This window comes from Diabrotica undecimpunctata, chromosome 9 (assembly GCF_040954645.1).
Source record: "Diabrotica undecimpunctata isolate CICGRU chromosome 9, icDiaUnde3, whole genome shotgun sequence".
NCBI lineage: Eukaryota > Metazoa > Arthropoda > Insecta > Coleoptera > Chrysomelidae > Diabrotica > Diabrotica undecimpunctata.
The window spans coordinates 100,160,682-100,655,521 of NC_092811.1; the positions used below are offsets into that span (position 1 = coordinate 100,160,682).

General features: G+C 33.5%; 7 protein-coding genes across 10 annotated transcripts; 5 read left to right on the forward strand and 2 right to left on the reverse strand.

Moving 5' to 3' along the window:
- The first annotated feature begins 1,387 nt into the window (after positions 1-1,387).
- LOC140449812 (nose resistant to fluoxetine protein 6-like) lies at positions 1,388-46,010 on the forward strand. 3 transcript variants are annotated; one of them, XM_072543168.1, is made up of 12 exons: positions 1,388-1,505; positions 7,524-7,669; positions 11,329-11,561; positions 12,504-12,595; positions 17,542-17,735; positions 25,641-25,819; positions 25,890-26,061; positions 26,118-26,311; positions 34,388-34,532; positions 35,656-35,827; positions 38,674-38,816; positions 45,842-46,010. In XM_072543168.1, exons 1-12 carry the CDS (start codon positions 1,445-1,447, stop codon positions 45,992-45,994), a joined length of 1,884 nt encoding a protein of 627 aa, XP_072399269.1. In that variant the 5' UTR covers positions 1,388-1,444; the 3' UTR covers positions 45,995-46,010. The 3 variants fall into 3 exon arrangements, with proteins under 3 accessions (XP_072399269.1, XP_072399270.1, XP_072399272.1); XM_072543169.1 differs by lacking the exon at positions 38,674-38,816; XM_072543171.1 differs by lacking the exons at positions 35,656-35,827; positions 38,674-38,816.
- A 16,144-nt stretch (positions 46,011-62,154) lies between these two features.
- LOC140450320 (nose resistant to fluoxetine protein 6-like) lies at positions 62,155-175,520 on the forward strand. 2 transcript variants are annotated; one of them, XM_072543896.1, is made up of 12 exons: positions 62,155-62,360; positions 62,421-62,546; positions 116,924-117,069; positions 119,297-119,535; positions 121,337-121,637; positions 128,341-128,507; positions 131,463-131,631; positions 143,199-143,392; positions 155,015-155,165; positions 161,689-161,887; positions 165,958-166,100; positions 175,343-175,520. In XM_072543896.1, the coding sequence occupies exons 1-12, from the start codon at positions 62,240-62,242 to the stop codon at positions 175,484-175,486; spliced, it is 2,100 nt and encodes a 699-aa protein (XP_072399997.1). In that variant the 5' UTR covers positions 62,155-62,239; the 3' UTR covers positions 175,487-175,520. The 2 variants fall into 2 exon arrangements, with proteins under 2 accessions (XP_072399997.1, XP_072399998.1); XM_072543897.1 differs by lacking the exons at positions 62,155-62,360; positions 62,421-62,546 and adding an exon at positions 106,213-106,392.
- Positions 175,521-183,197: 7,677 nt separating this feature from the next.
- LOC140450321 (nose resistant to fluoxetine protein 6-like) lies at positions 183,198-286,757 on the forward strand. Its single transcript, XM_072543898.1, has 11 exons — positions 183,198-183,333; positions 188,104-188,249; positions 200,993-201,231; positions 214,590-214,890; positions 234,253-234,419; positions 238,206-238,374; positions 250,869-251,062; positions 266,441-266,591; positions 274,289-274,487; positions 285,331-285,473; positions 286,577-286,757. The coding sequence occupies exons 1-11, from the start codon at positions 183,261-183,263 to the stop codon at positions 286,715-286,717; spliced, it is 1,923 nt and encodes a 640-aa protein (XP_072399999.1). The 5' UTR covers positions 183,198-183,260; the 3' UTR covers positions 286,718-286,757.
- A 20,223-nt stretch (positions 286,758-306,980) lies between these two features.
- LOC140450322 (uncharacterized) lies at positions 306,981-381,437 on the forward strand. The gene is made up of 7 exons (XM_072543899.1): positions 306,981-312,405; positions 330,325-330,542; positions 345,178-345,350; positions 352,974-353,179; positions 366,203-366,383; positions 373,923-374,071; positions 377,664-381,437. The coding sequence occupies exons 1-7, from the start codon at positions 306,984-306,986 to the stop codon at positions 377,759-377,761; spliced, it is 6,447 nt and encodes a 2,148-aa protein (XP_072400000.1). The 5' UTR covers positions 306,981-306,983; the 3' UTR covers positions 377,762-381,437.
- A 15,346-nt stretch (positions 381,438-396,783) lies between these two features.
- Positions 396,784-402,429, reverse strand: Uch-L5 (ubiquitin carboxy-terminal hydrolase L5). The gene is made up of 5 exons (XM_072543172.1): positions 402,258-402,429; positions 402,141-402,204; positions 400,906-401,144; positions 399,582-399,834; positions 396,784-397,224 (listed from the first exon to the last, which is right to left on the reverse strand). The coding sequence occupies exons 1-5, from the start codon at positions 402,331-402,333 to the stop codon at positions 396,885-396,887; spliced, it is 972 nt and encodes a 323-aa protein (XP_072399273.1). The 5' UTR covers positions 402,334-402,429; the 3' UTR covers positions 396,784-396,884.
- A 4,272-nt stretch (positions 402,430-406,701) lies between these two features.
- Positions 406,702-468,340, forward strand: Cat (Catalase). Its single transcript, XM_072543900.1, has 6 exons — positions 406,702-406,883; positions 445,416-445,621; positions 447,627-447,958; positions 448,034-448,204; positions 460,556-461,063; positions 468,012-468,340. The coding sequence occupies exons 1-6, from the start codon at positions 406,824-406,826 to the stop codon at positions 468,241-468,243; spliced, it is 1,509 nt and encodes a 502-aa protein (XP_072400001.1). The 5' UTR covers positions 406,702-406,823; the 3' UTR covers positions 468,244-468,340.
- Positions 468,341-487,158: 18,818 nt separating this feature from the next.
- Positions 487,159-490,081, reverse strand: LOC140449814 (transmembrane protein 70 homolog, mitochondrial). The gene is made up of 3 exons (XM_072543173.1): positions 489,794-490,081; positions 489,488-489,730; positions 487,159-487,460 (listed from the first exon to the last, which is right to left on the reverse strand). The coding sequence occupies exons 1-3, from the start codon at positions 490,016-490,018 to the stop codon at positions 487,251-487,253; spliced, it is 678 nt and encodes a 225-aa protein (XP_072399274.1). The 5' UTR covers positions 490,019-490,081; the 3' UTR covers positions 487,159-487,250.
- Positions 490,082-494,840: the final 4,759 nt, after the last annotated feature.

Genomic DNA, 494,840 nt, shown 5'->3' on the forward strand with positions numbered 1-494,840 from the left:
GCATTCATGGAAAAAGGTGGAGTTTAAAACTAGACATGTTATATTGGATTTTAACATGGTGGGAAAACCAACAGCTAAATATGCATATCAGCATATGCATATGCATATCATAAGCTAATGATGCATATCAAATAATTGCTTGCTTTGGAATCACAGAGGCTATTAAGAGCACAATGGCGGCAGTCAGGGTGTCCTACTCCTTTATGTATAGATATAAGGAGTAAGAGTGGAGCAGAGGAAACACTTGACCCAGATTGCAGGATTACAGGTTCCGACAAATACTTGACAAATCTGGTAAGATGTTGGATGGTTTCTTTGGTTTGATGGCAATATCAGCATTTATCGTTTTGCACTCAAAGTTTGTTTCTCTGTTTAATTTTTTTCTTGTTTAAAAAACATTTTTCCTGGAGTCAACCAATAGTTTAACACTACGCTGTCGACATAGTCATGGCTGATTTCATTGGGACGTCGCCCATGCAGAGGTTTTCCCATCCACATTCACATATTTATTTTTTTATTTTGTGTCAAGTGCTGCGCAAATGACGGGATGTAAAGTAGATGTTTTAGTCTGCGTCCGAACATAAGATCTTAAATTACTAATTGGTTTTTCTAATTGGTCACCTAGATCCTCAATTCCTCTTCCTCCTATATACTGCGGCAATGTTGTTCGTTCTACAGCACTGCGAGGATTAGATTATATTATTATATTTTTATATTTTCATAACTTTGTGAGAAGTGTTCTCACTTTCCGCTAAAGTATTTCTGCGTCCTTTTTAAACCAATACCAAGTGAGCAGTTAAGCGCAGAACACACGTATGCCAACTGGCTAATATCCCAATCAATATTAGCCAGTTGGCTAATATTGATTGGGATATTGAAAATTTGTTATTTCATAGACATATACCGGTTTAATAATTTCATAAATAAAGTACAAAAATTTGAACTGAATATGCATCCTGATGACTGCTTGATTTAAATTAGCTAATGGACAGTTTATTAGATGATGTATAAGTAACTGGGTATCATGTGAGAATACTAAATCCAAAGTACACAGTAAATTATTGATTCTAGGGCAGATAACGGGTAGACTCAGTTGTAAACTAATGCAAGTTGAAGTTTAAAACAAAATCGATGAATAAATTTTGTTAGGTAACTAGAAGATTCAGTTATAGGTCCCAATATACCTCTAAACTTAAAATCTTCAATCACAATGATATTTTCAACTTTTACTCTTAAACTTATTAATAAAATAAAGCTTAATAAGTTTTGACCACTCGATTCAGATCCTCTGTATGATAATTAATAATTGTTTACAAAAAAAATTATTTATAAATAAATAACATTTGTGTCATAACATTTATATGTACCTACGTAGCTTTAAATAATGCGGACACATCGATAATAAAAAGTGCAGTGTAACTTGTGAAATCCGTTCTGTAGGAAAATGATCGCTGCAAATATTCTACTTGTTTTAAATTTTTTAACTGCATTTGGAACAGCAAAAGGTAAGTTTCAGTTATTGATATAAAAGGTAAAAAAATAAAATGCTATTCTATTAATATAAAAGTTGTTGTAGACCTAGTTTCAATGAAAACATAGTACGTTCCGCCAAGAAAAGAAAATTAGTTAAAATTGAATGTCACTTAGTTTTATACTTTTACCTCTGGAAAAATGATAATACTTCCTGGGTCTCGATTTACTTTATGATGATTTTCTATCTTTTGATACTTGTATCTGAAGAATTCTTTTTGATGATTTATTTTGCTTTGTTTTTCTTTTTAAATAATGACACACAATATATTACTTATGTTTAGTCATTTTAGAGAAGATATACAGGGTGTTTCAAAAAGGTATGTCATAAATTAAATCACGCATTCCGGGGACAAAAATAAATTGATTAGATTCAACTTAACTTTTACCTTACCTGAAAGCATTTTTCATACAAAAGAAACAGCAAAATCTCAGAGCACAGAAAAATTTTAAGGGGGGTGGGCAGCTCTAAATCCCAGCAAACTTTTGAGTAGGTTCAAATTAAATGAATTTTGTGGCATCATTAGTTTAACACATTATTTTTAAAATTTTTTTGCCTCTTATCACTTTTTTCAAAAAACAGTTTTTATTGAGTTATGGCTCTTTTCATTAACCTTTAAAAAATTAGGTGCAATTAAATAAATGGCTTAAATGAATTAACAAGTACAAAAAATGTCTATAACCTCTATAAATATGGTATTACAATAAATGTTTAAAATGACCCCCATTTCCTTCAATACACATTCGGTATCGTTTTAATAAGGAAAACCGAATGCGCTGAAAAATCATATTTTTCTGACGAAATTGATTTGCAGCTTCAATTATTCTAACCCTCAATTGTTGTTCGTCCTCTATTGTTACAGAATACACTTTCTCTTTCATAAACCCCCAAAAGCAAAAGTCCATGGGGTTAAGACCTTGACTTCTGGGTTGTTAAGAAATAGGTGCGTCACGACCCCTTCCAATCCACCGACCAGAATACTGCCTGCAAAGGTATTCCCGGACTTCATTACTGTAATACGGTATATTATACACCATATATTTTGCCTTATTTCAATATTCACTTCTTCCAAATACTCTTGTAAATCGTGTGCCAAGAACTGCAAATAATTATCACCATTTAAATTGTTGGGAAGAAATACTGGGCCTATTAGATTGTTATCCAAAATTCCTGCCCAAACATTAACTTTGAAAGTCCTTTGGTGATGTGTCGTTTTTTTTCGTGAGGATTTTCGTCGGCCCAAATGTGCTGGTTATGATGGTTTGTTATTCCATTTCTACTGAAGGTAGCCTCGTCGATAAACAAACTATTTCTAATAAAATTAACATTTCGAGTGTTTTCCAATAACAACCAATCGCAAAATCCAATCTTTTTAGGATAATCTTTAACCAATAACTCTTGAACCGTTGTTAAGTGATAGAGTTTAAGCAGCTGATCCTTCAAACGCCTCCAAACCCTTACGTGAGGAACATTTAGTTGAGCAGCTATTACCCTTGTACTTTTCCATGGACTTCTTCAATGATTTCTAAAATGTCTTCATCAGTTGCATCCATTATTGGACGACCACTATTGCCAGCAACTTGCAGTTGGAATGTACCCGTTTCCCGTAAACGGCTATAAATGGTCAGAAATAATCGTCTATAGGGTGTATTTCGATTGGGGTATTTTACTACATAACGCCTTGCGGCTGCTGCACTATTTCCTTGACATTCACCTATGATATTTCCGATAGTTTATTGAAATCATAATTTAATCTCATCCAAATGACCCAAAGTTAAATGCATATCTGCCATTTCCTGAAATTTGTAGGCCATTGTAATATCAAAATGTTTAATATTAATCTTATTCACACAATAAATGATAGCTTCAAATTATTGACTATTATTGTTGAAACCGTTTATAATTATTGTATCCGTAGAAACTAATTGTAATTTTATGGACAACTAGGAAAAAACTAGTTTTTCGAAAAAGTGATAGGAGGCAAAAAAGTTTTAAAAACATTGTGTTAAACTAATGATGCCACAAAATTCATTTGATTTTAACGTACTCAAAAGTTTGAAGGGATTTAGGGCGTCACACACCCCTTAAAATTTTTCTCTGCGCTTAGATTTTGTTGCTTCTTTTGTATGAAAAATGCTTTCAGAACAAGAAAGTAACGTGTCCATTTTTATTACAAAATGTCAAGTAGTTTAGGAGATAATCCAAAAAAACAACTTTTATTTTGTAACTTCAAAGGGCTGTAACTTTTTTTGTGTACACTTTTGTACTAAGGTAAGTTGGATTCAATCAATTTGCTGCCTATGCCTATAGGTTCTGTAAGTCATCCATCTATTTTGATTTCCATTTTGTTATTTTGGTGGATGTTTTCAATAGTTTTTATGGTATCTAGGTGAACTTCTCTATTATATAAAAGATGGATTACATATTTGAGTCTTACTCTGTCTTTATGAAAATATTGCATCTGTACATCATCTTCCAGTACGAAAATCCTGTTGTTCAACTGTTAAACTTATCCTCTGATTTATTAGTCCTTGTAAAATTTTAGTTGTGTTAGTTGTAATTTCAGTCGTGGCTGAAAGACCTGAAGAGATGGTTTGACTGCTCATCCACATAAATCGTTAGTGCAGTAGTTCCCAAAGCTACAATTGCCATCTGGTTCATTAAATTTGAAAGGAGACAGCGCAATAAGAAGAAGAAATTTTTTGGCTGTTTTTATCTCCTTTTTGAATAGTAAATTTAGTTCGCTAGTGCTTAATTTTTCCGATATTTTATTGCGTTTTATAATTTTGTTAATTGTTCTATCATTACTGTAATTACTCCGTCTTTACCTGCAGCTTTTCTGTTCTTTTTGTACTTCGAAATTGTACTTAAGTGTGTGATAATAAGGTGTTTTTTGAAGTTTATTTATCAATGCTTGGGATCAATTCGTGCATCCTTTTCTATATGTTTTGGATCTATTTATTCCTCCTTGGACCTCTTATAAAGCGCCATATTTCCTTTTGCAGAGCATAAAAATCATGTTCCATTTATTTTAAAAACATTCCCAGTGATCATATTTTATTCTTCTTACAAGGGCATGTGTTTTGTTTCTTATTGTCTTGTAATTATCGTATGCCTCTTGTGCATTTTGTGACATGTATTTCCAGGTAAGCTTTTTTCCTTTCCTTACATTTTTTTTCAGTTCTATACAAAACCATAAAGTTCTTCGCCTTGGGAACGATTTATTTTTATTTATATTACTTTCACCAAGAAGTTTCTTAGCTGAGGCTAAAATTTAGGTCTCTCGACAGCATCAGGTTCTTTTTTGTATTCAACTGTCTAATTGATAGATTGAAAACTGTTGTATTGTTTGTCTTGTATCTTTTGTGGTTATTAAACTTGATGTTACTATTGTGTTCTAAGAGGTTATTTAGTTTGTTTATGTATGCAGCATTTTGTCTATGATATATGTTTGTATGTAATATAGATATGTACGCTGTGTATTATATTATTAAAATTAGAATTTTATATTGTGTTATAAGGGAAGTCATCAATACATACAATTTTTGGTTCTATTGAAAATAAATTAAGCCTGATGCTTCTCGAATATCTGCGCTATTTATAACCGCACCCTTAGGGTTGCCACTATTGGTTAGAAAAATCAGGTTTAGTTTTTAATTTAATGCCAATTTCTTCTTCAATTTCGTGACTGCAGTTCAGCAGAATTTGAAGGTTCCATACGCTGTCTAATAGAATTACTGTATCATCCGTATATCGAAATATATTAACTATAATGTTGGCGATAAAACACAATCTTATCTAACTCCGCATTATAGGCTCATCTCCATTTTTTTATGTTGGGGGCTTTATTCCAGTGCAAATTTTTCAACATCATCATCTTTGGCTCGACAATCCTCTCTGCATCCTGGCCTGCTCTAAGATTCGTCGCCATTCTGTTCGGTTTCTGGCGACGTGTTGCCATATTCTGACTTTTAGTATCCCTAAGTCGGTGTCAACTCCATCTAACCACCTAATTCGCGGTCGGCCTCTGCTTCTTCTTTCTATAGATGTTCCTGTCGTTAGTTTTTTAGTAATCGTATTATCTGGCATTCGTCGTCTGTCTGACTGGTCTGTCTGTCTTAAGTCGTTTATAGATACAAATATTTTGTCGAGTATATTATTAATTAAAAATTATTGCGGAGTCCTCATATGTGAGGACTGTCTTGTTTATAATAATTTTAGTTCTTCTTTGGATATTTCTTGCGTGAAATTGTATTTGGAGTCCATAGTATTCCCTATTTGTATTGTTTATTCATCTTTTAATTTCTTCGCTTGTTTGGTTAGTAGTAGTCACTAGCGAGCAAACGTATGTGAAGCTGTCAACACGTTCGAAGATATTACTTCCAAAGACTGTTTCCCACTCCTCATTTGCTATAGGATTCTTAGTAACCAACGTGTACTTGGTTTTGTCTTCGTTGATGACTAGACTGACCTGTTTCGTCGCCGTTTCCAATTTTATGAAATATTGCTTAACATAACGCTTGCTACCCCCTTTTATGTCAATACCATCAGCGCATATTGTAAATAGTACCGCCGTCTCTAATTCGTGTGTCTCAGACTGCCTTTTTAAGAGATCGGGTGGACTGTGGCCACAGGCGACTGGATTATTTCTTGGCGAAGGTGCTCAAAGGATACGGGTGTTTTAGGGCTACCTCTCTAGGTTCGGAAAGGCTGACACAGTATAGGCTGAATGCCTATACTGTGGACACTCTGACACATACGATGGTAGAGTGCAACAAATGGATAGTAGAAAAGAACAGAATGAAAAGAGAGACAGGTGTGAAATTTGTTACAGTGAGAGAAATGATTGAGAGAATGATTGAAAAAAAAGCAGGTTGGACTAGAATACACAACTATATCCGTACAGTGATCAAGAAAAAAGAAGAGAAAGAAAGACAGCTGGACCGACGGCAAAGGTAAGAGGGAAAGATGCTGGAAGTTGAAGCTAAAAAAGTGGGTCAGACTGTATGAGTTAGAATGCGTGAGTAAGACTGTGGGGAAGGAGGAAATGCTGTCTGGGAGTGATGCCGCACTAGGAGAGATGAGTGTTTTCCATGCACTACCTGGAACGAGACAGGGAGTCTCCTTGCTGACAGTCTGTGGATGAATGAAGGTAGTGCTTCGGAAGTGATGCCGGCCTTATAGCAGCCATTCCGCTTCCGGATCGTTGGATGAGAGAGGAGGGTCTGATTTAGCAGGTAGGCATTCGGCGTAGACTCGGCGACAAGAGGGCATTTTAAAGTACCTCGGAAACTATCGCCGGGAGTACGAAGAACGGCGTCCTGAACTGAGATGTCTTTTGAAGATTTCAGACCCCCCTATATAAAGACGAAAAAAAAAGACTGCCTTTTCCAAGGCAATGTTAAATAGGAGGCAAGCCAGAGCATCCCCTTGTCTAGTCCGTCCTTTATCTCAAAGGACCGAGAATTATCTCCCTGTATCCTAACACTGGTTTTTAAGTTAGACATTGTCACTGTCATTAATCGGGTAATATTTTCAGGTATACCAAACTGTCGTATGCGGCTTTGGACTCAACAAATAGGTTATGGATTTCAATGTTAAATTCTAATATTTGCTCGATAATCTGTCTTATTGAATGAATCTGGTCAATTGTTGATTTTTCTGGAACGAATACGGCCTGGTATTTTTCAACTATGACCACTGTGTAAACTTGTATCCTTTCATAGAGAATTATTTGCTAGTATTTTGTAAGCAGTTGGTAACCGGGTAATACCTCTGTCGTTGTCCTAGTGTTATTTTTTAATGAGGGAAATATCTTTGTCACTAGTTTGTTAGTATTTAGTTTATTTTTTTTTTAATAATATAATATTTTAACTTTTAGTGATTTTGTTTGTGTGGTTGAAGTTAAGTAAGACAATAAATTAAAAACGTAATATACATGTCATGAAATCAGCAAATTATAAATTTTTAGTAATAAATTATTCATTTTTAGACAATCTATATAAAGAACTACCATCAATATTTCAAATTGACAATTATGAGAAATGTAAAATGGAGTCAAAATTGTTCTGCAAAGTATCTGTTACTCTTAAACCTTTGGAGAATAATATATCATCGAAGCACTGGGGGATGATACAGGTAAGATGTTAACTACATTTTTAATTTGTTATGTTTAAATTATGTTTAATTATTCTTTCCCTTCAGCCTGTTTGCATCCACTCCTGGATTAAGGTCTTCCGATGAGTTCCTCCATTGTTCTCTATTTTGTGCTATTTGATGCCAGTTTCTCCCCATCCTTATCCACCAAGAAATTCTGATAGGGTTTCATAGACTGTTTGGTTATCTGTTTTTGATATACTTTCTGATGGTACATATATTTTAATGAACTCGATCTCGTACCCTTTTCACGTTGTAGATACTCTAATAATTATCCCATTAATTTGTTCCTAGCTTTTCTGGTTTCCTTTTTTTATTAACATTAATACCCCTGCTTGTGCTCTCTTGTCTTTCTCTCGTCATCATCATCACCCAGCCCATAGCGTCCCGTGCTGGACATAGGCCTCCTCATTTTTGTCCATTGTGCCCTATCTTGAGCACTTTTTATTTAATTTCTTGACATTTTCTTGAGATCGTCAGTCCAACGAGTAGGGGATCTTCCTAGGGAATCTCTTCGTCTACCTCTCATCACTGATTCGGGCCACGTGTCTGGCCCAGTTCCATTTTAGTGTGGTAATCCGAGAAATTATATCGGTAACTCCTGTTCTTCGTCTTAAGTCTTCATTTCTAACTCGCTCACGAAGCAATATACTCAGCATTAACCTTTCCATTTTCCTCTGAGCTATTTGCAGCGATTTAGAAGTTGTAGCTGTCAATGTCAAAGTTTAGGCACCATAGATGATCACAGACAACGCTAATTGGTCAAATGTTTTACGTTTTAAAGAAATTGGTAAAAAATATCTCTTTTTTTAAAGATGTCTTTGAGTTTTTCATAGGCTGCTTATGCTAGGTTTATTCTTCTTCGTAGTTCGCATGTTTGGTTGTCTCTTGTGATGTTTATTTCGTGTCCAAGATATATATGTTTTTCCACCAGCTCTACTTTGTTGTCTCCAATATTGATATTTCCTCTAGGTACTAGGTTTGCCATAAATGTTGTTTTGGAGATGTTTATTTTAAGACCTACACTGGCACACACTAACTGAAGTTCATGTAGCATTATACATATGTCCTTGAGGTTGTCAGAGAACAAAACTTTGTCGTCTGCCAATTTACAAGCATATTCTAGTATTGCGGTAAACAGTTTAGGCGATAAGGTATCACCCTGTCGGATACCTTAGCCGATTGGGATATGATCCGTGTTTTTATGTAGTTTCACCGACATAGTTGAGCTCTTGTATGTATAGTAAATTAACCTTGTATATCGGTAGTTAATGCGACATGATTGTAGTGCTTCCAGGATTTTGTCAAATTCTTTTGAAGGCGTCATCTAAAGCCATCTAAAGCGTCAAAGGCTTTATGGAAATCTACAAAAGCCAGAACGAGTGTTCTATTGTATTCGACAGTCTTTTCTATTACCATTTTAATGCTCTGTAGGTGATCATTTGTTCCAAATCCAGTTCGAAATCCCGCTTGCTCTGTTGGCTGGTAGAAGGAGTTTGAATAGGTGACTAAGAAGACTTATATGTCTGTAGCTTTCTAATGTATGGGGTTTTTTTTGTACAATAAAATTACCTCAGCATTGTGCCATTTGTCGGTTTTGTTTTTGAAAAAAAAGTTTTTTTTTAAGTAGGCAAGTGCCTCCGATTTTGATTGCATCAGTAACTACACAATCTTCGCCTGGAGATTTGATATTCTTAGCTTTTCTTAGGGATAGTTTTATTTCGTCTATTGTGATTTCCGGTAGTAGTTCTGATCCTTGGTTGACAATGCCCTTTCTCCTTGTTAGTGTTTCTGGTACTTGATCTTCTCTGCTATTTGCTTTGTGTTGGCTTGTATACAGCAATTTATAGAAGTCTTCAACTATTTTAAGGGTTTTCTCTCTCTTGGTTGTAAGATGACCATTTCTATCTTTAATCTTTATTATCTACCTTGTCCCCGTTCTTAGTTTTTTCTCAATACTTTCATACCTCTACTGTTCTCAATGGTATGTTCTATTTGTTCTTGGTTGTATTTTCGAGTGTCTTGTCTAACAGCTTTGGATATTTCTTTATTTAATTTTTGTAGTTCGTCGGCTTTAGTTTCCATCTCGCTTCTCATTTCTCTTTTTTTCTGAATTAGTTCCTCGTATTTTGGCTAATCTTCTCTTCTTTTTAAATTCTAGGACAGAATTTGTTTTGACTTTCCAGTAAGGCATTTGTGAATTTATTATTTAAGTCATTTATATTATTTTCTGTTTCAGGACCACCAAGTATGTCGAAAACTATCTACATCTGATGATCTGATTTCAGATGTAGATTTTCTCTACTCTACTATAAATATGTATAAATCCTCCCATGTCTTCGTCACCTTGGCCTTTTTTCTTTGTTTCGGAAAGGACTGTGATATCTGATTTTATTTGTTTTACTTTTGCTTTGTCGTCTGATTTGGTTCTCCACCCTTGGAATATTCCGTGTGTTTATATTCAAAGTCTATGTTCGTTTGCTACGCCGTTTTCGTTTTTTCCTGTCCGTATTCCGAGGCTGGATTTTAAAATTTTTGGCAGTAAGTTCTCTTACAGGTGTAGAGGAATGGGCCCTACGGCCCAACCTCCTACTAGGAGGATCAGGATTTTCGGTTGGGATTTACTCCTTTAGCCAATGTGGTCTATATTTAGGCACTGGACACTCGTCTTTACTTATCCGTTTGTGAGTAGGATTTGCTAGTGACATCTAAAAGTAAAGACTTAAGCATTTCTTGGATTGTAAGGGTAAATTATTACAGCGAGTATAAAGTCAGGGGAAATAAAGCAGGAATTGTTACTTCTCTTAATATATATACAGTGATGAGTGATTTAAGAACCGGCAAAATAACGCAAAAGATAGATAACATAATACGTTGTGAAATAAAAAGAGATGAAAGTAGTAGAGGTGGGAAATTATCGATAGAAACCTCTAATTTACATTACATTACATTAGGACTATCGATAGTTTCCCACCTTTAGACGTTAGCTTATTAGTTGACTTCAGTCATAATATTACAATTATGACGTCGAACATTAACATTTTTTAAATTTCGCATAAAGTAAAAACTGATTGAAGGCAATAAAGCAAATGTAAGTAAACAGTTTAATTAGTAGTAATTTGATAACTAATTCTGTGTTGACGAATACAGAATAACAAGATATGATAATTCTGTATTGAGAAGAGTGTATGCGACGTCTCAAATCACAGTTTATTATTGATCAATACTTTAATTTTGGATAAAAACATACTCGTACTTAAACTGTTTTTACTTACATTACGTGATACGTATTACTATGACTGAAATCAACCAGCTCATAAGCTAACGTCTAAAGGTGGGAAACTTTCAATAGATCTAATGTAATGTAAAGTAAATTATAGGTTTATATCGATAATTTCTCGCTTCTACTACTTTCATCTCTTTTTATTTCACAACGTATTATGTTTTCTATCTTTTGCGTTATTTTGCCGGTTCTTAAGGCACTCATCCCTGTATATATAAAAATTACAGTATTTCATCTAATTTTACAAACAGTTTAGGACATGAGTATAACAACAAATAATTAAACATCTAAAAAAATATTGCTATAAAATATTTTGAAATATTATAACGTATTATTTAAACAACTTTTAATGTTTCAGCATTCTATAGAAAACAAATATGCCTATAATCATGATGAGCTCTTTCATGCTATATGCGTTAATGATTTTTGTCCAGACGTGGATGTAAGTTTAAACATGGGAATAGAAAAAACGATTTCTGAATGTTATCAAAGAAAATTTTCCAATTCTGGACTGGTGCCTAATATTGTCAACTTAAACTGTGATAATGTTGATAAAATTTATAAACCTGCAACAGTGGATTACGTTTGGATGTAAGTATAAGAATTCACTTATGTAAGATTTTCTTGTTTTATTATTGAATGTTATTGTTTTTCTTTCTTTTTTTTATTTACAGACAAACGAGGTTGAAATGAAAGTAAACCATTGCATTTCTTTTCATTTCAAGCTCGACCATTGCTTTTTTTTCTAAATTTGGTGCTCTTCTTCTTTTTATTTTGTAGCTGTGATCCCAAGTATCCTTAATATTACAGACCAAATAGCATATTTTTTTCCACTCTTTCCAACGGTGTATCGCCTATTGTAATTTAGGAGTTTATGTTGGTGGTCCTACTAATGATCAGTATTTATATGTCTTCTTGCAATTTAGTTTTAGGTCGCATTGGTTTCATGTTTCTACAACGTTATCCATCATCCTTTGGAACCCCTGCGCACTATCTGCCAGCAACGCTGTGTCGTCTGCATATCTAATATTGTTTATAAGTTGGCCATTTATACCAATCCCATATTGTGATTCGTCCAAGGCCTCTCTAAAGATGTTTTGAGAGTATATGTTAAATAAAGATGTTTTGAGAGTATATGTTAAATAATGCGGTGACAATATGCAACACTGTATAACTTCTATTTCGACTGTTAGAAGATTTCGGACAGTTCATTTTCTAATCGCACTGTTGCTTTTTATTGGAGATGTAAGTTTGAGATCAGTCTTATATATACATAACCAAAAAGAAGTCATGGCACGTCTATTTAAGGGCGAAATATAGTAACGAAACTTAATATCTAATAAATATTTTCCAAAAGAATTACACGTAGATACGTTTGAAAATGTTGATAGATATTTTAAATGAAATATTTTAGATTTGTGTTCCCGACTGAGAACATTATACGATAAAGGTTTATGTTTATTTGCCGCTATTAAAAAGTTTTACTATATGGAGATATTAAATGAGAAAATTAAATAATACGTATTGTTTTAGATGGTTTATAATATGTTACACATCTTATGTGCTTATTGCCACATATTGGGATTCTCAGCAGAGAAAATCTTCGATTATTTCTCAAGAGTTTGGTGAGTATTAAGCAATCTATTCTCTGTTCACAAATTGTTGAGAGCACGAAATGTGCCTCAAACTCATAAAACGGTCGTAAATCATAGGCGTTCCTGAGGTGTTTATTCATTAAATAATAATAAAATGTTTTAATACTGTTATATGTAATATTAATAATATTTTAATACTAATATATTTGGCAAAAAAACAATTAAAACTTTCACGGCTAATGTTGGTTATTATATTATATTAATAAACATAAGAATTTAACCATTAACAATTTTGTAAATAAGAATACCTTATCTCTTTGGATATTTCAATACTTATCTTCGCGTTTAATTACTTTACTAGAAAACCTGGAATTCATATCTGAAGGTACTATTCGTTGCAAGATAATTAGGATGGAATTCCCAGATTTTTAATAATATAATGGGTATAAAGATGCCGGCTTTGGCCACGTGCCTCGTCTGTTCAGTTTATATTCGAAACTTAACTTGAAAGGGTGAAGATATTACGAACGAAAACAATTTTTTTGTTTAGTACGTTTTTGATCGCATGTACGGCGATTTTTGTCTACGGCAGTAATTAGCGTCTCAAATATTTCTTTTGCGAATTATATGCAGTGCGTGAGTGATTTTTTATTCCATATACCTACGAACATATACGTACCTTTCGCTCGTGCTCGTTTTGTTGGATTGTTTGTGATGGCTTCATCATCAATACCATCAAGTTTCACACCGGTACTGTTGCGTACAGTCAGTAAGTCTGTCTATTCACCAAGAGAGAAGACTATTGTCCTGAATGTTCACGATGCTCTGGTTTCTCAGAATCCCACAAACACTGTTCGCAACATAGTCGAAAGTTGTGCCAACATGACTGGCGTAGGAGAGTCAACTATATATAGGTTCCTATCAGAAAGAAAAAAACACGGTATAGCTAACCCAAACACAAACGAAAACTTAAAGAGAGGGAGAAAGCCTATTGAAATTGATGAATTTGCCAAAAATGGTATTAGAAGGAAAATTCATTGATTTTTTTTTTTAAGAAATACCAAACCTAAACAAAATTGTGGCAAGTTTTAAAAGAATTAAATTTCCGGTGGGAGAAATCAGACCGAAAATCACTTTTGATTGACCGGGAGGAGATAATATGTTGGAGAAGAAATGATCTAAGATCCATACGAAAATTTCGGGCTGAAGGAAGGCCAATCTTCTACCAAGATGAAACGTGGGTAAACTCTGGCCATACTCTGAAGAAAATTTGGTCAGATAAAAATATATTAAGCTCCACGCAAGCCTTTATGGAAGGTTGGTGTACTGGTATCTCCCCACCTTCTGGTAAAGGCAGTAGATTAATAATTTCTCACATTGGCAGTGAAAAAGGATTTGTTAAGCATGGTTTGTTGGAATTTCAGTCCAAAAGCACAAAAGACTATCACGAGGAGATGACAGCTGATGTTTTCGAAGAGTATTTTGAGCAGGTGATTGAACACATACCACCAAATTCAATTATAGTATAAGATAATGCACCTTATCCTTCACGACTAGTAGAAAGACTTCCAACGACTGCGTGGAAGAAACAGGATATTCTTGACTGGCTGCGGAATAAGCATCTGCCTTACGAAGATGGAATGGTAAACGCAGAACTTTTAAAAATTGCCCGGCAACACAAATCAAAGTTCAAGAAATACGTAGTTGACAAAATGGCGGAAAGGCGAAACATCACAGTCCTTAGACTTCCACCCTACCACTGCGAAATGAATCCAATTGAACTCATTTGGGCACAAATGAAAAGTTATGTGGCTAGAAAAAATACGTCATATCAAATACAAGCTGTACGTGAATTGTTATACGAGTCTTTACAACAAATTACAGAACAAAACTGGAAAGATGCAGTAAGACATGTAATAGAAGAAGAACAAAAAATGTGGGATCTTGATAACATAATTGATGCGACCGTAGAGACACAACCGCTAATTATTAACCCTCAAGACGACTCGGATTCCGAAGTTGATCCTATTTATTTTGAATTTGAATAGTTTTCTAATCGTAATTATATAAGGTAAGTAATAGTAGTTGTAATCGTAAGGTATTAAAGAGATAAGGCGCAAAATGTCTCAAAAAACTCTGGGCAGCAAAAAAATATATTTTGTCCCAAAAGTTTTATTGACTGATTCTTTGTACACTGCATCCAAAAATGATAATAATTTTTTCTATCACGTATGGTTTTCTTGTGACAGTCAAATACAAGTAACACATATTTTTTACCCAATTACAGCTATAAGGATGTGGGTTTACTACATTAAAAAGTTGTGAGGGATCTTCTTAAGTATTTTTCTTGGGACAGATCTGGAATTCATACTTGAGACTAACTATGGCGACGCATCTAATGAAGAAACGTGCAATGGGGCTAAAGATAATATGGCAGAGGAGATAGACACAACAGAAAATATGGAAATGCTAGAAAGTGAGCAAATCATCCAGGAGAATAAAAGCTTGCCATCTACGAGTAACTTAAAAAACAAACGGAAAACACACATGAAAAGGTTTCTAAAGGCGCAAATAAAAAAGAATCTAAAATAAATAAAAAGAAGACTACTACAGAACACATCACTTGAAAGAAGAAAGGACTTTGTCTCAATGATGGTCAATTACACTTTCATGGAAACACAACTCTAAATCAATTTTTTACTTACTTATTTATGGACGAGTTACTGTTGCGCATTACCAATGAAACAAATTTGTATGCCGACAGTTCATTGGTATAAGTATATATATTTCATTGGTCGATATGCCTAATGTACGCTCCTTATGGACTGAGAAGCTTCTATTTGAACCAGTAGAAAAGACTATGTCTCTAAATAGATTCGAGAAAATTAGGCGATACATACACTTTAATGATAACAACAACCTCAAACGTTTTTCTGGACTTGGACATTACAAACTTCACAAGATAAAGCCACTAGTTAACACACTTAACAAAAATGTTTCCATGTAACACCTGAGCAACATCTAAGCATTGATGAGAAAATGTGTTCCATCAAAATTGGTCATTATATGGAACAATACTTGCCAAAAAAACTGCATTAATCGGAATTCGAATTGTTTGTGCTGGCAGGAATTTCCGGATATTCGTATAATTTAGAAATTTACACAGTGCAAGAAAATTTTAAGTATGATTAGAAGGAGAACCAGATCTTGGAGCATCCGCTTGGCTCGCATTATTATAGAGCATCAAAATTTCGTCTTTATCATGATAATTATTATATGGTGTACCACTGCTTGCACATAATGCCAAAAGGGGAATATTATCATTAGGAACAGTTCAAAGGTAACGGATACCATATTGCAAATTACCAAGAGATACGTATATGCAGAATTGTTCCCGTGATGATAGTCATGAATATACTGCAACGGTTGACGGTATAGATATCTCATCTACAATATGGAAAGATAAAAAAAATGTCGTCTTGCTTTCCACTTACGGTTTGATAAGACTGCCCCTTTGTAATTGAAGAATATAACCGCCATATGGAGGGGTTAATCTCATAGACAGCCATATTAAAAGATACAAAACTTCTGTAAAAAGTAGGAAATGGTACCTCCAGCTATTTTATCATTTACTTGATTTAACAGTTGCCAATTCCTGGATACTCTATAAAAGAGCGACGGTTACTAAGAACCAACAGGCAAAGCTTTTAACACAAGCAGCTTTTCGCATAGAACTTGCAGAGTGTCTGTGCAAAATGAGCACAACCACAGCAAAAAGAGGGAGACCAAGTACATTGGAAGCTGACATCCGAGACAAGAAAAAGAGAGTACAGCTCAATACATTCCCCCAAAGATATTAAGAGGGACCAATAGGGATACTGGCTGACTATAGAAGATAACAAACAACGGTGTAAATATCCCAATTGTAAGGGGTTTACACATACAAAATGTCACAAATTTAATGTGGCACTGTGTGGCACTATGTTTAAATAAAAATAATAATTGTTTTTATAATTTTTATGTAAATTAATACTATATATAGAGAGGTTCCAATAGAAATAGTAAAAAAATATAGATATGTTGGTACAATTATTAATGAAAGTAACGAGTATACGAAAAGTATTATGCAATAGAGACCTTAGTTTGCAACTCGAAAATAAGAATATTACGTTCATATATGTTTTCGGTGCTGCTGTATGGGGTGGAGGCCTGAACCTTAAAGAAAGAAGTGAGCGATCGACTTGAAGCATTCGAGATGTGGACCTACCGAAGAATATTAAAAATAAGTTGGGTAGACCGAATAACAAATGTTAAGGTCCTCAGAAAGATGACAAAGGAAATGGAAATCATGAATACGATTAAGATAAGAAAGTTACAATATCTCGGCCACGTTATGAGAGGGGATAAATATGTGTTGCTACAAACCATAATGCAGGGAAAAATACAGGGAAAACGAAGTATTGGAAGAATACGCATCTCCTGGCTCAACAATCTGAGAAAGTGGTATAATGGCAGTTCCGTCGACTTGTTCAGAGCTGCAATCTTAAAAGTAAAAATAGCTGTGATGATTACCAACCTCCTTAGAGGAGACGGTACCTAAAGAAGAAGAATACTGTATATTCTATATCCTAACTTGACCTTGTATGCACAATGTAGCATTTTGGCAACAAACCTGTTATTGTCAAAAACAAATGTTTTTTTTTTGATATTTGACATCAATAAAAAAATCATGCATTTTAGGATTAAACAGATAATCAATCAGACTCTAGTTAATAACAAGACACTTGTATAACATTTTTAGTACACAAACGAAATATTCAGTACATAGAGTTAATAAGCTTCTTTTCGAATTTAAATTTTGATCTACGCTTATGAGATCGAAATAATTCAAAAATTTTGTTTTTGAATATTCTCAGAATAAATTTATAAATTTTAAAAATGAGAAAAAAATAAAATGTGTTTTGTAATATTTTTAGGTCAAAAATACTTCCTTCCATTTTCAATTATCAAGAACTACCAAAAATTTAAAGCAGTTAAGGACAACGAAGACTTTCAAAAATTAAAATGTATCCAAGGCATCAGGTTCTACAATATGTTGCTAATAATATTTTGCCACACGTTTTCTAGTTTTATTGGAGGATACGTAATGAATACTGAGTATATTGAAAATGTAAGTATACTTCATATTAAATTCTTTTTATTTATTAGCTGTTGAATTCCATTTTATCACAATTGTATTTATTGATTTCATTCATTTATTTAGACAATGAAAATGAGATTTAAAACCAATGGTTTAAGTATAAAAATTAACGAGAATAGTTATGAGATACCACAACAAAAAAAACTTGTTCAAGAAAATGATAAAAATAGAAGTAAACATAGTTACAGAAGGAGATCTTAATTGGGAAAAAAATTAAAAGTATCTTCGGCTACATGTTTGTATTTATTTTTTTAGCCATTCTTTTTTGTCTTTTTTGTATCTGATCTTATTTCTCTGTTGAAACGTTTATATACCGAGCTCCGTCCATTGATTCTAAAATTTCTATCTTTATTTAGTTATTCTTTCTTTTTCTTACTGATTTAGGTAGATGTTTCTCCATGGTGCTTTTTAGTGTCTGCTTAACAGGTTCCCATGCCTTTTTTGTATCTTCTAACATAATCACTTGCGTACCGTCTATTACTTCTTTCTTTGTAAATTTCTGCTACCTAATGGCTTTTTTTCTTCTTCTTAGCCTTCTGTCATCCATTTTTGGACATAGGTCTCCCATAACTCCTTCCATCGATATCTATCCTGAGCAGCATGCTTCCAATTTGTTCTAGCTACTGTTTTTATGTCATCTACCCTGCTCATCTATGGTATTCCTCCCGGTCGTCTACCTTTGTAAGATTTCCAATGTTGTATTGTTGTATTTCAACGTTGGTCTTTTTGTCTAGCAGTGTGGCCTGCAAAGCTCCATTTGAGTTTGGCAATTTTTGTTGTGATATCCCCGACCCTCTGAACAAATCGGGATCCTTAGTGGCACCTGCAATGTGTTTAATAAGAGAAATATTAGATCTGTAAGACCTTAATTCATTATTAAACCATTCTCAATATTAGTAGTTTATCATCTATTTATGACCAACGCGTATCCAACGAAACTGTCTATTTATGACCAACGCGTGCTATCCCGTTGTTTGTCGGTAAATCGACCCTGTTCAAAAGAATCGGAAGCTGATCCATTTCTTCGGAATTCTTTGGACGTGGCTAGTAGATGTACGGTTAGTCTCTAAGTAGTCTAACGAAGTTGTGTTGGAATTTTTATCATTGTATAAATTACCCACCTTAATATTTTTTTTACCGCCAACACTGAGGGCGTACAACAGACTTAACCCTCAATACTTACCATCGGAATGATTCGACTACATTTTGGGATAGGTCGAGTTTAATTATCAAAAAGCTAATATTTACTAATTTTACAGTAACGTGGAATGCTAACTGTTTTCTCTTTTCTGATCGTTAATATCGATTTTCTGTTTTTCTTTGCCGACGTAACCAGAGAAGAGCGCCATTTTACGAACTGTCTGATTCCAGCTTAAAGCTCCAATCGCAATTACGAGTTTCCGACCAACTTGTTTCTATTTCTCCAATTTTTATTCCAATTATTATTTTTATCTTCAATTTTAACAAGGAACTCGTTATATTGTTCTGAAGATATTTTCTTGTGGCATTTTAAATTAATTACTATTTAAATGGAAATAAGCCACAATTAAAGGTTAAAATACGTTTATTGGCGTTTCAATTTCCACTTCGGAAATCGTTCTCAAAATACAAACATTAGTAAATTAAACAAATTTTGTTTTTTGTTACTTAGTGAAAAATTCTTCTAATAATTTAATTTTATCTGACTCATCTATATTGACAATTCAGACATACATTATACATTTTAAAGTAGACGACTTTAAAATGATATTGCCAATATTGTTGAGATGCGTTCCTGGGACGACTTTACTTATAAGATAGTTCATTCGATTACATGAAATCAACTTTAAATTGAGAATATCCGTTAGAAAAGATCATAACATGTAATTCGTCTTTAAAAAGACAAATACATGCCATGATGACAGTAAAATTCTCCTGTTAGTGATTCCACAGTAAATTATGAGGGAAAAACCAGGAAAAAACCTCATAATACTATCCCGACATGGCAAGTATTTGATCGTGCATTTAGTTTACCTTTTATAAACACCAAATTCCGATTTTATATGTTTGTTATTCAAAAAACATAAATGATGTATTCTCTATATGTTACTGACTTACCAATACTGGTATTTTCCTTTTAATAACTTCCTCTTTCAATATGGGTAACCAGATCCTACTACATTCTGCCGAGGAATTCGCGACACAATTGGTCTCATTTAGCATAATTAGAGCCGCTTCTTTGAGTTTTCTCTTTTTACCATCCGTTTCTTTTAGGACTATATTTGAATCATTCCATTGAACCCTATGTTCATTATCCCATGCGTGTTTACATATTTGAGATCTATCAAATTCTCTATTGTTAATATAGGATTGATGTTCACTTATTCTAACATTTAATGAACTTGATGTTTCACCTAAATAAAACTGATCGCATTCACAAGGTATTTTATAAATGCAATTCCTTGTCCTTTCTTGTTCATTGTTAGGTTTGGTTTTGGACAAAATAGATCTCAACGTGTTTGTTGTTTTGAATGTTGTTGAAATGTTAAATTTATTTCCTATCCTTTTAAGCTTTTCCGATAATCCTTTTATGTATGGTATTGTTATTTTCCTCGTATTATTCCTTGTATATGCTGTAGGATCTCGTTCTAAGTTGTTTTGTTCTATTCGATCGATTGTTGAAAATTCCTTGTTTATAAACGATAAAGGATAATCATTTTTTAATAAAACAGATGTTAACAAATGTTTTTCCTTCAAGAACGAATTTTCGTTAGAACAAGTAATTTTGGCTCTATCGTATAAGGATTTAATGATTCCCTTTTTAATACTAATATTGTGATAAGATTTAAAATTTAAATATCTGTTGGTGTGTGTTGGTTTTCTATACACCTGACTTTCGTATCCAGTATCGTTCTTAGAGATTAAAACATCCAGAAAAGGTAATGTGTTATTATATTCCTTTTCCATGGTAAATGTTATTGTCTCTTCTTTATCGTTTATATCATTTAGGAATGTGTAACTCTGATCCATGAGGCCATATTGAGAATACATCATCTACATATCTTCACCATACTGAGGGTTTTAAATTTTGTTTAGAAATAATATTTCTTTCAAAATCTTCCATAAATATATCGGCTAATAATGGAGATAAATAATAATAATAATAAATAATAAATAATAATCTATAAACAAAGTTTTGGACTAGCAATGGGCTCTAGTTTATCTCCATTATTAGCCAATATATTTATGGAAGATTTTGAAACAAATATTATTTCTAAACAAAATTTAAAACCCTCAGTATGGTGAAGATATGTAGATGATGTATTATCAATATGGCCTCATGGATCAGAGTTGTTAGACACATTCCTAAATGATTTAAACGATAAAGAAGAGACAATAACATTTACCATGGAAAAGGAATATAATAGCACATTACCTTTTCTGGATGTTTTAATCTCTAAGAACGATACTGGATACGAAAGTCAAGTGTATAGAAAACCAACACACACCAACAGATATTTAAATTTCAAATCAAATCACAATATTAATATTAAAAAGGGAATCATTAAATCCTTATACGATAGAGCCAAAATTACTTGTTCTAACGAAAATTCGTTCTCGGAGGAAAAACATTTGTTAACATCTGTTTTATTAAAAAATGATTATCCTTTATCGTTTATAAATAAGGAATTTTCAACAATCGATCGAATAGAACAAAACAACTTAGAACGAGATCCTACAGCATATACAAGGAATAATACGAGGAAAATAACAATACCATACATAAAAGGATTATCGGAAAAGCTTAAAAGGATAGGAAATAAATTCAACATTTCAACAACATTCAAAACAACAAACACGTTGAGATCTATTTTGTCCAAAACCAAACCTAACAAGGAACAAGAAAGGACAAGGAATTGCATTTATAAAATACCTTGTGAATGCGATCAGTTTTATTTAGATGAAACATCAAGGCCATTAAATGTTAGAATAAGTGAACATCAATCCTATATTAAAAATAGAGAATTTGATAGATCTCAAATATGTAAACACACATGGGATAATGAACATAGGGTTCAATGGAATTATTCAAATATAGTCCTAAAAGAAACGGATGGTAAAAAGAGAAAAACGGCAGAATGTAGTAGGATCTGCTTACCCATATTCAAAGGGGAAGTTATTAAAAGGAAAATACCAGTATTGGTAAGTCAGTAACATATAGAGAATACATCATTTATGTTTTTTAAATAACAAACATATAAAATCGGAATTTGGTGTTTATTGAAGGTAAACTAAATGCACGATCAAATACTTACCATGTCGGGATAGTATTATGAGGTTTTTTCCCGGTTTTTCCCTCATAATTTACTATGGAATCACTAACAGGAGAATTTTACTGTCATCATGGCATGTATTTGTCTTTTTAAAGACGAATTACATGTTATGATCTTTTCTGACGGATATTCTCAAGTTAAAGTTGATTTCATGTAATCGAATGAACTATCTTATAAGTAAAGTCGTCCCAGGAACGCAACTCAACAATATTGGCAATATCATTTTAAAGTCGTCTACTTTAAAATGTATAATTTTTTTTTTTTTATTAGAAAAAGATGTCGCATCCACCAAAAGGTTATTAGCGACGGAACAAAATATACATAACAAAGTTAAACACCTACAGATTATACAAAATGTTTATGGATCTAAGATAATTCACTATATTGTCACAGGAACAGTTTTGACCTAAAGCCTGTGGTAGAGCGAGTGGATCTTGTAGCGCTGTCTTTCTTGGTCATATTTACTACAAATTGTTAAAAAGTGTTCGACTGTTAATCGGACGTTACACTGATCACACATAGGTGGATTTTTCTTTGTGAAAAGGTAGGAGTGCGTTAATCTGGTATTGTCCTAGACGTAAACGCGCAACCTTAAATTGTTCTCGTCTATTGCGCGACGATGGAAACCACTGAGACATATTATTTTTGATTTTATTTAAATTGGAATTAGTTTGAGACCACTCATTTCGCCACAAATACAACACTTTTTAAAATAAGCTTTTAAGTCACTGGAAACACACTTGTCTATCGGCTCCGACAAATCACTTAAAATTGCCTCTCGTGCAATCGTGTCAGCTTCTTCATTTCCTGTTATTCCGACGTGTGAGGGAACCTCACACCTGAGAGTTAGATGATACTGAACGATTGTCTACAGAAGAGTCACTATCTAAGTCAGAAATCTCTTTCCCTAAGTGGTTGTGTAGTTTCTTTTGAAGTTTTGTAAACTTGCTTTTTGTAGATCTATCATTTGCATATTGATAGCTGCTTTGTAAAAGATGGATTAAACCAGCCATATCAGTTGTAAATTCTTTTACGACGCTAATAGTGTCGGGGGAGCCTTGGACATTATCAATCAGTAAGGACAATTGGTGGAAATTTAAAACGAATGGTGGGGTATGATTATCAATGAAATTTTCAAGAGTTTCCTGTGTAGATTGGACTTTAGATGAGCGTGGTTTTTTTGGTTTAGAGAGTTTGGGTTTTGCAAACAGATTTTCTGATGAAATTGCTGAATCTGAAGGAGGCGTGTCGATCTCACCAATACTGCGTTTTATGGAAGAACTTGCGTTTTCGCAATTGCTATTAGAGTTTTCACTTAGATGATGTGGCTTTATTACATTTGGAAGTACTGGAGCAGACTCATTGGTAGTGACAGAAGTCGAGCTTGTAGTTTTATTTGTAAGATTGGTTAAAATGGTTGTTTCAAAAAATTGTGGTGATGTATCAGTTTTATTAGAATTTTCTGCAGTTGTATCTAATGGAAAAGGAGCTGATAGATTGGAAAATATTGCTTCCGAAGTTTGTGAAAACGGTATTGCCGCTGAAGGAGGTTGATTAAAAGTATTGCTATGAGTAGGAGTATTAGTAGTTTCTTTGTCGTGGAGATTTGTAGGTGTAGGTGATATGCTCGGATTTGATAATGGATAACTTGATGACTGCTGGGTGTTTGGTACCTTGTGTAGTATACTTGTTGAAGCTGTTTGATTTGGTACTTCATTGTTTGACTCAATATGAGTTGATTCCGTTACTGAACTGGTTTTGCATTGGGATGATATGTGTCCTGCATTTTTGCAAATAAAGCAGGTGAGTGTACCTTGTGACAAAAATATGCGGTAAGGTGTTTGGTCGAAATTTATTAGAATAGAATCTGGAATTGGTGATGTTATAGGGCTTATATAAACTTGCCTCCGAAAGCTCAATATGTGACTATATTCGGGAAGAGTCGAGCTAATTTTCAGAAATGTTATTGGGGAAATAAGCTTTAAACCGATATTCTGTAATTCTTCAACTAATACTTGATGAGGAATTGACGGGCAGACCCCAGACAAGACTAGTCTTTCTGCTGGAGAGACAAGTCTTCGTGCTGTTACAACTTCGCCGAGTACTTCTATAGAGCCATGTTGTGTCATGAAGTTATCTACTACGGTTTTGTTTGCCAAATACATGCAGATTCTATTATGAGATAATCTAGATGAAAAAATAATATTTTTTGGGTTGATGATTGTACCCAAAGGAATGAGATAATCCTGCAGTTTAGCATTATCGATACAACTAAATACAATTGCTTGGTTCTTACTCGGAAAAGAATGTGAAGCGGCTGAAGCATAACTGTTTGTGATATTCGAACGTTGATTTACTGGACTGGTTAGATCGGAAGGTGTGTTTACATTGTGTGAAGTCATTTTAAGCTGGCGAAGGCCTTACTCCGACTCTGGTAAATGAAAAACCAACCGCATGCTACTATAAGCTACTTATAGCAGCTAACCTCACAAAATGATTGTACGGTAGTGTATAATATTTATTATTTGACGTTTTCTTTTCACAATAATAAAATAATAATTACGTATAGATGACTTACGTAGTAGTATCTAGTAGATAAACACTTTTAGTACGATATCAGTACAACTTAACCGTACCTTGCCAGGGCCGGTCTCCTAAAATGTATAATGTATGTCTGAATTGTCAATATAGATGAGTCAGATAAAATTAAATTATTAGAAGAATTTTTCACTAAGTAACAAAAAACAAAATTTGTTTAATTTACTAATGTTTGTATTTTGAGAACGATTTCCGAAGTGGAAATTGAAACGTCAATAAACCAATTTTAACCTTTAATTGTGGCTTATTCCCATTTAAATAGTAATTAAGGAACTCGTTAATTCAGAATTGTTTTCTGTAGTAAATTGAAAGGCTTTAAATTTTTTTTCATATAATGCTTATTTCAATGCGTTCCCTTACTTCGACTGTTTTAAATGACCACCAGACCCAGGAATTTTTTCCGATTTTCAAAACAATAATTTTCGATTAATTTCAATAATATAAAACACCTGCTCCGTTTATAAGTTTTTTAGACAGCACTTTCGAGTTGCAGGTGCACAGGTGAAGCGGGGTGCACGGTGTTGTATACAAACGATTTTTAACCCAGGTGTGTACCGTTATAAATATAAATAACTTCGTTTCTATTTCGAATTTTTTAATAAAATTTTAGGACAGTACTTTATAATGCTAAGGAATGTTTTTACGTAAAAAAAGGCGATTTTTTGAAAATTTAGAAAGTAAAAGAACCCTTAATTTTATTTATGTCATTTGCTTTTTTGTTTTCAATATTATTACATTTAGAATACCTTCGTATGCAAAATGGTACAGTAAGCTTGGTTAAAGGATCTAGACAAAGGCATAAAAAAAGATATAAAAACAAAATAAAACGGACTACATAAACCGCCATATGCAATAAGTAAATAAAAAACTGATAATGTAATTTAAATTAAAGAAACGCATTATGAATACTCACGGCACTGAAGAAATTACTCTTTTACTAAATGCAATTTATTTTTTATTTTAGATATCAAATAATCCAATTAGACATGGTTTGAGAAATTTAATGGTATTTTTAGTGCAAACATTTTTTCTTTTTTCGGCATTCTTGATGTCCTACCATTTTTTCCAAGTAATGGAGAACAAAGAAAACGAACAAAATAAATTAAAGGTGGTACTGCTGACTTTTTTTAACAGATATTTGAGGTATGTATAAACCATTGTATTGGCATCTTGAAGAAGTTGGTTAATTTATATCTAAACACATTATTTTTAGAATTCTACCACCAGTATTAATAATGATTGGTTGGGGGAGTACAATGTGGGTTGTCAGTTTATTTTACGGTCCCGTCAAAGACCAGTACGCAGACCCAGAGCATTTACGGTGTCAAAAAAATTGGTGGGCATCTTTGTTATTTATTAATAATCACTATAACCAAGACGAAATGGTAAGGTTCAACAGTTTTGTAAACGATACGGTACTAATTTTCTTTAAATGTTTTAGTGTTACTTTATAACGTGGTACCTGGCAGCAGATACTCAACTATACTTCTTGTCTCTGATCATACTAACAATTATTTGGATTAATAGAAATACTACTAGGCATTTGTTATCCGCCTGTGTAGCTTTGGGAGTGTTAATACCTACAGTTGTATGTTACATATATGATTTGGATATGATTTTTAGGATCACACCAGAGTAAGTATGTTAATTAGTTCTATACAAAAACTTCTTTTTTAATACTTAAATGGTTATTCATTAAATGTAAAGCAGCCAGTAAATACAGACTGTTTCTAAATTCTAAATTCAATGGAATTTTCAGTAACTTACTTTTAAAATCCTTAACACTAAATACTGATTTGTTTATGAACAAAAAATTTGTTTCACAATTAACATTTTTGCAATTAACATCTGTTATAAACAAACAAAAGAAAATCATTCAAAACAAAAAATCCAATTAAACATAATGAAACTGATCGATCAATTAAAAAGAGAATAAAAGAAGCTAAGGAGAGAATTTTACATGAGCAGTGCCAAGAACAAGAAGAAACTGAGAAAAAATATGACTTTTTTAACATGCATAAAAGAATTAAAGAATTAACAGGAATGAGAAAAACATTTCAAACTAGGCAACTAAGAGATGAAAGTGGTGCACTTATAACAGATATAAACCAAAAAATGCAGAGATGGGCACAATATATAGCAACTTTTTGAAGACAAAGAGAGAACAGAAGCACCAAAAGATTTTAAGGATGATACTGGGCCTGACATTATACGAGAAGAAATTGAATATGCAATGAAACAAGCTAAAGGTGATAAATGAGACGTGAAAAATACGAACTACTAAGGAATATAATGCAGGGTAAAATCAAAGGCAGAAGAAGCGTAGGAAGACGTAAAATCTCGTGGCTACGCAATCTCCGTGAATGGTTTGGATGCAGTTCAATTGAACTATTCAGGCGCGTAACCAACAAAATTATAATTGCTAGAATGATTTCCAATCTCCGATAGGAGCGGAACTTCAAGAAGAAGAAGAATAAACAAACTAGATTCACATTGTTGTAATATTTACGAATCTATTACGCCATGCAACTTATCGAGGGTTTATTTGGCACATCGTTACACCCCCGTTTCTTTGGGAAAATAATGTAGCTTACATTTTTTTGTGTCGTGAAGCCTACAACGGCATGATCCCATCAACGGTAAGATCTTTGTCGGTTAAGCGATAGCATACTTCGTAAATTGGTCTTGGATAACTGTCAAGAAAATGCTCCCATCTGTAGATCTTTTGCATGATCCCACCAAATCAATTGGAATATTGTGCTAAGGCTTGTCTATAGTGGATAGACATATTTTCCTGCTTACTGTATCTGCGACGGTTTACACTGAAGGTATAGTTTATAACATAGCGTACCATTTAAATATAGCCAGACCAGCATTTTTGCGCTATTCGGAAAACAGTTGTCGCAATTCTTATCTGGCCTGCTACTATTTCTTTCCGATTCGGTTTGGTTTCTATTCGGGTTTCATTTGATTTATATTCAGGTTAAGTTCTTTTTCGATTATTCATCGAATTCGGTTAATATTCGAGTCTTATTCAGGTTAGTTTCTTGTTATTCAGTTACTATTCGAGTCTTATTCGGGTAAGTTTCTTTTTCGGTGCTTCTTTAGATTTGGTTCCTATGTGGGTTTCATTTGGATTTTGTCAGATCTCCGCTATCTTCAAGAAAAATTCCTTGTTTTAATCCTAAATCTTTGACGATTCTTTTGAAGTGAAAGTCGACCTTTTTGGCCATGTGCTGTAATTCCTCTTTGGATATCTACGACGTACCTTGGGTACCAATTCGTAGCGCTTTCCTTTAGCTGGGGTATATATCTTTAGATAGCAGACTTATTAAAGCTCAGGTTTAATTCACATAAAAACATATTCGAGATAAAATAACAAAACAAATTATATCCGGAATAATATGTACAAAATTATCTAAACGTTAATCCTAGCGACGACACTATCGACTACTTGATTACCTACAGTTTAATACCCGCAAAACATAAATACATATAAAAAATAATAATATCATCATCATCATCATAAGTGGCTCGACAATCCGTTGTGGATCTTGGCCTGCTCACAAAGAAGTCGCCACTCCTGTCGATTCCTGGCAACTTCCCTCCATCTTCTAACCCCTAGAATCTGTAGGTCTTCTTCCACATCATCAATCCATCTCATTCGTGGTCGTCCTCTGCTTCTTGTGCCCTCTGGTTGTGAAAATGTTAATCTCTTCGTGTATTCGTGATCTGACATCCTAGCAATGTGTCCAGCCCATCTAAGTCTCTGCACTTTAACGAATTTCACAATATCTGGATCGGTGTATAACTGATACAGTTCAAAGTTGTATCTTCGACGCCATAGCCCATTTTCATTTACGGCCCCAAAAATCTTTCTAAGAATTTTTCTCTCAAAAATACCAAGAAGTCTTTTATCATTTTGAGATAAGATCCACGTTTCAGCCCCATATATCAAAACTGGTCTTATTAAGGTCCTGTATATATTAAGCTTTAGTGCACGTTTTATATTTTTATTTTTTAAATATCTCTGGAGGCCGTGAACAGTTCTGTTTGCTATTGCTATGCGTCTTTTTATTTCGTCGCTTGTCGTGTTTGTTGCGTTTACTAGCGATCCAAGATATGTAAATTCGTTGACTTGCTCAAAGGTATGGTTGTTAATTTGAATTCTTTGTTGGATATTTCGAGGGTTTTTAGAAACCAACATATTTGGTTTTTTCCTCGTTTACCACAAGTCCTAATTCACTTGCTGCGTCCGCAAGCCTTGTAAAACACTGCACCATGTCTCTCATACTTCTGCCCACTATAACTATATCGTCAGCGAATGCGAGAATTTGCGTCGATCTATTAAAAATAGTTCCATTCATTCTAATATTTAATTGTCTGATTGCCTTTTCCAAGGCAATATTAAAGAGCAGACACGCCAACGCGTCTCCCTGTCTTAGACCATTATTAATGTCAAAGAACGTAGAGTTTTCTCCTTCAATTCTAACGCATGAGCTTACGTTTTGCATTGTTAGGTGGGTCAACTTAACTAACTTAGGTGGGATCCCAAAGTCTATCATTGGATTATATAATGCAGTTCTTTTCACACTGTCATAGGCTGCTTTGAAGTCAATGAAGAGATGGTGTGTTTCTATGTTATATTCTAGGGACTTTTCTAGAATCTGCCTATGTGCTTGAATTTGATGTGTAGTTGACTTTCCAGCAGTAAATCCGCATTGATATTGACCAACAATATCCTTTGTAAAATGTTTAAGTCTTTCAGATAATACATTGCCGAAGATCTTATACGCAGATGCTAACAGAGTAATGCCTCTATAGTTCTTACACTCCAGTTGATCCCCCTTTTTATGCAATGGACATATTATTCCCTTCAGCCACTCTTCTGGTACCCATTCATTCTGCCATATAAGTACTATTAGTTTATGGATTGCTGCAAAAAGTTGATCACCACCTTTTTTATACATTTCCGAACAGATGTCATCGATTCCTGGGGCTTTATTGTCTTTGAGTTTTAGGATCGCATCTGACACTTCTCTTCTTGTTGGGTCTTCACTGTGTAGTTGACGTTGTATATTTTGTTCATTTTCTATATTGTACTCTCCTTCAATATCATTTATATTTAGATGTTCGCTGAAATGTTCTGCCCATCTGTTAAGAACTGAGTTTTTATCATGTAGAATTTCACCGTTAGTGTCTTTACAAATTTTTAATCGTGGTTTAAATTCTCGACGGCTAATATTTAAGGATTTGTAGTATTTCCTCGTTTCTGGTTTTTTGATATGCTGCGTTCTTTCTATTTATGGCCATTTCGCACTCATGATCAAACCAATGATTTCTTTTTTCTGACTTGGTTTTGCCCAATATTTCAACGGATTTCTGTAACACAATATCTCGTATATTTGCCCATAGTTGGTTAATATCTTCTTCTTCTTCTAAGTTTTTTGTCCTTATTTGGTCTTCTATTTGCTGTCTGTATACATTTGCAATGTCGGGATCTTTTAGTTTATTAATGTCGATTTTTTCTCTCCTTCTTCCCATCTCCTTTTTTAAATTGGATATTCTCTCTTTAAATCGTGTTTTAACTAGATAATGATCACTATCTATGTTTGCTCCTCTAAAAGACCTAACATCTAATAAGTTAGAGCAATGTCTTGCATCGATGATTATATGATCTATTTGGTTAATCGTTTCATTATCAGGAGATTTCCAAGTTCCCTTATGTATATCTTTATGGGGAAATCTTGTCCCAGCTATAACCATGTTCTTAGACATCGCAAAGTTTATGATTCTGAGACCGTTATCATTAGATTCTACGTGTAGGCTCTCTTTTCCGATGGTGGGCGAAAATATATTCTCTCTTCCGACTTTGGCATTAAAGTCTCCTGCTATTATTTTGATGTCATTTTTTGGGCACTGATCGTACTCTCGGTCTAGTGCCTCATAGAACATGTCTTTTTCATTATCCTCTTTTTCTTCCGTTGGAGCATGGATGCTAATAATGCTTATATTAGCAAACTTCTCTGTAAGTCTTATTCGACATATCCTATGATCAATAGCTTTGAAATCGATTACACTATGTTTGACCTTGCTGCTTACAATAAATCCGGTACCAAATTCCTGTCGGGTAGAATGTCCACTGTAGTAAATATTGCAGTTATTTTTTTCCAGGATGCCTGAACTAATCCACCTCATTTCCTGTAAAGCAATGATATCTGCTTTGGCATTATTCATTTCTTGTATGAGCAGAGTAGTGGCTCCAGGCTGATACAGGCTTCTTACGTTCCAGGTGCAAATCTTTAAATCATTATCCTTATTTCGTTTGCGAGTTCGTCGTAGGTTAGACAGTCCGGTTTCCTTCTTTGTAGCTCTCATAACAAAAGGTTTTTTACAGGGTTGGGTAGTTAACCCAACGCCAAACCCCCTTTTCGGAGGGCCATTTCACCCGCTCTCGTCGGTTCCCGACCCAACTTTCCACCCGGGTTGGATACCGGATCTCCAGTTGGGTTGCTCGGTTTACAGGGGATACCAGCATGAAGGTGAGAGTCGGATTTGAGTAGAAGAGGCTAATTGGAGTAAACTGGATTCAACTCCATGTTTTCGCATTCTACTCCTTTATCCCCCAAAAAAAATAATAATATACGGTCCGTTAATACACACTCGCTAACGAAAATGAATGGTGGACGGGTCGATTAAAACTCGATCCTGCAAGGAGCGGAAAGTAACTTATCCACACTTAGCCATGAACTAGGTCTCTCTCAGATCCACACTCTAAGACCAGTAAGCAATTGTCACTAGATCAAAACTCTAGCAGAAGCGGTTGGCCTTTAGTCAATACCCTAGGGCCAATGGAATTGTTTTCAAATCAACACTCTGATAAAACTCCCAGGGCGGTTGGCCTTCAGTCACATAAAGACTCGGTGGAGTTCCTACCAGGTCAGCACTCTGCGGAACTCTATTCTCTCTTATGGCATAAGCTGTTTTATACCATTGTCGGTCCTCAATCTACATTGCGCATCAATGGAAGTGGAACTTGCGGTTGGAGTGCGTATTTACAGACCGGTGGCAAGCATGCGACGATAACTGGCAATGCACATCCTTAAAACCTGAACCTTGATTATTTCCGTACACCTATATATAGGGAAAACCAAGTCCAGGACTGATAACACCAAACATACTTCTCCTTTTCCTTTTCACTTGCGAACCCACATTTGGCCAGTGTGGTAAGTTATGGCCAATTAATTTCAAGCTAAGAAAAGCGATTTCCGAAAAAAATCCCCAGGTGGATAAAATCTCGCTATACAGGCTTAAAATTGGCAAAATGCTAGTCATGTGCAAGTCCCGGGTACAAGCACTCCCACGTGATATCATATCCCGAACTTCCCGAACTGCAAGACAGCAAAGTTCGGGATATGATATCATGACAGTACAGTACCTTACTACAGTAAGGTTAGGTTAGGATCCGGTCCTAGAGATCTGTTTTCTCTTTCTGGTTTCTCGTTTTTCTGGTACTTCTTTTGACTCTGCTCTTTTCCCTTATCATATTTTTTCTTTCCTGGTTAACATCTCTGAATTTTCTCATGTGAATTTCTAGTTCTTCTTCTGCAGTGCTATTCGTTAGTGCTTCTTTAATGATGTGTTCAAGCTCGAAGACCTTTTGCCCTATTTTTTGAGGGTTGTTGATTGTCGGTATGCTACCAATTCCTATATTCACAAGTTTTTTGTAGTTGGACCAATTTGTTTTCTTTCGTTTTATTGTTGTCGTGTTGTTTTCTTCCCATGTGTCCATTTCTAGAAATATGGGGTTGTGGTCTTCTAATCCTTCCTTTAATGTTCAGATCTCTATTTGTAGCACTAGGGTTTTAGCCACTACTATATTCAACTGCGTAGGTAGAGCATTCCCTTGCCATGGTATCTTCATTGTACCTTGTCAATAGGTAATTGTTTAGTATTCTTTCATTTATGTTCTGTTTGTATCTCTATTGTTCCAATTTGGTGATCTTGTGTTTAGGTCTCCTATAATTATGGACGGTTCTTCTATGTTCAGGAATGCATCCAGGTCATCGTCGTTTAAAGGATTTTGTGGCTTTACCTATGCACAGGTGGTGCTTATTTCACCTTGCATCTGGGCTTTTAACGTGGTTGCTTTCATTGTGTTTAGTGCTGGAGTCTGTTCCTCTTCTTACTAGGATAGTAGTGTCTCCTAGGATCTCTGCTCTGTGATCGTTCCTGTAGATGTCGTATCCCGGAAACTTTATGTTTTGTTCTTATGCCGCCTGAGTTTAAGGAGCTTGTCTTCAGGTATCTCCTGGTCCACACCTTAGTTCAGTACTATCTTGATGTTATTAATCGCCTCGTTGATCATTTTTGTTACTAGCTCCTCCACCATTATAGCTAGTCGTTTTTGGCGTTCTTTGAAAATTATTACTGTCAAGTCTGTCGCTACCTTTTGGGTGTGCTTTGTGACTTGGGCGTATGCCCATTCGTTGCCCTTATTTGTTGTGGTATTGTATTTTCTTTAAGCTATTATCTGGGTATGCCCATGCTGGTACTTATTGACATCCCCTGAAGATGGCTGGGTGTTGCCCTTGACAATTTGCCTTCTGTTTTACCAGTATCTTGCAGAATTTTGTGTTATGATTTTAGCCGCATTTGACGCATCTGAAGTCCTTATGGCATGCATTTAGTGAGGTGGTAGAAAGGGTCAGAGAAGTTGTCAGCTCGATGCCCTCCTGAGTTGCGAAAGTGACGACCAGGGGTGGTACAGCGAGGAGATGACTTCTCTTGAATAGTATGGATGCGGTCACGATAGCCAAGGACGTCACTGACGCAATTCAGAGTGGTGCTGGTAGCAATGCGTCATGCGATGTGTTAGGAGTCAGGCTTTCACGGAATAGCTTAAACGCCACTGTGGAGGTCGACAAGAATGTTGCAAATATGTTGCTGAAAAGGAACGACTGAAGGTTGGCTTGAAAATTAAATGTCTGTTGTGTCTTTTTGAATGTGTTCTGTTTGTCCTTAAGTGTCCTTACGTGTTTTTAATTTTAAATTTACACAATATCACATCATTTCAATAATTTCGGCCCAAATACAGACCAAATCGGTTCACCATAATTTGATAATTACCATAATTACAAGTTGGAGTTATTGCACACCCAAAACTTATACATCTACCTTTTTATATATTATCATAGTGCTGTCTGTTCTATTCATTTCAAAAATATACCTCTTGAAAAAATATAAATAATTTTTAAATAATATCAGAACATTTAATTAAGACAAATAATTTACACAATACCTACTTTCCTAGTTTAACTGTTAATATCTTTTCCCCTCAAGAACTTTCCCTCTATTTGTTAAATAGTTACAATAAAACCGATGCTCACCCGTCACTAGTTTACAATAATAGTTTGAACTATGTTTTCTAAAACATTAAATAATGATCCTTGTATCGGCATCATTTAGTTTACCATGTACCGTTGACCTGAAGATGCATAGCAAATTATAGTATGCGAAACCGGTCGTTTGTGGTAGAATAAACTGATTATGATTAAGTATTATTCTTATTTCTTTTTACCTATTTGAAATGGACTCACACAGACAACATATTCAAATTTTGATTCTAAAGCTGTTTGTAGTTTTTAAAATAGGTTTGTTAGTTTTTAAAATAATTGTTTTGGATTTACCGATATAATTATTTTGTTTTAGAAACTCCAAAATAAACAAATTTAGATCTGTGAATTTCCATGTGGTTTATGCTTCCACATATTCCAATATGGCTACATATATGATAGGACTGTGTTTTGGATATTTCTATTTTACATTACGAAACGTTAGAATATCATTTACAAGAGTAAGTATTTTATTGGACAATATATTTTATTTTAAATGGGTAGGCAATCGGTTTTAGATCGTAGTTTTAAAACAGTTGCATCGTGGGCGTTGTCCCTTGTACAGTCGCTGTACTGAGCGTGAGGGTTGCACGCGAAATTCGCGTTATTCGAAAAGAAATAAGAAACCACTTATCATTCTTACAGAGCTATAAAGATGATGTCAATTTTTGTAAAGCATTTGAATCAAAAGTCTTTTTTTGTGTGGTAAATACCAAAACAAGGCACAACACAAAGACATGCTACATGACAGACGGAGCACATATATATCTTGATTCTGCGCGTTTTTTATTTTTGTCACATACAACGCACCTCTTAATCGGATTTTTTTATAGGTTGTTGGCGGAACTACATCAGGAAAATATCTTTCTGTGAGCCTCAAGTCACATTCAGCTCCACATCTTCTGCCTCCTCCCATGCGGGAAGGTGGAACATGATATTTAGCTATAATTTCTTCTATTAATCTGAGTTGGAATTTGGCTACTGGAATATTTTCGCCAGTTTTAGCTTTATAAAGCTGATAAGAGTTTAATACAGCCAGATCCAACAAATGGAAAAACACCTTCTTGTACCATTTAATGGTTTTCCTGACACTTTCTATCGATGAAGGTAGCATGTCGCATTTGTCAACTGATCCCATATTATTATTATATTCAATAATACAATGTGGTTTTTTGATAATGTCTCCTGTAAGATAATCTTAACATTCCGTATTTTTTAGTTGCGTAGTGTAACAGCTAGTGGGCATGCAAACTTCACGCTTAACTTGCCATTTCAGCATGAGAAGTTTATCTGTAGATCTGGGCACAACTTCACCATGTTTAAGTTTTCTGTCAATTTTTGGCATACATTTCCTGTTTGACTTTACTATTCCACAGGTATTCGTTTTTAGATCGTGAAGGTGTGAAAATAACATAGGACTTGAGTACCAGTTATCTACAAATAGGCTATGCCCCTTGTTCAAAAAAGGCTTCAAAAGAGATTTTCCCAGTTTTTCAATTTTATATTCTTCAATATCTTGATAACTTTAAACTATATTATTGTTTTAAATTTTATTATTTTTATTTCAATTATGATACATTTTAGGTGCAAAGACTGTTATTGTTCTCAGCATTTCTGGGTTTACCTCTGTTGGTCGTTACGATTTCGTCAAATGACTATTCAAGACTACTAAGTGCTATCTTTAGCGGGACTTTAAAACCTGTTTATGCTATCGGAATAGGATTTGGTGTGTTTGGAATGTCAAGAGGGGAAGGAGGTCAGTATAGTATTAATTTTAAGCAATAGTCAATATTTTTATTAATATATTGTATATATAACATTAGTAGCATAACGTTTTTAATAAATCCATTTATTCTTAGTTCCTTTAACAAATGTTTATTACCCCATTACCCTAGTTCTTCTTCTTCTTCTTTTTATATAGACATGACTCTGTCTGTTTTTCAATGTGCCTCCAGTAAGTTGTCGTTCCATCGTTTTCGTGCTCCATTCCGTGCTTCTCCATTGTTTCTGCCTCGTATGTCATTATTGGTCTGATGACTGTTTTATCAATTCTGTCTTTCATTCCTTTTCCGATATTTTTATTTCTCCATATTGTTTAATTCAGGCTCTGTTTGCTTTATTCACTTGATCTTCCACTTGAGTTTTCCGTAGCTAAATTGTCACCTTTTGGAAACAATTAAGGGTCTAACCACCTTCTGATATCCCCGGGTGCTCTGTAGAGGGCTTCGAATATACTGTCGAGAGCTCCTCTACTTAAGTCCATTTTCAGGTTATGGAAGGCTGGAAAATATTTATCTTCAGTGTCTTGCCTTGAAAAAGGCAAGATATTTCTTACATGACAATTTCCTCGTCGAAATAAAACACCAAGTTAAGTTGAAACAATTCTCAGCTTCAGAGTATGGAAAATAAATGCAGGAAGCAGAGCCCTGAGAGCACTAAGCTGTCGGAGAGAACGTGAGGGACTGCCCTGGCTGACCTGAAAATCGCCAATATTTATATGCGCTGTTCGAGCGATTTCCAGGTCAAGAGCCAATGGGAAAATTCGAGGCGGGGCGATGCGCATCGAAATGCGCACTAGTCCACAGACTATGGCATTCGATGACAAGATAATGTGATGCCTAGATATTTGAACACCATCACACTCCATCACGTGGAGTGAGACAGAGATGTGTATTGTCGCCAATTTTTTTTAATGCCTACTCTGAAGAGATACTGAAAAACGCTCTTGAGGGTGAAACCGCTGGAATAAAGATAAATGGAGTTTCCATTAACAACATTAGATATGCGGACGACACTGCGATCTTAGTCGAAAATATTGAAGATCTTCAGAGAGTGATGACCAAAATAGCGGAGTATGGAAAAGAGTACGGTCTAACAGTGAATGTCAATGAGACGAAATTTATGAGAATATCGAAAACTCAAAGAAATAACGAGAATCTTCTAATAAACGGAATCGACGTCGAGCAAGTGGACAAATATGCATATCTGGGAACAATGATTAACTCCACAAATGATTACATACAGGAGATCAAAATCAGAATAGAAAAGGCTAGAGCAAATTTGAACAAAATGAGAAGAGTGCTATGTACAAGGGATTTAAAATTGGAACTAAGAGTTAGATTGGCGAGGTGCTTTATTTTTTTTTTGACTTTGTTTTATGGAATGGAATCTTGGACCTTGAATGCGACATCAATGAAACAACTGGAATCATTCGAGCTGTGGGTGTATAGAAGAATTCTGAAAATATTGTGGACAGAACACGTCACAAACAAAAAGGTTGTGAGAAGGATGAATAAAGAAATAGAAATATTAAATACAATTAAAACAAGAAAATTGGATTATCTCGGACATATTACACGTCGAGAGAAATACACCTTGCTCCAACTGATTATGCTGGGAATGATCCAACGAAAGAGAAGCATAGGGAGGCGTAGAATGTCATGGCTGCACAACCTGAGAGAGTAGTATAGGTGTACATTAAATGAACTTTTCAGAGCAGCCGTCTCAAAAGTCCTAATAGCTATGATGATTAACGACCTCCGCCGCGGAGATGGCACTTGAAGAAGACATGTTCTATTATCTTACCTTCCAGCTCCAATTTACATCTTAGTCAATTTGCTGTTGTAACCATGCATTTTCCCTTTTTTGGGGAAATTAACATGTTAAATTTTCTGGCGGTTATATTAAATTGGTGCAGCATACAATGTAAATCGTCTTCACTTTGAGAGAGTAGTATTGCGTCGTGTGCATAGCAGATTATTTTGTTGTTTTTCTCCCATTTGGTATCCTTTTATATTTCTTACTTTTTTTATTATTTTATCCATAATCAGGTTAAACAATAGAGGACTGAGGAAATCTCCCTGTCTTAGCCCATTGCCAGCTTCAATAGACTCGGTTAGTTCTTCTTCTATTTTTACTTTTATTATGTTGTTTTCGTAGATATTTTCGAACGTTTTGATTATTTCTAGAGGTATCTCTCTTGTGTACAGTAAGTGGATAACGTCTTTTAATTTGATCCTGTCAAATGCCTTTTTAAGATCCACGAAACATAGATATGCCTGTTTGTTGCATTTTAATGATTTCTCTTGCACTTGCCTCATTATAAAGCGTCGGTGTATGATTTTCCCTACCTAAAACCTTGTTGTTCTTCTGCTAGTGTTATAATTACCGCATTAACCCAGTTAATATACGAAAGTGTGATAGCGTAAATATGGCTGAGAGGTAAAAGATATGAATTACTCTGAATCATATTTAAAGGTAAAGTGCATCCTCAATAATCTTTCGTGCAGCAGTTTCCAAAGCTACAATTGCCATTTGGATCACCAACTTTCAGAAGGAGACGGCGCAATAAGAAGAAGAAGAACAAGAAGAATCATCTCTATTAGTAAATAAAAGAATAATCTATTCTGCTAACTTTGTTTGACGATTGCACAATTTTTTTGCTTTTTTAGAGTCTATTTTCCTGCTAATTTCTTATTTTTCTTTCATACTCATCTGAGGTATGATGTTAATTTCACCTCTGAGATGGAAACTTCACCCAACAACATTGCTTTTAGTTAAGATTTTGAAATTTAAACATTTTTAACTACATATTTCCTACAGGTTTAATTAGAAGAATATGTGAATGGAAACCAGCGGTTATTTTGGGAAGTTTGACGTATAGCACTTATATTGTCCATTATGTTATAGTGTTCTCTCGAACCGTAGTAGCTACGCAGCCGTTTTACATGTCAGACTATATAGTGGTAAGACTTTTTATTTACATTTAGAATATTATTTTTTAGCTTCATCATATAGTGTTTATTTTGAAGTAATTTTGCATTTATTTCATGATGACATTTTATGTCGACCTCAACCTAGACAAAAATACAACAAAGATATTCTAGATGAAAAGAAACAATACAGTATCATTATTGGTATTTAATTCATTTCTACAAAAAATGTAGAAATTAAATTAGCGAATAAGATCCCGCCCACTCGCATGCACACAGGACCGACCACGATAAGTCCAGCAAAGTATTTAAGCAAAGCATACAGCGACCTAGAAATCTAGACCCAGTTGAATATGCTATAAAATAAGAAAATATGGGTACAGGGGGGGCACGACAAGACTACGGTCTCGGCGACCGGAGCTTCAGGTAACGAATAGGACAAGTCCTGTCCGAACATGGAGCCCCGGAGGCCGAAGTACCACAATAGGCATTAGTATTGTCATCCCTACTGTATAGCATAAACACAGCTAATGTTCCAAGCAGACCCGAAACTCTACTTAGCCTAAATGCAGATAACACTGATATAGCGGCGAAACATATAAATCTGAATGTAATAAATCTAAAATACCAATGAATCGAGAGAATACCGAAGCGGCTATCTTCAAAAACAAAAGAGATAACTCAAAAGAACGAATTAGACAAGACAAATCCATTGATTTGAATCCTATTTTCCTGGAATGCAAAATTAACACGAGAGATATATAGACCAATTATATTACAGTCTACAACAAGAACAAGTATGTTTTTCAATTTCAGCCAACTGTTGTCTCTTTTCTGATCGGTAATATCGATTTTCTGTTTTTCTTTGCCGACGTAACCAGAGAAGAGCGCCATTTCACGAACGGTCTAATTCCGGCTTAAAGCTCTAATCGCAATTACGAGTTTCCGACCAACTTGTTTCTATTTCTCCAATTTTTATTCCAATTATTATTTTTGTCTTCAATTTTAACAAGGAGCTCGTTATATTGTTCTGAAGCTATTTTCTTGTGGCATTTTAATTTAATTACTATTTAAATGGGAGTAAGCCACAATTAAAGGTTAAAATACGTTTATTGACGTTTCAATTTCCACTTCGGAAATCGTTCTCAAAATACAAACATTAGTAAATTAAACAAATTTTGTTTTTGTTACTTAGTGAAAAATTCTTCTAATAATTTAATTTGATCTGACTCATCTATATTGACAATTCAGACATACATTATACATTTTAAAGTAGACGACTTTAAAATGATATTGCCAATATTGTTGAGTTGCGTTCCTGGGACGACTTTACTTATAAGATAGTTCATTCGATTACATGAAATCAACTTTAACTTGAGAATATCCGTCAGAAAAGATCATAACATGTAATTCGTCTTTAAAAAGACAAATACATGCCATGATGACAGTAAAATTCTCCTGTTAGTGATTCCATAGTAAATTATGAGGGAAAAACCAGGAAAAAAAACCTCATAATACTATCCCGACATGGTAAGTATTTGATCTTGCATTTAGTTTACCTTCAATAAATACCAAATTCCGATTTTATATGTTTGTTATTTAAAAAAGATAAATGATGTATTCTCCATATGTTACTGACTTATCAATATTGGTATTTTCTTTTTAATAACTTCCTCTTTCAATATGGGTAACCAGATCCTACTACATTCTGCCGAGGAATTCGCGACACAATTGGTCTCATTTAGCATAATTAGAGCCGCTTCTTTGATTTTTCTCTTTTTACCATCCGTTTCTTTTAGGACTATATTTGAATCATTCCATTGAACCCTATGTTCATTATCCCATGCATGTTTACATATTTGAGATCTATCAAATTCTCTATTTTTAATATAGGATTGATGTTCACTTATTCTAACATTTAATGGCCTCGATGTTTCACCTAAATAAAACTGATCTCATTCTCAAGGTATTTTATAAATGCAATTCCTTGTCCTTTCTTGTTCATTGTTAATTTTGGTTTTAGACAAAATAGATCTCAATGTGTTTGTTGCTTTGAATGTTGTTCAAATGTTGAATTTATTTCCTATCCTTTTAAGTTTTTATGATAATCCTTTTATGGATGGTATTGTTATTTTCCTCGTATTATTCCTTGTATATGCTGTAGGATCTCGTTCTAAGTTGTTTTGTTCTATTCGATCGATTGTTGAAAATTCCTTATTTATAAACGATAAAGGATAATCATTTTTTAATAAAACAGATGTTAACAAATGTTTCTCCTTCAAGAACGAATTTTCGTTAGAACAAGTAATTTTGGCTCTATCGTATAAGGGTTTAATGATTCCCTTTTTAATATTAATATTGTGATTTGATTTAAAATTTAAATATCAAGGCATTTATAAAATACCTTGTGAATGCGATCAGTTTTATTTAGGTGAAACATCGAGGCCATTAAATGTTAGAATAAGTGAACATCAATCCTATATTAAAAATAGAGAATTTGATAGATCTCAAATATGTAAACATGCATGGGATAATGAACATAGGGTTCAATGGAATGATTCAAATATAGTCCTAAAAGAAACGGATGGTAAAAAGAGAAAAATCAAAGAAGCGGCTCTAATTATGCTTAAAGTAAATTAGTTTAAAGTAAATTTATTGACATTTCAATTTTCACTTCGGAAATTGTTCTCAAAATACAAACATTAGTTTTGAGAAATGTTTTTATTTTGAGAACGATTTCCGAAGTGGAAATTGTACGTCAATAAATTTACTTTAACCTTTAATTGTGGCTTATTCCCATTTAAATAATAAAACGTTTATATTGAATGCAGAGTTTCGACAAAAATCCACATACATCCTTACGCAAAACTGCACAAATACATGATGTAGGTCATTCTTCAGACTTACGTGTCTATAAATCCATACTCGTCGATAAATCCACATCTCAAAGGCCTCTAATGTTTTCATTAATGTCTCTGTAAGGGTCCAGCTCTCCATACCATCCAGCAATGTGAAGAATATGTACCAGCGTATTAATCTGATTTTAAGGTTTAACGTAATATCTCTATTAATTAGAATTTTCTTTAATTCACAGAAGGCGGCTCTGACTTTTTCAATGCGTATTCTTATTTCTTTATTTATATTCCAGTTATCGTTAACGTTTGCACCCAAGTAGGTACGATTGTGGACGCTTTCTACATTTATTCCATACGCTATAATGTTCGATGGTTGTAACTACGTTTTGCTGACAACCATAAGTTTTGTCTTAAGGCACGGTTTGTTAGAACAGTGCGCAGCGCACAGCATACACGTACAGCAGAATCTGTACTACTCGACTCACGGCAGTTTTGGGTGAGTCGGTTTGTTAGAAAACAAGTTTAGAAATTAGTTTCACATTTATTCTCTCAAAGGTTGTACATTTAAAAAAATGAATTCTCGCAAACTTAACACAATAATTTTATTACTCCAAGAAGAGGAGGAAGAAGAAGAGTTGATAACGTTATATTTAAATAAAAGAAATAAAAATGTAAACGAAATTTTTTCATGTCTTAATACAGAAGGTGCTTTTAAATTAACAGTCGAAGAAAGATTGTTTCAAAACGAGGAAAAATCCCTTTCCAGGGATTTGTACTAGATTCACTAGTCTTTCATCTTCCTCGGAAGAAAATTTAGTAGACATCGCTTAATTATTACAATAATAATAACTATATAAAGATACAATTATAATTTTGGTATAGATGTGTACGCTGTAAGCTCAGCTGAACGTTTGCGTCCAAATCAAATCGTAGTTGATTCCAGCGCACCACACCGTCGACGTACACGGCTATCGGTCTGCAGTCCGCGCAGCTCGGCAGAACCTAACAAACCGTTCTCATAGAGAACCATTTCTTTGATTTTGACGAACGTGCGCGGCGTTCGTCTGACTGTGAGTTATGCGTCGCTCACTGTTGCTTATTCCCATTTAAAGAATAATTACTTTAAAATGTCACAAGAAAATAGCTTCAGAACAATATCTAAAGTTTTATTGTAATGTATAACAGTTCATGATCTATCTGTTCGAATGCCATCTTTTATTCGTTCAGTTTCCTCAAAGCGCTTTACAATTTTTTGTACCGTCGTCTTATGGATAGAAAAATGGTTTGGGCGAGTATTATTGAACCAGGTACTTTATAATTCGCGTTTTTATTAAAAACTTTATTTATTGTAACACATAAAATAACTATCAGCTTTAGTTATTAATACAATTTATTTTACAAAGCTTTTCAATAAACGTCAAGCTAGTTTATTGTTAGTTTTAAAAATTATTGTCAAAATCACAGAACTCTAAATTTACTGAATTGCTTCAAAACTCTTTGGCACCAAAAAGTTTTATTTATTTAAGACCTTCACGACCAGAGAAAATACAAAGTGTTAGATATTGTTGAACTCGTATTGAAGTAGGGATTCCAATAATAATACAATCTACAGAGCATTTTATATAGAAAACCAAAGTGACTAATGATAGTTCTTGTATAATTTGGAACATCCATTTAAGAGATAATTAGGAATTTTCAGACTTTTAATCCACTCTTTATATACAGGGTGGTGAATCGTCAAATGGGCCATAGGAAACCCAGTGGAAAATTCTAAATTGTTGAACTCCTGCTTCCCCAATTATTTTACACCAAAAGTCAAGAAAAACTATTTGTAGAGGACTGAAATATGTATCGAAAACAAATGTTAAAATTGTTCTACGAATTAAACGTATTCCAAAATTTTGCAAGAATATAATACATTTTTCAGGCCACCCCTTAAAGTCAGGTCACACGCTGTGCAAGAATGTGTATGACATGTTGCGTTTGGTCATATTGATGTTTCTGATATTTGACATTATTTGACTTGCCAAAATTTTTGTTTTGTGATTTATTGTTTTAAAAACAATAAAGTTGATTAAAAATGTATTCAGTTGAGGAGAAAGTAGCAATAATAAATATGTTTTATTCAGGCAATAGTGCGCAAATTGTCAGTTCTTTATTTAGCGTAAGATATCCCAATAAACCAGATAACCACAATAAGTCAAGAGCAAATGAAAATTACCCACCCAGACGAACTCTATTATCGGTCCCAGTGGGAAATAGGAGTAGAGGCAGACCACGACTGAGATGGAGGGACGGTAAGGACGAGGACGCAAGGAAAATCGGCGCGGCAAATTGGCAACGGTTGGCGATGAACAGAAACGACTGGCGAAATAGACCGGGGAAGGTCAAGGCTCAACTAGAGCTGTAGCACCACTGATGATGATGATATCCCAATAAACCAATTCTGAGTCATTCACCAATTCAAACGATTTTACAAAATTTTGAAAATACTGGGACCGTGATTTTTAATTGTACCTGTACAAACAATATTGCTGAGGTACCAAGAAATTTATAAAATCAAAATTAAATAAATGTATTAACAGCAGTTGTAGAAAATCCTAAAATAAGTTCTCGGACCATTGCAGACCAGTTTAATATTCATAATTCCACGGTCTTAAAAATTTTAAACATGAATAATTTCCGTTCATATAAATTTCAATGTCATCAAGAAATAAGAGAAGGATATGTTGAGTGACGAGCGGAATTTTGTTATGAAATTTTAGAGAGGGGTAATGCAGAGAGACAATTTAAAAAACAAACATTTTGTTTAGTGATGAATGTACATATTATGCATTAAATAATGAACCAAATGTTTAAAATTATAGGATTTGGTAGACAGGAAAGCCTGAGGATATTATTGAAAGCCATACCCAATATCGTCGAATAATAAATGTCTGGTTAGGAATATTTGAACACAATATTATTGGACAATTTTTCTATGAGGAAAATTTAAATTCAAAAAAGTTTTTAGCCTTGCTACAACAAGAGATTTTACCCAGACTTGCAGAAATAGCTCCAAAATGAAGAAGAAATTTAGTTTCAAATGGATGGATGCCCTGCGCACAATAATTGGGTGGTTAAAGAATTCCTTAAAAACAGCTTTAATAATTGTTTGATTGGACCTGACGGTGACATTAAGTGGCACCCGATATCGGGAGATCTAGCTCCAAACGATTATTTTATCTGGAGGCATCTAAAATCAAAAATTAATTCTGACCAAAAATTTACAGATATAGAAGCAATATAATTAAAAATTCCTCTACTCCTCTATAAAAAGTTTGTTATAACTGTTGGTGTAAAATAATTAGGGAAGCAGGAATTCAACAATTTAGAATTTCCCATTGAGTTTCGTATGGCCCGTTTGGCGATTCACCACCAGGTATATATATATATATATATATATATATATATATATATATATATATATATATATATATATATATATATTAAACCTAGAGCTAAGATTAGGAGTTTGGCCGGGATGTTACAGAAACACTCTTTTGACTTCTGGTCTAGCTTTCGGAATTATTTTATTCCTTCTTCAAGACACTGTAATTAGAAGAATGTGTAAATATTTACAATATATCACAAATTGTCAGTGCAACTCACCAGTCGTCGAGATTATTTATATAAAGCTATGACACTCAACATTAATAACACACATATAAAATATAACATATAAAATAATGAACAAAATACATTTTAGAATTTAGTTATTGATAGTAAAACTTCGTTTGTGACATCTTTTAATGGTGCGTTTTAACTAATGCATAGAGAACAGAAAGAAAAAACAAAAATAGTATGAATTAAAATGTAATTAAGTGTTCTTCATGTTTTATTAATGGAAGTAGTATATTAAACCTGTCTTGATGGTATGCAACATGTTTTGCATGCAGGTGTATTATGGTGTGTATATGTAAAAGTAAATCTTTATTTTATTTTTAATGTTTTGTCAGTAAATAACAATAAATGTTACTCAGTTTATTTATGTCAGACTTTTTATTTATACAAGACGTATTGAATTTTATGAAACACACACACACACATATATATATATGTATATATATAAATATATATATATATATATATATATATATATATATATATATATATATATATATATATATATATTATACAAATTATTTCTGTTTTTTTTTTTAGATAAAATCATTTATCAGAGATGCAACTATTTCGTTCCTTTGTGGATTGGTAGCATATCTTTTTGTGGAATTGCCTGCTACAAATATGCAAAATATGTGTATACCTCAAGTAAGATGGAAGAGACGACCAGTTGAATCACGCAAAGCTAACTAAATATATAATATATTATACAAAAATATCATAAATAACATTTTTATTGTTTTATTTCATTCCCTCTCAATTGTTTTAATAATCTAATTTAATTAGTTAATTAGCTGATGAGACCAACGATTTGGTGAACATTGGTTTTTATTTCTAATAAATTCTTTGCCTCATTTACATTGCTTTTTTAATATTTGAATCATATGTTCAATAAAGCGCTTTTGATTTTTGATACATATGTTATGTGACGAGTAGTCACGAGAAAGAATAGGTCTGTCTCCGATTAATACTCCTGGACCGCGTACGGAACTGCCACTAGATCAAAGAAGCGGTTTTTCTTCAGTCAATACCATAGTGCCAGAGGAATTGTCATCAAATCGATACTCTGGCGCAACTACTGACGGTTGGCCTCCATTGAACACTCAGTGGGGTTCCCACTAGATCAGCACTCTAGCAGAACTCCATTTTGTCTTGTGGTGTACGCTATTGATAAGGTCGTCGGCCTTTCATCTCCTCTAGCGCGCATCGATGGAAGAGGAACTTGCGGTGGAACTGCGTGTGTATGTAACGCTGACAGGGCAGAGGCGATGCACATCATTACAGTCACCTGAAGTTATCGAACGATGTTAGATGTGACGATTCGCATTTCTTTTTCAAATAAATACTCTTATTAGGTTTTACTGGTTTTTATTAACTACCCCTTTATTTTTGTATCCTTTGATAAAATATTTATGATTTGATGTTACAAATCTTCCTTTACTATTTTTATGTACGAAAGATTTATGGTTAAGCCTACTTTTTCTTCCTACACCTACACGAAATACTATTCACTTGTGGTTTCAAATGTAGGACGAGGAACTCAAAGTGAGGACGTCCTCTAAACCTTAATGGTACAAATCTAAATCTGGTGAGTGAATTAAGGTATCTTGGGGTAGTATTACACTCGAACCCCAGAGAGTAGTGACTGTATTTCTACCTTGTATCTATGAAAAATCGTGTAACGACAATCTGTGATCGGAGTTTCCTAGATTTCAATTTAAAGAAACTTTTTGAAATGTTTTTAAACAATGGCTACCCAAAAAATATATTAAAAAAACTTATTTTTAACACTAACTTTTACAATAGAGCTTTAATAAATAATCCACAACCAGTTTCATATAAAAAAATACCTTTCATAAAAAATTTAACAGACCAAATTGTCCCACTTTTCATATAATAAAAGTTAAAACTCTAAATTCATTAATGAGTAATATAATTTATAGAATAAATTGTAGTCAATGTCAGAGTTGTTATATTGGTCAAAGTCAACAGTGGCTTAAACCTCGTGTCACTCAACACAAAAGTGACTGTAATATACGAAAAAACTCTTGTGCCTTAGTGGATCACCACTTGAAGACAGGACATAACTTTGACTTTAATAATGTAAAAATCTTGAAACAAGTTGATAATTATAAAAATCGGCTTTTCCTTGAAATGGTACACATTAATAAAACTCCTGAATCTATCAATTATAAGACAGACACCAATCATTTAAGTAATATCTACTGCAACATGCTAAACAATATATAATATGATAGATCTTAACATTTAAACACAAACTTAGTAATTCTCTAGTAACTGTACTTATAATTTTATTACATTCCTAAATATCAGTATTGCAATAACTGACTACATACCATCAATTACATTTTATAGATCAATTTATCGTGTTCCTGATTCTTTCTCAATTCTGTACTATTAATTCCATCTTTCCACTTTATAATATGGATAATAGTGTCATAGTAATTGTTTATTTTAACCGACTCACTAAAAATTGTACAATGGGAATTCACTCTATAAAATATTGCGGTTACCATAACTCGTAAATAAAATCAAACAAATATGTCATTTATTTAGATATGCTAAAAAAATTTAAATTTTTATTCTTATAGTTGTAAGTATTAAAATATTCACTTTGTTTACATATATTAATCAATTATTCTAATAAATTTACAGTTTTCTCCTGAAGAAGTCACAAAATCGTGACGAAATATTGAGACTGAACAAATAGAGTTTTATTTCCTGACCGATTGCTGATACTATAAATCAATATTTAAAACAGTACGGTCGAAAAATAATTTGAAATATATATATATATATATATATATATATATATATATATATATATATATATATATATATATATATATATATATTATATAGTAAACTCTTAAAAATATTGGGGAAATCTGCAAGAAAGACTCTAATGAGTATCAATTGTTTCTCCGAACGTTTTCGCCAAAGAGAATTAATTTGGCTTCTTCAGGGCTGAAAGAGAATAAATTATAATTAGCTACCATATATTATCTATTAAAACATTATTGATCTTACCGAAACTTAGAATTGTAGAGTTAGAATATTAAAAAACTTTGCTAGTAACATAGTGGTGTTTTTTGTTAGTATGTGCAAAAAAAGTTTTTTTAAGGTTTGAAATGTATGGTAGCTTTGAACTTAACACGCAAAGGTATAACCAAGGTTAATCGAAAAACCCAATGTAACTACATTTAAAAGGAGGTAATTCTTTGAATTGTCGGCAATAACTAAATTTTTGATTTTTAGAAAGTTTAAAAGTGAGGTTCTGTTTTAGCCGGAACGCAAGCGCTGACAAATTCAGTAGTTCTTATGAATCTTTATGTCGTTAAGGTTCATTGGTAAAAAACGAATGAAATTAAATCCCAGTATAGGGAAATATTATTTTAATTTCCTTTATTTAATTATATTCTATTGTTCATGTATTATTATATCTTATTGAGATGTATCTAAGAAAAGCAAGGGAATTAAGGAAAATATAAGACATTTCGATGAACTCTCTTTTAGATTTATTGTTCTCATGTGTTCTCATGGGAGTCTTATCTTTTATCTTAGAATAAAGATTATTAATTGTTAGGGCTGATCTACAAGCCACATTAAGTTTAATGTTGTTATTATTATTACCAAATCACAAGGCCAAATTAATTCTCTTTGGCGAAAACGTTCGGCGAAACAATTGATACTCATTAGAGTCTTTCTTGCAGATTTCCCCAATATTTAAGAGTTTACTATTTAACTTATCTGCATATATATATATATATATATATATATATATATATATATATTCTGACTTCTTCTTGAACTACTTCTTCTTTTTCATCAATGGACTTTTCCTATGTGGGATAAATCTTTCGTAACAATATACATTATATAAGAGCGACACATTAGTATGGATGCTATATCATCGAAGAATATATGGAAATAATACAGCTGATGAACTTGTCAGAGGATCAGTTACAACCTATTTCGCTCCAGAGTCGTCCAAAGGCTTGAATCAGAAATACAACATAACTCTCACTGGGAAATATTATTCGGTCAAGTACATGACAAAACATATATTGAAAAGACATGAGAAATAAGGCCGAAGTACTGCAAAATAATAGTTAAAAGTTTTTACCTGCATACTTTTAATAGACACCTGCATACAATGGATCTGTTTTATAGAGACTTAAGTTGCAGACTCTATAGCAGATAAACAGTCAACCATATCTTTCATGACCTTAAGGTACTAAATCGCAGATGACAAACAGTTTTTGGTCAAGTGACTCAAAAAATATATGGTACCTACCAATCCACTAAACCTGTATAAGCTGGTACAGGGTTCCAGAATTTTAGAATAGGTATAGTAAATAAATGGAAGATAGAGAAGGGAAGAAGGTAAAAAAACTTGCCTGTGACATTTGATCGTAAGACTTTTTTTTACCGAACTCTGTACTTTCATTAAACTACAGCAAATAGTTCTGCGCTCTTGATAAAGCCAGCAACTTCCCCATGGGTAGTTTAAGAATTGTTGCTAAGTTAATACTATTTTTGCAGATTTATATCTCCCTAATATCACTACATATTTAAAAGTGACTCTAATTAATTTTGTTTTCTCTTTTTTTTATATATATATGCTTTATTGTATTTTCTATCTTACAATTTGGCTTCATTTTTGAAACCAATCATTCATATATGAATAAAAAGTTCATTCATATATGAATAAAAAAATCAGTTATGAAGATTATATTTTAGTAAATTTCATAAATTTATAGATAAAATTTATTTTAATTTTAATTAATGTCATCAGTTTATTTTCAATTAAGTATAAATCAATTTAAGACTATATTGTAATAATTTCACCAATATTTATTCATTGTGAAAATTATGTTTTAGTAGTAGTTGTTATTTTAAAACAAGATTAAATGGTACCCATACAGCGTAAAAACTTTCACATAGACTATTCATTAAAAGTTACTGTTAAATATTTCAAAAATAATTCAGGAATGCTTTTTGTTGTTATTAAAAGATTATGGATGAAATGGAAGTTTGGAAGTTTCGGCGGAATGGAAAATTTCAAAATTTAGTAGTAAGTTTCATTGAATACTTTTTGTATATACAGGACAATAATTGTTCAATGAAATAATTTCGAAAATTGTCTAAAAAGTTTAATGAAAAGTCTTGAGAAAATGAAATTTGTGGTTGAAAAATTTAAAATTTTTTAAAAATGTTTCGTAAATTTTGTAATGAAAAACAGTATAATAAAACGTTATGTGACAGTTTTTCTTAATGTTGGAACAAACCTATTTTTAATTTAAAGTTATAAAATTTTATTTACACGTAATAAAAAAAAAACTTTGAATATTGTAAATATCGTACCTTTTTAAGTTTTAAAATTACAAATTTAAAATATTAAAAATGAATATTTTATTGTGGAAAAACAAAAAAAGACTGTTTGCAAATTAAAGGCCTTGAAATTTGATTCGTCGTGGATGTATACGTTAAATAAATTGAGTCGTCTAGTATAAAAACCCGACAAATCCACTTTTTATGAATTTTGAGCTATTCATGCCAAAAGATTTGTAATCTTGCCCTTTACAAGATTATAGTGAATTTCCGATGCAAAACCCTCCTAATCTAATCTTAATTTGCATTTGAAATATTGGGTTGGTTTCAAAATCCAGCAAATCCAAGATAATGTTAAAATCAAATGCCAGCAAATCCAAGGCAACCAATCACAGTCAGGTAAGAAAGTGACGTCAGTGAAAATGTTTGTTAGTGTAGTTAAAACCGTTAAAACGTTTAGTTGTAATAGAAGTTTGCCTTGCAAAATTTGTGTTGTTTGAATAAAATCAAAATAAGTTGTTAAAACGTTTAAAAATCAAAATAGTTATGGAAAATTTCATGGGGCAGAGTCCGAAACCAGTAACTCCGGATAGGAGTCGAAAACGTTCTTCACAGCCAGCTACTTGGAAAAGTACAGCTAAAAAAATGAAAGGTAAACAAACCACTCTTATTTTTAACAAAAAAAAATGCTAAATAGTAAATTTTTTTAGATACAATGATCTACCATCGTATCCATCTTGTATACATGCTACCAAATCATATAGATGTTTTACTCTTCTAATGCGAGATGTTCAACAGTTTCATCAAAATTTTTATGCACATGCAGATAAAATAGGACAAGATAACTATATAATAAAATTTTGCGATACAAAAAATATAAAACGGTCAGGACGAACAGGTAATGCAAAATACAAAAAAAAAATTCAATACAATACTACAGTCTGTCCCAAACCCTTCTTTCAGTGCGTCACTAATTTTGACATAATATAGGATTTTAAGAATGTCGAGAATTATTGCATGTCATTTTAGTTAAATTTGACAGTTGCAGGATCATAATCCCTCTTTTTCTAATTGAAAATAATTTAATAATTAATATTAGTCTTTGTTCTTTCTCGATATATCTCGGCATATTTAAAATATTTTTATGACAATAAATACAAAATTAAATTTTCACTGTAAAATGTCTGATAATACTAATTGATACTAACCTGGAATAACAATTATTTTATCAGTTGACGTTGTGAATGTACTGTCAAGATCGAGACCTTCTGCGTCAAATTATATTTATGCGCATCATCGATTGGATAGCTTTTTATCGTATTCTAAACTCCAACCAATTATACACCCGTAAGTAGAATTAGCTTTACGATAAATAATTTTCTAAGTTCTATGTATAATAATCACAGACTCACGTTTTTTTCTGTCACTTCTAGCTTAATGTGTTAGAGAGAATTCGATCAACTATGACGCACGGATAGAAGGGTTTGGGACGAACTATATAGTTCACTATTTATATAAAGTGACGTCACTTATATTTAAAATTTCCAGAACGTCAACCTTAGAGTTCAAATTTTCCTAACACAGCTAATAATACGAAACCCATACGGAACTGCTCGATCTTTCATAGGCGTCAACATGGTATAATAATGAGAAAAATAAAATCATCATTATATTGGAAATTTTAGAATTATATTGTTTAAATAACCAAAAACATTTGTTATTATTAATAATATAAATTTTATGAAATAAGTCTTTAAGTCTAATATTTCACAAAATAATAATTTTAATTAAATAGATTAGACAATTGTACGCAACTAATACAGGAATACTTCAAATTTTATTGACAGTTCAGCGTGTGGCAAAAGTGTTGCCGCTTTTGTAGAGTAAGAATTTTGTTTATGTTTTGATTTCTTGCACAATTTGATCATAATGTAATATATATTAATAAATTGTATTTATAAATACATATCAAATTTAGATTAATAGCTTTAAAAACTAATTATTGTTGTGTATTGTGATTGTGCTATGCCAAAATAAATAAATAGTCTGTAGAAAGTTGATAAGCTTTCATATAAGATAGATTATTTTGACCAAGAAATAATGACGGGACGTTTTTACTATTAAAGCCCTAAAAGAGGTAAGTTTAAAATTTAGAATATATAATTTTGTATTAAAATGTTTTCTAATGGATTTTAGTGTGTTGCAGTAGTCTTAAAACTAAGTGTATTTACTGTTAATATAATAGTTTGACAAATAGTTAACATTTTAAAAATTCCTCACTTACTGACTATTCTGATGTTTTGGCAACGCTGTGGGGTTCTAACGTCGTAAATCTTGAATGACGTCAAAGCATTTTCATATGAAAAATACTATATGTAAACATTTCTAAGTCTAACAAAAAAATACCTGTTTGTCAACAAGCCTTTCTGAATATTCTAAAAGTAAAAAAAGACAGAGTACTCGGTGTGTTAAAAAGATATCATGATGGACAACAAATGGCTCGTGAAAACAGAGGCGGTGATCGTAAATTTTTAAAGTTTGCTAAAAAACGATCTTGTGTAATGAAGTTTATTGAAAAATTTAGAGCTATTGAACGTCACTACTGCAGAGGCAAAACTAATCGAACTTATTTATCATCCGATTTAAATATTTTAAAAATGTTTCGACTATATTGATAAGAAGCAGAGCGTGATTTATGTGTTGCGGTAAAAAAAAGTTACTTTCGGTATATTTTTTATACCTGCTACAATATTGGCTTTGGTTCCCCAAGAACTGATTTTTGTTCTACGTGCCTTCAGCTAACAGAAAAGATAAAGGTTGAAAAAAATAATGAACTTAAAAATACATTATTAACCGAAAAATGTATACATAAGTTACGAGCAAAAGCTTTTTGAAGTTATACTTCTATACGCGCGCTCCACGTTGGAAATTTGTATGGGAGTGAATCTGTGAAACCATTACATATGTAAGATAATGAGTAAGAGAGAGACAGAAGATATATTTTCTCTCTCTTCCTCTCTCGAATATAAAAATGTTCCTTTTGTATATTTAATTTAATATTATATATAATATATAAAGATAGATATACATATAATATTATACATATAATAAAATATTTATTAATATTATTTATGTGATATGTTTTATATTATTTATTAAATGTTCATAATTATATTATTCTTTTGTATTTCAAAATAATAATCTCAATAAATCACTGTATGATCCAGAACTGTCAATTTTGAAATAGATTTGTGTTATGTTCTCGGTAGTGTAGTAGTCAGTATCCCCGCCCGTCACGCGGGAGACCGGGGTTCGATTCCCAGTCGGAAAGGACTTTTTTTATTAATATTATTACATTATTGTCATTTTTAAATACTTATGGATATTGCATTTTAATTTGTATTGTATTATTATATATGGAATTATGTTGCACTGTATTGTACTGTATTTTTTTATGTATATTATTGTCATTTTTAAATACTTTTAAATACTACTGCAATGAATATTGCAGTTTAATTTGTATTGTATTATTATATTAATAACAAAATAAACAATGAATTTTACTGCAGAGTATGTGTAAAAAAATTTTGCATTCAACTCCTTTTATACATATATGAAAATAAAAATATACATTTTCATAAAGTTATTGATTCAATCCTTCATTGTTAGTAAGTTGTTATTAATTCTGTTTTTTTTTCTGCTATGTCTTACCTATAGAATTACATATGTAATGATTGTGCAGATTGACTCCCAAATAAATTTGTAACGGCGAATGCGTGTATAGAAGTGTAACTTCCACCGGCAGTCCCACTGGAATGCCACACCCGTTTTTTTTTAGTTTACTCCAAGAAGAAAAGCAAGGCCTTAAAACCATATCCTTTGATTGTCAAAAGAACCAGGCTATGCCGAAGATTCCTGATCAGTCTGTTTATTACAGCCGGCAGTTATATACGTACAATTTTGCTGCTGTAACCGGTTCATCCCATTCATCATCATCATATAACGGGGGTCCTACGGCGATTGCCGCTTCCCGCATTTCAGCCTCCATCTTTTCCTATCTCTCCAATCTCCCTCTTCTAAGCCTCTAGATTGCATTGTTTTTGTAATTTCTCTTCTCCAGGAATTTAGTGGTCTTCCCCTTTTCCTTCTTTCTGGCGGAACATACATTAAGGCTTTCTTTGGCCACCGCTCCTCCTCCATTCTCATCACGTGACCATACCATTGTAATTGCCTTCCTTGTATTCTATCTGAAAGAGTATCTCTAATTCCTGTACGGTTTCGTATTTCCTCATTCCTGATTCTTTCCATTCTCGATACTCGACATGACCTTCTAAGATAATCCATTTCCACAACGTCTACTTTATCTCGTTCATTCTTTGTCATCGTCCAACATTCGGCACCATATGTGGTAATTGGTTCTACAATTGCTCTGTATACGCGAAGTTTGGTATGCATCTTTATTTTATTAGACCACAGTAATGAATTCAGTATTCGGATGCATTTTTTCCCTTGGGTTATTCGGTTTTGTACATCTATCTTAACTCTGCCATCTGCTGATATGATGCTTCCTAGATATTTATACTGGTTGCAGCCTTTTATGACTGCGTTTTCAAGCCTCAGATCTGTGGTATTTCCTCCAATTTTTAAATATTCTGTTTTGCTTATGTTTACAGTAAGCCCCCATTTGGCATATTCCTCAAATAATTTTCGATTCATATAATTTATATCTTCCTCATCGGTTGCAACCACCACCTGATCATCTGCAAACAACAATGTATACAGAGTTTCTTGTCCCACTTCGATGCCCATAAATCTACATTTATTTCTCCAATTCCTCAATGCTTCTTGGACGTATATTTTAAAGAGTGTCGGTGACAAACAGCATCCTTGCTTTAGGCCTTTAGTGACTTTAAATTCATTTGAGGTTCTGGTTCCAATTTTTACACAACTAACTGCATTTTCGTACAATTTATATATCGCTCGGATATACGTCGAATCCAATCCGGACCTTTTGAGGACCTCAAACATTTTCTTTAACGGGACACTATCATATGCTTTCTCAAGGTCTATAAATACCAAATGGGTCTCTCTACTTCTTTCGACACGCTTTTCAATTATTTGTCGTAGGATAAATATATTATCAAGGCAGGATCTCCCGGTACGAAAGCCGCTTTGTTCTTCAATATCTTGTATCTGTCTTTCAACCCTCTTCTTTAATATTCTGCCGTACAACCGGCCCACAGAGCTCGTCACACTAATACCTCTATAATTGGAACAGTCTCTTTTATTCCCTCTCTTATATATGGAGCTTATATAAGCTTTATTCCAATCTTTAGGAATTTCCTGTCCACACATACATTTATTGAAAAATTCATCCCATTCGCCGTTGACTAAGGAAAATGTGTTATTGTATACATGGACAGAAGATCAATATTTAAAAGGAGCAAATGAAATAGCCAGTGCCGTTTATCACAAGCTTTGCCATACAAACTTCGATGACAATATACGCACTGTACTACTTGTTGCAGATGGGTGCGGAGGACAAAATAAAAATTCTATCATGATAACTATGTGCACTAAATGGCTTAGTGTAGATGCACCTTCATTTATAAAACACTTGGAGATTATATTCCCTTTGGCTGGACACTCATTTATTCCCCCAGACAGAGTATCTGCAAAGATCGAAAAAGTTATTAAAAAAAAAAAGACACCATCGTTTCTCCAGAAGAGTTCGTTGAAATTTTTAAAGACCATGGAACTCTCTATATCTTGGGTCAAGATGTGACAGTGTACGACTGGAAAAAGGATTGCCAAACTGCACTTAAACCTCCTGCACAGTGGCACTTTCGATTTAATATGAGCAAAAGATTTCTATTAAGATGTGGAAAAAGCAAAGTTGTAACTATTAGTGGGTCTTATAAATGTGATCTAGGGGAATATAAGTCTGTATTTAAAAAAGAAAAATCCGTTAAAAGTATGTTCCAATCTACAGTTACAGGTGGTGTACGTCCTAAAAAAGAACAACATGTTTATTGGAAAAACATTGGAGAGAAAATTGGCAACAACTTGAAACTCTAAAATACTTTGATGATATTTACAAAAAATATGATAATGTTGAAGACAACGAGATTCCAGAGATAACCAACAATGACCATTTGTGTGAATCAGTTGACGAAGTTCCGGATTTAATAGTTTAATTTAATGTTTTCTGTCAAAATAAAACCAATTATATGATTAAACAACAATGTTTGTTTTTGTGTTTCACTAGATTTAATTTAAACTCCGACAATTCCATACACGTTTGTTTCAAAACCCAACAAATCCGTAAGTACAAATCAAAACCCGACAAGTCCATTTTTGTTTTTTAAATTTTATTTAAAATTACGTATTTCCAAAATAATTACAAATGGTTTTTAATTCAAAAACATATTTTTTAACTAATAAAAAAATATGAATACCCATAAGCTTAACTTTAATACCAAAACAGTTTTTTTTTAATTTCCCAACATTTGACCTCAGTGGATTTGTCGGGTTTTGATACTAGACGACTCAATTGCTCCGTTCGTACTTATTTCCCACTTCCCCTAGCCTTTCATGGTTTTAAGTCGACGGCCACTGTGTGAGTTTATGCAGTCGCCCTCTTAAGGAGTGTTTTAAAGTATAATAACCGGATACCAAAGAATTTAGGTGCATATAGAAGGATGTTTCACTATTATTTTTGAGCGTCGGCAAAGGTTGATCGCACGTTATGAAAAAGAACAGAATGACAGCGACATATGGCAGGTGGATCAAGATTTTAGCATAGAATAACCGAACACAATAGAAGCGACATAACGGTCCAAAAGCGTGTACCATTTTTGTATACGCATGCCCGATTCTGGTTGTTTAACTGTCAAAAACACGTGCTTATTCTTTAATTCTGGTTGTTTTCGATAGTCCGTAGGCGTCTATGGTAAATACTCGACACAACAAGTGCATTTGACCATTTATATAATTTATTTATAGTTAAAAGGTTATAGTTATAGTTTATAGTTATAGTTAAATATATAAGTTTATAGTTATAGTTTATAGTTAAAAGTTTAATTTATATTTAAAATGTCTGGATATATTTGTGCGATTCGCGGATGTTCATCTGTGACAGGAAAAGGAATAAGTTTATTTAGATTTCCTAAGAATAATAACAGGTAATTACTATTGCTTTGTAATTATTATTAGTTATTACATAATAGTATTGGTTTGACTTTCGAACAGTAAGCCGACGCCGACGTGTCTGTCCGAGCTATAAAAAATAAACTTTGGTCTGCCAAGGGATAGTTCAAAATGAAAACATTAAATTTGGTGTCAGTGCTATTTCTTTTACTGAAAAACGCAAGTCTCCGAAGGCTCAGGTCAAAAAATCAACATATGTATTCATTTTTTTCGAATCCTGAAAAAACTAATAAATATTTTTGAAAATTTTAAACGCAGAATGAAAGACCACATTATTACTGAGGGTCAAAAGTCTCCAAAAACTTCTATAATGTTTATTTTAATAAGTTACAGGGGTGAAAAAAAAAGAGAAAATTTAGTGTGATTTTTAATTTCAAATATCCCATTCAAAAAAACTTTTTGTTTATTCTAAGGGACTTTCGGCCCTCGGTAATAATGTAATCTTTCATTCTGTGTTTAAATTTTTCAAAAATATTTGTTAGTTTTCTCAGGATTCCAAAAAAATGTAGCGTAGGCGCTCTTAAACGAAACAAAGAAATTACTAAAATGCTCAAACTAAAAATTGTTGGAAACATAATTAGACCGATAATTGGGAAAATCTTAAAATTACAACAGAACAAGACTTCAAAATTGCAAATAAACAAACTTACATTAAATTATGAAAAAACTAAATAGGTACTTATCTACTTTTTGCTATATACAAAAGTTGTCTGCCAATTTTTAATTCGTTAAATATAAATAAAAAAGATCAAATATATGGATCGAAGTACATAAAATATTTAGGAGTTTTAAAAGGGAATTACAAATAAAAAATATTAAAACTTTATTTGTTGCATATCTCAATATTTAGTTACATTTTTGTGACTTAGTCAGGAGAAAACTGTAAATTTATTAAGATTAGATATTGACAAAAGCTAAATATTTCATTACTTACAATATACTTAGAATATACTAATACTCTTATAGTTGTAAGTAATAAAGTATTATTTATAAATACAGAAAAAGTTCTTTGTTTAAAATTTGTTCTGTTAAAAATTTGTAGTGCCAAAGTGTGGATAGAAGCTTGCAGACGAGAAGATTTGTTATTCAAAATGGATTCACTTTATAATAATTATAGGATTTGTGAACTGCATTTTGAAGATAATGTTATTGTAAAACGAAATAGAAGAAAAACATTGGCGCATGACGCAGTACCTTCAATGATCTTTGTTATTTATATTTAACGAATTAAAAATTGGCAGACAACTTTTGTATATAGCAAAAAGTAGATGAGTACCTATTTAGTTTTTTCATAATTTAATGTAAGTTTGTTTATTTGCAACCATGTTTTTGCAATTTTGAAGTCTTGAAGTCTTGTTCTGTTGTAATTTTAAGATTTTTAGTAATTTCTTTGTTTCGCTTAAGAGCGTAGGCGCAAAATTTCGGGCCAATGCTTTTTAAATACAATCATTTTTTTCGAATCCTGAGAAAACTAACAAATATTTTTGAAAAATTTAAACACAAAATGAAAGATTACATTATTACCGAGGGCCGAAAGTCCCTTAGAATAAACAAAAAGTTTTTTTGAATGAGATATTTGAAATTAAAAATCACACTAAATTTTCTCTTTTTTTTTTCACCCCTGTAACATATTAAAATAAACATTATAGAAGTTTTCAGGGTTTTTCGGCCCTCAGTAATAATGTAGTCTTTCATTCTGCGTTTAAATTTTTCAAAAATACTTATTAGTTTTTTCAGGATTCGAAAAAAATGAATGCATTTAAAAAACATTGGCCCGAAATTTTGCGCCTACGCTCTTAAGAATTTATATTGTGTGATATGCCCACTGACTATTAATTTTCTGGTTGTTAGCTGTCATTGGCGGCTTGGCCACGTAACTTCAAAGGACTGTCGCTTCTCTGTGTTCGGTCTGATTTTAGTACCACTAGGGAGCGGCCATGTCAGCGCTAATATTGCTTCTAAAATATGAAAGAGTGGGGCAACAAATGCAACTTTAGATATTTTTATATGTAGATGCCGCGTGGTCGTAGAATAGGATTAAATTTTTGCGTTTTATAAAATTTTTTAAAGAAAATAATATTATTTTTACTTTTAATAAATGAATCTTTTTAGAAAAAATATTATGATTCAAATTTTTAATTGAAATATGTACAAATCTACAAATAATTTAATTAAAACTCTCTTCTTATAAACTATAAATAAAATTAATTAAAAGTCAATCAGCGGGAGAGAAAGCTCAAAAAATTGTAAGGTGTTTCGATCAAAAAACAATTCCTGATCTTGTTAGTACGCTAGAATTACAACAAAGAATTATTTTTTACAATTTGAAAATTCGAAATTGTGAAGTATAATTTCAGATTTTTAAACTAAAAAAATAAATAAGTAAGTCTCAAATAACGCCTCACTAGAGCTCAACAAAGGAAGATAAGAAAAAGGCAAAAATGGCTGCTGGGACATATACCATAGCAAATACTAAGAAATCCAAATCCGCAGCACTCGACGATAAAAAGAGACTTCGGGAGAATATCATCACCCCTATCGTAACAGAGTTGCTAAGAAACCAAGGTGCTCTAACGAGCAGACTAGGTAATAAAGCACCCTGACAAAAGTATTCAGAATGGTGGTAGCACACAAACACCATCCTGATACTCAACTAGATTCTGCTCAAGCTAGTTTGATCATTAACAAACTGGAGCAAGCACTTGATGAGGCTCCTATCTGAGGTCAAAATGAACTTCTGCAGTTCCATAAAACATCGTTTAGGGACCCTGTGGGTGAACTGTGTTAACGAGTATAAAAAAAATGGACGACTGTGTGAATGCAGAATGGATTGCGGGCCCGTGTGAGGGAGTAAACTTAAATATAATTGTTCCAAATAATATGCACAAGCGCCCCATGGTCGTCACCTGCGTTCCCGAGAAAAAACTTGAAGAAGAAACTATCAGGACCCGTCTAAAGAGGCAAAATCAAGACCTTAACACAGAAGACTGGTTGGTAAAACAAATTGGGAAGCATGTCAAACAGACCTGGAATATTGTTTAGGTAAGATGTGGGTAAGATTAAAGGGACGATAAGGCATACATTGAGCGTAGATGTGTCTGCTGTACAATTTCATTGTCATGTCAGCGCTTAAAGATAACTATCTTTAAGCGCTGTGAGAAATTTCAACGGAAAAGTACCCTGGTGGAATGAAAATGTTGCAAATTAAAGGACAGAAGTCAAGATTGTCTAAAATTTGATGAATAGTTCTGAGAAAATTAAATTTTTGGATGAAAAATTTTGAAATTTTTTAAAAATGCTTCGTAAATTTTTGGGCACGAAAACAGTATAATAAAACGTTATGTGACGGTTTTTCTTAATGTTGGAACAAACCTATTTTTAATTTAAAGTTATAAAATTTTATTTACACGTAATAAAAAAAAATAAATACTTTGAATATTGTAAATATCGTACCTTTTTAAGTTTTAAAATTAAAAATTTAAAAATTTAATATATTAAAAATGAATATTTTATTGTGAAAAAACAAAAAAAAGACTGTTTGCAAATTAAAGGCATCGAAATTTGATTAGGCGTGGATGTATAAGTTAAATAAATTGTATAGTAGTATATAACTAGTATAGTATAAAAGTACTAGTATAAAAACCCGACAAATCCACTTTTCATGAATTTTGAGCTATTCATGTAAAAAGATTTGTAATCTTGCCCTCTACAAGTTTATAGTGAATTTCCGATGCAAAACCCTCCTAATCTAATCTTAATTTGCATTTGAAATATTGGGTTGGTTTTAAAATCCAGCAAATCCAAGCACATGTTAAAATCAAATGCCAACAAATCCGAGGCAACCAATCACAGTCAGGTAAGAAAGTGACGTCAGTGAAAATGTTTGTTAGTGTAGTTAAAACCGTTAAAACGTTTAGTTGTAATAGAAGTTTGCCTTGCAAAATTTGTGTTGTTTGAATAAAATCAAAATAGTTTTATAGCATATTTTATTAGCGTTTTATAGAATATTGTAAATATCGTACCTTTTTAAGTTTTAAAATTAAAAATTAAATAATTGAATATATTAAAAATAAAGGTTTTGTTGTGAAAAAACAAAAAAAGACAGCTTGCAAATCAATGTAAATCGAAATTTGATTACAGATAGATGCACAAGTTAAATAAATTGCTTCGTTCGTATTCCTTTCCCATTTTCCCCTAACTACAATATTCATGATGGTTTTAGGCCGGCGCCGGGCCACGCCGGGCGCGTCTACTAGGTCTAGCAGTCTTGCAGTCACAACCGTGCCGTGACCAAATCGCCCATTTTAACTGTCATTCTATATGCGTCTATATTCTTTGATAAAGTATAGTGATAGTACTTAAACGAATATAGTTATGGAATTTAAAGTTGAAATAAAGGAAGAGGTTGTTGAATATAACCAAAAAGGTATAGAGAGTCAGCTGTGCACATCAATAGATCTGGAAGACTTAAAAAATGAATCAGAAGATAACTCAGGTAAGACAAGTAGTAGTAAAACTTAATGCTAAATAATGTGATCTAATTGGTTTTTATTAGAAATAGGACTAAAAGCTAGAATTAAAAAAGAGTTTGCTGAAGGTAGTCAAGGATATATGGAGAACCAGCTATCTATATCCCCAAAGTCTGAAGACTTGATTAATGAATCAGATGAACATAACTCAGGTGAGCGAAGTAATAAACAGTTTACTATGGGTTTAGGGCAATGAACAGGTAGGGAGATCTTTATTTTTGTAATATGTATTTAGTCATAATAAATCATTTTTCCTACACTTCTTATTAAGGTTGTTCTAAAATAGTTTACAACTTAGTTTGTGTAAAACATATTTTTCACAAATTTTAATATTTGTTCTATGGCCTGTGAAGGACAGGTTAATGCCTGCTGACACTTAATTTTGCCATATTTTAGAAATATTTATTCTTTAACATTTTGGCCATTTACCTTTTTAGGGCAACATGAACATTGCATCAAATGAACCTCCATAGAACAAATGGGTTATTAACTTGTCAGGAGTTAGATTGAGTGGAGTTAAGGTTTTCAGTACAAATAAAATCAGACCTAACGGGCTAGCTTTTTTCTATCCAGTTTTGCCAGGTTTAGGTATAGGTATGTACTGCCATTATAAACCTCCATGATATTGGTATCGTGGTCATATACTAGCTTGCAATATCATATTTAATTTTTGGTACAGAAATTAATTGCCCTTTGGTAGAGAGATGAAAAATTCTGTCCAGATTTTATCCCAATTGATCACTTCTCTAGTCCAGTTTTGTTTGACTGTTCTACCTAACTCAAGGACAGTGGCTTGGCAGTGGCACCTAAATAGACAGAGGAAGGTTATAAATAGGGACTACTGGAGAGAAATTCTTGAGGAGACTAAGACCCATGCAGGGTTGTCAAGCCAGAATGATGATGATTAGTCACTTATTTATGTGCCCCCATTGTCCTTCTTTGTTACCACAACATCTTCATTTGCCATTTCCTCTAAGAAGGTTGGCAATTATCATGGAAATACGCATCTTGGATGTTACTGCTCTAAATAGTTCAATTCAACCAAGAGATATGTTTTCTCCCTTAGGTTTTCTTTCCTTGTATTATCACTGAATCAGATTATAGCATTCAGCTTTTATGACATGTCCTAAATATTGTAACTTTCTAATTTTAATGGTATTCAGCTGTTCCCTCTCTTTTTCCATTCTTCTCAACACCTTGACATTTCTGATACAATACACCCAACTTATTCTTAATAGTCTTATAAGCCATTGTAATGTCTCTGCTACAGAGAAATTTTTTCATTTGGACAAATGTACTTTTTGCTTGTACCATTCTTGACCCATGTAGTCATTATTTTCAATAATTATAGTTAATAGATATTTATATTTTTAGGCTTTCTTTGCTCACCATGTATTCTTAGAGTCACTTGAGGTTGATGACCCTTTGTGATTACCATGCCTTTTTTGTATTAGGGATAATCTGTTATCTTTGCTGACTTGTACTACTGTATCAACAGATCCTTTAGACTTTCGGCTATTAGGACTTCATCATCTGCAAACCATATGATGTTGAGATGTAGCATTATTATATATATAAATATATATATATATATATATATATATATATATATATATATATATATATATATATATATATATATATATATATAATGAACCAGAAGTATTTGCTGACAACGTAAGGAAGTAAACATTAAATATTTGGTTTGCAGCAATAAAAAATGAAACATGTACTCTTGTAAATTTTTATTCCAAGCTTTCGGACATTGGTTATGTCCTCCATCAGGGAGCTACAAATGTGATAAATAGTTTGTTATTGTTGGTATAATTAATTAAAAAATTCACTACTTACAAACTTAATGAGGTTGTATCATGAATGATGTTATGTAATGTTGACAAAATTTATCACAGTCTGTAATCTTTGTTCAATATAAAAAACCTATTTCTATGTTTAAAAATTTAAAAAATTACTTTACATCCACAACACTTATTCTATTATTATTCTAAACACATTCATGACATTATTATTGTTAATTTTACTCTATCGCCATTAGTTTTTGTCAAAACAATCTAGTGGTTTTTATTATTGGTTTTTCAAAAATCTTCGTGTTACAAATTTTAAAATATTAGTATTGACAAGTGAAAATCCCACACCTCCAATATCAAGCAGCTGATAGTACAGCAAATTATAGGCCTATCATTAGGTGTATCGTGGCAATATAAATTATTTTATATTTATTAATATCATAAAGGAGTGAAATTTTAACCTGTCTGTGTTTCGACACATAGCTTATTCAATTAACCTAAAGAAACAAGCTCCTAATTATGAAAACGTTACATTGATTGTGATTTTGTTTTGTATGACCCCAGTATCTGTGTGTATATAAAAATTACTAACTTTAAAAAAAAACTTTATTTGTAAAACAAAAATTTCTTTAAATGCCAATTGATAAATTATTGTTGCATTTATCTAGTAGTAACAAATAGAACATTTCATTTAGATGACCAATATCCGTTCTATGATTCATTGCATTGTTATTTTGGCAAATGTAGGCCATTTCAAGAAAAAGTCTTTTGGTGAAGTAGTAGAACAGGAAAGTAACATCAGTAAGGGCAGTGGAGGCACTAACGGTCGTATGCCTAAAGGCCAGGTAGACCAGGGTCCTGCCAATTTATTTGGAGGGCACAAAGCATAGCGATGCATCCCCTTTCTCTTTTATTTCTTTTAGCATTTCATTTTTTATATTTCTGTTCTTTGGAATAATAATAACATTATTTGTGAAGGTGATTATTTGCTCCATTTTTGTTTCTAGGTCTCCTTAATTAAGTGCCATATTAAATTCTCATTTACCAGGAGCTTTTCCATTTTGATTCTCTACATTACTTTCTCTATTATTAGCTCCTTTGACATTTCAATTTCTACTGCATCAGCTTATTCGTCCACTGTTTCCTCTTCCTCCTTCATTATTTTCACAGTATATTCCTCCATAAAGAGTTCTCTATAGTGATCTGTCCGTACCTGGTTATATGTATTGTCCTTATTTTTTATCTCGTTCATTTTTTTTTTGTTTTTTCTTTACATTCCTGGTTACATATTATGCGATTCCTGGTCATACTATTCATTTTTTGTTTTCTCCTGGTGTTTACCTACCTGCTTGTTTGCAGATTTTTGTATTGATTTTTTGATTGTGTCCTATTCTCATTTTATAATCTCTTACTTTATATTTCTCTCTTATTTGCACTGTTTGCTTCCTCTTCATATTTCTTTCTAATATCTGCATTGTGCAATTTGTTGAAATTACTTTTTTCTGTTTCGTTTCTATTTGCAGTTTGAGACAAATTGAATTTGGTTATACAGTATATCTCTAACTTCCATTTCTGAGATTTTTTCTTCCAAGATGTTTGTTTACTGTAGAGGAAACCGATTTCAAGACTAAAATTAGGTTTTTCTAATGAAAATTGTCAGGATTTGGATTTCATCCAAGAAATCACTACAACTGGCTCAGAAATAGACTCAGAACCTGAAGCAATTCAATTAAACAATAGATAGATAAATAGATAGATAGTTTATTTGACTATAAGTTACAAGTTTTATAGCAAATCAGAAGTAAAATTATAAATATTAAACATTACAAAAAATGGAAACAATACATTAAAAATATTTAAAACATTAAAATACATATAAAACATACGATATAGATATCGTAATATAATTAAAATAATATTAAATTTGGTTATGTTGCAACTTGGGCATTCACAGATACACTCTCGTAATATTCACCTAATGTACAAGGACACATGTACACTAGGTACTTTCCTTTAATAACATCACCAACAAGATTAACTTCATGAGCCCAACACTGGTCATGTATAGTCGGTTCGTTATATTTACGCGGGTTTCGGATTAAAAATTTTATTGTAAGTACCCAGTTTTAATTACCTGCTCTTTGGGGAAATATCAACTGGTCAAATGAAATGAAAAATAATCCATAACTTTTTTTAATTAAATAATAATGGAAAATCTTTTATATAATTGACAGTATAATAAGGAGAATTACTTCATTAATGGAGTCTAATGTGGCTAATATAAACCTAATAATAATTTTATATTACACTTCACACAGAAAATATGGTCTATGTATATTTGTTCCATGGAGAGAATTTCTAATGAAAAATAAAAAAATTTAACTTGCCAACAAAAATGAAAATCAGTCATTATCATCAAAAACATCATAATCGTCATCATCATCACTGTCATCACCATTAATTGTTATTATGATTGGACTTCTTTCGTTTATTTTATTTTCACGAGTCCACCAATCTTCTATTAGTTTCTCGCACTTGAATATACAGTTGCACCACACTTCTGGAGTTACAATTGACAGTGCCTTCGCCAAGTTTCCCGAACTGCGTCGTCGCTATAACCGTTAGGCCCAATATGGTTGTCATAATATTGTTTTGCTATTCCCCATATATATATATATATATATATATATATATATATATATATATATATATATATATATATATATATATATATATATATATATATATATATATATATATATATATATATATATATATATATATATATATATATATTCGGTTTTTATAACGTCTTACGACGTTGTCCGACTCCCAAACGCCACTGTATTCTGTCTTGAGTTAGGTTTTCGTCCAGATTTCGAGCGCTAATCGCTTTCCTAACTCCCAGGTTCCAGCTCTGTGGTGGTCTTCCTCGTTTCCTCTTCTCTGGGGGTTGCCACATCATCGTTTTTTTAGGTAATCTTTCGTCCCCCATTCGGCTCACATGCCCATACCATATGAGCTGTTTTCTCTCAATATCCTCAACTATAGTGCCCTCTATACCCATTTGTTGTTTTATCACTTCATTCCGTATTCTGTCGGCTCTTGATATTCTCATCGATCTTCTGATGGCATCCATTTCCGTGGCTTCGACCTTTTTCTTATATTTTTCGGTTATTCTCCATGTCTCAGCTCCATAAAGTAGGCTAGTTTTAACCATTGTCTCATAGATGTTCCATTTTCTTTTCTTTGATATTTCTTTACTCCATAGAATTCCGTTCAAACATGCTATAGCTCTTCGTGCTTGTACAATTCGATGTTCTATTTCTCGTTCGTCTTTTCCACTACGGTCGAAGATGACGCCCAGGTATTTATATTCGTTGCATGGATTTATTTTTTGATTGTCATCGATATCGAGTTGTTCTGCTTCAGCTCCAATTGAGAGGTATTTTGTCTTTTCTAAATTGATATTTAATCCCCATTTCTGGTATTCTTCAATTAGTTTTCTAAGCATGTATTCCATGTCATCTTTGTCATTTGAGATCACCACCTGATCTCAAATATATATATACTCGACCATATATATATATATATATATATATATATATATATATATATATATATATATATATATATATATATATATTCGATGGGATTAAACTGGCAATGATACGGTGGCAGACGTAAAACTTGATGACCGTAACTTTCAATAATCTGATCTACAACAAAGGTTTTTGGTTTTGCGTGGATATTTGCCAAGCGTAATAATTCTGATTTTAAAATATGTTGTGTAAATGGTATATGTTCCTTTGTCAACCATTCTTTAATTTTATTAACAGTCCAAGAATTCGTTGGACTTTTGTTTAATACTTCAGAATGGTAAGGTCCATTGTCTAAAATAATTACGCTGGGCTCACTTAAACCTGGGAGAAGTTTTTCATGTAACCATTTTACAAACATTTCTGTGTTCATATTATCGTGATAGTCACTTGATTTTGATTTAGATGAAAATATTAAATCAGCACCTTCTATAAAACCCGATTTCCCCCCTGCATGTAAAATTATGTGTCGCTTCCCTTCTCCATCAGTATGTTTGATAGACTTTACGTTATCATATTGCCATATTCTCTTGGTTGTACCCCTAGAAAATATCCATGTTTCGTCTAAATATATAAAATTTGCCCTTTCTTCTTTTAATTTAGAATATTTTCTTAGAAAGTTAATTCTTTTATGCACAACAGAACTTCTTTCACAAAGGGCTTTTCTGTTATCCTCCTTTTGAAATTTGAAACCCAAATTATGTATCACTTGTCATAGACTTGTTCTGCCAATTTCGTCAAATTTTCTATCTTTTAATTCCGAGAGAATTGTATTTAAGGTCACATGTTCCTTGTTGGCTCGCATTCGATGAATGGTATCACGAATTTCAAATTTTTTTCCATCTGGAATCTTTCGTTTTCAATGATAGGCGAGTTTTTCGGTGATCTTCTTTCGGCCGTTCATTATTGCGATTTTGTAATACTCCTCTTAGTTTGGTTTCACTAATTCCTAGAGCACCACATACGCGTTGTTGAACAGACATTACCGATTTTAAAGGACCGCCATTTTCTTTTTCATCCGTAAAATACTTATGTACATTACAAATTAGACTATCTACATCTAACACACGTCTAGGCATTTTTAAATATTTCCACCAAACATACAATGGCAACACTGGCAAAGAATCAATTCAACTGCAATATTGTAATAAATTTATACCTACCCTTATGTTATTTTAATGTATTTTAAAATATGACCATTAATGCAGTTTTTACCTAATTTTCTGGGAAGTTGTTTACTGCAACTGGTTATCAATGAGTCATTAGCATAATTTTGTTAATCCTAAACCCGCGTAAATATAGCGAACCGACTATAAGATATGTGGCCCTATTAGAATTTTTAATAGGTTAAAGCAAGCAGACATCTATCTTGCTGAATCTGATACCAGGCATTTAACTTGTGAATAATCAATTTCAAAGTCTTTTAATGTATCTATAATTGCCTGTGAACACGTTGATGCATTTGCAGTATCAAGGAAGTCACTTGCTAAAAAACATTCTTGATGTAGTACAGAATCTAGATCTGAAGAGAATAGCAAAAACAAATCTTCCTTGTCCATGCGAGGCCTGCTACTATTACAATGAGCTTGTCTTTCAGCTGTTGCTTTGTATTGGCTTTTTCAGACAGCCCACACCGTGGCACTACCTTTCTCCTTAAACTGTCTGCACATAGAAGAGCACCCGACCCCGGCACATATTTAGCAATATATTCACGCACAGCTGGATGATCCAATTTATGAAGTGGAATGTTGGCTTTCGACACATACTAATGTATCCTCCACAAAAGTATCATTTTCTTCTTTTGCTCGTTTCTGTTACTCAAAGCCACTAGCAATTGACATTTGTCGCTTAGTTCCTGAAGTAGATGCTATAGATTTTTTTTGTTAATGTGGTTAGTCGACTTCACATTTTTCTGCAGTGTGTCCTTTTTATCACCTTCCAAACGAGTATTACAATACTTACACACACAATATTTGTGTCACAGATATAGGCCATCTGTTGCAAATTCTTTGACTCGACCACTCAAAATTGTTTTAGGGCGTCCCATTTTAGCAGAGACTTTAAGTAACTTTATTTTACTATGAAAACTTTTCTGATATCAGATAACAACAGTCGGCTTATTTATATTTCTCAAAGAATCAACATTGAAAAATATCAATTCCTTATCTTTATCTATTTAATGATGAACAATAAAAGATCCTTCTGTTTCAACACGTGTTACAACAATAAACAATCCTTTCAAAAATTACAATAGAAAACTTTCCGTAAAATATTTCCATTTATTCGTAACTACCTACTTATTTAGGGGTGAGTTGAGCACCTGCGGAAATAAACAAAAACTCCATATTTCGCATTTATGTTCAAAATGTCGCCGAAATTTGTATCTATTTCTTAAAAATTCCATACCCCTCATTATTAGTTATTATTGTCCAAAAGAATAATTGTTGAAATTGGATCAGCTCATTTAAATGTCATAGTGAAGGAACTAACAGGGAGAACACAAACCAAAGAAACCTTATTTGTCTATGGAAGAACTGTTTTGAAAACAATGGAGAAGAAAACAAAATGATACCCCAAGAAAACGAAACAGGGCCAGATATATCAAAAGCGAAACTTCAATGCTCTAGAAAATATAAAAAACGGAAAAGCGCCGGGACCTGATAACCTCCCAATAGACATTATAAAATTAGTAGATGAGAAACTTATAACCGTAATGAAATACGTCTTCAATGCCATTTATAGAACTGACATTTTGATTATCTGCAGATAATCAGGATGATTAATCTCAACGATTTACAAAAGCTTATTACAAAAATAGAAACAAGCGAAGACTATGGCTCAACGCCCAACGTAAAAATAAATAAATTTATTGTTGTATCGAAGAAAAACATTAATATTAACCTCCAAATTAGGTTGAAAGAGTTGAAAAATATAACTATCTGGGAACATGTATGAATGAAAAGAAAAATCATACGAAGGAAATCAACATAAGAATTGAGAAAGCGAGAAGCACTTTTATGATTATGAAAAGAGTACACATTTTTCAACATATAAAATAAAAATATACATTATCTATCCTTAAATCGCTCAGCATACCACAAAAATTAAATTTTTGTTAAAAAATTTCTTGAGAAATTATCGTTCTACAACCTGTGGGAGAGGGTCTTCCGTTTCTCCCACACCTGTTCTTACATCTATAACGTATACACAATATTTTCTGGTATATTAGCAATATTCGCATTATAGCAATATCCTTTTCTCCTTTCAATTAGCTTAAATTCTTTATATGACTGTAATGCTGATGCTAGTCATTCGAGTGTTTTCTTTAAACATCTTTCTCTAGAAATATCAGTTCCTGGTGCTTTAGTATGTTTCAGGTTTTTCATTATATACATTCTTACTAAACGTTATTTCTCTTTGTTTTACCCTGTAGTTTTTACATAAATTTTTTTCTTAAAGTTTTTATTTTTATTTTAGGTTTTTCTCAAAACAGAATTGAAATCACGAAAACTGAACTTGCATGCACTACAGTTCAACAAATAAGTGCAAATACTGAAGAAACTGCATTAACAAATTTTATTTGTAAATGTAAAATTTGTTTTAAGCAATTTAACCATGCAGATTTTTTAAAACGACATATAAAAACGCACTCTGGAGAGCGACCAGTGCGAACTTACAAGTGCAAAATTTGTTTTAAGCAGTTTTCTCTGAAAGGTAGTTTGAAAACACATTTGAAGGTGCACACTAGTGAAAAACCGTACAAGTGTGAAATTTGTTTCAAGCAGTTTAGTAAAACAAGTTATTTGAAATCACATTTGAGAGTGCACACTGGGGAAACGCCTTACAAATGTGAAATTTGTTTCAAGCAGTTTAGTACAACAAGTTATTTGAAATCACATTTGAGAGTGCACACTGTGGAAACGCCTTACAAGTGTGAAATTTGTTTTAAACAATTCAAATCGAAAAGTTCTTTGAATAAACATACGAAAGTTCACACTGAGGAAACGCCTTACAAGTGCGAAATTTGTTTTAAACAATTTAAATATAAAAGTTCTTTGGATAAACATACGAAAATTCACACTGGGGAAGCGCCTCACAAGTGCGAAATTTAAACAATTCAAATATAAAAGTTATTTGCATGAACATATGAAAGTTCACACTGGAGAAAAGCGTTACAAGTGTGAGATTTGTTTGAAGCGGTTTCGGAAAACAAATCATTTGAAAATACATTTGAGAGTGCACACTGGGGAAACGCCTTACAAATGTGAAATTTGTTTCAAGCAGTTTAGTACAACAAGTTATTTGAAATCACATTTGAGAGTGCACACTGTGGAAACGCCTTACAAGTGCGAAATTTGTTTTAAACAATTCAAATCTAAAAGTTATTTGCATGAACATATGAAAGTTCACACTGGAGAAAAGTGTGAAATTTGTTTTAAACAATTCAAATATAAAAGTTCTTTGGATAAACATACGAAAATTCACACTGGGGAAACTCCTTACAAGTGCGAAATTTGTTTTAAACAATTCAAATGGAAAAGGTATTTGGATGAACATATGATGGTTCACACTGGAGAAAAGCCTTACAAGTGTGAGATTTGTTTGAAGCGGTTTCGGAAAACAAATGATTTGAAAATACATTTGAGAGTGCACACTGGAGAAACGCCTAACAAGTGCGAAATTTGTTTTAAACAATTCAAATGGAAAAGGTATTTGGATGAACATATGATGGTTCACACTGGAGAAAAGCCTTACAAGTGTGAGATTTGTTTGAAGCGGTTTCGGAAAACATATAATTTGAAAATACATTTGAGAGTGCACACTGGGGAAATGCCTTACAAATGTGAAATTTGTTTTAAACAATTCAAATGGAAAAGTTATTTGGATAAACATACGAAAGTTCACACTCTAGACAAGCCTTAAAAGTGTGAAAATTTGTTTTAAACAGTTAAGTCAAACAAGTCGTTTGTTATTTTAAATAGTTTAGTCAAATAGGTAGTTTTGAAACACATTTGAAAGTGCACATTGAAAAAAAAAACCTTTTACAGGCATACTGGAGATCAGTATAACATTGAAATTGTTTTACATAAAGATATGTAATTGCTAATCAGATGTATGGTAAAAAGTAATAATTGTAGACTTACAGCACTGATAAATACACACACACACACACACACATTTTTTTGTGTAATACAAATAAAATACACACATATTTTTAATATATAAATACAATTAGCAACAATTTTAGAAATATAAAAAACACAAACGTGAAATTTTTAAGGAATAAGTTATACTTAACATTTTGCTTCTCTACGTTACTTCCTCTATTGTCAGTTCCTTTGACATTTCAATTTCTACTGCGTCATCTTCTTCGTCCACTGTTTGCTCTTCCTCCTTTATTATTTTCTCAGTATATTCCTCCATCAAGAGTTTTCTGTAGTGATCTATCCATACCTGGTTATATGTATTGTCCTTATTTTTTATCCCGTTCATTTTTTTTTTGTTTTTTCTTTACATTCCTGGTTACATATTATGCGATTCCTAGTCATACTATTCATTTTCTGTTTTCTCTTGGTGTTTACCTACCTGCTTGTTTGCAGATTTTTCTATTGATTTTTTGATTGTGTCCTATTCTCATTTTTAATCGCTTACTTTATATTTCTCTCTTATTTGCACTGTTTACATCCTCTTCATATTTCTTTCTAATATCTGCATTGTGCAATTTGTTGACATTCCTTTTTTCTGTTTTGTTTTTATTTGCAGATTGGTACAAATTGAATTTGGTTATACAGTATATCTCTAACTTCGATTTCTGAGATTTTTTCTTCCAAGATGTTTGTTTACTTTAGAGGAAACCGATTGCAAGACTAAAATTAGGTTTTCCTAATGAAAATTGTCAGGATTTGGATTTCATCCGAGGAGATCACTACAACTGGCATAGACTCAGAACCTGAAGCAATTTAAATAAACAATAGTTTATTTGACTATAAGGTACAACAAGGTTGATAGCAAATCAGAAGAAAAATTATAAATATTAAACATTCCAAAAAATTCAAACAATACATTAAAAATATTTAGAACATTAAAATTCACATAAAACATACAATATAGACATCGTAATATAATTAAAATAATATTAAATTTAGTTATGTTGCAGCTTGGGCATTCACAGATACACTCTCGTAATATTCACCTAATGTATACGGACATATGGACAACAAGTTCTCTTTAACTTGGTTTTTAAAAGCTGTAGTTGAATTAATGTTTTTAAATTTTTGAGGAAGTTGAATGTACAGTAGTAAACCACAGACAGTAGATGACTTCATACTTATTTCTAAATGTTGATAGGGTACTACAAACTGTCTCTTATTTCTTGTGTTGTGTGAGTGAATATCACTGTTACATAAAGAAGTTCTTTTATTTTTATGAATTAGTATCAATAATTCCAAAATTTAAATTCCATACACTGTTAATATATTCAAATGTCTAAATCGGCTTTTACAAGACCAACCATACGGAATACCTGCAATACATCTCACAATACGCTATTTGGCCTTAAAAACGTCCTTTATACTAGGAGAGTCACCCCAGACAGATATACCGTAACTTATTGTCAATTGTACTTCAGCAAAAAAAAAAAGATGAATGTGTTGCAGACTAAGTATTCTACCCAAATTTGTCAATTGATAACGTTTAGAATTGAGTTTTTACAAACATTCCAACAATGAGTCTTAAAAGATAAATGAGAGTCGAAAGTCACTCCTAAAAACTTGTAGTTGGGCGGGGTTTTTTTAAACATAGAAACTATATCGTATCTTAAATCCAAGTTGTAGATAATATGAAATTATAATTTATTATTGGACGCCACCCCTGGTTTATCCTCGAAGGGGACGAGCAAAGAAAAAATTAAGATTTATCGAAGGTTTACAAGAAAACTGTACTTTATTATTTCTTAGTAGTGAACAAAAAGAAAACATTAAAAGTTATGTCATCCGAAAAGGATACCAAAATACCATTTTATGTTTACATTACCATAAACAAAAAAGCTTTGTATCGTATTAAATTAAGAATTAGTTATAAAGAAAATGAATATATATATTAACCCCAAATTTCGAAATTTGTTTACATTGAAAATAATATAGTTATTTATCAACTAGGAATAATAGAGAAAATAAACCTTTAAATAAAATTAAAACACTTCACTATATTTTCATTCTTTGAGTTCATAATTATTTCTCGTTTTCTTGATAGAAGATATAATAAAAATTGGTACAACCTGAATCTGCTCTGTTTCTTTTCTTATTTAATCAGTCAACCAAATGAAACCATTGATTCGGCTCCATCCTATATCAATCCACCACCATCCTAGATAAGAGGGGTTAGGTATATCATAAAAAGATACCGCTACTGGACCAGGATTTGGAATAACTCCATACCAATATTATCTTGAGACATGTATTAGAAATATATCAGCATTATAGCCTCTCCAATAAGGGTCTAAAAATAAATATCTATCTGAAATATGGACAAGAAAAGGATTTCTTAGCTTACCTCTAAATGAGACCCACTTCGGAAACACGTCTTAACTGTTGGACGTTCTTAAGAGAAAAGAGGGAGACGCTATTCTTGCGCTCTCTGAATCTGGGCGTGAGTGACAAGTTGATGAATGTGCTCATCTACCGGATATATTTGGGAATTACAGAAGAATCCTTGAGTCGGCTACAAGTACTTGACAGATAGATGGGGTTAGTAGTTTTATTTAAAAAAAATAATCGAAATTATAATGATTTTCTTTTAAATCTTTTGAAACGGTTACAAACTTCACATCAATACAATTCAAAATACCCTCACCATTGATGGAAATACTTAGATCAGGTTTAGTAGAATTAGCACGGGATGTAAATGATAAAAATTTAGTTTTGTGAACATTGAACAGCAGCGACTGATTACTGGACCAATCTTGAAGTTATTTTTTATTCTATTTGGTGCCGGTCTTTAAGATAGGAACCAAAAAAACTATGGGCAACTCCCCTAACACCATATCTGTACAATCTATCGAGGAGTAGATCGATTAAAACTTCCTCGTAGAAACTGTTAATGGCTGTGGAAGTAGAAAATTTATTTCGAAATCCATGTTGATGCTTTGTGATAATTTGGTTAATATCTAAAAATGATAAAAGTTGTTTTAGCATTGCATATTCAATAATCTTAGATACCACAGATGGAACAGACAATGGTCGAAAATTTGATATTAATTCAGGATCACCTTGTTTTAATACCGGTGAAATGATAGAAGTTTTCAGCATACTGGAAAAAACATCAGTATTGAAAGAAGCATTTATAATGTGAGGAAGTGATGTCAAAATCTGAGACGCAATTTTCCTAATTACTATACGTGATATTTCATCAAACCACACGATGCTTTGTTTTTAATTTTATTATGTCTATGATATCTTTCTCTGTTATATAAGATAGAAACAAACTATTTTGAACAAAATAATTGGAATGCTGAAAATTAAAATTTGGTTTAATTATTTTACTGATTTTATATCATCTGGTGAATTTATAAAGTAATCATTAAATTTGTTCGATATTATATTTGAATCTGTAATCCTAGTATTATCTATTTTTAGACAGATATTTTTGTGATTTTTTTTGTTTTCCATTAATTTCATTTATAACAGCCCATGTGGTTTTGTATTTGTTAGAGGATTCAGAGATTTTGTTAAAATAAAACTGACCCTTTGTGTGGTCTCAACAAGAACTTTATGTTGATATATTTTTTGTTTTTATAGAGTTTTTGCTCAGGGTATGCTTTATCAAAATATACAAGTCCTTAGAACTGTAATTTATCATGAAAGGCATTATATTTACTCTCAACATCAGTTGCATGATAAACGTCTTGTCATGTTTCTTTACTCAAGAGATTGTTGAATGCATTTATAGTGCCTTCATGTGTTACTCTGAAAGTATTTCGAACTGATGTCATAGTTAGATTGATAAATTTCAACTTCAAAAGAAATATATCGTGATCCGATTCAGTATTTACATTTACAGTACCTATACAATCATCACAATTTTTACATACCTGATCTAAAAGATTTCCGCATGTGGAAGTCGACCTTGTAAGTGTAAAGTTCCTGGGTGACAATCCATAAGATGTTAGAAGACCAGAAAATCTGTGTGAATTATTTAGGGTCATAGAATTTACATTAAAATCGCCTGTTAAAAATAAAAATTCATAAAATACATCAAATTTACCTTTAGGAGATCTCTAGCATACTAAAATTGTGTGTTGATTTGAGTTATAATGTCACTTCAGCCCACATACCTCAATGTCTTTTTTCAATACAGTACTGATTGAGTTACTTTACTTTTTCGTGTCTGGATCTAACTACAGTTTTTCTGCCCAATATCGGGCTACATCTACACCCTTTGTATTTGGGAGCCATAAATCATCGAGGGTGCACTGTGATGGACAAAGTCTGCATACTCTCAGGTGCTCCACGTTCTGTATTTCCCCACATTCACAAAGTTCGTCGCTGTCTGTCTTGATGCCCCATTTAATGAGGTTTTGTTTTACAGGGGCAACACCTGTGCGTATGCGATTGAGTGCCCGCCAGGTTCTCCAGTCCAGGTTCATTCCATTAGGTCGTTCTGGATGTACTGATCGAGTAAAATGGAACTAACCTTCATATCATCCCTCGCACAAACTGCAACGCCACCACATTTATATTGGGATCTACTAAAAGAATTTACAATTTTAAAATTTGGAAAACTATAATGAATCACCTCGCCATCTGCTGACCACGTCTCAGTCATATAAAGGAATTTCAAATCAGAATCATTATAATCAGCAGAATAAACAATCCATTTTAAATTGATTTAGTGCCTGAATATTTGACAGTAGAAGATCGTACTCATCCCTTTCTTTTTCTTGTTTAAAAGTCATTTCTTCATATTTCACTTTATTTGCGTATGTGTTGGGCGCTTCATAAACAACCTACTTACATAGGAGCCTACTGGCCATAGTTTTGGGTCCATCGCTGTACCGAAATATTGTTCAAAAATTGAAACTTTAAAAGATGAATATATGTTGGGATGCTTAGCCGTTAACGACGTACATATTTCTTCTGGAAAGTGTTTTTCTAACACGTCTTAAGATTTCCTGCCGTTATATGTTTGCCTACTCTAGTAACATGGAGATGGCTAAATTTTGGGACACCACTGATTTCGGAGTTCTCATTATTACCTATAACAATACGTCCATTCCTTTTTTTGTGTCTAACTATTTTCCATTCTTGTCCACTATTATTTGTAATCGAATTTGTATTCTCAATACATATTTATTAAATTTTTATCGTTTTTTTAAATTAATAATATCTGAACATTTTGCTTCCGTTTGTATTCTTAAAATATCAGCTGATAATTATTTATTATTTTCGATTAAGGAAACAACTTGTTTATTTTTATTGTTAACATTTTTAAAACACAGTTTTTGTCGGGGAACTCCTTTCTTTATCAACTATCAGCTAGACTTAACAGCAATATTTTTTGCAGGTGTAGTTTTTTTTGGGTATTCTTTACTGCTAGACTCTATCGATCGTTCAAAATTGAGGTTTCTGTTAGAATTGTTTATTAAATTCATATTTTGTTAAGTAGATGGCGACTGGTCGGTTAATTGCATATATTTAAATAAATCAAGTTGTTCTTTTAGTAAATTTATCGTTATTTGTTGATTTGATATTATGTCATTCTGATTAATAATTTTCTTTAAGCACCTGATTTCAGTTATCCTTGGATCCTCATCGTCAGCACCTTTATTAAAAATTTCGTTTGCTGGATCACTTAACCTAACACTTTCTTCACAGCATATAACTGTTTCATCGTCGATATATTTAATACATTTTAATTGCTTCAGGCAGCCGCTATGTGATAACGTGCCACATTTTGCACATAAAAGACCACTTTGTGCAACTTTTTGGTACTTTTCACAGTACTCAACTAACGAGTCGTAAATACGACCGTTTCTCTGTGAGGAGCCATGTTGAAATTCAATGGCGATTTTGTCTCACTACCTCTTGAAGCTCCTGAAAAAAAAGCTTTTCCAAAAAAGGTTGTGCAAACCGAATAGTTGTATGGAAAGGTTATTCAAGTCAACATGCCAAAAATAACCACTTATATCTGGATTATCTGGAGGTGACCCGAAGAAAATGATCTCTCAACCGAGAACATTAGCATGCTTTTGAAAAAAGCGTCACAGCCAACACCTGTTTATACTCTAACAGACGTGTTTTTAAATTTTAAGAATTTTGGTTTGTCACATGTTTTAAATATACAAATAATGTTTTGTAATATCGATACTTTTATTTTTACAATTAAAAAAAAAATGTAAAATTCAGTTTCTTTGTTCTATGCATATATATACAGCTATTTTGTTGGACCGTGTCACACCAGCATCGAGCAAAAAGACAAAAGAGGGAATCTAATCGTTATGAAAAGGCGACCAAAAAAGTGGCCTCTGATGGCGGACATATCCGGAAATGCGAATGCGCCAAATTTAAATTTTCCGACACTTATTAACAGTAGCTATAAAATAGTTTTCAGAATGTGTCTTAGACGAGAAAATTTTAATTAAATATTAACGATAACAGTCTAAAATGTGAAACAATTGTTAAAAAACTTCAATATAAATAAGATTTCATGTGACAGTTGGTACAAATAATAACATAACCCAACTAAATTTGATTTCTTAAACAAGGAAAGACTCTCTTTCCTTGTTTAATTTGGCCTCTCAAGATGGCACTTCCTGTCTAACAATATTTTTGCCCCCACTATCTTTACATTCCCTCTTTTGTCTTTTTGCTCGATGCACACCAGTCACATACTTTTTCACCCGTCAAAATTAAATTAAATTTTTTTAAATGCGATGGCGGGTAAAAAGATTCAACGAGCGGTGTTTTTTTAAGTTGCACATGTGGACTGCTTGAAAAAAAAAATACGTTATTTAGCTCGTAGAAATCAAACAAAATGATGGTAGGACAGGTAGATGTCACGCCCGTCACTAGAAGGATTTTTAATTAAATCCCGCAGTAATTCGCAGACCCAAATTTTTTTCAAGTATAATATATATACAAGGAAACTAGTAAAAATTGTTACATTTATTAATTATTTTTGTTCTGAAGCCATTTTCTTGTGGCATTTTAAAGTAATTACTATTTAAATGGGAATAAGCCACAATTAAAGGTTAAAGTTAGTTTATTGACGTTTCAATTTCCACTTCGGAAATCGTTCTCAAAATACAAACATTAGTAAATTTTTATTTAAAAATCCTTGATAAAAGGTATATAATTAAACATACCCTTTCGGGCTACATCGCAACTTTATTTGGATCAAAAAGTCCATCATCAGTGTATTATTCCCAGGTACCTATATATGTATTATTAATAGGGGTACGGAATTTTCGCAAATAAAAAACACGAATTTCGCATTTACTTTTTTTATAATTACAAAATTTTGCATTTATTTTTAAATACGAGTAAAACAACAAAAAACATTAATTAAAAGGTAACATCGTTGTAATTTCGACATTCGACTCTTTAAGAGCTGTTCTTCGATCTGTCACTACAATATTATATTTGCTGCAGAATCGTTCTGCGTCTACGCTGTTCGTTGGACTCGAGATGCTCTGTAATGCTGCTTTAGCAAATGACGGAAAACTGCACTGTGTAGCAAGCAAAATATTCTTCACATTGGGATCTTCGTTCCTTCGTATCGATTGAAGGATTAAACTTATGAAAGTGAGTATATCCATCTATGTACTCCAATTGTGTCGTTGTTCTAAAAAAAGGAATTTTAGAAAAGCTTTCTGAGAGTACACTCGGGTTCACAGTAAAACTTGTAGCTTTAGATGGGTTAAATAACTGTCCAATGTGTAAGAAAGCCTCGTTGTGTCTTTTAAAGTCATATGGAGAGTTAGTTTATTAAAGGCATTGTCGTTTGCTTTTATAAGCATTTCCTTCAGTGTAGCGTCAATTTCTTCGTTTTCAGTGAACAATCGAGATGTTTTTACATCAAAATAACCTTGGCAATGGTGTTCAAGTGACGATTTTAAGTCCTCTAATTTGTTACATAAAAGATGGGCGAATGGATAACTGGCTCCCTCCAAATTGTCAATTAATTTCAATAATTTTGGACAGAACGCGGTGGTGAAGGTCATTTGAATTTCTAGTTTACGTCTGAAAGTTTCATCGACGTAATTGTCTTTGAGAAATTTGGGAGATTGGGCTTGTTTTTTTTTCAAATAATTCAAGTAAGAGTTCTTCATTTTTCTTGAAAGACAAAAGGCTGACTTGACTTTTGCTGCAAACATGTTTAACGCCTTGAACTCTCCTATAAAAACATCACTAACAAGATTAACTTCATGAACTCAACACTGGTCATGTAAGATATTTGGCCCTATTAGAATTTTTAATAGGGTAAAACAAGCAGACATATATCTTGCTGATTCTGATTGATACCAGGCCTTTAACTTGTGAATAATCAATTTCAGTCTTTTAATGTATCTATAATTGCCTGTGAACACGTTGATGCATTTGCAGTATCAAGGAAGTCAGTTGCTAAAAACATTCTTGATGTAGGACAGAATGTATAGATCTGAAGAGAATAGCAAAAACCTATCTTCTTTGTCCATCCGAGGTCTGCTACTATTACAATGGGCTTGTCTTTCAGCTGTTGCTTTGTATTGGCTTTTTCAGACAACCCACACCGTGGCACTACCTTTCTCCTTAAAGTGTCTGCACATAGAAGAGCACCCGACCCCGGCACATATTTAGCAGTATATTCACGCACAGCTGGATGATCAAATTTATGAAGTGGAATGTTGGCTTTCAGACACATACTAACTATCCTCCACAAAAGTATCATTTTCTTCTTTTGCTCGTTTCTGTTTCTCAAAGTCACTAGCAATTGCCATTTGTCGCTTAGTTCCTGAGGTAGATGCTATAGATTTTTTTTGTTAATGTGGTTAGTCGACTTCACATTTTTCTGCAGTGTGTCCTTTTTATCACCTTCCAAACGAGTATTACAATACTTACACATCACAATATTTGTGTCACAGATATAGGCCATCTGTTGGAAATTCTTTGACTCGACCACTCAAAATTGTTTTAGGGCATCCCATTTTAGCAGAGACTTTAAGTAACTTTATTTTACTATGAAAACTTTTCTGATATCAGATAACAACAGTCGGCTTATTTATATTTCTCAAAGAATCAACATTGAAAAATATCAATTCCTTATCTTTATCTATTTAATGATGAACAATAAAAGATCCTTCTGTTTCAACACGTGTTACAACAATAAACAATCCTTTCAAAAATTACAATAGAAAACTTTCCGTAAAATATTTCCATTTATTCGTAACTACCTACTTATTTAGGGGTGAGTTGAGCACCTGCGGAAATAAACAAAAACTCCATATTTCGCATTTATGTTCAAAATGTCGCCGAAATTTGTATCTATTTCGTAAAAATTCCATATCCCCCATTAATTATTATTGTCCAAAAGAATAATTCTTGAAATTGGGTCAGCTCATTCAAATGCCACACCCGCCATAGTGAAGGAACTAACAGGGAGAACAAAAACCAAAGAAACCTTATTTCTCTATGGAAGAATTGTTTTGAAAACAATGGAGAAGAAAACAAAATGATACCCCAAGAAAACGAAACAGGGCCAGATATATCAAAAGCGAAACTTCAATGCTCTAGAAAATATGAAAAACGGAAAAGCGCCGGGACCTGATAACCTCCCAATAGACATTATAAAATTAGTAGATGAGAAACTTATAACCGTAATAAAATACATCTTCAATGCCATTTATAGAACTGACATTTTGATTATCTGCAGATAATCAGGATGATTAATCTCAACTATTTACAAAAGCTTATTACAAAAATAGAAACAAGCGAAGACTATGGCTCAACGCCCAACGTAAAAATAAATAAATTTATTGTTGTATCGAAGAAAAACATTAATATTAACCTCCAAATTAGGTTGAAAGAGTTGAAAAATATAACTATCTGGGAACATGTATGAATGAAAAGAAAGATCATACGAAGGAAATCACCATAAGAATTGAGAAAGCGGGAAGCACTTTTATGATTATGAAAAGAGTACACATTTTTCAACATATAAAATAAAAATATACATTATCTATCCTTAAATCGCTCAGCATACCACAAAAATTAAATTTTTGTTAAAAAATTTCTTGAGAGATTATCGTTCTACAACCTGTGGGAGAGGGTCTTCCGTTTCTCCCACACCTGTTCTTACATCTATAACGTATACACAATATTTTCTGGTATATTAGCAATATTCGCATTATGGCAATATCCTTTTCTCCTTTCAAGTAGCTTAAATTCTTTATATGACTATAATGCTTTTTTTTTTAAAAACACTCATTCGAGTGTTTTTTTTTAAACATAAAATCTTTCTCTAGAAATATAAGTTCCTGTTAGTATGTTTCAGGTTTTTCATTATATTCATTCTTACTAAACGTTATTTCTCTTTGTTTTACCCTGTAGTTTTTACATAAATTTTTTTCTTAAAGTTTTTATTTTTATTTTAGGTTTTTCTCAAAACAGGATGGTAATCACGAAAACTGAACTTGCATGCACTACAGTACAACAAATAAGTGCAAATACTGAAGAAACAGCATTAGCAAATTCTATTTGTAAATGTAAAATTTGTTTTAATCAATTTAACCAGCAGTTTGCTCTGAAAGATAGTTTGAAAACACATTTGAAGGTGCACACTAGTGAAAAACCGTACAAGTGTGAAATTTGTTTCAAGCAGTTTAGTAAAACAAGTTATTTGAAATCACATTTGAGAGTGCACACTGGGGAAACGCCTTACAAATGTGAAATTTGTTTCAAGCAGTTTAGTACAACAAGTTATTTGAAATCACATTTGAGAGTGCACACTGTGGAAACGCCTTACAAGTGTGAAATTTGTTTTAAACAATTCAAATATAAAATTTCTTTGAATAAACATACGAAAATTCACACTGGCGAAACGCCTCACAAGTGCGAAATTTGTTTTAAACAATTCAAATATAAAAGTTATTTGCATGAACATATGAAAGTTCACACTGGAGAAAAGTGTGAAATTTGTTTTAAACAATTCAAATATAAAAGTTCTTTGGATAAACATACGAAAATTCACACTGGAGAAACGCCTTACAAGTGCGAAATTTGTTTTAAACAATTCAAATGGAAAAGTTATTTGGATGAACATATGATGGTTCACACTGGAGAAAAGCCTTACAAGTGTGAAATTTGTTTGAAGCGGTTTCGGAAAACATATAATTTGAAAATACATTTGAGAGTTCACACTGGAGAAACGCCTTACAAGTGCGAAATTTGTTTTAAACAATTCAAATCGAAAAGTTATTTGGTTGAACATATGAAAGTTCACACTGGAGAAAAGCCTTACGAGTGTGAGATTTGTTTTAAGCAGTTTCGGAAAACAAATTATTTGAAAACACATTTGAGAGTGCATACTGGGGAAATGCCTTACAAATGTGAAATTTGTTTTAAACAATTCAAATGGAAAAGTTATTTGGATAAACATACGAAAGTTCACACTCTAGATAATCCTTAAAAGTGTGAAAATTTGTTTTAAACAGTTAAGTCAAACAAATCGTTTGTTATTTTAAATAGTTTAGTCAAATAGGTAGTTTTGAAACACATTTGAAAGTGCACATTGAAAAAAAAACCTTTTACAGGCATACTGGAGATCAGTATAACATTGAAATTGTTTTACATAAAGATATGTAATTGCTAATCAGATGTATGGTAAAAAGTAATAATTGTAGACTTACAGCACTGATAAATACACACACACACACATTTTTTTGTAATACAAATAAAATACACACATATTTTTAATATATAAATACAATTAGCAACAATTTTAGAAATATAAAAAACACAAACGTGAAATTTTTAAGGAATAAATTATACTTAACATTTTGCTTCTCTACGTTACTTCCTCTATTGTTAGTTCCTTTGACATTTCAATTTCTACTGCGTCATCTTCTTCGTCCACTGTTTGCTCTTCCTCCTTTATTATTTTCTCATCTCCATCAAGTTTTCTGTAGTGATCTATCCATACCTGGCTATATGTATTGTCCTTATTTTTTATCCCGTTCATTTTTTTTTTGTTTTTTCTTTACATTCCTGGTTACATATTATGCGATTCCTGGTCATACTATTCATTTTCTGTTTTCTCTTGGTGTTTACCTACCTGATTGTTTGCAGATTTTTCTATTCTAACTTCGATTTCTGAGATTTTTTCTTCCAAGATGTTTGTTTACTTTTGAGGAAACCGATTGCAAGACTAAAATTAGGTTTTCCTAATGAAAATTGTCAGGATTTGGATTTCATCCGAGGAGATCACTACAATTGGCTCAGAAATAGACTCAGAACCTGAAGCAATTTAAATAATCAATAGTTTATTTGACTATAAGGTACAACAAGGTTGATAGTAAATCAGAAGAAAAATTATAAATATTAAACATTCCAAAAAATTCAAACAATACATTAAAAATATTTAGAACATTAAAATTCACATAAAACATACAATATAGACATCGTTATATAATTAAAATAATATTAAATTTAGTTATGTTGCAGCTTGGGCATTCACAGATACACTCTCGTAATATTCACCTAATGTATACGGACATATGGACAACAAGTTCTCTTTAACTTGGTTTTTAAAAGCTGTAGTTGAATTAATGTTTTTAAATTTTTGTGGAAGTTGATTATACAGTAGTAAACCACAGACAGTAGATGACTTCATACTTATTTCTAAATGTTGATAGGGTACTACAAACTGTCTCTTATTTCTTGTGTTGTGTGAGTGAATATCACTGTTACATAAAGAAGTTCTTTTATTTTTATGAATTAGTATCAATAATTCCAAAATTTAAATTCCATACACTGTTAATATATTTAAATGTCTAAATCGGTTTTTACAAGACCAACCATACGGAATACCTGCAATACATCTCACAATACGCTATTTGGCCTTAAAAACGTCCTTTATAGTAGGAGAGCCGCCCAGACAGATATACCGTAACTTATTGTCCATGTTGATGCTTTGTGATAATTTGGTTATCAGATATACCGTAACTTATTGTCAATTTTACTTCAGCAAAAAAAAAAAGATGAATGTGTTGCAGACTAAGTATTCTACCCAAATTTGTCAATTGATAACATTTAGAATTAAGTTTTTACAAACATTCCAACAATGAGTCTTAAAAGATAAATGAGAGTCGAAAGTCACTCCTTAAAACTTGTAGCATTGCGTACTACAAAGATATATTCAAGGCCAGAATCGCTCATTGTCGAAGAGTGTTGGGCGGGGTTTTTTTAAACATAGAAACTATATCGTATCTTAAATCCAAGCACAATTAGATAATATGAAATTATAATTTATTATTGGACGCCACCCCCAGTTTATCCTCGAAGGGGACGAGCAAAAAAAAATTTAGATTTATCGAAGGTTTACAAGAAAACTGTACTTTATTATTTCTTAGTAGTGAACAAAAAGAAAACATTAAAAGTTATGTCATCCGAAAAGGATACCAAAATACCATTTTATGTTTACATTACCATAAACAAAAAAGCTTTGTATCGTATTAAATTAAGAATTAGTTATAAAGAAAATGAATATATATATATATATATATATATATATATATATATATATATATATATATATATATATATATATATATATATATATATTAACCCCAAATTTCGAAATTTGTTTACATTGAAAATAATATAGTTATTTATCAACTAGGAATAATAGAGAAAATAAACCTTTAAATAAAATTAAAACACTTCACTATATTTTCATTCTTTGAGTTCATAATAATTTCTCGTTTTCTTGATAGAACATATAATAAAAATTGGTACAACCTGAATCTGCTCTGTTTCTTTTCTTATTTAATCGGTCAACCAAATGAAACCATTGATTCGGCTCCATCCTATATCAATCCACCACCATCCTAGATAAGAGGGGTTAGGTATATCATAAAATGATACCGCTACTGGACCAGGATTTGGAATAACTCCATACCAATATTATCTTGAGACATGTATTAGAAATATATCAGCATTATAGCCTCTCCAATAAGGGTCCAAAAATAAATATCTATCTGAAATATGGAGAAGAAAAGGATTTCTTAGCTTACCTCTAAATGAGACCCACTTCGGAAACACGTCTTAGCTGTTGGACGTTCTTAAGAGAAAAGAGGGAGACGCTATTCTTGTGCTCTCTGAATCTGGGCGTGAGTGACAAGTTGATGAATGTGCTCATCCACCGGATATATTTGGGAATTACAGAAGAATCCTTGAGTCGGCTACAAGTACTTGACATATAGATGGGGTTAGTAGTTTTATTTAAAAAAAATAATCGAAATTATAATGATTTTCTTTTAAATCTTTTGAAACGGTTACAAACTTCACATCAATACAATTCAAAATACCCTCACCATTGATTGAAATACTTAGATCAGGTTTAGTAGAATTAGCACGGGATGTAAATGATAAAAATTTAGTTTTGTGAACATTGAACAGCAGCGACTGATCACTGGACCAATCTTGAAGTTATTTTTTATTCTATTTGGTGCCGGTCTTTAAGATAGGAACCAAACAAACTATGGGCAACTCCCCTAACACCATATCTGTACAAACTATCGAGGAGTAGATCGATTAAAACTTCCTCATAGAAACTGTTAATGGCTGTGGAAGTAGAAAATTTATTTCGAAATCCATGTTGATGCTTTGTGATAATTTGGTTAATATCTAAAAATGATAAAAGTTGTTTTAGCATTGCATATTCAGTAATCTTAGACACCACAGATGGAACAGACAATGGTCGAAAATTTGACATTAATTCAGGATCACCTTGTTTTAATACCGGTGAAATGATAAAAGTTTTCAGCATACTGGAAAAAACATCAGTATTGAAAGAAATATTTATAATGTGAGCAAGTGGTGTCAAAATCTGAGACGCAATTTTCCTAATTACTATACGTGATATTTCATCAAACCACACGATGCTTTGTTTTTAATTTTAATATGTCTATGATATCTTCCTCTGTTATATAAGATAGAAACAAACTATTTTGAACAAAATAATTGGAATGCTGAAAATTAAAATTTGGTTTAATTATTTTACTATTTTTATATCATCTGGTGCATTTATAAAGTAATCATTAAATTTGTTTGATATTATATCTGAATCTGTAATCCTAGTATTATCTATTTTTAGACAGATATTTTTGTGATTTTTTTTTGTTTTCCATTAAGTTCATTTATAACAGCCCATTTATCTATAAAATATTTCCATTTATTCGTAACTACCTACTTATTTAGGGGTGAGTTGAGCACCTGCGGAAATAAACAAAAACTCCATATTTCGCATTTATGTTCAAAATGTCGCCTAAATTTGTATCTATTTCGTAAAAATTCCATATCCCTCATTACTAATTATTATTGTCCAAAAGAATAATTGTTGAAATTGGATCAGCTCATTCAAATGCCACACCCGTCACAGTGAAGGAACTAACAGGGAGAACAAAAACCAAAGAAACCTTATTTCTCTATGGAAGAACTGTTTTGAAAACAATGGAGAAGAAAACAAAATGATACCCCAAGAAAACGAAACAGGGCCAGATATATCAAAAGCGGAACTTCAATGCTCTAGAAAATATGAAAAACGGAAAAGCGTCGGGACCTGATAACCTCCCAATAGACATTATAAAATTAGTAGATGAGAACCTTATAACCGTAATGAAATACGTCTTCAATGCCATTTATAGAACTGACATTTTGATTATCTGCAGATAATCAGGATGATTAATCTCAACGATTTACAAAAGCTTATTACAAAAATAGAAACAAGCGAAGACTATGGCTCAACGCCCAACGTAAAAATAAATAAATTTATTGTTGTATCGAAGAAAAACATTAATATTAACCTCCAAATTAGGTTTTTTTTTCCGTGGAATTTATGGCTTTGGCGAGAACCAATTAGCCAGACTATGTTAGATTAAAGATACAAATTAGGTTGAAAGAGTTGAAAAATATAACTATCTGGGAACATGTATGAATGAAAAGAAAGATCATACGAAGGAAATCAACATAAGAATTGAGAAAGTGAGAAGCACTTTAATGATTATGAAAAGAGTACACATTTTCCAACATATAAAATAAAAATAGAAATTATCTATCCTTAAATTGCTCAGCGTACCACAAAAATTAAATTTTTGTTAAAAAATGTCTTGAGAGATCATCGTTCTACAACCTGTGGGAGAGGGTCTTCCGTTTCTCCCACACCTGTTCTTACATCTATAACGTATACACAATATTTTCTGGTATATTAGCAATATTCGCATTATGGCAATATCCTTTTCTCCTTTCAATTAGCGTAAATTCTTGATATGACTATATTGCTGATGCTAGTCATTCGATGGTTTTTTTTAAACATCATAAAATCTTTCTCTAGAATGTCAGTTCCTGGTGCTTTAGTATATTTCGGGTTTTTCATTATATTCATTCTTACTAAACGTTATTTCTCTTTGTTTTACCCTGTAGTTTTTACATAAATTTTTTTCTTAAAGTTTTTATTTTTATTTTAGGTTTTTCTCAAAACAGAATGGAAATCACGAAAACTGAACTTGCATGCACTACAGTTCAACAAATAAGTGCAAATACTGAAGAAACTGCATTAACAAATTTTATTTGTAAATGTAAAATTTGTTTTAAGCAATTTAACCATGCAGATTTTTTAAAACGACATATAAAAACGCACTCTGGAGAGCGACCAGTGCGAACTTACAAGTGCAAAATTTGTTTTAAGCAGTTTTCTCTGAAAGGTAGTTTGAAAACACATTTGAAGGTGCACACTAGTGAAAAACCGTACAAGTGTGAAATTTGTTTCAAGAAGTTTAGTAAAACAAGTTATTTGAAATCACATTTGAGAGTGCACACTGGGGAAACGCCTTACAAATGTGAAATTTGTTTCAAGCAGTTTAGTAAAACAAGTTATTTGAAATCACATTTGAGAGTGCACACTGGGGAAAAGCCTTACAAATGTGAAATTTGTTTTAAACTGTTCGGACAGAAAAGTACTTTGGATAGACATACGAAAGTTCACACTGGGGAAACGCCTTGCAAGTGTGAAGTTTGTTTTAAACAATTCAAATATAAAAGTTCTTTGGATGAACATATGAAAGTTCACACTGGAGAAAAGCCTTACAAGTGCGAAATTTGTTTTAAACAGTTCAGACAGAAAATTACTTTGGATAAACATACGAAAGTTCACACTGAGGAAACGCCTTACAAGTGTGAAATTTGTTTTAAACAATTCAAATATAAAAGTTCTTTGGATAAACATACGAAAGTTCACAGTGGGGAAACGCCGTACAAGTGTGAAATTTGTTTTAAACAATTCAAATATAAAAGTAATTTGGATGAACATATGAAAGTTCACACTGGAGAAAAGCCTTACAAGTGTGAGATTTGTTTTAAGCGGTTTCGGAAAACAAATCATTTGAAAATACATTTGAGACTGCACACTGGGGAAATGCCTTACAAGTGTGAAATTTGTTTTAAACAATTTAAATATAAAATGTCTTTGGATGGACATACGAAAGTTCACACTGGAGAAAAGCCTTACAAGTGTGAGATTTGTTTTAAGCAGTTTCGGAAAACAAATAATTTGAAAACACATTTAAGAGTGCATACTGGGGAAATGCCTTACAAGTGTGATATTTGTTTTAAACAATTCAAATATAAAAGTTCTTTGGATAAACATACGAAAGTTTACATTGGAGAAACGCCTTACAAGTGTGTGAAATAATATTAAATCTAGGAGAAACGAAGGCAATCTAGAATGAACTTAAATAGTAATTAAAGAAATAATTTATAAGTTATATACTAGAGAATATTATAAAAAGTATTTATATGAGGGCATTCTTTAGCATAATAATAAGTTTAAAAAGTTTTTTATTTTGCAATGTATTTGGTCATATGTATTATAAATATATTTGAGTACGCCATCTTTATAGGCAACCAAATATACACTGAACTAAATTTGTTTTTGGGAACTTTTGTGAATAATTATGGATTTAAAATAGTGTTATTTATTAATTTAAGATGTTTAATTGATATATAAGTTGACATTCTGATCTGAAAAGCCTAAATTTCCATAAAATTATCTATAGAATAGTAAAGAATTATCTAGAACTCTAAAATAAGACGTCAATAGAAAGAATTTAACCTTTTTTCGGAGTAGAATGTTCGCGAACATTGTAGTGTCTATGAAATAGAAGGATTCGAAGATATTATTCTCTCAAGAATATTCGTGAACATTGAAATGATATAAATACGATATGATTTAGATTCAAGATAGTCAGTACGGTCAGTATTAGGGTATTAGTATTAAAAAGACAGTATGCAGTCGGTCAGGGTATTAGTACAGTATTCAATAGTCATTAATGCAGTATTCAAGATAGTCAGTAATCAGTGATTCAGTAATTGGAAAGTATATTAGATGAAGATTAAAAAATAGTATTAAGAGAGTATTAGTTGGAGATTAAAAAGTATATTATGTATATGGAGATTGGAAGAGAAAAAAAGATTATTAGAAAGAAGGATAAACAAAAAAGCAATAAAAAAAGGAAGAATATTTTACCGATTTATAAATGCTATTAAGAAGAAAAAGATTTTAAAATGGTAAAAGCTGATAATTAAAACATTGTGGTGTATTTGGCAATGCAAGTTCACAAAAAGAAGGATAACCGAGGCTGACAACGAAGACATTGAGTGGTGATTAAAATCTTTATTTTGGAAAACATTTTCATTTAGGCATTCAGTGACAGAAAGGTACCAAATTTTGTTAATATAATTTAATTAGTGTCATAAGAATTTCAATTTAAAGATAGTTTGTTTTAAATTTACATTGTCTATATTAGATATATATGTGTGTTTCATAATAATTATAATAAAGATAATTTTAATAAGTGCTTACAAACTAATTCTTTGAGAACCGCGATAAAAACCCTACATATTATATTATTTAAAAACACTCATTGTTCATAAAACTATACACAAACAAAACTATCCGCGGGGCTCTCTATTTAAAAGAATTAGTTTGGGAAGATAAGTGCTCTCATATAATTAAATTAATTTTCATTAGAAAGAAAAAAATTATAGATTTTATTTTTAATTATATTTGAACAAGTAAAATGTCAAAATGTCTCAAGGAAAGAAAGGTACAAGAAGCAAAAAGAATGAAGAAGATGTGGAAGTAGAAACACAACCTGTACAAGAGGAGAGTTTAGTTCAAGTTCCACAAGATTCTGCAGAAATGAATCCAGAAAGAGAGGAAAATGTCAATATGACAGCTTTGATGTCATTAATGATGCAGATGAACAAGACAATGGAAGAGAATTCAAAAGAAGTCAAAGAAGACATGAAAAAATGGAACAGAAATTGGAAGAGAATTATAGAAAATTAGAAAAGAAAATAGAAGATAATAATAAAATTATAAAACAAATAGAAAAACAAATAGATAAAAAACTTGAAGCTGCGGAGAAAAAAGTAGCAAATGAAATAAAAAATATACGGCATGACTACAAGAAAAGGATAGAAAATGAGAGGACAGAAGTAAATAGGATTATTCAAGATAATAAGATAGATACAGAACAGAAAATAGAGTTGCAGAAATGTAACTTAGAAGTAAACATTAACGAAGACAGGAGAAAGACAGAAGAAAAATTAGACGATATGCAACAAAATATCCAAATAAATAGTAATCAAATAAGAAATGTGGAACAGAGAATAGATGATATTTCACAAATGAGAGACATAGGGGGACCTTACTTAAATTTAACAAATGAGACTGGGATTAAATTCTCTGGTAATATAAAAAATCTGCATCCTAGAGTATACATAAATAGTTTAAAATATAAATTAACATTAGTGAATAGTATTAATGATATTAAAGATTATATTAGAATGACACTAAGTGACAATGCGGCAACTTGGTTTGCCAGTATTGAAAATGATTTGGATAATTTTCAAACATTTGAAAATAAATTTTTAAATTATTATTGGGGTGAATTAGAGCAAGCTAAATTTAGGGAAGTTCTATATTTTGGAAAGTATAATCACAATTTAAGATCAAATATGATAGATTATGCATTAAAACTGATAACGGTTGCAAAATATTTAGAACCACCACTTAGAGAGGATCAAACAGTCTTAAATGTATCTAGACATTTTGATGCCGATGTTGTGCAAACAGTTTAATTTAGGCATTCAGTGACAGAAAGGTACCAAATTTTGTTAATATAATTTAATTAGTGTCATAAGAATTTCAATTTAAAGATAGTTTGTTTTAAATTTACATTGTCTATATTAGATATATATATATATATATATATATATATATATATATATATATATATATATATGTATATATATATATATATATATATATATATATATATATGTGTTTCATAATAATTGTAATAAAGATAATTTCAAAAGTACTTACAAACTAATTCTTTGAGAACCGCGATAAAAACCCTATATATATGTTATTTAAAAACACTCATTGCTCATAAAACTATACACAAACAAAACATCATAACAGTGAAATTTGTTTCAAGCAGTTTACTTACAAAAGTTCTTTGGAACATATGAGAGTTGACATTGGTGAGAAACCTTACAAGTGTGAAATTTGTAAGTTTGGAAGTTGTAAGCAGTTTACACAAACAGGTCATTAGAAAACTCATTAAAGAATACACACTGGAGAAAGTTACTTTCGTCTAATACTACGGAATTATGTAGTTTGGAAAGGTTTCTAATAGTGCATACTGGAGATCGGCATAACATTGAAATTGTTTTACATAAAGATATGTAATTGTTAATCAAATGTATTGTAACAAGTAATAATTGTAGACTTACAGCACTGATAAATACACACACATATTTTTAATATATAAATACAATTAGCAACAATTTTAGAAATATAAAAAACACAAACGTGAAATTTTTAATAAAGAAGTAAATTATACTTAATGTGTGAATTGAACACACACATATATGAGGACCCTAGAAGTAAAGGGGTATAAGTGAATTTTTTGTGAATATTGAGAAAACTGCATCGCTGAACTGGAGGTCTTTCATTCTGTGTGGAGGTAAAGAGATCGAAGCAATATGTGTAACGGGTGCTGCTTTCTAGCGTCCAGGTCAACTATGAGTAGGCTTGGAAGAGAAGAGATACACGTGCACTTGTACGCATGTTCCACTATGTCAGACTGTTAGTTGAGTTTGTTATCATTTTGGATGAGTATAGCTCCTCTAAAGCAATATTATTTTCTTGTTAAAGCAATACTTTAATGTAAACTGCAACGTTTTACGTTATTATAAACTACAGTACTGTTAAGAAGAGTTAGTTTCGGATTCGGAGGCCAGAAAAATGAAAAAAATAATGCTAAAAAAGCAAAAAAATCAGGTAAGCTGACATGGACAAATAACACAATATACTCATGAAGCAAACAAGTTACGAGAACTTGACAAATTATCATTGTAGGAATAAATGTACCAATAATATTTTACAAGAATAAAGACTTTAAATTGTTAAAGAGTATTGAGAATTGGGCTCTGGAACCTCCAAACAGCTTTTCTAAATCGATCCATACGGACTGAGCCTATAAAAGGAAAAAATTAAAATGCAGTTAGCAACAAAGAGGTGTCATGTGTTTATAATATAGATGATATCCAAGTATGTAAACAGTTTATAATGAAAACTCTTGTACAAACGTTTGCAAAATGTAGTTGAAAACAAAAACTTTCCTCACGCGTGTCATGCATATACAAAAGAAAAGAAATCACTCCCGCACAAAATTTCTGAAAGGGCAATTGAAATCATAAAAGAGCATAATAATAACTTCCCTAGATACACAAGTCACTACACTAAAAATAAGACTCTAAATAGATTAATGTACAAATTTTATTGTGATTTCTATAAGGACGAAAAACGGGAAGAACTTATAAAGGAAAGCTTTAACAGGAATATTTTTAATTCTCAGTTCAACCTTAGTTTCAAAAGGCCAAGTACAGACACCTGTAATAAATGTGACAAATTTCAGATAAAATAAATCTTGGTTCGGCAGAAAAAAACGCTTTAGCTCAGACAGAAAAAGACTTTTACTTGCGTAAGGCGGAAGCCGTATGAACAGCAAAAGATGAATGTCATGACTTAAAGGATATTAGCAAAGTTGCGATCATCTTTGACTTGCCAAAAACTATGCTAAGTCCTGATTTGTCAACTTTTAAAGCATATTATTTAAGGCAACTATTGACGTATAACTTAGGGGTCTATAACATACAGACTGGAGCGACCCATTTCTTTATGTGGCACACAGGCCAGATTTCACGTGGATATTAGAAAATATTATGTTGTCTCCTAAAATATATCAGAAGCCTTCCCTTATCTATGCAACACATAACAAAACCAAAGAAGACCTATATGTACCTCGACATTGGATGGAGCTGGTAACTTCTACAAGTAGAAAGTTCTTTACAGTACAGATGGAAAATGACGATTTTTTAGACTTTCAAACACTTCCGCCATATTTCAAGAAGAGCGTAAGTGAAATACAGAGCATGCAATGGTTACATTTTCAACAGGACAAACCTTTAATCCTGTTTTACAAGAAAACAACTGGAGGTATCATAGAAGAGTTTAGTGAGCTATCTACGAAACCCACTCAAGCTGGTAAAAACTCTGCCCTTCTGCCAGATCTTGCCAGTACCGTATAGGTTTAGATTTTAACGAATCAGATAATGATAATAATGAAGAGTGTTATCCGGATAAAATTGATGAAAACTCTGAAAATGACTCAATAGATGAAATTTTTGAAAGTACAAATGAAAGTATGGATAATAGTGTGAATGAAAATGAATCTGAGTTACCTAGAACTCACAGAGCCAAAAATCCTCCAAAGAAATTTGATGATTATTATGTAGGTATATAATAGTAGTATTTTTGTAAATATGTGTAAAACTGATATACCACATACATTTGAGGAGGCGATAAATTCTAATGAAAGTAAGTATTGAAAAACAGCTATGAACAAAGAAATTGATAGTTTAAATAAAAATAAAACTTGGAAATCGGTTAAAAATGATACAATAATAATAATACATATACATCATAATAATAATACAATAATAATAATACTAAGTCAAGCTCAAGAAACCATCCAACACATTACCGGGGGTTGCCAGGCATTTGCTGGCAACCCCCGGCAACTGAATATAAGGATATAAGATAGCCATCAAACTGGGACTTCTCCAAACAAACCATCTCTGATATTATCAATACGTTCCTGAAAGTATACTTGAGCATGATAACTACAAGCTATACTGGGACCGCACTGTGCTCACAGACCAAACAGTGGCACATAATAGACCAGATCTCATACTAGTTAATAAACTAAAGAGACAAACAACACTAATTGATGTGGCGATACCCAACAACAATAATCTTCGTGTTAAACAAAACGAAAAGATCGCCAAATACAGGGATCTGGAAATTCAAATACGAAGACAGTGGAGAATGGAAAGTACCCAGACAATACCTATTATTCTCTCTACTACTGGAGTCATTCCGAAGAACCTCCTAGAAAACATAAGAAAGCTAGGTCTTCTCTCAACGTCCAGATGTGCACGAAAATTTTTGGGGTATACTCCAGCATACCAAGTCACCTAGGGCTCGATAACACGGAAAAAGTCCCACCTGAGCTCAATCCTTTTGATACCGTAGGTATCTGGGATTAGTGAATTTTCCCCTTAAAGGGAGTGAGAGCCGTATGGCTAAATCTGATAATACTAATAATACTTATAAAGCTAGATTGGTTGTAAGAGGTTTTCAACAAACTGATGAAATTGATGATATTTATTCACCTATGGCAAAAATGCAAACATTAAAGATTTTATTGTGATATTGTTGTCAAATGGGCCTAGTAATTGAACAAATGGATGTTGAAAAAGCCTTTTTAAATGGTAAAGTAATTTCTAAAATTTATATTAAACAATCTAAGGGTTATGAGGATGGATCAAGTAAAGTTTGTAAATTAGTTAAAGCTTTATATGGTGTAAAAGAAAGTAGAAGGGCATGGTATGAGTGCCTAGATAAATTTTTGATAAATTTAGGTTTTGAAAGAAGTGATATTGATCCTTGTTTGTATTTTTATAAAAATAGAAATGATATTATTTACTTATTAATTTATGTTGATGATTTATTGATTTGTGGTAGAAATTTAAATGAAATTAAAAGGATTAAAATTTTATTATCAGAAAAATTTAAAATGAAAGATATTGGTGAAATTAAAGAATATCTTTTTATGTATTACTGTTGATTATGATTCTAGTAAACATGAAATGAGATTGGATCAAAATAAATATATTGAATCATTAAGTAAAAAATATAATTTAGAAAAAGGTAAACTGTATAATAAAGGCTTAATAATAAAAAAAATAAAGGCTTTGGATGACAGACAAGAGGGAGTAAGACTAGGTGGAGAAGTAATAACAATATTAGATACGCTGACGATACCGCCATTCTTGCAGAAAATTTACAAGATCTCCAAACATTACTAAATCTAGTCAGTGAAGCAAGTTATCGGAGAGGCCTTAAAATCAACATTTCAAAGACAAAGTGGATGGCAGTTGGAAAGATCAATATAGATCAAGGTCTGATTTCTCTTAATGGAGAGGAGATCGAAAGGGTAAATCATTTCAAATACCTTGGCAGCTGGTTAAATGTAAATTGTGACTCTGATGAAGAGATAATAACCAGGATCGAAATATCACGGAAGGCTTTTATGACCTGGAAACCAGTTTTATGCATCAGAAACCTGTCGATTAATATTCGTAAGAAGGTCCTGAAATGTTATATGTGGTCCATCCTATTGTATGGTTGTGAGACATGGACGTTAAAAACCACAATGCTGAACAAGTTAAAAGCATTCGAATTGTGGTGCTATAGACGAATCCTAAAGATATCGTGGGTTTCGCACACTTCCAATGAAGATGTTCTTCAATTCAGAACTTCTGCTCATAAACACCATAAAGAGGAGAAAATCAGAATACTTCGGCCAGATAATTAGAGGACCTAAATATCATCTACTTCGCCTTATAATACAAGGAAAGGTGGAAGGAAAGAGATGGATTGGTCGAAAGAAACTTTCATGGCTGCGTAATATTAGACAATGGTGTGGTTCCACAGTAGAAGAATTATTTCGCGCAGCATCCGACAGAGAAAGGTTTCAGGAAATTGTAAACATGATGACGGCCAACGTCTGAATACGGACACGGCACCCAAAGAAGAAGACGAAACTGTATAATACACCTATGGAAGTAAATTTAAAAATTGATAAATCTGATCATTGTGAAAGAAGAGAGACTCTTTCCTTGTTTAAGAAATCAAATTTAGTTGGGTTATGTTATTGCTGATGTTATTGTTTGTCCCAACTGTCACATGAAAGATTATTTGTATTTTCTATTGAAGTTTTTTAACAATTGTTTCACATTTTAGACTATTATTGTTATTATTTAATTAAAACTATATTGTGTTCTAGTGTTAAAATCAGTATTTTAAGTGTATTATGTATTAATATTAGGTAATATTAATATTATGAAATACAACAAATAAATAGATAAATTAGAACCCCTACACCACTGTATGATTATTGTGAAGTGTCATGAAATTTAAATTTGGCGCATTCGCATTTCCGGATATGTCCGCCATCAGAGGCCACTTTTTTGGTCTCCTTTTCATAATGATTAGATTCCCTCTTTTGTCTTTTTGCTCTATGCACAGACCATAGAGTATGTATGGTCTGTGGTTCTAGTTGTAGTTCGGTTATTCTCTGGTTGTAGTAAGAAGTATGGATATAGGCTTTAGTTAGGTTAGTTGATTAGTATGTATATTATAGGTAATAAAGCCTTATGTTAGTAGTAAAGTACGACTGTTTATTTTCCAAATCCACACTTTAACAGAATCATAAGTCATTTATGTGTTAGTGTTATGGCGAAGAAAAAATTTGTACAAAAACTTTATGATCTTTTTACATTTTTGACCTTCTGTTGCATTTTTTAGAAGTAAGGGTACAAGTACTACGTACTACTTAGCAACCTAAAAATAGCTCCAAAATGGACAAAGTCAATAAACTTATGATTTTTTTACAAATAATAATGATTATGCCTACAGTTATTAAATTGAAGAAGAAAAACTAGCATTAAAAAATCATGGTAATTACAGCGAAGGCTCAACTATGAACGGCGTTTACTCAAAATTTACTTTTTGTTACTTATATCCCTTTATTTCCAGGGTGCTCATATATGAATGAAATACCGCGCTTTAAACCGCACAGCCAATTTGCGTCTAATATGCATGTTTCTTATTCTTTATAAATATGAATGTTAAGAATGTTATTATAAATATGGAAAAATATAGATTGTTTACTCTTTTATATCCTCTTCAGTCCCGACATTGCAGAATGTGTTATTTTATAATAATTTATTATTTTGCGGAGTGTTTTAGGCCTAAATAAGACTATGCTTGTGTTAACAAAGCTCTAATTGATAACAGTCACCGTTATTAATTTGTACAAAAATGTATTGTACTTAGAATATTCTTTCAACTAATTTGTACACATATGTGTATACAGGGACCAAACAGTAAATGAAAGTTATAAAAACAAATTAAAATATTTTTTTATTTTGAACAATGAAAGTCTTTAAAACCATTTCTATCTTTAAGAATACACAAATCGTCGCTTTGATGCAGAAGTAGCCTAAGTCACAAAATGTTAATTTTACAGGAGAGCATTTTTTTTTTGTTTTTTTCTCAAAATATTATAAAATTCTTTTATCAGAAAATTGTATAACAACGTTTAAGAAGCTACTTTCATTACAGTTCATTGCTTTCACGATAAAAGCCACGTTCTAAAAAAAATGGACAAGTCTCAATTGATGTAATCTATGTCCAAATTTGGACATAGAATATATTTACATGGAAGTACTTAAGCAGTAGGCTAGTTCTGATTAATCCATAATATTAATAATCTAATCATGTAGTAGGTGTAGGTATAAATTAATTTAACAAAAACAGTGTACTTACTCATAAATCGTATATTGTCGGTTTTCAGGTTTAACAAATAAGTTTCTGAAATTATTAACAACTGGGCCGTGTTTAAAAAAAAAGACAGAAAATATTATTACTACTTAAAAAATCGAACAGATGGAACAAAATAGAAAATAAAACAAATAAATTTAACTTAAAATTAGGAACTAAAATTAAACAATTATGAATATTTAAACATCAATATCTGAATCTTCCCCTGTTCTTTTTTTGTCATAAGGTAGGTTTTTAAAAAAGTCATGATATTGACATGAAATACCTAACTTTCTTCTGGCAAAGAAATGGCAAATGGTCGTATTTCTTTTTCGTTAATGGAATTTGCCTCGTATAGTTTGGCTTCAGTTTAATATCTTCTATATTAATTTGAAGTGTCTTTCTACCTTTTTTGACCAGATTAATTTTTTTAAATTCAATGCCTTCAAAATTGTATTTAAAAAAACACATATTTGGATAGTCTGGCCGGGTTTTGTAGGATTCTTAAATCTCCTTTTTCTCAAAAAATCCCTTAACGACCTCAAATATACAAGATCCTTTTGTATCAGTAATCAGACTCCTAATAAACAGCATTTTCTCGGCCATTTCTCCATTGTCGTCAATGAATCGGACATATGACAGCAGCAAAGCTGTGCTGTCACTCAGGGTACTCTCGTCAAGTTGCACATGCACAGTAAACTCTCTACTTTTCAATTTGTTGCAGAGAACATCTTTGGCATTCGCTCCCATTTCATCAATCCTTCTGGAGACAGTATTATTGCTGAGAGGAACTGCATCTGTTACTTGGCTGGCCTGACTGGGTCCCAACATAGTATCAACTATCTCTTTGACAGCTGGGAGGATGAGTTCTTCTCCAATTGTGTGTGGCTTGGCACTTTTTGCTATTAACAATGATACCTTGTAGGAAGCAAGTAAACCCTTGTCGTTTTTCTTGGTAGCTTTTGCAATCAATGACCCAACAGTAACTCGCCTTTCATACTTTGCCTTGAGCTCCTGTAAACGAAAGAAATACACATTCACTTTAATTATTATAAGTAATGGTAATAAAGTTTAAGTTTATTATTTGTTTTATCTCAGTCTGACTTTTGGTAATAGAAAGTAAAAATAATTATAATATGTTGATACCTAGGTACAGTTACGATCACTAAATAGTTTACACTTTAATTTTTACATTGTAATACTTTTGACGTAAAAGGTGCGTTTAAACGGGGTAAAAATTTAAAAAATAGGCTCCTAGATACGTAAGTCTGTAAACTATTCAATGATTGTAACTGTAACTGTACATGGAAAAATTACATCCTACAAACAAAAGACTTTTACTCGCCGCAAAATATTGAACGGGTCTGTCTGACTTCTCTGGATGAATCCTCTTCAAGTGATCCATAAGCTGAGACGGCTTCATGGCTTCGTTTAACAAAGATTTTGCACAAATGAGACACAATGGTAGATTCTTATTTTCTGCCAATTCAATGAATCCATATTTCAAAATGCAGAATTCGTTATAATGTATAATTATAACGACTATTTCACTCATCTTAAAATTTTCACATAATCTGACCAATCACAAACCAAAGACAGCTTGTGTTATCGCGAAAACACCAACTGTCTTTCAATTCTGATTGGTCTATCAGCTTCGTGTTTTCAACGACGTAACCATGGATACCGATCGCAAAGCAAAGTTTGACGTTTGCCAAAAAAATTATTGTAGCTGTATAATACGTCAAAATGAGTCGTTTCGGTGGTACTTCAAACGAAGTTATAAACCAAAACATTGAAGAAAATATACCGAGTAACACAAGAAAATCTAAATCTTATATATGGAGACAATTTATGATGTTCTGTGTGGATCGCAACTACAAATGTATTTTTTTCGTGTACAAATTATTTATTGTTATAGGTAAAAAATAATTATAACAAATTATTTATAGTTATAATAAATATTTCATGATTATGACTAATTATTGTGAATTATTCAAAAAATGGGTAGTTTTTGTTACCTAGATCAAATGTATTATTATTAAATTCCTTCCTCTCATTCTACTGAATTTTTGACCCATCACTTTGTTCATGAAATAGTCTAATAAAATACCACTCGTGATTTAATTTAGCTTATAAGTATGTCTTTTATTTCTAAACTCAACTGAGTTTCTTAAAGATAACATCATTCGTCCTACGGACTCGTGGTGTTTTCAAGCAACTCAGTTTCGTTTAGAAGTAAATCGACAGACTTATCGCGAAAATTGAATCACTAGTGGTATTACTATTGATAATGTATAGAATTAAATTGTATTATGATTCATAGCTCTCTGTGACTAGACGAGATGTTTGTGTTATTATTACCTGCATTGGCATACATATATTTACTTTTTATTATCCTTTGGATATCCGATCGAAAGTATTGTATTTTTTTTCTCAATTACCCATTTCTCTTTTTCCGGATGCTAAACGCCCCTTTTCTCTGTCGCCCCCCATATCGCCTCCTTCGCTCTATCGCCCCCCTGAATATCTCAAATCGCCTCTCGGGGGGCTATCGCCCCCAGGTTGGGAATCACTGGTATAGCCAAATGTTTTTCAAGGCCACGTGGATAGAGGAATTTCAGTTTGGGACTTATTATCTTTTGAAGAAATATTTTCAGAATAGTATAATATATTATATAAAAGAGACACAAATAGACATTTATACTTGTCTTAAAAAGTAAATTTTAAAATCGCGATATCTCAGGAATGGTACCTCTTAGGAATAAAATTGTAAGGTAATTTTTCTAGAGAACATTAAGATCTACAACTTTGGTTTGAGGTTTTTTTTTTGATAAAACTTACCGTTTTCGAGAAACATTCAAAAAATCTCAAATTTTGACCTTTGACCCCGAATAACTTTTGTTGCAAACATGGGATCGATGGGGACTTTTAAAACTTTATTTGTTATGGTAAACTCTAGCTCTCCACCAAAATTTGGCTCTCCGGCAATTTTTGTTATTGGCCAACTATTTTGATGTCTAAGTTGACCGGATTATATTGGGTGTTTTAATTTTATTCCTTTTATAAAGGATTTTAAATGAAAAATGTTTTATTTTTTTAAAGTTAGGCAAGAAAGTGAGCTTTGTCCCAATGGCAAATAAATCATATTCTTTGCCTAGTAGTAAGAATTTGTCATACACAAGTGATCATTCTGAAAATGCTGATATCATTTAAAAGACCATATTCAGTAGAAGAGTTTCTTATGCATATCCACCTAATATCTAAGAAATCACAGTACCTTTTTGTACAACTAACTTAAGTATTTTTATATATAATTGGGTATAATACGCAGCAACTTCAACAGTTCGTAATGTTTTATTATACAATTTGCAATTTATTTAAATTTTGCAATTAATTGTTTATCTTATCTTTTATTTTGTGATATTGACGATTTTTGTAATTTCAGTAAATTTTAATTATTGTTATTTTCTGACTGTTTGTAAACTTTGTCCATAAAATTGTACAATTTTCTGTAACAATAAAGCATGTTTCTAGTTTATTTTATTCTATACCCATACGATGTAAACAGTTATCTTCTAAGTCTTATAAACATAGTGTTAAAGAACTCTTGATTTACCACAGTTTCTATTCTATTGATGAGTATCTGCCTCATGTATTGGATTGTATTTTTTATGTTTGAGGAATGTAATAATTTAGAAATTTACATGAATAAATCTATATATCTTATACTTTTTAAATTTCCTACTTTTTTCCTATTAACATACTACAACAACACCATTAACACTTCAAAGGACACCGAATAAAGTCAAGATAAACAATAGTATAACAGAAATCTTTGAGGTCCATTATCATCTGAAATGTTTAGCATAATATTAAAAAATGTTATACAGGAAGCAAACATTAATAGAACAGGTCGGATCTACCACAAACAACATCACTGCTTAGCATTTGCGAACGACTTGGTAATCTTGGATAGAAGGAAAATAGAGCTGATGGAAACAATCATGAAACTGAAAGAGAGGGTAGAAACCAAGCTAATGTATATAAATAAAGCAAAAACGAAGTATATGAAATGCACAAATAAGAAATTCGTTCGGGGGCAGTACATAACAATGATAACAGCAAAGGTAACACAATATAAATTCGAAGAAGTTAAAAGATTTGAGTATTTAGGAAATGTCTTCACAAGAGAACCCAACTGTAAGGAAGAAATAAAGAAAAGAATTATGTCTTTCAATCGCGCTGTATATGCTCTCAATGGGTTGTTAAGAAGCAAAAATATATCTCAAAGAGCAAAACTAAGGACATACAAGACCGTAATAAGGCCAATAGTGATGTATGCTTCTGAAAAATGGGTCACAACAAAAAAACACCAGGAGTTTTTATTAGTTTGGGAGCGCAAAGTCTTGTGGCAACATATTAGCGGTAATTAAGGTTCAAAGACTTAGATGGTTGGGCCATGTGCAGAGAATGATTCCATCTAGAATTTCCAGAATGATACTATCTAGTGCATTGGCAGGCAAAAGGCGAATATGAAGACGAGGTCAAGATGGAGCAACGAAGTTAAAGAAGATATGAGAAGACTTAACGTAACGAACTGTGATAGAAAAGGGAGTGATAAAGAATAGTACATTAGCCCTGGGCCTACTAGGCTCGTAGTGCTTACATTATCATTATTAAACAATACCAAGATAATTGTATGTGTGAAAATTACAAAAGATGTCATTTAAAACATTGTGCAATATTGTGTGACCTCAACGCACTCATATTCGATGGCCATCTAGCTCATCCGATCTAAATCAAGTTGACTTTATCATTATTTATTTTGATTTTGTGTTTAATTCAGTATATACGTACAAATTTTGTGTATCTACATTACAAAGTGATCATTAATAAATTAAAAAGTGAGAATACCTTGTATATTTAAAAATAATTTTAAAATTTTTAGCTGTACTCGACCCATTTTTATGAAGATACAGCTTTTTTGTATCTTTTTAAACATCTGAAATATCGAACCCTGGAGTACCTATTTGAAGTTGAAGTTGATCAACCTGTACATATGTGTAATAAAAGATAATTAGAACTTGTTTTATAAAGGATATCTATGTGAACAAAATAACTGTACTACCAAAAATCAATAAAATTAAATTAACTTTTAATAAAATAATAAAATATTATTTATGATTAAATATTATAATAACATGATTTTGTCATCTCCTTATAATTACTATAATTAAATTAGTCAAATTATATAAAAAAGCCTTAAAATTAAAAGTCTTTCCTATACAACTACATTCAAATATTGCGTGAAGAAGCGTTCTTGACTACGTCATGCGCGAAGCGAACCGATTTTGGAACATTATGTATCATACCTTGTGTTCATTGTACCATGGAAAATATGTGAAATCATAATTTTATATATATATATATATATATATATATATATATATATATATATATATATATACATATATATATATATATATATACATATATATATATATATATATATATATATATATATATATATATATATATATATATATATATATATATATATATATATATATATATATATATAAAACTCTTTCTGCAGGCTCAGACGTGTCACAGTCAAGCAAAATCCACTAAGTCGCAAATCGGGCTCCATTGTTATAATTTTCGTTCAAGTAAAATCCACTACCTTAATTAATGTATTTTTCTTGAACAAGAACACTTATTTTTGACTAAGTGAAAATGTTAATAATCGTAACAACTCAGTAAACAGTTATCTGTGGACTTAGTAGGTTTTATTTACTACATGATCTGGCATGCTAGTTAATACTTTTAATATAAATAAGTAATTTTTACAAAAAAATGACTTAGTATGTGTTGCTTGTAAACCGACGGATATATATATATATATATATATATATATATATATATATATATATATATATATATATATATATGTACTTTCAACATACTTGGGTATATTATGAATTGCACAATTTTATACGTACATTCGCGTAATTTTTTTCATATCATATTGGTAATTGTATTGTTAATCAAAACTGATATTCCTTTATTTACATGATGTAAATGTTCATGTAACATGGAAATTTCATTCAGTATAAGGTCACTACTGACAAATTGAATTAAGTACGAAAACGTGATAACATTTTCTTCTATGAAATAAAGTGGTCGTTCTAAATTATAGAAATAAAATATTCGCATGAGATAGAGTACATACACTCTTTAATAAAACATGAATGTTATATTCAACACAGTATTTTTAATTCTTGCAACAGTTTTTTCTGCTACTGAGGGAGTAGTTACAGGTAAGTTATCAACTAGCTAATCTGTCCAGCAAATTGATATATTTTTATTGATATATGATAATGATATATATATATATATATATATATATATATATATATATATATATATATATATATATAGGGTGGTCCTTAAGTAATTGTACAAAAAGAAACAGTAGATTCTACACTTTAAAATATTACGATGTAAGCCAAATTGCTTTAATAAAATGTTGATATTAAGAAAGATACAAGGTGGTAAAGTGCAAATTAAAAATTTTATTTTTCGCTATAACTTTCATGTTTGTAAACATTTATGCATAAAAATTAACAACTGGGTACTTTTAAATATGAGAAATTATAATTTGATGCACACTTTGATGTAGCTGATAGAGAGCGCCACATATGCCGCATATGTGGCATAAATTTGCACTTAACTTTTTTACTCTTTGAGTTACCTGTATTTGTGATAAAAAATATTAAAGATACATTATTTTAACAAAAAAAAGGTATACCTGTTAATAACTTCAAAACTCAACAGTTTTCGAGATAATCGCATTTTACAAATCAGCTGCATAATTCTGATTTAAGGCAATTACTCCAGGCAACAAAGGAAAAATAGACAAAAACATTAATAAATCTAAATTTTGGTATAAAATACCTTTAACTAAAGTTAATAGTTAACGAAATATGCAATAAAATAAATATATCAGCAGGATAATTAATAATAGGATTTGACAAAAAACAGAATAATAGGATTTGACAAAAAACAGAATAATAGGATTTGACATCAAACATTTTATGTTTTATGTTAAATTAAAGTCATAATCAAAACATTTTGTTTACAAACCAAATTTAGAAATAGTTAAACTAAATAATAAAACTTTTTGTTAAGGTAAGTGTTCGATATGTCCACCATTTTCATTAATTCATTAGTCAATATATCAGTCAATATATTCCATAAAAATCAACTCATATTAAATAGCATCATTGGTTCTAAAGAAACTGCTGCAGTATTTATTTCTTCCATAGTTGGTTGCGAATGTTTATGGGATTCTTATAGACACGTTGTTTTAATACGCCCCATACACCAAAATTAAGCGGATTAAATTCTGGGCTACGTGGTGGCTATAATGTATAATGGATGAATATATTCTTTTGGATACATATCCAAGTCTTATGGTATATTATGGAACTACATCTTATTTGTCGCAGAGGTTAAATAATGTATTAAACTGTGATGTATCTCACTCATTGGTTACTTATATACACACGGAATAACCTTGGATTGGCTGCAATCTTGTGCCAGATGAACGGCTTTATGTAAGGATTTTCTCACCAGAGTCTCCATTTGGTATGTCCATCTGTAACAGTCGTTATTTTTATTACAATTTATATTAAAATAATTTCAGAGATGTAGTATGGGTTGCCTAACTTTAAGTGTTCATTTGCTCATTAAGTGTGTATTTTTAATAATTTAAGTTGTCACTCTGATCTAAATTTGGTACCATTGCGGACCAGAGAGATGACAGGAGATTAGGGGGAGTGGAAACTGGCTCTTGGTTAACTTAGTTAACAAACTGTGAATTACAATTCACTTTTGATCGAGAGTTTGAAGTGGTACAAAGGTGGTAGTTAGCGAAAGAAAATCCAATTAATGCATAGAATTTCCTTCACTTCAAGAAGTTAAATGTTTTAAGTATAACCGTAATCATTTAATTGACGGTGTTTTCGGAAACTCGGGAGGCTGAAGTGAAATTTCTAGCACGGAATTGATTAGCTACCTGCCACCTCCCATGGAATTATAAACTTCCCTCAGAACATCCGAGAGAGAGTACCACTTCAACTCTATAAGAATCAGGGTCATTGGGACAAGCCAGGGGGTATTATCTACTCCACCCTCATTTTTTCTCCAGCCTGCACCTAGAGGTAGGGCAGGACAGTAATCATCGGAACTGAGCCAATTAGCACCAGCTCCGTGCTAATTTCGGACCTCAAGGAGGACTTCGCTGGGACACCGAAGCCATTCGGGAGTATCCTTCCAGACAACTGTTTCACCTAGGAGGACAGTTGGTTTTTGATTCAGAACTATATATATATATATATATATATATATATATATATATATATATATATATATCTTGTTTCACCAGTTATAGTTTTTTTTATAACATATATATATATATATATATATATATATATATATATATATATATATATATATATTAATTAATATAACTCATATAACGAGAGCACACAGTTACTTTACTCCTGGAGACTAACACAAAAACTACAGGAATCACAGAGATCAACGACGGATGAATACGAACATATAAAAAACTGCATGAAAGACGCAGCGCTAGAAGCCTTAGGGCCACAGGTACGAAGAGTAGATAAACCATATTGGTGGGATAAAGAAGTGGAAGAAAAGATAAAAAGAAAGAAGGAAGTATATCTACAGTTATTACAACAGGGAGACGAACATACAAAACAACAATATAAAAACTTGAATAAAGAAGTCAAACGAGAAGTGGTTAAAAAGAAAAATAGTACATGGGAACAAAAATGCCAATACCTAGACAACCATATAGGAGGGACAAAGAGCTCTGAAGCCTGGAGAACTATAAAAACGATGAGAACAACTACAAAAAACCAAGTCATAATAAATAGAATACCAGAGAACACATGGGTAGAGCATTTTGAGAACTTATTAACAGAGAGAAGAGAAAGGTTTAAACAGACAAATGAACAAGTGGAAGTAGAAGGAAGAATCGAAATATCAATAGAACAAGTGAATGAAGCAGTTAAGGGAATGAAATTAAAAAAATCTCCAGGCCCAGGCGGAATACATCCAGAGTTGATTAGGTATGGATCATCAAAACTGTTTGAGATGATCCGAAAATTATTCGAAAGATGCTTAAACGGAGAAGAAGTTCCAGAAGAATGGAGACAATCGTATATCTCTCCAATACACAAGAAAGGCACAAAGATGGATCCTAAAAACTATAGAGGGATCGCAGTGATTGCTACTATAGGCCGACTATACTCAAAAGTACTACGAAACCTGATAGAAAATGATATCAAAGACAAACAACCCGAAGAACAAGCGGGATTTAGGGCCGGACGCTCCACTATGGATAATATCTTCACATTAAAAATTGCAATGGAAAAACGAGTGCAGAGAAATAGAGAAACTCATATAGCTTTAATAGATTTGGAAAAAGCATATGACAGTGTACCGATCTCCCAACTATGGATAGAAATGGGTAACTTGAAAATAAACCCAATTCTTATTAACGCCACTCAAAAATATTACGAACAAAACTTTGCAAGAATTAAAATGGGACAAGAAATCACCTCTCCTTTTCAAACAACAAAAGGACTAAGACAAGGCTGCTGTCTGTCACCCACCTTATTTAAAATCTATTTGGACAGATCCTTAGTGAAATGGGTAAAAAAATGTAGAAACATGGGAATAACGGTGGAAGAAAACAAGCTATATACACTTTTCTTTGCGGATGACCAGGTAGTAATTGCCGAAGACAGCTACGATCTTAGCTATATGGTAAGAAAACTGCAAGAAGAATATGAGGTGGCAGGTCTAAACATGAATATGACAAAATGTGAATATCTCTCAGTGGGAACAGATGAAATATGTGACCTAGTCTTGGAAGACGACAAAATCAAAGGCGTGCAATCCTGCAAATATTTGGGGGTCATTTTCAACAAGAAGGGAAATAGCGCAGATGAAATCAGGGAAAGAATAAACAAGGGCAGAGCAGCGACCCGTGCCTTAAACTCTCTTCTCTGGCAAAAAACAATTCGACGAGAAACCAAAAAACACATTTACGGTAGTATAGTCCAAAGTATTACACTTTAAGGTTCGGAAGTATGGGACGTCACCAAAGCTAATAGAAACAAACTTTTGACGACAGAAATGGATTATCTGAGACGAAGCTGCGGTAGATCGAAACTGGAGAGAGTTAGAAACGAACAAATAAGAAACGAAATGAAAATGGAGAGAAATATCAATGATGACATAGAAAGAAAACAATTAATCTGGTTCGGACATGTTAAAAGAATGCCAGAGTACAGATGGCCTAGGAGAGTACTGGAATGGATCCCTCCTGAAAGAAGAAAGAGAGGACGACCACGGAGAAGTTGGCGCAACGATATTGATGAAGCAATGGCGGCAAGAGACTTAGAAGAGGCAGCTGCATATGACAGAAAAAGATGGAAATTGGGGGCGGAGAAGCGGCGACAGCCGTAATAAATCCGTTATTATATATATAATATAACTCCCCTTGGTGTAAGGTATCGGTAAGTTTGAGCTCAAATTCTACCCAGAGATTATCTTCCATTGTTTTTTTGTATTAACCATTTATTTCATTATTAACTTTAATTATTAACTTTAATTATTTCATTAGTTGTTTACTTAACTAATTTTTTTATATTTCATCTTGTGTTATTAACTCTGGTTATTATCCCTTCAGGATAATAGACCGTTTCAATTGTTTAACTTGGCTTGTTCCCATTTATATATTACTTGGTTTATATTTGAATTTAGAGGTGTTTAACAATATTGTTGGTCATATTGTAGGTTAGTTTAATATATTTACTTGGCTATACGTTCTTCCAACGTTAGCATTATTTTGTTTAAGGTTGTTTTTAACCTAGATGTAGGTTGTACACTCTATATCAGAGTTATTCTGTGTAATTTTCAACTTTTTGTTATAGTTGTTTTCAACATTTCTTTTAAAATATATTGTGAAATTTTCATATACTTTTTGGTAACTTAGAGATTGTCAAAATCTAAGAAGTTATATTTAATAAACTTGAATTTGTTTTGCATATAATTTTTTATTAATATTTCCTTACCTTTTTACATTTACAGCATTTTTGTTTATTAAATCAACTTTAATTAATATTAGCAGTATACGATACCTGGAAGAGTGACCGTTACTCTTTTTAGAGTAGTATCCCTCTTCTGGCGGCCTCAATTTGTTTTCTTTGTTAATTTTCATTATATCTATTCATTTTTTCTTATCTTCTTTTCTATCCATCATACATATTTTCCTGATTTACTGTCTTTAAAAGGCATGCAAATTGGCCGTATCCATCCTTGAGTTTCTAGTGGTCATTCTCTTGCCTACATTGCTAGCCTAGCCACATTCCGTTCAATATTTTTTTTCATACTTCTTTACTTAATTGTTATCTATTTTACTTCTATAAATTTTATCCCATATATATAGACCACTCTTCTTATACATCTCTCCTCCAACACACCCCAGTATTTTGCTACACATCGTGTTGGAGATCTTAGTCTTGGTCTTCTGAATTTTATCTTTCCTTCTACTACCAATGGATCCATAGGCCTCGTTCTTCTAGCTATAAAGTAATTTAGGTATTTAATTTTATCTAGCTCATCCATAATAACAATTCAGACGCACATTATACATTTTAAAGTAGATAACTCTAAAATAATATAATCAGTATTATGAATTGCGTTTCTGGGAAGGCTTTATTGGAAGATAGTTCATTCAATCCCATGAAATAAAAAATTACTCCTAAGAAAAATCATAGCATGTGAATTGTCTTTAAAAAGACTACCACATGCAATGATAACAGTAAAATTGTCCTGTTAGTGATCTAGTAAAAAAGTGATCAGGAAAAAAATCATGATATTATTACGATATAAGTAAGTATTAGGTCTTACATTTGGTTTACTCTCAATATTAATATCAAATTCTAGTTTCATTTGTATGTAATTTTAAAACAAATTGTGTATCCTCAATATGTTATTGACTTTTCCTTTTTCTTCATTTTTATAGCAGTTCTGCTTGTTGATTGGCGGATTAATACCTCTATGGAAGATTGGCACTCCATCTTTTGCGCGGACGTCCGATACCTCTTCTACCGATTGGTGACTTATCTCTTGCTATTTTGCCAACTCGGGTCTCTTCCATACTGTTTATGTCGTTATTCCATTCTTTTTTCTATTTTGTCTCCATTCATTTATACATTATTCGTCACATTTTTTTCTAATGTCTTCACTTCTCTTTCGATCTCTCAGCGTATTTCCGGTAATGCTTCTCTCTAGTACTCTCATCTCTACCGTTTCCAGTAGCCTTTGTGTCTGGCTTTATAAATTCTTGACTTCATCTTAGTGTTAATGTCTTTGTTTCGCCGTATAGTGTTATTAAGGCATCCTGCCACTCTATTTGCTTTCTGTACTTAATCTCTCACTACTTTATTCAGGTCTTCATAGCTGGACGGTGTAATTACAAGGTATTTTATTTCCATTACTTGTTCAATACTGATGCCATCAATTTCCATTTTACATCTGATTGGTTCTTTGCTGATTACTATTGTTTTGGTTTTCTGAGATGAGACTGTTATATTAAATTATTTTGCTCTTAATTATCTTGGGTCAAGTATCAATATTGCGTCGTCTGCGTAACACAGTATTTTTACTTCCTTGTTTCCTATTCTGTATCCTCTTCCTCTATTAAAGCTTTTAATGATTTCATCCATGATTATATTAAACAGCATAGGGGTCAATAAGTCACCCTGTCTTATTTGTCTGCCTGTTTCTACATGTTCTGAAAGTTGTTCATCTATTCTGACTTCCATTTTATTGTTTTGGTAGACGATTTCAATAGTTTTTATGATATTTTGGAGAACTTTTCTATTATACGTAAGATCGATTACATCTTTAAGTCTTAATCTTTCAACTGCTCTCTTTAAGTCAATCAGACACAGAAAGTCTGGTCTATTATACTCTAGTTATTTCTCAGTAATTTGCTTTATGACGAATATTTCATCTTTATACGATCTTCCAGTACGAAAACCCTGTTGTTCATCTGCTAAACTTATCCTCTGATTGATTAGTTGTTGTAAAATTTTAGTTGTGTGTTTTAGAGTAGTATCTAACACGTTTATACCTCTGTAGTTTTTTGATTGTTTTGTTATCTCCTTTTTTTTATTTATTTACTCTGTAGCCACAAGGGTTATTAGCGACCTAAAAAATATAATACAGGTAAAGTTAGAAAAAATTACAATAATTGATATAGACCTGAGTCTTTAAGATAACTTATTGTGTTTTTAATGTTCATGTTTTTTTCTAAGGTTTCCTTTATATTATTTGGGATAGTGTGTTTCATTCTTGCTGCTTCATATGTTTTGCACTGAGTTAGTATATGCTTCACGGAGAGTGTTACTTGACAATTTTCACACATTGGCAGCACAGTTCGCGTAAAGTGGTGTTTATGTGTAAAGTTACTGTGTCCTAGTCGCAAACGTGTTATTCTCACTTGGTCGTGTGTATTCGCTGTGGGTTAGAGCCACGGTTTCACAAATTGTTTGATTTCCTTGAATTTATTTTGTGATGCACTCCACTTATTTTGCCACGCACTTAACACTTTATAATTTATTTCTGACTTGAAGTCATCTGAAGAAACCTCATTAATAAGAATGGAGTCCTGGCTGAAGGATGCTAAGCGGGCTAGTTCATCTGCTTCTTCATTTCCTTGTATACCTGAATGTGATGGAACAAACATGAAGTCAACAGTAATCTTATTATTATTTAGAATCTCTATTTCTGATTTGATATGTAAGGCAATTGGATTATTGGTATATAAACGTTTGAAAGTGTGAAGTAAGCTTAGTAAATCGGTTATTATGAGAGACGGGGACTGTTTCGACTCTTTTGTCGCTTGTAATGTGCTAGTAATGTGTAAGTGCTTGTAATATTGCAAACAACTATGCATTGTATGACCAAGTAATGGGATTGAATTTAAATTTTAAGGATGTATTGGGTGTGAGGATGGCTGTACCAACACCGTCTGAAGATTTGGATGCGTCAGTGTATATCTTATAATGATTTTTATAAGTTTCCATTTCTATATAAAATGATTGTTTGATCAGGTCTGTTATAGTTTCACGTTTTTTATATATACTAAGGTTAGTATTAATCTTGGGAATTGGTATTAACCAAGGTGGAGAAGTTGGGAAATTTATTGGGAGAATTTCAGGAAATTCAAGATGTAGGTCATGAAGGTATCTTCTAACTCTTTCGTAAAATAGTGGATCTAGTCTTGTTGTAGAGAAAGTGTCTTGAAATCGATCTGTGAACGTATTGGTATAAGTAGGGTGTTCTTTATTACTAGCTATTTTAGAAGCATATGAGAGACAAAGGTATTTGCATCGTAAACTTAGGGATGGTTCTCCTGTTAAGCATTATAAACAACTGGTGTCGTTCGAAACGCACCTGTAGCTATTCGTAGAGCTGTGTTTTGAACAGTTTCTAAGGTTTTGAATACTGATACTTTGCTTGATGAATAAACTATCGCAACATAGTCAAGTTTGGATCTAACTAAAGATTTATATACATGTAATAGTGTATTTTGATCTGCTCTCCAGTTTTTGCTGAAAATAGTTTTCCACAGCCAATATGAATGTAAGATTGAGAAAACCCTTAATGAAAAGATCTAGACCACAAATATACATTGATAAACTAAGAGAACCAAATACATACCAAGAAACTCGAAATAAAAAATGAGAGTATCCAAGAAATAAAACAACAAAATAAGAACACTACAGATATTGAAACAAAATGGAAGAATATAAAGAACACAATAGAGACTGTGGGACGGAAAACATTAACATTTACAAAAGCTGCCAAACAAGAATGGATGAGACAAGAAATTCTCGAAAAGATAGACGAAAGAAGAATACATAAAAACAAAAATAAAATTAAATATCAAGAAAATAATAAACAAATAAAACAGAAAATAAAACAAGCTAAGGAAACATGGATGTCCATTAAATGTCAAGAAATTGAGGAATGTGAGGCAAGGTAAGACACTTTCAACACCCATAAGAAGGTCAAAGAAATGATTTCAGGAAATCGTAACAAACCAATCGGGTTCTTAACAAATGCAGATGGTACCACTATAACTGAAACTTGAAGATAATTGATGAAGATAATATTGATGTCTTGGTAGACCTTTTTAACTCCATATACAAGACGGGACACATACCCAAAGAATGGCTTCTCTCAACTTTTGTAACGATTCCAAAAATCACAAATGCTAAAGATTGCAATGACTGTCGGACAATTGCATTAATGAGCCACACATTGAAAACCTTCCTTAAAATCATACATAACAGAATCCACATGAAATTATAACAAGAAATCACAGATGGGTTTTAGAAAGGGTCTAGGAACTAGAGAAGCATTATTCGAAGTCAATGTTCTGGCACAACAATGTCTGGATATGAATCAGGACATATATGCTTGCTTCATAGATTTTAAAAAAGCTTTTGACAGAGTTCAACATGAAAAGCTTTTAAGTATTCTTAAGACCAAAAACATAGATAGTAGAGATCTACAAATTATATCGAATCTGTATCAAAATCAGAAAGCAAGAATAAGAGTCGAAGGAGAACTGACAGAGGAAGTAAGTATACTTAGAGGAGTTCGACAAGGGTGTATACTTTCACCACTCTTATTCAACGTTTACAGTGAAGTGATATTTCAAGAAGCTTTATTGGATATTGTGGAAGGTATTTTGGTCAACGGAAATAGCATTAGTAATATTAGATATGCGGACGATACGGTCATATTTGCAAGTGACATGGAAGATCTACAGTACATAATACAACATGTATACAATGAATGTGAAAGGTACGGACTGCAAATGAATCTCAAGAAAACGAAATCAATGATATTCTCAAAAAAAAAAACACAAAATGTAGATCACCTGATCATCAATAATACAACGATCGAAATAGTAACAACATATAAATATTTAGGAACGTGGCTAACCGAAGATGGAGATCAAACAAAATAAATCAGATCTAGAATAGAAATGGCAAGAAACACGTTCATAAAACTGAAGAACTTACTTTGCAACCGTAACCTTAATCTAGAGATCCGTACAAGAATGCTACGTTGTTACATTTTTTCTACTTTACTATACGGCATGGAAGCGTGGACAATAAAACAGTCTGAAATCAAAAAATTAAACTTCTGAAATGTGGTGGTACAGGAGAATCCACAGAATATCGTGGACTGAAAAAGTAACTAATATAGAGGTGTTACAAAGAATGAATGTGAAGTCGTAAAAACTGTTAAAATTAGATTCAATATCTGGGTCATATAATGAAGGGCGAGAAGTACGTATTACTTAGGTTAATTATGCAAGGGAAGAGAAACCCAGGACGACGCAAAATATCCTGGCTAAGAAATTTGAGAGAGTGGTTCGGTTGCAGCTCATTAGAATTATTCAGAAGCGCGGCCAATAAAATTAAAATAGCGATGATGATTTCCAACCTCCGATAGGAGAAGGAACCTGAAGAAGAAGAATTCCTGAATATCTCTATTTATAAAGCTCTGATACTATTTGAGACTTCTTCAGCACTCACACAATATTATTATTGTTTTCTACTGTCAATATTTGCTAATTATGTTCGTGATCTGCAACCAAATATGTAATTATGCACAGGCTTCATTTATGTGAAATACTGTATATATTTAAATTTTTTTTTCTAGACAAAGATTATGCTTCTTTACCAGACTTATTCCATCAAGATAATTTCGATAAATGCATGCTTTTTGGTGATGAAACGCAGTATTGTTATTTTGAATATGAATTGAAACCACTAAATAATGATAATCCTATGTGGAAAGCTATGCAAGTAAGTCTATACATTTTAAATAGAAGTTTTTATAAAAATATTTTTTTGATTTCAAGGTCGAAAGGGTTTCAAGGTCGATTTAATTTCTTTTAATTTATATTTAATTTTAGAAGTCCCATTTATTTTGCCACGCACCGATCACTTTTTCCTTGACGAACTGTTTTATATCACTGAAGATAGTCTTCATTATTATTACCTACATGATCGTTTTTGGTAGCTTTTCTCGCTTCTTGTTTGATACTGCGATGCTCTCTTGATTATACCTACTTTCATTAAGTGATGCAGGGCGTATAAACAAAGATAAATTTAACAGATGATTGTTAAAGATGTTCCAAATGAGTCTACTCGTTCCGATAAGTAACAGTATAATTATGACACTTTATTAATTTTTTTATTTTTTCAACTATTAGTGTTTATTGCATAGTATATAAATTATTTTTATCACTGAATACATAGTAAGTAAAAAAATAATCCGATTCATAAAATTAATGAATATTTTATGCATACATGCAGTAACAGTTCTTCAAGAATATTTAAAAACTAACCGAAATGTCCATCTTTATTTCGTTACTGCCGACGTCGTCGGAACTCATACAGGTTCGGACACGATTTAAGTAGGTATTATATTTCGGTATTGAAATTTTGTAATTTGAATCGATTTGTGAGTATATTTTTAGTCATCTTGATGGTTAAAGGACAATAAATTATATTTATGCTGTTAATGTTGAATTAGCAATTATTTATTGTGCGATTTAAAATAACGTAGCGTATTTCAATAACTGATATTAAAACCAAAAATGATTCTGCTGATGAATTGGTTGAAAATACATGGAATCCTCCTCGAAAACGAAGTAAAAGAAGCCCTCTTAGCGTTGAAGTTAAAGAAATCATTTTAAATGTTTTTAAATGTGAAAGACAAGAAAATCCCGGGTTGGTGGTTGAAGATATTGTGAAAAAAGTGGCTAATAAAGTTGAAGTTTGTGATAGAAGTGTATTTACGGTGATAAAGGAATACAACACGAATCATCAATTCGCTGGACCAAAAGTATGTCTGACCCGGAAAAAGAAGTTTGACAAAATTGATGATTTTGACAAAAATTATTTTTTGCCATTAGAAGACTGGTTCATAATTTTTTTATGAGCAACGAAATACCCACCGTTGATAAGGTTTTAAAGAAGGTGAACTATGACCTTGATTTGCCAAATTTTTCGAAAACCACATTTTACCGAATATTGAAAAACTTAATTTTCAATACAAACGTAGGGGAAGAAACGCTCTTTTACTAGATAGAGACGACATTGTGATGTGGCGAAGAGAATATCTTCAAAAGATAAAAGCTTATAGACTTTACGTTTTGTTCTGATGACATATTTATAGTACCTACATATGCATTCCCCAAAATTTTCAGATTTAGATAATTTAACAGTGACGAGTCACGACATATTAATAATTATATATAATTATATATATATATATATACATATATATATACATATATTATTTCAACATAATTGAGTAATGAGTATTTTTTTTGTTATCATTATTATGAAACTTTTTAGAATTGTACAAACAACTAAGTATAGTAAAAATTAAAAATAAAACCTATATTTTTGCAGGCACTCTTTACATAAAATTGTTGGCAAAAAAAAATAAATTCTTGGGTTTTTCGCCCTGTATAAATGGTTCCTATTATCGGATATCAACTAAAGGTTCTTTGTCGAACACTTTTGCAAAATTAAAATATAAATTTCGTATTTTATAAAATAATATATATTCTGACTAAACAAAAAGAATAATCCCAAATGCGGCCCTGTTGCAGGCCTACACGTGGTAATGTTTACATCTTCCTGCATCGGTTAATGAATTTTACTATAGTTGCAAAACCTTCGTGTATCTTTTACTTTATATCTATTAAGTTGTCCACAAGTGACATCTATTCCATTCTACTTAACTGGTTAGTAGTAATAGTTTAGTTTTAAACCTTGAGACCTTTTCATTTAGAGGGATTTTTGGCAATTTATTATTTCAAATAATACACTGTTAAACATTTTAATAAGATATTTGGACAATTTAAAAGCCGGTATTTTAACATTTTCCATTAAAAAAAAAATTAAAAGAATGTTTGTAACATATTTCATTTACTCGAACATTTGCTAGTAATTAGTAATTTTATTACTAAATTATCAATTAGATTAAGATTTTTATATGATTATTTATTTATTTTAGGAATTATCAAAAGATAACTACAATTATAAGCATGATAACTTGAGACACTGGATATGCGTTCCGACTACTTGTCCCAATATTACAGAAAAATTTGAAGACAACGCCACGCTTACGAAACAAATTAATGATTGTTACGATAAAAAAATGTTTAAGTATGGATTCAGAGGAACCGTCAAAAATTTGACATGTGACACGACCAAATCTAAATTCCCAGTCGACTGGATAGATATATTGGTTGCGTAAGTTTCAATCAATGCATTATTAAAAATGCTTTAAAAGCAAGGTAAAAATTAGGTATAACCTCCAACCTCTTTGAAGACTCATCGAGTATCAGGACATCAGGAGTAAAAAACCTGTCGAAACGGAAGTACACATCAGAAGAACATATTGTACTAGCTAGTTTTTTCACCACACGTTCATTTAAAAGTACCACAGCTTCAACCTCTTTATCACAGTAAATGTTGAGGTGGTATATGTATCGGGTGAAAGAGTCATACCTTTCCACATTTTTATTCCCCTTTTTATTGGTTTTAGTGGAATATACTGTTTTAAGAAAGACCTTCTCTTGAATTTGGTCATATTTTCATCAATAGACCAATGAGAACTCTCTGTTCCGGCTTTTCCAAAAGTGTGCTGAAACCACTTCATCCAAGTATATTTCTGATAACAAATAGCAACATCGGTCACGTGCTATAACCTTTTTATGACTGATTTACCAAAGGATTCATTATTCGACCAATAGTTTTTCATGCTCTGTAATTTGTTGTAGCACATAATCATGGTACAATCCGGAACTATCGTTAGATTAGTGCAGCGAGCGATGTGAATAAATAAAAACCGCGGAAACAACTTTATAAACATGTCCAACTCACTCGAACCTTGTCCAACATACAAAGTTCCTCCTTGCTCCTTGCCTTCGATTTAGAATACCATGTTTCGATTTGAACTTGGTGAATGTTTGTTTTCACATTACAAGACCAGACCTTGTCGTCATCTGGATCTCACTTCTCATCTTCTTCTTCAGAATCTATCCTATCGAAATCTTTTTTAAAAATTTTTCTCTGACGAAGAGTGTTCTTGTTGATCTAAACCTTCATGAAGACTCTCTGTCACTGGGTAGGTATGTCAGAATCTGAGCCAGGAAAAGATTGCTCTTGTTTTGACCAGTCACACAAACTCTTCAACTATGTTTTACAATTCTTTTATTTTGATCAAATAAAAGACAGATATCGAGCACAGTTTATTAAATTAAATCTTGATCAAGTACTTTCGCTTCCTAGAGCATCTTCAGGGGCATTTCGTCAATTTTGGCCTATCCAACAATCAAACAAGGTTATAAACATCAAATTGTACATTACAATACACTACACAAGGACAAACAGTTTAAAATTTTTTAAAAATAGGCGAAGCTTCATTATGGTTGGCATCAGGAGAGAGGCTCCCTCCCGTTTTTTCTATATTTGTCCTTAATCTCTATCAGATTCCCTTATTATTCATTATTATGTCTTGTAAGTTTTTAATACTTTCAGATTTAATAACTTTCAGCATACTTTAATCTTCAACTTTCCGTTTAGTGTAATACTTTTCTTTACAGGGCTTCAAGGGTTCTTTAAAAAAATTGAATATATATAGAATAGAACAGGAGAAAGTATATAATCCTGCCGTACTTCTGCCTTGTTCGGTACGTTCCATGTTAATAATGACTTATATTAACAGAAGCAGTTTGTTCTCGGTATAAATTAATATTTGTAACATTTTTGTAGTCGATATCATAGCTCACAATGCTTTGCTGCAATTGAACACCGGTGTTCAACACCAGTCACATTGTCCAAAAGGGTACTAATAGTTCATGTGAAAACTTATCTGAATTATTACTGATGTTTTCCCCGCATTCTATGTATATGCATTTCTGTATGATTCTAAATAAGACTTAATATCTTAATGATTAAACTAATTAATCTAAATTAATTGTCAGAATTTGTTGCCCTTACTTATTGTAGGCATATGAATCAATTTATTTATTAATTTATTTGTTTTTAGCTTCTTTTTCATTGTCTACACAAGTTTTGTACTTTTATGTACAATTGTAGATAATGTAATACAAACTTGGTATGACAAAGACTACGAAAAATTTTCTAATACAAGATACGGAATAATAGTTACCTCATTTTCTATATATGGAAGCTGGATTAGACTTAAAGCTGTCAAAAGCACGCCCGAAGTCGAATATTTAAGGCCATTGCAAGGTCTTCGATTTTACAATATAATTATTGTTATTTTGAGTCATACGTCCATGATAGGTCTAATCAGTTCAGTTGCTAATACGAAGTTCGTAGAAACGGTAAGAAAACTAAGTTTATTTTGCATTTATTATTAGATACTATACCATTGGATAAAAAAGTAAGGATATCTTTATCATCACCATCATCATCATTAACATCATCAGAGCAATTCGTACCTATACTCCAATTCCATTATATATATATATATATATATATATATATATATATATATATATATATATATATATATAGTAAACTCTTAAATATTGGGGAAATCTGCAAGAAATACTCTAATGTGTATCAATTGTTTCGCCGAACGTTTTCGCCAAAGAGAATTAATTTGGCTTCTTCAGGGCTGAAAGAGAATAAATTATAATTAGCTACCATATATTATCTATTAAAACATTATTGATCTTACCGTAACTTAGAATTGTAGAGTTAGAATATTAAAAACCTTTGCTAGTAACATAGTGGTGTTTTTTGTTACTATGTGCAAAAAAAGTTTTTTATAAGGATTGAAATGTATGGTAGCTTTGAACTTGACACTTAAGGCTTACCCAAGGTTAATCGAAAAACCCAATGTAACTACATTTAAAAGGAGGTAATTCTTTGAATTGTCGGCAATAACTAAATTTTTGATTTTTAGATAGTTAAAATTGAGGTTCTGTTTAAGCCAGAACGCAAGCGCTGACAACTTCATTAGTTCGTATGAATCTTTATGTCGTTAAGGTTCATTGGTAAAAAAACGAATGAATTTAAATCCCAGTAAAGGGAAATATTATTTTGATTTTCTTTATTTAATTATATTATATTGTTCATGTATTATTGAATCTTATTGAGACGTATCTAAGAAAAGCAAGGGAATGTTATATATTTTTTGTTAATGAAAATTAATTATAAAGGTATGTTAGTTGTTAATGGATATATCAGTCAAGTTAGTTATCTGTGATATAGTATTGTTCTTGGTATCTGATTTAAGTAACAGGTGGTATATATCGCTTAGATTCTTGATGTCACTCTTAACATTAATGGAGAAATCGTTAAGGAAAATATAAGACATTTCAATGAACTCTCTTTTAGATTTATTGTTCTCACGGTGGAGAATTGTGGTGTTAGTATAGTCCATGAGATGACCAGTGGAATGGACATGTTTGGCTAATGCACAACGGTCAGGGTGAAGTCGAGAATCACTTTTGTGTAGTGTAATACGTGATTTCAATAATTGAGATGTTTGACCGATGTAGGAATTGTTGCAAGAGAGACATGGAATGTTGTAGACAATATTACTAAGCCTATCTATGGGAGTCGTATCTTTTATCTTAGAATAAAGATTATTAATTGTTAGGGCTGATCTACAAGCCACATTAAGTTTAATGTTGTTATTATTATTGCCTGATGGCAATATATGGCAATAATGGCCTGATATATGGCTATTTAACTAATCTGCAAAGATTAAATTTCTTTTCTATATATATATATATATATATATATATATATATATATATATATATATATATATATATATATATATATATATATATATGTATATATATATATATACATATATATATATATATATATGTATATATATATATATATATGTATATATATATATATATATGTATATATATATGTATATATATATATATATATATATATATATATATATATATATATATATCTGTATAGTCTCAACATCAGTTAAAAGAGACGAAAATCTATAGGCATATTAGCATACCTCTCAGACTATAGGTTTACACAGCTCACCGAAATAGCGATATGCCTAGTAAAAGAAAAGATTTAATGATGATGACCCACGGGAGAAAGAGGACAACGAATAAATACCTCCATTATTTTGTTACGGCAACTCATTAAGCAGTTTCTTTCTGAAACGATATAGTCTTAATTTGGCAGTGATCCCTCTTCGTGTAATACATTTGGAATTCTATCTGCTATACTTAGGATGTTTAGAAAAAGAAAACAAATGCTTCTTGATCCTACAAAGGCAGAAAAGGTGGTTATGGCAAGTTGTTATCTCCACAATTTCTTTCGAATAGGTCGATCAACTGTATCCTACTGAACTGTTGATTCAGATCACGAGCTCACGGGGAACTAATACCTGGTACATGGAGAGTCGTAGGTGAGCCAAATGGTACTTGGCTTAAAGGGACTTTAAATGGTATTTTAAAAGACTTAAAAGGACTGCTAGGAAACCTACTGTACTAGGCAAAGAAATACGAGAGGAATTTTCTTTGTTCTTTAAAAGTAAAGATGGGAAAGTGCAGTGGCAGAATAATTTTTAATTTCAAATTAAATAAATAAGTAATTGGTAAAACTGCTATCTGGGCTGTTCAAAGTTTTTTTATGTAACTAAATATTTACAAATTTAAATTGGTTAGTAATTTAAAGTGTGCATAGCAATGATATTCCTAGTGTTTTTTGTCTCGGTATATTGCTTGGGAGAGAGACCAACTTCAGTATAATGACGTGCCTCATTTTTATCTTTCAAAAATAAAATCATATTAAGAAAAAGCCACTTTGTTTTATAATGATCATCAGCTTCATCGTCACTTTTCCCTTTCTTCAATTCTCGCTTAAAGTGCCCAATAAGTTTTCATTTCTGTGACTATTTAAGCCCATGCGTCGGGTTTTTTATTTATGCTTTTAAAACCCACAACTTTAGGATCCAATAATACCTACTCGTTGCTCACGAAACAGCTCAATTAAATGAGTAGTCAGTTGTTTCGACCATTCCATCGTAAATAACCCCACGTGAACAGAGCAAAAAAAATTTAGGAAAAACATTCAAGAACGAACTAGGCAATATGATACCCACGGTTGCTGCTCGCTTACTATGCCAGAGAAATGTTTCAATAACATGTTTTTAAGTGTAGATGAGCCGCGATGAGATTTTACAACAATATTTTATAACTTCTTTTTTTTCTATGAAAATTTTATACAACACTGTGTTTTAAAACTTTTTTATTTAACCCTTTGTGGACGGACTTTTTTTTGTTTATATTTAATGGTAAATAATTTGTTTTTAGGACATATTAGGGCAAAAAATAGACAAATCAAAGGTTTTTTATATTATATTTTTGTAACTAGTACAAAAAAAGGTGGTTCCATGTGGAACCACTAGGCCACAAACGAAAAACTTATTTGGTGTGAAATGGAATAAAACAATTTTTTTTTCAGATAGACATAAACCTACTGACATGTAGTACAGTGCCATCTTGTACGACGAGGAGTTGCCTTCGTACTGCAGTGTGTACAACGTACTTTGACTCCATGCTGAGGCATATGGGCTACTTTGTCAGTTCTTATTTCTAGAGGAACTTGTTTTTTGAACCTGTTACTGGTTCTTGGTTTGTCCATGCTTCTTCTTCCAAATTTAGGCATTTGTGGGTCTGCTTGAATCAAACCGGTGGCCACAGTAATTTTAAATTCTTTCAAAAAGATACTCTTACCAGTTGTTGATTGTTTGAAAATTACATATGAGCTAAGTAATGTTAGGTCAACAAAATGGAAAAAAATTCTATGCCACCACTTTTTGGATTTTCTATTCAATTCGCAGCAAGATACTAACATATCAGACTTATCTACATATCCCATATATTTGTTGTAATCCTTTTCTTTCCTCTTCACAGTGACATTTTCTTCAGGTTTGTGAAAATTGCTTAGAGAATGAATGGGTTTTTTATCCATCCATTGCATTCATTCAGTTGGAAAACCTTTTCTATCTTTTTGAGTTGTTTCACATGCGTAGATATTGTCTTTTATTAAGTCGCGTTGTAATGCAACAGAATTGAAATAGTTATCGAAATAAACTTCATAATTTTTTCCAACTAAATCTCTTGTAAGATCTTTTATTTCTCTTGCCCCGAGCTGTTGTTCCCTTACATCGTTTACTTTTCCGGTGTATATTTGGAATTGTAAAACATATCCTGACTGATCAGCACGTACCCATACCTTATATCCCCTTTTTGTGGGCTTCATCGGCATATATTGGCGTAAACTACTTCGTCACTTGAACCTTATTATCGATTCGTCTATTGATTGTTGCCTGCTGGGATAAAATGAGCTTTGTAAGTGGTTTAAAGTTCCTCTAACAATGGCCGCACTTTGTAGAGTTTATCATAGTTGCCATTACCTTTCTTAGGTTGTAATGAAATATCATTTATATGAAGATGAGTAAGCAACCAATAAAAATCTGTCACGCGACATACATAAAGAAATAAACTGATCCCTGATAACAAAATTTGCAGACTAAAAATCTCTATAACTGGACAACTTTTTCACACCCATCAAAAGGTTTATTCCCAAAAAACACTTTATTTCTTCAAGTGTTGTGGGAGTGTTGTTTTTGTTATTTTATTGGAATACATATAAATTCGTTTGGGAAACAAGTGTATTCAACAGGTTCTCACTAAACAAATGAAGAAATAAATCAAGAGGAGTCTGTATAGTATCAGGAACATTTGGTCCAACGTTTTCTAAGAAAGGACGGAGTTGAACGGCATTATTTGGGTCGGTGGTCCATTTTAACTCATCAAGAATAGCAACTGATACCTCGTCTTCACCACAGTCACTGTCATGCGCAACATCTTCATTGTCAAGTCATGTTGAAATCTTTATCCTCGTTCTCATCAAAATCGGATACATCAGATCCCTCCGATGGGATATCTGCTAGTAAATCGTAAGCGTCATGACTTGTTAATTGACTCAAATCAAGACGTCTTTTCATTTTGGAATTCTGTAACAAAACATACCTATTAGTTACTGATCGGCCTAGTGGCACCTATTGGAACCACCAATCAAAATATCAAAATTCATTTAGTTATCTACGTAGTTCATAAAGACTCAATACGGCAATACGTAAATACATCTATTTATCAACAAATTAACATAATACATACCTTTTATCAGTACAAGAATGTTTGTTTATTTACAATAAATGTACAATATGCACAACTGCTCCTGGAATTTTGTTATCGCGTGGGAAGTGAAATACATGACGTCTACATCGCATTCCGTCTGGTGGTCCCAGCGTACGATTACTCGGGCAGTAGGAAAAAATTTGTTTAAAGGTGGTTCCACCGTGGAGCCACTAAGCCTGAAAGGGTTAAAATTCTGTAACAAGTTACAAAACTTTGTTATTTAATATGTTTTGTTACATAGTAGTTACCCGGCTTTATTATATGGCACATTTGGTACATAAAAGTCAAATGCTTTTAATAAGAGGATATTTTGATATTTTCTGTAAACCAAGCAATTTCAAGTATAAACGATAAGTTTTGGACGAGTTCAATATAACGATACAAGCATATATTTATGATAATCTAAAACTGCATGGGGTAATTTTTTCTTTTGTTTCTTACGAAAAGATGAAACCAGATAGACACACTTATTACCGACCCACCCGATGACACTAATTGTCCTTTCGTTATCGTTAATACTTTCATATTCTTTTAAGTAACACCTTATCTGAAACCATTTTACAATTACGCATTCTCTTTTCTTGTTCAACTGTCCCTACACTGAATATGCTTAACTCGCTTTATGTCACTAACTCGGGCGAAGTAAACCAGTAGACAATCAAAATATACTAAAATAGTTACATTGTTTCTCGTGAATACGTCTACAAACGTTTACTACTACTTCCCATATTATTTCAAAGAATTCGTGTCTCTAATTTGTGAAACTGTGATGCAAAAATGTATTTTCACCTGCATAGGGTAAAAAAATCGTATAAAATGCCGATCACTCCACATCTAACCAATAATTTAAACTTCCATGTTGTGGGCTTGCTTTTTATATATTAGCATCTTGCCCGCTCGTATTCCGTTATAGGGAACCTTCATTCGTCTATCGAAAAACGCTTTTCTTCAGATATCGCTAAGAGTAAGAGGTTCTGGCGTGCCTGTTCCAACAATGGACGAACTATGTCGGTTTTTTTATGATCATAATTATTTTTAAAATAAGTGGTTCTTCCAGAATTTGATAACGTTTAAATGGCATTATTTCAAGTAGAGATTTATATTGAAATGAATGAGACCAAAAATCGATATAAGAAGGCATGCTTGTCAATAACTCAATACCAATGAAGGATTTCATTTATACCTTACCTCAGTAGATATTGAACTGTTTTTATAAGTCTAATTTATTAACTTTATTTATTATAAAATGTTCTAACACTTAGTTTATTAGTCTTTATTTAATTTATATAAAGTCTTACAATAATTTATTTACACGATACTAATTTATATACTACGTTTCTGCGTTACAATTCAAACTCGATACAACTATTCAGACTAACTTGTTTTTAAATAAAAGTGTCCTCTATATATATAAAATAGCCGTTATTCTGGAGTCCCCTCGAATTTGGAAGGCGACCTGTGTTGAGCCTCTCGAATGAGATGGAACGCCGGACAGGTTTTTAGCGGATTGGAGAACCTACTAGAAAATACTTGATAGAATAATAAAATGTTTACAGGTTAAATATGAGACATATTTATCGTAACAATATGGATTTGTCTTTTATTCGGGTTATACGGCGATTTAACAGCTGCAAACGGATTAGTAGGAATATCAACTAGATACACAAAATCATTTAATCAAAATTTATATAATGAATTCATGTTCGAATGTTATAGTTTAAGTTGTTAATGTTTGAGTGTAGAATGTTATTGTTGTTGTTACAAGTTATTTTTAATTTATACATTAAAAAAACCTTTTTAATAATTTTACTTTATTTTTTAGATGAATTCATCTCTTGGTAACATTTTTATGTCAAGTGGACCGTTATGTGTTTCAACAATGTTTTGTTTATCTTCTACTCTTTTATCATATGGAATTTTTTCTCATTTCGAAAAAAGAAAACTTACCTTAAATGTTTTAGTAATGATTTTTGTTGAACGATATTTAAGGTAAGTTTATATTATTTATTTTTCTACTTATATGCAAAATAAACCTTTTCTACACATTTGCGTATGTCTCCTGATAGACAATAATCTCTTGAAATCAAGATAAGATGCTAGTATTTATGAACATAATTAAAATCGACTATGCGTCTAAGTCATACATTTCTCTTCATACATCTTAGCTACCGACAGTTCTTCTGAAAAATTTATATATAGGTATATACAGTGGGTGATCAAATTATTATAATCAGTCACAAAAGTTTAGGTTTTTCAAATTTGTTCAAAAATTTTATAATAAAATCATATGCTGCTATACGATTAAGGTATGCCAATATATTTTGTCACTGATAACCTTACTTTTTTGACGATTACAGCTCTAGAACTGTCATTTGTGTCAAATTACGTGACAACATGCACATTGTGGTGAATTTGCGCTTGGAGTTTACAACTGAATTTGTATGTTTTTGTATTGTTTTTGACAGATTAGTATTGTTTTATATTTGTAGTATGTTTTATTAATGTATGTAATGTAATGTAGTGATTGTGAGTGAAAAAAATCGGTTGCCTGTAAAGTCGGTTTTACGGGCGAAGATTTTACGTGACAACGTCTTTTTCTCGGTAGAATATTTATTGATATGAATATTATTAAATTGCACAATAGTTGTTTGCAGTTGAAACGCGCTGTTTCTTCTCAATCGACTGAATTACGATTGATTGCAGAGTGATTTAAACTAATAATTTACTTAACACTATCAACATTTGTCAATAGTATGACATAACCTATAAACTCAGTTTCTCAACTTTTGTCAATCTAACAATTAATCAATCAATCATAGTTTACGATAATGAAATATTAGTGTACAATTATTTACCTTTATTGTTGTAGATGTTGTAAATGACGAATCTAAGCACTCCACATTTTCACTACAGACACAGCTGACGATACTTTAACCACACGTGTGAACTTGTATTATGACGCTTTCTCGGTTTTCCAACGTCAAGAACGCTCGAGAAAGACAGAGACACAAGTACGCACCGATTCAAAGCGCCTAATTCTCTAGTGCTGCGCGCGCAGCGGACCAATCATGTTTGAGTGGGAGAGAGACGCAAGGCATTCGCCGGTCCGGCGAGCCTCTCTCTCGTTCGGTGACTCATCGTAACAGACGTGAGCGGGCGTTACACTTTTTCATGAGTGACTCCGAGCCACAACCTAATTTAAGACGTTGTCACGTCAAAAAATATCAGTTTTAATTTTAAAAACGTTTTCAAAATTTTTCGATTTTTGAGAAGAATCAATGGGTAAGGCTAAAGACATCCCTGGGTGTAAAATGGTGGAGATAAAGACACTTTTATTGAATACAAAGCTTTCCCAAGGTCAGATAGCTCAACAGTGCCAAGTAGCGCAAGCAACAGTGAGCAATATCAGGAAAAAAATTGATACCAACAAACCCCTGACTCACCAGCGTGCCCAAAAATGTGGTCGAAAGCGTGTCACTACACCCAGAGACGAAAGAAAAATGGGGGATATCTTCGTAAACAATAGACAGAAGCAAAGAAGAATCGTCATGGAACTTATTCGTGAAGCTGGGATGCCAGTTTCTGACATGACAGTCCGCAGAAGGCTTGCTGAGTAAAGTTTCAAATCATGTCGCCCTTCCAAAAAACCAAAGTTGACGTGGAAGGCAAGTGGGTGAAAAATATCACAAGGATTGCATAGTGGAACGAGTAAAACATCCTCTCAAGATCATGGTATGGTCTGTGATGAGCAGTAAGGGCACAGGGAGGCTGTACATTGTGAATGAAATGATGAATCAACATCAGTATATTGAAGTTCTGGAAAGAAAGCTCATGCCACAAATCAAAGACTGGTTTGGCGAATCGGAGGATTTTACCTTTATGCACGATTTAGCACTGTGCCATAAAGCAAAAACAGTAACATCGTACATGGACAAAAAGAAAATTGAAGTACTGAAGTGGCCAGTTAATTCCCCAGACCTCAATCCGATCGAAAATCTATGGGAGCTTATGAAGAGGGGGATTGCCCAGGAAACTGTCACAAATACGAGGCAGTTCATTGAGAGACTCATTGCCACCTGTCACAGAAACGATAAAATAAAAGAAGACTGCCTAAGAAACATTCAAAGCATGCCAAGGAGGATCAAAGGTGTCATCGAAGCTAAAGGAGGTCACACAAAATATAAACAAAATTGCTATTTAAAGTCAAAAAAAATATTTAAACATTTTGTAAAATAACGTGTTTATAATCTATTTTTATATTATATTTACATCATTAGACGCTTATATGCAGTTTTATTCTTTATTAAACAGCAAAATACAAAGTTTTTTGAAGTGATCATAATAATTTGATCACGCACTGTATATATATATATATATATATATATATATATATATATATATATATATATATATATATATATATATCGTGTCACGATGTTTGTCCAAGCTAATATTAAAAAACCACTGAACCGATTGCTACTATTTAAATGGGAAAAAGCCACAATTAAAGGTTAAAGTAAGTTTAATGATGTTTCAGTTTCCACTTCGAAAATAATTCTCAAAATACAAACATTAGTTAATAAAATTTTGTGAAAGTGTATTTGTTGATCCAACTCCGGAGATTTTTTATCTCGATGAATGACCCTTATTTTTTTTTAATTGTAAATTTAAAATGTTTTATACGACTTCACCTCTACAGTTTTAGTTCATTTGATCCATGTAGTAATAAAATATCATAAAATGACGTTTAAACTCTTATTATGTTAAATGAAACCAACTGCGTGGCAAATTCCTCGACGGAAGATAGAAGGATTTGGTTACTAATATTAAAATAAGAAATCACTAAAAAAAATTCCACTATAACAAGTCAATCATATTTTATATCAACAACACATTCTTTTAACTGCTTTGTGTTACTTCTGAATTTTTTTTTTTATCTTTCAGGTTGTTACCGCCATTAGCAGCAGTCCTACTCTTTAACGTAACTTGGTGGCGCCACTTTGGAAGCGGTCCAAACTGGAACAGGATAGTTGGACAGGAATATTTAAATTGTAGAAAAAATATGTGGACTAATTTAATGTTTCTAAATAACATAATAGATGCTGAGAATATGGTAAGTACATATGTCAGAATCAAATGAATTTAAACAAAATTTCTTAAAAAATGAATGCGTTCCTACTTATACTGCACTTGACAAGTACTTGTACTTTGTCAAGTATATGAACACATTCTTTTATATTTTAGCAACTGCGCGGCTATTGTCGACATAATGTGGCACTACTACTTAACGTAAACTTGTCGCGTATTGCTTGTAGTAACTTCACTTCCATCAAGGCAGTCAGCATCAGAGCATACCAACTCATCAACGTTCAGTTTCAGGCAAAACTACGTCGAACCATAGAAAACACAATAATCTTTGTTTTTCTCAACACCTCATGTAATGTGAAAGTTATTGCCAAACATCTTCAGACAAACCTTCACCTAGTTATGATCGGCATAGACAAAAATCTTTCACAAAAAAATATCGAGGATAGTTTATCCGAAATCAACTTTACATTCACCCACTCATCAAAGGCGGACGCCTAACTGCCCGCTCCAACAACCTTTGTAAGAGTCTCCATAGCCTCCAAAATTCGCCAAAGAATTACTCTAAAAGGTATCAAAATTAACAGCAAAAAATTAAATTGCGAAATTTTTAAGTCAAAAAAATAATGCAATTAAAGTCAACCTGGATGTTTTATTGTTGAATATTCGAGTAAAATCTATACCTGGGTCTCTCCGCAAGATCAACCAGAAAACATAATAAAGAAACAAATTGATTACATAATGGTGAACAAGAGATACCGTAATGGATGCCTATCAGTTAAAAGTTACCAGTTCCTATGAAATGTTAGGAAAATAATACATATGAGAACGATATCCGAAGAGGAAATTGAAACGTCAATAAACTTATTTTAAACTTAAATTGTGACTTAATCCCAATAAAAATAGTAATTCCTATGTTATTATTAATTTATTAACGACTCCTTCTGCCGCCACACAACTTACCCTACCTCGTGCGCTTGTGACACACAAAAAGGCACCAATTGACAGAGATAAAGTTAATAAGGGCACCGTATAAATATTACTTCACGATAAATTTCTTGGTAATGAAAAGAACAAAACAAACTTAACGGGCTTTCTCGAAACTGCTGTATCAGAAGTAGCTTTTAGTGTCGATCAGGCTTAATCTGATGCAGATACAGTCATTATCTGTTCTGCGCTTGCTGTATTCCAAGCCTATGATTCTGTGGCTGTCGTAGCAGAGGACATTGACATTCTTGTCTTGCTCACGGCATTAGTACCTATGCTAATTAGGTTAATCAAGGGCTTAATACCCCCACGGATTCCAAACTACAGTCTAAATTTTTCTGACGAGGTGAAGTAGTTTGGTATTACCCTTGACAGAAAGTTAACATGGAACTCACATTTAGAGGGTTAAGCTAAAAGAGCATATATTACCTATGAGCAATGTCGACGAACAGTCGTACGCACCTGGGGCCTTTTGCCCAGGGTGATCGCCTGAGTCTACACTGCTGTCATTAGGCTAATGCTAACTTACGGAGCTATTGCTTGGGTACTAAAAGTGCTACAGGCAACAGCCATTAACAAACTAAACCATATTCAGCGGATAGCTTGCATAAATATAACAGGTGTTATGAAAACAACACCAACTGCTGCAATGGAGTTGATCATTGGCATCATGCCTCTAGACATATATGTCAAAGAGGTGGCGCTCGTGACAATGATGCAACTACGCTCAGCTGGTGCAAACCTTGATGTAGGAATTGAACAATTGAGAACTCGTTTCTGGTGGGGAAAACTGGATGCGCTACCCTTGCTACAGGCAGGCTGCGACTTAATTGAACCAAAGTTTGTCTTTGACAAACCCTACAAAACCGAAACAAGACAGTATAGGAAGACAAACGTTTCAAATTCCTATTGCATATACACCGATGGCTCCAAAATGGAAGAAGGCTCAGGATGCGAGATATACTCCAGATCACTGAACCTAAGAATAAAGTGGGGTATGGGCAAAAATGCCAGTGTAGTTCAGACAGAACTTGCTGGTATCTCCATAGCCGCAAAAGAGATAACCCAAAAAGGTATAGCAGGAAAACTATAATAATCTGCACAGATAGCAGACAAGTGCTACCAACCTTGAATAGACCACGTGTCACATCAGGGTTAGTAATAGAGTGTCACGAGTCACTAACTCAAGCTTCGGATGTTAATACCATCATTCTGAGGTGGGTTAAAGCACACGATAGGAATAAAGGCAACCGCATTGCCGACCCATGGGCTAGGAAGACGGTAGACCTAAGACTCTTAGGACCTGGGTATCTTTTTGGTTGATCAACTACAACAATCGCGGAAATTGTCAAATGTCACTTCCATACGCAAACTGTAAAAAGATGGGAAGAAGGGCAAGGATGTAGACTTGCCAGGATAACACTAAGTAACTTAAAAAGTCAGCATCAAAGAAGTACTTGGAAATGACCAGAAAAAATCTACGCTTGACAGTTGGTTTTTTAACTGGTCATTGTTAATTAAGCAAACACCTCCACACACTGGGGCTAGTACACACCTCTATGTAGGAAGTGTGAACGAGAAGACGAAACTGTAGAGCATGTCCTATGTGAATGCTCGGGGTTATCGTTAATGCGAAGGTACGCATTCGGCGAGTCCTGGCCGACACCTGCCCACATAAGGGAGATTTCTCCTAGTGACTTGTCCACCTTTCTAGAAATGGCAGGATGGACAATGAGCTAAGGGTGACAGCTCCCTCGGAGGATGCACAATGGGTCAATTGTAGCCTAAGTGCTGTGGAACTTAACTCGCCCTCCCTACTTTACAGATACAGATACGACATTAGGAGGGAGCAGTCCAATGTTGTATGTCCAAAGTGTCCAATTTTTTAAACCTTTAAAGGGTGTAAGCCGCATCAGTTATACTGTCCTTTAAGTTTTATATATGGCGACATCATTCCAGAGAATTTGCTGTTTCTCCACGCCTTTTTGGGATGCGATACAACATTAGCTTACAAGACCAGGAAACTTAAATTCATCAAGATTTTACAGAAATATACTGAGTTAGCTAACATAGCAGTCTTTCTTAGTGAGAAAGCCGAGCCATCTTTGCCCACTGTCATTGGTGAAAGTTTTTTCGTTTATTTATATGGTGGAAATAAAGATGATTTTCTAATAACATGAAATACAAACGATTCGCTAAGACAGTGGCCAAAATTACATTTAACTTATTATCGCTTCCGCTAACACAAGATGCAGCTCGTTTCCACAGTGTTAGAGTTTATCACTAGGAAAAAAACATGGAAAAATTTGGATACCACTTAAAATTTTCAAAACTCCAATACCAGCAAACTTCTGAAATTAATTTTCTGCAGATGCAAGATAAACTATGAAAGTATATATGGTTGCCAACAAGTAGGCCTCAAATGCTCTGCAGTGTGTTCCAATTTTTCTGGTGAAACCTGCAGTGACATCATGGAAATATTAAAATTAATTGAACATTGAAGATCTTTTCATGGACACAAGAACGGGACCAACACAAATTGATAACGAGGAAGCTCTAATAATATTAAAATCTGAAGTCCAACATGCTATAAACAACTCAAAATCTGGCAAAGCCCCTGGGCCAGATGCAGTTCATATGGAGCTGATTAAACTTATAGATGAAGACAATTTAAGTGCAATAACTATACTCTTTAACAACATATTCAAATCTGGTGAGATACCTACAGAATGGCTGCTATCGACCTTTGTTCCGCTACCAAAACCCAAGAACCCCAAACACTGTAGTGACTATAGATTAATCAGCTTAATGTCGCACTTATTAAAAACATTTTTAAATATTATACATGCAAGAATATTCAGAAAGTGCGAAGCGGATATGAGTAATAGACAGTTTGGCTTTCGTAATGGCTTCGGAACAATGGAAGTTCTGTATAGTTTCACAACTCTTGCCCAAAAATGTCGAGACCAACAAAAAGATCTTTTCGTTGCGTTTATAGATTATGAGAAAGCTTTCGACAAAGTTAAACATAACATTCCCATGGAACGTCTAAAGAGAAAAGGACTTGACAAAAATGACATTAATATAGTGACAAATCTCTATTGGAACAGGCTGTTGTAACATTAGATGGAAATAGCACGGATGCGCAATAGATAATTAGAGGATTGAGACAGGGCTGTGTACTTTAACCATTGCTATTTAATATATATTCCGAGGAGTTATTTACGCAGGCACTTGAAAACTGTACAAATGGATCAAGATAAATGATGAAAATATAAATAACATCCATAATTCTGACGATACAGTCATTATCACTGAATCACTGAAAGTGAGACAGACCTGAAGACGTTCTAAACACAATTTGTGATAGTGAGAACAGTTTGGTTTAACAATAAACATAAAGAAAACAAAAACCATGGTTATCAGTAAGAGGGGCAAAGTCATTACAAGGATCCAGATAAAAAATGAAGATATTGAGCAAGTGGACAAAATGAAATACTTAGGAGTCTGGATTACGGAAGATCTGAATCCGAAATCAGGAATTTGCTTAAGAATAGAGCAATCAAGCAGCCTTTTTGAAGATGAGGAAATTTCTGAGTAACCAAACTCAATCTGCAAATCCGATATCACCAACATCATCATCATCATTTGGCTCTACAACTCTATGTGAGTCTTGGCCGAGTTTACTATTTCCTTCCATTGTTGTCGGTCCTGAGCAGCTATTTCCCATTGCTGTGTTCCCATTTTGCGTAGATCACTGGCTACTGCGTCCTTCTATCTCTTTCTTGGGCGACCAACTGACCTTCTGCCGTCGGGCCTTTCCCATAATGTGGCGTTCAGGAGTCTTTCGTCACTCGATCTTAGTACGTGTCCCGCCCATCTTATTCGGTTTGCTTTAGTGTAGCGTACTATGTTTTCATCTACATACAATGTCTGCAGTTCATCATTGTGTCTTCTTCTCCATTCTCTTGTTGTCTCTTCTCTGCAAGGCCCATACATAGTCTGCAGTATCTTTCTTTCCAGTACCAGTAATTTTGTCGTTTTCCGCTGGTTCGGAGTCCGTATCTCGCTTCCATACGTTATTGTGGGACGAATTATTGTCTTGTACACTCTTATTTTTGCTAGTATTGAGAGTAAAAATAAAAGATGGTAAAAAAAATATGGTAAAATGTTATATCCACTCTATTCGTCTTTATGGTGTAGAAGCCTGGACTGTTAATGTTGACTTAATGAGAAAATTGGAAGCTTTTGAGATGTGGCTTTTTCGGAGAATTTTGAAGATGCCACGAACAGATCATATTACGAACGAAATGGTGTTGCACAGAATGGGAAGAGACAGAGAACTTTTGACCACCATTAAAAGACGAGAGATAGCCTATTTAAAACACATACTTAGAAATGATAAGTACGAGTTGTTGCAGTTGATTATAAAGGGTAAAACCGAAGGAAAAAAGGGTCCTGGTAGACGACAAATATCCTGGCTGAAAAACATTCGCGACTGGACTGGGTTTAACACAAGACGCTCTAAAGAAAAGCAGAAGATAGAGACGAATTTGCAATGGTTATAGCCAACCTTCATTAGTGGTGACGGCACTAGAAGAAAAAGAACATGTCGAAGAATTCGAAGATGAATTGCCCACGATGACGCCAATTCTAGTTTCCGTTCTTTCGCAAACATTCACCTTCGATACCGACCTAGATAATGAACCGCAGCCTGGACTATCAAAGAAAATGCTCAATATGCTCAATATTGTAAATGCATTAGGTCTAATGGGGATACCACTTAAAAACGGGCCTCCGGACTCTACCTCAAAAGTGATCAGGAAAAAGGTAGATAATAAAATAATAATACCATAGAAATGTTAACAAAACAGTAAATTATATGAATAAAAAAATTATTAATAATTTTTTTCGTTTCTATTTCGTTTTTATCGTATTCTTTTGAGTATTCAAGAACCCGGTCAACTTCGAAGTCCAGTAAAACTCAGAAAAATTAATGAAATTAAACACATTTCTAGTAAAAATGATTCGTTGAAAATCCTTTATAATATTGCTCTGATATCTTTTTACTATAAAATGACTAGAAAAAAGTTATAAAACACAAAAGAAAATTTGTAGTCTACCCACTTTCTGTATCGAATGAGGTTGAATCTGAAATTGCACGATCTTTGTTACCCCTCACCAATTAATACGTACAACGAAATTATGAAAGCTCTTGACAAAGCTGCAATGGAAGCTATTGGAGAAGTGGATAGCATAAAAAATAGAAATGAATGGTGGAATAAAGAAATAGAAGATCTTGTGGGGAAGAAGAAGAATATGTATAACAAATGGCTAGCAACAAAGGACCCTTACAATCGACAACAGTACAACAGCTTAAACAAAGAAGTAAAAAAAGAGGTAAATAAAGCCAAAAATGAGATGTGGAATAAAGCCTGCGAAAACGTAGAAAATTTTATGGGTACAGCAAAAAGTAAAGAAGCCTGGAAAACAATTAGAGGTAGTAGAACAGATAGAAAATAATGCAGTAGGTTAACTCTAATAGCCCCAGAATTATGGGTCGAAAATTATGAACAAATGCTGACAGAAGATCGAACAGAATTCCAAGATATTGGCTACCAAAAATATGATATTTCCTACCGCGAAGAAACTGAAATAACACCAGAAGAAATTAAAAAACACGCCAACGCTATGAAAAATGGAAAGGCTCCAGGACCGGGAGAAGTATCCATTGAACTGATTAAATATGGCCCTGACAAACTATTTCAGCTATTGACCTATACTTAATTTATTGTTGAGAGGAGAAGAGCTACCCCCAGAATGGAAAACTGCATATATCAGCAATCTATACAAAAATAAAGGCGACAGAAAAGATTGTAAGAACTACCGAGGGCTTAGTGTAACTAACTCAATCTGTAGAGTCTACGGGAAGATAATAAAAAGCCGAATTGAAGATTGTTGGGAAGACGCTGAAGATCAGAGTGGATTTCGTACTGGTCGTTCTTGTATAGACAATGTGTTCTGCCTAAAACAAACAATAGAAAAGCGTTTGGAACATAATATGGAGACACACATGGTATTTATTGATCTTCAAAAAACGTATGACAGTGTCCCATTAGCCAAGCTATGGCAGGTGCTAGAAGACAAGAATATTCCACCGATTTACATTAATGCTGTAAGGGAGTTGTACGATGATATGACGAGTGTAATAAAGATTGGACAAAAAGTGACAAAAAAGACAAAAGTGACCAAAGGACTTCGCCAAGGCTGCTGCATTGCACCTACACTTTTTAAGATTTATTTGGAGGGGGTTTTGGATATTTGGAAAAGAAAATGTGAACCTATGGGTGTTAAAATTGGAGACTATACACTGTACAGCTTGCATTTTGCTGATGACCAAGTAATACTTGCAGAAGATCAAGATGATATCCACTACATGTTACGAAAAATAGATGAAGAATATACTAAGTGGGGCTTATCTATTAATCCATCAAAAACAGAGTACGTAGTAGTGGTAGGTGAAGGAAAGCACTTAGAACTAGGAAGCAAACAAATTCAAAATACTGATAGCTATAAATATCTCGGTGTAAACATTACAAACAATGGTCGGAATATAAAAGAAATAGCTACTAGAATTGGTCAAGGAAATTCAGCAATACGTCAACTTAATAGTATACTTTGGAATAACCACATCACCCGAAACACAAAAATTAGGATATACAAAAGTATCATAGAAAGCATTGCTACATATGGTTCAGAGCTTTGGATAATCAATAAAAATGGCGCATCCAAAATAAAAGCAATGGAAATGAATTATTGGAGAAGATGTTGCCAACTCACTAGAAGAGATAGAGTAAGGAATACTGAAATCAGATAACTTATGGGCATAGACATTGACGTCCTGGAAACTATAGAATGCAAAAGGCTGAAATGGTATGGCCATATAGAAAGGATGAATGATCAACGATGGCCAAAGAGAATGTTACAGTGAATCCCCACCAACCGCAGGAAAAAGGAAGACCAAGAAGATCGTGGAGACAAGAAGTAAAAGGTGCAATGGAAGATAGGGGTCTACAAGTAGATGACTGGAACGATCGCAAGCGTTGGAAGCTAGGTTGTGAGAAACGGCGGCAGCTGTAATAAACTCGTTACATATATATATATATATATATATATATATATATATATATATATATATATATATATATATATATATATATATATATATATATATATATATATAGTAAATTTGTTCAAAAATGTGTAGTTATTTTTGTTAATTTTACGATAAAAGTAATGGGAATAAAGTTTTAGACAATTTAATTTACTAAAAATAATATCTAACAAAAGTTTTTGTAGGGTTGCTAGTTTACCAGACATAGTTTGAAAACCATGTGCACCCATTCTTCCAAGATGGCGAGTTTTCAAGAACCCGTCCCACAAACCCCACAAACTTCTGCTTAAGCTTATGCTAATCAAGCCCATACATCAAAAAAATAAAATTACGTCCTCTCAAAAATGTGATTTCAATATAACTTTTCAATGGCAAAGGACAGGTAGATATTGGTTGTCTGTGCTTTTCAATCTCATTTCACAAAGATACCTGCCCTAGCTGTGGTGAGAAAACTTTCTAAAAGAACCATCTCAATCTAACACCAATAACCCACATTGCACTTCCCCAAGCCAAATCAATACCCAAGAAGAACATCACCAGCTTTCGTTTCTGGAACATTGGCCATCTCAACACGACCCGAAAAACATTTTTCAATCCTTAAAGGGAATACAAGGGTCTAAAGTAACTAAAGTCTAAAGTCAGTTACACGATATACAACCAGTTATACCTTTCTTAGAGCTACCACCTATGCCCAGAAGACACAAGGTTATTCTAAGAAGATTAAGACTTGGACACACTCGTCTTACACATGGCTTTCTAATGGCATCTACCGATCCACCTTCATGCGGCCATTGCAGCAGCCTCTTAACAGTCAGACATTTTCTTATAGAATGTCCGCATTTTTCTGCTAAAAGAAAACAACACCAGTTGGGAGATAATATTAAAGAAATGTTAAGTGAAACTCAGAAATTTGTTTCTGATTAAATATTTAAAAGACATTCAAGTGCTTAGTAAACTCTAAAGTTTAATAATTATGTGTAACGGTTAAATTTGTAAAAAATAAGTACTGTATATTGTCAAATGTAAAATTGTATATACTTTATATTGTATTATACTGTCATCGTGTCAATGACCTCATAGTCGAGACACGTTAATTAAAATAAAAAAAAAATCTCATTTCACAAAGATACCTGTCGTAGCTGGGGTGAGAAAACTTTCTAAAAGAACCATCTCGATCTAACACCAATAATCCACATTGCACTTCCCCAAGCCAAATCAATACCCAAGAAGAAGATCACCAGCTTTCGTTTCTAGAACATTGGCCACCTCACCTTTTTCTTCTTCAGTGCCTTATCCGGTCCGGATGTTGGCGATCATCAAGGCTATCATGGTTTTGTTGACTGCTCTGCGAAACAGCTCCGCTGCGGTCATCCCAAACCATTGTCGGAGATTTTTCAACCACGAGATACGACGGCGTCCCTGTCCTCGTGGCCGAGGTACTCAAGCTTACGTTGTTTAATTAAATTAAGCACTTCTTTTTCTTTTGTCATACGCTGTAGGACCTCAACGTTGGTGACATGGTCCACATGAGATATTTTTAGTATCCTTCTGTATATTCACATCTCGAAGGCTTCGATTCGTTTTTCAGTGGCTTGCGTCAGTGTCCAGGCTTCAACTCCATACAGTAACACTAGAAGAACGTAGCACCTCACTATCCGCATCTTGGTTCCCAAACTGAGATCACTGCAGCACAGCAAGGATCTCAACTTAATAAATGTAGACCGTGCATTTCAATTCTGGATCTAATCTCTTGAGCGTAGTCCCATTGTACGTTGAGGGTAGTTCCGAGGTAAGTGAATCTGTCGACTCTCTGGATCTCTTCGCTACCTGCCATTAGTGCCCCGGGATCTAAATTTGTACGGCTGACAACCATGAATTTAGTTCTCTTAATATTGAGGTTCAGTCCGTATGTTACGCTCATAGTTCGCACTCGGTCTATTAAGGCCTGCAGATCGTTTAGGCTGGTTGCTAGTAACACAGCGTCATCGGCGTAGCGGATATTATTGATGTATTCACCGTTCATTCGGATTCCCATGTCTAGGTTTGTGGGCGCTTCATTAAAAATCTCCTCAGAGTATATATTGAAAAGAGTCGGCGATAGCACACATCCTTGCCTTACTCCTCGCATGATCTTCACTTGGTCGGTCAGCTGGTCTTCGACCTTGACTTGAGCACGCTGGTTCCAGTATAAATTCATGATGATCCGAATGTCCCTCTCATCCAATCCTACTCTTTGTAGTGCGGTGACCATCTTCTGGTGCTGACAACGGTCAAATGACTTGGCGTAGTCAATAAAACAAATATAGACATCACAACTGACATCGCGGCATCTCTGAAGTAGGACTTGTAAGGTGAAAAGTGCTTCACGTGTACCCATGGAATTGCGGAATCCGAATTGCATTACACCGACATTTTCTTCGAATTTCTTGTAAATTCTGGCATGTATGATTTTAAGAAAAATTTTAAGTGCATTACTCATAAGACTGATAGTTCGGAAATCTTCGCACGTTTTCGCAGATCGTTTTTTTGGTAGCGTTACAAATGTTGACAATAGCCATTCCTCTGGGATATTACCTGAATCGTATATGGCGTTGAACAGTTCAGTTAACTCCTTCGTGCTCACTTCACTTATCACCTTAATAAGTTCAACGGGTATTTCGTCCGGACCTGTAGCCTTACCATTCTTAGACTGTTTTAAAGCAGCCTTTACCTCGCTTTCTAGAATTGACGGCCCTGTCATGGAATTTATTTCCGGAAGGTTGCCTCGGGCGTCCCAGAAAAGTTCTTCGATATATATTTTCCAGGTAACCAACTTCTCCTTCACTGTCGTCGCCAGATTACCGTCTTTATTTATGAGGAGGTGTGTGTTTCTCCTCTTGTATTGACCAGTGGCTTCACGAATCCTTCGGTGGATATTTATATGATCGTGTTTCTCTTGGAGCTCCTCGATTAGTTTACATTTTTCTTGCATCCAGGTCTCCTTCGTATTTCTTTTTTAATTGTCTGGTTGGTTTCTTGGTATTTCTTCGCGTCCCTGTTTTTCATTAATCTTCTTTGCCACCTCACCACGACCCGAAAAACATTTTTCAATCCTTAAAGGGAATGCAAGGGTCTAAATTATCTGTCTTTCTACCGAAGATCACGTAACATGTCACCCAAGAAGAAAAAATTAGCATATCTTTTCGAAAAATTCACGTTTCAAATCGTTAGCATTAAAGCTTAATAGTATGTTTGTATAACTTGTAAAACTACAACTTTTCAGCGTTGCCGTCTCTGTATTTTGTCCATCATACCGTACTAACACATTTAAACTCTTTTTTAAGTGGGTATCCTTGAGAAAATTAGACTGCTATTTATTCATTTTTTATTTATTTACTCTCCTTTTCCAGTTATTATCTTCAAATACGACGTAAAAATATGATTATTGATTTCAGTGTACACCTACAACATGGTATGTAGCACTCGATACGCAATATTTCATCATGCTTTTGCTAGTTTTATGGTATATAAAAAAACATGAAAAATATATGTTGCATATAATTGGAGGTTTATTATCTACAACTATATTAATTACATTCTACATCAACTATATCAACAAGTTGGAAGCTTTGAATATACCAAGGGCAGAGTAAGTATCCTTCTTCTTTATATCTAAATTTCTTTTAACTTTTTACTTAGCGCATCGTCATAACAATGATAAATTGTTTATATTAGATATGTTCATCAGTTCTCTCTTTAATCCAATACAAAATCTTGTGAAAATTCACGCAAATAAATAAAAAATGATAATAAATAAATAATAAAGTTACTTAATTCAATTTTAAAAATATAAAAAACATTATATGAAGTTTCGCGCTAGTCTACAGTACCGGCTATTGTACCACTTTATTTTTCTTCGATATACGTTAAAGTTAAAGCTCCGGGGGAGGACGGTGTCGTTACGGAAGCGATAAAGATAGGAGGCTCAGTACTGATAAGCAAAATTCAAAAGCTCTTTAATCTATGCCTATGGAATCAAAATATCCCAACAAAGTGGAATAATTCAATAACTGTACTCTTACACAAGAAGGGAGATAGAGCAGACCTGAAAAGATACAGACCAATCAGTCTCCTTAACCATCTTTATAAATTATACACCCGAATAATAACGAACAGATTAGAGACAAAGCTGGATTTTTACCAACCTCGGGAACAAGCCGGTTTCCGCCCTAATTATGGCACAAACGATCACCTGCAGTGCCTAAAAACCCTGATAGAAAAAACTAACGAATATAACCGTCCCTTGGCATTGATATTTGTAGACTTTAAAAAGGCGTTTGATACAGTGGAACTACCGTCCATCTTAAGAGCACTACAAGATTGCAGGGTCGACCACAGATATTGTAATATAGTTAAAAATATATATGAAAATGCCACAACCATAAGTATACATTCAGCAACTAATAAAATAAAGATAAAAAGGGGAGTCAGGCAAGGTGATACCATGTCACCAAAGCTGTTCATTACCGTTCTTGAGTATGCATTTAAAAGACTAACATGGTAATAGAAAGGAATATCCATCGATGGAGAAAGATTAAACCATCTACGTTTTGCGGACGATATCGTGCTTCTGTCAGATAATCTGGAAGAGATCAAAGACATGCTCCAAGAACTGAATGACGTACTACAAGAAACTGGGCTGGAGATAAATTTCGAGAAAACCAAAATGATGACCAATATGGTTCCCAGCGAAGAGATACAGATCAATAACAACAAGGTAGAATTAATCGATAAATACACATACTTGGGTCATGAAATTAGAATAACCAGAGACAACCAAACCTGCGAGCTAAATAGACGAATCACGTTGGGATGGGCGGCATATGGAAGGACGAGAGACATTTTTAAAACAAATACCCCAATTCACCTGAAAAGGAAGGCATTTAACCAATGCATCTTACCAGTCTTGACCTACGGAGCAGAGACCCTAACTTTAACGAAAGCTACTGCCAAAAAACTGAGGGTAACACAAAGGCGAATGGAGAGATCAATGCTGGGTCTGACCTTGAAAGATCGCGTGAGAAATGAGGAGATACGCCGACGAACTGGCGTAGACGATATTATACTGCGAATCAATAAACAAAAGTGGAGGTGGGCTGGACATGTTGCTAGAATGGAAGACGGAAGATGGACGAAGAGATTATTGGAGTGGAGACCAAGAGCCGACAAGCGAAGTCGAGGCAGACCACCCACCCGATGGACCGACGACCTAAGGAGAATAGAAACAAACTGGATTGCAGCAGCTAGAGATAGAGAGAACTGGAGACGTTTGGAGGAGGCCTATATTCAACAATGGATGTGAAAATGGGGCTGGATGATGATGATGATACGTTAAAGTTATTCAATATATCATTAGATATCATTAGATATCAACCAATATCAGGCACATATCAATAATAAGCTATTACTGCATGAAACCTCCCAGAACGGCCTTAACGACTTGAATAAATGCATCATAAACGCCTTACAAGAAAGTCACCAAATACACTGTCTTAAAACGCTGCTGGATAAAAGAAGACAAATTAGAAGCGATAAAAATGCAGACAGCCACACTCTAAGAGAAGTGTATAAAGCTGTTTCGAAGACAATCAGGAGAGATTTAAGGAAATTTAAAACCGATAATATTAAACGCACTATAGAGAAAAATACCAGCCTAAAACTTCTACGTATAAAGCTAACGAATGGGAAATGCGATATTTATAAATTAAGAAACAAGCAAAATAAAATAATATCACGTAGAGACGAGTTAACCCTTTAACGGCGAAATTTGCTTTCTTGAACTTTACCATAAAAAAGTATTTATTAGACGACTATAAGTAGGTCTTTAACAGAAATAAAAAGATAATTTTAAAAAAAGTTGTATATTTTGAGAAAAAACGACCGTCACCTTAACGTAACGCTAGCGTAATGTGACATACAAAATTATTTAGTGTGGAAAATTTCGTTACATTCGATACATAAGCCTACATCACACTTTCGGCATTTTGTTATTACACTGGAAGAACACCCCTCACCGGCACATCTTCTTCTTTTCCTTCCTTCATTTGGCACAAGCAAGTGGTTGCGACCATCGCACCTCAAATCATCTGATACCCTGTTCAGACTTACACTGGACCGTGATACTGCCGGCTTTCCTGCTCCCTTTACTGTCTTTATCAATTATGGAACGGTATTCGCCTCTTTTGTTTTGCTTCTGAAAATCTTTATTTTTCATAAGTGGACACGACTTGGGTATGCGGATTGCTCGAATTGTTCCCGTACCATCATAACCATTCTGCTTCAAGTAATATAAAACATTGAAACCCATGAACAAATTGTCGAAATAAAATTTAAATGGCAATTTTCTTACAGCTTCAGGAAACTCTTCAATCATGCCTATCATTGGCGCTATGGTTGTTCCGAATTCTTTTTCGAAGTTGCTTTGTCCTTTTGGATTTTTACCATGATATAAATCAAAACTGACTAAATGCCCTGATGGTGTATTCAGACACCACATCTTGTATCCGAATCTAATGGGTTTTCTACGAATGAACTGCTTACAGGAGTGGCGTCCAAAATACTTTATCATCGATTCATCAAAGTCTAAATGTTCTTCAGGGATCCAGTTTTCTATAAATTTTTGTTTTATAAGATCCATAAAAGTTCTGAGTTTCCATAGTTTGTCTGATTGGTCAGGTTTTGTATTATCTGCACAATGTAAATATTTTATTATTTGTCGAAATCTATCCCTTCGCATAGCGTGACATACCATTTGATTTCTTATATCATCGTTGGAATCCCAATAAAAATCTCTACCGGGTAATTCAGCATAGCCGGATAAAATTAGAATAGCTAAGCAACATTTCATTTCATCGCATGTTATGTTTGGATTTGTTTCATTTAAAAATAATGCATATCTATTAGATTGGTCAACAAGAAACTGTACAATTTGGTCATCTATAAATTTTTCAAACATTTCAGCAGGAGACAAGTACACATTTGAGAATCGATTTGATAGTTAAGGAAATTCTCTTGGAGATGGAATAAGGTCTCCGTCAATCCAACTTATTTGGGTTTTTCCTGGTCGCTCTGATAACTTTTGTGTTACACTACTAGCAAAAGCTTCGACCTGACAATTCTTCTCTTCGTTGTGAATTCTAACTTCAACATGAGCAGTGAGTTGTCTGTTGAGATTATCAATCATTCCGCCATCATTCTCTTCACCAAAGTCTTCATCCGTGAGGACATTTGAGTCTGGAGGTTCTATAAAAATCTCTCTAACGTCGATATCATCATCATAAACCATATTTAGTGCCTCTTCAAGAGTGAAACCAGGCCTAGAATAAAAATAATTATTCTTATTATTTTGCTCCCGCAATCGGCTAGCGTTACGATAACGTAACGGTAAAAAAACGTCTACAAAACGACAAAACCGTGCCAGTTAACTACATGTTTTCTATTTAGTTATACAGTTCAAACATTTGTTTAGTATTATTTGCTTCTAGAATGACCTCTACCACAAAAATATAAATCTATCAGTACTTACTCTAAATGAAACTCCATTTTCTGATCACTCATAACACAACATCAAATTTAACACTTATTAACAAATAAATTAAAAGCAAAATTAACCAATTCTGTCACGTCACAGATTGTTTGACCATCTGACAGTTGTCTAACATAACCTACAAACGGATTTCAGGCTACAGTTGGGACAGAACCATATAAATAGAGTTGGGTGCGGCCGTTACATAAACGTAACACTAGCCATTGATGGGTTAATACAGGTCATTGAGGAGTTTTACGAGGAATTATATGGAAGTAGAGGAGAAGATCAAACAGGAATACAAAGAGCCATTTCAAAGAAGATCATGAATCAAGGTTCCGAACTAATGCCAGAGATAAAGGTAGATGAGACTCGATAAGCATTAAGAAAAATGAAAAATAACAAAGCCTCAGTAGAGGATGGAATTGTAATAAAAGCTATCGTAAATGGAGGAGATATGTTATTAAATAAATTAAGGAAACTGTTTAATCTATGTTTTCAATAAAGAGAGGTGCCCAAAAAATGGAATAATGCTATATCCATCCTTTTACATAAAAAAGGAGATAGAACGGACCTAGAAAATTTAAGAACTATTAGCCTGTTGAACCACATATACAAGCTTTTGACTGGGTTAGGGGCATTAAGATTGGAGAAAAAAAATAGATTTCTACCAACCGAGAGAGCAGGCAGGATTCCGTTCAAATTATGGTACCAATGATCACCTCCATACATTAAAGATACTCATTGAAAAATCTATATAATACAACAAACCTCTTGTCACTTTCATAGATATTCATAAAGCTTTCGACACGATCGAAATAGACAGCCTTATAGAAGCAATTAATGATACCAGGATTGACTATAGATATAGTGAACTTGACTGTTAAGATACATGATAAAACCCGACCAATAAAAATAAAACGTGGGATATGGCAAGGAGATACATTGTCACCGAAATTATTCATAACGGCATTACAGTATGCCTTTAAGACGGTCAATTGGGACCACAGAGGAGTAACACTAAGCTTAACCATCAGAAACCATCATAAACTTACAGAAAAGCTTAACCATCTTCGTTTCGCAGATGACATTGTTCTTATCACAGATAATTTAGAAGCCACATATATGTTAAATGAATTGGACTTTGATGTTCCCCAATAACCATTTAAGACAAAGTGGTAGAACTGGTGGAGAAATATACGTATTTCGATCATGAAATAAGAATCAGCAGGGATAACCAAACATGCGAAATCCAAAGACGAATTACTTTAGTGTGGGCAGCCTTTGGAAAACTGCGATACACACTTAGGGTCAACATACCAATTAGCCTCAAAAGAAAAGTATTTGACCAATGCGTATTACCGGTCATGACCTATTGGGCAGAAACTATGACTCTAAGCGAGACTACGGTTTCGAAATTGAGAGTGGCACAGAGACGAATAGAACGGCCTATGCTGGTAGTGAAGTTGCAGGACCGAATAAGAAACGAAGATCTGAAAAGAAGGATGAGTTTTGCTTATGTTGTGGAACGCATAGCGGAACTGAAATGCAACTGGGCAGGCCATGTAGCTAGAATGCACAAATCACGATATACGAGCAAAATTACAAATCGGAGGGCAAGAGCATACAAACGTAATAGAGGAGGACCACCTACACGTTGGGCTGACGACATCAGGCGTATCTCAAAAAAATGGCAACAAAGAGCACAAAATCGTAAATAATGGAGGAGTTTAAGGGAGGCCTATGTCCAGCTATGGACATGATAAATGAAGACTGGATGATGATGATACGTTAAAGTTAGTTTTTATTTTGTTTATTATTGCAATCTCGGAAAATAGTCGATAATCTTGCACTGATATTGCCAACATGTTTGATAACTCAAAATCAATGATCTATCGTTATGTTATATGTTGTAGAGAATCTGCGGAATATGTTAGAAGATGAGGTATATCAGAAATACGATCAAGCATGGCTATAGATGGTCGACTGTACTATTGCAAACATTTTGAAACAGCAGTTAGAACAAGAACCGAATTGTAAGAAGTTCGTGCAACTGAAATAAGTAAGCGTATAAATAAAAAATGCTTAAATGAGCTGGTTTGAATTCCTGCAGATTAGGAAAAGCCTTAAAATTTCAGAGATGTCATCGATTAGGACTACTAGCCTTTGTTAGATAACATCAAAATTAATAATGATGATTGTCTTCATTAACTCCATTACTGGAATGGAAAACGCATAGGGACTCACAAAAAGACAAAATAAGCAGTTTAATTTTAGTTCAACGGGTTCTTTTGGAGGAAGCTCAATTACGAAATGGGGAGGTATACTTATGTTTAGGGGCACGCACAGATTTGATGTTGCAGTATGGGATCGAAGGACACACGTTAGATAGTAGTAGCCTCTTTGTAGGTATAATAAGTCTACGAATAGATATTATTTTATTTCTTACAGAAATAGTGGGATAATTTTTTAAAAGATCAATTACTACTTCGGATACATAAAAAGATAGATGCATATATGATGGTTAGAAATACGTGAAGCAAAGGTTATTTCTTTAGGGGTAACAATTTCGCCAATTGCCTTGGTGTAATAAAATAGCACTACTTCTGGGATAGCGTTTATAACAATGGCTTAAATTCTACTGAGACACGATATTGCTGTTATAGTTTATCTGTGTGATTTTGGTTACTGCAACGAAGCTAGGTCGAGCTGTTTGTAATCATGATGCCATAATTCTCATTTTTTTAAGCGCTTCTCTCTATTCGAATTGCCGAATATAGGCCTCTCCTAATTCTCGCCATTCATCTCTGTTGTTTGTAAGACATTTCCACACTGGTCCTGCAGTTCTTTTAATATCGTCGCTCCAGCGCATTTGCGGTCTTCCTCGTGGTCTGTTGACTTCATATGGCCGCCAATTCTCGATTTCTTTATTCTATCGGCCATCCTTAAGACGTTCGTTATGTCCAGCCCATTTCCATTTTGAGTGTAGCTGCCTGTTCGACAGAATCTTTTACTTTTGTTTACGAATGTCCTCATTGGTTCTATGGTCTTTGAGTGAGATACCTAGTATCTGCCGTTCCATAGCTCTCTTTTTTCTGATCTTCTCCACGTTTATTTTAGTGAATGTCCAGGTTTGAGCTCCATATGTAAGTACAGGTAGGATGCATGAATTAAACACTTTGGTTCGCAGTCTTTGAGGTATACTTTTATTTTAAATTACATATGAGAATCTTCCAAATGCTGCCCATCCCATTTTTACACGTCTGCTTATTTCGGTAGTCTGATTTTCTTTGCTTACCTTGGCATTTTGGCCCAGATATGTATATTCATCTACGTGTTCTATCTCTGTCCCTTGGATGTTTATCATAGGTTTGTCATCTTCGTTTGACATTAGTTAAGTTTTGCTGAAATTCATTTTCAGCCCTTTTTTAGGGATTCTGTGTGTAGCTCTTCAATCATAGTATTCAGTGCATTCCACGTGTCGGCTATTAGTACTACATCATCTGCATATCTAGGATGGTTCAATTATCTTCCGTTAATAGGGATTCCCTTATTTTACCAGTCTATTGACTTAAAAATATCTTCTAGGGCATCTGTAAATAATTTTGGAGTTATTTTGTCTCCTTGTCTTACGCCTCGGTTGATTTTTACTGGTCTTGTTTCGATTCCATTGCCCAACGTCACTATCATTTCAGCTTGTTCTTAAATATTATGTATTATTATTCTGTACCTAGAGTCGATCTGGTTGTTGACTAATGCTTCTTCTATTGCCCAAAGTTCTACACTATCAAAAGCTTTTTCATAATCTATAAAAGCCAGACACAATGGAAGATTGTATTCGTTAGTCTTTTCTATTAGGATTTTCAAAGTATATAGATGGTCACAGGTGCTGTACCCTTTTCTAAATCCGGCTTGTTCTACTGGTTGATAACCGTCAAATTTAATTGTTAACCTGTTTGTAACAATCTTTGTAAAGGTTTTGTAAAGTTGTGAAATTGGTCGATAATTTTTCAGGCCTGTGGTGTCTCCCTTTTTGTGTATTTGTATTGTTTCAACGGTATTCCATTGTTCGGGTACGTTGCCTTCGAATAGACATTTATTAAATAGTATTTTTAGATATGTGATGGCTTCTTCTCCGCCTTCCTTCAGCATTTCTGCTAGGATTTCATCGCTTTCAGGAGCTTTATTCCTTTTTATTTCTTTTACTGCCCTTTCTATTTCTTCGTGGCTTATTTCGGGCATCACTTCTGAGTTGACATTTGTTATCTGCCTTTTCAAGTTCTGCTTTGAGGAGTTAGGGAGATCGTTTCTGGAAAGATACAGATCGGCGTAGAACTTTTCAATTGAGTTTGCTGTATCAGATTTACTTTTTTCTAGTTGTCCTTGTTCATTTTTAATGGTTATTATCTTTTTCTTTCCTGATTTCAGTTTGGTGCATAAGACTTCGATTTTTCTGTGTGACTTGTTCTATACGGTCTTCTTGATGTTTTTTAATGTCCTCTTTTATCTGTTTTCTTATTACTCAATTAAGTTCCTTATATTCTGCAGTATCTCTTTTGTTTTGTCTCAATTCTCATTTGTACAATGAGAATTTAAACCAACAAAAATTTGTGCCATAGATCTTGTTTCTCTCTCTCTTTTACGTGCCGCAACCCGACCGCCCGTCCTATCATCAGCGCTTTACTAACGATTAATAAACAATATTTTAGAATTAAATACGCCCAAAATACTTATCGGGAAATAATAGAACAAGGTTTGAACTTTAAGTCTTTGGTAAATTAAAAAAGTAAAACAGAATTACAAAAAAATAGTTTTTTTTGTAATTTACAAAAAAATAAAACATAATTAGTTTGTTCAAAATGGTCCAAAGGATTTAAAAAAATTTGTACGGACCAAAAAAATTGCTTTAACAAAATTTGAACAACTGTTCTCCTGATTTACCTCTTGAACCTTATTTTGGTGTATCTCATGAAAGTGATTATGCAAAAAAATCTAATGGAAATATTTTTCCGAACCAACCCGAGGTTTTTGCCTTGTCTAATTGGTCTTGGGAAATATAAATATATCCCTATTCTTTAACTGTAAAGTGATTTGTTTCTCGTTTTAACAAATTTTTCTACCAAAATTAGTATTTATGAATTAGGATTAACAAGTAGTTTTAAAATTTGCAAAAAATATGCAGGCTGTCCCATTTAAATTAAATAACCTAACAATGCATTGGTGGCGCCCCATATTGGAACACCAGCAGTGGCGCCAAGTCTGACAGACCCAAAATTCAATAATTGATTAATTAGAAAATAAAATCAATACTGGTGTATTATCTATAGCTTTACTTCTTTATGAATATCGTTTAAACAATGAAATTTAATTTGGGCCCAATAAATAATATAACCTTCCAAAATAATAAATGATGGATGTTCATGAATTGTGAAAAATAAAACAAGGGTTCATGCAAATTAACTTTTATTTTATTAAGGGTACAAAACATTAAAATATAAGATTTATTTGTCAAAACTGATCCTATGAGTTGCACTTGTAAACATTTTGTGGGTGCAATATACAATCAGGGCACAGAAACTGGGCATGTGTTAAACAAATAAATTTTATGCACACTTGACAAAAATAACGAGTCTTACTGTCTTTAACCGCAAAAACTACATCGTTTTAAATTTTCGGGATTACCTATTGGAAGTTCACTTGAAGTTCCAGCCACTTCTTGGCGTCGGTTGAGAATAGCTGGAGAGATGTTTTCCACCATGGAGCGACGCTTTAGATGCTGGTAGATTAGCTCTGCGGCCAAACCTTTTATGTATATTCTACGAAGCAAATTATGATTTTGATTATTGGCCAGATGTATAATTTGGGAGTTTATTCCAGCCACATTCATAAGTGAATAAAAAATCACCATTGGTCATCTCCGGGTATTTCGAGTTACATTATACGTGGCACAAAGTTCGTCAACGGTGTCGACCCCACCTTTAGTTGAGTTATAAAACGTTATAATCTCTGGCTTCTGTTGATCATTTGTTGATTCGCCTATTTGATCATTATTGTGCATACTTGAGGCTAGTATGGCATTTTTCCCTTCTCTGGTACATATGATACTATTGTAGTATTTTCTTGAAATCCAAACATACTTAAATAAACAGTCGATATTTGTTGTTTAGAAACTCCAACGGTAATTATCTTTGGTTTTTTCTCACTGTACCAACGTATGTCAGATTGTGATCACAACGAAGTTTTGTAATAACTTCAAAGCTAGTAAACCAATTATCACACGTAAGGTTTCTTCCAGCACCCGATATTGGACCAAAGGCAAAGCTTTTTAATACATATTTGTTTGGTTTGGAAGGAATATAGTTTTTAAAACCTTCTTCTTCCCCGAAATGACTCGAGTTTTTCATCTATAGTGTCATACTCGCTAATTGTATAGGCATTTTTGCTATTTTTTACAAAACTTGTAAACAGTTGTCTTATACGTGCTAGCTTATCAGACAATTTTCTTTCGTCTCGAATTTCTAAATCATCAGATCTAAGATTCATCAGTCTTAACAAAAATAAAAAACGTTGCTGCGACATTGTTAACTAAAACATTTTAAACCCGCTGTCATTTCGCTCCCACAACTCTTCTGTGCTTAACCGATTACTTTTTAAACACCCAGCTAAATAGAGCAATCCTAGTAAAGCTACATCAGTATTTTTAGCAGAACGGGCTCTGTTATACATGACTTTCATTTGATCTATATATTTGTTCGTACTTTCAATAATAATTTTTAAAATATCTTCGGAAAAAAACAAATTCCAACAATCAATTATGGATTTGGCATTCTTGAAATATGCTTTAACACCCGGTAAGTGAAAAACTTTATTAAATTGGCGAGTTTTTACCGTTTGCACTGGGTAAAGTTTTTTCCAGACTGTTCCATCTTTGCCTATAAAAGTAGCAATCCGTGATACTTTTGCTGGTATTACATCCACTTCACAATCATCGCCATCACCCTCTTGTTCAGTATCTGAATCTGAAAGATGTTCCTCTATGTTATCTACTTCATCCTCTGATTTAATGTCATCAAAATGTTGTTCTGTGCCAGTTTCTACTTCCTCAACCAATTTAAGTAGACAACTTTGCCCCTTTTCATAACTCATTGTGAGAAAAATAATAAATTTGACTAAGCAAAATATAAAATACTACATGTTTACATAATAGAATACATAATATCAGCAAAATTACTCACCACTTGTTAAATAAATTCCAAGCAATGAATATAAAACAACAGTCACTGGAGTTACTTAAGTGGTGGCGCCAAGTCTAATGAACCCAAATTGGCTAAATCTGGCAAAAGTTCTCTGCTCGACGGTCGATGCAATAATAAATATTAGTAAGGTACCGATAGCACGAAGTTCATAGTTTAAATCCCACTCTTTTTATACTGTCTAGTACGACGCTTGGGTCTGAGAGACTTGGCGCCACCGCTGCAGGGTTAAAGGTATTTCCAGTAAAATTAGAAGTAGAATAATAACAAAAATAGGGCATCAGATACACTTGTTACGTATCACTGTACTTGCATACAAAGTTTCATGAATATCATCTTTATTTTTCAAGGATATTTACTTGATTCCATACTATATCCCAACCCTGTATAATGTAATCTGATTATTATTCTGATGTTTTTATTTTATTTCTAGAATTGTATATAACATGAAAAACCTTAGAGGAAATCCACATTGGCATAAACAGTTTATGTCGCCCTCTGGAAACACATGTGGTCCCCTTCTTGGTATTATCTATGGTTATATCATACATAAAACAAAAAATGTCGAGATGTTCAAAGAAAAGGTATATTATTTCTGAAGACGTATGTACTGATAATTCATTTTTCTAGGCTTATATATTCAAAACACGATACTCTAAAAAAATTGAAGTTTAGCTCAGTTTGCGGTCTCCATAAAGTTAAAATTATTATGTAAATAATTCAGATAAACAACATACATATATAAGCAGTCCTCATCTACCGTTAGGTTTTGAGGAAAGTGATTCTTCTTCTTCTTCTTCTTCTTGATGTGTCTATCCGTTATGAATGTTGGCGATCATCATGGCAATCTTTATCTTATCTGCAGCAGCGCGGAAAAGCTGCACATATGTTGTATTGAACCAAATTCTATGGTTCTTTAACCAAGATGTTCTTCTTCCTGAACCTCATTTTTCAAATATTTTTCCTTGCAGGATGGCTTGGAGGAGAGCATATTTGGATTCATTTCGCATAATATGTCCGAAGAATTGTAACTTTCGAGATTTGATGGTGGTCAGTACCTCTCGGTTCTTATTCATTCTTCTGAGGATCTTCTCATTTGGGTCTCGGTCAGTCCATGGGATCTTAAGTATTTTCGATATAGCCACATCTGAAATGCTTCCAGTTTTCTGCACATGTCTTCGTTCAATGTCCACGATTTAACACCATAAAAAAGAACAGAGAAGACGTAGAATCGCAGCATCCTTACTTTTGTATCAAGAGAGAGGTTGTGACTTTTGAAGAAGGCCCCCATCCGATTAAAGGTGGATCTAGCTTTTCCGATGCGTGCTCTAATCTCCTGGTTGTTGGTTAATTCTTCATTTATTATGGTGCCGAGGTAGTTGTAGTGCGTCACTCTTTCTACAGGAGATTGGTTGACGTAGAGTTGACCTTCTGTTATCCTTTTCTTGCTAATTATCATAAGTTTTGTCTTTTTAACGTTTATATTGAGTCCATATTGTTGACTGTAATACGTGATTTTGTTCATAAGAACTTGTAGGTCTTCTAAGTTGTCCGCAAATACTATGGTGTCATCTGCATATCTGAGGTTATTTAGCCGGTAACCATTTAATAGAATACCTTTTTCAGTTTCGTGCAAAGCTTCGATAAATGTTCTTTCAGAGTACAGATTGAAGATTAGAGAAGACAAAATACACCCTTGCCTCACTCCACGTATGATTTTCACATAGTCAGTGTGTTCACCTTCAACTCTGAGATTTGCTGTCTGATTCCAGTAAAGATTTCTAATTATTTTCAGATCTTCTTCTTCAAGTGCCATTTTCGTTCCGAAGGTTGGCGATCATCAGGGCTATACGTATTTTCGAAACTGCTGACCGAAACAATTCGTTGCTGCTACAGCTATACCATTCCCGTAGATTCTTTAGCCAGGAGTTTCGTCTTCTTCCTATGGACCTTTTTCCTGCTATTTTCCCTTGCATAATTATTCGAAGCAGTTCATATCTTTCGCCTCTTGTAATGTGTCCCAAGTATTGCAGTTTTCGTTTTTTGATCGTAAATATGACTTCCTTTTCTTTATTCATTCTTCTCAAGACCTCGACATTTGTGTCTCTCTCGGTCCATGATATTCTCAGGATTCTGCGATACATCCACAGTTCAAATGCCTCTAATTTTTTGGTATCAATCTTTTTCAACGTCCATGACTCCATTCCGTAGAACAGCACAGAAAGTACGTAACATCTCATCAGGCGAAGTTTCATTTCAAGGCTCAAATCTCTTCCGCAGAACACTCTCTTCATTTTAGTGAATATGGATCTGGCTTTTTCTATTCTTATTTTGATTTCTGCTGAGCTATCGTTGTCTTCATTTATAAAAGTGCCTAAATATTTGTATTTGCTAACTCGATCGATAATTTCATTGTGTAAATATAAATTTTGGACATTTTGTGTTGATTTCGATATTACCATAAATTTAGTTTTCCTTATGTTCAAAGATAGTCCATATTCTTCGCTGTAGTCTGCTATCTTATTCACCAATGTCTGTAGCTCTTCAAGTGTTTCTGCGATCAGAACGGTGTCGTCGGCAAATCTCAGATTGTTTAATCTAACACCATTTATTTTAATACCTACGGATTGCTCAGAGAGTGTTCTATTCATTACGTCTTCGGAATAGAGATTAAACAGGGTTGGTGACAGTATACACCCTTGTCTCACACCTCGCTTTATTTCGATTTCTTCAGTGGTATTATTCTCTACTCTCACTACTGCTTTCTGATTGTAGTACATATTTGCTATTAGTCGGATGTCTCGTTTATCTAAATTCTTTTCTGTCAGGAGTCTGATTAGGTGATCATGCCGCACTTTATCAAAGGCCTTGTTGTAATCTATGAAACACATACATGAATCTATGAAATACATCTTGATTTATGTCAAGACATCTTTGAGACATAACGTTCAGTGCAAACAACGCCTCTCTTGTTCCAAGTCCATTTCGGAATCCAAACTGGGTATTATTGATGTCCATTTCCAGTTTTCTGTGTACTCTAGAGTGTATAATTTTCAGAAATATTTTCAGTACATGGCTCATCAGACTGATTGTACGGTAATCACTGCATTGTTTGGCATTTATCTTTTTTGGTATAGTAACAAAGGTGGATAAAAGCCATTCTTGTGGTATTTTTCCTGATGTATAAATGCTATTGAAAAGTTTAACCAAAATGTGAATCGAGTCTTTTTCTATTAGTTTAAGGATTTCCGTTGGTATTTCATCTGGACCTGGGGCTTTACCATTTTTCATTCTTTTTAGTGCGTACATTACTTCTTCTTCCGTTATTTCTGGACCTTCGTCTCCTTGTATGTTACTTAGCTCAGATTGTTGTCTATCATCTGCAAAGAGTTCTTCAATATAGTTTTTCCATGTCTTCAACTGTTCTTCTAGTTCTGTTATTATGTTTCCGTTGACATTATACAGGGTATTTGGCTGCTTACGTTTTTGTGTACCTGTAAGTTCTTTCACTTTTTTATGTACATTAAAAATATCATGTTTTGCCTGCAATTGCTCTATTTCTTCACATTTTCTTTTATAAAAATCTTCTTTTGCTATTCTGATTTCTATTTTGATTTCTTTCTGTATTTGTTTATACCTTTGTTCGTTTTTTCCTTTCATTATTCTCCGATTGTCCATGAGAAGAAGGATCTTATCAGTCATCCACCTTTGCTTTATTTTTGGTTTTTCTTTAGTCAGAATTTTCTTCATAGGACCTGTTATCGCCATTTTTACGTTTTGCCATTTTTTATCTATGTTGTTCGTTGGCTGAGATGTTTCTTTTTCATGAAGTATTTTGAAATTATTATTAATACATTTTTGCAGTTTCTCCTTTACCTCCAGGTTACATAAATGACTGACGTCTATCTGATTTGCTCTTCTTTTCTGCTCCAATCTTTTTAGTTTAATACTCATTTGCGCTATTAGAGGGTTATGGTCTGAAAAGACATCTGCGCCTGGGTAAGCTTTAACGGATTTTAAGGAGTTTCTGTATCGTTCGTTTATCAGTAAAAAATCAATCTGGTTTCGAATTATTCTTTCGCCATTGTCCTGGGGTGATTTCCACGTATAAAGTCTTCTCTTTGGTAAGTTGAAGAATGTATTAGATGCAATCATGTTATTCTCCTGGCAGAATTGAAGTAGTCTGTCACCTCGTTCATTTCTTTTACCGAGTCCGTATTCTCCTACATGTTTTCCACTTTTTCCTTTACCAATTTTTGAGTTAAAATCACCTAGAATTACGGTAATGTCTCGTGGTTTCGTCGATTTTAATACTTGATTGATTTCTTCGTAGAATTGTTCAATTTCGTCCTCGGATTTATCTGCAGTAGGTGCATTTTCAGATCTTGGTTGTTAATTCCTGTTTTTTTTTAGTATTTGCATCATCTTGACGTGCTGTACTCGATCAAATGTTTTCTCTTAATCAACCAGACATGCGTATACGTCGCAGTTGACGTCTCTGCATCATCTCTGAAATAAGACTTGTACTGACAACAAAGCCTCTCTAGTATTAACAGGATTTGTGAACTGGTTGGGGGAAATTTGACTTTCACACAGCTTGTAGATTCTCTTATGAATTATCTTTAGGAACAATTTTAGGAGATGACTCATGAGGCTTATAGTATTGTAATCTTCGCATTTTTTGGCTCCTGGTTTTTTTGGAAGTGTAATAAACTCAGATTTCAGCCATTCTGGTGGTATTTCTCCAGAGTTTTATATGTTGTCGAATATCTTTGCGATTATTACTATTAATTCGTTGTCCTATAGTTTGAGTAGATCTGCTTGTATATTATCAGGGCCTGTTGCTTTGCCATCCTTTACCTGTGTTATTGCAGAATAAACTTCCTGCAGTAATATTCTTGGTCTTAGTCTTTTTCGCTTATTTGTGTTGCTTCTTGCCAAGATTTACCCTTATTTTGTAATATCTTTGCTATGTCAATATTCCACTCTTTTATTGGTCTGCTTCTTCTGTTTTGTTCCTAGTGGTTGAGATTGCGAAACTCTTTTCACTTGCCTGTTACTGTCATGTCATTCGTGTTATATTACCAAACCATGCTAATTTTTTCTCCTTCATTGTATCAAATAACGGTTTAATTTTAAGTATGTATCTGATTTCTTCATTTTTGAGTCTATCTGTCCTTTTTGTCTTTACCGTTCTTCTGAGGTATTGCATCTCTTCTGCTCTGGTGTCTTCTGTGTAAGATTCAATTTTCTGCTTCGTATATCAGCATTGGCCTATATATTGTTTCATATATTGTTATCTCCGTTTTCCTTGATATTTCTTAGTTGTTGAGGAATCCTCTATTTAAAGCCTGAAAAAGTTTTCCTTCACTCTCTAGTCTATTGTTCGTCTTCGATACTTCCTTTGTAATTTATTACTGTTCCCAGATATTTGTATACGTTTTTTCCTTTATTTTTTGTTGCTTTATTACCACTTTAATTTGGTTTTCCGTGCCTTTTTTTTGTTATTTTCATTATCTGTGCCATCTTTTTATTTACATTTAGATTGTATTTTTTTGCTTCTGAGTTCCATTTTTCTAAATTGTGCTTCAGTTTTCTTGCTGTTTCGGTGAATAATATTATCTGCAAATACCCATATCTCCTCATTTATCGTTTGCATTCTATTTCATCCTACACAGTATTTTTTAAAGGTTATCTTCATTCTTTCACTATCTAATGAATTTCTAAAAAGTACTGGGCTTAAAATATATTCTTGTCTAACTCCTTGCGTTGTTTCAAATGGTTAAAATTGCATATTTTGTGTTTGCAAGCCACTTTTAGTTACTTCTCTATAGGTCTTCGCTTACTTGTTTCTTTTTCAGGCTCTCCCATGTCAATCTTTTCGATTGAATCAAATTCCGTGTCTATAAAACTTACGTATACTTCTTTATTTTTCTTTAAGGCTTCATCTATTACCTGTTGCATAGTGAATATATGGTCTTGTGTGTTATGTCCTTGTCTGAATCCACTTTGTACGTCCTCTAGTTTATGTTCTATTTCTATCCTGATTTTTCTTTCTATTCGTATTTCGTATAATCTTGCAGCTGCAGATAATTAAGATATGCCTCTTTAGTTCTGTTATTTTTTCTTCCATATTATAATATATAATTAATTAAAATATTATATAATAATATTTTCTTTGCTTTTTCCCCTATTTTAACATTTTTGGACCATCTTCATCGCTCCCAAGAGCCTCTTCAGTGTTTATCTTTCCTATTGCTTCCTCTAGTTCTTCTTCCTGTATAAATTCTGTTTTCTCCGTGTTTTCCTCTAATCCGCCATTTACGTTGTTTTCATTTTCTTTTGCTTTTCCTTACTCTCCGTTTAATAGCTGTTCTAAATGTTTTTTTCATCTTTTCATTATATTCTTGTCGTCGGTTAATATTGTTCCGTTTTTGATCATTGTTTGTTTTAGTTTTATTTCTTTGTTGCTTCGTAGGTTTTTCAATGTTCTATAAAAGAATTTTCATTTTCATAACAAAAAATACATTTTCTTTACTAGTTTCTTCCATTTTTTCTCCCAGCCTGTCCCAGCTGTGCTTTTTCTCATTTTTGACTATCTCATTAGTTTTTATTCTCTGTATTTTGTATCTTTCATATTTTTGTTGCGTTTTGTTTTTGGGTAATCTTTCGAAAATTTCTTCTTTTCTTTTATATCAATTTTTACCTTCTTATTTCACCAAGGTGTCCGTTTCTTCTTCCTATTATTTCTTGTAGTCCCACATACTAGTTTTTCTGTATTTATCATAGCACTTCTAAATTTTTCCATTCTTCTTCTACTATTTTTGTCATTTCTCCTTCCTTATCCATTTCGTTCTCTAACTCCTCCTTATATCTTTCTTTGTTTTCTCCCTTAGTTTATGTATTTTAATTATTTCCTTGAACACGAAAATGCAACCTTGACTAACGAAAATTTAAAAAATCCTAAAATTATATGCCCACATTATTTATAGTCACCCTCAGACTACATTTTATTCTATAATTATACTAATTATAAGATCTGAATACAATTCTGTATACTTGGAAACTAATTATAAGACCTGAATAAAACTGATTGTTTCATTTTAGAGAACAATGTGGAAAATATTATATTATATATTCTCTTATGTTCCGTCGCTAGGGATTATAATAATTCCAGGTTGGTACGTGTTAGTACTCAAACCTGAATATGATCCATTTATGGCTTCTTTCATCGCCGTGATTGGCAGACCTATATTTATTTTATCAGTAGGATTTGGAATATATGGATGCTTGCACGGTATTGGTGGTAAGTAAAAATTTACTATGTACATTTGTTTTCTTATACAGCTTATAAATCCAGAATGTTTATAAAGCCTTAGTGCTTATTTCGATAAATAATTGTATAAGGTAAATGCACCAATACCTGACCATGTACCAGTTGATGACACTTTCCTGTTTATATTAATTTTTTGATTAACAAAGTTTTATTTGTGTCTTGTTTCTTTCATTTTTCTTCTTGATTGAGCTCGGCTTATAGCTAGTATATGCGTGTTATCTATGTATACTAAGTCCTTTAGTTGATGCAATGTTATTCTCGAAAGACTGTTCGCGTAATTATTTTTCCCTGTTATATTCTATTTCATAGTCGTATTCCTCTAGATCTAGTCTGATCCTCGTAAGTTTTGAGGTAGTGTCCTTCATTGAAAATACGTGTGTTAAGGGTTTATGATCCGTTTTTACCAAAAATGTTGGTGCTCCATATAAATAACATTTGAAACGGTTAATTCCCCAATGAATTGCTAGTAATTCCTTGATGATTATAGGTTTATTACATTCTCCTTTACTAAAACTTCTTGATGCGTATGCTATCGGTAGGTCTATTCCGTTTTAGTTTTGACTTAAAATTGCTGAACAACTCTCGTTGGATACGTCTGTTGTTAAAATGATTTGTTTAGTGAACTTCGGATATTTTAAGATTGGTGGTTTAATCAGAGATGATTTGAGCTTATTGAATGACTCTTCACATTCCTTAGACCAAAAAAATTCTACTTCTTTCCTCGTTAATCTGTTTAGTGGTATGCATATTTCAGCAAAATTTTTAATAAAACGTCTATAGTAGTTACAAAATGCTACGAATCTTTTTGTCTCTTCTGCTGTCTTAAGTGTCGCATATTGTTCAATCGTTGCTTCAGTGTCGCTGCTATTCTTGGGATTGTACCCTTTGTAGTTATAAGGTTTCTGGCCTTATTGGTTAATATTATTTTGATTAATGTTATCGCTGTTTCCTCGTGCCCTATCGCTATTTTCTCAAGGAGTTCTAATGCATCTGCAAACTAACTGGGCAACACCTTACTTGCGATATTTAAAAATTCGTTGATTGTAAGAGCCATACTTATTTCTTGCTTTGTGTCGCTTGTTTCGTCTTCTAAATGCTTGCCACTTTGTTCTTCTTCTATTTCCTTGTTGATTAGCTGATGTATCGAGCTGAAAACTACTACTATTGTATTAACTGCTTGAAACGAGCGCAAAACTCTATCTCTGATTCTGCCAAAATATTTGTTACACGGTTCTCTTTGTTTGTCCGTTATTATCTCCCAATTGTTCCTTATTAAATTAATGAATTTATTGTATAATTCGACTAATTGTGTCGTCACCTCTTCTTTGATTTCTTTAGCTTTAGGTACGTCTTTCTTCACGACCCTTTTGCTTTGCTTCAATACTTCTTGTGTAATTTCATCAATTATTTTGACGCAGTCTTCCCAACAATCCTTGTTGCTACTCATTTATTCATCAGAATTTTCATTTGCGTTATTCTTGTACTTTGAAATGAACACATAAATTCGATAGTCTTACGCAGTATCATAAAATTGTCAAAAACGTTGTTACGAATGTTGGCGATCATCATGGCAATCTTTATCTTATCTTAGTTACTTAGATCTGATTTCTGGATGCTTAATTAAATCCCGTTACATACTCACCCTTTCTCCGCTACTAACATTCATTGCGATAGTTAAACGATACAAAAATCCCAACTGATCACGCTCATGGGTCATTTCACTTATTATTTGCCTTATAGTCCTTTTCCATCATATTGATAGCACATTATGTATGCAAATCCTCAACAGGTCAAAAAACCATAGGCGTCACCCTATACTTGTTTTGAAATAAATAAAAAAAATTAATATTTTAAGATGCCGTCAACAATTCATTCTCTTTTAAAAAATCTTCTGTAAAATAAGTGTCCACTAATCTCACTATACCTTTTTTGTGCGTAAAAAACGTCGGTATATATGCCACACGATTATTGTTAATTATACACGGGTGATTAACGAGAGAATTCAATGCTTCACGAAATAAATTAATGTAAACAGTAATTTAAAGGTGATCATTGTTTTCTATACAAGTTATCGCCTGACACAAAAAGAATACCTTCTTTGAACGATTACCTGGAATTACTGATAAGGCTTCACTAATGATAGTTTAAGTAGTTTTTATGCCACATTACAGCTTATGCCAATAATGTAAATTAGAAATTGTTTGCATCTTCCATTTAGTTTGTAGATGTACATTGTTCATGTCTTACCTACCTACGTTTTTGGTGTCGATATTTTGTTATTTGCATTTAAAAATGACGTCGGCAACAGGTTTTATCCCGGTTAAGTGTAGTTTTAAAGGTGCCTTCAGTCTAAGAGAGAAAAATATAATATTAAATGTACACGATGCGCTTGTACATTAACGCCCTTTAAGTAATGTTCGTGAAATCGTTAACATGTGTTCAAATATGACAGGGGTTGGAGAAGCAACAATTTATAGATTCCTAAAAGAAAGAAAAGGAGGAACTGTTTCATCTCCCAAGAAGAGTGGAGGGAGTAAATCCTTGGAAATTGAAGAAATACATAAAAACATGATAAGACGCAGCGTCCACTCATTTTTTTTTAACAAAGAATTTCCAACATTGGACAAAATCCAAACATTAGTTAGAGAAAACGAAGAGTTACCAATCATAAGCAACAAGAAATTATGGGGACTATTGAGAGAGATGGGATTTCGTTGGCAAAAGAATAGAAAAAAATCCGTTTTAATTAAAAAAGATTACATTGTATGTTGGCGACTAGATTATCTAAGAACTATTAAAAAGTACCGAGAAGAAGGGAAAACAATTTTTTATTTGGACGAGACTTGGCTAAATGAAGGTCATACTGTACCATATCTATGGGTTGATACAAATGTGAAAAGTTCCCGTCAGGCATTCATCGAAGGTGTATCTACTGGAATAAACAATATTCCCGTTGAAAAAGGACGCAGACTCATAATAACCCATATTGGAAACGAATACGGTTTTGTCAATGGTGGATTATTAAGTTTTGCCTCAAAATCAACCAAAGATTACCACGAGGAAATGACTGCTGACGTTTTTGAAGAATATTTTGAGCGAATGTTGGATTTAATTCCAAAAAATTCTGTCATAGTCATGGATAATGCTAGTTACCATTCAAGACTAGCAGAAAAATTGCCAACAACGGCATGCAAAAAAGGAGAGATAATCGAATGGTTGGATAAACACGCAATTGAGTACAAGGAGAATTCGACAAAAAAGGAATTATTACCTATTGTAAGGCAACATAAAGCAGCTTATAAAAAATATATAATTGATGAAATGGCATTAAACCGTGATGTAATTATTTTACGTTTACCCCCATACCACTGTGATCTGAATCCGATAGAAAATATATGGTCTCAAGTAAAGGGTGAAGTCGGACGCAACAACAAAACTTTTAAATTAGAGGACTTACAACAATTATTAGAACATTCCTTATCAAAAGTAACTCCAGAAAATTGGAAAAATGCTGTTAGTCATGCTCACAAGGAAGAAAATAAAATGTGGAATTTGGATAATATGACTGATGCAATGCTGGAACCGGTAATAATTAACATTGGAAATGAAGATTCCTTAGATTCTGAAGAAAGCAGTGAATCTGAAATGGAATTTGATTAAAATAATATTTATTTTTTTACAAATCGGCCCCTGTTACGGCCACAAATTATTTTATATATAACCAGTAAAATAAACATCTTACATTTCTTGCAAATTCATTAGTACGTGTTAATCTCCATCACTCCGACACTGGCAACTTTATTTAGGGATTAGTAACCCCTTAAAACTATTGTATTCTATTCTACTTCAACCTTTATACCTGGTGGTCATACTTAATTTAAAATTGTTTTCCTATATACTTCTGTAAACTTGTTGACAACTATCTATTTTTCATTGAGTCACCCGTATCAACAGTTTAGGGATTTGCATACATAATGTGCTATCAATATGATGGAAATGGACTATAACAAATAACGATTTAAAAACAATTTCATTTTTAGGAATTACTGAACATGTATTAAAATGGCCCCCGGTGTATATTCTGGGCAGATTGTCTTATAGTGTATATCTGGTACATTTTACAATAATTATGTCCAGACAAGCAACAGCGAGAACTCCTATATATGTTTCCGAAATACAAATTGTAAGTATAAACTAGAAAGTGAACTTTTTTTTGTAATGATGATGAATGGGTGGCACATGTGAGTCTATTTCAATTAGGTAAAAAAAAATAAATATTAAATCGACTATCAGTTTATTTTACCTTGGACGACCGGTTTCGCATATTATAAGTAACTTAAAGGCTAAAATATTTACTATTAGAGTACTATCAGGTTAACTATAAATTATGCCAATATTGTATATATATATATATATATATATATATATATATATATATATATATATATATATATATATATATATATATATATAATGTACGCATAGTCTTAAAGGTCGCAATTTTTAAAAATATAAATTGTATTTACATGCCGATACAAGGATTGTAGTTATATATATATCTAGAAGCATATTTATAGCTTAGTTATGGTTGGATGTTGTCTGATAATCATCGGCTATACTGCACTATGGGTCGTAGTAGAGTTGAGTCATTCTTTGTAATAGACCATAATGACCCCAAGAAATTGCTTTTGACCCCAAGTTTTATTATACATATAATTCAAGTAGTTTGTAATGCGGGTCTGGATGAAGATTATTTTAAAAATATTAAAGAAATATATAACAATAAAACACTGAAAACTTGAGGATCATCTAAAGACAAAGATTTCAAATCATCCCGTATTCAAACAGTTTTTATATTGGTGGAGATACGTAGACGATATACTGATATGTTTTACAGGAACTAACAAACAACTTGATCAATTTTTATCGTATATTAATTCACTCTATAGCCATGTTGAATTTACAATAAAAACAGAACAAAATCAATCCATTAATTTTTTAGATTTAAAAATCATCAGACTTAAAAATAAACATGAGTTCTCCGTATTTCATAAACCTACACATACTGATACGACTATACACAATTCATCATCCCATCCTACACAACATAAACTGGCAGCCTATCATAGCATGTTACATAGATTAATAGAAATTCAGATGGCATAATACAGCTTTGAGACAGAATTAAATATCATTAAGCAAATAGCAGTAAACAATGGGTACAACTAACAAACAATTAATAAAATTTTAAATCAAAAACTACACAAGAAAGCCCTGAAATTAGTATTTCCACTACCAGAGAAAATCAGTACCTTCTGCTCGATTACATATACAGTCAAAATAACAACAAAAATAGCCAAACACATAAAAAGAAAGGAATAACACCAGCTTTCAGAACAAACAACAACTTAGGCAAATATATTAAAAACAACAAGAGCCAAAACAAAAAGCACCTACACAGTAGTATATACAAACTTAAATGTAGCGACTGTCCCAAAAACTTACATCGGTCAAACTGGTAGAATCTTTAACAAACGTATAGCAGAACATAAAAAGGCTTTCAATAATAGGAAAACAGATTCTAAATACGCACTTTACCTTCTAGATCATAAATATTCTTTTAATGACTAATTTCAAATTTTTCACATCCAAAATAAAGGCCTTAAGCTATCTTTATGAGAATCTATGTAAATTAACGAATTTAAAAAACACAGACATAATTCTGAATGACCAACTCGAGACAAACAGTTCTTCCCTCCTTAACCTATTTCGTTAAAGACTATAAATTGTAAACACATCCAAAAATAGATCACTTGAGAAAGGCACTCTGCCGAAACAGCTTCAGTGATAAATTATAATAAATTTTTAAAAGTTAAAGTTTTGAAAACAAAGTTATCAGTCTTTTATTGTTATATATAATGCATTTTTATTAAGTAACAGATGAGTGACACTCAATTCGGATTTCGAAACGGATTGGGAACACAAGAGGCTCTTTTTGCTTTAAATGTGTTAACGCAATGATGCAGAGACATGAATGTAGATGTATATGCATGTTTTATTGACTATCGAAAAGCATTTGACTGCGTTAACCATCAAAAGATGATCGAAATTCTGAGAACAACTGGAGTTGACGAACAAGACTTGCGATTTATTTCAGAACTATACTGGCACCAAACGGCAACAATTGAAATAGAGCACACAACATCCGAAGACATACAAATCCGACGAGGAGTGAGACAGGGTTGCGTCTTATCACCGCTACTGTTTAATTTGTATTCGGAGTATATATTCAGAGAAGCATTAGAAACGTTTCCAAGACTAAAACTTTAGTATTTTCAAAGACACCAATAAACGTATAGGTGTAAGCCAAGGGTCAAATAATAGAACAAGTAAATTCCATAAAATATTTGGGAGCAAATATCAATAGTCAGTGTAATCCAAAAAAAGGAATCCTATCAAGAATCGAACAAGCAAGAAAAATATTTATGAGCATGAAAACATTTTTTACAATATCAGACCTTAGTCTACAGCTTAGAATCCGAATGATCAGATGTTACGTTTTTTCTGTCTTACTGCATGGCTGTGAAAGTTGGACAATGGACTCTGAAATAGAAAAAAGAATAGATGCCTTTGAGATGTATATATACAGACCAATGTTGAGAATGCCATGGGTACAAAGAGTTACTAATGTTGAGGTACTTCGTCGCATATGTAAACAAAAAGAATTACTAAGAATAATCAAAGAGAGGAAAATGCAATACTTGTGTTATGTGTTGAGAGGCGAAAGGTATGAATTACTTCAAGTTATACTGGAAGGAAAAGTACAGGGCAAAAGATCAGTACCAAGACGCCAGAACTCGTGGCTGAAAGACCTGAGGAGATGGTTCGACCGCTCATCGGCAGAGATCTTTCGCGCAGTAGTTTCCAAAACTACAATTGCCATTTGGATCGCCAACCTTCGAAAGGAGACGGCGCCATAGAAGAAGATTAAGTAACGGTCGAATCCATCACTCATTAAAGGAATATTATCTGCTCCGACTGCTGACTTTTTAACTAAGGAAATGGCATCGTGTAATTGTAGAATATTAAGATGAAGATTTATAGAATTAATTAATATTGCAAGAAAATATTTGGATGCTGCAATCATATTGTTTTGAGTAATAGTGGGAAGATTCAGTTACAATTTTTTTGGGTATGTTAGCTTCTTTCATAGACCGTATCTTTGACCACGCTTTTGCGTGCAGAATATTCCAGGAAGTTAAGTTATTAGACATTCTCATCTCCGCAGTTTCCAGTAGCTTTGTGTTGTGGCTGTGTGGTGTCTTGTTTTCGACGCGTAGTCATTATTGGTCTTACACTGGCTTTATAAATTTTTGACTTTATCTCAGTGTCACTATGTTAGCTTCGCAATACAGTGTTATTAAGGAGAGGTGAGGTATTCTTTACGTTTTTTAAAGCGTATTCAGTTAAATTGTCAGAGTGATACTGAGTTATAGACACTTAGGAGTGAGTAAGTTGAGTGAGTGAGGTGAGTGAGTGAGATGAGGAAGTGAGGAGAGTGAATGAGGTGAGTGAGTGAGATAAGTGAGCTTGTTGAGTGAGTGAGATGAGTGATCACCCACATAGAAATTGGAATAAGCACAGTGTGAAGTGGAATACGTAGCCCCTCTACAGAAGAACCGTTGAACACTATAAGAGAAAAACAATACAATATAGAACTACTCCAAGAACAATCAATAAGAGAACTATACAAACAAGGTCTAGACCAAAAATTAATAGAATTTAGATACGGCAACATCAAAGAAATATACGAGCATATAAAGGCAAGTATAAAGCAAGCAGCATTCGAAGCCCTTGGAGAAAAAGAACATATAACAAATAAACAGCACTATTATGAAATAAATGAACCGACAAAAAGAATAATTGAAGAAAAAAAGCAACTATACAGAAAATGGCTGACTACAAACAACGATGAAGTTTATAAAGAATATATAGAAAAAGATAGAGAGGTGAAAAAACAAATAAAACAACAAAAATATGAAGAATGGGAAAGAACCTGCTTAAATATTAAAACATACATAGGAGGTATAAGAACTTCTGAGTCATGGAAAGTATTGAGAGGATTGAAATAAAACTCAAAAGAAAAAATTAAATTGGGAAATATACACGACAAAGAATGAAAGGACTATTACAAAGAACAATTAACAGAATAAAGACCACAATTCATTGGAAAAGAAAACAGGCGAAGACGAAGCAGATCCCCACAACAAGAAATAGAAATAACAGATAGGGAAATAAGAACGGCCATAAAAGCAATCAAAAATAAGAAAGTACCGGGACCTGGAGGCATCTCACCTGAGTTTATAAAAAAAATTACACCGGATGATACAATGGATATTTCAGAAAGCCATAAATAGAGAACAGCTCCCAAAGGAATGGACGAAGGCATATATGACATCTATATTTAAGAACGGAGATAGAAAACGATGCGAAAACTACAGAGGAATAAGCGTAATATCATCAATAGGAAGATTATATGGGAAGATACTGCGAGAAAAGATAGGGCAAGCGATAAAAGGCAAAATCGGGGAGGATCAGGCAGGCTTCACGGCAGGAAAATCATGCATAGACCACATATACACACTGGAACAACTGTTGGAAAAGAAAAAGGCAAAAAATAGAGATATACATTTGGGATTTGTGGACCTAAAAAATGCGTATAACTCTGTACCAAGGTCAGAACTATGAGAGGCAATGTACAAATTAGAAATACAGACGGAACTCATAGAAGCTACAAAAGCTCTATATAAAGAAAATAAAGTGTCAACTAAAATGGAAACAAGAATTATAGGAGACTTCACCACAACAAAAGGGTTGTTCCACATCTCCAACCCTATTCAAAATATACTAGAGAAAGCCTTGACTACATGGAAAAGAAAATGCGAAGGCATGGGAGTACCGGTACTGAACGAATATCTATATACGTTAAGCTTTGCAGACGATTAAGTAGTGATTGCACAAGACCAAGACGACCTCAGCTACATGATGAAGAAACTAAAAGAAGAATATACCAAGGCTGTCCTAGATATTAACCTCGCGAAAACAGAGTACCTATCTACAAGTGAAGAAGACATAGAAGATATACAGATTGATGACAACGTAACAATCAAAGGAAAGGATAAATTCAGATACTTGGGGTTTATAATCACGAAAAAGGCAACAACAGAGGAAGAAATTACACAAAGATTAGGACAAACAAGAACAGCAATTCGACAACTTAACTCAGTATGGTGGGATAGACACCTAACTATGAAGACAAAAACACAGATTTATAAAACATTAGTGCAAAGTATTATGACATATGGGCTGAAAATTGGATCATAAACAAGAAAAACAGCAGTAAGATAGTAGCAACAGAGATGGAATGCCTGCGAAGATTCTGCAGAGTAACAAGAATGGATAGGAGAGGTAATGACGAAATAAAGCAAAGAACATCAATAGAAACAGATATACTAATATATATAGAACAAAAAAGGCTAAAGTGGTATGGACATGTAAGAAGAACTAGCGACAGCAGATGGATAAAGAGAATAACCGAATGGAGCCCCATAGGAAGGAGAAAAAGAGGACGACCCCGAAAATCCTGGAGGAACGAAGTAGACGACGCCATGAGTAAGAGAGGCCTAAACGATGGAGAATGGGACAACAGAGAGAGATGGAAACGGTTGAGCTAGGGAAGGCAGTGAATACTGAAGAATCCCTGAATATATATACAGTGTGAAGTTCTTATAATTATGCACTCGCGGCAGATAGCAATCGAATTACTAGAGCGGATAAAAAGGCTACAGATGCAACAAAAAAAGGCAGAGTTCGTTGAAAGCAGGAGCAAAAAGATACTCTAAATATTTTAGCAGAAAGTACGTCTTTATATGGGCATGGGATAGATGATACTATCATCGAATAGTTTTTCTCGGATTTTTTTTTTCAAGTCAGTATTCACTGTATCTCAAAAACTACTTGATCGATCCTTTCCAAATTTTGCACACTTCTTTTATAGATAAATTACTAGATTGATGATGTTTCTATCTTTATCCTTTAATTTTGTTATTTATTTTTTACCATATGTTAATTTTCTCTTTTTATCTTCAATCGTGTTATGGATTTTTTACTTTTATGCTTTTGGTTGTCGGTCCTAATACACATTAGTATTCTTTTACTTATCTCTGTAAGTTCATGGTGTTTATTGCTTCCATTTCCTTGCATCTTTCTCCTCTCTTCCATTATTGCTTGTATTTTTATACTTTTTCCTTCGTTTAATAAACTAATACTGTGGAATGAATACTTATATATAATATAGCTAGATATAAACTAAAGAAAAAGTTCATGTCAGTGCTCCACATGAAACTGACTGCTCCATCGTAAACCCCTTGTTCTGTTCAGCGGTAAGGTCTGGACCCATCTTTAGAAAATAAAGCTAAATTATACGAAAATATCCTTAGTTTAATTCGCTGCGTAGTAAGCAAGCAACTTGATTAAACCCAGTCTGAGAGACTTACACACCCCTTAGAATGACATTCGGGTGTTACAATTTATTGGAGCGAGGTGTATTGATTCGTGTCAGGAACCACTCCACCGCGCTTCAATGCTCCAGACCATCCCTTTCTTCCCTCTCTCCCCTAGATAGCATTCTGATGCGGTAGAGGGACCAGGGACTCGTGCCCAGGTTTTGGGATTTTGTTAATTTTGTTGAATGGCTGTCGCCTTTTTGTTGGTATTTTTAAAAATTTTTTTGTGGCCGAAGCCTTTATTTATTTATTTTAATTATTTTTTTATCATTTTTTACATCAATTATTAAAATTTCCAGCGCTGTGTGCTGGGGTTTCTTCTGTTGGTAGAGCGACGAATTATCTAGACTTTAGGTGTTTACCAGGATTTGCTGTTTTGGTCTTTTGTGCTTCCTTCGGTGGAACGCATCATATCTTATTATCTCTCGCACAATCGGGCTTGGGTGCTTTTCTAATTCTGCAAACCTAATTCTGGCTTTTTCTGCCATTTTATGTATCACCCTTACTTGTTGCAGTTATCTGAACAGAAAGCGTTCAGCGACGTGCTGGGTACATTTGCCGCTTCTCTGAGGATGTTATTGTGAGCTGCTTGTATTTTCTTTTTATTTAAATATCTTATGTGTCCCCACGCGAGAGTTGCATATGTGATTATTGGAAGTATAATGTTTATCAGTATCATTTTCGTCGATATGCGCAGTTTGCTTTTTCTACCTGCGATTCCCCTTATTGCTGCTAGGGCTGTTTTTGTTGGTTATGGAATGGTTATGTCCACGTGTTGCTTAAATGTTAAGCCTTAGTCCATAATGACTTCTAGGTATTTTGCTTCTCTTTTCCATTCGATGGGATTATCTTGCACTAACAGCTGTTCCTTTGGGGTTTCTCTTTTTTTTAATATGATTGCTTGTGTCTCCTCTGAATTAATTGCTATTTTCCATTGGACACACCATTTTTCAATGTTATGCAATGCTGTCTGTAGATTGTTGACCGCTACTTCTAAGTTTCTGTGTTTGGCCGCAATTGCTGTCTCGTCTGTATAAAGGCTGAATAGTGTTCCTCGTGTTCTTGGAACATCTGCGGTGTATATTGTGTACAGTAGGGGTGACAGGACTACTTTCTGTTGACACTCCAGTCTCCGGAGTTCCGTGTTCGGATAGTACTTGTCCTATCTGAACCCCGAAGCTTCGGTTGCTCAAGTACGAAGAGATCAGTTCTCTTCATGGCCTCACTGTATCCGTAGCCTCTCATTTTGTATATTAGGCCTTTATTCCAGACTCTGTCGAAGGCTTTGCTTACATCCAGGAACGCTACTCCTGTTTATTTTTTGTCGTTAAATTAAGCTGTTTTGTATTCTATCAGTCTAAGTACTTGTAATTCGCTGGAGTGTTCTGCTCTAAATCCGAACTGAGCTTCTGGGATTAGTCCTATTTCATGTGTTTCAGCATGTAATCTACTTAGTATTACTCTTTCTACGATCTTGCTGACTGCTGGCAGTAAGGTTATCGGCCTGTAGTTTTGCGGAAACATGGTATTCTTTCCTGGCTTCGGAATCATGGTAACGTGTGCTTCCTTATATCGATTTGGGAAGAGAATTTATCTACGGATTACATTCGTTATTTTGGTTAAAAATACTATTGTTTTGCCAGTAGATACTTCAGAACTCTATTTGAAATTTCATCTAGACCAGGTGCTTTTCTCGGTGAAATATTTTTAATTAGCTCGTTTCCGTCTTGAGGAGATGTAGGTGTAATTATCTCCTCTCATTCTTTTGGCATTTCTTGTTGTTCTTATTCGCTGCGTTGCTGCTTAAATAACAAATAAGACTTTTAGACATTTCCACTGAAATACGTACGGACCATACCGGTAATAGAATAAGAGTCAAATAGCCACTTTGAGCTATTCTAGATGCGCATCATAAAATACGACTTGGTTATAAATAAGATCAAACCAAAGTTTTACAAACATGTGTTGTAGAGATATATAAAAAAATATATATTCGCAAAGAATATATGCATTTTGTGATCAAATGATCATCTGCAGCCGTGCTGAATTTAAAGTATTAAAAATTTGCGTTTGAATATTGGTGAATAAAAATTTAAGAATTTCCTTAAATCTCAATTAAAACCATAATAAATTTTCTAAATAAAATATTTTGAAACCAATACCAAAGAAATTCCGAGGTCGGTATTCTCTCCGTGCGTGACCATGGTAGGGGTACTTTGAAACGATGCCAGCGTGCGTAGCGGCGAAATGTGACAAAATTGGACCTACCTTTTTACGCATAAATTTTAATAATAGCAAAAATAGTTAAGTGTAGTTTTTATAGGTTCCCAAAGATTACATATAAATTAGAGAAAAGAAAAAGATGGATCCGTGCTATTAGTATGAAAAAGTAAATATCACATAACTTCATTTTTATGCAATTGAAATAGGAAAAATTTAAATAATTTACCTTAAATGATATTTTATAAGGCTTCAAGCTAACTGCAGAGTGCCTGATGACTTCAGCTTTTATATCATAACTTTTACTATTACTGTTTTTAAATATATGCTCTTTCACGTGAAAAACTTGATTTGCCAGTACTAGATTTTTCCGTTTCTTTTCCGTTTATGGTTGAAAAGATATATTATGATGAATTTTGAGAAACCCAGTTTTTAATACTACATTTATTTTGTACATAAACTGAAAAAATATAATTAAAAAGTTAATTATTAATAATTGTCAATTTCGCATGTATTTAACAATGTCAAACATGTCATATGTTTAACCTGAAAATGGTAGGTCCAAAACTGTCAGATGAAGGCGGTAGGTGTCGCGTCAGTCACGCACGGAGCGAATATTAAAGTATTATTTATTTTTTAGGTTTATTATCTACTAGCAGATGTTGCAGCTTCTTTTCTGGTAGCTCTATTGGTGACATTATTTTTCGAAATGCCAATCTCAGCCTTGAAGAAGTATATATTGCCGCAACATTCAAAAGATATTGAAGAGAAGAAAGAACAATAGTAGTTGTAGTAATTTATTTTTGTACTGTAATAAAAACTAGACAATGTTGTTATTGGTTTTCTTGATCTTTGGGAGCTTTGATAGGAATTCAAAATTAAACTAAAAATCAGTGGCAAGTAACAGTCACATGTTATAAGGTTGATTTAGACCAGCAGTCACGTCACAGTCAGAGACGGTACAATCAAGATTGCTTGTGTGGTTTTTCAATGAGGCAATTGTTGTATCATATTTTCGTCACTTTTGTTAATCGAGGAGGATGAAAAATTAATTTAGTGCGTTCGTAAATAAATATTATGATTTATCACCAATTAGGAGATTGTAGGAGAGGAACAAAGTGGTGTAGTGCCAATAAGTGTCCCTTTTTTTAAATTTAATGTCTGTTTTGTCCTTTTAATTGTGTTCTGTTTGTCCCTAAGTGTCCTCAATTGTTTTAGTTTTAATAATTTTAACATATCTGACATCACAATTTTCTGCCAAAACAAAAATCAAATTCACTTTTTCAAAAATTTGATAATTACAAGCTAAAGAAATTGCACATCCACAAAATTGTATATCTAATTTCATTCATTGTCATACAACTGTCCTTTTATTGTAAAAAAATTTCAATATATTAACACACATTTCTAAAATATATCTATGGAATAAATATAAATAACTTTTAATAATTTAAATAATATAAAACATCACTTTCATTTAACAAACAATCACATATACCTTATTCCTATTTCATTTGTTAACATCTCTCCCCTCAAGAAACTTCCCCTCTAATTATCAAACAGTTACAATAAAAACCGAAGATCACCCATCATCAGCAATACAGGATAGTTTGAACTATGTTTCCCGAATCATTAACTAATAATTCTTCTACCGGCATCATTTAAGTTACTTTGTACCGTTTGACCTGAAGATGCTTTGCAAAGTGTAGAAAGCGAAACCGGTCGTTTTGGTAGTAAAATTAAATTGATTGTGAGTAAGTCTTATTTTATTTCTTTTACATATATAAGACTTGCAAGATGAAATAGAAGATGTAGATCAAGAAAATGATGGCATAATTAAGGTTCTAAAAGATACGGAAAGGGAGTGTTGCCCGACCATTCTGACCGATAAAGAAAAACTTAGCCAAAATACCAAAGAGCTAATGGGTAAAAGAAGACAGTTGACGGAAAAATACGGCTCCAACTATACAACAATGAAAAAATTAAATAAAGATATCCACCGGTCAATCCTAAAAGACTTAAGAGAAAACAATATAAGAGAAATAACTAGGATAATTCAAGAAAACAAAAGTTTAAAAGTTTTGAGGCGAAATACGAACAAGTCAACAAAAAGATGTACAAAATAACAAAAAAAAAGATGGAAACATTACTACTGATAGAACCAAAATCCTTGAGGTTGTCGAATCCTTTTATCGCGAAATGTATGAGAGCACTGATGAAAGGCCCTGCCCAAAATCACAAACCAGGGATCATAATTAATGCCAGAAATAGCTCTATACGAAATCAAAACGGCAATTTTAGAAATGAAAAATAACAAATCCCCTCGCGATGAAGGAGTAGTGATCGAAGCGATCAAACTAGGTGGAAATAAAATTATCCAGGCTTTGGCCCCCAGCTTTTCATCGAATGCATCTATCAAGGAAAAACTCCTCAATGGAATAAGTCATTACAGTGGCAGTCATTATTTTATTACACAAGCTAGGAGGCATAGCAGATTTAAAAAACTACCGTCCTATTAGTTTTCACACATATATAAACTTTTCACAAAAATTATCAAAAAAAAGACTGGACGCTAAATTAGACTTCTATCAGCCTAGAGAACAAGCTGGATTTAGATCAGGATACAGCACTAACGACCACTTACTAGTGATAAAAAACCTAATACAGAAGTCTGCAGAAAAAAACAAGCCGTTGGCACTGATATTTGTCGACTACGAGAAAGCATTTGATACCATAAGCCATCAGAAAATGTTAAAAGCATTGACAGAATGCCGAATAGACCATCGCTACACTAACATAATTAAATATATCTACCAAAATGCCACAGCTAGCGTAAGACTATCTGAACAAGAAACCAATAAATTCTGTATACAGCGAGGAGTACGGCAAGGAGACACAGTCTCTCCAAAGCTATTCACGACGCTTTTAGAAGATACTTGTAAGAAGGCACATCTGAACGAGCATGGTATTAGCATAAATGGAGAGAAGCTCAGTCATTTGAGATTTGCAGATGACATCGTTCTTATAGCCGATCGTATGGATGATGTAATAATAATGTTTGAAAAATTATATAACGCTTTCGTGGAGATCGGACTAAAGATTAATATGAACAAGACGCAAATAATGACTAATCTTGTACTAAATCGAAATATTGCTGTTGATGGAAGGGATATTGTGCAGACTACATCGTATTATTACCTACGACATGAAATTCGGGTGGGCAGAGATAACCAGGACATGTGAGCTCCCACGTCGCATAGGATTAGCCTGGGCAGCGTTTGGCAAATTAAACTATGTATTTAAATCGGATCTACCCATATGCCTCAAAAGGAAAATCTTTGACCAATGTGTGTTACCTGGACTCACTTATGGAGCGGAAACATTAACACTCACAAAACAGGTAGTTAATAAGATTTGCCTGACTGAGATGGCTATGGAGTGCCAGATGTTGGGTGTTTCTCTGAGAGACCGAATCCCAAACGAAGAAATACGTCGTAGAACAAAAATAACAGACGCTATCGAAAAAATCGCGTCGTTAAAATGGAATTGGGCAGGACACGTCGCCAGATTATCAGACAACCAATCGACAAAACGTATTTTAGAATGGAGACCAAGGCAAGAAGCAATACGGAGCAGAGAACGCCCACTAACTAGATGAACTGACGACCTGAAGCGTGTTAGCAATGACTGGATGCAAGCTGCACAAGACAGAGACAGATGGAAAGAGCTGAGGTAGACTTATGTCCAGCAGTGGACGCATACAGGTTGATGATGAAGTAATACACTTAGATTTTTTAACATTATTAATGAAAATTATTGTTAAATTTCGATGGAAGTACTGCACACCGTTAAAAAATTAAAATTAAGGCACTCATGTCTTTTATTGTAAAACTGCCAGCTTACATCGTTCTATTCCAACAGCTCGACAAGCTTCGCAGAACGGAACCCAGAATCAACAGTTAAGAAAAAAAGACAGAAGCAACGGAACATTGAATATTAGGTAGTGTCTAAGATACCGACACTTCAATTTGTGAAAATGTACCTATTTTGTGACTAATATTAGTTAATATAAAAACAATTATTTAAGATGATTTATTTAAATTATAATATGAAATCCTAGTGAATTTAGAGAGAAGACAGAGAATTGGTAGTAAGAACTATATCAAGGTCTCTGAGAAGTGGAGTTATTATTATCTTATATACTAAAAGGCTAAGCCCTTTTCTTGTGCGCAATACTCCTCCTAAACGGTGATAGATAGGAGAATAATTTTTTCGAATAATTAAACAGATTGTTGAGTAGATTCCCCCTAAGGTTTAAAATTTAAAAAATTCGAACCGGTTTAAAAATGGCGGCCATAAAATGAATTTTTCCTATAGTAAAGTATAGGAATTCAATATTATACACAATGCAACAACGCTTCAATTCTCGAATGCTGGAATGCACCTACAAGTGTTTTCACTTAAGGAATAACGATAGTGACCACTCAAAATTCGGGATCCTCCTGTCTCCGATTTTAATTTATGGGGTCTGTTTTACACTATCTGATGAGTTGGTATTTTTTTATTTTTATGTTTAGTTAGAAAGTATTCTGTTTCCAACAAGTGCAGCGTGTGTGAGATGTTGTGATTGATATTTAGAGATTTAGACTACGTTTTGAGTTTAATACTTCAAGAATTAAATAATGAGGTAAGCATTATTTTGTTTTTAATTTATTAGTTAGAAATATATTATTAATTTTGTTGTGAATAAGTCACAATTTTACTTTAAATTAGGTTTATTTTAAATAAATAAATAAAAAATAAACTTATTATAAAGTAAAATTGTGGCGTATTCTCAAAAAAGTGGAACAGTAGGTGGTAGTGTAGACTAGCGCGCATCATACTGTTTTCTGTATTTTTTAAATTTAAATAATATTTAAATATAAATTTAGCTAGTTAGTTAGAGTTCTCAAACCGACTTCTTTTTCTTAAACGTGGCATTTTACAATCTAAAATATGCAAAAAAAAAGTTACTTCCGGTTTTACTTCCGTTTTTTATTTAAGAGGGGCGGAGTCTAACAATCATATTGTTTCCGTTTCCTAATGTAAATCTTCCTGAAAATACTAAAAAACTACTGTATCGATTTTCAATTTAAAAAAATTGGCGCCGATACAGTTTATTTTTAGGATTTTTGGAACATTTACATCAGGCGGCGGAAACGATGGATCGTTAGACTCCGCCCCTCTTAAATATCAGCAAAACTTACATCAAAACTCGATGTCGAGTTGGTCCGCTAGTGTAAATTAAATGAGTGCAGAATTGTTTTTTTTTTATTATTAACCCTACAGCAGGCGCGACGACTACCTTTTCATAACCGGGCGCGCTGTGTATTTTGTACACGAAACACATTTTAGTTGATTTTACCAAATTTAGTGCGTTTTAACAAAATGACAACCACGATGTACAAAAATAGTTTATTGTTACATAAAATAATAAACATAAAACATGTACCTACGGGTTACTTCACTCGATTTCTTCTGATTGCTGCCGTTCATTGTTCTTACATTTTACGCAGGTAATTGTGATTTCTGAATGCATTTTACATACAAATATTCTACATAGCCCACATCTAACTGTTGTGCTGGAATTTTTTGAGCCTGGACATATTGCACAACGTCCACGTTTTCTAGAGCTTTGCACTTCTGTTCTAGTAGGTTCTTCACATGATTTATATTTCGTTAGAAAACCTTGAATATCCTGAGGAAGATGTCGCATTGTCGCTCTTTCTGAAAGATGTACTTTCATTAAACTCAAGCTTAAATTCTTTAGAAAAATATTCGGCGACATATTTTGGGATTTGTTTTATTGGCACAAAACAACACCTGCGCGTTGATACCCGCCATATCCATTAGAGAAAAAAATATAATTAGTGGCCATCTTCTGGTTATTCTTTTTACAGAATATGATGCACACATTTGGTCAATAGTATCCACACCGCCTTTTGTGGCATTATAATCTAGAACAATTTCTGGTTTTTTAGTTTCGACGTCTACGGTGGCAGTGTCATGCATCGTGGATAAAAGTACGACCGGGTTACTTTTTTTTGGAACAAATGAAACCAAAGTGACATTTTTCTGGAATCCAAAGAATGTCGTTTCCACTTCTTTTTGTTTTTGGGGTAAAAATTCAATAGGTATTACCCTTTTGTTTTTTCTCAAAGTGCCAATTGTAGTTATTTTATTTTCCAAAAGGGAAATAGCTAAAGGATAACTGGTATACCAATTATCGGTTGTCAAATTGCGATTTAAACCTTTTATATAATCAATAAGCCTATCTACAATATCACTGGGAGAGTTTGATACAGCATAAGGCCCCTCAGGTTGCCGTCCACAATAAACCTCTAAATTTCCAACTAAGTAAGTTTGTGCATCTCCCAAAATGAACAGCTTGATACCGTATTTTGCTGGTTTATTTGGTAAATACTTGATGAAACTACAACGTCCTCTGAATCCCTCTAGTTTTTCGTTTATTGTAACAAATTCACCGAAGATTATAGGAATTTTTACAGTTACTAACAAATGCGTCCAATATTTTTCCAATTGGTGCAAGTTTGTCATATATTTTCCGTTCATGTCTTGTGGTTTTGTCATCAAAGCGCATTGAACGTACCAAAAATAAAAATCTTTTGTAACTAATTACAGCTCTAAGAATTTCTATACCTGTTCCATCAGATGTCCAAAGTTCAAGTGCGTTAGTATGGTTAGCCTTTTTAGTGCCTAGGAGGTAAAGCACTCCCAGTAACGCCATTATTTCACTTTTTGAAGTATGTTTCATATCTCGTTCTCTTTTATATTGAACAGATTCTTTTTTACTATCAATGTACAAATTAGTCAATTGTACGATGTTCTCTAATATATCAGAATCTATAATTTTTTCAAAAGCTGAAAGTTCTGAGGTCACTTTTGAAGCCACTGCCTTTGATCCTGGAAGTATTTTGATAATATTTTTCTTTTTAATTTTTGATTGCGACGACAGCGGAGTCTTACGCCATGCAGTTGTTTTATCTTTACCTTGAAAATATTCGAAAGCAGTCGTACTTACTGCAGTATTATCCTCGAAGTTACTGGCTCTGTCGTGGTAATTCTGTTCTTGTTCTGATTCAGAATTGTGGTCATCATGGTGTATTATTTCTTCATCTGTCTCAGATTCATCGGAATATTCTATTTCACTAGTTTCTGTTTCTGGGTCTTCATTAAGAATTTTATATAACTCAGCCTCAGTTAAAAACTTTTTTTCTAGCCCTGCAAAAATAAAAAAAAGTAACACACAAATAATATAACAATGCAACTAAATTCTTACATGATATTCTCCCAGCGTAGCCGTTATATTCCTTCTCAATTATGTTACAATATCCTGTTCAACCTAAAATAAAGTAAAACTAAAGTTAATTTGACTTTAATTTCGAATTACAACTTTTTATAAAGTAAAATAATTAATGGATAAAATACTTACACTAGAAGGCGCGCCGTGTATTATGTACACAAAACCGTCACACTTTCGTATTTCTAAGAATTTTCACAAAACTCAGCTGCAACAAAAAATATTACTCAACTATTCGAACGACAGATCTCTACTGGACGAATAGACGCGATGATATCACCAGATTGACGACACTTCTATTTTTAGACGACTTTTTCTTTTGGACGTGTACAAAATACACGGGCGCGCCCGCTCGAGGGTTAAGGACCAAATTATTTAAGTTTTTTGTGCTTGAAGATGTTACAGAATGAGACACATTGTAAGGAATTTGTGTAAAATTATCTAATTAATGCCTATTGTTGTGCAATATTGAGAACAAAATTGAGGCGATCGAATTAATTTTTGAAACAACTCTACAATATTATGAGAATTGACAGAAGAAGGTAATTAAGAATTCTATTTAAAAACTCTGACAAGAGGAATTGAGTGTTATTTATTCTGTAAAATGAAAAAGTGATAAATTTCACTGAGATGTCAATATAATTTCGCCTGTTCATGGTTACAGGCTGTTTAAGAATGTGCCACATTTCAAGGAAAGTTACTGAGTTCTCGGGAAGAACCGAGTCGAGAATTTAATGCTCGATGTTTCGGCACCCATTTTGGAGCCATTTTCAAGAAGGATACGGTTCCGTTCGAGTTCGGGGTCTCAATCTGCCTACGAGTGAGGGCAGTAGAGTAGGAGTAAGCTATAAAAATACGTATTTTTAACTTATTTGTATTCATTGGTAGAGTGCGGCTAGTTAAAATCAACTTAGGGAAGGATCTAATTTGACATTACTGATACAGGTATACGTATTTACGGTTACCTTTGATCTGTTATCAAATGGACAATTTTAAATCTACATTTATGTAATTTTTTTACAACAAATGTGTTGTTTTATTGCTAATTAAAACTGATATTTTTTTAATTACATGATGTAAATGTTCATGTAACATGGAAATTGCAATCAGTATAAGGTCGCTACCGACAAATTGAATTAAGTATGAAAACGTGATAACATTTTCTTCTATGAAGCGGTCGTATTAAATTTACAGAAAGATGAATGTTATATTCAACATAGTATGTTTATTTCTTTTAACAGTTTTTCCTACTACTGAAGGAGTAGTTACTGGTAAGTTATTGACTAGTTAATCTATACAGCAACTTAATAATATTTTTAATAATATACATTATATATATATATATATATATATATATATATATATATATATATATATATGTAATACAATAAAATTCACTAATCCCAGACATTAGTAGGATACCATCATACGGTATTAAAATTATTGAGCTCTGGTTGAACTCTTTCCATGTTACCCAGTCCTAGGTGACTTGGTATGTTGGAGTATCTCCCAAAAATTTTAAAAATTTTACGCATCTTTACGCATTTGGACGTCGAGAGTAGTACAGCTACCAGGTCTTACAGGTGGTTTTTTTGGATAATATGCCGTACATGGCGACCTTTTCGTTGTATTTAATCCGCAGATCATGACGTTCCTAGAGTATTTAGCATGTGATCTAAGCGGTTTAGAGTGTAAGTTATTAATTTCAAATCATCCATATAGGACGGATGATTAGGGTGCAAAACTACAGTGTTGTTATTTTTGATGTTAAAACCTGAATAAATGGAGTAGCTATGATAGAGGATTTATTGCTAGATAGAACCACAGTGGACTCTAGGGATACTACTCTATTATTAATATATTTACAAGCCATTCATCTGGCACTAAATCAAGTGCCTTCTCGTAGCCAATAAAGGCAGTAGAAAGGTTCCTTTTCTTGCTGTATATCTGTTTAGTAATGACTGAGTCGATGATAAGTTGTTTTTTGCTGCACATGGTATCCTTAGCGCATCCTTTGTGTTGTGATTTCATGGTATTATTTAGCGCACGGTTTTGGCAGATATGCTGGGAGACACAGGATATGACCAATTTGTACAACGTTAAAGGACAAGTAATTGGGCGGTACTTGACTGGATCTTAGGTGTTATTTTGATTCTTCAGTATGATTTAAGTGATTCTCTTAGTAAGAAATGCTGTATTTTCCGCGGATTAAAAATAATATGATTAATTAATATTGATAAAACATTCATGAACTCAGGAGATTTTTAATTATGAAGCTTTTTGATAATGTTCGAGATTTCTTTAGTAATAAAGATTTTGTAAGAAATATCACAGTAGTGTTCACAGTTGTATCTTAAATCCATCCAGCAATAGTGTTGAGCACAGCTGCGTTGAAAGGTTAATTTACCCAAAATTCATGAATTTCTTCTTGGCCTGGGTACGATTTATTTTATTTTTACAGTGAAATTCAGTTCCCTATAGAATGCCTTCTCTGAATGCGCAAAAAGTGTATTGTGGCATTTCCAGTTGTTACTAACTTTAGACCTTCTTAGACGACCTGAATAACTGGAGAGTTTTTGTTTCAATGGGTCCAGGCATTGTTGAGCTCTGTAGTTTTGTAGATCTTGTGATGTTATTAAAATGTTCAACAATATTTCTACAGCTCTTTGGATTACATGCCTTTTTATCACTCCTCAGTACCCTGTCTTGTTCTGATCTTAATTATGATAACATTAGCAATTGGTGTTTCTTTCAGTATATCAGCATAGGTAGATATTAGATTGTATATTCTTCTACGATATAATTGGGCAGCACTTTATTGTTTACAATTTGTAACAGCGCGTCTAGTATCTTAGAATGGTTTATTTTTGATGGTAGTGGTCTACTACTAAGTGTATTTGTTCCATGAACTCTTGTATGACACGTGCCATTTCTCTTACTAGTCTATCTTGCAATACGTTGTTGTCCTATTGCGTATTATCAGATTTAGTTTCCTTTATGAGAAGATTAGCAATCTGCTTATGTATATTATTAGAAACTTAATCTACAACTACCTATTAGTTATGAATCTCCTGTTAAACTTTGCTTTTTAGATGATATGAGGTCTAGTCTCTGGGATAAGAGAGCTTATAATTAACCGGTATTGATTCGCTATTTGCTATTCAGATAGTTGAATCCCTGGAACCTCCCTACGAAAGTCGGCATACAGTAATTGTCAATAGTCGATCGTTTCTTGAACGAGATTTGTCATCTTATATTAAATTTCATGTGCTGCTCGGTCATTCCGCTTGGGTGAACACCAGCTGATGATCTAGAGCAGCACCTTCAGCGCGTGGGGCTTTTGTTGTTATATGACTCACTTATTAAGTGAGTCACACGCTATTAAATGTGGAAATAAAGCCTACAATCCATTTAAGACGACAAAAGGACTTCTACAAGGCTGTGCTACGTCCCCTACTCTGTTTAAAATATTCTTGGAAAAGACACTCAAACCATGGAGGAGAAAGTGCGAAGGAATGGGCATACCAGTAAGAGACGAATACCTATACACCTTAAGTTTTGCCGACGATCAAGTAGTCATCGCACAAGATGAAGAAGATCTCAGCTTTATGCTCAGAAAACTAGAAGAAGAATATAAAAACAACGGAATGGAAATAAACTTAGAGAAAACCGAATACCTAACAACAGAAAACAAGAATATGAGAAACCTAGAGATAGACGAGGGAAGACAAATAAATGGAACAGATAAATTCAAGTATTTAGGAACCATAATATCGAACCAGGGAACAACAGAAGAAGATATAAACAACAGACTGAGACAAACAAGAAACTGTATAAGACAACTAAACTCAGTGTTGTGGGATAAGAACATTACGATAAAGACAAAAAAGAGAATATATTATAATACCCTGACAAGAAGTATCCTGACATATGGGTCCGAAAACTGGACAATAAACAAGAGAAATAGAGGTAGAATAAGAGCAGTAGAAATGGAGTTCCTGAGGAGAAGCTGTAGACTTACAAAAAGAGACAGAATTGAAAACGCAGAGATTAAGCGGAGAATGGGAGTGCAATCAGACATAATCGACTATATAGAGGAGAAGAGACTATCCTGGTACGGCCACGTCAGAAGAGCGGACAGAGGACGCTGGATAAACAAAATCACAGAATGGAGCCCGATTGGAAGAAGAAAGAGAGGAAGACCCCGAAGGTCATTCAGAGATGAAATCGACGAGGCTATGGAGAAAAGAACCCTGCGAGATGGAGACTGGAATGACAGGGAAAATTGGAGAAAACAGTTGAGTGAAGGAAGACAGTGAAAACTGTGGAAATCCTTAGTAGTAGATGACTCACTTGTAGTTATTGTTGTTGAACTAATTGTATGACAGGTGTCCACCTCCTCAACATCCTACCACCGACGTCCCACGTGGTGTCACGTCCAAGGCTGGCGATGACCAGGTAGCGCCCCTAAATATAAATTTTTATGTACCATTTTCATGTGAAGTTTATATAAAGATTCCGCGTACAAAAATATAGACGATATAGAAGAATAAACGGTTGTAATACATTGTTAAAGACAAAGAACTGTGCTTTCATACATTGTATGTTAAGAAATAACGATAGAAAAATGAATGGTTTTTGTTAAAAGTGCAGATCGTTGAGTAATGATCGACCACACTTAAGGTGAGCTTGTACAAAACAACTCTGGGCCCAACGGCCGTGGCAGTCGGTCATCATCACGCACTCGGTTGCCATCAGTCAATTACAGACAGACATTCCACCCAGTAGTGGTAGAGGCTACTCAGTGAGTTAAAGACAGTCGTTTCAGCCAGTAGGGGTGGAGGTTGCTCAGTCAACAGAGACGTGTGTTGGAGTTCTGGGGTAGTGCTTCCTACCTCGAGATACTTTTGTTTCTGACCTGCCAAGAAGACAGGATCTTCGCTACATGATAGAATTTCGCTACCTTTCGGTGGTAAAATACATATTTTATTATATATCAATTGCATTGTTTGCCGTTTCATGACAAGTATGGGTTACTTGTACATTGGCTAGATACATTTATTGCAAAATCGTATAGTTGTGCTGAACTATTTAATATTGTGTCACATTAAACTTTAATCATAACATATTTACGTTCCTTTCGAAATATTATTAACGTTAATTATAGTATATTTAAGCCTTTGTTGCTAGTTTTTATTAATATGAGTATAAATATTACATTTGAATTGCATATAATATAATTATTTCCTTCTCGATTGCATTTTGTTTAACATCATTATTATAATTAAACGTTGTGTATGATAGAATCATTATATTTCTTTGTATTTTATTTAAGTAGCGATCAGCTGTTAAAGTCATTGTTCTCTCATATCATATCATATTTTTGCATACTCAAAATGTCTTTTTTAGACAGGTGGTTTGGTTTCTGAGATATAGGTATCCACATCCACAACTCTTCTCGTACACAGTTTTTTAAACAGCTGTGTATTTTACGGAAATTCGTTTATTTATTGTAAACTCATCTCAATAGTGGTTGTCGTATCACATAATCGGTTTTCGGTCGGTTTTCGTATCACATAATATTTAAATTTGTAATTTAAATTTAAATTTAAATTTGAATGTATATATATTTATGTATATTTATCTTTTGCTTTTATTGATTTCTAAATAGAGTTTTATATAGTCTACTCGCTTGTTATTTTTTATGGTAATAATACATACCCAATGCGAAAGGGAGAAACCAGCGAGTTCGAGATTGAACATAATCTATTTCTACTTTCTGATGGCTTTATATGTTATATAAAGGTCATCGTATGTGCAGAAAGCAACACTACTCTTAGAGTATTGGTGCTAAGAATACCCAGAGAGCATCCCCAATACAGAGAGCACACATGATAGAAAAATTTACAAAATCTCCCACAGGTTTATTATTATTATTTCCCACTGTCAATTTTGTTTGATTATGTGCGTTATTCGCAACCAAATAGCCAAGCATGGGCTTTAAATATGTGAAACACTATATACGTTTAATTTTTTTCTAGACAAAGATTATGCTTCTTTACCAGATTTATTTTATCAAGATAATTTTGATAATTGCATGCTTTTTGGTGACGAAACACTGTACTGCTATTTTGAATATCAATTGGAACCACTAAATAATGAAAATCCCATGTGGAAAACTATGCAAGTAAGTCTATACAATTTAAATAAAAATTTTATCAAAATATATTTTGATTTAGTTTTTGAACTTACTTTTAGTATATACTAGCTGGCCTGGCAAAATTCGTACCTTCTTCTTTTTAGAGTGCCGTCTCCCAATCATGATCACTATGTTTACTCTACCTACCGCTACTCTGAAGAGTGTAATTCAACTGCATCTAAAACAGTCCATTAAATTTTTCAACCATGACACTATCCTTCTTCTTATAGTCCTTTCTCCTCTTTTCTTTGTCCCAGATATTTCAATTTTTTTTATTTTTATTGTATCTATTATTTCATATTCTTTGCTTATTTCTCGCAATACTTCCGTAGCGCCATCGTCCGTTTTCTTCTATATCCATGCTATTCTATGTAAGTCATTAGACCAATAATGACATACGCGGCAGAAACACGACCTGACACAGAGAGTGCAAAAAGGATGTTAAAAACATCAGAGATGAAAACACTTAGAAAAATTGATAGTAAGATACTATGGGACAGAGCTAGAAGTACAAATTAGATGCAAGGTGGAGAACATCAAGAACTGGGTAAGAAATAGAACACTAGAATGGAACGATCATATAAGTCAAATGACAACAAATAGAGTAGTAAAGACGGCAAGAGACGGTTCCCCAATAGGAAGACGATCGGTAGGAAGACCACCGTCATGTCTATATAAAAAGAAGAAGAAGAAGAAAAAGTTATTATAAGCATACTTCTGTAACACCACATTTTAAATGTCTGTAGCTTATTTATGTGTTCTAGCTTCAGTGTCTAGCTTTTAAGTCCATATGGTAGTGTCGAAAACACGTTCCTGTTTCATTTATTCCTGTTTCATCGACTTCGAGAAGGCATTCGACAGGGTCCGACATGAAAAACTAATAGAAGTACTGAGAAACAAAGATATAGACAGACGAGACTTACGAATCATTATCAATCTGTATTGGAATCAAAAGGCCAATATAAAGATAGAAGAACAAAAGTCCGAAAATATAGATATAAAGAGAGGAGTAAGACAGGGCTGTGTTCTGTCACCATTACTGTTTAACGTGTACAGTGAAGCCATATTCAAGAAAGCGATAGCGGATCTGGGTGATGGAATCTTTGTAAACGGAAGAATAGTAAATAACATAAGATTCGCTGATGACACCGTTATAATGGCAGACACCCTGGAATCGCTACAAGAATTGGTAAATAGAATTAACGATTATTGCATTAGATACGGACTAAAAATGAATAAGAGAAAAACTAAATTTATGATTGTCTCAAAAACGCAACATGGAAATGAAAGATTAATGATAGAGCAAACCCAAATAGAAAAAGTAGAGACATACAAATATCTGGGAACCTGGGTTGATGACAAAAATGACCAAAGCAGAGAAATCAAAGTCCGAATTGAAACTGCATGGCAAGCATTTGTGAAAATGAAGACAATGCTTACCAACAAAGACCTTCAGTTGCATCTCAGATTGAGGGCTCTCAGATGTTACATATGTTCTATCTTACTATACGGAATGGAAGCTTGGACATTGACGAAACAACACATAAGAAAAATAGAAGCGTTCGAAATGTGGTGTTACAGAAGAATATTAAAAATTCAGTGGGTTCAAAGGATTACCAATGCTGAGGTACTACGACGTCTAAATAAGGAGTTAGAAATTATGAACAGCATAAAAAGAAGAAAACTAGAGTATTTGGGTCACATAACCAGAGGAGAAAAATATGAGCTGCTGAGAATTATTTTGCAAGGAAGGATCCAAGGAAGAAGAAGCAAGGAAGAAGACGCATCTTCTGGCTGAAGAACCTTAGAGAATGGTTTAACTGTAGTTCACTACAACTTTTCAGAGCAGCAGCCAACAAAGTGACCATAGCCGTTATGATATCCAACCTCCGATAGGAGATGGAACTTTAAGAAGAAGAAGAAGAAGAAGAAAACACGTAGCATCTTAGATCTCTTACAGACAGAAATACGGCCATTAGTGATAGCCAATTGTTTAGGGAACTCTTTGGCAGCAAAATCGTTTAGCAGTGCAACTTTCTTGTTTGTCACTTAGTGTCATTAGCTTATCGTGAACTTCCTTCTATTGTGGATTTAACATCGGTATATTCGTTCTAACTAAATGGTTCAATGCATCTCGAGTATATTCACTTTCACGTAGATCTTATTTTAATGGGAATAAGCCACAATTGAATTTATTAATGTTTGTATTTTGAGAACGATTTCCGAAGTGAAAATTGAAACGTCAAAAAACTTACTTTAACCTTCAATTGTGGCTTATTCCCAGTAAAATAGTATCTACTTTAAAATGCTACAAGAAAATAGCTTCAAAACAATATTTACTTTCAATGCTTTCACGTTAAAATTCTCAATTTAAACTGTCGCTTAATTCACGATTTGGAGATGGCATTCTTACCTTGACTAACAAACTGCTGCACGGGACTGAACAAATGATTTTGATCAAAAAGCAAGTCTGGTTATGTATCTCTCCAATCACCTCTAGATGATTTCTTGAACTGATAGGAATTTGATCTAAAATGTTATCTGACATGTCATGCTTGTACTTGTTCCAAAGTTCACGTGGATTTGATGGGAAACATGTCGAAATAGTAATTGCAAATAATGAGCGTACCTGACTTGGAGATGCAAAAATAATTTATTTATTATTTGTCATGTCCCAAAAATTATCGTTTTCAAACAAATTGTTCAAGAAAGTTGACAAGCGGCACTAAATTATGGGCACACTATACCTTTAATAGTTCGATTATTGATGATGATTCAAAATAGTTGAAATTTATCGGTTCATGATCATTCAACAGCAGTAACCGCAAGTAGCATTTGTCACTGATCAGATGAACCGTGTAAATTAAATGCACATCTGGATGATAGGGAAATTCTTTGACTTGTATCCCTACGTTAAAATGTATCTGATAAAGCGTTCTGAGTGTGATAACTAGACTTCGGCAAATATGCATATTGCATATTTTGCATATTGTGCATATTTTATGCAAATATTTCATATTTTGGCATATTTGTATAAAAGTTTGCATAAAGTGCATAAAAGTTCAGATTTTTATACTGTATTTGAAAATTTTTAAACATACCAATTTATTTCAATTCTTGTATAAAATTTTGTAGTCATTTTAATCAAGAAATAATATAAGTACGTAATCTCTACAGGTACAAAACATTTACAATTTCAAAGAAGATCAATTTAAGTAGCCCTCAACATTCTTAGAAAGTCTCGGTCACTGAGGCATTCAGTTATTGGATAATCGCTAAGGGTTCGCTCATTTGCATTTTATGATCTAATCCCCAAATCTATCTACAATTTATTGTATCTTAACAGCAGGTAAACGGCTAATAGTTTTGTTCCTAATTTAGGGATTTTCCAAAATCTCCCAGTTTATTGAATTAGGTACCTAAACATTTCTAATTTGATGCTCAGATTTGTAAATCATTTTTGTTTTGATATTCAAAGCGTAAACACTCGTTGTGCGTAACAAAAAGGAAGATTGTGATTTTATAATGCCTAAAACAACCAGTGCTTCAACTTGGATTAAACCTTATAAAGAGCTGTCTATGGATATGGGAAAAATCTACTGTTCAGTCTGTGGCAAAATTGTAAGTATCTAATATTTTCTATTAAATATCTAATATTTCATACATACAGGGTGTTTCCAAATGACACTTACAACGTTTGACTGTAGATACTTCTCGAAAAATTGAACAAAACGATATAGTTAATGAGGGGTCAAACTTATTTACTTTTCGAGATACAGGGTGTTAAAATTTAAAAAAAAATAATTCTTTTAGTTAATAACAACAATAACTTTAAAACCAATAAACGTATTTACTTGAAATTTAGTACTCGTAGGTTGTTTTTAAATGAAAAATAGCTTCCTTTAGTGAGAAAAAATTGTCCATGGTACAATACAATGGTGTGTATTTAGAAAAATTTTTCACCTTTACTTTTTTTTATGAAGTCAGCTATTCTAAAACACAATTATTTTTATTGTAATTGAATTAACAAAAAAAAAACTTTTGTTGAATTTTAAAATTAAGTTATATGATGTACTAATGGTTAGTAACAAAAACTAATTTGTGGATTAGTACTGCATTTAAAACACTTAGCGAGTGTTTTTTTTCCAAACCAGTTATTTGATTAACCAAAAACACCTTGTATATTTTTATATTTTAAAGGTTGGGTTAAAATAAAGGTTTTTATTTTTATTTATAGATAGCACGTGAGAAGAAATTTCAGATAGACCAACATGTGAGAACTGCTTCACACATTGCAAAAAAAGGAAAAATAGGAGGAAAACATCAAACTTCAATGGCTAAATGTTTCCAATCTACTTAAAAAAAATTAGATGAGCAAGAAACTTTTAATGAAGACTTGTGTCGCGCATTAGTGTCTGCAAACATACCGCTTTTAAAATTAGCAAATGTAAATTTTAGTTCGTTTCTAAAAAAATATTGCAAACTTAATGTTCCAAGTGATCGGTCTCTAAGAAGAAATAATGTGAACGGGCTATACTCGTCGGTGTTAATTAATATTAAGGAAGAAATTGCAGATAATTATTTTTACATATCTGTAGACGAAACCACTGATTCCTCAGGAAAGTAAAGTATATTGCTCATTTATTGATTGGTGTTCTTAAAGAAGATACCTTACCAAAATCTCATCTTATTTCATGCCAGCAACTTGAGAAAACAAATGCTTTAACAATTTCGCGTTTTATACAAGAAACATTAGCAACTTTTTTTCTTCCGACAACTATTCCTTCTAATAAATTACTGCTTATTTTATCGGATGCTGCTCCTTATATGGTGAAAGCAGGACAAAATTTAAAAATATTTTTCCCAGATTTAATACATGTTACTTGTGTAGCGCATGGATTAAACAGAGTTGCAGAGGAAATACGAAAAAAGTTTCCTCTTGTAAATATCATGATATCCAGTGTCAAAAAAGTATTTCTTAAATCATCTATAAGAATTCAACTTTATAAAGAAATGCTACCTAACATTCCTCTTCCACCACAACCTATTTTAACGCGATGGGGAACATGGTTAGAAGCAGCTAATTTTTATGCAGATCATTTTGTTAAAATAAAGAACATAATTGATACGTTAACAGATGAAAGTTCCCAATCTCTTTTTAATTCTAAACAAACTTTTCAGAGTAACTTGCTTCAACAAGAACTTTCATTTATAAAATCAAATTTTAGTTTTGTTCAAAAAACAATTACTCAGTTAGAATCACTAAAACTGTCATTGGTCGAAAGTACAGCATTAATAAAAGAATTTGCGTCATGTTGTCGGAACGTTAGAGGTAATATTGGAAAAGATATTTTAAAAAAATTTGAAGCTACTATGGAAAAAAATAAAGGTTACCATATTCTTTCTGAAGTAGTCAGTGTTCTAGCTGGAAATATTTCGGAAACAATTAATTTAGAACCAAATGTTTTGGTTAGTTTGAAAAATGCTCCCGTTACATCAGTTGATGTTGAACGAAGTTTTTCCATATATAAATATATGTACTCAGACAGAAGCCACAGTTTTTGTTAGAAAATTTTGAACACCACTTGGTCATTTATTGTTACCATAATTCTAAATAAGTTTATTCATACTTAAAAATGATGTAGTTACTTAAAATAAATGTAAACCTTAATGAATAGTAGGAAATATTTAGTTATGTACACTTTTTTTTTAAATAAAATTGTTACTATTTTACGATTTTTTTATTTATTTGTATGCATATTTTGTAAAATATTTGCATATTTTCGGGTAAACACGTGCATATTTATGCGCATATTTTCTACATTTTTATTTGCATATTTGCCGAAGTCTAGTGATAACCAATTCCAAGAGGGATCTCACTTCAGAGTAATGTTCAATCTTTGGCAACGATGGATTTAAATACAATCTGTGACTGCCTCCAGATGCATCGCCAAATGTGCGACAACCATTATCATCATCATAAGTGGTTCGACAATCCGTTGTAGATTTTGTCCTGCTCACAAAGAAGTCGCCACTCTTGTCAATTCCCGGCAACTTCCCTCCATCTTCTGTCTCTTAGAATCTGTAGGTCTTCTTCCATATCATCAATCCATCTCCTTTGTGGTCATCCTCTACTTCGTACCCTCTGGTTTTGAAAATGTTAAATCTTTTCGTGTATTCGTGATCTAACATTCTAGCAATGTGTCCAACCCATCTAAGTGTCTGCACTTTAACGAATTTCACAATATCTGGATCGGTGTAAAACTGATATAGTTCAAAGTTGTATCTTCGACGACACAGCCCATTTTCATGTAAGGCCCCAATTTTTCTCTCAGAAATAACAAGAAGTCTTTCATCATTTTGAGATAAGGTCCACGTTTCAGCCGAATATATCAAAACCGGTTTGTATATATTGAGGTTTTGTATATATTGAGCTTTACTGCACGTTTTATATTTTTATTTTTTAAATGTTTCTGGAGACCGTGAACAGTTCTGTTTGCTATTGCTATGCGTCTTTTTATTTCGTCGCTTGTCGTGTTTGTTGCGTTTACTTCTTCTTCTTAACATGCCATACACCAAAGTGTGTAGGCGACTATCTCATTACTAGAATTCTGTTCTTGGCGGCGTGACACAGCTCGCCTGTATTGTGTATTCCTGTCCATTCTTTAATATTCCTTAACCAGGATAATTGTTTGCGGCCGGCTCCTCTCCTACCTTCGATCTTCCCTTGTAGGATTAACTGTGGTATTTCATATTTTGCTCCTCTCAATATGTGCCCAAGGTAACCAATCTTGCGTTTTTTAATTAATTCAAAGAGTTCTCTTTCCACGCCGGCTCTCTTAAGGACGTCATCGTTTCGAACTCTATCCACCCAAGGTATGCGCATCATTCTTCTCAATGACCACATTTCAAATGCTTCAAGTTTGTTGATAGATGTTTTTTTCAAAGTCCACGTTGCGTTTACTAGCGATCCAAAATTTATGAATTCTTTGACCTGCCCAAAGGTATGGTTGTTAATTTGAATTCTGTGTTGGATATTTCGGGGATTTGTAGAAATCAACATTTATTTGGTTTTTTCCTCCTTTACCACAAGTCCTTACTCACTTGCCGCGTCCGCAAGCCTTGTAAAACACTGCACCATGTCTTTCATACTACAATTATCTCGCCAACGAATGCGAGAATTTGCTTCGATCTATTAAATAAAGTTGCATTCATTCTAATATTTAATTGTCTGACTGCCTTTTCCGAGGCAATAATAAAGAGGAGACACGCCTGCGCATCTCCCTGTCTTAGACCATTATTAATGTCAAAGAAGTTAGAGTTTGTGTTCTCCTTTAATTCTAACTCATGAGCTTACGTTTTGCATTGTTAGTTGGGACAACTTAACTAACTCAGGTGGGATCCCAGAGTCTATAATTGCATTATATAATGCAGTTCTTTTCACACTGTCATAGGCTGCTTTGAAGTCTACGAAGATATAGTGTGTATCTATATTATATTCTAGTGACTTTTCTAGCATCTGCCAATGTGCTTGAATTTTATGTGTAGTTGACTTTCCAGCAGTAAATCCGCATTGATATTGACCAACAACATCCTTTGTAAAATGTTCAAGTCTTTCAAACAATACATTGCCGAAGATTTTATACGCAGATGCTAACAGAGTAATGCCTCTATAGTTCTTACACTCCAGTTAATCACCCTTTTTCTGCAACGGACATATTATTCCCTTTAGCCACTCTTCTGGTGCCAATTCATTCTGCCATAAGTACACTCATAAGTACTTACTATTAGTTTATGGATTGCTACAAAATGTTGATCACCATCTTTTTTATATATTTCCGAACAGATTTCATCGATTCCCGGGGCTTTACTATCTTTGACTTTTAGGATGGAATTTGACACTTCTTCTCTTGGGTCTTCTCAGTGTGTAGTTGACGTTTGTTGATTTGTTGATTATCTATGTTGTAACCTCCTTTAATATCGGTTATATTTAGATGTTCGCTGAAATGTTGTGCCCATCTGTTAAGTTTTTATCATGTAGAATAAGGATTTGTAGTATTTCATCGTTTCATTTTTATCGAATAAACTTTGTATCTCATTGAGATTGTTTTGTTCGTATTCCCTCTTCTTACGTCGATGGATACGTTTTTCATCTCATCTAAGACATCTATACTCTTATTTTTTTCTCCGTGTACAACCTGCGTCGATGGTTTTTTGATATGCTGCGTTCTTTCTATTTGTAGGCATTTCGCACTCATGATCAAACCAATGATTTCTTTTTACTGACTTGGTTTTGCCCAATATTTCAACCGATTTCTGTAACACAATATCTCGTATATTTGCCCAAAGCGGTTAATATCTTCTTCTTCTTCTTCTAAGTTTTCTGTTCTTATTTGATCTTCTATTTGCTGTCTGTATACATTTGAAATGTTGGGATCTTTTAGTTTATTAATGTCGATTTTTTCTCTCATTTTTCCGATCTCTTTTTTTAAATTGAATAATTCTCTCTTTAAATCGTGCTTTAACTAAATTGTGATCACTATCTATGTTTGCTCCTCTAAAAGACCTAACATATAATAAGTTAGAGCAGTGTCTTGCATCGATGATTATATGATATATTTGGTTAATCGCTTCATTATCAGGAGATTTCCAAGTTCCCTTATGTATATCTTTATGATCAAATCTTGTCCCAGCTATTATCATGTTCTTAGACATTGCAAAGTTTATGATTCTGAGACCGTTATCATTGGAGTCTACGTGTAGGCTCTCTTTTTCGATGGTGAGCAAAAATATATTCTCTCTTCCGACTTTGGCATTAAAATCTCCTGCTATTATTTTGATGTCATTTTTTGGGCACTCATCGTACTCTCGGTCTAGTGCCTTATAGAACATGTCTTTTTCATTATCTTCTTTTTCTTCCGTTGGAGCATGGATGCTAATAATGCTAATATTAGCGAACTTGCCTTTAAGTATTATTTGACATATCCTATGATCAATAGCTTTGAAATCAATTACACTATGTTTGACCTTGCTGCTTACAATAAATCCGGTACCAAATTTAGCTTTACCACCCTGGTTAGGAAGTCCACTTTAGTAATTATTGCGGTTATTTTTTTCCAGGATGCATGAGCTAGTCCACCTCATTTCCTGTAAAGCAATGATATCTGCTTTGACTTTATTCATTTCTTTTATGAGCAGAGCCGTACAGGGTTGGGTAGTTAACCCAATGCCAAACCCCGTTTTCGAAGGGCCATTTCACCTGCTCTCGTCAGTTCCCGACCCAACTTTTCACCCGGGTTGGATACTGGATCTCCAGTTGGGTTGTTCGGTTTACAGAGGACACCAGCATGAGGGTGAGAGTCGGATTTGAGTAGAAGAGGCTAATTGAAGTAAACTGGAATTAACTCCATATTTTCTCATTCTACCCCTTTGTCCCCCATACAAAATACATTGGTTGTGTTGTATAATTAGATAAAAATCGTCTTATTACATGTCAACCAACTTAGTAGTGCGTCATTTTATCATTAGTGTTTGGATTTTAAACGCCACACCGCCATATAGCTACTTTTTGTTATATATTTGCAGATTTGATGGGTTGCACTTGATTGCAAAATTTCACACTACAATAGTCTGTTTTGGATAGAAGTGAAGAATATTGAATAATCCAAGTGTTGTCGACCACATAATTGGTTCCTTTTACTTTTGTTGTGATAGTTCTACCATTATCATCCGATTTGAATGCTGATACACTGGTTAACCATAGTTGCTAGTGATAAAAACTAGTAATAAAACGTTTAAGATTAAACCATCATTTGAAAAACATTAATTGAAAAGAATATTCCTCTTCACAAGAATCATTTCATGCTATTTGTTGCATGGAATTTATTTTTTCTACTAAAAGTCATGTTTTAATCTTATTTTTTTACTTTCTATAACAGTTACGGATAGACTACATAACAATCATCCACACATCATCATCATCAGCATCTTTGGCTCGGCAATCCTCTGTGGATCCTGACCTGCTCTAAGATTAGTCGCCATTTCTGGCAACGTGTTGCCATCTTCTGATCTCTAGTATCCCTAAGTCGGTCTCAACTCAATCTAACCACTCTCTTTTGCTATAGGATCCTTGATAACCAACATGTACTTGGTTTTGTCTTGGCTGATCACTAGACCGACCTGTTTCGCCGCCGTTTCTAATTCTAGGAATTATTGCTCAACATCTCGCTTGCTACGCCCTATTATGTCAATGTTATCAGTGTATGTATGCAGTGTGTCACTTACTGCCTTTTTCAACGCAATGTTAAATAGGAGGCAAGCCTGGGTATCCCTTGTCTGAGTCCATTCTTTATCTTAAAGGATCGAGAATTTTCTCCCCGTATCCTAACGCTGGCTTTTAAGTTAGACATTGTCGTTCTCGTTAATGGGATAAGTTTTTCTGGTATACAAAACTCATGCATTGATTGGTATAATACTGTTCTCTTGACACTGTCATATGCGGCCTTGAAGTCGACGAATAGGTGATGGGTTTCGATGCTAAATTCTAATGTTTTCTCGAGGATCTGTCTTATTGAATGAATCTGGTCAATTGTTGATTTACCTGGAGTTAATCCGGCCTGATATTTTCCTAATATGCCAACTGTGTAAACTTGTAGCCTTTCGTAGAGAATATTTGTGTATTTTGTAAGCAGTTGTTAACAGGGTTATATCTCTGTAGTTGTCACACTGGAGCTGATCGAATTTTTTCTATAACGGGCATATCACGCCTTGAGACTATTATTCACAGGGCATGGTCTCATTTTGCCAGACAAGAAGTAAAAGTTTATGCAGTCCTTGTATCAGGGCGTCGCCACCATTTTACTGTAGAGCTCACTACAAATTTGATCAGTTCCTGGTGCTTTATTACTTTTAAGCTTTTTAATGGCTTTGGCAGCCTCTTCAGTGGTAGTGGTAACTCTTTACTCATGTTGTTTACTTTTCTGTAGAACTTTTGAGTTTCGTTTTGATTTTTTAGCCATTCTATGATTTCTAACTGCATTTTTTTAAATTGTCTTTTTTTTTCTTTTATGTAATCTTTTTTCTTCCCTTCTTAGGGTCCGGTATTCCACCTTTGCTCTTCTTGTGCATCTAGGTTGATTTGTCTTTAGGTGTGCTCTATTTCATACCATTTGTTTTGTCTAACTGGTTTGGTTTTTCCCACTATTACCGATGCCTTCTTAGGTATTGTTTCTACATTTTGTCCAGAATTCCTTCACACTTTCCCCTGCTTCCAGGCTCTCTATTTCCTAATCCATTTGTCTCCTATACTCTCTCGCAACGGCTTCAATGCGCACATTATCAACATTAATTATGTCTTGTTTCATATCTGTATCCTTCTTTAGGTTTTATTTTCTTCCTCTAATTTTTGCCATTACAAGAAAGTGCTCACTATCTATGTTTGGACCTCGGAAGCTTCTGATATCCATGAGGTCGGAAGAATGCCTTTGTTAGGATATAACATCTATTAGGATATAATCATCCACACATAACCAAGATTAACTCCTGGGTCGCTACAGGAAGAAATAAAACATATATGTGATCTAGCAAAAGTCACTATAGGAAAGATGGCCAAAAAAAATGAAGGGACTCTCAAATTTCACGAACTCTAAAAATGAGGTTGATCAACTGCTTAATATTTCCAATACTGATAAACGGATGTGAATCTTGGACCCTACGACAGGCGAAAAGAAGAAAGATAGACGCCACTAAAATGTTCTATTGGATAAGGAAGTTATGAATTCCATGGACCGACCATAGGATAAATAACTCAATTCTAAATATGCTATAAGTAAGCAAACGGCTATCCAGCCGTTTCCAACAATTAAAATATTTTGAACATGATATGACAGCAGACACAGAAAACATGAAAAGACTTATTATCAAAGGAAATGTAGAAGGTCGAAGATCACGAGGAAAATCCCCAACAAGATGGATCGATCAAATTGCAGGAATATGCAAAAGACCTATGAGTGAGTTAAAAGAAACGATCAGAGACAGAAATCTTTGGAGAGGAACAATACGCGACATCACGATGACCATGACACTCCCTCCGGGGGTCAAGGTTGAAGAGAGAGATAACAGTTATGACTTGTACATAACATGGCCTTTAATTATTTATAAAATCAAGGTTATTGTTTTAAATAATGCGCTTCTAACAAATATTGTAACAAGATAATTGGTTAACTTCAAAGCCCCTTTTTTTTAATTAAGTATTTCTATCTCAAAAATGTTTAAAATAATATTTCTAAAAGAATTCATTTACTATAAAATTGGCCAGTAACTATTAAGTGTATTATCAATCTATCCCATTTTTTATGTATTTATTTATTTATTTATTTATTTATTTATTTATTTATTTATTTATTTATTTATTTATTTATTTATTTATTTATTTATTTATTTATTTATTTATTTATTTATTTATTTATTTATTTATTTATTTATTTATTTATTTATTTATTTATTTATTTACTTACTTACTTATTTATTTATTTATTTATTTATTTATTTATTTATTTATATATTTATATATTTATATATTTATATATTTATATATTTATATATTTATATATTTATATATTTATATATTTATATATTTATATATTTATATATTTATATATTTATATATTTATATATTTAAATATTTATATATATATATATTTATTTATTTATTTATTTATTTATCTATTTAGGAATTATCCAAAGATAACTACAATTATAGGCATGATAACTTGAGACACTGGATATGCGTTCGGACTACTTGTCCCAATGTTACGGAAAGGATTGAAGACACTCCCACGCTGACGAAACAAATTAATAATTGTTACGATAAAAAAATGTTTAAGTATGGATTCAGAGGAACCGTCAAAAATTTGACATGTGACACGAACAAATCTAAATTCCCAGTCGACTGGATAGATATATTAGCTGCGTAAGTTTTAATTATTATCATTAAAAAAAAACAAAAAACAAAGTTACAAATTTATTTGTGAAAATTATGAAAAAAATTACATAGGGCAAAGATGAAAAACTTCTTATAAACATCTTATAAAACTTCTTATACAGGGTCGTAGTTATAACCACTACTACCACCTACTACCAGTATAACTACTATGGGTTCTAACTTCTTCTTCTTCTTAGGGTGTCTGTCCGTTCCGAACGTTGGCGATCATCTTGGCTATGATAACTTTGTTGGTTGCTATACGAAATAGCTGTGTCGAGGTCTTTCTATACCATGCTCTCAGGTTAGCAAGCCAGGATATTCTTCTTCGTCCTGGGGCCCTTTTTTCTTCAATTTTAACTACTGGGCTTCTAACTACTGGGACATAACTAAGGTCATGTTATTTGGACAAAAATATGGCTATTAGATGTTGGAAATATTGTTTTGGGAAAGCTACAGTTAAAATTTTCTTTATTTCATTTTTGCTATTTATTTTACTCTCTTACTTTTATATTTAAAAAATATTATCGAAATCGGCACAAAGACATAACTTTATTCTTAGATATTAGGCAACACTGTTTATTATCATACATTTTTACACGGCGTGAATTATTCCTGATAATGAAATTAAGTCGACACTTTGTAACGGGTAGCTCTTCTAGACTGTAGTACTGCGTACTACTGAGTCTGCTGTCATTGTTAATGTATTGTTTATAAGAAACATATTGTTATCATTAAATTTTTAAAAAGTAGTTGTTAGATATAATATAGATACCTCTATTAACGAGTGTCACGAAAAAGGATTTTTATTTGTTAATTTCTCTGGTCTATAATATCCTCTAGGTCTTTCAGTCGTGACTACTATCGAAAAACGTCACTTCTTAGGAAGGTGAATCGTTTTCTGGTGGGTCGACTAATATACAGAGCAGGAAGTTTTTTCTGGATTTTAGCCTCGAACGATTGGGTTCCATGTTGTACAGTGGCTGTCGCCTTATACAGGTATTGCGTGGGGTGGGCTTGACACATCCGGTTTCTATCCTACATGTTTCATTAAAGGCTAGATGAACTTGTTTTGCATGGACTGATCGAGGATACCAGAAAATCGATCATCGATATGTTTCCAGAAAAATCAAAGCCTCCTCTATGACGCAGTTTTGGATCTCAAACCTAAGTGCGTTTAAAGTGAAACGCCTATAAAAAAATGAGAAAACAAATGGAAATGGGATGAAAGATCTGGTAGTCTATTGTCTCAGTCATAAGGTAGAACTCATTATTTGCTGCGATTCGAACTCCCACCATCTAGGCTGGGGCAACAGAGATAACAACGCTCGAAGTAATCTCGGGTAATTGTCATCTTTATGAAAATGTTATTAGAAAAGATTTGTATATCTTAAATAGAGGCACAGAACCTACCTTTATTATTGTTCGTAGTCAAACAGTCATAGATATTACGCTAGCAACAGATCAAATATATAAAATTCAGAACTGGCAGGTATCGCAAGACATCTCTGTAGAGGACCACCGCTGGCTAACCTATACTATTAGTCTGGAAAAAGCCAAATCTTGCGACCCTAGTAGGGCGGATGTAGAACTCTACAACCGACTCTTAGAAGATGTGCTGTAAAACAATAAGGCTTTAACTCCAGGGACTAACATAGAATTGGAAAGATATGCGGTATCTGTAAAAAAAATAAGCTACGCTTATAAAAAATCCTGTCCGATAAGGATGGTCCAGGAAAGTCGCAAAACTAACTCTTGATGGTGTACTGAACTGGAACTGGAACCTTAGAAAGACAGCGTAAACAGCTTTTAATAGAGCAAACCGCACCAAACTCAAAAAAGTTTGGAATTCTTATCAATCAAACATCAGAGGATTCACATCAGCATATTAAGGAAGATAAAAGCAAAACATCCAACCTTTTCCAAAGTGCTGAGATCCAGATGAAAACATACTTTTTCGGTTCTAGTGCCTCAATAGCATTAACTAGGCGAAAGAAATAATCATAACCTCCGTTATTTCAGGTGACCAGGGCCTGGTGACATATATCCAGCCCTACTACGGTGGAAACTGGATATCCTTCTGCAGCACCTTATGGGAATATTCATAGCCTCTTTGGTTCTGGGATATATTCTTAGGAAGTGGAGAAACGTACGTGTGGTCTTCATCATACCAAAACCAGGTAGGATGGAATACACCTTACCAAATGCTTTCCGACCAATTACCCTAACATCGTTTCTCTTGGAAACGATGGAAAGGCTATGCGAGAGCTACATGAAAGAATAATTTCTAGTTAATAACCCACTTCACCCAAATCAGCATGCATATACTTCGGGAAGATCTACCGATTCTGCACTCCATCAAGTAGTGGGAAAAATTGAAATATCGCTGAATAATAAAGAATCCACCCTAGGTATATTCATATACATTGAGAGAACGTTTGATAAAACTACATTCCCAACCATCACCTAACAGTTTAATGTCAGGAATGTTCTCATAGCCGTGAATGAAATGATATTCAGTATGCTCTCTAATAGACTTATAAGCATAAATGTAGAAGACGTTTCTGTTAGAGGCATGTTTACGAGGGGGTATCCACAGAGAGGGGTGCTATCACCACTACTCTGGAACATAGTTCTAGACACCCTAGTTGACCAACTCAGCAGCAACGGATTCTACACAATGCAGACGATATTGCTGTCCTGCAAAGCGGTAAGTTTGAGTACAAACTATGTGAGAGATTACAAGCTGCTCTCCGACTAATAGAAACATGGTGCAAGGACTACTCACTTTCTATAAATCCTAAGTAGACAAAGATGGTCCTCTTCACCATAAAAAAAAGAATCACGGGATTAATACCCCCAAGGATTTTAAACTACAGAGTTAAAAGAGCATATATTGCGTATAAACAGTGTCGACGAACGGTCGGATGCACCTTGGACCTTTCGCCCAGGGTCTACACTGCTATCATTAGGCCAATTCTAACTTATGGAGCTATTGCTTGTGTACCAAAAGTGCTACAGGCAACAGCGATCAACAAACTAAACCATATTCAGAGGATGGCTTGCCTAAATATAACAGGTACCCTGAAAACAACACCAACTCCTTCAATGGAATTGCTCATTGGCATCACCCCTCTAAATAGACATATATGTCAAAGAGGTGGGTGGCGCTGGTGACAATGATGCGACTGCGCTCAGCTGGTGCAAACCTTGATGTAGGAATGGGACAATTAAGAACTTTGATAAAATGAAAGACAGATCCCAAGTACTTTCGCTTCCTAGAGCATCTTCAGGGGCATTTCGTCAATTTTGGCCTATCCATTAATTATAGAATGTCATAAACATAAAATTGTACATCACACTACACTACACAAGGACAAACACTTTAGAATTTGTTAAAATAGGCGAAGCTACAATATTGTCGGCATCAGGAGAGAGAATTATTCTCTATCATCTCAGAGTTCCCATTAACAACATTAGATATGCCGACGAAACTGTGATTTTAGCAGAAAATATTGAAGATCTTCAGAGACTGGTGACCAGAATACCGGAGTATGGAAAAGAGTACGGTCTAACAATGAACGTCAAGGAGACGAAATTTATAAAAATATCGAAAACTCAAAGAAATAACGAGAATCTTCTAATAAACGGGACCAACGTCGAACATGTGGACAAATATGCATGTCTGGGAACAATGATTAACTCCACAACTGGAGTTACATTCCATTACATGGAATTACATTCCGGAGATCAAAATCAGAATAAAAAAGGCTAGAGCAAATTTCAACAAAATGAGAAGAGTGCTATGTACAAAGGATTTAAAATTGGAACTAAGAGTTAGGTTGGCAAGGTGGTATGTTTTTTCGACTTTGTTTTATGGAATGGAATCTTGGACCTTGAATGCGACATCAATGAAAAACCTGGAATCATTTGAGCTGTGGGTGTATAGAAGAATTCTGAAAATATCGTGGACAGAACACGTCACAAACAAAGAGGTTCTGAGAAGGAAGAACAAAGAAATAGAAATTTTAAATACAATTAAAACAAGAAAATTGGAATATCTCGGACATATTAAACGTGGAGAGAAATATACCTTGCTACAACTGATTATGCAGGAAAAGATTCCAGGAAAGAGTAGTGTTGTGGATTTATTAAAAGGTTCAATATTTATAACACTTACGGATTTAATTTATTTCTTTATTTATATTAACTTATCTGACAATAATTTATATATATATATCCGTACGTAACAAATTCGCGAGCGCGGGTCTTGAGAATTAACTGTCCCTTCCAAATAAAGTTCCGTTATTATATACCAGTGCCGTTATCTCGAAAACTCTAAAACCTTCGATGGCGAAACGGTAAAGGCAAACTGGATTTTCCTCGCATCGGTTCTGAAAGGTCGCTCAGGTAAATCGAGGTCTCTCGTAAATTCTAAAACATATTAGAATAAAAACATGTTTACAGGTTAAAACTATGACTCATATTTTTACGTAACATTGCCCCCCTCTCAAAAGATGGTTCCTCCTGGAACCTTGTCGGGACTGGAACCGGAACTGTATGCTGGTATCGGCAACAGGACCCTCTTTTACAACTTCCAGTTGTATAAAAATGACAAGGGACGGTTTTCTCTCCGCACAAGGTACTTAGCGGATTGCAACAGATTAACACCTGGACTTCGGTGTCTTTGAAGATCTCCTCCACCATATTTCGGATAACCCTCCAATCTAATTGGCGGCACTCCAACTTTGGCATGGCGAACTTTTGCACGTCGGACTCTAGTACGTGCTCTCTCAATTGAAGTAAGGCTTCCCATACATCTCGGTAGGTAGGTTGGTCACGGGCAGTGTCTTTTGTTACCAGGTAGAAAAGGTAACGTGATGCATCTTGGAGTTTCAAGGTTTTACCGGGAGCTGGCACTTGGCATTGAAGTTCTGCAACTCGACCAAACTTCCTTCGAAAGACGGATGCCAACCCTGGTGCGTCTTTGATACTGGCCGGGATGGTAAGGGCCAGCGAGTAGTCATCGGGGAGCGCGAGTAGATCTTGCTTTTCTTCAGTGGTAACACCATGTCTTGCTTTACCGGTACCTCCATAGGCACCCATGAATTCCTCAAACGTGAGGTCAGACACGTCTTGGACTTGGTTTACTTCCACTTCTTCATCTACGTCGTGGTCACCTTCGAAAGACGCCAGCCGGTTATGGTGTACTATCATCGGCTTTCCCTTCGGAATCTTGCTTATTCGGTAGATGACATCGTTGATCTTCTCCATAATGAGGTATGGACCTTCCCAAAACTGCTGCAATTTGGGAGAACAACCTTTTCGCTTCTTGGGATTATACAGCCATACTTTGTCGTTCTTCTTAAAGCAACCCTTTTCGGCTTGTGTATCGTACCGTTTCTTCATTCGGTCGCTAGCGATCTGAAGGTGGGAACGGACTAACTCATGTACATCGTCCATTCTTCTTCGTAATTCGATCACATAATCTTCACCTGCTACATCTTCTCCAGGTCGACATCCAAACTCGAGATCACAAGGTAGTCGCATTTCGCGTCCGAATAGGACTTTGGCTGGTGTCTGGCCTGTTGATTCGTTAACAGCAGATCTGTAGGCCATTGTGAAGAACGGAAGGTATTGGTCCCAGTCTCGCTGATGATCGGACACCATCTTTGTCAAATACTTGCCAACTGTCCTATTCATTCGTTCTACCATACCATCCGATTGCGGATGATACGCGGTAGTTCTTGTTTTCTTCATGCCTAGTCTATCACATATTCCTTGGAATAGATCACTTTCGAAGTTCCTGCCTTGGTCACTATGGATCTCCAAAGGCACTCCAAATCGGCTGATATATTCTTGGATCAACTTATCTGCAACGGTGGCGGCCTTCTGGTCTGGAAGTGCGTAAATCTCGACCCACTTAGTGAAGTAATCCATTACTACCAGCATGTACTTGCCTCCATTTTCACTTTCTGGAAATGGCCCAGCGATGTCCAAAGCTATTCTTTCAAACGGGCTTCCAACATTATATTGTCTCATAGGAGCTCTCCTTTTTCGGTAAGGCCCGTTACTCGTGGCACAAATAGTACATTTCTTACACCAGTCTTTTACATCGTCGGAACTGTTCATCCAATAAAACCGTTCCCGAATTCGCTGAAGGGTTTTCCTTACACCAAAATGCCCTCCCGATGGACTGTCGTGTAACTGACGAAGTACTTCGGCTATTCTGCTCTTTGGGATCACCAACTGTCTTCTCTTCTCTGAACCGTCATCATTTTCCAGGACTCGTTTAAGCAAGCCATCTTCGATGATAAATGAGTCCCACTGGGCCCAATACGTCTTAACTACTGAGCATAGGTTTGATATTTCCTGCCAAGGTGGTCGACGGCTTTCCTCTTTCCATTTTCGGATTTTCTGTATGACCGGATCTCTCTCTTGTTCTTCCCTGATCTTAGTAGGCGTCCAGTCGTCGTTGACAATCGTCGTTCTTAGCACTGCTGCTTCCTTGGATTCCGTTTTGTTGCAGTGGGAACACTCTACTGGGCATGGCCTTCTGGAAAGAGAATCAGCGTTTCTGTGGCTAACTCCGGCCCGGTGCTCAATCTTAAAATCGTATTCTTGGAGTCGTTCGATCCACCTGGCAATCTGACCCTCTGGATTCTTAAACTGCATCAACCACTTAAGGGCGGCATGGTCGGTTCGGATTAGAAACTTTCTGCCATAGAGGTATTGATGGAAGTGCTCTACTGATTTAACTACTGCTAGAAGTTCTCTTCTCGTGACGCAATAATTCCGCTCAGGTTTTGAAAGAACTTTACTAAAATATCCGAGGACTCGTTCCTGTCCTCCTTGAATCTGAGACAGCACTCCTCCAATTCCCACATTACTTGCATCTGTATCTAAGATGAACTCTTCTTCTGGCAGTGGATACCCTAAAATTGGTGCTGTTATTAAATGCTTTTTCAAGGTCTCAAAGGCATTTTGGCAGTCTGTATCCCAGCGGTAATCTCTTGCTTCCTCCGTAAGTCGCGTTAATGGCTTAGCGATATCTGCAAACTTCTTAATAAACCTCCGGTAGTAAGTACATAGTCCAAGAAAACTTCTCACTTGATGTTTGTCAGTTGGTTTTGGCCATTCCTTAATGGAATCGATTTTTCCCTTATCCACGGCCACTCCTTCTTTACTGACTATATGACCCAGATAATTGACTTTACCTTGAAATAGCTGGCACTTCTTGGGGTTTAGCATCAATTGGGCAGCTTTAAGTCGGTTAAAAACGTTTTCTAAATTCCTCAAATGATCTTCGAATGTCTCCCCCAAGACGATTATGTCATCTAAATAAACCAGGCATGTTTTCCAAAATAACCCTCTCAACACATTTTCCATAAGCCTCTCAAATGTCGCAGGAGCATTACAAAGTCCAAATGGCATAACGTTGAATTGCCACAATCCAGATCCTGTGGTGAAGGCTGTCTTTTCTTTATCGACTGGGTCCATTTCTACCTGCCAGTATCCAGACTTCAAATCTAAAGTAGAAAACAATTTACTTCCAGCCAATGTGTCCAATGTGTCATCGATCCGAGGCAGAGGATAACTATCTTTCTTGGTAACGTTGTTCAGCAAACGGTAATCCACACAGAACCTCGTCGTTCCGTCTTTCTTCTTAACCAGGACCACCGGAGAGACCCATGGGCTCGTAGAAGGTTCTATCACCCCGTCTTTCTTCATTTCCTGAACAATCGTTTCAGCTTCCTCTCTCTTCGCCTGTGGTAATCGTCGAGCTGTTTGACGAATTGGCTTAGCATTACCAGTATCAATTTTATGCTTAACAACGGTAGTTCTTCCCGTCTTTCCTCCTTTCGGTACGAAAATATCACGATACTGCCGCAGAAATTCCCTTAATTTCCTTTTCTCCATCTGATTTAGAGACTGTCCTGCAACTGCAACCATTTGGTCGAATTTGTCGTTGGAATTATCAGATGTTGTCGCCTGACGGATTATGGATGTCACAGGTACACAAGTTCCTACTTTTGTCTCTTTCTTTATGGTCACTGGGTAGTCATTGACATTGATAAGCCTCACAGGAATTTCCTTAGCCAAAGTCACCAATTCCTTTCCAATTATGATTCCACGGCCAACCTCATCGTCGTGGTTCCAAGGCTCCATCATAACAGGTCTCCCTTCGTCCACAATTCCCTGTAGCCGCGCTACTATGATCGTTTCACTTCTCGCAGGCACGACTGTATCTTCTTTAAGGGCTGCTTGCACAGTGTTGTCATTATGTGGATGGAGAAATACTTCCTCGTTGCCAACTTTGATTACCTTATTCTTAAAATCCAATTGGAATCCATGCATATTCATTACGTCCATTCCTAATATAACATCCTCTTCGATGTCAGCAACTATAACAGTATGGACAAACTTTTCTGCTCCAATTCCCAATTGTACCTGGATTTCTCCATGAATGTTGGCATTTTCACCTGTAGCGGTCCGAAGTCGCAACCTCGTTGGTAATAGTTTCTTACGGCTGTTTATAACTGTTGGGCGTATAATGGTTCTGGTCGCTCCGGTATCCACCAACAACGTATGTCTTTTACCATTTATTTCTCCATCTACATATACACTATCTTCACGACATTTCAAAGAAGCTATTAGTATAAGAGGGTCTTTGGAAAAGTTCCGGGTCGAAGCTGCTCCCCTAAAGCCGACTCGTTCTGGTTTTCCTGATGGTGAGTTTCTTGATTTTATGGTCTTCGTTTTCTTGCATGTAATACTTTTCATCATATTAACGAGCTGGTCAAGTTTATCTTCATCTCCTTCCTCTTTTACAGTCCTAACTTTACTGTACCCGTCAGAGGCCTGCGTAGCTGACTCGTATTCGAGGGCGGCGGATAGGACATCAACCAGCGTCTTGTGACGAGCTAATCGCAGTGTTCTCTGCATTTCATGATCACGAAGACCATCAATAAACGTTTGAACGGCCAATTTTTCCATCATGTCTTCGGGAGCTGTTGGATAAGCATATCGTACTAATCTGGCAATATCTACCTCATATTCTTGAAGAGCCTCATCTTTCTTCTGTCTACGATTTTTAAGCTGCGACTGATATACATGCTCCAAATGTTCGTGGCCATATCGCATATTTAACCTCTTCTTCAGTTGTTCGAAATCATCGGTCTCCTCTACGGCTATGGTCTGAAGCACATCTAAGGCATCTCCTCGAAGAGCGATAGTCAGGTTCACAGCCTTTTCTTTTTCAGACCATCCATTTGCTCTTGCGGCTGATTCGAACTGTTTCATGTAGTTGTTCCATGATGATTTTCCGTCGAAAGTTGGGACTTTAACATGAATAGAACCTCCACTTCCTTCAAATTTCGGCCGTGTCTCCAACTTAAATTTCGTCTGGTCTTCTTTTATCTCCACTGTAATTGGATTGTTTCCTCTCTCTGCTGTCCCTGTTTCCTCCATCTTCCTTTCCATCTCTTTAATCTTTTCTTCGAAGGTCGACATATCGGCAGCAACTTGGTTTTTTAACGAAGATATTCTATCGTCGAGGGCAGACATCTCAGAAGTTACTTTAGAGATTTCCAAAGAGATATTAGCAGAGACTTTGCTTTCCAGCGAAGAAATCTCGTTAGAAACTTTGTTTTCTAATGAAGCGATGTCGCCGGAAACTTTGTTCTCTAATGATGCGATGTCACCAGAACCTTTGGCTACATCAGAAGAAACTTTCGAAATCGACGAGAGGACAGCATCTTCAAATATATAAGTCTCTGGATCTAGTCCTTCTTCTAGCAAAGCGTTCTTTAGTCGTTGGACTAACTCAGCCTTTTTTCCGGTAGAAGCTAATTCTCTGTCTTCGAGATGTCTTCTTAAATTAGTCACTGTCAGCTCATAAATCGTAGCCATTTTCACAATTTATTTTATATTCACTTGTATTATTATTATAAGTCTAATTTATGTTCGATCTCACTCTGACACCATTTGTTGTGGATTTATTAAAAGGTTCAATATTTATAACACTTACGGATTTAATTTATTTCTTTATTTATATTAACTTATCTGACAATAATTTATATATATATATATATATATATATATATATATATATATATATATATATATATATATATATATATATATATATATATATCCGTACGTAACAAATTCGCGAGCGCGGGTCTTGAGAATTAACTGTCCCTTCCAAATAAAGTTCCGTTATTATATACCAGTGCCGTTATCTCGAAAACTCTAAAACCTTCGATGGCGAAACGGTAAAGGCAAACTGGATTTCCCTCGCATCGGTTCTGGAAGGTCGCTCAGGTAAATCGAGGTCTCTCGTAAATTCTAAAACATATTAGAATAAAAACATGTTTACAGGTTAAAACTATGACTCATATTTTTACGTAACAGTAGCATAGGGAGGCGTAGAATGTCATGGCTGCGCAATTTGAGAGAGTGGTACGGATGTACATCAAATAAACTTTTCAGAGCAGCCGTCTCAAAAGTCCGAATAGCTATGATGATTGCCGGAGATGGCACTTGAAGAAGAAGAAGTAATTTGATCGATCCATCTTGTAGGGATCTTCCTCGTGATTTTCGGCCTTCTACCTTTCCTTGGATAATAAGTATTTCCCAATACCATTATCCTTGGAGAGACCGTGTTGACCCGGGTTGACAGAGGGAAGTTGTGTCCCCACTCCTGTGAAATCTGTTGATTGACGGACTAATAGGAACTTTAAAGGCAAATGGTCACAAAACAATTAAATATGTGGATGATTTGTTAATCATCTCACAAGTAAAGTACAATACGGTAGTCAGAGAGAACGAGGCCTAGAACTAGTGAGACAATGGACGTATAGAGAGGGACTAAATATAAGTCTTCACAAAACCACCATTGTAGCATTTACACACAAACCAAAACTGGAGGAATTAGGTCCTCTAAGGCTGCAGGGACAAATAATACAGCCAAAGGGATAGGTAAAATATCTCGGGGTTATCCTACACTCGAAACTTACCTGGAACTGTCAATTAGAAGAAATAACAAGCAGTGCAGTTACAACACTTATCAGGCGTATGTATGGGAAGAAATGGGGATTGAAACCGGACATTGGGTGTACACCATGGTTATCAAACCCTCAATTAGCTATGCAGCGATGATGTGGCGGACTAAGATACTTAGTCAAGAAGAGAGCACAAGAAAAAAAAATAAAAGTTTCTCTCGGATCCCGAGTCGCAGGTGAAAACTTAACTAAATTATCACTAATGTTTTCTTCACATTCTCTGTATATAGGTTGTAAGTGATTGGATGGATTAATTAACTAAAAGAGTTACATCTGTCATATATTTATTGAAAATTGCTGGTGTTTTAGTTTTATGACAAATAAGATAAATGTAAATTTATCAATTAATTTGAATATTGTCATCATCATCATCATGGGTGCTACAGCCCTATAAAAGAGCCTCGACCTTCCCAAGTCTATTACGCCAATCAGTTATATGCATTTCCAACTGTTGCCAGTTTGCTGCGCCTATTTTTCTACCATCCCTCCACCTGAGTTTTGGCCTACCCCTACACAGGTCGCGACTACTTCCCACAGGTTGCGACATAAGGATTCTTCTAGGAGGGTTGTTCTGCTGTGATCTTGCCAGATGTCCTGCCCATCTTAGTCTTCCTATTTTTATAAAGGATACTACGTCTTTACCACCAAATATATGTTTATATCTGTGATATATCTCGTAGTTGTACTTCCTTCTCCAAACACCATTTTCACAGATGCCACCGAATATTCTTCTCAGGATCCTTCATTCAAATATAAGCAGGAGATTTTCATCTGCCTTGGAAATGGTCCATGTCTCCGACCCATATGTCAACACTGGTTGTATAAGGGTTTTGTATATGGTTATTTTTGTTTTTTGGCTTAAGTTTCTGCTTCTCATATGTCTACTCAGTCCAAAATAGCATTTGTTTGCTAGGATTATTCTTCGCTTGATTTCTTCCGTCATGACATTCTCCTTGCTGATCAGGGAGCCTAAGTATGTGAATTTGTCCACCACTTCAAAGGTAGAATTATCAACCGTGAATTGGTGGCCGATGTTTCTGGCTCTATTGTTGGGTGTTGATGCCATTATCTTAGTTTATCTTCATTTACTTGCAGGCCCATATTTTTTGAGGCGTTTGACAAGGTGGTATACATTTCTTCTAGCTTGCGTGTTGTGCGGGTAACTAGGTCGACATCATCTGCATATGCCAAAATTTGGGATGATTTATTAAAAATGTTTCCTCTGTTGTCTATTTGGGCATCCCTGACCGCCTTTTCCAGAACTATGTTGAAAAGGAGACACGCCAGCACATCTCCTTGTCGCAGCCCAACATGCGTTTCAAATACCTGTGATTTTTCGCCCTGTATTTCGACTTTGCAAACAACTTTACGCATCGTAGCCTTAACCAATCTTATTAGTTTATCGGGGATGTGGAATTCATCCATGGCTTCATACAATCTATTTCTTAGGACACTATCATAGACCGATTTGAAGTCTACGAATAGATGGTATGTGTCGATATTGAATTCATTGGTTTTTTCCAGTATTTGCCTTGGCACAAAGATCTGGTCTGTTGTTAATCGACCAGGCCTAAAACCACTTTGATATTCGCCAAGAAGCTCCTCTGAATATGCACTCAGGCGACCATATAAAATACTCGAAAATATATAATTCATCGCCCTTTTTGTCCAAGTCCCCATATGTATTTTTTTGTGTAGAAATCATGTGCTTCACACGATCATGTTCTTTGAGGCTGCGAAGGTGACTGCTCGGTGTCCATTCGAATTAGTATTATTATGGAGACTATATTTACCAATGTGCGGTAGATATATTTCTTGCCTTCCGATTTTTACGTTCAGATCACCGATTACTATTTTAATGCCATTTCTGGGACAATTGTCATTTGCATATTGTCTGTATGTAAATTATATTGTACGCTACCTTTTATGATGAACGCTTTCTTTTCTCTCCAGCGTGCTGGGGCTATGGAATATCGTAGTTTGCTTCTTGCACCTGGATGGCGGGTTATATCACATATTAAGTCGGCGCCTACACGATATATTAGGTTACGTATGTAAAGACATACATACGGTAATTAAAACTAAATATAAAAAGAAATAATTAATAAAATACCTAAAGAAATAATAAAACAAATTGTGTGGACGGACTGAATACTACTTAAGACTTTTAATAGATTTAATACTCTTAATCATTGGATTAATAAATCTAAATTATCAGAATTTGTTGCTTTTACTTATTTTAGGCATGTGGATCAATTTATTTAATTGTTTATTTGATTTTAGCTTCGTTTTCATTGTTTACATAAGTTTTGTACTTTTATGTACAACTGTAGATAATGTAATACAAAACTGGTATGAGGAAGACTACAAAAAATTTTCTAATACAAACTATGGAAGAATAGTCACCTCATTTTCTTTATATGGAAATTGGATTAGACTTAGAACTGTCAAAAGCACGCCCGAAGTCGAATATTTAAGACCATTGCAAGGTCTTCGCTTTTACAATATAATTATTGTTATTTTGAGTCACACGTCCATGGCAGGTCTAGTCAGTTCAGTTGCTAATACGAAGTTCGTAGAAACGGTAAGATAGCTAAGTTTATTTAGAATTTTTATTAAAATACTTCAATATTGGACGTAAAATAAAAAAATTTGTCATCATCATCATCATTCTCAGCATATTCTAGCGATTTACATATTCATTCTTCATATCTGCCCACGATTGTCTAAAATTCGCTTTTCTGTGTCATGTTGTACCGGTTTGTTTTCTTATGTCATAGTCAAATCTTAAATTTGGACGTCTGCTTGGTCTCTTAACGCCTCTTGGATACTACAGTGTAATTCTAGGGGACCACCTATTGTCAGTTCTTCTCGCTAAATGTCCCGCCCACTGCCATTTTAAAGATTTAATTCTATGGATTACATCAATAACCTTGGTTTTCTGTCTGATCCATTATTTATATATATATATATATATATATATATATATATATATATATATATATATATATATATATGTATACAGGGTGTTTAGCAGGTCGATGGAAATTTTTTAAGGGATAATAGGGGAGGCCATTTGCAAATTTCTTTGCTAATAATGTATCACTCAAACTGTTAATGTTTCCGAAATAAAGTTAAATTTGTCAATATTCGACAACCGTCTATTTCACGTTTAAAAATTATCTAGGCGTACTACCTCCCTGTTTTACGAATGGAATAAAAATGTAAACACTCACTCTTTGCATAAAATTTTCATCAGCTATCGTCATTCTTCGAACGCATAACAAACAAAAAACAATCTAGCTGCTATGTTAATAAACAATCTACGTGCTATGGAGTGGTTTATTTTGGTTTATAAACATGGTTATTGTATGCGTATGAAAGGTGCGTTTTACTGTTTTAACATCCGAATTGTGTTTGGAGTTTCTTGTGAGTTTTTTGTGCATTAAGATTTTGAACTTTGTTTGTTACGGCTTGGTTCATCAACCATTATCTATATAGGTGGATCGGACGAACTGGACCGATTTTGTGGCCTAATCTCCAAATTAGGCAATCTCCGTGGCTAAATCTCCCGATTTAAAACCGTGTGACTACCATATCTGGGACAGATTCAAAGAACTTGTTTATCAAGTTCCAATCCGAACTAGAGCTCATTTAATGGAAAGGATTATCGCAGCAGCTGACATTATAAGGACAGAACTGACGTTAAAAGTAACCACATCAGAAATACGACGCAGGACAAGAGCGTGCATTAGGAATGGTAGTTCTCATTTTGAACAACAATGACTGTTTTCTGAAGTTTATGTACATACTTAATAAAGCATTATAAATGTTGCAAAAAGCATGATGTATCGTTGTTGTGTTTTATCTTTCTTACCCGTTTCATTAATGAAGGTTATTTTAACAATGCATTAAGATTCAACGAAGGATTTTTGCAATCTGAGCAAGTAATACATAGGACATTTTGTATGCATTATCTAAGGGAAGTATCTCGCTTAGATAATTATTTTTAAAACTAAAATAGACGAGCAGCCTTATTTTCGAATATTGACAAATTTAACTTTATTTCGGAAACCTTACCAGTTTGGGCGATACATTATTAGCAAAAAATTTTGCAAATGGCGTCCCCTATTATCCCTTAAAAAATTTCCATCGACCTACCAAACACCCTGTATATACAGAGAAATACATGAAAATCGAAGTTTAAGGCATTTACCTTAAATATTTTTTAACCATTTACTATCTACATCAAACAAGCACTTAAACACAATATTATAAAATGGAAACACAGCAAAAATTTTGATTATTAAAAAAAATGTAGTTCGGAAAATTTTTTATTCAATATTACTAAAATTGGGCTATTTACAGCAAGACGACAGCCCTTGTTTTTAATAACTAGTTCACATCTTTTGGGCATGGAATTTATTAATTTTTGCAGTTCCTCCTTGGAAATACAGTGATGCCAAGCGTGGATTAGATTTCGTTTTATTTGTGGGTTTGCTTTTGGAAATGAGGTTTGGTATCCTTTGCCACAAATTCTCGATGGGTTTAAGGTCCGAAGATTGCGCTGGCCAGTCCATCCTATCAATTTCATTCCTCTCCATCTAAGCTTTAACCAATTTTGCGCTATAGCAAGGAGCATTATCATCCTGAAAAATAAATTTTTCTTCGCCAAACAGGTCTTTTCCACTACGCAGCATTTTATTCTGTAGTACCTCAATATATTTGGTAGCATTCATCATCCCAGAGACAATGTGTAGGCGACAAACTGCTCGAGTGGACATGCAACTCCATATCATAACGGAGGCTGGATGTTTAATTGTGGGAAGAACACATTTTGGAGAAAATTCTTTACCAGAAAATATTCTGACGTAGGCATTTCCTGCATAATTATTAATATTGAAAGTGGATTCATCACTAAACAGTACACTCTGCCACTGCTCTGCTGTCCAGATTCGATGTTCCAAAGCAAAGAGTGCAATCTTTGCTTTTTTGAAAGCAGTGGTTTCTTCCGTGCCTTACATTCTCCAAAACTAAGCAGTCTTTTTCTCACAGTGGAAGTGCATACGCTTACATCTGTAGATTCAGACCACAGCTTCGTTAATTGGGTGGAATTAAGGCTTCTGTCTGCCAGACTTGTTTTTCTTAACGCAGCGTCATCCCAAACAGAAGTTTTCTTGGGTCGGTCACTACGCGGTCTGTCGTCGATTTTTTCTTGTTTAGCATACTTCTTAATGACTCTAATTACTGTAGATTGAATACAGTTTACTGTGGATGCTATTTCGCAACAAGATTTGTCGTTTTTATAATGAAAAATAATTTCAAAACGCTTTTCGTCCGATAATTTAATTTTTTGGTCTGGGATGACATTTTGACCTTTTTATCAAAAATAAAAGAGTAAATAAATGTGTTAGAGTAACTACAGTATTTATATAGTCAAAATATGTGGCAAATTTGTCATTAAGATTCAATTTAATAGTACTTTAACGACATAATCATCACCTCATAATTTTCTGGGATTATGGGAAATCCCTTCAATCAGATTATTTTAATCTTTTCTGTAGAATTTTAAGCTAGTAATTAAAAAAACATTAGTAAGTATACCGATAATGCTAATTACAAGTACAAACTTAAAATGAATTAGCGAAAATAAACTAAAAACTTGTGTTAAACCTCAAAAACTATAAGGCGCTTAGGTGATGCAGGACTTTTTAACACCACTGTATATATATATTGTTATGATATGTAAAATCGAGAAAAATATTGGTTTGTTTAAAAATATTTCAAAATTCAATAGCATTAAAATAATTCAGATAAGTAGGATAATATCCAACAAACATTTCGAAGAAGGAGAGTTATTAATTTCTTGAATTACCTGTACTAAACAAAATATAAGCTTTGCATAAATTATTTCTTTGTTATACTTGAGTGACCCGCATAATTTTAAGTGAAAACAAAAAGACAATTGAACGGGGTTTTCCAAAATACATTAATGCAGTGATTAGAGACAAATAGAAGAGATTTTAGAAAGAGGTTTTTGTTAGTTTTTAAAAATTATAGAAAATATTATTTGTAAATAAGTTTTAGGAAATTTTATAATTATAGGTAAAAATTTGTTTGTTATCGAAATGAAAAAATGGGGGAATTGTGACGAGTTTTGATTGGCGGAGATTGAAAAAGGTGGGATAAGTATGTAGGAAAAAGTTTAGCGAGATTGAGGAGAGAGAAAAGATAATCAGTTGATTTTTTCAAGTCTGTAAGAGGAACAGGATTTGTTCTCTGGTGGTTCCAAAGAAGTAGCAAGCAGTAGTGTTGAATGTTAGTGAGTTTTTGTGGAGTTAGTGTATCTGACAGAAGCTGAAGCAGCAAAATATTGTAAGTCATATTTTCCTACTTATATTCCAAGAGTCACTGTTCAGGCCAACGAGAGATTCAGTTTATCGTAAAGAGAAGATATTCCAAGAGTCATTTTTCACTCGGGCCAACGAGAGCTTCAGTTTTATCGAGAGGAGAAAGGCTATCATAATTTGAATGATTGTTGCTTTTGAAGGAGATCATTAAGGACGATATACTTGCAACAATCTGTTGTAAGATTGCTGATTACATAGGGAGCGATTGAGAGGAGATAATACAATCTACAAGGAACAAGGATTTGGACCACTCATCATCAGAGAGATATTTTTGTTTTCTGCAGTTTTTTTTTTATTGATAACACAATTTTTACACGTAATTTAGAAAGGATATAAATATTTTGATTAGGAGAGTTAGAATAGTTGGGATTTTGAGTTTTCAATTAATATTGTTTGTACCATTAATTTTGTTTGTTCACGTACGGAGAACAAAATTTTGAGAATCCATATATGAGATTTGTTTATTGAAAACTTTTGAGTGTGAATTATTTCATTATTTTTATTTCAATATATAGTGTTAGATCATATGTGTTTTTTATTATTCCGGTATTCTCTGGACCTTACCTTTCACATGTAATAGCATAGATATTGAAGCACGAATTTAACCCTGAGATAAAAGAATTAAAAATTGTGATAGAGTCACAATCATATCATTAATAATTTTAATTAATCAAAAAAATTAATTAGCTAATTATTGCTTGGCGCACCAAGACTTTAAATATCACAATAATATATATATATATATATATATATATATATATATATATATATATATATATATCCTCATTGAGAATAAGGGCATGATCCTCTATCAGGGCCGAGGTCTTAGTCTTCCGAGCCCCCAGACACTACTACACTGAATCACTATTCACTTCACTACTACGACTGGGAACAGGAGATTTATACCGTCGATGGTGACGTGTCCTGGGTGGAGGTTGGCGTGGGGGTTAGGGTAAAATTCGTTGGGCTTAGGTTAGGTTAGGACTTAAATAAGAATAATTCGACGTTCTTTTCTGTATGCTCATTTTATCCATTGTTCTGCCCACCAGTTCAAATTAATTGTATCAAAGGCAGCTTCTAAAAATAAAAAGGTAAAAGTTTTTTTTGCTAACCTAGCTGGGTTTTTGTCCTTATTTTCTCGTTCTCCGAAACGTATGACTGTACTGAACAATGTTGTAAAGAAACGTCTCCCCCGAAGATCGATACTCGTTGGAAATTTAACAGCCGAGCTGTAATCACCATACCATTTTCAGTCACAAAGACGTCATGCAATGTTTTGCAGAAATCATTGAAAAGGAACGAGATACTCAAACCGTTCAACAAGCTTCGGGTTTACTTATGATATTGAAAGACAAAATGTTTTTATACTGGCTAAATTTCTTTAATAACATTATGTCACACGTTGAGATTCTTTATAATCAACTGAAAATGAGAGCTGTAGATCCTGCAAGAATTCAAATATTATACAAGAATTTAAAAATCAAATTCAAATTTTCAGAGATAAGATAATAATTGACGACTATAGTCCAAGCTTTTCGGCTGGAAAAAGAAAACGGACCCAGGAAAATAACAACGTGACGGTGAAGGAAATTTGCGGCACTATGCGATCCCAAATTATTTCCTGAATATAAGTTTACTTTTCACGAAGACAAAACTGAAGATTGCTGTGCAACATTATTCGCTATTCGCTAGGACTGACGTTGCAACGGCGAGTAGTCTTGTGCCATTGCTTGAGGTCTTTGTTAAAAACAATTTTACAAATATGTCCATAAAATTAATTAACATTGCATGCACAACTCTTATGATAACAGTAGAAGCAGAGAAATCATTTTCAACACTAAAGAGGATAAAAACTTTTTACGAAATACGATGTCTGAAGAACGACTCAATACCCTAACGATGCTATCCATTGAAAGACAATTAATACCCAACTACCACAAATTTAATGAACTCGACATTGACCATTTTACAAACCAGAAAACACGTCGCATTGAACTTAATTATAAATCCTGCGCACCGACATCAGAATCCACTGAAGAAGAAATAGAAAATTTCTATCTTACTCTAGAAGACTCTCTAAAACTGACCAAAAAACATAACCTTACTATTATCATGGCCGATTTAAATGCCAGAATAGAACAAAATACAGTCGAGCATGTCGTGGGTTCATATGGTCTTGGCATAAGAAACGAAAGAGGAGAAAGATTAATCCAATTCTGACAAAAGACGGATATGGTGGTAACGAACACACTTTTTAAATTTCATTCAAGCAGACTTAATACATGGAAAGCACTCAGATACCCCAGGGAAAATCATAAGAAACCAAATTGATTTTATCAACATAAACAAAAGGTTTAGAAATTCTATCACTTCAACAAAAACATATCCAGGCGCAGATGTCTTCTCAGATCATAGTCTATTGGTTGCAAAAATCAACATACAACTCACAATAATTCATAAGAAAATGAGGCCCAAGATAGATATAAGACTACTAAAAGAAAATGACACCCAGAAAAAAGTAAAAACAGAGATTAATAAGAATTTTACGAAAATAGTTAAAGACATTACTAGAGGTATAGAAGAACAGTGGGACAAAATGAAGACATCTATTACCATAATTTCGCATGAATATCTAAAATCAAAAAAAGAAAAGATGCAAGAATGGATGGCAGATAAAATATTGCAGATGATGGAAGAGCGAAGAAAAGTAAAAGGTAGAAATGACAACGAATACAAAAAGTTGCACAAGACTATACTAAAGGAGATAAAAGGAGCAAAAGAAGCATGGCTGACGGAGAAATGTACGGAAGTTGAAACACTACAAGGCAAACATGACGATTCCCATATGCACAAAAACAAAGAGGTACAGAATACCAGAAAACAACGCAATACAGGCATAGTTGTAGACATTGAAGGCCAGATTTTGACTACCATTGAAGATAAGTTACGAAGACGGAAAAAATATATGCAAAAATTATTCGAAGATGCAGCACGAAGTCTGACTGAAATAAACAATTCCTACGGCACAGAAATAACAATCGAAGAAGTAACTATGGCCATTAAGCGGATTAAAGAAGGGAAATCACCAGGACCTGATGAGGTTCATGGTGAAATTTTAAAACTATTAGAGGCACACCAAACCACAGCTCTTATGAAGGGTTCAGCTCAACATCTATGAGACTGGTTATTTACCAAAAGACTGACTACTATAATATTCATTCCACTTCCTAAAAAAGCCAACGCTAGAAAATGGGAAAAACATAGATTAATTAGTTTGATGAGCCATGTACTTAAAGTACTCCTTACTATCATTCACTCGCGCATATACAACAAATTGGAAGAACACCTGAGTGAAGTTCAATTTGGATTCAGAGCAGGACTCGGAACGAGGGAAGCACTTTTTAGTTTGCAAGTTCTAATACAGAGAGCTAGGGATGTCAACTGTGATGTGTATGCATATTTCATTGATTTCGAGAAGGCATTTGAAAAAGTCCCACATGGAAAACTAATCGATATCCTAAAAACATCAGGACTCGATGGTAAGGATATAAGACTGATCTCAAACTTAAATCTCCAACAAAAAGCAACAGTACGATTAGAAAATGAACTGTCCGAAATCTTTAAGTCGAAAAAGGAGTTAGACAGAGTTGTATATTGTCACTGGCATTATTTAACATATACTTTGAAAACATATTTAGAGAGGCCTTGGACGAATCAGATGGGATTGATGTAAATGGTCAACTTATAAACAATATTAGATATGCAGATGATACAGTGTTGCTATCAGATAGTGCGCAGGGGCTCCAATGGATGATGCATAACGTTGTAGAAGCATGTAACAAATACGGCCTAAAACTAAATTGCAAGAAGACAAAAATAATGATCATTAGTAAGAACACCAACATAAACGCTCAAATTACGATAGGCAATATACGGTTAGAAAGAGTGGAAAAATATGCTATTTGGGCTGCAATATTAAGGATACTTCGGATCACAGCTACGAAATAAAAATTCTGGAAGATTCTCTGCAACTTATCTTTAAGTATCAATATACGCATAATAATTATTAGATTTTACGTCTTTAGTGTCCTCCTCTATGGAGTAGAAAGCTGAAGTCTTACAGAAGATGCCATAAAACGATTAGAGGCATTTGAAATGTGGTGCTACTATTGTGAAGGCTCTATTTTTTTAATTTTTATAATTATTTAACAGAAAAACGTGATGTAAAAAATGAAGTATTTTTCAGTGAAAATAATGGTAATTTTATAGGTGCTTTGGAATATTTATCCAAATTAGATCCATTTTCCCGGACACACATGAAAAAAATATGCAAACTGTGCCACCGTTACTAGAAACTATTTATCTTCTACAATATGTGATCAATGTATTTCAATTACATAGAAATATTTACAACTCACAATAGGAACGAACTAAAGGAAGCCAAATTTCACTCTCTATTCATTCAACACCTGATATACACTATGTGTCAGCCAAATGGAATAAATTAGCTAATAAATAAATAAGGAGGTGTTCGAAAAAACGGTAGAACAGGTCGATTAGTATTTATAGTTGCGCATTTTTTTCCATAAAAACTTTTTATACGGGGTGTATCATATAACGGTGGCCAATACCAACTTGCTTATTTTAAATAGAACACCCTGTATATTAATTAATTTTTAGATTCCTCAGATCATTTTAGACATTTTTTAAATACAATGCCTTATGCCTATCTTTGACTGTTTCAGAAATATTAAGTAAAATGCAAAAATTGACATTTAGAAAAGAAAATTATTTATTTGTCGAAAGTCGCTACCACTGTCTTAATACTTCTTTTCCATTTAGGTCTTGGTAATGATAAAGTAAACAAAAACTATTTACGCATTCCTTTTTATTGATATGTTAAAAAAAAAACAAAAAATTCTTTACTTTGGTTTAAAATGCCAATGTTTTATTGCTCCATGACAGAAGTAGTTGTCAGTATTATAGTAGTTTGAGTTTCATTAACCGCAAGCCACAAAAATGGTCTATTTAACAGAAATGCATAAAATTACAATTATACAGATGATTGGCTATGGAGAAAAGACACGGACGCAAATGGAAGTAGCTTGTTTATTTCACGAAGCATTTCCTGATTTACCGCACATATCTCTAGGAATAATTAGTAAAATAGAAAAGCAACTCCACGAGCTAGGCCTTGTTAGGAAGGTAAAAAAAGAAGCTGCCAATGCAATAAGTGAGGATACCAAATTGGCTGTTATACTTGAGTTTGAGGAACACCCACATACATCTGTTCGACAGCCCCAGTACTCGATATTAGCTATTCATCGGTTATTCGAATATTACAAGAAAACAAAATGCATCCCTATAGAATTATATACACTCAGGAGCTGATGGAAGATGATTTTGACAGGAGAACGTTTTTTTGTGAACAAATGATGGCAATGTTAGACAGCAATGTGATGCAATTAGAATATGTTTTGTTTTTAGATAAGTGGACCTTTACTCTTCACGGTCATGCTAATCGGCAAAATTGCCGCTATTGGTCCAAGGAAAATCCTCACTGGATGAAAGAAGGCAATACTCAATACCCTGAGAAGGTTAACGTGTGGGCAGGAATTATTAAAGATCAGATCATAGGTTCCTTTTTCATAGATGGCAATTTGAATGGCGACAGTTATTTAGCATTGCTTCAAAATAATGTAGTGCCAACGTTGGCTAACCTGTATCCTGATTCAGGAAACTCACAGATTCCAGCGAGTATGATATGGTTTCAACAAGATGGCACCCCACTACCAAATCAAGCAGTACCTCAACCAAATATTTCCAAATCGGTGGATAGGGACGCGAGGATCGATGGAATGGCCACCGCGATCCCCCGATTTGCGGCCATTAGACTTTTTCTTATTGAGATATGTGAAAGGTATTGTATACAAAACTAGACCCACTGACTTAGCTGACTTACGAAGACGAATAACGCTTCCGAATAGATCGATCACATCTGAGATGTTGAGTAACGTTAGAAGAAATTTCTATTCACGGTTAGAGAGCTGCCAAGACGTTCGTCCCAAGAACATCTCCTACATTGACATTATTGTTTAGACTTGTATTATTTAGAAGTTTTTGAATATGTTGTAGCGACTTTCGCCAAATAGATAATTTTCTTTTCTAAATGCGAATTTTTGCATTTTACTTAATATTTCCGAAACAGTCAAAGATAGGTATAGGACATTGTATCCAAAAAATGTCTAAAATGATCTGAGGAATCTAAAAAGTAATTAATATACAGGGTGTTCTATTTAAAATAAGGAAGTTGCTATTTGCCATCGTTATCTGATACACCCCGTATAAAAAGTTTTTATGGAAAAAATGCGCAACTATAAATACTAATCGACATATTCAACCGTTTTTTTCGAATACTCCCTCATTTATTTATTAGCTAATTTATTCCATTTGGCTGACACACAGTGTATATCTCGTAGATCAGTTAAACGTCATTATTCGCTATGTTCTTTTAAGTGGTATAGAAGAAAGGTTTTTGGGATTTCTACCTATATTTTCTCGAGGTGGTGAAAACTTGGAGAAAGGGATTTTAGAATTTTTAAATAATTTATATATAGACGTCACTGACTGTCGGGGACAGCGTTATGATAATATGGGTCTGACTTCTTTTTTAATTTCTACTTAGTTTGTCCCAGTATCTTCTACCCCTACGACTTTTGTTTAAATTAATATCCTTGGGATCTAGGTGTGTATGTTTTAATCCATGTATGAGTTTTCCATATTGAACTCTGCCAACTGCTTTTGAAAATCTATATACTTAACATATAAATACGTTTTTATTATATTCCCTGCATTTTTGTATTAGTACTGTTATTGCGCACAATGCCTCTCTTATTCCCATTCCACCTCTAAATCCAAACTGTGTCTTGTCTAATTGTTCTTATTTCTTATTAAATATTTTTTATATGTGGCTCACTCTTCTTCTTCTTCCTACTTTATAAATAGGCTTAATGCCTGTTTTACTTCGGTTTTTAGCCTCAATTGACGTTGTCTGACCATCTTTTCCTCGGTCGTCCCAATGATCTTCTTCCTTTTGGCGATTTATCAGATTAAATATTAATGGCCTCAGCGAATCTCCTTGTCTAATGCCAGTTTCATATTTGATAGGTTGCGATAGTTTTCCTATACATCTTACCATAGCTATGTTATCTTTATATATATATTCTCAATGGTTTTTACTAAATCCAGTGATATTCCCTTTTCATATAATAAATGTATCGCGTCCCGAATTCTCACTCTATCAAACGCTTTCTTCAAATCTATTAGACACATATATGCTGGTTTGTTGTATTCCAGAGACTTTTCTTTTATTTGGTTTATTACAAAAAATGCATCCGTGCATGATCTTCCTGTCCGAAATCCTTGCTGTTCCTCTTGCAGAGATATTCGTTCGTTTTATTTTTGTCGCTATTATTCTTGTTGTCAATTTGAGTGTTGTATTTAATATATTTATTGCTCGATAATTATTGGGGTCTTTCTTATCTCCTTTTTTGAAGAACATCACCATGATCGCTCTCCTCCATTCATCTGGTATTCTGTTCGTGGTGATTATTTTATTAATAAGAAGTTGCAGTTGTTGTACAAGGTGATCACCTCCATATTTTAAGAGTTCATTTGGTATTTGATCTTCTCCTGGTGACTTTCTGTTTTTTAATTTGTTTATTCCTTCTTTCACATCGTTTTGGGAGATTTCGGTCTTTTCCTCAGTTACTATATTTGGCGTTTCTGGTAAAGGTTCTTTGTTTTGTTTTTTAAACATTTCTGTCAGGAAGGCCACCCATGTATCCTCTTGTATGTGTTCTATTTCAACTAGTTCTTTCATTTCGCTTCTTTGTTGTCTTATGAAGTGCCATACTTGTTTCTGTTGTCCATAGAAATCCATCTCTAGTCCTTTTGTGAGTCTTTCCCAGTAATCTGTTTTTGTTTTTCTTACCATTTGATGAGTTTCAGTTCTTATTCTTTTATATTCTTCATAGGATTCATTCGTTTTTTCTGACTTATATTTTAGGAAAGCTTTCTTTTTTTTTTTGGTGACATTTTGGTTTAACCTCTAGTGTAAACCATGGTGTTTTCATTGACCACTTTTTGTTTATTATTTTCGTTCCATGTGCTTCTCGGCAGCATTCAGAATATTTTTCTTAAGTTTTCTCCAGCTCGAGCTAAGTGTGGCTCACGAGTCTAATTAATCGGTATTCATCACAAGATTTAGGATTATATTTGTTTTTTGGGTAAGGGTAAAAAGATAGATTTTAACTATTCATCAGAAATTTGACCGTCGTGGTATATTTTATTAAATAATTTAGTTAGATACTCAATATTTTCGTCATTCGGAATTTTTAATATTTCTACTGGTATTTCATTAGAATCTGGCGCTTTACCACTTTTTGAACTTTTAATTGCTTCACCTCTGATATTAGAATTTGTATAGTTTTTTTCACGAAAAATGGTCGAGTGCTTAATGGTTACCTGAGTTGATCCTATTGTGTATACAAGTCTCTCAATAAACTACCGAAGTACACAGGGTCGCACTTCAGAAAGTTTGTTATTTAATATATTTCATTGTTAACTGTGTAATACACGATTATAAAAATTTATTAAATTATTTCATATGGTATTTTCAGGTTGTTCAAGTGAATATACTTGATAATTGAACAATTTTTAACATGAAGAAAGTAGTTTTTTTGTTCTACGTGAATAATTGAGGTATATGGATCTAAATTCAGAAAGGTACTTTCCTTCACACTTTTTACAGGCTTAGGATTATCAGCAAAAAACTGGCGTGTTTAAAAGTTTTTGCTCTTCCTAATCGGATATCTTTAAAATGTACAGTAATAATAGTTCTATTTACAGTATATACATACAAACGAATACATAATGTACAAAAAATAGATGAATTGAAAAAAAAATATAGAAAAATATATACAAACTAATATTTACAAAAAAAATACCCAAAATAACCAAAATATATTTATGAATTCCTAAATACCTAATTCTGTTTCGCTGTCGCTATCCTCTTCAAGATTAAAACAATTGGTTTAATTATGTGATTCAAAGTAACATGAATTTTCTACGTTCATTACATGGCGTACTGAATTTTTCCAACTTTCTGGGGAGATATCATCAACACATTTCCTTATTAATTCGACTACACTACCACTTAAAGTCGGAGAAACATTTTGTGACCTAACATTTGACTTTAGTTGGTGCCACATATGCTCTATGGGATTAAATAAACAATAATAGGGCGGAAGCCGTAACACTGTATGTCCCATGTCCTCGGCCAATGCGTCACAAACATATACTTTTTAATAGAAAATGATTTTAACACTTCTAACAGTTCAGTTTTTAAATAACTTTCTTCAAAATATATATCGTTTTCTAACAGGTAGTTTTGAATTTAAATTTTCGTGTTATTTGCACTTGGAGACTTATGTAATTGACGACTGTGGTAACTTGCATTGTTCATTACTATCACACTATTTTGAGGAAGGTTAGGAATAAGACAATTCTTAAACCATTACTCAAAAAGCTCTGCCGTTGTATCCTCATGGTAGTCCATGCAGGAGTCTTTAATGTTCTTTGCAGAAAGCCATAAGGCATTTAGGACCCAACCATTTTCTGATCTTGCATGTAAAATTGTTATTCTTTTCCCTTTGTTTGATGGAGCTTTTGTTGGACACCTGTTGGAAGAATCGGACCATCCTTTGGATGGTGTTTCATGAGTGTCAAACCATGTCTCGTCCAGATAAATTATTGGTCGATCTTCTGTACGGTACTTTCTTATGGAAGTTATATATTCAGTACGCCACTTTTGTGAACGATGGGACTCCATAAGCACTTGCCTTTTGTCAATTGTACGATATCTGAAGCCCATTTTAGACAAAATCCTCCAAAGACTAATGCGGCTACAGTTTATTTGTGTATTATCATTAGTAAGCCGTTGTTTTAAAGCATCTAATGTATGTATCCGTTGCTCTTCGTACATTGTGTAAATTTTTCGTCTTATTAAGTCCTTATCACTTTCGTCAATACATTTGGTAGAACTGGCATCCTTACGCTTTCTTCTTGACTTAATGGGATTTGATGTAATTATTTTCACTGTGGTTAGGGGTATTATCGTTAAATCAGATATTTCACTGGCATCAGTATTAGCAGTAAGTCCTCTTGTAAGAACTATATATTGTTTTTACGATTTATCTAGCGTCAGCAGATAAATGCTTTTTATTTGCTGGAACACTGGAAGTAGCACCATCAAAGTTTTCCCACGGACGCCACATAATGCTGTATTATAGGTATAAATAGGTATAACACTGGTAACACTTGTAACACTTTCAACTAAATGAAACAAAATGTATATTTAAAAATTTCTCATCGGTTCTATATACTTTTACAAATTATACAGAATAGTATAATTATTCCAGGAAATACTTAATGATCAACAAATGTATTGTGGTCATTAAAAGATCAACCATTGATAGTGAAACTGACTGGTAAGATGCTTACAACTTTATGAAATAAAATGTATTCTAATCGTTTTTATAATTTTATACAATTTTTTAATCGTTTTTATATTACCAGGAATTTATTATACAAACAAGATAACGACACTAAACAGTAGCTTTAATTTTACCTGAATACTTACCTGCTCAACTAATGTTGACTAAGCTGGGGTACTTGCGGTCGGGTTTTATTGCAATCATTAAGCACTCAACCATTTTTCGTGAAATAAACTATATATTTTCTTACTTTGCATTACTTGGTAATGTTTCATTTATTTCTTCCCTATTATCTGTAAATAAGTTCTTGATGTATTTCTCTTAAGTTTGTTGTTTTTCTTCTTCTATAATTTGCGTCTTCAATCTGATAATTGGAGATTTCCATTGGAGTTTCTTAAACTTGTGGTATTCTCTTCTATGTATTACCCGTAATTCTTTTCAATTTCTTATGTAGGTTATGTGTGTCATTTTAAATTCTTTTATTTCTTTGTAATTTGCATCCATCCAGCCTTCTTTAGCTTCCTTGATCTGCGTATCTATTAGTTTCTTCATTTGCTTGTATTCTCTATTCGTGTTTCTGTATTTACGTTTTTTTTTCTATGAGCTTTATAATATCTGGTGTCATCCAGTCTTTTTTGGTACTTGGCTCTTTTCTACCCACAAACGTTTTGCCAGCGTTAAGTACTGCCGACTTCCTTTCGATCCAGGCACTGTTAATATCTTTTTTTTTAAGCTTCTGTGAATGCTGGTGCAATTGATTCATTTATTTGTTTTTGACATTTTTCACCCTCAAACTTTGAGAAATCTAGTTTTAATTTTACTTTTTTTTCTATTGTTTTCTCAGTTTAATGTTAAAGTTGGCAATAAATAAATTGTGTACGAGAATGTAATCGATTTGGTTTCTTATCAGATTATTTTCGTTGTCTCCTGGTGCACTCCACTCTTTTGTTGTATACGATTCTTTAATTAGCCACATTAAAAAAAAGATCTGATGGATATAAAACTATTTTACAATAAACTAAAAAATTGGGTTTGTCTGGCTAATTGGCTCGGCCAAGGCCATCAAACTAATATAAAAAAATTAGTTATTACAATTTAAGACTTATATAAGCAAAGAAATTGCTGGTGTGGGAACGTAAAATTCTTCGAATGATATATGGCCGGCTGCGTTGACCATCAAAAGATGATCGAAATTCTGAGAACAACTGGAGTTGACGAACAAGACTTGCGAATTATCTCAGAACTATACTGGCACCAAACAGCAACAATTGAAATAGAACACACAACATCCGAAGACATACAAATCCGAAGAGGAGTGAGACAGGGTTGCGTCTTATCACCGCTACTCTTTAATTTGTATTCGGAGTCTATATTCAGAGAAGCATTAGACGAGGTCCAAGGCGGAATTAAGATTAACGGAATCAGCATAGACAACATCAGATATGCTGATGATACCGTCTTAATAGCAAGCAACGCACAAGAACTACAAAATATAATAAATGCGGTAGTTCACCACAGCGAAATGTTCGGTTTACATCTAAACGTTTCCAAAACTAAAACTTTAGTATTTTCAAAGACACCAATAAACGTACAGGTGTATGCCAAGGGTCAAATAATAGAACAGGTAAATTCCATAAAATATTTGGGAACAAATATCAATAGTCAGTGTAATCAAAAAAAAAAGAAATCCTATCAAGAATCGAACAAGCAAGGAAAACATTCATGATCATGAAAACATTTTTTACAAGATCAGACCTTAGTCTACAGCTTAGAATCCGAATGATCAGATGTTACGTTTTTTCTGTCTTACTGTATGGCTGTGAAAGTTGGACAATGGACTCTGAAATAGAAAAAAGAATAGATGCCTTTGAGATGTATATATACAGACGAGTGTTGAGGATTCCATGGGTACAAAGAGTTACTAATGTTGAGGTACTTCGTCGCATGTGTAAACAAAAAGAATTACTAAGAATAATCAAAGAGAGGAAAATGCAATACTTGGGTCATGTGTTGAGAGGCGAAAGATATGAATTACTTCAAGTTATACTGGAAGGAAAAGTACAGGGCAAAAGATCAATAGGAAGACGCCAGAACTCGTGGCTCAAAGACCTAAGGAGATGGTTCGACCGCTCATCCACAGAGATCTTTTGCGCAGTAGTTTTCAAAACTACATTGCCATTTGGATCGCCGACCTTCGAAAGGAGACGGCGCTATGAAAAGAAGAAGATATATGGCCCTTGCAGAGACAGCGTGACAAACGAATGAAGGGGCAGATACAATAACGAGCTAGAGTCTCTATTCGGAAAAGAAAATCTAGTCAGATATATAAAGACCAATGGACTCAGATGGGCAGGGCATGTGATACGCAGTAACAACAATCGCCTTATTAACAATGTGTTCTAGGAGAGGCCAGAGGGAAGAAGGTCTGTAGGGCGGCCTAGAAAAAGGTGGACAGATGCAGTCAAAGAAGATCTAGAGAAAATGGGAGTGCGACAATGGAAATTACTGGCACAGGACCGACAAACATGGAAGGCAATAGTAAACGCGGCAAAGACTCACGAAGAGTTGTAGCGCCATTGATGATGATGATGATAATAAGCAAAGAAAATATTATTTAGCCTGTATTCAAGTTGTCATTTATTCAGGAGAATAATATTATTACAAAATTCAAAAATTTAAACAAAACCTAATAATTATTTATTTAACTCTTTCAATAAGGAATGCGGTGAAAGATCCACATTAGCCAACAACAATTAAATAAATCATTAGGTACTTAATATACTTAGAAAAAAAATTATTAAATAACTCTATTAATTATGACAAACTAATTAACAAGTTTTCACAGTTAAAAGTACGAAAAACAAAGGGGATATAGCTAAGCAATCTGAGTATATTTGTTTGTTTCTATAAATTATGTTTATTTAATTTATTTACATGTATATTACATTTTTCCATTTTTTTACTTGAAGTCTGATAATTAAATAGAACTACATACTATATACTTTAAGGCTATGGCTCCACCAGCGACATATTGTCGCTAGCAGTAGCAGTAAAATTACGGCGGCAGTAAAGCAGTAAAATCATGGCTCCACGAGCGACAGTTTACAGCGCGCATATCGCCGCGTTTTCGTCTTGTAGTGGCTCCATGAGCGGTAATATGATGCAGCTACAATCAGTGGTATCTTGTCCGTTTATATAATATCCGTATATATAGCAGATAAAATAAATAAATAAATAATTAAAATAAATTCACACCGATAATACAATAATATAGTATGGATAATCTATCATTTCAACAAAAAGTTGCTTTAATATTGGCATTGTGCCGTCGACGTAGGGTTAAAAAACAACGGAAATGGTGGATTCACCCTGTTCTAGTGCCTAGACAGACAGAGGGAAAATTTGTTCGTTTACACAACAAATTAAAATAATATCCTGACAAGTTTTTTAAATATTACAGGATGTCAGTGTCTTCTTTTAATTTTTTATTATGTGAAATAGAAGATGTCATACGAAAACCGGATACATCAATGCGTGATAGCCTAAGCCCAGAAGAAAAATTAGCAATTACCTACCTTAAAGTAAGATTTCAAATTATCTACCTAAAAATAAAAAAAACAAAATATTTAACTATTTAACTTTCATTAGAATAAAAAGTGGCCGCCACCACTTCTTACCTCTGCGTATTCTGTAATTAGCTACTGAATTATCAAGTAGATCGACGGCTCCCATATGTCGATTATATTCATTTATCATATTGAGTTGATGTAATGAATCTTCCTTTTCCAATATCTAACTTGCTTTTTTATGTTTAATTTAAAAACAATAATTTAAAAAATTCTGATGCGACATAAATCTGCTTTGTTGCATTCTTTTATTTATGAATCACGCCAAGCTATCGAAAACGAAACATTAGTACTAAAGGATAATAAAATTTTACTATTAACAATAATTATTAAAATTTTATTTATATGAAATGATTAGACAACGACTTATATTGAAATGAATCACCAGTTCGAAGAAGGAAATCCAAAAAATAGATTTTCGGGAAATCAATAAAAACTGTTTATTCTCTCTATTCAACTTTTTCTTGTTTAATAATGGCATCTATTATAAAGTACAGTTTGATACGGTTAATTAGGATTGAAAAAAAAACCATCCATTGATTTTTGTTATCTAGAATACCGATAAAGAAAATAGTGGATTTATTTCTTTCTTAGAACTTATAGTTTTTTGTTACGATTTGAGACACAAAATTGTATGAAAAAACTTTAAATTAATTTATAAAAACAAAGAAACAACTTAACAAACACAGAGAAATACACAAACAAGAACAAAAATATCCGATTAAATGGCAATTACCGCTACAAGCGACAACTTAGTGGAGCCACAAACGCGCTGCAAATTACTGCTAAAAAATAGGTCCGGATCTATTCGAACGCGACACGACCTTGACGACGCGTCTCGGTCTCGAAACGAGGCGACAATCTACAGCGCGTGGACCAGAGAATTCTGGCGTGGACATAGTTTGTGGTTAAACTGTGCTGCTAGCGACAATCTGTCGTTCGTAAAGTAGCCTAAAGCCTAGCCATAGCTAAAAACAAAACTACCGAACGCAAAGTATGTGTCATGACTGAAAAATCGGCCTGGAATTACAATGTTGCCTATGGCCCGCTTTAGCCTTAGTCCGCCATTGCCTTCTCCTGTAAAATTTACTTTTATGCAGATGTCCCCTTTTTGCAGTTAGCAGTTCATAATGTATGTTCTGCATTATTTAGTGTCACCATTATTTTTCTATCAAAACATTAAGTAATGGTTATCTATTAAAAAAAATTACAAGTCAATTTTCGTCGGTTTCTCTCAACATTATCCGTTACTGTCTATATTATTTTACTGATTCTTTGACAAATTTTTTCTTTTATAAGTTTTTTAAATTCTTTTATTAAAAAACATTTTTAATGATTTTACTTTCTTTTTTAGATGAATTCATCTCTTGGTAACATTTTTATGTCAAGTGGACCGTTATGTGTTTCAACAATGTTTTGTTTATCTTCTACCCTTTTATCATATGGAATGTTTTCTCATTTCGAAAAAAGAAAACTTACCTTAAATGCTTTGGTAATGATTATTGTTGAACGATATATCAGGTAAGTATAAATGATTTATTTTTTCATTTTTATACAAAACAAAACTTTTTTTACACATTTACGTATGTTTGATGATAGGCAATAACTTTAAATCGAGATATAATGCTAGTTTGTACGAATATAAGTACAAAGATTAATGAGTCATGTCTTCAAACTGTTTGTTTGGACCCACGATTAGTTTACCGAGAGATATAGTTGCTATAAAATATTATTTTATCAAATTAAAATAATATACGACGACAATTTATAGAACTATTTATTGCTTACTAAACGTGTTTACAGAGCTTAGTTTCACTGGCTACTAACTACAAAAATGCATAACAGAAGTCTCTAGTGGAGGGGAGGTCGTTTCTAGAAACTATACAATTTTACCTTGGAGAAAAACGCACATTATACAAAATCGTTCGTATTGTCCTTCTCAGAAACACATAAATACGTAGCCAACAATAACCGCTGGATTCGACTAACTGTAAATGTTAAAATACCTACTTTCTAAAGATAAGGATTATAGTAGACAAATTTTCCCCAGAAATATGTAAGAATGAATGTATTTTAATTTTTAAGAGGTTTCTGGAAACTAATTTACACAATCCGTAAAATAGTTTCGAATAGTCTTTTTCATTTTATTCGGATCTACTCTGTATGAGTACAAGAAACCAATTCGCTAATGATTTCTGCTTAGTTGAGGAGACATGTCGTGGAATGCAAATTTTAGATTCCCCATGTCTCTGTTAACATCTTTATCAACGTCTGCTTTGCCTTGCAATTTTTAGAAGGCTCAGATTAAGGCAGAAATCTGAATTGTGTTTCGAAACTATTTTACGGATTTAATATCAGATGTCGCTATTGCGTCCGTTTCGAAGCCATTTTATTGTTGCTTCTTAAAGACAGGAAAGATTTATTTTTCACATTGAGAACGCCTATGAATATCTGTTCTGATGAGCTTTATTAAAGCGAAATACGTATAAACAGATACATAGACGCTTTGTACGTGAAATCAAATCTTGACTGTCTTTTTCATTTAATTTACACAAACTTAAAGAAGTACCGATATGAATCTGAAATAATAAAATAAAATAAACTAAACTATTAGGTGATAAAACACTGTTTTTTAAAGTAATTTACTGTAGAATACGTACGGAATTAGATGAAGACATAATTAATACACAAATGGGGTTTAGGAAAGGTCTGAGAACACGGGATGCACTGTTTGCAGTGAGTGTTCTTTCGCAAAGATGCCTATATATGAATCAGAAAGTATATGCCTGTTTCATTGATTTTTGAGAAGGCATTTGAAGAGTGCAGCATAATCGACTCAAAGAAATTTTGTTAAATAAAAAAATAGACAGTAGAGACATTAGAATTATATGTAACCTCTATTGGAATCAAACGACGAAAGTGAAAGTTGAAAATGAACTGACTGAGGATGTCCAGATTCGCCGTGGGATGCGCTAATGGTATATTTTATCACCATTGTTGTTTAATTTCCACAGTAAAGCCATCTTAGAATTAGCGTTGGCCGAAATCAGTGAGGACCTAATAATAAACGGTGATCCACTTAATAACATGAGATTTGCTGACGATACCGTCCTTCTGACGGAAAGACTAGAAGAACTGCAACACCTTGCCCGACAACTAAATATATATTGCAACGATTATAGACTAAAAATAAATTTGAAGGAAACTAAGTTCATGGCATTTATAAAAAAAAATACAAAAGCACGAAACATCAAAATTAAACTAGTACTAGACAACACAGAAATTGAACACATATCTTTATATAAATACCTTGGAGCGTGGATCACAGGAGATACTGATTAAACAAAAGAAATAAGGTGCCGAAATTGCACGGTCAGCTTCTAACAGAATAAAGAAATTTTTGTGTACCTAATCGCAATTACAATATAACGCTCCAGATAAAAATGCTTCTATGTCATATTATCTCCACGTGCGGGGGACCACCCCCCGCACGTGCTTCCCCGATTTTCCATTCTGGTGAAATGTCACTCCTAGGTCACTTGTTTCTTGGGTGTTAGACATGCTCCCGCACATTGTAATTCAACACTTTGCCTGTTCGCCTTCAGAATGATGGTTTCGGATTTCTCTGTCGCAAGTTTCAGTCCGTGCTGTGTCATCCATTTCTTTACGACGCGGCCTGCGTTCCGAACCCGGTATTTGAGATCTGGCTCATCCCGGGCCACTACCAGTACATAGCTGTGCTTTGTGCCCTCCAAATCAATTGGCAGGACCCTGGTCTACCTGGACTTTCGGCATACGACCGTTAGCCGCCAAACTGCCCCTACGAGACCGACACCAAAATGAAGGTGGCGCGTTGCATACGCATCGCGGGGCTCCACCTCCCCCGTAGTACCTGTGTTGCGCTTACCTCACCTATCCGTTATCCCCTTCTACGGGCGGACAGGTGGCGCAGGCAGAGGAATTTCCACCTCGCACGTAAACAGGTCGCCGCCGAGGATCTCTCCTTTACCACTCTTAAATCTCCAGGCGGGTACGTGCCGAGACACCGACACCACGATTGGTGGTGTAAGGCCAAAAGAGGTGTGTACGGGCACAGCTCGTTCAACCTCGCCTGGTTCTCTTGGAATGAGAGTAGAGTGGTCCCACAAGAGTCTCGTCTCGGATACTAGGAATGTAGACCGGTGACCGTGACGCCTAAGCGCCTCGAGTGCTTTTCTACAAACTTGACTCCTCAAGCGAAGGCTCTCCACCTCTCAATTCCTACCCATCAGTCACCTCTTACGACAGGCAGGGCCTTCTGACCTCGGCCATATTCTTATCTCCGCGAGCCGAACAGAGCACTACCAGTACAGCGAGGTTATCCACGAATGCGAAGGGGTTTGTACCCTCTCCGTATTCACAGTGCATAACCCCGTCATATGACAGGATATGCTCCGCCACCATATTCATCAGGTAACCAGGACATTTTCTCTCCTCCATTGCCTTTATTACCTCGTTCCACTGCAGCGCATTGAATGCATTCTTAACATCAAATATTAAAATATTAAAATATTAAAATATTAAAAACCTGAAAGCATTCGAAATGTGGTGTTATCGGCGTATTCTGAAATATTACATGGTTGGATCGCAAAACAAACGTACAAGTTTTCGAACAACTAGGTTAAATTCCATCAGGAAGTTGGAATACTTGGGACACATCATGAGAGGTGAAAAATACGAACTATTAAGGAATATAATGCGGGGAAAAATCAAAGGCAAAAGAAGCGTAGAAAAACGTAAACTTTTGTGGCTACGCAATATCCGTGAATGGTTTGAATGCAGTTCAATTGAACTATTCAGGCGCGTAACCAATTATAATTGTCAGAATGATTTCCAATTTTCGATAGGAACGGAACTTGAAGAAGAAAAAGTACAAAGATCGATAGGCGTCTATTAATAGGTCAATAACATAGCTATAGTAGAAGCCACAGCCTCTACTGTCTTATCCCATTGCCAGCTTTAATAGAATCGGTTAGTCCTTCGTCTACTTTTACTTTTATTGTGTTGTTGTATAGTACAGTACAGTGTAAAGTAAGTGGATAACGTCTTTTAATTTGTCCTGGTCAAATGCCTTCTTAAGGTCAACGAAACATAGATATGCCGGTTTGTTGTATTCTAATGATTTCTCTTGCACTTGCCTCATAATAAATATATGTTTAAATCGTCAAAATATGTCAACAGCATTTGTTTCGTCATTCTATTCGATAATCACTTTTTTTTATTAAGGACACCACTGTTTTGCGACACATCTGATTTTTTTTTTTTTAGGTTGATACCGCCATTAGCAGCAGTCCTACTCTTTAACGTAACTTGGTGGCGCCACTTTGGAAGCGGTCCAAACTGGAACAGGATAGTTGGACAGGAATATTTAAATTGTAGAAAAAATATGTGGACTAACTTAATTTTTCTAAATAACCTAATAGATGCTGAGAATATGGTAAGTACATATGTCAGATTCAAATGGATTTAAAAAAAATTGCTTAAAAATATTAGTAACTTAGTAAGTTGTTAAGTACTTGTACTTAGTCAAGTAATGAACAAATTCTAGTATATTTGATAAACTATGCATCCATTTTACACACAGAGATAATCTGGCGCCAATACTTAACGTAATACTTGTCAATTACTTGGAGTAACTTCCGTTCCCATCAAGGTAATCAGTATCACAATATACCAACTCATCAACGTTTACAACTTTCAGGTAAAACTCCGCCAAACAATAGGAGACACAACAATCGTAATCCTCAGGATTTTACGTAATATTACAATCCGAATTACACTTCCAATAATCTTTAGACAAAGCTTCATCTAGTTATCACCATCATAGATAAAAATCTCTCACAAAATATCTAGGTTGCTCGGTAAAAAGAGTGTAAGTCAAAAATGGTCAAAATATTATTTTTGCCGAATAAGACTATAAAGGACTATATCTTTACCTTGGTATCAATAGAACAAGTCAATATTCTTCTTGATGTGCTTATCCGTTACGAATGTTGGCGATCATCATGGCAATCTTTATCTTATCTGCAGCAGCGCGGAAAAGCTGCACGGATGTTGTTCTTTAACCAAGATGTTCTTCTTCTTCCTGGACCTCGTTTTCCAAATATTTTTCCTTGCAGGATGGCTTGAAGGAGAGCATATTTGGATTCATTTCGCATAATATGTCCGAAGAACTGTAACTTTCGAAATTTGATGGTGGTCAGTACTTCTCGATTCTTATTCATTCTTCTGAGGACCTCCTCATTTGTGACTCGGTCAGTTCACGAGATCTTAAGCATTCTCCGATATAGCCACATCTCAAATGCTTCCAGTTTTCTGCACATATCTTCGTTCAAGGTCCACAATTCAACACCGTAAAAAAGGACAGATAAGACGTAGCATCGCAGCATTCTTACTTTTGTATCAAGAGAGAAGTTGTGACTCTTGATGCAACAAGTAAATCTTGTGACAACCTTCTGTTGTTCTTTTCTTGCTAATTATCATAAGCTTTGTCTTCTTAACGGTTATATTGAGTCCATATTGTTGACTGTAATACGTGATTTTGTTCATAAGAACTTGTAGGTCTTCTAAGTTGTCCGCAAATACTATGGTGTCATCTGCATATCTGATGTTGTTTAGCCGGTAACCATTTAGTAGAATACCTTTTTCAGTTTCGTGCAAAGCTTCGATAAATATTCTTTCGGAGTACAGATTGAAGATTAGAGGAGACAAAATACAGCCTTGCCTCACTCCACGCATGATTTTCACATAGTCAGTGTGTTCACCTTCAACTCTGAGATTTGCTGTCTGATTTCAGTAGAGACTTCTAATTATTTTCAGATCTTGGTTGTTAATTCCTGTTTCTTTTAGTATTTGCATTATCTTGGCATGCTGAACTCGATCAAACGCTTTCTCGTAATCAACCAGACATGCGTATACGTCGCAGTTGACGTCTCTGCATCTCTGGAATAAGACTTGCACTGAGAACAAAGCCTCTGTAGTATCAACAGCATTTGTGAACCCAAACTGGTTGGGGGAAATTTGACTTTCACATATCTTGTAGATTCTCTTATGAATTATCTTTAGAAACAATTTTAGGAGATGACTCATGAGGCTTATAGTACGGTAATCTTCGTATTTTTGGCTCCTGGTTTTTTTGGAAGTGCAATAAACTCAGATTTTAGCCATTCTGTTGGTATTTCTCCAGAGTTGTATATGTTGTTGAATATCTTTGCGATTATTCTATTGATTCGTTGTCCATTAGTTTTGAGTAGTTCTGCTTGTATATTATTAGGGCCTGCCGCTTTGCCATCCTTTAACTGTGTTATTGCGGAGTAAACTTTCTGCTGTAATATTCTTGGTCCATCATTTACCTCTTCTTCTAGCTCAAAGGTGTTATCTCTTTGGTCTTCAAAAAGTTTTTCTAGATATTCTTTCCACGTTCTTATTTTACTCTGTTTGTCCAAGATGATGTTTCCGTCAGAATCAGTTATATTTCCTTTCTTCCTTCGTCTTAGTCCCTCTGTGAGTTCTTTAACTTTCCTACGTACATTGTGACTATCGTACTTTGACTGCAGAGTCTCAATTTCTTCGCATCTTTCCCTTGCTTCTGTTTCTTTCGCTTCTCTGATTTTCGTTCTTATTAATATATTTATGGTTTTATATTTGTCTGGGTCATTTTTGGATTCTCTTCTCTCGTCTATTAGTTTCAGGATCTTATCTGTCATCCATGATTTTTTCTTCATTAATCTATCTGTCTTTAAGTGTTTATCCTTTACATTTTGCACTATTTCTGTAATATGTTTGATCGTTTGTTCTTCGTTCGATTCGTCTCTAATTGCAATTACTTGCTCGCTTAACGTGACTTGAACTCGGTGGCTGGTTTCATATGAATTGGTTTCGTTATATAAGAGAAAAGGGAATTATTCTTTATAAAACAATACTTGATGAAAAAGAGGCATTTCTGACGCTAAGTGTACTACGTAGGGGACAAACTAATACTAGGTTGGTACCCAGCAATTTGTATAAAAGCACCCTTGCTATATCAATGCAAAAGAAAAAGGATATTTTGGATCTTCCTTCTCTGATAAGTCCAGTATTTCACGATTTTTATAAAAATTTAAAGACAACTGATGCTGCTGATGTGATTCCAGATGATGAAGATTCATCTGACGCAGAATAATACTTTTCTCCGTTAAGGGACGTAGCCATTGGTCTGCCGAAACCGTATTAACATTATTCCTGTTTTTTATATGTTTTTTTAATAAATATTGCATAAATATGTTTTATTTATTTATTTTTTAATAAACAACAGTTTTTTTGGGCTGAACAAAATAGTATAAGTCATCTGGTACGTGTAGTCCAAAATATAAGTCACATTCTTTTTGTAATTTCCATTTACTTAAAAAAATATATACTTTGTTCAAGATTAGTATTTACAAAGTAAAATAGGTAAATATAACAATTCTGTGTGCTACGATTTAGGAGATATGACAATTAATTAGCTTCAGAACAAAATTATTTATCGTTTTTTGCTTCTCCTGAAAGGTTGACTAAATTGACTTATACTTCTTTTACTGAGCAGCCTAAATATATCAAAAATAGTTTATCCGAAATCACCTTCTCGTTTACCAAAGGCGTATGCATAACTGCAAGCTCAAACAACCTTTGTAAGAGTCTTCACAGACTCCGAAATTCTAAAAAGCACTACTCTAAAAAGATAAAAAAAACTTGCTAAAACTATTAAAATGTGAATTGGCTCAGTTTTCTATTAGGTATTTGGGACACATTCTAGCTTACAATTCTGTTAGACCACATCACGATAACTTAAAATCTATAAAACATTTTCCCAGATCTCAAAATCAGAAAAATATTCCTCAGTTTCTAGAAAAAATAAATTTTTGTCGTAAATAGATTCCAGATCATACGAGGACTCTTGAGTCCATCCATAATTTTTTACGTAATGAAACAAAATTTTAAATGGACAGATGAATGCGAGGCAATCTTCATTTGAATTAAAGAATATTTATGCCAGATTCCAATTTTGTCGATTTTTGATCCACATAAAAGAACGTTTTTATTTATAGAGGCCAGTGCATCTGTATGGGAGAGTGGGGCTCCTTAAGACATAAAAATTTGAACTGTCATATCACTCTAAATACCTCACCAAATAAAGAAAGAAAATATTCATAAAATACATTGTTCACCCAACTTTCACTGTATATATGCTTTTAATATTAAACCCTATACTTGCTGTAAAAACAAATCAAAACCACTTTTTCACAGCAGCTTTCACGGCAGCTTCAGACACAATTCGAAAAATGACAACCCCATATAAATGTTTTAGATTATTTATTACAATATTTAAAACTATATTATGATACCTAATCAAACCCCTAATTAGTGGAGTTCCTGGAGCATTCAAAACAGTAAAACTTCGGATTAGAGTTACAGTGAACGAATTAATATGATCGATGTGGGATATTGTTTTTAAAACTATAAATTGCAATGTTTACCCAAAATTTTTTTGTGCACTCTATTTTTTTTATTGTTAAAACAAATTATTATTAAAAATTAATGTTTGACCATATATTTTCACTTTAAACATTTTTTTTTATTTATGTGTTAAATCTTACCTGAGTAGACATATAGGAATATTTTTCAAAGATACCTGTGTATAAAAATAGCAGTAGGGATGTCGAACAGATAGAAAAACGTGGAGGGGAGAGCGAAGCGACAGCTGCTATGTACAATGGAATGTCTCAGCTAGTTTAGTTGCAAGTAACACGTGTTCTGTGAATATTGTGCTTTTATAACACTGAAAATTTGGTTTTTTAGTGAAAAATTCTTGTATATTTTTGTACTGGAAGGTGTATTGAAGACGACGTTTTTATATTGAACTATTACAAATTATTTCGTATTGCTTAATTTGGTAAGTGATTAGATTGATAACTACAGTTCATTATTGAATTAATTAAATAATAAATAAATTAAAGATCAGTTTCAATAAAAAAAGAAATATATGATAATAATGAATCAAATGCAATTAATTAGATATTAATTTTTTTTAGATTTCGAACAATGGATAAACCAACGGCTAGCAGCATGGCTGATGAAAATAGCTGCATAATATGTATACACCTGGGTTCATCTTCCAAAACATATTCAAATTTAGGTGAAATTATAAAAATTGGTAGAGGAGTAACCTCTTTAAAAGCTGCTTCAACCGAACGGCAAGATGGATTGTTACCTCACCTACAAACTGAATTTGTTTATGCTCATTCAAGTTGTCGACAAAAATATATTAATAAAAAGTATATTGGAGTGTCTAAAAATAAGGCCCGTGAAAATCTCTCATTAACGCCTCCGAAAAAACACCTTCGAAGTAGCATGAATTTCAATAACTTCAATTGGGAAAAAAACTGTTTTATTTGCGGACAAGAAGCTGATAAAACAAAAGAAGCAAAATTAAATAAAGCTCGGCGTAGGCAGATTTCATACATCAACACTCCAACTTTAAATGAATCCTTCACGAATTTTATAGCCGTCCAGAAAACTGATTATTATCGAGATATCCATAAAAGTATTTCTGGTATAACCGACTTACAGACACTTGCAGCAAAATATCATGCGGATTGTTATAATTTGCTGAAAAATTCAATTCACCTCAGTAATGTTGAAAAGAAAATTAATCCAAAAATTTCGATGGTAGATGCAGCAATGGAGCAAATATACAAGTACATAGAAGAGAATGATGATTGCCAATTTACCATGCAAGAGTTGAAAAACGTCATCACTACAGAGCATATCCCGGATGAAAAAACTATTAAAAAACGACTAATAGATCGATTTTACGATGATATTATCATTTCAACTAAATTTGGGTCCAATACCATTATATGCTTTAAAAAAATCATCAACATCAATCATCATCAATCATTTAACAAAAGTCATCAACATATTGATTCAACAGATGCTAGAATAGAAAGGGATAGGTAATACAGATGTCAAATTATTAGTGGATTTCTTCAAGCAACACAGCCCTTTTCCTGATACAGATGCTATTATGTCTATTGCTACTGGAATTACTGGAGATAAAAAGATAAATTGTTACGATGCTTTTGAAGTAGGTTTGAAGGCAATGAAAAAAACAGAGGGATAAAATTTACGTGAATTAAAATTGTCAAGGAAAAATAAAATAAATTCTCTATTGGCGAAAAATAGCAAAATTAAAATTCATGAAGAGGTTATTCCTGTTGACCCATTACTGCTGTTTCAACGTATTTGTGTTTTAAAGAAAACCGACGAAGAACTTAAAAATTATATGAATTACGAATTGGCACCATATTCACTTCCTCTATTTGAAGATGGCGAACTGCGAAAAACAAAAAAATCAACATTTTACGAATTATTTCCGGAAATTTCTATTAATTTAAAAAGTGGAGAAAATCTCTATTATGTTATTGACGGAGGTATGTTACTACATCGTTGTAAATGGCAATTAAATGAAACGTTTGCAATGATATGTGACCATTATGTAAGATATTTAAAAAATAATTATAATAGTAACACGTACGTGGTATTTGATGGGTATAAAAAAGATAGTATTAAATCAGCCGAACGGAATCGGTGCGAATTAAAAAATAAATGTGCAGATATTGAATTTGATGAACATATGCCTTTAAAAATTGCTCAAGATAAATTTTTGACAAATAGTAAAAATAAAATTCGCTTGATAGAAATGTTGAGAATTTAATTAGCTGACAACAATATTTTTACATGCCAAGCGGAAAGCGATGCCGACAAAATAATTGTTGAGACGGCAATGAATTTGGGATCAAAAGATGTTCTTATAGTTTCAGAAGATATCGATGTCTTAGTGATATTAACGGTATTGGTAGAAAAAGATCGTGAAATATATTTTCTAAAACCATCCCGAGGCAAAGTTCAACAGAAGATATTTTCATCGAAATGTTTAGAAAAATCTTTACGGGTTGTGAAACTACTTCTGCGTTTTTCAATTTAGTTTTTCAAGGAAAAATTAAGTTTGCCAAAAATTTTGAGAAACGGATTGATTTACACGACTCAGTAAAAGTATTCAAAAATATCAATGAAGACCCCAACAATATATTGCAAGCAGGTGTAGCATGTATTTTGAGTTTATATGGCGCTCCGTCTAAAACTCATGATTTAAATACATTGAGGTTCAATTCTTTTATAAAAGCAACAGCCAAAAATACGAGTCTTCTTTTGTCATCACTGCCTCCAACAACTGATGCAGCGTTTGAGCACCTTAAAAGAGTGTACCTACAAATTCAGATATGGCTAGGAAATGACGTAGTTATTGAAAATTGGGGATGAAGTATTCCAATAACATGTACATCCCAATAACAATGAATCAATTACCAGCTCCGGATAATTTATTGCAAATGTTATTTTGTAATTGCAAAAAGGGATGTGGAGCTACGTGTGGATGCCGAAAAAATGGTTTATACTGCAGTGTAGCATGTTTACAGTGCATCGGAAATAGTTGTTCCAACTCTTCACCTATTATACAGATAGATGAAGTAGAAGAAAATATTATTTGATGTAGACAACAATGTTGTATATTTAAATAAACAGATTTTGTACTAATAATTTTTTTTCTTTTCATTATTCGTAATTAATTACCTTATTTTTTTAAATGTACACAATAGAGTACGTTTCATTTATAATTAAACTATAAACTGGCCGAGAAATTCCATTGTACATAGCAGCTGTCGCTCCGCTCTCCCCTCCAGGTTTTCCTACCTGTTCGAGATCCCTACTGCTATTTTTATACAGGTATCTTTGAAAAATTTTCCTATATGTCTACTCAGGTAAGATTTAACATATAAATAAAAAAAAATACTGTTTAAAGTGAAAATATAATGTCAAACATTAATTTTTTATAATAATTTGTTTAAACAATAAAAAAATAGAGTGCACAAAAAATTTTTGGGTAAACATTGCAATTTATAGTTTTAAAAACAATATCCCACATCGATCATATTAATTCATTCACTGTAATCCGAGGTGAAAACCCCCAGGCGCTCCACTAAATGTATATTGAAGTTTTCAAATGAAACTGAAAAAGACAATAATGATTTTTATCGCTTTAGTTGTCGCTATTAGTTGTCAAAAGGGCTACAATTTCTGATAAAGAAGCACTAGAGATATCTGGTACGATGGGGTAGACGAATTTATAATTTACTTTAGATGACATTCTCAAAAATGAAATTTCAACATCCCCATCATCACATTTACCAATGATTCTCCCAACATAGTACACATCTTTTTATTTTACAGTCCCAAATTTAACCAGCACAAAATCTTCTACAATTTTCAATTCAATTTTCAATTCATACCTGTCAAAATTAACCAAACTAACCCTTGAAAAAGTTGAATGCAAAGTACGAATCCAGGGGGAACTCTCTGAACCTTTTAAAACAAATAACGGGCTACGTCAGGGAGACCCACTCTCCTGTATACTATTCAATCTAGCTCTGGAAAAAGTAATACGTACGTCACAAATCACAACTACCGGTTCAATATATAACAAATCTGTGCAAATCTTAGCATATGCTGATGATATCAATATTGTTGGGAGAACGGAAAACGCAGCACGAGAGGCGTACGTAGCATTAAAGGAAGCGGCTACAAAAATGGGTTTAATAATAAACACCAACAAAACAAAATACATGAAAATAGGTACGCAACCACAAACACTACGGCCACTTGTTATAGAAAATGACGTCATCGAAGCAGTTAACGAATTTGTATACCTGGGAACGCTCGTCAATACTGAAAATGACACTACCGCAGAGATAAACCGCAGAATTTGCACGGCTAATACATGCTATTTTGGGCTTAATCTCCTTTTTAAATCTACAGTTATATCAAGAAATACAAAAGTAAAACTCTACAAAACAATAATACGCCCAGTCCTAACATATGGTTCAGAAACCTGGACTTTAACAAAAAGCAATGAAAACATGTTAGGATGTTTCGAAAGAAAAATACTAAGGCGCATCTATGGAGCGGTAAATGAAAATGGTGTCTGGAGAAGACGATACAACTTCGAACTCTATAGGATATACCAGGAACCAGATATCGTAAAACACATAAAGATAGGACGTCTGAGGTGGGTAGGCCATGTTATGCGGATGGAGCAAACCGACCCAGCTAGAAAAACGCTCCTTGATAGACCTATTGGTCAAAGAAGAAGAGGAAGACCCAGAACAAGATTCCTAGATAACATCGATGAAGACATGAGAAATATGGAAATACGTGCTTGGCGGAGGAAGGCGATGGATAGGGACGACTGGAGAAAAATTCTTGGGGAGGCTAGGACCCACACAGGGTTGTAAAGCCAAAATGATGATGATGACCTGTCAAAATTTTGCTGTGGTTCTTCTAATACTTTATCATCAGAGTTTTTGCCATTCTCATCATCAGTTATCTTCTCATTCTTCTCATTTTCAAAAAGTAGTTTTCTTTTCGTAGATTTAGTACGTTTAGCGTTAGTTGGCGGTTTTCTTTGTTTTTTTATTGATCTGTTTTTCTGCCAGAAGAAGCTTTTCTGAGGTGTCAGTTATTATTCTGCTTTTCCCCTTTTCTCTTGGTTTCTTGGAGCCAGTAGTGAGTTTCGATTTTGGATTTCCTCGTATCTCCTCAGGACTTAAATAACAGCCAGGCTGTTGAGAGGGCATAGGCGTAGAGTTTTGGCAGCTTGATGTTGATGGAGTGTCTATTGGTTGTTGAAAGTTTTCGCTTGAAATTTGGGGAGATGAGGGTGGTTTTTCAGATTCTTATGTTGGTAGACTTGCAGCTAGTTGGCATTTTAGAGGTTCATCAGGAAGAGTTTCGTCCAGAGGATTAGGTCTCTCACTGACCAAACTGGGAGCAAACATATCGTCGGTGAAAATGTGCCTGTCAACTGGAAATATTCCTGCTTTTTTGAAATAATTTATAATGCTCTGCAGTAACATGGCACGGCCATGTGCTATTCCAACACATGAGGCCACGTGATAGATTCCAAAACGTTGGCCTGGGTTAGACTTCAACCATGAATTAATTGTAGCATTATAATGTATTTTAAAAGGTTTCATTAATCTCACATCCAGTGGTTGCATTATGTGGGTACAATGGGGTGAATCTGTTAGAATGCGCACGCCGTTAGCTCTGGCTAGTTCTATTGCCTCAATTGACAAGTGGCTCTCATGATTGCCGCAAATTAGAAGCATTCTTCTCTTTTCAGAGGAACCTGAACATTTCATAAAGTGCTGCATCACATGAACGAAATTGGAAGTGGTCATCCAACCTGACTAATGAGCCAAACCTAAGGTCTCGTTTGGTGCTCCATTTATCATGTGGCTCTTGAAGTGCACTCTCGGAAATACTAGAGGAGGGGGTATTTTCAGCTGCAATTATAAACAAAACTGTAGTAACCAGAGTTCCTCTCTCACCACTTACAGCAGCTGCTACCTGTTTTACTTAGCCTTTTTGTGAAATCACAGGAGAAGGTTCTTGGTTAGTTTCAGTTTTTGTTTCATCCATATGATTAGTCCAGTTCAATCCTGGATGAGTCAAGGTTCTGGGTAACTTTTGATTAATTTTTCATAATTTTTAAAAAAAGCATTCACATTATGTTTTTTAAAGGAAATTGCACGTGCAATACTGCATCCTTCAGCAGCACAAGAGATAATCTTGGGTGGCGTTTCATAAAACCGTATAGTCAGTCCTTTCTTGCCATTCTTGGAGCTTCCCAGTTTTTAGGACAGTCAATATTGTTATTTTGGCCATTCATGTGCTATTTTTCGAGTTTCTAGATTGTTAAGACCATAAAACATTTATGAACACTTAATTAAATACGCTTCAAGGTCGTCTTCCTGTTTGTCAGTAAAAACCTTTCTAGTATAATTTCTTAATTTCATATCATGTTTGCTATCTGGGTTATCCCTAAACTTCTTGACGTATATACCAACAGTTTGATATTTTAATCCAAATCTTTTAATAGCATTTCTTATCGATTCATCATCTAGAATGGCCGCTACACATGCTTTTATAGATTCGGCATCGAAATTTCCTTTTGTTTTTTCTTTCTTCCTATTTCTTACCATCTTCAGACAATCTGCAACAAAGAGAAACCATTTTTAAATAACTAATAATATATATATATATATATATATATATATATATATATATATATATATATATATATATATATATATATAACTTTTAAGCACATTATTTCAAAAAAGGTGTCTCTATTTTCCATTGCGTTTATCTGATAGTGCCCCATACTCTTTTGTCTGAAGGTGCCTCACTCGATGTGTCCAGACTAAATGTAAAAATATAACCTAAGAGTGCCATCAGTAACAAATGTGAATAGTACAGGTTATACAGCAATGAATGGACTTAAAATTGGTAGCAATGTTAATTATCCTAAGTCTTATCTTCTAATAAAAAACTCTCATCTTACCTTCAATCCAAAAATTTGACTTTCAACCACCAAAAACTAACTTTTCACTTTATGACATGAACCCTTTACTGCACTGTTCTACAGACTGAACTACAATAGTGTGAGTAGTAATGGAATGTTTTGATGTCAGTGTTACCAACCCGAGTCCTTAAATTTACCCACAATATCAAGGTCTGAAGCTGCCCCCTGTCTGAAGGAGCCTTCTTCTCCCTATATAAATATAAAAACGTATTACATGAAATCCTAATTGCCAGGGACAATCAAACTGCTGAACTGCAAAAAAATAATCGCTTTAGCATGGGCCGCATATGGAGTTTTATAAGACATCTTCAAGAGCAAGATGCCAAATTATTTGAAAAAGAAGATGTTAGTCCAATGTACACAATGTGTACTTGCAGTCATGACTTACGCCACTGAAACACTTTCCTTGGCCCAGGCTTAGCAACCTGGAACGGTCATTACTTGGACTGACTCTCAGATGCAGGGTTAGAAATGAGAGAATCAGAAAAAAGACAGGCGTCGCAGATGTCATAAAACACAAAGCATGGATGGAAGTGGAACTGGGCCTAGAAATGTGGCCAGAATTAATAACAGGCAGAGGGCCCAATAGATTACAGTGTGGAGACCACGAGCAAATAGAAGAAGTGAAGATATACCACATACACGATGGATAGACGACCTCAAAAGAGTTGCTGGGTATTGGCTGCAGGAATCTTAAGACCAACAGAACTAGAAGAAATTAATGGCAGCCTAAGTTCAACGTTGGAGGCGGAAGACTAGATGATGATGATCGTACGCAAATCTCCGTTCCTCGTTACACATTATCTGATCTCCGTTAGCAACGAACTCATTTACGAGCAGTCTGATTTGCTCGAAAATACTCATTGCGAGTAACACATAATTTAAAAACTCAAAGAATAGATAGAGATTGGTTTTTTGTCCTTTCCAAACTCATTTAACAATGATACTTATCCGAGGTGAGATGACGTCCCAAAAGAACAATCTTAATCTAACACCAACAACCCACATTGCCCTTTCCAGAGTCAAATCAACATCCAAGAAGAAGATTAATAACTACCATTTCCAGATCTTTGCTCATCTTACCATGGCTTGAGAAACATGCCATCCAAAAAGGGAAAGTTGGCATAGCATGTGTCTAATTCAGACAGATTCATGTTTTACATCATTATCATTAAGCTTAACAGTATGTTTGGCATACAAAATACAGGGGCTATTTTTGTAGTCAGACACTGCAAAGATGTAGATCTTGTAAATTTGATAATCATTTTTAGCGTTGCCCTCTCTGTATTTTGTCCGTCGTACCATACTAACACATCTAAACTCTTTAAGCAAATTAGACTGCTTTTTATTTATTTGTTATTTATTTACTCTCCTTTTCCAGTTATGTACCTTTAAATCAGACATAAAAATATAATTATTATTGATTTCAGTGTATTCCTACATTATGGTATGTAGCTCTTGATACGCAATATTTCATCCTGCTTTTGCTAGTTTTATGGTATATAAAAAAACATGAAAAATATATGTTGCATATAATTGGAGGTTTATTATCTACATTTATATTAATCACATTCTACATCAACTATACCAACAAGTTGGAAGCTTTGAATATACCAAGGGCAGAGTAAGTATCCTTCCTTTAAAAATCTCTTTCAAGCTTTTTTACTTAGTGTATGATCGTAATAATGATAGATTTTTTATATTAGATATGTTCACCAGTTCTCTCTTTAAGCCAATACAAGATCTTGTTAAAAATCACACAATTAATTGATAAAAATTGATAATTAATTAAAAGATTTATATATTTCAGCAAGAGCTTTGTTACGAATTTGTATTGAGACGCTGAATATATAAAAATAAATGGCAAAAGGAAACCCAATTCATTAAACATTCCGTGTATGAATTGGTATCAATAGATTGTTATAACGTTATTTCTGTATGCCCTACGTCTTCAGACAGTTGGGAAGAAACAAACTCAAACACGGCTTTCCGTGTTTGTATATTGAAACCCCAATGTTCTGGGGATTGTAATTTAGGAGTAAGAATTTACAAGAAAAAGAATTTGGAGTGAAGTTATTGAATTTACTAATAAAGAAAGACTTAGCTCAGAGGAATCAATGTAAATGGCCAGAGAGACACCAAATCTTAAGGGAGAATTCGGGCTTGCTTTTCTACACTTAGAATGGGCTTTGGGATAAAAGACCAACATATGGGATGATAAAATTCTATAAATAAGGGAGAAAATGAGACCTTGTAACACAAACAATGAAATTAGATAGGACAACTTGGAATTTAATCTTCTATTGAAGGCACTATAAATAAATATACAAAGTTGCCTAAGATACTGAATGTGAGCCCCACCTAAGACTAGCTTGAGAATTTAGAAATGAGGTAAAACAAGAAACAGGTACACCTAATCCAATAACCTGGAATTACTTTTAAAAACCACTATTTACCTTGTATTGCTATATTGTACTGGTTAGTAGAAACTGAAATAAAAAGCTAACTACTAATGACAACTATCTTTATAAATTTGGATAAATAATTTACTTACATGTAAAGGAAAATCTGAAATAACAGTAATGGTGGGGGTGTAATGGTAAGAGAGGGCCTAATAGCCAAGAACAAATAAAAATACCACTACTACTGTGCCAAGTAACAAGGGTATTAGTAAAAACACAAAGTCTGGGGGTTTGAACGATGGGCCAGCACCCCTTCTTCTAGAAAAAAGTTATTTGCTAAAAATTTCGATCAAGAGCCTCGGAATAAGGACGGAAACAAAAGACGACGACTGCTACGAAAAAGGACTATGAGATTGGCCACATGGAATGTACAAGGTCTAAGAACCAAGGAAACTGAAGTTTTTCAAGAATTAGAACGACAACAAATAGACATATGCGTTCTTACAGAAACAAAAAAGAAAGGAAAGGGAAATGAAATCAAGAACGACTATATTCATTTATACAGTGGAGTTGAAAAATCATTAAGAGCAAAAAGAGGTGTGTCTATAGCCGTGCATACAAAACTCAAAAACAATATCAAGAGTTGGGAAGAGATAGACGAGCAGATCATTATGATGGATCTTGAGAAACATGGGGAGACGATAGTTATAATAGGAGTATATGCTCCTAGTGACGATTCTGATACAAAAGTTAAGGATGAATTCTATGACAAATTGCTTGACGTGTTGACCCATGTAAACCGATCCAAAGAAATATGCCTATTAGGAGATTTCAATGCTCGGGTAGGCAAAAAATTACAAGACAATGTGGTAGGAAGATATGGTGAAGACAAAATAAACAACAACGGAGAGCGACTCATTGATCTTTGTGAAACATTACAGCTTAAAATAATGAATGGATTTTATCAGCACAAAGATATACATAAATTTATCTAGGAACAACCAAAGAAAAAGATAAAATCTATAATCGACTATCTCATCCAACCAGAAAACAAAAGGCTCCAAACAAATGACGTAAGGGTGTATCGTGGTGCCGAATGCGGATCTGACCACTATATGGTGGTCGCAAAAATAACCATACACTACAGGAAAGTAAACAAGAACAAAATTGAACAGGAGAAGGTAGCAGCTTCCACAAAGATAAGATATAATATTGATAGCCTCAAACAAGAATCAGTACAATTCCTCTACAAACTTAGACTAGCCTCAAAACTAACTCACTTAACTCGAAGAGAAACAGCCGAAAAAGAATATCAAAATATAAAAAATTGCATTCATCAGGCGGCCAAAGAGGCATTGGGGTACGAAGAAGCTGACAAAAGAAAAAATCCTGAGTGGTGGAACGAAGAAGTAGGAAAATTAATTAAAGACAAAAAAAAAAGCTTATCAAACATGGCTATCCACGAAAGACTCAGAAGACCGCAGAATTTACAGCAGACTCAACAGGGAAGCAAAGAAGGAAGTCACTAAAAGAAAAAACGAAATGTGGGAAGAGAAATGCGAAGAGATGGACCGATGTTTAGGAGGAACCAAAGTGACACAAGCTTGGAAATTCATAAAAAGTATTAGAAAAGAAAGAAAAGATGAGGGAAATATAAACCTGATTCAAAATAAAAAGTGGGAAAAATATTACGAAACGCTATTAACAGAAAGTAGGCACGAATTTATGGAAAGACCTGACCATATCTCAATGACAGAAAACTCAGAGGTGCATAAGATAAACAAAGAAGAACTGAAAAAAGAATTGAAACAAATGAAAAATGGAAAAACACCCGGGCCGGGAGACATTCCCATCGAGTTGGTGAAACATGGACCGGATGCTCTTTTGGAAAGCTTAGTGAATATTTTTAATAAATGCTTAATTGAAGGCCAAGCGATTCCAGACGATTGGAATTTGGCCCACATTAGCCCCATTTATAAAAAGGGAGACAGAAAAGAATGCGGAAATTATAGAGGCATTAGCGTAACTAGCTCGCTGGGAAGGTTATATGGTCGTATATTGAAAAGAAGAATAGAAGAGGAGTATAAAGAAATTGAAGAACAAAGCGGCTTCAGAGCAGGAAGATCGTGCGTGGACAACACATTTACCCTTCAACAAGTAATTGAAAAACGAACAGCTCGAAACCTCCCTACGCATCTGGTATTTATAGATCTGGAGAAGGCTTATGATACAGTTCCTTTAAAACTCTTATTTAGTGTCTTGGCGAAAACGGACCTTAGTAAAACATATCTAAAAGCAATACTGAACATCTATAAATGTCCTCAAAGCATTGTAAAAACAGGAAATACTTTCTCAAGGGTATTTACAGTAACGAAAGGCTTGAGACAAGGATGTTGTCTTTCCCCCACCCTATTCAAAATATATATCCAAGAAGCACTGCACCAGTGGAGACAAAAATGTGCGGGAATGGGGTTGAAGCTTAACAACCATTATCTGACAACGCTGTTCTTTGCAGATGATCAAGTACTAATTGCAAGCTGTGAAGAAGATGCAGATTATATGCTTAGAAAGCTCAAACATGAATACGAAAAATGGGGGATGAGTATGAATATGTCTAAAACAGAATATATGCGAATAGGCAGTGAAGACGAAGACCCGGATTTGGAAATTAGACAAATGAAAAGGTGCTACAAATACAAATATTTGGGAAGTATTATCTGCAGTAAAGGAACAACGGAACGAGATATAGACTATAGAGTGCAACAAGGCAGGAAGAGTGTTCAAATTCTGAATTCGATACTTTGGTCCAACAAAGCTACTATGAGAACTAAAATGACTATCTACAAAGTAATTGTAGAGCCTATTCTTACATATGGAGCAGAATGTTGGCAAATGACAGTAAAAGGAAAGAAAAAAGTTGACACGGTTGAAATGGACTACCTAAGAAGAGCTTGCCGTATATCAAGAGTAGAACGTATACCTAATTCTGAAATTAGAAGAAAAACAGATAAGGTACATACAACTTCTGAAAGAATAGAAACTAGACAGTTAATATGGTATGGACACGTACAGAGGATGGACGACAACAGATGGCCAAAAAGAGCTATGGAATACAATCCAAGTAATAGAAGGAAACGAGGAAGACCAGCCAAGTCTTGGATACAAGGTGTTATGGAAACCATGAAAGACAGAGCCATTGATGAAGACACCTGGAGAGATAGAAGAAGATGGCGATCGAAATGCGGGAAGCGGCAGAAGCTGTAGGATCCCCGCTTATATATATATATATATATATATATATATATATATATATATATATATATATATATATATATATATATATATATATATATATATATATATTAGTAAAAACAACAGTCTAAAGTCCGGGAGAAAAGCGAAATAACTTAACACTAAAGGTTAGTATTAGAATACAAAGTAAACGTAGACTAGGTAAGGTATTAAAGGTAAGAAAAGAACAACTATGGTTACAATAAATGAATACCTTACCTAGCAGACGCAAAGGTGTCAGGTACTCACCGATAGGACTAATATGTGTCCGAATAGCAACTAAATACCAATTAATATAATTAAGATATTTATATAAAATATGTAATAGAGTGAGTTGGGTCAGAGACTCTTTATAAAAACCTATTTAAAAAAAACCGCGTTAAATTTTCCCCTCCTTTATTGGACAACCTATATAAACTTTAACTAAACCTTCCCTATTTATAAAAAAAAGTAGTAAGTTCGCTTGATTATATGCCTATAAGCAGTTTACACTGATTGTAAATTAAAACAAGTATTAACAATTTAGAGGTATAAAACGATCTACAGGTATTTATATGAATTTAAAATTATTAAACCCTTATCTGTTCCAACATCTGGTTCCAGAGAAAACAGGTCCCCATAGAGTTTGAACCTCTCTACTCTACAAAAAACCAAAGTCGATAAAAGGCTGATTGGAATAAGCCAAGCTGGTGACGAATCTGAGACCAGCACGTAGCTTTAGAACTTTAGAGCGATTGTCATTATGACGTGGTTTAATATATAATTTATTGTTATTTAAGTTTCTTGCTTAATTTGAGTTGCTTTAATATTTAATGATGGTATTAACTAAAATTTTGACATATGTAAAAGACCCTCACTTCTCAAATTGGTCTCCAATTCGCCACCAGAAATATGGAAAGTTAACAATAATCCAAAGTTAACAATAATGAATATAAGCTATGAATATAAGTTAAGTTTGGATAAACACGAATCTACTAATACAGACAATTCGTCATGAACAATATAAGTTTCATTATACAGTGTGGCGCACCGAAAACGAAACAGAGGCATTTACTGGCAGATGATTCCTTTTTTGAAAAAACGCTCGGACCCGTCGATTTTGTTTTCGAGGGGGACACAAAATTGGCATAAAATCATTTTAACATTTGCAGCCCCTTAAGCGGGGGTGGCATCATCCCTAAAATCTTAAATAAAAAGGGGGGTCGAATGATCCATTATTTGAAAGGTCTTTCAACTCCCTTTATAATGATGTAAAATTCATGTATTCAATTCAGTAGTTTTGTACTATTCAATTCAGTAGAAAATATGTTCTAGAACTTGTAGCTAAATTTCGGGAAACTGGATCAGTCGCCAATAAAAAACGTAATATTGAAAATCCTATAAGGAACGAAGCAACAGAAGTGGGGGTTTTAGGGCAAGTTATTGTAGATCCTACATTAAGTACCCGCAAATTGCAAACTTCGTGTGGTGTTAGTCGACGTACTATCCAACGGATTCTAAAGGCCCATAATTTTCATCCGTATAAAATTCACCTTGTACAAGAACTTAATGAAGACGATTTTGATAAGCGATTAAAATTTTGTGAAGTTATGAGTGAACGAATTACAAACGATGAACAATTTTTATTTAACATTTGCTTTTCCGACGAATGTTCCTTTTTTTTTAAATGGCGAAGTAAATCGTCATAATTGTCGATATTGGTCGGACTCTAATCCCAGAATTTACCATGAGGTACACAAACAGCAGCCACAAAAATTAAATGTTTGGGCTGGCATTTTTGGCGATCATTTGGTTGGTCCTTTTTTCTTACCTGGAAATTTGACTGGTGAAATGAATTTGGAATTACTGCAAAATGCCATAGATCCTGCGCTAACAGATATAATTGAAAATCAGAATGATGGTCGATACGTTGAGAATATGTTGATGTTCCAACAGGATGGTGCCCCACCACATTACGCATTAAGAGTTCGGCATTATTTAGATCAGACCTTTCCAGGTCAATGGATTGGTAGAAGAGGTGCCGTTGAATGGCTCCCAAGATCGCCAGATTTATCACCTTTGGATTGCTTTTTGTGGGGTTACTTAAAAAGCAAAATCTATGCTACTCAGCCAACATCCTTAGAAGATTTACGACAAAGAATTGTGAATGAGTGCCATCAAATTACTCCTCAAATATTGCAAAATGTCCGGCAACGTTTTCAGCAAAATCTTTATTATTGCATGGAAAGTAATGGTGGTCATTTTCAACATTTACTCGGCTGACAGGTCAGTTCATTCTTTATTTTTTAACAACTTTGCTGCTATGTATTGATCTCCTCTTACGATGATGTATTTAAACTTTAAATCAATAAATCTCCAAAACTACTGAATTGAAGTACATGAATTTTACATCATTGTAAAGGGAGTTGAAAGACCTTTTAAATGATGGATCATTCGACCCCCCTTTCCATTTAAGATTTTAGGGATGGTGCCACCCCCGCTTAGGGGGCTGCAAATGTTAATGTGATTTTATGCCAATTTTGTTTCCCCCTCGATAACAAAATCGACGGGTCCAAGCGTTTTTTTTTAAAAGGAATCATCTGCCAGTAAATGCATCTGTTTCGTTTTCGGTGCGCCACCCTGTATATGAGATATACAAGATCTCTCCTACTTCTAAAATAAGTATTTTTACCCTTTCTTTTTCAAGAAGTTCAGCGTCTATCAGGTATACTATTACGTTTACATTGTTATCATTTCAGATCTAACGTTCTATCGTTTTAAGTTGGCAGTAACGAATTCACAACCAATTCTTTTGTTTCTGATAAAAATATTTATAACCTAAATTTTATTTTGTGACTAAGTACATACATGTTCTGTAATTATTTTAACATAATTTTATTAAAGTGTTTATGTATATGTGTTTTAAAGTATTTTAAATATTTGTTTGTTAAAGAACGTGTTTTAAAAACAATTTTGGATAGTTTTCGCCATCATTTGTAGGGGTCAAATGAGTTGCTCATTTCATTTGTGATAAACATCACGACAACTAACCTCAATTAGTATAAGATGCAAATTAACTATTTTTCTGTATTGTGTACTAATTTTGTTTATTCTAGTACACTGATGATGCAAATAAAGATTTTGCGAAAGCTTGGTAGACAAAAAAGAGTACTTCATTGTCTTATCTTTCGCTGCACACCCAAATATTTGAGTTTTGTATTCTATTTGATCAGCGTTGATTACAAGCGTTTATCGCTTTTTCAATATATATATATATATATATATATATATATATATATATATATATATATATATATATATATATATATCGAGGAAATGATCACTCAGGACCAATGTTACTAAGACCCTACAGTTTTAGAACTATAACTAACACAGTCACGAAAGATTGCGCTACCCGAGAAAAGGAAGGATCTTGAAACTGCAGAATATCTACAAGCATAACTTTTTGTGGAAAAGGTATTACCACTATAATCAAGCGAAATCTTCTGCAGTGGGTAGGACATATAGTCCCGGTCCCGAATCTAACATGAAAAAAAAAAAGATTCTACCACGCAAACGGTGAGAATGTGAAGATGGGGTAGACCAAGTCTTTTATTGTTATGAGCATTCCCTATATATATATACTAATTACTTTCCGAGATTTTTAGTTTTCTTCGACTTTTCTTCAAATTTCGGAAATACCTTCAATATTTAAGTAATAATATAGCCAAATGATTTTTATTCAACAAACAATTAATACAAAATATAAATCATAACATATGCAATGAATGTAACAATTAATGTGATATTAAGGAAATAAGTCTAAAGTAAATGTTCAAAATATCCACCTTTCACGTCTATGCATGTGTTCAACATATATTTTTCTCTTTATATATTTGTAGCCACATTTCTTAATATTTGTAAACAATATTGTTAAAGCTTCTCTTGTTCTATTTTTCATTTCATCTCGCGTTGTTGGAGGCCTCTGGTACACAAGGCTTTTATATAGCCCCCCATGAAAAAATCAATTTTTGACGAAACAGTTGGCCCTCCTCTGCCTATCCGCCTCGCAGGAAAGTTATTATTTCGTTTAAATCATCGAGATTAAGAGCTGTGTTATGAACTGGAGCACCATCGTGTAAAAATGACATTTTTGTCGAATATTACGTGGAAAATTTTGCAGCAGCAATGGTAAATGATTATTCAGAAAATCCAGATATATACCACTATTCACACGGCCGTCTAACACCCCAAGCATTTAAAGACCACCTAGTTTGACGATGACTGTTAATACAGTAATGATTAAAAAGGAAAAGACAGTTAAGATTTGATTTCACGTACAGGGCGCCTGCGCATTTATTCCGATATACTCTGTACGAGTACAAGAAACCAATTCTCTAAGAATTTTGCTTAGTTAAGGACATATGTTGTGGAATGCATTTTTTAAATTCCCCATGTCTCTAATAACATCTTTATCAACGTCTGTTTTGCCTTGCAATTCTTAGGCACAGATTAAAGCGAAATTCTGAATTTGGTTTCGAAAATTAGTTTACGGATTTTATTATCACATGTCGCTATTTGCGTATATACGAAGCCATGTTAGAGTTGCTTCCTAAGACAGAAAAGATTCATTTTCACGTTCAAAACGACTGCGAAAGCCGTTCTGCTGAGGCCTATTAGGTCGAAATACGTAGATATAAGCGGATGCGCAGGCGCCCTGTACGTGAAATCAAATCTTAACTGTCTTTTCCTTTTTATTCCGATATACTCTGTACGAGTACAAGAAAACAATTCGCTAAGAATTTTGCTTAGTTGAGGAGATATGTTGTGGAATGCAATTTTTAGATTTCCCATGTCTCTAATAACATCTTTATCAACGTCTGTTTTGCCTTGCAATTCTTAGAAGGCACAGATTAAAGCGAAATTTTGAATTTGGTTTCGAAAATTAGATTACGGATTTTACAATAATGATTTTTTCATGCGTAGTAATGAAAATTATGCCGATTCACTGTTTCATTTTTGTGAAATATAGCTTTATCTCCAAAAAGCACATAATCAAAAAAAATATCGGTCGCTATGCACTTGCAGCTGAGACCATTGACAAAAAGCTAATCTGCAATGATAATCATCGACTGTCAATTCTTTATGTAACTGTAACCTGGGGCAGGGATGTATTTTATATTTACGGAGGATTTTTGCGACCGAAGTTTGACTAATGTCATGTTGGCGTGAAATTTCACGAGTGCTGATGTGGAGATCTTCAGTAGTAGCTAACAGTACATCATATTCCTTTTCTCCACTTATAACATTTTCGGTTCTCTCATTTTGAAACGAAGCTTCTATACTGGCGGTGTATTACTTTTTTCTCTATAGTAAAATGATGAGGCGAGCGTCACGGAATTAGCGCTACGAGAAGGCGTCACGGGTAGCGTCACGAAGTAGCAGTTTTTCACATCGATTTACTACTCTCGATCAATTCATTTCTAGTCATTATATATATATATAAATATATATATATATATATATATATATATATATATATATATATATATATATATATATATATGTATTCTAAACAAGGTTAAATTAAAAACTGCATGAAAAATAAGTAACAAAATACAGATATTAAATTAGAAGCAAAAAATTAAAAGAATATCTGTCAAAAAAAGATTCGATTCATAACGATTGTTAAAATTTAAAAGTCATAAATGTTATCTAATTAATAACAATATTTAATCATCTGTTTAAATATTAACGAAAACGGAGTATGAAGATCCAGGTACAACCATGAACTTTACTAATAGCCCACCCAGTCTGGTTAAAAAAAAAAGGTGGAAGACTGTTTCGCAGATATCTGAAACTTTTAAAACATAGGTGGGGAATACTAGATGATGAATAGATGAAAAGATACTCCTAGTTTTACATTGCGTTTTTTTTAAGCAATAATTTATGGTCACAATTTGATTTTTTATCTATAAATTTTTTCCCTTTTACTTTAAATAAACAATATTTATGTCATTTTTTTATGTCAAGAATATCTTTATTTTCCCGTTTTCAGTTTCCCGTTTTCGAGATATTTTCAAAAAAGCAGTTTTTTTGCACTAATTTATAAATTTTATTAATTTTTTTATTAACAAAATAAAATGGTATTAATACATTTAAACATCAAGGAATTACCATCTTTTAGATTTGTGCGAATTTTCCCCCCGATCAGTCAAATATTTTATAAGTTATTTAATTTGTTTATCCCTGAGGCTAATTATTTAAACTGTTGAGCTTGCCCTATGCATGATGCTAGACACATTCAGTAAATTTCATAGGATTCTTTAAGACTTAGACTATCTCAGAAGTTAAATGCATATTGAGTTTTCATCGAAATTATTTACAAAATAAACGTTTGAAAAAGGGGTATGTTTTTTACTTATAAACAATTGTAATAACTTCTATATTTTTCAAGCTACAGACTTGTACGTACAACCATTGGATAGCTGTTAAAAAAGCTCACATTAAAAAAATAAAAAACCTTCTATGACCAATAGGAACGAATTTAGTGACTATTTTTAAAAAAATCATATCTCCATTGTTTATAAACATTAAGAAGTAAAATTTGCACAAATTTTGAATGAAAATCTAAACTTTATATTGAAACTTATAGCTATAAAATTTATTTAATTTTTCGAAACGACGGTACTTTCGAAAGATCGACATAGGAAAGTGGAGAGGATATCTGTTTCAGCTCCGTTTTTTTTTTCGGCATCGGAACTTCAAATTGCAACACGTAGGAAAAATTTACATTATCTCGGCTTCCTTTGCAGCTGCAAGCCTCTATTTTTTATTTTAGGGTAGCTCGTCGAAATATGAATAACTGGCCGGAAACTATGGAAAAATATGGAAAAACTGAGTCCATTTGAAATTCACCCTAAATACTTACTTTTTTTTAATTTGCTCTAATAGTCTGTCGCAGTATTAATAATGATGACATAATTTTCACCCCCCATAAATCTCGGAAAATCCCGGAAAATCAACATATAGTTTTTCATTTTATTCAATGATATAATAATACTTACATATTTTATAAATTAAATTTCAGGTAATTTTTTACACATTATATTATTATATTCCTTATATTAATTATAATTGTTTGTATTTTTATAATTAACAATATTGATTTTTATTCTATTTTTCTTACAAATATGATATACAATATTAATCTAATCTGCCTTACTGCTTTGATAAAATAGGTCGATTTTTTCATCACTTATTAAATTTTGCAATGTTTATTGAACTTTACTTTTTTTATTTTCTTTACATACATTGGTTTAAAAGTTAAAATTTGGTTAATTTATTCGACTTCACTGTCAGGTCTGAACCTTTTTGTTGCAGGTTGTTTGTCTTCACTTGTTAAGTCAGTCTTTCCATACATTAACATATTAATGGGCGATCTTAATGCCAAGGTGGGTCAAGGTAAGGTAGGAGAACAAGTAGGAAAATATGGGCTTGGAAACAGAAATGACAGAGGAGATCGATTGATTCAATTTTGCCAAAGTGAAGACTTCGTAATAACAAATACCTTTTTCAAATTACCTCCTCGGCGATTATATACATGGACATCTCCACAACATACCAAAGAAAAAATAGTGAGAAATCAAATAGATTACATTATGATAGCAAGGAGGTATCATAATGCTGTTAAATGTACTAAGACGTACCCAGGAGCTGATATAGGCTCAGATCATAACCCGGTAGTAACTGTGATAGAGGCGAGACCAAAAAAGATTAGAAGACCACACAGAAAGGCACTAGATTTAAATAAACTTAGAAACAAAAATATACGACAAGAAACGGAGAAGAAATAAATGAAAACCTCCGTTCAGTGCAGCAACAAATTAACGATACAAACAACGTTAACCAAAAATTAAAGTACATAAATACAGCTATACAAACAGCAGGAAAGAAACATCTTACAAAAACGACAACAAAAAATAAGGGGTGGATGACACAAGATATACTAGACTTGATGGAACAAAGAAGAAAGATGAAAAATTACCCAGACAAATACAAAGAAATAAATAAACACATAAAAAAAGAATAAAAGAAGCCAAAGAGGAGTGGATTAAAGAACAATGTGAAGAAATGGGAAAAAGTACGATGCGTTCAATATGCACAAAAAAGTAAAAGAGATAACAGGAAGCATAAAGAAATGCCAAATAGGTAAACTTAAAGACAAAGATGGAAATCTTATTATATATAAAATAAAAAGATGGACAGAATATATATATATATATAATATATAAGCGGGGATCCTACAGCTTCTGCCGCTTCCCGCATTTCGATCGCCATCTTTTTCTATCTCTCCAGGTGTCTTCATCAATGGCTCTATCTTTCATGGTTTCCATAACACCTTGTATCCAAGACTTAGCTGGTCTTCCTCGTTTCCTTCTATTACTTGGATTGTATTCCATAGCTCTTTTTGGCCATCTGTTGTCGTCCATCCTCTGTACGTGTCCATACCATATTAACTGTCTAGTTTCTATTCTTTCAGAAGTTGTATGTACTCTATCTGTTTTTCTTCTAATTTCAGAATTAGGTATACGTTCTACTCTTGATATACGGCAAGCTCTTCTTAGGTAGTCCATTTCAACCGTGTCAACTTTTTTCTTTCCTTTTACTGTCATTTGCCAACATTCTGCTCCATATGTAAGAATGGGCTCTACAATTACTTTGTAGATAGTCATTTTAGTTCTCATAGTAGCTTTGTTGGACCAAAGTATCGAATTCAGAATTTGAACACTCTTCCTGCCTTGTTGCACTCTATAGTCTATATCTCGTTCCGTTGTTCCTTTACTGCAGATAATACTTCCCAAATATTTGTATTCGTAGCACCTTTTCATTTGTCTAATTTCCAAATCCGGGTCTTCGTCTTCACTGCCTATTCGCATATATTCTGTTTTAGACATATTCATACTCATCCCCCATTTTTCGTATTCATCTTTGAGCTTTCTAAGCATATAATCTGCATCTTCTTCACAGCTTGCAATTAGTACTTGATCATCTGCAAAGAACAGCGTTGTCAGATAATGGTTGTTAAGCTTCAACCCCATTCCCGCACATTTTTGTCTCCATTGGTGCAGTGCTTCTTGGATATATATTTTGAATAGGGTGGGGGAAAGACAACATCCTTGTCTCAAGCCTTTCGTTACTGTAAATACCCTTGAGAAAGTATTTCCTGTTTTTACAGTGCTTTGAGGACATTTATAGATGTTCAGTATTGCTTTTAGATATGTTTTACTAAGGTCCGTTTTCGTCAAGACACTAAATAAGAGTTTTAAAGGAACTGTATCATAAGCCTTCTCCAGATCTATAAATACCAGATGCGTAGGGAGGTTTCGAGCTGTTCGTTTTTCAATTACTTGTTGAAGGGTAAATGTGTTGTCCACGCACGATCTTCCTGCTCTGAAGCCGCTTTGTTCTTCAATTTCTTTATACTCCTCTTCTATTCTTCTTTTCAATATACGACCATATAACCTTCCCAGCGAGCTAGTTACGCTAATGCCTCTATAATTTCCGCATTCTTTTCTGTCTCCCTTTTTATAAATGGGGCTAAGATGGACAGAATACCTGAATGAATTATTTGAAGACGATAGAAACAACTTAACTCAGATAATCAATACAACTGGGCCAGACATATTGAAAGAAGAAGTAGAATACGCAATAAGAAACGCTTAAAATGGAAAAGTAAATGGACCTGATAAAATTCCTACAGAACTGTTGAAGCTTTTGAATGATAAATCCGTAACCATAATATTAAATTTTGCAGCGAGGAGCTAAAACAGTTTCCCCTCCACTTTCCTATGTCGATCTTTCGAAAGTAACTTCGTTTCGAAAGGTTTTAAGTTTCGAGAAATTGGATGAATTTTATAGCTATAAAATTCAATATAAAGTTTAGATTTTCATTCAAAATTTGTGCAAATTTTACTTCTTAATGTTTATAAACAATGGAGATGTAATTAACAAAAAAATTGTCGCTAACTTCGTTCCTATTGTTCATAGGTTTATTTTTTTTTTTTGTTAAATGTGAGTTTTTTTACCAGCTATGTAATGGTTGTACGTACAAGTCTGTAGCTTGAAAAATATAGAAGTTATTACAATTGTTTATAAGTAAAAAACCTACCCCTTTTTCAAACGTTTATTTTGTAAATAATTTCGATGAAAACTCAATATTCATTTAACTTCTGAAATAGTATAAGTCTTAAAGAATCCTATGAAATTTGTTAAATGTATCTAGCATCATTCATAGGGCAAGTTCAATGGTTTAAATAATTAGTCCCAGGGATAAACAAATTGAATAACTTTTAAACTATTTGACCGATCGGGGGGAAATTTCGCACAAATTTAAAGAACGGTAATTCCTCAATGTTGAAATGTATTAATAACATTTTATTTTGTTAATAAAATTATTAATTAAATTTATAAATTAATGCAAAAAAACTGCTTTTTTGCAAATATCTCCGTGAATTATTTATCAACTTTAATTGAAAAAACGGGAAAATAAAGACATTCTTGATATAAAAAAAATGGTATAAATATTGTTTATTTAAATTATAAGGGAAAAAACTTACAGACAAAAAATCAAATTGTGACCATAAATTATTGTTTAAAAAAACGTAAGGTAAAAATAGGAGTATCTTTTTATCTATTCGTCATCTAGTAACCCCCACCTATGTCTTAAAAGCTTCAGATATCTGCGAAACATTTTGCCGTGAAATCGATGATAACTGTTCAAAGAGACACCGATCTCAGAATTCGTTAAACTTCCGAGACTTCGATGGGCTGGTCATGTACTGAGAATTGAGATCGAAAGATTGCCAAAATCTAAAAACTGATACATTTATTGCATATTGTATATTGCATATTGTTTTGATTTATGTTTTGTATTAGTTATTTATTGAATAAGAATAATTTTGTTATATTATTACACAAGACGAAGTTATTTATACTTACAAAAATTTAAGATATTCTCGAAATTTGAAGAAAACTAAAAATATCTCTGAAAATAATGAATTTAGGTACCTAGACGAAAGAGTAGCATAAATGCAATAATTTGGAAACATAAAATATAAGGTTGTACATTTAAAAAACTGGCCTGACTTACTACAAATCACTTAATGGGCTTTTTATACATATTTGGACGGGACTATTTCTATAACGCGGTAATGGGAAATTATCTTTTTGTTGGAAAACTAGTTAACGACCTTGCAATTCTGTTTTATACATGATTTACTATATATTTTAATCTGATTATTATTCTAATATTTTCATTTTATTTCTAGGACTGTATATAACATGAAAAACTTAAGGGGGAATCCCCATTGGCATAAACAGTTTTTGTCGCCCTTTGGAAACACATGTGGTCCTCTTCTTGGTATTATTTTTGGTTATATCGTGCACAAAACAAAAAATGTCGAGATGTTCAAACAAAAGGTATAATATTGCTGAATATTTATATAGCTACCAAGATACTCTAAATAAATTTAAGTTTAGCTCAGTTTGGATTATCATTAAGTACATTTTTAAAGCGATCGCTAGAAAGTTAAAATTATTATGTGAATAAAATATTTTTAGTTGTAATTTTTTCCAATAAATGAGCTGAGCTTGCTAAAAATAAAAAATTACCCCCGTCTCCTGCTTCTCCAAAAATTAAACGGGTATGGACATTTCTACTTCTAAAAAGTGGTATCTTACCCTAGATAAATTTGGCAGGTACTTTAAAATAAGAGTTCTTCAGTGTCGTATTTTATTAACACGTTAAGCCCCGGACCATCATGGTATAAGTTTTCTGTCAGACCGGAACATTTTTTTAATAATTTGGAAATAAGAATGTGTATAACTATTTATTTCTATTCTAAAATAAAAAAAAATACATTTTTTTAAGTAAAAACAGCATGTACCAACACGGTACACACATCATCATCATCACATAGCGCTACAACCCTGGGTGGGTCTTGGCTGACTGTACAACTTTTTTCCAATTTGTTCGGTCTTCCATCAACCTAGGGTCAAATGGAATATTCATTTTCCGGAGATCTGCTTGGATGTTATCTCTCCATCGCATTCTGGGACGTCCGAGTGGTCTTTTGCCTGTGGGAATCTCTTCCCATACCAGTTTACAAGTCTATCGTTATGCAGTCTGTGCACGTGGCCTGCCCATCTTAGTCGCTGTGATTTGATTTCTTGGACAATATCGGCGTCATTGTAGAGTGCTTTTAATTTGATATTGGTTCTGATCTTATACTGGTTTGTGGTGATATCATGTCGAGGTCCGAAAATGTTTCTAAGTATTTTTCGTTCAAAGCGTCTGAGCTTTTCTTCGTTTGCTTTGGTCATGGTCCACGTTTCGCATCCGTATGTTATTACAGATCTGACGATGGATTTATAGATTTTGATCTTTGAACTTCTTGTAAGATTTTATGAGCTTATCCAGTGCGAATAGACAGCGGTTTGCAGATTGGATTCTGTCTTTTATTTCTTCAGTAACACACGGTACAGTACACACGGTCTATTTATAATTATTTTTGTATAATTTGTTCTAATGTGGACCATATGTACTATATTGGCTCACACCAGGAAGATAATCAAATACCTTCTCCCTAAGATATTTTAAGTTTAAAAATACAAAAAAAAATTATTTTTTCAAAGAACATGTAAGAATATTCACAAAACACTTAGCCATTACACTCCCGAAACAATGTAAGTTGACATATAAAGTTGTTCAGTCTATTTTTCAATTTATATGGGAACAAAGAGATATACTATTTTTTTCAGAATTTTGCTATATCACTTTGACAGATTTTATTGATACTCACGATTGTGTTTCCCAGGAGTATATGCATGACATGAACAATTGTGTGACTGACACATTTGTGAGTATTGGGAGTATATGACTACTCCCCCTAGAAAATAAAACAAATAAATTACAACATTTTACAACCTTTATTAGTAATATTAAGTACACACATTGTCATTTATTACAAATGTTAAATAACTAGTATATTTTTAACACATTATTTGTTGTGAAAGTTAAAAAAACAATTTTGATTTTTGCTCATACAGAGATAAACTTTACATTTGCTGCATGAAACTCTTGACCTACTCTTACAGGATTCCAATCTGCAACATAAAGGATTTTTTAGATCTTCCAAGACAGGCCAGTGATTAAAACCATTATATCTTTTGTCAGTGCAAGGTAAAGGTGACGGTCTCATTTTCTTTGGACGAGGGTCTTCATGTTCATCTTCTGTGTCCCCGTTTTCTGTATTTGAACTTTTCGTTCCACATAACAAATAATCTGCTAGTTCTAAGCGAAAGGATAATAAATCTTTAATATCTTTTGATTTGTATTTGTTACTTCGGCAGTCGCGACGGTATTCCATCCAACTGTCCATTTGCGAGTTTTGAAGAAAGTTCTATAACACTCCATCATCTGATCGCAGATATCAACTCCACCCATCTTTTCGTTGTAAATTTTAATTACGTTTGGACATGGAACCTCTACACGACTAGCACTAACTTTATCCCATCGTTTGACTAAATGTGTGGGTTCTTGGCCAAAAGCCGTAGATGCCATTAAAACGGATTTATTATCTTTCCATTTCGATTGTTCATAATAGTTCCTGTGCCATGTATTTGTAGCTCAGATAGTTTGAGCAACAAAGGTATCGTCGAAAAATATCTGTCGAAGAATACAAAGCTATTAACCGGTATCGTTTCCACTAGCCTAAGGATGACTGTCGGTCCGAGTCCCAGTTCTTTATTTTTTAAATTGATACTTGTTCCTTGATATATTTCAAAATCTAGGACAGTACCATCACTTTTTGATAAAACGAAATTTTTTAAACCCACAGGTCTTGATTTATTTTTTACATATTGTCGAAAAGCACATCTACCAAGAAACGGAATCATCTGTTCGTCTATTGAGAATGCAGCTTCAGATTCTCTCTTTAATTCCCGACATCGGCTTCTGACTAAATCGAACATTGGCTGAACTCTCCACAGACGATTATTTTTTTTTAATTTCTTCTGTTACCGTGCATACATCGACAATATGAAGATTGACTCTCAAGAGGTACAACCTATCTCTTGGAATTGCATCTGCAATTACAGGAAGTTTAAAGCGACTGCTCCAATATAAATGAATTCGAGGGAATTTTAAACAACCCATCACTGCATGGATCCCAAAAAAATTTTTGATTTCTTCAGGAGTTACTTTGGGTTTAAGTTCCCTTCCGTGTTTTTGTAAATAAAATTGTGCAGTACGTTCTGCACACAGTTTAAAAAATGAGTTTCCTAAATACTTTTCAAAGTAACACCATGGCGTTAAAACTTCATTGGGATCTGGAAGTATTGTTTCGGGTATATTTTCATTTTTAAATGGATTAGTTCTACCCCAATTTAGCATTGATGATTTTTGGAGATTTTGTACAGTACTGGGAACTGCGGAATCATTTTCGTCTCCACTTTCATCAGATTTATCATTTTCTTCAATCTCATCATCTTGTACAGACAAATTCTCCTCTTCGGACGGTACCCAATCGCCATCATCATCTCCGAGTTCAATTTCCAAATCGGAATCAATTTCATCCACCAGTTCGTAGATTTCATCTGGATGAGCAGCCAGTCTCGCCATGTCAACTTTTCTAGTTGTTCTTGAAAAAGAAACCCTTGTTATCAGTTTTGTTCACTGAATCATTATTTATTTTTTTGCATTGTTACACCATTTACTCCCGGCCCACATAAACGTGAAACACTTCAAATCTTACATTGACACCGCTCATTCCTAGCCTACACAAACGTGTTGTTCTTCAAAACACGTTTGTGGATTTGTAACCTCAAATTAGTATTGAATGATTTTGTCTAAATAGGTAAACATACACAATTTGTGACGACTATCCACCAAAATAAATATTTTAAAATAAATAAAAATCTGTACTTACGTCTAGAAGCTATATTAACACACTTGACAAAAAGTCGTTACCATTCACTGAACAATATCATACTAAGCATCTAAGCAAATTTTCGGTAATCTCCCGCGACAATATGATAGACACATGGGCCCTGATTCTAATTGAGATTTCGACTCAAAACATGTCGAAATTAATATGGCGACGTCGAAATGCGACTTTGCGAACCTTGTGGATTTCAGCTGAACTAACCAAACGACGTCACTAAATTTCGATTTATCGAAATTAATTTCAACTTCAAGAAAGTGGTTGAAATTTAATTTCGAGTCGAAATTAATCTGACATGACTGACTGGACTGGGAGAAGTGAACTTAGGTTCAGTTTAGGTAGGCGGTGTTTTGATCCTTGCAAGGAAAACTGAGGCAAAAAGTATTAATATGGCTGTGTTTTACGGACATTTGCTAGTTTTGGAGGAATTAGAGAGGATAGATATCCGACGCTCATAACGGAGGATAAGAAGAATGTTACGGGATACCCAAAATTCTTTTTCACTAAGTGATGCTCAATTTAGGCAGCAATTCCGGCTTAATAAACAAGCTGCAAATTATTTAATAACGGTATTAGAACCATATTTGGAAGAAGATGTTTATGCCTCTAGGATACCCAAAATGTTTAGGGTTAGTATTACTAAGCTGCAGTAAATTTAAAAATATATTAGAATATAACCACTAAGTCAAATCTTAGTGGTTATAACTTAAGGATCTCCCACATCGCCTTTTTTTTTCTTGCCATCTTTTCTTTCAATTCAAAATATAATTGAGAATGGCCACTATTTATGATTTAACAACTCAAACAAGAAAAAAAAGACGTTCACGTAACGTAAACAAAACAAACATTCAACAAGCGTAGTGCAGCCGATAAACAACAGGGCCAACCCAAATTTTCAGCAGTGTCAAAATGATAAAGTAAATATCCCCAGTTTTAACTACAATCGAAATGAATGAGAATCGCTAGCGATTGCGACTGTCATGGCGTAGTCGCTTTTAAATTTCGACATCGAAATGAAATAGAATCAGGGCCCTGTACCCACTATCGTGTCGTAGAGGAGCAACTGGTGCAAAATGATATTTTAAACCTAATGTCACTTATAAATAAGACGTTCACAATTGTGAGTGTATGGAGCGTAAGAACACACATATATGCGGTAGTAGCGGCACATGCCGGACAAAAAGTGTACACCCTTTTGACATTCTTCGTCGCTGATGTTCTTCCTTCACGGTTCGAAAAGTTCTTATAACATACTGAACACCTTCCACTTTTCTCTTTCTCGTCCAACGTATGCAGAGTTGTTAAAGTGTTTTCAGAAGTTGTTTGTGGCATTAAAAGACTTTGAACAATCTGTTCACGGAACTCAGTAATTGAGAGATGTTTGCCGGTAACAGATTTGTAGAGAACTAAGAAGTTCACAATTGCGGTATTTGTTAGTAATTCCACAACCAATTTACGATACCACTTTATACTTCGTCGAACATCATCATCATCATCATCTTTGACTCTACAACCCTGTGTGGGTCTTGGCCTGTTCAAGAATTAGTCTCCATCCCCCCCTATCTTTCGCCCTGGCTTTCCAATTTCTGACCCCTAAATTCCTCACATTTCTGATCCCTAGATACTTCTCAAACAGGGGAATCATATGCAGCCTTTTGATCCGACACATCGATAAAAGATTTTGCAGAATTATAGTCGACAATGGTCGATGGTTTGGGAACAGGTCCACGTTTTGGTCGTTAAAAACAAAACGTCCCGTTTATCTTTCCATTTTCTGATAAAAACTTTTGTATTACTCTGTAGATATTTCATGTCACCTCTTTTTAATTTTGCTTCGACTATCGCTTTTGAATTATGTTTCCTATTGGCACGTAATGTTCCAACTAAATGGGTTTTCCTATTATTTAAATCATGGGCCAAGTCAACACTTGTATAAAAATTATCAGTATATAAAGTTCTGCCGGTATCTAGAAGTGGTTGCATAAGTTCCATCGCCACTCTGGATGCTAACGACTTTTCAGATGGTTGCATCTCTTTTCCACCGTACACTTATACGGCGTACGTATATCATTCTGCGACGCAAAGTTTAAACAATTGTGTCGACTCCATATTTGTGTCATTTTCCAGGAATGTATTACAAAAAACTAAGTCTACCACGAAATATCACCATAGTTTCGTCAATACATAACGATTCTCTAGGAGTATACATTTTCTGAAACTTTTCATTTAGTATTTGTACAAGAGGAGAAATTTTGTAGAGTCTGTTTCCAGGTGGGCAGCTCTCGTTATCTGAAATGTGAAAGAAGTGTAATATTATTTCAAATCGACTTACTTATTTTACACATTTGAGAAACTTTATTCTTGTAAAGTAAATTGTTACTCCAATAATCTCTGAGTTCGAGTTATCTGTCTAACCCCATCCAAATAATGAGAGCCAAAAATCGAAGCAATTGGTCTCCAGTTGCTCATAAGCGAATGTTTCGTTATTGATTCATTTACAATACCAGCGATTATTGTTTGTTCGGCGTTTTTATTAGTTTCAGTAACCAACAAATCTTGCACTTGACGGTCGATAAACAGTAGGTATAAATCTATTGGTTTGTGGTCTGTAAGTTTTGCAATTTCTTCCTGAAGTAAAGGATAGTTCGAACTTATTGAGATCATCTGGATTTGGCGCATCGCCCCATGTTATTTTATTTCTTGATACAACATCGTCAATAACTGCTTCCAGGCTAACGTTTGCAGATTCAGCTTTTTCTACAAAGCAAAAAAAGGAAACTAAAAACAGAAATTGTGCATTCCTAAATAACTTACCTATCCTTCTTGTATCAGGCTTCTCTTGGTTAGAACTAGGACCTGCAGTAAATTCTTTGCAATTTTGTGTTTGTTTGCAAATTTTAGCTTTTTTTCTACGAGACTCATATTCACTACTGCATAAGTCTGAAGAACCATCAGTAACATTTTCATTGTACACTGGATCGGCATCGGAATCATAAAACGTACTTTCAGGCATACTGATATCACTAAAGTCACTCTCCTCAGGAATTCTGCGAAGTTCGTCTTCCGATAGTCCTTTACGGAACATTATCTTCTTTTTTAGTTCCACAAAAACAAGTTTAACAAAAAACTGAAGAGAAAATAGCCTTAACCTCGTTAGACGTTCGAACCGATATTGACTGAAGTATGTTAGAAATTATAACCTAACCTGTTTGTAAACACATGGTTTAACCGACCAACCTCTGATTTTGTTTACCACAGAGGGATGAAGGTGGAAACTAGCCAATCTGTAGGAAATTCTGCAGTGTCACAGACTTTGTTCAGTAGACTCGTTACGAGTTTGAGTTAGTTGTTTTCAAATAGTTTCAATATTTCAGCTTGTATGTTATCAGGTCCAGGTGCTTTGTTGGTTTTTAGTCTTTTTATTGCATATGTTACTTCACTGAGCGTTATTTCTGGTCCTGAACATCCAGAAACACTGACTTCTGTCGCTTGCTCTTCCTTGAATAATTCTTCCATGTATTGCCTCCATCTTTCAAGTAATCTCTCATTTTCGTAGAGCAGATTGTTGTGCTTGTCTAGTATTAAGTTATGACTTCGTGATCCGTTTCTTCCCGTTAATTTTTTTATCTTTTTATATAGGTTAAAAGTGTCATGCTTCTGTTCTATGGATTCTATTTCTATGCATTGATCTTGTAGCCATGATTCTTTTGCTTCTTTAATCTTTTTCTTAATGATTTTGTTTATTTTTTTGTACCTTTCCTTATTCTTATTTCTGTGTTTTATTCGTTCTTTATATTATATATTATTATATTATATTATATATATATATATATATATATATATATATTATATTTAAAAGTATTTTGCGTTTTAATACTAGGGGTTAAAACTCTAGCACAGTAAGCCTTTTTATAAACTTGATTCAGCTACTGTCTGTTTAACATTTAATTACTTCTCCTAATTATTTTGAACCAACCCTACTTATGCAGTCCCAACAACTTATTATTATATACTCAAATTATTTCAATACTTACGCATATGTACATTTGTACATGCCTTAATTGTACACCTATCTCCAGTTACCACCAGAAATCTCACAATACTTATAACTTTCAATACTGTAAAACCGAAGCTTATGATAAGACCTGAATAAAACTGATTGTTTCATTTCAGAGAACAATGTGGAAAATATTATTCTATATATTCTCTTATGTTACGGCGCTAGGGATTATAATACTTCCTGGTTGGTACGTGTTAGTACTCAAACCTGAATATGATCCATTTATGGCTTCTTTCATCGCCGTGATTGGCAGACCTATATTTATTTTATCAATAGGATTTGGAGTATATGGATGCTTGCACGGTATTGGTGGTAAGTGAAAATTTACTTGTACATTTGTCTTTCTATACAGCTTATAAATCCAGAATGTTTATAAAACCTTAGCGCGGCTTCACACATAACCGGTCGCCTGTTACACGGCACCGTGTACACGGTAAAGAGTGTACATAGAATGTTCTATTATTCTATTAATCGATGCTTCCACACATATACCGTGCTCGTTTAAACGGTAACCGGGAACCGTGATGTCGGGCATACCCACTATAAGCCCGGTTAAGCCCGGACAAACGTTGACGTATACACAGCGATCGAGCACGTAGTGGGATATCAAATTAAATGTGGGCGTTCATAGCTATGCATTCTTTGCAAAAAAACCGTGTAATAGAGTACACAACTTTCTTGAAAGTAGGAGGTTATTAGACTTTTTAGAAAGTAGAAGGAATTTTTGTTGTGATTAATTTATGAAAAATGGCTGATGTGGAAATTGATACAGAGCATTTAATAAGTTTGGTGCATGGAAGACCTGTAATATGGGACAAGACAAGCGAAACATACAAAGACAGAAATGAAACCAGAAGTGCTTGGCAAGAAAGTCGTAGGGAACTGAAAAATAACTTTAAGGAGTCGGAATCTGATGACAAGACTAAGTTCGGTAAGTTTGTGTGGATATTTCTTTATTATTGCTTAATTAAATACGAAAGTAAAACATATAGGTGTGTGTATGTATATATTACTTATCTACTAACAAGAAATTTTGGTCATCTGCCATTTTACAGATTCAATAGGTGTCAGAAAATAATCACTTACAATATTTCTTATGTTATTTGTACTTCCACGTACAGTTTCTGCTCTAGAGATATCTTCAAGCCCCGTGATGGTTAAAGTATTCTCTGATTCGTATCCGTCTCTATCGCGAACAAAGTTATGTAACACAACACAAGCCTTCACAATATCGACAGCATAATTAGGATTCAAGTTGACAGGTCGATGAAAAATTCGCCACTTATTACTTAATAAACTTTGATCAAATGAAAGGCAGATATCGAGCACAGTTTATTAATTAAATCTTGCCCAAGTACTTTCGCTTCCTAGAGCATTTTCAGGGGCTTTTCGTCAATTTTGGCCTATCCAACAATAATATAATGTCACAAACATAAAATTGTTTACTACACTACACAAGGACAAACAGTTTAAATTTTTTTAGAAAATAGGCGAAGCTACATTATGATTGGCATCAGGAGAGAGAATGGCTCCTGGTCTTAACAGAAATGTTAAGGTTTAGTGTCACCTTAACATTTCCGTTTAGACGAGGAGCCTTAAGTGTCACCTTAACATTTCCGTTAAGACCAGGAGCCATTCTTTCTCCTGATGCCAACCATAATGTAGCTTTGCCTATTTTTTTTAATTTTAAACTGTTTGTAGTTGTGTCTTCTTCTTTAAGTGCCATCTCCGCGGCGGAGGTCGGCAATCATCATAGCTATTCGAACTTTTGAGACGGCTGCTCTGAAAAGTTCATTTGATGTACATCCGTACCACTCTCTCAGGTTGCGCAACCATGACATTCTACGCCTCCCTATGCTTCTCGTTCCTTGGATCTTTCCCTGCATGATCAGTTGGAGCAAGGTGTATTTCTCTCCACGTGTCCTTGTGTAGTGTGGTGTAATGTACAATTTTATGTTTATGATATCCTTTGATTGTTGAATAGGCCAAAGTTGACGAAATGCTCCTGAAGATGCTCTAGGAAGCGAGAGTACTTGGGCAAGATTTAATTAATAAACTGTGCTCGATATCTGCCTTTTATTTGATCAAAGTTCATTTATTCGAGCAGTCAACCTTATATTAATTTATTACTTAATACCCCAAAAGTACACTCCACATACCTTCGGGCTCTAGAGAGGCGATAATTAAAACCTTTTTTCTTGGTCGTTAAGTTATGTCCACCGTAAGGTCTAATAAGATGTCTATCAAGTGCAAATGATTCGTCTGCAATAAAGACATAGGGTACTTTGGGCCTCATTGATCCTGGTAGACATGTTTCTTCAGGAATTTCCAGTTCCTTGTTTTTTATGGATTTCCATAAGGAACAGGTCTTAAATATATTCGAACCGCAATTTTTTCCGTAACTTCCAATATCTACGTAGATAAAACGATAATTGGAATCTGCTACAGCCATTAAAATTATTGAAGAGTACCCTTTATAATTGAAGTATATTGAACCAATCGGATTAATAATTCGAATGTGCTTTCCATCAACTATTCGTAAACAGTGTGGAAATTTTGCTCTATTTTGAAATTCTTTGGCAATTCTGAGCCAGTCTTGTTTCTGTGGTTCGGGAATACACTCAGAACGCATAATTAACCATAGGTTATTGCATACCTTTTTAACAATGCTGCTTATTGTGGAAATACCAAGTCGATAACTGTAGTGTAGATCTGTGAAAGTGTGGCCACTGGCGAGATATTTGCAAAAAACAGTATATTGTACTAAATATTATAGTAGTAATATTGTAGTAGGTTTTTTTTGTTGTTGCAGGTAAATAGGTGATGAAAAAATGGGGAAATATCTGTGATACGTTTTAAAAATCTTGTAAAAAAATTAAGATAGCTACAAGATTGGGAGCTGGGGCAGTAACTCATAAAAAGTATATTTATAACGAGCAGTTACACTTCTTAAAAAAGGTATTTGAGAAACGCCAAACAGAAGATAATTTAACTAACACTGGACTATCAGAAGTATCAGAAGCAGTAACATCTGACACTAGTTTCACCGACAGCAACATTTGTAAAGAAAATACCGCTGCCAATGTAACTACTCCACATGCTTACAAATTTTCCAAAACGCCAACAGGAAGAAATCGTAAAGCAGACCCTGTCGAATTATAAATGATTGAAGCTCTTAAGGGGAAACCTGATCGTCACATGTCCTTTTTTGCTGGTATAATTCCTTCGTTACAAAGTTTCAATGAATTTGAGATATTGGGATTTCAGATGGTACTACTGCAAACATTACAAACAATTAAACATAGACAGCAGATATTTCCTAGACAGCTGTCCACTGCTACAAATCTAAACATTCCAAAGTCAAAATCCGTAAACTAATTTTCGAAACCAAATTTAGAATTTTGCTTTAATCTGTGCCTTCTAAGAATTGCAAGGCAAAACAGACGTTGATAAAGATGTTATTAGAGACATAGAGAATTTTAAAATTGCATTCCACAACATATCTCCTCAACTAAGCAAAATTCTTAGCGAATTGGTTCCTAGTACTCGTACAGAGTATATCGGAATAAAAAGGAAAAGACAGCATACATTGCAACATATACGCCCTGATGTGCTACAAATACAAACCACTCAGTTCTCACCAATAATACCATCCACTTCTTACCAGTCGCAGCGGTCTCCTCTTTCAACAATAGCATCACCCCAGTCACAGTTAAGTGGATTCCCAAATTTCGTTAGATTCGATTGATTTCATTTAATGTTAAATATCATTCACATTGTCAACACCATATTATAATAAACAATAATAAATTCTAATGTGTTTTTACTTACCTAATTGTAACTGCCAATATTTGCATTTGGGTTAATGCATTCTCTCATAAATGTGTTTTGCTTCTGAAGAGAATCCTTTAATCGATGATGTAGTTCATCAAACGTTGATATTGTCATCCTAAAGTAATTAAAAAATTTATTCTCATCTTCTCGCAGTTCCAAGAAAAGAGTATAAAATACACCAAACTCTTTCCTTTTCATATTAATGGGATGAATCCACACATTTCTAGTTTTTTTCTTCCCTTTACACGCCGATAGAGAATCATCATGGCAGCGATGTTTTTTCGATTCATGGTGAACATCGACTAACATTTCGGCACGGACCACAAAACCGTTTAAGTGTGAAATCTCGCCAAATCGTGTAAACGGTGCCGTGTAACCGGCGACCGGGTGTGTGTGAAGCCGCTCTTAGTGCTCATTTTGATAAATAATTGTATATTTGTTATTAATATATAGGGTGTAACAAAAACATAAATTAAATCATATTATCTTGAATCAAAAATAGCTCGATTAAACCTCACTTCAGCACCACCATCACCATCAGCTTCTGTTAGTCCCTATACACTAGCGTCTATTTGGGTGAATTCTATGTACTTTTCATACATATACGTTTAGAGAAAAAATGTTCAAAATTAAATTTTCTATCGAAATGTCACTTTTTAAAGTTATAACGTTATAAACGTCACATGTGTGTTATTTTTCTTTAAATAATTATTTTATTTCAATTTCTTTTGATTTTATTCATTTATTATCTTTATATTTCATTTTACTATTTTAATTCTAAAAATAGTTGGCGCTCAATCATTCGGTAAACTTTCTATTTTTACTAAATATTTTGTCATCTAAATTCCAATTTATGTTTTCACTAAATATTCTAATTCCTTTATTTATACCCTATTATGTTCTATAAGATGATAGAACATATATAAATTTGTATGCCACATTTCAGTCGAAAAAGTAGATTTGTCAGCTGACTACTCTTTGACTTCTGTCATATCAGCTGCACTTAAAAATACAAAAGAAAGTTACTGTTCATCTATAAAAATGCATTTCTCTATTCAAAATTCATTTGATATCGTTAAATCTTTTCCTGATTTTTTTGGCCTAATTTTTGTCCACCTTTTTGGGTGAAGAATTCCTCAGCACGTGGTCAACCATGCAATAATATATAAATAGATACAAACCTTTAACGCAAAGGTTGGGGAAGAAAAAGTAGAGGAATGTACAGGAGGATATGGTCTGGGCAACAGAAACGAAAGGGGTGACAGGCTTATCGAATTTTGCCAAAACAATAATTTTGTTATAGCTAATAGACTATATACCTGGAAGTCACCAGCACATCAAGAAGAGAGAATTATTGTAAGAAACCAAATAGACTATGTATTAGTTAGACAAAGATACAGGAACGCAATTATATCCGCAAAAACCTATCCAAGTACCGACATAGGATCAGATCACAACCCAGTAGTGACCAAAATTAGGCTCAAAATGAAAATAATAAAACGAAGAACAACAAATGCAAAAATCGATACAAGTAAATTAAGAAACCCACATATAAGGCAACGCCTGGCAGATGAAATCAACAACGGATTAATGAATGTTAAAGAACAAATTCTACAAAATACTGAGACGGATAAAAAATGGTTATTAAGAAAGACAGAAATAGATAAAAGTCAAAAAGAAATTCTAATACCAACCAACAATGGTTAAAAGAACAATGCGCAGAAATAGAAGAATACCTGAAAAAATATAATAGTTTCAACACACATAAAAAAATTAAAGAATTAACTCACAACAATAGAACAAGAAAACCGGGAATACTGAAAGATGCAAATGGGAAACTCGTGTTGAATATTAACGACAAATTAAAGAGATGGACAGAATACATCAATGAACTGTTCAAAGACAATAGAACAGAACAGATGGAGATAGAAGTAGAAGAAGATATGGTTTTAAAGATATTAAAAGAGGAACCAGACCAAATCCCTATAGAAACCTTAAAACGCATAAATGATGCAACCTTAGATATTTTAGTAGACTTATTTAACTCAGTATACAAAACAGGACACATACCGAAACAATGGTTACTCTCCACCTTTTGTGCTATCCCTAAAAATACAAACGCTAAATATTGCAGTGAATACAGAACAATATTACATAAGTCACATTCTCAAATTATTCCTGAAAATAATACATGGTCGTATAAATAAAAAACTGGAAGAAGGAATAGATGATAGTCAGTTTGGGTTCAGAAACGGACTAGGAACCAGAGAAGCGTTATTTGCTTTTAATGTGTTAGCTCAAAGATGCATGGATATGAATGTTGATGGGCTTGTTTGTTACATTGATTTTGAAAAAGCATTTGACAAAGTAATACATGAAAAATTAGTCCAAATTCTAAAGACAAAAAACATAGACCATAGGGACTTACGAATAATAACAAACCTTTACTGGAATCAAAGAGCACAAATCTTAATAGATAACGAACCCAGTCCAGACATTGAAATCAGGAGAGAAGTTAGGCAAGGGTGTATTATGTCCCCATTACTATTTAATGTATATAGTGAAAAATGAATATAAAAAAGACCAAATACATGATAATAACAAAGAAAACAAATATACCAACAAACATACATTTGGGAAATGTACCGATAGAAAGGGTTGATAAATACAAATCCCTAGGAACCTGGATTTCAGACAATAATGATCAAACAACCGAAATAAGAGCCAGGATAGAAATAGCAAGAAATGCGTTTGTAAAAATGAAAATAATTATCTGCAACAAAGACCTTAGATTAGAACTGAGAGTAAGAGCACTGAGATGCTACGTGTTTTCGATACTGCAACATGGACTTGAAAGCTGGGCATTAAAGCAAGAACACGTAAATAAGTGACAGTCCTTTGAAATGTAATGTTAAAAGGGGATGCTTAGAATAGCATGGACACAGAAGAAAACTAACACGGAAGTATTGCGAGAAATGGGCAAATAATGCAAAATAATAAACACAATAAAAATAAGAAAGTTACAATATCTGGGACATGTAATGAGGGGACAGCGATATGAACTGCCAAGGCTGATAATACAGTTGAAGATAAGAGGAGGAAGGAGTATAGGAAGAAGGAGAGTGTCATGGTTGAAGAATTTAAGGGACTGGTTTAAATGTAGATTTATAGAACTCTTCAGTGCAGCAGAATATAGACTAAAGATAGTGATGATGATATCCAACCTCCGATCGGGAGACGGCACTTAAAGAAGAAGAAGATACAAACATGAAAGTATGTAAGATTCAGCTATATCAGCAACTAACCACTACATTCTGCAATCCTGTCCAGCTACTTAAAGACAACATGTGAAGTTATAAGTATAATTTAACAATCTTTTTATGTAAAGCTATCGGCAAGATTTTTTGTTTCATTTTGTTCACTTGTCTTAGCCAAACACATGTTTAATATTCACTTCTAAGATAAGACGTTCTCACACCTGAGAGACTGAGCTAAACGAGACCTAACAATTGGCTCCCAAAGAAAGTTGTGAGTTGTATTGTTCTACATTGGCTCCCAACTTTCGGAGGTAGTTATATTGTTACCCATTGGCATCCACTGTTTCTGATGGGTCGTTCAATGGTTACAAAGTCAAAAATACTATTTTTGACAAATATATCATCATCATCCAGTCTTCATTTATCACGTCCACTGCTGGACACAGGCCTCCCTTGAACTCTCCCATTCTTAACGATTTTATGCTCTTTGTTGCCAAGTTTTGGTGATACGCCTGATGTCGTCAGCCCAACGTGTAGGTGGTATTCCTCTTCCACGATTATGTGCTCTTGGTCTCCAATTTGTAATTTTGCTTGTCCATTGTGAGTCGTGCATTCTCGCTAGATGACCTACCCAGTTCCATTTCAGTTCCGCTATGCATTCCACAACATCAGTAATACTCGTCCTTCTTCGCAGATCTTCGTTTCTTATTCGGTCCCGCAACTTCACTCCCAGCATATACCGTTCCGTTCGTCTCTGTGCCACTCTCAATTTCGAAGTCGTAGTCTCGATTAGAGTTATAGTTTCCGCCCAATAGGTCATAACCGGTAATACACATTGGTCAAATACTTTTCTTTTGTGGCTAATTGGTATGTTGGCCCTAATTGTATCTCGCAGTTTTCCAAAGGCTGCTCACGCTAAAGTAATTCGTCTTTGGATTTCGCATGTTTGGTTATCCCTACTGATTCTTATTTTATGTCCCAAAACGTATATTTCTTAACCAATTCTACTACTTTGTCTTGAATAGTTAAATGGTTATTGGGTCCATATTTGTTTGTAAACTTAGTTTTTTTTTGTCAAGTTCATTCTGAGGCCCACCTTCGAACATGCAAAGTCCAATTCATTTAACATATCTGTGGTTTCTCCTAAATTATCTGTAATAAGAACAATGTCATCTGCGAAACAGAGATGGTTAAGCTTTTCGCCGTCTATTGTTACTCCTCTGTGGTCCCAATTAACCATCTTAAAGGCATACTCTAATGCCGCTATGAATAATTTCGGTAACAATGTATCTCCTTGCCTTATCCCACGTTTTATTTTTATTGGTCGGGTTTTATCGTGTACCTTTACAGCCATAGTGGTATTTTTGTAAATAAGTTCACTATACCTATGGTCAATCCTGCTGTCATTCATTGCTTCTACAATTCTGACAAATATATAATACCCAAATATTTAACATAACTTTGCACTGTATAGAAGAAAATGTTTATTAAGATGTGGTAGGTTTTCTTGTAAAAATACATAATTTAGTTTTGGAACCAGAGATATTTAGTCCATGTAAGTAACTCCATATTTTAATATCTTCGGTTCCTTCTTCAATGGATTTGACTCCATTACCTATTTTAATATTTTCTTGATAAATGACTATATCATATGCAAATTGTAAAATGCGTATGAAGTTTAAATTTTCTACTAGATCAGCAGTAGGTATATACTAAATATAACAACGCGCAGTGACGGATCCAAGGGGGGGTCACGGGGGTCATGACCACCCCCAAAACAAAATTAAATATCAATCAAATAATCCTAAAAAAAATAATTTAAAACCCATCAACCCTATAAGCAGGAAGTCAAGAGTTGAAATGATTCAAACTCATTTATTCTAGGAGTAAGGGTAGAATTATACGGAAGCCTTTTTAAATTGCTCTTTAAAAAAATCAAAAATTCTAAATACAGTAATACCTCGACTAAGACTTCCACGAATTCAGAGTTACGCGATTTCAAATTTTGTCAATTCGTCATTTGAGTGCCAGAGGCTCGTATAGTTTCTCGTCAAACCTGTCGTCAAAACCAATCTGCTAACTCTTGCGAAGAATATTTCCGAAGATCCATTTATTTACCCCTTTTAGACAATATCTTAACTGATTTAGAAGAACGACTTTTACCGAAAGATATGAATCTATTTAATCTTCAAGTCGTTTTACCTAAAACTGATAACACACCAGAAGATAAAGTTGCATTAAAAAAGTATTTTTAGGGATAGCACAAAAGGTGGAGAGTAACCATTGTTTCGGTATGTGTCCTGTTTTGTATACTGAGTTAAATAAGTCTACTAAAATGTCTAATATCATTTATGCATTTTAAGGTTTCTATAGGGATTTGGTTTGGACCTACTGCTTTATTATTTTTGCTGTTTTTTAATGCCATTTTAATTTCCTCTTTTAATATCTTTAAAACCATATCCTCTTCTACTTCTATCTCCATCTGTTCTGTTCTATTGTCTTTGAACAGTTCATTGATGAAAGTTTTCAGTATTCCCGGTTTTCTTGTTCTATTGTTGTGAGTTAATTCTTTAATTTTTTTATGTGTGTTGAAACTATTATATTTTTTCTGGTATTCTTCTATTTCTGCGCATCGTTCTTTTAACCATTGTTGGTTGGTATTAGAATTTCTTTTTGACTTTTATCTATTTCTGTCTTTCTTAATAACCATTTTTTATCCGTCTCAGTATTTTGTAGAATTTGTTCTCTAACATTCATTAATCCGTTGTTGATTTCATCTGCCAGGCGTTGCCTTATGTGTGGGTTTCTTAATTTACTTGTATCGATTTTTGCATTTGTTGTTCTTCCTTTTTTTTATTTTTCATTTTGGGCCTAATTTTGGTCACTACTGGGTTGTGATCTGATCCGTGTCGGTACTTGGATAGGTTTTTGCGGATATAATTGCGTTCCTGTATCTTTGTCTAACTAATACATAGTCTATTTGGTTTCTTACAATTCTCTCTTCTTGATCTGCTGGTGACCCCCTCGTGCCGGATCGTCATTCGGCAAGTCGGCTCCTATATACGGATTCGAGCGCTTACCGAGAGGCTTCGCGCGGTCGAAAATTTATTATTCTACATAGTATGTGAGCTAAATTAAATTTTATCTATAAAATACCATTTTAAACGAAAATTATTAAAAAATATAGGGACTTAGGACAAAATAAACAAAAAATTCTATTGAAATAATACCATGCCACGAGACCATTATAAACACCTACTTCTCTGATAACAAAAATTCAACTGGTAAGGTAATTAGTAAACAGCAGTACAATAACCTCACTTCCCACTCAAACCCATCAGTCAAACATCCAAACAACATTATCACCAATTAAATTAACTTAACTAAATTAACTAAATCTAATCTCCTTCTAAACATCACCCACTTTTGGGTGCGGTTTCCCCACTTCTAGATGTGAATAAGGTAATTCGGACGGAACAAAAATACCTTAAATATGATGCAGACGGTTTTATTGCCGTATATGGCGAACGAAATCTCATGATGCAACCGTGTGCATCACCGTACTGAGCGGACAGTCAAGCATGATGCACACGGGTGCATCACCGTACCGAAGGGGTTAAGACCCATGACCCCCCCCCTGACAAAAATTTCTGGATCCGCCACTGACAACGCGCTTAATATTCCTCCTTGGGGTAAACCATTCATCGCTCGCCTTGAACCAATTGTGTTGCCATTTATCGATATATAATTTTTTCTACAGCCATATAATTTTATTTATTTAAGTTTAAACTGAATAAAGACTACGGACTTCTCTTAGAACATTTTTTGCTGGACGGATCTCACTTAATACATGTGCAATTGTCGACTGAAGAGAATGGCGTCACCCGTTCACGAGATCGGCCGAAAGGTGTAGGACTGGTTGGGTTCGTAAATATGCAATAAATACAAAGAAGAAGAATATAGAATCGAAAGATAGTAGACGTTAAGAAACACGTTATACCGAATATGGGATACGTGTATCTAGTTATTAACAAATAACGATTCAAAAATAATTTAATTTTTAGGAATTACCGAACGTGTATTAAAATGGCCCCCGGTGTATATTCTAGGCAGATTGTCTTATAGTGTTTATCTGGTACATTTTACAATAATTGCATCTAGACAAGCAATAGCGAGAGCTCCTACATATGTTTCCGAAATACATATTGTAAGTATAAAATAGAGTAAGTTTTGACCATTTTTTTTTTATTTGCAATTAAGATATCTCGACCTCTGGGCAGTTTGGTCCTTAAAATTAATCAGAACCGGTTGTTAACGTTTATCCAATGTTAATGCAGGATTTACGTAAATCTAGGACTTCAATCTCCATTTTACACTGAACATTAGTCGCGTATACTGAATTTCCACCAATACTGGATTAACTATTGAATGAATTACCGAATTACATAACTATTTTTTCCATTTTTTTAATATCTTTCCTACACTAAAATTTCATCAACATTATTATTACGCTAATACACAATGAAATAAAGTTTTAACCTACCTTATGAAAAGATACGAAGACAATAGGTACGATGTACAAGTACAATAAATAACGTTTCTTCGATAATTCAAAATAAGTTATCATAGAAAACAACACCAAAATTTCAAATACAAAAATATAAAGTAAACTGAGATATTTAAGAAACGATAAGTAATAAAGCAAATAATAAACTGAAAGATAATTACCACGAACAAACTGTGATAATAAATGGGTTTTGTATTCTTGTGTACTCTGGTGACGTAACTCAAGCATCCCCACTCCAGTCGGAAGAGGCAACCGTAGTAAGTCTACGAACCGTGTACGAACCGTGGGTTCGAGCCAAAGTTAGTAGATGTTAAGTATCTACTTAAATATCTACTAACCTTGGGTTCGAGCGGTATTGTCTACGTCACACTCCAGGGCCAGCTGTCAAATGTCATGCGCAATATCATACCTTGTATCGCTTCCTATTTCTGCTGATGTCATTGTTCAGTTATGTGAAAGCTCTTTACTGTAGTAGCAGGTACCTATTGTGAAAATTGAAGATTATTGAAAAATTCTTGTGAATTATTGGAATCTTGATGTCTTGATGATATTATTAGTTTGTTGAAATTATCCTGTCCATTAGCTTCGCGCACACATTTTTTAATATTGGTTCGATTATCTTTAGGAACCAGTAGCTGTTTTATGATCATTTCGTGAAATTTTCTAAATAGAATATATTGCATTTGAAACCAATAACAAAGAAATTAGTTGGTCCATACATTAATGTATTATTTATTTTATAGGTTTATTATCTACTGGCAGATGTTGCAGCTTCTTTTCTGGTAGCTCTATTGGTAACATTATTTTTCGAAATGCCAATTTCAGCCTTGAAGAAGTATCTATTGCCACAACATTCAAAAGATATTGACGAGAAGAAAGAATAGTAGTAGTAATTTATTTATGTGCTAATAATAAAAACCAGATAATGTTGTTCTTGATTTTCTTGATATTTTGGAACTTTAATAGGAATTCATGGTTTTATTAATAAGGTATATCTCCAAAACTACACAGAAAGTCAGACAAGGATCTAGGGATCCCACCTTAAATTTTCACCTTTACCATGCGAGATGCGCTATGCACCATTGCGCAGATGATTTTAAGACTTTGACATTTTTGTTTCTCCTAACCTAACCTGTACCTTTTACCGATTAAAAAAGGAGATCAATGCTCATCATAATTATAACCAATAAAAATAACCTTGGTCCATCCTTGGCCGTTTTCTTAGGTTGTTCAAAATTTCTATAAATATTTTGAGAACGATTTCAAAACGTCAAACTTTGGTTAGTTAAAAAATGTGATTTTCATTACAACCAATAAATTGTGGCTTAATCCCATATAAACATAATATTTAAATTAAAAAAGAAGTTTAAAAAAGTTTCATTGTAAAAGATTTTGCTATTTAGTAGTGGGAATAAAATGTAAAGAAACATACAAAAAACCAGTAGAAGTACTCAATGTTTGTCAAATAAAACAAGAAATAGGCTTTTTGAAAGAGGAAAGAAAGAATTTTGGAAATTAAGATAATATATTATGAATGATATGAAGGATAAAATTTTCTTTTAAATTAAGAATTAGTTGTAAGTTTTTTATTTATGAGATTTGCTAGTCATCATTTTAATCATAATTTCGATAAGACTACATAAATGAAAGATTATAATTGGTTAATTAAATATCTAGCTTAAATCTAGTTTTCAAATAAATTGTCAATTTATTATTTCTTGAAATCACAAGTCAAAATTTTAAAATCATAATATGCGTAATGGAACATCGCGCAGATCGCATGGTAAAGGTAAAAATTTAAGGTGGGATCCCTAGATCCAAGTGAAAGTCAGCGGCAATCAACAGTTACATATCATTGTTTCCCAATTATTGTTGGTGCATTCATTGAACCCCAAATATAAAGAAGAAATTGAGCGTTATCGCTATACAAAAACGCCAACACAGTTCTGCGTTCGTTCCTCCCAAAATGGCGGCTCTGTACTTTTACGCTTCAAAGGCGGCATCGGAGAGTGTCCCTGCTGATTTGTGTCTATGCTGTGTACTTGTGTAGTCTATGCTAACATTGTAAGAGTATGTAGTAATCATTTCAAGAAGGATGATTTTATGGATGAATTGTATGCTCGAATAATGGGAACTAGGCCTGTGTTGAAATTAAAGGATGGAAGTAATTGTTGTTCACTTAATTTAATTCTGTTTATTATCATCACTAATTTGTAGCAATTCCAAGTAAACACTTAAAATCTGTTGCTGATGTTTCAAAACAAAGAGCTACCATTGAAGACTTATTAGAGGTACATTCCCTTAAAATGAAAAAATTAATCTTGTAAGCATTGATTTGTCTGATGTATCCGGTACAAGTAAAGAATCGGAGGAAGATATTTTAAAACGAAAATACGAGGACTTGCTGGAAGAAAACAAAAAAATAAAAGAGAAATTGGAAGAAAATGAACAAGATTTGTGTACTACGAGAACGAGGATTAAATAGAACGTACAACTAAATAAAATAATTAAAGAAAAAGACATTAATAGTGAGCAAAAGATTTTGAAACACTTTGGTCACATGTTTAGTAAAAACGAAATTGAAATTATTGTGAAAAAAAAAGAGCATGTTGGACGACAGAAAAAAAATTCAAAAACTTTTACAATAAGATATTTTAGTAATAGACGTTACCTATACCTAAGAAATACCATTACCTGAAATATCAACTTTACAAAAATGGACTGCACACATTAATCTTAGATTTGGTCTCCTACAAGATGTACTTCAGGTGATGTATATTGCTGGAAAATCAAAAACTGAACTACAAAGAGTAACCGTCTTGTCATGTGATGAAATGAAAATCTGTGCCCAGTATGAATATGACCAAAAAGAGGATGAAGTGGTTGGCCCTCATAGGTACATGCAAGTAGTGATGGCAAGAGGACTTTTTGATAAATGGAAGCAATCAGTCTACATTGGCTTTGATACAAATATGACTGACAATATTTTGTCTACCATAATTACTGAGTTGTAAAATGTAAAATATAATGTACAACAACAAAATAGGTTATTGGCTTTAAAAATTGATACTGTCACTAAAATTGTGTGCAAAAGTAGCAGTAGTTCAGACGTGTCACAAATAGCTAATATAACAAGTGAAACCGAAACAGATGGGTTGATATATATTGCTGGTTTCATAGCATTTAAATATAAAAATCAATTCCCAGATTTAAGAAGACATACCATGAGGAACAAAATATAAATGTTCACAATTATTCTGTACCATCCTGGGTACAACATTTATCATTTGGTAGACTCCTAAATGCATTATCGGAATGGGTAGACCAAGTAATGACGATGGAAAAATATTTCCAAAATTTTCATGGTGAAAACCTACATCGGGGTAAGAAAAGTATGTTTCCAGTCATTATTCGAATATACCCTTTTGTTTAGTAAAAACATACTACAGACAAAGGATATTCATGCGGATCAAATATATTATTTATTGCTTCAAAAGCCATGTTACCAGTGCAAAAAGAAAACAAGATGAAGACATTAATGAACAATCAAGAAAAAATATTAAAAAAATGAAAAAAATAATTCATCATCATCATAAGTGGCTCGACAATCCGTTGTGGATCTTGGCCTGCTCACAAAGAAGTCGCCACTCCTGTCGATTCCTGGCAACTTCCCTCCATCTTCTAACCCTTAGAATCTGTAGGTCTTTTTCCACATCATCAATCCATCTCATTCGTGGTCGTCCTCTGCTTCTTGTGCCCTCTGGTTTTTAAAATGTTAATCTCTTCGTGTATTCGTGATCTGACATCCTAGCAATGTGTCCAGCCCATCTAAGTATCTGTATTATGTAGTGTATATTTATATCTATTGGAAATACAATAAACTAGTTACATTTTTTACCAATTAAAATTTATTACCTATTATTTAAATTCTTACAACATATTATACAAGTAATTCTAATTCGTATCTATAATAGTTAATCCAGTATTGATAGAAATTAAGTATACTCATGCCACAACTTTTCAGTGAAAAATATTGAAGAGATTGAAGTCCTAGATTTACGTAAATCTAGGACTTTATTCTGAATATTTTAAGTACCAAACTACCTAAATATCAACAGTTTTCCATAATTAGGTATTATAATCCACTACATCTTTATTTCATAACTATCTTTACTATTTTCCATACATCAAAGAGATAAAAACGTCGATTGTTACGACGTTACGATTGAAATTATTGTACTCTCGTGACGTAATTTCGGGCTTGATGTTCATTGGTTAGTCGGAGTAGGCATCCGTTGTAAGTCTAGGAACCGTGTGTTATACTAAATTTTTTACATTGTGGCGACATCTATAATTGGATAGTTATACTAGATCGCCAGCTTGTAGTTTTTTTTTTTTGAATATAAAAGGCACAACCAGTACCCTTTGAACTTTTAGATGCGTCTGTATAAATACAAACAGATTTTGGCCAATTTGTTAGATAGTTGTTTAAAACAATACGACTTATTAAAGGGTTCTCATGATAAATAGGTTGTATTATATGTACTTGATCCAGTAACTCAAAGAAATCTTTAAAATGTACCACTTTATTTGCAACTGTAAGTTCAGTATCTTTATTTGCAGTATTTCGGAATGCTTCGCATAAGGGTAGAGAATTCTTGTGAGTCCAATATTTATTTGTTAAGTCGAAATAATTTAAACTACTAATATCTTTATATAAACAAGTGTTGTAACAACGAACTTTAAGGAGAAATTTTTGACTGCGATATTCTCTTCTAAATTTACTGGGCGGTTCCATTGTCTCTACATAAAGTGGTTCAATAGGGCCCATGCACCACCGCAAAACTGTGTTTATAAAAACATCTATACGGCCTAAAATATTGTTACTAGCGGATCCGTAAAGTACAGAGCCATAATCTATAATGGACCTGATATAAGAACGATAAAATAGAAGACATGTTTCAACATCAGCACCCCACCAAGTTTTTGTAATTGATTTGAGAAAGTTTAGTGCTTTATTACACCTATCAATCATAAAATCAACATGTAGTTTCCAGGTCAGTTTTGTATCATACCCAAATATTTTATCGACTTACAGAGGGGAAAATAATTATCATTTAATATTATTTGTTCTCTTTGAGGCAAGTTATGTCTAGTGAATATACAAATGTTAGACTTGTTGTTTGCCAACTCAAAACCATTTTTTCTAAACCACCTACAGCAATGTTCATGAACACTTTCCAATGTGTTTAAGCCGTTATTGTATTTTTTAGATTCAGTATAGATACAGAAGTCATCTGCATATTTTATTGTAATTAATGAAATTTTTTCAATACTAATATTATAAATCGGCTGTGTAAAGATTAAATAGAAGTGGACTTAAAACTGAGCCCTGTGGAAAACCCGAACTATTAAAACGTGGTCCAATGAGTTGATTGTTTTCCATCCTAATATATATTTTCCTGTTTAAGTCGAAATTGACAATATTTTGGGCAAGCAGGAAAGGTATTTGGAATTGTTGAATCATTTTTTCTTTTAGCATATCTAAATTAACACTGTCATATGCACCTTCAATATCCAAACATAAAAGTGGAACATACGTATTGCGAGAATATGCCTTTTGAATGTGAGTTACTACGGTAGCGAGTGCATCCAAAGTACCACATCCTTGTCTGTAACCGAACTGAGAATTTGAAAGTAGTTTTTTCTCACTTAACCACCATTCAAGTCTTACTTTTAGTATCCTTTCTAATACTTTGAGAACACAAGACATAAGTGAAATTGGTCTGTATGATTTTGCCAGATTCGGATCCTTCATTGGCTTTAAAATTGGGATGACAATAATTTCTTTAAATTCATCCGTACCTGCAGACATAAATTCGTTAAATATTTCCAATAAAATATCTTTAGCGATTGGAGGAAGCAGATCAAGCATAGATAGGATACTTAATGTGGTCATAACCAGGACTTGTGCTAGGACGATTATTTAAAACATAGCTTAGTTCTGTCTGTCAAATGGGTTGAAGTAAAAAGTGGTTTTTGTCGGTTACTATTTTCTTAGGTTTATTAGGCATAGATATCACTGTTGGAGGAGCAATTATATCAAAAAACTCTTCTATCCAAATATCTTCAAAGGATTTTTTTTTTGTTGGTGATTTTCTGTATAACTTTCTAGCTTGAGTCCAAAGTACTGATGTTGGTATTGATTTATTAAGAGAAGAAACCCAATTGACCCAACTTTGTTTCGCAATACTTTTTGGTTGTTTTTTTGTACTTGCCATGTTTGATTGACATTTTATATAGTTTTTATAAAACTATATAAAACAAATTTACGTTCTTTTTTATAATTCATGAGTGAATATTGCCGGTTTTTAATAATAGTGTCACATTCAGAATTCCACCAAGGTGGCGGGTTTCGAGTTTTTGGCTTAAAAGGTTTATATTGTGGTATTGCAATGTGAGCAGCATAATTTATACTATTACTTAAATGTTCATATTTGCTTGATGTGTTATTTGGAATTTCAGTATTTTGGTTTAAAAAATTTTTGTACTAAAGAAGTATATAAAGGCCAATTAGCTTTTTTGATGTTCCATTTATTGTTTGGTAATATTTTTTCTGTTTCGGCCTTAATGCAAATATCCAACTGTATAACAAAATGATTTGATCCTAGCGTGTCTGAAGAGATAGACCATTCAGTCTTACTAACAAGATCCGGACTGCAGAAAGTTACATCAATCATTGAGTAATTCTGGTTAGGTTGAGTTAGTATTGTTGGTTGTCCATTATTTAAAACTGTAAATTCAAGATCATCCGCCATTTTAATCAGCTGTATTCCGATTCCATCATTTGTACTTGAACCCCAAATAACATGATGGGCATTAAAATCACCTCCTATTATAATTGGTTTTTGTAACTGGGAAAATATATTAATCCAATCATTTATCGTGCATCTTATTTTCGGGGCTCTATATAGTGACATAAAACTAATTTGACCATTTCCATATTTAATTTTTATAGCACATAACTTTATTTCATTATTGTAATTATTATTTTCAATTTTTAGTTCAGTAAAACAAATTGATTTATTTATAAGTATAGCAACTCCACCATAACCATCCAACCTATCATTACGAACAAGATTATACCCATTAAAATCATATAATACATTTTTTTTTAAACCATGTTTCACTAATAAGAGCTATGTCTATTTTGTTAGTTACTAAATAATGCATCATACTATTTTTATTTGAGACAGCAGAACGAGCATTCCACTACATTATTTTTAACTTAGGTTGACAAGACATTTTTTTATTTAGTATTAATCAGAGTACCCTCCAATACCTGTTCAATATTATTGACTATTAATTGTTTATCTATAGATCGTATAATATCAAAAGTTTGTATACTTTGTAAAAGCTGATATATAAAAGTAGAAAGACTTTCAGTTACATTTCTTTTAATTTCAATGTTTTCATAATTTGGTACAATTCGATTAACAGGTAAAGGTTTATGAGGTCAAAAAACAAAAGGAAACATCGGTTTCTCAGTAGACGACAGTGTAGTTGGTGGATTGACTTTTCTTTTTTTTTATTTGTTTGAGATTTCGTAATATTTAAATCAGTGTGAGTAAAAACAGAATTTGGCTTGTTTGAAACTTGTTTAGATACCGGAATAATTTTACTAGTTGTAGGCAAAATTAGGAAAATCCCTTTCATATTCTGCTAAACATTCAAAGGAATTATTACTTACAAAATTTGAAAAGGACTTTTCACAGTAATTACGTGCTTCTACAAAAGATATGTTATGTTCAGCCATTATATTTTTTATTTTTTTCTGTTTTTCATATTGTCGACATTTATTAGATATCGACAGATGGTTCCTACTTTTACAATGAATACAAAATACAACTTCTCTATTAGAATTATGATATTTTTCTTTAATTTCACTACATTGAATACACCGTTCTTGTGTACTTTTACACTGTTTGGATACATGTCCAAATCTAAGACATTTATAACACTGAACGACTTTTCCAATATACTGTTCACCAGGACAAAATACCTTATTAAAAGAAACATAATTCGGCAGAACATTGCCTTCAAATGTGATAATTATTTTCTTTTTATCTATGAATTCAACTTTATTATCATTAACAACTTTACGTTTAGTTCTATATATATTAATAACTTTAGAAGATGACTCTATAGCATTTATTAAATAATCTACGTCATACTGAGTATTTACGTCCCGTACTAAACCCTTGATTTCCAACAAATGATTAGGTATGTACGCCTTAAGATTTTCCAATTTTAATGCTTGATTATTTACTAAACTATTTGCTTCCAGTAAAGACTTGTAACAAAACCTTGATGCGATTTCTACCTATGCTTTTAATTTCTAAAATATTTGTAAGTTTTAATTTTTTGAATAATATGTGGCCAACAGTCATCGGATGTAATCTACCTAAGTTTTCAACATTTACTTTTTCAATATAAACCCAAATATTCTTAATATTATACTTATCTGAGAGTAAATTGAAGGTTTTCTTTTCCGGTTCCATGACAGCACCGACACTGTTGACATTTTTTATGGTCATGCTTTGATTATTAGTTATTTTTAAATGGTCCTCACTATTATCTACTAACATTTGCGTCAACGAGAACCTCCCTGCACTAGTGTCCCCCATTGGGGGAACAAAATATAAGTTTACAACCGTAAAACACTTGCCGTTTAACTATATGGTCAAAATTAAAATCCTAATTATACATAAAAAGTGAATCACAATACTAATTAGAAAACCGGCTCCTTTATTATGCTTTTTGCACTTAAATTTTAAATCAATACTGTTTAAAATTATTAAAAACTATAATTTTTATCGGAGAACTTTTAAATTCAAATTTTCACTTTGACAGTTATTTGACGTATATGATGGAACGCTGCTTGTAGTTACAGTCTAAAGCATTTGAACTGATTTGAACTAATTTCCCAGCCAAAACTTGTGACCATAATATATGGACACACAGTCTATTCATAAAATTCAAGTGTGTACCATTTTTAGTACACTTAGTAGTGCAAATCTCCGACATACATGAAAGACTTCCAAGATTCCAAGAGCCTATCTTAATTTTTCTAACCTGTAATGGTTTTCCTCGAAATAGTCACCACCCGGAAATTTGAACGCAGGCTTAGTTTACTTATGGAATATTTTACCTCAGGTTATGCTAGTATTTCAGTATACTTAATTGTTATTGCATTGTAGAAGGTCTTTTCATTATTATGGCCTGAAAAGGTTTTGGGATGTTTGATCTCCGCATGCATCAAACTTTTCTATTATCATCATGTCCTGTACGATTTAGCCAACACACTACCAATTCAACCAAAGTGCAGTCGTGCAGTATTACCCTATGCTCTATAATATATCTCTGATAAAAAAAAACGGAGGTATAATATTCCTAATTATATTTATGTATTTTAAATAATACTCGAACTGGCCGAGTACCTAAGAGGTAGAGATCAAAAACCTACAAGAAGAAGATACAGCATGGTATTTATTGTTATCATTAGAAATGTACATAACAATAAAATTGATAAAATATTTGACAACAACGTTGATGCTTTTGCTTTTATTTCAGTTTATAGTTTAAATTGAACATTCAATTGCGTTTTGTTGTTCGTTGTGTGTGCATCGCTTCGCAAACTACGACTACACTACGAGGTTTTTGTACTAACATACCCAAATTGTCTTGTCTGGGTAAGTTGAGCATCAGCTTAATTTATTGAATAAATTTTTCTTTCATTTTTTATAGGCTTATTTTAATAATTTTTTATCTTTCTTTTGTTACATTTTGTTTATGATAAAATTGACTCTGACTGGCTTTTCGGATTATGAATAACGAACAGGGGGGTACATCCCCCCATAAGCCACCTGATAACATAATTTTAGATTCCGCATTAAATATAAATAATAATATATCTAACGTCCACTGTCCTTCTCAGAATGATAAAGCACAGGAACAAAAAATTATCAATGTTTACTCTGAAAAAGACAATGGCCCTTTTTTTGTATACCTAGAATCGACAAATATACCTGATACTAAAGTAGGTGCTTTTAATGGGATTAAAATTGCTCGCGATATCTTTAACTTAAATTTAAAAGACATTAAAAAAATATATAGTAAAGGTTTAAATAGGATTGCGATTGAATTTATCAATTTCACATCAGCAAACGAATTTTTAAATAATAAAACTCTACTAGACAAGGGATATAAGATTTATATTCCTTTTAATTTTGTAACTTGTAAAGGCATAATTCGACAAATAGACATAGAGATTGGTGATAAGGAATTATTAGAATGTTGTAGTACGGGTACTGATATTGAAATATTAAATGTTAAAAGACTTAATAGAAAAGTGTACAAAAATGACACAGTTACTTATGAACCAACAGGCACAGCCCTTTTCACTTTTAAAGGTGTAATAATGCCGAAAACAGTATACTTTTACGGCATGCCTAAATTAGTTAATGTTTATATTGCACCAGTTACACAATGTTTTAATTGTCTGAGGTTTGGTCATACGAAAACAAATTGTAAAAGTAAAGATCGCTGCATTAACTGCGGCGAACTGGCACATTCCGAAGTATGTGAAGTCAAATGTTTCTTCTGTAAGGGACCACATAAAGCCACAGACAAGAACTGCCCAGAATTCCTTAGGCAAAAAAATATCAAAGAGTTAATGGCTTTCGAAAATATGACTTTTTACGATGCAAATGAAGCTATCCCAAAAACATACGTAGAAAAAGATAAATTTGTCATGCATGCAGGTGACTTCCCAGCTCTTAGGAACAGGAAGTGCAATGACAACCAAAACACTAATGTTAGCATTAACGACTCTGTCATGCCCTCCCAAAGAAGAACTCATAACTTTAAATCCTCCACTACGAAGCGTTCATTCCAACAGGTGGTCTCTAATTCAAACAGCAAAAGAAGGGTCATTCAAAAAGGATATGACAAAAAAGTGCATGAAGAAAACCTTCTTTTCCCTAATTCACGACCTGAAAAATTGTCATACTCTCTCTCTCAACAACAACCTTCAACATCCCATAACACAAACTTACCAGAAAAATCTTCTTTTAACTCTCAACAAAACTTAGCCTGGCATTCCAGTGCATTGCAACATATCCAAAATTCTGATTCAGATCCTTTATATAATACCAGAAACGCTTGTCTACATTTTATCAATAATGCAACAATCGATAATTTAAATATTCTTAAAAATATATTATCCCACACAAACTTGGACTATATGGACCAAGATTCAACCTCAGACTTTGACACATACTAACTTCCGACACACCACAATGTCTCACAATCCAAAACTAAAAATAATACAATGGAATATCAGAAGTATTAATGCTAATAGGGATAACCTCATTAATCTAATATCCGAAATAGATCCAGACATCATCTTCATCAATGAAACATGGCTTAAGCATGATGCCAGATTTTCTTTAAATTTTTATAACATCATCCGGCAAGACCGAGATGATGGTTTTGGTGGGGTGGCAACATGTATAAAGAAATCCATAAGGTTTTCAACAATCAAAAAGTTCAATTCAGCTTTAGTGCAATATGTAATAATTAGTATCTGTAACCTATACCTTATAAATATATATTCCAGCTCTAATAACGCAATCACTGCTACTTTACTAAATGATATGGTAGAAGGTATACCCTTAAATAATCTAATCATTATGGGGGATTTGAACTCACACCATCCTGCTTGGGATAAAGGGCTATGCAATAAAGGTGGTAAAATAATTTTTGATTTTTCCTTTGATAATGACCTTACAGTGTTAAATGATGGATCAGCAACATTATTTCAAGACTCTAATAAGAATATCAGTGCAATAGATCTGGCAATTGTGAGCAACAGTGTGTCTTTGTCTTCTGAGTGGGGAGTTATCCAAGACTGCGGTAACAGTAACCACTTCCCTACCTACCTTAATTTAAATATAGCGAATCTTAACGGAACAGAAACGATTCTACAGAAACCATATAAAACAAGAAATACTAAAAAAGCTGACTGGAACACCTATTACAAGAACATACTGTTAAACAAGCAAAACCTGTCAGAAATCAAAAATTATAAAGATTTCCTTACAGTCATAAACACAGCTGCAGATGAAGCAATCCCTTTTAAAAATTGTGGAGTACAGGGCAAACCCAGGAATCCATGGTGGGACGAAGAGTGTACCTTATGGATCAAAACACGAAAAGAAGCAATCTCTAATTTTAATAAATCCCCTTCTATAGAAAATTTCATCGAAACAAAACGCATAATTGCTATGACGAGGAGGAACCTAAAAGCAAAAAAGAAATGCAAATTTAAAAAATTTTGTGAATCTTTAAACAGAGGATCCAATATCACATATGTTTGGAATAAAATTAAAAAATTTTCCAATTATCACAATAATAAAGTCTTTCATAGTCCCCCAGATAACATTAAACTAGAAATATTAGACAAAATGTCTTCAGTAAACATAGACCCTAATTTTAATATGTCATATGATAATCAAGAAGTTGCTCTTTTTTCAATTCATGAATTTAATTTGGCGTTAAATAATAAAAAAGATTCCGCGCCAGGTATCGATGACATATCCTATTTAATGCTAAGAAACCTCCCACTTGCAGCCAAGGACACACTGTTAAGAATTTACAACAATTGTTTAAATGGGGGTCCTATTCCGTTGGATTGGAAAAAATTTAACATAATTAACATCATAAAGCCTCAAAAAAATCCTACTTTGTCTGAAAGTTTCAGACCAATAGTCTTATCTTCCTGTGTACTTAAAACTCTCGAAATCATAATAAAAAATCGTCTGGATTGGTTTATGGAACACAATTCAATATTTAAAATTAATCAGTCAGGTTTCAGGAAAGGTAGAGGGACATATGATAACTTAGCTCTTTTACATTCTACGATTTTAGAAGCCTTTGAATCTTCTCAAACGGTATTAGCCATTTTTCTAGATATTAAATCAGCCTATGACAATGTAGAACTATACAACCTTTATAATAAACTTAAAAATCTAAACATCCCCATGGCTCTAAACAACATTATCCTCAAAATCCTACAAAACAGACTCTTATATTCAAGATCTGATGATGGCAATTTCTTGGGACCATATCAAACTTCCAAGGGGCTCCCTCAAGGTTCTCCCCTAAGTACCATTCTTTTTAACATATACATTCATGACCTTTTCTACTTATTCTCTAACGAAGTGAAAATATGTGGGTATGCAGATGATTTAGTTTTGTACATTAGCGGTCAAAACATTCATAATATGATAAATAAGATCACCCCAGAAATTACAAACATTCAAAATTGGCTAGAAGCCCATGGGCTGTCTATTTCAATTGATAAATGTGAAGCAGTGTGGTTCACAAAAGGACAACGCAAAACAAACCTTCCTTTAATCTCTCTTAATAATAACAATAACATTCCATTTAAAAATCAGGTTAAATTCTTGGGCATCACTTTTCATAAAAACTTGAAATGGGACCCTCACGTTGATAAAATTGTACTTAAAGCAAAGAAAAACATCAACATATTGAGAGCATTATGTGGAGTTTGGTGGGGTGCGGATCCTAAAACCTTAATTATGATCTTTAATGCTTTAATTAGGTCTCATATGGATTATGGTTCCTTTTTATTCAGTCCAATAACACAGAAATGTAGCAATAGCCTAAATAAAGTATTTTTCGAAGGGCTCAGAATCTGCCTAGGCTGCATGAAGTCCACTCCGCGCATGGCAATCTTAGCTGAATCTGCTCAGATTGACCTGGAACATAGAAGCCTAATACTAGCCGCTAAATTTATATCTAAAATTATTAAAATCAATAATCATCCAGTAATAGTCACACTTCTGAACATACGTAGAAAAATCATAAATAAACCAATTTTCCACAAGACAAACCTTGTACCCCTCCTTGTTATGGCCCTTGAACATTTTCTCCCTTATCAAAATAAAATACATAAACACCCAAACTTTCCTTGTTATGACTTAGACTTTAACACATTAATCAACCCAATACATACTTTAAACTGTAATATTAAGAAAAATGACTCAGCAACCAAACAAAAATTTTCAATAATTACCCAAAAATACAATAGGGAATTCTCCTTTGTATATACTGACGCCTCAAAAAATAAGGGTAGAATAGGATTTGGAATCAATATTCCCAACATTAACTTCAAGTTTTCTTCTAGGCTTCCTGGTGAGATATCTGTAACAAAAGCCGAAAATGTGGCAATTTACCAAGCAATTAAAATTTTAATATCTAAAGGCATCATGAAGGCTGTTGTCTTCTCTGATTCTCTAAATGCTATTACTAAAATTAAAAATCCAATAATCTCAGCCTCTGATGACTCAATCTCCCTCAAAACAAAAAATCTCATCTCATCAGCAATTAAGAAGGGTTTTGACATTTTAATCTCATGGATTCCAGGTCATTCTGATATTCCTGGTAATGTAGAAGCTGACTTACTAGCCAAAATAGGAACAAATTTGAATATTCCTTTAGCCATGTTATTAGATTCCCAAGATATTCTGAACACCATAAAAGAAAAAATTAGGGATAAATTTAAAACCAATTGGGGAGCAATACTGCGGAAGAAAAACTACCAATATACAAGAATCCAAACCATTTTCTCCTTTAAGGCATGGTTCTCAACCCTAACATTTAAAAACAGAAGACATATCACCACAATAATAAGAATGAGAACAGGTCATTGCCTAACTAAGCAACATCTTTTTAAAATTAAAATAATAGACAGTCCGGCATGTGAATGCGGAGCAGTGGAGGATTTAAACCACATTTTCTTTGAGTGCCCCATTAATGTTATTCCTAACATGGATTTATATTCAATTTTTATTTCAATGAAATTCCAAACACCAATCTCAATAGACACAATCTTAATATCCCCTAATGAAAAGTCAGTCAGTGTAATCTTACAGTTTCTTGACTATAATAAAATTAATTTGTAATTTACGATGCTCAACTTTAATTCAATGTTTTTGCCTTTTTCAGTTTTTTCCTCTGTGGCGTCCTGTTTATTGTGTAATATGTAACCCTCCCATTACCATTTGTTTACAATATGTGTTGATAACCACCTAACCTCAAACTTAAAAATTCAGAAAACATTACTACCACAGTATAGACAACAATTGACAAATGTCTGCGGCCCTGATATGGTTTAGAACCAGATTACATCACGGTCGCCAACAAATAGTGCTGGCGAATCGCCTCGCAGCGAAGCCATAAAAAACAGAAGAAGAAGAAGTTTGAGGTTAGGTGGTTATCAACACATATTGTAAACAAATGGTAATGGGAGGGTTACATATTACACAATAAACAGGACGCCACAGAGGAAAAAACTGAAAAAGGCAAAAACATTGAATTAAAGTTGAGCATCGTAAATTACAAATTAATTTTATTATAGTCAAGAAACTGTAAGATTACACTGACTGACTTTTCATTAGGGGATATTAAGATTGTGTCTATTGAGATTGGTGTTTGGAATTTCATTGAAATAAAAATTGAATATAAATCCATGTTAGGAATAACATTAATGGGGCACTCAAAGAAAATGTGGTTTAAATCCTCCACTGCTCCGCATTCACATGCCGGACTGTCTATTATTTTAATTTTAAAAAGATGTTGCTTAGTTAGGCAATGACCTGTTCTCATTCTTATTATTGTGGTGATATGTCTTCTGTTTTTAAATGTTAGGGTTGAGAACCATGCCTTAAAGGAGAAAATGGTTTGGATTCTTGTATATTGGTAGTTTTTCTTCCGCAGTATTGCTCCCCAATTGGTTTTAAATTTATCCCTAATTTTTTCTTTTATGGTGTTCAGAATATCTTGGGAATCTAATAACATGGCTAAAGGAATATTCAAATTTGTTCCTATTTTGGCTAGTAAGTCAGCTTCTACATTACCAGGAATATCAGAATGACCTGGAATCCATGAGATTAAAATGTCAAAACCCTTCTTAATTGCTGATGAGATGAGATTTTTTGTTTTGAGGGAGATTGAGTCATCAGAGGCTGAGATTATTGGATTTTTAATTTTAGTAATAGCATTTAGAGAATCAGAGAAGACAACAGCCTTCATGATGCCTTTAGATATTAAAATTTTAATTGCTTGGTAAATTGCCACATTTTCGGCTTTTGTTACAGATATCTCACCAGGAAGCCTAGAAGAAAACTTGAAGTTAATGTTGGGAATATTGATTCCAAATCCTATTCTACCCTTATTTTTTGAGGCGTCAGTATATACAAAGGAGAATTCCCTATTGTATTTTTGGGTAATTATTGAAAATTTTTGTTTGGTTGCTGAGTCATTTTTCTTAATATTACAGTTTAAAGTATGTATTGGGTTGATTAATGTGTTAAAGTCTAAGTCATAACAAGGAAAGTTTGGGTGTTTATGTATTTTATTTTGATAAGGGAGAAAATGTTCAAGGGCCATAACAAGGAGGGGTACAAGGTTTGTCTTGTGGAAAATTGGTTTATTTATGATTTTTCTACGTATGTTCAGAAGTGTGACTATTACTGGATGATTATTGATTTTAATAATTTTAGATATAAATTTAGCGGCTAGTATTAGGCTTCTATGTTCCAGGTCAATCTGAGCAGATTCAGCTAAGATTGCCATGCGCGGAGTGGACTTCATGCAGCCTAGGCAGATTCTGAGCCCTTCGAAAAATACTTTATTTAGGCTATTGCTACATTTCTGTGTTATTGGACTGAATAAAAAGGAACCATAATCCATATGAGACCTAATTAAAGCATTAAAGATCATAATTAAGGTTTTAGGATCCGCACCCCACCAAACTCCACATAATGCTCTCAATATGTTGATGTTTTTCTTTGCTTTAAGTACAATTTTATCAACGTGAGGGTCCCATTTCAAGTTTTTATGAAAAGTGATGCCCAAGAATTTAACCTGATTTTTAAATGGAATGTTATTGTTATTATTAAGAGAGATTAAAGGAAGGTTTGTTTTGCGTTGTCCTTTTGTGAACCACACTGCTTCACATTTATCAATTGAAATAGACAGCCCATGGGCTTCTAGCCAATTTTGAATGTTTGTAATTTCTGGGGTGATCTTATTTATCATATTATGAATGTTTTGACCGCTAATGTACAAAACTAAATCATCTGCATACCCACATATTTTCACTTCGTTAGAGAATAAGTAGAAAAGGTCATGAATGTATATGTTAAAAAGAATGGTACTTAGGGGAGAACCTTGAGGGAGCCCCTTGGAAGTTTGATATGGTCCCAAGAAATTGCCATCATCAGATCTTGAATATAAGAGTCTGTTTTGTAGGATTTTGAGGATAATGTTGTTTAGAGCCATGGGGATGTTTAGATTTTTAAGTTTATTATAAAGGTTGTATAGTTCTACATTGTCATAGGCTGATTTAATATCTAGAAAAATGGCTAATACCGTTTGAGAAGATTCAAAGGCTTCTAAAATCGTAGAATGTAAAAGAGCTAAGTTATCATATGTCCCTCTACCTTTCCTGAAACCTGACTGATTAATTTTAAATATTGAATTGTGTTCCATAAACCAATCCAGACGATTTTTTATTATGATTTCGAGAGTTTTAAGTACACAGGAAGATAAGACTATTGGTCTGAAACTTTCAGACAAAGTAGGATTTTTTTGAGGCTTTATGATGTTAATTATGTTAAATTTTTTCCAATCCAACGGAATAGGACCCCCATTTAAACAATTGTTGTAAATTCTTAACAGTGTGTCCTTGGCTGCAAGTGGGAGGTTTCTTAGCATTAAATAGGATATGTCATCGATACCTGGCGCGGAATCTTTTTTATTATTTAACGCCAAATTAAATTCATGAATTGAAAAAAGAGCAACTTCTTGATTATCATATGACATATTAAAATTAGGGTCTATGTTTACTGAAGACATTTTGTCTAATATTTCTAGTTTAATGTTATCTGGGGGACTATGAAAGACTTTATTATTGTGATAATTGGAAAATTTTTTAATTTTATTCCAAACATATGTGATATTGGATCCTCTGTTTAAAGATTCACAAAATTTTTTAAATTTGCATTTCTTTTTTGCTTTTAGGTTCCTCCTCGTCATAGCAATTATGCGTTTTGTTTCGATGAAATTTTCTATAGAAGGGGATTTATTAAAATTAGAGATTGCTTCTTTTCGTGTTTTGATCCATAAGGTACACTCTTCGTCCCACCATGGATTCCTGGGTTTGCCCTGTACTCCACAATTTTTAAAAGGGATTGCTTCATCTGCAGCTGTGTTTATGACTGTAAGGAAATCTTTATAATTTTTGATTTCTGACAGGTTTTGCTTGTTTAACAGTATGTTCTTGTAATAGGTGTTCCAGTCAGCTTTTTTAGTATTTCTTGTTTTATATGGTTTCTGTAGAATCGTTTCTGTTCCGTTAAGATTCGCTATATTTAAATTAAGGTAGGTAGGGAAGTGGTTACTGTTACCGCAGTCTTGGATAACTCCCCACTCAGAAGACAAAGACACACTGTTGCTCACAATTGCCAGATCTATTGCACTGATATTCTTATTAGAGTCTTGAAATAATGTTGCTGATCCATCATTTAACACTGTAAGGTCATTATCAAAGGAAAAATCAAAAATTATTTTACCACCTTTATTGCATAGCCCTTTATCCCAAGCAGGATGGTGTGAGTTCAAATCCCCCATAATGATTAGATTATTTAAGGGTATACCTTCTACCATATCATTTAGTAAAGTAGCAGTGATTGCGTTATTAGAGCTGGAATATATATTTATAAGGTATAGGTTACAGATACTAATTATTACATATTGCACTAAAGCTGAATTGAACTTTTTGATTGTTGAAAACCTTATGGATTTCTTTATACATGTTGCCACCCCACCAAAACCATCATCTCGGTCTTGCCGGATGATGTTATAAAAATTTAAAGAAAATCTGGCATCATGCTTAAGCCATGTTTCATTGATGAAGATGATGTCTGGATCTATTTCGGATATTAGATTAATGAGGTTATCCCTATTAGCATTAATACTTCTGATATTCCATTGTATTATTTTTAGTTTTGGATTGTGAGACATTGTGGTGTGTCGGAAGTTAGTATGTGTCAAAGTCTGAGGTTGAATCTTGGTCCATATAGTCCAAGTTTGTGTGGGATAATATATTTTTAAGAATATTTAAATTATCGATTGTTGCATTATTGATAAAATGTAGACAAGCGTTTCTGGTATTATATAAAGGATCTGAATCAGAATTTTGGATATGTTGCAATGCACTGGAATGCCAGGCTAAGTTTTGTTGAGAGTTAAAAGAAGATTTTTCTGGTAAGTTTGTGTTATGGGATGTTGAAGGTTGTTGTTGAGAGAGAGAGTATGACAATTTTTCAGGTCGTGAATTAGGGAAAAGAAGGTTTTCTTCATGCACTTTTTTGTCATATCCTTTTTGAATGACCCTTCTTTTGCTGTTTGAATTAGAGACCACCTGTTGGAATGAACGCTTCGTAGTGGAGGATTTAAAGTTATGAGTTCTTCTTTGGGAGGGCATGACAGAGTCGTTAATGCTAACATTAGTGTTTTGGTTGTCATTGCACTTCCTGTTCCTAAGAGCTGGGAAGTCACCTGCATGCATGACAAATTTATCTTTTTCTACGTATGTTTTTGGGATAGCTTCATTTGCATCGTAAAAAGTCATATTTTCGAAAGCCATTAACTCTTTGATATTTTTTTGCCTAAGGAATTCTGGGCAGTTCTTGTCTGTGGCTTTATGTGGTCCCTTACAGAAGAAACATTTGACTTCACATACTTCGGAATGTGCCAGTTCGCCGCAGTTAATGCAGCGATCTTTACTTTTACAATTTGTTTTCGTATGACCAAACCTCAGACAATTAAAACATTGTGTAACTGGTGCAATATAAACATTAACTAATTTAGGCATGCCGTAAAAGTATACTGTTTTCGGCATTATTACACCTTTAAAAGTGAAAAGGGCTGTGCCTGTTGGTTCATAAGTAACTGTGTCATTTTTGTACACTTTTCTATTAAGTCTTTTAACATTTAATATTTCAATATCAGTACCCGTACTACAACATTCTAATAATTCCTTATCACCAATCTCTATGTCTATTTGTCGAATTATGCCTTTACAAGTTACAAAATTAAAAGGAATATAAATCTTATATCCCTTGTCTAGTAGAGTTTTATTATTTAAAAATTCGTTTGCTGATGTGAAATTGATAAATTCAATCGCAATCCTATTTAAACCTTTACTATATATTTTTTTAATGTCTTTTAAATTTAAGTTAAAGATATCGCGAGCAATTTTAATCCCATTAAAAGCACCTACTTTAGTATCAGGTATATTTGTCGATTCTAGGTATACAAAAAAAGGGCCATTGTCTTTTTCAGAGTAAACATTGATAATTTTTTGTTCCTGTGCTTTATCATTCTGAGAAGGACAGTGGACGTTAGATATATTATTATTTATATTTAATGCGGAATCTAAAATTATGTTATCAGGTGGCTTATGGGGGGATGTACCCCCCTGTTCGTTATTCATAATCCGAAAAGCCAGTCAGAGTCAATTTTATCATAAACAAAATGTAACAAAAGAAAGATAAAAAATTATTAAAATAAGCCTATAAAAAATGAAAGAAAAATTTATTCAATAAATTAAGCTGATGCTCAACTTACCCAGACAAGACAATTTGGGTATGTTAGTACAAAAACCTCGTAGTGTAGTCGTAGTTTGCGAAGCGATGCACACACAACGAACAACAAAACGCAATTGAAAACCTCAAACTTAAAAATTCAGAAAACATTACTACCACAGTATAGACAACAATTGACAAATGTCTGCGGCCCTGATATGGTTTAGAACCAGATTACATCACGGTCGCCAACAAATAGTGCTGGCGAATCGCCTCGCAGCGAAGCCATAAAAAACAGAAGAAGAAGAAGAAGAAATGTACATAACCAAGCAAATTTTGTTTTATTATTGTTGTAACTTGTAAGTGCTTGTAACTTGTAACCAAGTAGTTTGTGACTAAAAATTGTATTACAATGAACAGGGAGTATTCCTCGAATGTGCCAACATATAATGGTCAGTCATATTGGAAGAATAAGAAAAAAAAGAAAAACAGTCAGTTTAAAAGAAGCTCGGAATCAAATTCATATAATCAAGGTAGTTCACAGTTTTTATTTGATGAAAGAGGTAATTTACAACAAAGTAATAATAATCCACATAGAGTGTCTAATGGAAAAGACTTTGGATATAACTATTCTAAAAAGCAAATCAAGAAAAATAGAAACAGGTCAGATATGTTACATATTAATTCAAATTTCAACCATAAAACTGAGTGGCAGGATAAAAGGAAACACTTAAATGAAAATCCATCCACAAATATTTTAAGTAAATCAGAAAAACATCAGCAATTGATGAAAGTACCAAATAAAAACAGTAAAAAAGCTAATAATTCTTCAAATTCTGATGAAACTTTTACTGATTTAATAGCTCAAACAGATGATAGTGATTTATTTTACTTTGACATTATGGGTAATTTAAATAATACATACAGTCCACAAAGCACTGTATTTGGAAAAAGTAGTCATACAACTGTGGTGGATTTGGTTGATAGTGATCTAGAAATAAGTTACCAAGAAAAAGATAACAATATCCATAAAACTTCCAAAAAAGTAGATAGTAATCGAAAGATTCAGACACCAATAAAAGAGAGTGTTGAAGCACAACTTGAAAAAATGTTTGTTAGTCCCAAAAGCATTCATTGTGAAAATGTATCAAGTAGTTTAGTAAAGTCAATCGGCAGCAATAATGAGTTATTAGATGATTCAGTTAATTCCATAAAGAAAAAGAAATTAGCGGATCATTCTCATTTAGAAAATGTAAGTATTAATAAACATTCTAGAACAAATTCAGGTAACATTTTGGATGTTTCATATAATGACATCTATAATGAATTAAATGATTTAATTAAATCCAAACAGAATAAATCCAAAGAATGTCCCAATTTAGAATTAGCAAATAATATTAGTGGTCTTTTTAAAGAAAATCCAGATGAAAAGTTAGATGTTTCATATATTGACATACATAATGAATTAAATGACTTAATTGCATCCAAAAAGACAAAGAAAAAATCAAAAGCATGTCCTGATGTAGAATTGGTAAATGCAGATAGTCATTATGGTAAAAATGCAGATGGAGTAGATGTTTTAAATATTAACAGCAATTGTCCAGTAAATGACTCAATTAAACCTAGAAAGAAAAAGAAAAAATTAAAAACATGTACTGATTTGGAATTGTTAATTACAGATAGTCACTGTAATACAAATTCTGATGAAAGAGTGGATGGTTCAAAAATTGACAGTGTTTGTTCATTGAATGAAACTGAAAAGTCTAGAAAGAAAAAGAAAAAAATGAAACAGGACCCTGATTTAAATTTGGCTAGTGACAGTGTCTGTCCATTGAATGACACCGAACAGTCTAGAAAGAAAAAGAAAAAAATGAAACAGGAAACTGATTTAAATTTGGCTGGTGCTGGTTATGATGATAGACTAAATTCAGCTGAAATTTTAGATATTGCATCTAATGACAATCATAATGCAGTAAATGAGCCAATTAAACCTAAGAAAAAAAAGAGAAAATCCAAAGAAGGTGCTGATTTAGAATTGAAAGACATACACTGTGAGTTTGGCCAAAAACCCAATGAAGCATTAGACATTTCCTATTTTGACATTATTACTAATGAATTAAGTGAATCTAAATCAAAAAAGAAAAAGAAAAAAAAATACAAACCTGATTTAGATTTGGCTGGTGCTGGTCATGATGAGAGTGAAAATTCAACTAAAATATTAGATATTTCATCTATTGATAGCCATAACATATTAAATGAATCAATTAAATCTAAGAAAAAAAAGAAAAAATCCAAAGACTTTGCTGATTTAGAATTGACAGACATACAGTGTGAATATGACCAAAAACCTGATGAAACATTAGATATTTCCTATCTTGATAATACTAATGAATTAAGTGACTCTAAATCAAAAAAGAAAAAGAAAAAAATGAAACACGAACCTGATTTAGATTTGGCTGGTGCTGGTTATGAGGACAGTGCAAATTCAATTAAAATATTAGATATTTCATCCATTGATAGCCATAACACATTAAATGAATCGATTAAATCTAAGAAAAAAAAGAAAAATTCCAAAGACTTTTCTGATTTAGAATTGACAGACATACAGTGTGAATTTGGTCAAAAACCTAATGAAACATTAGATATTTCCTATCCTGACATTATTACTAATGAATTAAGTGACTCTAAATCAAAAAAGAAAAAGAAAAAAATTAAACACAAACCTGATTTAGATTTGGTTGGTGCTGGTTATGATGATAGTGAAAATTCAACTAAAATATTAGATATTTCTTCCATTGATAATCATAACACATTAAATGAATCAATTAAATCTAAGAAAAAAAAGAAAAAATCCAAAGAGTGTGCCGATTTAGAATTGACAGACATACAGTGTGAATTTGGCCAAAAACCTAATGAAACATTAGATATTTCCTATCCTGACATTATTACTAATGAATTAAGTGACTCTAAATCAAAAAAGAAAAAGAAAAAAATGAAACACGAACCTGATTTAGATTTGGCTGGTGCTGGTTATGATGATAGTGCAAATTCAATTAAAATATTAGATATTTCATCTATTGATAGTCATAACATATTAAATGAATCAATTAAATCCAAGAAAAAAAAGAAAAAATCCAAAGACTTTGCTGATTTAGAATTGACAGACATACAGTGTGAATATGACCAAAAACATGATGAAACGTTAGATATTTCCTATCCTGACATTATTACTAATGAATTAAGTGACTCTAAATCAAAAAAGAAAAAGAAAAAAATAAAACACGTATCTGATTTAGATTTGGCTGGTGCTGGTTATGATGATAGTGCAAATTCAATTAAAATATTAGATATTTCATCTATTGATAGCCATAACACATTAAATGAATCAATTAAATCTAAGAAAAAAAAGAAATATTCCAAAGACTTTTCTGATTTAGAATTGAGAGACATACAGTGTGAATATGACCAAAAACCTGATGAAATGTTAGATATTTCCTATCCTGACATTATTACTAATGAATTAAGTGACTCTAAATCAAAAAAGAAAAAGAAAATAAAACACGAACCTGATTTAGATTTGGCTGGTGCTGGTTATGATGATAGTGCAAATTCAATTAAAATATTAGATATTTCATCTATTGATAATCATAACACATTAAATGAATCAATTAAATTTAAGAAAAAAAAGAAAAAATCCGAAGACTTTGTTGATTTAGAATTGACAGACATACAGTGTGAATATGACCAAAAACCTGATGAAACATTAGATATTTCCTATCTTGACAATACTAATGAATTAAGTGACTCTATATCGAAAAAGAAAAAAATAAAACACAAACCTGGTTTAGATTTGGCTGGTGCTGGTTATGATGATAGTGCAAATTCAATTAAAATATTAGATATTTCACCTATTGATAGACAGAATACATTAAATGAATCAATTAAATCTAAGAAAAAAAAGAGAAAATCCAAAGAGTGTGCTAATTTAGAATTGACAGGCATACAGTCTGAATATAGCAAAAAAACAGGTGAAACATTAGATACTTCCTATCCTAATGTTAGTGATGAATTTAATGATTCAAATAAATCTAAAAAGAATAGGAATAAATCAAAGAAAGAACCTGATTTTAATTTAACATGTACTGGTAATTATGATAACCAAAATTCAGATGAAGTATTAGATCTTTTACCTTATAGCCATAATATTATATCAGATGACTTGATCAAATCTAAAAAAAAGGAAAAAAATGTTGATTTAGAAATATCAGGCACAGAGACTCAATACAGCAAAAACCCAAATGAAATGTTAAATATTACACATAGTGAGATATGTGAACAATTAAATGGCTTAATTCAATCTAAAAAGAAAAAATCAAGTGAACTTAAAAACTTAGAACTGTTAGACACAAATAGTGAGTGCAAGTCTCCCATTTTATTTTTTGACAGAACTATTAAATTTAAGAAAAAGAAAGCAGAAATACCAGAGGTAGATTCACAATTCAGCAGTCCAGATCAACCAAATGTAACTGAACCTTGTACTTCAAAAAAGAGGAAGAAGCACTCCTTTGATGACACAGAATTTGGAGTATCTGAAATAGGAACGCAATATTCTAATAGTAATAGCATATTAATTGATCCTTGTACTCCAAAAAAGAAAAGAAAAAAAGATTCGGAATTAGCAAATGCTGAGTCCCAATCATCTAATACTTTGGCCGATCATCTGAAAGAGCAGAAAGAAAAAGCAAAGGAGGTAGTGCATGCCTTAAAGAATAGTGAGGATAGCAATGTATTAAGTGACTCATCTACTCCAGTGAAAAGGAAAAAAATAAAGGAATCTCCATTGAATGAGGATATTGAATCAATATCAATATTATTTGGAGTTAATCCCCCACAAAAAGAGACCATGGAACCCATAGTAAATCTTGACTCTAGTTTCAATTCCCCTGTATCTAAAAAAAAGCAAAAAAGAAAATTAAAGCTAGAACCTTTGCATACTAATGAATTAATTTCAACGAACGATTCTTTAGGTCGTGAGGACAAAAACAATTTGTCAGTTAAAGACACTACATGCAAAAGAAATGCAAGTTATGAAACTGACAATGAAAGTATGTGTGTATTGCCTAACAAAGAAGATGAAAAAATGGGTTATGATGGTGAAGTAAGTTCTAGAATAGATGTTAAGGGTAAAAAAGAACAAACAAAGCAGAAAAGTATAAATGAATATTTAAATGACAGAAATTTGGTTCCAAAAAATGAAGTATTTAATACTTCAAGAGTTAAACCAAAACTTGGTTATGAAGTTGATATTTATTTTAAAACTACCACACCAGATGTGAAGAGAAAGAAAAAAGAACATTCCCAGAAATTAGACTCATCATCTTCAAGCGATATTGAAGACACTCCCAATGATAATGTTAACAGCAAAAGAATTTTAAAAGACCGTAAATTACTGTATTTATCAAAGTTTGCTTCTATTAAGAGTGATAAAAAAATACAAACTAAACTCACTGATTGGGTGGGCAAACAAAAAGTATCAAAAATATATTTACTCAACAAAAATGAGGTGAACGAATCTGAGGTACAAATAAATTCGTCACACGGAAGAGAAGACAGTCAAGTTTTTATAAAAGAAGAAAATGACAGTAATAGTAAAAACAACAAGAAAAAACAGAAAATAGAAGATTCTTCTGATGATGACCTGGACAATAATCTCAGGCGTAGTCCAAGAACAAGCAAGAGAAGGCCGAGTTATAAAGAAGTAGACTCTAATAGTGAGGGTGAAGATTATACTAGTGAAGATGAAGATAGCAAAGAAAAGTCTTGCAGGAAACAAGGTAATAATTTTGTTTCAACTAATTTGGATTTCAACAAGCATGTTATGTGTAGCATTACTACTTAAATATTTTTTTATTTCAAATGTTTTGCCAAATTGCCCTTATAAGATAATAGTTTTTTCCAAACAATATTTAGATAATATTGCAGGCTTTGAATTATTGTTTTTTATACAGATTTTATATGCAATCATTGAATACCCCAACAAAAACCAAAAAGGTAATTTTACAGGAGACGATAAAAATGTTTTTAACGAAACTGGTTTTAATTTTTACCTACATTGTTAGTTAAGTGATTATTTAACGCGTTTCGAAATGTTCTCATATTTTTGTTTAATACTATTTAAATTAGTCTTCTTCTAGTTCCATGACCGTTATCGATTGTTGGATATCATATTCGCTATCGTCGCCTTATTGACAGCAGCTCTGAATAACGATGTAGTCGTTTTTTCATACTGTTCACTTAGATTTCTTAGTCATGATGTTCTTCTTCTACCATGACCACGTTTACTTTGGAACTTTTCCTGAATTATTATATTTTTCAGGGTGTCTCAGTAGATCAAAGTGTGATCAAAGTATTCCAGCTTGTGTCTCTTTATTATATTGACCAGTTGTGTGGTTTGGTTTATTATTATATTAAAAAAAAACAATAAATAAAGACCAATATATCTAGTGCTCATTCTATATTTACAAAACATCAAGTTATTACAGAAGATTTGCACCAAATTTTGATTATCTATCACTACTGTCGAATAAGTCGGTTTCACTTTTCTCCTGCTGTGAATCTTGTGATTCCGAAGAATCTTAAAATCCTTTATATATTGCAGTAATGAAATCCTTAGGTTCCCTTAAGTTTTGGAGTTTTTTTGATGTACTGGAAGATTCGCAGTGTAGAGATCGTTCACGTTACATTCCATTAACGCAACTAAATCTGCGTTAGGTTTAAAGGGAAGAAAGTTTCGTCTAAACTACATTCATTTTACATATTCCCAATTGTCAACAAACGCACGTGAAAGCCAAACAGGGTCGTACTGAGATCGATTATATGATTTTTAAAAATATTTATTTTTCAAACTATTAGTGTAAGAATTTTTTGAAATTTAATCATTGTGAGCAAAATTTAATGTTTCATTGAAGAAAAATGTGCTAAAATAAAATATTCATCAACTGAGAGATACATATAGTCTAGGCGGGATCTGTTTTTTGCTGGAATCCCTTCAGGATGTGCCCAATATCGATAATCACGATATGCGCCAGTCGCAAACCCTGTGCTAAATTTTTTATTTAACAAAATCTGAAACAATTGAAAATTTTTCATTTTTTTGCTCCTATTTTCGTTTATAATTCGAAAAATATTGATCCTAGAGAAAAAATTATAAAAAGTTAAAAGTTTCGTTATTCAATTTTACACAATATTTCGTTAGCTAGAAATTAAAAATTTAATGTTTATTGTTGAAAAATAGCAATAATTGGAAAAAAAAGTACAAAAAAATGAAGTTAATCCTTTAAATGTTTTCGACTTTATAAACTTGACTTACAAGCTCCATATTCCGCCTAAAAAAACCTTTTAATATGTTTAAAACGTGTGCTAAATTTTGTTAAGATCGGTTGGATAGGTTTTGCATAATAATTTTGCAATCCAGCATACTGGAAAAAAATCGCAAATTTTAAAATTTATAGTAGGCCCTAAATAAGACTCTCAGATAGTTGCAAATTTTTTTACATATAAAGGAAGGCTCAAACTTTTAAACGCTTTTTGTAAAATTCAAATCGGTTCACTAGGAGAGTCTAGAAAAATTTTTAAAGTTAAAGTTTAAAAAAATAGCTTCCTATGGAAAATGTCCATTATGGTCTGAATTTCTACAGATCTCTCCCAGTCTAATAACAAAGTGAACATTTTTAATAAAGTAGCATTGTCATAAATTTATCAAAGCATAAAAACATACCATTTAAATTACTCTAAGGTACTAATTTTAATTACTCTGAGTCTGAGGAGCTACATGTGCTGCTGACTTCGTCTGGATTTATTATTATGGGTTCGATATGGTTCTCTATCTTATTGTTCAACTTCCACATTTTGGACTCGACTTTTTGTTGAATGTGTTGCACACATTTCTGCCACGTAGTTGGACTAATATAATTTATTGCATCATAAAAAATATTTTTCATATCTGCAAATTTAAGACGCGTTGTCCAATACGATGAAGGAGTTGTCTTTTAATCGGGGCAGTATATTTTTGAACCAATTTTCGAATGATTTTTCGGCCATCTCTTCATGGTAGTCCGCACTCTTTTTTTATTCAACCACCAACAGCCCTTCTGGAAAAAACCATCTTCACTGCCAATGTAACAGATTATTAGTCTTTTTCCTGAAAATTTTATTATTTTAAAAATTACTTGAAGTGAAAAAGCACATAAACATTTACCTGCAGGATTTTTTAACCCTTGTTTATAAGATGTTACCGAATTGTCGACCCATACTTTAGATTTGATGTGACCAGCGTTTAGCCAAGTCTGGTCTAAGTAGTAAATTTTGCGGTTTTCATTTGTGTGGGACTTAATTTTTATCAGAAATTCTCGTCTCCACAAGACAATTTCGTCCCGGTCCATCAAAATGCTGTTTCACTGACTACGTTGAAACTTAAAATTTATTTCTTTCAATAATTTAAAAAACGTAGTTCTTTTGAAGTTAGGCAAAACCGGATCTTCATTAAATACCCCAATATTGTGGGTATTTCATTTCGAAAAAAGAATTGATGGATTATTCTTCTTATTGCTTCTCTGTCAAATTCATCCAGCGAGTTAACAATTCTTTTACGATGCTCAACTGATTTTGGTGTCGACAATGTTCCCGTAATTTCATATTTATGAACCACATTGCGTACACTACGGCTACACACGCATACAATAGATAAAAAGTAACAATATTTGTTAAATAAAGTGAAAATTTCTGAAAAAGGACTACGAAAAAGCTTTCGATACCATAGAATACACGGCCGTAATAAACGATATGCAAAATTGTAGAATAGACAGAAGATATATTAACTTAATAAAAGAAACTATGAACCAAGCTACAGCTACATACTATCTAAATGAAAATGAACACACGAACCCTGTACCATTAAACAGGGGAGTCAAACAGGGAGATAGTTTATCACCCAAACTTTTCACCTTAGTTTTGGAGGACGTTTTTAAAAACCTAAATTGGAAATATAAGGGAATAAACATCAATGGCCGCTACCTCAGTAATCTACGATTTGCAGATGACATAATCCTGATAGCTACTGACCTACAAGAAATGCAAACCATGCTTTTAGAACTACATACCGAATCTTCTAAAATAGGACTGAAAATGAATTTAAACAAAACAAAAGTCATGCACTCCGAAGACACCGTGACAATAATAAACGATAAAGTTATAGAAAAAGTTGAAGAATATATATACTTAGGACAAAAAATAATACTAAATAGGTAAATTCAAACTGAAGAAATATGCGGCACAAACATGGACAATCACAAAAAAGAATATGAATATACTTAGAGTCACTCAACACGCGATGGAAAGAGCAATGCTAGGTATATCACTTAAGGACAAGAAAACAAACACAGATAAGACAGAAAACCAAAGTCACCGATGTGGTGCAAAAATCATTAAAGTTGAAATGGGAATACGCTGGACATGTAGCTAGGAGCGATCTAAACAAATGGCACAGATCAATTTTAACCTGGAGACCATACCAACACAAAAGACCCAGAGGCAGACCTCCTATGAGATGGACAGATGATCTGAAAAGGACTGCCGGGAAAAATTGGCTACAAGTAGCGTACAATAAAAAACAATGGAAAGGAAAACTCGAAGAGGCTTATGTTCAGATGTGGACATGAATGGCTAGACGAAGAAGAAGAAGAAAGTGAAAATGCGCACTCTAAAATAAATAGTGGAGAAACAATATCAGTACCTGTTTTATCTGCTACTCTAATAGAAATCGCACTTTTCGACATTGTAGGGTTCTCCTGCATTTCCGTTTTAAATACATTTATAGTCATTTCCTTCATTTTAACGTCAAAATGTCCCTTTACTGGTGTTTTTTTCCATTTTTTTTTTTTTCAAAACCAAGTCCATGGAAATAAATGCAAGGAACAACACGCTATTTACTATCGACCATATGCAGATTGAAAATGTGGAAAACTTTACGTATCTTGAAAGTGTCATAACAGAAAACGGAGGTACAGAAGACGATATTCGTATGAGGATACGAAAAGCCCAACAAGCTTTCAGCACGCTCAACCCTGTTTGGAAATCTGGCGAGTATACTACAAGGACAAAGATCCGAATATTCCGATCAAATGTCATGTCTGTTCTACTCTACGGATGTGAAACCTGGAAAGTGACAAACACCCTCACAGACAAACTGCAGGTCTTTGTTAACAAATGTCTACGAAGAATTATTCGTATATTCTGGCCTAACACCATCAGAATCGAAGATCAGCTACACCTGACCGAACAAAAGAGGGTACAAAATGAAATTAAGTTCAGAAAGTGGGGTTGGATCGGTCACACACTCCGAAAAAATAGTTCCAGTATCGCAAAGACTGCCCTAGAGTGGAATCCACAAGGGAAAAGAAAAAGAGGTCGCCCAGTACAAACTTGGAGAAGATCCATCATGGACGAGATAAGAGGCCAAGGAAAGTCTTGGAATGAGGTGAAGGCCTTAGCACATAATAGAACCCGATGGCGCGTTATCACTGAAGCTCTATGCTCTACTTAGGAGTTCAAGAACCTTTATATATATATATATATATATATATATATATATATATATATATATATATATATATATATATATATTGTAATAAAACCAGCATAATCGAAAATATCGGTCAAGTTATGAAACTGCATTCTGTATACTTTTTCAAGTCCAGAAATATTCCATTCTCTCACGATAAAACCTCACCAAAGAACAGCTTCGATTGACATGACATTTGGCATAAACATAGCTAAAATGTAAATAAAAAAAGTTATTTTGTGCCGACGTGTGTTTTTGCCCTAGGGGTGAGTTTCGCCCATTCTCAGGGGTGAAAAAACATACTTTCAAAATAAGTCAGGAATTGGATAAACTGACTAATTCTAAGCAACCTTTGTTCTATAGAGTTTTTTCACTGAGTCAATACTTTTCGAGTTATTTGCGAGTGAATATGTTCATTTTTCAACAACAAAAAGACAAGGTTTTTAGAAGGTGTTTGCAAATAACTCAAAAAGTAGGTATTTTATCGAAAAAATATTCTTAGCAAAAATATAGCTTATAAATAGCAAAAAAAAATGGTGTACTTATAAAGCCAGAAGCACATTTGTAGCTAATGAAAAGTAGGTTCTTATTCGTTAAATTCCAAATCGAATATTTCAATGTGAAAGAATAAAAAAAACAAGCACTTTCCCCGACAACGAGTTTTCCCCGAAAAGTGCAACATTTTTTTGATATGTCTCGTTGAAATATTCGATTTGAAATTTGAATTACTTTTCATTAGCTACAACTCTGGTTATACTGAGTCTACAGACTTCATATAGATATAAGTACATCATTTTTTTTAACTTTTTTATAAGCTATATTTTTGCTAAGAATATGTTTTTCAATAGAATAATTACTTTTTGAGCTATTTGCGAAAAACCATCTAAAAACGTGTTTTTTTATTGAAAAATGATCATATTCACTCGATCAAATAACTCGAACTCGTCTTTGTACAAAAATTGTGTAAAATAAAAGTTGCTTAGAATTAGTCAGTTTATTAAATTCTGGACTTATTTTGAACGCATGTTTTTTCACACCCGAGAAGGGGTGAAACTCACCCCCATGGCAAAAGCACACATCGGCACAATAGCACTTTTTTTCTTTGCCGTTAGCTATGTATATGTCAAATTTCATGTCAATCCAAGCGGTTCTTTAATATTTACAGCAAAAACCGTGAATAAATGGACTAAAAAGGAAATAAAACTTTTCTAAACATCAATAAATTAAAATATTGGTTTCTCTTACCTTTATTAAAGTGATTACCGCAAGCTATTTTTACTTTTGATAAACAAATACTTTGTTTTTGGACAATAAAAGTCCACTACACACTATAAAACTTAATACTAAACACGTTAACTAAACTCTAAAAAATAACACGACCAGTAAATAACTTAACAATAACTATAACATATAACACGCAATATATTAACTTTAAAACCAACACGCTACAATTTGAATTTAAACAGACTGGCAAATTTGGATCTGTAACATGAGAATCCGTCTTGCTTAAGGTAATAAATTATATTTAATAGCCTCTTGACGAATGAGGGGGCGAATATCAAGACTTGCATGTGTTTACAGATGGGGAATTTGCAAAACGAATGTACTTTATACTTTCAATATTGTGGAATACGGAAACTGTGATTTTTTTATCCTCATATTTAAAACTTTTGTTTTTTTGTTTTGTTTAACAACAGAAAACGTTTTTGATGTTCTCTCCACTTTTGAATACCACTCTTACGACAAGTAAAGGTATGTGACTTTGCGTTTCTACTTTTCAATCAGAGCAAATTTACGATCACATGGCAAAAATGAATGGCCCCTTTCAGAAAATCGATGGTAGATTACTTTAAACCTTGTCGTTGTGATCAAAGGAGACAACATCTGAACCACAGCCATGTTCTTATTCTGTCCAACACAATTATCGGTGAATAAGTATAGTTCAACAGAAGAATGAACAACATTGTCAACATAGTGTTTTAAAAAAGGTACTGTCTCATTCGCACCTTTTTTTCTTTCGACTTCATTGTACATGTACATAGGTCCTACCCGATTTTACTGAGTAAAAACACTGGCTATAAACCCACAACTGTCTTTTATATAAAATGTCACCTTGTCACCTATTGGTAGTACTGGCACTGGCAAGTTTTGTTGACAGTCAAAGCTAATAACATCCATTTTCTCGCCCGTTTTAGCTTCTTCACTTAACCTCTTCAAGTTGTCATAAAACTTCTGCGCTCTGCATAGATGTAGAGAGTATTCTTGATTCAACTGGGATTTTTCTTCTGGATTTTCCTTCGCATCTATTTGATTTTTGAGTCTGTCACATGCATTGCAGACGTCCGTTTTAGGTTTTCCAACGATGGTGATTAAAGCTGGTGTTGAATATGTTTAGATAAAACATAATGACGGTATTAGATTTTTGTTTTGATACAGGGCAGCGACAACCGCTGATACGTATTTCGACCTCCTTAGGTCTCGTCAGAACGGTATAGCCACTGCTCTGAACCAAAACAAAAATCTCTCCCATCCTAGACAATAGTTATTAAAATAACTATATACGGACGTAACTACACCATCTAAAAACAAAAAGAGAAATCAAACGATTTCTACCTAGCGAAACCGAATTCAAATTTTTACCACTGTGTTTCCTAAAATTTGCGAAACAAACAACGCCCTGTATCAAAACAAAAATCTAATACCGTCATTATGTTTTATTACTTACTTCGTTTGGAGTACCAGAAACTGATTTCACTACGAATTTTGACCAGGATGAACGGCATGTGGAATGCAATTTTAGATTCCCTTGCCGAGTAATTCATCCAGCTGTTTGTTTCGCAAATTTTAGGAAACACAGTGGTAAAAATTTGAATTCGGTTTCGCTAGGTAGAAATCATTTGATTTCTCTTTTTGTTTTTAGATGGCGTAGTTACGTCCGTATATAGTTATTTTAATAACTATTGTCTAGGATGGGAGAGATTTTTGTTTTGGTTCAGAGCAGTGGCTATACCGTTCTGACGAGACCTAAGGAGGTCGAAATACGTATCAGCGGTTGTCGCTGCCCTGTATCAAAACAAAAATCTAATACCGTCATTATGTTTTATTACTTACTTCGTTTGGAGTACCAGAAACTGAATTCACTACGAATTTTGACCAGGATGAACGGCATGTGGAATGCAATTTTAGATTCCCTTGCCGAGTAATTCATCCAGCTGTTTGTTTCGCAAATTTTAGGAAACACAGTGGCAAAAATTTGAATTCGGTTTCGCTAGGTAGAAATCGTTTGATTTCTCTTTTTGTTTAGATAAAAATTATAGCTGATTTAAAATTTTCTTTTCTTATCAGTTTCCCACTGTCTGTACTTCGTTTTAAAGCTGAATGGATATAGTTTAGAAAAAAATAATATTTTTCTACCGTAACACCTCTAAAAATGCTAACATTTTTTAAACAAAAATCTTAAAAATTTAACATTACTTTGTAATATTATTTCTAGCGAGGAAAGTTTTGAGTAAACAAATTCCTTGAGTAAACAAGGAGGTTTTTTTGCATATTCCTGTAATTTGATCTTCCATTTTGTTGGAAATCTTTATTGTGATGTTCGATCCTCTGCTTCTCTTGGATAACAAGTCTTTCCATGTTTTCTGCCTGCTCTCATAACATGTCCAAAGTATTTTAATTGTTGGAGATGGACCTTGCTGGATAGCATTTTGTTGACTTTTAGCTCATTTTAAATTGAAATATTGGCCCTGTAGTCGGCCCACTTCATCCGTGTCAATATTAAGCAGTTAATCAACCACAATGAGCTCACAATTCCACAATTCTTAAAAAGACACGTTTCGGGGTTTCGGCAAGTCGATCCTCAGCTTGACGATATACATGTAAAAATTAACGGAATATTAGTTGATGAGCAACCAAACATACATTTCTCTCCTTACGTATTTAATTGCCAAGTACGGCAAATTTAAATTTGTCGATGCATCATTTGGATTGGCCGCAAACTCTACCTTGCGAGCGCGGGATGAAATGTTATTTCGGGCTGGATAAGTACTTAAGAACATAAGTAATATTTAGTGCACTTCTTCTTCTTCACGTGCCATCTCCGCGACGGAGATTGGCAATAATCATGGCTATTCTGATCATTTAGTGCACGGACTGGCTTTTCTTTCTGGGATTTATTTTTATTTTCTAAAGTGATACTGTGATTACAGTCAAACCATTCAGATAGACCTTCCATAGGCCAGACTGCCGATTTTGTATTCGCGAACATACTTTTTAACAAATTCAGCACTTTAGTAGATAATCCTAAGTAACTCAACTTGTTAAAAAGGGCCTGCCGATCAACTGTATCAAAAGCAGCACTAAGTCCACAAAAATGTATAAACATTTTTTACTCCCCATGCATGTTAGATTTTTACTATACTCGTAAGATTAAAAATGTTGTCTATAGTTGAATAGCCGGTTCTATATCCTGCCTGGAACTCATTTAAAATGTTATTATTTTGTTCCCACGAGGTAAGTCTGGTCAAATTCTTTGGTTTGGTTACTGCATTGTAAGAAGCTAATACCTCGATAACTTTTTTTTACTTTCCATGTTTCCTTTCTTATAAAGAGGAAAAATTATTGCATCAAAAAACCCTGAGGCAAGTCTGGTTTGACGAAAAAATTATTATCAAGCCCAAGTACAAGCACTTTTCCGTTTTCTGGAAGAAACTTGTAGAACTCTGCAGCAATTCTATCCACTCCTGGTGCTTTATTTGGTTTGAAAGAATCCAATGCTATTTGAAGTTCTTCCATACTAAACGGCCGATCTAAATGTTTATTGAGGATAAGCGGTTCTGCATATAACACAGGACCTGCTGTTATCTCATGAAGTTAAAACCTTCCCCAATGGCCGAACTTCCAAACGTATACAGTCCAACAGCCTTCCAAAATTGTTTTATTTTTTTTTGTATCTCTTAAACTCAATGCATCATTCTTATAAAATTCGTTCTTTTTAAAGTCACAAAGGTGCTTGTATTCCTGTTTAACGTTCCTGTATATGTTTGTTGCATAAGTCGAGCTAATTTTTGTAGATACTCTGAGATATGTCATTACTTGCTTCCTCTTTCTTGCGCACTCACCATCAAACCATTGCTGGCTTTGTTTTTGCCATAAAAAGCCTACATTCTCCATTGTGTGCTGACTTTTTTATACATTGCTGTAGTAACTCTAAAGTTATCTCCGGTTGATCAGTCCACTCATTCACCCTATTAATTTCACAAGACATTCTTTCTTTATATTTTTCCGAATCAGTTTGGGTCCAAGTAATTTTAGGAAGCAGTGGCAAAACTTTACTAGTTGATCTCTGACCGCCATCGTCGAAGGTCAACTCCACTATTAGAGGCATATAGTCAAAATAATATTCACAACCTTTAAAAAAATTTTCTACTAAATTTAACATCGGTCTTGATACACATGCAAAATCTATGACAGAACTGTCCAACGGCCCTAAGAATGTATACTCCCCCTATATATCGCCTTTTGTTCTGCCATTCAAAATAACCAAATTAAAGTCGCCACATAATCAAATTACCTTTTTCCCATGATGATTAATCAACTCATCTTTAAAAACTCTTTGTTCACTCAGGCTTGTCCTTCTGCATACCCCATCTTCATCAAACTCATCACCTAGAATCCCTTCCTCCCCCAACCTTCCATTAAAATCACCTACAACTAAACTATTTTCAAAATTCTGATCTAAATTTTCTACTAAAACCCTTTCAACGTTTTCAAAACACTCCTCCCAGTACTCTCGTGGCCTCAGTTACACTGGAATAATGGTTACTTTTTCATCACCTACTTTTATATATATAATCATTTGACCATCCACTTCCCTCAAATTATGTTGTATCTTATGATTTACACCACACAACCATCCTCCACTCGCTCTACCAAAATTGTAACCATTTCAAAAGATTTAAAAGAAACTCATTATATATTTCGATTATATTTTTTTTTAATAAAACTAATAGCCCCATCTATCTGTCAAGTACCTACTTGTAGCCGACTCAAGGATTCTTCTGTAATTCCCAAATATATCCGGTAGATGAGCATATTTTTCAACTTGTCACTCACGCCCAATTTCCAGATTCAGGCGCCATGATAGCGCTTCGCTCTTTTCTGTTAAGACCGTCCAACCGTTAAGACGTGTTTCCAAAGTGGGTCTCAATTCAGAGGTGAGCAAATACATCCTTTTCTTGTCCATATTTCAGATAGATATTTATTTTTTTTAGACCCTTATTGGAGAGGCTATAATGCTGATATTATATTTCTAATACTCGTCGCAAGATAGTATTGCTATGGAGTTATTCCAGATCATGGCCCAGTAGCAGTATCTTTTTATGGAATCCCTAACCCCTCTTATCTAGGATGGTGGTGATTTGATATAGTACGTAGCTGAATCAATGGTTTATCTGGTGACATTAAATAAGAAGAGAAACAGAGCAGATTAAGGTTGTACCAATTTTTATTATACCTACTTTCAAGACAACAGAAATGATTATGAACTCAAAAAAAAAATGAAAATATAGTGAAGTGTTCTAATTTAATTTAAAGGTTTATTTTCTTCATTGTTCCTAGTTGATAAATAACTATATTATTTTCAATGTAAACAAATTTCGAAATTTGGGGTTAATATATATATATATATATATATATATATATATATATATATACATTCATTTTCTTTATAACCAATTCTTAATTTAATACGATACAAAGATTTTTTGTTTATGATAATGTTAACATAAAATAATATTTTGGAATCCCTTTGGGATGACGTAACTTTTAATGTTTTCTTTTTGTTCATTACTAAGAAATAATAAAGAATAGTTTTCTTGTAAACTTTCAATAAATCTTAATTTTTTTTTTTGCTCTTCCCCTTCGAGGATAAACCAGGGGTGGCGTCCAATAATAAATTATAATTTCATATTATCAAATTGTGCTTGAATTTAAGATACGATATAGTTTCTATATGTTTAAGAAAACCCCGCCCAATTCTCTTCGACAGTGAGCGATTCAGGCCTTGTATATATTATTGTAGCACGGCAAGTGTTACAAAATGGCGCCCTCCGACGTGGGGCGTGTATTAGATTTGCTCCATTTGTACCTTCGTTACAAAATGTCGCCCAGCGTGTGGGGCTTTTGAATATTCCTGTATCTTCAGTTTTTTTTCAATATTATTAGTTGTTTTGTACCCCCCTGTATATGTGGTTAATTAAGTCTGTATGTTTTGAACCATTTTTTTGGTTAAATTGTGTATTTGCTTTATCCAATTTTTCATTAAATCAACACTGCTACTATTTTAGAATTTTTTGCAAAGTATTTATATGTATTCGTTTTTAATCTTCGTAAAATTACGTAGAAATATTCTCGTCGTATTTTTAATTTTGTGAAATACTTAAAACGTATTTGGAATGATGTAATAATTTACTGCTTACATTCGAATTTCTTGTTGTCGGTATTCTTAATGCGGTGTTTTTCCAGACTCGTCTAGAATAAACATTCCATGTTAGAGAAATTTTGTTTATGTCCATAAATTAATTCGTATCTAAACGATGGCTTTCTTTGCAGTTCAGTCTTATTTGTTGATAGAACCATAATAATTATATTCCTCAATGTGTTTATTTTAAATAAACGAAATGGCTCTTAGCGTTCGGTATTTGAAAAATCAATTAAGTGAATTTTATTTCTTAACCTTGATTCATGGTTTTTATTTGCGGCAAACAGCCGGGAATTATATCTATATACAGGCTGTCCCGACCTACCTAATTTTAAAATATGTTATCTGGATTCGTGTAGAATACTTACGCGAAATATTCTTTTTTCGAGGATTTGAAGTTGAGTTCTTTGATAATAGGATGTTTTTAATATGTTTTTTTAGTCTGTTATCTGTTAAATTTTCTTTTTAATTTGTTTTTCGTTTATTTTAAAAATTTATTTTTTCATAGTTTAACTTTTTCGTACTTTGAAAAGAAAATTTTATTTCCTGAAAAGGAAAATGCTTTCTATATTTTACAGTCCATGGTTCTTTTGTTTTAAAAGTATAAGGAAGTAATGATATGACTTCGTTTCTCTCTGCCTAAGGCGTCTTTGTTGAGAATATAGAGCGGAAATATTGTTATTCTCCTTCTGTGATGTTAATTTTATGTCTTTGTGTGGTCAGATGTAGAAGTATGTTTTTGGTACTGGAACTTATTGTTATTTGTGGTTTTATCTTTTTCTTTTCTCGAGATGTCCTGTAGGACGTACAGGCACGTGACCTGTATTATTGTATCTTGAGTTATTTGTGTGATGTCAGAATACTGGTATATCCAGCAGCTTTCTTTTTTTGTCGTTGACATTTTTGCGGTGTTCTAATAGTTTATTAGACCACATATATCTTTTTGCTTTGAGACTTTTGGCTAAGGCTCAAAAGCTTTCATTTATTATCTTGTGTTCACGATATGGTACAAGTGAGGTTGAAGTAGTTTGCTGTTGTCTATTGTGACTCTTTGTATATACAGAGGTGAAACAACCCGCTGCCGCCTATTGTGAATTTATCTTTTATCTTTATGTCGACGTTAAGACCACGTTTGTTTAACAATTGAAATAGTTCTGGTGCTACCGTAAATGACCCACTGAGAATTAAAAGTTTATATTATTTTGACTCTGTTGGAATTCTGCTAAAGAATGGTAAACATTTCTTTGTGATTTGTATGACGACCATATTGGATTCAATTAGGTGTCAAAAATGTTTTACTGTTCAACCTTTTTTTATTGTTGTGGTGTGTTACATCCAACATCATGATTTTTTATTATTGACGATGGACTGTAATATTTTTCTATTTCTTTGGAAGATTGTAATAATTCTTCCGTTCCTTTTAAGTCTTATCGTAAGTTTTTGTTTCTTGAAAGACTCTTACGATTCTTTTTTTGTTTCTTTTGGAAACAACAGTTTTAGACTAAACTGTTTGTGAATCGATTATGGTTTGTATGCCATATACCCATTTTCTTTCTTCTTCTCCAATATTGTGTATTAACGGTTTGGATTTATTTTCTTCTTTCATATTCTTATGGAACTATTGGCCATCCTGCCTTTCTTCTAAAATGTTTAGTCCATTCTTAATTTTTAATTTTTTAGTTGATTCCCTTTACGCCTTTGCGTACTTAATCTTTGCTACCTTCTCCAGCGACTATTCAACCCCTCCGTGGCCCGTGTACAGGAAGAGTTGCGCTAACGCGAACTTTATCCTGGAGAGGATTCGTTTCCTTTCCAATTTTTTTTTGGCGTGGGGTCAGTACAGCACTGATACCCTAGTACTTAGTACATTGAATACCACTTTGCTTCGGCAAATCTGTCCCCTAGTGCTTCTTTCCCTTCAGAAAGTTGACACGTTTCAATTTTTTTGAGCTGTCTCGACAACCCTTGTTTTATGTCGGTGGTGTTGACTATTAGTCAGGGAGCATCCTGCTATAGTCAAGTGGATTAGTGGACCTATCCCTATTCCAATTAATAATTTTGTTTATCTCAGATGTTGTCGCAAAGAGACGAGCCTCTGGAAGTAGTGTAGGAGACTCCGCACGTCGATCTCCAGAGCAACTCAGTTTGGCTCGCACCCCAGTTCGTTGAACTGTTTTACTTTTTATTATTATAATATTGATCATTTATTGTGTTCAATATGTCTATATATATGTATATATGTCGTAATTCTTTTCGACATAAATTTTATTTTTATCTTATCTTATTCTACTTCGGTATTATTCTCTCTCTAGTTTGTATTGATCGAGATCTTAAGTTTATGCTACCCCGACCAAAAACCTATATTGATTTTAAGGGTGTTTGCAAAATTTAATCTCATTTTATTTTTAGAATGCCTTAGTAGAATGTGATATTTTTATGCTTATGTTAGTTTATATTACAATAAATTGTACATACCTTTAGTTGTCTTCAAGTGGATACAAAATTCAATTTATCTTATTTTACGGATTTATAAATCCAAGTAATTTTTTTTTGGTATCTATACCAAAGATATCAAGATTCCTCTGTCTAGTTACCAATGATAGTTCATTATAGTATCTGTTCATTTGCCTAAGTTTTACTCTTAGTGTGAAGACCTTCGAATTTCGACTCTCTATTCGAAACCCCCCAAAATAATGTTTGAAAAGATTATTGCTGTCTAACATCCTATATTCTGAATGGCCAGACACTGAGGAAGGCTAGGGATGAAGTAAGCGGATTCCCGCTAGTTGACTCGTCGGAATGATAAGCCATTCATAATTGTATTTCAGTAATAAATCTAGAATAACAGCCTACCGCGTCAGGAAACTTTTTTAGTTCTCCAATACCTGTTTAGTTATGTAATCTAGAATTATTTAGACCCTACCCGAAGTTGACCCTACCCGAAGTTGACCTACCAATGTTGTCCCTATTATAGGCGGATGATACACGTTAGTTATCACAAATTCTAGTTGTCATACTAATAACTAAACATCAGCTTTTTTTGTTTCTAAATATAGATGTGTCTTACAGAAATTCTGATGTCTACCTTTCCCAGTAAACTTATTAAGGCTTGTCTTTGTAGAACTTTAATGTACCCAATTTTGAACTATTAGTAACTCTTTCCTTTTATTTGTGTATTTCTAAATGTGTCTATAATGACGCGCTGCGTTATTACCTTATGTTATTCGTGGATTAAGTCATAGATGAAAGACTCTATGCTTCCGAACAAACGATGACACATTTGTATTTTGTATCTTATGGCGTTAATGATACGATTGTATTATTATTCTTATGTTATTCGTGGATTAAGTCATAGATGAAAGACTCTACGCTTCCGAACAAACGATAACATTATTTTTTTTTGTGTTTTATTGTGTTAGGTCTCATAACGACTACGCAGTAAATTATCTGTTTTGTATCTTGGTGACAACACTAGTATGTTTTGCTTTATATTACTTATGAAATTTCAAATAATAATATCTTAATTATATTGTTTCGATTGAATGCGAGCATTTGGTCTCAAATAATGATTTGTAGATATGTTTTGTTTTATTCCGCTTTGTTTATGATATTGGTTATAGGTGAAATACCCTATGCATTTTGAGAGTGAGAATGCAATTTTTTTTTGTTTACATTTTTATAGTTGAGTCATTTCTATGCGTTCTGTTTCGCTTTGTTCTGAAATCTTTGAGTTGTTCCCACGTGAGTTGTGAAAGAAGGATTCTGTGAGTCCAGATTGTAGCTACATTTGTCCATTCTGTTTGTCTTACCTCTCCGTATATCTATTCCCACTTTTGAAAAGGTTAGTATGGTGTGCCACCATGCCTAGTCCGATTCCACGCTGGTACCCAGTTGAAATCGTGGGGAGGGCTGTGTAACCATTTCAAAAGATTTAAAAGAAACTCATTATATATTTCGATTATATTTTTTTTTAATAAAACTAATAGCCCCATCTATCTGTCAAGTACCTACTTGTAGCCGACTCAAGGATTCTTCTGTAATTCCCAAATATATCCGGTAGATGAGCATATTTTTCAACTTGTCACTCACGCCCAATTTCCAGATTCAGGCGCCATGATAGCGCTTCGCTCTTTTCTGTTAAGACCGTCCAACCGTTAAGACGTGTTTCCAAAGTGGGTCTCAATTCAGAGGTGAGCAAATACATCCTTTTCTTGTCCATATTTCAGATAGATATTTATTTTTTTTAGACCCTTATTGGAGAGGCTATAATGCTGATATTATATTTCTAATACTCGTCGCAAGATAGTATTGCTATGGAGTTATTCCAGATCATGGCCCAGTAGCAGTATCTTTTTATGGAATCCCTAACCCCTCTTATCTAGGATGGTGGTGATTTGATATAGTACGTAGCTGAATCAATGGTTTATTTGGTGACATTAAATAAGAAGAGAAACAGAGCAGATTAAGGTTGTACCAATTTTTATTATACCTACTTTCAAGACAACAGAAATGATTATGAACTCAAAAAAAAAATGAAAATATAGTGAAGTGTTCTAATTTAATTTAAAGGTTTATTTTCTTCATTGTTCCTAGTTGATAAATAACTATATTATTTTCAATGTAAACAAATTTCGAAATTTGGGGTTAATATATATATATATATATATATATATATATATATATATATATATATATATATATATATATATATATATATATACATTCATTTTCTTTATAACCAATTCTTAATTTAATACGATACAAAGATTTTTTGTTTATGATAATGTTAACATAAAATAATATTTTGGAATCCCTTTGGGATGACGTAACTTTTAATGTTTTCTTTTTGTTCATTACTAAGAAATAATAAAGAATAGTTTTCTTGTAAACTTTCAATAAATCTTAATTTTTTTTTTGCTCTTCCCCTTCGAGGATAAACCAGGGGTGGCGTCCAATAATAAATTATAATTTCATATTATCAAATTGTGCTTGAATTTAAGATACGATATAGTTTCTATATGTTTAAGAAAACCCCGCCCAATTCTCTTCGACAGTGAGCGATTCAGGCCTTGTATATATTATTGTAGCACGGCAAGTGTTACAAAATTCGAAAATCTCACAGCTGCCTATGTATATAACTTGTATCTATTATTAAAAACCTTATCAGTAAATACAGTTTCTACATGCGTTTCACATTTATTTGAAATATAAAAGAGAAAATGTCGTCCTGTATGCTGGACGTTCAAAGAGAGAAAGGAAAGATGAATTGCGGGAAAGTTATCAGCGCTCGGTTTTTGAGGCCAAAGTCAGAACTATTATGAGGTACAGTTTGATCCTTCAGATGCTTCCGCACTCGGCGGATAGATGGCGTGAGCACATTGATTTAAATATTTACTAGCAATTTTAGTAATAAATTTTTAAAACTTTGAAAAATAATTTTAAACGGTTACAGTATGTCTATCAAGAATTTTTTCTATTACTTTCGACAGAAATTATGTAAGACTGTTCGACTAGGTAGGGCGTTGTCTTCTATGTCTCTCCTATTTTTGTATGTACAGTTATCTAAGTATAAGTATAACGAGTTATAGATCATGGTGATCCTTTTAGGGACCAACCGCTCTCCTATTTGTATTCTGATTTCTGAACTATTTGTAGGTAATAAGGAAGAAATCAATGAAAGTGAATTGGTTCAACTCGCAGGACTAAAAATACAGTTGCCCCGCGTCAATATTCCAGTTCTTCATGCAATTTCAATACCTAGTACAGCCACAGCCCATGAACTAAATGTAGCAAAAAAACATAAAGCCAAAATAGGACGTTTCAGCCAGGCAGAAGATGAAGTGATAAAAAAGAATTGGGAAACTTTGTGCAAGGTATTCATTATTTATATTATGTTTATAAAGGTGGGTACACATATGCGAGCCGAACTGTTTGCGAACTGCTCGTGAGCTGTTCGCGAAGAGTTCGTTGAAAATATGTTTATGTTCAGACTATCCAATACCCTAAGTATCTAATAACAAACCGAGAATTAATTTACTTCGTTATTCTAAACATTTCGGTATTTTGTTTACATTATCTGTTATTAATTTCTCTCGTTACTTTTGAATAAGCCGCGCTCGTTCAGCAATTTTGTTTAACCGAATGATCTCATCGCACACTTAGAAACAATTTATAGTCTCGAACTTCGTCCAAATTTAACTGCGAATCCGAACTAGTGTTGGAGAAAAAGTAACTATTCGTTACAAAGTATTCGTTACTTTAGAGTAACCGAAGTAACGAATACATATCCTCAAACCAAATCGTTACTTTGATTACTTTATGTACCGATTACCGACTTACTACCGATACCGAAATAACATATGAATAACGAGTAGTATATACGAGTAACGAGTACGGCTGAAGCGTCTACCCTGCTTCGAATTATTTCGGAGGTACAATACCGACTCCGACTACTACCGACCGATGTACAGTCCCTATACCGATATGCCGATACGCAGACATAGAGACATATGAAACGAGAGTATATAGGTATTTTACGAAGATAGGAATACCGCTGGAGCAGGGTCTAATATTCAAATGTTTTGTTGTGATATTGGATGTGATTATGAACAAATGGAAAAGGAATATATGCGTATAATAAAAAATATTTATTTTATTTATTTAAAAATTGAGTTATTTACTTTATACTTTATATATGTTTTACGTGTAAAAGATTAATTGTAAAAAAATAACCTGGGATTGTAATTTCTTTAAAGCAGATCTTACACGCCCCAAGCTATATAGTTTTGTTTTTAAAAGATATTTTCCAATTTCCAGATGTTAAAGTTGATAAATAATAAATCAGATATATTTTTTATGCCCTAAAACGTATTTTTTAAGAATTAATTATGGGCCTAGAGTCTTCCTATTGTATGCCTAGTCGGTTTACCATAACAAATTCCTTCCTACCACAAAAATATGAACAAAAAAGGGAAAAATTAAAAGCGTTACTGACGAAAACCAATGCCATTAATCTTACAACTGGCTCCTGGACTGCTTAACATTCCCATACTAGCTACATAGGTTACACCGCCCATTTTATTACTGATGAATGGATTTTATATTCATGTCTACTTAGGATTCATCAGTATGATGAAAGTCATACTGCTGAACATTTAAAAGAAGAATTGACTAATGTTGTTAATGAGTGGGAAATTTTTAACAAAGTATTTGCTGTCACCTAGCTGGAAAATTGGCCTATAATGATATTGACATGGAAGAATCCCATTCACAGGTCGAAGAAGAGGAAAATTTAATATGGGAAGATTTTGACAAATTTGTTCAAACACCCAAACAGGCGGATTCAAAAGTCAACGCTATTTTATAAGTAAAATCGTATTTAAACGAAAACTTAATATTCAGAAAAGAGTATCCTCTCGACTGATGGAAATCTAGAGTTTCATTATACCCCTATCTCTCAGAATTGGTTAATAAATATTTATGTATAATGTCTACCTCCGTTCCATCAGAACGAGTGTTTTCTAAATCCGGGATATTAATATCTGAACGAAGGAATCGGTTGAAACGAAAAAATGTGGAAATGATTATGTTTTTACATTGCAATCAACAGTTATAGTAGTTTTAAATAACATGTTGTACAGAATGTATTTATATTGCTTTTTTGCAGTTTTGTATTTATTATTTTTTTTATTGTTTGAGTTGATATATTTCTTTATTAAATTTTTTATATTGAGCTGACATTTATTATTTAAATTTAAATAAAATTTTATTCTATCTGAATAATCCAATTTCAAAAATGTGCCACATAAATATGAAGTTTTAAATAGCTCCTATTAAATATGATTACCCGAAGTAATCAGAGTAATCAAAGTAATCAAAGTAACGAATACTTTATATGATTACTCGATACAAAAGTAACGATTTGTAACGAGTACTCAAAAGTAACGAAATTCTCCGTCACTAATCCGAACATTCTTTGTGTTAGTCCCCAAAACCGACAGGCTATGGTTCCTGACGAGCAACGAATGAACAGCTCGCAAGCGGTTCGTCCCGTCGTACAAATTAACGAATATAGCGTTCACAAACGGTTCGCGACGCGAACAGTTCTGCTCGCATATGTGTACCCGCCTTTACATATCTGCTATGTTTGTTAGTTAAGAGAAAGAAAAATACTTTTCAAATTGCCACGCGTGTTACAATCTGAAATATTATTAGATTCTGTTTACACAAGTCTAGGAAGAAAAAAGTTGAAAAAAATCTTATAGATATTTGAAGATTCTAAAAAGGATAGGGATAGATGAGGGGTAGCTGGTAAAAAATCTGTGAAGACGTACAGCGGATTTTGCTTTGGTTTTTTTTAACAATTTTAAAAAGTGAGAAAAAGATTTTTGAAGTGAATAATTCTTAGCGCTTCTATTTTTTTATAGCTCGAGAACGACTAGATCGATTAGGCTATTTTATATTTAAAAATATTTGTATTCACTTCAATAAAAAATTATAACAAATAATAAAAAATTATACAAAATTATAAAAAATTAAACAAAATTAAATACAATTAAATAAAATTGAATAAAGTTAAAAATAAAATTAATTAAAATAAACAAAAGTTTATTTTAGAAATTTTAATTTAAAATTAATTAGTATATCCTGCTACAATTCATGATAATTTTTAGAATATAATGATAATCAAAATGAAATATATAATCATAAATATTTAACAAATTTTGAAAACTACTAAAATCATTTTTTAAACACACAAGTGTTTAAACTGTGGGAGTTGAGGCTTTCGCAGTAGTTTATCCAACTTTGTTTTTTTCTAATTTAAAATTTTTTTTGATAATGCATCCAATTTTTTATATTCAATTAAATTATGAATATTGGGATTTGTTTTATAACCTCTATATGCTGTTTTACGGTTATTTGCAGCTGTTTCGCAGTTATTATTCCACCATGGTTTCGGAATCTTTTCTGTAGGATATTTTTTGATACTTTTGGAAAAGCAATGGATGCGCGTCTGTTTATTTCATTAACTAATTCCTCATAAGTTTGAGGAAGTTTTTCTGAAGAAAAGTTGGATGAATACAAATTCCAATTTGCTTTATTTAGATTCCATCTTTTTTGTGTATTGTTAACAGGTGATGTTGCTCGTTTGGAATTTTCCAATGCGATGGTCAAGGGTAGATGGTCAGAACCATGTGGATCTTGAATAATCATGAGCATGAGCGGCATGTGAATCTTGAATAACAGACCAAGTTAATTTAGATATAATGTCCTCGGTGCAAATTGTTATGTCGATTGCTGATGGACTGGAACTTAGTGCAATAGTTGGAGAACCATAATTTAAGTATAATAGATTACATTGTTCTATCGCCTCTAATAAAAATTTACCGTGAGTATCATTAGTTTCGCATCCCCATGCCATGTTGTGATCGTTGAAGTCCCCTCCAATGATAAATGGCGGAGGAATGTGTTGAAAAGAATGGATCCATTCTTCAACTGTTACACTAGTACGTGGTTCTTTGTATATGGATATTATATGTGTAGGTTTATTGATACAAGAAAGTTTAACAGCCATGCATGTGTAAGTAAAATTATAATTATCTAATAAATTTACTTCTTCTGCAATTATTTTATCTTTAATTAAAATTGCTGTACCTCCATAGCCATCTGGGTGATTAGATCTAAAGCAATTATAACCAGAGAAGTTATAAAATGTTCCTGGTTTAAACCATGTTTCTGATAACATGGCCACATACACATTTTTTTTAATAAGTAAGGCTTCTAGATTTGGTTTATTAGAAACTGCTGAGCGGCAGTTCCATTGTAAAAAATTTATAGGGCTAGTTATGTCAGAAGATGACTTTTGTCGAAGTAAGTCTTCTTGCTAGATCGATGCCGTAGTTAAGTATTTATTGATTTGTTGTATAATCTCTGTTTTTGATGTGTCTAAATTTTCGGTAAGTTTTAATGAACTAATTATATTAAGAACCAATTCTAAAATTACATTATTTAAATCTGATGATACTCTTTGTGTCTGCAAATTGGTTGTATTTCTATTCTCTGTATATTTAAAGGTATTATGAATACCACCTTTTTGTCTAGGGATATTTATTGGGGAAATTATTTCTTTTCTAGCTGATTCCAAAGGATCGGGAGAACTTGGACGTTGTCGCTTTAAATTTGATTTTTCTGGACTACTGCTCGTATAGAACATTTATGAAGAGAACTTTTTTGCGAACGAACCAGTTTGATTTGGTTACTTGATAGTTACTTGATAGGGTTGATCATTGGTATTAGAGTTGGTTGGCAAGGAATAACTATTATGTCTGGCGGCGATATTGGCATATGAGATTTTCTGTATTTGTTTAGAGGCATCAAAGAAATTTAGATTTACTGATGATATGGTATTCTTGATTTGTTTTTGCCTAGAGAACTCAGGGCATGCACTTAGATGTGTCGTAAAATGACTACCTTGACAGCTGAAACAACTAGTATATATATTTACTGTACAATCTTTTGTGTTATGAAAATCATGACATTTATTGCACCTGGGACGTGCTTTGCATTGAGATCCAAAATGTCCAAAACGAAGGCAAGAGAAACATAATAAAACTTTTTGAACATAAGGTTCGACTTCTTTAAATACTTTATTAATTATGACATATTTTGGAAGAGTTTGTGCTTTAAAATTTACAATACCTGATTTGGTTGGAACCTTGTCTATTACTGTTTTATCTTCGATATGTTTTTCTACCTTTCTATTTATTCTTCTAACCGAAACTACTTCAAACTTACAGTGCATGTCCTATTGTTTAATTTTATTTTTAATGTATTCCTCAGAAAATTCAGTATCTATGTCTTTAATTATACCCTGTCTATGTAGTATAAACTTCGGAACGTAAACATCAAAATTGTTGTTTGTAAATAATGAGCAAGTTTTTTGATTGATTAAAAGTTGGCTGATTAATAGTCTTTAAATTTAATTCTAATTCTATTCTTGCCGATTGAATCAATACTAGTCATTTTGCTATCTAAATTCGAAAAATTTGATAGTATAATATCCCCGATTCTGATACCATTTATCTTACCTTTAAAATCAGGAGTATTATTTTCTATATATACATGAAAAGGACCTGTATCACTGCTCTGATATAGAAATTATTCTCTTAAATTTTCTGTAGAATTATTAGTTTTACTACTTACAGTTTCTCCGTTGTTTTTGAGTTACCGTCTCATGTGTTGTTTATATTGGATTTTATTTTTTCTATATTAACATCTTCCTCCATCCGAGTAATATCTGGAGGTCTTTCCGCATAATCCATATTAAGTTTTTAATAATTTAACACTTTGTATCTATCTTACACTTATTAACACTTATCGTATCCAAACGGTAACCCCTAATGGGGGTAAAATAAATTCAAATACACTAAAGTTTTATATTTTTCTTAGTCACAAATTGTTTTACAAAAAACTTTTCATTTTATATAGAGATAACGTTAATGAGCTTCGAACGATTAAAATTACTTCCTCGTACAAAGGCCACAACTAGACTCATGTTCTAAACAGTTATAATAACTGATATTTTTTATGTCACATGGTTGTAAGTAGGCTCCCTGAAAAGCTGGTAAAAAAATTTACTTTCAAAAAAAAAACAGTACCTTCTATGACCAATACCAATAAACAGGCCGAGATAATACAGCGGAAAGTTCTCCCCTCCACATTTCCTTGGCGTTCTGTTACGAGTACCATCGCTTTAACGGATTACCACTTTTTACTTTTTACTGAAAATTTAACGGTTTCTAAATGAAGATCTATACTTAATGGTCCAACTTATAGATGGCATATACAGTGAAGGAGTAAAAAGTTATAACCCATTAAAATTATGGTACTCGTACAATCCGTTTCTGATGTTGATGACCAACTTGGCAATCCATATTTTGTACACTGCTGCTATGAAAATATATGTGGTTATTGTGTTGAACAACGTACGTATATTTTTCAACCAAGAAATCCTTTCCAAGAAGCCTTTCTGGTCCTAGTTTTCTTTGTACTTTTCCCTGTAAAATTAATTGCAGCAACCCATATATTTCGCCTATCCTCATGATATGTCCTAGGTATTCGATTTTTGCTGTTTTTATTGTGGTTAACATCAACGGAAATGTACCATGAATTACGGAATCTGGAATATACAGGGAATCCGGAACAAGCAACAAGAAATTATGCAGACCGAAAATTAGATAGCCATTCTCTCTGAGACCAAGAAAAAAGGAAATGGAAGCGAAAGCATACACGAACGTTTCTCCTAAGAGGAACTCTCGCTTCTCAGTGACGATTCTCCTAAGAGGAATACAAATAACAATTCTGGGAGTATATGCCGTAAATGATGACTACTCAGCACAAGAAAAGGAAGCTTTTGAAGAAGACTGTAGAAAAATCCTGAACGAAATTCCTAACAGCAATGAGATTATATGCGGAGGAGACCTTAATGCCAGAGTAGGAAAACAAGTACAAAGTAAAGTGGTAGGCATGCATGGAGAAGAAACTGTTAACAACAACGGAGAAAGACTCATAAATATATGCCAACAATATGAGTTAAAGATTTTGAATGGTTTTTTCGCTCACAAGAATTTTTCATAAATACACCTGGTATCAGCACACAAGAGGTCTAAAATCGATAATAGATTATTTCATAACAAGACAACAAACTAAGTTAAGAGTGGAGGACGTAAAGGTGAATAGAGGAACAGAGTGCGGCTCGGACCACTGCCTGATAATAGGAAAAATATATACACCATTCGTAGACGGAACCACACAGACATCAACAAAGAACACAGAGAAAAAATAGAAAGAACTACGTACACCTTAGACAATCTAGATAACGAGAGCACACAGCTACTTTACTCATGGAGATTAACACAAAAACTACAGGAATCACACAGATCAACGATGGATGAATACGAACATACAAAAAACTGCATGAAATACGCAGCGCTAGAAGCCTTAGGGCCACAAGTACGGAGAGTAGATAAACCATATTGGTGGGATAAAGAAGTGGAAGAAAAGATAAAACGAAAGAAGTATATCAAAAGGTATTACAACAGGGAGACGAACAAACGAGACGTAGTTAAAAAGAAAAATAGTGCATGGGAACAAAAATGCCAATACCTACACAACCATATAGGAGGGAAAAAGAGCTTTGAAGCCTGGAGAACTATAAAAACGATGAGAACATGGACAAAAAACCAAGTCATAATAAATAGAATACCAGAGAACACATAGGTAGAGCATTTTGAGAACTTATTAACAAAGAGAAGAGAAAGGTTTAAACAGACAAATGAACAAGTGGAAGTAGAAGGAAGAATAGAAATATTAATAGAACAAGTGAAAGAGGCAGTTAAGGGAATGAAATTAAGAAAATCGGAAATTAAGACGGAATACATCCAGAGTTGATTAGGTATGGATCATCAAAACTGTTTGAAATGATCCGAAAATTATTCCAAAGATGCTTAAACGGAGAAGAAGTTCCAGAAGAATGGAGACAATCGGATATCTCTCCAATACACAAGAAAGGCACAAAGATGGATCCTAAAAACTATAGAGGGATCGCAGTGATAGTATAGGCCGACTATACTCAAAAGTACTACGAAACCTGATAGAAAATTATATTAAAGACAAACAACCCGAAGAACAAGCGGGATTTAGGGCCGGAGGCTCCACTATGGATAATATTTTCACATTAAAAATTGAAATGGAAAAACGAGTGCAGAGAAATAGAGAAACCCATATAGCTTTAATAGATTTGGAAAAAGCATATGATAGTATGCCGATCTCCCAACTATGGATAGAAATGGGTAACTTAAAAATAAACCCAATTCTTATTAACACCACTCAAAAATATTACGAACAAAACTTTGCAAGAATTAAAATGGGACAAGAAATCACCTTTCCTTTTCAAACAACAAAGGGACTAAGACAAGGCTGCTGTCTGTCACCCACCTTATTTAAAATCTATTTGGACAGATCCTTAGTGAAATGGGTAAAAAAATGTAGAAACATGGGAATAACGGTGGAAGAAAACGCGCTATATACACTTTTCTTTGCGGATGACCAGGTAGTAATTGCCGAAGACAGCTACGATCTTAGCTATATGGTAAGAAAACTGCAAGAAGAATATGAGGTGGCAGGTCTAAACATGAGTATGACAAAATGTGAATATCTCTCAGTGGGAACAGATGAAATATGTGACCTAGTTTTGGAAGACGACAAAATCAAAGGCGTGCAATCCTGTAAATATTTGGGGGTCATTTTCAACAAGAAGCGAAATAGCGCATATGAAATCAGGGAAAGAATAAACAAGGGCAGAGCAGCGACCCGTGCCTTAAACTCTCTTCTCTGGCAAAAAACAATTCGACGAGAAACCAAAAAACACATTTACGGTAGTATAGTCCAAAGTATTACACTTTACGGTTCGGAAGTATGGGACGTCACCAAAGCTAATAGAAACAAACTTATGACGACAAAAATGGATTATCTGAAACGAAGCTGCGGTAGATCGAAACTGGAGAGAGTTAGAAACGAACAAATAAACGAAATGAAAATGGATCGAAATATCAATGATGACATAGAAAGAAAACAATTAATCTAGAAGTCTAGCCTAGAAGACTACTGGAATAGATCCCTCCTGAAAGAAAAAAGAGAGGACGACCACGGAGAAGTTGGCGCAACGATATTGATGAAGCAATGGCGGCAAGAGACTTAGAAGAGGTAACTGCACATGACAGAAAAAGATGGAAATTGGGGGCGGAGAAGCGGCGACAGCCGTAATCAATCTGTTATTAAAAAAAAATGTGGTCAACAGCTCTTTTCGTCTTGTATTTTTAACAAAACGTCCTGATTAGTAACGTGGTCGGTATAAGGTATCTTCAGCATTCGACGATAAAGTCACATTTCGAAAGCCTTAATTTTCTTGCAGATAGCGTCTGTGAGAGTCCACGACTCAACTCCGTATAACAGTATAGCATTGATATAACATCGTAGTAACCTGATATTTTACCCTTATTTGATAGCTTAGCCATTTTTTTAAATGCAGATGTTGCTTTGTCTATCCTACATTTGCTTTCTAAGGAATGGTCCCAATTTTCATTGAAGTTCATACCAAGGTAGGTGTATGTTTTTACCCTTTCTATCGGTTGTACAATCATACTTATCTTTGGTTATGGTAATCCAGCTGCCGATTTTCAGTGCTAGATTTTATATGCCACTCATATTTAGGAGGTATCCTACTATGCCCTACGTGGGAAGACGCCCGATAGAATAATCTAATAAAAAACTCATAGAAACAATGTACATAACTTTCTGCAATTTGTAATAAAGCATAAGAGAGTAAAGACGTGCTTAAAATTCAACATCAAAGAGTGAGTGACTTGGATTAAATCTTTAAAAACCTCTAGTTGTTTTCTGTCATACTAACTGTACTTTTTCTGAAGCATAGTTAGAGGCATATAGTTATTTTGATTTATTTTGGTTTATTATCTCGTAATCATGCATCATTTGTTCCCATTCTTTCTTCTGTTAGTTGTCTGTGTAGTTAAGGTGGTAGGCTGTTTTAACATCTTTCACATATGATCTCTAATTTATTCATCATCATCGTTCTGGCTTTACAACACTGCGTGGATCCTAGCCTCCTTAAGAATTGCTCTCCAGTCGTCCCTATCTGTCGTTTTTCTCCGCCAAGCACGTATTCCGAAGTTGTATCGTCTTCTCCACACTCTATTGTCATTCAGTGCTCCATAGATTCGCTTTAGTACTTTTCTTTCGAAACATCCTAACATGTTTTCATCATTTTTTGTTAGAGTCCAAATCTGTGAACCATATGGTAGGACTGGCCGTATTATAATTGTGGATTTAAGGAGATTGAGCCCAAAATAGCATCTGTTGGCCGTGCAAATTCTGCGGTTTATCTCTACGGTAGTATTATTTTCAGTGTTAAGGAGCGCTCCCAGGTATACAAATTCGTTCACTGTTCGATGACGTCGTTTTCTATAACAAGTGGTCGTAGGATTTGTGGTTGCATGCTTATTTTCATATACTTCGTTTTGTTGGTGTTTATTATTACGACTATTCTTTTAATGCTACATACTCCTCTCATACAGCGTTTTCCGTTCTCCCAACAATATTGATATTATCAGCATAGGCCAGGATTTGCACTGAATTATTATATATTGAACCAGTGGTTGTGATTTGTGACATACGTATTACTTTTTCCAGAGCCAGATTGAACAGTATACCAAAGAGGAGGTCTCCCTGGCGCATTTGTTTTAAAAGGTTCAGACAGTTCCCCCTGAATTCGTACTCTACATTCAACTTTTTTAAGAGTTAGTCTTGTTAATGTAGTCTATAAATATGTGATGAGTATCAATGCCATATTTTAGTGTTTTTTCAAAAATTTGTTTCACGGATTTACCACGTCTGAAACCAGCCTGGTATTTTCCTACTATCCGTTCTGCATATGGTGCCATACGATGACATAGCACTGTGGAAAATATTTTATTCGCTGCATTTAGAAGCGTAATTTCTCTGTGGTTAGAGAATTCAAAGATATCTTCTTTTTTGTGTATGGTGCAAAATATTCCAATATTCCAATCATTGGGGAGGGATTTCTGTGTCCATATTTCTTTTATCGGCTACTGTAATGCCATTATTTTATCAAGGCTACCTTCTTTATATAGTTCAGCTGGGAGATTATCTATTCCGGGTGATTTGTTTCTGGCTAGCTTTTTAACTGCATCTTTAACTTCAAGAATCGTTGGTGGTTCCTCTTCCCCCTCGTCTGTTTCACTCACCTCATCTCTTTCGTCTTCCAGGTTTTCCTCTTCTTCCTCTATATTAAGTGCCTGGTTATAGTATTCCACCCATCTATTCAATACATCTTCCCTTGTTGTTAATAGGTCGCCATTCTGACTTCTGCATTGTCTTGTATATATATATATATATATATATATATATATATATATATATATACATATATATGTATGAACTCCTAAGTGGAGCATAGAGCTTCAGTGAAAACGCGCCATCGGGTTCTATTTTGCGCTAAGGCCTTCACCTCATTCCAAGACTTTCCTTGGCCTCTTATCTCGTCCATGATGGATCTTCTCCAAGTTTGTACTGGGCGACCACTTTTTCTTTTCCCTTGGGGATTCCACTCTAGGGCAGTCTTTGCGATACTGGAACTATTTTTTCGGAGTGTGTGACCGATCCAACCCCACTTTCTGGACTTAATTTCATTTTGTACCCTCTTTTGTTCGGTCAGGTGTAGCAGATCTTCGTTTTACTGATGGTGACGTTCGTGATGGTGTTACGCCAGAATATACGAACAATTCTTCGTAGACATTTGTTAACAAAGACCTGCAGTTTGTCTGTGAGGGTGTTTGTCACTTTCCAGGTTTCACATCCGTAGAGTAGAACAGACATGACATTTGATTGGAATATTCGGATCTTTGTCCTTGTAGTATACTCGCCAGATCTCCAAACAGGGTTGAGCGTGCTGATAGCTTGTTGGGCTTTTCGTATCTTCATACGAATATCGTCTTCTGTACCTCCGTTTTTTGTTATGACACTTCCAATCTGCATGTTGTCGATAGTAAATAGCGTGTTGTTCCTTGCATTTATTCTCATGGACTTGGTTTTACTAATATTGATTTTCAAACCTATTTTATTGGCTTCAGTGGAAAGTGTTTCCAATTATTAAAGCCAGATCTTGGAACCTTTGACCTAATAGGCAGATATCGCCCGCGTATTCTAGATCGCTTAGGCATGTGGTTAACGTCCATTGTATCCCTCTTGTGTCGGAGTCTAGTTTGGAGAGAACGTACTCTATAGCTATGTTAAAAAGAAACGGAGAAAGCACGCATCCCTGTCTAACACCAGTAAGTACGTCGAATTCGTCACTGTTGATCCCATTGTGTGTCACGCTGCATTTCGCATCAGTACCTAGTGACTTTATAATAGAAATTATTTTTTGCGGGATGTTTCTTAGCCCTAAAATTTTCCATACAGCAGCGTGAGACAAGCTATTAAAGGCACTATCAAAATCAACAAAAATCATGTATAGGGGTGTGTTCCATTCAAGCGATTGTTCCATTATTAACCTCATAGTATTAATGTGGTCTATGCAGGAGGATTCTGGTCTAAAGCCTGCTTGATTAGCTCGAAACTCAACCTTGTTTGTTATTCTTTTCAGTATGATGGTCGTGAAAATTTTATTTATGACAGTAAGCAAGGTTATTCCTCTCCAATTTTTGCCATACCTCTCGGATTATGGGGAGCAAAAGTTCAGCAGTTAGATGCGGATCAGCTTTAAGTATTTCAGCAGCAATGTTATCGATTCCCGGTGACTTGTTGTTTCTCAGAGATTTGATAGCTGTTATTATCTCCGTTTTGGAAGGGGCCTCGCAAGAAATATGCAAGTCTATATTCTGCGGGTTTTCGACAATTTCGTCTGCGTTATCTCTGGGAATACCTAGCATCTCCTGAAAATGCTCTTTCTATCTCTCTACTTGGTCATCTGTTGTAGTAAGTAATTCGCCTGTCTTGGATCTTACAATGTTCGAACAGTTGGACCCTTTTTGTGTTAATCGTCTAGTAATTTGGTAAAGCTCCCTAGTTCTGTTGTGTTGTGCAGCTGTTTCTGCTTGTTTTGCCAGTTCTCCAGCCCACCTTCTTTTGTCTCTTCTTGCTTTTCTTTTAGCATTGTCTTGTGGTTGCCTTGAATTATTTTCTGTTGATGTTAACTTTCTTATAGAATGCTCCGAATTCTTTCTCTGCGTTGAGGTTTTCTATATATTTAAGTTCTTCATTTAGGTGGTTTCGTTTTTTTCTTTTGTTTATCAGCTTTTCTTCTCTTCTCTTTGTCTGTTAATTCTCTACAGTTGTTCTAGTCCTTCGAGTAAGCATCTTTCTGTAGGCTTCATTTTTTTCTTTTGTTGTGTTCTTGCATTCATCGTCAAACCAATGATTTTTACGGGCACAAATTTCTCTTCCTATATCCTCTTTCGCTGCTGCTTCAATGTCTTGCTTTATTCTGGTCCAGTAGTAATCTATATATGTCTGGCCTTCTTCATTTACATTTTGATTCCTTAGCCTGTTGGTGATGTTTTCCGAGTACCGTTCTTCAATGGTCGCATCTCTCAGCTTTTGCACATTCCATTTTTTTGTATCCATTTTATTTTCTTTATTAGTGTTTGAAATTCTATCCCTATATGTTGAGACCACTAGGCAAGGATCTGAGTCTATGTTTGCGCCTCTATAGGTTACCTTGTGTATGTTCTTGTGTTCACAATAGGTGCTATCGACTGCCATATTGAGTGCTGCTGCTAAGTTTATCAGTCGTAATCCATTGTCGCTATCGCTTATGTTGTGTAGGCTATGCTTTCCTATCGTGCGCACGAAAACTCGCTCTCGTCCTACTCTTGCATTCATGTCACATCTTAATGTCATTTCTGGGATATCTCCTATAGGCTTGCTCCAGGTCTTCGAAGAACTGTTCTTTTATTTCGCCTGGTTTGTCATCAGTTGGGACATGTGTATTGATCAAACTGTAATTAAAGAAATTCCCTTCTAAGCCCAAATAGCACATTCTTTGACTGTAGGCTTTAAAGTCAATAATAAGGCCTTTTGTTCTTCGGTTTACAATAAATCCCACCCCATCTATATATTCGCTTTCATTGCAGCTGTAATATATGAAATGGGCCACTCTTGTCAAGAGTGCCAGTTCCCGTCCACCGCATTTTCTGCAGTGCTAAAACATCTACTTTGTATGTGTTCACTATGTCTAGTAAAGATGTGAGTTCTCCAGTTCGGTACAGGGTTCGGATATTCCATGTTCCTAATCTTAATTCCATTTTTCGTTTGCAGAGTCGTCGTCGTGAGTTCCGTCCGGCTAATAGTTCCTGAGGTTCCGTAACATTGTTTTTTTACAGGAAGAGATTGTCAGTCTGTAGCCCAACCCAAAACCTGGAGGGCAAGAGACTCTTTGTTAGGGTTGCCATACCTTAGTGTGTTTTGGTTCGTGGTTGGTATTTTTATTTCCCAACTATCCACCGGTCCTATGACTGGTTAGGGCGTTCCTCTATCCACCACCTGGGGACGTGTCCGATGGGAGGCAGAGAACTCCCCACGGATATCTTATTTATTAGCTTCTAGCTATTCTCATGGTTTGGTAGAATAGAAAGATATAGCTTATATTATGTAGATAGTAGCAAAAATATGCACTAGTAAAATGGTAAAATATATCAAGAAAAACATGGAAAGTCTTAACCAAAGCTTAAGAATAAAACCAAATTTTTTCTTGCACTGCTCCCTTCTCTTACGTTCTCAGAAAACTTCATTTTATTTTTTTTTTTTTGTTCAGTCTATATCAATATTTTTTCTACATTTCTAGAAATTATAAAATTTCATTTACAGCTTAGAAAATGGAATTAAACTTAATATACTTTTTTGTTGTTTCAGAGCCATAATTTAACTGTAAGACCCTCAGCTATGTTCACACTTCCAAGGATAATGTCAAGAACAGAACAAATTAAATTTTTACAATATTTGAGTACTGGATTGGATAATAGAATTCCTATAAGAATTTTCCAAAGATTCAAAAAAATATTTCAACAAAATGTCAAGAGAGGAAGGTAAACAGCAACCGTTTCTCTCATTACTACCAACAAGTTTATTTAGTTTAAAATTTTTGATTATCTATTCATAAAAACTAGATTGACTACCAATAATATTACTGCTTTAAATAAATTTCTGAATAGTTCGACAACTAATGGAAGTAATATGAAGCGAAATGATTTTACTTATAGTATAGTTTCAAAATTGTGGGTACTAAATTCCAAGAAATGGTGATTAGCGATTAGCGGTTGGTCTTCTTTTTTTTTATATGGCTTCGGCAGTTTGCCATACAGCCAGTTACATGATCTTTTAATCTCATTAGGTACAGTAAAAAGTTTTTGAGTTATTTGCAATCGAATAGACTAAAATAGATAAAAATATATAACATACACAGGAGAACTAGGCCACGGTAAATAGGATTAAACATATAAAGGAGAGAAAACAAAGGTAAAAAGTAAAAACCAATTTTTTTTTTAACTAAAGAAAAATATTACATTTGGTCAAAAAATCGATTATGCAATCGTAAATTAATCTATTTTGAGTCGCTAGGGCAGATAAAACGTTAAACGGAGATTTACCGGTAATACGAACTATATTATTATATAATAAGGTGGATTCCAAATTATATTTGGCACAACCAAAAATTACATGATCTAGGTCACCTTCTACTCCACATTCCACACAGTTTTTACTCTCGATCACATGAATCCTTGCAAGATGAGCAGGAAAACAAGCATGTCCAAATTTAAGCCTAGATATGGTTGTTATATAACGCCTAGGGACATTATAAGTTCTGTGCCAATGTGCAACAAAGAAGTGTATCTATTTGGGTTGGTAAAACAAAACTCAGACCATAGGTCACTCCATTTATATTTTAAAACTGCCTTGCGTGAAGCAACCAAATCAGAAATACTGGGTAGAAATTCTGTGGTATCCACTGAATAAATACTTAATTTGGCTAGTTGGTCCACATGTTCATTATGTTTAATTCCACTGTGTGCTTTGGCCCATATAAATATCACATTTTTTTTATTTTCCTTAAAGTGTTTAACTAATTTTTTAATTAATATTATGTAGGGATTGGAGTATGTGGTTGGAACAAAAGGTTGGTTAATGGCTGTGAGAACTGACATGGAATCTGAAACAATAATAACGGAGGAATCTCTGTTAGAAACAAAAAGTAGGGCTTGATATATGGCAATTGCTTCCGCACTAAATATGGAAATATTTGCTTTTAATTTGAACATTTTTTCTACCTTCTCCATGGGGATGTAAAAGGCACATCCTGTACCATCTTCTGATTTGGAGGCATCCGTGTAGATAGTACTGTAGTAATCCCAATTGGATAAGATGCTTGTTATAATGTTGTTATTTGCTCTTCCAGTGTTAACATAATTTGGTTTAATAAATTTAACGCTATAAAAAAGAGCTTCAAAATCATTTATATCTGTGTGTGATTTTAAATTAATAGCTTCATCAGCACAAACTGTGTTTTCTCTAAGAGCTTCACATAGGGTTGGAGAATTTTTCTTAATCCAATATTTATTCGTTAAATCATAATTGTTTAAATTTGTTAATTCGGTATAAAGAAAAGTGTTCTGGTGTTTAATTTTCAGTAAAAATTTTTCGGCCAAGAAATGTCTTCTAAGAGAAATTGGAGGCTCACGTGCTTCAACATAAAGGGGCTCAATAGGAGTTGTCTTCATGGCACCAATACAGATACGCAAACACTGGTTTATAAATATGTTTAATTTGTTTAGTAAGTTCTTGCTGGCAGATCCATATAACCAACATCCATAATCTATGATAGAGCGAATGTAAGTTCTATAAAAAAGTAAGGAAGTCTGAACATCTGTTCCCCACCAAGTTTTAGTTGTCATTTTCAGAAAGTTTAGGCCTTTTTCACATCTATTTAACATATATTCTATGTGAAATTTCCATGTGAGCTTGTGATCCAGTATAATGCCCAAATATTTAATTACCTTTTTAAAAGGAATTTCTCGCTGTTTTACTATAAATGTTTCGATATTGGGAATATTATGTCTACTGAAAATGGTCACTGCTGATTTTGTGGCCGACAGCTGAAGGTGATTTTCTTCCAACCATATTTCTACAACGTTGTAGGTATCCATTAAAAATCCAAAAGCTTCATCTCTCTTCTTTGTTTCACAGTAAATGCAGAAGTCATCTGCATATTGGATGATCTTAAAAGGATATTTTTCCAACTTTAATTTATGTAGGTCAGCTGTGTATAAATTGAAAAGAAAAGGACTTAAGACAGCTCCTTGTGGAATTCCTGTAAAAACATATCTTGGGCCTAATAAATGGGTGTTAAAATCCCTGAAATAAACATGTCTTTCTGAATATAATCCCATAATAGCATACACTATTGCCTTAGGAATGTTAAAATCAATAATCATTTTTTTACTCAAAATATTTAAGTTTAAGGTGTCATATGCTTTCTCAATAGCAATAAAAATTGTTGGAAGAAAGTTATTTCTAGAGAAATTATTTTGAATATTTGTTACTAAGGTTGTAAGTGCATCTAGCGTACCCACTCCTCTTTTGTATGCAAATTGACAGGGCGTAAGCTGGTCTTTTTTATGTAGCCACCATTCCAGCCTATGTTTTATCATACGTTCGAAAGTTTTTTGCACACATGATAGCAGAGAAATTGGTCTATAAGAATGGGCCAAGTTAGGGTCTTTACCTTGTTTAGGAATCGGTGTGATTATACACCATAAATGCATAGCAAAAGTGCCATGCATTTTTGGTATGCAAGAAAATTATCTTTTGTGGGGTTTTCTTTGTATACTTGCAGTACATGTTTCCTTTCAGAAATTATGTTGTCACATTCTGCATCCCACCAAGGTGAAGGTGTTCGATTTTTGCACTTAAACGGTCTGTATTCTTTTAAAGTTCTTTGTGCCGCATTATTTATGCAATTGATTAAGAATGCATATTTTTCTTTGGTGGTTGGATATTCTGCATCAGTAAAGTTATAAAAGTAGTCTTCCACAAACTCTTTATATTGTTCCCAATTAGCTCCTTTTAGGTTCCATCTATATCGCGGAATTGTGATGTCCTGCGGAATTTGCTGCATTGCAAGAGTTATTTTTATCATAAAATGATTCGATCCAAGTGTGTCAGAGTAAACTGCCCAATCTATATCACTAGCTACGTCCGAGGAGCAAAAGGTAACATCTATCATAGAATCATTGCATCCTGGCCGGGTAATACACGTGGGTTCGCCAGTATTCATAACTACAAAATCACAATTATTGCTTGCTTCAATGAGTTGTTTACCAATAGAATCGTTTTTATGGGATCCCCAAGTAGCATGATGCGCGTTAAAATCCCCACCAATAATACATGGAGTTGAAAACTGCGAAAAAATATTTACCCAATTAGTTGTGTTGGTTTTAATATCCGGTGACCTATAAACGGAAATTATACTTAAAGTTTTATTGTTGAATTTGATATTAATACCACAAACAAGAAGATCTACATTAAAATTGGAAACTATGCTTAATTCTAGGTGTGAAATCGACTTTTTGACCAAAATGCAAATTCCTGAAAAACCATCTTGTCTATCTTTACGAATTACATTATAACCTACGAAACTATATACTTTTTTGGGTTTAAACCATGTTTCACTTATTATTGCTACATCAATATTATTATTTACAAGATAATGCATTAGACTATTTTATTCGAAACAGCAGAACGTGCATTCCACTGACAAATATTTAATGTCTTTGGTAATGGAGTGAAGGTTACTTTTTACATGTGTCCTCCAACACTTTATTTATTCCTGTTTGAATTAAATCATTATTCAAATTTTTGATATCTTCAATGGTATGAATACCTTTTAAAAATTCAACTATAAAATCTGCAATTGACTTTACAATGTTTTTGTTATTTAAATTTTGATAATTTGGTGGATTATTATTTCGAGGCAGTGGTTGATTAGGGCCAAACTGAAACGGAAACATCGGTTGTGGAGGAGGAGTGTCATTAGAAATTCGACGTTTTTTATTGCTATGGCCGGTAGGACTTCGTGTAGGATGGGTGGGCAAAACGTAATTGCTATTATTCTTAAAATTTGAGTGTAAAAGGGAGTTAGAATTTCCAGACTTAGATTCAATCGCTGGTAAAGGCGGAAAATTGGAATTGGATAAAATAGAAAAACTATTGTTTACAGATATACCAGAATAAGACATTTCACAATATTCTTTTGCCTCAATAAAGGAAATATTTTGTTCAACCATAACATTCTTAATTTTACGTTGTTTTTCATAATGAGGACATTTTCTTGAAATAGAAACGTGGTCATTTGTTTTACAATATAAACAGCGAATTTCTGAATCGTGACAAACATGATTTTCAGCTTTTACATTACTACACTTAATACATAACTCTTCAATATTTTTACATTGCCTAGAAATGTGACCATAGCGTAGACATCTGAAGCACTGTGTAACTCTGCTAAAAAACCGCTCCACCGAAAAATATACACTATTTATTGAAATATAATTAGGTAAAGTGTTCCCTTCAAAAGTTACAATAATGGTTTTTTTGGGGACATACTGTATATCACCATCCTTTTCTATTCTACGATGTGTACGTTTAACATCAACTACTGTTGAAGGAGATTTCATGTTATCTAAAATATATTTCGTATCGAATTGACTATCGATATCTTTTATCAAACCCTTAATTTCTAATAAATGATTTGGCATAAACGCTACAAGATCATTTTCTGATAAAAGAGGATTGTTTACTAAAGCATTGGCATCAGAACATGTTTTTAGACTAACTTTTATTCTATTTTTTCCAACAGATCTAATTTGGTTAATATTGTTAACATTTAGTTTTTTGTGTAAGATATCTCCCACAAATAAGGGATGAAGACGACCGGCATTTTCAATATTTTTTCGTTCGATAAAAACACAAATATTACTCAAATTATACTTATCTCCATTTCTTAGATTAAAAACTTTAGGTGTTTTATTTTGTTTATTAATATCCTTTTCGTTATCACTAATGACCTGACGACTGGTTTCAGCTGTTGTCTCAGAACTTAAAGTGGTATCCATGTCTTGTACGGGGACCGATAAATAATTTTCTAACTCCGCATCACTTTTAGAGTTATTTGCACTCATTGTCTGGTTAATAGTTACACCTAACGACGTCTTTCTTTTTAAAGCTTCCCCCATTTAGGGGGGAGCTATTTACACTCCGTACACGTTAACCACCGTACCACTCCGTTGGCTACCTGAATGGGAATCTTGAATACTTATTAATTGTAATATAACTATTAAATACTGTTTAATATACACACAATTATTAAAAACTAATAGGAGAACTTTTAATTATCAAGTTTAACTTTGACAGTTATTTGACAATGTTTGGTCTTCCAGTGCCGTACAAAACAATTTGTAATAGTTATAGGTATCACTACTTGTATTGTCCATAAGTACATATAATCCTTTTTCGACCCGTCAACCTTAAGTCCTCTTTCCTCAATATCCCTTCTCCAACACTCCAACATTTTTTTGATCTCGTCCACTAACACGATATCATCCGCAAAAAGCATTGATCAAGGAGCCACCTTCCTTAACTTCTCTGTCAGTACACAAGCCTTACTTTGGTGTACGCTGCCTCATACATATCCTTTCCGAGCCTTGCGTATTTCTCAGGAAGCTATTTCTCTCTCATACGTCTACATAGCTCTTATCTAGGAACTGTGTCGCACTTCATCTCAAGATCTATAAATACCAATTGTAGCTCTCTTTTTTCTCGTCGTATTTCTCTATCAACTGTCTCAAAGCAAATAAAGCATCGATGTCTCTTTCCTTAATCTTTGCTCTACAGTCCCTCCCAAATTAATGTTCACAATGTGTGACATTAACTTTATCCCTCTATAGTTCTGACTATAGAGGAATATCCCACTTATCATTTGCTACAACACATCAACATCTTCCTCTCCTAGAGCCTTCCAAACCTCCACAGATATTCCATCAGATCATAATGCTTTACCATTCTTCATCCTATTTAAAGCCTCGACAATCTCATCTCTCGTTATTCCCGGTAGTACATTCTCGTTTGAGGTTCCGCATCCTCAGCCTCAGGCTATCCTCCTCAAGGCATAAATCAAAATTGATGCCTTGGTGGACGCTAGAACATTTTTAACACAAAACCTCGAAATTTACGCCGGCAAGCAGCCTGAAGGACCATATCAACTACCCAACAATGCAGCTAGTGTAGTAAAAAGACTTATACGAACCGTACGTGGAACCGGGTGAAATGTAACAACGGATTACTTTTCTCTGTACCCTTAGCCAACTCTTTAGTGATCGATCATTGGTTGATTGGCAACGATAGGTACTTTTCGTAAAAGCAACCAAAAAATTCGACCTGAGTTGATAAATTTAAAAGGAAGACCTTTATGTAGTATCATGTTTGCATATGGTGACGACGGAAACAAGTGTTTACTTGTATCATATGTGTAAAAAAAAATAAGAATATATTATTGTTTTCAACACTACACAGCGATGGTCTTATTGATGAAAACACCAAATAACATAGCATGAAGTCAGAGATTATTACTGATTACAACCTAGAGGATGTTGTTGATAAAGTAAAGGCAGAATCCTCGGTGACTAGTTTAGCAATCGCTGACCGTTTACTGTTTTTTGCAGCCTACTAAATATTTCAACTATCAACAGCCAAATAATTTACACTAATATTGTAATATCTCGAAGAAGCTACATTGCAGAGCTTGGCAATCAACTTTTAATGTCCTATCTTCAACGACGTTCCATTATTCCAAATCTGCCTTTTCAGTTGAACTTAGAATCCGAAATATAACCGGAGAAACGCCATCGGTTACTGCAATTATAAAACCAATATGTTCTTTTTACCCTGTAAGAAAGAACAGGCTTACCCAACATTATTGTACTAACTTTTAAATGTAAGTTTATCGGTTTTTGTGAGTTAATAGCCAATAAACTTAACCAACAAGTTCTACTAATGACTCATTTATTATACCCATATGTTAAATAAAATCTAACACGCGGGTGATAATCTAATTTTTGAGGGAAGAGTGATGGAAGGTTAGTCCGCCGATCCTGAGTTAAGTCCTTTGATGACTTGTCCCTTGCTTTAGCGATGCTATATAACCTTTTCATCCCATCAAGGGTTTCCAAGTCTTCATACAGCTTTACAGACGATCTCTCCTTAGCAGTACCTACTGCGCGCTTATGTTCCTCTCTTTTAGACCTCTGTCTAGCCTCTTTCTTCTCACTAATCTGTTACCCTTCATCGTTTTACCTCTAAATAATTCTTTGTCGGTAGGACCCTACCAGGCTAGGCCCTTTACCAGATGTTTTTCGTAGCACTTTCTCTCCCACTTATGCCACAACTTTGCTCTTGGCTTCTACAATTTTTATTTTTCTTAATAAAATAAGAAATGTGGTTTAAAACAGTGCTAATTTTGTACTCGTTTTTTTTTTTACAAAAAACATTTTTATAATATATAGATTTGCATCCTACTTTTAATTTCTGGCGCTTAATCCGTTATTGCATAATTGGTCCAATTAAACTTCCCGTATGGTAAATATATTAATACTTTGTAGATATTCTGCTAAAGAAGATATGCAAATATTGGAATTTATGAGCAAAACCATGTCATGGAGACCTTATAAGGATTTAGGGATTTTACTAAATCGTACTACGAAATCGGTCGAGGATAGAGCCAGGACATTGCTGGAGGGTGCAAAAAATGTCCGCTGGGATATTGTCATGGCTGAACGGCTTATCAAAGCATTATTGGAGGCCACAGGTAAGTTAGTGTATATATATATATATATATATATATATATATATATATATATATATATATATATATATATATATATAGTGCTAGTCAAAAGGCCGTTCCCCCCGTCGTATCTTTTGAACGGTTATTGTTATAATAGTGAAATTTGGAGGGAGGTAATAAACAGACGTAGGCTTCTCAACTAGTTATAACAGGTGACGTAATAGTGACAGATGACGTTACAGCGCCACTGTGACAGATAATTTTAAATGGGACCTTATGGCAAGTGATACCTCGTTTGAAAGATATTGAAAATACCTATTTAGTCATAGTACTTTTGTTTGACTTTATGCTCATTTTGATGAATAAATTAAATAAATACTAACTAAACTAAAATTGTATCTTCTCATTGAATTAATAAATATTTAACAACCAGTTCTTGTAGTAAGTGTTCAAAATATCTTTCTACTTCCTGACAGTACTGCATCCTCTTGCCGTAATCGTTCAAATGTGTCGGGGGAAATTGCCTACATTCTTCAACAATTCGTTGTTTCAAAATGTCAATATTGTGGCTTGCTGTAGCGTAAACTTTAGATTTCAGTTATCCCCACAGAAAAAAATCTAATGGTGTGAGGTCCGGTGACCGAGCTGGCTATTCTATCGTACCTCGTCGTCAAATCTATTTACCACGATATTCCTTATCTAGGTAACGTCTTACTGCACCATAATGGTGTGCAGGAGCATCATCTTGTTGAAACGTTATTTCCAAGTTGCCGAATTCATCTAGAATCTAGATTATCCTCCAGAATTTCAAGTATTAACGGTTCAATTGCATTTGTAACATCTCCAGATACACTTCACCGGTTAAGTTAGTATTGGGAAAAACAGGCCCAATTATGTGGTTTCCCAAAATGCCTGCCCAAACATTTTTTTTTTTTTTTTGGAAATTGAGTATGTGTTTCACGAAAGACGTGAGGATTTGTGTCACTCCAATACCTCACATTGTCACATTGTGTGTGTTAACATTTCCATTGAGAGAAAAAGCACTTTTGTCACTAAAACAAATTATTTTTATGTAATCAGGCTGTTGGTGAATTTTATTGGGCATATTTTTACAGAATTCTGGTCTTCGGTCGGGGTCATCATCTGAAAGTTGGTGCACAATTTTTAATTTGTATGGATGAAATTTGTTTCCAGCCAACACTCGGTGTACTGTCTTTTGACTGATTCCATAGATAGATGCAACTTGGGCTATAGAAGAAGTAGGGTTCACTACCATTTCTGAAATTATGTCAATTTTTTTGTAATCACTAATTGTTGGTCGACCAGATCGTTTGACATCTTGAACACTACCTGTTTGTTTAAACTTCCGAAGAAGCTTTCTCAAATAAGCTCTCGATATAGGACGATCGGGTTACCTCTCATTAAAAGGACGTTCCGTTGCATTGAAATTATTTTCGTATTCACCAATTAGTAACACAGCTGCTACTTTGTCGGATACAGTACGTACCATTCTGCTTTGTAAAAATTTAAACGTCTCGTTAAGCAATAATTAAACTAAATATTATCTAAGAACAATTAACTAAAAACAACTTGACTAAACTAAACAGAAACTAAATATTTAGGTATAAACGCGTTTACAAAAAAAAAGTAACTAGAGAATTGACTAAACTAAGCAGAAACAGAAACTAAATATTGAACTATAAACGCTTTTGCAAACTAAAAACAACTAGAGAATTGAGAACACAGACACAAGAACCACTTATGGAATAAAATTTTCTGTGTCCTTATTTTAGAAAATAATAAAAAACGTTGAGATACCTTAACTTTTAAATTTAAATGTGCAACTTTTTAAACATAAATTTGAATGTACAAGGTGATCCACGCAAGTCTGGCATAGTCCTTAATCTGTATTTTAAATGAAACACCCTGTATATTTGTATGTTTTTAAAAGCTCCTTAACAACTCGATCTCTTCTTCTTCTTCTTCGCGCGACTAGGATTACTCCTGTTTGTCTGCCTCTTATTCTGTTTCAGTCGTTGTTGACTGTACATTATCTTTCCACCTTTTTGGCGGCCTTCCAACGGGTCTTCTGCTATACGGCTTGTTGTTTTTACAGATGTTCGCTAATCTATCTGGTCCCTTCGGTTTACATGTTCGTTCCAGTTTTATTTTTCTTGTTTTTATCCACCTGTTAATATTTTGAATTTTGCATTGTTCGCGTATATTTCTGTTGGTTTGTCTGTCTCTTAATGATATGCCCGCTATTGATCTTAATACTTTCATTTCGATATTGTTGATTTGTTGTTTCGTCTTTCTTGTATCGGTCCTTGTCTCCGCTGCATATGTTAGGATTGGTCTTACTGTTGTCTTGTATACTTTCATTTTGCTTTCCGTGGTCAGATATTTGTTTCTCCATATGGTTTCTCGGAGACAACCACTTACTCTTGCCGCTTTTGATGCTTGCCTTGTGGTCTCTGTTCTTATATCCCTCTCACTAGTGATTTCTACTCCTAGGTAATTGAATTTCATTACTTGTTCTACAATTTTGCCGTCTATTTCTAGTTTGCATCTACGCGGCTCTTTACTGATCACTATACATTTAGTTTTTTCTACTGATATTCTCATATTAAGTTTGTTTGCTGTAATATTGAAGGTGTGGAGCTGCCTTTGTAGGTTATCTTCGTTATCAGCAATTAGTACTGCATCATCGGCATAGCATAGTATCGTGATTTTATGCGCTCCCATGTGATATCCGTGTCGTTTGTTGTTGTTTATTGAATAACAATGGGCTGAGCGAGTCTCCTTGGCGAATTCCTCGTTTTAGTTCTATGCATTCTGTTTCCCCTGTTGGCATTATAACTCTGGTCTTGTTGTTCTTGTTAATTTCATTAATTGTCCTTATTATCTGATGGTCTATTTGTTCAGCTTGTAATAAATTTAAGATGTCATTTCGCTTCACCCTGTCAAAAGCACTTTTTAAATCTACAAAGCACATGTATGCTGGTTTTCCATATTCAATAGACTTCTCTATTATTTGTCTGATAATAAAAATTGCGTCTATTGTGCTGCGGTTCTTCCGGAAGCCTTGTTGTTCATCTGCCATGTTCGCTTTTTCCTCGATTTTATCTTTTATGACTGCCGTTAACAATTTTAATGTACTATTCATCAGACTAATGCCTCTATCTAAACCTGATCTCAACGAACTATATCATGTAGGGTCTATTATGAATAATACAAGGTGAAATTTTGAAATTAAGTATAATTTTCTTCAAGGCAATTAATTCATAGAATACCCGAGGTAATTAATTGGATTACATTAAAATAAATGCTCAAAATGTTCTCCTCCTTGTTGTTGGCAATAACACAGTCTCCTATAAAACTCGTTCCGAACTTTGTTTAAAGTTTGAGGTGAAATATTCCGTATTTCTGTAGTTATCCTTTCTTTGAGGTCTTCTTTGCTAGTTGGTTGTGTTGCATATACTTTGTTCTTGAGATAACCCCACAGAAATAAATCCAAAGGCGTAAGATCTGGCGACCTAGCTGGCCACTCAATAGTACCAGTTTGTCCAATCCATTTATTGAAGAAGATTGCACTCAAGTAATTTCTCACCATTAAAGCATAATGGAGTGTTGCACCGTCCTGCTGGAACCAGACAGTTTCATGCGGTAGGGTCGGATATATTGGTTTGGGATATAAGTTAGCCAACTGAGGGAAAACATCGTCTCTTAGCATGTTTAAATATTTTTCCGCTGTCAAATTATCATCTACAAATATAGAACCAATAATATGATCTCCTATAATACCTGCCCAAACATTCAACTTTTGAGGATACTGAGTGTGTGTCTCACGCATCCAATGAGGATTCTCCGCTGACCAATATCTACAGTTTTGTCGGTTTACCTCTCCGTTCAATGTAAATGTTTATTCATCAGAAAAAAGAATTGTATATATATTTAGGGATTCTACAGTATTCACTGCCTTCCCTCGCTCAACCGTTTCCATCTCTCTCTGTTGTTCCATTCTCCATCGCCTAGTCCTCTCTTACTCATGGCGTCGTCTACTTCGTTCCTCCAGGATTTTCGGGGTCGTCCTCTTTTCCTCCTTCCTATGGGGCTCCATTCGGTTATTCTCTTTATTTGATAAAGAGAATAACGAATTAAAACGAGAAAAAGAATTGTGCCAAGAGTTATTTCATTTGTGTTAATTTTATCCATCATTTTTTGCAGAAATCCATTCTACGATCTGGGTCGTCTTCTGTTAGCTCCTGCACAAAAGTCAATTTATATGGATGAAGTTTTTCTTCATGAAGACACCTTAGGACAGTTGTGTGACTCACATTATTTTGACGTGCAATTTGACGTGAACTTGACGTTGGATTATCTGCGACACTTAACAAAATATCCACTTTCACCTCATCTTCAATGAAGTTCGGTTTTCTTTTTAATGGTTTGACATGTCCTAGTTCTCTGAATTGTGCATAAATTTTAGACACAGTACCTTGTGCAATATTAGGCAACTGAGGATACCTCTGATTATCTAAGTTTGCTACTTCAACTTGACTTCTACAATTCTCCCCGTAACCGATCATCATTAAAATCTCAATTCGGTGGGTCTCAGTTAAATATTTCATTTTTATTTCTGCAAGAAATTAGCTTTTAATTACGAATTTATTATTTTAATGTAAAATGTCAACACACCAACAACTGATTGATAACAATCCGCATTATTTACCGATTTAGTTTAATTAGCAGACTACCTAGATAGTTTTTACCTATTCATGCCAAAAAATGTTAACAGGGTTACTAAACAGAAATTTCCCCCAATATACTTAGAGTAGAAGTGTATTGTCTGTATTTTGCTAATTTAAAATAATTCCATAACACGTGATAAATTATTAATTTCAAAATTTCACCTTGTAATATTCATTATAGACCCTACATGATATATAGTTCGTTGAAATCAGGTTGTTAGGAATCTTTTAAAAACATAAAAATATACAGGGTGTTTCATTAAAAATAAGGATTATGGACTATGCCAGACTTGCGTGGATCACCCTGTACATTTGAATTTATATTTAAAAAACGCACATTTAAATTTAAAAGTTAACGTGTCCCAGAGTTTTTTATTATTTTCTATATTATTATCTATCTTATAAGGACACAAACAATTTTATTCCATAAGTAGTTTCCACACTGTATAAATAACGACCATTCTCCAAAAAAAATATGACATTACTAAATGAATTGAAACAAATTTGATCTATTGACATCCAGTGTTGCCTAATGTATAAAATTTCTCTATGAAGTTACAATAAGTAAATTTCACGGAACCTTAGGAAACTGGCGCTTGATTTAAAAATAATGGAAGTCGAGTACGCACTGACTTGTCCGGAAAACGCACTTAGCCCTCCTTACTTAAAATACCCTTTAAAATTTAAAAATACAGAAAGGTATGAAGCTCCGCGCTAGTTACAGTACCGCCTGCTCTTCAACTTTCTTATTAATATAACTTGTTATTTTTAAACATCTTATGTAGTTAATATAATGATTAAGTTTACTATTTAAAGATATTTATTTATATTTTCATAATTTCATATAAATACAATTACTAAAACATTTTAAAAATTTTCATATTTATACAGTCACGGCCACAGAGTTCATTTGTGTACCTAACGAGGAGGTGGCCGTTAAGTATACAAAATGTCAAAACTGACCATAATTTGTTATTTTGATTTTTGAAGTGATTCATAATTTCAAAATACAGCAGCATTGTATGAAACTACATCAAGTCATAGATCGCTAAAATGTTAAAAGGCAGACATTAACTAATTGAAAGTTTATTAATTATATTTATTGTTCATTAGATTTTTAATGAATTTTGTTTTTTGAAAAATTGCTTATTATTTTTTATTGGGACAAAAGAGTTACATTAATATCTGTACCCCGAGGTAAAGGACACTATGTCCATTTTCTTACTTTTTCAGGAAAGCAGTTTTAATATTTTTTAATTTTTAATCAGTAAATACTCAAATGTTTCTTATATTTAACCAACATTAATGTGTTATTCCTGCGTGTATAATCGTATTTCTTTCAATGAAGTGTTATATACCTGAAGTTTACCTTTCATTATATAATTTTTTTTTAAATGTGTAGTTGGACATAGTGTCGTTTACCTCTAACAACTTTTTTAAATAATGTGGCATTGCATGTTAAGGTCTTTACGAAATAAACAATACAAACACATTAAACAGCGTATACTATTATTTTATTAGAGACGACTATTATAATTTTATAATAATTAAGTAAAATTATAGACGACTCAAAGTCTCAAAATTGTTAAAGAGGCTCCATGTCATCCTTATCCTCTTGAGGCTAATCGTTTGTGGCTACATCGCTGTGTGTTTTGATAAAATTTTGATAAAACGCATGACAAACCGACGGAACAAAGGCAATAGTGCAATTAAGTCATTGCACTTTTGTTTTTTGATTGGTAATGGGATTACTGAGACTTGATTTAATTGAGCTGGAAACGTTACTTGCTGTCTTCGATACCTCATGAAGTCCACCTCATACATATTTTGATTATTGAAATGGTCTTATAAAATAGCTGTCCAATCTGTTCTTGTTGGACTTGTAGGAAAACACATGTTGACAGTAGAAGAGACTCTTTGTTAACATTCTTTTTTCTACTCACAAAAGGTGGATTAGGTGACAGTTTCTTATCGAACAGCGTTTTGAAGTTTTTGAAATCTGCAAGTTCCATATTGTGCACTGTGTATTTACCTGATGTTTGCCCAACTAGTTGTTGACAGTCCCATGGTGTTAAAATGGCCAAATTGGAGAGTTTCTTTCTTTTTCTCTCGATCAAAGCATGAACACTGTCTGCTTCCATATGTGTGTGCCCTTTCATTAAAAAATTTTGAGTGATCGTCTTTATTTGAGGGTACGTCATTAAAAAAAAACAGACAAAATTCTTTACCAGTAACAAAAACATTCTAACTGATACTTCTATTTTAACGGTAGGTACAGAAAATGTAGGTACTATTTGAAATTCTGAGACCTATACAAAAGAATGTACAATATACTTCTTTTACCCTATGACGGCCGAGATGTAATTAAGATATGATCAGTGGGTCGTTAATATTTAATTCCGATCGGTTGAAAAGTAAAAATATTTAATTTCCTGTATTTTATGTTCAGTAATAAAATTGGATTTTACTGTATCAAAGGCAAATAAAATGAATATAATATGTATATACAGGGCGTGTTAAAATTATTTGTCGACATTAAATGTTCATCAAGGTCTCTATAAATCTCTATTTTGCGTAGAGTGAAAATTATACGAATGCCTTTGCATGCAGTTAAATTGGAAAATACTTGCCAAGTTGCTGGTATCTCCAAATTTGAATAAAATACATCCAAGACTTTACTTCCTGCAGATACTGTATTAAATATAACCTTGAAACAAATCCGCACTAAATCACTTCCGAGTTTTCAGCAAAACAAAATGTTTAAACACGTGTAGTCCAGTAATTCATTCCAAATCTATTGAAAGTATGCAGTCCAGTAATTAGACCGAAGGTACTTTATCGTTAACTTGTCCGCAAAGTCCGACTTGAATTTCCGACACACTTTTTTGTTACTTCTTTTTAGCAAACGATTTGTCCTATTCACTGTCTGATATTTCACTATCAGAGTCGTCACTATCTGAATTGTCTATCCGAATAATTAGAGGCCTAACCTCATCTATAACTCACTCGGTTTGAAAAGACTGAACAATTATGTCTTCCGTATGTCAAATACAATTTTGCCATTGTTCTGCCTTTATTTGTTCTAGCGATTCTTTCCATAAACTAAGAACGCCAGCGTCATCTGTTGTTTTGGATGCATGTTTATCACAAAAATTTTTGGTTATATCCCAAACTAACTTAATTGCATTATAGTGGCAATGCTAGGACGGAAGTCAAAGAACTTCATGGCCATATTTAAGAGCCATTTCGTCAGTAACAAATTTCTTTTGAATTTTGTCCTCTCCACACCTTTGAAGTAAATCGACTTTTAAAAATATGTCACTGTGATAAATTTTCTTTTCTGTCAACCACAACTTTATTTCTTCTTTTGTCCAGCTGCTTGAAGGAAATCTCTCTTCTATTCATGAGTGGTAGGATGCATTATTTAACACTATTATGGATGGTCGCTCCAATTTTTTTAAAAAATTTTCTTCAAACCATACTTCAAAAATATTTGCATCTGTATTTCCATTGTAATCACATGTATTCTTTGTGGACGAAAAAATTAAAATAGCGTCAGGAATAGAACCCTCATCATTTCCAGCATGAAGTATAATGTAGCCTTTACCATTACCGGAACGACTGGAAGAATAACATTTCGTGGTGCCATCTTGCCAGGATGATTTTGACATATTTCCTTTAGCGAAAATCCAAGTTTCATCTAAAAATACAACTTGCCTCGGACTATCAGACGTTTTATTGTTCATGTATTTTCTTAAAAAATGCCACCGTTTTGAAACAACATTAGAGTTCACACAATACTTGTCTATTATTTGTCTTTTTATATCGAAAACCTAAATGTTTCAGCACTCTCCACAAACTTGTTAAACTAATATCACACAGTTCCTTGTCTTTTATTTTTTGTAACACAGCATTACCTGTTAGATGTTCTTTGGCTTTATACATATTATATAGAAACAAGAGAACTTGAAACAACAGAGCAATACAATGTTATTCATAAAAGTATTGTAAATATATCGCCGCTTATCTGGTCTGCTAGTAATAAAGTTACCAGCATTTAATTGCAAAGCGGTCTTTGTAGGTGAAAAATATTATACTAAATATTTGAGGTTAGCAAAATACTAAATTAGTGTTATTAAACAGTAGCTTACCTGTAAGTGTTGTTTCATTAGGAATATTACATGACAGTAATTGTAGTATTATTTTCCCACAAGAGTTCAGATCCATCTTGCAATTATTAAACAACGGATGTATTGTACAACTTTTAATAATCTAACACTATTGCGAACTAAATAAAATGGTTACAATTATTTTAATTCATGACAATTCCACCAGGTCCAGGGTATATAACACTATGTCCGGATGGTAAATAACAGTGCACAGATTTAGTAGAGGTAAACAACACCAAGTCCACATGTTGTTGTTTACCTCTGACTGGAAGTGGACTTGGTGTCTATTAAAAAGTCGATAACTTGCCATAAAATTGTCTCTGGACATAGTATGGTTTACCTCTGTGTAGAGCAAGAAAAGTTATATTCAAAAGTGCAATAATCACAATTTTGATAAAAATGGACGTAGTGTCCTTTACCTCCGGGGTTCAGATATATAAAAATGATATTCGGTATCGGTAATTTGAAAAAAATTTGCAATTTTTTTTCAATTAGAAGGATGTAATTGCATAATAAAACATAGTTTTTAATTCCAAAGAACTTTTCATAATAACAATTTTCGATAAAGGTACTCGTCATACCTTGTATAATATTGATAAAATTTTGATGATCGCATCTTAGTTTTAGAGTATGCAAAACTTTTTATGAAGAATAACTTTTTTTCATAAAATTAATATTAAAAAATGTCCCCATATGTTGCCAACTTAAGTAGACACGCTATATACAGTAGACTCCCGTAAGTTCGGTCTCCGCTTAGTCCGGCCGGCTCTCTGAGCCAGGGATGCCAGGTCTGGGGATTTTTCCTCAGAACTGAGGAAAATTGAGAATATTTGGGGACTGGGGAAAAACTTTTGTTAAAATGACTAATATATGGGGAAATCAAACTGGTTAAAATATTGTTAAACTGGCTAAAATATGTTATAAAATATGTTAATATGTATTAAATTTAGTAAAATATAAGTCCAGTAATTATGTGAATATTACTACAACGACAAGATAAGATCGCGGTGACTGATTCCGCATATAGGCCACACTCAATACAGTTTGGTGAATTGGCGCTATCGCGAACAATGATATTACCTGGGGTTCCCTGACAGTGTCATCTATTATAAATTGTCAGTGTAGATCCTGGGTTCCCGACTCACAAGAAACAAATAAAATTATCAAGACTTCTTAGGAGTCATAAGGCATTGTCATTTGTCATTTCCTTTATTTCTATATAATAACTGTCATACTGTCAATAATGTCAAAAACAATTACTATGCCTGTCAGTGTCACCAATAGGACTTTACAACGCTTCTCATTTGTTTCGAGCTTCTGTCATGTCATATAATCTGTGTATAATATTAATATACGCCATATGACAGAAGCTCGAAACAAGCAAGAAGCATTGAAAACTCCTATGGCTGGATAAAATATCGGTAGCCTACGTGGCAGGCAACACACAGCGCAACGCGCGTTGCATACATGTAGGAGAAGATTTGTTAAAAACTGAAATATATAAATCTGGGGAATTCTGTTCAAAATCTGGCAACTTTTAAAACAAAATTTGGGGAAATAAATTTTTTTGGGCCTGGCTTAGTCACACACTTGGCGAGCGCCAGCCAGACGGGAGCAGGTCAAGCGCTCATCTTTACGGTAGGCCTACAGTCAGTGATTCTTGTTTCACTTGCGATTTTTACTGTTTATATAGACAGTATACTTGTGTGTGTGTGTGGACAATAACTGTTTCTTATTTCTGTATTAAACTGCTTTAAAATGAGTAAAACGCGTAAACGTAAATACAAGTCAATGGAACAGAGACTACAAGCTCTGCAAAAGTATTTGCAGAGATTAAGGGCCGGTTGTTCGAACGCTAATCAAAACTTGATTGTAATCAAATAGTTAATTAACATCAAATACGTCACATTTTGAGGTTTTCTTGACTGATTTATTATATTACTATTACTAATTTAAAATAAACCATAATCAAACTCTTTCTGATAATAATTTCATGTTTTTTTTACAAATCAATAATAATAATAAGCATTTTTAATAATTTTGACAGCTGCTGTGACGTATTTGCTTGTAATTAAATATTTGATTACAATCAAGTTTTGATTAGCGTTCGAACGACCGGCCCTTAAACGTGGGCAAAAGTACAATCCACGAATGGCGGCGCAATAGAAAAACTATCGAAGCTTTTGTACACAGATTGAAACTGAAAAAGTTCTACAAAAGCGTTGTACACTGAGAAAAGCAAAACTCTAATTGGTTGAAGATGCAGAAGGCTATGATCTTGCACTTAAAGCTTCAACCAGAAGAGGCGTTCTCCATCTCCGGGTCCATTTTATTGGACTTTGTAGCGAGAAGCTGTCAGCAGACCCAACAGCGGCCAAAAATTTTCTGCAAAATTTTTAAAAATCTTCTTCTTCAAGTGCCCTCTCCGCTGCGGAGTTTGGCAATCATCATTACTATTCGTATCTTTGAAGCTGTTTCTCTAAATAATTGGTTAGATGTGCACTGGAACCAGTCTCTTAAATTGCGCAGCCAAGATATATGTCGTCTCCCCACGCTTCGTTTGCCCTGAATCTTTCCTTGGATAATTAACTGGAGCAATCGGTACTTTTTCCCTCTCATCACATGACCAAAATATTTAAAAATCAATGGTGACCAAAACTTAAGTCCAGAGCAAATCTACAACATTGACGAAACTGGGTTAAATAGACTTCTGTCCAGAAAAACCTTTGCCACCCCACAAGAAACATCTCCGGCAGGATTTAAAGTCAGCAAAGAGATGATAACGATCGCCTTGTGTTCAAATGCCCCGGGGACCCACAAGGTATCCCTATTTGTTATTGGCACAGCAGCAAAACCGAGAACGTTCTAGAACATAAACATGGAAACTCTACCAGGGTATTACCGGTCGCAGAAAGCAGCATGGATGGACACATATTTGTTTAGGGAATGGCTTGTGTGCGAATTTGTTCCGAAAGTGAAAAACTATTTGACAAAATTAAATCTGCCCATCAAAGCACTTCTACTGCTTGACAACGCGCCTACTCAACAGGAAGGTCTTCAGTGTGATGATAAAAAAGAAATTAAACTGCTGTTCCTGCCACCTAATGTAACCAGTCTTCAACAGCCAATGGACCAAGGGGTCATTGAGTGCTTGAAGAGAAAGTATCGCCGAAAACTGCTTTCTGAAGTTCTTTTCAAACTGGAGGCTGATGTCTCTTAAAAGTGCTGAGGTTAGTTAGTATGAAGGATGTTGTGTACATGTCGGTCAAGGTATACAACAAAATACCACCGTCGACGTTTGTAAAGTCTTGGAAAAAACTTTGGCCAAATATAGAAGATAAGATTGACCAAGCAAACACAATCAGCAGATGAGCCAAACAACATTCTTGTTAACGAACCTGATGACAATGCTGCACGACCTTCAGCAACTACCTAACTGTGGTGTTGAAGAAGATGTTTTGGAGTGGATCAACTTTGAAAAGGAACTACACAACGAGGTTTTGAACGACGACAAAATCGCCGAGTGTATCATTCGCCAAGAAAATGAGAAGGATAACGACACAAATGCTGCTGAGAATGAAGAGGAAGATGAAGAAAATAAAATGAGCCACGCTGAAGGCAAAGCAGCTTTGCAACTGGCAGCTACCTACGTCGAACAGCAAAAAGAAGCAACTGTCATTAATGTAATGATTATTAAAAATTGGCGTGACTTTTCACATCAAAAATCATTAAAAAAGAAAATTCAGAAAAAAATTACTGACTTTTTTTAAGTGTTTAAGAAGCCAAACTACCAATGTGCAATAATATTTTTAAATTTTATTAGGCCTAGAGTTCTGAAAGTATTGTTTTATAGTATTTTTGTAACTGTCTATCTTTTTATATGTGTTAAATATATTTATGTCAGATTAGTCCTCTGTGTTGTCTTCTACTTAATGTACAAGTGTTTTGTTTTTGCTAGATCCATACAAACAATAAAAGGGCATTTTTTAGATAAACATCGGTCAGTTCGGACTAGGGTCCGGTCCCGAGGTGGCCGAACTTACGGGAGTCTACTGTATTAATGTAGTTTTTTTCACGTAATAATATTAGTTTATTGTTACCAAATAACTCTAATAATGTTATAGGTAAACAAAAAGTTGAAGATTTAGAACAGATTGCTCTAACTCCTGAACAATGGAAGAAAGTGTCCTCATTGTTAGATAACATACCTGTTCCTAAAATAAGAGCAGGTTGGAAGATAACTGTGCATCCGAAACTTTTTGAAACTGAAGATACTGTTACGGTTAAAAAAGATCTTGTACGATTGTAAGTATAAAATGTATATTTATAATGCTAACTTTGGCTTATATTCTTCTGAAGCTATTTTCTTGTGACATCTTAATACAATTTACTATTTCGACTTAAAAAACACCACAATTTTAGTTTAAAATATCTTTATGTTGACGTTTCGATTTCTAATTCGGAAAACGATTTTTGAAGTGGAAATCGAAACGTATTTGCAAGGAATAAAAAGTTTTATTATAAAACTAACAAATTCCGCTTCAATAGCTCTGGAGGAATTAAATGCCTTGTTCAATTACCTAATTTACCTCAGAATCTAGCATACATAAGCTTCAATTTTAAATTTCTTGTTGCGGACATAAAAAAACTTGAAAAACAAAATTTGACTTTCTGTGAATCAGTCGATTTGATTAATCATGTTTAAGAATCTTTTCGTAAGGTTGAAGGAAACGTAGGCATAACTGTAGGAAATAAATTGCAGTATGTTTTAAACAAAAACTCAGGATTTTCTATTGTGGAAAAAGTTGTGACAGTTCATCAAGGTGATTCTGTACTAGAACTTGAACCCATCTAAAATGCACCAATAACTTCTGTTGATGTTGAATTTTTGAAGTTTTTTTATTTATAAACATTTATGCACAGATAGAAACATAATATTTTAATTGCAAATTTGTAACGGGTATTGTGCCTACCAAATTGGGATCATTATAGGGAGTTGAAAATTGGGGACAGAAATTACTGGGGTGGAGATTGGGTAAGCAAAACAAACCGAAACGTTTGCGAACGGCTGCTCTTGGTTTGTTTGGAGAGCTGGGTCGTGAGAAAGTGAATGAAATAAGGGGACTGGAATGGGTTAACTACAAAAATGAATTAAAAAGGGGTACTTACATGGATCTCCTGGACAAACACAACACAAGAAGGTTCTTAAGCTATTTAAATCGGACGCAGCTTACAAGAATCTTCCTGCTGGGTGGAAGGGTAAACTTTTCTTTCATAAAAAAATATAAAAAAAGGGGCTAAAATATTTTTAAAAGGAAATAATAACTTGGTTTAGGGAAAAAAAATTACATATTTATTGTTATCCTCACTACAAACAGTTACAAATACAAATAATAATAACAAAATGCAAAAACAACTTACAATGTTGCTATCGGTTTAGAAACTCTAGATGTTGGAGACACTATAAGAACTTAAATTATTATTGGCGACAGTTTGAGGCGAAAATAAATTATTACAAATGAGAAATATGTTTTTAAAAGGAACTATGCATATAGGTTAACCTTTTTTTTAAAAAAAACAAAACAAAATCTCAATTTATGATTATGTATGTACCAATTGTCAAGAAAATAGTGCTAACTGTCGTATGTCAATACTAAATTTTAAAACTTTGAGAATAATTAATATGACAGCCAACCACTCTCTAACATTTATAATTTTACTTATTACAATTTCTTAACTTTAAAAGTTCAACAAAAAAAATTACCTGAATTTCACTAAGTGCTATTTTTTTCCTTTAAAAGTTGTGGGGTTGGAACTGGACTCAAAATTCACTGCAACACAAACAAATGCATCTTACAAACTACTAAAATAGTCTGGAATGACCTGAGACAAACAAAATGAAGATAGAAGCTGGGCACTAGATTATCTTGACGCAATCTTCGAAACTTGGCTTTTTAAAAAAAAACTCAATCGCAATGGAACCATGTGGTATCTTTTAAAGTTGTCTGGAACGCCGTTTTATAAATCCCTTGGGTGAGAGACGGCACGAAACAAAACAGTGATTACAGACAGAAATTGACACATTACATTCGAGTATAATTCACTTTTTTACAAACAAAATTTGCCGGTTTTTGAAGATTACATATAACCTCTTTTCCCGTCAAGATCTCAAACTAAACTTCATTAACTGCACTTAAACTCCACACTGCTACTATACTACATATTTTCTCATGCCAAAAGACGAAAAACATTACGAATTAGAAGAAAAATTCGGACCAACACCGAAACCAGTCCGGCTCGCGGAGATAAGAATACGGCCGAGGTCAGAAAGCCCTGCCTGTCGTAAGAGGCGACTAATGGGTAGGAATCGGGAGGTGGAGAGCCGTCGCTTGAGGTGTCGGGTTTGTAGAAACGCACACGGTCGCTTCGGCGACACGGTCACTGGTCTACACTCCTAGTATCCGAGACGGGACTCTCGTGGGACCACTCTACTCTCATTCCAAAAGAGCCTGGTGAGGTTGAACGAGCTGGGCCCGTACATACTTCTCCTAACCTTGTGTCAGGCGTGGTGTGGTTGCCCCGGCACGTACCCACCGGGAGATCCAAGAGTGGTAGAGGAGAGATCCTCGGCGGCGACCTGTCTACGTGCGAGGTGGAAATTCCTCCGCCTGCCAAACATATCCGCCCGGGGGCGGGATAACGGGTAGGTGAGGTACTCGCAACACAGGTACTACGGGGAAGGTGGAGCCCCACGAAACGTTTCTTGCATACGTGGCGTGGCACCTTCACTTTGGTGTCGGACTCGTAGGGGCAGAGGTTTCGTTAACGGACGTATAGCCGAAAGGCCAGGTAGTCCAGGGTCCTGCCAAAACAATTTGGAGGGCGCAAAGCACAGCAATGTCCCATCCTGTGATCCAGGCGCTTTGAGCATCGGCGATATTTGAAGAAGAGAAGAATTTTGACATTTTATTTTCGTCTGGTTTTGGAGAACTTAATTTGGAACCTAATTTTAAAGAAGAGGCTGGTTCTTCAAGTTTGGCAAGTCATTTTCGGCATTATTTACAATATTTGTAGTTTCAGCAGCAGCGAAAACATGGTCATCATATATATCCATGTTTAGCGGTTGAATTCCTGTTTTAGAAAAACCACTCAAAGCATTTTCTATTGTAGCTACTTTTTTATATGCATTACAAAATAAAACCCCTATCTGCCTGTGTGTCATAGCACGATTTCGATTTCATCTAATAAAAGCACTTACGAGGTGAATGAATGTTTCACGAAATCTCTAAAATGTATGAGCCATTTTAGAAACAAATCTTTATTAACCTATCCATTTTCTTAGCACAATCCTAAGCAACCTGGCAAAGCGTGGTCTAACAGATCTTGTTTCATTTTTTTTTCTTGGATATATGATACTGGGAGAAAAAAATGTTCCAATCGCAATTATGGCACAAATCACTGTAAAAGGAATACCTCTCTTCGCACTTGACAATATGCCAACCTGCTTGTGCCTTTTTGTTGCGAATATCTTTGCAGATCCGAAATGTACAGTAGAGAAGCTACTTTCATCCACATTTGGTTTGGAGACAGATTATTGTCGTCAATAACCTTTGTCAACATTGAAAAAAATTCCATAATTGTTGGTTTATTAAACGCTTGGGCTCTAGCTCATGAAGTTTTTTCCGATATAAACGCAAACTTATAGAGGGATTTTCTTTTAAAAATTCGTGCACCCAATCCCCTCCTGCTATTTCAAATGCCAGTCTACGAAGTTCTACCATGTTAAAACTAAAAAACGAACTTCAAGAGCTCTTAAATGGATGACCGATATTTCTTCAAACGCCTTACTAAATATAGGACGCTTACCACCCAAATAACCTTTTCTGAAATCTGTAGCAAAACGATTTTTCTCATGAAATCTTCTACGTAACGTGCTTGCAGGGACATTGTAAGTTTTTGCAGCACGTTTCCAACCCATATGTTTGTTTCTTACTTCGGCAAGCTCAGATTTCATATCATCTTTTACCAGCTCAAAAAGACTGCCTTTTTTTAATTTGTCGAATGGCCTATTATTTCTAAAACAAAAAATATATGAGAATGCTGCATTTGACTATGATGGCACCCTATGTTAACAAAGCCGCACGTTTAAGGTGCCATCATTGCCTCATACGCAACGAAGCAAACAAACTTTTTTTACATAACCAAATTCTAACCTTACTTATTTCTGACTTTAATAGCACGCGTACAAGGCATGTTTCTTAACATATAAATTAATACAATAAAATTTTGCAACAAATATAAGTATTACAAAGATGAAGTTACAACCATTTTCGCATATAAGTATTACAAGTTTATGACGTACCTACCTGTCAATGATGAATCAGCACCCAAATTTTTTAAAACTTCTGTATTTTGATAACCCAGCTTACTTTAACGTTGCCGTCGAATACAGTGACGTTTACGCATTTATGCAGTACCGTGTGAATTTGGTACATTGTAGTGTGGTTGCGTTCAGGAGATATTAGTAGGGTGCCATCATACCCAGGATGCCATCACAGACTGGTCTCCCCTACATTTTGCTATTGTGCCTTGTTTTATCAATTTTGGACAAAGTCTTGTCTACTTTAATTGATCTCTATCCTTTTGTTATCTATTTTATTCCAGAATGTTTCTTGAAACAATCCTCAAACACTCTTAACAAACAATCCTCGAAAAACTAACATTTATGTAGGTTTTTTTCTCCCAGAACTTTCGTAAATTTTAAAATTTCTGCTTGACTTCTGGGTGACACTTTTCCACTGTGGACGTGGACTATAATTTCAATGATTTTTTAGATAGGCTTGTCTGTATTTTCAATAAGGCATTTCCTTTAATTACAATTAAATCAAAACATCACAAAGCCTGGACTACCAAAGGTATCCGCATATCAGCTAAGAATATGCGTTCACTACTGTACATCAAGGACCCTACCTAAACCGTATTCAAACAGCTAAAAAATGTACTATCAAAATCGTCCGGGAAGTTCTAAAAATGTTGCAAAAGAAACTTGGTCCATAATAAACGATCTTCGAAATAAAATTAATACAGCTCAAACATTGTCTCTTCCAAACCCTGAAAATGTAAATGAATACTTCGTTAATGTGAGTAAAAATATAACATCAGCTATTTTGCCATAACAAGATCCTATTTCCTGTCTCCCCAATTCAAAAAAGATCTCGAATTCATTATTTATAAGACTAGTTGATAAATCTAAACTAATCCAAACAATAAGTAGTATCAAAAGCAAATATTCGTGTAGTACTGATGGACTTTCCATAAAAATCTTCTTAAATCTCCCAAATAATGTTTTGGAGGTCTTGGTCTCACTAATTAATGATTCCTTTGAAAAAGGTATATTTATAGAGTGCCTAAAGACAGCCATTATTATTCCTCTTCATATGGGTAGTAAAAAATCGAATGTCTGCAACTAAAGACCTATTGCGTTACTACCGGTTCTATCCAAAATTATTGAGAGACTTATAAAAGCCCGACATACGTCCTTCCTCGTTGAAAAAAACATGTTATCACAAATTTAGTTCGGCTTTTTATCTAATAAATATACCAATGATGCTAGGTTTTCTGTACTACATGAGGTCTACCAAGCACTAAACAATAATCTTTACACTGCCACTGTTTTTTGTGACTATGCCAAAGCTTTTGATTGTGTAAATCACGATATTTTGATAAAAAAAACTAAATTTCTACGGAATTCGAAGTATTTCTTTGAATTGGCTCCAATCTTACTTAAGGAATAGGAAACAACTAGTTAGAGCAAATGATACTGACTCTAGTCACAAAAACATTGTATGTGGAGTACCACAAGGTTCAGTATTTCTGTCCTCTACTTTACCTTATCTTTATAAATGACATCACTAACTTAAAAATCATAGCAAGACTGCATAACTTGGACACATACTGAGGAATGATAAATATAGTCTTCTGCAGGTCATCATGCAGGGTAGAGTCGATGGCAAAAAGTGAATAGGTAGAAAGAGGAAGTCATGGCTGCGAAATATTCGAGACTGGACAAACATGACTGTAGACCAATTATTCCACGTTGCAAAAGACAGACAAACTTTTAGAAATGTGGTCGCCAACCTCCGTTAATGGGGACGGCATAGGAAGAAGCACCGGCAGTATCACCTGGAGGAACTCTAATATTGCAACTCTTCATGCAACTATAACTTCTTATCTACTTAAAATAAAAACCTGGTCCGACTCGTGCTTCTTAATAACAGTGCCAGGAAAAACCTGGTCCGACTCTAATGTATTCTCTTTTAACGTGGATAAAATAGTAGCATTATAAAGGAGCTCTTCAACCTTTGCTTCTTACTAACAGCCAGATCAGTATCGTTGATTCTGTAAACTTTCTTGGTATTTTTATAGGCAGCAACCTTAAATTGTCTCTTCATATCGATTTGTTAAGTAAGAAACTAGCATCTTCCAAAATAACATATTTCTCTTTGTTCGAGTCTCATCTTCGATATGGTCTTCCTTTTTGGGGTTCTAGTACAGCTGTCCAATCTGATGTTATTTTTAAATTACAAGAAAGAGCAATACGTTATCTTTCTGGCCTCAGTAAAATAACACATTGCAGAAGCTACTTCAAACATCACGGGATTTTAACTCTTCCCTCTTTATATATTTTAGAAACTGTTTACTTAGTTAGTAAACACCTACCTGTTTCTCCAGCAAGACCTAATCATGACTACTCTACTAGAAATTCAACCTTTGATGTGTATTTACCGATTCCGTCCACTGAGTTAATAAAGAAATCTATATTATATTCGGCAAAAAAATTATACAACCCTTTGCAACTGAAATCTGCAACTTTTTTCCTTAAGTTCCGTAAAATGACAAAAGGCTATCTATCTGAAAGACCATATTATTCAGTGGAAGAGTTTCGTAACGAATAACTAAGAAACTACAGTACGTTTATGTACAAGTAACCAAAGTATTTATATATATATATATATATATATATATATATATATATATATATATATATATATATGTTCGGAAAGATTTCCGCGGTTAGTACAATTAAACTTAGAGCTAAGATTAATATTATTATAAAAATTAATATTAAACTCACCAGTCTTCCGGGTTGAACCGCGTCGATATCCATTTTGCCGAGCTTTCGACATCCTCTCTGATGTCTTCTTCAGGGCTTCCGAGGTCTCAGTCTCCCGAGCCCCCAGACACTACTACACTCACTAGTCACTTCTAGTTCACTCACTAGTTCAGTGTCCCCAGACACTACTACACTCACTAGTGAGTGTAGTAGTGTCTGGGGGCTCGGGAGACTGAGACCTCGGAAGCCCTGAAGAAGACATCAGAGAGGATGTCGAAAGCTCGGCAAAATGGATATCGACGCGGTTCAACCCGGAAGACTGGTGAGTTTAATATTAATTTTTATAATAATATTAATCTTAGCTCTAAGTTTATATATATATATATATATATATATATATATATATATATATATATATATATATTGGGTGTCACATGCAGCAACTTAAACTTATTAGTTGCGTAAGGTTTTTTAGAAACTTGAGGTTTTATTATGCAATTTGCAATTTATTTAAATTTTGCAATGGATTGTGTATTTTATTATCTTTTAATTTTTGATATTGACTATTTATGTAATTTTAGTAAATTTTAAATTGTTATTGTTATTTTTTCTGTTTTATTGTTATTGTGACTGTTTGTATGCTTTGTCCATAAAATTAGGAATCAATCTAAACTTCATTTAAACTTTGTAAAAAAATCTACCATCTTGTAATGTTTACTATTTCTTTACAGAATGATAGCGAATAACGAGACTGATATTAAAGCTATAAATTGGGAAAAATACGCTGAACACTTCGAAGGTATGACAGGCAGAAGGTTGAATTATTTGTTTAACCAGCTAAGATTTTATGCATCTGCGTCAAAGATGGAAGGCTTACCTGGTAAGTTTAATAAAGATAATTTATCCTAAAGCTAGAGTATAAATAACCACTAAGATCATCTTAAGCATTCAATTCATATATGAAGGAGTATAGACTTTCGCTAATTCTGTAATTGTACATTGTTTTTATGGTTTATAGGTAGTAGTTTGGACTCATTTCTTCTTAACGTTTCCTATATAATTGCAACAGATATCGTCAAAGCCGATGTAGCAGCAGCAGCAGTAGTACAGTAATGTGCCAATTACTATTTTTTTTTTCAAAAATTTATTTACACAATCTGTTTAAATTGACTATCAGTTTACTGTGCTTTAAATTTGGAAGTATTTCCAATGACTATCAGTTTACTGAATTTATAAATTGATAAACCTTTTAAAAAGACTTGTAGGGAGTATTCCAGTGAGTACTTACCTTTAAAGTCAAAAATAAGATTTATCTTAACCTAAAAAATATTTTAACAGTCTAATTAAAACTAATCCTAGTAGGTAAGTCAGATGGTTTGAACTTCTCGAGCTTCTTACTTTCTACTGGTAAGTTTATTAGATAACTTCCTAGTTTGTTTGGGTTTGATTTCACTCGTTCCGATAGGCTACACTAAACTTTTTGATCACTTCTTTAACACTCGGAACATTAAGATCCCTATGAATTATGCTGTTAGATGCATATACTGTATACAGAAATTTAGTGTCCTATTATGAAAGTTATTTTAATAACAGCTATAAAACTGAATAATCCCTTCTAAATACTCTATTGTTGTATAATTATCACAGTGCCCAAGCTGCCAGGACCGACATATAGCCAAGTCAACTGTAGGTAGGTACATATAATCAGATCAAATATTATCATTCAGGCGTAATGTCAAAAAACTCTTTTTATAAACATACAAATTTCCCATAATTATTGTATTCTTTTATTCATCATTATTTTAAGTCTCAACGAAGAAAATGCGCTTAAAATTATGAAGATCTTAATTTAGTCAAATTGACTGGACCGGCCATGGAAATTAATAAGTTTTGGGAAAACGGGTAATATCTCAAACAGCACATTCCAACTGACAAACCCGTATATACAGTTATGATGAGTAGACGTTTAACTTAATTGACCTTTTAACAAATTACTTGGGATTTATATAACTTTCCACCTGTTATTTATCGTTAATTGTTTTTTAATTTGAAGTGAGTTGTACGATGACAAACTAACACTTAAAAGTCTGCTTTCGATGGAATTGGTTGTAAAGTCGTTTGAGTGTTCAGTTTGTGCAAAAAATGAGTTGAGTATTGTTATAAAAGTGTTTATTTTTAAATTTAGAGTGTGTACACTTGCCGGTGAATCCGGCAATATACGTAAGACAAATTTACCTTTATTGTATGAAACAATGTGGCGTCCCTGGAGTCCAGAGGATAATAGGGCAATTTCGCCAGTTAATGAACCGGAACCAAATCGACAAGGAGGTGATCTTATTCAAGTCTTAGAACCTGAACACCGCCAACGAATACGTTTATCTACTGATGCAAAACAAATTATTGCCAATGTTTTTCAAACTTTTGTCGAAAAAAACATGGACAGTAACGAAGCCTTACATGAAACGGCAACTTTGACTAAAAAGCCATTATCCACAGTCAGAAAAATTGTAAGTAATCCTATTATACCAAGATTAACAAGACGGGATAACAGTATTTCTCGGAAGCTCAATCGTGCAGATGAAGATCTTATTCGTCGCAAAGTGTATGCCTTGTATGAAGAGCACATACAGAATTACTTATATGACAAAGATATTTATTTTCGCATAAATAATACTAAGAAGAATTTATTGGACGTTTTAAAAAGTTTCGCATTGAAAAACGAATACTTATGTGATAATTATGCCGAAAATATGGGTCATACGATTTTAAGACTTCCGCCATATTACTGTGTATTTAACCCAATCGAACATATGTGGCATCAACTTAAGTCAAGAGTTCGAAGAAATATTACTTCGCCACATTTAAATGCATCTGTCCTGCATCTAATTGAAAGGGAAATATGTACTTAACATTGATGCGAATAGTTGGAAAAATGCAATCTCACATATCATGAAAGCTGAGAATTCATATTTTCCTACACATAATATACAACATATTATCATCAATTTAAAAAATGACAGTGATAGTGACAGAAGTGACATAATTTCTATGTGATGTAATAGTTATACTTGTTTTGTGTGTGTGTTTTGTGTTTTATTGGCACTGGTTTTCACAACCAACTGGCCAGTCAATTTCAGAATGATTTTTTTACACTATAACTTATCACTAACTCAGGGGAGTAATGTAAATTGTCTGTGTTGAGTAAATGTCTTGTTACTTTAGTAAAGTGGACTTCATTGTCTTTACAAAGAGACGCTAATTGTAACCGAACGTCTGTAGTCCCTCCGGTGAGTACCGATTTACTCGTTTTAAAAGGTTCATATTTATTCATGTTGATTTGTTATGTTTAATTTTTCCGTTTTATGTCTGAAAAAGTTGGCAAAAAATGGGAAGTTTCTTTATTAATAATTTCATGAAAAAAAATTAATCTTCATTAAAGGTTATGCATCACATAGAAATCATTAATCAATAATCTTATAAAATATTAAGTGGTAGATAGGAAAAATCAAAATTATTAATGAATACTGAAGAAGAAAGGAAAGAATTATCGGCGCAAACGGAGAAAGCTCTTGACTGAAGAAAGTTTTCTATGAATCTTAGCACATTACCCCCTATTTGTGTAATTTTGATATAATATTAAACCTCCAAACCGTGTCGTACGCCTTGGTGTTATCGAAGAATACTGCGATAGTCGATTAGTTGCAAAACCTTCGTGTATCTCTTACTCTAAATGTAGTAAGTTGTCTACGCATGATCTATTTTGACAAAAGGCACTTTGTTGAAGAATTAACTAAGTACCACAATAGTCTTTTGTTTAGAATTTTTCTAGAACTTTGCATGATACATTAGTGAGTGATATAGTACGGTACGAGTCTATGTTTGTTCTGTCTTTGTTGGATTTGAGCAGAGGAATTATAATGCTATCTGACCATACATCTGGGAAGACCTGATTTGTCCAAATAAAATTGTATAATTTTAACAGCCAAGACATTCCACTTTCTGGTAGGTTTAATAAAAAAATTAATGGTTTACCGTCTGGGTCTGGAGCGGAATTTTTAGTTGATATTAGGGCATCCCTAAGTTCTTGCATTGTAATCTTACATTCAGCATGTTATAGTCGTGAGAGTAGTACTCCAACTTTATTTTTTTCTCCGCTTTGTTTCTTAAGCTTAAAGTCCGGTGAATAGTTATTGTTACCTTAATTTGTCTCAAATTCACTGGCGAATAGCTCCGCAATTTCATTTCGGTGGCTTATAATTTTGTTATCTTTTTCTAGGAAAAGTATTGTATTTAAATATTTTTTCCCAGATGTTTTTCTTATATTTTTCCACACTTTACTTGCAGGGGTAGAACTATTTATACTTGAAACAACCTGCATTTTTTTTAAATATATCTTAAAACTCCTTATAATAAAATGTGTAAACTTTGAATATTCTAAAAACTAGTTTAATAATTTTTGTGTTTTTTTACAGCAACTCTCAAACATATCTCTGAGGTATACCAAGGTTACCAAAAACGCAAGAACTATAAATTGGTCTACAAGAACGGAAAATTAATGAAAAAACAATGAAAAAGAAGAAAGAAAAAAATGAAAGGATATAACATTGTGATTTAGATAAGTCTGTATTGTGCCAATTGATTGCTTTTTATTGTACAGTTAGTGTTAATATATTATAGTATATCATATGTTGCTGTATTTCAACGACAATGATTCACTTCGATAATTTCTAAAGTTAATTGATGAATTTTGATATAGAAACATGAATTTTAAAGACCTCGGTCAATGAAATACTTATTATTTAATTTTAGTTATATTGCAGTAATATGTAAAAGTATGTACAGAATTGTACCTATTTACGAACAAATTTCCACTAAGCCTTTCATTTCCTTCATTCAACTCCTTCTTTTGGAGCCTTCTGGATTTTTGAGGGTTGGCCATTTCCATCTCTTAAATTTTTTATCTTGAAGAGTGTTCTTCTTTCTATAATCTATTGCCTTCGGTCTCTCTCTTCATTATGAAAAGTGAAACATTGATTTCCAAAGTTGACTGGACAGCGACTCTTGTCATACAAATCTGCATATTACGAACCCACGCGTTGTTGTCATAAAGAAAAAAAATTTAACTTTATGAATAAAGGACTGTTCAAATGAGAAAATGAAACAGTTTTTACAATTTATTAAGAGATATTTTTTCCTATTTTTTGTTATGATAGCTTTGTGTATGTGTGTGCGCGCGTGTGTGTGTGTGTGTGTGTATGTGTGTGTGTGTGAGTATGTTTGAGCATTATTGGCTTCGGGGTCAATGTCCATTCGCCATCTTAGCTTAGAATTATTTTGTATGCGGAAGCTCTAAAGGAGTACTCATTGCTTTCTTCTCGTTGGTTTCGAAAGGTATACATTCATAATCCTTCTCTAATTTTACAAAAAATTTTATTTCTCTTGTAACATATTCATCCTATTTTGAATTTTTACCTTATATACTTTTATACTTTTTTTCTAATATAATTTGGGTTATTAGATTATATTAATATTTTGGGATATTATTATTATCAACTTGACGCTCAGGAGTCGATCAGAGCATTTAGATCCGACATGTCGACCTCGGATAAACTTAGTGCTTTACACATAGGAAAACAACATAGGTTATACAATATATAAGATATGTTTGTACAAATATTGATCTTCTGAATATTCTTAATAATTGGGTTAGGTTATATGGTTTGGTGATTTTGGGTATTTTGGTTATTTCTTCATTTAATACTTTTACTTCATTAATTATTTTAGAACAGCAACAGGTGATAATATCGTCATTAATGTTATATCATTTTAATTGCCATGAATTTTAGGACCAATTTATTTCGTTTTAAGATTAGCCGTAATATTTTATATATTTTTTAATATTTTTTACAAAGGTTTCCAATAGTCTCATACTATATATTCCTTAGTTCATGTTTAATACAGTAATATAGAACAAATATAAATAAGTTTGTACCAGCCAAAACCGAACAAGCACTGATGATCTGACATTTTGTATTTCGCTCTTGTCATCGCTTGTTATGCAGCAATCAAATTATTGAAACTGGTACGAATTCTATTCGCTTATTGTATGTTCATGGTCGGAATAGATCGGGAAAGGGCCCATTTGTGAGCCCTTCAGACACTTAGACTCCATTGTATCACCCATCTCAAACAGACTGGGCTCATAAAGTTGGTATTTATAGGACCTATATTTGCTAGAATCGGCAAGAGCTCCAGATCTGAGCTCTTCCTGCCTTCCGCTACAGAAACCACAACTCTCTTTGGAGTAACTCCTTCATTCGGCTTGATTGCATTAAGGCCGAACCCAGGATCAGCCACCTCTGATAGGCCACTTCCAGATGACATGTGAGGAGGTTTCTTCCTCTCCATTACATAGGCGGTACCGCGGCATTCGCCAATCCAAGCAGATGTAGTGGTCGGTAACCATACTAACCACCAGAGAGCATCTTTTACGATTTAGTAAAAGAAGTTACTTCCACCACCAACTCAGAAGTCCTGGAATCTCCGCAAAAGAAGCTCCTTGAGAATACCTCTACCAGTACTGTAGGGCACTCAAATCACACGTTCGGGTACCACAGGCTGAGTGGAGCCCCGTATTGCCAGGATGTCAGTCTTTTAGTTCCCTTTCACACCTTAGTGTCCCGGTTCCCATATCAAGTTGACCTTATTTGTCAGTGCAACATTAGCCACTGCTCTCTTGTACCCAAGAAGATGCTTAGAGCTAACTTTGGGTGCTTCGAGAGCCTTTAGAGCTATTTAACTGCCAAGGCAGATAGAGATGATCCTCATTGAGCAAGTCCTATTAATTATCTCCTAAGCGCATACCAGAATCGCAATGATCTTGACCGGAAAAACTGGAGCCGAGAGCGTAACTAGACTCAAATCCGATCCCATTGTTATATTCCAGCGCTTATCCGCTCGTCAATTATGGATCCAGCTGAGAAGCAGATGCTCTCCGACGGATCAGTGCAGGTTTTCGTTCGACCCACTCCAGTCGTCAGGAAATTGAACCAAGAAATAGGATAAGGACTCAAATTGAGGAACCATAGTATGCTGTACCATAGAAAGCAAAGGACAACACCCGCTTGTATATAAAGATTTTATTTAAGTTTCGTGTGATGATAATTAATGTTATTTATTTAAGAATTTATTTTTATGTTTGTTTTTCTTGGCTTACCTGATTATACTGTTTATTAAGTTTCTGTTCGTTTTATCCATGATTTAAGGTTGTTTCTATAAATCTCACGAAAGCTGAGTTTAGTGTCAACTTAAAAGAACTCGATAGTAGCATACGTTACATTATTTTTGCGTGGTAGTATTTGGTTGAACTTTGAACTGAATGTGAGCCGTTATAACTGCTTGCTCAGCCTTTCCTACAGGAGAGGTGGGTTTAGCTATTCGTCCTTTAATAAGTACGAGATCTATAGTAGAAGGTTGGTTGTTAATTGTAAATCTAGTATGGTTATTGAAAAATTTTCAATTTGTTTGTTTGGTTTGTCAACTCTGTAGAAGGAAATTTGGTTTTCCTGAGAGCCAACAGTTTCCAATACCAGTATAATTTTATTTATTTGCTTTTTGCCTTGTATATCGTGTTTTGCGATTTAGAACTTCATTAGCGATATTATTCTAAAATTCGGTAGACTTAAGTTTGGTGCATGGTGCAAACCATGTTTATAGGCCACATACAACATCAACTGGAGTTGGCGATCAGCTGTGGCTGGTTTGGCATGGTCCAGTTTTTGTTGTAGGTAATTAGTAGTTTATTTTATATGATGATATTGTAAAATTATAATTGAAATTTTATTTTTATTCACTGGAATTCTATTTACTTTATACACAAAATTTTCACAAATACGACTGACGTTTGGTATGTTGAATTTTTATGCAAAATTCGTCTGGCAGATTCAAATCAAGTTTATATATTTTTCAGAATTTAAAATATTTAGAATCTAGTGGAACATTTCTAATGTATTCCATATACTAGTTAGTAAATAGTTGATTTTTTCAGAAAATTCAGCCTTTATTGCACAAATGGGTTCAAAACAACAGGTAATCAAAAGGCAGGATAGTAAGATAGATCAGTAATACAACAGCAATTAGAAAAAGTTTTCCTTAAAGTTAAAATATAAAAGGTTCTATACAATTTTCACCTTGCCAACTGGTCTTTTACTAACCAAATTTTTCTCTAATTGATGTTCTAGAATTCATGTTTATTTTGAAACCATTTCTGCAATATGATTTTTCAGAAATCACCAAATTGACTGAATTACAACCTTCACCAAGCCATGTATTACCACAAGAAACCGAGTTACGATTGTTCATTGTTTTCTTTTTAAATGCGTTAACGAATTGATAAATTCTGGCTTGTAAAGTATTTGGCAGAAGAGGACCGGGACGCAGAGCAGTCAACAAAACCACGATAGCCTTGATGATCGCCAACATCCGGACCGGATAAGGCACTGAAGAAGAAGAAGGGCTTGTATTATATGTGTAAGAAAGACTTAAAAAGACTCGACTGCTTCATTAGATAGAATATTATCGTTTAATTTCCGAATATATTGTTCCTTTTTAACGCCACACTATTTAAAAAAAAATGTGTAATATACCATTTTCTGTAAAACAGGTCCCATGTCTAAAAAAAACAGCTCACTGAATACTCTATACTGTGCAAGCGATGCTATGCGGAAAGAGCTGCGAACTTCACAGCGGTGCAACGTGATACTGTATTTATATTGGTAAGACTACTACTAGAGCGTTGACTGATCAGTGTAGCTTTCAACTTACAAGAGAACAAGCTGCAGCTCTTCTGCTGCTTAATGACAATGTTTTAATAAAGATAAAACCAATCAGAAGAGAAATATGTCCAATTAATAAGTTAAGACATATTTGCTGGAAGTATAAACACCTCATCTACGTCAGATGCCTGAAACCAGAATAGAACGCTCATTCCGGTAAACTTCTGAGTCAGACTAACAGCGCACAGGTTGTCAGCGCGTAGGTGTACGAAGAATATATGAAGAACTGTCTGACTCCGAAAACCAACGTTTATCTTGTACCCGTAGCAATTACTGACGAGTAGGCAGTTGAGTTTTTTTCCCAACATTTGGCAAGAGTTATGTCGTTCCGTTTCAAATCTGTTAATGCATGTTTACCTGAGAATAGTGCTTTTAAAATTAGAAGAATATTAGTATTTGTACCGCTAACTACGAGATGATAAAGAGCGGTTTTGGATCTATTTAGAATGAGCACAAATACTTGACTACTTTGTATTTGTCTCTCTGATCTCACAGTGCCTGACGTTGATGCACACTATTGATTTCCTTTTATGCGCTAAAATAGTAATGCGCCTTGTGATTGCATCAGTTCTCTAATTCGATCGAGTTCGCTCGGAGTGGAAACACTTCATCCCACCTCTCATTCAAAATTAATTCATCTGCCGGTCCTTGAGTTAATTACACTTCATCGCTATTCCTTGCTTTGCTCCGCAGCGCATCTCTTTGCTTGCTGTGTTAATATAACGCCTAAGGCAAAAAAAAACAATATTATTTATTACCGTTTTAAAATATTTAATTAAAATAATTTTTTGGTTCATCGGACCAAAATATCTTTGTATTGCGGCGATTATCGTGTTAAAATATTACTTTTACATGATTTTTCGCCAGATTTGGGGAAAATTGTTCAAAACTTTTTTAATTTAAGACCAATTTTTGATTTCAATATTATAATTTTTAACCTACTTATATCAACTAAGATCTTTTTGAGGTAGATCTTTATCGATGAAATACAGCAACATCTTGTATAATATTAGTATTGTAAATATAAGTATTGTAATTATTCTAAACGTAAGTTTGCATGAATGATATTGTAATCGGTCGTCGACTCACGACCGATACATTATTTACTTTAACATAACGAGTTTGTTCTCGAACGCACAATCTTTTATGTGCCTTAACCTGTACATATTCAGGGATGAGGCATTTTATATGATGACAACGCACATAAATAATAAAAAAAATTAATAATCTCTTAACAAATTGAGTTCAGAAGTTAATCTTTTGGGCTCTTCAATCTAGACAGAAAAATTATTGAATAGTTTAATATTCAATAAGTGAGTAGGGGAAACGTGGGTACACTGGGACGAAAAAATTTAGGACTTCATATTTGTTTCAAAATGTTTTTATTTACTAAAGTATGGCGAAAAGACATGACTAGGTTAATTGGTAATACATATGAACACTTAAAGTACCAAAAATATCGTATAGAAAAAAGTTTCACTCAAACAAAATAATAGGTGCAATTGTCTCATTGTACCTTTCCTTGGGGGAACAGTGAGACAACAGTATCAGTTTGATTTATTATTGTTCAAACTAATAGACAGTCTTCTTAAATCGAAATTTATTGCTGAGAGAAGACACAAAAGAGAGAAGACTCTTACAAAAAGAGAAGAAAAACACATTTGGGATCACTCATACATACTTTAAGAAATAGTATCGGTTAGGTTAGGTTAGGTTAGGTAAATTAACAAAAAAAATGACGCCCTTTGGTGACATGCGGTAACATTTAGTGTTTTTTGTACTTTTTCTCATAAAGTTAACTTCGACAGCCAAAATATCTTGTTTTGCCACTTGCCCCACAAAATACTTTTTCGCTGTTTTATTTTTGGCATCATAATCAAGTCTAACCAATATGAAATCTTTGCCTTGAATCCTTGAAACTATCACTGGGTCAACTGTTAAATTGGTAAAATCTTCGTTATCATCTGTATTTTCAAGGCCCATTGAACTCTCTGAATCGTGAACTGAAAATTTTGAAGAAGAAGAGTCAACATATTCTATCATTTTTTTCCTCTTTGGAATCATTAAACTTTGACAATATATTTACCTTAACAGTTTCAATCGCCCTCTTCATTATTCTAATTTTTTATAGCTCGTCTTTCTCTGGTATATCTGTATGTTTCTATCTTGTTTTGCGTATTACTGGTACGTTGGCTTTCTTTGGATACCCTCGTATTTCCACAGGACTCACAAATTGTAGTTTCATATCTTTTTCTGGTGTCTTTTTCCTTTGTTCGTCAAGTTGATGAAGCTGAATTTCACTAGTAGAAGTAGAAGATAATTCTTCCAGCGATTCTGGGGTAGATGGTCTATCCGTCACATGACTCACCAGAAAATCTCCTTCGTTAAAGACATGAAGATCAAATGGAAAAATGCCATTCTTCTTGAAAGCTGCAGCTATGTTTACAGGGCTCGGGGATAGGCCACGAACGTAAGGCGTCATTGTAAAAGATATAAAAAGGTTTTAGAAGACCTACATCAAGCGGCTGTAATTTTTTTGTACAATGAGGAGGAACTGATTGTAACACCATTTTCTTTGCACAAATTAATTCCTTCTATTGAGATAAGACTTTCATGATTGTCCATTATTATTAAGAGCGAAGGGTCTTCTTTTGAACTTAAGGTGTGTTTGATAAAATGCTTCAATAGTTCTATAAAGCACTGCGTGATCATCCAGCCAGCTTTAGTAGCCAGTCCTAAGGTGCCCGGAGGAGCTACTACCAACATATGGCTATCCGTGGAAACACCATCACAGGTAGTACTGCACTACCACAGGCGTTTACGATACAGCACGTTGTAACTAATGTTCCTGGTTCGCCAATTTGAATTGTCGAAACTTGCTTGACGCTCTTTTAGGCTACAACCTTAGCTGAACTGTTTGCGACTCTCAAAGTTCCCGTTTCATCTAGGTGATAAATTCTCAGACCATTTGAGAAATTTTCGTGCCTTCTTAAAACATTTTCTAGTTTTTCAAAAAATAATTTTACATTAGCACGATGAAATCCTGCTGTCCTAGCTAAACTACAACCTTCGGGTGTTCGTAGGCTCAAATTTGGATGCCGTTTTCGAAATCCTTTGTACCAATTTGTTGATGTTTATCCTGACTGTTCCCAATTGTCCGGTAGGTTAATATTATTAGCTTTGGCCAAATGACTAGTTAACTTGCGACAGTCGGTTACAGTTAGCCCATAAAACATCTTTGAGCAAGTCACAATGTATTGAACAAGAACTTCTTCTAACTGTGACGAAAAAATTTGTTTAACTTTGTAGCTAGGACTCATCTTACAAGTAGGTTGTATTTTTTTATATATCTGCTTAAAGTTTGGAAGCTTAAGTTTGTTTCCCTGATAGCACAGCATATTTTCATACCATTTGTAACTAAAAGTACCGCCTCCCTCATTTGTTCGTCCGTGAACCGACCAACGGTTTTTGCAATTTTCTTGGGACGCACCATACTGCAAATAAACAAGGATTAGTTTAGTTAGTGTAATTTTTTACCAAAATGTAAATAACATAATTTTATAAGGGAACAGTGAGACCACTTATAAAGTGTCCCACTGTACCCACACATGAAATGTCTCACTGTTACCCACATCACAATTTTTTCAGTTAAACGACTTAAAAATGTTTCTGAAACTAATGAGTAAGAAAGTAACATGCTTTAGACTTACCTTAAATATACTAATACTTAATAGTAACCGATAGTAACTATCGGTTACTATTAACAACACAATTTTATTGTTAATAGTTTTTTTCATACAAACTTTAAAATTGCGAGCATAACAATTACTTTGACAATGACTGAACACTTGACATCGACTAAGAACAAAATGTTTCAAACTGTCACTGCTTCTAAAAGATGAATGTCATAGTCATACCGCCAACTTATTTTTTTTTAGTGGTGCCAACAATCAAAATTCAATTTACCAAATATTGGCAAATCTCTCACTGTACCCTCTTTTCCCCTAGTTCCCTCGAAGCCATTCGAGTGAGAGGACTTTTACAAGCGGATATACTCAAAAGCAATAATATATTAATATTATATAAATGATTGATATATTAAATGATATTTTAAACAATTAGTCGTATGTGGTTGATCTAGTATGCATTTCGTTTAAAACCATTTGATCTTCGTATTGATCCTTACACCATTTTTATTTTTATCTTCTTTATTTATAGGTTTTTTTATTATATCTTAATATTGATCTTTATACCTTTTTTATATTTATCTTCTCTACTTATAGATGCTTTTTTATTATATCTCTTTTATTTAATTTTTAAATTTTATATAAGGTCCTTGATCTCCTAAGTGTAGTATAGAGTTTCAGTGAAAATGAAGACCTCGTTCCAAGACCTTTCTTAACCTTTCATCTCGTTCATAATTGATATTCTCCAAGTTTGTGCTGGGCGTCCTTTTTTTCTTTTCCCCTAGGTGTATTCCACTCTAGAGTAGTCTTTGCAATACAGGAACTATTTTCACGAACTGTTTGGCCTATCCAACCCCACTTTCTGGACTTTTCTTGACTAGGGCATTTGCTATCTCCTTCTGTTCGGACAGGTGTAGCAGATCTTTGTTTCTGATGATGTTAGGCCAAAAATTACGAACAATTCTTTGTAGGCATTTGTTAAAAAAGACCTGCAGTTTGTGTATAAGAGTTTTTGTCACTTTTCAGGTTTCACATCCCTAGAGTAGAGTAGAATAGAGTAGAACAGACTTGCCATTCGACTGGAATATTTGGATCTTTGTCTTTGTGGTGGGATGTTTTTTAACTCCGGAATTTTCCACACAACAGCATGTGATAAGCCGTCAAATACAGGCTCGAAATCGACAAAATCTAGGTATAAGGGTGTGTTCGGTTTGACCGATTGTTCCATTATCACCCTCACTGCTTTGTGGTCAATTCAGGAGGATTATATTCTAAAGCCAGCTTAATTGATTCGAAATTTAACTTCGTTAATCTTTTCAGTGTGATGGTCGCGAGAATTTTATTTGATTTTATTTTATATGAGTTTTTGCATAGTGTTAGGTCACAATTTTTTAGGAAATTTGATAAAGACAATATATTTCCTTGGCTTTGTTTATATTACCTATTCTTGGTTCATTTTTTCTTCTTCAATATTGTCTAATTGAGTAATATTTTTCCCTAAAATATGGTATCATTGGTACTGTCTATTTTATCTTCGTTTTAATAGTCTCTTTGTTTCTTATTTAAAATGTTTTTATTTGTGGCGAAGTAGATATTTACTGAGGGCGGTGTATTAAGAGTATTAAAATGCATTAATGGGTATCCTTTCTCTCTAGAAGAATGTTTTTCGTCCACGCTACATGTTTCGGCCGATATTTGGCTCTTATCATCTAATCTTAATTATATTTTCCTCTTTACGGGGTGGATGCGCTACTTACTACGGACATACTATTTACTTTGTACGATACAAAATTGGACACCTTGCGTGTCCCTGCTGAATTATTATCCATATTAGGCTACGTAAGCTATAAATTTTGCTCTAACTGCTCATGTAAACTTCATGAACTTTCAAAAATCGACTGCCACATTGCAAAGGAGCTGACTGTTATGGCAGCACATTGCATTTTATTTTTATTTATAAGGATAGATTTCATGTTCTGTTAAAGTCTTCTAAAAGCAGCTGTTTGGTAAATGCTACAGTCAAATTCCAATATTAACACACGGAAATCATTTGTAAATAATTGTAGTTTATGTAAAAATGTTTTTTATTGATTTAATAATACACTTTGGTGTATTCTGTTACGTTGTGAATTTAGCTTTATAACAAAGTTACATTTTATATGAACAATCAATATGTTACTCACTAATATGTTATTGTTACATACAGATTGAACGAATTTAAAACGGAACATACGAAATCAATGTATTTCGGCTCAACTCCGCTCTAGGTGGTTGGCCAACAAAAGGTTGTCAAATAATTATATTATAAAAATCCAATACTTCAGCGGGCTGCTGGATTCTGAATTCATTCAAGAACAAGTCAAAACTCCACCCAAATAGGTTGCCTAGAATCACTGAAAAAACTAGACTACACAAGCAGTCATTATGCTGTCAAACCACTTATCGCTTCCTTATAGTCCAAGAGATAGAGCCGAAATTTTGAACTGATCAGTAATATGACATTTCTCTATTGGAATATATTCATTGTAACTGGGTTAAGACTTTGCCTTACAGGCGGACGCCCCTCGTGGTACAGGGGGTGGCTATACAGGGATGAAGTTGTCATTTTTTTCGGAAAAATTAACGATCGATAATATGGCTGAAAATTTGACCAGAGGTATATTTAAGAAAAAAATGTGATTTGTAAAGTAAATATGACTTTAGTTTGAAAAAAAAAACATTATCATAATATCATTTTAAAACTACAAAATATTCTATAAAAGATTCAGACGATGACGTAGAGTTTTATCAGATGTTTTAGAAAAGTTTTTCTAATTTTTTTTTCTTATCGGAAAAATCGTTTGAAAATTTTTGGAAAAAAATCATGGTATAACTGACAGAAAATCGAAAGGATTCTACAATTTAGATTTTACCTCAAAAAATTACGAAAATTTTCATTTACGGAAATTTTTTTGGAAAATTTTGAGGAAAATTCTACTTGACGCTTTTCAGAATAGTAACAGAAGTGAGCATACAAATTTTCAAATCAATCGGTATAAAAATATCATAATAAAATCAGTTTGAAAATTGTTACCGAGACCTAAAATGCGCAGGCAAGTGATACATTTGATCCCGTTTTATGGCTCCCTGTAACAACCCAGCTGTCCGCTCTTTTCGATTTAGAGTTTTTAGGGGCTAAATAATGAGCCATGAAAATGACGGACATATTACTTATCGTTAATTTTTTCCCAAAAAATTGCAATTTCACCCCTGTCCGCCACCCCTTATGTATCCACTCTCGCGTCCGCCCTTTGGGATTTCGTCTAGTTATACCAAGATCTTACTCTGGGCAAATTTTCAGCCATATTATCGATCGTTAATTTTTCCGAAAAAAATGAGAACTTCATCCCTGTATAGCCACCCAATGTACCACGAGGGGCGTCCGCCTGTAAGGCAAAGTCTTAACCCAGTTACAATGAATATATTCCAATAGAGAAATGTCTTATTACTGATCAGTTCAAAATTTCGGCTCTATCTCTCCGATTATTAGGCAAGCTCCTCTTTCCTTTAAAGGAGACAAATAGTTGAACGATATTTTATACAATGTCTATCACCGGGTATGGATTTATTTTTGTCCAAGTTTTATATTGGTCCACTATTTCAAATGCAGTTCAAACAGACATATATTAAATTGTATGTTCCGTTTTAAATTCGTTCAATCTGTATGGTGTAAAAATGCATTATTTTCTAAATTGTTACTACAATTTATTGTTATTGTGTTACTACATAAGATTATTAAAAATCTTCTCATAAACATATATTTTTGTGAAGTAATAAAATAAATAAACCTCATGTTTTATTTTTAGAATGATTGTTACATTGTTGTCTAATAATCATTACCCAATAAAAACCAGTAAAACATTTTCCTTGCTTCCTAGCATGCCTCACTAGACCTATCCGATACTCTTTGCTACATGCTACTATCCATAAATTATACCTAATGACACAACTGTATCGTTTTCGACAGAGATAAGGAGCGATCGTTATATCTTGTTGTAATAAATAATATAGGATAGAAGTCGTGGAAGAAGACGCTCCTTCTGGTTGAACAATTTGAGAACTTGGTTTAACTGTATCTCTGCTGATCTCTTGCTGGTCTGCTGGTGTAGCGATATCGAAAGTGCAAATTGCCGTGACGATTGCCAAGAGATGACACTATGGAGGATTCAGAATACAAGTGAACCAAGTCCACTTTTAGATATTACTACAAAGAATTTTAGATAAGGTTGTTGCAGCGAGTGAAGAATTTGGTCTGTCACTAAACATAAAGAAAACAAAATTCTATTTAGGGGCAAACATTAATGAAACAGACGATTATACACTCGCGATCATAAAATCCGGGTCACCTTGAAAATCGCCGTTATTTCATTTTTAACGAGCTTTATCGTAAACAATAATAATAATACAAATACAAACTAATGCATGTTTCTGAGAATTGTTGTCAGCTTAGCGGTTTACTTTGTAACAAAGAATTCCAATAATGCCGCTTACGCGGAAAACTGTACACTTCCCAAAATGAACGGTACCTGTAACTGCCGCTTGTTATAAATATCTCATTTGTGCTTCGACTTTCTGTTCAAACGCAACAAACAAACGTTTATTATTGCCTTTATTAGTGTTTACTATTGTTTATTTTTTGCCAAAAATGTCTTGACTGTTGTTGAAACCGCACGCATTGTTGCGTTTGTGGAAGACGGTCACACTCAACGGCAAGTCGCAAGAACTGTTGGCGTAAGCCTTTCTACGGTTTAACAAGTGCTTCAACGCGTTCGGAAGACGAGTTTGCTAACCAGACGACCTGGCTCTGGACGAAGAAGAACGACCACGGCACGAGATGACCGTTTTCTTGTGTTTCAGGCTTTACAAAACCGGACCTCAACTGCGGTTATGCATCGAAATTGCCTACAGGAAGTACGAAATTGCAATGTTAGCGTTGAAACAGTTAGAAGAAGACTTCGTTCTTCTGGACTATCTTCTCGGGTAATGGCTACAAGACCGCCACTTGGCCGGGCGCATCGAGTTGCACGACTAGCTTTTGCTCGACAATACGCGCATTGGGGAATTAATGATTGAAGCAAAGTGTTATTCTCAGATGAATCCCGTTTCTGCCTAACTGGATCCAATGGACGTGTAAGAGTTTGGAGGAGAACCGGTGAACGATTTTCACAAGTTTGCATTGCTCCAATAATGCCATTTGGTGGAGGCTCGATCATGGCTTGGGGAGGTGTATCTTCCGACGTCGACACAGAATTACCCTTCATCGAAAATGGGTCCTTAACTGCACGAAGGTACATTACGGAGATTCTGGAAGAACATGTTATGCCCACCATGGCAGAACTTGGACAAGACGCCGTTTTTATGCAGGACGACGCGCGACCGCACGTTGCCAGGATCAGTATGCAATACTTGGACGAGGTTAGAATTACGAGGTTACCCTGGCCAGCTAGGTCTCCGGACCTGAATCCCATCAAACATCTCTGGGACGATTTAAAAAAACGTATTCAAACCCATACACCTCCTCCTAACAACGCACAGAAGCTTCAGGATCTGTTAGTGAGAGAGTGGAATAACATACCACAAAATGTAATCCGGAGAAAAATTGAGAATATGCCCCGTCGTCTGCAAGAGGTTATTAGAGCAAGGGGAGGCAATACACGATATTAGTCATTGAAATTCCACTGATGTTTTACCAAGTTCTGTATTTTTCATTTTTTCTTTCGAATGTCTGTTTCAACAATTTGGTTTGTTTTCTGCTTTTTTAATAAAAACAATAAAATAACCGTTTTTTTTTCTTTAAAAACAAACATTGATGACAAATAAAAAATACATTAGCTTAAAAAAAAGGTTATTACTGCACCAGATGCAAAAATATTCAAGAAACTTGAAATTTTCAAGGTGACCCGGATTTTATGATCGCGAGTGTACTAAAAAAATTAGAATTAGAATAGAAAAGTGCATTCAATAATGAAACAAATATTATGTTGTAGAGACCTCAGCCTAAATCTTAGAAAACGAGTACTACAGTGTTATGTATTTTCTATTTTTCTAATAGAGATTAAGGAGTTAATGAAACTGATCAAGAAGAACCAGACACTTATAATCATGCGAAGGTAGGGCGAGGACGTGTTGAGGATGTCGTGGGTGACTTTGACCTAGGTAAAGATCGAAACAAGAGAGGTAATATGCTAATCCAGTTCTGTCAAGAAGAAAAATTAGTCATTGCGAATACCTTGTACAAATTGCCACCTCGGAGACTCTACACCTGGCAGTCTCCACAACATACGCATGACAACGTCGTAAGAAATCAAATTGATTTTTTATTGATTAATCAGAGATACAGAAATGGATTGCAAGGAGTAAAAACGTACCCTGGAACAGATATCGGACCTGATCACAATCACGTAGTAGGAAAATTGAAAATTAAGCTTAAGAAAATTAAAAGACAATTGATATAAACAGCTTAAAACAACCTAACGTTAAACTAAAAGTCACAGAAAAATTAAATGAGGCAATAGCGGATATCACGGCAAGATCTAAACAACCCGGCCAGTATAGAAGACAAATGGAATTATATTAAAAAAGCTATCGTAACCACCACCAAGTCTCTAATCGCTTCTCAAAAGTACAAAAAGAAGAATTGGATGACTGACGAAATATTATCAATGATGGACGATCGCAGATCATTTAAAAACAAAGACCGAACCAAACATCAGCAGATTAACCGACAAATACGAAAAGAGTGTCGCAAAGGTAAAGAACAGTGGCTGCTAAACAGGTGTACAGAAATGGAGAACTTGGAAGAAAAACATGACCACTTTAACATACATAAACTCGTTAAAAAAGCGACAAGTCATACAAAACCTTGCAGTTTTAACAGTATTGTAAAGAACAATAAATTAATTACTGATCCCAAGGATCTACTTCAACATTGGAGAAACTACACACAGCAACTATGTATACTCAGACAACATTAGAAGAAACTCTGAAAGTGAATATAAAAGTGAACCACTCCCTCAAAATATTGAAGTCAGCAGTTGTACGGGCAATCAAACAGAGCAAATGGGGAAAAGCACCAGGCTCAGATGACATATACATAGAGGTTCTAACAATGTTGAGTGAGACAAAATATACGCCTTGGTAGATCTTTTTAATGATATTTATGGGTCCGATCAAATACCACAGGTTTGGCTTCAATCAACCTTTATACCAATCCCAAAAAAGCCAAACGCTGATAGTTGCGACCAATTCCGAATGATTAGCGTATTGAGCCAGGTTCTAAAACTCTTCTTAAAGATAATTCACACAAGAATATAAAACAGATATGAAAGAGACATTAGCCCCACACAGTTCGGTTTCAGACAAGGATTTGGCGCAAGAGAAGCACTTTATGGCTTAACTGTCCTACTTCAGAAATGCAGAGATCAGTAAAAAGATGTCTTCCTATGCTTTATAGATTACCAGAAAGCGTTCGATTGTGTTAATCATTCAGAATTAGTAAGATTGCTCCAGGAACGTTCGATAGATGAGAATGACCTTAAAATCATAAAGAACCTTTATATGAATCAAGTGGCATCTGTGAGGGTAGGACTGGAATCTACATCATATTTCTCAATCGAAAAAGATGTACGACAGGGTTGTGTTCTGTCACCCCTCCTTTTTAATCTTTACTCTGAAACGATTTTCGATAGACTCTTAAGTGACACTGAAGATGAAATCAAAATCAATGGACTAATACAGTCATAATAGCTGATAACCAAGAAGCGATACAACGACTAATAGATAGAATAAACACTGAAGGAGAACGACTGGGCTTGAAGATTAATATAAACAAGACGAAGGTAATTGTGGTTATCACAACAAGAAATATGCAATAGAGATACGTAGCAGGATTGAGCAAGCCAGAACAGCATTTACTAATATAAGAACTTTGCTAAGCATCAGCAGCCTTAACTTAACGCTTCAATATCGCTTTGTAAAATGTTACATTTACTCCATACTGCTATATGGTGTAGAAACCTGGATCATAAAGGCGAATGTGATGAACCGATTGAAGGCCTTTGAAATGTTGGTATTTAGAAGACTACTTAAAATTCCCTGCACAGATCACACAACAAATGTCGAAGTATTAAGTCGAATGGGCAGAGAACGAGAATTGCTGCCAATAATAAAAAGAAGAAAAACTGCTTATCTAGGTCATACCTATATTTCGAAATTCCAAGTACCAGTTCTTAAAGCTTATTATGGAAGGGAAGATAGAAGGAAAACGGGGCATCGGAAAAAAGAAATACTCATGGCTTAAAAACATAAGGGATTGGACAAACCTCGATGCCCATGCACTCTTTAGAGCCACACAAGACCGAGAGGAGTATGCCAGAATTGTCGCCAATATCCACTAATTGGATAGGGCACCATATGAAGAGATGTATTTTCTGTTCTTTTGTATGGCGTGGAGACATGGACTTTAAATAAACAATGTCTCAATAAATTGGAAGCATTTGAAATGTGGACATATCGAAGAATGCTGAGAATCTCCTGGACAGACAGAATAACCAATGCAGAAGTACTAAGAATAATAGAGAACAGCAGGGAGATACTGGATTCCATCAAAATAAAAAAACTACAACATCTGGCTCATATAACACGTGGTGACAGATATGAATTCCTAAAACTAATAATTCAAGGAAAGCGCAGCATAGGTAGAAGAAGATAATAGCTGAGAAATCTCAGGGAATGTTTGGATGCAGCTCAACGGAACTTTTTTGGGCTGTAGTGTCACAAGTTAGAATAGCAGTGATGATTGCCAACCTTCGTCGCGGAGATGGCACGTAGAGAAGAAAAAGAAGTCCACTTTAGCTATAGAGGTTTAAAGCTTCATAACAAATTTACATACATTGCTATTATTAGCCAAATGTCTTGTAATATCCCCAAAAAAATGCAAAAAAGTGGACTTGGTTCAAATGTATTCTGAAGAATTTTAGGAAGATAATGAATTAACTTGTTGTTAATACACTTTATTTTTACATCTACTTAAACAAACGAATCGTCGGTGTCATTTCCTTCAGTCGTTTTGTTGTCCTGGGCTTGACGATTTGACTGATTGCCTGGAAGGTTTCTAAACTATCCATGATGAATAGGAGGTATGTAAAACAGTAGAGACAACATGTTATCTTTGTTTTTAAATTCGTTTTTCTTCTGGTTGGGTAAATCTGACCCCGCTGTAGAATCAGTAAGGTTTGCACTTCCACGGGTCTACCAAGCCTTGGTTTACTGGTCTTTTTCGAGATGTCCAAGGTTCGGATCTTCGAAATTTCACTGAAAGATTTATTTATTTTTATTTGAAAAGGTGCTCCTTTTTTAAACCTCAACCACCATATTTTAAGTCAATTGATTTGCCTACGTGTCCTTTGTCCTGTTTGTGATTGAATCTTCGAGCGGTTTTCTGTTCAAAAACTCTTCTCGTTGTAGTTTTACAACATCAAACTGAGGCTTTTTCACTTTTGCAGTCTTAATGATGTATCAGTCATATTGATGGTCCCATGTTTCCTTGCTGCTCTCTCTATTATACCGAAATCAGTATCATTGGGAAGGAATAAGTAGCCTGATATTATAAATTTTAAATCAATTGGTTACATAACCAATAGAGGATATTGAACAAGTTTAAATGTTGTCCAGTGCATGAGTTAGAAAGCATAACATCATTGTTATTAAAACAATGGATGACAAAGTTATAGATATAAAGATTTCTCTATTAGTATACTATTGAAGTTGTGAGTTTAGGGATTGAAGGTCAAATGTGCAAACATATTTAACCTGCGAGGTTTCCGCGGCATCTTTTTTCAGTTCTGCTCGCCTTAAATACAATTCTCTTTCTGCCTTTAAGTCGGCTGTCTTTTTCTCATCAGATTCAGCACGGATTTTTTAAAATAATTTGTCACAGTTGCTGCAAGTGTCCTTTGAAGAAGGTTTAAAGTGCAAGTTAAATTTTTGACTGAAGACTCGGTAGTAATATTTATCTTTCACAGGATTTCTGTTCACAGTTTCACATTTCTGTTTGTATCAATCATACATTTAATATTCAAATTTTGACTCAAGTATCTTTTGTTCTCATTGTACTTTCTTGTGTACTGGCTTTGGTTGCAGGGAACTATCTTTATAATCTTCCCCATGGGAATTGATGACAAACCAGAGGAAATAAAAGAACAGTGTTTCGAAGACCTAGAGCAAGCCTACAGGAGATGTCCCAGAAATGACATTAAGATTGTATTAGGTGACATGAATGCAAGAATAGGACCAGAGCGAGTTTCCATGCCCACGACAGGAAAGCATAGTGTGGACTGTGGGCCAATTTACCTGGCGCCCCTGATATAACTTCGGATTTTTTTTTGTTTTGTGGACTGCACGACCATCTCCACTGTTTTGTCTAGCCGCGAGCCATCCCCAGACTGTCACTGTATAGTACTTTTCTTTCCAGGTGTACGTTTGATTTATATGTGGTACATTTTGAAACTTTTTTTTTATATAGATTCGGTTTTGTACGCCCCACCCACAAGTTTAGTAAAGCAAACTAGGTGCTATTGTGTAAAATGTGTATAATTGAAATATCTAGCTAAAAATGAATATGATTTCTATAATCAAAAGGTCTTACCTTTTAGCTGGAAATACCAGGTAGGTAAATCAAGGTCAAATATTTTTTTTTGTATTACGACAATTAAGAGAAGAAAATGATTGATTTGATTTTTCTTTTGTATTCAATTGTGATTAGACAGACTCTGGAAATCATGAAATTTTTATTTTTTCACAAAATTATTGGGTATCTGATGTGTGCGGTTTATATTAAAAAATAGGTGTGATCTTCAAGGGTTGCGTATATCGCTGAATATTAAATACAACTTCTTGGTTGAGGAATCTACATCAATGGTACAGACCTAGTATAACTTAGGTCTTTCGAAAGGTCCTGGAAAAAGTTCAAATTATGCTGTTGTACTCGAACAATGCGTTTGGAATTATTATATTGAATAAGTAAAAAAGTAAAACGTAATTTATGATTTTATTTTATTTTAAATCATATCCACATCTGTAAGTCTAAAAATACAAAAATGGTGTTCTTACAAAACAAATTTTCGGTTACAAAAATTCAACTGGAGGCTTTTGACTTCTGTCTTTTTAAAGTCTTTTCCTTGGCTTGTTCATACAAAGGCATAAGTTTGCCTTCTTTCGCCAAAATTTTCAGTATCTCTACAATTAGGGGCAAATAGTTGTGTTTCCGTCTGATATTTTCTATTTGATAGTGATGCCTCTTGTTGTCTTCTTCGGCTATAAGAAGACGTAACCTCGTTATTTCCGCCTGTTGGGTGTCCGTTTCCATTCCTGAAGATTCGCTTTGTTTCTGAAGTTCCTCTATTTGTTTTTCATACATCATTTTTCTATCTGAGACGATAGCCATAAGATTGAAATGGATCTCACCTTCACTATACCTAAAATGATATTAAATATTTTAAAATAAAAAAAAGTTATTATGGCAATTTTCGAAAAATATCAAGACTTATCAACATATCTTCCATTAAAAGCACTCTTGTTGCTAATATATATAATACTTAGGCATATTATGTTTGAGTATAGGATTTCTGTATGAAAAATAAGAAAATATAATATATAATATCTGTAAGACAAAAGTAACATTTTTTTTCGTTATTCTCATCATATCTGTTCTGACTGATGTCTTTGCATATTTCGATACCAGCCTTTTATTGTGTAACAATTACACCAAGTTTCCTGCTGTTCTTCAAAATTTTTTCTGTCGTTTACGCACACTAGTCTATAAGATAAATAGTTCCTCCCTTCTAGACATGCCATGGCTCATTTATAAATCATAGTAATTACATGAGAAATATACAGACGTATTGATTTTGCATTTAAAAATTTTAACTACCATACTAACTACTAGAAATATGAATACCTTCTTCGGAGATCAGTCAACTACTACAATAACAGTGAGAGGATGTCCTCAAGGAGGCGTATTATTACCTCTATTGTATTGTGATTGTTAGAGGTGGACGCTATCTTAGCAAAGCTCAAAAAAGGTTTTCGTGTTCAAGATTCTGGAAATTTTAACGATGTGGAAGTTCTCATTCCGAGAATTCCGATGATACCAACCGATATGCCATTAGAATTTAATATCCGATTCGTCTTAGATTCGCCACGACTATAAACAAATCACAACGTTAATCCTGTTTGTTATATTGTTTAATAGATATTTCTTATTCATGGAAAGAAAGTTATGTTGTTAGTATATTTAAAAATGGTCAGAAAGACAACATTGAAAATTATTGTAGCATTTGTATACAATCTGCAATCCCTAAGCTCTTCAACTGTCTTATATCAAAGCAACTTTCTTGATACTGTAAAGGCTTGATATCTCAATTACAACATGGTTTTCATAGCAAAAAATCCACTGCAACAAACTTGGTTTGCTATCAATCTGATATATCAAATGGAAGACTGTAAATAGGTAGATGCAACATACACAGATTTTTCCAAAGCATTTGATCGTGTAGATCACCAAATACTTTCAGGCAAATTAATTAATGTATGTTTCATGTCAATTTTGTTGAATGGATTAAAAATTCTACATCTGGTAGAAGTCAAAGAGTCAAGATAGGTTGTCATCTGTCTGACAATACCTCAGTAACATCTGGAGTTCCTCAAGGAGGCCACACTTCTCCACTTATTTTTAATATATTCCTTAAAGACATCACTTTCTGTTTCCTAAATAGCAAATGTCTAATATTGGCAGATGACTTGAAATTTACAAAGTTGTAGTTAACCTAAAAGATCAAGCCTTGTTGCAAGATAATTTAGACTGAATACAAAATTGGTGCAATCAGAACAAACTCCACTTGAATTTAAAAAAATTTTGTTTTATAAGTTTTTCTCGTAAAGTCAATAGAATTGAAACAAGCTATACTATTAATAATCAGCCTCTGAATTATGTTTCTTTCAATGAGAAGCTTACTTTCTGTAACCACATAAACACTATTTCAATAAAGGCATCTACACTTCTCGGTTTCATTACTAGGAATTGCATGTATTTCTCCATTAAATTCAGTAAGATTAGTGTATTGTTGCTTATTTAGAACTATTTTGGAATACTGTTCAGTTATTTGGTCACCTTATTTTCAGAACATTATTGATACCATAAAAAGAATCCAGCATAAATTTTTTAACAACAATTATCTTTACCCTTACTCAAAAACCGTCATAACATGTCAGGAGCTACATTTATATATAAGATCATACATGGATTTATTGATTGTCCAAACCTGTTAAGCCAGATTAACTTTAATGTTCCCCATCAAGATCTGTGTTACCAAAATTTTTCATTATTCCTCAGTACAGCCTATGGTATTCACTACCCATTGGATAGATACAAGGGGATAATAAATGTTCTTGATTTTGATATTTATAACCTTAACTCAGATAAAAAGATCTCTTGCTTTGTGATATGTATATTGGTATTGCTGAATTTTGTTCTTGTTATATTATGTTTGTTTCTTTAGTATGTAAAATTTTTAGTCTCATTTTTTAAACTTTTTGATATTATTTTTATTTTATAAGTAATTTCAAGTTTTTAATCCTAACTGTGATATTGTATATTGTAATTTAAACTGCTAATGGGGTTATCACATGTATTAAATAAATAAAAAATAAATAAATACTATTAATTATACATAAACTTTACTTACAAACAAATTCAGTACTATTGATGAGATTTACTACTCTGTTTAACACACTTTAAAAATAATAACTGTTTATGCTTAAAAATTACTCTTACCTTTGTATTCGTTTTTCTATAATAGGTCTGACAATATCCGTCCATTCAGCTTCTGCCGGTATAGCTCCTAAATCTATAGGCCCTTGCTTCAAACCGTCTAGTTCATATAATCTACCGTCGATAGGTACATAGCTTACAAAATGAAATGCATCATCATTCTTATTTGCCATTGTCGGATCAAATTCAAACAATTGCTGTCTCGCAAATGAATTATGAACGGTCCTAATCACGGGCGAATTACTAATAGTTAAACCTAAAGAAAAAAACAGGTTATATAAAAAATAATATTAATCCTTTCACGAACAACACTTTCATTACCATCGAAGTTGTGGGACAAAGCTTTCCTTTTTGGAGACCCACATTTTGAAAGGTTCAATCTTACTTCTATCAAGTTTTTGAGAGTCCATATTTCAGCTGTATAGCAATGGGAAAAATAAGGGAATTAACCTACCTAAGCTTAGTCTTCCTTGTTATTGTTAGGTCTTTCCATATTTTAATTAATTTAGCTGTTGTGGTTCAGGTCATTGCTAGTCTATGCTTAATTTCTGAGGAGAAGTTTCCATTGTTGGTTATCATAGAGCCCAAGTATATAATCTGTCTACAACTTTGAAATTTGCCACTTGGCCTATGTTATTTATACTGGTGTTCTCAACTTTTGCACATCTGCGATACCTTCCTGATTTGTTATGGTTTGGCTGCTACTGTCTTTGATGATCTGTGCAAGAGATTTGAATTCTTTAGATAGATATTTTACTTTGGAGTACAATTCTCTGAATTCTTGTCATCTACATGTTTTCAAGTTGTATACAAAGGTTTTTGATGTGATTATTTTTGTCTCTTCTGCATAGAAATACCTTTACTGTTTTTCAACTTTTAAAATCATCTTAAAATCCACTTCAATAGTATGGCTTTGAGTAACACGTCTAGATTTACAATGACAAAACTCTTCGATTTCAGAAATGTGCCCGTAAAAGTGTTAAATATTACATCAATTAAATTAAATTAAAAGTTGCAATAAAGTCTGATCATCTTTTGAGTGACATTCAATAAATTAATAAAAAATACAATTCTGATAATGGCAATTTCACTGCTCTTGCCTTATAAGGATTGTGCAGAGTTTTAGAATATTCTTTATATAAATTGCAAACATTTATGTTAATCAATTTGATAATTTTTAAAATTTAAATATTTTAAAAATAATAAATTACTTAAATATTCTATTTAATGTTTTTTCCATTTCATGTTTATTATTTTTTGTTTCATATTCATTCAAAGGATGACTTGACTTAATTGCATAATAGTTAAATTAAATTTTAAAAATCACCTTTCATGTTGGCGTCAAAACCCTGACAAAAGTCTTTTAATTCATTAAGTGTATGTCCTAACTTTAAATCATTGTGACGACAATTCAACAGAACACTGAGAATAGCTTGAGTGGCACAAGCATTCTCTATTACTTGTTTTGCAAAGAATATTTTTTCTAATCGGCTATCTTGTACTAGAGAACCAGATGGATCGTCGTCTTTTGTCCATTTAAATAAAAATATTAATCCATGAATTGGCCTACAAAAAATATATCATACAAATAACATAATATTTAGTAAAAATTTGACATTTGTGAAATAATTTCTCATTGTTAGTGAATCATATTTGCTGTCCTACAAAACATATTTAAAAAAAATGTAACCAATTGGGCAGAACAGGTGCATTTTGGCCTGGCACATCATACAGAGCATCCCAACATGATTAAGCCACAAAAGAATGATGAAATTCTAGTTTAAATTGTAAAAAATAGTGTTAGATGATCTTTTACATGACATTTTGAATTATCTTCGCACTGGAACTTAACTATTGGTAGTGATTGTTTAAATCACAATTTAATCAATATTGTTTAAAATTTTCCATTACAACTGTGAAGAAAAATATTTTCAGGCAGTTGGAATGGTCACAGTAGTGAATTTCAATGGGCACCTTAGTAGTGGAGTTGGATGCATTGTGTAGTTCATGAAATGTATGGTATATTATATACCTATAAGCTGTGTCAATGTCTTATACATTTTATGAACTTTTTTCAATTTTTTTACATTTGTTCACTTTTTGTATGTTTCCGTAGACATAAACATGAAAATTTCGTATTTTTCCTATTTTTCAGGCCAAGTCCACCAAAAATTCGCATTTTTAGGGACCATTACTAATGTAAACAAATACTGTAAAGTTCTATTAGAAATAATAATAATCAGATAGACTTTAAGTAAAATTTAGAGCTTGGCATTGATCATGTTTAACCATGGACCAGTGACCATGTATTGTGTATTTGAGGCAGTCATTTTCAAAATACAAAGTTTGAAATTAAACTTTGTTTATATAAAAAAAAACGATACGAAATAACAGAAAACAGGTATAATACCAGAAAATATTTTAAAATAGTCAGCTGGTTAAAACTAACTCCATCAAGTCTAACAAGATGGGTAACTAATAGCAGATGGGTAGAACTTTTAAATATAAACAATTCACTATATTGGTTAGAAGTAGATTAGAATAGCTAAGTATCTTACTTACTTTAAATTTTCGAATAGGTCGCTATCGAGCCCCCACAGCTCTTCCACTTGTACACCTTTGCATCCTATAAAACAAGAATATGAGATTTATTATAATTCTTCGAAATTCAGTATTTACCAAATTCCCTAATTAGTTCTGAAAAAACACCAGGATCACTTTCAATGAGACACCAGTTTCCAGCACTTTCGGCCATACCTAAATTTGAGTTTAAAAGCTAAAAAGGTAAAAAGCGTTAATTTGTTATACCTTCAATACTACCTAACCTCAAATTCATAATTTAGAAAAAAAAAAATTAAAAAGTAATCAAATTTGACAGCTGAAGCTGGCCTTGTACGTAGCTGTAATTACGGCTGATCATATTATAGCAGCCTACAATTCTGGAATAGAAGAGGAAGAGACATATTTCGACTCGTCCAACGAAGACTGTACTAACTCAATTTTTGGCGTTTTTGAGTTACACCCCCGAAGAAGTAGATTACCGTGATATCTTTCAACGAATAAAGTTCTAAGTTAATTTGATCATGTTTAGGCAACCAATTTTGCACTTCAATATTGTACTAACTTGTATATCTATACATTTTCCGACGAAAACTATCCTATCTTAAGTTAGTATAGTCTTCCTCGGCATTCCGAACGGAAGCGCCGTTGTCTCGTGAGTTAATACAGTTTTCGCGTTTTGAGATTAAGTAAAGTACGCCGGTGGTACGCCTACATGACCAACGGTGTTTACGTATAAAAGTTGTACAGTCTATAAATTGCTATCAAAAATAATACGTTTGAATAGAGGGTACATTTTTATAAATTTAAGTAAGTATCCAGGATGTATTCGGGGAGTCAATTCATGGTAAATTTAGTAAGGACAACTAACAAGCGAGAAACAGATTCTCGACAGACGCATTGTTCAAGAGGTCAGTATATTTTTAATATGTATAGAAACATGAATTATTTATACCGTTTTTAGAAACAATTTGTGATAACCCGGACCTAAATACGACTAAAGAAGTTATATCTACTAATATCGAAGCATCTATAGGTTTGTTTTAATTTAAACAAATAAAGATTTATAATGTAACATGCATCGTCTTTTGTTTTCAGAAACAGAACGAACGAATACAGTTAACGAATATTTTGAAGTTGATACTGAAGACCCTTTTCATGCAAACTCAGATAGTGACCCAGATTACTTACCTTCAGAAGATGATAATAAAAAAATTTCATATGATGATACGAAGGAAAGTGAGGAACACATAAGTAAGTGTAAAAAGAACAGGAAAACTAATACTAGAATTAAAGTGTGTAGAAAACGAGAAAAGAAAGAAGAAGAATGGATTGATGTAAAATCTAAAACTGGTCTAGATCGTGGGTTGGAACATACAAATCGACAGGGAAAACTGGTTAAGGCAAGAAAAATAGGCGAACCTTGCCAACAAACATGCAGATTTAAGTGTAACACAAAAATGAATCAAGAAATGAGACAGAAGATTTTTAAAGACTTTTGGAACTTTAATATCTTCAAGAACAAGATCATCAAGGCAATGGGACTTTATTGTACAGCATGTGACACAGATAGAGAAAAAACAAAGTACTATTTCTGCTGGTGTACACTCTCGTAGGAATTTTTCTCGGCAATATCATTTTCAGCTCGGCGGTGAACAAAACCAAATTTGTAAAAATATGTTTTTAAGAACTCTTGGTATTTCACAAACATGGGTAAATACAGCATTTACTAAAAGAAAGGAAACTGGAGTTTTACAATCAGATCAACGTGGAAAACATAAAGTTCGACCACATAGACTTACTCCAGATATTGCAGAAAGATTACTTTGATAAGAATGGCCAAAACTGTGGGAAAAGTATATAATGTAACAGAAATGTCACAAGAAGACTTCCTAGATTTCAAAAGCCTTGTTGGCAACAAAAATTGGAAAACTGACAATGGAAAAGGAATGATCAAAATCAGTCAAATAAAGGAAATCAGTACTTCATATAACACACCAAATGTTATTTTTTTAAGTATGATTTAAGTTCCGAATCTATCAGGTGTGATCTAACAAAAGCAAAAAGGGGACGTCCATCTCGTATTGATCAATTTCCATCTAAAGTATACACAAATCTTTTGCCAATAGATAAGAAGAAGTTAACTGGCTTATTATGGCTTTGTGATACTGGAAAAATTCCTACTATGTATCATGGATTCTATAGAAGTCTACATTCTGATACATCAGAAAAGTATGAAATCACTGCTAGCAGTGACGACGAAGAACTGCAATAACGTTTGTTTATAATATTTTGTAATTTAACTTCGATGTAGACTTTAATTATAAATACAATTTCACAGAACGATGGTATGTATTATTTATATTCCCGATTTTTTTCCAGCGAATACTGTACTAACTCATTCAAAATCCAGATAAAGAAACAAAATTGACAAGTTTAAAAGAACAAATGGAACAATACTGTAAACACAATGGATAAATATAAAAAGAATTTAATAAATAAGAACCCCTGATTTTTTGCGCTAATCAAGACTTTATCTTGCTTTATTCGAAAACTTCAAAAAATGAGTTAGTACAGTCTTCGCTGGATGAGTCGATTTAGAGTTAGAGCAATGAAAGAGCTAGGAATACCAAATCAGTTGGTAAATTTAAGAAAACTAACTCTTAAAAAAGTTGAATGTAGAGTACGAAATCAGGGGGAACTGTCTGAACTGTGCCAGGGAGACCCTCTATCCTATAGCTCTAGAAAAAGTAATACGTACGTATATCACAAATCACAACCATTGGTTCAATATATAATAAATCAGCGCAAATCCTTGCCTATGCTAATGATATCAATATTGTTGGGAGAACAGGAAACGCTGTACGAGAGGCGTATATAGCAGTAAAAGAATCAGCTACAAAAATGAGTTTAATAATAAACACACAAAAAACGAAGTATATGAAAATAAGCACGCAACCACAAATCCTACGGCCACTTGTTATAGAAAACAACTTCATCGAAGCAGTGAACGAATTTGTATACCTGGGAGCGCTCCTTAACACTGAAAATAATACTACCGCAGAGATAAACCACAGAATTTGCACGGCCAACAGATGCTATTTTGGGCCCAATCTACTCCTTAAATCCACACTATTATATCAAGAAATACAAAAATAAAACTCTATAAAACAATAATACGCACAGTCCCAACATATGGTTCAGAGACCTGGACTCTAACAAAAAGTAATGAAAACATGTTAGGATGTTTCGAAAGAAAAGTACTAAGGCGAGTCTATGGAGCAATGAATGACAATGGAGTGTGGAGAAGACGATACAACTTCGAACTTTGTACAATATACCATAATATATATGTAGAAATGGCCCAGCTAGATAACCGCTCCTTGATACACTCATTGGCAGAGAAGAAAAGAAAGGTCCAGAACAAGGTTCCTTGATAATATCGATGAAGACATGAGAAATATGGGAATACGTGCTTGGCGGAGGAAGGCAATGGATAGAGACGACTGGAGAGAAATTCTTGAGTGGGCTAGGACCCACGCAGGGTTGTAAAGCCAGAATGATGAATGCTTCCTTTACCTGGTCCTCCGTCCTCCTCAATATTTATTTCTTCATTTGCCGTGACCTCTGGTGTTGGTGGTTCATCATTGTCACCTTTAGCAAATAGAGATCGAAAGTAGTCTGCCCATGGTTCATTCTGAATGCGTTTCGTTTTTATTAGTTCGTTTATCTCTTTACTTTGTGCCTTGATCATTCCCCATATTTCTTTCTGTGTTCCGTAGAAGTCGTGTTCTATCTGTTTTGAGAAGCTCTGCTAGTGTTCCCTCTTGAAAAACTCGTATAAGACTATATAGAACACTGATGGTCCCAAGACCCTAACCAAACCAAAACAGACGAATCGTCCCTATCGATTTTTGAAAGAAAGGTACTATGCAAAAAATTTTGTGGGGGGGTGGAGGAGATATTACCACAATAATCAAGCGAAATTGTCTGCGATGGGTAGGACATGTAGCCCGAGCCTCGGAATCGAACATGGTAAGGACATAGTGCGGAACGAGTGTGAAAATGATATATATTGGTACGTAGGTATAAGCCAAGATAGAAATATTGAGAAATGCAATTAGGGAGGGATAAAAGTAAAGAGAGTATAATAATAATGACAATGATGTGTACTGAACATTTTAGCACTCATTTCCAGATTGAAGGATATAAAAATACACGCTACACTAATAATTTTAATCATAATGTTCAAAACTACTTAACAAAGTTGAATAGTTTTGAAAAAATCCTTTATAAAATCTCTTATTCCAATATCCTACTCAAATTTCACTTTTATGTATAGATAGCTGCATATTGCGAAGGTATACTTCGGAATGTAAATAATTTTAACTGGTAAAGTTGAATATGAGGTTATCAACTCATTTAATGATAAATATATCTTTATCACCTCTAAAGAGGTTAAACGATTGGGCTTGGAAAATTTTTTGACATCAATATTCCCCTTCCACACGATCGTCTGCGCATACATCACTTTTATCATCCAATGTTTATTATTGCTAATTTCACTTTATGTATATGTATATAAAAGGAGTACAGACAGAATCCAACAACCAGCCGGTTGACGGTTTAAACGTAAGCAGTCGTTCAAAGTTTTTTGGTTTAAGTTAGTTTAAAAGAAGGAGCAACATGGCACACAGAGACACAGCTACTAACCAATTACTTAATTACAAGAAAAAGACTCAAGGGGTAAGTTATTTGTAAACATTCTCTACTTATTATATTGTCCAACTGGACTTTCATTACATGGATAGATTAAAATAGATAATTGAATTGACAAAGTTCAAAACTGGAAGACAATATATCTCAAATTTGTTTATTTTCCCATAAAGTTATCATATTATTTTTTATTCTTAATTACCTAGTTTTATTTTATTTATTAATCTTTTTATCATAAATTGTAAGAGATTTCATATTCTCTTATTTAATTCTGTGCAAATGGTTTTTGAAATATGATAAAATACAAGATAGTTCTTTAACTTTCCATCACTCACAAATTTAATCAACTGCTTATTTGAATCTTTTCCCAAAATTGTTGTTAAGGACCTTATAAAAAAATATAGAGGCATGTAGTTTCTTAGTGTTATCATGTCTTAGTCCATCTGTTTATCTGTCTGCAATTCATGTAACTCTTAAAAGATAAGGTCTGGGGTCTTGTAACTTAGTACTTAGGGTTCCCTTGTATCTATTTTGAGTTTTGTTGTATCTGTTTATTTACTAAAAATGTTGGTTATCACAATCTCCTGAACTTTCTTTGAATTCTATTCTATAGTGTTAAAATTCATTTAACATTTGTTGAATGTCCTGCTTGAAAGCATTAAAGATACTCCAGTAACATTTATAAGCTTATTCCTGAATATCAAGAGAACCACTACTGGACTGTGATAACAGTAATTAGTGTTGTGGTAGGGAATATCAAATAAATCATTATTTCTAAATGGTGTGGAAAGAAAAGTCTACTCACAATTTTTTATGTTTTATATTTTGTTATGTTCATGCAACTGGTTTTTGAAATTTACAATTTATACTCAATCATGAGGCCTATGAAACTAAGAAAATATTACAGTATCAGGGGCATATTACCTTAATGTTTTATTTAGTTTAGCCAACATAAAATCCTTTGTCAACCAGTTATCTATTTTTAAAAGGAGGGACAGATTAAAATTAAAATAACCACTATATATTTTAAAAAAGGATTTTTTGCCAAAGTCCAATTGTAGTGTGCTGGCAAAAATCTTATCTTAATATATTCCATTAGAGATTTTAAATCAAAATAGCTTAAGAAGAGATGGGCAACAAATGTTTCCAGATAACACTTTAAAAAGAAATATATCAGACTTTATTCTTTGATATTCAAGAGTAAGAAAATTGAAATGCCTTAGGATCTCATTACAAGAATAAGTGTGAATATGCCTATTCATTTTATAAGCTATAAACTTCAAGTGTGTGCCAAACCTTTTAAATCTTATTGATATGAACTTGGGAATATGGGATCATACACTGGACATATACTACAAATTTGAGCAAACCAAAGCACTCTGCCTATGCTGTTTTTGCCAGGTTAACTGACTGGTCTTTAGAGTTCCATTAAACCAAACCAAGCATTTGAGGAGTTTTACAAGTAATGGAGTAGACACTGTTAATAAAAAGAAACCAGTGAATCAAAAAATACTTTGAAATCTCTTACAAAACTTTAATGTTGTAAGGGATTACACAACCTTTGTATTTAATGGTGTGCTGTAAAAATAGTAATAAAAAACTACTGAAACTCTAGATAATATAATAAATGTAATACAGTTATACTACTTGGTACTCAGACTCATTATATTGACTTCTAACCAATTCTGTAGAGCTACAATATCCTTATTTAAACTAATACAATCATCAACATTGTTTATTCTTGCATATAAAGGTTATCTGTGAAGAAATTTGCAAAATAGAAAATCTGAACCAATGCCATTTATAAAGATATTGAAAATCAATGGTCCAAGGTGAGATCCCTGAGGAATACCAGGTCAAGTTGAAATGTTATTATAAATAGCATTTATTTGACTGCCATTATCTGTTGAATTATAATTATTTCTGGAATATCAACAGGTTAGTAACAGTAGAACTACCAGCTGTAAAACAGTGCTGTAGATCAATGATAATATTTTTATAGGGCCATGAAAAGGAATCTTGTTTTTTTAAATATTAGTGATGTATTGTGTTAAGAAAAAAGAGAATCGTAAAATATTCCATCTAAAAGATGTCATTGTGAAATTTTGGGTGTTTTTTTAAATAGGATCAATGGTCATTTATCTGTAACATTTAAAAAGGATGTTGATGCCACAAAAATTAACTTCCTAAACCTCAAGAGCATGATAAGTATGTTTATGTTTAAAAATATGGGATCAATAATTTAACTAAAAACAGCCAAAAATTAACCAAAAACCACATTAAGGTGTTTTCTCTAAATAATGTTTTTAGTAGAAAATGATTTTGTGTTTATTTTTAATTGTATTTAATTGAATATCTATACCTAAAACATAACATTGAGAAAAAAAAATATTTCAACTAATAATCAAAGAAAATTAAAGCAATGACAGATAAAGAGGAATATTTTTTATTTGTGATAATTCCCTGCAATAATGACATTCACAGTGTATATTTATTAGTGTTATATTTAGAACTATTGTCATATTGTCACACTCTCCAAAGTGCAGTGTCACTATCAAAATTAAAATTGGCGTAATATTGCTACTCTAAATACAGAATATTCAAAGGCTTTGCACTATTTGCATATAATTGAAAAGGTCAAGGCGTTTAAAATTAAATATATTCATCACATAGACTATCCACTATTGATTTATTAGTTAATACAATGTTGAGCCAGAATATTCTAAAAACATTGCAAAATATATAATAAGCCATGTTCATCTTTAGTCTTGACATGATATCCCATCTCTTCCTATTCCGCCACACTTAGCGACATGTTACTCTCGAGCGAACTTGAATCGGTGTAAACAAAAACAGTTTAAGTCATGAAAACCATTTTTGCGGAAAACTGGAAAAAACTGTATAACTCTGTTTTAGTTATTTAAATAAATACCAAAAAATTTGGGAGTATTTTTGACACTTTTAGATGTAATATTAGATATTCCTGAGTACAAAATAATGTATATATATATATATATATATATATATATATATATATATATATATATATATATATCATATACAATTCAAGTTTTGTCGACTTAAACAATTTTTGTTTACATTTATAAATTATATACTGAATGTAAATTCAGTAATTTTTAAATGCTTCAGAATGCCATGTTTCTTCCTATTGGATGTCATGTTCCTCTTCTATAGCATTGAGATTATCAGTTGTTGGCCACTAAATTAATTCACAATAAAAATGTCTGACACTATCAGGTATATAGGGTAACAGCTTACCAATATCTTGGAGCTTCAGTTTTTTAAGTGATACTGTACCGGATGGATAACAAAGTATTGTGGAAATTCAATTGATTGATTGCTGACTTGAGAAAGTTTATAGGTTTGTTCCGATAACCCATCAATAAAAGACCTACAAATAATCACACCTTTAGCTGTTCCATAAGTAAAGTGCATTAAGGAACTTATGCCAAAAGATATATTATCCTCAGCAGGAACACTTTTTCCTCTTGTTTCCTCAGAAATGTACATCTTTTTATAGTAGGTTGGCCACCAATGTTGAAAATCTAGTATATTTTCTATGCAAACTTCTGTGACTGTAAACTTATCTGTCCTAATACTCTGAGTAATGATAATTTCGGTTATTTGGTGTAACATGTATACCCTATCATGTCTTTTTAGTTTTCTCTTACTGATTGAAAAATCCCTATCACAAGGAAGGTAGGAGTGTCCTCTGATGTGATAATACTGCTCAATTTGATTGAACCAACCACTGTCGGTAAGGGCTAAAAACACTCTGTTTAATGTATGTTTCTTATTTTGACCTCCACAGTTATCTGAATAAATGTGAACTTCCGTAAACTGAGGAGGAGCAGAGTTTAAATAATTATATACAAAGGAACAAACCTCATCTGAACTTTTTCTGCCGGTCCCTTCATGGTATAGATAAATATGAGACTTACTGCTTTTTACATCATAAATGCAAAACACATTCACTGTTAGTTGCCTCAAATAGAAGGTTTCCTGTACTAAAATCATAGACAGTGGAATATTTTGCATATAATCAAAAGTTATTGCTAGCACATGGGGTTCTTTCGCTTTTGTTTCTTGGTTATTTTCTCTTTTTAATTTACTGTAGAATTTTTTTGATCTACGTTTGTGAATCATCAATTCAGCAGAAACGTCTCTTTTTGCACCATCACTAAGATGAGGACTTCTCAATTTTAAATTTAGTTCTTCACAAGTACAGCATGAATCAATCTGGAGGCGACCAAATCGTAAATTGTAGTTGTCCTTGAAAAATCCTAAGAAAAACTCATAGCTGCATTTTGATTCAGGGTATTTTTCTTTAAACGCATTTTATAAAATTGTGACATTCAGTCTTGCGTCCAAATATTTTGTAGTCTTTACTGCATATTTACTTTCTTTTAAAGGATAACTTTCAATATGTTGTTTTATTAGTAACCTGGTATAACCACTGATTGCATTAGTGCCCATTTTTTCCCACGAAGATCCTTGGGAGTTTTACCCATTAATAATAATAAACGAAGCCTTCTAATACGACTTATTTTAATGCCATATAGCGACTTAAATGCACCTCGCTTCTGCACCTTTTTTTCTGGGTCTATGGGTTTTACATTGTTGCAGGTAATCAATGATTGTAAAAAAATATCCTGCTCATTTTTAGTTTCTAATGTTCTCAAATGAACGAATATCTCTTTAGCTTGATTGTGCAAGCGGTCAGAGTTGGTACAATGCTCATATAGGCTATATTAATTGAACATTATTTTAATACCAATGTCGTAATATTTTATTATCGAGCTATACAGACTTCAAATCGTATCTTACCTGCAATCAACGCCAACAGTGATAGCTGGTACAACTCTACCTTTGTAATCAATGTACTCTTCACCTTTGACTCTAGCATTTCTCATGATATCCTCATCCATCGCGATTTTTACAAATGCAATAAAATGGTGCTAAAACAACTTTAACCTCACAAAAACAATTAAAAGTGTAGTTATTTAATCAGGGATTCACAGAACACAATAATTTACGGTACAATACATATTTAGATGTTGATAGTATTGCCTACAAAAACATTCTGACATAGAATCTTTTAGTTTACAATGATATATTTCAGCTCCCTATTTAACATGTATAGGGAGACCAGACTTAGAATGTTTTTGTACCAAAAGAGGCAATACTGTTCATAAAACAAATTTTCATCAAAATGTCAAAAATGAAAAAAAAAACAACTTAGAATGTTTTTGTTTACACGGATTCACTTACTGTAATAATTGTCTTATCTTATTTGGGGTTCTATGTTTATATGTTCAAGGACCTTTTGCAATAATTTTGTGATTTCTAACATAAAATATGGTGGTGTGAATGCCACACCTCCATATTTTAGCAGTTCATTGGGTATTTTATCTGATTCTGGTGACTTTCTGTTTTTTAACTGGCTTTTTCTCTCACTCTATATTGACATTGATATCCTCTTTATATAAGTCTGTTAGGAATTTCATTCACGTATCTATACTGACTTAAGAATAATTACAAACCTTTACTGGAATCAAACAGCACATATTGTAATAGATAACGAACCCAGTTTAGAAATTGAAATCAGGAGAAGAGTTAGGCAGGGATGTATTATGTCTCCATCACTATTCAATGTATAGTGAATCCATTTTTGGAGAAACGTTACTATCTAAAAGTGAAGGAATAATAAAATCAACAAGGAAAAAAATCCACAAGGAAAAAATTCCTGCAGCTGACTGTATACCACGTATCACAAAAAGAGGTTAATCTTTGTAAATGGGTATATTTTATAAAAACCCTTAAAAGGGCTACATTAAAAACACGAACGTTTTCGGAACAACAGTTCCATCATTAGGTTAAAATACAGGTTACCATGCCTGAGCCACCAAAATATTTGGGTAAAAACCCTTTAAAATATATTATGTTACCAAAGATTGTACATGATGCTGATAATATTATTTGATGTTTAATATTTTAATTAAATTTTACTTCAGGTAACATACACCCAGTGAGTTCCAGTGTCCGGAGAGTAAATCTCTTCAAACGGACTTCAGCTGGTAACTGAGTTCTCAGTAACTTCAGAGTTACCAGCTGAAGTCCGTTTGAAGAGGTTTACTCTCCGGACACTGGAACTCACTTAAAGCATGGGTGTATGTAACCTGAAGTAAAATTTAATTAAAATATTAAACATCAAATAACATTATCAACATCATGTACAATCTTTGGTAACATAATATATTTTAAAGGGTTTTTACCCAAATATTTTGGTGGCTCAGGCATGGTAACCTGTATTTTAACCTAATGATGGAACTGTTGTTCCGAAAACGTTCGTGTTTTTAATGTAGCCCTTTTAAGGGTTTTTATAAAATATACCCATTTACAAAGATTAACCTCTTTTTGTGAAGGAACAATAATTAACCGAAGAACTATTAACAACATAGGATACATAGATGAGATTGTGAATATGGCAAGCTCTGCTGAACAACTTCAACTACTACTAAACAAGACAAGCAGTTTCTGTGAAAAATATGGACAAAAATGAATATAAAAAGACTAAATATGTGATAATAACAAAGAAAACAAATATACAAACAAACATACATTTGGGAGATGTACCGATAGAAAAGGTTGAAAATTTCAAAAACCTGGTAACCTGGATTTTAGAAAATAATGATCAAACAGCAGAAATAAGGGCCAGGATAGAAATAGCAAGAAATGCCTTTGTAAAAGTGAAATTAATTCTGTACTATAAAGAATTTATATTAGAACAGAGAGTAAGAAGTCTAGTGAGATTGATCATGATGATTTTATAACATGAAAGAGTAGTGCTTTTAAATAGAATATGATCAATCTGAAATCTGACTAATTTGGTCAAACAGTTTTTTGAATTTTTTCAAAGGGGTGAGAATGATGACAATATTTTTATTCTACTACTCTTTGTTTATATCAAAAGAAAAACAGATTTTTTCTCCGTGAAAATGATACTTTTGGCAAAAGTATAAAGAAAATGGCAAACAATGGTGTGAGTAGCGAACTTTGGAAAGTCGTATCTTGGATACTGTGAATCCAAGACTTCTACCAAATGTCTGTCAAATGCTGTAAAGCAATGCCTATAATACCGGTATCCCCGTAGAAAAAAGTTAAGGGGAAAAAATCACTCTTTTTCGTTTTTTTTTCTTCGTTTTTTGAATACAATATTTTTGTAAAAAAAAATTATTTTGTACTTTAAAAGGTGACATTTCAACAGGCAATTTAATTTTGAACAATTTTTCTGTATATTTATATTTCGTCGGTGCAATGTCACACCCACAAATGTGCAAAATTTTCTTTTTTAACTTAAGTACACCACTAATAATTTCTCAATCAGTCCTTACTCTGCCACAACCACGAATGTGATTTAAAGCTAGGAGATGGTGGGGAGGAGATATGCACTTTCACGAAAGTTTTTCTGTATATTGTTCGTGTTTGTGGCATAGTAGTGATTAAGTTAAACTGCGACGTGCATATGGCGAAAGTGACACTTTCGTGTTTGTGGCGGTGTGGGTTTTGCATTTGTTTTACATTCGTTGTCTTGTTTCAACTCAACATTCTCAGTTTTGTGTGTAAAAATAAACGTCCACAAAATGTGGAAAACATGTCCCACATAATAAATTGATAGATGATGATGAACTGCTGATTCGTGAGCACATTTTATTATTTCCAGCCGTGAAGTCTCATTATTGTAGGGCCTCTAGTACCAAAAGGTATTTGGATTCTTCACTAAACGTTTCTGTTATGCACAAATTGTACAAATTAAAGTGCTCAGAATTAAATGTCCATCCAGTTTCTTCCGAAAGGTATCGACGAGTGTTAAAAACTTATAACCTGGGGTTCTATAAACCCAAAAAGGACCAGTTAAAAGTGCTTAAAATATATGATTATGGCAGAGGAGGAAAAAACACACAAACAGGCTCATCACAAACATATGCTAAGGAAACAATTAGCTCGCGAGGCTCGAGCGAAGGCAAAGAAACTGCAAAGAATAATTCAGAGGTACTATCGTTTAACTTTGACCTCGAAGCAGTGCTTACGACCAAAAAGAGTCCAACGGGACAAATATTTTTCCTACGAAAATTGACTATTTACAACCTGACTGTATACAACTTAGGAATTCAGGACGGAATCTGTTACCTTTGGGAAGAAAACCTAATGAAAAAGGCGGTCAAACGAGATATCCACGTGTATTTACAATTACATTACCAATCAACCAAACATTACTGAGGTTCGAATGATGTCGGACGGGAGTGGCAGGCAACAAAAAAATTCATATTTTGCTGTTATGTGCTTGAAACTTCTTACAGATCACACTAACTTAAAAGCTATTGATCACAAGTTTTTTTAATCAGGACATACCGAGATGGAGTGTGATCCACTCGAAAATCCAACAGAAATTAAAATATGTTCCTGTTTATTCATCAGATAATGGGCTCAGATGAGAAGAAATGCTCGAACACATCCACGTCCTTTTGAAGTCAGATTCATAATGTTTGATGACATCTTTGGTTTCTAATCCTTTGGAATATAAAAGTGAACAAAATTCCCTGGCAACAAGTTTGCTGGTTACGATACATTAACACCGATGCCGTGGTGACAATATCCTATAAAAAAAATTTTGGAGATGAATTTCAAAAAGTAAACAGCATGAAAAGTCGTTGGCGACCCAAAAACGTTGACTTGATTAAAGCTTAATATAAGCGGTTGCCATTTGCGATTGCTAAATATAAAGATCTGCAGAAAATGTGTAATGATCCAACATTTCAAAAGAACTATCATAACTTCTATAATTCTATAAATGGAAATAAAAATATAAGCTACAATTTGCCGGAGCCAAATCAAAGCGAGATTCAGACGTAAATTAAATTATTCTAAAATATGTTTTAAGTGTTTCACTATATTATTATTTCTATCTTTGTAATTTTTATTAGAAATTTTTTTTTGTTCCACTTTTATCATAATAAAAGTAGATATAATTTCACGTATATGCATTTTACTACAAAATCTACAACGCCACAATCACGAGAGTATGTGTCTGGCAAATTTTGTTGAATATCAAAAAATAAATGATAAATGTAAACGAACCTTTAAACAGAAATGTAGAGACAGTTGAGCCAACTTCTGTCTCAATCTAAACAGACAAGCTCATCCAACTGAAATATGGGATATAATTAAGAAAATTAAAAAAAATAAAAATCTGTATGTGCACCAACCAGCTGGAGGACCATCACGGAGGTGGTTCAAAAAACTAGCAAGGGATGAGACGATGCATTATTCGTTGACGGACAAGGCAAAGAAACAGGAAATGACTGCAGATAAACCCGGGTACAACAAAAGTGCAATAAAGAAAGATAGACAAGAAAACAAAAATAAAAAACGAAGACAACAGAACAAAAAAAATAAAGAGTTGAAAATAAGCACATGGAACATAAGAACCATGCTAACTCCAGGAAAAATGCTAGAAATAGAAAAAGAACTCAAAAAGTATAAAATAGATATTGCAGCACTGCAAGAATTACGCTGGGAGGGACAGGGACAGATTGACAAACAAGACTTTACAATGTTATATTCAGGAGGAAAGAAACAAGGGCAAAAAGGCGTGGGATTCATGATACTAAGGCACCTAAGAGAGAAAATTATAAATTTCAAGCCAATATGCGAAAGGATGGCCTATGTTAGAGTCAACAGCAAACCATTTAATATATCAGTCTTGAATTTATACGCCCCCACAGAAACAAGCAATGCAGACGAAAAAGAAATCTTTTATGATAGGGTCGAAGAGGAGATAGAAAAAATACCCAAAGAAGATGTCATATTTGTACTAGGAGACCTCAACGCCCAGATTGGAAAAGAGGACTTTTTACAACAAATTGCAGGAAAGCATACAATACACGAAAACACGAATGACAATGGGCAAAGACTATGTAACCTAGCAACAAGAACAAATTTGTTAATAAGCTCAACAAAATTTGAACACCCTAAAATACATAAGGTAACATGGAGGTCACCAGATCAGAAAACATATAGTCAAATTGATCATATAATGATTAATAAACGAAAGCAATCGTCAATAAAAGATGTAAGAACGTTCAGAGGTGCGTGTGCAGATTCAGACCACTACATGGTCACAGCCACTATAAGACAAAAAGTTAAAATTGAAACAAAACAAAAAAACCAACATAAAAAGTGGAATGTCAATAAAATGAGTAATGAAGAAGTAAGAAAAAAATATGAAGAGGCAGTAACAGTTCAAATAAAAGAGAAATATAAAGCAGAAGATATAAACACAGAATGGGAGACGATCAAAAAATCAATAGAAGAAGGTGCAAATATGCAGATAGGTAAAAGTCAGGCTAAAACAAAAAACGAATGGTATAACCAAGAATGTAGAGAAATAACAGGAAAAAAAGTGCAAGCCAGAAATAAATGGCTAAGAACAGATAAAGAGGAAGACAGAGAAGAATATGAAAAATTAAGAAGGAATGCTAAGAAAGTGATAAGGCAAAATAAAAGAAGATGGGTAGACAAAAAAATGCAGGAAATAGAGCAGGAAAGAACAAACAGAAATACGAAAAGTTTTTACAAAAAAATTAAAGAACAAAACAAAAAATACAAGGGCAAAACAAACGGAATAAAAAATAGAGAGGGAATAGTGATAATAGAGGACCAAGAATACAAACAAGTATGGAGAGATTACTACAGAGAGCTCTTGACGGAGGAAACAACAGAAGAAGAAATGCATAATGAGGAGGAAACGGTGCACGAAGAAGAAGCAGATGAAGTAGATATCGAAATTTCAAAAGAACCAACATTAGAGGAATTGGATGAAGTAATACAGAGAAGCAAAAATGGAAAAGCCCCTGGTAAAGATGGCATTAATATGGAACTAATAAAATACGGGGGAATGGAACTAAGAGGAAAAATACTGGCACTATTGAAAAATATATGGAAAGAAGAGAAAATGCCAGCGGACTGGGAGGTAGGGCAGATCATAACAGTACATAAAAAGGGAGACCAACAAATCTGTGAAAATTATAGAGGAATAACGTTACTAAATACAACATATAAAATATTGACATCAATAATAAAAAAGAGGTTATCAAAGATCACAAAGAAGACAGTAGGACAGTACCAATGTGGATTCACAGAAGGAAGATCTACAATAGATGCAATACACACAATAAAACAAATAATGGAAAAAGCAAACGAGTATAAATTAGAATTGGAAATGTTATTCATAGACTTCAAACAGGCATTTGATTCAATTAAAAGGAACGGATTAATGATAGCACTTAAAAAATTAAAAATTCCACATAAACTCAGAAAATTAATAGAAGTGACAATGAGAACTACAAAAATAAGCATAAAGACGCAAAGAGGAGAGACAGAGGAATTCATTATAAATAAAGGGATGAAACAAGGAGATGCCTTATCAACAACGCTATTTAATCTAGCATTAGAATATGTACTACGAAATATAAATAAAGGAAATCTCAGAACAAGAGGTGGTCAAATAATTGCATATGCAGACGATATTGCTATTATTGCAAAGAACAGAAAAATAATGAAAGAAATGCTAGAAGAAATAAGAGAGAAAGGGGAGGTAATGGGGCTAAGATTAAATCAAGAAAAGACAAAAATATTAAGATTAGGGAAAAACCAATGAAAGAAAAAATCAAAATAGGAAGTTCTGAGTTTGAAGAAGTAGAATACTTCAAATACCTAGGAGTTACAATAAGTAAATCCGGAGAAAGGAAATCCGAAATAAAAGAAAAAATATTAGCAGCGAATAAAGCTTATTTTGCAAACAAAACATTACTTAAAAGCAAAACACTGACTAAAAAAAGTAAGATGAGCATTTATAACACCATAATTAGGCCAATATTATTATATGCAGGAGAAACAATGACGATGGTTAAAAAAGATGAAGAAGACTTAAGAATAGCAGAGAGAAAGATTATGAGAACCATACTAGGACCAATCAGAACAGAGCAAAATGAATATAGAAGCAGAACAAATGCAGAAATTAAGGAAGAACTTAAGGAAGACATCGTAACTAAAATAAAGCAATGCAGAGTTAGATGGTTAGGTCACATTTGGCGAGCAGGCGATGAGGCAGTGACATACGCAATGATGGAATGGAATCCAGGAGGAAAAAAGAGAAGGGGAAGACCTAGATCAAAGTGGCTGCAAGAAGTTGAAGAAGACCTCCAAAGGGCAGGAGTCAGAGAATGGAGAGGAAGAACTAGAGACAGGAAAAAATGGAGAGATATTGTCAAGAAGATAAGATAAACAAAAAAGACTGATCCACTTAAGAAATCGGATCTAGAAAGCATTTGCGGTTTAACCCCACACTGGGGTGTATAGCCATTATATATATATATATGTGCACGACGAAAATATCGTTAAAAATTTGTTTCATAAAATAGCTCCTTGCTCCTTCAATATATCCCACTGAAGATAAATTAAAATCACATATTTATTAAGCTAATATTAAGTATTCTAAGAGATCCTCACCTGAGATTGATGGTATCAATTATCTTATGATATATAACTTGCCTACAATAGCACTTCAATTTCTCCGTGATGTTTTTAACAATACTCTAATTAAAGGTGATAACTGTGATTCTTTGAAGCAGTGCCTTGTAATACCTATCCTAAAAGCTAATGATTCCAATGTCCTAAGACTGATATCTCTTATCTCATGTATATTGAAAACATTTGAATGAATCATGAAAAATCGATTAGAATGGTGGATGGAAAGTAACAACCTTTGCCCAGATGGCCAGCTTGGGTTTCGTAGAGGGAAAGGTACTATGGATTGCATTCCACACTTAGCAACCGATATCCAGTTAACTTATTCTAAAAACCAATATACTAAACTAGCTTTATTTGTGGACATTTCTGCTGCATATGATAATCGATTTTCGACTTTCTGCTTGATCAACTTGTTAAATTAGGAGTGCCTAGTAAATGTGCTTATGTCCTATTCAATCTATTTACAAATAGACAAGTCCATATTCGTTTAAATAATTCACTGATTGGCTCAAGGATAGTTAACAGAGGGTTACCTTAGGGTTTAGTTCTTAGTCCCTTAATATTTAACTTGTATTCATTAAACTTACAAACTATGGGAATACAGTGTAACATTTTATAATATGCTGATGACTTCTGTTTCTGTGTTGAGAAAAAAACTTTTCAACAATGTATTAATGACCCTAAAGTAAATATGTCTTATTGCAAAAAGTATTTTGATAGTCATGGGCTTGACATCTCACCTAAGAAGTCAGGCGTAGTATTTTTTTTCGAGACACAGGTTACCAAAAGTTAGTACGTTAAAATTCTCCCAGCTGGAAATTCCTGTATATAACAGTTTTACATACCTAGGTGTCACCTAGGTATGTAAAAATGTAGGTAATCGAAATCCAACTATTATATCTATTTTATGGGAATTTTTCAAACGTATCAAACGGAAAATCTAAACTGCCTTTTTCAGTGTTGTGTGAATCCAAAATGGTAGGACGTTAGTTGTAGTATTTTCCATTGCCTTTCCTTTTATGGTATTTACCTTTAATCGTTACCTGTATTGTTTGTGTAAAAAAAGTCGCTATGAAGGGCACCTTAGCGTGAACCTTGTGTTCCTGTTCAATCCTTTTTGTATAGTCACCCAATAGTGTTTTCAATGGGAAGGTTCGAAAATTGAGTTAATGAACGAACTGTTAGGAAATTGTCAGAAATGAATTTAAAGGAAGTGTAGGAGTTTTTTTTACGTATTCAACCAATTGTCTCTCTAAATAGGTCTTGAACCTAAGGCAAAAAAAAATCATGAGTGTAACTTTTTTTGAAAATTGATGGATATTTTCGTAAATCCCTGGTAATATTTCTAAAATATAACTGTAACATCTGTTAATAAAAGTACAAAGAAAAATGTCACATTAAATCCTGAATTTTGACAACTAATTGAAAGTTTAAAAGTCGGATATCTGCTAACGCTCATTTCGCACTTTCGTGGGTGTGGCATTGCACCGACGATGTACGAAAAGTGCATACAATTCACCCAAATGTACCCTAACGCATAGGGCACCCTTTTAAATGGTAGCACTCTGCGGTTTTTACATATTTGGGGTCCATTGACCATATGAAAGAATAAAACCCCTTCAACGTTGTGGTTTCTTTCTAAAGTACATAATCATTTGCTTATAACTTATAAGATAAGAAATAAACAAAAGATCAATCCGGCCGGTTTAAAATGACTAGCACTTAACCTTCAGAATAGCGGCTACCTCCCCACGACTCATAATCTTCACTGGAATAATTTTTCAATATTTTGGTTATATAATAGGATTCTAAAAAAACAGACCACAAAATAGATTTATTTCTATTTTATTACTGAGAACGAAGTCTATGTAGTCAGACTAGCCATAGTAACAGTGCATATTATAAATCTGCATTATGTTAATGTAGTTTTTAGCAAGTCCCGTTTTTAAATAACCACGTCGAAGACAGGAACATTCGAAATGATGATTTGCATTCAAATTTAGAATTATTTGAAATATAAATTGACGAATGTCTTAAATCATTATTTATACAAAATAAAATTAACAAAACATCCTTGAAACATGGTACGATAAAATGCTGCTACTTTTTGTATTGTTAGCGTCATTTTAATTTCTACTATACAAAACTTGTTTCATTAACTTATGAATATAACATTTTTGTTTATTCACACAAGCCACTGAGACCGGAACTTCGCATCAAAATCTATATTGAACCGAAGTGCGCTGAAGGGTTTTAGGGGTGAAAACTACCCCTAATTGTCAAAAATTATAAAATAACATATTAAACCTGAATATGGGTAAGATTTGGTTTGAATTAGTTAAATAATGATTATTTTATACTTTTGAATAGAGTTCCATCATATTTAAACCCTTAAAAAGCAACCCTTGTTAGAGATTAATGTAAAAAAATTACTAATTCTAAAAAAATGATTTCGCCTTGGATCGATTTGGATAAAAATTTGGATTTAAGCTCAACTCAACCTCTGCTTTATAGTTTATGTCATGCCGATGAACCCTGATTGTTCTTAGGGGTAAAAACTACCCCTAATTTTCAAAAATTGTAAAATAACATTACAAATCTTAAGATGAGTGAATTGGTTTGGATTAGTTAAATTGTGATTTTTTATACTTTAAAATACAATTTCATAAATTTTCAACCCTTAAAAATCAATTGTTGTGAGTGCTATAGGTGAAAACAATTTTTTGCCAAAATTTTGCAACTTTTCAACGTTTGAAAATCACCCTTTACAAGATTGCAGTTTTTATAAACTAATTTAATAGATATACATTTAAAAAAGTAGAATTAAATACAAAAAAAATTATCAACATAAAAAGGCACCATATATTCTTATACATTTACATAAATAGTTGAAAATATTTACATTTATAGGTAAAACAATTATAATATTAATTTTATTCGTCATCAATTACATCTTCATCGTGATCTATGTCATCCTCATCTTCTTCAATTATTGGTAGACTATTATTGCACCCTTTACCTGAGCACCCAGAACAAGTAGAGTTACAGTATAAACCAACTTTTCTGCACCCACATGAAACGCCGCATCCTTTTTTGCATTGGCAAAAAATAATTTTCAAAAGTTCATCGGGTGCAGGTTGTTTGTTCATGCGTACGGGTAATAACAAACCATCTTTGGAATACCATCCCCAATCTGTTGCTCTGATATTTTCATTGTCAAGCCACTGTTGAATTTGGTAATAGCATCTTTTTGAATGCTCATCTAAGGCATCAACAGTGGGCAGAAGGGATGATAGCTTAACCGCACAGTTTTTCGTTGTAGCTTTGATGAACTGTTCGTACCGCATCTGCTCGAAAAAAGCTTCCAAATCTTTTATTTTTTTTAACTTGGTAAGCTGCGTGTCTTTAAAACAGTTCCGTACAACATTATTGCACAGTATCTGCCAGCATCTAAAATATTTTCAAGCTTAGCAGTACTACTGTAAAAAATTTCGGCATGTTCCCTCATGTCCGATCTTTTTTGAAGAAAAACGTCTTTTTTAACGTATTTTCTTCATTTTTAACGATAGAGTGTTTCTTCAAAAACGATTTTGTAGAGGTTTTTAAGAGCTACAAGGATCTGTGAATTAAATCTTTTTGGAACCCTTGGTTTTTAAATGGGGTGAGTTTAAAGGGCTCGAAAAAGATGGTGCTTGTTCGTAAATCGATGCTTTAAACGGCTATATCTCGCCAAATATTCATTGTACAACAAATCTAAATAAAGGAAAATTTTAGTCATTAAAAAAGCTACAATTTAGTACATTTTTATTTTTTTCATATATTCAGTATTTTCGGAGATACTTAAAAAAAGAAGAGTAAAAAATATGAAATTGTAAATCGTTTCTCGCTTTAAGCTGTACGTTTTCTAAAACTAAGCATTTTAAATGGGTCAAACTTCTTGGACGTATTAACAATACATGTACAAAGATAATTGCAGAAGGGTGGAGATCGATTTTAATTATGGGTGTAGTTAGGGGGTTGTTTTCATCGATTTTTTCGTAAAAAAAATGAGGTATTGACCTTATTTTCATCATAACTCACCCAATTTTTGAGCTAGAGTCTTTTCTTTTATGATAGGTCTATAGTCTTATGCTCTTTAAAAAAGGTTCTATGAGTTTTCTTCCAAAAATGCATCATTTTCCCGATATTTGACTTTGAATCTTTCAAATTTGGCATTTGAAGAAAACCGCTGAACATTGATAGGCCGTATTTCGGTTCCTATTATATCGCAAAAACATTTTAAAAAATGAATTGTATTTGTCTTTTTAAAAGCTACAAATTTGTTCTCTACAATTTTTTTGATAAAATTCACCATTTTCGAGTTATTCGCGAAAAATCGATTAAAAACGTCGATTTTTTCGTCTAAAAGTTGTTACTTTCAATTGCGAATAACTTGAAAAATATCAGTTTTACAAAAAAAATGTATAGAACATTTTTTGTTTAGAATCACTTTTTTAATCGAAACCTGTGGTTAAAACGTAAAAAAAGTTTTCACCCCCGAGATGGGGTGGCAACCACCCCCAAGGCTTTGGCGCACTTTGGTTCGATATAGATTTTGATACTTAGGCTATTACCTACCTTCTGTTAAAATTTCAAGTCAATCCACGCAAGACGAAAAAATTGTGAGGTGAAATGCTTCATTTCCTTGACTACCTATTCTAACACAGACTCCCAGAGAGACATTTAAGGAGTTGTACTAATCTGCATCCAACATTCAAATAAAATTATCGCAGAAAGTGTTGAATTTCGAATTATTAATTTGTGTACTTAAATGTTTTTACCAATTGATCGAAATACTGATTATTTTTAAAGTAAACTTCCTCATAATATAGTATTTAGAAAAATTTACCTTCACCTTTTTTCAAAATTAAGATTTATTATTATATTAATTCGGTTACGAAAATAAAAATTTTCTTTTGGTGGATTTACAAGTTTTTTTATTAACCGTGCTAAGTTCTTCAATGAACACTTAATATTAATATATTATACAGTGAGGTCCTAAAGTAACGGATAAATGTAATTTCTACGTAATTATAAAGTAGATGAAAACTACTGAACCCGGTCGATTTTTACATACAAAAGTATACATATACAATATACAAATCATCAGTAGATATCTATCACCGTCCTAATATAATCGAATTAACAAAAACACCAATATATTTTTTTCACATTTTATTTGCATTAATACCTACCTAATTTAAAAGATTTAGATTTAGCAACTAACTTCATGCTGTGAATAGACTCGTACTTCATAATGTGAATTTTATAAAAATTCACTCTCATCATTTTTTCCCAATCGCGCCTAAAGAAGTATAAATTCAAAAATAGTTTTTATTTACTTACATGCCACATGCGATGCCACAAAAAGTTAGCCATTGGTTTTTTTACTATTATAAATTAAATTTTATACTATTAGCCACTTCGGAAATTCACATTCATTTGGGATCTTCCAGTTAGAGTTCACAGTTATTCCAACTCATCGTCATTATCGTTCTCTTCATCAGTCTCAACCAAATAAATAATAATTTTCTTCAAGTCTGGGACATTTTTGTCTGGGTCTGTTTTTATTAGTTCGACAACACTTTGGGCATCTTTTGGAGATGTGTTGTTCCTCCGGACATGGTTTTTTAATTGAGCCCATAGCAATTCTATGGGATTCTACACACAGTAATATGGAGGTAATCTTAAAACCATATGTCCATTGTTAGTAGCTAATTTATCTACAATATGTTCTTTAGTTACGACTTTTGTATGAAGAACCTGGATTAGTTGATCTTTGGTGTAATTATCCTCAAAATATAGGTCTTCGGCTATTAAAAATTCTTGAATTTCATCCTTCCTACTCTGTTTGGTTGGAATTTTTTTAATGCATCTGGAGTGATATGATGCATTGTCCATAACAATCACGCTATTTTCTTTTAAATTTGGGAGTAATGTATTCTCAAACCACGATTCAAAAAGCGTCCCTTCGATGTCTTGGTGGTAGTCTAGAGAACTGTCTTTAATACTTTTGGAACTCAACAATAACGCATCGTTCACCCATCCATGTTGTTCTCCGCAATGTAATATGCAAATTCGTTTGCCTCTAGAATGGGGTACATCTATTTGGCATTTTCTTGTACCGTTTGTCCAAGCTTTATTTATCGTTTCGTGAGAATCAAACCAAGTCTCGTCCAGATAATAAATTTCTCGACACTTACTGCGGTATTGTGAAATTTTTTCGATATATTCATTCCTCATTTTTCTTAGGCGGCTACTTTTCATTATGGTTTGTCTCTTATTGACAGTTTTGTATTTAAAACCATTTTTGGTCAAAAATCTTCCCAAAGTCTTTGTGGAACAATAATCAACAATATGTTTTTCTTTTTAATTTTTCCATGATATTGTTTAGGTTAGGCATAACTTTAGCTGCATACATATTATATATTGTCTCACTAATAATAGGTTCCAAGAGGTAAGGTTGAATTTTTCTAGAGCTTCCCAAATCCTTTCTTGTTGTTTTACTTTTCTAACCTGTCTCTATTGAACGGTACCCTGTTGCACAAGAAATTTTTATTAAAACCGCTGTTTGCTTAACAGCTTCATATTTGCTAATTTTTTAAAACGTCCATCAAATACATCTAACACCATATTTTGCTCAGCTACACACAAATTCTTTCTTTGCTGAGTACTTGGCCCCGCACTTTCATCTTCATCAGGTCAGGTAAACGCACATCACTTTCCCATGGCCGCCACATTTTTTTCTTTGATAAATACTAAATATATCACAACACTTTTTTTCGACAAACGCTGGCTGAAAGAACCACAAAATATACTGCTTAAGAATGACTAATTCAGTTATTTAAATATTGTGACAATGATCCCGCACCATTTAATTATTCTACGAAAATGTACTTATTAAGTACTTAGCCATTATCGGAAATATAAAATTGTTTGTAAATTTGTATTTAGGTTAACCGCAGGAATTTCTCTTAAATATTTTTAAATGTTATAAACAAAGACATCATATTTTTGATAACATTTCACAAAAATATTTAATGACGATGATTTGGAATAGTTTTTTACTTCTTTTTGTGTATATCAACAATTAGTGTTAATTGACGAACCCACAAAACAAAATGTCTACTTATTTTCGTAACTGAAAAATATTTTATTTTGCCATTCCTTAGTTTAGAAAAAAGATGAACACAAGTATTTTTTAATAGTATATTGCAAGATTGTTTACTGCTAAAAACCATTATTCCGAAACATTTAAACAAACTAATAATTCAAAATTCAACACTGCTCCGGTAATTTTATTTGAATGTTGTATAAAGGTTAGTACAACTCTGTAATGTCTCCCTAGAGGTCTGTGTTACAATAGGTATCAATAGCGGATTATCAGCAGGTTGGTCTTTAAAATTTCGCATAGATCTTCCCCCACTGTACTATTATATATACAAGCTATTCGTTCCCGAAGAAGCTGAAGCAGTTTTCACTTGAAGATCCTTTTTGTGTGGGGGATCATCCCATTCTGGGATTTGTTTTACAGTTTCTGGTGTGGCTTCGCTGATTCCGCTACTTTTCTCCATTTTTCTCTCTCTCTTTGATTGCCCTTTCTATATTTCTAATTTCCATACTCCTTAAGTCTTCTTAGACTTGTTGTCTCCATCTTAGTTTAGCTCTGCCTCTGGTTCTTTTACCTGGTGGTATCCATTCCGTTATAACTCTTAACGGATTGCTCTTTTCTCTTCTCATTATGTGTCCATATCATGTAATTCTTTTTGCTTTTATTGCTCTATGTTCTCGTGTTCCATCCATTCTTGTATTTCGTGATTCATCCATTGTCTTGCATCCTCTTCGTTTTTCCTCTTTGGTTCCAGTATTCTTCTGATAATCTTCCTCCCAAAAACTTTCAATTGCTTTTCTTCTCTTGTTGTTAATGTAATTGTTTCTGCAGCATATACTACTATTGGTCTCATGGTCGTTTTATAGATTTTCATTTTTGTGTTTCGGCTTATCTTCCTAACTCTAAACTTCTTTTTATTTATATAAAACGCCGTATTTCCCGCTTGAATTCTTCTTTTCATATCTACAAATTCATTTCTTCTGTTGACTAGTACTCCCAAATATTTGAATGTTTCAACCTCTTCGAAACTCTGTGCATCTATTGTCAGTTCTGTCATTTGTGTCTTCTTTTTCTTGCTCACGTTCATATATTTTGTTTTATTTTCGTTTATTGCCAGTCCTAGTTTGGCTTGCTTTTCTATTTCCTGGAAGGTTTTTTTAATGCCCTTTTATCTGTTGCTACTACGGTTATATCGTCCGCATATCCTATTATTTGTACTGCATTCTTGTTTATAGTTCCTGTGTTTGACAGCTTTTTTATTATCTTGTCTAGTGATAAAATAAACGGTACCGTTGAGAGCGCATCTCATTGTCTTACTTCATTTTTTATTTTTAATATTTCTGTTTTTTCTCTTCCGGTGTCTATTGTTGCTTGGGAATCTCGCAGTGTCATTTCTATCGTTTTTATAATTTTATTTGCTATATTACTCTCTTGTAAGTCTTCGATTATTTTTCTTCTGTTTAGTTTGTCAAACGCCTGTTTAAAGTCTACGAAAAGTACAGTAAAACCTCGATATAATTGACTACATGGGGGGAGGAGGTGTCCGTTAAAGCCGAAAGTCCGTTATATAAAAATATGGTTAAAATAAATCAAAATACTTTTTTTTTGAAAATATATATGTACACTGTAATTAGATATATATAAAAAATACAAAATACAAACAAAATTCTATTTAAGTAATTGTCTTCGGACATTCGTCGTGAAGTGACGTTGCTGTGGATATCGACGCGCTTGCTATCGGTAATCCCGTTTTGAACAAGTTTCGTTTGCTCTTTCCATGTTTGTTGTTTTTCTATGATCAACTTCCTAAATACAGTTTAATTTAAGAATCAATAAATGTTGTTAGATCGTAGAGATGCGATCTTACCTCTGATAACTTCATTTTTAACAGTCTTGTTTTGTCGTCTTGTTTGCTATCTTTACTTCCGTCCTCATTTTTAAGGTTCATAACTTCATCTGCTATTTCACTCTCAGTCATGATATTATACACCTTCATCTACTTCTAGCGATTGTAAAACATCTTCCTCGGCACCATGTTCTCCGGCATTATTACGTATTGTCCTACAGAAATTAGTAACTTTCAACCCTTCTAAACCTATGCCTGCATCTTGACCATCAAACAAATTCTTCCAACAATTTTTTAATGTTTGCTCTTTCACCTCCTCCCATGCTGCAACAAAATTAAAAATTGTTGATTTTAAATTGTAAGACCTTAAGTTTTGCAAGGTACGTTACGCTCTTGTATCTTCTGCATTATCTCCATCGTATAATACAACCATTGCTTCGTCTAAAAACTTTCTGCGATATATTCATTTGGCTGCCAAAATCATTCCCTAATCCATGGGTTAAATAAGCGATGTTGTATTTTTTGGCAAAAACATACACCTGAAGTTTCCATCTTCTGAACGTAGAATATTTTCAGAGGCGTGAGCAGGAGCGTTGTCTAAAAGCAATAAACATTTCACCTCTTCTGACGGTATTCCCAATTTCTCCTCTTGAAATTTTCTCACTGAAGGTACAATTTCGTTGAAAAACCAATTTTTGAAAATATCTGAGGTGAACCATGCCTTATTAGAGCTATAATATGTAAGGGGCATATGATACATTATGTCTTTTAAAACTCTAGGTTTACGAGATTTGCCAACCACTACAGGTATCAATCTATGCGATCCATCAGCGTTAGCACAAAGCAGTGCCAAGATCCTGTCCTTGCTGATTTTTCTACCATAATCCGATTTTTCATATTTGGAGGCTTTTTGCCTAAAAGGCTCTGTTTCTTCTTTAGGTGCAGTTGAAGCTTCGCCGTAAATTCTTTTATTCATGATTCCGTGCCTTTTACGAAAGCGCCAGAGCCATCCATCACTTGGTATGTCCATATGATTTGAAAATTTCAATTCGACTGCTCGGACCAGGATCCCACTAGAACGTTGTTGGCCATACCATTTTAAGATTGCTTCTTCCAGTGAAGTTTCACGAGCCAATTTCATTCGTTTTAAAAGATTGCTATGCTGTCCTACATCACACATGAATGCAAATTTATTTATTTTATTTTTGTTTTTTTTTTATGTCCGAAAGTTTGCTATTTTATGCCATATTGATTACATATATGAGACGCATGTGTAATATTAACAGTATGTTTTTATTTTTTTTACATTTGACCGGATTTTTTGTCCGTTATATCCGAAGTCCGTTAAATAGAGGTCCGTTATATCGAGGTTTTACTGTATATGGGTTTCTCCGTCGTACTCGTATGTTTTCTCTATCACTTGTTTTAGCGTATGTATAGCTTTTATCGTGGATCTTCCTTTTCTAAAATCGTACTGGTAATCGTCTATGCTTTGTTCTGTATATATTGTTAGTCTGTCTCTAATTATACCAGTCATTACTTTATATGTTACATGTAGTAAATTAATTGCTCGGTAGTTCTTGCATATTCTATGGTCTTATTGTTTTGGGATTGTCACTATAATTCCCTTCTTCCATTTTTCGGGCATTATTTCTTTGCTCCTGAATTATTTACTTCCTGAAGTTGTTTTTCGTGAAAAGTTACCTTAAGATGATTTTTAATTGTATAAGACATAAAGGCCTACATATATTTTTTTTAAATACGTGCTTGTAATACTTATTGCGAGAAAGAAAGGAAAATGTTCGGATGTTTTTGTCTGCATTCATTTTGAAATAACAACTGTAATCTTGCATTTGAATTACTGAAACTAAATCTGGCGATAAAGGTGCTTTTTAGGCCGATAATGCAATCATGTTTTTTAACTTATAATTTTAGAAAATTTTATACAATCTCATGACTTTTGAAGGTTAGATAAGCCTGTTTAAAATTCTTGGACATTGTATAAGAAATTAAAGAAAACTTTTTATATTTAACAATTCAGAAGTATAGACAACTTTTCGGAATATCCCATGTTATGTTCTTGTTGTAGGAGAGTCTCTTCAGATTGTATTTGCTTGGAGGAGAATATTTGCTTGTATTTGGATATTCTTTTCAGCGTGATTATACAACACATTTTTTGAATATATTCAAAGTTATTCAAATTAAATATACATTCCTCCAGGTTTTTTTATCCGATCCTGCGCTTAGATTTTATCGGTGATCCTTCTTGTTGTTACTGGTTGGGAAGATGAGGTTATCGGGTGATCCTTCCTGTAAGTTGATGGGGTGCGGATCAGACCGGAAGTCTGATGCTCCATCTACTTATAACTACTCGTATGGGAGTAAAAATTGGCCAACATTTATTAAACCAAAGTTTTAATGTGAGAGTGGAGTGCTCTGATTGAGTTATATTTTTTGTTTTACAAAGCGTTCAATGTATCCAAAGGTTAATTTATTTCAAAATTTGGCATTGTATTATGTATTATATGGAGGAAAAAATAGTATCTGTTTGACCATTACCGTTAGTGGCGCCACTTACACAACATTGATTCATTGTAAGAAAATAAAAAAAGAATATATCACAAAAAATGATGCCAAATCAAACATTACTTACAAAGACTAATCCCAGTGGATTTTAAGTACTTCAAATAAAGATACTTTTTGCAAAATAAAATGCAAATGATCGAAAACAATTATTTTTATAGCCTTACAAAGTAAATAAATTCAAAAAAAGCAATTTAATGAAAAATAATTAATAATTAATTCAAATGAATAATTAACCTAAAAAAAACACAGCGATAATTGTTAAAAATGTTCATAACTTAATTGAATTCATGATCTAATTATTTTGTTTAATTTTTTTCTTATTTTAAATAATAAAGTTTCTTTAAACTTTCTAGACTAGACTTTCGTTAAACGACAATAAAAGTTCGACAGCGAGTCTTGAGAGCAAATGTAAGAGCACATATATAATGAGATTCATTGAATGAAATAAAAAAATCAGTTAAAACTGATTCTGAAGTAGACAATGAATGAATTTATGAATGAATTACAGTCTGCTCTGTAAGGATTTTTTAAACTGTTGGTGCAGTAATTACCTTAAAAGGTAAAGCTTTTAAATCTTTTAATTGGTAAATCTTTCATCAGTTCAATCTATGAGATATGCAATTGGAACGATGAAAAAACTAATTTTCTTTTTTTAACAACTCGTAAAGAATACAATTTTAGTAAAGAAAAAGTGGCTGCTCTGTTTTTTTAACCGATTATATATAATTTAGTTGCTGATTAACACAGGTTAGTGATATACAGGGATGAGTGCCTTAAGAACCGGCAAAATAACGCAAAAGATAGAAAACATAATACGTTGTGAAATAAAAAGAAATGAAAGTAGTAGAGGTGAGAAATTATCGATATAAACCTATAATTTACTTAACATTACATTAGATCTATCGAAAGTTTCCCACCTTTAGACGTTAGCTTATGAGCTGGTTGACTTCAGTCATAGTAATACGTATCACGTAATGTAAGTAAAAACAGTTTAAGTACGAGTATGTTTTTATCCAAAATTAAAGTAATGATCAATAATAAACTGTGATTTGAGACGTCGAATACACTCTTCTCAATACAGAATTATCATAGCTTGTTATTCTGTATTCATTAACACAGAATTAATTATTAAATTACTACTAATTAAACTGTTTACTTACATTTGCTTTATTGCCTTCAATCAGTTTTTACTTTATGCGAAATTTAAAAAATGTTAATGTTCGACGTCATACTTGTAATATTATGACTGAAGTCAACTAGCTCATAAGCTAACGTCTAAAGGTGGGAAACTATCGATAGTCCTAATGTAATGTAATGTAAATTAGAGGTTTCTATCGATAATTTCCCACCTCTACTACTTTCATCTCTTTTTATTTCACAACGTATTATGTTTTCTATCTTTTGCGTTATTTTGCCGGTTCTTAAGGCACTCATCACTGTATATTGTTTATTTTTAATAGTCTTTTCATGGATTTTCCCATAATTTCTAAACGGGACTCTAGTGGTAGTTTATACCGGGTCGTATTTATCCCATTCGTATTGTTTGGTTGCAGACTTAATGTGGCACGTATACGTTTTCAAACACAAAAAGAGCTTAAGAAGAAATTGAAAATCTCTCAAATATTTCTGAAAATGGATCCGAGGAAGAAACTTATGCTACCTCAGAGTCTGATTAGGTACGTGGTGACTATTCTGCCTCAGATTCTAATGAAGTACCTGAGAATATTTCTGACCGTGTGGATGTAAACATCACTGCTTCCGACGAAGAAAGTTCTGATAACGCGGAAATATCTGAAGATGAGTCTGAAAGGAATGAATTGACTGCACAATGGAATATACCAAATACAAACTTTTGTGAGAAAAAAGAAATTCCTAAATACTAAATATTGATAAAGGATCTCGTTCTGTTCTAAAATTATTTCCGCGTAGTTTATTTATGTATATTGCTTCCTGCACAAACCAAAGAATAGCAGCACTTCTAAAAAAACACAAATATAAAATTAAACACGAAAAAAAAAACAGATATGTACGAAATGGTGACAGTGATTGGTTGTACTATGGTTATGTGATACAATAAAGTACCATCTATCCCACACTACTAGTCACAAAACGAATCGCTTTCGAATTCCCTCACAAAAAGTCTGTGCTATCTAAGTCCTACTATAATAATCTTTAAAGAAATGTTAATACATCAAAAACCTACTACATCTATGAAGTGGTTTCTTGTTTGAAACAAACTTTTGTAAAGGCGAGGACTGAGAGTTCCCAACAGTCCATCGATGAATCAGTTACAAAGTGCAAAGGAAGATCTGAGTTGAGTCTTTACCGTTATTAGAACCGATGATATCGCCAAAAAACAAAAAAGCACGTTTTATTTATTTTTTTTTGAGGTTATGTTTGGGTCTAGGGATCTAAAAAAATTTTAGATATAGAATAACATGGCATTTTTATTTTTCAATACCGCTGGGGGTATTTTTCACTATCTTTACACCACTCGTGTATTTGACAAGTTCGCCAATACTGGGGTACTTCGCAAGTACAGTAGATTTATTCGCCTCTCGGCGTCGGCTTTAAGTTTGTTTTTATTGTTTATTTTGTATCGATCGTGGATAGTTGCGTTGTCGTTGCAGCAGCGATTGTGGTATTGTGTGGCTGCATGAGAAGAATTGAAGCCAGTCATCGTTAATCAATTTTCTGTTTTATGTTATGAATGCCTAGGTTGCCATATAACTGGTTCATTTTCATAGACATCGAGAAATTCAAAAACCACTTCTTGAGACCACACCATTTCAAAATAAAACGATAGAATTAACAATATTAAAAACACAAACCACGCCCGCGCTACAGAAGCCAAACACAGAGTACTGCAGAAATGAATTGTAATTAAATCGGCAAGTAGTGGAAGCGCATTAAATTGTAATATTTTAAAGTATAGACTCTGCTGCTTCTTTTTGTACAATTACTTAAGCACCACCCTGTATACAAAAAGTTCACTTAAAGCGATAAAAAACTGGATCGACATGCAAAAGTTTTATTTTCAATTGATAATAAAGCTGACAACCTTTTAGTGGGTCAAGTAAAAGAACATACTTACTTTTCGACTTTCTTCTCATTGAACTCGTTTGCAAGACGTAGGTATATCTTATATTAATATCTAAGAAATCGCACTTTTTGAAAGAAATATAAATTGGGAGTAACATTGTCTTTGTTTGTTAAAAAAAAAAACAATCTTTATATAATATTTAACATGTTACCACTTGATTTCAAATGACGGTAAAATGTTTTTCAGATTTGTTTAGTAAACTGACTATAACTGTGTTACTAAATAATATCGAAATCTAATTACGAAGGAATTCATCTAAATATTAGACTGAAGAGGACAGAATAGGAAAGAATCTTGTCTCTCTGTCTGTAAATTTTATTAAACTACAAAACCATTAAAACGATCTAAAATAGAGTGCAAACAACATACCGAACCCAAAACTTAAAAAATAATAAGATGATTTAAAAATATGTAAAAATATTGTGGCTAAGAAGCAAAAGAAATTGTTTTGTGATTCAACTGACATATTTACCAATAATTATAGTAGAAAACAACTAATTAATTACGTTTCGTAAAACGTGACCTTGCCGTGGTTGTCATGTAAAAATAAACTGCGCGCCAAAATTAACGCACAATTTTAAAATTATATTGTTCTGAAGCTATTTTCTTGTGGCATTTTAAAGTAATTACTATTTAAATGGGAATAAGCCACAATTAAAGGTTAAAGTACGTTTATTGACGTTTCAATTTCCACTTCGGAAATCGTTCTTTCAACATTGTGAGAACGATTTCCGAAGTGGAAATTGAAACGTCAATAAACGTACTTTAATCTTTAAGCGTGGCTTATTCCCATTTAAATAGTAATTACTTTAAAATTATAATTTTAGTCGTAATCATGATACTATGACTAACAAGATAGGATCTTCCCGTAGCACAAAATCGGTCGTGTTCGCGCATGCCGTCATTGGAGATCAGATTTGAATTCTTGTTGAAGTTAAATGAGATTTTTATGCATTCTGTGATGAAATTATTTAATTAGCAAAATAATAATATTAAATAAAGGTTTAATAATTACAATAATCGTACACAAAAGGATATCTCCAAACTATTTAATAAAGATTATTTATTGACACATACAAAAACTGACATTACGAACGTGCAAGTCTCCAATTACGTCACGACTTATGCGCAATATCTTATCTTCTTAATCATAGTATCATGGTCGTAATGAACAAATTTTGTTTGTTCTTTAGTTCGTTAACGTTGCTTTTAAAACATCTGAAATAAAAAACTTTTTATTTTTTAGGAAAAATGTATTGCAATAAAACTACCTAATATCATAAATAAATGACGGAATTTAATTTTTTTCAAAAAATTGAAAAGTTTAATAAACATAAACTAGTAGCGAGTATTGCCTCCTCTGGCATTTAATACTGCTTGACAACAATCTCTTATGAGAATGAGAGATCTCATTCGTATTTCATCTTGTTGGTGCGTTAGGTAGTTGTCGTAGTCGTCTCCCTACGATGTCCCAAACATGTTCTATTGGGTTGAAGTCGGGACTTTCCGCAAGCCAAACCATGGCAGGAATCTCAACCTCCTGACGATACTGCTGGACAATTCTTGCAATATGTGGCCTGCATTATCTTCCATCCATCCATACAATGGCACTACAGCCCAAATCGGGCCTTGGTCTTCTTCAACAAGCTTCTCCAATCATCTCGATTTACCGCTGTTCTTTTCCATGAACGCGTTCCCAGGCAGTTCCTGGCATCCTCATCGACTTCGTCTTCCCATCTCTTTTTAGGTATTCCAACGTGCTCTGCCCACCGTAATCTCTGCAGTTTAGTATATTGTGCTAGAGTTGGCTCGCTTTATTGCTCTATTATACCTAATTCGCCAGTTGTTGTTTTCACTTATTGGGATGCTCTGAAGATGCTCTAGGAAGCGAAAGTACTTGGGCAAGATTTAATTAATAAAACTGTGCTCGATATCTGCCTTTATTTTATTAAAATTATTATGTCTGAATAGGTACCTATTCAGACCCCTGTCCTATTTTGCGTTGAGACCTCTCATTTTTTTTCAGGAGGCTGGGAGGTTTCACATTCCCAGAGCCGAATAGACTTGACATTCTACTAGAATATTTGGACCCTAATAATCAGTACGTTAAGATATATGATAGGATTGGTGTTGCAAGAGGTTCTTCATTGTCATACTCCCCAAATACATCAGCCGTCATTAGTATTAAAAAAAAATAACTATCCATTTGGAAAGAGCAATGGAATCATTACTGCTTCACAAACCATACAAGTTACATACATATACATACCACTTTACAACCCGTTATTCCTCAAACCACTTGGTTTTAACGTTCCACGTAAATATATAAAGACCATAATCCGACTATGCTTTACTAAAATAATGGCAAATAGTGCTATTGTTGCTATTATAATAAAGTTAAAGTAAATACAAATATTATATTAAAACGGTAATAATTATCAATTCCAAGGTCTTATTGATTATGATGGTTAAATGCACTAATTCTTTTGATAATTACAAATATTTTTAACTGGATTTCGTAATACTTTGTAGATACCAGAAGAATATGATAACATGCATTTATTATTACATATAATATACACCATCTTGTTTTTGGCGTATTTGTTACTGATAAGTCACATCGATACATCACTTCAATAGCGTAGCAAGTCCAAAATTAGAATATTTGAAGACCTTGGCGTGAAAAGGATGTATTATTATTATTATTATTATATTACAAATAAGGGCAGAGGAGCGAGCTCCTATTATGCCCAAAAATCAAAAATAAAAAAACATCCTTATAAAACTAATACCAATTATAAAGTCAAGTAAACATAAACAATTAAGTATATCATACAAAAGTTGAATGGTGAGACAGTAAATAAATAAATAAATAATGCTGTCAAAGAAAAAAAAAATCCTATAAATAAAATAAACCACTATCAAGTTTATTTTTAAAGATGTTAACACTAGTTACCGATATGGTGTCTTGATCCAAATTGTTCCAGATATTAAAGATTCTATTTGGCAAGAAGTTCACCCTGGACCTTGCAGTAGTTTGTTCCCTTTTCAATTTGTATCGATGGCCTCTTAATCTTTCGTCTTGATTCAAAGTGAATATGGTGCTTAGGTTCCCAAAGTTATGTTTTAAAATACGGAAGGACATAATTAGATCACCTCGAAGACGTCGCTGCTCGAATGTCGTAAGATGAGCCATGGATAATCTATCTTTATAGTTAGGTCTTACACGACCGTATGCCAGTCTTGTAGCTTTACGCTGAACATTTTCAAGTAGGATCTTATCGCGAATGAGATCTGGATTCCACACTGGTCCGGCAAACTCAAGAATAGGTCTAACGTATATCGAGTAAAGTTTACTAACAGAAGTTAGAGATATACGTGTAAAACATTTACGGATCAAAAACAGTTTCGAGTTTGCACGTTTACACACCGACACTATGTGATCAGACCAATTTAAGTCACTATTAATTATCACTCCGAGATCATTGTGGGAGGTTACCGAGTTTAAGGGATGTCCATTAATAAAGTACGGTAGTGATGGGTTATTTTTGCCGATATGTAAAACAACGCATTTTTCAATGTTAAGCGGAAGTAACCATTCTGAGGACCATTTGAATATTGCGTCAAGATCTTGTTGAAGAACATGTTGGTAAATAGTTGGATTCACATATAATTTTGTGTCATCAGCGTAAATGGAAACCTTACTGGATACGATGAGCGGAAGATCACTAGTGTAGACACAAAATAGTAGCGGTCCAAGTACTGATCCTTGTGGGACTCCACTCTTGACTGGCTTATCTAGTGAGTGGTCTTCCCCAACACGAACCCTGAAGTATCTATCGGATAGAAAATCTTCAATCCAAATGTTCAACTTTCCACGGATACCATAGTGATCCAATTTAGCTAGTAATCGACGTTTTGGAACACGGTCAAAAGCTTTGGAGAAGTCTAAGTAGACTACATCGACAGGATTCCGATTGTTTAAAGATAATGACCAATCATTCACACAATGACGTAAGTTTGTGATCGTTGAACGACCTTTGATAAAGCCATGCTGTTGGTGAGGGATGATATTTTCTTGAAGAAGAAACTCAGACATAGCTTCTGAAATAATCGATTCCATGACCTTGCCGACAATAGGAACCAGGCTGATTGGACGATAGTTATTGCAATCAAGTTTATTTCCTTTCTTGAATATAGGAGTAACCGAAGCCAATTTCCAGGACGAGGGGAGAGAACCTTGATTAAAAGAAGCATTCATTATAAGAGATATAGGGATGGCTACAGATTCTGCACATTGTTTGAGGAAAAAAGAGTCCGTCTAATCCAGGTGATGAATTATTTCGTAGTTTCCTTAAATGATGTTTAATTTCATCAGGTGTGAAAGATATATTGTCAAGAGTTTTAGACAAACGTGGGCACATTATTTGAGGAATGGTATCGTTAGGTTCATCTGTAAAAACCTGAGAAAAGAATAACGATAAACAATCCGAAGATTCGTTATTCGAAGAACATAAAGACCCGTCAGCTTTTTGAAGTAACGGTATGGAGACTTTAGAAGATAAAGATGTACGAATGTACCGATAAACTTTTTTACTATTACCACTAGCAATGATAGATTCTTCAAATTCTGTTCTTAACTTTAGCAAATATTGTTTGACTCGGTTAGAAAAATTACGGTGGGCGAGAAAATCATCAAGGGATCCAGTAAGTTTATATCTTCGCCAAAGCTTTCGCTTATGTCGAATTAAATGGGTAGCTGAGAGGTTAATCCAAGGTTTTAGTCGGTTTCTGTATAGCTGCCGTTCGGTTGTATAATCAGAAATTGTAGTAATAGCAGTATGAAGAAAAGAGTCCCACATTGACGATGGATCAGAGTGATTAAGAAAAATAGATTGCCAGTTTAACTGGGTAAAACTGAATTTACATTAAAGAAATCAGTAGTGGCATACGTTACGAAATTATTTTTGCAAGGCGGTGTTAAACTAAATTGAATTTGAGCAGTAATAAGTGAGTGGTCAGAAAGACCCATAGGAGAGGACACTTCAAGTGTAGAAATTAGTTGATCATCATTTGTGAAAAATAAGTCTAAAATTGAAGGATTATTGTTCGATCTAAACCTTGTAGGTTCAGTTATCAGTAATAAATTTGAGTTCATGACAAAGTTTCTAAACAAATTTTGGGAATTGATAGTATCAGTTTTGGAAATAATGGGCCAGCTTATGTCTGGAAAATTGAAATCTCCAACAACAATAAGATTTTCAAGAGATGATAATTCCTCAAGTTTGTTAATAAGCATATTGTCCTGAGTAAGTACTGTATCCGGAGGTCGGTATATGCAAACTATATTAAATATGAAAGAGTTATTAGTAATAAGTAAGTGGATAATTTCTATACCGGGTACGTCTATTGTTTTATTACTAATGGAAAAAGTATTGGTAATTTCATTTGCTAAATAGATGCATACTCCTCCCCCATGACGAGTACCTCTATCTCTACGAAATATAGTGAAATTATCAATGTTTACAAGAGCGTCGGGAATAGAAGATATATATGCCACATACAATTACTTTAGAGAAAATTAATCTTTGAAAATCATTTTAAATCCACAAAATCCAATTTAAGTGCAATTTATTTGATTTGAGGTACAAAAGATTACACTGGACATTGAGTATCTTACCAATAAAAAGAAATTGAAAAAAGCATCAATTTTGTTTTTTAAGATTTAATTGTTGAGAAAATTGTGGCTTGTATTCTTTTACATAAAAAAAATCTGAATTTAGTTTTCACTTGAAAGATATTCTTCATCTATATCTTCTACTGCCATTGTTTGTTGCTCAGCCTCTTGAATAACTAAATTTTTTGCACCAATTTCCAAGTAAAATTGGTGGTGAACTTCGGGTAGGTATGTATGGTAGCAAAAGCGATAAGTTTTGAAGTTTTTGAGGGTTTTATTGGTTCTGCATACTTTGCTGAAGACAGTCTGCCAAACATTGATTTCTGATGCCCCTTTTTCCAACATTTACATTCTTAAAAATTTCATTTAGGAAGTGTTTTACTTTCATTATATTTGGGCGTTCATTGTCAAATCTAAAAACACAAATTTTGGAGAAGAAAACATTTTCTTTTTCATCTGTTAACTTTTTTGTGGTTATAGTTTCTTCCAAAACTTTAATGAAAGGAAGTCTTATCTTTTTTATTCAAAAGGATTGGTTCTTTTACATTTCCTTACTGTATCAAACCAATCTGGTTCATATACTGAATTCATTTTGAATTCAGTATTGAATTCATTCATTCATTCATTCATTGAAGAGTATTTTTGTTTTATTTAACCGTAACCAACTTTTAAAATGATTCATTTTGTAACTAATTGCTTCCTTGTTTGACATATTACCCAAATACTTTTTATCGAACTGTATTGTTTGCTTTCCCCCGACTTTTGTGGACGTCCGTGATTTACGTTGCAACTTTCAATTGCATTATTTCTGTGTATAAATTTGTATAGATTTTTACATATTCGTATTACCGGTTGTATTCTTTCTAATATAAGCGAGTTCCAAGTTTAATTAATTAAAATATTCACATATATTTAACAGTACTCGTATCTACATTGTTTTTCTACAATCGCACAAAATTCATCAATTTGCCTGGGGAACATGATATAACAATTATAATTAAAATGTTATTATAATTAAAATGTTTTTTATTAACTTGAGTCATAAAAAACCAATACGCCGTTCTTTCTTGTACTTGTTGGAAAAAGTTAATTCAAAAATTTTCACGTTGAGGTATTCATTGGCGAATCTTTTAAAAAATTGGCTTTATGTCTGAGTAACTCATGCTAAGGCACCAAAAATGAGCAGAAAAGAACAAAAAAGCAGTGGTAATGGTCTATCTATTGACTACTTACTTGTATATTCATCACCATTTGGCATTCATAATATCGTTTTATTTTTTTAAATGTAAGCAAACTCTTCTCTCAGGTTCTACCGAGGAGGTATAAACTATAAAATTACTGAGCACCATATTAAAACTGATAATAAATGTTATAACAAATAAATTAATATAGTCTTACTACCAAGTCAACAACAAGAAGGGATCAGATAACGCAGGCCTTTTACGAATGCTGTGTTTAACCTCAGACAAATAAAAAACTGTAACCAATTTAAAGATGTCATAATCTCTTCTTCTTCTTTCAGTGCCATACCTATTGTCAGACGTAGGCTATCTCCATGACAATTTCATTGAATTGACCCCTATTGAATGCTGCTCGGAACAACTGCTTTACTCCTTTGTCTGGTTCAATATCGTATGTTTCGTAATCATGATAGTTTTTTACGGCCTATTAATTTTTTACTCTCCAACTTTCTTCTTCTTCTTCTAGTACCGACTCCACTAATGCAGGTTGGTTATAACTATTGCAAATTCGTTTCTATCTTGTGCTTTTCTCAAAAGCGTCTGTGTGTCCAGTCGCGAATGTTCTTCAGCCAAGATATTTGTCGTCTACCAGGACCCCTTTTTCCTTCGATTTTACCCTTCATAATCAACTGCAATAACTCGTACTTCTTATTTCTAAGTATGTGCCCCAAATATGCTGTCTTTCTTCTTTTAATGGTGGTCAAAAGTTGTCTGTCTCTTCCCATTCTGTGAAACACCATTTCGTTCGTAATATGATCGGTCCATGGTATTTTCAAAATTATTCTAAAAAGCCACATCTCAAAAGCTTCCAGCTTTCTCATTAAGTCAACATTACCAGTTTAAGCTTCGGCACCATAAAGAAGAATAGAGTAGATGTAAAATTTTACCATATGATATCGACTTACAAATTGAGATTTTGGTACTTAGAAACTTCCTCATCTTCAAAAAGGCTGCTCTTGATTGCTCTATTCTTGATTGAACTTCTGATTTCGGATTTAGATCTTCAGTAATCCAGTCTTTCAGCGATAATGACTCTTTCGTCGACATAACAAATGTTATTAATATTATCACCTTTTATTGATACCTTCTGTACAGTTTTCAAGGGCTTGTGTAAATAACTCTTTGGAGTATATCTTAAATAGTAATAATGAAAGTACACAGCCTTGTCTCACACCTTCTTTACTTATCTGTTGCGCATCCGTGCTATTTCCATCTAATGTTACCACAGCTTGTTGGTCCAACAACGATTTCTCACTATGTCAATATCATTTTTGTCGAGTCCTTTTCGCTTTAGATCTTCCATGAGAACGTTATGTTTGCTTTGTCGAACGCTTTCACATAGTCTATAAATGCGACGAAAAGATCTTTTTGTTGGTCTTCATGATAATCTAAGGATTATTTTCAATAATCTGTATTTAGTGCCGTTTCTTATTATATGTCTGTCATTATATGAAAGAAAGAGAAGTGATGCGTATATGTTACGAGCAATGCCCGAAATTGGACAATCCTAGCATTGTACGGAAAATCTTGTCCACTTCTAGAATTGTACCCCTGTATTGTACAATCTCCGAAATAGACCTAATCGTCGGACTTTGTATAAAAGAATTGCTGTACAATGTTCGAATTTCAATAAATAGCCATGCGTCAAAGTTTGGGAGTATGACAGATATAGATTCATATCGATTTTTACGATTATTCCCCATTTGTTAGTAAAGACAAACAAACATCAATGAGGTTATAAATCCATAACTAATTAGGGCTTCTGACTTCTGAATTGTAGGATTAAATTATTTTAAATTATCATACACATCTCTTAAAAATCTGAAATGTTTCACTAACAATTATCACTCTATTGTAGAACAATTTCTTCTTATTATTTATATTTTAGTTTGACACAGCATTTTATCACATTGTTCGAAAAAGAACAACTCTATATATAAATAGAGAATATAAAAATATCAAATAATTAACAAGAAGTGTTCGATTTTTGATTTGGTGTGTCGCTTGTTATAATAATCGATTCGAATCGATGAGCGTTTCGATAATCATTTTTAGTTTTGATCATTTCTGACATTGTTCAGTTTGGTGGTACAATGCTAGAAGTGGACAATAATTTCCGTACAATGCTAGGATTGTCCAATTTCGGGCTTTGCTCGTAACATATACATCACTTTCTTCGTAGTACAGTCCCGTTGGTTATCTTGTCCGTCCGTGATATCCTTAGGATTCTTCTGTATCCAGTGAGTGTCCAGGATTCAACTCCGTAGTATAATATCGAGAAGATATAACATCGTAAAAGCCTTACTTTTATCTTCAGATTAAGGTTGTGGCTTTTAAAGTGTTTGGCCATGTTGTTGAATGCATTCCTAGCCTTCTCTATTCTACATTTTACTTCTTGTGATTTATCCCAGTGTTCGTTTACTATTGTTACAAGATATGTGAACTGTTTTACACGGTTCACTGATGTACTCTTGATAAGCAGTTGGACGTCTCTAATTTTATTTTTGCTGATGACCATAAATTTAGTTTTTGATATGTTTACTTGTAGTCCAAATCTGTCACTTACTTTATTTACTTTGTTTATTAGTTGCTGTAAACTGTTTAAACTGTCTGCAAAAATAACGGTGTCGTCTGCATAGCGGATGTTGTTTAGGCGTTCTCCATTTAAAAGGATTACTTGTTCACATTTTTCCAATGCTTCACTAAATATTTCCTCTGAATATAGGTTGAATAATATAGGTGAAAGTATACATCCTTGTCTATTGTCTAACGCTTTGCAGAATCTGGATCGCTTCCGTCGGATCATCTCCAAGATTTGTTCTTATCTTGGCTGATTGGTTCCAATATAAATTTTGTATTATACTTCCGACTCCATTTTCATATTTACCATTTAAATTAAAAAGCTTCTAGTTAATCAATACTTAACGAAGACCACGTTGCTCAAATCAGTAGCTTAATTGGGGGCGGATATGAATATAGATGATAGAAAATTGCAGATCAAAGACAGATAGATAAACGATAGATAATAATTAGATAACAAAATATCACAATTTGACAAAGAAAAATGAGAAGCACAGAATACAGCTAATTAGCAGCAAAGACTTACCTTTTCGTGTAATTATTGTAGTACAAGATGTCTGTATGGTGAAGTAGTAAGATATGCCTGTATGGTGAAACAGTGGGTCGACTAAATCTGGGGTAGGCTTTATGCCCTATTAATCCTGCTATCTCAGGATCTTATCTTTGGGGTACGCAGAGTCAGAATATACGTATAACTTGTTCCTTACATCTTTATTGGTGACACACTTTGTACAATTTATAATTAATTATTTGTATAGTACTTAATTGAAGATCTAATGCCATTTACTTAGATCCGCAGGGTGATATCGTTGACTACGCGTAACTAAGATTACATCTGTTTAATTACAAAGTACCGACCAACTAAACTACATTACGAGTATTGAGTGACCAGATTCCTGTCTGTTGTATAGCATAAAGGTTCTATTACACATCAACTCGTTACTAGGCCAGGTATGTTGATACAAACTGCTGAATCTACAAGGTTACTCTAAAGTGTAGCGAAAATGCTATGAAACAATGCACGCGTGGTATCCAATACGTGTGCTCTAGTTTTCTATTGAAAACAAATATTTATTGCAAAATAATATTTTTGATACTTCTATTTTTTTTGAATTACTATATTTATCTCAGTATTTGTAAGATACGTCTTTTACTACTTGAATACTACACCTGGGTTCGTGTCAGGATTCTTAAGAGATATGCCCGTATTTGTGTAAACAAAAGGGTAGGGATTTGCAGTTAGACGCGTTAGAACGGTCCAATATCTCTAGTCACAGGCCTTAGCGCAATAATAAATTAAATGAACTTGTGGAGTTATTAATTTTGAGTGGAACGTCTATGCAAACTTTTATAATTTATTTAGGGGGTACCAATTTGTTTTGAGAAATTTAAAGATAAAAAATTAGCGATTAAATAAGGTCATTAAAAATATTAAGAATGATAGAATTAAAATATTTTTAAAGAAGCACTAAATACTTTTCCAAACATTGTTTATAAAAGAATTCCCTTATTATGGAATTGACAAATCAATGTAAATGAATGCAAATGTATACGTACTATATTATCTTTTAAGGCGTTTTTTTTCAATTATCTCGGGAACCGCTTACTAAAAAAACTGGAGGATACGTCTGAATTAATTCTCTAAGTGAGGGCTTTTATTTAAGCCATACCTTGACCTTGACGGTGTCCCTATATCATTCTATGTTTAGATACATTATTGATTTGTAAGCCAAGAAGAAATAATATTAATTATGCTTTTTTTTCTAGGGAGAGTCTCTAACAACTGGATATGGTAACCCCATTGGACAATTCTCTTCTTTAAGCGTCGGACCCAGAGGTCCCATTTTATTCCAAGATCAAATTCTAGTCGATGAGCTTTCCCACTTTAACAGGGAAAGAATTCCCGAACGAGTAGTCCACGCTAAAGGAGCTGGTGCTTTCGGATATTTTGAAGTTACTAATGATATCACAAAGTAGGTGACTTTTTACGGAAAATAAGAGCGAAAATTAAACTCATCTTTTCGAGGAAATTTGCATACTTAAGATTATTACAAATTAAGATTATTATACAAAAAATAAATCATTTCGAAGGGTTTATCTTTGGTATTTGTTAGAATAAAGTTTAATTCATTTATCATCATCATCATCAGTTGGCGCTACAGCCCTTCGTGAGCCTTGGCCTGCTTCAAAATATTCTTCCATCCTTCCCTATCGAGTGTCTGTCTTCTCCAGCCCCTCACTCCAATCTCCCTCAGATCTTCCTGTACATCGTCCAGATATCTGAGTTTAGGTTGCCCCCTTCTTCTTCTTCCGACCGGCCTGTTTAGCATAGTTATTTTAGTGGGATTACTCTCATCCATCCGCATAACGTGGCCCACCCACCTTAGGCGGTTTATTTTGATGGTCTTCACAATATCTGCATCACCAAAAAGAGTTCATCTCTTTTCAGATGAACTATCAGTAGATAGTTGAAAGTTATATCACCTTCTCCATAGACCCTGTTCGTTTACTCCACCATATATGGTCCTCAATACTTTTCTTTCAAAATATAATTCATTTATATACGCTTAAAAAACACTTTGGAACATGAAATGAGGATTCTAAAACCTTTTTTTTTATTTAATACTAGCTGAATCCGGTCAAGGTGTTAATAGCGACTTTAGCATTTCCAATATCTAACAACTGCTAATTAACTGCAATAAGGACTCCATTACCTCTTGAGAATGAAATTTAATTTTATTCTATTTTACTCTATTTTATTTTTGTTTAGTTTTTTATGTTATTTTACTTCATTTAATTTTATAAACACTTTCTGAATTATCATTAAATTTAAAATCTACCCATCTCCTATCTTCCCATCTGATATGTTAAACCTTCATCGTTATTATTTGGAGCCGCAATACCAATCTCAGGTATGTCGTTATACCAGTCTATCAAAACTGACATTTATTTTGTTAATCATAGCTTCCTTTGTTAATCATGGTACTGCGCCATCTATTAGTTATATTGAGATTTAAAATTACAGAAAACATAAAAACTGGTTTTTACATCTTTCCCTGCAATTTTTTGAAAATTATGTTACACAAACCTTCTCCTGATAATAACAAACACAACAAAAAAAGAAGTTATGTGTAGAAACGTAAATGCGTAAAAAGTTCTGAAGTTATGCGCGTACAAACAGTTTCTGTCTTTCTTTTTCCTGTTCAGAAAATTACCAGTTAGAAACAACACATGGTCAATACTTTCTAATCTCATCCTTACTCATTATTAAAAAAAAAATGGTAATTTACCTCCCGCGATTTTAAGTGATGGAATTTCTTAACCTGTGATAAAAAGCATGTTCTGCTTTTAAGGGTTAGAAAAAAGCACTAAAAAAGATTTCAAAGTGGCATGGGACACTCAGTAGCGCCGTATGTTGGGAATTCAATTTATAAAAAAAAATTTAAATTTAAAATTGTACAACTTGACTATGCAAAGTGCAGAGGACTTCGTGTTATAGCTTCTGCAGGTATAATAGACTGTACGGCAGAGTATTACGAGATAAGATAGAAAGTCCGCTTGAGGACTGGGAGGAACAGAGTTGCTTTAGGCCTGAAAGATCATGTGTTGATCTTATTTTTTGTATGAAACAATTAATGGAGAAGGCATTTATACATGGGCCTGTATCTACTGTTCTGGTTTTTGTTCTAAAACCCTTTCCGTATTTCCTATGAATACTATATCATCAGCATATATTTTGATCACATCTTGGATTTTGAACTAGTGCCCCATTCGTAAAGTTACCCAGATTTGGTTCGCAGCGACTCTCATTTGATTCCAAACTTGAAAAAAATAGTTCCAATTCGGTAATTCTTTCAGTAGTAGTAATAGTAGTAGTAGTAGTAGTAGTATTTGGATAATTCTTCTGAAAATAGCTTTTACAGTGCGGTGAAAATACTTTCAACACTTTATATTAAAATACTGTATGATTTTTTTTAGATACACAGCAGCAAAAATATTTTCTTCCATCGGCAAGAAGACCCCCCTCGCTATTCGTTTCTCGACTGTCGGTGGTGAGTCTGGATCAGCAGACACAGTAAGAGATCCCAGAGGTTTCGCAATTAAATTCTACACCGAGGAAGGCATATGGGATTTGGCAGGAAACAACACTCCCATCTTCTTTATTAGAGACCCCATCTTCTTCCCTAGTTTTATCCGCACTCAAAAGAGAAATCCACAGACCCATCTTAAAGACCCCGACATGTTCTGGGACTTCATGTCTTTGAGGCCTGAGACTATGCACCAATTGTTATTCTTGTTCTCAGACAGAGGTAAATATTTCTTTTTTTATGTGTTACTTTACTTTATAATGAGAGCAGTGTAATAGTCGAACTATTTTATTTCAGGTATTCCTGATGGATACAGACATATGAACGGATATGGATCTCACACCTTCAAGTTTGTCAACAAAGAAGGTCAGGTACATTTCTGTAAATTCCACCACAAAACCGACCAAGGAATACAAAATCTCGATGTCAATAAAGCTTCAGACTTATCTGCATCAGACCCTGATTACAGTAAGTAATTTTTCTGTTAAAAGCTTAAGAATATTATTTTTTCCACATAAATAGAGATTCTTGATAAAATTAGCATTTTTAAAAATTTCATTATTATGTTAATAAAGAAAATTAATTTACTATTTAAAAATTTATTTTGTTCATAATTATCTCTTCAATTTACCTCGTAAATCCAAATATTTTAATAACATTATTTTACTTCTACTTGTCTCCGACATTTGATCGTGAGACCTTTGTACCTAACCTTGCCCTCGCGTTAAACCATAGACATATCATACAAATAGACTGAGTGGTGCAATACAGTCGCATTCCACCCGTGCGACAGAGAAAACTGACGCACAGCAGTCCCTGCATCTTTTTTTAATTTGCCAGGATTATCGCCTACCTGACCTAAATGATTTTTAGTTCCAAAATATGGTCCCCAATAACTATTTAAAACAAAGTGGCAGTACTGGTGGAGAAATATACGTATTTGCAGGGACAGCCAAACATGCGAAATCCAAAGACGAATTACTTTAGCGTGGGCAGCCTTTGGAAAACTGCGAGACACACTTAGGGCCAACATACCAATTAACCTCAAAAGAAAAGTATTTGACCAGTATCATGACCTATGGGGCGGAAACTGTGACTCTAACCAAGACTACGACTTCGAAATTGAGAGTGGCACAGAGACGAATGGAACGATATATACTGGGAGTGACGTTGCGGGACCCAATAAGAAACGAAGATCTGCGAAGAAGGACCAGTATTGCTGATGTGGAACGCATAGCGGAACTTAAATGGAATTGGGCAGGCCATGTAGCGAGATTGCATGACTCACGATGGACGAGTAAAATTACACATTGGAGGCCAAGAGCAGACAAACTTAGTAGAGGAAGACCACCTACACGTTGGGCTGACGACATCAGGCGTATCACGAAAAATTGGCAACAAAGAGCACAAAATCGTAAAGAATGGAGGAGTTTAAGGGAGGCCTATGTCCAGCAGTGGACGTGATAAATGAAGGCCGGATGATGATGATGATGACCTAAATGACCAATAATAAGGTCCCATGGTCGATAAACCCGGCCCATTAGGAAGACATGCAGGGACTGTTTTGCGTCATTTTTCTCTCTCGCGCTGTGGGAACGCGACTTTATGGCAGCAGACAATCTATTTGTATTATATATCTATGCGTTAAACGCCACCAAGAAGTCAGGTGGTCTAGAAATATCCATCAACGTTTCGCCTTAAATTGCATCCCACCCCCCACTGATCTTTTGGAGGTTCAACGTATTGTCCCTATGATGTTTCTTTTTTTGCAGGATTCCATTTTGGTCTCCTGCGTGGAAGTAATGTCTCAAGCTTTAATTTATTAGTCTTCCTAGCCTATTGAATGGATTTCTCTCTTCTAGCTCTAGGAGTTGGTACTAGCTCTTCCAGTGTATTCTACTAAATTCCTCTTTGGACTCTGTATCAATCTTGAGACTCATATGTAGTTCTCAATCGGCTCGATGCTTGAACTCCAGGATTGCTTAGCTCTCCACATTCTTCTTCTTCTTATTGAGTCGTCTCCTTTAGAAGGTTGGCAATCCAAATTGATACACTAAAGATTTCTGCGGATCAAATCCCAAAACCGGATAGGTTTTTCAGCCATGAGTTCTGGCGTCTTCCTGCTAATTTGAGTAATTCTTTTTGTTTACTCATGCGCCGAAGTACCTCATAGTTGTTAACTTTTTGTGCCCATGGCATCTGTATTTTATCTGACAATCCTCAGCACCCATCTGTATATATACATCTCAAAGGCATCTATTATTTTCTGTTTTAATGTTCATTGTCCCACTTTTACAGTTTAACTACCGCATTTATTAAATTTTGTAGTTCTTGTGCGCTGTTTTATAGACCTGACAAAGGCTTTCGATGGTATTTAAGTCCAAGACGCCTTACACCTACTGTATAAAAGAAACATACCAATTAATATTATATAAACCATCGAAAACATTTACTTCCATAATCGAATACAGGAAAAGATAAACGGAAAACTAACACAGTGTATACCAGTAAAAAGCGGAGTCAGACAGGGTGACTTGTTAAGCCCGCTTCTCTTTAATATAATAATGGACGAAATAATACAAGCAGTACGTAAAGGTCATGGTTACAGAATGGGGAACAAAGAAATCCAAATATTATGTTATGCAGACGACGCAGCATTAATCGCCGAGACAGAAGACGAACTCCAAAGATTAACACGCATTTTCAATACAACAGCCAAGAAATACAATATGATAATATCAGCAGAAAAAACGAAATGTATGACAACATCTCAATACCCACTACGATGTAAAATCGAAATTGATGGGAAAATAATAAAGCAGGAAGCAAGGTTTACATATCTGGGAATACATATAACTAGTTACGGATATATTGAAGAAGAAGTACAACAAAGGTTAAAAGCAAGTAAAGCGGCGGGATCTCTTAATGACACAATCTGGGAGAACAAACACCTAAGACAAGACACAAAAACAAGAATCTATAAAGCAGCAATTAGACCTATATTAACATACACGGCGGAGACAAGACCTGACACATCTAAAACGAGATTACTACTAGAAACAACAGAGATGAAAATACTTCGACGAATGTCAGGGAAAAGTCTGTTGGATAGGGAGAGAAGCGAAAACATAATAAGAGCATGCAATATAGAAGACATAAATGGATGGGTGACAAAACGGGAACAGAAGTGGAACAAACACATTAGTAGAATGGCAGAGGATAGGATAATACGATTTTAGAAAGTCACCAAATGGACGAATAAGTATTGACATACCAAGAAAAAGATGGTGCGATAATTTAAACACTTTAGGAGGCTAATATTGAAGAAGAAACAGGCTTTAAAGCCTACATACAAGAAGAAGAAGAAAAAGTTCAATATTATTTATGTGCAATAGTTCACAAGAATGGTTGTTGTTATATAATTTTCCAATCAGTACAACCAAATGATGATCATCGTCTTTTCCATATAATGGTATTTATTTTGTTACCAAATTAAAAAGTTTTGCTGTAGTCAAAGGAAAAATGTGTTGTAATATTAAATTATCTTTATTTTTTATGGTACATATATTTTACTTAAAATTAATTGCGGCAATCTGCATTTAAACCATATCATAATACCGTCAATATCTTGTTTTTTTTATTTATTTTTATACTGAGATAAAATAATTTATATTTTCTAAAGTTAATGTACTGTAAAACATGCTAATCTTTTTTAAAACCATTATATTATCGTTGCTAAGTTACTTAGCTAAATACTTTCAATTTTTTACCTTATCTCATTGTGCTAATTAATGTAAAGTAGTAATACTTCACAAACACAAACATTTAATAGTATTTGACATAGATAAAATAATTTTGATGCAATGATGTGACCCTAGAATTGAACAGGCGAAGGATAATAAGAACAAAATTACGACTATTAATACGGCGTATAAAAGAAAAACAGTTTAAACCTCTTTTAAAATTGTTCTCTTTTGATTTGAGTTGAAGGATTAAAAGTTGTAACGTAATTTCTAATTTGTTGCATGCGGTTTGTAACCATCGACTCTTCATCTAGAATGAAGAGACATGGGCAATGACGACCCGAGATGAAGAGTTACTGCGAGTCTTTGAAAGAAAAGTATTGAGGACCATATATGGCGGAGTAAACGAACAGGGTCTGTGGAGAAGGCGATATAACTTTGAACTCTATAGACTTTTTGGTGATGCAGATATTGTGAAGACCATCAAAATAAACCGCCTAAGGTGGGTGGGCCACGTTATGCGGATGGATGAGGGGCATTGGATGCGGATGGATGAGGATGGATGCGGATGGATGAGGGGATGTCATTTATAAATATAACGAAAAGTAGAGGACGTAATACTGAACCTTGTGGTACTCCACATACAATGCTTTTGTGACTAGAGTTGGTATCATTTGCTCTAACTAGTTGTTTCCTATTTCTCAAGTAAGATTGGAGCCAATTCAAAGAAATACTTCGAGTTCCGTAGAAATTTAGTTTTTTTTATCAAAATGTTGTGATTTACACAACCAAAAGCTTTGGCATAGTCACAAAAAATAGTGGCAGTGTAAAGATTATTATTTGGTGCTTGGTAGTCCTCATGTAGTACCGAAAACCTAGCATCACGGGTATATTTATTAGATAAAAAGCCGAACTCACTTTGTGATAAAATATTGTTTTCAACGAGAAAGGACATGAATCAGGCTTTTGTGTCTCTCAATAAGGCAATAGGTCTATAGTTGCAGACATTCGATTTTTTACCACCCTTATGAAGAGGAATAATAATAGCTGTCTTTAGGCACTCTGGAAATATACTTGTCTTTTGCAACATTTTTAGAGCTTCCCAGACGATTTTGATAGTACATTTTTTTAGCTGTTTTAGATAGGTTTCTCTGGACTTGGTGATACATTCAGTGACAAAGACGTTGGTAGTAAATTTCTTTATGTACAGTAGTGAACGCATATTCTTGCCTGATATGCGGATACCTTTGGTAGTCTAGGGTTTTGACTTAATTGTAATTAAATTATTGAAAATACAGACAAGCCTATCTAAAAATCACTGAAATTATAGTCCACGTCTACAGAAGGAAAATGCCACCCAGAAGTTGAGCATGCATTTTGATATTTACGAAAGTTCTGAGCAGAAAAAATTCTACCTGAACGTCGGGTTTTCGAGGAAGGTTTGTTGAGAGTGTTACACTTGGTATATACTGCTTCATGATTAGATAGTCCTACATTAATATTCATAGAGCATACATCAAGGGGTGAGAAATCTGAGACCATAATCAATTATGGTAGATATTGTTTTAGTAATTCCTGTAGAAGAATTAACGTGCATTATGAAACCATACGATTCGAATATATTGACCAAGGATAGTTGGGTAGCACAAGCAACAGCGTAATTAATATTTAAATTACCGCGTATAATTTTTCTGCTTTTTTTTTGGGCAGGTCATCTAACAAATTTAGCAGGTTCTGAAAGAAAAAAGAAAGAATTAGAAAAGTAGAAAGAATTAAGGTGCCCCCATAGCTGATCTTAGATGTTAGATGATCATACCTAGCAATTGTGGTATATTTTTCTACAAAAAAGGCTCAGACTTCAAGCCAGTGCATTGTAACCGCAACTATAAGGGGAAATCCTAATTCCTCTAAAAACAAAAATATTTCATATCTACATATCTTATAGAACGAATATTAGTTAGATCCAGGCTAAAGTTGTCATCACTAAAATAATTTGAGGTTTCTAGTCCCTCAAAACACGCACTATGCACTAGTTAAATTATATAGTTCTTTTCACAGTGTACCATTAATCTGTGCATTTAGTCCGAGGATTGGTCTGAGATCCTAAGATTGTCTCTTGAGTTTATGATGTCTGCTCCCAGTAATAACAATTGTGGCTGTTCACTGGATTTGGGTCGTGATGAGAAACAAACCATTGCTTGTGATAGCTGTAAACTACATTTCACTTGGTAGAAAAATGTTGTAGATTGTCGACTTCTGAAACAGAGCTGTTTTATCGCAGAAACGGTTACTAATGGTGTTTCTTTGTACTACATGTAGGGACGCATTTTAAAAGTGTTAAAAGACAATAACACTAAGAATACATCCAGTGCTGTTTACTATGAAGTCCAGGAACGCATAGAAAGATCTCATAGTGTTATGATTTACAATATTCCTGAATGCAACTCAACCAATATCAAGGACCGTATTGATTATGCCAGGAATAAGTAAGTGAGATTTTTAATAGACTTGGTTTGCAGCAGAATGAAGCTACTATAAGTCAAGTTATACGAGTAGGCAAACCCTCAAGTCAGAATAGACCAACCAAAGTAATATGTAATGATGTCACAGTTAAATTTGCGCTTATATCCGGAGGTAAACTTCGTGGAACCACATTCAAGATCTCCAAGGACCAGACAAGAATGGAACAAGATGCGTACAAGGCTGATAAAGAGAAATTAATGGAAAGAACATCTGCTGGGAGATTAACTTGATTATTCGTTACCTTAGTGACGGTGGTGGTAGCTAATCAAAAAACAACGAATCTCTACCCCAGTAACTGTATACTACCAAAATCTACGTGGTCTACATACTAAACTTCTTGATCTCCTTAAAAGTATTTCATGCTCTCTTGTGATATAAGTACTTTAGTCGAAATTTAGTCGAAAGTAACTTAAACAACAGCGTAATGGATAGTGAATTAAAGTGTAAAGCTTTTAACATTTATATGAGTGATAGAAACGGTAGAACGAGTAAGAAATTAAGTGGAGGTGGAGTTCTAATATTCATTAATAACAATTATCAATCTCAGTTTATTTCTATTATTGAAGATCCCATAGAACAGCTCTACATTCTTCCTTAAATGCCTCGTGAGTCTTATATCCAACACTTCCACTCCGCTGAAAATATTTTTCAGCTGTTATTTAAGTTAATATCCATATATTTGGTGACTACAATTTACCGAACGCATTATGGTCTAATGATGAGCGTGGCATATTTTTTCATTGTTCAGGAGGAGATCCAGCTGTGAATGTTGCTCAATCACTTTTTTCCAGCGGAAGGGAACTGAATGTTGTAAAAACAAGTGATCCTCTACTGAACTCAAGTCTACATCATATTGCCTATGAATTTTGTTTAACAATCTCAAATATATCTAATTCATTAAGACTAGTTTATGAGGAATTTTTTTATTATTTTAAAAATGGCAATTACACCTTTTTGGACTCTATTAATTGGCAGGATTGCTTTGACTCACAATGATATTAATGCTTCAACTAATATGTTCTATGAAATTCTTTTACTAAGAATCTTCTACTTTATATCTCTGAAGAGATACAGAACATCAACTTTTTCTAAATGGTTTTCCCAAGAAGTTAGAATTTTGACATGTGAGAAAAGATATGCTCACTCATGGTACATGAAATATCGTACCGGTACCAATTATAATAAATTTTCTCTTCTTAGGACAAAATGCAAACGTTTGTCTGATATATGCTTTAATCAATATATTCCAGGTATCCATACTCGCTTGAAAGACAATCCTAAATCATTTTGGAAATATGTTAATGATAAACGTTCTAGGCACAGTGTACCAAACGCTATGTTTTATCAGGTTGCTTCTAATGGGCAAGAAATTGCTAATTTTGTTGAAGGACTTCTTTCAACCTGTCTATACCCCTTAGGTTAATAACCGTCAGATTCCCAATATCCCCATCAATAACAATATTGGCACAAATTATAATATTTCTGAAATCGCTTTCATTGATATTTTTGATTGCATAAGTTCTCTTCCAAATAAGGTTACCTCTGGACCTGATGGTTTTCCAAATTTTCTTTTAAAAAACTGTATTTCTACTGTTACCATGCCATTGCATACTTTAAATAATGATAACTCATTATAGTCATCTTTATTTCCTGAAGTGTAGAAGGAGATTTTTTTTCTACCGATACTCAAATGGGATCAGAAAGAAATCATTGACAATTTATTATCGAAGTATATACATTCAATCTGCAATACATAAATTATTCGATAGCTAAACGGCTATCTTGGTTGTGCAGTGAACTTATCTCAGAGTTTCAGCATGGTTTTTGTGCAAAAAAAATCTACAGCTACTAATTTAGTTTGTTATCAGTCTGGGATTATGAATGCTATTTATACATATGAATGCTATTTATACCGATTTCGGTAAAGCATTTGATCGTGTTGATCATCAAATTTTTATTGCAAAATTGCTTTCTGTGGGATTTCATGTGCAGTTTGTTGAATGGATAAAAAATTCGTTGTCAGGTCGTAGTAAAAGAGTTAAGGTTGCTGGTAATATTTCAGAGTCAATAATGGTCACCTCAGGGGTACCGCAGTGAGGACACACATCACCTATTTTTTTTTTTTTTTTTTCAACATATTTGTTAATGCTATTTTGAGCTGTTTTTTAAGCAGTCGGTGTTTACTGTTTGCTGATGCCTTGAAGTTGTGGAGGTTTATAGAAGATTTTAGAGATCAGTTGTCTTTACAAGCTGATCTTGATCTTTTATACAATAGGAGTAGTAGGAATGGTCTTCATTTGAATGTTAATAAGTGTTGTTATATCAGTTTTACCCGAAAAGTGAATAGAATGGTACAACTTATTTCATTGATGAGCAACCTCTTCCATTAAAGACTTAGGAGTTACTTTAGATGAAATGCTTTATTTGGTGGAGCATATTAACTTAATATCTATAAAGGCTTCTAAATTACTTTGGTTTGTCACAATAAATTGTAAGTATGTTTCTATTAATGCAACTAGATTAGTGTATTGTTGACTTGTAAGATCCATCTTGGAATATTCCTGTGTAGTTTGGTCACGCTACTTTCAATGTCATGACACGTTAGAGGTTGTCCAACATAGGTTCTTGAAACACTGTGCATTTAGAACAACTACTAGGATTACCATTAATTAGGCGATATATTTCAGACACTGCGTTTATTTTTAAAATTATAATTAGTCATATTGATTGCCCTTACCCGCTGAATGAAATCTGATTTAATGATCCATATTTAGGTTTGCGCCATATAACTACTTTTAATGTCCCCCTTCATCGAACATCATATGGTAGTAACAATACGTTAACAGATATATGGGATTGCAGAGTAACAGAGATGTACACCTATTTAACACCAGTTTGAATCAACTTGAGAGGTCTTTTGTACTTTCATAAGTTTATTATTTCTGTATTATTGTATTTTACGGTTATTGGGGTTATCCCGGTAATAAAATAATAAATATCTATAGGCCACAGATGGACTCAGCCTGAATAAAATGAGTATCTTGGGTAAAACCAGGTGTAATAATAGATGGTTGAAGCATAGCGCTGGACCTGTTACCTGCCTTTTAAACCGTGGGCTTAAGAGATAGCAGGCTACCCTGCTATAATCAAAATAAAACATAAAGCCGCACTAGCGGAAGACTGTTATTATTATCCTTCACTGTAAACTCTTTCTGCCAGTAAGCAATTTTTATATGGTTCTGAAACCATTTGCCTGTGGCAGTTCTATATCATCTACTATCGTATTTTATGTACCTTCACTATTTTCAATTAAAATTGTGGTTGATTTCCAATAAATACACTATATAATATGAAATTTTTATTCTTCTTCTTCTTCTTCTCGTGCCACTCCTAGCGGAGATTGGAAATCATCATGGCCACTGCGACTTTGTTAGCAGCGCGCCTAAAAAGTTCAATCGAACTACACCCGAACCATTCACGTAGATTACGAAGCCACGATATTTTTCTTCTTCCCACACTTCTTTTGCCCTTAATTTTGCCCTGCATGATATTTCTTAAAAGTTCGTACTTTTCACCTCTCACAATGTGCCCCAAGTATTCCATCTTTCTGGTTTTTATCTCATTTAGAATTTCGCATCTTTTGTCTAAAGTTTGGAGTACTTGCGTGTTAGTGACGCGGTCCATCCATAATATTCTGAGAATGCGCCTATAGCACCACATCTCGAAAGCTTCGATGTTTTTTGTGGTCAACTGTTTTAGTGTCCAAGCCTCTACTCCATACAACAGGGTAGAAAAGACATAACACCGCAGCATTCGTATTCGTAACTTTATATTGATATCACGATTGCAAAAGAGTTTGCAATTGATTGCACGATTGCACAAATTTTTATTGCATTCACGTAATATCCAACTTATATTGATATGTTCTAAATATAAAAAATCACTTGCATTAACAATGTTGTTATCTTATGAAAGTAAATCTCTTATAAACAAACATTTTGATAATATAATCGACCTTTAAAATGCCAGTTAATATTATATCAGACATAGATAATTTAAATCTTGCCGTTAAAATTATTAAAATAATAAAATAAATATTATTCCCAAAGCACTGATTATATATACTTACCTAAGTTAATTATATAGAGTTTCTTTTCCTTCTTTGTGATGACTACGGGAACTGAATCCATTTGCCAGTTATATAGAGTTGGCCACTCAAAAGAGTCCACCATGATATTTGTTAATATTCACTGGATTTTGTGAAAATGGGAACATCTTTTAACGGTGTTGATATCTGTCATTTGTCGACCCCCTCTCTTCCAGTACAACAAACCTTTAATTTTAAATAGGGAATATATCATGTGTGGCAGATCATTAGACAGACATTTCGTCGTAACCCACTGTGTTCTGCTAGTGTCAATTTCAGGAGTTTCCCGTCACGTCGAAAAGTACATTAAAAGGTAATTTGCAACATTAGTATGAAACTTTATTAAATGTATCGTAAATAACATAAACTAAATAAAAACAGTTGAATCATCACCCATTATCATTCAACTAAATGTTCAAAATGATTTCCACCAATGTCCATACAATTATAAACTCGTTCGAAAATATGATGAATATTTTGAAGCATTTAAAGGGTTACTACACTACATTCATGCATTATTAGTCGTCTTAGTTCTTCCAATGAAGCAGGAATGGTGTTATAAATCTTGCTTTTTAAATAACCCCATAGGAAGAAATGCAGGTAAGTTAAATCGGGGGATCTGGCTGGCCATTCAATACAACCTAGGTATTTTAGGATACCTAGGGTTGGGTATGTAAGACTTGTTCCTAACGCCATCGATTTCTAATTTACATTGAGTTGCTTCTTTACTAATTACTATTATTTTGGTTTTATGAGTTGAGATCGTCATAGTTAGCTATTGGAGGTTATAAGATTAATTATAACTTAATAAATATGTACTTACTCTATTAAATCGAACACTAAGGAAATGTTTAGTCGTGATAATAATTATTTTGGAAAAAAACTATTAACGTCAAGACACCAAAATGAACGTAAAATTTAAATAACTATGACGAATTGAATAAGAACACCGGTTTGTGTCTGGATGCAAAGGATGGGTCTAATTCTCAGAATAACTTGTATTTTCAGTTTTTACAGTTTTCATTTGTAGGTATTTTACAATAACTTACTTTCGATGACCGAATAACCCTTTGAGTATTTTGACCTTCACAAATCCTCGCCATTTTTTTCTATCCTGTGTCGCTGTTTCGAGAGGTGTATTAACATTTATCTCTTTGAAGTTTTGATTTGATGGTTTTCGTATCTCTGTCGTCATTACCTACTTCTTTATACATGACCTATCCAGGCTAATCTACGGGATCTTACAATACTTCTTAGCAAAAGCAGTCCAGTGAGTGTTCGTATTTCCTGATTATTGTAAATTGTCCAGTTGCCCTGCTGGTTTTGATATGGACCTAAGCTGGATCTGATAATTTTATTTTCAACGCTATACGATGTTAATCGCGTAGAATCATGCACTACGTTTCACATCCATATAGCACCACAGGTTTTATGGTGGGGTTGTATAAATTAAGCTTTTGTTTTCTGCTGCTCGATTACCGCTCAGTATTCGAGTCACTACCTCTTAAATAATCTAATTGATCATGCTAACCAGGTATTTAATCTTATTTACATATTTTAAAGTCTTATTATCAATGGTTATTGGATTCGTGCATGGACTAATCCTGTTTGTTCCTGATACTTTAAGAAACTGAGTCATTTGAACAATAATGTTTAGTCCAACCTGTCTAGTCGCTGTCTTAAACTCCTTGTACTTTGCAACAACTAGTGTGTTGCTTTCCGCTTAAAGCTATTCCTCCAAGTACTTATTGTCCTTTACATACTGCTCATTATATTACGAGGTTAAATAAGAACCTCTTTGTACTTCGCAACAACTAAACAGAGTGTTGTTTTTCCCCTAAAGCTATTCCACAAGGTACTTATTGTACTTTACGTACTACTCATTCTATAACGAGGTTAAATAAAGTTTTTATAAGAGCGGTTTTTGTAATAAGACTGTTTGGACTGTATAAATATGCGTTGATAGTTCTGCGTAACACTTTTGATTGAAATCATAATATGTCGATGTTGTAATTGGAAGCCGAGTCTAAAGGTTAATTTAACATAACAACAGACACGCTTCATGACTATCTAACTGATATCTTGATGACATCAGTAACATAGATGACTATAATAATTACAAAGTTGATTTACGTCCCAAGACCCAGTACATTTTGCTTAGTATAAGTCCTATCTGCTTTTTTCTGGCGAGGAGAGGTTTTCTCTATTTAATTACCTATGCAAGTATTTGGCACCTTCTTGTTGAGGTAATTATTGGTTGTTAGAGAGTTACTGATGAAGATTTGTCTCTGCAATTTGTGAACGTTGCATATATGAACTTACTTTCATTTACTTTGATTTATTTGCTTTTTAATAATTTCATTAAACACTAAATTATTAAATACTGAATGGATTTTTTTTCGACAGGCATTAGAGACCTATTTAACGCCATCGCCGATGGAAACTACCCCTCATGGACCACTTATGTTCAAATTATGACTCCAGAACAAGCACAAAGATCACCATTCGATCCCTTCGACTTAACCAAGGTTTGGCCCCAAGGAGAATATCCTCTCATCAAGTTGGGCAAAATAGTCCTCAACCGCAATCCCGAAAACTACTTCAGCGAAGTCGAACAGCTCGCTTTCAGCCCATCTCACATGGTGCCCGGAATTGAAGCCTCTCCTGACAAGATGTTACAAGGACGTCTGTTCGCTTACAGTGACACTCACAGACACCGTTTGGGTCCCAACCATTTGCAATTGCCAGTTAACTGTCCCTTCCAGGTTCGCAACCACCAGAGAGACGGATTCATGTGTACTAAAAGTCAAGGAGGTGCTCCCAACTACTTCCCTAACAGTTTCAACGGTCCAGTAACTGACCAAGTAGCTAAAGCTCTTGAACCAGCATTTACTGTTTCTGGAGAAGCTTATAGGTGAGTATCATGTTTGATAGCAACACATAAGTAAAAAAGCGTAAATGTTTCTCTAATAATTGTTACATTTTATCGGATACTGAAAAGCAATCGATACTACAACAATAAACGAATTTGTACTACTTTAGTCCATCAGATGTCTCTTTTTTTCACCAAAATAAATCTTTTATAATAGAAATACGGGATGAACAATCACAATCATAGATGTGAACAATCAATCACATATGGCGACAGAAAGATGCGCTGGCGTGCCTCCTTTTCAATATTGTCCTGGAAACGGCCGGCCGTTAGAGACTCCTGATTAGACAACAGAGGAAATATTTTTAATAAATCCTCATAAATTATGGCCTATGCAGGTGATATAGACCTAATTGCTTGTACAATAGGCAAGCTAAGATAAATTGGAATTACTCTCCCAAATTCTGAAAAAATGTGGGCCTACAAATAAATGAGAAAAAAACCAAAACTATGGCATTATCATCAAACAACGGAGCCAGATACATTGGTCATCAATTCACTGTTGATAACTCTAGCTTTGAAGTGGTGGACAAATTCACATACCTACTTAGGCTCACTGATGAAGACCTCTTGCTCATATTCTAACGAAGAATCTTGAGAGGAATATTTGGTGGCATATGTGAAAACGGTATTTGGAGCAGGAGGTGTAACTATAAGCTATACCACAAATACAAACAGATATCTGGTAGTAAAGTTGTCTCACAAAAATAGAAAGACTAAGATTGGCGAAACATCTAGCACGATCACACAAGAACAACCATTCTAGACGAATCCTTATGTCACAGATGATGAGAAGTAGACGGAGACTGAGAGGTAGTCTAAAACTTAGAGGGATGGTGTGAAGATGCTAGAAAACTAGCTGCCGCAGACGCAACGGCTAGTAATAGATAGGGTTGACCAGCCAAATAGACTTAAGAAGGTCAAAGTTCTACTATAGGGCTGTAGCACGATTGCTGTAGCACCTCTACACCACTTGTACGAATTTCTTCGTTTCCCACCCTATCTCTCAACGTTCTGCCCAACAATGATCTTCCCATTCTATGTTGCGTCACTTGTAATTTACATGCAGAAGGCCTTGTGAGATTAAGTGTCTGCACCATATGTAAGAACAAATAGGTACATAGGTACACCTTTAAAAATATCACGCAATCTTCCAGATGCTGCCCATATTAGAGTTATTCTCCTTAACAGCTCAGCAATTTGATTATCTCTGCTAATTTTAATGCATTTACAAGGTATATGTAGCTGTTAACAACTTTAATTTCGACTTCTAGCATCACAGGCTAGCTCGGAACTAAATTCGTCATCAATTTTGTCTTTTGGTAGTTAATATTCAAACTTACCTTACGTGCTGCGACTCGTAGATGACTAAACATCTGGCCATCGATATTTATTCCTATATTTTCCTATTGCAGTGACTTCACTGCATTTTTAAGTACAGTGATAAACAACTTTGGTGACATAGTATGTCCCTGTGGAACCCCTTCCCTGATATGTATTTTATCGGTAGGACTTTGCAGATTTATAGTTGTTGGAGCATTGCTATATGCATATATGCATATATGCATATATGCATATATATATATATATATATATATATATATATATATATATATATATATATATATATATATATATAATGCTGGTGTACCTATGATACCTGGTCCATTATTGTATATATTTTTCAATCAAACTTTTATGCACTGTAGGTGGTCATTTGTACCATAGTTTGAGCGAAATCTAGCCTGTTCTGTTGGCTGATACAGTTAAAATTTTTGTTTCCAATCATATGGTCACCCTTTTATGCAGAATAATTATAATATAGTTATTCCAATTTTTAAGAATTTTTTGACTATACAAGGAGATATTGAAGAAGTCTTATATTTCCTTCAGAAGAGAAGTGCCTTCAAGTTTTAGAGCATCTGTATCCATTCCATCATTAATACCTCATTAATACTATGAATACCCTCAGATCCCTGGTTTTGTATCTTTTGTCTGCCGTGTTGATTTATGTTATTGTTGATACACACAGCAGAGTTATAATATAAAACAGGTTGCAAACTTTATTTCACTACTAAAAGTTAGTTTGTTTTTTAAGCAGTTCCATAAATTCTTCAAATTCATAATATTCAATCATGACCTTGATTTTCATTTTTATTTGCAAATTTGCGAATAATTAATCTTTAACATAATAACTTGTTTAAATAATCTGAAAATGTACTCAACCCAAATTTTTGGTAGTAATAAAAATACTTTATCACAATTTTTGTTTGAATTAAGCCGTCATTCGACCTTCAAATGACAATACACTTTATAATACATATATACATTATATCGGTTTTATTTTGATACACTCTGTCTGTTATCTGTAGGTCAAAATGTGCAGTTTTAAAGTTGACTCCAGATTTATATAAGGCGTCGATGATCTATGTATAATGATTTCAAATTAATACCGCCTTCAGTCTGATAAAATTAAGCTGTAACTAAAATTATATTTTTTAAACAAATAATTTAAATTAAATTTTTGTTTTTCTTTTATTTACAAAAAAGGGAAAAATTTATTCATTAGTCATTTATTTGACTGTTTTTTTATTGTGTAATATTTTTTAATGTACTAATATGTACGTGTTTGTCCAGTATATTTGATTCCGATAAATCGATAACATTACTAATTTGCAATAATTAATTGCTAATTACATGCGCTTCTCTTGGCTAGAGTTTTGACAGATGAAATATGTCTAGAGTCGACATTATTGCGATAACGTTGAGGAATAGTAAAATAAATAATAGTAACAATAAAAGTGTTCAATCTAAAATTAATCCCTTAATTTGTAATCTCACATTATTCTTAACTTCTTAACCTTTTATAGTTTCACCGTGTATAATTGAAACATTGTGAAAACATCGTGTAATATTTTAATAATTAGAGTTCATTTACCTGCAACTTAATAAATTGCCGAATAATATATTTTCAAATTGAACTTCCTAAGTGTTGCAATAACGGCCTAGATTGAATTGTATTGTAAGTTCGTAGTGTTCAAAGTTTGTTAGTATGATAGAAGGATTAACCTCTGTGCTGAGGTATACATTATTTGTGAGATTATAAATTGGGGATTTGAGCGCAGTCTATTATAGAAAGTTACCTAACCAACAACTAGAGTGTAATTATCAGTAGCTATCAATAAAACTATAATTTTTACTCCACGACTTCAACATTTTATTGTATACCATCGTTGATCGAGAAGAATCGTACAAAGGGGCATTACAAAACAATTCGATCCATATAACTACATTCGAATCTGTCCAAAAAGAAATAGTGGAAAAAAATAAGTGATTTAAAGCAAAAACTTAAATTAACGCCTTAGAACAGCCGACATTAGACAGCCTAGCAAAGTGACAAAGAGACATGTTTGCTTTGCGTGGACAATTGGGATTAATACTGATTCGCTTCTCCTAATGACTTTATCCAACAGACTGGCTACTGTCAACATTTATAATGATACCGAAAAAAAAAAAAAAATAAATGCCAAACAGTGTAGCGAGCAACAACCTTGGAACCAAAGAAGCACTCTTCAGTTTGCAGGTCATGGTTCAAAGATGTAAGGATATCAAACAATCGGTATATATTTGTTTTATCGACTTCGAAAAGGCCTTTGGCCAAGTAAACCATGACAAACTTATAGGTGTCTTGCAACAGGTGGGAATTGATGACCGAGACCTCCGTATTATCAAAAATTTGTATTGGCATCAATGTGCAAACATACGAATTGGACACAACACGACGGAAGCAGTGGAAATACGACGTGGAGTGAGGCAAGTTTGTATTCGATCTGTACTTTTTAATATCCACTCCGAATTTATTTTCAAAGAAGCCTTAGTTGAAGATACAGACATTAAAATCAACGGAATTAATGTCAACAATCTCAGATATGCAGACGACACGGTACTTACTGTCTCCAATGAAGAAAACCTGCAACGTGATGGATATGGGCTAAAACTTAATACTTCTAAGACAAAACTTATGGTTGTCAGCAAAACGGAGTTACAACCAACGAACATCGGAGCGTATGGAATAGAGTTAGAAAGAGTCCACAATATTGCCTATTTGGGTACAAACGTTAACGATAACTGGGATATAAATAAAGAAATAAGAATACGCATTGAAAAAACCAGAGCCGCCTTCTATAAATTAAAGAAAATTATAATTAATAGAGATATTACGTTAAACCTTAAAATCAGATTAATACGCTACTACATATTCTCCACATTGCTGTATGGTATGGAGAGCTGGACACTTCTTCTTCTTCTTCTGGTTCCTATCCGTTTCGGATGTTGGAAATCATATTCGCAATCATGACCTTGCTCGCTGCGGCTCGAAACAGCTCCGTTGAGGTTTTCTTAAACCATGTTCTTAAATTCCGCAGCCATGATATTCTCCTTCTACCGGGTCCTCGCTTACCTTTGACTTTACCTTGCAATATAGACTGCAGCAGGGAGTAACGTTGCTGATTTCTCATAACGTGTCCCAGATATTGCAATTTTATGCGTTTGATCGTAAACACAATCTCTGGTTCCTTCTTAATTTTTTCTAGAACTTACTTGTTCGTGATCCTTGCTGTCCATGATATTCTCAGCATTCTTCTATAAAGCCACATCTCAAATGCTTCAAGTTTTTTAATAGTGGTGTCTGTAAGCGTCCATGCCTCCGCCCCGTACAACAACACAGAGAAAACATAACATCTCAAATGTCTCATTTTTGTATCTAGGGATATGTTGTGACTTTTGAAGATGGCGCTCATTTTGTTAAAGACCGTTCTTGCCTTTCCTATGCGGCACTTTATTTCCTGTACATTGCTCCACTGTTCGTTTATAATAGTTCCCAGGTAGCAATACTGTTTTACTCGCTCTATCTGCGTTCCATTAATGTAAAGATGAGCCCCATTTATATTCTCCTTGCTGATAATCATTTGTTTCGTTTTGTGGGTATTAATGTTTAGTCCGTACTGTTGACTGTACTCGTTTATTCTGTCCATTAGCCTCTGAAGTCCCTCTAAACTATCTGCTATCACCATGGTGTCGTCGGCATATCTAACATTGTTTACTCTTTCACCATTTAGAAGGATGCCTTCGTCTATTCCGTAAAGAGCCTCGTTAAAAATTTTCTCTGAGTACATATTAAATATCAACGGCGATAGGATACATCCCTGTCTAACTCCGCGTAGTATTTTTATGTGATCTGTTTCTTCTCCGTTAATTTTCATGTAAGCGGTCTGATTCCAGTATAGTTCTGAAATTATTCTGAGGTCTTTGTCATCCAGGTCTGCTTCTTTTAAAATGTCTATCATCTTTTGATGTTGAACTCTGTCAAATGCCTTTTCATAGTCGATCAAGCACGCGTATACGTCGCAGTTAACGTCCCTGCATCTTTGAATCAGTACCTGTACTCCGAAAAGTGCCTCTCTGGTACCCACTGCGTTAATGAAGCCGAACTGTCTGTCCGATATTTGTTCCTCGCACTTCTTATAAATTCTTCCATGGATGACTCTAAGAAACAGTTTCAACATGTGGCTCATTAGGCTGATTGTTCGATATTCTTCGCACTTTTTAGCCCCCTGGTTTTTAGGTATCGCTATGAATTCTGATTCTAGCCATTTATCAGGGATGATTCCTGTATTGTATATTTTATTGAAGACAGCCGTGATCCAATTTATTCCTTCTTCCTCCAAGAGTTTTAAAAATTCAGCTTCGATATTATCAGGCCCTACAGCTTTCCTGCTTTTCATCCGTTTTATTGCTTCTTCTACCTCGGATTTAAGTATGTCCGGGCCCGTCATCCTCTCTGAAAATGGATGCCTATAATCCATTCTTTGATCTTGAAAAAGTGTCTCCAAATATATTCTCCATTTGTCTTTCATCTCTTGGGTGTCAATGATTAATTTTCCATTGGTGTCTATGAGTTTCATTTGTGTTCTCTTTTTAAAAGTACCCGTTATTTCTTTTACCTTTTTTTGTACATTAAAATTGTCATGCTTGGCTTGTAGTCTTTCTATTTCTTTACATTTCTCTGGACACTTACAGAGACATCAATGAAGAAATTGGAGGCCTTTGAGATGTGGATTTATCGACGAGTATTGTGGATAAGTTGGTTGATCGAATAAGAAATGAAATAGTTTTACATCGAATGAAAAAGAGCACAGAAATAACAAAAACGATAAAAATTCGAAAGTTACAATATTTCGGTCATGTAATGAGACATCGAGAGAGGTATAATCTTTTACACCTCATAGTACAGGGTAAGATCGCCGGAAGAGAGACCCAGGCTGAAGAAGAATATCCTGGCTCCGAAATATCTGAGAATAGTATTAAGAGACCACCGCTAATTTATTTAGAACCTCAGTAAACAAACTTATTATTGCCAATATGCTCGCCAACGTTCGATAATCGGATTGGCTACTGAAAGAAGAAGAAATGGCTTTATAATAATCTTTATTTCCCAAAAAATGTGTTTACAATTAAAGCTATTGAAAATTAATAAATATAGATAAGCTATCGACAATGAGTTTGTGATATATTTTACTTTTTTATAGCATTTTTTTAAGTTTAGTTTAGTTCGTTTAGTTCGACAATGTAACTCTTATTTATACATCGATAATTGAATCATGTTTTAGTTGAAACAATAATTAACATAAAAAATTGGCAGAACCAATCATAAAAAGTTTAATGATATTTAGAAATAGTAATGACAAGTATTCAAACAAGACGAAAAGAACTTTGAGATAAAAGAAAGAATCATTTGAGCTGCTTTTTACTATTGCCGTTGTTTACAACCTATTATAATAATACCTTTTATTTATTTAATATATCTAATCTATTATTAATTTAGTATATTAATACTGATAAAAGTTGTATAATGATAATTATTTTTTTAAGGTACGACACTGGTGATGCTGATAACTTTAGCCAGGCCCGTGTGTTCTGGCAGAAGGTACTGAACAAGGAACAACAAGACCGATTGGTCAACAATTTAGTTGGACATCTTTCCGGAGCTCTGGACTTCATTCAAGAAAGACAAATAAATCACTTCAAACAAGTAGACCAATCATTTGGAGAGAGAATAGCAGCTGGACTTCAAAATATTAAACGCACTAAGGCTAAAATATAAATTTTTATATTGTATACTTTTTTTGTTATGTACTTGATTTTTATTGTTAATCAAGGTGTTTGTCGAGGTTTATAATAATTATATACTTCAAAGTTTTCGTGAGAGTTTTATTTTGCAGGAGATTAGATTAACTAACAATAAAGCACTGAAAACTTTTGTTTTCAACACTTCCACAAAATTTATTTTAAATTATTATCACTACAGCTGTTTCGGCCACAGTGCATTTCTCAAGTGATCTATTTTTCTTATGTGTTTACACTTTATCGTCTTTAACTGAATAAGTTGAGGAGGGGAGAACTGTTTGTCACAAGTTGGTCATTCAGAATTATGTCTGTTTAGGGAAAGAATTTAAACACAACTTGCCTCAACATAATAATCAAAAAACTTTAAAATATTTAGGTGTAGAATGTGAAGAAGTATTAAACAAACTTAATAATATCGAAAAAAGTATCATTGCCAAATCTATTACCAAGGTGTGTAGGGAAACTAAGAAGTCCTGTTACAACGAGAATCCAACAGTTATTTAAATAAAAAATAATTCAATAGAAAACAACATAGTGTTTACAAAAGCAGACTATTGCTGTAGATCAAATAGAATATAATAAAAAAACAATAGAATTTTTAAATAATCAAAATATTGAAACAATAAACAAAGATCCTACGGAAAAGTGTCAAAAACAAGTTAAACTAGCGTTAGAAAATTCAAAATCAATATTAAATTCAATAGAACAGAAATACCTTAACATCATAAACCCACAGCCTCCTAAATTATACTCTTTTATAAAACTATATAAACCTGATCACCCAATAAGACCTGCAGTTTTTTTATACATCTCCGTCATATAAACTATCAATAAAACTGTTAGAGATTATTTTAGAACACACTAAATTTTCACCTCAATTTACCGTAAACAATACAATAGAACTAGTTAATAAAATAAAACATTTTCAATTATCTAGCAACTAAAAATGAATTTCATTTGACGTCAAAAACCTTTTTCCTAGTATTACTCCTACAGAAACTTTAGTTCTAGTAAAATACCTTTTAGACCATAATACAGTAGACTCCCTCTATAACGAGAACTGAAATGGCAGACTAATTAACTCGTTATAAGCCGGTCTCTCGATCAGACAACAATAATACTGTGAATACATAGGAATATGTAGATTTCTAAAACACTAACTTCCTATAGTGAAGCCATTCGAAGCAATATGAGATGCTAAATATTGTTTGAATGGCGATTTTGAAAAAAGTTGTTTACTTTTATTGTCAATGAAATACATTAAAACAAAAAAGAGTTATTTACTTTTATTGTCAATAATATACGTTAAAACTAAAAATCTTTACTTACATTCTTTTCCAACTGCATAATATATAAACCGTATTTTCAAGGATAACATAAACTATTGCTTCTGCAATTGGAAGAAGTCTGTCATTGTTGACTGCTTTAAATTGTCCAGTATCATTCTATCTATCATTCTATCTTCTAATGTAGATTTCTAAAACACTAACTTCCTATAGTGAAGCCATTCGAAGCAATATGAGATGCTAAATATTGTTTGAATGGCGATTTTGAAAAAAAGTTGTTTACTTTTATTGTCAATGAAATACATTAAAACAAAAAAGAGTTATTTACTTTTATTGTCAATAACATACGTTAAAACTAAAAATCTTTACTTACATTTTTTTCCAACTGCATAATATATAAACCGTATTTTCAAGGATAACATGAACTATTGCTTCTGCAATGGAAGAAGTCTGTCATTGTTGACTGCTTTAAATTGTCCAGTATCATTCTATCTATCATATTTTCTAAAGATGTGAAACAGTTGTATGCTTCTTCATTTGCGTTTTGTCTTTGGATAAAGTTTCTTACAACGTTTAAAGCACTTTCCACATCTTGTCTATTAGACCTTCTTGCGTAGATTCACCGCGATTGTCTTCTCCATCTTCATCACTTTCGTCACTGACGATAACGCGCTCCGACGGCGGATTTATTACTTCCGCGATAATTGCACTATCCTTCGGAAGGAAGATCACAAACAATGACGTCATCATTAATGGCAATGAATTCAGAAAACTCGTCATCATTGTTCAGTTGGGTTAGTTCTTGACCTTGCTATTGTAACCTCAACCACTGCTACAGGATATTTATCTTCTTTGTTTTCTACCTCAGTCTCTGTCTACCCCGCATGACCGAAACATTTTCTGATGGTTTTTTATCTACGGGTGTCCATGCTTTGTGGATGAAATTTATGGCATATCTAATAAAGTATTCACTACGGCTTTCCACATTATTCAGGATCCGCTTAACTAAAAGTTTTCTGTAGTGAACTTTAAGGGACCTTATGATGCCCTGATCCATCGGTTGTAGAATAGATGTACAATTTCGGGGTAAAAAAAGAAGTTGAATGTTTTTTAAACCGTTAACTTTCGGATGGGCTGTACAATTGTTAACAATTAAAGGAATCTTTCGAGATGTCCCAACTCTCTGTCCCACTTCAAAAGTTCTCCACTAAAAATCTCTGCTGTCATACATGATTTGTTATTAAATTTATATGTGACAGAAAGCTGATTCACACCTCTGAAACATCGTGGTTTTTGAGATTTCCCAATGACGACTAACTTCCTTTTTTCGGAACCGGTTATGTTGGCACACGCGAGTACAGTTATCCTTTCTTTTGATAACTGTCCACCTATACAACGTTCATCTTTGAATTTGAGGGTCTTATCTGGAGTAAGTTTAAAGAAAAGTCCCAGCTCGTCGGCATTGAAAACATTATCGTCACTGTAATTTTGTCTTATTGTAGGCCATGACTTCAACCAGTTGTCGGTGACTTCTTTGGAAACACTCTTCGCTTCACCGCAAATTTTTCCACACGTAATTTCGTGCCTGGCCTTAAAATGGCTCATCCACTCACTCGATGCTTTAAAATTCTCATCACCACCAAAACGGTGTTGCGTTTTCTTTAAGCAATGGTCCATTTATTGGAACATTCGCAGCCCTGTTTAAGGTAAACCATTTGACCATTGCAGTATCGATCGAAAAAGACGAACCTGCTTCGAGAAACTTGTGTTTATTTTTAAGCATGGTAGATAGAGTGGAACTTGAAATTCCTCTTTCACGATAAACTTCTGCTTTCTTCTTACCGTTCTCAACATCTTTAAGGATGTTAATTTTTTCTTCTAAAGTAAATGCTTTTCTTTTAGGAGTCATAGTGTGTAATCTATGTGACTATGTAATCTACAACACGACTTTCAAGACGCGAAAACACAATCAGAAAACAAACGATAAACATCTATGACAAAAACAACTGTGAAATGAAATTCTCGTGAAATTTGTCATGTTTTTAAGCCTCTTTACGTAGTTTATTACGTGGGAATGGTCAAACCCCTACACTGACACTTCTGAATAATAAATTGTAAATTTCCGACAACACAATATCGGTCGGTGGATTAAACAGAAGAAGTTTATTGCTGGCGGCAGTTAAGAAGGGTATTTATTTATAGCCACGGCCGGGCCAAAAACGTAAAAAAACACGTTTTTCGATCCTATTTTCTCTCGTTATAACCAAATTTGCCTCGCTATAGAGGGTTATTTGCACGGGACATCTAATGTACCTCGTTATAAGCGAAACCTCGTAATAACCGTGTTCGTTATAGAGGGAGTATACTGTATTACAAATCCAATCATTACGTCTCAAATTTTACAAGCTTTCATAGTTTTTGTTTTGCCAACAAGTTTTTGGTCTAATAACCACCCAAATCGACAAAGAGACATGTTTGCTTTGCGTGGACAATGGGGATTAAAACTGATTCGCTTCTCCTAATGACTTTATAATGATCTTTATTTTCCAAAGAATGTGTTTAAAATGAAAGCTATTGAAAATTAATAAATATAGATAAGCTATCGACAATGAGTTTTTGATATATTTTACTTTTTTATATAACATTTTTCTTCACGTTATTGTTTAGTTCGACAATGTAACTCTCTTATTTATACATCGATGATTAAATCATGTTTTAGTTGAAACAATAATGATAGTCTTTTATACAACCCTAGGCAATTGTTGTGTGCGCGTATATTCCAGTGCTACGATTGTTAAATCCGGTCCTGATGCGCCACTTGGGGCAAACCGGCAACGTGGTCGGTTGTTCTCCTCTAAGAAATACATTGCCTATCTTACTTGCACTGCATTCTAACTGGGGCTTCTACTATAGCTCACATAATATGCATTCTGCCTCATCTACTAATAAAATCTTTAAATCTTCTCAATCAAAATGAATTTAAATGATTTGTTAAATAAAAATTGGCAGAACCAATCATAAAAAGTTCATCCGATATCAATTACGTTTAGAAATAGTAATAACAAGTATTCAAACAAGACGAAAAGAACTTTGAGATAAAAGAAAGAATAATTGGAGGGGGATTGATTTACTAATCACTGCTTTAACTGACAAAAATGTTTAGGAAGCAGTAAGGTTAGGTTAGTGGTAACTATAACCAAAATTTTGTATTGCTCTTGTTCTAAAAAGCATATTGGGATACTAGCAATACGATAGATGTATTCCCCATACTTACTAAAAAATAAATTAAAAGTAATTAATTAGTGTATCATACAATTTTTATTATTTTGAATAAAAATGTACAAGAAATATGATACCTTAAACTTTGTAGTTGTCAAAAACCTATTGCTATAGTCGGTTCGCTATATTTACGCGGGTTTCGGATTAAAATTTTTATTGTAAGTACCCAGTTTTAATTGCCTGCTCTTTGGGGAAATATCAACTGGTCAAATGAAATGAAAAATAATCCATAACTTTTTTTAATTAAATAATAATGGAAAATCTTTTATATAATTGACAGTATAATAAGGAGAATTACTTCATTAATGGAGTCTAATGTGGCTAATATAAACCTAATAATAATTTTATATTACACTTCACACAGAAAATATGATCTATGTATATTTGTTCCATGGACAGAATTTCTAATGAAAAATAAAAAAATTTAACTTGCCAACAAAAATGAAAATCAGTCATTATGATCAAAAATATCATAATCGTCATCATCATCACTGTCATCACCATTAATTGTTATTATGATTGGACTTATTTCGTATATTTTATTTTCACGAGTCCACAAATCTTCTATTAGTTTCTCGCACTTGAATATACAGTTGCACCACACTTCTGGAGTTACAATTGAAAGTGCCTTTCGCCAAGTTTCCCGAACTGCGTCGTCGCTATAACCGTTAGGCCCAATATGGTTGTCATAATATTGTTTTGCTATTCCCCATATATATTCTATGGGATGAAACTGGCAATGATACGGTGGCAGACGTAAAACTTGATGACCGTAACTTTCAATAATCTGATCCACAACAAAGGTTTTTGGTTTTGCGTGGATATTTGCCAAGCGTAATAATTCTGATTTTAAAATATGTTGTGTAAATGGTATATGTTCCTTTGTCAACCATTTTTTGATTTTATTAACAGTCCAAGAATTCGTTGGACTTTTGTTTAATACTTCAGAATGGTAAGATGCATTGTCTAAAATAATTACGCTGGGCTCACTTAAACCTGGGAGGAGTTTTTCATGTAACCATTTTACAAACATTTCTGTGTTCATATTATCGTGATAGTCACTTGATTTTGATTTAGATGAAAATATTAAATCAGCACCTTCTATAAAACCCGATTTCCCTCCTGCATGTAAAATTATGTGTCGCTTCCCTTCTCCATCAGTATGTTTGATAGACTTTACGTTATCATCTTGCCATGTTCTCTTGGTTGCACCCCTAGAAAATATCCATGTTTCGTCTAAATATATAAAATTTGCCCTTTCTTCTTTTAATTTAGAATATTTTCTTAGAAAGTTAATTCTTTTATGCACAACAGAACTTCTTTCACAAAGGGCTTTTCTGTTATCATCCTTTTGAAATTTGAAACCCAAATTATGTATCACTTGCCATAGACTTGTTCTGCCAATTTCGTCAAATTTTCTATCTTTTAATTCCGAGAGAATTGTATTTAAGGTCACATGTTCCTTGTTGGCTCGCATTCGATAAATGGTATCACGAATTTCAAATTTTTTTCCATCTGGAATATCTTTCGTTTTCAATGATAGGCGAGTTTTTCGGTGATCTTCTTTCGGCCGTTCATTATTGCGATTTTGTAATACTCCTCTTAGTTTGGTTTCACTAATTCCTAGAGCATCACATACGCGTTGTTGAACAGACATTACCGATTTTAAAGGACCGCCATTTTCTTTTTCATCCGTAAAATACTTATGTACACTACAAATTAGACTATCTACATCTAACACACGTCTAGGCATTTTTAAATATTTCCACCAAACATACAATGTCAACACTGGCAAAGAATCAATTCAACTGCAATATTGTAACAAATTTATACCTACCCTAATGTTATTTTAATGTATTTTAAAATATGACCATTAATGCAGTTTTTACCTAATTTTCTGGGAAGTCGTTTACTGCAACTGGTTATCAATGAGACATTAGCATAATTTTGTTAATCCGAAACCTGCGTAAATATAGCGAACCGACTATATTAATAAAATGACATTTTTTACTAATAATTTTTAATGCATTTACATTTTTTGGTTATAAAATGTTTGACGTGTCATTTTTAATATAGTCAACAACCATATTACCAAACAACACATAATATTTTTTACAAAACAAAGATATTCTCAAGCTTCCCAAATAATTCTAAAGTCTTTCGACCCTCTAATTATCTAGTAGCCATAGCGATTAAGATATTATTTTGGTTTTAACTTTTATTTAATTTCTATAATTTGCAACCTAGTATGTGGATTTGTTTTACTATTCATTGATAAAAATGAAAAACATGAGTTGATGCGATTGGTTGTACAAAAAAAGTGGAAGTAAAAAAAACAGACCGGGGAGACAACGCCGACGCTGGTTGAACAATTTAAAGCAGTGGACTGAAAAAAAAAACAATAGAACTCTTTAGAACTGCTGCACACAAAGTAAAATAGGCCGAGATAATCGCGAATGTCCTTAAAGGATGAGGTACATTAAGAAAAATAAGCATTGTTTTGGAATCTAAAACTTTGTCATTGGGTGTAACTTTAATTTCTTACCGTTTTTGGACTGCCTAACTATTCATCCAAAGTGTATGTGGTTTTAATTTACTAATTACTGTTATTGGATCCCCAAAATTTTACCAATAGGATATGTTTTTGAACACCCAAAATTTTCAACCACAGGATATGTGAGTTTATAATTTTGGGTGAGGTGAAAATTGATTTTGGGTTGGATTCGTGTAATAGCCATTTGTGGAAATTAATTTTATCAATTATTTTTTATATTTTTATAAGCCCCTTAACGGGCTTAATATTCCATAACGAATATTTTATCTACGTGGGATTAAACCACGGTTCGTAGACTACATTGAAACTGAATGTAGAGGGCAGGTCGATTGCAGTGTTGATTGATTGAAGGGGAAGAATTACGTCACGAGAGTACAGTTTCGGGCTTAATGTTCATTGGTTAGGCAGAAGAGACAACCGTAGTAAGTCTACGAACCGTGTGATTAAACCAGAATAATCTTATATACTAAAACGCTAAGCCCTTTTCTTGTCCACCTTCTTTTTCTTAACATGCCATACACCAAAGTGCGTAGGCGACTATCTCATTACTAGAATTCTGTTCTTGGCGGCGTGACACAGCTCGCCTGTATTATGTATTCCTGTCCATTCTTTAATATTTCTTAACCAGGATAATTGTTTGCAGCCGGCTCCTTTCCTACCTTCGATCTTCCCTTGTAGGATTAACTGTGGTATTTCATATTTTGCTCCTCTCAATATGTGCCCAAGGTAACCAATCTTGCTTTTTTTTAATTAATTTAAAGAGTTCTCTTTCCACGCCGGCTCTCTTAAGGACGTCATCGTTTCGAACTCTATCCACCCAAGGTATGCGCATCATTCTTCTTAATGACCACATTTCAAATGCTTCAAGTTTGTTGATAGATGTTTTTTTCAAACTCCACGTTTCCATGCCATAAAGCAAGATGGACCATATGTAGCACTTGACCATTCTGTAGCATATTTCGAAATGTAGGTTTTGATTACATAGAAGCGGTCTGAATTTCACAAAAGCTTGTCTTGCCATTTGTATTCGGGTTTTTATCTCTTGTTGTGGATCCGATTGGTCATTGATTGTGGTGCCAAGGTATTTAAAAGTTTTCACGCGTTTTATGCGATCGTCACCCATGCATATTATCGGGTTTTCTGGAGGGTTTCTGCTAATGACCATATATTTCGTTTTCAAAATGTTGATTTTGAGGCCATATTTTTTACCTATGCTATTCACCCTATCAAGTAATAACTGCTGATCTTCCAATTTATCAGTTATAATTACTGTGTCGTCCGCATAGCGTAGGTTGCTAATTGGTATGCCGTTCACCTTAATGCCTAATTCCGTGTCTTCTAATGCTTCCGCAAATATATTTTCAACATATAAATTAAAAAGCATCGGAGAGAGTATGCAGCCTTGGCGGACACCTTTCCGGATTTCAAATTCATCCGTATTTCATCTTGTCCACCACTTTACTCAAAAACCATATTAGATAATTAAAATATTTTTTCGGAATATTATTAGTATTACGTATGAGATTGTCAAGATATACTTTTGGTACAAAAATTCACTTCCGGTTTTGAGATGACCGGAAGTTAAAATTTACTTTAAGTTTTAGACCCCACAATGTATATATGGATCGAAATGTATATGTATATATGGATGTACTTCCGGTTGCGATCCGACACCGGAAGTGACCCGAAACGCGCATAAAACTTCAAGATAGAGCAAATCTGACACCGGATTCGTGATCAGCATGCAAAATTAACTGCTAAATGATAACATTGTAACAAAAAACATTGTTTTCGACGAAATATTTCGTGATATTTAATACACTTTTTACTGGCATTATTATTGATGAATGTTATGTATATTCTTGCTTATATTGTTTGTATTAATCTCTTAATTTTTCTCGCAAAATAAAAATTTCATTTAAAAAACTCGATGTCCAGTTGGTCCGCTAGTTGATTGTAAAGAGAATGACATTCTACATTTGTTTTTGACATTTCGATTTCCAATCGAGAAATCGTTTTCATAAAAATATAAATTAACAATTAAAAACTTGTTAATCTATAGATGTTTATCATTTTCGCTTTGTGGTAGCCTATTTGGCAATTGGCAGTACTTTGCCTTGATCTTTAACTTTTATTCCCTTTTCAAACATTTTACACAAGCAAACGCTACAACCTTCGGACTAAAAATGAACTACTATATCCAAAAATTAAAAATAAATTTCTTACATTTAATAAAAATTCATAAAAATGACTTTGCAAGTTCCATGAAAGAGTTTTATTTATATATTCGTATTTATTGTCCAGTAATGATGATATGAGCTGCTTTTTACTCTTGCCGTTATTTACAACCTATTATAATAATACCTTTTATTTATTTAATATATCTAATCTATTATTAATGTAGTATATTACTCAATGTAAATTACTGATAAAAATTGTATAATGATAATTATTTTTTTAAGGTACGACACTGGTGATGCTGATAACTTTAGCCAGGACCGTGTGTTCTGGCAGAAGGTACTGAACAAGGAACAACAAGACCGATTGGTCAACAACCTAGTTGGACATCTTTACGGAACTCTGGACTTCATTCAAGAAAGATAAATAAATCACTTCAAACAAGTAGACCAATCATTTGGAGAGAGAGTAGCAACTGGACTTAAAAACATTAAACGCACTAAGACTAAAATATAAATTTTTATATTGTATACTTTTTTTGTTATGTACTTGATTTTTATTGTTAATCAAGGTGTTTGTCGAGGTTTAAATACTTAGATACTTCAAGTTTTCATGAGAGTTTTATTTTGTATGGGATTAGATTAAATTGTCTTACCTATTAACATAAACTATTAACATCTTTATCAACGTCTGCTTTGCCTTGCAATTTTTAGAAGGCTCAGATTAAGGCAGAAATCTGAATTGTGTTTCGAAACTATTTTACGGATTTGCACCAGTTAAAATTTATTAAATGCAACTTTGCCCTTATGAAAAATATTTGATTTTTAAAACAAGAAAATAAATGAAAACAGAATATGTAGGTACCTAATTATTATGAATTATTCATAAACATTGTATTTCTTGTACGGTTATATAATAATTGAAATATTTAAAAAACTTTAATATAATTAGAGGTACCCCTTTTTCCAACTTATTTTTTTTTTCATCCTGTAAAAAAAGAAATAAAACATTCAGAATTTTAGTCAAAAATAAACTTATTTTAAACTTAAATTGTGGCGTATTCCTAATAAAAATAGTAATTAACAATATCTGTTTGATGGAGAGGCGAGGGTTTTCAACAATTGTTGTGCGACTACCATGGCATTTCATCTGTGTGCACCGAACGTAGTCGGCGGTTACGCTTTGCATCTTCAGCATTGCCGGTGCGTTAAAACTGTTAGGTACGTCCACCATGTACCTAATGGGGATTCGAAAAACGTGCATGAGGCCATCTTTGTGTAAAATCGTCTTCAATAGCTTCGTAATCGCAATTCTGATAGTAAAACTGTTTCAATAAAAACATAATATGTTTCTTTGCCATTTCACTCGAAACACAATGACTGAACTGACCGACAAGTATACTGACTTATGCCCAGCCGGCCATGTTGGTAGGTAACGCACTCTAAACGCGGTAGAGAACGGTGGAATTCTAGCATGCGTGGTTTTCGAGGACGCAAGTTTACATACAGCCACTGAGGCCCGCCTATTAAAAAAGATGAGAACGAAAAGGCCATTTTATCCTTGAAGAATAATAAAGCACCTGGCCTTGATGGTATACACGTAGAACTTCTTAAACTGATATTCGAAACGGACTATCAATTCATTAGTATGGTACTACCACTGTTCAACAACATATAAGAATGTACCAACTTGCTATTTATCACTATCGTTAATAAACTGCATACAAAAAGTTGCGATGGATACCGATTAATCAATCTGATAATCTGATGAAGTATTATATATACAAAAACAGCCGCATATACATAAAATGTGGATCGAAAGGTGCTACAAACCAAATTTTGCTTTAAAGTAGGTTTTGGGACCCCGAGTCTTCCCAGATGGGATGTATTTTTGTGTTTTATAGATTTCTCAAACGTGTTCGATAATATAAAGCATGAGAAAATAACAAATATCTTCAAAGATGCAGATCTAAATTCGAAAGACATCAGAATCATAACAAGCCTATATTGGATCCAATCGGCAAAAATAAGAATCAATAAAGATCTATCCAAAATCACGCCTTCGGCAACTTGTTCTCCAGGGAAAAGTGGATGGAAGGAGATGTCCGGGTAGAAAAAAAAACAAAATAATGAACTTGGAAATAAAAAACTACTTTTTGCAACTCTAGTATTATACTCTACATTTTTGGTTCTTAGGTCTATTGTTATTAGGTATGTTGGTTCTAAATAAAATCTTCATTACAAAATTGTATCTCTGCCTGTTCCGGAAATATAGAATACCTATGCATTACTAGTAACATTTTGCACGCGTTTGAATTTGGAAATATATTCTCAACGCCGTATAATGTTTCGTTTGTTTCTTCGAAAAAACTCTATGAAAATTAATCGATCATGACCTTTTTATGCCACTTTTAACATAAGTGAATAATTAGTTTTTGGTTACAAAATACCTTGATTAAATAAACTCAAAATATAATCAATGGGAATGTTTTGCACATTTTTTAATTTTATCACTATTTAGATTTGTATGCAATCTTTGACTTTAACCTTCAAACGACAAAGCAACAGTTTATATTTGAATATGGATAATTTATGTTTTTTATTGTCATGTATTTTCAAGTTGAACTCTAATTTGTAAATTAGATACAAGCTATATCTAGAAATAAAGATCTGATTTCGATTCAATATGTCTAACAATAGATAAGAAAATGAGGCTTTTTAAAATCAAATATCATTTTGTAAACACAGATGAAGTTTTTAAAACTAGCTAAGAATTTTTTTTAATATTCGATCATTGATACGGTGGAAGGAAGGGGAAGGTAGTACACAGTGAAACAAAAAATACATTTTTATTTCTGACATTATCATTTTTGAATTTGTCTACAAACTGAGTTAACCAGTCATCAATATGATTCTTTGCTCTTTATAATTTGAAATAAATATTCCCGCATGAGCGAAGCAACAAAGTCTATAATTATTTTTCTAACCATCTACGCCTGTCTCATTGAGTACTATTGGTGTGTACACAATGAGTCAAGTGGTATTATTTCAATATTTTGTTAAAGTAAATACATAGAGTGTAGTTTTTATTATTAAAAATAGCAATTTTACAGGTAAAATAGAAAAACTGAAATGAAAGAAAATTTTAACGGATCTTAATACTGTCGAAATTTACATCAAATTTGAAATAAGGTGCAAGGCGCTTGTCTTGTTGATCTACATTTTTTGGTTTTGGTAAAATTGATACAGCGTCTGACCTTGCTACTGCAGCAATGTCTTCAACTAAAGGAAAAATAAAGCAGCCTTGAATCTTTGTCTTGAGAACTTTAGCAACATAAAATATATTCAGCATCAATGCCATAATCGTCTTCCAACTGTAAAATTTCCCATTCATCGCCAGCAGAATGAACTCAGATGCAGTGCTATTACTTCGTTTATTTTTTTCTGTTTTCGTGCTTAACTTCTTATCTTATTTTTTAAATTTACATTCATTCGTTTATTATTCTGAGGAGTCATTTTTTTGGTTGCTGCTTGTAGTTTTAACTGATCAAAGTCAGGCGTGTCCGTTAAAATTGCACTCATTTGAGTTTTTCTTGTTTTCACACTTTTTTTCTCGTCTGCTTTTGATCTTTTAAACTTGTGAGGGGAGATGAACCAACTTGAATTCACAGATGATACTATTGACTTAGAGTTTCGAGACATTATCGGTTTTTCAGGTATCCTTGGTGGGGATACTACTTGGTTTTCAGGTGTCTTCGATGAAGATGATATAACTTGATTGTGTATTTGACTTTTCAGTTTCAGTTATAGAACTTTCAATGAAGTCAGCTTCAGAAAAAATATCTCTAATAAGAGGAAAAATCCCGTTTTATTAAAACCTGACAGAATATTAGTAGGTGTTACTGGTTTCATAATGTGCCTCTCCTACACATTGTGCCATCTGGTATATTGAAATAGGTTTCCCCAGGATGGCTCAGCAACCATGTGTCTATAGCGGCATTGTAATACGCATTAAGAAGGCGGAGTATGATTATACCATTATCCTTTTAAACTAGGTATAAATTTAATTTTTAAGCGAAAATATTGGATTTACATAACTTTTTTGACAATAGGTTTTAAACAATAACGTTTAAACTGGCTCCTGTAAAGTTTATCGTCTCGGAGTTACGAGGAATGCTAATAACAATATACTCCAACAATTATTGTTGGTTGTCCAAATATGTTCATTCTAATTTTCATTATTTTTTTTATGTATGTACTGGTAATCTTGTACGTGTTTTCTCCATTTATTTTTTATTACTATTGATACTCCTTTTGCTGCTCTTTCATGTTTGCGAACACCACTTCATATGTGTGTGTGGGTTGCATTCAATAGAGGAGATGGAACAAACAAAGAGTGAAAGAACTAGGTGAAGGATACAAATTGTATGTAGGGAAAAGTAATACTAGGAATGGAGTTGGTATAATTGCTGATAGAGAAATGAAAGATAACATGATGAATAATAATTCATGATAACAGTGAAATTTGTCAGAGAAACTAAAAAAAATATTGATGAGGCTGCAAAAAATAAGTGTCTACTCAGGGTAAAAATAATAAAAAACAAGAAAGAACTACTGAATATCAAGTTCCTGGGCCAAGCAAGACCTGAGGGGAGATGCTTAAGCTGGACTTGTTGGTAAAGGATATCGATTTTGGTATACAGATGATTTATACATACTTATGTAAATAAAAAAAGGTAACCCCGTCTCTAGGGTAGGTAAAAAACTAAAAAATAATTGGGGTTTGCTTAGTAAAAAATTTTTGTAACGCCATCCGTTTTCAAGATACAGGGCGTTGAAGAAAAAATTTTACGCAATTTTTACGATTTTGCCGAAACTACTGGCAACATTGTAATGAAATTTTATACGAATATGTTTTGGAAGCTGATACATCCCATGAATTTGTTTTTATATCTGATTCTTATAGAGGGCGCTAGTTACACGGATCGTACTAAGTATTATTCAATATAACTTTTTTAAGAGTATAATTATTAGTCAAAATTTCAAGTAAACTTAAACATCATTCAATTTTACACGAAAAAGGTACTCTTGGTAAAACTCGATACTGTGTACCGTTTTCGGAATATTTTGATTTGAAAAATATGAAGTAATAATTGATGCTGGTATAAAATAGTTAGTAATTAAACAAAACTCACAATAAGAAAATTAAATTAATGACTAAGAACATAAAATAAAATTCAATTACAGTAAGTGTTCAAAATGCCCTCTGTTTTCGCGAATACACAAGTCTATTCTTTTTTCTAAAGATTCCATTAACCTTCTAAGTAAACGGTAGGGGATCAGCTATGATGTCATTAAATTGACGTTGAATTCTTTCTTCCAATTCTTGGCGTGAATTTACCTCTGTAGCATAGACTTTTTCCTTAATATACGACCAAACTGCGTAGTCCAAAGGGTTAAAATCGCATGACCGAGGAGGCCAATGAATCGGAGCTTCTGCACCTCTACCAATCCATCGATTCGGAAAATGATTACTCAACTAATTACGACACCTTCTATCAAAGTGTGGTGGAGCTCCATCGTGCATAAAAAATAAAGATCTTCGCTCGTTTAGCGTTAAATCTTCTAATATCTCGAATAAGGAATTGTTTAAAAAATCAAGATACATATTACCATTTAAATTTCCAGGTAGAATATGATAACCTATCAATTTGTTACCTAAAGTTGCTGCCTAAACATTAACTTTAAATGAGTGTTGGTAATGTGATACCCTTTTGACTCGTGGATTCTCATCACACCAGTAGTGTGCATTATGGGAGTTAAACATACCTTGTCGCGTAAAGGCGGCCTCGTCCGTAAAAAGAATGCATTTTAAAAAATTTGGATTGTGGGCTGTCCTTTGTTGCAATGTTTCACAAAAATCCACTCTAACCGGTAGATCATCTGGCAAGAGCTCTTGGACTTGTCTGTAATGATAAGGATGTAATTGCTGTTCTTTCAGTATCCGCCAAGTACTTGAAGAAGAAGTATTTGTTTGTCTTGCTATATTCCTTAGGCTAACTGTTGGATCTTGATCAAGTAAATTTAAAATATTATTTTCTTTATTAATTGTTCTTGTTGTTCTTGGTCTACCAGAATTTATTTTATTTGGTCTCACATTCCCAGTTTCTCGACAACGTCGTTCAACGTCTCTAAATCTTTTTTTACTTGGTAAGTTTCTTCTAGGAAACTTTTCTGCATAACGTGTCACAGCTGCACTAGAACATCCTAAATATTCGCCTAAGGTTAATAACATGTCAGTGTATTCAACATTTGAGTACAATTTGATTTGATTTTACAAATAACAAGGTTTCAAAACTCTAATTATTGTTGATTTATCGTCATAACAATCAATAAATGTCAGATTTCCATGGCACACTTGGAGAAAATAGAGGTATACCTATTAGAACTTTATCATTACTACCAGCATCAATTATTACTTTATAATTTTCAAATCAAAATATTCCGAAAATGGTACATAGTATCGAGTTTTACCAAGAGTATCTTTTTCGTGTAAAATTGAATGATGTTTAAGTTTACTTGAAATTTTGATTAATAATTATACTCTTAAAAAAGCTATATTGACTAATAGTACGATCCGTGTAACTAGCGCCCTCTATGAGAATCAGATATAAAAACAAATTCATGGGATGTATCAGCTTCCAAAACATATTCGTATAAAATTTCATTACAATGTTGCCAATAGTTTCGGCAAAATCGTAAAAAAAAATTTTTTTTCTTCAACGCCCTGTATCTTGAAAACGGATGGCGTTACAAAAATTTTTTACTAAGCAAACCCCAATTATTTTGCAGTTTTTTACCTACCCTAGAGACGGGGTTACTTTTTTTTAAAACACCCTGTATGTATCAATATATTTATATAGAAAATGGACTTGGGTAGCACCAAATGGAATCACTAACAACGAAATTGACTCATTCTAACCAACAAGATTGCTACAATAAAATATGTCAGTGTAATAAATAAAATGTCAAACAGGCAGTGACCATAGACTAATCAGAGCAAAATTTGTTCTGGATCTGAAACTAGAAAGAATAAAATTAATCACAAAACTAAGAGTAACCGGTATAAATATTAACAATCTAAAAGAAAACTCAGATCACTACCAAAGAACAATTGATAAAAGAATACATGACCAAATCGACAGCTCTCAATTAATGGAAATCATCCTTGACAGTTCCAAAGAAATCGGAGGACCGCAACAACAAAATCAACATAGTAAACCGTCTGATAAAACTAAAATAATGCTAAAACAAAAAAGGTAAATGAAAGTAAGCAGCAACATACAGAGAATACAATACACAGAACTTTGTAAGAGAATAAGGAAAGGTATTAAGGAAGACATAAGAAAATACAATGAAAGACTGGTAGAAAATGCAATCGAAAACAGGAAAAACTATAAGAAAACAAGAAAAGTATTAATCATTGAGAAAAAGCAAATCGTTGCTCTAACAAACGAAAACACCAGAATTGTATCAGAAATGTACCAGAAGTCCTTCCGGAAGAAGTAGAATCGACAAATGCAAAAATGAAAAGCGGTAAAGCAGCTGAAATAGATGGTATAACAGTGGAACTGCTTAAATACGGTAACAATAAAACCTGGAAAACCTTAGCAGGCATATTTACGAACTGCCTAAGATTGAGATGCATACCATACTGGAACACAGCAAACATAATTCTCATTCATAAGAAAGGTAGCAAAGAGGATATCAAAAACTACAGACCTATAAGTCTACCACCAATCGTATACAAGATATTCACAAATATCATCAACAACAGATTAACAAACGCATTAGATGCTGCACAGTGGAGAGAACAAGCTGGCTTTAGAAGTGGATTCAGTACCATAGATCATATTCATACACTTCGAGAACTAATGAGTAGAGCTAAAGAATATGAAATACCGCTAACATTAATCTTCATAGATTTCGAGAAGGCTTTCGGTTCTATATATCCCAAAGCAGTAATAGAAGCTTTGACCAACCAAGGCATTGACAAACGGTAACTACAAAGAAACTTTAGCAAATATATGCAGACAAGCAAAAGCTAAGGTAAAAATTTATGAAAACACTCCAGAATTTCCCACTACCAGAGGCGTCCGACGAGGAGACGCAATATCACCAAAGCTCTTCACTGCAACTCTAGAAGATATATTCAGCAAAATGAACTGACAGAACAAAGGAATATCCATTGGAGAATATCTCAGCCATCTAAGATTTGCGGACGACATCGTTCTGATTGCTAATAATCGTGCAGAACTACAAGAACTTATAAGTGACCTAAATGCAACTTAGCAATGAAGTTGGCCTAAAAATGAACTTTACAAAAACAAAAACCATGTACAACGAGCTAGTGGATGTCCAAGATGTAATAATAAACAACACTGCACTTGAGACAGTAGCCAAGTATGTATACCTGGGACAATTAATACATAAATCTGGCTCCTTACTTCCAGAAACCAACAGAAGAATGAAACTAGCTTGGACATCTTTTGGTAGAAATGCAGTTATATTCAAATCGAAGATGCAAATCCACCTGAAGAAAAAAAAAAGCATTCGATCAGTGTATACTACCAATCATGACCTACGGCTGCGAAACTTGGACACTAAAGAAAGAGATAATATCGAAACTCAAAGTCACTCAAAGGTCAATGGAGCGATGCATGCTAGGTATAACAAATAGGGGCCGAAAAAGAATAGAATTGATCAGACAGAAAACCAAGGTTGTTGATGTAATCCATAGAACTAAATATTTAAAATGGCCGTGGGCGGGACATTTAGCGAGAAGAACTGATAATAGGTGGTCCACTAGAATTACACTTTGGTATCCAAGAGGCGTCAAGAGACCAAGAAGACGTCCAAATTTAAGATGGGACCATGACACAAGGAAACAAGCCGGTACAACATGGCGCAGAAAAGCGAATTTTAGACAATTGTGGGCTGATATGAAGAATGAATATGTAAGGGAGGCTATACCATAATCAGTAGAATATGCTGTGAATGATGATATATATATATATATATATATATATATATATATATATATATATATATATACACATACATTATCATCGCAACACTTGTAGACACATGGGCACATTGAGCTGATACAGTCCTGGGCCCTTCCCCTTGTTGCACTGTTTACCCAGTATTTGTATTAAAACATCACAATGCTATGGATTTGTTTTGTCTTGATATTCTTTTGCTAGTAAAACCTATCAGAAAAACAATTCTAATTTAATATACTATTGTAACTTCACAAAAGGTGTCAATTATTAATGATATTTCAAAAGTTTGTATTGTAAAATGCGTACTTTATATTATTTTAATAAAAAAAACATATTTTCGAGGTGATATATTATTTTATGGTACATTAAAATAAGTACCTAATTAATCAAAGGAATATGAAAATAAGCTTTTTGACATGTTCCATCAGAAACACATCAAAACGAAATTCTTTCAAACTAAAAATATAATTTAAGAAATATAAAATAATAAATAAATGGTACAAAAATTTTTTTGTATGGAATAAAAGAGTATTTCTTTATAACTTACTATAATTTCTATTTAACTGTTATCACAATTGTATAAGTAAAATCTTAATAAATACAATAATTTAAAAAGCCATTTATTAATCTTTTTTATTACTACTGCTAGGTATATTGTCCGTAGTCTGATACAATTTAAAATCAAGTGGTTTGTCAAAGCCCATTATTTTTACATAGTGCTCAGGATCTTCGAAGAGTCTGGGATCAACAAACAAGGCTTTTCCTTTGACTTCAAATGTTGTGAACATGCCAGGTACATCAGGTACTACTACATCTTCTGGTGTGAATTCAGTCTAAAACGTATTTCAAATTGCAATAAATTAGATACTGTTATGAAAATATATGAACATAGTATAAACAAAAATAATTTTTAAATTACAGAACATTTCCAATGGATACACACGATTCTATAAAAAAGGAAAGTTCCAACTTAATATATTCTAATGTTATAGATTTTATGTAAATTTGCTTTGTTGGAAAAGTTTCATTTATACACTGGTGGGCAAAAAATTTAGGTCACACTGAAATTGTAATGTCTCGTTGACATTTTCAGTTGTAAACTACTGTTTACAGTTGTAAACCATTGTATTGTATTTTGTAAACTAACTTTAATAACCAATATTAAATTAACAGCAATATTTTGGTTTTTGAGCTTTATTTAGAAGTAACACATTTACAGTAAAAACAAAATGTGATTTATTAAGAAACTGACAAAAAAAATGATTAAAACTAAACATTCTAAATATCCGAAGTGGAAATTGAAAACGTCAATAAACGTATTAACCTTTAATTGTGGCTTATTCCCATTTAAATATAAATTCTAAACATTCTTGGAAAAAAAATCTTCATCAATAGCATATATTTCCCCCTCTGGCATTAATAACAGCCGGTAGGTGACGAGGCATAGTTTAAATTAAATGAAGGATCACATTCTGTTCGATGTTATCCCACTCTTACAATAACAACTCCCGTAGCTCCTGGTCAGTTCTTGGATAGGATGTATTCCTTTGAATACTTTCTCCCAAATCATCCCTGATATGTTCGATAGGATTCATTTCTGGACTTCGTGGTGGCCAATCAAGCCACCTAATTCCCACTTCATCAAAATATTCTCTGACAACTCTGGCATTATGGGGTCTAATAGTCATGAAAGACATAATATGATTATCTAAAATCTCTGTAATATATCTGTGACCCGTAAGGGAGTTATTTTATATGAAGGCTAACTCTGTGCAAACTTGTGAAGTAATTCCGGCCTAGACCATAATCAATCCACCGCCACATGGGAGTAGTTCATCAATACAAGACACAGCATATCTTTCTCTGGATCTTCTCCATACTTGATGACGTCCGTCTGAGCCATTGAGGCAAAAACGTGACTCATCTGAAAACAGTACGTTGCTCCAATTTACATTATTCCAATGTAGGTGAGTGTGGGCAAAATTTAATCTTGCTATCCGATGCTGGCGTTGTAATGGTGGACCTGTAGCCATCGTTCTGCAAGATAATTCAGCAGCTCGAAGCCTTCTTTTAATGGTCCATTTACTAACTTACTAACGTTAACATTTCAGCAGAGGCTCTTCTATTCCGCAAACTTGCGGACATCATAACCTATCGTCTTTTTGGGTAATGATTCAATTTTGCCCGGATTCTGGTCTTCTGGTTATTAGATCAGTCTCCTAAGAGTGCTAGTACACATTTTGAACTGCACATAGACTCCTTCCAACAATTCCTGCATTTTATATCAATGCTACAATTCTTGCCACAGTAACAGGATCTAAAGGCATTATGATTCATTAGATATACACCATCAACAATACACTGCATCTCCAATAGTTTTTACGCAAAAAAATAACACTTAAATGAAAAATTGGCAATTAACTGTAAAGGTTCCACTAGAGTGAATGCAGATATTTCATAAAAACGCCCTGAATATGATGACAAACAGTACATGACTGAACTGATAGATAACAACAACAAATGATACATAATTTCTCAGAAAGCAATATATCAGTGCCTACTAAGAAACCTATACAACCGTAAACAAGTACCTTAAAACACAAAATTTAAATGTGACCTAAATTTTTGCCCACTAGTGTATTTTCTTTAATACATTTAGTGAGATTTTATTAGAATTTAGCTTGCTTTTATTTAAATTACTGTAATCATTTAATTTAATTTGTTGTCATAAACCTTTCAAACATACTATTACCTATGCAAGTATATGTACACTCTTATTGATTATAAGGTACCTTACTAAATGTAACATACTAGTTAAGATTTTCGATAATTCCTGTCAATAAAAATAAAATATACATACCTTTTTGGTTAGGCAGAAGAAATTAACATTATTTGCGACATAGCTGTTGGTGTTTGGTTTGTAGTATAGATGAGTAACATACTTCTTCGTAATTAAGTGCAACAATATAGGAGTAACAACTGTGAAAAAACCAATAGCAGTGTATGCAGCTATAATAACAGGTACATTTCCAGTCGCAGCTATTTCATTATATAAAAAAGGTTGAGCTATAACTCCAACTACACTTGATGATAATGAAAATATCTGCAAGCAAAATTAAGTGGATAATTAAACTTGTCAATTATTAAAAGATGACAAATATCTTACTTTAACTGCTTTTATTTGCGGAGTGAGAGATCCGTAGTAGATTTCCCTTGATTCTGATTTATTTTCTGTTGAATATAATCTTATATCCAGTTTGTTACATAAAGAGAAAATAGATCTGTGAATATTACTTCTATCGAAATTAATTGTTCGTGGCAGACACGAACTATGTGAGTTTATACTATTCCTTAATAAAGGAATTACTCGAATACAGGACCTTATAGACATATTTATCTAATAATTTTCTAAAGACATGAAGTTCAAAATTTAACCTCACTTATATTTCATATTTTTAGGAACTTTTGATTTAAATTTATTGTGACAGTATTACCAACAAATAAAATCCAATTTCCAATTTTAATTTTTTTCCTAATAATTATTAAAAGACGTTATTTAATATGAATTAAGTAACTTCTGAACATTTAATCAACTATTAATTCAATATTTATTTTTTGCGTTTTTACTTTTTCATATTTTTTTGCTTTTGCAATTGATTTTCAGCGAACTGAGGTATTAGTCAGAACTGAGGTAGGCAAAACAGATTTCAGATTCGTCGGAAATCCAATAACAACAACCCTATTTATTAATTTTTTTGCAGTTTGCTTTGTACTTTGTGCTTGTGCGTGCAGGGCTCCGACTACAGACAGCAAACAAGTGAGTAATATACTTTTTATTTAAAACATAATAATATAATTATTAATGAACAGAAGAAAAATAATCATGATATGAACTGAATTGTAAGTTTCAAAACAGTTTTCATGTTTGAAAAAAATGTAAACAGTTGCTTAATCTAAACACTACAGCAATATTAAAAAATGAAATATAATTATTAAATACTTATGCCTATAACCATGTATAATGTCTGAGTTGTCAATATGAATGAGGGAGATAAAATATAATTATTAGAAAAAATAACATAATTTACAAAAATCAAATATCAGCATTTATTATGTTATCAAGAAATATGTAGATCAGTATTATATTAATTCATTTGCAACCACATACGGCTATGCTTGAGCTCCAGGTCTGTTTGCCAGAGAAGACAAATTTGTCTGAGAAGACAAATGATTTAAATACAAGTTCATGTAAGTCTTTCTTCCGATGTTGTATTTCTTTGAAACGTCTTGATCAGTTTCAAAGTAGAGAAACATCTTTCACTATAAATAATGACAATTTTACTTATTTCACATATTATGACCCTATTAAATTAAAGTAGGTATGTAAACAACAGATTACATTTTCGTTTTCTTGTATTATTTCTGACCGCCAGTAAAATATTGTTAATTCCAATTTCAGGATATATTTTTCAAGCATTGTAAATGCATAGCAAAATATGCATAGCAGAATATATCAATACTTAATAGTCCAGTCGTTAGATATTTGACCCCTAAAAATCATACGAACAAGCTGAATTTTGCCGGGAATATCAATTTTGCGACTTTTGAAAAAAGGTTTACCACTTTAACCCCTGGGCTTCCCCCTAAAACTCCCATCGCAGGGGATAAAAACGCAAAAAAATCGATTTACCAAGAATCTGTATGCCGTAGAAAAAAATGTTTCAAATAAAAAATATAGCTGAATTGTGCTTCGAAACTATTTTACGGATTTATTATCAGATGTCGCTATTGCGTCCATTTCGAAGCCATTTTAGTGTTGCTTCTTAAAGACAGAAAAGATTTATTTTTCACGTTGAGAAAGCCTATGAATATCTGTTCTGATGAGCCCTATTAGGGCGAAATACGTATAAACAGATACATAGACACTTTGTACGTGAAATCAAATCTTGACTGTCTTTTTCATTTTATTCGGATACACTCTGTATGAGTACAAGAAACCAATTCGCTAAGGATTTCTGCTTAGTTGAGGAGACATGTAGTGGAATGCAAATTTTAGATTCCCCATGTCTCTATTAACATCTTTATCAACGTCTGATTTGCCTTGCAATTTTTAGAAGGCTCAGATTAAGGCAGAAATCTGAATTGAGTTTCGAAACTATTTTACGGATTTATTATTAGATGTCGCTATTGCGTCCATTTCGAAGCCATTTTAGTGTTGCTTCTTAAAGACAGAAAAGATTTATTTTTCACGTTGAGAAAGCCTATGAATAGCTGTTCTGATGAGCCCTATTAGGGCGAAATACGTATAAACAGATACATAGACACTTTGTACGTGAAATCAAATCTTGACTGTCTTTTTCATTTTATTCGGATATACTCTGTATGAGTACAAGAAACCAATTCGCTAAGGATTTCTGCTTAGTTGAGGAGACATGTAGTGGAATGCAAATTTTAGATTCCCCATGTCTCTATTAACATCTTTATCAACGTCTGATTTGCCTTGCAATTTTTAGAAGGCTCAGATTAAGGCAGAAATCTGAATTGAGTTTCGAAACTATTTTACGGATTTATTATTAGATGTCGCTATTGCGTCCATTTCGAAGCCATTTTAGTGTTGCTTCTTAAAGACAGAAAAGATTTATTTTTCACGTTGAGAAAGCCTATGAATAGCTGTTCTGATGAGCCCTATTAGGGCGAAATACGTATAAACAGATACATAGACACTTTGTACGTGAAATCAAATCTTGACTGTCTTTTTCATTTTATAGCTGAGAAAATTTTGAACAAAAATGTATAGTAGCACTTTTTGCGTAGAATTAACCTTTCTCTCAGAAACAACGCTTGAAGCGACCGGCGATTTTGAATGTCAGTTCCGCGCGCGAAATCAAATAATTTTTGACAAATCAAAAAATTGTGTTACTTGTTTTTTGGCTAAATATTCAGCAGTTACTGCTGTTTGCCCTAATAATGAAGTTGTTTTCTTAAGCAGAAATGTAGAATTGCCAGCTTTATGTAAATCATTATCATCATCTTGGTGCTACAGCCCTTAGAGGGCCTCGACCTTCTTAAGCTTTCTACGTCATCCTGTTCTGTCCCTTGCTTGCATTTTCCAGTTGCCGACTCCGATCTTCTCGACATCTTGTGTTACCTCGTCCATCCACCTCAGCTTTGGTCTACCCCGTCTTCTCATTTCCACGGGTTGCGCTGTTAGAATCTTTTTTATCATGTTCGATTTAGGAGCCCGGGCTACATGTCCTGCCCACTGCAGGCGGTTTCGCTTAATTATAGTGGTAATATCTTTACCAACAAACGTATGCTTGTAGATATTCTGCAGTTCAAAGTTATATCTACTCGTCCATATTCCGTTCTCACAGACCGCTCCGAATATCTTGCGTAGGACCTTTCTTTCAAACATCGATAGAGCGGATTCATCTGTTTTAGTTAGCGTCCATGCCTCTGATCCATATGTGAGAACGAGGACTATCAGTGTCCTATACAGCTTTATACGAGTTTTTTGAGACAGACGTTTCTTAGCTAAGTACTTTGATAGGCCATGATAACACCTGTTTGCAATTATTATTCGCCTTTTTATTTCCTCAGATGTGTTATTATTGGGGTTAACCGATGTCCCTAGATATATGAAATCTTTGACTGCTTCGAAGTTTCGGTCATTGATGATTAAATCTGCGTCAACATTTCCAGCTCTTGTGTTTGAGTTAGTCGCCATGAATTTGCTTTTATTTTGATTTATATGTAACCCCATTCGTTCTGCTGCTGCTACTAGCTTGGTTAGGATTTCCACAGTTCTCGCCCTGGTTCTTGTTATAATGTCCACGTCGTCAGCATATGCTAGAATTTGGACTGATCTATTAAATATTGGCTTTATGTGAATATCGGTTTTAAAAATAAAACAAAAATGCAGAATAAAGCGGTAGTATAATTAAATAAAAAATCAAATGTAATTCACATTAGAAAAAGAAAAAAGTCTTAATTAATTACATAATATTGAAAAAACTATTCAAAATTTATTAAGTCAACTTCGTCATCTTCTTTTAATGAAAGCCAAAAATGCCGTCTGTTTTCAGGCATGAGAGGGCACAGTTGCGAAATTATACCATGTTTCTTTTGCGTAGGGACACCTCTAAAATTATCGCATAATTTACTAGAAATTTCTAGTTTAAAATTTGCTTTAAGAAAATTATATTCTTTGAAATTTTCGCCGTTAATATTATTTTTATAAAAAAGTAATCCACTGCCTCGTCTGAACTGTACCACAGATATATTGCAAAGCAAAGATCTATCCGTTTTTTTTTATTTGGCTTTTGAATCTGCAGATTGTCAATTTAAAACATCTTCGTTTTTTAAACAAATTACGTTCATTTTTTTTTCATTTGACTTTTCTACAGCCTTGATAAAATCGTTGAAGTCGTAAATATTTCCTTCATTTGTGATCTTCATGCTTTGTTCCACACCGTGATGAACAGGATCCGCACTCATGAATGTGTGGCCTGTCTCAAAATATTTAAGGGTAATTTCAGAGGTGGCAATCATTCATCTCAATCAATCAATCAATCAATCATTGTGACAAACATGGTAAATAAGGGTAAATAAGCACCAATTTTTATTTTGGGCTGAGCAATTGTCTTTCCAATACAATACTTTAACGGCGTCTTTTTCTTCAACTTAAGCTCTACAGTATGCTGATGCAATTTCTTCTGCCTTTCTTCCAGCCACTCCTTCATGCCATAAGACTGATATGATTTTTTAGTGCTTCTACTCTTCTTGTTTGCCATTGATGCAAAGGTTAGATGAAAAGCCACAAGTCGTCTTGTAAAAAATGTGTTCTGGCTTCCGGGAATCCTTGGTAGCATTATAACTTTCTGTGAGTCTACACTTCTTACTACTTCGGTTTCGACTTTTTCCTATGTTACATCCAGTTTGTAGTTAAATCTTCTTTTTTTGGCCTTTTCAGAGTGCTGTAGTCATTTCATGCAAGATGTACAAGTTCCTTCAAACTTAATTCTCACAGACTCAAGAGACGACAGATTAAGTTTAGAACTAGCAGTTGTATTAATAATATTTGTTCTGTGTATTGTTTGCTCTTCATTAGAAACTTCCACAATTTCAGTAACATTTTCACCTGCTGTGCCTATTGCCTCATTATGAGATTTTATATACTGAATATGCAACATATTGTAACAATTATATATAAT

Coding starts and splice junctions, on each gene's coding strand:
- Uch-L5 (XM_072543172.1), bottom strand. CDS start 402,333: ATGGCCGAAAGTGCTGGAAACTGGTGTCTCATTGAAAGTGATCCTGGT. Junction 401,145..402,140: donor GACCTATTCGAAAATTTAAA/GTAAGTAAGATA, acceptor TATTTTTTGTAG/GCCAATTCATGGATTAATAT. Junction 397,225..399,581: donor ATAGAAAAACGAATACAAAG/GTAAGAGTAATT, acceptor ATATCATTTTAG/GTATAGTGAAGGTGAGATCC.
- LOC140450320 (XM_072543896.1), top strand. CDS start 62,240: ATGGAATTTAAAGTTGAAATAAAGGAAGAGGTTGTTGAATATAACCAA. Junction 62,361..62,420: donor TGAATCAGAAGATAACTCAG/GTAAGACAAGTA, acceptor GGTTTTTATTAG/AAATAGGACTAAAAGCTAGA. Junction 128,508..131,462: donor TTTGTTGAACGATATTTAAG/GTAAGTTTATAT, acceptor TTTATCTTTCAG/GTTGTTACCGCCATTAGCAG.
- LOC140449814 (XM_072543173.1), bottom strand. CDS start 490,018: ATGTCTATAAGGTCCTGTATTCGAGTAATTCCTTTATTAAGGAATAGT. Junction 489,731..489,793: donor CGCAAATAAAAGCAGTTAAA/GTAAGATATTTG, acceptor TTTTGCTTGCAG/ATATTTTCATTATCATCAAG. Junction 487,461..489,487: donor TCTTCTGCCTAACCAAAAAG/GTATGTATATTT, acceptor AATACGTTTTAG/ACTGAATTCACACCAGAAGA.
- Cat (XM_072543900.1), top strand. CDS start 406,824: ATGGCACACAGAGACACAGCTACTAACCAATTACTTAATTACAAGAAA. Junction 447,959..448,033: donor ATTCTTGTTCTCAGACAGAG/GTAAATATTTCT, acceptor ATTTTATTTCAG/GTATTCCTGATGGATACAGA. Junction 448,205..460,555: donor TGCATCAGACCCTGATTACA/GTAAGTAATTTT, acceptor TTTTTTCGACAG/GCATTAGAGACCTATTTAAC.
- LOC140450322 (XM_072543899.1), top strand. CDS start 306,984: ATGAACAGGGAGTATTCCTCGAATGTGCCAACATATAATGGTCAGTCA. Junction 312,406..330,324: donor AAAGTCTTGCAGGAAACAAG/GTAATAATTTTG, acceptor AACTATTTGTAG/GTAATAAGGAAGAAATCAAT. Junction 374,072..377,663: donor AAAGATGGAAGGCTTACCTG/GTAAGTTTAATA, acceptor GTTTTTTTACAG/CAACTCTCAAACATATCTCT.
- LOC140449812 (XM_072543168.1), top strand. CDS start 1,445: ATGATCGCTGCAAATATTCTACTTGTTTTAAATTTTTTAACTGCATTT. Junction 7,670..11,328: donor AGCACTGGGGGATGATACAG/GTAAGATGTTAA, acceptor TTAATGTTTCAG/CATTCTATAGAAAACAAATA. Junction 25,820..25,889: donor TTTTTTAACAGATATTTGAG/GTATGTATAAAC, acceptor CATTATTTTTAG/AATTCTACCACCAGTATTAA.
- LOC140450321 (XM_072543898.1), top strand. CDS start 183,261: ATGAATGTTATATTCAACATAGTATGTTTATTTCTTTTAACAGTTTTT. Junction 201,232..214,589: donor TGGATAGATATATTAGCTGC/GTAAGTTTTAAT, acceptor ATTTGATTTTAG/CTTCGTTTTCATTGTTTACA. Junction 234,420..238,205: donor ATTGTTGAACGATATATCAG/GTAAGTATAAAT, acceptor TTTTTTTTTTAG/GTTGATACCGCCATTAGCAG.